Source organism: Felis catus, chromosome A1 (genome assembly GCF_018350175.1).
Source record: "Felis catus isolate Fca126 chromosome A1, F.catus_Fca126_mat1.0, whole genome shotgun sequence".
Taxonomy (NCBI): Eukaryota; Metazoa; Chordata; class Mammalia; order Carnivora; family Felidae; genus Felis; species Felis catus.
Window position 1 is genome coordinate 59,323,755 of NC_058368.1, and position 576,716 is coordinate 59,900,470.

At 34.5% G+C, this 576,716-nt stretch overlaps 1 long non-coding RNA gene and 2 pseudogenes across 1 annotated transcript; 2 read left to right on the top strand and 1 right to left on the bottom strand.

Moving 5' to 3' along the window:
- The first annotated feature begins 5,914 nt into the window (after window positions 1-5,914).
- Window positions 5,915-275,486, top strand: LOC123384629. Its single transcript, XR_006596014.1, has 3 exons — window positions 5,915-6,865; window positions 167,304-167,357; window positions 274,836-275,486. It is a non-coding gene; the product is annotated as an uncharacterized LOC123384629 (long non-coding RNA).
- Window positions 81,198-85,682, top strand: LOC123384626 (annotated as a pseudogene).
- Window positions 275,487-435,818: 160,332 nt separating the features above from the next.
- LOC123386019 lies at window positions 435,819-436,313 on the bottom strand (annotated as a pseudogene).
- Window positions 436,314-576,716: the final 140,403 nt, after the last annotated feature.

The following is a 576,716-nucleotide window of genomic DNA, read 5'->3' on the forward strand; positions in this document are numbered from 1 at the left end:
GTAGTTTAAATACAGGATCCAAACTGCGGTGACATCTGCTGGATAGTTCTTACAGAAATATGTCCCAAATAGACTCAGAAACAGATTGAGCGTAACTACTCTTAAGATAGGCATATGACTAACTAAATGAAAATATCCTGCTTTCTCTTCCCTTTGAAAACTGATATTATTAGGGAAGAACTAGAAGACATTAGAAGAAGAGCTCAAAATTCATTCAAAAGAAAAGCAAGCAATACTAGTATCAAAACTAAAATTATTTACACAATTTTATTAACTGGAGATCAAGAGTGGTAATGTGGGTTTCTCTGTAATGTTTTGAGGATTTTCTTTGTTGCAACTCTTATTATATTAGTTAGAAAAATAAAGCCAGAATGAAAATAAATATATACCAGATGTATGAGCAAAGTTAGATGTTTTATTTTAGTAAATATTTGTTCAGAGTAAGAAAAAGTATGTTAATATTCACTTTCCAATCCAGTAACCCAAATAAGTTCATATTTATACATACCTATATTTATTTTTCTTTTTTCTGACTAATGCTTCCTTTTATGACTCAAATGTTTAACTTTTAGTAATTGTGTTAATATTACTCAGGATAAATGGCTCAACAGTTTATAATTTTAGTTATTTTTAATCATTATACAAATATTGAATACATTTATATTTTGAAGTGAGTCTAATACTGTTATAATTTTGTGCTTATTATAAATCAAATTGGAGTAATCTATTTATGCATAATTAAGGGATATGTTAGGAAAATAGTCACAATATACGTATGGTATTAATTTTTACTTAATATTATAAGTCATTTGAGTATATGTATTGTATCATAACTGTTCTAAAATAGTGCTTTTTATGTAACCTCAAGAATAATTGCTTAAAATGAAGGAAAATGTCCTTAAGACAAATTGAAATTTGAATTAAAATTGTCTTATATAGTCAATGATTTTGCACTTTGGAATTTCTTAACCTTATAATTCAAAGTTGTATGTCTTCGGACATGCTAAAATGTATCTATAGAATGAGCATATCACTTCACAATAATTTATTTCACACCTATTGTATTGATTTTGTATTGTGTCTGCAACAAATTACAAGAAATGTGGTGTCTTGAAACAACACCGATTTATTACCTAAAAGTTTAGGAAGTCGGGTGCCTGAAAAATGGATTTCGCTAGGCTTAAATCAAGGAGTGGGCAGATTATATTTCTGGAGTCTCTGAACAGAATCCATGCCTTGCCTTTGTTTTCAGAGGGTGGTCCCCTTCCAGCAGTAGCAAATGATCCCTGCTTTCATTTTCAAATCTTCTTTTCTAACTCTAATTAACTATCTCTCTCTCAAAAGGGCTCTTGTGATTACATTTGGTCTATCCACACATTCCAGAATAATCAGTCATTCCATCTCAAGATCTTAAATTTAATCAAATCTGCATACTCCCCTTTGCCTGAAAAGTAACACACCCAAAAATCCTGGTGATTAAGATGTGGATATTTCTGCAAGAGTCATCATGCTGCCTACCCCACCTACTATAAAAAATACTTGACATGTCATCAAAAACAGAATGAAGTGGTCCGTGTTTTCACGCAACTTGAAAACCAGAAAAGAATGCAAATATTGAAAATTTGCTTACAACTATAATGAGAGAAATGAAATAGAATTAATGGCTAAAACAAGGGGCAAAGGAAAGAAGACATTCCTCTAGGAGTTATATTTCAATGCAATATTAGTTATGAGAGTAAGACACATGGGATAAATTTCCAAATGCAGGAAAACTTCAGGTTGTGATTGTCCTTTATGTAATTTATTTTTTAATATATTTTATCTTCAGGGCTATTTATCATCTTGGAGAGAATCTTTAGGATTTATAAATATTACCCTCATTGCAGAGTGGAGAATGGAGTAACAAGAGGACAGAGATAATACTGTTAAAGCAGTTGTAGATAGTTGCATTAACTATAGTATGAACAAGCTTGTTATCAGTTAGATGATAGAGAAATAAAATTCTAGAAATGTTAGAAGTGGAAACAATATGAACTATCCATTTTAGGGATAGAGAGAGCGAAAATAGCACAAATATTATAAAGGAACTGCTATGTATTATTAAAGGCCAGATGGTGTTGATAAACATGACCTTGTAGTGGCACTTCTTGCACAGCTTTCTTCAGTAGTATGTATCAATGTGGATTTAAGCACAAGGCAAGGCATTGCCACACAAATACACTAAAACATAATCTTGCAAGGAAATTTAAAATAGGTGCAAGAAATTAGTTGAAGTAAATAGATTATGTGAGCTTAGCCAAGTACAAGTGAAGACACAGGGGTTCTTATGGAGACACTAAAAGTAGAAAGGAAAGAGAATTAGTTTCAGTGAGACTCACAGTAGTTACACTGAGAGTAATGACCAAGAAATCAGAATCAACAGGAGGCTGTCCTTATAGAAGACAAGTCTTATCTTGTGAAAGTTGTAACTTGTCTCCTGAAAGTTAACAAGTCTTATCTTGTGAAACTTATCTTGTAAAAGGTATAAAATTGCCCAAGTTAATCATTCTATTATGAGGTCAAAGAATAGAATAGAAAAGAAGTCTAGAGATAAAAAAGGCATTAAACTGACAAGTCAGATGGTTAAATGTTCAATGTCTAGTGGAGAAATATGTTGCCATTTCAGTCACTCTTACTGGTTCTAGCACATAATATAAAAGAAAAAGCTATTTTTTTTAATTAAATTGTCTTTTCTTGATTACCCTTTCTTCATTCTCACTATGAATGCTCATTCAAGGCACCTAGGTGGGTGGCTCAGTCATTAAGCATCTGATGAGCTCGAGCCCCACTTTAGGTGAGCCCTGCTTCTCTCTCTTCCTCCCTCCATCTCCCCTTGCTCATTTGTACACACTTTTCTCTCTCTCTGAAAAAAAAAAGAAAGAAAGAAAAGAAAAAGAAAAGAATTCTCATTCGAAATCTTTCCTTGTCCCTACTGAAAAACTTATTTTATAATTTAAAATATTTGCTTTTTCTCTTCCTTAGATTCCCCCCTTTTCCCTTAGTAGCTAGGTTAAGATATCTTTATTAAAGCATATTCAAGGAAGTAGATGACCTTTTAATAAGAAGTCTGAGATACAATTTGGCCTTTGGGTTTTTTCCTCCTCTTCTCTGATCTTTACCCATGGATTTTCTGACATATTCCTTATCTTTAGAAAAACAGAAAACTAAAATATGTGGGTAAGTGGAAACTGTACAAAAAAGGGTTAACAAGTCTCTCAGCTTTTGTAAAACTTACTGGGAATGCAGATGAGGAGAAAAACTCTTATTTGGAGGATAGGATCATTGAAAAAGGTAGAAAAGTCATGGAGGTCAGTAAGAACAGGTAGTAAATCCCAGCAGACAGAATTAAGGAGCTTTAATGAATCAGGATGTGTAAAATTAAGTGGTGAATGATTTGTTAACATAATAAAGATTATTGAATCTTGGAGGAAGATTTTCTTGCTGTTTTAGTCACGAAAATGTCACAGAGAACAAGGAACTGAGTGCTGTATGGAAGAATGGCTACAATCAATGGGTTCTTGTGTGGGAAATTGTATCATGTACTATGATTATGGATAGGTATCTGCTAATTTATTTGGGATTTCACTAATTACAGGAGTTGAAAAGTGGAAGAATTCCCCATCAAGATATACAAGTCCAAATTAAAAACTTTTCAACATCTTTAGAAAATTTTGGCTAGTATCTATTCAAATTAATATTAATTATTAATATATGAATATATACACACATATATATGTATATCTACATGTGTATGTATATGTAGTTTTTAAAATTTCCACAATTACCTAAGGACTTATGAAGTAACACTTGACAACTTCATATAAAAATTTCCTCTATAGGAAATGCCTAATTTAAATGAATGGAGAGCGATAAAAATTAACCAAACACATTTGAAAAACAAGTCCAACCATTAAGTCCTAATTTAGTAACTGCAAAGCATTATAAAAAATGATATGTTTCATTATAATGATTTAAACTTAAGAGCACATCAGTAACAATATTTACAGGTTGTCTTGTCCATAAATTCTAAGGATTATTACACAAAATACATACTGAATTCCTACAATTCAATCACAAAAAGCAATCTAATTAAAAAAAAAATGGGCAGAGGACTTGAACAGGCATTTTTCCAAACAAGACTTGCAGATGGTCAATAGGTACAGGAAAAGGTGCTTAACATTATTAATCATAAGGGAAATGGAAATATTTTTGGTTCCTCTATATTACGGTTGAGCTGCCTGCATATTTAAGAACTAACAACCTGTGAGCCCAGGCAGGCAGAAATCCAAGCCAAGTTCTCAGAACACAAAATAAGAAAAACAAGAAGGCAATAGCTGTTTCCGGGAGAGAAAAATGATCAATAACCAATAAGAGACAACGTGGAGATTTACCTTCCTCTCCCAGTCAGAGAGATTCAGGGGAGCTGACTCTGCTAAGAACTCCCACCCTCTGTCAGCTGCTGTCAGTTATCCATGGATCCCATATATAGGCTCCTGAGAGAGTGGGATTTAGAGTGTGTAGCCCTACTATCTAACTGAATTTGGCAAGGTTTTCCATTCATTTTAAACTGTAGGTTTCTCTTGGCTATTTAAGGGAATAACTGAGAACAGTTTACTGGAGAATCCCTTCAAGTCCTATCAACCCTGGGAGGGGCTTTCTTTGAGGGTTGAGATGGGGATGTTCAAACTGATGTGGCAGGATTTGCATACAAACTTTAAGGACATTTTTTTTTTTCCCCCAGTGTCTGAGTTTTTGCAAGGGAGACACTGATTTCTGGACCAGTGTTGTGATGATGGATCCCTGGGAGGGTGAAGTGGGAGAGGCCCGGGTGTTTTAGGTTTCTGGTCCTGGAGCTGTTACAATTGTAAGGTCACTACCTTGGTGGATTTTTGTTTATGGTCTTGTGGTATTTTTAGATAAAGAATTAGTAGAATGGGTCCTGAAGTAGAGTTGGATGGAGAGAAGCAATAGGAGTGATATCAGTCTTAGAGTCTTTTGTTTTAGGTACCTCTGTATATTTAATTTTTCATTAACCTTTTGCAATGAATCTCTCAATGAAGTTACTTTGGAATCTTGAAGTCTTTTGGAAGCTTCTGCATGCCAACTAAAATAGGTAGACCATTCTGTTTGTTTGACTTGGGAATCCTTGCTTTCAAGTGTGTGTGTGGTTTTTTTTTTTTTTTTTTAATGTTCACTTATTCTTAGAGAGAGAGAGAGAGACAAAGTGCAAGAGGGGGAAGGACAGAGAGAGAGGGAGACACAGAATGCGAAGCAGGCTCTGGGCTCTGAGCTGTCAGCACGGAACCGGATGCTGGGATCGAACTCACAGGCTGCAAGATCATGACCTGAGCAGAAGTCCAAGGGTTAACCAACTGAGCCACCCAGGTGCCCCTCAAGTGCACTTCTTAAATGAACAATCTTGTCTAGGTGGAATATTCCCCATAATGGCCATTGTATTTCTGGGTTACTTTACATTTTGCCATTTCTGTAGATATCTCCAGCTTTCAGGAACACAATTTTTAGACATAAAATAAACAGATGTGCCAGAGGGTGGAGTGCTCAATTCTTTGTAACCTGATCATCCCTGTTTCTTTAGTTAAACCTTGGATATCCTGGAGCCAAATTAATACCCAAGAGGAATGTACCACTGGGTTCAGAATCTGTTGGTGTTTTACAGTTTACCTCATTACGTAGAAATTGTCTTGAGGTTGGTGGATGACCTACTGTCTATCTAACCTGTTCTATGACCAACTTACTGTAGCTCAGGAGTCAGAGTTAGGTTGCAAGTGCTCTAGCAACTTTTAAGTGTTTGAACCAAAGCCACCTTTTTTTTTTTTTTCTTTTGCTTTGGCTTCCTATATTCCCATTATAAAAAGATCTATAGTTCCTTTTACAAGGTTTCTTTATAGTGACAGACACCCTAATGGCTTTAGATAGTCTAACTTGCGCTTGCTTAGATTTTAATTTTGATGTTCAAAACAGTCTGATTTTTGCCCTAATTTATTTCTCCGATTTCCCAGCAGTTTATGCTGTGGACTTAGGCCTCAAGGCTTTGTGAGTCCCCCACTAGCTGCCAATCTTTATGTACACTGGAATTTTTCTTGAGTCCCCCAACTAATGGTTGCCACCCATGCAGACCCCAATACAACTACAGAGACCTCCGTGAAACTGCAGAATCCTTCAGGGAACTTAAACTCTAGAACCTTTCTAGGGCCTCAGAACACTTCTGCTAAGCAACCCACAATCATTCCATGGCTGTAGAACCTTTCTGAGAGCATTCTGATCCAACCATATAAAGTTTGGATCAGAGAACTGCATGCGAAGGACCAAAGCTCACATTTTTGACCTACCCAGGCTTCCGTAGTGCAGAGAAGCCGCTTAAACTTAAAAGGGTTCTCAGCCCTGGCTCTGTGCGGGAGCTTTCTCTGTGCGCCTGGTCCTGCCGGCCTGGTAATAGCAGGATTGGGATCCCGTTCCTCGTCACCAAAAACTTAAGAAATGAATTTAAAGAAGACCGTTTATATGCTGAGAATTGCAAAATGAGGCAAAAGGCAGGAAGCTTTTATAGGGTAAAGAATGAAGAACGAGGAAAAAGAAAATACCTGACTGGCAGGGGCTACACAGCCAGCCTTGTTTGGAGTGAGAAGAAACCAGGAAATATGTATGGGACCTAGCGTTGGTTTGGCGTTGGCGGATTTGTTTAACTGAATATACTGTGTTTCTGGTCAAGCGGAGCATTTACGGGAACCTGAAAGTTCAGTTTGCCGACATCACACCCTGGGCAGGAGCAGCTCCATCTTGGGCCTAGAAACTTCTTCCAACCCTGGTAAGTATCCTTTTTTTGAGAAAAAGTTTCCGTGGGGCACGTGTAGTCTCTCTCCATGGAGTCATGTTGGTGTCTCCTATGTGTATCTTACTCGGTTAGTGCTTCAGCCATTCCAGTCAGGACTTTGCCACGGAGCCAGGTCAATCCCTGGCCCCAAAGCCAGTTATTATGGTTATATTGGTGGAAAGGCGAATCTGAGATGGTAATAGTTACACATATTGAATGGATATTTGGCTCCAAAACTCCCGACAGATGTTGATTTTCCTGGCGCTCTGTACCATTATTACTGTTACAGTTTTTGCATGTGAAGCATTACAGAAGTAGAAATACCATTGTTAGTAAGAAGAAATTCTAACTATAATTAGTCAATTTATTGGATGAGGAATTTAGAAGAGGATTGTCCCATGCATAATGTCCTGGTCATCTTTATCAGTTGATGTGAAATTAAATATAGGGGGAGGACTTTCCACATAACTTAGGTAACATGCGCAGTGATTCCATGTCCAGGATGGGACTTTAACTCTAGTGTTTACTTTCTACTTGTTACTGATGACATTGTACTATATTTAGGGTGTTTGCATCAAAATAAAGAGGAATAAAGCAGAATGAGGTTAACAGGGTACAGTGAGCTCTAGATCTAATGTATATACACATGTATGAGAAAATTCTTGTTATTTGTATGAGGCAAAATTATTTTTGACCAATCAGAAGTCTATACGGTATTTGGCAGAGAAATTGCTTGAAATCAGGACATTAATGTTTGTGTAATGTTTGTACATCAAGTGAGAGAATAATCTAACCAGTAAGAAAGAATGAGGAAAAAATATGTCAAATAAATAAAAACAAATATATATACATGTTTGTATACTTAAATATATATTTTTTCTACATATACATACAGAAGTAAATATATGTGTATGTTCGTATGTTTGCAATTATATGTATAAGTGCATATTTAATTGAGCAGTATCATTTCTTCTAATTAATATAATTACTTCATTCAGGGGTTTCTAGTGTCTGCAAGAGATTCTTAATTAGAAGTAATTATAAAATTATCATTTGGTTATGTATCATTGTATTTCTTATCTGTTTCTTTTTCTGTCTGTTCTGCCTACATCATTGCAGAGGTGTTAAATTAAAAACTGGTTTACGTCTCCATTTAATTTTTGCGATAATTTTATTGTATATTTTTTTGAGTTTAAAAAGTACTTGAAAAACTTTTAGTTACTTGTAAGTACTAAAGATCACCTTCAAATTGACCCAAGAATAACTGGATCATCTCCTGAATGAGTCACTTCCCCTTACAGTGACTTCTGATAGTGATTTTGTCTAAGTATTCAAATTCACACTGCTTATATTTATATGGCTGCTTTCTGAGCAGAAAAAAACAAAGACTAGTCCTCTGAGTTGTTATTTGGTTCAGGTAACTTTATGTAGTATCATGGATTTTCTCTGACCCTAGGTCTTGGTATTCTACTGTGATACAGATGGTTAGGAGAAACTGGTAGAGTCCTTACAGTATTAACCAAGAGAAGTGTCTTGATCTGGAGAAGCGTCCTTCTGTTCTGTAATCTGAACAAAGTTACTTTGAATAACTGATGGCAGAGGTTGTTGGCTGTGTCTGGGAATTGTTTATAGAGTGAGTTATAAGAGCTTGATACAGGGGTTTAAATCATAATAGTACATACAAGTCATATGGGCTTTGCAATAGAATGAAACATTGCCAAAAAGGACAGGTGTTGCTATTTATCTTGATAGATTGGATGAGAGTAATGTAATGCTGCTTCCTAGCACAATTTTGTATGTTTTAGGATTTTTTGTTTATTTTTAAAATTTATTGGATTGTTAATTTGTCTGTCATTACGAGATCAATTGGTAAAGATGGAAATAGTGTAAGTGATTTCAATCTAGAAGACCAATAATACATCTTATAGATTTCTTAGGAAAATATGTTGGATTGTAATTTTGATGGAAGAAGGAATAACCAGATTTTTAAAATCATGAGGTAATCCTTCAAAGGAGGAGGATGCTACACTGGTAGACCAGGGTGTCAAAAGATGACAGTCCCCAAACACAAAATATAACTGAGAATATTTACTGAAAAAATGACTTTAAAAAACTTTTGATCAGAAATAGAGTGTAGAAGGAGATAGTTTTTAAAAGCTGAATGATGTGGGGTGCCCGGATGGCTCAGTCAGTTGAGCATTGACTCATTTCAGCTCACATCATGATCTCAGAGTTCTTGAATTCTAGCTCTGCATCTGACAGTGAGGAACCTGCTTGGGATTCTCTCTCTCCCCCTCTCTCTGTCCCCTGCCCCCAATAAACAAATAAACTTAAAAAAGCTGAATGACATATCATTGTTTAGAATACCAAGATCCTTGGCAAATTGAGAAGGGAAAGGAAAGGTAAAAAAAGGAAATCTATTTGGTATAGATTTGCTTGCCCCATTAAGTGTCAAAAGCTCAATTTTGAGACCTACACTGGACAAAGATGAATCATTTGGATTTCGAGATGCAAGCACAACTAAAAATAAGTTGGATTCTGTAAGCTCTCCTAATATGTTTCCAGCAAGATCATTGCTGGATTTAGTACAGAATCCTGTATTAAGATTCTGAAGTGTTAAAATTTCCAGAGTCCTTCTTCCTGAAAGTAATGACATATTTTGGAATGATCTGAAAATTGGTTTTCTTTATGAGTTTTTACCATTGTGCTTTTGTTAATTATTTGAGCCAGAATTCTGAATTTGAAAGGCTATTAATTTTGATTCTCCTATTTTGATAGGGAATTTTTCACATGTTTACTTACTTTTTAGATTCAACCATGAGTTCTACCTCCTAGATAAGGCAAAACTTTTAAAACACTCTTAAAGTTGGAGAGAAATAAAACAATTGAAATCATAGAGCCTAGAACAAGAATTTGCCACTTGCCATTATTTTCGTTGGTCATCAGCCTCTTAAAATTATTTTGTGGTAAGCAGAATAAGAGTGATCCTGTAACTTTCAGTGCTATAATAAAGAGAAGGGAAATCCTGGTACTTAGGGGATAGCGTAAGATATTTCTACCTTTCCTAAGCTAAATATACCACAGGGCAGTGAAAAACTAAAATTTCCTTCCAAATTTAAGTTTGTACAATTATTTCCCATTTTATAAACCTAAAATGATTTATTATATTCACAAGATCTCTAAAGGGTATTTAGTCTTTTAAATAGTGTTAATTAAATACCCTAAAAATATTAAAAAATACATTAACTCAATTCCATTTTAAGTTTTTCAGGTTTCTGACTTAATAAACAAAACCTCCTAAATACTGCTAATAAATACAATAAAATAATCTTACAAATAAGAGAAACCTTAATTCTTTTCACATATTTCAGTATGTTGATGATAAACATTATAAGGTTTAAACTGATTCTACATCAATTATTCTATTACAAATTTCAAATTGCTCATAATACTTTTTTACCCCAAAAAAGCCAATTTCACATACACATTATAAATTCATCAAATACAAAATATGCACAAAGTGCATTTCAATTTTTTTTTAATGTTTATTCATTTTTGAGAGAGAGAGAGAGCAGGGGAGGGACAGAGAGAGTGGGAGACACAGAATCCAAAGGACTCCAGACTCTGAGCTGTCAGCACAGGGCCCGACATGGGGCTTGAACTCCTGAACCGCAGGATCATGACCTGAGCAGAAGTCAGACATTTAATCAACTGAGCCACCCTGGCGCCCCTGCATACACTACTTTTAAAACAAAAATGTTATCGTTTATTACTTTAAAAACTTCCATTTCTTTAAACCTTTCGAATCTTCTGTTATTGAATATTTTACTGTCAAAATTTTGACTGAGACATGGAGCTTTAGATATTCAGAGCCATTCTCAATACCAACCAGGGAAGATATTAATTGCAGTATCTCTAGTAATTTAGAATCACCTTCTCAACTCCTTGCAAGCAAAAGATATAGGATACAGACTTCAGTGAAGCTTCCATCAAACTGTTTAGTCTTGGATGTTGACTATATAATAACTGATCTTTTTATTTTGAACTTTATAGTTGTTAGTAGCTGACATTTCTAAATGCTTAGAATGTGCCAGTTCAGTGTTTGGTCTGTCTTGGTGACAACATTTGGTGACCAAAGAATGGCACTTTCTGATACTTTCCACTGGAGGCTAGAGGAAAGCTCTGGAAGTTAGTCATGAAGCACTGTATATAAATTTAATTTTGGCTACCTCTGACATCCTGGAGTCACAGAAGGAATATTATGAGTGCAAGATTCAAACTAAGATTTCCACTAGACAGATTAATTCTGGATTTCATTTAATTTCTAGGAATATTAGTATTCAGACTTCTTATTCAAGTTATTTTAACTTTATTAACTTTTGTTTTGGGTTTAGTGTTTTCTTCTTTTTCCAGTTTCCTCAGGTAGAAAATTTGGTCAGTGATTTTTTTTTTTTAATTTTTTTTTTAATGTTTATTTATTTTTGAGACAGGGAGAGATAGAGCATGAACAGGGGAGGGTCAGAGAGAGGGAGGCACAGAATCTGAAACAGGCTCCAGGCTCTGAGCTGTCAGTACAGAGCCCGACGCGGGGCTCGAACCCACGAACTGCGAGATCGTGACCTGAGCTGAAGTCGGACACTTAGCTGACTGAGCCACCCAGGCACCCCAATGATTTAAGACCTTTTTTGCTTTTATTAATAGAGGCATTTGCAGTTGTAAATTTCCCTCGGAGTACATATTTTGCTGCATCTGATAAGTTTTGGTATATTGTGTTTTTTTTTTTTTCATTTGTTTTCATTCATGATAAATTAATTTCTAATTTTTCTTTTCTTTTTTCTATTGAAATGTTTTATTTATTTTTGAGAGAGAGAGTGAGTGAGGATGAGTGGGGGAGGGACCAATAAAGAGGGGGACAAAGGATCCTAGATCCTGTCACTGAACTGACAGCAAGGAGTCTAATATGGGCCCCAAACTCACGAACTGTGAGATCATGACCTGAGCTGAAGTCAGATGTTCAACCAGCTGAACCACCAAGGTGCCCCAATTTCCTAATTTTTCTCATGATTTCTTACTAATAAATTTGTTTGATTTGAATCTTTGACGTGTATTGTTGTAGTAATAGGAAAGGTTCATTTGCAGTTTAATGTCTGTAATCACAATCACAGTCTGTTATAAACAACATACCTCAATGATCTTTTATCATGTTTCCTCTCATTTCTCTACCTAGAGATTCTATGCTTAGAAAGCTAAATAATGAAATTTAATTTTTTAAAGTTTATTTATTTATTGAGAGAGAGACTGCGTGTGCTTGGCCATGGAGGGGAGAGGCAGAGGGAGAGGGAGAGAGAATCCCAAGCCCACTCTGTGCTGTCAGTGCAAAGCTAGACTCAGGGCCCCCATCCCACAAACTGTGAGATCATGCATGACCTGAGCTGAAATCAAGAGTTGAACGGTTAACCAAGCCGCCCAGGTGCCCCATAAAATTTAGCTTTTAATGGCATTCCATTTCAGACTCATTGCTTCCTTCATGCGTCTTCGATTTCAGCTATTACTTTTTGTTTGTTTTTATCAAGGTAAATATAAACATTATAATCAAACCAAAAAGCTGTAGGAAAAAAAATTCTTAAAACAGCCAAGTTATATGATCTTTTGGCCTGCATTTTTCTAATCATGCAAAAATATCTAATTAAAATTGCAGTACGTTATTTTTAAATTTGCACTTGCTAACTGACCAAAATAATTAAATCTCATATTTTACTGAACTTTTACATTTTTATTCTACATATATGATATGTTTCAAAATAAATAACTTCCCACTTTAATTTCCAGATGAAACCTCTGTTTGCACATTATGATAAGAGAAACCTTTACAGAATGTCTCCAGAGAAAACTTAAAAGAATTTTAACAATGATTAGACAGACCCTAGAGTGTGGTTTAAGCATTAATTCAATTAGAGTCCCAATATAATTTTTAAATGGATGACTGAATTCCCTTCAATTATCCTGCATTTAGTAAACTTTCATGCTTTTATTTTTATTTGCCTTTTCCCTCTCATGTATTATAGAAATAATCCCTTAGAAGACAGGACCTAATTAATTAGAATCTTCAAGGAATAATATGAACATTTCATTTATATTCCGATTATTTAAAGACTAATTATAAAGTCCTTTTTGTTCCTATGCTCTGGGGGGGGGGGGATGTCTAAAACAACATTTTAATGACTAAGGAAAGTTTAATTCATAAATTTTTTATGATAATTTATTAAGTTATATTTTCGTTCTGTGATCATTCTTAACGTTACTTTTATAGAATGAAGGAGTTTAAAATTTATATAAAAATGAATATAAGTTTATTAATAATTAACTGATCTCTTTGATTGTAACATCTTTTTTACACTAATATAATCTTTGAATATGCTCCTAGTCAATTAATATTTTCACATAGGTAAATGTTTAATTGGAATTCTACCTTTTTTTAAATAACTGTTTTAATGCCTATTATAATTTCAGGTATATAATTGACAATGAAAAGTGAACCTACAAATTGTAATAGATCTATAGATCTTATGAGTTAACATTTTAAACAGAGGTGTGTGAAAATGCCACAATAATTTTGTTTATAGCCATATATCCGTGAATAGTATTAAAGAATGATTGTAGAACACGTTCTGAAAAGGAAAGTTAAATAATAAAATAAATGATATGTTTCCAAAATATCCAACACTTCTCTATTGCACAGTTTTAAAATTCTTTATTTTTCTTCTATATGTAAATTTTCTCCTAGGAATACAATCTATAATTGCATATATCATATTAATCTGTTATGTGTACTGCATTAGTCTGCTCTGTCAGCCATAACAAAATGCCATGGACTAGGTGACTTAAATAACAGAAATGTATTTCTCACAGTTCTTAAACCTGGGAAGTTAAAAATCAAGATGTCAGTATGGTCCTTTTCTTTTCTTTCCTTTCCTTTCCTTTCCTTTCCTTTCCTTTCCTTTCCTTTCCTTTCCTTTCCTTTCCTTTCTTTTTCTTCTTTAATGTTTATTCATTTTTGAGAAAGAGAGAGAGAGAGAGAGAGAGAGACAGCATGATCAGGGGAGGGGCAGATTAAGAGGGAGACACAGAATCCGAAGCAGCCTCCAGGCTCCTAGCCATCAGCACAGAGCCCGACACAAACTCGAACCCACTAACAGTGAGATCATGACCTGAGCCGAAGTGGGATGCCTAGTGAGCTAAGCCACCCAGGCACCATATTGTGGTCAGTTTCTGATGAGAGCCGTCTTCCTGGCTTGATGGTTGCCTTCTCAATGTGTCCTTACATGGCGAGGAGAGGGAGCTCAGTTGTTGCTTTCTCTTTACAATATGAAAGGCACCAGTCCTGTCTGATTAAGCACCCCCTCCCCATTCCCAACCCCTTGCTGCTCCCCTATGATCTCATTTAACTTTTATCACCTCCTCACAGGCCCTGTCTCTAAATACAATCATGTTGGGTTGGGAGTTAGGTGTTCAACATACAAATTTCTTTCCTCTCCCCTCCCCTCCTCTTCCTTCCCTCCCCTCCCCTCCCCTCCTCTCCCCTCCATTTTCCTTCTTTTCTTCTATTCTATTCTATTCTATTCTATTCTATTCTATTCTATGCTATTCTATGCTATTCTATGCTATTCTATGCTATTCTATGCTATTCTATGCTATTCTATGCTATTCTATTCTATTCTTTCCAGGATTCTCTTGAGTACATATTCACCATGATTATTTTTAAAAAATGGTAGGAATAATTTTGGAAAATGCATATAATACAGTATTTTACATAACCAGTAGTATTTTTCCTGTAGTTCAGCAGACTTAAAATGTGTTACATCTTCTTTGAAGAATGGCAGATAAAAATGGTCCACGTTGTCCTGTAAGAATAAAACTAATAAAACTAATATTTTAATTTTTCTTCAGATAGCCTTTATGGTTATGCCAATTATTTTTAATTATATGGTATCAGATCACTGCTCTCATGATGATTATGATGATGAAGAAGATAATGAATATAGTAATTAATATATGGTGAGAATTATATGTATAGGTTATGTAAAATATTTTATATGGATCATCTTATCCACTCTGTCCACTACTCAATGATATGTTTATTATCATTATGGAATTTTTTGCTTTGGAAAGATTAAGAAACTACTCTATAGTCACATATCTAGAAAAATAGGAGAGGCTTTGGAAAAAAACATTACTTTCTACCAAAGATTATGTCCTTAACCCCTTGCTGTAGTGTCTACCCAAGAAGTTTTCTGAGTTAAAATTGATACTTTGGGTTACATTACATTTATGGCTATCATATATGTTGTGATCCAGTAATGTATGGATAATTGCATACTTGAAGATAAAATAACAATAGAGGAATTTGCTGATAGAGTACATAGCTTTCAGTTAATAAAATATTGAGACATTATGTTTGAAAGACAAAAAATGGGCAGGATAATTCTATAACTTATTTAAATAATATATAGTATTTGAAAAACCCAGAGAATTGATCTCATATATTAAATTAAAACCAGGAATGAAGTTGTGTTCTAGATAGAATGCAGGATGCTAGGAATAGCATTGGTCCCATAATTACAGAAAAAAAAAAAAAAAGCTAGATAAAACTTCAACCCATGGATCCCATGGCAACAGAGCACCCTGATTTCTATGGAAAATTTGATGCCACCAAGGAGAGACAGAACTGAAACGCTGTATCACGTGACAGAGTATGAGAAGAAAAAATGCAGGGCACCAGAGAAGAGATGTTGGGCACCATAGAAACAAGTAAGAATTTGGCTAAACTTTTCAACAATTGCTAATGGTAGAGAGAGTGTAAGCTAACATAGAAACTCTGGAATCAAAGACATAAGTGAAGTTAAAACATTTCGACAGTCTATTCACCCAGGATTGCCACTTGGTACTTACAAGAAATACCGTGGACAGGGAAGAAATTCAGATAAAGACTATCTAGCTGGTGAGGTTTGCAGAAGATAGTGGCTACCACTCCAACAAAGACAGAGCATGCCTCCTTTATCCCCAGAGTTTTCTTCCCTAAAAAAATAAAAGCCTAAGTCACTAGGGAAAGTGTATGGGGTGGAGAGGAGAGAGATGTGGTTATCTACAAAGTGGCAAGAAGGAACTTTGGAGAAGGATGTAACTGTTCTATATCTTGACATTGATGATGTAATTATATACATTTTTCAATAACATAGAATTCTACACTCTGAAGGGTCAATTCACTCTATGTAAATGATACCTGTATAAGTCTGTTTTACCCAATCCATAAATTTGAAGCAAGTTGTTACTTCAGTCAGTGTGAATCTGTGGTTAAAATACATGGGTCAAGTTATAATATCTATATACAAGAAAATAATTTTATTTATTAAAGACATAGTGAAAGATTACTCGATTATATTTATAGAAAAGCAATAAATTATGTCATAAATATTTGAAAACTAAGTAATATTAGTGTTGCTGCTTCCTTTTAAATGCCTATGTAGATGTCATCTTATCACATATTATTAAATTGTCAACAGTTTTTTTTTTAATGCACTGAGTTTGTGTGAACCTTACGCCCATAAATAAAAGATCCATTTAAGTAATTATTTGCAGTTTATCTGATCAGTGTTAGTTGATAACATACTTGCTTACTAAGATGCATTTCTCAGTGCAGATAACCTTATTCTCTAAAAATGACATACTTTGGGGCGCCTGTGTGGCGCAGTCGGCTAAGCGTCCGACTTCAGCCAGGTCACGATCTCGCGGTCTGTGGGTTCGAGCCCCGCGTCGGGCTCTGGGCTGATGGCTCGGAGCCTGGAGCCTGTTTCCGATTCTGTGTCTCCCTCTCTCTCTGCCCCTCCCCCGTTCATGCTCTGTCTCTCTCTGTCCCAAAAATAAATAAACATTGAAAAAAAAAATTAAAAAAAAAAAAGAGAAAAAAAAATGACATACTTTTCTAATGCTGAAACTGATACATTTTTAAACTACATAGCATTAAAATGGTAGCCCTTGGATTTATAATCAGAGATAATATAAAAAAGAAAGTTAAAGTTAACAAATAATAGGGCTAGGGTAATGAACAGAAGTCTGAGGAATCTGTTTTTTTCTCTTTGTAAAACTGATATGAGGGTCTGTTAGGTTCTCTAAATTTAAGAAACCTAAATATGTTTGTCTTGTGTGGACTTGGGTTTCTCACTTCAGAAATATGATACTGGATTTGATTTTTGATTTTTTGTGTAATTATTTTATAACAAATTATACTCTTTTGTTGCTTATAGCAAATGTGTATAAACATATTACTTTTGCTATTACTACTTTGAATTCATCAATACTGAATGTAACCATCAGGTAAATGGAACTATCATCAGGTTTTCTTTTTCCTAGTTAAGATAAAAACACCTGAGACATTTCATCCTCTTTTGTGTTCTCCATCTCCCTCTTTTGTTGGATGATTAGTAGAGTCATGATTGCATACTTTAGTGTCACTCACCTACCTATATATAGATGTGTGTATGTATGTATCCAGCTGTCATCTACCCTTATCTATCTGTCTCATCATTATGCATCACTGTGTTTATTTTCTTCTCTCATCTGCTTGTAAGTGAAATTAGGATTCTGTCTCTATCACTCTGCCAAACTTGTTTTGTTGAATTAACAAAAATTTTCATATTGTCAAACAAAGTCTTCAAATTTCTACTTTCATATTAATTGAATACACAGAAGTATTTGGTATAATTCACTCCTTTCTGGAAACATATTTTATTTTCCTCAATTACTTTACCATATCTCCAATTTCATCATTTTTTTTTTCTGGCTAAATTTCCTCTTCTTTACCTGATTACTAAAACTCCAAGAATCATTCCTGAATCCTTTTTCCTTTAATTATTTTTTTTATTGGAGATAATTTTAGATTCACATGCAGCTATAAGAAATAATAATCAAGAGATCTTTGCATGTAGTTAGTGTTTCTGGCTTGCTTGCTTCTTCAGCAACAAGTCTTGTATGCATGAGACAAAACAAAAACAAACACAAAAAAAACCCCAGGATACTTGCCATAGTGTCATTGCTTGAGTCTGGAGGTGCTTATTGGTCTATCATTTTATTTCAATATTCCAGACTCTTCATATGTTTGTTTTATATATAATGTTTAGGGTTTAAGTTACTCTTAGTGGAGGAGTAGAGAAATGTCTATCTATTACATATCCCCCAAAGTACAAGTCCATTCCTCCTTTTTAATTAAAAAAAAATTAATAGACTTTATATTTTATTATTTTTTGTTTATTTTGAGAGGGTGAGGGGCAGAAAGAGAGGTTTATTTATTTTGAGAGAGACAGACAGTGAGAGTGGGAGAGGGTCAGAGAGAGGTGAGAGAGAATCCCAAGCAGGCTCCACACTGTCAGCGCAGAGCCTTATGAGGAGCTCAGTACCATGAACCATGAGATCATGACCTGAGTGCAAATCAAGAGTCGGATGCTTACTTCACTGAGCCATCCAGGCACCCCTACACTTTATATTTTAAAACAGTTTTAGGTTAACAATAAAAGTGAGTGGAAAAAACATAGAGTTGTCATATATGTCCTGCCCTAACATATATTTCCTGCCTCCCTCATTATTAACATCCCCCAACAGAGTAGTACATTTATTACAATTGATGACCCTATGTTGACATAATATTACCCAAAGTCAATAGTCTATATTATTTTTCATTTCTGGTATTGTGCTTTCTATAGGTTTTGACAAATGTATAAGGACATATCTCCATCATTATAGTATCATACAAAATAAATTCACTTTTAAAAATATTCTTGCTCCACCCATTTATTCTTACTTCCTCCTAATGTCTGGCAGCTACTGATCTTTTTTTTTTTAACTTTACTTTTTAAAATTTACATCCAAATTAGTTAGTATATAGTGAAGCAATGATTTCAGTAGATTTCTTAATGCCCCTTACCCATTTAGCCCATCCCCCCTCCCACAACCCATCCAGCAACCTTCAGTTTGTTCTCCATATTTATGAGTCTCTTCTGTTTTGTCCCCCTCCCTGTTTTTATATTATTTTTGTTTCCCTTCCCTTATGTTCATCTGTTTTGTCTCTTAAAGTCCTCATATGAGTGAAGTCATATGATTTTTGTCTTTCTCTGACTAATTTCACTTAGCATAATCCCCTCCAGTTCCATCCACGTAGTTGCAAATGGCAAGATTTCATTCTTTTTGATTGGCGAGTAATACTCCATTGTATATATATACACCACATTTTATTTATTCATTCATCCATCGATGGACATTTGGGCTCTTTCCATACTTTGGCTATTGTTGATAGTGCTGCTATAAAATGGGGGTGCATGTGTCCCTTCGAAACAGCATACATGTATCCCGTGGATAAATGCCTAGTAGTGCAATTGCTGAGTTGTAGGGTACTTCTATTTTTAGTTTTTTGAGGAACCTCCATACTGTTTTCCAGAGTGGCTGCACCAGCTTGCATTCCCACCAACAATGCAAAAGAAATCATCTTTCTCTGCATCCTCGCCAACATCTGTTGTTGCCTGAGTTGTTAATGTTAGCCATTCTGACAGGTGTAAGGTGGTATCTCATTGTGGTTTTGATTTGTATTTCCCTGATGATGAGTGATGTGGAGCATTTTTTCATGTGTTGGTTGGCTATCTGGATGTCTTCTTTGGAGAAGTGTCTATTCATGTCTTTTGCCCATTTCTTCACTGGATTATTTAGTTTTTGGAGGTTGAGTTCGAGAGTTCTTTGTAAATTTTAGACACTAACCCTATATCTGCTATGTCATTTGCAAATATCTTCTCCCATTCCGTCAGTTGCCTTTTAGTTTTGCTGATTGTTTCCTTGGCTGTGCAGAAGCTTTTTATTTTGATGAGGTCTGAGTAGTTCATTTTTGCTTTTGTTTCCCTTGCCTCTGGAGACGTGTTGAGTAAGAAATTGCTGCGGGCAAGATCAAAGAGGTTTTTGGCTGCTTTCTCCTCGAGGATTTTGATGGCTTCCTGTCTTACACAGAAGTCTTTCATCCACTTTGAGTTTATTTTTGTGTATGGTGTAAGAAAGTGGTCCAGGTTCATTCTTCTGCATGTCACTGTCCAGTTTTCCCAGCACCACTTGCTGAAGAGACTGTCTTTATTCCATTGGATATTCTTTCCTACTTTGTCAAAGATTAGTTGGCTACACGTTTGTGGGTCCATTTCTGGGTTCTCTATTCTATTCCATTGATCTGAGTGTCTGTTGTTGTGCCAGTACCATACTGTCTTGATGATTACAGCTTTGTAGTATAGCTTGAAGTCTGGGATTGTGATGCCTCCTGCTTTGGTTTTCTTTTTCAAGATTGCTTTGGCTATTCAGGGTCTTTTCTGGTTCCATACAAATTTTAGGATTATTTGTTCTATCTCTGTGAAGAATGCTGGGGTTACTTTGATAGTGATTGCATTGAATATGTAGAATGCTTTAGGTAGTATCGACATGTGAACAATATTTGTTCTTCCCATCCAGGAGCATGGAATCTTTTTCCATATCTTTGTGTCTTCTTCAATTTCCTTCATCAGCTTTCTATAGTTTTCAGTGTATAGATTTTTCACCTCTTTGGTTAGATTTATTCCTAGGTATTTTATGGTTTTTGGTGCAACTGTAAATGAGATTTATTCCTTGATTTCTCTTTCTGTCACTTCATTGTTGGTGTGTAGGAATGCAACCAATTTCTGTTCATTGATTTTATATCCTGCGACTTTGCTGAATTCATGAATCAGTTCTAGCAGTTTTTTGGTGTAATCTTTTGGGTTTTCCATGTAGAGTATCATGTCATCTATGAAGAGTGAAAGTTTGACCTCCTCCTGGCCAATTTGGATGCCTTTTATTTCTTTGTGTTGTCTGATTGCAGAGGTTAAGACTTCCAATATTATGTTGAATAACAGTGGTGAGAGTGGACATCCCTGTCTTGTTCCTGACCTTCAGGGGAAAGCTGTCAGTTTTTCCCCATTGAGGATGATATTAGCATTGGGTTATTCATACATGGCTTTTATGATCTCAAGGTATGTTCCTTCTATCCCTAGTTTCTTGAGGGATTTTATCAAGAAAGGATTCTGTGTTTTGTCAAATGCTTTCTCTGCATCTATTGAGAGGATCATACGGTTCTTGTCCTTTCTTTTATTGATGTGATGAATCATGTTAATTGTTTTGCAGATATTGAACCAGCCCTGTATCCCAGGTATAAATCCCACTTGGTCGTGGTGAATAATTTTTGTAATGTATTGTTCAATCCGGTTGGCTACTATCTTGTTGAGGATTTTTACATCCATGTTCATCAGGGAAACTGGTTTTTTTTATTGCCTGAATAGTTTTGCTTTTCATAGAGTGACATATAGTTGGACACTTGCTGTATGGAGCCTTTTCAGATTGGCTTCTTCTACTTAGTAATTTGCATTCATATACCTCCATGTCTGTTGACAACTTGATAGTTCATTTATTTTTAGTGCTTATTAATATTCTATTGTCTGGATATGACAGTTTACTTATCCATTTGTCTACTATAGGAGAACTTGGTTGATTTTGAGTTTTAGCAATTATGATTCAAAATGCTGTAAACATGGATGTGCAGGTTTTTTTGTAGATAATATAAGTTTTCACCTCCATTGGATAGATGCTCAAAGAGTATGATTTCCGGATCATGGGGTAAGATTATGTTTAGTTTCATAAGAAAATGCAAAACTGTCTTCCAAAATGACTATACCATTTGCATTCCTGCCAGCAAGGAATGAGAGTTCCTGTTGCTCCACATTCTCAATAGCATTTGCTATTGTCACAGTCCTTTTGTGTTTTTTTTAAGTCCTTTTGTTTTTAATATGTATTTTTTTAATCACAGGGAATTATCTTCTAGGTATTTGGTGTTTCATAGAGTATGCAGACTTATGTTTCCCAGGTCACAGCTAGCATGGTGTTAGCAATGTATCTCTGTAGAGCAAAAAACAAAAACAAAAACAAAAAACCCCCACAATTTTATATACATAATATATATGTATGCATATATAACTATATAATGCATGTATAATATAATATAATAATATATTATATAATATATTATATAATATATAATAATATAATAACTATTTAATATGATTCTGATTCTATGAGTCAGAATTTGGGCTTCACTAAGTTGTGTGGTTCTTGTGAGAATCTCACCAGAGATAATTTAGGCAGTTATATTTTGTTAGCATTTTCCAGTCAGACATGAAAATAGAGGAAGATTCAGTTTAGAAAGCTATTCTCTCCACATTTCCCCCCAGTAATCTGGCCTGAAGGTATTCATATGGTAGACTTATAGTACAATGAGGTAAGAAGCCCGGTGCATAAGGCCTTTCTCAGCCTCTGTTTGCACCATGTTTATCAATGTATACTCGAGCAAAACATTTAATATGGCAAAGCTAGGATCAATGTGGGAAGAGACTACAGTGAATCAAGAAAGCTTAATTCATAGGGCAATTGTAACATTCCACAAACACTGACTTTTTGTCAGAATCCAGTTAGGTACGTAATATCACCAATGAACTATCTAATAAAAGTCTTAAAACTGACATCATAAAAACTGACTTGTTGGTTGCCCTCATCCTCCCAAATCTGTTTCTCATCTTGGTAGATGGTACACTGTGAACCCATTGTTCAAACAGAATGAAAGTTCATTGTATCTCTTTATAGTCTTTCCATCTTTACTGTTGTTTTGTTATTCCAAGTCACCATTTTTTAATATTGTCATTTCTTAAATTGTTGCTGTTATTAACCATTATCTGAAGAGCATTAGTGTACTCCTTTAAAATGTGAATTGGAATATGCTATACATCTGGTTAGAATTCTCCAATGGGTTAAAATCACCTTGGAGCTAAAATTAAAATAATGTGCCCAGCTTATGCTGAGTTTTTGCTATCTGATGTTTGCCTAACAGAATGACCTCATTTCCTCTCAATTTCCACTCAGCCTTCTTTTCTTCCCCCAGCTTTCAAACTCCTATCCATCTTAAGAACCTTCCAAACTTTTTCTCTTGGTTTTCAGGGATTTTATTTCTTCCTTTAAAAAGATGTCAGCAGAAAGTGATCTCCTCAGAGAGGACTTTTTCTTACATAAAAGTTTGAAAGTACCCCTGTTCTGCCTATCTCTATCCAGTTGTCCTGACTTATTTTCTTTGTAATGCTTATCATTACCTGAAATAACCTTAATCATTATTGCATGTTTCGCACTAAAGAACAAGCTTATAAATTGCTGTTCCTTTGTCTGTCTACTTTACCCTATTATCCTTAAAACAGTTATGCTTATTTTATGCTTATTACTGTGCTTAAAATAATTCCTGACAAGTATAGGAGCTCTCTAAATATTGGTAACATTAATTAGTATAAAATACTTAAATGCTTTGATGTTCAGTTTTATCTGTAAAGTCTCCCAGGCTGGAATACCCAGTTATTCAATAGTTATTCAATCAAGCACTAATACAGATGTTCTATAAAGGTATTTTGTGTGTGTGTGTGTTTTAAGTTAATTTATTTATTTTGAGAGAGAGAGATAGGGAGAGAGAGAGAGAGAAAAAATCCCAAGCAAGCTGTCACACTGTCACTGCAGAGCCTGATGTGGGGCTCAGTCTCACCACTGTGAGATCATTACGTGAGCAGCAATCAAAGAGTCAGATGCCCAACCAACTGAGCCACCCAAGCACCTCTGTAAAGGTATTTTGTACATCTGATTAACATCTAAACCCCATTGGCTTAGAGAAATAAGATTATACTGGAAAATCCAGATGGGCACAGTCTAATCAGTTTAGATGCCCTAAAAGCAGAATTGAGAATTTTCTGAAGAAATTTCGCTTTGGACTGTAGTCTCAGTTCCTGCTTGTTTCCAACCTGCCCTTCTTGTGACCTGCCATAAGGTATTCAGAGTTGACTAGCCAGCCATAATCACATGAACTAATTCCTTTCAATAAATCTTCTCTCTTCCTTTCCTTCTAGCCCACCTCCCCTTCTCTCTTTCTCTCTCCCTCTCTTTCTCTCTATAATCTACTAGTTCTGTTAGTAAAGTCAGAGGATACAGAATCAACCTACAGAAATCTTTTACGTTTCTGTATACCAATAATGAAGCAGAAGAAAGAGAAATCAAGGAGTCAATCCCATTTACAGTTACACCAAAAACAGTAAGGTACCTAGGAATAAACCTAACCAAACAGGTAAAAGGTCTGCGTTCTGAAAACCATAGAACACTTATGAAAGAAATTGAAGAGAACACAAAGAAATGGAAAAACATTCCATGCTTATGGATTGGAAGAACAAATATTGTTAAAATGTCTGTACCACCCAAAGTAATCTACACATTGAATGTAGTCCCTATCAAAATACCACCAGCATTTAAGACAGAGCTAGAACATTCTTAAAATTTGTATGGAAACACAAAAGACAACAAGAAGCCAACTGGACAACAATATGCAAAAGAATGAAATGGACCACTTTCTTATACCCTACACAAAAATAAATTCAAAATGGATGAAAGACCTAAATATGAGACAGGAAGCCTTCAAAATCCTAGAGGAGAACACAGGCAACAACCTGTTTGACATCAGCTGTAGCAACTTCTTACTAGATACATCTCTGGGCACAAGACATAAAATTTTATTCCTAATGGATCTGAAACCTTGGTAGCTCTGCCAATATTTAGTTGTGAAATTATTTCTTTTTTTTTATGTGGAATATTCTAATACCAGAAAGCATCCTAAAATAGATTCTGGGTTCTGCACTTACTCACTGTTTAGATCATGTAGCATCAACCATTTATTCTCTTGAAAATTCAACAATAATGCCAGTAGTAATCACAACACCTCATTTTGCATGTTAAGTCAGTGTCTAGAAGATATCAAAATGGTAAAAGGGCTCTTCTAACTACTAATTGACACCAATAGTTTGTCTTCTGTTGAAAATATTCTTTTGAGAGCATTTTGACAAATAGATGATTTACACTTAGGACTGGAATTTTTAGGTAGTAGAACCTAATAGAAGAGTTAGAAGGGCCATACAGGGTTCCAATTCAACAAATATTCATTGAATACCATTGTCTCAGATGCCACAAATTCATGCGTATAAAAGAGAGAATAGATCTTTTTGAAGGACATACAGAAACTTCATTAAATTATCTATCTTGTGTTTAACTCATTATCATGAGTTCTCAATGTCGTATTGAGATGGATTTTTTTTTCTTTATCATTTCACTCCAAAGCCTTCAGAGCATCAACCCCTTTACATTGTCTAAGAGCAGCTGTCACTTCATTTACTAGATACCCATATCTGATAACTGCAGTAACTGTTTTTACCAGATTGAGTGCCATAGGCCAGCTGATACCTTTCCTGGCATAGTAACTGGATCTTCATTTACTTCAAACTCAGCCAGGTTAATTGTTCACTCAAATTCTTATTTCCTTTAAGTTAAGTTACCTGCACACACTCCTGGTGATAAGTCTTTATTGAATAAGACACATTGAATGGGTATAAGCCACCCCAGTAACCCCAGCCAAGCTCAGCTGATTCCCAGATATGTGAGTAAAACTTACTGCAGTATGCCACTGATATTTTGGGATTGTTTGTTATGCATATGACAATAGATAGTGAATTCAGCCATCATGTGTCTAGAGTTAGAAAGCAAAATTCTGAATGCTTAAGACTGTCTTAGTATGGACGCACCATTCAATGGAGAACAGTAAATATAATTGATTAAAAAAAATGAATGATGTTCTGAATTTGCTCTTTAGACACATTCTCTCTAAATATAAATTTATTTAGGGGAAACATTCAAATTTTGAAGTGGACAATTCTTTATGGGTAAATGATAATTAATAACACAATTGTTTTTCTTTTTTTTCATAATTGTTTTCCTATAGACATCTTAAAGTAAATACTTGCAACTTTTGAAATTTTCAGAAAGCAAGGCAGTGTAGGTACTATATGTAACATCTATGTAAGGTCATAGAATATAACATAGATTTATATTATCGTTGCTTCCAAACTGGATCAAAAGTGAGAAGTAATAGGGGCACCTGGGTGACTCAGTCAGTTATTCGTCTAACTTTGGCTCAGATCATTGTCTCGTGGCTTATAAGCTCAAGCCTGGTCTTGGGCTCTGTGCTGACAGCTCACAGCCTGGAGTCTGCTTCATATTCTGTGTCTCCCTCTCTCGCCTCTCCCCTGCTTGCACTCTGTCTTTCTCCCTCTCAAAAATAAATAAACATTTAAAGTTTTTAAAGTGAGAAATATAGGTACGTGCTTTTTTCACTATAGTGCTTTAAAAAATTCCATGCATGTTTACTTTTTTATTCAATTGAATTTATGTTTTATTGGGTAGATTTAAAGAATGGTGTTTTGTTTTTAAATATTAATATTTGCAAGATGTCAAAAATTATACTCTTTGCATTTAGTTACACTTATGACACAAATTTTGTGCCAAACTAAAAATTTATGAATGTTTTTAAAATTCTTTTAGGTCATTTAAAATTCTTTTAGGGCACTTTATGAATGTTTTTAAAATTCTTTAGGGCCACTGGAGTGGCCTAAACCTTGTCTTTCCTCTTTCTTATTTTCAAGCTTTATGACTTTATAGAATACTGCAAGTGTTATGTGTTTTTTATTTGTTTTTGTTTTGAGAACACATGATTTCCATGGGGATCTAGAAAGAAAGAGCTGTTCTCTGCCACATATGTTAAACTTTAAAACTTAATGTTCTTAGTTCGCTTTTCCATGTCAATTAATACCTAAAACTTCATGATCCGGGAAAACCACTACTGTGTCAAAAATTTGTCCATTTAAATTAAATTAGTTCAATTAAGAAATAGCATGAAGAAAATGAAATAACAGAATAGAAAGAATAATAGCATCTTATATATAATGTTAGCCAATTTTTTTTTAGTATTTATCTTTGAGAGAGAACATGCTCTTGCAAGTGAGTGGGGAGGGGCAGAGATAGAGGGAGACAGAATTTGAAGCAGGCTCCAGGCTCTGAGCTCTCAGCACAGAGCCTGATACAGGGCTCGAACTCAGGAACTGTGAGATAATGACCTGAGCTGAAGTGGGGTGCTTAACTGACTGAGCCACCCAGGCGTCCTTACTAATTTTTTATACAAAGTAAAATTCCATCCGTTTTATGGAATCCATTATTCAAGAGCTATGTGGATGCTCTGATGGCCATAGTGGTTACTAAATCATAGGGCAACTTGTTCTAATGTAGAGATCCTTAAGTTTCCATAAATTTATTTTTTTTTTATTTTTATTTTTTTAATTTTTTTTTCAACGTTTATTTATTTTTGGGACAGAGAGAGAGCATGAACGGGGGAGGGGCAGAGAGAGAGGGAGACACAGAATCGGAAACAGGCTCCAGGCTCCGAGCCATCAGCCCAGAGCCCGACGCGGGGCTCGAACTCCCGGACCGCGAGATTGTGACCTGGCTGAAGCCGGACGCTTAACCGACTGCGCCACCCAGGCGCCCCTAAATTTATTTTTTTTATGACAGGTATTTTTTACTTGTATTAGTGAAACAGGATTCAGTTACCATTTAAAATACTGTGTTCTGTAAGATATCTTAAAAGCAAAGAGGTTATAGTGTTGACAATGATGTATTGAGAACAAATGGTTAAATTTTCCATGACAGAATGTAAAGAAATACTATTAGTAGGATATCCAAAAATACAAGATCAATTTAGAGTGTGAGAAAGTCTTCTATTAGAGTGGTTTGGATTTTGCAGAAATTATGTAGTGGAAATGATTCCTTATCCTTATAGCCTCCTTTAGGAAGGGATTCTTTGTCTAATTTCTTTCCTTCTCAAATGCGTAAAATGGAATGCACCAAATAGCTCCTAATGGTAAAAACAAGGTGCTGGTGATGATGATTGTCTGAAAAAATGCTGATGTATGACAAAATAAGGACAGAGGAACCCAGCTGAGAGAGTTCTGGCAGAGCTGCCAGCATTGTAAATGTTCTGTGGGTAAGAGATACATAGTTTCTCTGGGGGTCATACTGACAGGAGTGTAGGTTTATTAGTTTTCAGTGGTTTTGCCTGAGGCTTCCATAGTCATGCCTCTAGTCACAGAGCAGTTAGAGAGCCTGGATTCCAAAGACCATGAAAGTGACCATGCTTGTCAGTAAGTAGTTGAGCCCTAGGCATATCTCCTACACTATTACCTGTGCATGGAGAGCTTTCAGTTCATCCTAATGGGAGCACAAGATTTTGTAAGCCTGTCATATAGAGAAAACAAGTTCCCAACAAATGCTATATAGAGAAGTAGTAAATCACACATGATTAAAGCTAGCTGTGTTAGGGAAACAAACTATAAACAAACGCTTTTTGCTTTCAGAACAACTGAGAAGTAGACAGAAAGAGCGATAAAGCATAATATGTTTCTTCTATCCTACTCAGAATTGTATCTAGCTTTTATAGGAAGAAAGAAACAGATAAGATATTATGTTGACATTTTAATTATCACCATAAAGTAAAATATCAATAATCAAATTTATATAAGCACCTTTCAGAAGCAGACTGTGATATCAATAAAAGACACCTATTACTTATCAGAAAAAAAAAAGTAGTTCAATGGAGCATAGCTGACAACTGTTATTGGAAAAATAACATCAAATCATATTTATGCCTTAATAAATTGAGATTTTGCCTTACAAATATATATATATACGTACATATATAAATATGTATGTAGATACGTGTGTGTGTTTGTGTAAGTTAATTCTTTTTCTACTTGTTCCTTGAATGTTGCCTACAAATATTAGGATACATACAACAGAGTTTCTAATAGATTTAATATATATATAATGTGATTTATAAAATTTATGAATTTAGTATTTTTACTAAATATGGATTTACAGTATTAACATTTATGTGATAAAACTGTCATAAGAATTGGCCATTATTCTATGATTCCATTTTTACTTGGATGAGAATAGCAGAACTATTGTCTAATGTAGGACATTTTTAATCTTCATTCACACCACAAGCAGATTTGCCATGGGGACATGGGACCATACCAAGGGTACAAGACTCTAAAAGCTTTAAATTCCCATAAATTCTGTCAGTTTTCTTATTATCTCGAAGGTCATAATTATTCAGAAACTTGAGAAATATCTTACCCGAGGGATTGATAGAGATCATATTGTCTACTCACTTTAATACTAAAGGGCTTACTTTCTTATGAAATTAGAAACTTTCACAAAGACTAAAACCAACAGAAGAGATGTATTCAAGCCTAAGTTAATAAAAATACCCTACAGCTATGATCTGTAAGATTGGAGTCTGATGGGAATTGAATGTGTCACTTTACACTCTATTGCAGTACTCACATCTTTTGAATTTTTGAAGTTAAAACCTAGCCTAAAACTTTACATTTGAATGTCAGTAGAAGACATTTTAAATACTTTATAACAACAGTGTACAATTTCAGATTTCTATGTAAAATGAAAGCTTTTAAATAAAATAATTTTAGTTAATTTATTAAAGTATTGTTTTAACCAGTTATCCAGAAAGATAAGCTATTTTGTTTTGCATAAAATTATTCTATTTAAAAAAAAATCTTTCCCCTGTGAATTTTCCCAATAACAATAATGTAAAGAGCCATATTAATGCAAATGTGTAATTTGAAGATTTTCTTGTTTATTCAATTATCCAATCCACAAGTAGCTTCTGATTCTCCACTACTTCCAGGCACTATTCAGCATGCTTTGTACATAGCAGTGAAAAAAGAAAAAAAATCATATTCCTTTGATACATAAAAGCAACTGGGGGAACATTGATAACAAATACATGACTGACATGCCATGTGCCGCTAAGCGATACGGTTACGGCTAAAGAAAATAGCTTAAAAGGTAAAAGGGGTAGGGTAAGGGTAAGACCAGGGCCAGTTTCATAGAAATTTGACCTGTGCAGTCACCTAGGTCCCCACATTCAGAAGGACTCTGTGTTTGACTTAATGTTCTGCTTTTACTTTCTTGAAATTCTTAATGTGTTTTGAGTAAGGGGCGACATATTTTAATTTTGCTCTGGGCTCCACAAATTATGTAACCAGTGCCAGGTGAGATTATTTTAGTGTGGTTCAGGGAAGGCATGTCTGAGTAGGAACTTAAGAAATATTGGAGTATTTCCTGTAGCAATACCTTCTCCAATACTACAGGAAGAACTTCTAGAGGGAAAAAGAAGTGAAACATCCTGTTACAGTTGGAAGAGTAACAGAAAATTTAGATGAAGGGTAGAAGACAATGTGGTAGGGTCTTGGAAGCAGGGAGTAAGGGCAGGTCATATATGCTTTTCAGATTCAGTGTAAAGACTCTGTGTTTTAGCTTGAGTGGGATAAAAAGCCTTTGAACGATTTTGAGGACAGTAACATGATCTGAAATGCTTTTAAGAAGGATTGGTTTAGATATGTAAGGAGGCTGTTCCACAAATCTAGAAGAGAGTTGATACGCAGAGAATAAACTATAGTGACCCCACTATATAATGTGGAAACAGGAAGGTAAGAGACTAACTGTAAGTGTCTAAGGAAGGGAAATGGAAAGGTAGAATAGGGAACAAGTTGAAGCTCAGTTTCTGTAATCACCACATGGATAACTCTAGAACTTCCCAGGACACATGTACTGGGAGTGTATTTGTGCATATTTTGTGTGTGTCTTTGGGGTTGGGTGGAATGAGAGAGAGAGGATAGTAGGAATAAACTGCCAAGGGTCTCAGGCATTGTCCTCAGGAGACTGGGTAACAGAGCTCACTCTAAAATATGCCATTTTGCTGCCATCCTTTTGCATAATTCAGAAAGGTTTTTGCTTTGATTAAGCCTCAACTTTTTGTCTCCCGCTTCCCACTCTCCCTGAAAAGGTGGGATTTCTTTTTTTTTTTTTTTCAACGCTTTTTATTTATTTTTGGGACAGAGAGAGACAGAGCATGAATGGGGGAGGGGCAGAGAGAGAGGGAGACACAGAATCAGAAGCAGGCTCCAGGCTCCGAGCCATCAGCCCAGAGCCTGATGCGGGGCTCGAACTCACGGACCGTGAGATCGTGACCTGGCTGAAGTCGGACGCTTAACCGACTGCGCCACCCAGGCGCCCCTAGGGATTTCTTAACAGTATCCTCTCAGAAGTCAAAAATCCAGATTTAGGGGCCTCAGTTTGGATCTGCACATCCAAAATCTTCAGGAGCTATGCTTCAGAGATTCATAAATTTATACAAAACATTTCCAGGGCTCCTTTTCCTCATGGAATTACTTCAGAGACTTTTTTGAATATCAGTAGACCACGTAAGTCAGGGCCTCTTTAGGATGCTCTGGTCCTTTCCATTGAGCTATGTGTTTAACCTTATGTCAGTATCATACTGTTCTGATTACTGTAGATTTATAATATTTCTTAAAATTAATATGTCTAAGTCTTCCAAATTTTATCTTCATTTACAAAATTGTTTTAGATCTTTTATATCATCTGCCTTTTCATATAAATCTTAAAGTGAGAATTTAAATTAATTCCAAAAAACCTATTAGGGTATTGATGGTATTACACTATATATGTAGAAAAAAATTGAGAAGTTTGCCATTACAACATTTTTAGTCCTCTCATCCATAAACACAATATATTTCTCCATTTATTTTTCTTTAAGTATGATTTGCAATGTTTGATAGTTTGCATTATATAGATTTTGCACCTCTTAAATTTATTTCTATATTTACTTTAATGATACTGTGATGCTTTCAAAAGTATTTCCTAGTTCATTTCTAGTATATAGTTATACAAATGATGAATTTATATTGGTCTATGTCTTGCTTATTGATTGCTATTAAATTAATTTATTAGTTTTATAGATTTTTTGTAGACTTCTTAAAGTTTTCTATACACGTGACTATGCAGATATAAGGAGTATTTTACTTCCTTCTGAACAATTTATGTGACTTATATTACTTTCTCTTGCCTTATTACACTGGCTAAAATTGTCAATAAACTATTATATATATGTGGTAAGAACATACATCTTTTGTCTTTTTCTTGATGTTAGGTAAAAAGTATTGAATCTCTCACCAGTGAGTGTGATGCTAGTAAATGATGTGCTAGTCAGCTTCTAAGATTCAACATATGTTTAAGATTGCAAAAAAAAAATTTTTTTTGTTTAACCAAAACCTTTATAATGATGGATATATTTTATTTTTTTAATTTTTTCCTTCTTTTTAAAATTTAAATTCCACTTAGTTAACACACAGTGTAATATTAGTTTCAGGTGTACAATTGAGTGACTCACAACTTCTGCATATCACCCAGTGCTCATCATAACAAATGCACTCCTTAATCCTCATCACCTATTTAACCGATCCTCCCACCCACCTCCCTTCTGGTAATCATTAGTTTGTTCTCTATACTTAATAGTCTGTTTCTTGATCTGCCTCTCTCACTCTTCTTTTTTTTTCTCTTTGCTCATTTTCTTTGTTTCTTAAATTCTATGTATGAGTGAAATCATACAGTATTTGTCTTTCTCTGACTGACTTATTTCTCTTAGCATTATACTCTCTAGCTCTATCCATGTCATTGCAACTGGAAAGATTTCTTTTTCTTTTCTTCTTAATGACTGAGTAAAATTGCGTTGTATATAAACACCACATCTTCTTTATCCTTCATAATGATGCATACATTTTGAAGGGATTTAATCTAAAGAGGTGTTGTTTTCTAGGATGATTTTCTTTTTATCTTTTATTAAATCCGACATGGATGTGTTTATCATTTCTCTTTAAAACTGGGATACTTATCTATTTTTTATTGCGAGACTTTAAATTTTAAGATATGAATGAAAGTCTTTATAACAAGAGCTTTATTTGAGGAAATATTTAGAAAATGGAACTTCTGTGTTAATGTACATTGTATGTGCATTCACATAGTGAGAATCCGTAGAAGTAAAAATAAATTATACAGGCATTGATAAAAGACTCTTAGAATCATTATTGTGACCAAAAACTGCATGGTATTGAAACTGTTGATAACTCAACTTTTATTAGAAACTAATTTTTAGTAGCATGAAATATTATAGTAAGACAATAAAGGCTGTGTCCCTGTATGAAAACTCTGTGTAAATTATAATTTGCTTGCCTGGCATGCAGGGGAGAAAGTAAATAAATATAATATTGGATACTTCAGAAATAAAGTACAAATATTTAATGTGATCACTAAGTAGACTTTATGGTATATGGAAGGCAAGACTTGGAGCCAACTTCATTGAGCATATTCATTTTTGGCCAGCAGATAGACTGATTCAAAATCATTATATATGATATATGATATTCTTTAATGTTTGTGATAAATAGCTTATGCATTTATTTCTGAATGGGGATAATAATCACTTGATAGCTTTCCTAATGGATTATATTTCTCAACATCATTTTATGTTATTTGGTAGGGCATACTAAATTACCTTTATAGCATGTTTAAAAAAAAAAGAGACAAAAATATTCCATTTTACTTTTATTCCTAAATCTTTAAGATTATTTCATTTTCGATAAAGAACTGTAGGAAGGGATTGCTACTTACCTTATGAAACTTTCATATGCATATGATATAGTATACTCTAATATATAAATATAATGTATTAAAATATGTGATCTATATTATATGGTCTATATTGTAAACATATTTGTTTTATATCAGCAGGAATAACCTTTTATTTATCAGCCACTGACAATAGCTTTTGTGTGCTGCCAAATTAAACTTTCTAGAAAGAAACAGTTGAGGCTATAAGAGTCTAGTACACATCCCTACTGAAACAAAGAGATTGGGTCCCATTTTATAAAGTTGTAACTTTGAGGAAATAATTCATTGAATAGAGAAAATAAAAAGAACCACACCTTTAACAAAGGGGATGGGGGAACAAAGACACAATAAGAACAGACACTAAAAAAAGGCTCCTGCTTTGGTTGCCATGCTTGTTCACAGGATGAACTTATACCACTGGTTAACATTCTTCAATCCAATCACACTGTTTCTCAGTTACACAGCAGGAGCCAAACAGTGGCTTTAAATAACTGAATTCTATTCCGTATATGGTTTGCCACATACAAAGGGAGTAAACACTTGAATATCCTGTCTTGTATCTGAGTGCTTGCTTCAGTTGGTTATACTTCTTTCTTTGTATATAGAATCTCTGGATGTGTCATTCTCATAAAAAAAATAAATAAAAATAAAAATAAAACAAGCAAAAAAACCCCAAAACCATTTGTTCTTATAATTGCATAAGAAAGGAATTTGAAGGTTTTCTTTTATCAGAAAATTACTTATCACAGAAAACCACTTAGCAATAGAAAATCACATCAAGGATTCCCAAGGTCTGATGTCGTTAATAAAAAATGTCTGATGTTGCAAGCCTGAGAACACAAACCAGAATATTCAGGCTCAAGATCTGATTCTAGACTGTGGCTTGTGTGATAAGAGGGACAGATATACTTATGACTTATCCAGAGTGGTTGATATCATTCTAACTGATTTTATAATCTCTGACATTGTACCCATTTTTTCTTCATCACCTGCTTCCTGAATTTCAGCTGGCCCACACAACTCTGTAGATAACCTTAAAATTAACTGACCAAAGGAGGTCTATAAAATGCAGCATCAAGGCCTGTCCTGTTCTGGAAGTTCACATTTATGCCCTCCTGAGGTAAAAGGGAGCTGGGGTGAGATAATGCTAAGAAGAGATTTTAATCTTGGGTGGAGCTGTGAGCAGATGTTCATATTAAAGTCTGAGAAAAGCACAGGATTACTTCCTGTTATTTGTGTGATGTGCTTGTGTTCTGATATCTTGATATAACCCCATTCATTCAATAAAGGTGTGTTAAATGTGTCAGGAGTTAAACTAGAATGTTAGGGGCACCTGGGTGGCTTAGTCAGTTAAGTGGCCAACTTTGGCTCAAGTCATGATCTCACACTCCGTGAGTTTGAGCCCTACATTGGGCTCTGTGCTTACAGCTCAGAGCCTAGAGCCTGCTTCAGATTCTGTGTCTCCCTCTCTCTTCTCTGTCCCTTCCCCGCTCTTATTCTCTCTCTCTCTCTCAAAAATAAATAAAACATTAAAAAAAAAAAACCTAGAATGGTAAAATTTACTTTTCCCTTATACACTGTATGGAAAACCAAAAGCTGCTTAAGTATTTATACTTAAAATTTTTTTTTAACGTTTATTTATTTTTGAGACAGAGAGCATGAACAGGGGAGGGGCAGAGAGAGAGGGAGACACAGAATCAGATTCAGGCTCCAGGCTCTGAGCCAGCAGCCCAGAGCCCGACGCAGGGCTCAAACTCACGGACCGTGAGATCGTGACCTGAGCTGAAGTCGGACGCTTAACCGACTGAGCCACCCAGGCGCCCCAAGTATTTATACTTTAAAAGTCTTTTGTATGGTTGTTAAGAATAGTATAGTGTGTATTGAGAAAATAATTTAACTGTTAAAATCCAAAGAAGTTACTTTCAAATCACTGAAATAATCGTTTCTAAAGAGTATATTTGATTTCAAGGAGTTTCTGTCATTTTATCCAAATAGTTAATTGTCCCTCATAGAAGTTTGTGAAGTGTCTCAAAAACTACTTGTCTAAATTTTTATTCAAATTAATGTGTTATTGGCAATAATCACCCACACTAAATTCCCATGAAAATTGTTTTAAATAAATAGCATATAGTCTTTACTACTTCACAAATTCAGACGTCTCACTATATTGTGTTTAATTTAGTATTTTTGATGGTCCACTACTCAAAATGAAAGAAACAAAATAAGAAAGAAGGATTCTAATGGAGATTTTATTCGTGAAAACAAGGACCACCTTGTCTAGAAGGTGGTCTGGCTAGAAGTCCAAGGTAAAGTGCCAATATGGTCTGTTTCTAGTGAAAGCTGTCTTCTTGGCTTGTAGGTGGCTAACTTCCTGCTATGTCCTTACATGGTGGAAGGGCCAGGGAGCTCTCTGGAACCTCTTTTGTAAGGGCACCAATTCAATTCATTAGGGTTCTGTTCTCATGATACAATCACTTCCCAAAGGCCTCACCTCGTAATACCTTCACCTTGATCATTAGTTTTTGAATATTGAATTTTGGGGGGACACAAACTTTCAGACCATAGCTATGTCTATATACTATATGTAATAATTATATATTATATATTTTCTGTATGTTATCTATATATAATGTAGAAATAATATATATACGTGTACGTATATACATAGAGAGGAAATGTCCATAGTTTCAGGAAATACAGCTTTCACAAAGCAGGTGATGATTAATGAATTGGCATAGAAATAATTAGAATAAAATTTAAGAAAATTTAATAATGATATATGAAATTAGATAAAAATAGAAGTTTTTAATGGGTTGATAAGTTAAAATATCTAAAATCTTGCATGTAAAATCTGATTATTTTAAATCGAATTAAATTTTTTTCAATGTTTATTTAACTTTGAGAAATAGACAGAGCGCTAGTAGGGGAGGGCAGAGAGAGAGAGGGAGACAGAATCTGAAGCAGGCTCCAGGCTCTGAGCTGTCAGCACAGAGACTGACTTGGGGCTGAAACTACAAACAGTGAGATAATGACCTGAGTCAAAGTTGGACACCCAACTGACTGAGCAACCCTAAGTAGAATTTAAAAGGATGTACACAGAATTAGACATGTAAAAATTTATATGGTATTTGTATATCATTTCTATCTCTATCATTTTCTTACACTCCAATAAAAATAGTTTATTATTAACTTTACAAAATCAGCCAAATCTTAGTTTATAACCAACAAGCATAAAACCCATTTGACTTAAAGCAAGGCTTTAGTTTTGAAAGGGTAGATTTGAAATCTAGTAATACTGGGCCCAAAACATATAAATCATGTATTGTAATATGATAATGTTGCAACTTTTAATGTGCCTAGTATATCACCGATTTAAAAGATAAGGTTTAAATTTGGGATTCGTACAGCCATGATGATACATTATTACATCACTACAACAGGGCTTTTTTGATGGTTATTAAGCTCAGATCTGAATTGTCCTTTAATGGTTTTTTTTTGATGCTGGAGCTGAGGCAACAAACTAATTTATTTATCATGTGGTTTTCTGCCACCAATGGTGACATTAAAAGGGTCTGGAAGGGAGGAGGGAAGAACCCATTTTTTTTTTCATGGTTTCTTTCTTTTTCTGCAACTTTTGCCCCAGCAATGGTCTTTAACCTGCCAGAGGTAACTCTTCCCATCCTCCAGAGCCTTACAGCAGTCCAAGTACCTGTCTTACACTACCCTGTTTACAGGCACCAATACCACTGAAACAGTGTCCCCTTCTCAGATATCTTAGGGTCCTCTACACTGGAGGCTTCCACCACACTCCCTATGTACCAAAGCCAGGCAGATGTCATACCTTCCTGAGAGTTCTGAGTTTCCTATACATGACAGTGCTACCCTGAGATCTTGAGATACTAGCAACAGCTAGACTGTTCCCTTTTCTCAGAATTTTGAGTCCCATCTCTGGGGTCTCTTATCTGAGCATCTAGATAGTTCCTTCCTCTAGTTCTTTTATCTTGTTACCTCAGTATTTCCTTTCTGCTTCTTTAGGGCTCTAATATCTGTTTAAATATATCCTTATATTGTTCTTATTGTTGAAATATCTAGCATAATTGCCATTGTCAAAAGTACAACCTAATTAGTAAGATCATCTGTGATGATTTGAGAACTTTAAGGTAGTAACAATATATTTATTTACTAGATCTTTATAGTACATCTGATGATACGTAAACTGCTAGTGACATCCTTAGTGATGTAACAAAAATAATAGTTAATAATTTTAAGGTCATATGTACTAGACTTAAAGGTAAGGGCTTTGCATGCACTAATGTGAAAAAATAAAAAAACAAAACTGAAGGCGAGGAATACAGTTGACTCTTGAACAATGTGGGGGTTAAGGGCACTGACCCCTGTGCAATCATAAATCCACATACAACTTTTGACTCCCTAAAAAGTAACTTACTAATAGCTTACTATTGATTGGAAGCCTTACCGATAACATAAACAGTGAATTAACAATTAACACGTATGTCATGTGTATTATATATTGTATTCTTATAATTAAATAACTTAGAGAAAAAATGTAATTAAAATCATAACGAAGAGGAATTATATTTATAGGATTGTCCTGTATTTAAAAAAAAATCTGCATATAATTGGGTCCATGTAGTTCACACCCATGTTGTTCAAGGGCCAACTGTACTAACGTTCTGTTGTGGAAGAAGTTCAGGTAAAGTATAGATTTTTTTTCCCAGCATCATGTAATTATTAAATTGTTGAACTACAATTTATAACATATTAGTCTTTGTTATCCTTAAGAGAGAAATTCAAAATACATTGGAAAAACAAGGTATAATTTTAGTTCTCTTTTAAGCATACACTCAAGATGTGGGAAATAATGTGCATTTATGGTATACCTTATCGTAGGAATCCAGAAATCCTGCGTCTAACTTTATGCTCCATCAACAGGGTGTTGAGAACTTCATCTTATGGACTGAGATTACTTCCTAGCCACAAATAAGCCTTTCAAGCTTTTAGAAGAAAGTGGAAGTGTACTCTCTTTAAATATACATTCTGAAATTTGAACTCACCACTGACATTCTTTGTTTACAAAACCACACTTTGGAGCAAGAGACTACAAAATGTCCTGTAGCTAGGTTTTTTGCATTCAATTAAATGCTAGTCATTACATTATAGGGATAGAAGAGTATTCTAGATTCTGGAAGAACCAGCTATCTGTGCCAGAGATACTGAAGTACTGGCTCCTGAATCAAGAGTTGATGATGTAAAAGGGCTTCAACAAGTCTAGTTCTAGAACAAAAGAAAATGCCAAACAATTGTTTTTAGTTACTTAATGCTATAAGTCTAAAACACATGTAAATAGTTGTTTATTTACCTAAATATTCAATTCATCTTAGATGCAACTAATGCACGTCACCAGTTTTTTTTCTCAAACTATAAGGATTTAACAGTGAAACAGCTAACATTCTTGTGTTCATAGCATATAAATATTACAACAGAAAATCTGAAGTTAGTTTAGTTCATATATACATACACAAATATACATACATTGGGAATGCATAAGTGGATAACTTTTGACTAAAGATTTTACAGTGTGTTCCTCATACAAAGACTGTGGCATATTAAATTATGTTATTGGTTATTTTCTTCTGAATTTCGCCATATTTTTATCTAAATCATACGTACATAAATAGGTTTTTTTATGCTGAGCTAAATAACAGCATTGGATGTATTGTAGTTAAAAACAGTTCCTACACCTGCTGTGAACTGAATACTTATGTGTATTTGGAGCAAAAATTACTGCCTTTGTTGAATGTCCTACATATAATACTTAAAAATCATAGGAATAGTATATTTTTAAGGAACAGCAATGATTCATATTAAAATTTTATATAACACATTTCTATCACTCACTCTATGAAATTTACGTACTTATTTTATCTTAGATTAAGTTTAGCAGTTTTCAGTGCTCCTAACAAATCAAATATGCCAGTTATGTGGTTCATTAAATCAAACATAAAAAAAATGTTTATTTAAAAAAAAAGATTTAGGCATTTCTAATTTTTAGGCATTTCTAATTTAGGCATCTGAATTTTAAGATGCTTCTTGTTTTAATTTAAGAAAACTCTCATCATAAAATGAGGCCCTCCTAAAATGTGACTGATATTGTTTTAAGGAGGATAAATGTGCCTCCAGGCAATGGTCCTGGCTAATCTTTGTCTTCTATTATTTGCCTCTAATATCAATGTCATCTTAAAATTTCAAATCTAAAATCAACATTTTGATAAATTTATCAGATACATAGCTAAATAATAGACAAAATCTAAAACATATTCCCCAAATACTATTTTTGCATTATCTTTTTCATTTTAAACAATATACAAATCATTTCAAATTATTAAAAAGTAAATGTTCAGGCATCCTTAATCTTATAATTACTTAAGGGAATAAAGTTAGTGTCTATTGGAAAACTACATATAAAATATTAAATTTTCAATTAAGTAACAAAAGTATGAGGAATACGAATTGAATGGCAATTAGAAATGTATTATTTTGAACCCATTTATAAAATAGTAACTGTCAATTACTAGTGGATAACTGAAAATCTTTTATATAAAATATAATTGAATCATAAACTAATATATTTCATAAAGATGAAAGGCATTCAATTTTTTCCTGTATATTTATGTTAAATTATAACGCCTTTTTCTTAGAAGTTAATACAAGCAGCAGTTGCCTTCTGACAAGTGAACCAGTTTCCTTTTTAGTTCATGATTATTCTGCTCCCACACACATAGGGTGTGTTTAATATGAAATGAATAACCAAATTGTATAATAATGATTCTTAAAGCAAGATTATAGTATAAAAATCAAATAGGTGTAATGAATGGGGTCATCCATTTTTTCCTTTTAAAACAAGACATCATGTTTTACTCACTAAATGTACCAAGAATTACTGTGCTCAAATTTGGGATAGACAATTATAATATTGCCTGTGAATTTAATCTGAGCAATTACTTACATAAACCAAATTATTTGAAATTTGCAGTCACTTTTGCTATCTAAAGGCTGGTAGTATGTCTAAAATGTTTGCTTGTTAATAGTATTTCTGGTTAATGAGTGTTTCCAACTATTTTTTAGCACATTTATCAATCATATCTTGAAAATTCAAACTAAACCTATTTTCAGAAAAATGAATATGTGAGCAGAATTAAAAAGTGCTGGCATAGGTGCATAGATAAGAAAAAAACCTGACATGGTTGAATTGGCTGGCATATGGACATAAAGTCTGGTAAAAAAAGATTCTTGCTCTGATTAATTCTGTGTATATGCTTGATCACCTGATGCTTGATGGATCTGACAGAACAATTCAATTTTCATTCTTCTGAGTGACTCTGTAAAATCACTGCCAAACTGAATTAATTTGTTAAAATTGTGTACACCATAGTTAACAATAGCATGGATAACAGTGAAACAGTATTTTCTTACTAGAAACTTTGTATAGTAAATGTCATAATGGAGTATAAATAATGACAAAGATAACTATTATATCTTAACAGAGTTGAGTAAACATACTTAACTTCAGATATTTAACAATGAAATAGGTTGTTGTCATGCCTTAGTGTATAGACAGATAGTTGATTTATAGCAACAAGGTCTGAACTGAGGTATAATTTTATTTTGACTGTAAAGATATGATCTAATTTTTGTATTTTTTGAGTTAGAAATAATTTAACCCAGTAGAGAGACTATTGATGTATTTTAGATCTTCAGGGATATATACATATAAATGTGTAAATCGCTTCAGATGCTTCTGTAGAACTTTGTGTCAAAATGTAAAGTGGAAAATTGTGCACTTCATCACACATGTATCCCATGTACACTTTATCACATAAATATCCCAAACACAGATGAAATATATACATACACATACATGCTTTAATGTATAGTGTTCATATAAGGCATATACATATACTTGCATGCATATGTGTATATATATCATTTGTGTGTGAGATATATACATAGGATTATACATACATGATACAGTATATAAGGGATACATGTATGATAGTGTACAATTTTCACTTATTCTGTACTTTGACACAAAGTTTTGTAGAAGCATCAGAAAGGATTTATATTGTGGACAAGAAGAAGATGGATGGTACAAAGCCAATCAGTGCACATTCTGGTTCAAAGAGGAGAGTTCCACAATGATTTATATACTCAAATAACAGCTTAATTTGATTAAGTTACTCTGCTTTGAAAATTTAAAACCATAAGTGGTATGCAAAAAGAAAACAAATATACTCGAATTACCTTCCTGGGGTGCCTACTCATTGGTCATGTCTTAGAGAAGAACAAGTTTGATAATGTGCTTATTTTTCCAGGTTGTCCTGCATAATCAAATGTGTAATCACAGTTATCCTTAAATTTTCCTCTTTCATGTTCCAAGTTCAATTGACTGCCAAGTTTGTGAATCTTCTTCTTGAATATCTTCTGCATCAATTATTTCCTTCCATGCTCTGTGCCACACATTAATTAAAGGCCTCATGATTTTGCCAAATTATTCTAACAGCCTCTGACAAGTCTTCATAAATTAATCCTTTACAGTGCAAAAATATCCAACATGCAAATCTATTCATATGAGTTCTCTATTTAAAATCTTCTAAGACATCTTATTGACTACATGATAATATTATTTGATGCAGCATATGAAATACGAAACTTTTTACGTTCTGATCCTTCAGTGTTCAACTTTACATCTGCTAACGTCTCATGTATTCTACATCGTTCAAACATTTTAAATGGTTATTTATTTTTGGGGGAGAGAGAGAGAGAGAGCGAGCGAGCGAGCATGTCATGTGTGCAAGTCGGGGAGGGGCAGAGAAAGAGAGGGACAGAGGATCTAAAGCAGGCTCTGCGCTGACAGATTGTGAGATCATGATCTCACAAACCGTGAGATGAAGTTGAACACTTAACCAACTGAGCCACCCAGATGCCCCTTAAATGACTGTGATCCTTAAAAGTCACCCCTGCAAAAATGGTTCCCACATTCTACATTCTTGTTTCTCATTAGTTGTCAAATGAGCTATCCTGCTTATCCGTGAAAATATTCCTCAAATGACACTTGTTTATGAAACCCCCACCCTTTTTCTATGCTATTAGATCACCCCTACAACATTTTAGTCATATTTCAGTGGTATCTTTTTTTATACTGAATCATAATAATTTTCAAATATATTTAAATGCATGCTACTAATAGCCATTTCTTTCTGGGTAAGAGCTTAGTCTGATTCATCTTTGAATCCTTAGAACAGGCTGACATCCCTTGCAAATTTTCTGCATTTTAGTGAAGAAAGAGAGAGGGGAAATTAATACTTGTAAATGTGCCCTTCTGTTTAGAAAATTTAATTATAATTATCTACTGAGTGTATGCTTATGCATATACATACATAAATTTATGTCAGTATGATGTGGTATGTATTTCAAGATGATTTTTTCTATATTTTTGTTAGTTTTTTAGTAAAATCAAGTGTGGTTTCTCTATCAAATATTTTTCAGTTTTCCTATAATGGTTAAGCTGTAGCATTTTTATTTTCCTCTCAATGGTCTTAGATATTAAAATGTTAATATCCATTACGTCTCTAGATAGTGTTTTCCCTTTGTCCATTTAGCAAGACGCTTATTTTTCTTATCAAATATCAATTGAGAAGCTGTCACTTGCTTTCTAAAATTAAACTCATTATCATTTGCCTTCAAGAGGATCTCTGAAATACTTCAAATCTATTATCACATTGCTAGAGGTTTCCACATTATAGATCTTTCAATGATCATTTAAAATAATGTTACATTAAACTAAATTGACTCTCCTCTGACATAAAAAACACAGGTTGTATTACTGACTGATACATATTTAGAGAAGAAATGTCTGGGTGTCATTTCGTATATTATAAAAAGATTATATTGAGTTATAAGAAAAATCCTGTCTGTACTACAGAAACTGATTTTGTAGATATTTATTTTTTTACAAAATAGATTTGTAATGTAGTTTCAAAAAATGGTAGCAAAACTCATCAGCTTATGGTGAACAAAAAATTTTTCATTTATTAAATATTTACCTCATTAGTAAAATATGTATATACAAGATCTGCATTTCATATATAAATTTATTTTATATATATGTACATTCACATATGCACATATAACAGAAGGTACTAGAAAAACATTTAGGGAACAAAAAACATAATGTAAAATTTGAAATATTTCCTTAAAAGATAAGGAACATTGTGAATAATACACAATGTAATTTAGAATTTATGATTAGTTTAATTAAAAGTTTTTTATATCAGATTTTGTGCCTAAATACAATTGTTTGGTAAGATTAAGTAAATTGTATCTTCAAAACATCACTTGAGTTAATTTAAAGTACTAAACTATTTTGGTAATGGAAGTATGAACCCCCTTGTGCTCTATACATTCATGGTATATTAATGCTTGTGATTCACTGAAGGGTAAAGGTATACAACATAAAATTATAGTGTGTTTTATAAGATATATTTTCAGAGCAGCTGTAAAAAATATGAGAATATATGTTGTTATTGCAAAGACCCACATAGAGCCTGATGCAGGAATCAAGCTCACGAACAGTGAGATCATGACTTGAGCCGAAGTCTGGTGCTTAACCAACTGAGCCACCCAGGCACCCCGAATTTCTGAATTTTTAAATGGAAATGGTTGGTGTTGAGCAATAAGAATTCAGAAAAACTACTAATATATTAAACAATCTTAAACATTCTTTTAATAAATATTTATGGAACACCTTTTATGAGTTTGGCATTTTTTAATAGTTTGTCGTTTTGAAAAGAATATAACACTGACTACAGGAAGTTGAAAAGTATGACCAAAGCTATACTACAGTGTGATATCTGTCATAAACTAGTGGTATAAATAAAGTTCCATCAAAGCATTGAGGAAAGAGGGCTTAATTCTGTTTCTTAGAGAATTTAGGAAGAATTTGGTGGTGTTGAAGTGGATTTTGAAGATGAGAAGTTCTTAGCCTAGAGAGGAAAAAAAGGAACCAATTTAGGTAGAAAGAAAAACATTATCAGTTTGTCAAATGAAAGAATAAACTTCTTTACTGACAGTTGATTTTTCTTTAAATATTTATATACCACATGAACACTAAACATAAATTTCTCCAGTATTTAAATATATTTGAAAACTTAAAAATCTCTAAAGAGTACTAAAATCATACCTAAGATTGTTGATTCACTAAATGTTTTAAACCTGTGAAACAAAAACAGACATGAAATGTTACAACGAATACAAATCTGTAACCCTGCAATAATGTCATTAACAGAATGTAAGTATCAGGGATTTAATTCACTAATTTTTGGATTGTTCTTTTATGGAGTAAAGTGTACTTTGTTATATATTTTTGGTTTTTGTTTATTGTACCTACTTTCATATTTCTACAAATAAAAAATAAAGTAAAACAAAAAATAGCAGACAATACAGAATCTGATTTATTTTTCATAAGGTCTGCTCCAGTCACAGGTACTTGCTGTTCAGCTCAAGGGCATTCTGAGGACTCTTTTGTTACAAAATTTTGTTACATAGTTGGATACTTTCATCCTATATCTATCTATCTATCTATCTATCTATCTATCTATCTATCTATCCATCATCTTCTATCATCTATCTCTTTAAAACTTTATTTTGAATGCACATATTCTTCATTAATATTTTATTATAATTAGTAGAACTACCAGGAATTTTCATCTTTTATGAAATAACGGGTTCAGTTTGCACGATTACTTTTAGGATATTTTGTTAATGAATTATTAAGTGAACATGCTATCAAGTTCATATTTTATATGACCATATTAGTTTCTGCATATTTATTGTATGATCTCTTATTTAACCATTTTCTACTTATGCGACAAACGAGAACATATTGAAACTTATAAACTAGATTTTACAAAGGAAACAAAACCACACTAACATTTTACTGCTTAAATAAAATCAAATAAATATATATAATAATAAACAGCCTTCTGTTTTATAACTGCCTTATGTGTATGCTGTAAATTGACATATATCTATAAAATATTGTGTATTCATGAGGTTTTACCAAGTTACTTGTTCTGATTTGCATTATTATCATTATTATTTGATGTTCCAAATATTACAGTTTATGGGAAAAAAATCAGCAGTCTTTTTTTTTTAAGTCTATTTATTTATTTTGAGAGGGATAGACAGTGAGTAGGGGAGGGGGCAGAGAGAGAGAGGAAGAGAGAATATCCCAAGCAGGCTCTCCGCTGTCAGCACAGAGCCCAACGTGGGATCCGAACTCATGAACTGTGAGATCATAACCCTAGCCAAAACCAAGAGGCCAACACTAAACTGGCTGAGCCACCCTGGCACCTCCTTAGCAGTCTTCTTGATCTTATCATTGCCTTTTGTTTTTTCTCAAAGCATCTTTAGTTCTGGTGATAATAGTATGTTTCAGATCCATGTTGATTTTTCTTGTCCCAGGGCATAAGATCAACTACTGTTCACTGATTCCTTGTTTCCTTAACTACCAATTATTTTAGGGATCAAATTCTTAAATCTAATGGTGCTTCTGAGTTTGACAGTGGGCAAAATGTTTTGCAGTTACTACTTGTTTACCTCAACATTGGCAGAACATGAAAGTACGTATTTTAAGGTAATGTATTCACAATGAATTTTTCCCATTTGAACTCCATTTCCTGCAGTAAATTGTTGTATCACCCATTAAGATTTCTTCTAAAGAGTTCTGAAGTCAACTTAAGCTGAGAAACGTATAATGATAGGAGTTAGGGAAAGGAGGAGTTTAAATAGAAGAATAGTACTTTTAAAGCACAGTGTATTTAAAGAAAAGTATTTTTTAGGGGGAAATTTCATGAATTGAGGCTTGTAAATATATAGGGGGATAATATGGCCTTTTTTTGTTCATTTCAAAAAATATATGGTTTTGTTTGTATTGCTTTGTGAGTTACGTATGTTTTAAATTTTTCTTTTAATTTTGTTTTTGTTCTTGCACTTCTTTCCAGGGGCATTGGTAATTGATTAACAGGGAGGTGGCAGAAACAGATATTGTTTCAAAGTTTCACTTTAATTACTGAGTAGACTGGCCAGTAACTGGCAAGTAGTGAAAAGTTAGTATGTTTGCATAGTTAAGGAGATGTGTTGGCTTGCACCAGAGTGGTGGCAATATTTAGAAGGGAAATGCAAAGTAATTTTGCATTTAATTGGGAAAGTGGTCAGAAAGGGGGAAAAAATGAAGTGTGAAGGATCAAGACCAAATTTAAACCTTCTTGAACTGAATAGATTCTGACACATTTACAGAAAACACTGGAAGAGGGGGAAGATTTTGTTTTGTCTTTTTATTATTAATATTGGTAACTTTGAGATATGTTTAAATTAGAACTGTCATTTTGATTGTTTGCCTCATGATGCACTGTAATTCGATTTATTAGGACTTGAAGAAACTGAATCCTAAAGGACAGTAAGCACGTAGTTTACCAGAAGTGATACGTTTTGACATTTTAAAGGAAGGGAAAAGATTCTGAGTACAGTTCTGAACACGTTACTCATTTGAGGTGCCTGTGAGATATTCATTTGAGGGTATCCAAGAGGCTCTTTATTATATAGGTCTGAATCATAGAGAAAAATTCCCAGCAGAAGTTACACATCTAGAATTAATGAGTTAGAGATGATAAAGACTTATGAGCTGTTTAGATCACCTAAGCAGTCATTCAGAGAGCAAGGGGGATGAGCATTTAGCTTTGACACAAGGGAGGGCAGATCAATAAAAGACACAGAAGGAACAGTCACTGAAGCAGGAGGGAGCCTGGAGGCTTTGTGCTCCAGAAGCAAGGAGGGTTCCAGAAGCAAGAGAAAGGAGGGTTCTCAAAAGTGAATGAGTAATCAACAGGATTAAATGCTGTTGCAACCTGCAGTAGATGTGGTATGAACTGGATCAATTAAAATATGACGGTCATTGGTGATTATGGCAAAATTTCCTTTTATGAAGTATTGGGGGCAAAATTGAGAACAACTTTACTTGAGAAATGATTAGAATGTAAAACACGAGATACAATCTGTAGAAGTTACTTTTTCTGGGAAAGAGAAATAACATGGTATGGTAGCTACTAAAAGGAAACTAGGATTGAAGGAAAATTCTGTTTTGTCTTTTTATTAACATTGGTGGCTTGATGTTCACATCAACATATACTGTAATTTGATTTATGAGCACTTCTGGAAGGAACTGAATCCTAAAGGATACTTAATCAGAAAGAATCACATAGTTTATCAGAAGTGATAGGTTTTGACATTTTAATTTTTTATTTTTTTTTAAGCTTTATTTATTTTGAGAGAGAGAGAGTGCGTCAGCTGGGGAGGGGCAGAGAGGGAGAGAGAATCCATATCATGCTGCATGTTAGTGCAGAGCCCAATGCTGGGCTGGATCTCACAAGCATGAGATCATGACCTGAACGTAAATCAAGCATCTGATGGTTAACTGACTGAGCCACTCAGGTGCTCCAGGTTTTGCATTTTAAATGACGGGAATATTATACAAAAAAGGTGTGAAATATGGTCTGTTTATGAAATTAAAAACCATTTTGTTTGTTCATGGTATATATAACTATAATATTATAACAAATACCTTTATAAATTACCCAGAAGTGTGGAAATATGTTGAAGGTTAACAGAAAACATTGGATGATATGTTTTAGATTATATGATTTTAATATATATCATTTATCTGGAAAACAGTATATTCACATCTTTATGAGTAATTAAATGAAGTTTCCCTTTAGTAATATTTTCATCCACTTATGTGAGTACAATGCTGAAACGGATAAATATTTTAACAAGTGATATCCAATATCTTTTACTAAATTGGTTTTATTTCCTTTACTGAGAAAAGAGGTAATGAGAGGCTGTGTTGTAGACAAAGGCAGTGTCAAGAAAAAGACAGATGATCATCACCCAGAAAACAAGTGGACATTTTCTTGTTGAGCTTTTGTCTCTTCTGTCAGGGAAATCCCTCTGGGGTTTCAGGCTTTCAAAACATTTGACACAATATTTTGGAAATGACTAACACTGTTGCAGAACACAGTATAAAATATGAGACTATTTTTATGTAAGTTTCCAGTTTCCAATTCTGTATCACTGTTCACTTTATTTACTCGAAATATGAAGATTGCTACTTGATTTAAGTATTCCTCCAAATAATAGTTTTGCTTTGAAAGTCAAACATGTCATTTTCATTTGGTTCTCTGACTGAATATATCAAAGTACTTGATTCATGATAAAATATGTTTTATTTATTTTCCATTATAGGAATTATTTTGGATTTATTAAGTTTATCTGATGATTACTCAGTTTATCTCATAAAATGAAAATGTGTTAGGAAATTGGGTGATTATCTAAGGAAAGTTCTTTGATACTTTGGCTTCTGTCAAAACAAGTCAGTTCTATTTAAATTTTTTTTTGATAATTTATATTATTGATACTTTCTTAAATGTTTCTATAATTATTTTGGAGATAAATATTTGCCAGTTAATCTACATAGTAAAAATAAAAGCTTTATACATGACAGGTTTGTAGAATGAATATTTTATTTTTTTAAATAATCATATCAGTGAAAACTAATACAGCTTTGTATTAGGGCACATGATGATAATTTGCATAATTTGTAGCCTGTCATTGGACCACTAAAATAAATGTAATCTTTGTGAATGCCAAAGAGTTAAGCACAAGTGAACACTTCTTAGCATCACTTTTAAAAATCCTAAAGCATTTAAAACTCATGTTTCACCTGTCATCTGTATTTATAGCTTGGTAATTAATGAAAACTTTGCCTTTCCTATGAAATTATGAGCTCATAAACTTCAGATGCATTCCAATAGGAAAAGCTTGGTTAAAAAGGAGGGCATATTTGGCAGGTGCAGTGTCATTTCTGAGCTGACTTTTTATGAAAAAATCTTGCACAGTTAATGTTCTATGTCTAAAGGATCTGGGTAAGACTGTTAATGAGACTATAATATTTTAATTTGGTATTTGGAAATGATCAAGAGAGTAGAGAATGAGAAAATACTTGTTTATGGACAATAGAAGGATAGAAGCAAAGTGTAATTGTATCAACTGTAGATCAACATGTTAGATCAGGTTGTAGGTGACTTTGAATTTCCTGGACTTAGTAATTTTTGGATAATATAAACAGTATAGTTTTGTATGGGCTATATTTGTCTTGCAATATTATATTGATTGTTCAAGAATTATTGGAATCTGAAAAACTGGTTAGGAGGAAATGTTAATAATGCAAATGTGATATATTGAGGTTCAAAATCATTATGGAGACCAATAATTTGTAAGAATTGATAACCCTTAATTGGGTGGTTGTATTAAAGAGCATTGCATGGATAGCTAAAAAAAATTGAAGCTTATAATAACTAAGCAAATGCAAGGATGGTGGTAATATTATGGATAAACAAGATTTTTGCTGACTGGGAAGTGTGGACATGAGCTAATTTTGGATAAAAGAAAATGTAAATAACAACAACCTGTATAACTATTGACAAGTACTTATTGAGCATCTACTGAAAATTCTAGCATGTTGTTGGCTCAGTGGAGGACAAAATATATAAAATATATTTTTTAGACATAGTGAGGTTAGACAGAAATTAAATAGATTTAATTATTCAGTGATTAAGTGAATCTTGGCAAGGATCTGAATATTAAATATGTTCATTTCCATGAGGTGCATCCAGCAGAGTAAGGGACATGAAGAAATGAAGAAAAAGTACAGTAATATCTTTGTTTGCAAGCATAAGTCATTCTGGATACATGCTTCTAATCCAAAGCACTTGTATATCAAAGCACATTTCCCCATAAAAAATAATGGAAACTCAGATGATTAATTCCACAACACAAAAATATTCATATAAAAGTGATTACAATAGTATAATACAAAATAATAAAATACAAAATATAGAGAAAAATAAGCAAATTAGCCTGCAGTTACCTTTGAAAACCTTTGTGGCTGGTGTGAGGCAGACAAGGAGAGGAAGATTATTGTGTAGGACAGCTTTCACCATCAGTAACGGCGTCACTGCTATGTATTGGCTCATTGGAATCTTTCTTTTCCTCAAACTTTAATAAGGAACTTACCAATGACATTTGCTTTTGCCTCCTTTTGTGGATTTCGTGGAAATGTGACATTTTTTTAAAGAGTAATTTGTTTGATTATTTTAAAAAGTAAAACCCATAACCAAAATTTAAAAGCAAATTCACACAACTGGAAATACAAATGCTCAACAATTTTACAGAGGGAACACTGATCAAGGACAGTAATAAGCAAAGAGTTAGAAGGTAAGACAGGATGCCACTTTCACCTGTTATCATTACGGGTGGGGTTTGTTTGCTTTGGTTTGGTTTTATGGTTTTTATTATTCGTGCGTCCCTTTGCTTTATTTATTTTTAGTTTTACTAACCTAAAGTAGCAGCAGAGTGAGAAGAAAAGACAAATTGAGAAGCTTTTGACAATTTGGCACCGAGAGACCAGTCTAAGGGAGTCATTTGATGTACATAAAAACATGTTATTCCCAAAGTTGTTCATCACAGCATTATTTACAATACTAAAAATTTGGAAATAAGCTAAATTTTCAATAATTTGAAAGAAGGTTAAGTAACTTCTGGTGAAAGTACACAACAAAATATATTACCACCATTATAAAGTATCTGCAGGCATTTGTAGTAGCCACATATGACACTTGGTGAAAAAAATAAGAATATAAAACTGCGTGATGAAACACATAGCATGAGCACAGCAATGTAAAACATTCATATCCCAAAGAGGGCAAGATATTGTTGTTAAACAGATTCATCACTTGCACTGCTATAGCCTTGTTCCGGTTGTGCTTTTCTACAAAACTTTGGACTGTTTCCCACATTTTACACATCTCTCTAATCTCATTTGAAGTGAGGGATTCCTCCGGCTTTTTCTCCTCATCTGCAGACGAGATGCAGACTTAGACTTCTTACAAAATTTTGCAATTCCAGCTACTCGCATACCTCATTCGTACTTCTTGATGATTTCCTTCTTAGCTTCCACTGTAACTGTCTCCTTCTTACTGCCTTTCTTTTCAAACTTTTTCTGCATGGCAATTATGAGTAAAGCCTCTTTAAACATCTGTGTGCAGGTTTTTGTGTGAACATAAATTTTCAACCCCTTTGGGTAAATATTAAGGTGTGTGATTCCTAGATTGTGTGAAAAGTCTGTTTTGTTTTATAGGAAGGTGCCAGTGTGTCTTCCAAAGTGCCTGCACCATTTTGCATTCCCACCAGCAGTAAATGAGAGCTTCTGTTGCTCCACATCCTGAGTAGCATTTCAGGTTGTCAGTGTTTTGGATTTTGGTCATTCTAATAGATGCATAGTAGGATCTCATTGCTATTTTAATGTACAATTTCTACTGACATGTATGTTGAACATCTTTCCATATGTGTACTGCCATCTGTGTATCTTTGGTGAGTTGACTGTCATTAATTTTCACCTCTGCTGTTGTGCCAAGGTATCAGCCATGACAATAAATAAGTAAATAAGTATGGCTGCATTTCAATAAAACTTTATAAACACTAAAATTTGAATTTCATATAATTTCTGTGTGTCACAGAGTATGACTCTTTTAAAGTTTCCAGTCATTTTAAAATGTAAAATGTATTTCTGGTTTTCAAACTGTACCAAAACAGGCAATTGGCCAACATTGGTCTGTGGGTCTTAGTTTGCTGACTTCTGGCCTAAATCACTTATCTAGGTCACATATGGAGGCAGAGAAAAGAGTTAGGAAACTTAGAGACAGTTACTCTGACAAGCAGTTGTGATAAGTAGAAAAGTGAGTAGATTTGTAAAAGATAGCTACTGCTTATCCCCCAAATTAAAAACAAAACAAAACAAACAAATTGCTCTATCCTATGATTGGTCTATTACATACTTGATTGAGAGGCAGAATCAGCAGGACCTGTCATAGGTTTGGATATATAGGGAGTAAGAAAAAGAGAACAAAAATATTAAGAGTTTTGGGAAATTTAAAGGATAATGAAGTGTTAAATGATACTATTGGTGAGATCCTAGATTATATTAATGAACAAAATGGGGAGGAAGAATATGCATAAAGAATACAATGATGACTTCAAAGACTTCATGGACTTTTTTGGGACCTTAAAGATTTCAGAATTTTGCTATGTAGTAACAGAGGAGGGCATTCTATGTAAAGACAATAACGTGAATAAATATGGCAGAATACATGACGCGAATGTGTGCATGGGTGTCTGTGAGTTAAGCGCGTTGTTTTGTTGCATTACATTTTACAGCTATAATGTTTACTTACGAAATAAAGACATTGGCTTCTTGAATGGTTATGAAGAATGATGTTTATATTTAGTAGTATAACTAGGAATAATCCAGTAAGTTATTAAAGTATTAAAATAATTATAATTATTATATTTATTTTAAATATTTATTTATTTTGGCAGGGAGAAAGAGAAAGAGGGCATACAGGGGAAGGGTAAAAAGAGGGAAAGAGAGAATCCCAAGCAGGCCCTGCACTGTCAGCACAGAGCCTGGCATGGGGATCGATCTCACGAACCATGAGGTCATGATCTGAACTGAAAAGAGTTGTATACTTAACAGACTTCCAGGCACCCCAAAATAAATGTAATTATTTTAATGAATATTTACGGTGACTCTCTTATAAGGTAGGCATGCTTTTCATTATTAAAGTACAGATAAAATAAATAACATCGTCTTGATCTCAGAAAGTTCACAAACTATTAGAATGCTGAAAACCTTTAAGTAAAATGTGATAGCTACTAAATCAGGGCTATTAATAAGATGGAATATAGTCAATAAGGAAGGATAGACTGATTTTGTTTCACCTTGGGCAGAAGGAAAAGGTAAAAAAGTTAATCTGTTAACAATTATAAATTTGTGCAAGTGATTTAATATTAAATAGATCTAAGAGTATCAATAGAACAAACAGTATATACTGATGTATACCTACTTAAAATATTTCTACATGATTCTAAATACAACATTTTGGGAAATAAAATAATTGCCTGTCATTTTTTAGTGAGGCAAAATATAGAAATCTGAAGAGGTTTAGTCACAAGTATTTTCTTGATTCAAATACAGAGTACTTCATTAGATTTTATTAAAAGTTGGGACACAAATTCATGTTTTCTATATATTTTTCCTTCAAAACTGTAACATATCTAAGAAGTTGTTTTATAGTTTATGCTCTATCTAGTGAAATATCTCCAGTCCAAATCAAGTCTTTAATTGCATTTTCCCATGCTTGTAAAATTCAGAGACATTGTATCCTTGCTTTGCATAGTTTGATATGTATATTATATATATATATATATATATATATATATATATATATATATATATATATATTTAGCTACTAGATGACTTAGCTCAAGTAACACTTTAATCTTTCTTGGTTATTTGTTGGTAATAGTGTCTTGATACATATTGAAGAAATTGAGAAACTTAAAAAGCTTATGTGTAATATAATGAGTATCATGTTTCATTTTCTCTTTCTCTCTCTCTTTTTTCTTCCTTTCTCTCTCTAGAAAAATACAAGAAACCGAATTTTCACAGAAATGAATTTTTCGAAGTCATATTCTTTTAGCTATGTTCTGTAATTATATTCACTACCTATAGGAGTCATTTTATATTTAGGTCAATTAAATGACATTAAAACCTTAACTTGATACCTCCACTTGTAAGTTATTAGATAATTTTCTCTTGATTCATTAACCCTTATGGCACTGTTTTTGCTAAAGAAAAATCATTGCCTTTAAGGCAATTCTATCTCCTTCTTTCTGTTCATCACATAGGAGAAAAATGTGATGCCCTACATTATTATGCCAACACATACTTCAAAGCTCGCACTGTATTTCAGTTCCATAGCTTGTATAATTGCTTCCAATCTTAAATTGCTTAAGGCCAATTAAATGGACAATTATTATAATTTTATTATTTCAATTAACCTTTTGTAAACTTTCAAATATCTAAATTTTCCTTTATCATGCCTGATGGTAGTAGGTCAATGTAGCTAATTCTAATTTATGTTTCTGACAGACTTTAAAAATGTATTTGTAAAAGAAAAAAATTAAAAATGTGCACACTTCAGTTATAACTGGGTTAAACTGCGATCATATTATATTTCATAAATGTATATATTTTCTCTTTTACTTAAATATATAACTTGTTATGGTAATGTAGGTAAACAATATAGACGATTAAATAAGAACATGCATTTGCAGGTTGAGAAAACTATGTCCATCCAAATTCTACTGCAAAGCAAAGTAGCTTATATGACTTCAGCAACCTATTTAAACCTTTGAGTTTTAGGTTCTTTCCAATCACTTTCTATGTCTGTATGGATGTGGGAGGTGTGGTATTGCTTCCGTAGTGTGTGGTAAGACTGGGTTTGTGTATATCTAATCATAATCTTTTGCTTTTTTTTAGAAATTTAAGGCATGATATTTGGCTCCCCTCCTGTGCATTTGCTAATGGAAACAAATGCTACATTTTCCTCATGTTTATAGGCTTCTGCCTTCTAATACCATCCATGCTTATAAAATTTTTAAAAATTTATAATGAGTGTATATATGTGTATGTATCCCTATCTATCCATCCATCCATCCATCCATCCATTCATCCATCTATCTACTGTTATAGGCATGATTTAAACTAAGTTGGTTTATAAAACTCTAAAACATTTTATTTTAAGTTTTGTGATGTTTATTCATTTTTTGAGAAGGAGAGACAGAGCATGAGCTGGGGAGGAGCAGACAGAGAGGGAGACACAGAATCTGAAGTGGGCTCCAGGCTCCCAGCTGTCAGCACAGAGCCCGATGTGGGGCTAAACGCATGAACCATGAGATCATGACCTGAGCTGCAGTTGGATGATTAACTGGCTGAGCCACCCAGGTGCCCTTAAAACATTTAAAATACATGAAGAGTTAATAGTTTCCTTTAAGTTAACCCACAAGCTGAATGATTTGACATTTGCATTTGCCATTTTACATTTGCTTTCTTATTTGCCCCAAATCATAATCTTACAAACCAAATTATGATACCCTTTAGCTGTTATTCAGATTACCTTTTTATACTTTTTTTCCCAAAAAAATCTTTTAATGATTAGATTAGATTTCCCATTAAACCGTGGTCAAAAATAGAATCCTTTATTTGGGTATTTGTAATAATTTATATTTATGTTCTAAGCTTTCAAACTGATCTGAAGTAAGTGGCCAGACAGAGGAGTCTCAGACACTGAGTTATTTGTTCACAACCAAAATCTGATTATGGGAAATGTGCCAATTAGAAATACACTTTTGGAGCAAGATTATTGAATAAAAATCATAATATATTCTATCAAATATATTAGCAGTAACTAAAATTATAATTTAAAAAGAGTTTAAAATTAACAATTGTAGCACTTACATAGCTGCATCACAATGAAAACATCAAAATTTATCTGCCTTCAAGTGTAAGATGATAGGATAAATCCAGCACTAAAGTGTTTCTTATGAGAAAAATTGAAGAGCAAACTACAAATGGACAAAAAAAGAATAAGATGTATTGCAACAGAAATAGTAGTGCTCATATTAAAATGCTGATATAAAGTAAATATTTACCAGAATATGTGAGGCTTAGTGCATCTGAACACAGCCGCAAACTCTGCAGTATTTAGAAACACAAAGGTTAACTGAGCAAACTGTATCTTGAAAAACTTATTATCCTTATCTTGATTAAAGCCTGAATGAGAGAGTGTAGGTACTATGGGGAGGAGAGGAAAAATGTGAAGAAGAAAACCTTCTCTAATTACCTTCTGTCCCAACAGAGATTAAAAAAAAAAATGTATATTTTGTGTTTGCCAGCTGTGAGAAAAATGGCAGAATAATGAGAGAAGTTTCATCAAAGCTCCAAAGTAATTAGATTTTTCAGTGATAAGCATTTATCTAAAGAGGAAAAATAGATGATTGGTAGATAGATGGATAAATGGATAAAGGGATAAACAGATGAAATAGGAAATGGAGGATACAGGAAAATAAGACCCCAGAAAAGAATATGAAGAAATCCTATGTAACATCTTGTCATCATGGGAGTGACCATCACCTTTGCTGTCAGAGGTAGACTAATCAAGAGAGCCACAATCTCATCCCATTCACAGGTCCTGTGCACTCTCCAGGGAGGATTACAGAAAACACAGTTCACCCTGTGAACCCATAGTTGTCCTCTCTACAATGCAGAATGTGGTCATCTCTTTCCAGGTTTCTCAAGAATATAATTCCATTATAGCATCAGCTCAAAGTTCAAAATCTCATTATATGGCACTAAATCTCATTATTTCATTTATATGAAGTCCAAAATCCAAGTCAGATTCAGGTAAGGATGAGGTTCCTGGCTGTAATCTGTTAAGTACCACTGATCTAGCACAAGTCCTCTCTGTGTGAATCTATAGAGACAGGTAATCTGTCCCAAAGCACCAAAATAAACAATGATGGAAAAGCATAGGACAACAGTTATGGGCATTAGAATTCAAAAAGGGAAGAATGAAAGGTGAAAATGAATCAACAAACCTCAACAGTTATGAAATCCAGCCAATAGAAAGTTGGCCCTTTCTTAATTGGGTTTTAAGGCCTGGGAATAATGTTTCATTAGTTCTTGACTCTGCCCTTTGTGTTGTCCTTCTTTTTGCACAAAAAGTAGAATGTGTTTTCAGTAAAATGTGTGGTCTGAGAGCCTCTTGAATTTTGTATTCTTTCACTCCCAAGTTGACAGTGATTCTGTTGATACAATTTTCTCAAGAACTTGTAAGTCTTACATGTATTTTGAGATTTCTTTCCATTAGAGAATCCACACTCACAAATCACTCTAAGGTAATCCTTTCTTAAAACTTAGTTGGCCTTATAGGCTTTGGTTTATTTTGGGACTCTGTTTTGTTCAGCTGGTCTATATGTCTGTTTTTATGCGGTACTATAATGTTTGGATTATTATAGCTTTATAATATATAACATGCTATTCATCTTAAATATACACATTTTTAAATTAAAAAACAATTGAAAATTGTTGATCTGAGTTGGATCCTAGACTACGGAAGGGACATCCATGGGATATCTGATGAATTAAAGTCTGTAATTTAGTTAATTTTTAAAAAAGGGAGAGACTTTTTAAAGGGGTGCTTGGCTGACTCAGTTGGTAGAGCATGTGACTCTTGATCTTGAGTTGTGAGTTTAAGCCCCAGACTGGGTGTAGAGACAAAGAGAATTTTTTTAAATGATAATCATTTCTCTATCTTTGCTTCTGCTGTGATGGCTGAGGGAAAATATTCTCAATCTTCCTAGAAACTCTCAGGTTGGTTGAGAAGATTTGTGAGTTTTACCCTTAATGTCTTGAAAGGGCACTTTGTGTGACTACACTGAAGTTTTGAATTTACTAATGTTATAGCAGAAGGTACAATGACACACTCAGTTTTGTGTTGTTGTTGTTTGTTTCTGTTTTTGTTTTTCTGTACCCCTTTGGGCACCAGTTTCTGTTAACATTTTCTGTCAAATGGGAAGCTGAGACTTTCCAAAATCACCCAGTCTTTGTTCTTTTTTGTTTAATGCTTCTTTTATCAGTTTATTTCTGTACTCTCACTTTTTATAATCAACAAGAAGAAATCATGCATCCTCAACACTTTACTCAAAAATCCCTTTAACTAATTATGCAGGTACATCCATTACAAATTCTGCCTTCCATATGATTTCCAGGCAAAATTTTAGTAAATTCTTAGTCACTTCATAACAAGGATCCTTCTTCCCCAAATGTCCAATAATATATTGCTCATTTTCTTCTGATTCCTAACGAGTAGCATCTTTATTTTTTTTTATTTTTTTATTTTTTTTGCTGATCTCTTTGGAGTATTTTGTAGAGGCTATCTTTTTATTTTTTAATTTTTTTTCAATATATGAAGTTTATTGTCAAATTGGTTTCCATACAACACCCAATGCTCATCTGAAAAGGTGCCCTCCTCAATACCCATCACCCAGCCTCCCGGCCCTCCCACCCCCCATCAACCGTCAGTTTATTCTCAGTTTTTAAGAGTCTCTATGCTTTGGCTCTCTTCCACTCTAACCTCTTTTTTTGTTTCCTTCCCCTCCCCCATGAGTTTCTGTTAAGTTTCTCAAGATCCACATAACAGTGAAAACATATGGTATCTGTCTTTCTCTGTACGGCTTATTTCACTTACCATAACACTCTCCAGTTCCATCCTTGTTGCTACAAAGGCCCATATTTCATTCTTTCTCATTGCCACATAGTACTCCATTGTGTATATAAACCACAATTTCTTTATCCATTCATCAGTGGATGGACATTTAGGCTCTTTCCATAATTTGGCTATTGTTGAGAGTGCTGCTATAAACATTGGGGTACAAGTGCCCCTATGCATCAGTACTCCTGTATCCCTTGGATAAATTCCTAGCAGTGCTATTGCTGGGTCATAGGGTAGGTCTATTTTTAATTTTTTGAGGAACCTCCACACTGTTTTCCAGAGGGGCTGCACCAGTTTGCATTCCCACCAACAGTGCAAGAGTGTTCCCTTTTCTCCACATCCTCGCCAGCATCTATAGTCTCCTGATTTGTTTATTTTGGCCACTCTGACTGGCATGAGGTGATATATGAGTGTGGTTTTGATTTGTAGTTCCCTGATGAGGAGTGACATTGAGCATCTTTTCATGTGCTTGTTGGCCATCCGGATATCTTCTTTAGAGACGTGTCTATTCATGTTTTCTGCCCATTTCTTCACTGGGTTATTTGTTTTTCGGGTGTGGAGTTTGGTGAGCTCTTTATAGATTTTGGATACTAGCCCTTTGTCCAATATGTCATTTGCAAATATCTTTTCCCATTCCGTTGGTTGCCTTTTAGTTTTGTTGGTTGTTTCCTTTGCTGTGCAGAAGCTTTTTATCTTCATGAGGTCCCAATAGTTCATGTTTGCTTTTAATTCCCTTGCCTTTGGGGATGTGTCAAGTAAGAAATTGCTATGGCTGAGGTCAGAGAGGTCTTTTCCTGCTTTCTCCTCTAGGGTTTTGATGGTTTCCTGTCTCACATTCAGGTCCTTATTCCATTTTGAGTTTCTTTTGTGAATGGTGTGAGAAAGTGGTCTAGTTTCAATCTTCTGCATGTTGCTGTCCAGTTCCCCCAGCACCATTTGTTAAAGAGACTGTCTTTTCTCCATTGGATGTTCTTTCCTGCTTTGTCAAAGATTAGTCGGCCATACGTTTGTGGGTCTAGTTCTAGGGTTTCTATTCTATTCCATTGGTCTATGTGTCTGTTTTTGTGCCAATACCATGCTGTCTTGATGATTACAGCTTTGTAGTAGAGGCTAAAGTCTGGGATTGTGATGCCTCCTGCTTTGGTCTTCTTCAAAATTCCTTTGGCTATTCGGAGCCTTTTGTGGTTCCATATGAATTTTAGGATTGCTTGTTCTAGTTTCGAGAAGAATGCTGGTGCAATTTTGATTGGCATTGCATTGAATGTGTAGATAGCTTTGGGTAGTATTGACATTTTGACAATATTTATTCTTCTAATCCATGAGCACGGAATGTTTTTCCATTTCTTTATATCTTCTTCAATTTCCTTCATGAGCTTTCTAGAGTTTTCAGCATACAGATCTTGTACATCTTTGGTTAGATTTATTCCTAGGTATTTTATGCTTCTTGGTGCAATTGTAAATGGGATCAGTTTCTTTATTTTTCTTTCTGTTACTTCATTATTAGTGTATAAGAATGCAACTGATTTCTGTACATTGATTTTGTATCCTGCAACTTTACTAAATTCATGTGTCAGTTCTAGCAGACTTCTGGTGGAATCTATTGGATTTTCCATGTATAATATCATGTCATCTGCAAAAAGTGAAAGCTTCACTTCATCTTTGCCAATTTTGATGCCTTTGATTTCCTTTTGTTGTCTGATTGCTGATGCTAGAACTTTCAACACTATGTTAAACAACAGCGGTCAGAGCGGACATCCCTGTCGTGTTCCTGATCTCAGGGAAAAAGCTCTCAGTTTTTCCCCATTGAGGATGATGTTAGCTGTGGGCTTTCATAAATGGCTTTTATGATCTTTAAGTATGTTCCTTCTATCCCGAATTTCTCAAGGGTTTTTATTAAGAAAGGTTGCTGAATTTTGTCAAAGGCCTTTTCTGCATCGATTGACAGGATCATAAGTTTCTTATCTTTTCTTTTATTAATATGATGTATCACGTTGATTGATTTGCGAATGTTGAACCAGCCCTATATCCCAGGAATGAATCCCACTTGATCATGGTGAATAATTCTTTTTATATGCTGTTGAATTCGATTTGCTAGTATCTTGTTGAGAATTTTTGCATCCATATTTATCAGGGATATTGGCCTGTAGTTCTCTTTTTTTACTGGGTCTCTGTCTGGTTTAGGAATCAAAGTAATGCTGGCTTCATAGAATGAGTCTAGAAGTTTTCCTTCCCTTTCTATTTTTTGGAACAGCTTGAGAAGGATAGGTATTATCTTTGCTTTAAACGTCTGGTAGAACTCCCCTGGGAAGCCATCTGGTCTTGTACTTGTATTTGTTGGGAGATTTTTGATGACTGATTCAATTTCTTTGCTGGTTATGGGTCTGTTCAAGATTTCTATTTCCTCCTGATTGAGTTTTTGGAAGCTTGTGGGTATTTAGGAATTTGTCCATTTCTTCCAGGTTGTCCAGTTTGTTGGCATATAATTTTTCATAGTATTCCCTGATAATTGCTTGTATCTCTGAGGGATTGGTTGTAATAATTCCATTTTCATTCATGATTTTATCTATTTCGGTCATCTCCCTTTTCTTTTTGAGAAGCCTGGCTAGAGGTTTGTCAATGTTGTTTATTTTTTCAAAAAACCAACTCTTGGTTTCGTTGATCTGCTCTACAGTTTTTTTAGATTCTATATTGTTTATTTCTGCTCTGATCTTTAGTATTTCTCTTCTTCTGCTGGGTTTAGGCTGTCTTTGCTGTTCTGCTTCTATTTCCTTTAGGTGTGCTGTTAGATTTTGTATTTGGGATTTTTCTTGTTTCTTGAGATAGGCCTGGATTGCAATGTATTTTCCTCTCAGGACTGCCTTTGCTGCATCCCAAAGCGTTTGGATTGTTGTATTTTCATTTTAATCTGTTTCCATCTATTTTTAAATATCTTCCCTAATTGCCTGGTTGACCCATTCATTCTTTAGTAGGGTGTTCTTTAACCTCCATGCTTTTGGACGTTTTCCAGACTTTTTCTTGTGGTTGATTTCAAGCTTCATCACATTGTGGTCTGCAAGTATGCATGGTATAATCTCAATTCTTGTATACTTATGAAGGGCTGTTTTGTGACCCAGTATGTGATCTGTCTTGGAGAATGTTCCATGTGCACTCGAGAAAAAAGTATATTCTGTTGCTTTGGGAAGCAGAGTTCTAAATATATCTGTCAAGTCCATCTGATCCACTGTATCATTCAGGGCCCTTGTTTCTTTATTGATTCTCTGTCTAGATGATCTATCCATTTCTGTAAGTGGAGTGTTAAAGTCCCCTGCAATTACCACATTCTTATCAATAAGGTTGCTTATGTTTGTGAGTAATTGTTTTTATATATGGGGGCTCCTGTATTTGGCACATAGACATTTATAATTGTTAGCTCTTCCTGATGGATAGACCCTGTGAGTATTATATAATGCCCTTCTTCGTCTCTTATTACAGCCTTAATTTAAAGTCTAGTTTGTCTGATATAAGTATGGCTACTCCAGCTTTCTTTTGACTTCCAGTGGCATGATAAATAGTTCTCCATCCCCTCACTCTCAATCTGAAGGTGTCCTCAGGTCTAAAATGAGTCTCGTGTAGACACCAAATAGATGGGTCTTGTTTTTTATCCTTTCTGATACCCTATGTCTTTTGTTTGACGCATTTAGTCCACTTACATTCAGTGTTATTATAGAAAGATATGGGTTTAGAGTCATTTTGATGTCCGTAGGTTTCATGCTTGTAGCGATGTCTCTGGCACTTTGTCTCACAGGATCCCCCTTCGGATCTCTTGTAGGGCTGGTTTAGTGGTGACGAATTCCTTCAGTTTTTGTTTGTTTGGGAAGACCTTTATCTCTCCTTCTATTCTAAATGACAGACTTGCTGGATAATTGGCTGCATATTTTTTCTGTTTATCACATTGAAGGTCTCCTGCCATTCCTTTCTGGCCTGCCACGTTTCAGTAGAGAGATCGGTCACGAGTCTTATAGGTCTCCCTTTATATGTTAGAGCACATTTATCTCTAGCTGCTTTCAGAATTTTCTCTTTATCCTTGTATTTTGCCAGTTTCACTATGATATGTCGTGCAGAAGATCGATTCAAGTTACGTCTGAAGGGAGTTCTCTGTGCCTCTTGGATTTCAGTGCCTTTTTCCTTCCCCAGATCCGGGAAGTTCTCAGCTATGATTTCTTCAAGTACCCCTTCGGCACCTTTCCCTCTCTCTTCCTCCTCTGGAATACCAATTGTGCGTATATTATTTCTTTTTAGCACCTTTCCCTCTCTCTTCCTCCTCTGGAATACCAATTATGCGTATATTATTTCTTTTTAGTGCATCACTTAGTTCTCTAATTTTCCCCTAGTACTCCTGGATTTTTTTATCTCTCATTTTCTCAGCATCTTCTTTTTCCATAGTTTTATCTTCTAGTTCACCTATTCTCTCCTCTGCCTCTTCAGTCCGAGCCGTGGTTGTCTCCATTTTATTTTGCAGCTCATTTATAGCATTTTTTAGCTCCTCCTGGCTATTCCTTAGTCCCTTGATCTCTGTAGCAAGAGATTCTCTGCTGTCCTTTATACTGTTTTCAAGCCCAGCAATTAATTTTATGACTATTATTCTAAATTCACTTTCTTTTATATTGTTTAAATCATTTTTGATCAGTTCATTAGCTGTTGTTATTTCCTGGACGTTTTTCTGAGTGGAATTCTTCCATTTCATCATTTTGGATAGTCCCTGGAGTTGTGTGGGACTTGGGGCACTTCCCCTGTGCTGTCTTGAATAACTTGCATTGGTGGGCGGGGCCGTAGTCAGACCTGATGTCTTCCCCCAGCCCACTGCTGGGACCACAGTCAGACTGGTGTGTGCCTTCTCTTGCCCTCTCCTAGGGGCGGGATTCACTGTGGGGTGGCGTGGCCCGTCTGGGCCACTTGCACACTGCCAGGCTTGTGGTGCTGGGGATGTGGCGTATTAGCTGGGGTGGATTGGCAAGGTGCACAGGGGCGGGAGGGGCAGGCTCAGCTTGCTTTTCCTTCAGAGATCTGCTTTGGGAGGGGCCCTGAGGCACCAAGAGGGAGTCAGACCTGCCAGAGGGATGGATCCACAGAAGCACAGTGTTGGGTGTTTGTGTGGACCAGCAGCATCTTTAAAGCCCATGTTTCTACCAACAGTATCTTCAAGACAACTTAGATTGTTCTACTTCTAAAAATTCCTCTAATCTATGTTTTTGTCCCCTTCCAACTCCACTTAGATATATTTAGGTATTCATTATGGCAGCTTCCCAGTTATATATACCAGAAACCTTACTGCTTAAAACAACTCCTGTGCATTATCTTATACTTAATGTGAGTTAGAAATCTGAGCATGGTAAAACTGGATTTTTTGCTTAGGGCTTAACAAGTTTGTAATTAAAGTGTTGGTCTGGCTGAATTGTTTTCTAGAACTAGGTGCTCCTAGAGCTCTTTCAGAGATTTTTTCAGAAATCAGTTCCCTGTGGCTCTGAAACTGAGATTCCTGTTTTTCTTGCTGGCGGGAAGGTTCTGTTAGAGACTACACTTAGGTCCTAACCACATTTCTTTCTTATAACATGGTGGCTTTCTTCTTCAAAACCAGTAGGAGAATCTTACTCCAACTTACTGTAAAGGAGTTGTATAGTAAAATATGTTGATGGCAGTGACTATCCCATAACCTATTACATGTAACAACTTATTCAAGAGAATACTATCCATCATATTCACAGGTCTTAATCGATACTCAGAGGGAAGGTGTTTTACAGGGCACGGACAACAGAAGGTAGGAAATTTGGGTGCCATCTTATAATTTTATACCATGCATCTTTAACTTTTCAGTCTACCTTCAATTAGTTTTACCATTTAGCCTATAGAATAAGAACCTTACACCAGTAAGTGATTTGTGTTATTATGATATTGGTGTCATGCATTTCAATATTGCATATAGTATAAAGCCCACAGTGCACCGTATTACTTTTGTTTGAAACTGTCAGTTATATTGTAAAGATATTTAGGCAATAAGGAAAATAAATGGTTTATATATTTCTACATATTTATGACTTTTGCTGTACTTCATTTCTTTATTTAGATCAATTATTGGTCTAATATAATTTCTGTTCCTATCCTTGCTTATAATGTAGGTGTTCTCTTGAGTAAACTTGCAAGATTTGTATGCTTAAGAAGATACTGTCTATACATATAGGATACTAGTTCCCTCTGGTTTTGTTTTGTTTCTCCTATCAATACTTTAAATCTGTTGTTCCACTGTTTTCTGCTTTGCATTGTTTCTGAGCAGAATTCTGATTTGATTCTTATTTTTGTTTCTTTATATGCAGTGTGTCTTTATTCTCTGGCTACTTTTAAGATATCTTCTTCATGGTTATTGTAAACAATTTGATTATGATTTACCTGGATATAGTTTTCTTCGTGTGTGTATGTGTGTGTGTGTGTGTGTGTGTGTTTCATTAATATTGTTGGATATATGAATTTATAGTTCTCACCAATTTGGAACATTCTTAGGAGCTGTTACTTGAAATATTTCTATGTGTCCCTTTCTCTTTGCTATCCTTCAGGGACTCCAATTATGTTTGCAATATTTAAGTACATCTAAGTATTTTAGTCTGTTTGAAAGTTTCCTAAAGTATACTAATACTTTATGACTTTTAAGACCATTTTTTTCCACTTTCAGTTCCACGTTTGATAATTTCTCTTCTTTTGCCTTCAGGTTTACTAATTGAACTTCTTTCCATCAGTGTCTACTACCAATAATTTGAGTGCATTTGTCATCTCTGACATTATGTTTTTCATCCCTAGAATTTTAATTTGGTTATTTCTTAATAATATTTTTTTATTTCTTTTTGAGACAGAGACAGAGCATGAGCGGGGGAGGGGCAGAGAGAGAAGGAGACACAGAATCCAAAGCAGGCTTCAGGCTCCGAGCTGTCAGCACAGAGCCTGACGCAGGGCTTGAACTCACAAACCGCGAGATCATGACCTGAGCCAAAGTCGGCTGCTTAACCGACTGAGCCACCCAGGCACCCCTAATTTGGTTATTTTTAAAATATCTTCTATTTCCCTACTTAACATACCAAATCTATATTTCTCTACTATCTTTAACATATTCAGTATAGTTATAGTAGCTTTTAATATCCTTGTTTATTAATTCCACTGTGTTGCTTATTAATTCCACTGTGTTATTTCTGGATCTGTTTCTCTTGATTATTTTTTTATCCTCACTATGGATTTTATCTTCCAGCTTGTTTGCATGCAACCAATATTTTGTTAGATGCCAAAAATTGTGAATTATACCTTGTTAGGTTATGCATATTTTTATACCGTTGTAAATTTTCTTGAGTTTGTTATAGGACTCAATTAAATTCTTTGGAAACATATTGGAAGTTCAGAAGCTGACTTTTATGATTTGTTTGGAAGGACCAGAATAAATGTTAATTCAGAGCATGCAGTGAACAGAAAAGTGAAACTTAGGTGTTACTGTTGATTCCCTGGGCTCATTTGATACAGGATGTTACTTGTCACTTCTACTCTGTAAGCCATTCAGATGTATGTAGGGCAGCAAAATGACATTTTGGGTCCTGTGGTGTCAGTGACAGTTCAGAACTTGTAATCAGCACCTTTCAAAGTATGTGAGAAATTTCCTCACATACTTATAGAGTGATCACTTACTCATATAAATGGCCTTAAATTCCTCTGGTAAATCATTAAAGAAATCCGTACTTTATATATTAGCTATCATATTGTAAGTATCATCTTTTCTCAAGTGGACCCAGATACTCTTTTCAATCAGGGAGCTTTGAGTCTGGGCACTGTCTTGAATCTGGAACTAGGTAAAGAATGGTGTATTTCATACTATGGTGGCTGACATCACCCTTTTTCATCATCTGTTCCTGAGCATTTTATTGTATAGAAAAAAAATAGAATTATGCTACTTGAAATACACATACTTTGTTTTAAATTTTCTAGGTCTAGAGATATAAACACATCCTAAATTGAACTTTTAGATTTTATATCACATTCAAAGTTTTAAGATGATAGATTATGTTATCATCACAAAACAGCTTCAGGGGAGCCTGGCTGGCTAAGTAGGTAGAGCATGAAACTCTTGATTTCAGGGTTATAAATTTGAGCCCCACCAGATTGGGTTAGGGAGTACTTAAAAATAAAATCTTCAAAACAAAACAAAACATCTTCAGTTTAAGGTCTTGGCAATAAGGGGGCTGGGAAAAGCTGTGTAATCATTATGCCTGATTCCTACAATATTCACATGATAAAGATATGGAGCGGTATTTTTATTAGCTAATTAATTGAGTATGATATTTTAGCATTCTCATTATTTCTTAGTGGAAATAGAGAATTTAAAAAAGTTTCCTGATATATCCAAAAGGTTAAATACGTTAGCATATATATTTAATTTTGTTTAGTTTGTCTATAAAAGGTATGTTATTCTTTTGTTTTAACTAAAATCTTTTTCCATTAACAACTATGTCAGTTGTCTTGTATTATAAAACTTAGAAACATTACCTTAATTCCAGCTTAAAAACTAGGACACCTAAAGAAACATTATTAAAAAAGAAAATCTTACTGCCATTAGCAAATTGTCAACCTCTGATAATAGAGTTAAATAAATCAGTGTTAATGATTTTAGGCATAAGCATGGTTTTACGTGTAATTCAGAATCAAAATCATGTTAGATTTATTTATCAATGTGTTTTTATTAGGAAAATATTAATAAACATTTTTAAAAAGTTAAATTTAGACCTTGAAAAGGTATTCATATGTGAAAACCTTTGATTTTCCTTTTATGTCATAATTAACTATTCAAATTCTAGAGGAGAAAATAGTACCCAATGCATAATAAAATAATCCAGTTTGCAGACAAAATAATCTGACCATGTACTTTTGTAGGAACAGAATTGACTATATGTAAAGTTGATTTCCTTCATGAAAAAAAAAGTTTCAATAGCGCCAAGTGTTTTAAAGCATTAAGACATACCTCCTTTTATTGTGCTTTACAGATAGTGTGTATTTTTTACAAGTTGAAGGTTTATGGCAACCCTGCATGGAGCAAATCTATCGGTGCCATTTTTCCACCAGAATTTGCTCACTTGGTGTGTCTGTGTCACTGGTAATTCTCACAATATATCAAACTTCTTCATTGTTATATTTGTTACAGTGATTTGTGATTATGGATTATGAATCACTGAAAGTTTGGATGATGGTTAGTATTTTTTGTCAATAAATTATTTTTAAAATAATTTTTAAGTTCTATTTATTTATTTTGAGAGAGGGAGAGAGAGCATAAGCAGGGAAGGGACAGAGAGAGGGAGAGAGAAATCCTAAGCAGGATCCAAATGTCCCTACAGAGCCTGCTGTGGGGCTCAAACTCATGAGCCATGAGATCAAGATCTGAGCTGAAATCAAGAGTCAGACACTTACTTAACTGAGCCACCCAGGCACTCCAATAAACTATTTTTTTTAATTAAAGTATGTGCCTTGTTCTTTCAGATACAATGCTATTACACATTTAACAGACTACAGTACAGTGGAAATATTAAATTCATTTGACTTGTTTTATTGTGACATTTGTTTTTTGCAGTTGTCCAGTACCAAACTGCAATATCTCCAAGGTATGCCATGCCTGTTCTGTGTTTTGTTTTTGTTTTTCGTTTGTTTGTTTTTTCAGTAAGTTTGAATACAGGAGATTATGCCAAACTCCTGGCTAGTTTATACAATCCATTATCTGTGGTCCTCATTTCATACACACTTGTCATATATTTTTTTCATGCTTTTTGATCCAAGAGCAACTATATCTTTATGCCAGTATGTTGTCAATATTTCATATGGAGGTACTTGAAAATATTTGTGTTTTAAGATCAAATTTTGTTGTAGTTAAGAGATATTTTGATGGAAGTTTTTAGTAATAATAGAAATAAATTGTAACATTATTCTTACAGTGAAAAAGTAAAAGAAATATAATATTAGATAGTTTTATTATACATATTTATTAAATTTGTCCAAATAAACAGAATTTAGAATTTGTTATGTGACTTCAAAGCTATTTCAATTTCTAATTAAAATCAAATTTTTGGTTTTTGTTCTTTTTTCAAGTTTATCTATTTCTTAAGGCTCTTAAAAATTCTGTTATTGAAAATGAGAGAAATGGTACTATATATTGCATAGTAATAATTAGTTCCTTTTATCAAACCAATGTGTGTATAATACACTGATAGAAAATTTCTGCTTCCACAGTAGTTAATTAAAAAATGCTTTTGAAGAAATCCATTTATTCTCTCCTTACCATTTGCCTAAAGGCAAAGGAATTTCTACATAGATCAAAGGAATGATTGTAGCTATTTCCCTTGTCTGGGAGTTATGACAGTCTTTACAGGCAGCTGGTATAAACACGTTCCGTTTTTACATACTTGTCATTGAATGTTTCACATACTAGACCTTAAGTGATTTTTAAGTTGATGTACATGCTAAACTGTAAGTTGTGTGATTGATCATTGTGGAATTTCTAATAATGTAGCTTACTAAATAAATATTGTACTATCATATAAAGGCATATTTTATTTTACTTTTATCATTAATAAAACCTACTTTAACACTATATCTGGGTATTTATATCATTTATGGTATTAAAAGTATAATTCCCATTATATTCTAACATTTAAGATTATTAATTGGTCATTTCAAATATATAGTACTCCCATAATTGAAATAAATTTGGTGGTGAACCTCAAGCATCAAATTTCCTGAAATAAATATTCATATAAAGTATTTATGATGATGCCCATAGGTATAATTTACAATGTTAATGTTGAAAATTATGAGTTAGGAGAGGATATGTGTGCTTATTACATAATGATATATTTATGGCTCTTGAACCACTCAAGAAATCTTGGTATCCTGCGAATATACATTAATTTATTTATTAAATATAATTGAATCATTTAGTTACTCTGTATGGTTTATATAATCGATATTATTTTAGTATATGTTTTTTTATACCATAAAAAATAAATATAGTGAAAAATACTGTACAAATACCCAGATGTGTTAATATTATATATTTTAACATATTACGTAGTGATATTTCATAATCATTGGCCAAAAACAGTGGTTTTCTTTTCTTTTTTTTATTTTAATACTTTTTTAATGTTTATTGTTGAGAGAGACAGAGCACAAGTGGGGGAGGGGCAGAGAGAGAGGGAAGCACAGAATCCAAAGCAAGCTTCAGGCTCTAAGTTGTCACCACAGAACCTGACATGGGACTCAAACTCATGAAGCATGAGATCATGACTTGAGCTGAAGTTGGTCACTTAACCAACTGAGCCACCCAGGTGCCCCTAAAAACAGTAGATTTCTTAGATGGCAAAATTATTTAAAAGTCTTTCCTGGGGCACCTGGGTGGCTCAGTCGGTTAAGCGTCCGACTTCAGTTCAGGTCACGATCTCGCGGTCCGTGAGTTCTAGCCCCGCGTGGGCTCTGGGCTGATGGCTCAGAGCCTGGAGCCTGCCTCCGATTTTGTGTCTCCCTCTCTCTCTGCCCCTCCCCCGTTCATGCTCTGTCTCTCTCTGTCTCAAAAATAAATGAAACGTTAAAAAAAATTTTTTTTTTATTTTTATTTTTTATTTTTTTTTTTTTTAAATTTTTTTTTTCAACGTTTATTTATTTTTGGGACAGAGAGAGACAGAGCATGAACGGGGGAGGGGCAGAGAGAGAGGGAGACACAGAATCGGAAACAGGCTCCAGGCTCTGAGCCGTCAGCCCAGAGCCTGACGTGGGGCTCGAACTCCCGGACCGCGAGATCGTGACCTGGCTGAAGTCGGACGCTTAACCGACTGCGCCACCCAGGCGCCCCAAAAAAAATTTTTTTTTTAAAATAAAAGTCTTTCTTGCATCATTTAAAATTTTAAACTCCTAGAAAATATAAATGTTTTTCTTTTTTTTATGTTTATTTATTTTTGAGAGAGATAGAGCACAAGTGGGGAGGGGCAGAGAGAGAGGAAGACTCAGAATCTGAAGCAGGCTCCCGGCTCTGAGCTGTCAGCACAAAGCCTGATGTGGGGCTTGAACCCATGAACTGTGAGATCTTGACCTGAGCTGAAGTCGGATGCTTAACCAACCAGGCACCCTGAAATATAAATGTTTCTAAGTATGTTATGATAACCTACCCATTTTCATGAGAGGTATGGTATTTTATAAACACTTGAAAGAAAACCATCTCGTAAAACACAAGACAATTTTTACAGACCCCTTTTGCCAAATTCAGTATTTTATCCACAAACATTTCTGAACAAAATTGCTTTATAAACTTTCTTTGACAGCTCTGGCTGTTCTTCTTTTTTATGCAATTCAAAGTATACCACATGACAAAGACTATATATAATGACTTCAGTTGTACTGGTCATCCCTGTTTACCTTTCCCACAAAGTAGCCCCTCTGGTAAGTGTTTCACTTTTAACCCTTAGGAATAATTTGCATTTGGGGCAGAGATACTCATTACTCTATGGCATACCTGTCCTGGTTTATGAGTACCTAACAGAATATTAGCTTGCATGTTTTTCTTCTATTGTTTACATCCCAGTGACTTGATGTTATCTTGATATTTACCCAGTGGACACAACCTACTACAGCATCAGTTATCAAAGCTTTTATAACAAATTCCATAAAGAAATCCCATCAGTGGTGGTTCCAGATGGTTTAAAAAAAAAAAAAAAGAAAAGACATGAATTTCAATTTTTTTCTTTAACTTAACCTTTATGTCATCTTACCATATACCTCAACTACTCCCCTTTCCCAAACTGCAAAAAACATTGGGTCTTGAAGTCTTTTTTCTCCCCCAAGCATTTTTCAGTTATTTTTGTGTTTTTATTGTGGTTGTCATTTATTGGTTGGTTGGTTTGTTGTTCCTGGAACCAATGTTTACTTCTTTTATGATTTATCTTCAGTTGATTAGAACTATTGAGCCACAAAACATCCTAATTCATAATCTTGGCAGATACTGTCTTGCAACACTAAAATGGGTTATTTAAAATATCTACTGTGAGATTCTGCTTAAATAGCTGATTCAGCAAATTCCTATGCAGTGTAAATGCAGTTGCTCATTGAACTTTCCAATTGCCAATTTTGTTATAGCAGCATTTTCATGGCCGCTAATTCAGTGACCACCCATGCATCTGCTCTTCAACCTTCAAAATACCTTTTTCTAAATATTCACTACTTTTCCTCTCTTTTCTTCACCAAGTTTATACCTTCAAAAAGTCATTTTAATGGCGTGTGGGAAAAGATTATATAAATGAGTATATTTAATCTGTCATCTTTTATCAGAAGTCAGCAGTATATTTTATCTATAGCAATGGAAAGAATTATTTTTTGGGAAATATTATAAGAGAAAATTTATTTTACCTTAGAAATTTTGTGAGTGAATATCTTAAAGTCAGGAATGGAAATCCAACATGCAGTAAATATTTTTAAATTAAAGGCAACAGGAGGATTTAAGAATATGGTGGTACTTACTGAGATGAGCATGCTTTTATTACTTGACTGGATATTCTGTGCTTATTCATATTTTTATTATGGAATTATTCTGTTCTTATTTAGTTTGCACTAGAATTGATTTCTCATTCAAGCTGTCAGAGTACACAGTATCCATTCACACCTTATTACGAATCTGTCAAAAATTAACACTTTTTAAGTGGAGCGCAAGGTGCTGGAAGGTGAGCTGAGGTTCAGTAACTGCCCAAGAGAACGTGAGCAGAGAAGTTTATCACTCTCAGGTTCTGAAGGAAGTGCATGGCATGCCCCAGGGAACCACACGGGGAGGTAAAGGCAGGGTGCAGGCAGAGAAGGTAGAGATACAGGCAGGACCTAGGGTATTTTCCTTTTAGAGTTTGTGGGTGGAATTATTTGCAGTTCCTGAGATAGGCCAGGTTGGAAAACTCAAACCTAAAGAGCAGATTTTGATAAGCTCCTCTGGGGTCTTATCGAAAGTGTGCAAAAGAGGGGGATCCTGGTTGGCTTAGTCTGTTGAGTGCCTGACTTTGGCTCAGGTTATGATCTCACAGTTTGTGAGTTTGAGCCCTGTGTCAAGCTCTGTGCTGACATCTCAGAGCCTGGAGCCTGCTTCAGATTCTGTGTCTCCCTTTCTCTCTGCCTCTGCACCCCTCATGCTCTGTCTCTCAAAAATAAATAAATAGTTTTAAAAAATTTAAAAAAATAAAAAAAATTTTAAAAAAGGTGTGCAAAAGGGGAAGGCGTTGAGAATCAGAAGAGATTGTTGATCACAAGGGCTATTGGGAAAGTCTTATCAAGAATTTACATTCCCTTGTGACCATGTTTTTCTGTCTAGGGAATCTTGTTTGAGGGGCTAGTGTTAAGTTTAAGGCTTCTGCAGGTTCCTGGGCCACACAAAATGGATGCTGAGGCAATTGTACTGTGGAGTATTTTAGCTAAACTTGGCATTCACCTTTAGCTAGAAGAAACAGTGACTACTACTTTTGTCTAAGGCAGGCCCAGGGATTGTCAACCTCTGTGAGTCCGTAGGATGAAAGCCATTTCCTACTTTCTTGAGTCATTTCTTAATCAGAAATATTTAAATTATATCATTCTTACAGATGTCTGTCTAATCCCAATTTTGACTGATAGCTTATTACATTGCATCATAATAAGTGAAGAGTTCATGCATTTACAAACAGTGATTTGGTTATGTGATTTAATAAAAGAGAATAACTTAAGTGAAACAATCCTTTAGATCAGTTTAATTTTTTGTTTTTTAATGTTTGTTTATTTTTGAGAGACACAGAGACAGAATATGACTGGGTTAGGGGCAGAGAGAGAGGGAGACACAGAATCTGAAGCAGGCTCCAGGCTCTGAGCTGTCAGCACAGAGCCCGGCATGGGGCTTGAACTCACAAGCTGTGAGATCATGACCTGAACAAAGTTGGATGTGGACGCTCAACTGACTGAGCCACCCAGGCACCCCTAGATCAGTTTAAAACTGTTTCAGAGGAGTACTTTCCTAAAACATAATAGAGTACAATTAAAGCATTTTGTAGAGAATTTCTAACATTAGAGTTTACTATATTTCCTTCTTTTGTTTCAAGTTTTAAAATATTTGTAGTTATTTGTAATTATTCTTTCCAGTGATTTTTTTTTCTTTCAAATTAGGTCAGTGATGGAAAGAAGAAAGAAAACTTCCATCCCCATCACACAAATACAATTATAATGGGGTCAGATGAAAAGTTAGTAAGAGATGTCCCAGTTTCTTGACTAAATAAATTGGTTCTTTATACAATAGTACAGTTTGCCTTAGAGGATTCATCAACAAAGAAAGATAGCTCTCCTTTTTGGGATTTTCTGTTTACCATTTGTAAGGTCATATTTCCTGTCAACCAGCAAGAGATTCCAATAGTAATTGTTTTGTCACTCAAAAAAATGAAATTTCTGTAACTATTTGGCAACATATAGCCATGAGGCTACCATAGCAAATTAAAGCCATTTCTGTTCAAGTGACAAATATGCTTTATATCCAAATGGGAATACCCTTTTAAAATAGTTTGTTACTTCATATATTTTTGTTTTCATTAAAGTGACTGAACATTTTATTCTATCATGAGTCTCATATTTCAGAAATCATGAAGATTTGTATTCAGATAATTTAATGTTAAAAATAGTTTTCCTAGTAACAATGCAAATAAATTTAATTTATTTAACTAATTTAAATGTTAATAAAATTCACTTAAATAATTACAGTTATAAAAAATGAGTTCCTAGTAAAATAATAAATACATTATCCATGCAGATGAAGTTATTACATTTAATCTAATATAATGCCAGCATTGAGACTCAAACTCTGTAGATTCGTCTGATAGTAGACTAAATTATTTTTGTTGACAAGAATCTACTTATATTAATGTATAAGGAGCCTATTAGGAAAAGAGTTCATTCTCTAAGAATATCTTTAATAAAATTAGGCCTAATACTTTGTCATAGTTTTTTTTTTTTAACGTTTATTTATTTTTGACAGAGAGAGCATGAGCAGGGGAGGGGCAGAGAGGGAGGGAGACACAGAATCTGAAGCAGGCTCCAGGCTCTGAGCTGTCAGCACAGAGCCCGACGCAGGGCTCGAACTCAGACAGTGAGATCATGACCTGAGCCGAAGTGAGACGCTCAATCAACTGATCCTCCCAGGCACCCCGTGTCATAGTTTTCTAAAGCAGATGGTTTTCTTGAGTAGGTCCCATTTTTTTAAATCTTTTTTTTTAATGTTTATTTATTTTTGAGAGACAGAGTGAGAGTAGGGGAGGGGCAGAGAGAGAGGGAGACACAGAATCTGAAGCAGACTCTAGGCTCTGAGCTGTAAGCACAGAGCCCGACATGGGGCTCAAACTCATGAACGGTGAGATCAAGACCTGAGCTGAAGTCAGATGCTTAACTGAGCCATTCAGGTGCCCCAGGTAGGTCTCATTTTTATAACAGTAATAAATCAGAGGAGAAACTAAATAATAATACATATGTGTCAAAATAAGAATGCCATGGCACAAATGGAAGGAAATGCATCCTCCCCACTTAACAAAACATACCATATGTAGTTCTAACAGAAAATGATATCCATGAGAAATAATAACTCTGCAGTGACAGAGCAAGCAATAGTGATGAAGAATTAGTATATTTGAATAATATGTTCATGGAAGGGACCAGAAGTTTTCATGAAAAGACACATATCCTATGAGAACTGAAAGTTGAAAAAGTATGGTGTTCGGGGAATAGATGGAAGAAAATGTAATTGAAATAAGAAATAATAAGTATCATAGTAACACTCTATTTTAATGTTTATTTTTGAGAGAGAGAGAGAGAGACAGAGAGTGAGCAGGGGAGGGCAGAGAGAGAGGGAGACACAGAATCCAAAGCAGGTTCCAGGCTCTGAGCCATCAGCACAGAGCCCGAAGCGGGGCTCGAAATCACAAGCCGTGAGATCATGACCTGAGCCGAAGTTGAATGCTCAACTGACTGAGTCACCCAGGCTCCCCACACTCTATTTTAAACCCTGGCCTGGAGACAGTGACTTAGTTATATACATATCTACATATTTATATCTGTATATATATCTCTAACCTGGTCATCTTGAACATCAGTCCCATGGAACATGTTTCCACCATTTTAATGATGAAGAAATTTAAGGATAGCAAATTAAAATGACTTATTTAAGGTTGCAAAATTAGTAATTTCAGTGTCTAGATTTAGAATTGATTGTGTCTAGTTTGAGTCCAAAATGAGTGCTTACTCTCTACAGAATCTTAGGTTTCCTCAGTGATGCTTCTGGTGCTACTGGTGATAAAGCAGTATTAGTTGTGATCAAATTATTTGGGGATAGAGGACACTGTGTAAATTATTTTTCAAAATAATTACATCTTGCACCCCCCAAACCAAGATGGGGAGAGTATTGTCCCTATTACATTGACACTCTCTGTGATTAGCCATTGCATCATTGTTCATGAAATCTATTTCCCCAACTCTGGATGTTAGGTTCATCCATGTGATTTGCATTGCTCCATAACATGTTAACAGTTGTTATGGCATCAGAAGCTTGAATTGTATTTGGGTGGTTGTTCCTGTCCTCTTGTAAATCTGCTATTGTCCTGTGAAGAAACGGTCCAGATAACCCATTGATTGAAGGAGGATAGGAGACACATGAGCAGACATAAACTTTGGAGCCAAGCCAAGCTGAGTTCTGCCTTTATTGATTAATCCCCAGCCAATTAGCAGACAAATAAGAGAGAATAAGTGGTTATTATTTCAAATAGTTGAGTTTTAAGATGGTTTGTTAAACAGAATTTTTGTAGAAATAGCTGACAGACATAGTCACTAGCAATATACTTCAACTTTAGAATTTCTATTTTAATACTTGCATATATTAGAATTCCAAAAATATTTTCTCAAAATAGGTTACTGATCCTTAGAGAAATAGAAAACCACTTTTTTTTTTATATTATGCCATCTTTAAATTCATTGATGCATCATGAAAATGTTAACTGTTCATCACATTTTTGCATATTTTATTCTGATCTATATTCCTCTCAATGTAATAGAAGCTATATGTAACTGATTCATAATCAAAACATTGAATAGACATTTCAGCAATCTGTCCACTTAAATCTGCAATCACTAAACTACAAAAAAATTAGAGATTTTTATGAGTAGAGAGGTAAATTTTGCCTCATTACTTTCCTAAAAAAATAGTTCAGAGAGAATATGAGGGAACTGAAGTATGCAAAAAGAATCCTATAGGTATTAATCAAAAGGTGTATCATCATTAACATAAATGAGCAGCTGAAACCAAACATAGCCAATTGCATGGAGTTATGTGGCTAGACATACTACACTCTTAGTTCTGGTAACAGAAACTGACATTTAATGAATAAAAATTATTCACAAACTTTTCTATTCCTTATTAAGTTTTGAAATATTTGTGTGTGTCTGTAACTGCAGCATTGCAACACTTTAATGTCAAATGAACACTTTCATTGAATGTGACATAAATGAGTAATATCTCAAAATAATCAACTACTATAATATATTCAACTATTTACAAAAAATTCCAAAAACATATTACTGTCTTTTAGCTTGTGACTAGTTAGGAAAAACAAGCACATGTTTATACCTGAAAGTCTTTTTTTCTCATACTTAAATTTATTAGTAATTATCTTTAGGGAAAAAAAAGTTTCTGCTTTCTCATAAATTGCCTGATATAGTCAACATTATGGTTGGTTTTAATAATGAGTACCTGAACACTGCTAGAATCCACACTTTGGTTAATTAGACATCAAGGAATCTGGCATTCTTTAAATTAGTGTATTTGCTAAGTTTATTTGCATTTTTTATTAACAGCATTTACATGGCCCATTTTATGACTCAGGTGTTTTTTATTATTTTTATTTTTTATTAACTACTTACATATATTAGCTTATTTAATGTGGTCTTCCTAACCTATGAGTTAACAAGAGTAGAAATAATTCAGTGTATTCCAAAAAATATGCAAGACAAAATAACACCAGAAACAACTCCAATATCAGACACGTGATTTAGATCAAAGTCAACAACTTTTTTCAGTAAATCTCATATATTTTAGGCTTATAAAGCACAAAGTCTCTCTGGTAGAGTCAAGTCTGCCAATGTTGTGCTGAAACAACTATAGACAACATGTAAATAAGTGGGCATTGGTCCGATAAAACTTGCTTTATAAAATGAGGTAGTGGGCTGGGTTGAGCCAGTGGGTCACAGTTAGGTGTCCCCTAACTTAGATGGTAAGCGATGGATATGATTCTGGTCATATCAAAGTATAAAGGAAACCAAAGACATTGGCACTAAACACTCCAAACCTTGTTTCCTTGAGACCTGTTCCTTTTTGGGGAACTAAAAGCATTCCATGTTCATTAAATTAAAAAGCAGAAAAAGGAACTGTGGTAAAAGATAAAACAAAATCATACATGGTACCACAGGTGAATATAATGGAATCATATCATTTTGTGATATGTAAAGCCAAAACAAACATTCCTTTTTTTCCATTGGCAGTATATGAAAAGGACTCAAGGAAATGAAAGTTCATTTTGAAAAGAGGTGGTAGTTATAAAGATATTAAATCATTTCCACAGATTTTACCTGTGATTGTAGACAATTACTTTGTCAGGATATTTTCTTGGCTTCATGACTGTAGTTGATAAAAGTAAAAAGATCACAGCAAATCTTTTTCTAATCGTGAATTTTGAAAATATAGTAACTCAAAAACACTAACAGCAGGATAGTAACACCACTTTTACATATGAAAGAGATCACATTTAGTTTCCATCTTGATGAGAAATTTATGACTTCTGGTGTATTTGGCTAGCTGAGAGGAATAGAACAGCATGGCCCTGGTAGAAAGAATTAAATACGTCAGTATACATATTGTGCCAAGCAAATGGAACAATTTACAGATTGGGAGCAGTGCAAAGTGTTGTCATTCTGGGCTAGAGCAACATCTATCTTTTTATACAGAAATAGAACATTCTGTTCAGTGTGTTCCAGCCTTGGCTCTCAGTTCCTAAGATAAATCTCAACCCAGAACAAGTCAGTGATAGGATACAGCAGAGAGCATAATAGAGGCTTGACAATGCAGTGATTAGTTACTTAACCTGAGAACTCAGAGACTAATCCATATGATAGAACATACAGAAAACAAATTGGGTATGCAAATGTTTCCTATGTTTGAAATGATTCACATTATAAATAACCCTGCCAATTTACATATTGAAAATTAATAAATGTACATGTTCCCTAAATATGGCATTTTAATCCTCAATACTTTGGGTCAGACTGTTAACAAATAGTCATATAATCCAATTTATTTGTGGAAAATGAAAAAAAAAACCAGATTGTTCACTTTATTTTTTAGTATGTTTTTCATGTTTGTTTATTTTTGGGAGAAAGAGACAGGATGAGCAGGGGAGGGGCAGAGAGAGAAAGAGACACAGAGTCCAAAGCAGGCTCCAGTCTCTGAGTTGTCAGCACAGAGCCCTACGTGGGGCTTGAAAACACAAACTCCAAGATCATGACTTGAGCTGAAGTCGGATGCTTAACCGGCTGAGCCACCCAGGTGCCCCAGATTGTTCACTTTAGGCAATAACTTACATATGACCAAATGACAGATTCCCTTGGGTTTTCATAAAACTTTGTTAATATAATTAACAAAGACACTCTCGGATTCCTTTACAGTTGATTGTTTATATGTCTGTGTCCCTTGAAAGAACTAGAGCTACTTGAAGATACAAATTGTTGGAATTTGTATATCTAATACCATAGTTGGGATGGCATATATCCAGTATTCAGTAAGTAATTGTAAAATTACTTCAATTGAATATAACTTTTTGTTTTTGTTGTTTCTGGAATGATAAGATAATATATATGGGAAGCACTTTTTTTTTTTTTTTTTTTTATCTTTCTGATTCCAAGTTAGTTTCTAGGGTTTATATGTCTTGGGTTAAAGTAGCAGTTGAGAAGCACTGTCTATTATAGCATTTTCTGTGAAACCAAGTAAAAGATCAAAACTCATGAATCCTAGACATTCAGATACATAAACTATGATATTTAAAAACCAAGAAAGAATTTCCACTATCCATATGATAAAAATGAATTCAAAATATTCTTATCCAGGCTTTCTCTCATGTCAAAATAGTGTTTTGTTTTAAAGCATTAATTCATCTGAAAACAAAACAAAACAAAACAAAACTGTTCTAAGAATCAGAGACCTAGTGTCATACATTTGAGTAAATAGTTCACTGAAATAGATGCATAAACCATAAAATTCACAGACTACCCAATATACTAGTGTAATATATTAGAGAAAAGATTGTGCTGATGTATTGAATTTACAGTAAATAAAAGAGTTCAGAGGTTTCTTGTAAATACCAGAAGCATCACCACTGTTTTAAGTTTAAGCATGTGTAGGATAAACGATAAAAGTGACTTTTCATTCACGGATAGATCCTTCAGATAACCAGATTTGGTGGTGGCATCATTCAAAATGTCCAAGCAGAGGACCTGAACAAATATTTTTCCAAAGAAAAGGTGCAAATGGCCAAAGGTACATGAAAATAGTGCTTAACATCACATCACTGAGTCATCAGGAAAATGCAACTGAGAACTACAGTGAACTATCATCTCACACCTGGTAGATAGCTCTTATTAAAAAGACAAAAGATGACAAGTGTTGGGAAGATGGGAGAAAAGGCAATCAATGTATGCTGTTGGTTGGAATGCAAATTCCTGCAGCCAGTGTGGAAAATAACTTAGAGATTCTGCAAAGAGTTATTCTGCTATAAAAAGAATATCCTGCCATTTGCAACAATATGGATGGACTTTGAGGGCATTACCAAAGTGAAATAAGTCAAAGGGAGAAACACAAATACTGCATGATCTCACTAATACATGAAACCTAAAAAAAGCCAAACTCCTGGAAAGAGTACATTGGTGATTGCCAGGGGCTGGGTGTGGGGAAAATCAGGAAATAATGGTCAAAGAGTACAAACTACCTTTTATAAGATGAATAAATTCTAAGGATTTAATGTTCAGCTTGGTGACTATTTTTAATCATATTACGTAATATACTTAAAATCTTAAATACTTAAGATCTTAAATGTTCTCACTCACACACACAAAGGTTAAGTGGGGTGATGGATGTGTTAACATTACTGTGGTAATCTTTTCACTATATATATGTGTATCAAATTATCTTAAATTACACAGTATTTATTATGTGTCAGTTACATCTTTAAAAAGTTCGGGGGTGGGGGGGAAGGGAGGAGCCACCAGAAGAATAGGATACTGAGGAAATGCATAATGTCATGATAAAATTTCAGTAATTTTTTTAATTCTTAAATTTGGTAGGTCATTTAATGGTCTTAGTTTGCTCACAGTCAAGACAGATGAATGTATGTAAATAAATAAATTACATAAAATACAAAGTGTGTTCAAAAAGCCACTGGCAGAAATCAAAATGATTTTGTTGAATCAGCAAGCAAAACTATTTTTTGACTACTTTATGACCTCTTCTAAAGTTTTTTTCATTGGCAACATAAAGATATGAAATGAGCAGGGGCTGTAGGTAATGGACCATAGTGTGATTCCACCACCCTTCTATGTACATAAGCTTGGACATAGTGTATTATGTTACCTAATATCTTTGAGCCTGTCATAACTAATTTGTGAAAAAAGAAAACATTTTCTTGCTTCATTATAATACACTATTTAGGAAATATATCAAACAACATGTCCAGGCTCATTAAAATGGTCATCACTATAAGTTTTTAAATATTTCATTGATGCTGTTCATACTAGATATGAATACTATGCTCGTACTATGGCAGGGATCAAGATTACACAGGTTGATGACACAGTGCAACTTATGTTTCAAAAAATCCTGAAAATACACTAGTGCTAGAGGAAAAGTGAAAGTTATTTGGGCAGGAAAAAAAAAAAAAACACACCATAGAAATATGTGAAGTAAGTTAAGCTGTGAAAATAAAAGTACCAGGCTGAGGCAGGTGTGCAGTTGGCAGTGTGAGTCCTCAGCCACCTGGCCAGCCTGCCTGAGAAGAAGTGATAGCAGGAGCCCACTGCTGTCTGTGCTGCCTCCACCACTGTCGCTGGGAGGTCTGAGTGCCAGCCTGCAGCCATGGCTTACTGCTTGTGGGAAGGGAAGGGCCAAATCATGTTTGTGACCAAAGAAGACCGTGAAACTCTGAGCAATGCTGAGCTGGTGGCCGATGATAGATAGCTATGATCCATAAGAGGAGCACGGATTGATCCTACCAAATGGAGACATTAACTGGAACTGCCCATGCCTTGGGGAAATGGCCAGTGGCCCCTGTGGGGAATAGTTCAAGTCGGCCTTTTCCTGCTTCCTGACAAGGAGTCAGACCGTGTATATCACTTCTGGGCCATGCAGGAATGCATGCAAAAATACCCTGACCTCTATCCCCAGGAAGATGAGGAGGAGAAGGAGAAGCCAGCAGAACCTTTACAAGAGGGAGATCCCACTGAGGCCACTACAACCAAAGAAGAGGAAGGGTCAAGCTAATGAAGGTCACAGGCACTGAACTCCAGTCCTTCTGCTGCAAAATGATGTGAACCTTTTGCAAAATGCTTTTTGTTCATTCTCTGAGAAGGTGCCTTTCCAAACTCTACTGTTTTGTCCACTATAATCTGAAAAATAACTTTTTTCGATGAGGGTCTTGGTCCTTTGACACATACAGTGGGAAAACTATGTATGTCTTACATAAACCTATTGGCAAATGTGACTGTCAGTTTTGAATCCTCAGATTACTCTGAATTTTGTCACTTTGAAATAATGTGCTGACTGTGCTCAGCAACCAAAAATCGTTATTTGGGAGTGTCTTGTGAGTGAGCTGATTTATTTGACTATATTCCTTTTAGTAGATTTTATACCCTTTTGGGAAATGAAACAGAAACAGAAACATCTTCCTTTAAACATTCTGGAGTGGGGCCATTCCCAATACAAGAGGCCAGATGATCAGATACTTATTTCTCAAGATCTGTCTTGACTGTGTTTCATCTCTGATACATTTTGGTTTCCATTTTTGCATAGAGCTCCAGGTTTTCTGTGTTTGGAAATTTGAGCTTTGGACCCTCTGAGTGAAAACCCCTTTCTAAGTGAAGAGAAAGGCTGGTTTTGCTGTTCTTGTTATTCCAAAAGACCTGGTTTGGGGTATGTGTTCACAATGGCTCTGTGCCAGCCTGTTCAGATGCATGTTCTTGAGAGGTGAGGACCTAATTGCTACCGAAGTAGCAGCCAAGAGAAGAAATGATGTAAATTAAGTAGTCAATTAAAAGGAAAATGTGACTTTTACCTGAAAAAAAAAGTGAATGTCAGATAAGAGTACTCAAACAATAAAGGAAAGAGAGAGTAGAGTGTAGAAATTTTGTGAACTTAAAGTAGAGATCCAGTTTATGGGAATATGCACTCAGCATCTAGCTAGCAGTTAGATGAAGGGAAAATGATGGCATAAATGCATAGACAGATTTGAGAAATACTGTAAGGGTAGAATGAATTTGTTGGGGTCAATGAATAGGGAATAGAATAATTCCCTATACATGAGTTCTCTGAGGAGGTTTTCTTAAGGAATAACGTAGGTATATGGAAAGCATAAGGGAGCTAAATGAGTTTTGAAATGGACGTTTTCAGTGTTGGGTCACTCTGTGTGCGTGTATACACATAGAGAGAGGGAATATGTGATACATTTTGATGCTAAATTTAGAACTCTTACGTGGAATAAAACACAATTGAAATTTTTTTAAGTTTATTTATTTTGAGAGAGAGAGAGTAGCATAAGCAGGGGCAGGGCAGAGAGAGAAACAGAGAGAGAATCCAAAGCAGGCTCTGCACTGCCATTGTGGAGTCCAATGCCAGGCTTGATCCCACAAGCTGTGGAATCATGACCTGAGCCAAAATCAAGAGTTGGATGCTTAACCAACTGAGCCATCCAGACACCCTGCAATTGAAATTGTTTAAGTATATTGAATGCCATCTCAGCAATGCATTTTCTGTGCATTGGTTTTCACTATTTTCAGACATTTGTAATCAAAGTGATTGAGACTTTTATTGGTATCAACTAAAATACATGAAACACATTTTTCTCTTGATCAATGTTGATAGGTTAAAAGTAAAAATATGATAGTTTTTTTTTCCTAAAAATATGAAGGGTAGATTTCTGTTTCGGTTAGTCCATGTAAAAGAGAAAAGAACCACTGGCGGCTTCTGTACTGTGGTTTCAGATGGTCACTGAACATCCTTTCACTTAATTTATTCTCATTGCTTCTGGCCCAGTTCTGTCATTGACTTGAAAGACTTTTCATATAAATGACACTAATGCTCTTTCACACTGAGTGCTGGCAGCTCACATAGGAATATCATCTAGAAAGTATTTTTTATCAACTTTTGATTTGTTTTATATGAGAATTGCAAGTGAGTTCACTATGAGTTATTCTTTGAGTATGAGAGGACTAAATCAAATTGATCACTGTTGGAATAAAAATTAATAGAAAAAAGTAGAACTATATCTTGAATCATCTATATTTCATTTTATAACTAAATTTTAATATAAATTTATGAAGTGTATATTTACTTAAATTAATCAATGTTTACATAGTGCTTTTGAATGAATAAACCATACATACGTACACACACAAGATACACACATCTATTGGAGGAGTCAACATGGCAGAGACACAGGGGGCCCAAAATTCCCTTGTCTCTCAAACACAGTAGTATTGAGGCCAGAAGACTTGGAATTCCAGGAATCTGAGCCACAGAGTGATAGAAACATCTCCAGGGGCCCATGGAGACAGCTTGGTGAGACTGAGGTGCATGCTTGAGAATTGGGAGAGATAAAATAGGCACCATATGAACAGCGCTGGGGTAACCCCTTTAGTGGAGAGACAAAAGGAAGAGAAGGAGAGGCTGTTGAAGTATGGGATTGTATTTGGATAAGAGAAAAACCTCTCTGGACCACCAACCGGGGAACAGAAAAAATGGAGAGAGAGCCAGTCTCTAACTTGCAAACAGCCTTAGGAATGATGATCTAGGATTGTGCGACTCTCTCTGGACTGGAGCCAGCTGCTGGTGTGCACGCCTGGCCTGGGTCAGGAGGAAGGGGAAGCCAGCCCCAACTCAGTGGTGAGCTCAGAGACACATTGGGAGAGCAATACCCTCTCTCTAGTGCTGTGGGAAGGTGTATTGCTGCTCCAAGGACAAAAATCTCTGCAGGCATCAGCCAGAGGCCCTTTGTCAGCTAGGGAAGTGGCATTACCCCAGAACCGGGGCATGGAGTGGGATCCTTTAAGACATCTGGGCTTGAATCCCAGCCAAATTCCTGGGAGGTGCAGGAGTCTGTGGAGCGGGACAAACTGGCCCGCTTGTGCCCCTCTAGCGCTGTGAGGACCGGCTGAACACAGTGGTTGGGACACCCAGTCCAGGGAGGAGAGCCTGGGGTGTCTTCATTTTTCTTCCCATCACCAACACGGTGGGGCTTCAGGGAACAGAACAGCAAGCCCCCAGTGAAGACATGACCTACTTACACCTAACCCCACCCCTCCATGCCTGGTAACTGCATATCTACAGGAGTGAGATTGACACTGACCAAACCAGAAGGGCCCTTCTCCAAACCAGCACAGCCACTGGTTACAAGGCACCATCAGACAACAGTCCAGCAGTTTTGCATTTTCTGATTTGATTTTTGGTCAGTTCTTACTTTATATATCCTCTCTCTCTCTCACCCCCCCCCCCCCCCCCCCCCCCCCCCCCCCCCCCCCGTTCTCTGGATTAAGCCATATGTTTCTCTGATTCTCTGTTCTCTGCCTGGTCAATTGTTTTTCTCCCTGCCTCTGTCATTTCTGTCTTTGTATGGGATAAGGCTTAGTCCACCACCACCTGGTTTCAGTTTTTTCCAGGGTTACTTCAGTGAACAAATCAAAGCACACCCGATGGAAGGTCCAAACCACCCCTATGAGTGGAGGCGGAGATAAAGCAACTGGAGTCGCAACAACAGAGAGCATGCAACACACTCCAAAAACATTTCCTCAAGGGCCAGGCCCTGGACAATACATGACCCCTTTTTAATATAGTAGTACTCTCAGGTGCAAGACACATAACAAGCTATTAAAACACATAAAGGACAGGAAACTAGCCAAAATAATGAAATGGAAGAATTCTCAAAAGAGATTCCAGGAAGAAATGACAGCCAGAGAATTGCTCAAAACAGATATAAACAATGTATCTGAACAAGAATTTACAATAATAGCCATAAGACTAATAGCTTGGGTTGAAAAATGCATACAAGACAGCAGAGAATCTATTACTGCAGAGATCAAGGACCTAAGAAATAGTCATGACAAATTAGGAAATGCTGTAAATGAAATGCAAAGTAAACTAGATGCAGTGTCAGCAAGGATGGAGGAAGCAGACAGGAGAATAAGTGAAATAGAAGATAAAATTATGGAAAATGATGAAGCTGAGAAAAAGATAGGAAAATATAGACCATGAGATAAGAATTAGAGACCTAAGTGATTCAGTGAAATGAAATAATACACATACTGTAGGGGTTCTAGAAGAAGAAGAAGAGAGAGAAAGGGGCAGAAGGTTTTATTTGAACAGATTATAGCTAAGAACTTCCTGGGGCGCCTGGGTGGCGCAGTCGGTTGAGCGTCCGACTTCAGCCAGGTCACGATCTCCCAGTCCGGGAGTTCGAGCCCCGCGTCAGGCTCTGGGCTAATGGCTCAGAGCCTGGAGCCTGTTTCCAATTCTGTGTCTCCCTCTCTCTCTGCCCCTCCCCCGTTCATGCTCTGTCTCTCTCTGTCCGAAAAAATAAAAACGTTGAAAAAAAAAAAAAAAAAAAAAAAAAGAACTTCCCTAATCTGGGGAAGAAAACAGACATACAAGTCCAGAAGGCACAGAGAACTCCCTTCAGAACCAACAAGAACAGGTCAACTCCAGTGCATATCATAGTGAGACTGGCAATATACAAAGATAAAGAGAGAATTCAGAAAGCAGCTAGGGACAAACAGGCCTTAACTTACAAGGGTAGGCAAATAAGGGTAGTAGCAGACCTGTCCACTGAAACTTGGGGGGTGGCAGGAAATATTCAATGTGCTGAATAGGAAAAATATGCAGCCAGAATCGTTTATCTGGCAAGACTGTCATCAGAATAGAAGGACAGATAAAGGCTTTCCCAGACAAACAAAAACTGAAGGAGTTCATGACCACTAAACCAGCCCTGTAGGAAATCCCAAGGTGGACTCTGTGAGTGGAATGCTGCAAAGAATACAAAGGACCAGAGAAATCACCACAATCATGAAACCTATAGATAACACAATGATACTAAATCCATATCTTTCAATAATCACTCTGAATGTAAATGGACTAATTGCCCCAATCAGAAGACATAGAGTATCAGAATTGATTAAAAAAAAACAATATCCATCTATATGCTGTCTACCAGCGCCTCATTGTAGATCTGTGGACACCTTCAGATTGAAAGTGAGGAGATGGAGAACCATCTATCTTGCTACTGGAAGTCAAAAGAAAGCTGGAGTAGCCATACTTATATCAGACAAACTAGATTTTAAACTAAAGACTAACGAGAGATGAAGAGGGGCATTATATCATAATTAAGGGATCTACCATCAATAAAAGGTAGCAATTATAAATGTTTATACCCCCAGCTTGGAAGAACCCCAAATATAAAAATCAGTTAATCACAAACATAAGCAATATTACTGGTAATAATACAGTAATTTTAAGTGACCTTAATACTCAACTTATAGCAAGGATCATCTAGGCAGAAAATCAATAAAGAAACATTGGCCTTGAATGATACCTGGACCAAATGAACTTGAATGATACACTGGACCAGATGGGATGAACTTTTCATCCCAAAGCAGCAGAATATATATTCTTTAGAAGAAGAATATATTCTTCCAGAAGATGTATTCTCCAAAATAGATCACATAGTGGGTCACAAAACAGCCCTCAATAAGTATAAAGTAATTGAGATCATACCATGTACATTTTCAGATTACAACACTATGAAACTTGAAATCAACCACAAGAAAAAATTTGGAAAGCCTCCAAATGAATGGAGGTTAAAGAACATCCCACTAAAGAATGAATGGGTCTGGGGCGCCTGGGTGGCGCAGTCGGTTAAGCGTCCAACTTCAGCCAGGTCACGATCTCGCGGTCCGTGAGTTCGAGCCCCGCGTTGGGCTCTGGGCTGATGGCTCAGAGCCTGGAGCCTGTTTCCGATTCTGTGTCTCCCTCTCTCTCTGCCCCTCCCCCGTTCATGCTCTGTCTCTCTCTGTCCCAAAAAAATAAACGTTGAAAAAAAATTAAAAAAAAAAAAGAAAAAATAAATAAAAAAAAAAGAATGAATGGGTCAACCAGGTAGTTAAAGAAGAAATTAAAAAATATATGGAAGCAAATGAAAATGAAAACACGATAGTCCAAACCCTTTGGGACGCAGTAAAGGAAGTCCTAAGAGGAAAATACATTGCAATCCAGGCCTATCTTAAGAAAGAAGAAAAATCCCAAATACAGAACCTAACCTCACATCTAAAGGAAATAGAAGCAGAGCAGCAAAGAAACCCTAAAGCCAGCATAAGAAGAGAAGAGAGAAAAAAATAAAGATTAGAGCAGAAATAGACAATATAGAATAAAAAGAAAAACAGAACAGATCAATGAATCTAAGATCTGGGTTTTTGAAAGAATAAAGAAAATTGATAAACTCCTAGCCTGACTTCTCAAAAAGAAAAGAGAGAGAACCTAAATAGATAAAATCACAAATGAAAGGAGAGATCACAACCACACCACAGAAATAGAAACAGTTATTAGAGAATACTATGAAAAATTATATGCCAACAAACCTGAAAATCTAGAAGAAATGAACAAATTCCTAGACACCCACACACTACCAAAATTCAAACAGGAAGAAATAGAAAATATGAATACACGCATAACCAGCAAAGAAATGAATCAGTTATCAAAAATCTCCCAACAAATAAGAGTCCGGGACAAGATGACTTCCCAGAGGAATTCTACCAGACGTTTAAAGCAGAGTTAATACCTGTAATTCTCAGGCTGTTCCAAAAAATAGAAGTGGAAGGAAAGTTTCAGAACTCTTTATATGAAGCCAGCATTACCTTGATTCCCAAACCAGACAGAGACCCCATGAAAAAGAAGAATTATAGAATAATATCCCTGATGGACATGGATGCAGAAATTATCAACAAGATTGTAGCAAATTGAATTCAACAGTGTATTAAAGGAATTATTCACCATGATCAAATCGGATTCATTACTGGGCTGCAGGGCTGATTCAGTATTCACAAATCAATCAATGTGATACATCACATCAATACAAGAAAGGATGAGAACCATATGATCCTGTTAATAGATTCAGAAAAGCATTTGACAAAATACAGCATCCTTTCTTAATAAAAACCCCCAGGAAACTTGGAATAGAAGGGACACACCTTAACATCATAGAAGCCATATATGAAAGGCCCACAGGTAATATCATTTTCAATGGGGAAAAACTGAGAGCTTTCCCCCTGAGATCAGGAACATGACAGGGATGTCCACTCTCACCAGTGTTGTTTAACATAGTGTTGGAAGTCCTAGCCTCTGCAATAAAACAACAAAAGGAAATAAAAGGCATCCAAAGCAGCAAAGAAGTCAAACTTTCACCTTTTGCAGATGACATGATACTCTACGTGGAAAACCCAAAAGACTCCACCAAAAAACTGCCAGAATTGATCCATGAATTCAGCAAAGTCACAGGATATAAAATCAGTGTACAGAAATTGGCTGCATTTCTATATACCAATAATGAAGCAACAGAAAGAGAAATCAAGAAAACGATCCCATTTACAATTGCAGCAAGAACCATAAAATACCTAGGAATAAACCCACCAAAGAGGTAAAATATCTGTATGTTGAAAACTTATGAAAGAAATTGAAAACACAAAGAAATGGAAAAACATTCCATGCTCATGGATTGGAAGAACAAATATTGTTAAAATGTTGGTACTACCCAAAGCAATATAGACATTCAATCCAGTACCAATCAAAACTGCACTGGCATTCTTCTCAGAGCTAGAACAAACAATCCTAAAATACTTATGGAACTACAGAAGACCCTGAATAACTAAAGTAATGTTGAAAAAGAAAACCAAAGCTGGAGGCATCATAATCTCATAGCCTGTACAACATAATCTCTCTCAGCCTGTACTACAAAGCTATAATCATCAAGAAAGTATGGTATTGGCACAAAAACACACATAATGGAATAGAATAGAGAACCCAGAATCGGATGCACAAATGTAAGGCCAACTAATCTTTGACAAAGAAGCAAAGAGAATCCAGTGGATAAAAGACGGTCTCTTTAGAAAATAGTGCTGGGCGAACTGGACTGCAACATACAGAAGAATGAAACTGGACCACTTTATTACACCATACATAAAAATATACTCAAAATGGATGAAAGACCTAAATGTGAGACAGGAAACCATCAAAAACCCTAGAGGAGAAAACAGGCAGCAACCTCTTTGACCTCAGTCGCAGCAACTTTTACTTGACATGTCTCCAAAGGCAAGGGAAAGAAAAGCAAAAATGAACTATTGGGACCTCATGAAGATTGAAAGCTTCTGCACAGCAAAGGAAACAATCAACAAAACTAAAAGGCAACAGACAGAATGGGAGAAGATATTTGCAAAAGACATATCGGATAAAGGGTTAGTATCCAAAATCTATAAAGAACTTACCAAACTCAACACCTGAGAAACAGTGAAGAGATGGGAAGACATGAATAGACACTTTTCTAAAGAATACATCCAGATGGCCAACAGACACATGAAATGATGCTCAACATCGCTCATCATCAGGAAAATACAAATCAAAACCATATTGAGATACCACCTTACACCAGTCAGTGGCTAAAATTAACAACTTAAGAAACAACAGATGATGGTGAGGATATAGAGAAATGGGAACACTCTTGCACTGTTGGTGGGAATGCAAACTGGTGTAGCCACTCTGGAAAACAGTGTGGAGGTTTCTCAAAAAATTAAAAATAGAATTACCCTACGACCCAGCAATAGCACCACTAGGAATTTATCCAAAGGATAGAGGAGTACTGATTTATAGGGGCACACGTACCTCAATGTTTATAGCATCTCTATCAACAAGAGCCAAATTATGGAAAGAGCCCAAATGTCTATCCACTGATGAATAAAGAAGATGTGCTATGGAATGGAATGGAATACTACTTGGCAATGAGAAAAAATGAGTAAGTAAAATAAGTTACTCATAAAAAGACAGATATCATATGTTTTCACTCATATGTGAAATTTGAGAAACTTAACAGAAGGGGGAGGGGAAGGGTAAAAAAAATAGTTTCAAATGGAGAGGGAGCCAAAACTTAAGAGATTCTTAAATACAGAGAACAAACTGAGGGCTGATGGCCAGGGAAGGAGAGAAGGAAAAATGGGTGATGGGCATTGAGGAAGGCACTTGTTGGGATGAGCACTGGGTGTTGTATGTTAGTGATGAATCATGGGTGTCTACTCCTGAAGCCAAGAGCACACTGTATACACTCTATGTTAGCTAACTTGACAATAAATTATATTAAGAAAAACAACAAAGTGATGCACACATCTAATAACAGAAATCAGTACAAAATATTATAAAATTACATACTAAAGATCCCTGTGACATTCTAATATACCCTCTCCCCAGAGGCAAGAATGTTAATGGTTCTTGTTGATCCTTTTGGAAATAATAGTATAAGCATACCCCAGAAAGGATTCGAATGTGTTTCTTCCTATTTTCAAATGAAAGAAAGTTACTGTCTACAATATTTTAAACTATGAGCTTTTTATTTTTATTTTTTTTTTAATTTTTTTTTCAACGTTTTTTATTTTTGGGACAGAGAGAGACAGAGCATGAACGGGGGAGGGGCAGAGAGAGAGGGAGACACAGAATCGGAAACAGGCTCCAGGCTCTGAGCCATCAGCCCAGAGCCCGATGCGGGGCTCGAACCCACGGACCGCGAGATCGTGACCTGGCTGAAGTCGGACGCTTAACCGACTGCGCCACCCAAGCGCCCCTGAGCTTTTTATTTTTAAAAAAGTTATCAATTCTAACTCTTATACATGTGGTCTTCTGGGCTGCCAACCCATTAGGTTATACCATGAACCCATTCTAAAGGTGTCCCACAAGGCTATAATTGACTGCTGTGATTTAAACTTTAAATCACATGCAGATATTATTTAAGCACTTTTTTCATCCTCTGTAAAATTGGAAAAATAGTATGTAAGTCACAGCATTTCTTAAAATCTCTGAAAAAATATCCAACCCAGACTTAGTTACTCCCAAATAAATACTACTTCTATTGTAAGGCACATTCTCAAGAAGCTAATGGCCAAGTATATTGTTTTAAAACTTTCATGAGCCAACACTACACAGATCATGCCTTGAATTAACAGCATTTTTCACTCTCACACACATAGGAAAACATGCAAAATTGTACCTGGAGGACCAGATGTACACTACAATCTTAATGAATTCCATCCTGCACTTCAACTAGGTTTACCTTATCTTCAGTAGAAGTTACAACTGCCCTGGCCATCCACAATCCTCTCCATTCTAAAATTTACTCAGAAATTGTTTATTTCCATTGCGGTATCAGCGATATGTATGGATTTGCTATTCTTTTCTTATTAACCATTTAAATGGTGATCATGTTTTCTGCTCACTTCATTGATTCTGTCATGGTCACATTAAAAATTTTGTCAATGAATAAATCATGCCATCTATAATATATTTTGAAATATTTCACTCTTAACTATTTATTTCAAGTCATTTTTTCAGCTGACTGATTATCAGGTCATCTGTTAAGGGTGCTTTGTTAAATTGTACTGCTAGATCTCACCAGAATAATGAAATATTCATAGATTCCAATACCTTTTTTTTTCTTTACTATTTTCATTATCCTGTTTTGTTTTTTTTTTTTTTTTTCCTCTATGCACAGACTAATACCTGTGACTTATAAGAACAGGTACACAGTTGCAAATTATCTGATCCCCTTGTCTCACTTTTTTCTCACTCACCAATGAAACTCGACCTCTAGGTAAATCCTACAATTTATTCTGTCCTGGTGATTGTTGAAATAAAAGAATCAAACATAATTTAAATTCTCTTTTTTTAATTTTTTGATGTTTTATTCATTTTTGAGAGAGAGAGAGAGAGAGAGAGAGAGAGAGAGAGAGAGAGAGAGAGGAAGCAGGGGGTGGGGGCAGAGAGACAGGGAGACACAGAATCTGAAGCAGGCTCCAGGCTCTGAGCTGTCAGCACAGAGCCCGACATGGGGCTTGAACTCGGACCATGAGATCATGACCTGAGCCGATGTCAGACGCTTAACTGACTGAGCCACCCAGGCGCCCTTATAATTTAAATTCTTCATTTCACACTTCAATTTGGACTTGGTATTTTTCTTGAAATACTTTTTTCCCCTAAAATTTGGTGGGAGACAATACTCCATAATATTTTCACATCTCTTTATTATTTGGGATTTAGGCATAAAAAAAACTTGTAGACTTGGTAAAAAATTGATTGTTTGGTAAATATGCCCTGGAAGCTAGAGATTAACTATTTCTTAGAAATGATTTATAGACCTATTTCCCCAGAAACCAGTTACTTACAGTTCAGTGAAGTGAAGCTAGACACTTTTTTCCTCCCAACTATGCTCATTCCCTCATGATGATTCATTTATATTCCAAAGTAAAGGTGCTAATGAATGCTACTAACTTCTACTGAATACTGTGGACTAATCATATTCCACTGACTCTTAGCGGAAAACACACATGCACACACAAACACGCACATACGTATCTACTTCATTCCTAACTTGGGTGACATAAACTAATACCAGATTCCTAACTTTTGGGTCTGTTACCAAATATTGATACTAAGTATAGTATCAATGGGGTTATAGTTGGAAACATGATTCACTTGAGGTGTTTTAAGTAGTAAGATATTTAGAGAATCTTATACAATCAGTGTAAGGACGGGATGAGTGAACGGTGGAAATCTAGGTGTTTAGAAAGTCCTTATATTTCTAGGAACCTACAACCAGTGTCTACCTTACCTTCAGCAAAGAAACAAATGATTCGCAACAACTCAACCAGAAACTAAAAGTTTTATCTTGCTTAGTGCCTATGCGGTTTTTTATAACTACAGCTGGAAAATAATGTCCTCTCTTCTGTCTTCCGAATTTTGCAAAACATGTTTCAATCTAACCTAAAGGCCTGCTTTCAAGGAATACTGGTCTGTGCAATTCTCAGCCAATCTTGCATGGTGCATGAGTGTGTGTAAGATGAATGGAGACAAACAGGGATGCACAAACAACTTTATGCTAATATTTCTTGCCTGTGAGATTTCTTATGCACTCATTTTTCTTTCCTTCTCATTTTCTCTTTCCTCCCTTCTCTCGGTTTGCCAGAGGGGTTACAGAGGAGTCAATATATCCAGTACCCAATGCTGCACACAAAATAGGGTTGACAGCAGGATGTGCCATTTCCCTGTAGACATGTGTTCTGCTTGTCTTTTTTCATGAAATGCAACAATTGGACCTTCTTTCTCCACCTCCTTTATTTGCTGCATGCCTGCCAATGCCTTTAATAGCCTTTCCTTCCTTATATATTATCACATGCAAATTAGGATGCCTTTCATTATTTTTCATGTTTATTTATTCATTTTGAGAGAGTGAGCGAGTGAGAGAGTCAGCGCTGGGGAGGGGCACAGAGAGAGAGGGAGAGATCCCAAACAGTCTCTGCACTGATAGCACAGGGGCTCAATCTAATGAATTGTGAAATCATGACCTGAGCTGATATCAAGAGTTGGACGCTTAACTGACTGAGCCACCCAGGTGCCCCAGGATACCTTTCATTTCATCAAAAACACAACCTGTATCATGTAATTTATTTTCATAATGGTGTGTGTGGGGGGGACGGGGGGGGGGGGGAGGTGATTCCTATGATGAAAATGGGAACTGTAACATTTTAGTGAGCCAAGCAGAAAACTGCCTTTATTCAACGAAAATTGATGCTCTGAGTGCTGTTCTAGCCCCAGTAGAAATTCTGTTGGAATTTGACTTGTATCCTGATCCTCAATGTAAATTTTTTTCCTAAATACCCTATTAATTCCTTCTTTAATGCCTGTATTATGTCAGAAACAAATCTTATGGTTTCAGAGTCCTGTATAATTTTCATTAACTTTCTACTTGCAGATTTTCATGTTTTGGGGTCTCACTATAAGTATAACCCTTTCTTCTTGCTGTAGTACATTTCAGAAAACTTTAGTTTTGCTTTACCTTCCAAGTGAGGGAGAGTTTTAGGTTTTAGATTCTTGTGAAGAGAATTTATTTTTCTCACCTTGTTAGTGTTTGATCCTTCAGTCCCTTCTTCACTCTGGTCTCATTCAAATTCTGTCCACCCAGCAATTCTTAAAATCACCTAAATTTGAAAGTATACCTAACTTCCAGGATAATCATTTAAGAATTTTCTTAATTTCAGTTACTTTTCTTCATTTCCATAATGATGGAGTGGTTATGTGTTGTAGAAAAATTGTGTAATTCCCTCTATATAATTTAAGTTGCTTTTACATATTTAAACTTTTGACCTCCTTTATTTTTCTTGCCTCATGTTTTTAGTTCTTCATATATTTATTGATGTAATTCCGGATATTATCAGTATATCCAGTTTACCCTCTGACCCTTAGTATTACCTCACTAAACATTTTCTAGATAGCTATTATCTATTTTTCTGATACTTTCTGCAAATTTCTATGTAAAGGAAAAACAAAAGAAACAAACAAAAGAAAACGAATGACCACCAGGATTTGAACCATGCAGTGGAGAGTCCTGTCCTCAGAAAACAGTAATCTCAACCACATCTGTCAAACATTCTTTTCACGGACCTTCTAACACTATTTCACCAGCTTAATTACTCTTTTATCTCCATCATTCTTTGTTCATGCAGGCATTTAATTCAATATGTAATTTTTCCAAGACAAATTTACTTCCTTTTATGGTCAGCCTTGTAGGTGTTTTCTTAATCAGGGCCTTCAAGTCAGCTTCCAAATACATATTTTCTTCTTGGGAATCATTATTTATATAAATCTGATTCTAACTTCATTTGTTGAGTGAATCAGAAGTTCTTTTATTATAAGAAGTAACTGATTAAAATATTAAAATAATGATTTATAAACCAACAACCATTAAAAAAAACTGCATTGTTTTTTATTCCTTCTCAGAAATTTTCTCACATACCTAACATTTCTCATAAAAAAGGAGGGTAACTAGAAGCCATTGTTAAGTAAATTCTGCATTCCAAGTTTGGGACATAACTGGGTCTCCGATGCCACAGTGGAGCTTATTTAAGGCATTGGCTTTTAGATGGCAAGATGTAACCACTGATCTTCTATGCTTCCCAACTCAGTACCATTCATCGTTGTTGCTTTCCAACCCCAAAAAGGTGCACCATGGAAAAGGATAAATTCCCTTCCAATCTATAGTACCTGGAAAGTTAAAGAGTAATGATCTAGTTCATAACATTTAGTGACATTCTTCCATAAGTTAGGTTTGTCAAGTTTCTCATAAGCTTGTTTATTTGATCTAACTTTCAAGCACATCCTTCAACCACAGTGACCTTTAAAAACATTAAATTCTGGGGTGCCTGGGTGGCTCAGTCAGTTAATCGGCTGACTTCGGCTCAGGTCATGATCTCGTGGTCCGTGAGTTCGAGCCCCACGTCGGGCTCTGTGCTGACAGCTCAGAGCCTGGATCCTGTTTCGGATTCTGTGTCTCCCTCTCTCTGACCCTCCCCCATTCATGCTCTGTCTCTGTCTGTCTCAAAAATAAATAAACGTTAAAAAATTAAAAAAAAAAAAACATTAAATTCCATGCTCCTACAATATTCATAATCCTTTATGGGTGATGAAACAATAATGTTCATAGCTGCTTGATGAATATGGTATTCCATTAGAGTCATTTTATGATAATCCATCCAAAGAGTGTATTCTCTTCAAGTTAATTTTCTGACATGGGGAGGGAATCTCCTGGATCACAGCTTTGTCTGTTGTCTGTATTTATAGCTATTTTTTTCATCTTCATGAAATTCTAGGGATGTTATTTCAGCCTTACTCAATAGGGAAAGGCCAGATCCTAATAACCCTAAGAACATTTGAAACACATAGACTGGGGCTGATTAAAAACTACATGTGTACTGTTGACATTATATATTTGTGGCATTAGAACAATTTAGAAATATAGTGTGAATCAAAAGATACTGTATGTGCCCTGAGTTTCTCAACTGTATATATTCCAACCATCTTTCTCCCAATTTATCTGTTTGAAGAAGATACCATAACCAGTTAACTATAATGTCATGACCCATCTATCTTGAAATGGTGAAGTACTATTTTCATTTCCTTAAGAAACAATTCTGTCCACTTTAAAATTTGACATATTCAGAGAAGGACACTAAGCTGAAAAATTTAGACCAATATTTCTCAATATTTGAACAAATGAAGTATAGTATACTTTCTTCACACCCAGGAAACTGTCTTAAAAATGTGCTATCTTGATTGTTGAAATACAAAATTCAATAACTCTATTGTTCAGTAACCAACACCCTACTCAACTTGATGATGGCACTTTTCCAGAGTGTTTGAAAAAAATAACTAGAAATCTAAACAGAGCCTACAGCCTGTATAGTAATAATAACTGTAGTCAGGTGGTGATGTGTGTCCAGATTATTCAGGTGAAGACTTGGGAATATGTATATATCAACAGGAATTCAATATTTTTTCCAAAAAAACCCCAAGTCTCTATATTTCCCACAATTTACACCTTTAGTGAGTATGAGAACTGTAAGAGATAGCTTGTAGTAGTATTCTTTTGCCCTGATTGGCTCAGTGGAAATACAATGTTTAAATCTCACCCTGTACTTGGTAAACACACCCTGTACTATGAACACGTTTTCCATTGACTATAATCTTCCCCTATTTCCATTTATTACTTGTTTTTATTATAAATTGACTTAGGGTCATTTTATTTATTTAAATTTTTTAATATTAAATATAATTTATTGTCAAATTGGTTTCCATACAACACCCAGTGCTCATCCCAGTACGGTAGTTTTATTCATGTTTCTTGTGCTTGGAGTTCTCTGAATTTCTTACACATTTGGTTTAATACTATGTTCTCAAATTTGGAAAATATGTCACAATCATAGTTAAGTTTTTTTTTTTTTTTTTCTCTCCTACCTTTCATCCTTTGGGAATTCCAGTTACCCATATATTAGATAAGAGCTGTTTCATGGTCCTTTGATAATCTGTTCATTTTTTTTCAGCTTCTTTTCCCCTTGTGTTTTATTTTGGATAGTTTCTACTTCATCATTTATCCCATCTAATGTGTATGTATGTACATATACTAATATATATATTAAGAGATATATATGTCTCAGACATCATTGTAGTCTATAGAAGGCCAATTTAATTTTTGTATATATATCTTCACTCTGTGTGTGACACAATCATTCTATCTTATTAAACATGTGGAATACAGTCAGAATAACTGTTAATATCTTTGGTGGCTAATTTTAGCATGTGTGTTCCTTCTGGTTGGTTTTAAGAAATTGATTTTTCTTATGGATTTTATGTATGTAAGACAGCTAGTGATTATTTTTATTATTATTATTGTTGTTATTATTATTAATGCCAAACACTGAATGTTACCTTATTGGGTGCTATTACCTTAAGTATTTGCATTACCATAAATATTACTCATCTTTGCCCTGGAATGCAGTTTAAGTTGCATGAAAACAGATATTTTTCCCTATTGAAGCTTGCTATTAAACTTAGTACCAACGGAGGATTTATTCTACAATAGGTTTAAATATTCTACTTTTTAAAAAATTTTATTTTTTTAAATTTACATCCAAATTTTTAGCATATAGTGCAACAATGATTTCAGGAGTAGATTCCTTAATGCCCCTTACCCATTCAGCCCATTCCCCCTCCCACAACCCCTCCAGTAACCCTCTGTTTGTTCTCCATATTGATGAGTCTCTTATGCTTTGTTCCCCTCCCTGTTTTAATATTATTTTTATTTCCCTTCCCTTATGTTCATCTGTTTTGTCTCTTAAAGTCCTCGCATGACTGAAGTCAGATGATATTCACTAATTTCACTTAGCATAATACCTTCCAGTTCCATCCATGTAGTTGCAAATGGCAAGATTTCATTCTTTTTGATTGGTGAGTAATACTCCATTGTGTGTGTGTGTGTGTGTGTGTGTGTGTGTGTATACATACATATATATATATATATATATATATATATATATATGTATATACACACCACATTTTCTTTATCCATTCATACATCAATGGACATTTGGGCTCCTATTGCTGATAGTGCTGCTATAAACATTGGGGTGCATGTGTCCCTTTGAAATGGCACACCTGTATCCCTTGGATAAATGCCTAGTAGTGCAATTGCTGGGTGGTAGGGTTGTTCTATTTTTAGTGTTTTGAGGAACGTCCATACTGTTTTCCAGAGTAGCTGCACCAGCTTGCATTCCCACCAACAATGCAAAAGAGATCCTCTTTCTCCGCATCCTTGCCAACATCTGTTGTTTCCTGAGTTGTTAATGTTAGCCATTCTGACACGTGTAAGGTGGTATCTCATTGTGGTTTTGATTTGGATTTCCCTGATGATGAGTGATGTGGAGCATTTTTTCATGTGTCGGTTGGCCATTTGGATGTCTTCTTTGGAGAAGTGTCTATTCATGTCTTTGCCCATTCCTTCACTGGATTACTTGTTTTTTTTGGGTGTTGAGTTTGATAAGTTCTTTGTAGAGTTTGGATACTAATCGTTTATCTGATATGTCATTTGCAAATATCTTCTCCCATTCTGTCAGTTGCCTTTTAGTTTAGCTGATTGTTTCCTTCACTGTGCAGAAGCTTTTTATTTTGATGAGGTCTGAGTAGTTCATTTTTGCTTTTGTTTCCCTTGCCTCTGGAGATGTGTTGAGTAAGAAATTGCTGCGGGCAAGATCAAAGAGGTTTTTGGCTGCTTTCTCCTCAAGGATTTTGATGGCTTCCTGTCTTACATGGAGGTCTTTCATCCACTTTGAGTTTATTTTTGTGTATGGTGTTAGAAAGTATTCCAGGTTCATTCTTCTGCATGTTGCTGTCCAGTTTTCCCGTTTTCCCAGCACCACTTGCTGAAGAGACTGTCTTTATTCCATTGGATATTCTTTCCTGCCTTATCAAAGATTAGTTGGCCATACGTTTGTGGGTCCATTTCTGGGCTCTCTATTCTGTTCCATTGATCTGAGTGTCTGTTGTTGTGCCAGTACCATACTGTCTTGATGATTACAGCTTTGCAGTATAGCTTGAAGTCTGGGATTGTGATGCCTCCTGCTTTGGTTTTCTTTTTCAAGATTGCTTTGGCTATTCAGGGTCTTTTCTGGTTCCATACAAATTTTAGGATTATTTGTTCTAGCTCTGTGAAGAATGCTGATGTTATTTTGATAGGGATTGCATTGAATATGTAGATTGCTTTGGGTAGTGGTGACATTAAATAATATTTGTTCTTCCTTTCCAGGAGCATGGAATCTTTTTCCATTTCTTTGTGTCTTCTTCTATTTCCTCATGAGCTTTCTATAGTTTTCAGTGTATAGATTTTTTCACCTCTTTGGTTAGATTTATTCCTAGGTATTTTATGGTTTTTGGTACAACTGTAAATGGGATTGATTCCTTGATTTCTCTTTCTGTTGCTTCATTGTTGGTGTATAGGAATGCAACCGATTTCTGTGCATTGATTTTATATCCTGTGACTTTGCTGAATTCATGAATCAGTTCTAGCAGTTTTTTGGTGTAATCTTTTGGGTTTTCCACATAGAGTGTCATGTCATCTGTGAAGAGTGAAAGTTTGACCTTCTCCTGGCTAATTTGGATGCCTTTTATTTCTTTGTATTGTCTGATTGCAAAGGCTAAGACTTCCAATATTATGTTGAATAACAGTGGTGAGAGTGGACATCCCTGTCTTGTTTCTGACCTTAGGGGGAAAGCTGTCAGTTTTTCCCCATTGAGGATGATATTAGCATTGGGTCGTTCATATATGGCTTTTATGGTCTTGAGGTATGATCCTTCTATCCCTACTTTCTTGAGGATTTTTATCAAGAAAGTATGCTCTATTTTGTCAAATGTTTTCTCTGTCTCTATTGAGAGGATCATATGATTCTTGTTCTTTGTTTTATTGATGTGATGAATCGTGTTAATTATTTTGCAGATGTTGAACCAGCTCTGCATCCCAAGTATAATCCCACTTGGCCGCGGTGAATAATTTTTTTAACTTGTTGTTGGAGCTGGTTGGCTAATATCTTGTTGAGGATTTTTGCATCCATGTTCATCAGGGAAATTGGTCTAAATATTCTACCTTTTTATATGGCATTCTACTTCAGCTGATAGTAATAGGTGGTGTTCACAATGTTTCATGAGTACAAGCAGTTTCTTTAATTGTGTTAGGTGTTCTTTCCCTGGTCGTGAGTGGTTTCCTCACATGACAATGTAGTAAGTACTTTTCTGAATTCTTGAGGGTGAATCCAGAGTTCTTTTTTCTCTGCAGTTTTCTTTATTATTCTTCCTTGTGAACTTTAGACACCTTTGTCACTCCAGTCTCATCTCTGTTTCCTTATTTTGGACTCTGCTAGCTCCCCTTGTTTTCACCTTCCCATAATTCAGCCAGCAAAGCTCTCAAAGTATTAGTCTATGTGCAGTAACAGAGCTCACTATCCATCTATCTATTTATTTATTATCACTGTCCTCTGTTAACCAGACACCATTGTCATGAATGAAAACTGTAGTATCGTATATTTTGTATGTATGTTTATGTTTCAGGCACGAAAGTAAATCCAGTCCCTCTTGGTATATTATGGCCTGAAGTGGTACTCTAAATCCTTTAAATCTATCACCTTAAAGTAACAATAGAAAACAGTTGTTTCACTTTTTAATGTACTGTTTAAATTACCTACATTCCTTACTTAAAATTTAAGCATACTAGATATCTATATATTCTTTATTAATGTTTATTTATTTATTTTGAGTGGGAGAGAGGGAGAGAGTGAGCATGAGTCGGGGTGGGGCAGAGAGAGAGGGAGAGAATCTCAAGCAGCCTCTGTGGTGGGCGGCTGGATCTCACAAACCATGAGATCATGACCTGAGCTGAAACCAAGCTTAACCGACTGAGCCACCTAGATGACCCAAGAGATCCATTTATTCTAATCAATATTTTATTCATACCCAATGCCTGGAAATAGTCTTTTTTCTTTTTAAACCAAATTATGCATAAAAGAAAAATGAATAAGTATTATACAAGTTAAGATATTAAAGCAAACAAAAGAAAATGGTTTCAAAAGCATAATTTAAATTAGATGGAATTATCATTGATATAATTTTTGGAATTAAGTAGAACTCTGCAAGAGTTGATAAATAATGAGTTAATTTCCATTTCAAAAAGAAATAGCTCTTGATACAACCAAATTGTAAAAAGACAGCCTCATGCTGACAAAGATGTTTTACACAGTGCATCATTTCTTATCATCAGAATCAAATGAGCACAGTTGGTGTGTGGCAGTTATTCTTTAGTTTCTGAGTTTTTCTCAATAAAAGTACTATAAAGAAAGTATTGGAAGGAAATGTTCATGGAATGTTCTCTTATAAGTAATGGAATGAATTGATTATCTTTTTTTAAATCTTTAAATTATTATTTCAAATGCACTAAATCAATTTCTTAATTGACTAATCTACATAAGCTATTACTTAGAACATTATTAAGTGCTTACATAGTAAGCACTGAGGATACAGAAGTGAATTACAGACAGCTCCAATCTGGTGAGCTCATCGCATTTTTGTAGACACAGACACATAAATAACTGAGACACACTACCATAACTTCCATAATATACGTGTCTGCAAAGGGTAATGGGAAATAGATGAGTGAATAATCCATTCATCCTAGACTCATGGTGCTTGTTTATTAAGACCTTAAACTTCTTTAGCCAAATTCACTTCCTCATCTACAGGTTGGATGAAGTTCAACAAGTTTGCCCTGGCTAATATTCAACTGTGCAAGGAGAAATAGTAACTTTAGCATCTTTCTTAAGTTCACTTTTCTGTGTCTATCAAAGGTGAAGGCTAAATATGATAAGATATCTAATATGGAAACTTGGTAAATATGTGGAAATAGATAAAGTTATGCAAAGTTGTGCATTAGATTACCTTTTTAGTGGGATTTTTAAATTTCTTTTTTTAAGTTTACTTATTTATTTTGAGAGAGAGAAAGAGAGCAAAAGCAGGGTAGGGGCAGAAGGAGAGGGAGAGAGAGAATCCCAGTCAGGCTTCATGCTGTCAGTGAGGAGGCTGATGCGGGGCTCAATCTCATGAGCCATGAGATTGTAACCTGAGCCGCAATCAAGACTCGAACAGTTAATTGACTGAGCCACCCCAGCATAAAAAGATGTAATTAAGGTAATAAATTCTGTAAGGAATATTATTGTTGTAAATATATTTGCTGTATTTCTTTTGAAATAATTTTCATTACTGTAATGTAAATTGGAGCTGTTTATGCCATTCAAATAAACCAATATAATTGAAAACACGTTTACATTAGGCCTCTTATTTGACACTGTACCATTATGTTATATGTGCCACTCTAATTATCTACCAGCTAATCCAAGATACTAAACTTGTCTCTCTCACACACACACACACACACACACACACACACACACACGCACATGCACACACACACGTTCTATTCTTATGATATTTGTGATGTTCCTTTAAGTGACTCATATCACTGCAAAAGGGCTAATATATGAGCCAGAGTACTCACACTTAAAAATAGGCAGATTACTTGTATTTGAAAAATTTGATACTTTTAAGCAATGTTCAAAATATCTAAGAAAATAATTAATTTAGCCAAAGAACAATAAGCAATGCAAAGAAGCTAGATGGAGTGTGCATAGGATATCATTTTTGATTCAGACTACAAATCACTGGGAAATATCAGATGTGACTGAATCAAGCTGCTCAGGTGAGGCCACTGCTCTGCTTCCTATTTGCCTTGGCTTCCTTTCACGTCAACCCCGTTCTGAAACATCCCACTCTAATTTCTTTCCTTTTCTTATTATGCTGTTATGCAAACCCAGAAGCCATGGGCTGTCTGTGAAAATGATTCCATTATTATCACTTTTTCACTCTTTTTTATGAGAGTAATCAGACTCTTCACCTGGGGCAATCACATGTATCAGCTGGAGGTCTCTATGCCATGAATGGAGTTCAAATAGTTTATTCCTTAGATATGCTGCAAGATCAACTTATTTCTTTTCTGATTTAAAAGAAAATGAGAGAGTGGAGAAAGAGAAAAAACAAGTGTAAAACAAACAAAATGCAATAAAAACAAGAAGCAAAAACAAAAATATGATATAAAATCAGCTCCCAGTTTCTTCTTAATTTGCTTAAATATAATCCAAGCCTCTGTATTTATTATTTTTCACCCATGTTAAAATATTATCTATGTGTTTGCTACGTAAAATATGAGCTGTTTACCTCTCTGCTCATTGCAAAATAAATCTAAATTTCCCAGAATATGATAATAGCTAATATTTAATGAAAAATTACATTTACATTGAGAAAAGTACTTTATGAGCATTGCCTGACTGAAACCTAAAAAAAAAATTTAAAAACTTATGGAAGTGGTAGGTATTATATTATCAGTGAAGAAATTGGAGATCAGAAAATCAAAATACTTGGCACATGAAAAAATTAATACAATGTAGAACTTAGTTATAATCCAGACTACTGAACAACTGTGTTCCAAATTTTATTTATATACCTATATATAAATATTTATATATATTTATAAACATATAAACATTATATTTATACATATTTCTGTGTACATACTATAAACATAAATATTTACTGCTAAATATTACATTTACATCAGAAATTTATATGGTTTCCAATTAATATTATATATTAAGATACCCTTATGGTCACATGTATATGTTAGGGAATAGTTATTGGTACCTACTATATATTAAGCACTACTATAACTTTATGAACTCAAAGGAGAATAAAACAGACAACAGATTGATCTCCAGCATATGGTTTAGTAAACAAGCAATCACACATTTGTTATATGCCAAAAATCAGATGAGTAGTATAAAATGTAACAAATGTCTTTGTTACAGGTTTGGTGTAATGGCATTCAGTGAAGGTATGCCTATAGTAGTAAAATTTCAAGTGAAATTAAATTAAGAGTATATGTCAATTGAAAAGAAAAAAAAAGAAACAGCAGTTCAAAGAGTGGGGGAAAGTAAAATTACTTTATTGCTGGAGAAAGTATAGTTTATGAGGAGTCCATAAACTTGCGACTGAGATCCAGTGTACTTGTGACTGAGAAATTGTAATGTCAGTTGATACTAAGGACACCATTTTGTTAAAAAAATGATTTAAGTTTAGTGCATACCATACTGAAATGTCTCTGATTAAGAAACAACAAAAATGTTTGAATTTTTTTTCATTTTGAAAGCTGAATATTTTAAAATAGTTTAAAACATTTTAATTCCAGTGTAGTTAACATATAGTGTTACATTCGTTTCAAGTGTACTGTACAGTGATTTGACAATTCTATATATTACTCGGTGCTTATCGTAAGTATACTCTTAATCCCCTTCACCTATTTCACTGATTTCCCCCCCCCCCTTCACCTCCCTTCTGGTAATCATCAGTTTATTCTCTACAGTTAAGAGTTTGTTTTTAGATTTGTCTCTTTGGTTTGTTTGTTTGTATTGTTAAATTCCTCACATAAATGAAATAATATGATATTTTTCTTTCTTTGACTTATTTCACTTAGCATTATACTCTGTAGGTCTATCAATGTTTTTGCAAATGTCAAGATTTCATCCTTCTTTATGTCTGAGTACTATTCCATAATATATATATACATATATATATATATATATATATATATATTCTGCACCTTCTATATACATTCTATATACATATATATATATACATTCTATATACATATATATCTATATACATTCTATATACATATATATATATATATATATATATATATATATATATATATATTCTGCACCTTCCTTATCCATTTATCTCTCAGTGGACACTTGACTGCTTCCATAATTTAGCTATTGTAAATAATGCTACAGTAAACACACGGTTGCATATGTCTTTTTCAAGTTAGTTTTTTTGTATTCTTGGGGTAAATGCCGAGTAGTGGAATTACTGGATCATAGAGTAATTCTATTTTTATTTTTTTTAGGAACCTTCATACTATTTTCCACAGTAGTGGTACCAACTTGTATTCTCACTAACAGTACACGAGGGTTCATTTTTCTCCACATCCTCACTAACACTTGTTGTTCCTTTTTCCAGCCATTCTGACAGGTGTGAGAGATAATATCTCATTGTGGTTTTGGTTTGCATTTCTCTGATGAGTGATGTTGAGCATCTTTTCATGTGTCTGTTGGCCATCAGTATATCTTCTGAGAAACGTCTGTTCATGTCTTCTATCCATTTTTAATTAGGTTGTTCATTTTTTTTTTGGTGTTGAGTTGTATAAGTTCTTTATATATTTTAAGTACTAACTCTTTATTGGATATGTCATTTGCAAATATCTTTTCCCGTTCAACAGGTTGTCTTTTAGTTTTGTTGATGGTTTCCTTCAGGGTGCAGAATGGTTTTATTTTCACATAGTCCTAATAGTTTATTTTTTGAAAGCAGTTTATTCTAAATGTAGGTAATTCTTTTCCTTTTTATTACTTTTTTATTGAAGTATAATTAATATACAATGTTATATTAGTTTCAGGTGTATAAAATATTTATTCAACAATTCTGGACGTTACTCAGTGCTCACCATGATAACAGTAGTTACCATATCACCATATAATGTCACTACAATATTATTGACTGTATTCCCCATGTTGTATTTTTCATCTTCATACAGAGAAATTAATACTTCTTGAACCCCTATATCTATTTTAACCAACCACCACCCACCTTTCCTCTGGCAACCACCAGTTGTTCTTATTTAGGAGTCAGATTTTTGGTTGGTTGGTTTGTGATATCTGTCATTATCTGCCTGACTTTTTGCAGTTAACATAATGCCCTCTGGGTTCATCTGTGTTGTCACAAATGGCAAGATTGCATTCTTTTTTATGGCACAGTAATATTACATTGTGTATATATACCACTTCTTCTTTATCCATTAATTCACTGATGGACAGATGGAATGTTTCCATTTCTTGGCTATTGTAAATAGTACTGGGATAAATAATACTGGGATAAATGTACGTATATTTTTTTTCAAATTAGTGCTTTTTTTTTTTTTTTGGATAAATACCCAGAAGTGGAATAGCTAAATCATATAGTAGTTCTGTTTTTAAGTTTTTGAGCAACCTCAGTACTATTTTGCATAGTGGTTTCATGAATTTACGTTTAAATTTCCATCACCTAGTGTATGGTCCCTTGGTTTTATAGCTCTCTAACACACATTTCTTTTTAATAATAGCCATACTGACAAATGTGGTATAATATCTCATTGTGGTTTTGATTTGTATTTCCTTGATGATTGGTGATGGTGAGCATCTTTTCATATGCCTATTGGTCATCTGATTATCTTTAGAAAACTATTCAGATCCTCTGCCCATTTTGTAAACATTTTGGTAATAAATTTTTACTGGATTTCATGAAAAAATATTCATGGCAAAACAGAAAAGATTTTGCTGTAGTGAGATTTTTAAAATAACTAAGATGTGAGTGTGTGTGTGTTTCTTTCATTAATAAATTTGTATCAGTAGAAAAGAAAACTATGAGAAAACAGAAATTGCATATGTGTGTGCACAGTCATTACAGATAAACATAATTTTGTCATGAATGATCCTATCCTTTCTTAAATATCCTGTGAGGCAGATAGTGATTAAAATGATTTTGCCTGAGGAAGAAAGCAGTGAATTTCAATTTCACACTTGTAGTCTCTTCCTCTGAATAATTTTGTTACCTTATTATAAATACATTATGTTTTTGAATATCAAAGTTTCTTTCAGAATATTGTACTCTTGATCTGCATGAGATTGTGAAACACTATCTGAAAGTACAAAAAAAGAAAAGAAAGAATTCTTTGTAACTACCAGGGCTCGTGTTTAAACCACGGAAGACATTAATTTATATAAGACTAAGGAAGTGGTCTTAAATAATGTGCTTAATATCTAGATTATTAGTTACCTCATTTGTAAAACCGGGTGTTAACAAGACCTTCTCCATAAGCATTCTGCAAGAATAAAATAATAAGCTATGTGCGAACACACCTGGACATGTCTGAATTATACTACCGTATAGACAAATCAAAATCTGAATTAGGGCTATCTGGGTGTCTTAGTTGGTTGAGTGTCTGACTCTTGATTTGGGCTCAGGTCATGATCCCAGCATCGTTGGATAGAGCCCTGCCTTGAGCTCTGTGCTGAGCATGGAGCCTGCTTAAGATTCTCTCTCTCCCTCTGCCCTTCTCCCTAAAATAAAAACATTTTTTTAATTAAAACTTTTTCTAAGAATAATGTAATAAATAGTATTAGAAAATATAGTGTTTGAGAACTGGATAAACAACCTTCAGAATGATTTTTGAAAAGTACTTTAGTGTGATAGACATTGGCTGAACATATATTTTATCTCTTTCATGCAATGAGAGAATAAGCTTTGGTTCCAGTGAACTATATAGCCAAAAGGAGATTGGGAAGGGAAGGCCTCTTTGACAGAGTGAGGGTGATTATAGGGGCACCTGGGTGGCTTAGTCATTTAAGGATCTGACTCTTGATTTCCGATCAGGTCATGATCTCAAGGTCATGAGATTGAGATTGAGCCCCATGTAGAGCTCCGGGCTGAGTAGGAAAACCTGCTTAAGATTCTCTCTCTCCTATTCCCTCTGCCCCTGGCCTGTTCATACTCTTTCTCTCTCTCTCTCTCTCTCTCTCTCTCTTTCTCTCTCTCTTTCAAAATAAATAAAAAAAATAAATGAAGAAAAAAAGAAATAAAGAAAGAGAAAGAAAAAGAAAAGAAGAAAGTTGTTATAGCCACTTCTTTACTGGGAGCCAACAATCGAATATGTGAAGTTACTTCCAGAAGTAATGTCATTGTTTCTGATCTAGCGCATATAGAGAACTCTGTGCACAGCTGTTCTTAAAGCCCTTATCAGCTTCCCACGAGCCCTTCTTCTCATCTGCTGGTTGAAGAATGCAACCACATTCTTTTCAAAATACTTAAATGATTGAAGAGGTATTGTCCATATTCTGGAGAAGAGAGATTATTTCCCCAATTGTGCCATCCCCCAAAAAGAGGAAAATGCAAGTGAGCTTGTGTTATAGAACTTGCTTCTCACAAAGCTTCTTGTTTATAAAAGCCTTCTTTTTTGGTGTGCAGTGTAGTACATGAATCTAAAGTTCAGCTGTTCCAGAATGTCTATTTATTTTATTTCTCCTGCCACACAAATACAAGGGCTTCATCAAGATATCCTTGTGTTCTTTATAGATCACTAGTGCTTGAAGAGTTGAGCTGATAACATTCATGCTTGCTTGAAAAGTGGCAGGAGTACTTACTAACCTGCAATGTGATAGTATCTTCTTTTCCCCGTAAACAGACATATTTGCAATAATTATGAGCAATTCTTCTTACACAATTCCAAAAATTACAAGTAGATATGTAAGAATTTTTTACAAGTTTTATTTACATAAACTTCTGTTATTCCATTTCCTTGATATTTTTTTTGAGAAAATCTTTAGAAATGTGCTTTTATCCAAAAGTAAAAGCAGGTACTCCAAGTTTATTTACAAAATGTTGACTTGTCCTCAGTTAGAACATACACACAAACTTAATTTAATACTGGCCTCTACATTTTTATTATAGAGAGAGTTTGAAGGCACTCATGCAAAGAACACTTTATATTGATAATATTTATTGAATTGTGAATGACTTGTTCTTTCCTCTTAAACATCATTTAACTGTTTCCCACTTAATACTAAATGTAGACAGAGGCATGTTATGCATATACCTTAGAAGTAAGAAGTAAGAAGTTTTCAGTTTATTAACAACAAAGCAGTTTAGCCACATGGAAGCTACATCATCAACCATGACATTATAGTTAAATTGACTGAATGTCTCAGGCAGTAGCATGCCACACATTGCCTATTTTCAAGGCTTACTTCAAAATATATTTCCCAATTACAGATACAGAAACCACAGTTACTGTAATTATAGCAATAAAGTTATAAATCAGGGTCCCAGAGATTTATTTGCTTACTCACATGTTTGTTCATTTATTATTTTATTCTTCAATCATTTGAGCCTAATACAAGGAAAAACAAATGAAAATGTTTGGCATCAGAGGGTCAATGGTTAGATCACTTATAATAAAGTGATTTGGGGTTAATTGTTTACATTATCCATGCCATACTTTAATTGTGAGACAAAAATGAATGTATGTATTCATGCATATGTGTATATAAATAGATACACATATATGAAAATTGCATTTAAGCTCTAAATCTATATGCAGATGGTATCTACTTATTTTTAATTATTTTATCTACCAATATAAGGAGTAAATATTGAATTTTAAAATGTAGGGATAGGATATGACTGATATTCTAGGCCTAAAATATTGTAATTTATTAGAATTGGAAAGATGTAGGAGGGCCTGGGTGGCTCAGTCAGTTAAGTGTCTGACTCTTGATTTCGGCTCAGGTCATGATCTTATGGTTGTGAGATGGAGCCCTTTGTTAGACTCTGCACTGGTCATGGGGCCTGCTTGTGATTCTCTCTCTCTCTCTCTCTCTCTCTCTCTCTCTCTCTCCCCCTCTCTCCCTCTGCCCCTTCCCTGCTTGCATGCTCTTTCTCTCAAAAAAAAAAAAAAGGAAAGATATATACTCATACAGCCTATAGTATTATTTTTAATCACCTTATGAACAGTTATTTGCTTCTAATAGCATTCATATAATATTGTTATTGCATAATCTCATTTTTGGTATGTTTCAATTTTTCCCATAGAAACCAATTCTACTAGGAAATAGTTAACATGTGTTGGCTCTGTGAATGAAAAAAAAAAGTCAAACACACTGGAAAACACAGGTTAAACTTGGTTGAGCCATTGCCAAAGCCTCTGACCTACTCTCCTCCTACCGTCTTTGAAATATTTCCCTTGTCTCCTGCACACTTTCTAATTATTTATGGTCACTACACTCTGTAATTGTCAGGGATTGCATTCATTTGAAGAACACTCAGACCAGTTGTTTCAGATGTTGATGCTCACCTCCTCATCTAAAAATAATTGGCTATAATTTGCATTTTCCTTTAGAAACAAACTGATCAAATAGAATTCACATTTTTCTGATTCCCATCCTTAAGTTTTTCACCATCTTCAGTTTTTCACCATCTTCCACAAACATTTCCATTGTACCACACATTATCTTCTATAATCAACCATCTTCTCACGCTTCCTATTCTTACATTATGCCACCTGAAATTGGAATTGATGGTTAACCAAAATTTGCTTTTTTAATTAAAATTACACTTTTATTGTTCCATCCAACTCCTTTCCTTACCTTACCTTACCTTACCTTACCTTATTTGAAACCTGGAAGTCCATTGAGGTCAGCTTTTCCCCCAAAGCCATCTTAGTTTGAAGCACTTTATAATACAAATCATGAATAATTCAATACAAAGGATGAAAGTCCTCCTTGCTTCTACCCAAGGCTACTTCCAAATCTTTACTCTCCCACTCTCTGATAAATATCCCTGCTGCTTCAAGGTTCAGGCCACCTACAATAATAAACTACTATCTCCCCAGCTCTGTTATTTACTCATACACATGTAAATTCCCACGTTCATTGAAGATTATCTGGATTACTCTTTTCTTTAACAATTTCTGATATTATTGTACAATTTTCCCTGTTTGTCAGTTTTACATTGTATTGCCAGATTGTATCCTAAAATGGAATGTATAGGGCTACATAAGTTGGTCAGTTTCTACGGTGTTAAATTTCACCTGAAGGAACTGTTAATTTCTTGATTAATAGTGAAATTGAACATTTGTTAATATATCTATTTTACAGTCACAATATCTATTAGTTGCACTTTATTTAAAAAGTACAATTTTACTTACACAGTTATACAATTAATTATGAAAGGCTTAACTTCTCCAGTAAATGGCAACCTCCTGATAAATCAAATAGTTTTATTGTGTAATCCCAGGTTGGGCAACTGAGTCAGTCCCTGTCTTCCTCTCTGTCTTCCTCTATCTTTCTCCTCTTGTATACATATACATTTATTACACTATGCAGAATTAACAAATAAAACAAGGTGGAATTGAATATTCATGGAATATATAGTTTCTGTACAATCTAGAGATATATAAAATAACAGAGTTCATGAGCGTTTAATTAAATTGGTAAAAGTGTGTACCGAAAATATCTATCTTTAAAGTGAGTCACTGAGTTCAGTCAGTCAGTTGCCTAATATGACATAATGTCATGAACACAAAGGAAAGTGTTTTTTTAAGTCCTACTCTAAATGTGGAAGATTTTGCTGTCAAATCCTAAGTCCAGAGGTTTGACAGTATACTACAACAGATATGTTAGTGTTACAGGATAGAAATTAACTTTTATCAATAAATTTTGAGTTAAATACAAAGCTGGCTAGGAAGATATAAAAATTCAATCAATAAAAATATACAACACCAACTGCAACAATAAAATCACTACTGTCACTTTATTAATGTATTGTTGCACTTAGGAGCATATTTTTAACACAATTGAAAAAAGTGTAATATTTGCATAAGCGATATAAAAGCAGTATACTTACGAATATAATTTGTAAACCAAATACATCATAGGTGAATTTTATAAACTGCGATACATATTTTACTGTAAGTAATTTTGCAATTGTGAAAATGTAGCTACTTTAGGCACATTTAAAGCAAGACACAATTTTCTCATATTTCAAGGGGTTTACAGGAGTGACTAACTTTGAGGATTTAAAACTTGAGGTTGTGAGCATAGAGTGGAGACAGACATTCCTGAGGACAGTCATAAGAAAGCTATGTCTTTTATAATTTAGAATCCATTAAGAAATACTTATAAATTAAGTGAGTTGTCTGATTACATGCCATTCCCTTGATCCAATTTACTTTTTGTCTGCCTCAGAGTTTATGCAATTCTGATTACTCTTGGAGAGAGGAGTTAAGATGGCACAATGGTAGGAGGACTTTATGCTTGCCTTGAACCTCAAACACAGCTATATAAATATCAAATCATTCTGAACACCTAGGAAATTGATCTAAGGATTGAGAAAACAAATTGCACAACTAGAAGGAGAAAAGAGACCATATTGTGGAAGGTAGGAGATGCAGAGGTATGAAATGGGGGAGAAAAGAATGCCAGTGGTGCACAAGGGAGAGAGCCCTGATCAGGGAGAAGAAACACACACACACACACACACACACACACACACACACAGAGCACACATGCAAGCATAAGGTGCAGGGCATTGTACAAGAAAAGAATTTCCACAAAATCATTGATGGGGAACACAAGAGGGTCTGATTATTGCAAGTTTTTACAAGCAGCAGAGCTGAAAGTCTGAAGTTTAGAAGTCTATCCAATTGCCTGGGAGCTATAGCATTGCTCCTGTGGAGGGAGAGCAGAGGCCCAGCAATGGAGAGCATGCTTTGAGGATCCCCTGGGTTAGGCTGGAAGATGCATTTCCCCTTCTTAGAGTGCATTTGGGAGAGGCACTACCTCTTGGAGGACAAAAGAAGCAGCAGGCGTCATTGAGCTGCCCCATTTGTTAACATATGAGCAGAGATGCCTGCTGAGGGCAGCTAACCTGGATGCCAGGTTTTTGTTTGTTTGTTTGTTTGTTTTTGTGACACTTTACCATAAACTCCAAGCCCCTGTGTGAATGTGTGGCTGCTTTTCTGGGAAAAACCAGTAGCAGCCACAGCACAGGGAGACCCTCCCACAGAGGTTCATTGTAGGTCTGTGCTGGGTTGAGTCCCTAAAATCTGGAGTTTTGAAACCTTGCCATATGCCTGAGATAAAACACAGGAACACTGTGCTGCCAGCTGGGCAGACAGCTCAGACACAGAAGGGTGAAGGAAGTGATCTGATGGAATCCTGGGACAGAAGAGGGGAGATTGTTCCCTCTTCTGTGAGGGCTTCCTGAACAGTGCCAAGCATAAACTACACTCTCTGGAAAAGAGAGCGAGCCAGTGCCATATTTTTTTAACCAGTCCCGTCAGCACAGATGGACTTCAGCTAGAGGCACAGTGCACAATTGCTTTCACCAATCCCACCCCACTGTGCTCTGCAGGTACCTATTTTACTAGGGCAAGTGTGATTGAGAACCCTAATAGCAGTGGGCCCTTTCCTTCAGAAGACCAGTAAACCCCCTGCATGCACCAGGTGTACTGATCATAGAGTTCTGCAAAGCTTCAGCTGTAGTGGAAATGGGACCAGGCACATGCTTTCCTAACACACAAAAGGCAGATCTAGTCAAAATGCCAAGATGGAGGAATTCATCCCCAAAGAAAGAAGAAAAGGTCATAGCCAGGGAGCTAATCAAAACAGATATAAGTAATATGCCTGAAGCTGAATTTAAAACAACAATCATAAGGATACTAGCTGGGTTTGATTAAAGCATAGAGGAAACCAGAGAGACCTTTACTGCAGAGATAAAAGACCTAAAAACTATTCAGGATGAAATAAAAAATGTTATAACTGAGATGAAAAACTGGATGAAATGACCACAAGGATGGAAGAAGTGGAGGAATGAATAAGTGATATAGAAAATAAAATTTTGGAAAATAATGAAGCTGAAAAGAAGAGAGAAAGAAAAATATTGGATCATGAATGTAGACTTTAAGAATTCAATGGCTTCATGAGGCATAATAATATTCATATCATAGGAATCCCAGGTGAAAGGGAAAAAGGGGCAGAAGATTTATTTGAGCAAATTATAGGTGAAAACTTACCTAATCTGGGGAAGGAAAGAGATATGTCAATACAAGAGGCATTACGAACTCCAATGAAAATCAACAAAAGCAGACCAACACTAAGATATATCATAGTAAAATACAGAGAGAAGGAAAGATTCTTGAAAGCAGCAAGGGAAAAGAAATCCCTGACCTACAATGGAAGACAAATAACGTTAGCAGCACATCTCACAACAGACGCTTGGCAGGCTGGAAGAGAGTGGCATGATATATCCAAATTCTGAAGGAGAAAAATGTGCAGCCAAGAATACTTTATCCAGCAATACTGTCATTCAGAATACAAGGAATATAGTTTCCCAGATAAACAAAAACAAAGGATTTTGTGACTACTAATCCAGCCCTACAAGAAATATTAAAGGGGACTCTGAGTGAGAAAGAAAGAGCAAAAGCAACAGACTAAAGGAACAGAGAAAATCTCCAGAAACGACAGCTTTACAGGTAATAATCTGGTGTAAATAAATAACTATCAATAATTACTCTGAATGCAAATAAACTAAATACTCTGATCAAAAGACATAGTGTACCAGAGTGGAAAAAAATAAAAAACAAACAAACAAAAAAAACAAGACTAGTATATATGCTGCTTGTGGAGACTCATTTTGGCCCTAAAGACACCTCCAGATTGAAAGTGAGTGGTGGTGGTGGGTGTGGGGTGGGGAACAATCTCTTATGCTAACAGATATCAAAAGAAAGCTAAAGTAGCCATGCTTATATCAGACAAACTACACTTTAAATCAAAGACTGTAACAAGAAGCAGGGCGATATGTCATAATAAAGTGGTCTTTCCAATACGAAGATCTAACAATTGTAAATATTTATGCCTCAACATGAGCAACCAACCCCAGATATGTAAATCAGTTAATAACAAACATAAACTCATTGATAATACAATAATAGTAGGGGACTTTAATACCCTACTTACAGCAAAGGACAGACCATCTAAGCAGAAAATCAATAAGGAAGCAATGGCTTTAAAGGACACAATAGACTGGATGGACTTAACAGATACATTCAGGATATTTCATCCTAAAGCAACAGAATACACATTCTTTTCAAGTGCACATGGAACATTCCCACAGTAGATCACATATTGGGTCATAAATCAGGCCTCAATAAGTACAAAAAGATTAAGATCAAACCATGCATATTTTCAGACCGCTATGCTATGAAACTAAAAGTTAACCACAAGAAAAAGTTTGGAAAGACCACAAATACATGGAGATTAAAGAACATCCTACTAAAGAATTAATGTGTTAACCAGGAAAATAAAGAAGAAATACAAGAATACATGGAATATAATAAAAAGGAAAACACAACTGTCCAAAAGTTTTGGGATGCAGCAAAAGAGGTCATGAGAGTGAAGTACATAGAAATACAGGCCTACGTAAAGAAGCAAGAAAAGTCTCAAATACCCAAGGAGCTAGAAAAGGAACAGCAAACAAAGGCTTAAGTCTAGGAGAAGAGGGGAAATGATAAAATTTAGAGGAGAAATAAATGATATAGCAAAAACAAATGCAGTAGAACAGATGAATGAAACTAGGAGCTGGCTCTTTGCATGAATAAAATAATAACCCCCTAGCCAGACTTATCAAAAAGAAAATAGAAAGGTCCCAAATAGATAAAATCATGAATGAGAGAGGAGAGAACACTACCAATACCACAGAAATACAAACAGTTATGAGAATATTATGAAAAATTATATGCCAACAAATTGGGCAATCTGGAAGAAATGGATAAATTTCTAGAAATATATAAGCACCAAAACAGAAACAGGAAGAAATAGAAAATTTGAACAGACCCATAACTAGCAAAGAAATTGAATCAGTAATCAAAAATCTCCCAACAAACAGCCAGATGGCTTCCCAGGGGAATTCTACCAGACATTTAAAGAAGAGTTAATACCTATTCTTCTCAGTTTAAAAAGATGGAAGGAAAACTTCCAAACTCAATCTATGGGGCCACCATTAGCTTGATAAAAAGTAAAATTTTATCTTTTTAAAGATAAAATGAGACAAAGTCCCCACTAACCAGAATTACAGGCTGATATCCCTGATGAATGTGGGTGCAAAAATCTCAACAAGATACTAACAAATCTAATCCTACAATATATAAAATAGTTACTCACCAGGAGCAAGTGGCATTTATTCCTGGGCTACTGGGTTGGTTCAGTATTCACAGGTCAATCAATATGATACACCACATTAACAAAATAAAGGATAAGAACCATATTATCCTCCCAATAGATGCAGAATCATTTGACAAAATATAGCATTCATTCTTGATAAAAACCCTCAAAAAGTAAGGATAGAAGGAACCTACCTCAACATAAAGGCCATATACAAAAAGCTCACAGCTAATATCATCCTCAGTGGGGAAAAACTGAAAACTTTTTCTCTACATTCAGGAACAAGACAGGGATGCCCACTCTCATAATTGTTATTTAACATAATACTAGAAGTCCTAGCCTCAGCAATCAGACAACAAAAAGAAATAAAAGCCATCCAAATCAGGAAGGAAGAATTCAAACTATTGAAATTATACACTATGTAGAAAACCTGAAAGACTCCACCCAAAAAAGTTGCTAGAACTGACACATGAATTCAGCAAAGTCACAGGATACAAAATCAACTTACAGAAATCTCTTGCATTTCTATACACCAATAATAAAACCACAGGAAGAAAAATCAAGAAATCAATCCCTTTACAATTGCATCAAAAACTGTAAGATACCTAGCAATAAGTCTAACCAAAGAGGTAAAAGATCTGTACTCTGAAAACTATAGAACACTTATTAGAGAAGTTGAAGATGACACAAAGAAATGGAAAAATATTCCATATTCATGGATTGGAATAACAAATATTGTTAAAATGTCTATACTACCCAAAGCAATCCTCACGTTTCATGCAATCCCTATCAAAATACCACCAGCATTTTTTTTTTACAGAGCTAGAACAAATAATCCTAAAATTTTTATGGAACCACAAAAGATCCCAGATAGACAAAGCAATCTTGAAAAAGCAAAGCAAAGCTGGAGACATCACAATTCCAGGCTTCAAGTTACATTACAAAGATGTAGTCATCAAGACAGTATGGTACTTGCACAAAAACAGACACATGGATCAATGGATCAGGATAGAAAATCTGGAAATGGACCTACAGCTATATGATAAACTGATCTTCAACAAAATAGGAACTAATAGCCAATGGGAAAAAGAATGTTTCCTTAACAGATGTTGTTGGGAAAACTAGATAGCAACATGCAGAAGAAACTGGACCACTTTCTTACACCATACACAAAATAAATTCAAAATGGATGAAAGACTTAAATGTGAGATAGGAAAGCATCACAATCCTAGAGGAGAAGACAGGCAGCAACCTGTTTGTCCTGCGCTGAAGCAACTTCTTACTAGAAACATCTCCAGAGGCAAGGGAAACAAGAAAAAAATGAACTTTTGGTACTTCATCAAGATAAAAACCTTCTTCACAGTAAAGGAAACAATCAACAAAACTAAAAGGCAGCCTACAAAATGGGAGAAGATATTTGCAGAAGAAATATCTGATAAAGGGTTACTATCCAAAAATCTATAAAGAACTTATCAAACTCAACAGTCAAAAAAAAATAATAATCCAGTTAAGAAACGGGCAGAAGACACGAATAGACATTTTCCCAAAGAAGACATACATACAGATTGCCAACAGACACATGAAAAGATGCTCAAAATACTCATTATCAAGGAAATACAAATCAAAACCACCCTGAGATTTCACCTCACACCTGTCAGAATGTCTAAAAGTAACAGCATAGGAAATAACAGATGTTAGCGAGGAGGTAGAGAAAAGGGAACCTTCTTTCACTCTTGGTGGTAATACAAACTGGCACAGCCACTGTGAAAAACAGTATGGAGGTTCCTCAAAAAGTGAAAATAGAACTACTTTACAACCAGCAATTACACTACTAGGCATTTACCCAAAGGATACAAAAATACCAACTTGAAGGGACATGTGCACCATGATGTTTATTAACAGCATTATCAACAATAGTTAAACTATGGAAAGAGTCCAAATGTCCATCCTCTGATGAATAGATAAGATTTGGCATATATACCATATATATATCTATATATATATAGATATCTTCTTTATCTCTATATAACTCAACCATCAAAAAGAATGAGATCTTGCCATTTGCAACGATTTAGATGGAGCTAGAGTGTAGTATGCTAAAGAAGTCAGGACAAATATCATATGATTTCACTTATACGTGTAAGAAATAAAACAGATAAACATAGGGGAAGGGGTAAAAGAAAGAGAGGGAGGCAAACCATAAGAGTATTAACTCTAGAAGCAAACTGAAGTTTGCTGGAGGAGAGGTGCCTTGTGATATGAGTACTTATTCCATTCACCCTTATCTGTTTATATTAGCTAAAATATTTAATCAAACTGATTACTAATGCCAAATGATAAGTAATGCAGACTACATTATTCCTTCATCCTCTTATAACCTAATCACCCAAAAAGACTATGTTTATGGTCACTTCTTTATTATTGAGGTAAAAAGACTCCTATAAAGTCCTGCTACTCAGGATTATGGAGCCTAACTATGCTAAAGTGAAGAATCAGATATTCGTGTATTCTTTACATGACAAGGAAAGTATGTTTACTGAAACCTTTACCTTTCCTGATACATCCTTCATTTTCTTTATATCAATTAATACTTTTTTAAACCCTTAAATTTCATCATTATGTATTTGTATGTGTCCACGATAGACCATGAGTTTCATTAGGGAAGGTATGTATGATTTATCCAAGACCACTCAAAAATTACTTTTTATTTCTGCAATAGAGTAAAATCAAGTGTTTATGTAGGATTTTCATAAAAGTTAATGCTTAGCAAATTTTAAAAAATAAGTTAGACTCTTTTTTTTTTTTAACGTTTATTTATTTTTGAGAGAGAGAGACAGGGTACGAGATGGGAAGAGGCAAAGACAGATGGAGACACAGAATTCGAAGCAAGTTCCAGGCTCTGAGCTGTCAGCACAGGGCCTGACACGGGGTTCGAACCCACAAGCTGTGAGATCATGACCTGAGCTGAAGTGGGACACTTAACTGAATGAGCCACCCAGCTGTCCCATATTCATTTGTTTTTTAATCAGATACTCTGGAAAACAGTATGGAGGCTCTTTAAAAAGTTAAAAATAGAACTACCCTATAATACAGCAATCACACTACTGTTTTTACACAAAGAATACAAAAATTCTAATTCAAAGGGGTATATGCACCCCAATGGTTATAGCAGCATTGTCTATAATAGCCAAATTATCAAAGCAACGCAAGTGTCCATCTATTGATGAGTGGATAAGGAAGATGTGCTATATACACAATGGAATATTAGTCATAAGGAATGAACTCTTGTCATTTGCAACAACACGGATGGAGCTAGAGTATAATATCAATTAAAATAAGTCACATATCATATAATAGACAAATGTCATATGAGAAACACATATCATGAGATTTCATTCATAGGTGGAATTTAAGAAACAAAACAAATGAGCAAAGGGAAAAAATTAAACAAAAAACTTAAAATAAAAAAATAAGTTAGAATGTAGTATGACCAGATGGTTAGTTCATCGAAAAAGTTTAAATATAGATTTTATTGAGATATCATGTCTTATATTATTACATTTTTATATAATTCTGTTTTAGTTTTATGTCTAATATATCTTGGATTCTATTATTGTGTTAAACAAATAGATCTAGTGTACTTGGATAAAATTATTAGAATGCTCATGTATTTTTAACATTTACTATTTGCCTAGCATATACTTAGACAGTCAACTTTCAGCTCCCATCTACATGTAACTGAAGCACAAAATATTTATAAAGTGTGAAATTATTTCAAGTTAATTGAGATATAATTTCTTTTATTTGTTATAATATTATACTATTTTTCTTGATTTGAGAATGTGATAAATTTCAAATTCTATTCATTTATGTCATTTTATATCATAAGATATAAAATAATTAAGAATAGGAATATAAATATTAATTAAATATATTAAATACTGTAAATTATTTTTTGATTAAGTGTAATAAGGCCATCAGAGAAGAAATAATAGTTTTCTAAAGTACAAACATGAAATTAATTACCTAATTGTATTAATGAGAATAGAAGATATTCTGATTTTTTCCCAAGATATTTAATATTTCACAAGGTCTATAAAATCAATTGTTTATTAAAATCTATGAATTACTGAAAATAAATAATATTTTTACATGGAAAGCTTTGAGATAGGATGTAAGAAGGCATTCATTAGAATGGTTACCATAAGTCAAAATTCATAAGGAAATAAAAGATTTCAGCCGATGCAGGTCCTGTTTTCTTTTTCAATAAGAATTAGCTGTAACTACCTTAAGAACAGCTTAAGGATCTGGAGTGTCATTACCCTAATAACTTTTTTTTAGCATTATAACTCCATGAGCTAATAAGACTGTCAGTACATAAATACTGTAAAAAATTAAGCTGCTTTGAAAATTCACAGAAAGGGTAGGCTACCAAAATAAATAGGATTTTTAAGAAAATCACTCAGTTAACTAAATCTCCCCTGATTTTTTTTAAGCCATTCAGATTGAAGTAGTGGCCTTTTAATTCCTTGTTCACTGTTTTTTTTTCTCTTAAATCTAACAATATCTAAAATAGATTGAAACAGGGGCGCCTGGGTGGCGCAGTCGGTTAAGCGTCCGACTTCAGCCAGGTCACAATCTCGCGTTCCGGGAGTCCGATCCCCGCATCGGGCTCTGGGCTGATGGCTCGGAGCCTGGAGCCTGTTTCAGATTCTGTGTCTCCCTCTCTCTCTGCCCCTCCCCCGTTCATGCTCTGTCTCTCTCTGTCCCAAAAATAAATAAACGTTGAAAAAAAAAATTAAAATAGATTGAAACAAACACCTCATTCTGCCTCTTAAACAGGTAACTTAATCTAAGCTGTAACAATGATATTACACTAATTCCTTAAAGCTTAAATATTTTAAAGAAAACATAGCCTGAATGAAAAGAATCTTACAGCACATTGTGAATTTAGGGACTATATATTTTCGTGCTTAGCAACAAAATGAAACAAAAAACCCACCTTTTAATTTAGTAAATAAATTAATCTGGTTGTAAACCTGTCATCTACAAAAATTGCACCCTCATTAACTACAGAACTTTCATGATCAGCAACAAAACAAAACAAAACAAAACAAAAAACAAAGCCGCCTTTTAGTTAAGTAAATAAATTAATCTGGTTGTAAACTTGTCATCTACAAAAATTGCACCTTGAAATAACCACAGAACTTGTGCGTAGCTATTAACAATGTCTATAGAATTTTACTCATGGTATTAAATACATTAGGGTATCATTGATAGAGTCAGAATATAATGTATAATTTATAGAGATTAATGGATATATTTTGCAATTTTCTAATTTGAATTCCAAATGATGTCTATTATGCAACCAATAGTTGAGAAATGTCTTTGAACTTCTTGGACACTATATCTTCCTTTTGAGGAAGATGGGGCTTATATTCGGTTCTCTCATTTTCCCTACCAATGTTGTAAAAGTGATAATGGTGCTTATCTGTGGGATCCATATTAAATATGATTATTTACCTGCATGTATTAGAATATTTGCTTTAAATAATATCCAACAAATGTGAGAGGCTGTTGTGATTAGTGTGTTTATTATCTTTAATAGAGAGAATTAAAACTAATTTAGATATCATTACTAATTTTCTTCTTTGCAGTAGATCTGGTTAACAATGTTATTGATTGTAATTCACAATTATTAATTTTAAACACTCTAAACACATTGTAAACACACTATTTTGCACCTGTAGGCTTTTGTAAATTGATGTATTTTAATATTTTCAAAATATATCTATAATTGCTTGATTATATATATATAATATGTAATATATACTACTATTTCTCTTTATAATTTTTTCTTTTTTGAGAAATTGGAATAAGAGGTCATGTGGAAGTATACAATTTAACATCTGATAAGGACTTTTATTTAGACTCTGGAAAGAATATTTAAAAAAATATTTATTTATTTTGAGAGAGAGAGAATGCAAGTGGGGGAGGAGCAAGAGAGAGAGGGGAACATAGGATCCAAGGCAGGCACTGTGAAGACAGCAGCAAGCCCGATGTGGGACTCGAACTCATGTACTGTGAGATCATGACGTGAGCTGAAGTTGGGTTCTCAACCAACTGTGCCACCCAGATGCCCCTAGAAAGAATACTTCTAATTCAAAAGAAAAAAAAAAGAAGAAAACAATTAAAATATGAAAATTCTGTGAATAGGCTATTTTCTGAAGAAAATATGAAAATGAACAAAAATCACATAAAAAAGTAGCCAACATCTTTAGCCATCAGTAAAATTCAAATCAGAACCATAATAGGAGAGCACTTCATATCCACTATGATGGTAATAGTAATAGTAATAGTAATAGTAATAGTAATAGTAATAGTAATAGTAATAATAATATAACAAGCGTTGGTCAGAATGTGGAGAAATTGGAACTCTCACATACTACTGGTAGAAATGTAAATTTATGCAACTGCTTTGTTAAATAGTCTAGTTATTCTTCCAAATATTAAAGATAGAGTTATCATATAACTCACGTTTCATTCCTAGGTATTTACCCAAGATAAATGAAAACTTACATTCACACAAAAACTTGTTCATGAATGTTCAAAGCAGCATTATTCATAGCATTAAAAATGTGGAAACAACCCAAATGCTCATCAGTTGATGAACGAATAAATCAAATGTAGCATGTTCATATGATAGAATATTATTCAGCAGTGAAAATCAGTTAAATGCAGATATATGCCACAACACGTATGAACCTTGAAAATATTTGGTTACAGAAGATAGCATCCAAAAAAGGCTGCATGTTATGTAATTCCATTTGCATGAAATATTCAAGATAGACAAATCTATAGAGACAGGATTTTCATTACCTAGGACTGTGGGGTAGGGAAGTTGTATGCATTGCTAGCTGATACAGTGTTTCTATTTGAAAAGATTGAATTATTCTAATATTGACTGTAATATTGGTTTCATAACTTTGTGAATGTACTTAAATCCATTGACCTACACTTTAAATGGATGAATTGTATAGAGTCTGACATATTTCAATGGAGCTTTATGATAAAGGAATATATAGTGTCCACTTTTGAGCAGTTAAATACACAGTAGTCATATTCAATGCCTAAACTGAAGGTGGCGGAACATGAAATGGTAGAAACTGAGAGTGTCATATTAAGTAATATTTTTACCCATAAATATTACATTTATTCATTTGCAAGTAGAGAAACATTTCAGAATATAAAGTATACTTAAAAAAGTTTACATTTATATCTACAAAGAAAAACACATGTATACCTGTTTGCTTTGGGGAAAGTGTTTGCAGTGACCCATGAAGAAAGTGAATGAAGCCACCTTAAAGCATTTGTTCTATCCCCTCTTTAAATGTGCACTTTTCTGTTTTTAACTAATAAACTTTTTAAATGTTTTAAATGTTTACATAAGAATGTATTTAAGTATTTTGTCAGAAGGTACAAAGCTAGTTAGACAAAAACTGTGATTAAACTCTGTTAAGTTTTATTCCCAGTCCTATGAACTTTCTGGTTCTCTTAACTGCCACAGATAAATTAATTTGAAAAGAAAGATTTACTTCATCAATTAAGACTCAAGAAGAAACTCATTTACATTATTAATATGGCCTTCCTTACATAAAGAAAAAAGGATGAGAGAGATAAATGTTAGAATTTGCATAATGCTGCTTTTATTGAACATTTATTAATTTTGCAAATTATTCAACCAAATCTATTAAAAATCATATGCTCCTGCTTCATGTTATTTATGCAGCTTTTATTATAGTACAAAACCAAACCAATAAAGGCAGTTATTTGCTCTCAATTTAATATCCCCTCACTAAAAGAAAAATTTTAATACCCTAAATTGGTTAATTTTAAATCTTTTCTCAGTGATTAAAAACTTTAAGCAGTGTAATTTCTCAATGAGTAAATGTTCAAAATAGCATTCTTGGATCTACTCAGTTTACCATTAACTCCAAAGCAGCTCTTCTGACTCCTTAAAAATCTTCAAGTTCTTAAATCTAAAAAGGGACTGTGTTATGTTGATAGTAATGTATGGCTTTGTTTTGTAGAACCAACAGTATTATTTAATTTTTGAATATTCTGAAAAGAATAATCTGAAAAGATTCTGATTTACAAGGAACACTATGATTTAAAATCCTTACTGCATAATACATACAAATCTATTTCAGATGTTAAACTCTGTATTTCTTCTTAAGTGATGATTTTAAATAACCAGATATAACATGACCATACCTTCTAGTTAGACTTAAAATAACACTAATACATAATTAAAAGTTATGTAATTTGTTTAGATTGAAACAACGAGGGATTATTACATGTCCAATCAGTATAAAGTAATTTTTCAAAGGTTGACATTTTAATTTCATGAGTTCAGTTTAATTTTCACAATATTTTTCTGTGTGTCTAAGGTTTCAGGGTCATATATTTGGTATTCAGATCAAGATTATGTCAGCAATATATTGATAATGTGGCAGATAAACTCATAAGTTTCATGTAATAACCTGCAAAATAGGAATATTTAAAGTATACTCAACACTACAAGCGGCTCTTTATTTCTGCATTTGAAATGACATTATACATTTGTTAGTAATATTTAGAAAGAAAAGAATGACAGTGAACAGTGTTCATATCTGATTTTAAGTAGATTATACTTACATGTTTATCTATCTTATCTATTATCTATCTATCATGTATCTATCTATCTATCTATCTATCTATCTATCTATCTATCATTTATCTGAATTAGTGTGTTTTATTCCTTAGAGATATAAATAACTGGGCAAGTTAACCTATAGACAATTAGATAAGTAAATGGACCATATTTTAGCTAAGGAGAAAGTAACTGGCATTTTGGCCATTTCAGATAGGGTGAAAGAGACTCTTCTGTAAGGATGTTACACAGGGCAGAGACTTGAATAATAGTTACTACAAATGTATTTTTAATAAGGTGAATAGGTGTCACCCCAAAATTAGAATTTTTCTAATTCCTGGAGGGTTGGCAGAAAAGCACTGAGAACGAGAAGAAAATGGTAAGAAGTGAGGAAGGACACACACACTGAGGTCCTGTCATGTTAAAGGCATGGCTCCAGGTAACTCTGCGATCAGTGGTGGAGACGTTTTAAGGAGAGTAATGCTATGTATGTTCTGAATTATATTTGCTAATCTCATTTATAGTGAAGTATAATTGGTGGGGGAAATTGGAAGTATGAAAATGAATGATTTTGTAAACTTTTAGGAGGGTCTTATGGCCATTCAGAACAGTGTAAAAAGTCGTCCTAATAAAAATCATCGTATCTGCAGCCAGAATCAAGGAGAATTGCTGGTGATAGAATATGCAAGGGAGACAAAATGGTACGTTGAACTCCTATTTCTTTTATTTTTTTATTTTTTTAATTTAATGTTTATTTACTTTTGAAGGAGAGAGAGACAGAGTGTGAGTGGGGAGGGGCAGAGAGAGAGGGAGACACAGAATCCGAAGCAGGCTCCAGGCTTTGAGCCACCAGCACAGAGCCTGATGCGGGGCTGGATCCCACAAACCGCGAGATCATGACCTGATCCGAAGTCGGACGCTCAACCAACTGAGCCACCCAGGAGCCCCCTCCTATTTCTTTTAAACCTGATTTAAATGTATTTTCATTTACTAACATTGAGAATGGAAAAAAAATGGAGTTTGTTTGTTAAGGTATGAGAGACATATTGAGTTTCAAATGCTTATTAGGCATCAACGGAAAATTACTGTGATGGAGTATCAAAATATTAGTCATTTAAACAAGTGTGTGGAATACAATTAATGACAGGCGTACATGGTTTTAAGAGGTTATCAACATAATGATATATTTTTGAAAATACTTAGGGAGAGGTGCCTGGGTGGCTCAGTCAGTTAAGCATTGGACTTTTGATTTTGGCTCAGGTCATGATGTTGTGGTTCATGGGTTTAAGCCCCATATCAGGCTCTGTGCTGACAGTGTGGAGTCTGCTTGGGATTCTCTCTCTCCCTCTCTTTCTGCCCCTCTCCCTGCTCTGTTTCTCTCTCTCTCTCTCTTTCAAAATAAATAAATATTAACGTGAAAATACTTATGGAGTACATACTCTGGAAAAGATAAATCAGGGAAGAAGTTGCATGATATGTAGCAAATGACTCTACAAATGTACTCAATAATGTTTACATTCTAAAAAAACTCAAGATCATAAAATTATTTATGGCATACACCACACATTGATATACACACACATAACTAAATTCATGTACATGTATACATACATGCATATAATAACTAAACATTTTATATAGAAAACACAAAAATAGATGAGGTTTTGAGTGTGTGTATGACATCATGTGCGGACATACAGGAGAAAATAAATAGTTCATATTAGTTCTTAACGTGAATCCCCAATTAGAAGAGTAAAAATTGAATATTTTGAATCAAAATAAATGCACAAAAAAAGAAAAAGGAAAAATAAAAACAGGGCAAAATAAATATAATACAGAAAAAAAAGATGCCATATAAAATTCTAAAATTATGTGAGTAAATGATTGAGTCTGTTTACTATTGTAGAAAGAACACACTACATATTCAAATTCATTATGGTTACATGGTATACTTATCAGAGACAAGTAATTTAATGTGATTAGTAATGAGCATGTAGACAGAAGTATGGCTGATTGTTAGGATATTGCAAGTATCCAATAATTAGATAATGAACAATGTATTTGGGGAGGGGACAAAATATATACTGAAGAAATTTAAAGAGGAATCAACACTACATGGAGACTGAACACAGGCAATACAGTGGAGGGGAGAGTCTAAGTTATTCATGTTTCTTCTTTGGACTATGTGACACAATATTAAATACATTGGGGTTAGCAAAAGACAATGGTGAAAGAGGGTGAGAGAGGCAGCAATGAGAAATTAGAATTTAATGGGGGACACATTGTGAGGCAGACAAATATAGATATCCAATATTAATATTATATTTATGTCTTGATTCCTGAAGAGAGATCACAGCTTATAAATCAGATTTTAGAATTGTGGAAGTCAACATTTGTTTGCTCAGATGCATTTGTTTTTAAATATTTGATAGTAGACCCTTATGTTGAGATATTTTCTTCCTGGAATGCACAGATTCACACTTTCACTTCATACATGTATATGACATCCCAGACCAATTTAATTATTTCTGCCAGAAACTGGGGCAGAAGTGTGGTAAGTCACTTAGGAAGATAAAGTTTCTGTTGCTAAAATCCAAGGACTTCCATCCCTTCAAAACTTATAAATCTCTTGTGGTTAAGCTCTTTAATTCTGTAAACTATTTTCTTTTCTTTTTGTTAGTCATTGTTGATTTCTGTAGCTGGCAAACAGAAAACTCAATAAATTATTGAAATTGGTTTCCAGAAAGCAACCCTATAGGTATTATTCCCTCTGGAATATATGATGTGTTTGGAATTAAATGCTGAGCTGCATTTCAGTGAATGGCAATGAACATCGGGTTTATATTTCAAAGTGGTAAAAAACAGCTTATTTTAGGAAGTTCAGAATCAGGTGCTCAAGCGATGGCTGTGGTCATGTGGGACCATGAGTTTATTGAAGGAGATGCTCTGAATCAGATAGTTGCTACCATAGGCTGACTTAAAAGTTAATGTAACTATTGGAGGCACAGTTTAAGAAAGCTGATTTGACATTGATGAAAACACAGTGAGAAATAAATACACTTAAATATCAAGTAGAGGGTCCGGTTCTCAGTTGAAAATCTGTGTTTGGGATTTTTCAGCTCTGACCAATTACAAATGCTTTCCCTGGAAGGCCTTACGGAGAAATGTTGCCCACTCCAAACCAGACTTGGTGCACAGCCAGTGCCCTTCAGTCTTTGAGGGGAATTTCAGTCTTGAGGCTTCTGGCTAGGCATGTTCTTTGTATGTTTGCAATCCTAGGCCAGGCACCTTAATTCCTAGGTCTCTTTATCTGAGGTCTTAGGTGGAAGTCTTCAAGTACTTCTAGAGGACTCCTTAGAAAGGAGTGGGGAGGGGAGAAACTTGAAGACACTTTGCTCCTTTGTCACTTCCCAGTCCTTTTCTACTTCTAGACCTTATCCCTACTTCAGAGTCCATTAAACTTCTGAAGTCTTTGGTTCAGTACTCTCTCAACAGTGAGACAATCACCACCTTTGTATCTCCACTGATCAGTCAACCAGTATATTGTTCCATGAGCGAAACAGACTAACAGCGAAAACATTCTGTTTTCTCCAGTTTTATTTTTATTTATATTTTTAAAGTTTATTTATCGAGAGAGAGAGAGAGAGAGAGAGAGAGAGAGAGAGAGAGCACATGCACAAACATGGGAGAGGTAGAGGGACTTGGGGGAGGGGAGAGAGAGAGAGAGAGAGACTGAGAGATTGAGAGAGAGAGAGAGAGAGAGAGAGAGAGAGAGAGAGAGAGAGAGAATCCCAAGCAGGATCTGTGTTCTCAGCATGAATCCTGATGCGGAGCTCAAACTCAGGAACTATGAGATCATGATCTGAGCCGAAATCAAGAGTCACTCTTAACTGACTGAGTAACCCAGGCACCCTATACAGGTTTAGACTCTTGATTATGCCATTGCAGTAAGTGCTAAGACTTAATTCTTTCATTTTTAGCTTGTTTCTTAAATCATGTACTCTCATACCTGGCACACCAGCTCTGTCCCTATAACTCAGCTGACCACCTGAAATCAAGATGCACACCACAGACCCAGAATATAACCCAGTGTTTTTCCCTATTGGCACTGAAAAATTCTATTTTTTATTGTGACTCTAAAAATGAGATGATTTTTTTGGCAAACTGGATCGTTGATTTTGTAAGTTGCTGCATTATAATGTCAGTTGAATTTACAATCAGCTGTGCCACTGTGTGTGAACTTGAAGGCACTGATCGATAAAGAATGGGATAAGAAACATTAGAAGGCTGCTGTCATAATGGATATGAAAAGCTTGGAGAAATGTCTCCACTGTGGAAGCCTTGTCCGACAAAGCCATTTTCTTTAGCAAAGGAAAGTAAATGAAGTTCAAATTCCCTCTCTAGTAATAATTTCATAAAAATTTACTGGGAAACCAGGATAAATGCTGTATGGTCCTATGAGGCTTGGAGGTAAAAATTTGGAAGAGCAAAGAGAAGGGTTTAACTCATAGAGCATGTACAAATTTAGAATTTTATAAGAAATCTTGCATATGTATACATTTACTTTGCAAAAGTAGACAAAATTATTGATATGAGCTTGCTCACTAGGAGATTTACATACAGAGTTCTGAATTGGAGGATATATTCCCTTTAAAATTGTTTTGGTTTGTTTTGGATTTATATGCTGCGTTCTGTAAGAAAAAGATACAGAATTGAAAAATCCTTTGACATATTAAAAAGGCATTCAGAGATTCTAGGATAATAAATATTTAGATTGGATCTATTACAGGCATGTAGCCTATGGATCCTCTCACTGTGTCTCCCTCAAATTCTGGGCAACTAGTTTTTCCTTGTTCATGATGTTGAAGAAAATCAGAATTTTTTTTGTTTAAAATACTTTTAATATTTATTTATTTTGAGAGGGAGAGAGAGAGAGAAAGAAGAGAGAGAGAGAGAGAGAGAGAGCAAGCAGGGGAGGGGCAGAGAGAGAGGAAGAGAGAGAATTCCAAGCAGGCTCTGTGCTGGTGGAATTCGGGGCTCAAACTCACAAACTGTGAGGTCAAGACCTGAGCCAGAATCAAGAGTTGGATGCCCAGGTGCCCAAAGAAAATCAGCATTGTTGAAAAGTGACAGCATCAGCAAACTAGAAGCGCTAGCATGAAAGGCTATAATAAAAATGGAAATACAGTTGTAGTGAAAATCAAGATAAATTTGGATAACCATATTCCAGTGAATAAATATGATATATATAATCACGTAAGAGGAAACATTTAATCAGACATCAAGAAGCAACAAAACAGGTCAATCATATTTTTTATAGATTGCTACCTGTGCCTACTTACTTTATTTAGGTAAAATATAAAAGTCAACAAACACATTGAAACAATCCCCATCTCACCAAACCTAGTAAAAATAGGGCATGTTTTACTTTACTCTTCACTGAGTAAGAAATTATATTCTTTCACCTGATTGCAGACATAGAGATGTCAGTGGTAGCAGTTGTGGTGGTGGTGGTGGTAGTAGTAGTAGTAGTGGCAGCAGCAACAGAAATAGCAATACTAACATCTCTAGCAGTAGTAGTAGTAGCAGCAGCAGCAGCAGCAGAAAGAACTGGGATAAATTAAAAATATTGTAGTACCCTTGAAGAAGCATGTTATACCATCTTGCATGATACTGCATGTTAAGGGAAATTATAGATGTTATCACCACTGACAAAAACATCAAGGATGTCACTCATCCCCAACACATTATAATATAATTTGCCATGTTGGAAAAAGATAATAAAATGTGTCAATATAAGTTTTATTGGGTGTGTATTTCAATTACACTTGCTTTATCAGATGTGGTCTCTTTGAGAAAATAAATACAGTTCTTTGTATTTGGAATAAGACTTTTTTTTATTTTTTTTAACGTTTATTTATTTTTGAGACATAGAGAGACAGAGCATGAACGGGGGAGGGTCACAGAGAGAGGGAGACATAGAATCTGAAACAGGCTCCAGGCTCTGAGCTGTCAGCACAGAGCCCAACGCGGGGCTCGAACCCACAGACCGTGAGATCATGACCTGAGCTGAAGTCGGACGCTTAACCGACCGAGCCACCCAGGCGCCCCTGGAATAAGACTTCTGATTTTCCAAATGCATTTTCTCAATTATAATACAAGGATTAGATGAGAAATAAAAATCTTTAAGATGTAAAAATACATGCCAATTTTTTTCTGAGTTTCTAAAAGAAAAAGAAGGTATTACCAGGTCATTGTTTACTACAAGTACACACACAATTATAAAATATAATTATTCTTTGAGTTATGCATCATATAGCCCAAATAATACATGCATATAATAACATATAATAATATATAATATAATGTAATGTAGTATAATATATAATATAATATAATATAATATAATATAATATAATATAATATAATATAATATAATATATACATAAAATGCATAAACTACAGGAAAAATACCTCTCTCCTGGGACCAATCTATACTGCATGGCCTTCCACACTTTCAAGAATGAGACACTCATTCTCCCAGATTCTGGAGTTGTGGTGAATGTTGACTTTTAGCTAGTCTGAGAGTCAAAGAGAGAGGGAGATGCCTCATCTGATGTCATCACTCTCCAGGGCTGCTAGAATCCAATGGCTGGTCTATATGGAGGAATAGAGGCTGAATGTGGTTGCCTCAAGACAGGCAATTCTGAAAGTTGTTCAAAATTTACTGTGAGCTTGGCTGGCATCTCTGTTGCAACTGTGCTATAGTGTTCTCACCCCATTCAGTCCTTCTTCCACCACTGCCAATCATTTCCTGATACCAACAGTTGACTCAGTGAACTACCTGGATGCAAATCTTCATCTCAGAGTCTTCGTACGGAAATTCTGACCCAAGACCTTTGGTGCCAGAAGTGATCTGAGGAAGCACTCTAAAGAAAAGGATTTTGGAATTGAACTATCCACTGGCTGGCTAGCATTGATAGTAGATGAAACATGAAAAGTCTCAGGAACGTTGTAATGCCTCGATATTTTATTGAGACATCAAAGAAAGGGAATGTACTGACAAGTACCATGGATTAACATTTGAGAAGGTTTTTTGAAGTTGTAAGGATATTGCATGATTGCCGCTGGGGAAAATTTACATACTGGAATAAAACAATGAGATACATTCATCAACAACTGGAAGTCAGAGAAATTTCTTGACTCTTCACCTCCCATGATCAGCGGTCAGAGAGGATCAGGTTCAAAATTTATTTTAAAGTGTAGTAGAATACTCTCCGGTTCCATCCACGTTGCTACAAAAGGCCATATTTCATTCTTTCTCATTGCCATGTAGTATTCCATTGTGTATATAAACCACAATTTCTTTATCCATTCATCAGTTGATGGGCATTTAGGCTCTTTCCATACTTTGGCTGTTGTTGAAAGTGCTGCTATAAACATTGGGGTACAAGTGCCCCTATGCATTAGCACTCCTGTATCCCTTGGGTAAATTCCTAGCAGTGCTATTGCTGGATCATAGAGTAGACCTATTTTTAATTTTTTGAGGAACCTCCACACTGTTTTCCAGAGTGGCTGCACCAGTTTGCATTCCCACCAACAGCGCAAGAGGGCTCCCGTTTCTCCACATTCTCTCCAGCATGCATAGTCTCCTGATTTGTTCATTTTAGCCACTCTGATTGGAGTGAGGTGGTATCTGAGTGTGGAAACCAATTTGACAATAAATTTCATATTAAAAAAAATAAAGCATAGCAGAGCTCCAAAATAGGGTGGCTTCTCAACCTTAAAGTTCTATGCCAAAGTCAGAGACCTGATTGGGGATAGATTGGTTCCTGATACATGGGATGCTGGGATAAGTAATCTCTCTTTCATCTCTCATTTACTGTGTCCTGAAAGAGAGATATTTGGCATAGATATGTGGTCATGTCATTTAGAGTAAACAACAGTGCCTTTGCCACAACTGCATGTACTCTTTTATACTACTTATCACTTCAGCAATTTTTGAGCAAATTGAATGCTCCACCCCAATACACTTTGAAAACCCAGTTGCTTCTGAGTTTCTTGAACTCTCTAAATTAGCTATTAAACCAAAAGCTATATGGTGCTGTTTATCAGAAAAATATTTCTGTAGAACAATGGGCAGAATTTGTTGAAATGGACTCAGTAGTGTGCCATGACCTCAATTTAATCTCTCTCTGTTCTTTTTAAGTATAACATTTATGAACTATGGGTAAACAGTATTGTTTGTTTTTGTATTTGTGATTTTAGTTTATTTGTTTCAATCAAAGCATTCATAATTATTTTACTTATTACTAATATTGACTGACCCCTTGAGAACATTTTCATTAACTTTGTCTCTGTGCTTTAGTATTTCCTATCTCTTCTTACTCTGGTTTGGAGCTTGAGTTCTGGAGTCAGAAGGCCTGGATTCAAATAATAGGTCTGCTATTTTAAATAATTGTGTGGAGGAGAGAGATGTACACTCTGTGCTTTGTTTTCATCATGCATAAAGTTAAGATAATAAAATATATGTGTGTAAACTCTTTTTAGTTTTTAGTGGTGGTATTGATCTTTCTCTCTCTCTTTTAAAGTTTATTTAGTTTGATAGAGAGTGTGTGTGCACGAGTCAGGAAGGAGCAGAGAGAGAGAGAAAGGAAAGAGAGAATCCCAAGCAGGATCCATGCTATCAACCTTTAGCCTGACAGGGGGCTCGATCCCGTGAACCGTGAGCTCATGACCTGAGCCTAACCATGAGTCAGATGCTTAACCAGCTGAACCACCTGGGTGCCCTGAATCTTTCTCTTTCTACAACTTTGAATGTTTAAAAAAGAATATAAAGAAATTATAGATTTTTATTTTCATATTGCAGTGGGAAAATGATAAGTTAATATTTATATGTGTTATGTTAATTGTGTGTCTGCATAATCAGACAGGTAGTGCAATATTCTCATTTACAAAGTCAGAATTTTTATTTATATCTTATTTTGGGATAGTTGGCATTTAAATTTTTTTTTTTAAGTTTGTTTACTTATTTATTTATTTAATTAATTTATTTTGAGGTGGGGAGGGGCAGAGAGAGAAAAGAGAGAATCCCAAGCAGGCTCTGCACTGCCATTGCAGAGCCCGACACAGGGCTTGAATTGTCGAACAATGATACTATGACCTGAGCTGAAACAAAAAGTCAGGCGCTTAACTGACTGAGCAACTCAAATGCCCATAAGTCTGTTGTTTTTAATACCGTGTGGTTAATGGGGTGCCTGGGTGGCTCAGTTGATTAAGCATCCCACTTTGACTCAGGTCATGATCTCACAGTCCTGGGTTTGAGCCCCATGTGGGGCTCTGTATTGACAGCTCAGAGCCTGAGGACTGCTTCAGATTCTGAATCTCCCTCTACCACTGCCCCTCCCCCGCTTGATTCTCCCTCTCTCTCTCCCTCTCTCTGTCAAATAAATATGAAAAAAATTATTTTTTAAATATCATATGATTAGTACAGCTTCAGTATTTTCAAATATAGAATAACCTGTAGTTTCCTTAAGACTGTGCACTCTACAAATTACAGCAGTTTTTGCAGGGGTGTTTAAATTTTGTTAAAGAATTCAAATAACCGCTTCATCAATTCCAAACTAAGATGCCTTACTCAAAGTTTCATAAACTTTTCAACTCTTGATATCATTATTTTTTCCTTCACTTTCACAGTTAAAATAGGAATAAAATGATAGTTATCTTACTGGGCTACTTGTAGGATTAATAAAGAAAAATACAACTTAAGAGTTACAGTGCAGACATAAGGTAAATATTTAACAATATTGGATGATATTTTAGATAACTGCATAGATAGAATTAGTAGGTGTGTTCCTTCAAAATTTCTGACATTGCTCCATTGTTTTCTGTATTAGATTCTGAAAAAAAAATTGGTGACTATTCAGTTTGTTACTGTCTTTGATCCTTTTTTTTCCCACATGTGGATAAGATGTTTTTTTCTGTGTTAAATGTAAATATATTTAACTTTCCATTGTTTCCTTGATGATTAATAAGTACTTTCAATACCTATATGATTATAGATTATGATATGTGTATATCAGAAAGTGAATTGGTATGCCTGACTTGTTGCATGATTGCCAGTATTTAAAATGTAATCAGTGGAATACTGTAAGTTTGCATTAAAAAAAAAAACACAGTATATATTAACAGTTTCCATCAGGCATAGTTTCTGTACCCACACATTTCCCTTTCTCAGTTATTTATATACTAGTTTATTTATTGTATTCAAATTCTGTAAGATGCCTAAATCAGTGTCCTTCTCAATTTACTCATAATCATGTTATCTACTCTTACATTAATTCAATAACGGAGTATATTCTGGAATGCTTAGTGTATGCCAATTAAATATATATGCTGTCATTTCTGGTAGTTGTAGGGACAGAATCAATACAGGATAGAAGATGCTAGGATGAGGAGACTCAGTCTGATTTAATACCAGCGCCAGAACAAGACAAAAACACCTTTCTAACTTTCCATTTGTTTTAGATGTTAAGTTTCTGTTCCAGAGAAATATTTTCTGTTTTATAATTTGTGGTTATAAATTAAAGCTAATGAGCACAGTTTATTCATTTGTGTATATCAAAGTATTTTTGAAGAAAGTCACTGGTCATAAATATGTCTATGCACATTGCAGACTCTTTGCTTCCAGGGTTTGTGAATTATAAGTTAAACTATAAAGCTAAGATGGAATATAAATTATATTACCTAAAATCCTATTGTAATTTTACTTATATAATGAATACATGGCTGAATATAAAGCAGCTACATTGGAGTCTTTTATCCTTTCTTTTATTCTCCTCCATCCCCCAACCCGGGTTGTCTGGGATGGTCAAGCTCTAGAATAACTAAAAGAAAAAAAAAAACCCAGGAAATATTACATATTCACCCAACTGAATATATATCATATATCATATATATGTGTGTGTGTGTGTATATATATATATGTGTGTGTGTATATATATATATATATATATATATATATATGATTTCATGATTTCAGTTACAAAACCATTGACATCAGCCTTTTGACACCAGTCTGTAAAACACAATCATAACAGCAAATCTATCTGATCTGTGTTAACTAGGTTTCTCTTGGCACTAGCATTATATGATGCTCCTAAATCTTTTGATTAGTATTGACTTGTCTCTGAGATGTGTGTCAACTTCTGTAAGCTTCTAGGGCTGCACACCTTATTTTAATCAGGGCTTAGCATTAATCTTTATGAATGATAAAACGTGTGCCATTGGAAAATAAATTGATTTAAGCGCATGCCAACTTTTAGGTACTACACAAAACACTTAAGACCTTCATCCTGCCTTTGAAATATGGCATTATTCTCCACATGTATACTTCGCTGTTTTAAGATACTTTTCATATTAATTAAAATAATGGTAAAAGACTTTTCATTAACGTTTTGGGTGTGGGATTGATATTTTTTTCAGAGAAAACACAGAGGCATATTAGAATAAGTGTTTGAACTTTTGATTACAATTTTATTTTTTCGCAGATTTTGAATTGAAGCCTACACACTTTCATTTTTCATAATCCTAGAACACTCTAAGGAGAAATATTAATTAATTGTCCTTATATGCAGGTATACATAGAAGATGAAATACAATTATAATTGGCAGAAATGAAATTTTTTTAGCTTTTCAGTTTTCTTTAAAAAATGAACTAAATTAAGAGGGTTATGAGATAGAAATTATGTTTGTGGAAATCAAAATTCAGTGTTAAAAATAATAGATCTTAAAAACAAGTAATTTCTCATCAAAGATGAAATTCTCATAAAGTCTGGAGCAATTATTGAAGTTTTTGATATGAGAGACCCAGGGCCCTTCTTTCTTCTCAGCCATCCATTGTATATCTAATGGCCTTATCTTCACTAGATAGGTACAGCTCTGTAAGTATCAGACCCATGTTCCAAGCAAAAGTAATGACAAGATTAAAGGGCACACAACACACACTAGTGAGCCTGCTAACATTGCAAGTGTTATACTAGAATCAGCACAAAAATTTTTACATGTCTAGCCCCAATGAACTTATGGTATGCAGTATTCCATCTGGAAAATTTTTAAGTATACATAAACTAGATTTTGTTAATAAGGCAGAGGAAGGTAATGGATATTAAGAAAGTAATAATCAAAACATGTCAAAATGTGAGAGAGACCGTATGATAGATATAATTCATCAAAAAAATCCTATGGATTAATGGAGCTGACATTCAAATGAAGGGAGAAAATAAGCAATAAATATGTGAGATGTCAGAAGTTGATAAGTTATTACAAGGAAAAGTAATTCAGAGTAAGGGGATTGTGATAAGAAAATGCTATTTTGTACAAAGGGAGTGGGAGGTATTATTCTTTTTTTCCAACGTTTATTTATTTTGGGACAGAGAGAGACAGAGCATGAACAGGGGAGGGGCAGAGAGAGAGGGAGACACAGAATCAGAAACAGGCTCCAGGCTCTGAACCATCAGCCCAGAGCCCGATGCGGGGCTCGAACTCACGGACCGCGAGATCGTGACCTGGCTGAAGTCGGACGCTTAACCGACTGCGCCACCCAGGCGCCCCTTATTCTTGACAAGCTGACAATTAGTGGAAAACTGGAGAAAGTGCCACATTTAATAAAGCAGATACTCGAGGACAGAGCAGGAAGGCAGAAGGAAGAGCACATTTAAAGCCTCTCAGTTGAGAGAATATTCCAAGAACAGCAAAGCCTAACAGATTATGGAGGTAAGAAAGCAAGAGAGAGGATGAGAGGCCAGTGGCAGAAGTAGAGTTCACACAGGCTATAATGTCTCTGGATTTGAATCTGAATTAAATATGAAGTAAATCATGGGTTGTGAGATTACATAATCTGGCTCTTATTTATTGCTTTATGGAGAACAGCATGGAGGGAACAATCCCATTTTATATTCATTTCTGTCATTTTCCTTTATGCTATTTATTACCCCAGTTGACTTATTCTAAAAAAGGGGTATATATTCACATTGCCAAGAAACTATTCTATTTCTTCCCATGTAATCCATTCTATTAATTGATTAATTAGCAAATACTAAGCGTATTAAAGAGTTTATATTGTTGTTGGTTGAAATCCTTAAAATTTTATTATATGTGTGAGGCAATATTTGTATACATCTATTTCACTTGCCTTGATTTTTTTTAAATTTTTTTTTCAACGTTTATTTTTTTGGGGGGACAGAGAGAGACAGAGCATGAACGGGGGAGGGGCAGAGAGAGAGGGAGACACAGAATCGGAAACAGGCTCCAGGCTCTGAGCCATCAGCCCAGAGCCTGACGCGGGGCTCGAACTCACGGACCGCGAGATCGTGACCTGGCTGAAGTCGGACGCTTAACCGACTGCGCCACCCAGGCGCCCCCACTTGCCTTGATTTTTTGTTTACATCTATTAATATGTAATAAATATGAAAATATTCTTTGCACACCTATTTCTCACACACACACTCACACACACACACACACACACACACTGATACTAATAATGCATATTGTCCATAATCTTTATTCCCAAATATGTCCCTTTAATTAATTAATTGATTAATTAATTTTTAAATTTTATTATTTTTTATAATTTAGCTTTATTTTTTATTTTTTTTTAATTTACATCCAAAGTAGTTATATATAATGAAGCAATGATTTCAGGAGTAGATTCCTTAATGCCCCTTACCCATTTAGCCCATCCCCCCTCCCACAACCCCTCCAACAACCCTCAGTTTGTTCTCCATGAGGCTCTTCTGTTTTGCCCCCCTCCTTGTTTTTATATTATTTTTTATTTCCCTTCCCCTATGTTCATCTGTTTTGTCTCTTAAAGTCCTCATATGAGTGAAGTCATATGATTTTTGTCTTTCTCTGACTAATGTCACTTAGCATAATACCCTCCAGTTCCATCCACATAGTTGCAAATAGCAAGATTTCATTCTTTTTGCTTGCTGAGTCATACTCCATTGTATATATATATACCACATCTTCTTTATCCATTCATCCATCGATGGACATTTGGGCTCTTTCCATACTTTGGCTATTGTTGATAGTGCTGCTATAAACATGGGGGTACATGTGTCCCTTCAAAACAGCACACCTGTATCCCTTGGATAAATGCCTAGTAGTGCAATTGCTGGGTCGTGGGGTAGTTCTATTTTTAGTTTTTTGAGGAACCTCCATGCTGTTTTCCAGAGTGGCTGCACCAGCTTGCATTCCCACCAACAATGCAAAAGAGATCCTCTTTCTCTGCATCCTCGCCAACATCTGTTGTTGCCTGAGTTGTTAATGTTAGCCATTCTGACAGGTGTAAGGTGGTATCTCATTGTGGTTTTGATTTGTATTTCCTTGATGATGAGTGATGTGGGGCATTTTTTCATGTGTTGGTTGGCCATCTCGATGTCTTCTTTGGAGAAGTGTCTATTCATGTCTTTGCCCATTCCTTCACTGGATTATTTGTTTTTTTGGGTGTTGAGTTTGATAAGTTCTTTGTAGATTTTGGATACTAACCCTTTATCTGATATGTCATGTGCAAATATCTTCTCCCATTCTGTCAGTTGCCTTTTAGTTTTGCTGATTGTTTCCTTCACTGTGTAGAAGCTTTTAATTTTGATGAGGTCGGAATAGTTCATTTTTGCTTTTGTTTCCCTTGCCTCTGGAGACGTGTTGAGTAAGAAGTTGCTGCGGCCAAGGTCAAAGAAGTTTTTGGCTGCTTTCTCCTCAAGGATTTTGATGGCTTCCTGTCTTACATTTAGGTCTTTCCTCCATTTTGAGTTTATTTTTGTGTCTGGTGTAAGAAAGTGGTCCAGGTTCATTCTTCTGCATGTTGCTGTCCAGTTTTCCCAGCACCACTTGCTGAAGAGACTGTCTTTATTCCATTGGATATTCTTTCCTGCTTTGTCAAAGATTAGTTGGCCATACGTTTGTGAGTCCATTTCTGGGTTCTCTATTCTGTTCCATTGATCTGAGTGTCTGTTGTTGTGCCAGTACCATACTGTCTTGATGATTACAGCTTTGTAGTATAGTTTGAAGTCTGGGATTGTGATGCCTCCTGCTTTGGTTTTCTTCTTCGAGATTGCTTTGGCTATTCAGGGTCTTTTCTGGTTCCATACAACTTTTAGGATTATTTGTTCTAGCTCTGTGAAGAATGCTGGTGTTACTTTGATAGGGATTGCGTTGAATATGTAGATTGCTTTGGGTAATATCGACATGTGAACAATATTTGTTCTTCCCATCCAGGAGCATGGAATCTTTTCCCATTTCTTTGTGTCTTCTTCAATTTCCTTCATACGCTTTCTATAGTTTTCAGTGTATAGATTTTTCACCTCTTTGGTTAGATTTATTCCTAGGTATTTTATGGTTTTTGGTGCAATTGTAAATGGGATTGATTCCTTGATTTCTCTTTCTGTCGCTTCATTGTTGGTGTATAGGAATGCAACCGATTTCTGTGCATTGATTCTATATCCTGCGACTTTGCTGAATTCATGAATCAGTTCTAGCAGTTTTTTGGTGGAATCTTTTGGGTTTTCCATATAGAGTATCATGTCATTTGCAATGAGTTGAAGTTTGACCTTCTCCTGGCCGATTTGGATGGCTTTTATTTCTTTGTATTGTTTGATTGCAGAGGCTAAGACTTCCCATACTATGTTGAATAACAGTGGCGAGAGTGGACATCCCTGTCTTGTTCCTGACCTTAGGGAGAAAGCTCTCAGTTTTTCCCCATTGTGGATGATATTGCATTGGATCGCTTGTATATGACTTTTATCATCTCGAGGTATGCTCCTTCTATCCCTATTTTTTTTGAGGGTTTTTATCAAGAAAGGATGCTGTATTTTTATTCTTATATTTTTAAATTACCTAAAAATTCAAATTCAGAGAGATAACTTAAGATTGTGTATTAAGAGTATTTCTCTGAGGTGCCTGCCTGGCTCAGTCAGTTAATCATCCAACTCTTTTTTTTTTTTTTAATGTTTATTTGTTTTTGAGAGAGAGGTCACAAGGAGGGAAGGGGCAGACAGAGAGGGAGACACCGAATCTGAAGCAGGCTCCAGGCTCTGAGCTGTCAGCACAGAGCCGGACCCGGGGCTCGAACCTGTGAACCGTGAGACCATGACCTGAGCTGATGACCAGTGCTTATTAACCACTTGCCCTCCAGGTGCCACAGTCATCCAACTCTTGATTTTAGCTCAGATCACTGTGTCACGGTTTGTGAGACTGAGCCCTGCATCAGGCTCTGTGCTGACAGTGCAGAGCCTGCTTGGGATTCTCCCTCTCTCTTAAAATGAATACATAAACTTAAAAAAAATATTTCTCTAAAAAATTCTGTTCTATACAGTTGTGTTAATTTCACAGACACATTATTAACAACTTTTTAGTATCTCTTACAAAGTTTGGTATCTTAGTTGTGAACTTTCTTTTATTCACATCTCTTTTTTTTAGTTTAATTCTCTGTTTTTTTAGTTTAATTCTAGTTTATACCAGGAGTATGAAATAGAGTGTACATAAGTAATGTGTTTTGTGTCTTTGCCCACTTTAAAAATATATCTCTTATGTTGCCCTCTGTGGTAGTCATTAGCACTACTTTTTATTTAGTATCTCTTACAAAGTTTGGTATGTAGTTGTAAACTTTCTTTATTCATATCTCTTTTTTTTACTTTAATTCTTTTTTTCAGTTTAATTCTAGTTTATACCAGGAGTATAAAATAGACTCTACATAAGTTATGTGTTTTGTGTCTTTGCCTACTTTAAAAATATATCATTATGCTGCCCTCTGTGGTAGTCAGAGCTCTGCTAGCTCTCTGAATTTCAAACAGATGTTTAAGATTTCTCATAATTGTGTACTTTGATTTGGCCAGCCCATGTGATTAGTTCTGTTCAACGAGAATGGAACAGGAATTCCACACTGCTGATATTTAAAGAAAATAATTAAGTTTTATCTACTTTTTTTTGAAAGAGAGAGAACAGGGGAGGGGCAGAGAGAGAATCCCAAGCAGGCTCCACACTGTCAGCACAGAGCTGGACAGGGGGCTTGAACTCAATGAACCATGAGACCATGTCCTTAGCCAAAACCAGGAGCCAGAAACCCAACCAGCTGAGCCACCCAGGCATACCCACACTGATGATATTTAAATGCTGATATGATGTGATCCAGCGATCTCCATTTATTTCTGTTATGGCAACCAACAATGTTTATGATAGCTTCTTCTCCATTGGTGTGGAAATGTTAATGTCTGTAGTGAACAATATCTCCCCACTTCCTTTAGCCAACTATAAGGGGTCATGTAGCCTGAATAATAAATTATCCATTGTTGTTTTAAGCTACTGGATATCTGCGTGTATAGCATGACCTATTTGCTTTTGAATAATATGAAAATACTACCTAAAATCAGCTGCATTCATAACAAAAAGCTTAACATGTGTGTCAATTTCAGATGGAAAATTTGGTGAAAATAAAGAGATAAAGAGATCTATTACAGAAAGCAGAATGATTTGTCATGTAGTTCTAGAATAGGAAATTAAAATAATCAACAACAGTGACAGTTACCATGGGTTTGCTGCTCTTCTCAGAAAAAGATAAGTTATATAATAGTTGTCTAAATTTGAAATTAGAAATTAAGAGTAAAGGAATCTACATATCCAGTAATTTATAGGGTATGACTAAAGTATTGCCTCTCAAACCCAAACAGTAAAACATGCAATTAATTAAGAATTCCTTTCAGCAACAAGGCAGATTAAAGCTCAGTTTGCATCTAAAATCAAATCAAAGGGTTTGTCTGTCACATCCATAGCTAGAAACCCATGAAAAAAGATTAAATCATTACTAAGTAAAATCCTTTTCATAAGACTAAATTGACTCAAAGAAAACTTTATAAATGCTAAATGTTTGGTGGACCCATAAAAGCCTATTATACTTAAATTAATTACTTTTTTTTTTTTTAGGTAAAAGAGGGAGAAGCAGAGATAAAGAGATAAAGAGACAGAGACAGATTGTTGAGGGCAGATAGCATTTCTAAAAACAAATAACCAAACATAAACAACAATAAATCCTTCAAGCGTGGCAATTGGCACAAAAAGTTGATAGAAATAAATGGAAAAGAAAACCACAATGCCATGCCTTTGAGACAGTAGTTTTGCAAAATATATATCAATTTAAAAGAAAAAGTCTCTCTTCCTTTCAAACTTAAATGACCCTTGGGACATTTTCTATTGCCCACTTCAGAAGGTACCAAGGAATTTAAAGAAAAAGAACTTGTGAAAGGCCAGAGATAAGAGGCTGGGGCTATAATTTGAGATCCTGCTTCCAGAGATTGAGAATTCAACAATAATAAGGTTTGTTCCCCTACTTCAAGACCATTAAAATTTTTGTTCCCTGAGTATCCAAACTATATACAGAACTTATAAAACTCAACAGCCCAACAAACAATAATCCAGTTAAAAAATAGGCAGAAGACACGAAGAGACATTTTTCCAAAGAACAGAATACATACAGATGACAAACAGACATGAAAAAATGCTCAATATCACTTCTCAGCAGGGAAATACAAGTCAAAACCATGATGAGAGGTCACCTCACACTTGTCAGAAAGGCTAAAATAACATAGGAAACAACAGGTGTTGGTGAGGATACTGAGAAAGGGGAACCCTGTTACACTGTTGATAGGAATGTAAACTGATGTAGCCAATTTGGAAAACCATATGGAGGTTCCTCAAAAAGTTAATATAGAACTATACAATGATCCAGCAATTTCACTACTAGGTATTTATCCAAAGAATACAAAAATACTAGTTTGAAGGGATATATGCACCCAGATATTTATGGCAGTGTTCTCAACAAAGTCAAATATTGGAAAGAGTCCAGATGTCCATCAACTGATGAATGGATAAAGATGTAGTGTATGTGTGTATGTGTCCATATAATTATATATATATATATATAATTATAATTATTACTATATATAATTATATGTAATTATATATATACACACACACACAATAGAATATTACTCAGCCATCAAAAAGAATGAAATTTTTGCATTTGCTGTGATGTGGATAGAGCTAGAAAGTATTATGGTGAGTGAAATAAGCCAGGCAGAGAAAGATAAATGATGTATGATTTTAGTCATATGTGGAATTTAGGAAACAAAACAAATGAGTATACAGGGAATAAAGATCAATTTATCTACAGATAGTAACTTGGATTGTTTACATTGTTTCCAACCAAGAAACAGACTCTTAAGTATAAAAAACAAACTGATAGTTACCAGAAGGGAGGTGGACGGGGGAATGTAGGTTTTGGGGACTGAGGAGGGCACTTGTGATGAGCATTCGGTATTTTATGTAAGTGTTGAATCACTAAATTCTACACCTGAAATGTTATTTTTCACTCTGTTTTCCAGTGTGTATTGGATGACTAAAGGAGAGATAACATGTCTTTGTAGTTCATAGGTCCCCACATAGAAGAAACTACCTCTGGTTCATGTTTCAGTTGGAGTACTTTGCATTTAATGCCATGATTGGCAAACTGGCCATTTGCTATGATGATCCAAAGGGCATCGTTATATATCTTGCTTTGATGCTTGCTTATGAAATGTGGATGCAAGCTGCTTTTTTTAAGTTGTATAATTAACATACCCTGTTATATTAGTTTCAGTTGTACACTATAATGATTCAACAATTCTATACATTAATCAGTGCTCATCACAGTAAGTATATTCTTAATCCCCTTCACTTATGTCACCCATCTCTTCCCCCCCCCCCCACCACCTCCCCTCTGGCAACCACTAATTTGTTCCTTGTATTTGAGTCAATTTTTCCTTTTGTCTCTTTTTTTCTTTGTTTTGTTTTGTCTTTCTGTGACTTATTTCACTTAGCATTCATTATACCCTCTAGATCCATCCATGTTGTTTCAGATTGTAATATTTCATTCTTGTTTATGGCTAAGTAATATTCCATTGTGTGTGTGGGTGTGGGTGTGTGTATACATGCATACAATTGTATATACATAGCACATTTACTTTATCAATTCATCTATGGATGGTAACTTGGAATGCTTACATTGTTTCCATATCTTGGCTATTATAAATAATGCTGCTATAAAGTTTTAATAATTCTTAGTGTAATTTCTTAAGAGCTAATGCACAAGTTAGTATGCATTATCACGTTCTTATTTCATGAATTCTAATGCTTGCAAAGGGGGCTTCTCTGTTTATCTCTATCGCCGAATGACCAACTAGCAGAAATATCAACAGTTGACTTCCAGTACATGTAATTAGAGAAGGAGGGTGGTCAAACTTGGTTCACTGAGATTTTAATTTTTGATACCCCCCTCAGTATAGTCTTGCCTCTTTACTAATATATTCATCTATTTGAATAGTAGTTTGCCTAGATAAATTATACATTCAAAATTATACTTCACATCTGTTTTCAAGACAGTGCTCTTTTACTTGTCAATTTGAAATGGTATGCAAATATAAATATCATTTATTCATAGATTATAGTCCCTCTAGCTATGGAAAGTTATTCTTTTCAATTTGAAAATCAGAAATTTAAGAAGTATATGACTTAGTTCATTCCAGCTGCTATAATAAAAATACCATAGACTTGGTGATTTAAACCACAAACATGTTTTATTCACAGTTCTGGAGGGTGGGAAGTCCTAAGATCCAAGTAACAGTAGACTTGGTGTCTGGTGAGACCTGCTTCCTAGTTCATAGATTGTCATTTTTTTACTCTGTGATCTCATAGCAGAAAGGACAAGGGAGCTCCCCGGGGTCTAGTTTATAAGGCCACTATATCCGTTCATGAGGGTGCCACCCTCATGATCTAATCACCAACCAAGGCTCCATCTCGAAATACCATCACATTAGGAATTAGATTTCAATATATGAATTTTGGAAAGACACAAACATTCACTCTATAGCAGTATTTTTTAAGTGTGTCCTTTTTTAAAAATCAATCTTGTTCAGAAATAATGTCAATTTCAAATATGAGTCATGTTTTTTCTTCCACAGTGATCATATATTCATAATTTCTTTTGTCCTCTTCTGTCTGAAAATGGTATTATTTGAATATTAAATTTCCATGATTTGTCTTTCATATTTCATAACTTCTCATTTCGGTTTTCTTTCAATAAATTTGTCTTTAAATTTGCTGTCTTGTTCTACATTTACAAGGTTGTTTAAACTTCACCTTTCAAAGAATTAATTTTGTCTAAAGCCTTTGTGGTATTCATCTATTCTAATTACTTATTATTCTTTTTTTTTGTTCTTTGTCCAATTTTTTCTTCCTTGTTTTCTTGTTTAAAAACATTTTCAAGGATTCAAATTTCACATTTTAAAAATACTCTATGTGTATTTCATTTTCAATCATACCCTCTTTTTCTCTGTCAAAACCGGTTGCTCATATTCTTAATTTCTGTTGCAAGTGGATTTATTTTTAGATTTTTCAAAATTACAGATGGTTAATTCCATTTAATATTATTAATACAATTCTATATCAATGACAATAAAATGTTGTCATAAGTTTTCTTACTAAATGTGTAATTTTTTGTGTGTACAAATATTTTCTTTTTTTAAATTGTTTTTAGTGTTTATTTAATTTTGAGAGAGAGACAGAGCATGAGAGGAGAGAGGCAGAGAGAGAGGGAAACACAGAATCCGAAACAGGCTCCAGGCTGTGAACTGTCAGCACAGAGCCTGATGCAGGGCTCGAACCCACGAACTATGAGATCGTGACCAGAGCCAAAGTCTGGCTTTTAACCAACTCAGCCACCCAGGCGCCCTACAAATAATTTTCTTAATGTTAGATTCAGATTAGATGGTAAGGGATTTTGACAGGCTGACATTTATGTAAATAAAATGTATGATTGCAAGGAAGTGACCACACATGTAAGTTTAAACTTTTAAGTTTAAAAATATTTTTGTATTTTCTTCATTCCTGGTTGAAACTGTTATTATTTTATTGAATTTTTTATTTCCTGTTATATTTTCTTACATTGGGTTCTGCCTAATTTTAATGTTGTGTTCACCCCACAGTTCTTCCAGGCGCATTACTACTTTGTTTAGAAAAAGGTTATGATTGATTTAATTTAACTCAAAGAAAATAGCATAATCTGTCATGAATATCTTGGGTAGGATAACTGTGTGTGGCCCAATGAACTATAGGTCTTGTTGTAAATAATTACTTTGAGAAATGGCCTATGTCTCCTCCATACTTCCTGTATTTTTGGATTCCAACCTATAAGTCCATCTGGAATCCCATGTTGAAGAATGACTTTACCCCTGCAACAGCTCTGTGCTTTGCCAGTCTTTGGTTATTATATGCTCTGTTACCATTATTCTGTTATGTGCTTTATGGAGTCTTGAAGTTACATACAGTTTATTTTTGCAGGGTTGCATTTTTTTTTCTTCTAGAGCTCTTAGAGATCTCTTCTCTTTCTTCTTTATCATTTCTATTACTTTTATTTTAAGAAAGCACATGCTCACCAAATGGCATTGATAGTCTGTTCTAAAAATTTAATAACTTTGGCTATGGGTATTAACAATATTGAAAGAAGTTGAAAGTCTCTTCACTGTAGTTAGGGGCAAAAAAATTCCCCCCTCAAGGTAACTCATTTTCAACTATTTTAGAATCAAAGCTATATTCAGGGTCCCACAGTGGGATGAGTTAATATTGGTCCACATGGCAAGATGAGTAAAGCATGAAAGTTCAGTTGCAAGAGACTGGAGTCCAAGTCACATTGATTTAATGGAGACTTAGGATAACTGCTTTACCTTATTTCAGATAAATCAGAATTTGAAGTTGAAAAAAATCTTCCCCTTTCCATCTGCTCGCTTTTTTTTTAATATTAAATTTATTGTCAAATTGGCTTCCATACAACACCCAGTGCTCATCCCTACAGGTGCCCTCCTCAATACCTATCACCCAGCCTCCCCTCCCTCCCACCCCCAATAAACCCTCAGTTTGTTCTCAGTTTTTAAGAGTCTCTTATATTTTGGCTCCCTCCCTTTCTAACCTCTTTTTTTTTCTTCCCCTCCCCCATGGTCTTCTGTTAAGTTTCTCAGGATTCACATAAGAGTGAAAACATATGGTATCTGTCTTTCTCTGTATGACTTATTTCACTTAGCATAACACTCTCCAGTTCCATCCATGTTGCTACAAAAGGCCATATTTCATTCTTTCTCATTGCCAAGTAGTATTCCATTGTGTATATAAACCACAATTTCTTCATGCATTCATGAGTTGATGGACATTTAGGCTCTTACCATATTTTGGCTATTGTTGAAAGTGCTACTATAAACATTGGGGTACAAGTGCCCCTATGCATCAGCACTCCTATATCCCTTGGGTAAATTCCTAGCAGTTCTACTGCTGGGTCATAGGGTAGGTCTATTTTTAATTTTTTGAGGAACCTCCACACTGTTTTCCAGAGTGGCTGCAACAGTTTGCATTCCCACCAACAGTGCAAGAGGGTTCCCATTCCTCCACATCCTCTCCAGCATTTATAGTCTCCTGATTCGTTCATTTTAGCCACTCTGACTGGCGTGAGGTGGTATCTAAGTGTGGTTTTGATTTGTGTTTCCCTGATGAGGAGTGACGTTGAGCATCTTTGCATGTGCCTGTTGGCCACCTGGATGTCTTCTTTAGAGAAGTGTCTATTCATGTCTTCTGCCCATTTCTTTACTGGATTATTTGTTTTTAAGGTGTGGAGTTTGGTGAGTTCTTTATAGATTTTGGATACTAGCCCTTTGTCCGATATGTCATTTGCAAATATCTTTTCCCATTCCGTTGGTTGCCTTTTAGTTTTGTTGGTTGTTTCCTTTGCTGTGCAGAAGCTTTTTATCTTCATCAGGTCCCAATAGTTCATGTTTGCTTTTAATTCCCTTGCCTTTGGGGATGTGTCGAGTAAGAGATTGCTACGGCTGAGGTCAGAGAGGTCTTTTCCTGCTTTCTCCTCTAGGGTTTTGATGGTTTCCTGTCTCACATTCAGGTCGTTTATCCATTTTGAGTTTATTTTTGTGAATGGTGTAAGAAAGCGGTCCAGTTTCATTGTTCTGCATGTTGCTGTCCAGTTCTCCCAGCACCATTTGTTAAAGAGACCGTCTTTTTTCCATTGGATATTCTTTCCTGCTTTGTCAAAGATTAGTTGGCCATACTTTTGTGGGTCCAATTCTGGAGTCTCTATTCTATTCCATTGGTCTATGTGTCTGTTTTTGTGCCAATACCATGCTGTCTTAATGATTACAACTTTGTAGTAGAGGCTAAATTCTGGGATTGTGATGCCTCCCACTTTGGTTGTCTTCTTCAATATTATTTTGGCTATTCAGGGTTTTTGTGGTTACATACAAATTTTAAGATTGCTTGTTCTAGCTTCAAGAAGAATGCTGGTGCAATTTTGATTGGTATTGCATTTGATGTGTAGATTGCTTTGGGTAATATTGACATTTTAACAATATTTATTCTTCTAGTCCATGAGCATGGGATGTTTTTCCATTTCTTTATATCTTCTTCAATTTCCTTCATAAGCTTTCTATAGTTTTCAGCATACAGATCTTTTACATCTTTGGTTAGGTTTCTTCCCAGGTATTTTATGATTCTTGGTGCAGTTGTGAATGGGATCAGTTTCTTCATTTGTCTTTATGTTGCTTCATTATTAGTGTTAGGACTGCAACTGATTTCTGTACATTGATTTTGTATCCTGTGACTTTGCTGAATTCACGTATCAGTTCTAGCAGACTTTTGGTGGAGTATATCGGATTTTTCATGTATAATGTCATGTCATCTGCAAAAAGTGAAAGCTTGACTTTATCTTTGCCAATTTTGATGCCTTTGATTTCCTTTTGTTGTCTGATTGCTGATGCTAGAACTTCCAACATTATGGTAAACAACAGTGGTGAGAGTGGACACCCCTGTCGTGTTCCTGATCTCAGGGAATAAGCTCTCAGTTTTTTTCCCATTGAGGATGATATTAGCTGTGGACTTTTCATAAATGGCTTTATGATGTTTACATATGTTCCTTCTATCCTGACTTCCTCAAGGGTTTTTATTAAGAAAGAATGCTGAATTTTGTCAAATGCTTTTTCTGCATCGATTGACAGGATTATATAGTAGTTTTCTTTTCTTTTGTTACTGTGACGTATCACACTGATTGATTTGTGAATGTTGAACCAGCCCTGCATCCCAGGAATGAATCCCACTTGATCATGGTGAATAATTCTTTTTATATGCTGTTGAATTCGATTTGCTAGTATATTGTTGAGAATTTTTGCATCCATATTCATCAGGGATATTGGCCTGTAGTTCTGTTTTTTTACTGGGTCTCTGTCTGGTTTAGGAATCAAAGTAATGCTGGCTTCATAGAATGACTCTGGAAGTTTTCTTTCCTTTTCTATTTTTTAGGACAGCTTGAGAAGGATAGGTATTACCTCTGCTTTAAATGTCTGGTAGAATTCCCCAGGGATGACATCTGGTCCTAGACTCTTATTTGTTGGGAGATTTTTGATAACTAATTCAATTTCCTCACTGGTTATGGGTCTCTTCAGTTTTTCTATTTCTGCCTGTTTGAGTTTTGTATTGTGTGGGTGCTTAGTAATTTGTCCATTTCGTCCAAGTTGTCTAGTTTGTTGGCATATAATTTTTCATAGTATTCCCTGATAATTGCTTGTATTTCTGAGGGATTGGTTGTAATAATTCCATTTTCATTCATGATTTTATCTATTTGGGTCCTCTCCCTTTTCTTTTTGAGAAGCCTGGCTAGAGGTTTATCAATTTTGTTTATCTTTTTAAAAAAAACAACTCGTGGTTTCATTGATCTGCTTTACAGGTTTTTTAGATTCTATATTGTGTATTTCTGCTCTGTTCTTTATTATTTCTCTTCTTCTGCTGGATTTGGGGTGTCTTTGCTGTTCTGCTTCTATTTCCTTTTAGGTGTGCTGTTAGATTTAGTCTTTGGGATTTTTCTTGTTTCTTGAGATAGGCTTGGATTGCAATGTATTTTCCTCTCAGGAGTGCCTTTGCTGCATCCCAAAATGTTTGGATTGTTGTATATTCATTTTCATTTGTTTCCATATAATTTTTAATTTTTTCTCTAATTGCCTGGTTGACCCATTCATTCTTTAGTAGGGTGTTCTTTATCCTCCATGCTTTTGGAGATTTTCCAGACTTTCCTGTGGTTGATTTCATGTTTCATAGCATTGTGGTCTGAAAGTGTGCATGGTATGATCTTAATTCTTATATACTTATGAAGGGCTGTTTTGTGACCTAGTATGTGATCTATCTTGGAGAATGTTCCATGTGCACTTGAGAAGAAAGTATGCTCTGTTGCTTTGGGATGCAGAGTTCTAAATATATCTGTCAAGTCCATCTGATCCACTGTATCATTCAGGGCCCTTGTTTCTTTATTGACCATGTGTCTAGATGATCTATGCCTTTCTGTAAGTGGAGTGTTAAAGTCTCCTGCAATTACTCCATTCTTATCAATAAGGTTGCTTATGTTTGTGATTGTTTTATATATTTGGGGGCTCCTGTATTCGGCACATAGACATTTATAATTGTTAGTTCTTCCTGATGGATAGACCCTGTAATTATTATATAATGTTCTTCTTCATCTCTTGTTACAGCCTTTAATTTAAAGTCTAGTTTTTATGATTTAGGTATAGCTACTCCAGCCTTCTTTTGATTTCCAGTAGCATGATAGATAGTTCTCCATCCCCTCACTTTCAATCTGAAGGTGTCCTCAGGTCTAAAATGAGTCTCTTGTAGACAGCAAATAGATGGGTCTTGTTTTTTGATCCATTCTTATACCTTATGTCTTTTGGGTGGAGCATTTAGTCCATTTACATTCAGTGTTATTATTGAAAGATATGGGTTTAGAATCATTGTGTTATCTGTAGATATCATGCTTGTAGTAGTGTCTCTGATACTTTGTGGTCCTTGCAACATTTCACTCACAGAGTCCCCCTTAGGATCTCTTGTAGGGCTGGTTTAGTGGTGACGAATTCCTTCAGTTTTTATTTATTTGGGAAAACCTTTATCTCTCCTTCTATTCTGAATGACAGATTTGCTGGATAAAGGATTCTTAGCTGCATATTTTTTCTGTTTTCACATTGAAGATTTCTTGCCATTCCTTTCTGGCCTCCCAAGTTTCAGTAGATAGGTCTGCTACTACCCTTATGTGTCTAGCTTTGTAAGTTAGGGCCTGTTTATCCCTAGCTGCTTTCAGAATTCTCTCTTTATCCTTGTATTTTGCCAGTTTCACTATGATGTGTCATGAAGAAGTTTGATTCAAGTTACATCTGAAGGGCGTTTTCTGTGCCATTTGGATTTTAATGCCTGTTTCCTTCCCCATGTTGGGGAAATTCTCAGCTCTGATTTGTTCAAATACACCTTCAGCCCATTTCTCTCTCTCTTCTTCTTCTGGAATTCCTATGATTCGGATATTGTTCCATTTGATTGCATAATTTAGTTCTCTAATTCTCCCCTCTTACTCCTGGGTTTTTTTAATCTTTTTCTCAGCTTCCTCTTTTTCCATAATTTTATCTTTTAGTTCACCTATTCTCCCCTCTTCCTCTTCATTCCACGCTGTAGCCACCTCTGTTTTATTTTGTACTTCATTCATAGCATTTTTTAATTCACCATGTCTATTTTTTAGTCCCTTGATCTCTGTAGCAATAGATTCTCTGTTGTTCTTTATGCTTTTTTCAAGCCCAGCGATTAATTTTATGACTGCTATTCTAAATTCTTGTTCCATTATATTGTTTAAATCGTTTTTGATCAATTCGTTAGCCGTCTCTACTTCCTGGAGTTTCTTTTGAGGAGAATTCTTCCATTTCATCATTTTGGATAGTCCCTGCAGTGGCTCCATACTGCAGGGCCCTTCCCCTGTGCTGTGGGCAGTAACTTGTGTTGGTGGGCGTGGCCCTCAGTCAGACCCGATGTCTGCCCCCAGCCCATCGCTGTGGCCACAGTCAGACTGGTGTGTACCTTATCTTCCCCTCTGTCAGGGGCAGGACTCACTGTGGAGTGGTATGACCCCTGTCTGAGCTACTTGCACACTGCCAGGATTGTGGTGCTGCTTCAATGGGATCTGTCATAATAGTTGGGGTGGATCTTTAAAGTGTACAGGGTTGGAAGGGGCAGACTTAGTTTGCTTTTGTCCTCCGTGTTCCCCTGGGGAGAGGCCCTGTATCACTGGGAGGGAGGCAGACCCCTGGGAGGGATGAATCAACAGAATCACATAGTTCGGGATATGCAAGGTGCAAGCAAGTTCGGTGATGGAAACTGGTTCCTTTTGGAATTCTGGCTGGGGGATGGGAGAGGGAGATGGTGCTTGCCAGTGCCTTTGTTCCCTTGCCGAGCTGAGCTCTGTCTTCTGGGGCTCAACAACTCTCCCTCCCGGCGTCCTTTCACCCTCCCCACTCTCTGAGAGCAGAGCTGTTGATTTTTAACATCCCAGATGTTAAGTTCTGCTGGCTGTCAGAACTCACGCAGTCTAGCCCCTCCGCTTTTGCAAGCCAGACTTCGGGGGCTCTGTCTTGCCAGGCGGGCTGCCCCTCCTGGGGAGGGCCCCAGCTCCCTCCCGCCAGTCTGTGTAGCATGCACCGCCTCTCCGCCCTTCCTACCCTCTTCCGTGGGCCTCTTGTCTACGCTTGGCTCCTGAGAGTCCATTCTACTAGTCTTCTGATGGTATTCTAGGTTATTTAGGCAGATGTGGGTGGAATCTAAGTGATCAGCAGGATGAGGTGAGCCCAGTGTCCTCCTACACCGCCATCTTCCTGTACACTCTCTACTCGCTTTTTTTAATGGAGACCCTAATAGTATAGTAGAGAGCATATACACTGAATCCATATACATTTATGTTCTTTAAAACTGTAATAGCATGGAAGATTCTCTATTTTCTTACATTCACATCAATCCCCATAAGAGGATTCTGAATATTTCTTCCCTGTGTCCAGTTCCCTTGGATGAATCTCTATTCATGCAGGGACATTATGTATTGGCCAGCTTCTGTTAACTGCCAATCACTGAGTCAACAAGGTGGGACATTTGTTAACATATTTTTCAGAAGAATTTTGTGTATATAGGTTCATTTTTCCAGAAACTTTCAAGTGAAAAAAATGTAGACAACCATAGAAATAGCAGATGCTGTTCATAAATATAAAGAAGACACAAGTATGTGCACCAGGGAAATCATTACACTTAAACCTAAGAATTAACCAGGAAAATAACAAGTTTGAGTTAGAGCAGTGGTGATAGCACTAAAGAATAAAACAGTAAGGGAAGTAGTAGTCCTAAGTGGATATTGCTGCAATTTAAAATTAGAGGACAGAAAGTTAATTGAGGATGGAATAAAATAGGAACTAAAAAGCCTTGTTCTTTGTTATTTGACTGAATAAGTTTCTAAATATCTAATTTTGCTTAAATTGCAGTCATAAATATTTCAACTTCAAATGGTGGTTTTTTGAAACAATGGAGACTGAAGAGAAGTATAGCATGGATGTGATAGATATGAAACATTTGTGAGACTCCTTTCCAAAAAATCACTAGTAAGAGATATGACCAACCATTTGGCTCATTTCAATTTAACTGAATTAGGTCTCTGTAATCTTGTAATTCCAAAAAGATAGTTGTATCTATCCAAGTTATTTTTTGGCAATAACACTTTCCAATATAAAGTTGTTACTGACAACTACATATTTTTTATTTGATCTCTAATTTCTTAAGGTTGGAAAACATTTTTATCATGTCATTCAAAAACAATTGCATACACCATGGAGAGTAAACTCTAAATGAAATGGCATGACCTACTAGCCCTATCAAAAATCTACTATCTTAGACTGACATTAGTGACAGTCCCCATTTAACTAGGTCAGTTACTAAAAGCAAAATAAAGTGGAAACAAAAATTGTTCAATTTTTTAATGTCAATTGAAATGTTGAGTTTGATTGGCAGAAGCAACAGATTCAAGATAGTTCAGTAAATGGAATTGTCTAACATGACCCTGAGGGCTCACTCTAGGTTACCTGGGAAATGAGCTACCTGGTACTGGAGGAATCTTTCTGCCCTTCCTCCAGAAGGGAGTGCACTTAAGATAATATTCCCATTGGATTTTTTTTAACCCCACACTGAGACTCTAACATCCTTTTGCCCAAGTCCTCAGGAACAGAGTAGCTAGCATTCCCTGACAACTCTCAAACAATTGACACCCATAGTTAGACTGCTTGGTGTCAAGCAGCCCGATTTTTACGCGACTTATCAAAGCTGCTTTCATGCTTTGCCATACAGGGGAGCAATATGGTGGTGTTAGTAGTTCTTGCACTAGAATATAGAATCATACTGGGAGTCTACTTTTACCCTGGCTCCAAGATGTGGGATGATAAGAGAATAAGGGAACCTGTGCCCTAACACCTCTTTTTTCTGACCCTCAATTTGTGAGTTTACTTTCCTCAGTGAAACCTGTTGCTTAACCCTTGCCGTTTTGCAATTGAAGTTCATCCCAAACCTCAGTTTATAAACAAATGAAGACTCATACAGAGAATAAAAAACTCAGATAGTACATATCTAACATATAATTAAATATATATGTAGTGCCATGGCCCTTGACCTCTTCATTTGGGTTTGAAAATGACACCAGTAAAGAGTAAGTGATTTATAAATATTGAATTGGAATGATTTTTCTATAAACACACATACACACATACACACTCACTCACATACACACATACCCACAAGGTAGATGACTATAGTTTGATGCATGTGCAAGGCACTTTGGGATATTTTCTTGAACTCAACGTAGTATGGATCCATGATAAAAATATATAAGTCACAATATTAGATTATAGACAAGCAGCTTTAAAAAATTAGATTTTCCCTACAGTTACTTAGTTTTCTAACTTACTCTGGCATATTTCTTTCTTTCTTCTTCTTTTTTTCTTTCTAACTTTCCTTCTTGCTGTGACACAGACACAAGAGACAACAGATAACAGAAACAGATATAGGGACCAATAAGTGATAAAAAATAAATAGCTTCACAGGAATACATTGATGGAAAAATAGAAGTTTGTTATTTTGACCTTTTTAGATACTCTTGGTTCAGACTTTAAAGAAGATTAAGTAAGAATATATATCTGTTTCTCTCTCTTTCTCCATCTATTCATCTCCTGTATTATAAATACACATACATACATAAACATTCACACATATATATGATTTAAAACCAACAGCCTGCAAATATAGTGAAAATCATTGGCTTTGCAACCAATGAAGGCAGATGAACAAGGTTGGATCGCCTTCAAAACTACATTCTCAGAAAATTATTGTTTTGTATGTGGTAGTTCCCTGAAAGATCCCAGTTTCATATCCCATTTATTTGCTCTGACTTGGAAGTCATCCAGGACAAAAGCTGTTTTTCCAGAAGCATTTATAAAAAATTGTTTAAGGTATTTGTTTAACTTTGCAGCTTCCTAAGGTTGTAGATAATGCTGTTGGAGGAAATAGCAAGCCAATGAAAAAGCTTAAAACCAAAATCTAAGGGGTTTGATATCTATGTGGGCTTTGAAAGAATCTGATATATTTTCTGGGAACCTAGAAGTCCATATGCGTGCATATAATTTTGTGCATACCCAAGGCCCTGAACAAGCTTAAGAAACACCTGAGAAAGCCCTAAAGTCTCAGCTCTGCTTGACCTTGAATCCCAATGCATGCAGGAAGAGAAGAGTAGGCAGAATTATCAATCAACTAGTTGAGTGTTGAAGACATGCCCTAAAAGAAAAAGAAAGAAAGAAAGAAAGAAAGAAAGAAAGAAAGAAAGAAAGGAAGAAAGAAAGAAAACAACAACAACAAAACCACTTTGGCACAGAGTAAAGAGATCTATCGTTTGCACATGTTTAACAAACTTTCTGCCCAGTAGTGACCTGACCACCAGGCTACTAAGCATAGATTTCAGTGGGCCCATAAGATAAAGAATGTAGACTTTGCAGAATTAGTTGATAAAAATCACTAAACAATCAATCAATATTGTTAGGGTAATTAAAGGAGACCTTAAAAAAGAAAATGGAAAGGCATTCCATATTAATGATTTAGAAGTTTTAATATTGTTAAATGGTGAAATTTCCCTAATTGAGCTATATATTCATTGTAATCCATATCAAAATCCCAGATGTCTTTTTCATAGAAATTCACAAACTAAAATTCATAAGGAAATGCAAAGGACCCCAAAAGACAAATCAATCTTAAAAAAGATGAAATTGAAGAACTCAGATATCCTAATTTAAAATATTACCATAGACCTACAATAATCAATAAAGTGTATTTCTGGTATAAGGATAGACAGATTAATGGAAGAGAACATGGAGTCCAGAATAAACTCTGGATATTTATGAAAAATTAATTTTTTACAGGGATGGCAAGAACAATTCAATAGGGAAAAGAGTTCCTTCAAGAAATCATTTGGGACAATTGGATATCCCCAAAGAATGAATTGGGACTACTATTTCATACTTCATATAAAAATTAACTCAATGCATCAAAGGCCTAAATGTAAGTGCTAAAATTAAAAAAAAAAAGTCTTTAAAGAAAACATAAAGGTCCATCTTCATGACTTTGGATATGCAGTAGAATCTTAGATGTGACACATAAGGCAGGGGCCACAAAAGAAATGCAGATAAACTGGACCTCGTCAACATGAAAACCTTATGCTTCAAAGGACACTATCAAGAAAGTGAAAATTCAGGGGGCGCCTGGGTGGCTTAGTCGGTTGAGCGTCCGACTTCAGCTCAGGTCACGATCTCACGGTTCGTGAGTTCGAGCCCCGCGTCAGGCTCTGGGCTGATGGCTCAGAGCCTGGAGCCTGCTTCCGATTCTGTGTCTCCCTCTCTCTCTGCCCCTCCCCCATTCATGCTCTGTCTCTCTCTGTCTCAAAAATAAATAAACATGAAAAAAAATTAAAAAAAAAAAAGAAAGTGAAAATTCAGTACCACTTCACAGCCATTGAGGTGGCTACTAGAAAACATATGGTAAAACAAGTGTAAGGAAAATGTAGAGAAAGGAAAACCCTCCATTTATTTTTGGTTGTAATGTTTTTGGTACAGTTATTTGGAAAACAATTTGGCATTTCTACAGAAACTTAAATATAGAGTTACCATATGATCCAGCAAATTTACTGCTAGGTCTACTGACCCCTCCAACTGAAATTATATGACTATGTGAAAATTTGTATTTGAATGTTTGTAGCAGCATTGTTCATAATAAACAGGTGAAGCATCCCAAATCCTCATCAGCTGATGAATAAACAAAAGGAATAAAATATGAATACATGCTGCAACATGAACGTACCTTGAAAATATGCAGCGTGAAGGAAGCAAGACACAAAAGGCCACATATGGTATGATTTCATTTATATTAAGTGTCCAGAATCCTTGTAGATAGAAAGTAGATTTATTTTGCCTATATCTGGGGGGAATGGTGAGTAGGCAGTTGATTGAAAATGAGTATGGGGTTTCTTTTGGAGATGAAATATTCTGAAATTAGACGATGGTGAAACATCAGTTTAAAAAACACACTGAACTTTACACTTTAAAATAGTGAAGTTTGTAAGTGAATTATGTGTCATTTAAAAAATAAATGAATACTGGCATCAGAAAGACTGGCTCAGACATTCAACATTATGTGTGATATTAGCCACTATGTATCCTACCTGAAACTAAAAATTCTACATCTGCAATGTATCAGGACATTCCTTATAATACTATTGTTAGGAATGTATGCCTCTTACCATATAGTAATTACAAAATTTAATGTAATACAATAATTATGAAATTTACAGAGCCATTTTAATGTATTCCACCCTTTCCATATCGGCATTACAATCATTAACTAATGTTATACTACAATTATCTACTGAGGAATGTGCTGTTATTAACCTCACTTAATGGATAGTAAAATGAGGGGTGGAGATTTTAAGAAAATAGCCCAAGTTGACTCATGTGAATGGAAGAGTAAGGTGTAAACTCAAGAAGCCAAACCCTAGTGCAAAAGCCCTCATTGCCACAATATTTATCCCATGCAAGGAGAGGATACGGGTTTGTACATATGTCTGAATGTATGTATGTTATATATTGACACCATTCCTAGAAAGAGACCAGATCAGCAATATTTCTGTACCTCTGTCCCCTGAGAGAGTTCTGATGCAGAAAATACAATAATCAGGTTGATAAGACAGAGTTAAAAAAAAAAAAAAAAAGGAGATCCAAAAAAAAAAAAAAAAAGCCATGTCAACTGCCATTTCATGAATTGAAGGGTGAAAACATTGGCGGAAGTCCAACTTCAGAAAAGAATCAACGATTGGATAAGGAGAAGCATAGACTAGAGTGTTACAGCAACTTGCTGATCCATGCATACCTCTCTATTTTTTTGTACAGGAATGCACAGTATTTATAATATCAGATTCTGAAACCATTATCCTGGGGTTAATTCCTGGCCTTACCCATTTCTAAGCCTTCTGAATGAATTACTTAATACCCTCCTGCTGCTCACTTCAATTCTTCATCTTTAAATTGTGATAATAATAATACTACCACAAAAAAGCAATATGGGTATTAAGTTAAAGCATCTAATATTGATAATACTATTTCTAGCATATTATAAGGGTTCTATAATTATTAAACATAAGGCTAAAGTATTTTAATAAATAAAGGCCTCCCTATTTTCAGGGGGAGGGCTCTATTAACTGTTTCTCTTTTAATTATGGTGAATCTCTCCACTCACACAAAGGTCTAGAAAAGTCCTTCATTGTGAAATTATATTAGGGTATTGTAAAACACATTTCAACGTGTATATTGAATGCTTCTGCATTCTGTTATGTTGTATGCATGAGAGAATAATATTTTCCATTAAATTTTTTTTTAACAATTCCCAGGTTTATTAGCATCATTGTGTACTAAAGAAAGTGTGACGTTCACACTTAACCTCTCTTTAATATTTCAAATAATGAAAAGGAAACCACTTTTGGATTTTTACTCCTCAATTTGTTACATCTTTCTTATTGTATTTATATTTAAAATGTACTGGGGATATTGTTCAATAAGACATCCCTTATTCTACACATTTGCCAAATTATGTCACAGTATTCTTGTTAATGGTTGTTGAAGACTATCTATCTGCTATTAAAATACATTGGGAGCAAAAATTTTTAAAAAGATATTTAATGATATTTATTTTTTATAGCTCCCTACAATCATTAAAATGTACGCTTATTTACTACTTTTAGCAACATAGAAAATGACTGCTTAAACATGACAGATTTGTAAATGATAGCCATCTGTAAAAATAGGTATATTGATATTATCTTTCATGTGACATAATCATAGTATGCCACAATAACATCAAATTAGGAAATATACTGTATTTGATGTTTAATAAAAGTGCTATGAGTAAACATAGGTAATTAAAATTGATTAATATCTTTTTTACTCTATTTGTTATTTAAAGTTATAACAATTAAATTATTAAATAGAAGCTCAATGAAAAACAATATAAGAATGAAATGTTTTCAATGGAGAGAAGAAAAACATAAACTTCTGGCATGCCAATAAATAAATTGAACTGATGAAAGAAAATTCTTAAGAAATGGAGTACTATCTTTGCAACTATGTTTATCATTTTTTTAAAGATCAATTAAATATTATCTCTAGAAATGGTAATCACTATGATTAGAGAAGTTGTGAAGACTAAAATAAGCACAGAAGTTCTTGAACTTGAATTTCATTAGTAAGCTGAAAAGCATTATTTCATATACTGGAGCAGCTATCGTCTTTCTTAATTATAAAGCAATGAAATCTAAATCTTTTAGAAAAAGCCATTTTTAATAAATCAAACAGCTAAACTTTTTAAGTCTCAGTTTCCAAATCTTTAAATTAGTGATAATAATACTTCTCTTTCAGGGTTCTAAAAATTGCTAAAAATAAATTCAAAGCACATGGCAAAGAGTAGGCATGAAATGGGCAATTAAAAAATACCTAAACTGGAAGGGATTTGGGTGGGAGGGTTGGGCTAAATGGGTGATGGGCATTAAGGAGAGCACTTGTTGGGATGAGCACTTAGTGTTACATGTAAGCAATGAATCACTGGGTTCTACTCCTGAAACCAATACTAACTGTATGTAAAATAACTTGAATTTAAATAAGTAAAGTAAAAAAAAATCTATACCATAATAATATCTAGAACAGCTTAAAGCATTTATTTTACACCTCAATTTTATATGTGCATACATATACTTACATACATATTTAAAATTACATATATAATTTGATAAGATACTAAATACATACAAATAAAACAAATGTCTTGCTTTTAAAAAAAATATTTATTTTTGAGGGCAAGAGACAGAGCATGAGCAGGGGAGGGGCACAGAGAGAGGGAGATACAGAATCCCAAGCAGGCTCCAGTCTCCAAGCTGTCAGCGCATAGTCTGATGCAGGGGCTCGGACCCATGGACGGTGAGATCATAACCTGAGCCAAAGTCAGAAGCTCAACCGAGTGAACCACGCAGGTGCCTCACAAATGTCCTGCTTGAAACTGAGACATTTAAATGCACATTCAATTTAATTTTAATTGGACTATAATGTTTAATTCTACATTGATAAGATACAGAATAAAAGAATTTAAGTATCATTTCATTTTTTTCCCCAGACATTTATAAGGTAAAAATATTTGTGTGGACCCAGAATTAAAGTTAGGTAGGTGAATGTTTTATAATCATCTTTCACATTCAGATAGAAAAAGTGAGAATGTGTGCAATAATGCAAAATTTGTTTCTTTTAGATAAAAAAGATTAACCTTGTTGCAAAAGTTACTTTACATGCATTCTCCAATGTGATTCTTTCAGTTCTGTATTAAAAATAAATAAATAAAATAGATAAATAAATCAATCAATACTATTTATGAGCCACAATTGAAGTTAGCCAATAAGAAAATTGCATGAAGTGACCTGACAGCAGCCTGCATTTTATGACTATCTGGGAAATTTACAAAGTTAATTAAGAAAAAATTAGGGGGGAAAAAGAATAAAACATGAATTTAAGTTGTTGATACTAATACAGAACCAAAAAAACAACATGGGACAATAAAATGCCACTCATTCATGAAGGTTAATGAGGACTAACCACTGAAAAGAACTTAAGAACATGAATATAATTTAATCACAATTCTTATTGAAGTTATCCATGGGAGATCTGCCCTACAAACAGGGCACAACAAAGTCATTACATTAAATGAAGCTTAAATAAGCTTAAAGGAGCTTAGCTAGATTCATAGCTATTATGATCTAGTATGTATGTTGGTCAACTATTTTGTGCTTATATCAGAATGAACCCTAAATGGGAAGGGGGGACTTTTGGGGATAATGTCTAAGGCAGTTCAGGAGCTTCATAATATCCTAAGGACAATATAAGACTAAAAATAAACTGCTTTATGTTTCACTGTTTCCTTCCTCACTGTGGGAGAGGAAACTAAACTTTGTATTTCTATGTTACTTCAGCTATGCATGATTATCTGGAATGTCAGCCACCACTTTGGCAAAATGTTTATGAAAAGAGCACAGGTTATTTATAAATCAACATTTTTCACAAAATATTTGAAAAATGAAAATGGGAACATAATGATTGGCAATGTGAGCACCTTTTTTATTTTTAATTTATGAGAGATAAGACATGCCTTAGGCAATTTTATATTAAACAAGATCCAACTATATTGTCTACAAGAGACTTGCTTTCAATTTAGGACACACATAAGCTGAAAGTGAAGAGATGGAAAAATGATGTTTCATGCACTTGGAAAGCAAAAGAGAATAAGATCAGCTATAATTATATCAGACAAAAAGATATTTCGTCCAAAACTATAACAAGAAACAATTTTATAATAGGGTCAATATCTCAAGAGAATATATTAAATGCAAATATACTGGTGAACAATATTGGAACATCTAAATATGTTAATCAAATATTAACAAACATGAAGGCAGAAATAGGCAGTGACGCAATAACACTTTAATACTCCACTGTCAATAATGGATAGATCACCTAGACAGAAAATCAGTAACCAGATTGGATTTGAATTACACATTAGGCCAAATGGATTTAAGAGATATGTACCAAGTATTCCATTCAACAGCAGCAGAATATACATTCTTCTTAAGTGTACACAGAACGTTATCCACGATAGATCAAATGTTAGGTCTCAAAATTAGTATTAACACATTTAAGAAGATTGAAATTATCTCAAGTTGATTAAAATCATATGTAACCATAGTAGTATAAAATGGAAAACTGTAACAGGAGGAAAGCTTGAAAATTCACAAATATGTGGAAATTAAACAGCATACTCCTGAATAATCAATGGGTCAAAGAAATAAAAATGGAAACCAAAACATATTTGGGGCAAATAAAATAGAAACAAAAATAATCAAAATTTTTACAGAGAAAAATAATTTTTTCAACATTTTACAACCACTTTGGAAAACAAATAATCTTAAACATAATTTTATACTTAACATGTTACCATATACTTAACAATACAAAAATATAATCATTTACTTATCACACAACCCAGTAATCCCATTCCAACATATTTATCCAAGTGAAATTTAAAACATACTGAAATTCTAAATGAAAGTTTATTAAAACTTTGTTCATTATCATTATAAATTGAAAAGTAACCAAATGCCCACTTATATGATGATATTGTGCTACATATGTACAAAAAATACTACTCCATAAAAGAAGGAACAAACTAGGCATGTATGGAAAATCATGAATTCCTGAAGTGCTCAGATGAAAGGCATAGTGGCTCAGTGATATATCTATCATTGTGCTACTACTGGATACCGTGGAACTTATCTGAAGCTATTAATAATTTTATTAAAATCTATATACTTTTCTTTCAAAAGAATAAAAGAAAAAAAACAACGCAAGGATGCATCTTGAAGCATTATGTTACAAAAAAGAGCCCTGACACAAAAGACTATATATACTGTATTTTCTATTTATTTAATTTTTGAAAAAGGAAAGTTATAACTAAAATTTGCATCATACCTGGCTTGTTTGGGGAATGAAGGAAAAATTTGGGATAATGGAATGATTATATTTTTATTATTTTGTTGGTAACAAGATTGTATATGTTGCTACAACTTGTAGAACTCTACATGTAACAAGGTTGAATTTTAATGAATGTAGTTAAATCATGCCTCATTATGTTTATTTAGATAAAGTTATAATATAGAGCTCCTTTAATTTTACATCAATATTTATCCAATTTTAAATATCTAACCACACACTGAGGTCCTAGATAGAAGTGATTTTTCTGACACAAGTGATAAAAGCTCCATTAAAAGTTCACTTTATGATTGACAGCAGACTGTGTGTAGTTGAACATGGCTTACTGGAGTAAAACAGTTGCAAGCTACCATGCAAGCAAGGTAGACAAAAGGAACATTCTCCAGCCACACTGAAACTAATAATGCCATGTCCTCGCAGGAAGATAGATAGACTTGCAATGGTTTCATTTTCCATATGGTGGTGAAACTTTAATTTGTTGTTGCTAAGATCTTTGTTCCCATCATCTAAAATATGGAAAACATGCACTTACATTTACTAATTTTAGATACTCAGAATGATCATTTTGATGATAACATATATCATAAAATTTGTATGAGTAAAATAGCCACTAAGAATAAAAGATATCCTATTACAATCAAATGTTATGATTTCTTACGTATAAGAATTGTGAAGAATTTCTAAGCAATGGCATCAATTTGGAGACTTATAAGAAGAAACCTATGTGACTTTGAAGCTTGGGTTTTAAATTGCAAGTAAATTATACTGTGGTGAATGTAATAGAAAGGAAATGATATACTTACTTATATGTAAGATAATTAAAATGTTTTCAAGCCTTCTGCTCTGCCATTTAGATTTGTTCAAAAGTAATCATTATTATTATTGCATAAAGATGATGCAATTAAGTGATACAATTTAAGCAGTGTAATTTTAAAATTATATTTATCCACAAGAGTTTTAAAATATTCACCATTCCTTTATGAATTTTTCCCAACTCAATATTACAGACTGTGTTAATCTATAATATCAAATAATTTCATTATTGGCTGTGATTCAGAATATCTATATGGCTTTCTCCCAAAAAAGCACTCAGTGATTTTTTTTTTGCCTTACACACTGAATTCTGATACATTTATAAAAAGCATTGAAAGTTTGTCCTGAGAATTAGAAAGAGACTGTCTATGTTAATTATGCCCTTGAATGACTAATGCATAATATCAAGTGGATACAGAAAAAGAGGGGGAGCAATAAATAAAGGAGTATTGTGAGTAAAAAGGGACTTCATTAAACTACTAGATGTAATTTGCCACTTATCATAAAATTGCCCAATGAACACTTCCAAAATTAATAGTGAGCAGAAATGTTATTGAAAGGTCTAAGTGTTCTTTACAATGACTAGATAATAATAGGATGAAAATTACCCAAAAGACATATAACCATAAAACATAAAAGAGTGATTTAATTTGGATTTTTATAAAATACAACTATGTGGATGATATTAGTTATCATTGAAACTATTTTGAAAAATATTTTGTATGTGAGTTAGAATTATGATATATATGATGGTTTATAATTTCTGGGAAAATAAGAATGTATAAAAACAGATTTAGTCAACTGACAAATATGTTAACATGAAAAATCATCTTAATACTTATTAACCAAATGTTCTGTTGAGGACTGTGGACAATTTGCCTAGCAATCCTCCTTACAAGATTTGCCTAAAAATCTTCCTTACTGTATAATAGTTAATGAGTATGAATTTATCTTTTAATATCGATTAGTAGTTCAAACTTTTTTGACAGTTTATCCTTGTAAATCATTGGTGTAAATTTAGGAAGAAAATGGTATATTAAAATCACCTAGAGGCATTTATGTATGCATGTATGTATGCTCATGGATGTATTTATGCTAACTTAGGATTGGTTGGTATACATTCTTCTAAAATGTAGGCAATAGATCACTATTAAGAGTGTTGTAAAGAAATATCTGCCCAAAACTGATTAAAAATCTTATAAAGGTTTAAAATTTGATTTTATACATTTCTTTTATTCCAGTACTTTCATTTTAGTGCAAATAAGTATTTTACTTCAATTTAGTACCACATTTTCAATGAAAAAAATTACTAGCATTACTACTAACCACATGACTGATTTTTTTTTTTCAATTTCTATGACCAGGTTGCAGAACATCGATTAACCAGAAATACATTACCAGATCAAAGTGATTTAATGGTAGGTGATTGCATTTTTTACTTTAAATACCTTGGCAAATGATTTGAAGGGTACACTCAGAGCATATTGAAAGAAATTAGGATTTCAGTATTTCACAGTGATATATGAAGACTTTTTTTTTGTCTTTCAAGAGAACTCTGTTGTTTTTTAAAAATACATGTCATGCTAAGTTAGAATACTGTATATGTACTGTTAGCTTGCAAAAAAAAAAAAAAGAAAAAAAAAGACCTATCTCTAAATGGCATTGATTTTCTAGATATTTTATTAAAGATAGAGAGTATAGGATAATTTAAAAACTTGATATTCTAGCAAAATTGAAATGTCAAAATTAGGTTGTATCAACATGGAGCTATTTAAAAAAATTGGAAATTATCTTGACAAGCAAGAGATATCAGAATCTTGACAAATAATCCATGTGACTTATGTATTTTAAAATGTAATATAATTAAATTTACTACATTATTTTACATATATGAGCAAATGTAGGTTATATTCTGGGACTACACACAGGATTTGCAGATGAGGCTTTAAAACCCAAGCCCCTCAAAAGTAGTCCTAAAATGAGCATTACAAATATAGAATCAATATATTGTTTCCTTCACGTGAGCATTAAAAAAAGTTTATTGAGGTTCTACTTAACATATTCCAGACATCTTCTTAGTAACTGGACATATGACCATATACAAAAAAGAATATCTTTTCTCTTATGTAGCCTACAATTGCAGAAAGATCCAAATGGTATTCAAATTTTTATTCAATATAGCATTCATTATTAATAAATTATATGCATATATATATATACAATATACATGCACACCATACAGTATATAAAATTACAGAGAAATATATAACATACATAATATTTAATATATAAGGTAAATATATCTAATATACATATTATCATAGATGATTAGGTAGAATTGAAATCCATCTTTAGCCAAATAAATATCTGTGGAGAGTAGAGACATCAAATCCAAACAGTCTGAGATGAGATGCTGCATGGAATTCTTGAAGAACAGAAAGGAGGTAATACAGTAAAGCCATTGGAAATTTCTGAGCAAGGCGCTGAATGACTTTATTTGACTTAGAATTTTAAGTGCCAGTTTGCTGCTATATATGGAACAGTCTGTATGAGGCTGGGCAGGTTGGAGGCAAGGTGATCACTTCTGAGGCTACGCAGTAGTCCAAAAGTAGAATTAGAAACATAATAATGGGAATGGTGAGCAATAATGAGAATGAAATATATACTTTAGGTAGTTTTAAAATGTTTGTCGTAGATTGTGTTAAGTGTATGGGAAAAAAAGGAGTCAGGAATTCATTTATTTAGCTTGAATAAAACCAAAGTAAATTATGGTATCAGTTCTTGAGATTGGGTGAGAAATAGAGATGTAGCATATCATAGGTATTCAGAGGTACAGTTTTAGACATTTTTATTTTGTACTGTTTATTTGCAAGGGTAATCAACAAATTGTCAAGAAAGCACAAATCCCTGGAAACCTGTACCAAAAGACCTGTCAGTACCACAATTCTTTGTTTATTCAAATTTTCATAGTGATGACTCAGGACCTTGAGAAAAAAAATACAAGTTTTACACAAAGTATTTTATTTGGTATGATTGTCTTCTTCATTTCACAGACTCCTTTTAATTGAATGCTTTTCTCAGGTGTATTTTCCTTTGAAAATATTTGTGTGAAGTAGGCCATGTAAGTACCAGAACTTCCAACTCAGAAATAGGAAGCAAAAATAATTTTGTATGTAACTCAGACAGGCTACTTTGAAAATCAAAATGATCAAATGTGTATTTTAGTCTGTTTTTTTTTGCTATGCTAATTTAATTTATTATCATCATATTATAGTTCAATAGCATAATTAAAACATCAAATGTGGAACCCATAGTCCAAAGAATATTCAATATTTTATGTAGAAAACAATGCCAGATCCCCAGCGTCCGTATCTACTTCTCTTCTAAGGTATCCGTGGGCTCTGCTCAGGAGTCAGCCTACGTCAAGAATCATGACTGATCTCATCCATTTAAATTTATGCTAGTATCTCTTGTAACTGGAGAGGAAGTGGTATGGGATTGGGGTATGGGGATTGTTAACAGAACACAATAAAACTTAAGGAGAGTAATTATCAAGGTGGCAGCTTCCTGCTCTTTGCTAGGTTTAGATTCCTTGGAGAAGTTTCTTTGGCTCCGTCAGTTCATAATTTATCCTGGGGGATATATGGCCTCTGGAATGGAGGCAGAGAACATGGTATATAACTCTAATTTTTGGACTTTTGAGATAGCACCCAATTTTTTATCTTTATTCCATAGTTGTGCTTCGTGCCATTCATCAAATACAAATCTTGGGTGATTCTTGGGTTTGAGGGTAAAAATCATCAAGCTCTTGGTTGTCATTACCTTTGGGTAGGTACTTGATATTTTATGTCTTTTGTTGGCTAGTTCTTTATCTTTATGAAATTAGTTACATACCTTGGCTGTAGTTAACTTTCTTTCAGTTTTATTTTCCACATATAATTTTAAAACCATGTTTTATATACTTGGCATTTTGATGTGATTTTAGGAGGAAGAAAATATTTTAAAAATCCTTAGTTTCAAACTGAATCTTTAATCAGTGCTTATTAAATGCTATTAAGTGCCTATTAAATGCTATTTATGAAGTATTTAGTGGGTTGGCAAAAAGCTAACATAAAACACTCTCTAAGTGGAAAGCTCTTTCTTAGAGATTCTCGAAATAGTAATGTTCAGATTATCTTAATGGTGTAATTTAATCATGTATTATAGGTAAGAAACCATGGAAGATCATGTAATAAATCATTAATAGGATTGTATCTGTTTTACTGATTTCAGTTTGGTCCTTACCACTAACAGTCACCAGATATAGGACTAATACTTCACATGCTGATAAAGTTGAATAGTTTTCCTACAGATTAAGGAGGAAAAGCCACTTGGTTATCTTAAAAAGGTTAAAAAATATATAATGGGATAGGTTTATATGGAATATGACTTGGAAGTACCTTGAACACTTTCACAGAAATCCTTGTCTTAGTGATTTTAGTCTTTGTGTCTCTGCTGACATACCCTGTGTTTTCAGTGATTTTTTCTTTAATTTTTCAGAATATTTACAATATCTGCCTTAAACTGATTGCCAACTGAATGTAACATAACATATAGGCTATCTTGGGTTTGGTTTCTATAAACTGTACCTGCATGGATTATATGTCACATTTCCTGTTTCTTCACAATTGTAACATTTTTAATTGTTTACTCATTACTCTATGAAAAGATTTAGACCTTTTGAATTCTATGATATTTTTGTGAATTGGTTTGATCTTTTTTCCAGATTGATTGAGGTATATAGACAAATAAATTGGTAATATATTTAAAGTATACAATGTGATGATTTGATACAGTGTATACAGTGTTAAAGGATTCCCACAATCAAGTTAATTAACACATCCATCACTTCATGTGGTTATCTTTTTTAAAATTTTTCAAATTTTTGTAAGAACACTTAAAGATATACTCTCTTGGCAAATTCCAGTTATTTACTGCAGTATTATCATAGTTATCATGCTATACTTTAGTTCCTCAGGATTTATTCATCTTACAACTGAAAGTTTCTACCTTTCTATCAACTTCTTTCCTCCACACCTCTGCCCCTCAGCCCCTGGCAACCACAAGATCCCAAGTACCATTATATACTCTATTTCTATGAATTCAACTTCCTTCTTCTTCTTTTTTTTAAGATTACACATTTAAGTGATACCATGCAGTATTTCTCTTTCTCTCTCTCTCTGATTTATTTCACTTAACATGATGTCCTCTAGTTTCATCTGTGTTGTCACAACTGGCAGAATTTCCTTTTTTTTAAGGCTGATTATTCTATTGTATATATACAATGGAATTATTTATTTCTGTAAATAATTCACTTTTATTTCTGAAAACCATGTTAAATAATTGAAAATACTTCATTTTTTTCACAGTTCATTTCTCTTTTATAAGAGGTATCTTATTTCAGGCACAGCACATTTTCTTTATCCATGCATCTATTGATGGACACTAACATTATGGAAAACAGTATGGAGGATCCTGTTAAAAATAGAACTACTGTATGATCCAGCAACCTCACTTCCAGATCTACATCCAAGGGAAGTAAAATCACCATCTTAAAGAGATATTTGTATTTCTATGTTCATTGCAACATTATTCACAATGGCCAAGATGTAGTTTGATGTTTTTGTCATAGATTTCAATTTAGTTACTGGCTATTCATTCTGAGCTTGTGTAGTCTTGAATGTATGATGCTATAAACATATGGAAAGCCTAATATTTCTCCAAGCAATTACAAGTTGGCAGGGCCCTACATCTAAACTGTTTCCTTTAAAATTCTTTTCAAGGCATAATTCCAGATTTTGTTAGGGCGAGACTACTGTGTAACTTAACTCTGTCGTGTTCCTTATCCAAAGTTAAGGCCTTTCTGTGTCTAAACTTAAGACCTTGAGCTTTGAAGTTGTAAAAATGTAGACTCTGAAGTCTCCTGGGGCTGGATCTCCAACTTCCCCCAGAATTGCTCAACAACTAGTTTCCCTCTTCTGTCAACTCACCTGGTCTCTGACAAGTTTCAGGACGCTCTGCTGGGCCTAAGCAGTCAATCCCTCATTTGGAAAACACAGAGGGAACCCGTGAGCATAATTTATTTTTTGAATGTCAAAGTTCCACATATATCAGTTGTTTTACCTCTCCTGAAAACTTTCCTCTGCTCCCTCAGCTCACTGAGAACACCACACTGTGCTGGGACTCCAGCTTGCTGTACGCCACAGTTGGGGAAAGTCCCCCAGTCAGGGTAGTAAATCCAATATGGGGCTCACCTTGCAGGTGTCCTTGTTCTTAGGTATCGAACACTTAAACACATTTCCTTATAGATTTTTCCAAGTTTTGCATAGATTTACAACATGAGTGCTCTTTCTGTACAAGGTGTATAAGTTGGAACAGATTTTCTCTTGGGAAAAAATCGAGAAGTGGTGTGTAAAATATCATAGGTTTTTATTTCCATAAATAATTCACTTTTATTTCTGGAATATCATGTTAAACAATTGAAAATACTTCATTTTTTTTTCACCATGCATTTTTCTTTTATAAGAAGCATCTTACTTCAGGCACAGTTTTGTTTCTTGTATGCTGATTTACGTAGGTACCAAAAGAAGTCTGGGTTGTTTATCATGGATCTATAAGTTGTCCACACCTAACCTCTGATATTTGCTTCCAAATCTTCATAAGAATTTGGGAAATTCTTCTCAAGTCCTTTGACTCTTGACTGCCATTTTAGATAAGGGCACATCACCATAAACCAATTAGAAACTGAGCTGATTCAAAACTGAAATTCACTTTTTGTAAAGGTTAGTGTACTTCTGTTTCACCTTGTACCTCAGATGTATCCTGTCACAGATTCCAAGCACAAATCTTACTAATTTCCTTCTAACTTACCATTTTACTTTATTCTAACTTTTGTAACACTATGAACATGCCTCCTTAGGATTTCTGCTTTTTTCCTGGAGGTATTCAAAATCAGCAAGTGGCTTAAGGGTAAATGTAGCACAGATTGTCAGATTCAGGCCTTAAACCAAGATATTGACCCTTTGGTTATATCTTACTCAAAAAGACAAAAAAAAAAAAAAAAAAAAAAAAACAACTCTACCGTGAACCGGAGTTTATAGACCATTCTTTTTAATGCAAAACAAACTATCAGCTTTAAATATAGAAAGAATTTGTGTTTTCCATCACAACCCTAATAGAAAATATATTATCATGTATTAACAGAGACAATGTCAACCAGTATTACTTTTAAGTCAGTTCATAAACCTTTTTAGAATGCACAGAAATACTTTGTGATTCATTAAAAACATGTGAATTTCCAGAACAGTGAACTAATATATCATTAAGGTGAACTAATATATCGTCATATCACATCTGTATAAACTATTTTGATTATGTATACTTATTTGGAAATATCATGGATAAAGTCACAATAGTTATTTCCTTTATGTAACATAGATTTTTTTAAGAGGAAAATTTAGAGATACTTAGATTAGGACATGGAAGGGTGCAGTCGCCATCATAGTAATTAGTTATATCTTTTTTGGTCCTTTTGTTCTTGCTTTTTAGCTTTAGGGAAAAAAAATTAAAAATCTGCTTTCAAAGCCTGACACAGAACAAAGCGGGGAAAATAGCTAATTTGAGTGGTTAGGTCTTTTAGTAATTGCTTGGACTTAAGACCTTTGAAACAGTGAAGAGCTAACAAATGGATGCCAGAAAATAAAATATTCATTTCAAAAAGACAAGAAGTTTTCAACTCTGGAAGACATTGAATATTGTAGGGCACCTGGCTGGCTCAGTTGGTAGAGCAAGTTAATCTGAGGTTATGAGTTCAAGCCCCATGTTGGATGTAGACATTACTTTAAAACAAAACCTTCAAAAAAGCAATAAAAATAAGTAATAGTATACCAGGGTGTAGTTATTTGCCTGGATTCTAAGAAAACTACATACCAATATTTTTGTTATAAATTCTAGACCACTATGATTAGGAAAGGAGATTTTGTGTAACAAATATCAGTTGTGTGGCAAGATAATGCAAAAAGTTTCCTAGAATATAGGTACTGCTAAATTTCCTAAGATAATGTTTCTCTGAAAGATTATGTTTCTCTAAGTATGTCTTTAGTTTGCATTAAGTCTGCATGGTAGTTTCTTTTCTGTGGGCATTATGTGTTTGCCTAACTGCAGCAATTGTTTACAGTGTATGAGAAGCCATGCTCCTCGCATTCATAAAAGCCAGGTAGCCATTTTCTCTATCTCATTATGATAGAAAGAATATAAGAAAGCAGAGAACAGGCTCGGCTGTCTTAGCTCCATACAGATAGTACTGTTAATGTCTTATATTAATTATTAATTACATAAGATTGAATAATTCAGATCTTGAGAAGTAAAACCGAAGTTGGATTCTGCTGAGACTGTTTTCGGGCTTTTTGGCAAGACAAGCCTGAGTCTTGGTGGCAGGGGAGTGCTCCCGATTATTAATCATCCTGGTAGAGGGATGAGTCCATGAGTGGAAAGAAAAGCAAACACAAATATATTTTATTAGGAATGATAAGGAAATTGTTTTATTATACATTAAGTCATTCAAATAGCTCTTGTAAAAATTTACAGAACAATCTATGAGCCAAAAATGTAAGGAGTTAGATCTAATATGTGCATGAAGCTAAATAGCCCAATTATTTATTATTTAGAGTATTTCTGGGACTAGTTACAGATTGAAACTTTAAGGTTTAATGGAGTACCAAAGAAGAAAAAATAATACCTACTTTATCCCCAAGGTTGGAACAAAAAGCAAGGTATGGCACTATATTCAGAATGTTGCAGGCAAAATGATGTAACCTCATTACTACTAACTCCGATTACAGATGTAATTTTAGGTGTATTGTTAATGGGATCAATACTACAGAGCTTTTGATTTGAATGGGCTTATTTACTTAGCCACTTGCACAGCTACTTTACTCTGAGGTCAGAGAGTCAGAATGCAGCCCTATGATGAGAAACAAATAAAAAAGAAAGCAAACCTCAGAGGGGTTTCACTTTGGCTTCTCACATAATTGTGGCAGCAGGAAGAGCAAATTGGTCTGATAATCCCCACATATACCCCAAAAGGAAAGTTCTAAGATTCTTTCCATAGCAAAAAACATGTGAACAAGGGAACAACAACTAGGTATCTCCTGCCAAAGAAAGTGTTTTGTAGGTGAGGTGTTTAGGCAAAAGGTAAATGATTACTCATTTCAGATCAATGGTGGTTATTGGGAGTATGCTCATAGCTGAATTTTAGAAAGGTAACACCGTATTTAGCTATGGGGTTTATTTCTTGTTTATTAACTGTTAGGAAGGAAGTTGGCCGAGCAACTTATATTTCAGTTTCAAGTGAATAAAGTATTGGAGAAAAGAAGTATGAGTACAGTGGTGGATGTTTCCAGGCTTCCTGTTACTGTTCATCAATACCTAAAAACCTGGTGGTGGGAATGGGATGAATGATGATCATTGACCAAAGCGCACTTATCAAATTAAGATGTAGATGCCACACTCTTCCAAGATTCTGGCAAGACCATGACAGACTTTTAAAATTAATCCTGTCACAGATAACTTCCTTTTTAGTTCAACTGTCAAGAAAAGGTATAACTTTCCAAATCATCTTCTATTAGCTGGACTTGATACCATGTTTTTATTGTTTTCCTCTGGATTTTAAGGTCTGAAAAGAGTAAAGGTCTACATATCATCAAACTCTCCTTCTATCACTTCTTTCTTTTTTCCTAGGTGAAATCTGGATTTCTGAAAAGGCCATATTTCTTTCTCTCTCTCTCTTTTTTTTAATTTTATTTTTTATTTTTTAAAATGTACATCCAAATTAGTTAGCATATAGTGAAACAATGATTTCGGCAGTAGATTCCTTAATGCCCCTTGCCCATTTAGCCCATCCTCCCTCCCGCAACCCCTCCAGCAACACTCAGTTTGTTCTCCATATTTATGAGTCTCTTCTGTTTTGTCCCCCTCCTTGTTTTTATATTATTTTTGTATCCCTTCACTTATGTTCATCTGTTTTGTCCTCATATGAGTGAAGTCATATGATTTTTGTCTTTCTCTGACTGACTAATTTCACTTAGCATAATACCCTCCAGTTCCATCCATGTAGTTGCAAATAGCAAGATTTCATTCTTTTTGATTGGTGAGTAATACTCCATTGTATATACATACCACTTTTTTTTATCCATTCGTCCATTGATGGACATTTGGGCTTTTTCTGTACTTTGGCTACTGTTGACAGTGCTGCTATAAACATGGGGGTGCATGTGTCCCTTTGAAACAGCACACCTGTATCCCTTGGATAAATGCCTAGTAGTGCAATTACTGGGTCATAGGGTAGTTCTATTTTTAGTTTTTTGAGAAACCTCCATACTGTTTTCCAGAGTGGCTGCACCAGCTTGCATTCCCACCAACAATGCAAAAGAGATCCTCTTTCTCCGCATCCTCACCAACATCTGTTGTTGCCTGAGTTGTTAATGTTAGCCATTCTGACAGGTGTAAGGTGGTATCTCACTGTGATTTTGATTTGTATTTACCTAATGATGAGTGATGTTGAGCATTTTTTCATGTGTTGGTTGGCCATCTGGATGTCTTCTTTGGAGAAGTGTCTATTCATGTCTTTTGCCCATTTCTTCACTGGCTTACTTGTTTTTTGGGTGTTGAGTTTGATAAGTTCTTTGTAGATTTTGGATACTAACCCTTTATCTGATATGTCATGTGCAAATATCTTCTCACATTCTGTCAGTTGCCTTTTAGTTTTGCTGATTGTTTCATTGGCTGTGCAGAAGCTTTTTATTTTGATGAGGTCCCAATAGTTCATTTTTGCTTTTGTTTCCCTTGCCTCCAGAGACATGTTGAGTAAGAAGTTGCTGCGGCCAAGGTCAAAGAGTTTTTTTGCCTGCTTTCTCCTGGAGCATTTTGATGGCTTCCTGTCTTACATGGAGGTCTTTCATCCACTTTGAGTTTATTTTTGTGTATGGTGTTAGAAAGTATTCCAGGTTCATTCTTCTGCATGTTGCTGTCCAGTTTTCCCAGCACCACTTGCTGAAGAGACTGTCTTTATTCCATTGGATATTCTTTCCTGCTTTGCAAAGATTAGTTGGCCATACGTTTGTGAGTCCATTTCTGGGTTCTCTATTCTGTTCCATTGATCTGAGTGTCTGTTGTTGTGCCAGTACCATAGTGTCTTGATGATTACAGCTTTGTAGTATAGCTTGAAGTCTGGGATTGTGATGCCTCCTGCTTTGGCTATTCAGCGTCTTTTCTGGTTCGTACAACTTTTAGGATTATTTGTTCAGCTCTGTGAAGAATGCTGGTGTTACTTTGATAGGGATTGCGTTGAATATGTAGATTGCTTTGGGTAGTATCGACATGTGAACAATATTTGTTCTTCCCATCCAGGAGCATGGAATCTTTTCCCATTTCTTTGTGTCTTCTTCAATTTCTTTCATAAGCTTTCTATAGTTTTCAGTGTATAGATTTTTCACCTATTTCTTTAGATTTATTCCTAGGTATTTTATGGTTTTTGGTGCAACTGTAAATGGGATTGATTCCTTGATTTCTCTTTCTGTCGCTTCATTGTTGGTGTGTAGGAATGCAACCAATTTCTGTTCATTGATTTTATATCCTGCGACTTTGCTGAATTCATGAATTAGTTCTAGCAGTTTTTTGGTGTAATCTTTTGGGTTTTCCATGTAGAGTATCATGTCATCTATGAAGAGTGAAAGTTTGACCTCCTCCTGGCCAATTTGGATGCCTTTTATTTCTTTGTGTTGTCTGATTGCAGAGGCTAAGACTTCCAATATTATGTTGAATAACAGTGGTGAGAGTGGACATCCCTGTCTTGTTCCTGATCTTCAGGGGAAAGCTGTCAGTTTTTCCCCATTGAGGATGATATTAGCATTGGGTCGTTCATATGGCTTTTATGATCTCGAGGTATGCTCCTTCTATCCCTACTTTCTTGAGGGTTTTTATCAAGAAAGGTTCTGTATTTTGTCAAATGCTTTCTCTACATCTATTGAGAGTATCCTATGGTTCTTGTCCTTTCTTTTATTGATGTGATGAATCACGTTAATTGTTTTGTGGATATTGAACCAGCCCTGCATCCCAGGTATAAATCCCACGTGGTTGTGGTGAATAATTTTTTTAATGTATTGTTGGATCCAGTGGCTACTATATTGTTGAGGATTTTTGCATCCATGTTCATCAGGGAAATTGGTCTATAGTTCTCCTTTTTATTGTGGTGTCTGTCTGTTTTTTTAAAATTTTTTTTTAACGTTTATTTATTTTTGAGACAGAGAGAGACAGAGCATGAATGGGGGAGGGCCAGAGAGAGGGAGACACAGAATCTGAAACAGGCTCCAGGCTCTGAGCTGTCAGCACAGAGCCTGACGCGGGGCTCGAACTCACGACCATGAGATCATGACCTGAGCCGAAGTTGGAAGCTTAACTGACTGAGCCACCCAGGCGCCCCTCTGTCTGGTTTTTTGAATCAAGGTAATGCTGGCTTCATGGAAAGAGTTTGGAAGTTTTCCTTCCATTTCTATTTTTTGGAACAGCTTCAAGAGAATAGGTGCTAACTCTTCCTTAAATGTTTGGTAGAATTCCCCTGGAAAGCCATCTGGCCCTGGACTCTTGTTTTTTGGCAGGTTTTTGATTACTAATTCGATTTCCTTACTGGTTATGGGTCTGTTCAAATTTTCTGTTTCTTCCTGTTTCAGTTTTGGTAGTGTATATATTACTAGGAATTTGTCCATTTCTTCCATATTGCCCATTTTACTGGCATATAATTGCTTATAATATTCTCTTGTTATTGTTTTTATTTCTGTTGTGTTGGTTGTGATCTCTCCTCTTTCATTCTTGATTTTATTTATTTTGGTTCTTTCCTTTTTCTTTTGGATCAAACTGGCTAGTGATTTATCAATTTTGTTAATTCTTTCAAAGAACCAGCTTCTGGTTTCATTGATCTGTTCTACTGTGTTTTTGGTTTTGATGGCATTGTTATATGGTCTAATCTTTATTATTTCCTGTCTTCTGCTAGTTTTGGGTTTTATTTGCTGTTCTTTTTCCAGATCCATAAGGAATAAGGTTAGGTTGTGTATCTGAGATCTTTCTTCATTCTGTAGGAAGGTCTGGATTGCTATACACTTTCCTCTTAGGACTGCCTTTGCTGCATCCCAGAGGTTTTGGGTTGTGATGTTATCATTTTCATTGACTTCCATATACTTTTTACTTTCCTCTTTAACTGCTTGATTAGCCCATTCATTCTTTAGTAGGATGTTCTTCAGTCTCCAAGTATTTGTTACCTTTCCCAATTTTTTCTTGTGGTTGCTTTCAAGTTTCATAGTGTTGTGGTCTGAAAATATGCATGGTGTGATCTTGATCTTTTTGTACTTACTTAGGGCTGATTTGTGTCCCAGTATGTGGTATATTCTGAAGAATGTTCCATGTGTACTGGAGAAGAATGTATATTCTGCTGCTTTAGGATGAAATGTTCTGAGTATATCTGTTAAGTCCATCCTGTCCAGTGAGTCATTCAAAGCCATTGTTTCCTTGTTGATTTTTTTATTAGATGATCTGTCCATTGCTGTGAGTGGTGTGTTGAAGTCTCCTACTGCTATGGTATTACTATTGATGAGTTTCTTGATATTTGTGATTAATTGATGTATATATTTGGGTGCTGCCGCATTTGGCACATAAATTTTCACAATTTTTAGGTCTTCTTGGTCTGTAGACCCCTTGATTATGATATAATGCCTTCTGAATCTCTTGGTACAGTCTTTATTTTAAAGTGTATATAAAATATCAGTCTATTTTCTGATATAAGAATGGCTACTCCGGCTTTCTTTTGTTGACCATTCGCATGATAGATGGTTCTCCATCCCCTTATTTTCAATCTGAAGGTATCTTTAGATCTAAAGTGTGTCTCTTGTAAACAGCGTATAGATGGATCTTGTTTTCTTATCCATTCTGTTACCCTGTGTCTTTTGATTGGAGCATTGAGTCCATTGATGTTTAGAGTGAGTACTGAAAGATATGAATTTTTGCCATTATGATGATTGTAGAGTTGGAGGTTCTGGTGCTGTTCTCTGGTCCTTTCTAATCTTTTGTTGCTTTTGGTATTTATTTATTTATATATGTTTATATTTTTTCATGTTTTCTCCCCTCAGAAAGGCCCCCTTAAAATTTCTTGCAGGGATGGTTTAGTGGTCACAAACTCCTTTAATTTTTGTTTGTCTGAGAAACTTTTTATCTCTCCTTCTATTTTGAGTGACACCCTTGCTGGATAAAGAATTCTTGGCTGCATATTTTTCTGATTCAGCACACTGAATATATCCCACCACTCCTTTCTGGCCTGCCACGTTTCTTTGGATAGATCTGCTGCAAACCTGATCTGTCTTATCTTGTATGTTATGTACTTTTTTTTCCCTTGCTGCTTTCATGATTCTTTCTTTGCCTGAGTGTTTTGTGAATTTGACTATGATATGCCTTGTTGATGGTCGATTTTTGTTGAATCTAATGGGGGTCTTCTGTGTTTCCTGGATTTTGATGTCTGTGTCTTTCCCCAGGTTAGGAATGTTTTCCACTGTGATTTGCTCACATAACTTTTCTGCCACTATTTCTCTCTCTTCCTCTTCTGGGACCCCTATGATTGTGATGTCCCTTTTTAATTAGTCACTGATTTCTCTAATTCTTAAATTGTGCTCTTTTGCCTTCATCTCCCTCTTTTTTTCTGCTTCTTTATTCTCTATAAGTTTGTCCTCTCTATCGCTGATTCCCTGTTCTGCCTCATCCATCCTTGCCACCATTGCAGCCATCCGTGATTTCAGCTCAGTTATAGCATTTTTAATTTCCTTCTGTTTTTTACTTCTTTTATCTCTGCAGAAAATGTTTCTAATCTATTTTCGACTCTAGCTAGTATTCTTATTATTGTGATTCTAAATTCTGGTTCAGACATCTTGCTTGTATCTGTGTTGGTTAAATCCATGGCTATCATTTCTTCATGCTCATTCTTTTGGAGTGAATTCTTCGTGTTGTCATTTTGAAGGGAGAAAAGGAATTAATGAGGTAGAAAAATTGAAATTAAAAAAATTAAAATAAAAAATATTAGAATTAAATATTAAAAACACACACACACACAAAAATCGAATAGATGATGCTAGATCCTAGGTGTGTTTTGGTCTGGGTGTTGAAAGTGGTTTGACAGATCAGAGAAAAAAAAGGAGGAGGGAAGAAAAAAAAAGGAAATTGAGAATTTGAAAAAATGAATATACTGATGTAGAATAAAATGTGATGATGGGGATAAAATAGAATTTGAAAAAAGATACACAAAAGTAAAGAATATAGTGGAAAAAAAATAAAAAATATTTTTAATAAAAATTAAAGTAAATATGAACTTTTTTGTTTTCTGTATTTAAGAAAAAAGAAAACTAAAAGAGAAAAAAGAAAAGAAAAAAAAGAAGAAAAAAGGAAAATAAATTGTTTGAAAATATGAAAAAGTGAATAACTGTAGTAGACTAAAATAAAATGATGGAAGTAAATAAAATTTGAAAAAATTTACATAAAAGCAAAAATATAGTAATAAAAATTAAATAAAAATATTTTTAATAGAAATTGAGAGTAAAAATGAAGTTTTTCTCTTTGTACATTCAAGAAAAAGAAACAAAAAAGAGAAAAAAGAAAAAGAAAGAAAAAAAGGAAATTGTTTGAATATTTGAAAAGGTGAGTACACTGAAGTAGAATAAGATAAAATGATGGAAGTAAAATAGAATTTGAAAAAAATTATACAAATTAAAAAATATAGTAATAAAAATTAAAGAAATATTTTTAATAAAAATTGAAAATAAAAATGAATTTTTTCTTTCTGTATTTAAGAAAAAAGAATCGTAAAAGAGAAAAAGGAAAAAGAAAAAAGAAAGTAAATTGAGTAGATGAACCTGCTAACAGATTGAAGTAGGACTGAAATTACTTCGTTTTCCCCTAGAAGTCAGTCTATGTGGCTCTATATAGTCATAAATTAAGCCGGTGGTGAGACTTGTGTTCTTAAAGAGCAAAGTTGGACCAGTTGGGCGGGGCTCAGTGTAACAGCTCCAATATCCACTAGATGGCGCTGCTAGCCTACTGGGGTGGATTGTTGTGGCACTTGTAGGTGCATATGTGCATGCGCGGAAGCGGTGAAAATGGCGCCACCCAGCTACCCAGTCTGTTTTTCCGAATCAGCAATCACGCACCTGTCTTCGGTCCTCAGCTCTCGTCCACTCCCTGCTTCTTTACTCTCCATGACCAGGCCCCAGGCAGTACCTCTCCCCAGTTTTGTCTCAGATGCAGCTGTATTCACCGGCTCCTTATTTCCAAAGGACTGTGGTGTTTCCCGTTATGCCCCTCTGCAGAAGAGTCTCACTGAGCAATGGCTGAATGAGCAATGGCCGAATATCGGCTGCACCCAGGAACACCTGCTGGACCCTGTTGTTGCCAGTGCCCTGAGATTGCAGCCAGGGGCCAGCCCATCCCAGAAAATGTTTGCGAGACATTTTGGAAAAACACAACACATATCTGGCGCCAGGCTTCACCCCTTAACGACCTTGCCCCAGCACCAGCGAATGTGGCCACCTTCTGGGGTCTGCTGGGACCAGGTGGCTTCAACAGTCTCTACCAAATGTCCTTCCAGGAATGGAACCGCTTTTCCCCGTGTGGCCTGAGAACCTCCCAGACCCCACTCTGTTCCTGGGGATTCGCCCTTCCCACCAGACCACTGCCAGGTATTGAGCTGTGAAGTTGCAGCCTTTGTGCTCCCCTTGTTTACAGTCTTAAGGAATTTAAACCCTCTCCTGTCTCCTTTCCCCTTTCTCCCTTTTATTTCAGTTGCTGTGGCTGTTTTCAGTTTTTCACTTTCTCTCCAGCTGCCTTTGGGGAGGCATGCTTTTCCCATATTCTCCCTGCCTCCCCAGTCTCTGTCCTCTCTCTGCCCTCAAAAGCGGCTCTCTACCCTCCACGGCTTCTCGCTCCCTAAATTCACCTCTCTGCACCGCCTACCTGCTGAATTCTGTGGTTCAAGTTGTGCAGATTGTTGTGTTAATCCTCCAATCCGTTTTCTAGGTGTGTAGGATGGTTTAGTGTTGTTCTGGCTGTATTTCATGGACAGGAGACACACAGAAAGCTTCCATGCTGTTCTTCCATCTTGGCTCCTCCCTCTCTTTCTCTCTCTTTTAATGTTTGTTTATTTATTTTGAGAGAAAGAGAGATAGAGCAGGGGAAGGGCAGAGACAGAGTAGGGAGAGAATTCCAAGCTGGCTCCACGCTGTCAGTGCAGAGCCCAAATTAGAGCCCAATCTCAAGATCCACGTGATCCTGACCTGAGCTGAAATCAAGAGTCGGATGCACAACCAACTGAGCCACCAAGGAACCCCAGGTCCATATTTCTCTTGAAGTTTCTCAGAGACAGTTTTTTTTCTTTCCATACCCATGTCATGGAGACTGTAGAAAATGTAGTATTTTCTTTGTTCTTCTATAATTATAGATATTTCCTTTTCTCTTTTGCCTTTTCCCTCATAATAAAGCAAAGCAAACAAAAACAGTCCTTTTCAAACACACAACTTCAACCAGTACTGCTTGGTTGCCTTCCCCATTCCCTGAATATGTTATTACCTGGCTTAATATCTCTAATAATGACAGTGAAATCTTGGCAACATCACCTTTTTTACAGATCATCCATACAACACTTTAGCCTTTAAGTTCCTTGATCATCTCAAATTCTACAAACATACCTCTCCACTTGAATTTAGCCACCCAATTTTGTGGCTGTGCCTTAAATCAGATTTTTCTAATAACTGTACCTCTGTAATCATGATTTCAAAATTTCCAGTTCTGTCCAAAACCACCTGTTTCCACATAGTTACACATAAATTATTTCCACATACATAATTTCCAATTCAACAAGTATTTCTCCTAATACAATTATTTAAAACGTGTGTCCTCTTAGTGACCTCAATAGTTTTTTCACTAAGCTTCATTTTCACATATTTCTGTATCCAGACATGTTCAATTTGAAATCTAAGTTCTATTGCTAAATTTAATTTCTCATATTCTAAATGCATTTGTCATTCTTTCTCCACCATACTTAATGATACAATGATACAACCCCCATGTGGTTGGATTAACACATCTTATCAAATGTCTCATACATATTTTTTACCATAAATTTCAACTAGTACCCAGGATTCTTAGTCATTTCACTAATTGATTTATTTTCCTACCCTCTAGTAAGTTAGTTTCATATGCTCTCCTTTCCTCTAAAATTACATGCCCCACTGCTGTCATTTTACAGATATTATAAAAGCAATCAGATGTTAACTTGCTAACCTATACATATTACCATATTATGTTACCTGCTTCCAATGCACTCTGCCTTCTCTGCTCTTACAAGAGCTAGAATTATTCTGCTCTAAGTTTAGTCCTTTTGCTATGTCTGGATTTTCTCTCTACCATAGTGATTTTAGGAGCCATGTTATCTAGATGATATAGTTGCAAGATCGCATAGCCTTTATTAAATGAGTCCTTAAGTAATTGTTTGGAGCAGAAAGTGTGTCATTGCCTGAAGGAGGAAAATCATATTAATCTACTGAGATTTTGGAAGGTGACTCTTACAGCAGCAGGTGTTAATTACCATGACCAACACATGAAGGCTGCAGGCATTCTTGTAGTTATTCTTGTATTTATTCCTTGTTTCTCTCATCTTCTCTCCTCTACCAAGAATCTTCTCTTTTCTTGTCATTTTAAAAGTTTTACAGATACATTGTAAAGTAAAATAAAAATTAAAAATGAGATAAATACTCTATAATCTAACATTCCTTCTTGGTTTAAAAGCTTATTTCTCTGATAGTTAAAAATAATCTTAGAGGATAGTTTTGATTAGGAATCCCTTTTCTAAATCTCGTACTTGTTCATAATGACTCCTACCAGGCTTTCATTATCATTTCATTTAAAATTCTCTGTCAAGGTAAACAACAGTCTTTACTTCACCAAATTCAGTGGCTGATTTTGCTTTTTTACAATTGGTATCTCAATATCATTAGGAAATATTATTATTATTTTCTTTTTGAAAACAAGTTTCAGATCATCTTCTTACGGGCTTTTTCTTTACTTAACTCTGCTTTTGGCCTTTAACATTCTAAACACTGTATGTCCCAGGGTTCAGAATTTAATTCTCTTAATTCATAAGTAAATTCTAATTTCCTCCCTCCTATACCCAACACCAGCTAGGGAGGACATGTTACCTAATCCTATCTGTGTGAGGACATGTTACCACAGTCAGTATATTGAGCAAATGAACCTTCTAGAACTAATCATTGTTTTCTCTCTTTCTCTCTGGCCACATTCAATCTATTATCATGTGTCTGCTAACAAAACCTGTTTCCAATCTTACCAACTATTTCCACTCAACTATTACCACATTAATCCAAACCAACAACTCCCTTCTCCCAAATATTGCAATAGCTCTGAGATCCCAATGACTGTGTCCACTCTGTCCCTACTAGAGTCCAGCCTCCAGGTAAAGCAAGAGTACAGTGTTTGAGATTTGATTGTGATACTTCTCCTCCCCAGTTTAATCCCTCAGAGGCACCCATCTAGTGGAGTAAAAGTGTCACTGCCTCTTCGTCCAAATCCTTCCCTACTTCTCTTTTTCGTGTTCACCACACTTCAGTCACCGTACCCCCACCCCTACCCCTTTTTATCCTCTAAACATTCTAAGTGCATTTCTGTTTCAGGGCATTCATACGACTCATCTCAAATTAGTTTACCCACATCTATCCATGATGCCCATTTACGTAATTAAGGAATGCTTTCATAAATAACCACATTATGAAAAGTCTTTCTTGCCACACTAAGTTTTGTAAGTCATTCTCTATTTAATTAAATTATTTTATTTTTTGTGGTACTTATTTTCTGGACAATATTTATTTTAGTTTAGCGTATTGTGTACTTCCACAATTGGACTGCAAATGCACTGTGAACAGGAATGTGTTTTGCTCACCACTGTGTCCTCACTTCATAGAAGACTGCATGTCAAATGATAGAAAATTAATCAATGTTTAAGGAAGGGAAGTAGGAAGGATGGAAGGAGCTATATATGGAAAATGGGGAAAAGGGAGGGAGGCACTAGCCTTTCTCTAAACAACGTAAAATTTCTGTTAGTGGAGTTAGAACTAGTAGGTGAAATCTTCCTAAGTTCATTGTAATGTATTGATGTAATAAGTGCTTATTATTGAAAGGAATACTAGAGGGAGAGAATATTGAAATGAACTTGTGACAGTTATCTCCAACTTTTCAACTTCCAAAAGTAGTCAAAATCTCATTTCACGATATGTTTGGTATCTAAGCGAAAATAAAGATATTGCTTAATCTTCCAGTAAACAAACCTAAGTAAGTTCCATTTCAGTTGAATGTGCCGAAATATTTTTGTGTATATATAATACTGTTAATGAAAATATTTAAATGTGAAGGAGGGTTTGGAAATTGAAACTATAATAAATTGAAACTATAATAACATGAAACTATGATTTAGGATTTTAGAATCCTAAATATTGTGCCAGTTTCTAGAAGTACCATCCATTCCATTCTCAGAATTTTTTGTGTATATGCTCTCCAATTTATACTGTATAAATCACTGATAAATAATCCCTTTCGCAATATTTATTTATTTATTTATTTATTTACTTATTTATTTAATTTGAGAGAGAGAGATAGAGAGAGATAGTGTGCACATGAGCAGGGGAGAGGGGCAGAGGAATAGCGGGAGAATCTTAAGCAGGCTACATGCTCGGTGAAGAGCCCAATGCAGGGCTCAGTCCCACAACCCTAGGATAATGACCTAAGCCAAAATCAAGAGTCAAACACTCAACCTCCCTGGTGCACCTCCTTTTGCAATTCCACATGTCCAATGGATGTGAATGCTGTAATTTGAATGTGTGTTTACCTGTCTCCATATACTAGTATTTGTTTTAGTTTCTCACAGAACCATTGATAAGCAATTGGTGCCTAACTTCTTATTTGTCTTTAATTTACTAAAGAAAGTTTAGGGCATTTGGTAATTAACTCAAAGTATAACATGCATCAAAATTTATAAAAAAATAAGTCCTCATTCATTCATAAGTATTCATCGTCCAATAGTGTACAGATTACTCATTATAAAGAAGTAAGCAGATTAATTCATTAATACATTTTTAATGTATTTATATTTAGGATTAATACATTTAGGGAAATTGAAGTCAGGTAAATCTAAATATCTATATCTACTTCTATCTGTCTGTCATATACATATCATCTGTCAATCTATTTGAAGGTACAGTATTTAGGAAAACAAGAACAGAAAAGTCATAAACCCTGAGTTGGCACTTTGGTATCATTTAGGCACAACATGTATGGAAGCGTGTACAGCAAAGACAACAATGGGATCACAGACACACAGCTATGGAAAAATTGTGCAAGATATTATTGTCCACTGTTTGCTAACAATTTTTTCATTTACCATCTTGCACTTAACATATATCTCTTAAATTGAAGTCTATTAGTTTAGGAATTACCTATGCGATTACCTCAATTAAAAAATTGTGTAGAATTTTCCAGGTATCATTCTGATAAAAGATCAAAGGTTATATGCATTTTGAGATGGTCATTGATGGTTTTGTTTTTTTTGAACCCTTATAGTTCTATGTTGAAAGGGAATGGATGTTAATGTTATTTTCCTGAATTAAAATAAAAATAGCTTTTTCACCTATTTTACTGGTATATAATTAAATCTGAGATATTTATTATTTAGAGTTCATTTTTGATGACTGTAGGTTATTAAAAGTTTTTTCCTGCATTTTAAAATCCCACAGTATAAGTGAAATATTTCACTTGTTACCATAGTAATTTACCAGTTAGCAAGTTTTGTGCCATAATAAATTACTGTTTCTTGTGGTGTCTAGAGCATTATGGAAAAGCATTAGTAGTAACTTAGTACTTAATAGAAATTATATGAAATAATACGGAGCATCTTTTATGTTGTGTAACATTTTGAATATAGGTACTTAATAAAAATAAATGAGCATCCCTGAAATGTTATTGACTATGATGGGAAAGAACAGTCAATAAATATAGTATAATGGGAAGTTTATAGACTCACATGAGCACAAGTATATTATTTGCTATGCCAAGTAATCACAAATTCTTTATAATAGTTAATATTGAGTTTAATAATAAAATCTCAGTAGTACAGTTTTTCACCAACAAACTTAACTTTTGTCTCCTTTAAGAATTTTATAACTTGGAGAGATTGTCATGGAAAAAAATTTAAATGGAAGATCTGCTATTAAATTAAAATGCGTAGTATTCATTACAAACTCTACAGTCATTAATTAATAGATAGTACAAACTATGGTAATCAGCATTGTTATCAGTTTGCAGAAAGGGAAATGTATCCATCTATGAACACAAAAGAGGTTGGTAACACTTGTTAATATTCTATGCACTAACTATTTGTGTCCTTTTCAATTACCTCTTACGAATGAATTACATGCATACAAAAGGAGATTTATGCATAATCAGATAGAGTTTTAGGATAAATAGGAACTAGGTAATAGTTCATTAAAGGCGATGATCATATTGAACTAAAGATATATCTTCACAATTTTTATCTCTGAAAACAAATCAACAGAGAGGGAAAACAATAACAAAAAGGAACGTCTTATGAAACCAAAAGTCATCTATATCTCTAAACTTTAATTCTGAGAAATGCTATTTGTGAAATGAACAGCAAAGCAGAATACAATAAGAAGTCAGAAATACTTGTAGGTCTGTTAAATCAAAGCTCAGTAGTCAAGTGGAATCCTCAAATGAAACATGAAATTGCAAATGAGGCCAGATACAATGAAGAAACAAGAAAAACAAACCAAATCAACCAAGTAACCAACCACCAATCACCAACCAAGCAAAGAAACAAACAGAAATTCATTTAAAAGTATCTATCTAGGGGTGCCTGGTGGCTCATTCGGTTAAATGTCTTCAGCTCAGGTCATGTTCTTGTGGTTTGAAGTTCCTGAATTCCAGCCCTGTGTCCAGCTCTTGTGTGTGTCAGCACAGAGCCTGCTTCAGATCCTTTATCCCTCTCTCTCTCTCTGCCCCTCCCCTGCTTGCATGCATGGACTCTCTCTCTCTCTCTCTCAAAAATAAAATAAGTACTACAAAAAAAAATAATAATAAAAATAAAAGCACCTGTCTGTCTCTGTGACATACTGGGAAAAAGCAGTACATGTTTTCAGCTTGCCAGCTAAATTTCTTGGTGAGAGAAAATTCTAGTTAGTATTAGAAAATCATACTAAAGTTCCAACATCCTGGCCTTCATTCTGACTCACAAAAGTATCTTGCTGGATAGGAAGGAGGTATATTCACAAAACAGAGTATCTGTGGGATGATGCTCATTCTTAACCTAGCAAACTAAAGGATTTACACCTTTAGTTCCTTCCATGGGCTGGTCTTTTCTATACTTCTACAAATGCATGACTCAGGATAAATGTTATATATTCACAGAGGAATGACACATAATAAAAGACTCATTAAAAAAAAAAGACTCAATTGAGGGGCATACTCAGTTGTACTAATAAAATGAACAAAGAAGCAAAATGCAGATGGAGAATGAAACAAAATGTATTCCGTAAAACAAATTAAATTTACAAGTAAATACTTAGTTTGGTAACTTATAGGTTATCAAAGAAGAGATGCTGACATAACAGATATAAACAGATGAGAGAAAAGAAATGATTAGATAAAAACAGACTATAAGTAGACATATGAATTGGCATCATTTCAAACAACAAACATGAACAAACACAAATTATTAAATGCACAAATGCATACATGTATTTCAGGTGAAGAGATGATAATGAATAGGAAGAAAGAAAGTTTGTAACAGAAGATACACGTTTCTTAAATTCAAAATATATGAACACCTTATATGTACTAATTAAAAAGACAGCCCATCCAAGGGAGAACACAAACTTTCTATGGGTAATTGTTAATCTCCTGTTAAACCATGATAGTATTATCAGAATTCAATGATAAAAATCTGTGTCTGTATTTAGACACTTGATTCTATTAATCTAGAAAACATACAAGTTATTCAGTTATATAAAGTACTTAAAAATCAGACTGCCTTCATAATTTTTTTATGGTAAAATGTGGCCAAAATATTTTGTTCCCAACCATACTACCATTAAAACTTGAAGAAAATAAATGAAAAAGTATTGTGAACTATATCTAGAAACAAACATAGGTATTATATTTTCACCTGATCACAATTCTTAGTGTTAATTGACCAATTTATCACATGTGTGTTTAAGTGTAAAGTAGAGTTCTATGACTAAAAGTTCCAGAAATATATTTATACTTCTTTTTGTAATTTTAACTGTCCAACAAAATGATTCAAACTATTTATGTTCTGAAAAAATATATGGAAATTATGTATATGTACAGTACATACATTAGGTACTCTATTTAGTACCATTTATATATGTATACATAAAATGAATATACCATGCATATATGTATCATACATGTACACACATATACACACTGTGAATATACAGATATACACACATATATATGTTCATAGTCTGTTGCATTTTCCTGTGTTATTTTTTTAAGAGAGCACTAAAGATTGCACATAATTGTCAAACATTATATTTATTTTTAAAAGAAAAAAGTAATTTTTGAACTTAATAAGGGTTACTATAAAGAGTGGCCATTTAGGCCAACTAATCTTTGACAAGGCAGGAAAGAATATCCAATGGAAAAAAGACAGTCTCTTTAACAAATGGTGCTGGGAGAACTGGACAGCAACATGCAGAAGAATGAAACTAGACCACTTTCTTACACCATTCACAAAAAGAAACTCAAAAATGGATAAAGGACCTGAATGTGAGACAGGAAACCATCAAAACCCTAGAGGAAAAAGCAGGAAAAAAACCTCTCTGACCTCAGCCACAGCAATTTCTTACTTGACCCATCCCCAAAGGCAAGGGATTAAAAGCAAAAATGAACTCTTGGGACCTCATGAAGATAAAAAGCTTCTGCACAGCAAAGTAAACAATCAACAAAACTAAAAACCAACCGATGGAATGGTAAAAGATATTTGCAAATGACATATCAGACAAAGGGCTAGTATCCAAAATCTATAAAGAACTCGTCAAACTCCACACCTGAAAAACAAATAATCCAGTGAAGAAATGGGCAGAAAACATGAATAGACACTTCTCTAAAGATGACATCCAGATGGCCAACAGGCACATGAACAGATGCTCAATGTCACTCTTCATCAGGGAAATACAAATCAAAACCACACTTAGTTACAACCTCACGTCAGTCAGAGTGGCCAAAATGAACAAATCAGGAGACTATAGATGCTGGAGAGAATGTGGAGAAATGGGAACTCTCTTGCATTGTTGGTAGGAATGCAAACTGGTGCAGCCACTCTGGAAAACAGTGTGGAGGTTCCTCAAAAAATTAAAAATAGATCTATCCTATGACCCAGCAATAGCACTGCTAGGAATTGACCCAAGGGATACAGGAGTGCTGATGCATAGGGGCACTTGTACCCCAATGTTTATAGCAGCACTTTCAACAATAGCCAAATTCTGGAAAGAGCCTAAATGTCCGTCAACTGATGAATAGATAAAGAAATTCTGGTTTATATACACAATGGAATACTACTTGGCAATGAGAAAGAATGAAGAGAAAGAAATATGGCCTTTTGTAGCAACATGGATGGACCTGGAGAGTGTTATGCTAAGTGAAATAAGTCATACAGAGAAAGACAGAAACCATATGTTTTCACTCTTATGTGGATCCTGAGAAAATTAACAAAAGACCATGGGAGAGGGGAAGCAAAAAAAAAAAAAAAAAAAAAAAAGATTAGAGAGGGAGGGAGCCAAAACATAAGAGACTCTTAAAAACTGAGAACAAACTGAGGGTTTATTGGGGGTGGGAGGGAGGAGAGGATGGGTGATGGGTATTGAGGAGGGCACCTGTTTGGATGAGCACTGGGTGTTGTATGGAAACCAATTTGACTATAAATTTCATATTTTAAAGTGGCCATTTAGCACTGCCTTTACAGACTATGAAAAGCACACATTATCTCTAAGATCAGAATTGGTCTTTTTATGTTCTGTACACCTTTGAAAAATATTTTTTAACGTTTATTCATTTTTGAGAGACAGAGGGAGACAAAGTGTGGGTGGGGGAGGGGCAGAGAGATGGCAACACGGAATCTGAAGCAGGCTCCAAGGCTGTCATCACAGAGCCTGATGCAGGTCTTGAACTCACCAACGGTGAGATCATTACCTGAGCCGAACGAAGTCAGACGCTCAACCCATTGAGTCACTCAGACGCCCCTGTACAGCTTTTTTAAATTAAAAAAACATGTTTAATATAATCTGGCCTTTTAAGAAATGCCATGGTCAGGGAAAATTAGATTATTCAGGGGCATCTGGGTGGCTCAATCAATTAAGCCTCCGACTCTTGATTTCATCTCAGGTCATGATCTCGCGGTTTGTTGGTGGATTCCAGCTCCACATCCGGCTCTGCACTGACAGTGCGGTGCCAGCTTGGTATTCTCTCTCTTCCCATTCTCTCTTTTCCCATTCTCTCTCCCCCTACCACAATTGCTCTCTCTCTCAAAATGAATAAACTTAAAAAATAAAAAAAAATAGATTATTCACTTATAAAACATTTAAAAAATAAAATTAATGTAAGTAACACCTAAAAATAAATAAATCATAAAACCAGAGTGACCACTTCATAACTAAATTTTAGAAATATTTTTCATTGTGTTCATATTCCAGAAGTTTTAACAACATGCTAATTATATGTCTGGTTAGTGTTAAATACATATATGGAGAAGGAAAAAAAATCATTATGAAACATAATTAAAAGCGCCAAACAAAATCAAGACAATTCTTTAAATGTATTTTAAATCCTTCTCATTAATCAGTTGTTTTTCACATGTAAATCATCCAGGAAAGATTTGATTGACTGCTGTGTTCAAGACTGTTGACATTATCCTGATGCATTACTTTAGGTTTCCCTGCAAGCAGAGCTTGAGGCAAGATCTTACTGCAGGTAGCTGATTGAAAAGTGATCTCAGGAAGCAGAATATGTACATAGCAAAAATGAGGACAGGATTTAAAGACAAAACAAGGAGGCCTTATAAAGTTCATTACATGCTGAGGGAATTCTTTCTTTCCAGATCTCAGAAAATTTGAGAATGAAATTCACAGGTATCCCCACGAAATATTATCAGCTGGGGTATTTATGTTCGGGCTCCTGAACCCTATTTGAGGGTTGCCACTAAGGTTACTATCTTCTGTAAGGGTGCTATGTTTAGTGGACTTTAAGTGTGCAGTGGATTTACTCCAGATATCAGAAAAGGCGCCACAAAAAGTGCAGGAAGGTAAGAAGAGTCACTCCAGTGGAGAGTCTGACAATGCAAAGTAAGTCTGAGGCCACACAGAACTTTAGTATTTCTAGGTGAAATCACTTCCATGCTAAGAAAACGTAATGCAGGGGCGCCTGGGTGGCTCAGTCGGTTAAGTGTCCACTTCCGCTCAGGTCATGATCTCGCATTCCGTGGGTTTGAGCCCCGCATTGGGCTCTGTGCTGACAGCTCAGAGCCTGGAGCCTGTTTCAGATTCTGTGTCTCCCTCTTTCTCTGACCCTCCCCTGTTCATGCTCTCTCTCTCTCTCTGTCTCAAAAATAAATAAATGTTAAAAAAAAAAAAAAGAAAATGTAATGCAGACATCACAAGTATCTCCCATATCTGGAGACAAAAGAACCAAAGCTAGGTCACTGCAGGAACCAGTTAGAAGTCTAGACGAAGAAACTGGCTTTGAAATAAAGAAGACATAAAGAGTGAATCATGTAAAATAGAGTTATATAATAAATGAAAGGGTAAAACAGCTGCATTGTCTTGGTAGCCAATTATTGGTTAATGGTTGCCAGGTATATTTGCTTCCTATCACTACTGTAACAAATTACCACAAATTTATTCACTTAAACAAGGCAAATGTATTTTCCTACAGTTCTGAAAGCCACAAGTCTGAAATCAGTTTCACTGAGTTAAAGTCAGGGTGTCCACAGGGCTGGTTTCTTCCGGAGACTGTAGGTGAGAATATGTTTGCTTCCCTAACCCAGATACAGGATTCCAACTGAGTTCCTTGCTTCATGCCTTCCACTATTCCCTCTCACCTCTATCTTGAAAGCCAGCCAGTGTAGCATCTTGTCTTTCTGACTCTGCTTCTATCCTTAAATCTTCTCTATCTGACCCTGACAACTGCCTCCTTTTTATGAGAACCCTCGTGATTACGCTATGTCTGCCATGAAATTCCAGGTTAATCTCCATTTTAAGATTTATTAATTTAATTATATCTGAAAAGTCATTTTTTCCACATAAGAAAACATATTCACAAGTTTCTGGGATAAAGATGTAAAGATCTTTGGGAAATTATTATTCAGCCTACAACCATCAATAAATTTTGAAGCAAAAATATAATTTGAGGACCAGATTACCAGAGAATGAATGAACAAAATCTAGCTACTCATAGATACTCCAGTGTTTTATGAAACTTACCTGTAGTTCTACCTAATTCTCAAAGTTCTTATTCAAGGCAAACTCCCTTGAAGTACAAACATCTTGAAAATGCAAATGAGAAACAAAATATGAATGAATATCCAGATCCACTGAATGATTCTCTCTGGGAAAAATAGTTTGATTTTTGTCCTTCAAGTCTAAGACTGAATATTTTTTTAACAAACTCTCCCCCCAAATCATTCCTTTCTGTGTTGTTGCTAAACAACTGTTTAGTGTCATTTATACATTTTCCCATCCACTTAGGGTAAAATATTTAATGTTTATGGTAATGCTAATTTCATTTATTTACTACCAGTCTCCCCACCTACCCTCACAGAAAGGGAAAACAGTTGTTGACAAATAGCCATAAAGTGGGTATTTTGGAAAAGCTACTTTCTTCAGTCAGGGTAGAGCAGCCTCAGATGCCAGAAATATATTTCAGTTCTGTGTCTGATTACCATAGTAAATGTCAGGAAAGAGTGGCTTTACGTGTATTTTCATAAAAAGCCTATCATTGCAGTGGATTTCATTATCTTGACTAAAGGGTGCATTTTGAAGTAAAGTTTCAATGACTCAAAGCCAAGCTATCTCTCAGTGATTTATAATTCTGATTATCAGGACGTTCTGCATGATGAACCAGCCATTTCATCAGACAGAAGGTTCTCGCTTTTGTAGTCCTCTATCTTGAATCAAATCTGTTTGTGGAAAAGAAAGATTTAGGAAAGCAATCCAAATTTTCAAAAACATAACACTAAATCTATAGTTGCATCCTACTCTCTCAGCAGCTTTAAAGGTTGCAATTAGAATTTGCTAAATAAAAGTGTTTATATCCTATCCTTTGCTGAACACATACCACACATACACACATACGTACTTAAACAAAAACACATAATTATTCCTCCAAGTGTTGGATAATTTTGAAATTAAAAAAAACTGCTACCCCTTAAAAATACCAAAAAGAAATTTTGAAAAGATATGATTATTCATAAATTTAAAATGTTATTGTCGATGCAGAAAAGTACACATGTCAAAGTATATTATGCAGGAGTTTTACAAGCTGAACATACTACTCAGATCATGCAATAGAACATGACCTGCACCTTAGAAGTCTCTGAATGCACCCTTTCAATCACTATGTCCCAGGAAAACTGCTCCTGACTTGTAACAGTGGAAGCGATTTTCCTCTTTTGGTCTTTTATGTAAAAAAATCCTATAAGGGGTTCTCTTGGGACTGACTTTATAAGGCTATAATTATGCTCTAGTGAGTGGGGAGGTTCAGTCTTCTCTGTTGCAGAGTATGTTACTCTCTGATTGAAGGAATATGAATTTTGTGGTACAGAAAACAACCATTTAATAAAAGAAATCATTGTCTTTTAATCATTTAATGTTATATTTTATTGTAATACTAAAAACTTCAAAGTAATTCAGTGATAACACAATTTTACTCATGCAAATGGATTTTTAAGATATAATTGAACCGTGTAGAATGTTGGGCACACCTGGGCTACAAAATTATGATCTCTAAAAATCCATTTTGTAATCAGAAAGAAAAAGTGTGTAAGTATGATTTTAGTGACGTCAGTATATTCCAGACAGCTGGGCTTTAGAGAACTATTCATTTTACTTTTAAGGAATTTTTTAAGATTTTTTTTTCAACGTTTATTTATTTTTTTTGGGACAGAGAGAGACAGAGCATGAACGGGGGAGGGGCAGAGAGAGAGGGAGACACAGAATCGGAAACAGGCTCCAGGCTCTGAGCCATCAGCCCAGAGCCTGACGCGGGACTTGAACTCACGGACCGCGAGATCGTGACCTGGCTGAAGTCGGACACTTAACCGACTGCGCCACCCAGGCGCCCCTAAGGAATTTTTTTAATGATAGTAATTTTTTTTAAATCTTGTCCTCAGAAGATGCCTAAGTAGTCCTATGCATAAGATTGATGCCAGTATAGTGACCCCCAAACACTCTTTTTTTTAACATTTGGAAAATTTTATTACACGTCTTTGTTTTGGTAAATTAATCACAAAGGAAAATTAGATAGGATATGTATAATTTGAATAGCATGAATAACACATTTGTTTTAATGGATAGATATGCAACTCCCAAACACTTTCTTTAAGTGGACTAGTTATAATTTTAAATTATTTTTCAAGAATGCCAAATAAGTCAACATTGAAGATATTTTTGACATATTTTAGTTAAGTACTGTTTTTAGAGTAATTATTTTTAAAAAAATATTTTTAATCTTCATTTATTTTTGAAAGAGAAAGAGACAGAATGCCAGCAGGGGAAGGGAACAGAGAGAGAGAGACAGAATCCTAAGCAGGCTGCAGGCTCTGAGCTATCAGCACAGAGCCGGATGTGAGGCTCAAACTCATGAACTGAACCATGAGATCATGACCTGAGCCACAGTCAGACACTTAACCGACTGAGCAACCCAGGTGTCCCGGGAGCAACTATTAATTGATAAGGATTTTCTCTCCTAAAATGTCATGGCAATATTGATACATGTAATTTCTCTACACTTAGTCATATACTGTTCAGAGCATTGTGCTCTGGATACACATAAAGTGTGGGTTACTCTATAATATGTGGATCCAGCTCTGTGGAGCTTAAAGTAATCAGTTCAGGCTCTGTGTCAGCTATGACCAAGACACTGTAAACAAGTGGGATCAATAGCTTAGTAATACCTGCCATCATCATTTGGGGATACTCTAGTGTGTTCTTGTATATCCACTGGGAAGCTCTATGCTAAAACCTTGCTATCCAAAGTGGTCTGGAGAAAAGCTGGCTTTGGAATCACCTGGGAACTTGTTAGAAATTTGGAAACTCCTGTCCCACCATACCTCTGGTCAACTAGGTTGCATTTTTTTTTAAGTTTATTTTTAAGTAATCTCTATATCCAGCGTGGGGCTTGAATTCACAACCCTATTATCAAGAGTTGCATGCTCTACTGACGGAACCAGCCAGGCACCCCAACCAGGTTGCATGCTAATAAGATTTTGGGTGATCCTGGGGTGCCTGGGTGTATCAGTCAGTTAAGCATCCAGCTATGGCTCAGATCATGATCTCACAGGTTCGTGAGTTAGAGCCTGCATCTGGCTTTCTGCTGTCAGTGCAGATCCCACTTGGGATCCTCTGTCCCCATCTGTCTCTGCCTCCTTTGCACATACACTCTCATCTCTCAAAAGTAAATAAACATTAAGAAAAAGAGATTTTGGATTGATCCTATTTGGATATTATAATTTTAGAAATATTGCTCTAAAGAAGGTAAAAGCAATGGTCCTTAGTTTTGATATGAAAATGGAGAATTAGGATACATACATTCTTTGGTAGAATAAAATACTTACAATAAGAATATGTAGGTATTTTATTTGCATTTTAATACAAATATTTTTAATATGAAATAGAATAATATTTTTTCAAACACCATTTCTCACAAATGGCTTTGCCACAGAGAGTATGCACCTCTTCCCTTCCCCATTCTGATTTATCTGTGAACTAGTCAAGAAAATGTGTATTAATTTAATCATTGGGAAAGCAATTTACCTGTTTCTATTAAAAAAACATATTTAAAGAGTGAGATGAGGTTTAAAAGTCATATTTAGGTATTCTGTGACTCTGTGTGATTTCAAATGAAGATGTTCTATCCTTATATTTTTAGGTACCTCTCTTTCCAATTCCCTGTCATGTTTCACAGTGTACGAAAGACAAAGAGGAAACTGTATTATCTTTTGTCTTTGGAGAGATTCTTAGGTATAGTTGTGAAAGGAAATGTGCATTCTGCAAACAAAGTAAGTTTGCCTATTTTATGAAAGTCAATATTTCAGATGTATATGCCAATACTCCCTGGGGCACTGTCAGCAAAGCTGTGGTTTGTCTCAGGGAACTTTTGCTCCCTACTGCTACCAGTGAATCCAAAACATCTGATGCTACCTGCTGGTTATCCGATTTCTGTATTTGAGATTCTATTCTGCCGCCCCATGGAAGTATTTAAATGTTTCCTTTAATGTTTTAGTCAGTCAATTTTTAAAAATATAATTTCAGCCATGTGTCTTACCTAAACTCCTAATGAGTCTGCAAAGAAAAATTTTTAATAACAAACTCATTTTTATGTTATGCCAATCTAGGGCCATTATTTCTGGAGAAATAAAGTTTATGTTTAGCCTAAGTTACATATGGATGTCCAAAAGTAATTTTTTTTAATATTTACTATTGGCATAGTTCCTGAAATATGCATTTCTTTTCTAAATATGCATTATAATGCAAAATTTCAACAAAATATGTGGTTGGAAGGAAATAAAAATTTCAAACAGTGAACTATTCCAGAAAAAAAAATTATTTAAAATCTCTTGATCATTATTTTTTGTCAGTAAAATTTTTCTGACAGATTAATAGTAATTATCTCTATTTATCTGTGTTTATTTAACTATTGATGTAACTACTTGTTTGGTGAGATGTCTCCTTTAAAATAAAACACCAAGTTATATGATACTTTCTTTGTACTATGTGGAGATTTTCATGTTACCTTTTCATTTAGGGTTTAGAACTCTTTCTCACCATTTTAATTCATTGTTATAAAGAATTATAAATTTTCCATTTATGCAACGACAACACATGCAGTAAACCTCAAAATAGGTTATGCAGTTAGACACGGACCTAAACACAACAGCATGTAGTCCTATAAGGATACATATATATCATTCTCATAATTGTATGTATACATTCATGCCAAATTTTGTACAAGAGATTAAAGAGGCAGAATCCTATTGTGCAACACATTTTTCTTCTTTTCTCCCATACTTTAGGTGTCCTAATTTTTTTTTTCTCGTTGAAGTCTGTTACTCTGTCGGGAATAAGCCCAACATCAACACAGTAATTCACATGATGTTATGACTTGCTTGGTTATTAGTACACAGGAAGCAGGTGTCCAGGACAAAGTGATTCAATATATGTCAAACACTCATCAACTTGGATAATGGTTTACTTGATTTTATAGAGATACCCTCTCATTATCTAAGTGAAAAAAATAAGGATAATTCAGTTGATGTTTCTTATTATCAGATATGGGGGATGATTATATTCTGACTTAAGATATATCTTAGTACATTTTTTGGCTCAGAGAAAATATGAACTAATTTATTCAGCACACAAATATCTCATTTCAATGACCATCAATAAGGTGGTGGAAAATAATGTATGCAACACTCACATGCTGGTATGAAATATTTTCACTAAAAGTCATGTTATATGCAACTAAAAGATTAACCAAATATTAATGAACACAAGATTTATTTACAAATGGGAAAGATCATATATAGAAGGAAGAGTTCTGACTTCAAAATTAAAAATAAGTTTTATGTGTGTATGCACACACACAGACACACAAAATAACCTCAAAATATTTAAAGTTTTAAAAATTAGCCTTTTCCCCGATTTAAAAAAAGTAAAAACAATTCTACAGAAATATATCTATATTTATTAATATATAATCAGTAACAAGACTATACTGTAATTACCACATTAGTGTGTGTATATATATATGTGTGTGTGTGTGTGTGTGTGTGTGTGTGCATCTAGGTCTAGATCTTTATATACTGAATATAAAATGCTATGAATACTTAATGAGGTTGTATGCATTCAGTTTTCTTTGAAAACTAAAACTTTCTCTAAAAATATACTTTGATGTTACCATTTTATTTTATGTTTTAGCTTTAACTGGTAATTTATTAATTATGTACATGTTGGGTTTAAGAAGCCTACTGCATGATTTAGAAATTCATACATACTTTTCTATTTTAATAAAAACTAACCCTCCCTTTTATTCAGGTGTACAAAATAGTGATTCAGCAATTCTATAAATGCAAGTGTAGCCACCATCTGTCACCATACAACACTATTACAGTACCATTTACTATATTTCCTATGCTGTGCTTTTTATTCCTGTGACTTATTCATTACATAACTAGAAGCATGTATCTCCCTTTCCCCTTCACTCAGCTCCCCACACCCATCCTGTCTAACAACTACCAGTTCTCTGTATTTATAGGTCTGATTCTGCTTTTTGTTTGTTTATTCATTTGTTTTGTTGTTTACACTCCATGTAGAGGTGTATAGTATTTGTCTTTCTCTGATTTATTTCACCTACAATAATACCCTCTAGGTCCATCCATGTTGTCACAAAAGCAAGATCTCATCCTTTTTTATGGCTCAGTAATACACCATTGTATATATACCACATCTTCTTTATCCATTCATCTATGAATGGATAGCATTTGGGTTGCTTTCATATATTGCCTCTTGTAAATAATGCTGCTGTAAGCATAGGGCTGTGTATCTCTTTTCAAATTGGTGTTTTGGTTTTCTTTGTGTAAATACCCAGGTGTGAAATTATTGGGTCATGTGGTGTTTCTATTTTCAATTTTTCGAGGAAGCTCCATAATGTTTTCCACAGTGGTTGTGCCAATTTACATTCTCACCAATAATTCAGAAGGGTTCTTTTTTCTCCACATCCTTCTCAACATTGATATTTCTTATCTTTTTGAATGTAGCCATTCTGACAGATACAAGGTGATATCTCATTGTGGTTTTGATGTTATCATTTTAAATTTCTCAAACATGTAATTTGTTGGTTTTTTTTAATCATTTATTGCCTTTCTTAGACATGTATTTTCCTTGGGTAGGAACATAGTATACCCACACAGACTATTTTAGAAAGCATGGTCTGTATCCGTGTTTTTCCCCCAAATTTCTCTAATGCTGTCTGAGAGCTATCCTGTTTATTTGTTAACATTTTTGAAAGGTACATATTACATCAGCAATTCACAATATTATACATTTATTTGATATACATTTGCCTATCATAAATCTATTTATCATACCTAAAATTCCACATATATTTTATTATATTTTACTTTAATATTATGCCTTCAGCTTTCTATAAAAGTCATTATATAAAATGTCTTGCAAAATATTTTAAAAATGCTTAAGTGTCTAAAAACCTACCTCTTGACTATCCATTCTAATAGACAAATGATTTATCATTTCAACTAATTGAACATATCAGGAGTGTAAATTAATATCTTTACTGAACTTTAATAATCTTGAGGTTTTTTTATTATTATTATTTTAACCATGGTGATATTTAAAGAGGGTGAAAAGGACTATTATCTTTTGTAGGTTGGTGTTTAGTTAGCCATTAATTTATTCATAAATGTATAATGTGCACCTATTGTGTGCCAAAAACTATTCTAGATGGTGGAAATTAAGCATCCAATTAGAGAAACCACTACCTGATTAGATTGGGAGTGCTCAGAGGATATCTCCTTCATCAGAGGATAGGGAATACATTGATGGATGTGGCACCAATAGTTTTGCAAACTTCACTGGTAACTGAGGTAGCAGGATAATCTTCCTAGTACTGAACTCCATTATATCATGGGGCTGATGGCATTCTAGGATGACAGAGCAAGGTGATAGCATTCAACTCATTAGAGACATGAAGTTAATTGTGATGTACAGCAATGCTGAGTTGGAATCAGAGTGCCTTAACCCAAAGAAATCTATGGGAATGAATAAAAGCCCATTTTTGCCTAGGACAAAATAGATATGCAATTAATTGTTCCTTAATTTGTATATTTAAAAGTGTTAAAAGTCAGGTAGAAGAAAGGCTGACCACATTGCAAAAATTAACTTCCTTATTCAGTGAATGAATTTTCTATATTTGGTGTCACAAATCACCACAGATATAGCCACCTAAAATAACACCCAGGTACTAATTATCTCATAGATCTGTAGGTCAAAATCCAGGTGGACTCCAATAGGTTCTCTGATTGGGATCTCACAAGATAAAGTCAAGGTGTCAACCAGGTTAGATTCCTATCTCAAAGATCTGGGGAGGGGCGCCTGGGTGGCTCAGTCGGTTAAGCCGCCGACTTCGGCTCAGGTCACGATCTCGCGATCCCTGAGTTCGAGCCCCGCGTTGGGCTCTGTGCTGACAGCTCAGAGCCTGGAGCCTGTTTCCGATTCTGTGTCTCCCTCTCTCTCTGCCCCTCCCCTGTTCATGCTCTGTCTCTCTCTGTCTCAAAAATAAATAAACGTTAAAAAAAATTTTTTTAAAAAGATCTGGGGAAAGATCCACTTCTTCCTTGTGGTTATAATTTGTGTTTCTCATTTTCTTACCTGCTATCATTCAGAGGTTGCTTTATCTTAAAGGCTTCCAAATTCCTGTTCATGTGACCCCTTCTGTCTCAAAACTAGCAACACTATATTGAGTTCTCTCACTTATATTTTCCCTTCCTTCCCCTCCTGCCATGAATCAAAGAAATCTGAACTTTATTTTTTTTTCAGTTATTGAAATAGTTTTATTGAATTCATGTGATAACACATATGAGCTAGATCTATATATCCTAATAATCAGCTTAGGATAGGAATTCCAAAATGTGAATTTTGTGCCCTTCTGGACAACTCAGATGCCTTTAGAATGAGCAATTAAGATATTGAATAAAGAAAAGTTAGGAAGTGGTGAAGTAACAACAAATACACTTACATGGTTGACTACGTCATAAAATTGAGTTTCTCCTCTAGAGAGTAGGCAGTCTCAACAGCAACTACTAAATGTCAAATTGAAAGATTACCCAAGGTAATTTTTACCACCAGGCAAGTTTGGCAATACTATTTTTTTTAACTTTGTAATTTAACTGTATTTTTTAATTTTTTAAAATTTACATCCAAATTAGTTAGCATATAGTGAAGCAATGATTTCAGGAGTAGATACCTTATTGCCCCTTACCCATTTAGCTCATCCCCCCTCCCACAACCCCTTAGGCAACCCTCAGTTTGTTCTCCATATTTATGAGTCTCTTCTGTTTTGTCCCCCTCCCTGTTTTTATATTATTTTTGTATCCCTTCACTTATGTTCATCTGTTTTGTCCTCATATGAGTGAAATCATATGATTTTTGTCTTTCTCTAATTTCACGTAGCATAATACTCTCCAGTTCCATCCACATAGTAGCAAATAGCAATATTTCATTCTTTTTGATTAGCGAGTAATACTCCATTGTATATACATACCACATTTTCTTTATCCATTCATCTATTGATGGACATTTGGGCTCTTACTGTACTTTGGCTACTGTTGACAGTGCTGCTGTAAACATGGGGATGCATGTGTCCCTTTGAAACAGCAGACCTGTATCCCTTGGATAAATGCCTAGTAGTGCAATTACTGGGTCATAGGGTAGTTCTATTTTTAGTTTTTTGAGAAACCTCCATACTGTTTTCCAGAGTGGCTGCACCAGCTTGCATTCCCACCAACAATGCAAAAGAGATCCTCTTTCTCCGCATCCTCGCCAACATCTGTTGTTGCCTGAGTTGTTAATGTTAGCCATTCTGACAGGTGTAAGGTGGTAACTCATTGTGGTTTTGATTTGTATTTACCTAATGATGAGTGATGTGGAGCATTTTTTCATGTGTCGGTTGGCCATCTGGATGTCTTCTTTGGAAAAGTGTCTATTCATGTTTTGCCCATTTCTTCACTGGATCATTTGTTTTTTGGGTTTTGAGTTTGATAAGTTCTTTGTAGATTTTGGATACTAACCCTTTATCTGATATGTCATTTGCAAATATCTTCTCCCATTCCATTGGTTGCCTTTTAGTTTTTCTGATTGTTTCCTTGGCTGTGCAGAAGCTTTTTATTTTGATGAGGTCCCAGTAGTTCCTTTTTGCTTTTGTTTCCCTTGCCTCCGGAGATGTGTTGAGTAAGAAATCACTGCAAGCAAGATCAAAGAGGTTTTTGGCTGCTTTCTCCTCGAGGATTTTGATCGCTTCCTGTCTTACGTGGATGTCTTTCATCCACTTTGAGCTTATTTTGTGTATGGTGTAAGAAAGTGGTCCAGGTTCATTCTTCTGCATGTTTCTGTCTAGTTTTCCCAGCACCACTTGCTGAAGAGATTGTTTTTCTTCCATTGGATATTCTTTCCTGCTTTGTCAAAGATTAGTTGGCCATACGTTTGTGAGTCCATTTCTGGGTTCTCTATTCTGTTCCATTGGTCTGAGTGTCTGTTCTTGTGCCAGTACCATACTGTCTTGATGATTACAGCTTTGTAGTATAGCTTGAAATCTGGGATTGTGGTGCATCCTGCTTTGGTTTTCTTTTTCAATATTGCTTTGGCTATTCGGAGTCTTAGAAATCTGAACTTTAAAGTGTACTGTGATTAGACCAAGCCAAGTAGATAATTTCCCTATCTGAATGTCATTTGATACACCACAAAATAATCATAGATGTGATGTGTTATCATATTCACAGATTCTGAGGGTTAAAGCAGGACATCAAGAAGGAGACATTTAACAAGTTGTACCTATCATGTTCAGTTTCTAGATATGACTTCATTCCCAGATCCAAATATCTAAAGGCAAGACTGCATATAACTGAAAAAAGACTTCACATCATAACTACAAGTATATGCAGTATTTTCCAATTCTTTACCAAATGTACCTGTAGTCACATTACAGAGTATAGTAAACTCTGTATGGTGGCCAGATATCACTCTTAGGACACAAATCCTTATTTCCCCATATGCCAAGAGAGTTGGATTCTTATAGCTCACAGCTGAGGATCTCCCTGTACATTGCTGCCAATTGTTTTTGATCAAGGGAGCTGTATTTCCCAAAGCTATGTGCTTTCTCTGAGAGTAGCTGGTCAATGTGTTATAGGCCTGTTGCCTATATTTGAATTAACTCTGAAGGTCCATCTCCACAAATAGCTCTCTTAAGATCAACTGAGGCTTCTGTTGCAACTGCATCTTAGTTCACCATACTCCTCTTCTCAACTCCATTCCTGCTTCCCTTACTTTGTTTTGGATATATTCCTGAGAATCTGAAACACATCTTGTATGCAGATCTCTGCCTCAGAGTCTTATTCCTAGGAAGGCAATTTCAAATGAAGTAATAGTGCACTGGGAATGGATGGCATCTAGACTTATTGAAGACTGTTGGATACAGGGTCTTGGTTAACTTGAATAATAGCTGATCCAAAAGGCTGATTAATTGTAATATCACTAAATGGAGTACAAAGCTGTCTATCTGTTTCAGTGGTTCTCTGAACCCTGGCTATGATCAATGGTGCAGAGGTGAGGCAGGTGATTTTTTTGTGGAACATCACTGACCAATGTAATAGACTTCTATTTTATTAGGTTTTAGCAGCTTTGACAGCAGTCCCATACTACTGGCTCATGTAAGTATTCTCTCCACTAAAATATTCCCTTATTGTATTTTTTTCTTATGAACGATTATTAGTCCAATCAATAACAACAAAGTAAAAACCAGATATATTGATATTAAGAAATGTATTTCATAGTATAGATCCATGTGAACTGACATTTTCACCATAAAGATCACAGTCAAAAAAGACTTACATCGTGTATTAATTTCCTAATGCTGGGTAGCTTATTACTATAAATTTAACAGCTTAAAACAACACCCATTTAACAGATCATATTCCTATAGGTCAAAAGTCCTGAAAGGCTTCACTGGGCTTTCCACATAGGGTTTCAAAAGGCCAAAATCACATGTTAGCCCAAATAGGCTCCTGTCTGGGGACTCTGGCGAAGAGACCACTTCTTTATTATTTTTTTTAAACTTACTTTTGAGACAGAGACAGAGTTTGAGTGGTAGAGGGGTGGGTAGAGAGAGAGGGAGACACAGAATCTGAAGCAGGCTCCAGGCAATGAGCTGTAAGCATAGAGCCCGATGTGGGACTTGAACTCATGAACTTTCAAAATGAAGAACTAAGCCAAAGTCAGATACTCAACTGACTGAGCCACCAGGCGCCCCAGGGAAGAGTCTACTTCTAAGCACATTCAAGTTGTTGACCAAATTTAGTATCTTGAAGTATAGGACTAAGGTCCTATTTCTTTGTTATTGTCAACTAGGGTTGCTCTTCATCATCTAGAAGTTAATCTGTATTCCTTGGCAAGTGGCCTCCTCAGTTTTCAAAGTCAAGTATATCATACCCATTCCTTCATATGTTTCAAATCTGACTTGCTTTTGTGTTACCAGTCAGGAAAATTTCTGCTTTAAAAGGCTTATGTGATGACATTAGGCCCTCCTAGACACTCTTCCTTATGCATACAGTGTAGCAGAGTCACTAAGTGATATCATATTCACAATCTCTACCCAAATTTAAATGGAAACAAGTTATGCAGGGGTGAATGTTGGGGATCCTTCTTGGAAACCTGTCTAGCACACATCTTATGTGTGAAAACATATGTATCTGACCATATGCCCACAAACAGAGGAGAAAGAATAATACTCAAAGAGTTTTCTGTCAGTTTTCATATTGATAGAACAATACTACATGGTATGTCTGATTGCTCAAAATTGTGGGATGAATATAAAGTTAATGCCAACAATATCCTTCTTGAACAGAATTTTCTGAAAATACATCACAGTGAACAAATCACTAGATACAATTCATCTTATTTCTATGATGAAGGCTCCTAGAAACCCCAAAATACCTCCCAAAAGAAGAGAGAGAGAAAGATTAAAATTACACCTTTGGCTACTTCTCTTAATATTTATTATATAAATGCTATCTAGTATAATAAATAGTATGGACAGGGTACTTCACATTATTCTAATCTAGGAATTTAACACTCTAGTAAAAAATAAGACAAGCTATAATGTAGACCAGGTAATCTTTTCTTTGATGTGCCGTTAGTTGATGAACCATTAGTTGTTACATGTTAGTTGTAATAGATTGAAATAACATACACATACCACCCACATATACATAACATGCTTTTTATAAAACACCTGATGCTATCTGTCGTCTATTACCAGTGTGTCTTAGACTGTTTGCATTTGGTTGACCTTCTACTGGGTACCAGTTTCTTTAGAATGTCTTGGCTTCTTCTCCTTTCCATCAAACATTCTTTTGAAGTTCCTGCCTGTTGGTTCATACTTGAGTTTGAGTGATGACTAAGAATATATTTCCCAAACAGTTCATGTATGTTGTATTCTATAAATCTTCAGTTCCAGAAAACTGCAAGAATTTTCCATCCTATGAAATATAACATTGTATTAGTTACTCTCTTGCAATACTGAAAAATGATTTTGCAGTAGTATTAAGTTTGGATTTATGTTTATGTTTTAATAATTTTAAAATCTTAAATTTTTTAAAGATCATTAAATATTTTAATATTTAGTTTGACTTGGTAAAATACACATCCTTTTTATATAGCATGTTCTAAGCTAATTCCAGTAAGTTCATTCATTATTTATTCATCTACTCATCAACAAAGATTTACTGAATTATTAATGAAGAAAAATCATCTTACTCTTTTTGAATATTTTCAACATAAGTTGATATCATATTAATTATTCTTTAGAAATTAACTACAAATTGTAATAGTTTAGTAATAGTAGTTTTTATGTCAGGTTCTTTTAAATTCCACAGGTCAGTAACATGTACTGATAATATCTTTAGTCAAAAATCCTGGATTCTAGTCCCAAGTTACCTCCTATGCAGCTGATACTATGCAAGTAACCAATTTAAGAGGAAGCTTCATTATCCATTGTAACAATATAAAATGCTGCACAAATGTAAGCTTTGATGATGTTGATGATGATGATGATGATGATGATGAAGAAGTGACAACACTTTCCATTCTACAGTATGCGTGATCTGGAATTGGTTGTTCCATTATTAAGGGAGATCCTAACAAAAAAACAAACCTTCTTCACTGGGTGTTATGTGTAAGTGATAAACTACTAAATTCTACTCTTGAAACTAAAGTTATATTGTACATTAAAATAACTTAAATAAAAACTTGAAACATAAAACAAAAGCTTCTCCTGAGGTAATATACCTTGATAATTTCGAGTTTCAAGCCATATAGTTATTGAATACTTTCACAAATTCTGGACATCTGAGTTATTTTTATTTTATCTTATGTTGTAAGCCTATTCATGTGAGAAAAGAATTGATGGCAATAAGATTCCAGAGCAACCTGTGTATGAGGAACTGAAGAAAACCAATTGTACAACAGATGGTCAAAAGAAATCCTTCAAGGACATTTGAAGCACAATTTGAATCAATATGATAGAGTTGTCAATATCAGTGAAGCCCAGACCCACACGCCCATGCAGCAAAGTGTGAAGGGGTGTCTCAGAACAAAGTAGTCTTAGAAGGAAGGGAGACAGAACTATAAACAACAAATTGTGCAAGTGGCAGCCAGTCATTAAGGCTGAGACGGTTTATACATATAATCAATGTTGTGGAAACTCCAGTTTATTCATTAGACCATTTGACTCACTAGACCATGTTTTTAGATTGGGAACAATTTGGTGCCATCACAGAAAATTTGTATTCCTTATTCACTGTTTAATAGAGGACAAATGTTAAAGTAATTGATATACACTTATCTCACTGAATTCTTCAGGTACAGAGAAAATACTGTGTTTATATTGTTTTAATGTTCAACATATGTAAAAGTTACTAAGTTATTGTATGAATCAAAAGCAATATGAAACATTTCTGCAATTTATTCAGCAGGATTTTCTGAACAACTATCATGTGCCAAACTAGGGAAATAAAAACAACAGAGATGGTACTTGCTTTATTATTTTAATAAGGATGGCAGAAAAATAAACAGGCAATTTATTTGATGTGTGATCAGTTCTGTGTGAAAGAAAGTAAAACACTATAAAGGAAAAACACTGGAAATATCTAATCCAATCTACACAAAATCTGGGCCATTTCCCCAGAAAACTTCTCTCTCCCACCTTAGCTAGACCTCTTCCAAATTAACTTTATTCCTTTAGTTCAGTATTTCTCAAACTGTAGTAATAGCTTTCTTTAAAAAGAACAAAATTGGGATGCCTGGATGGCTCAGTTGGTTAAGTGTCCCACTTCAGCTCAGGTCATGATCTCACGGTTGGTTCGTGGGTTGGAGCCCTGCATTGCGCTGTCTGCTGTCAACACAGAGCTTGCTTTGGATCCTCTCTCCCCACCTCTCTCTGCCTCTCCCCTCCCCTCTTCTCTCTCTCTCTCAAAAATAAACATAAAAACAAACAAATAAATAAATAAATAAATAAATAAATAAATAAATTCGTGGAAACAGTATTAAATTATTTGTATTATATCATTTAAATGTACCTAATCATAAGCCTTAGAACAAAGTTTTTGAGATTTTATTTTTTGTGCAACTTTGAAGTATATTTTATGATGAATCATAAAGGAACAATTAATTCAAATTGCTGGAAGGGATAATGCTTACCTAACAGTAAATTGATTCTTAAAATATGAGTATAGAATTCACTGCTACGAGGTGGGGTTTTGAGCATGGCCTGATTTACTGCTAAATGATTGATCTCACACATGCACACACACACAAAAGGTTGATCACACAAAGTTTACTTCATAACTATTAAAAACAAAACAATTTACCAAGGATCTGCCTTAACAAAGGCAGTATATAGATAATTGAGTCAGAATGTTAGTGTATATGCAAGTATAAAGAAACATTTGAATAAGTTCCTATCTTACATGAGATACAAGTAATACAAAAAGTGACTGAAACACACAAAAGAAAAATAGAAATACTTAGAACTTCAAAATAAGTCTGTCCTGTTTGGTTTCTCAAAAATATAAATGAAGGATCTATGTCCATTAAGCAGTGATCAGTGGAATTTGAAAATTTAATTGTTGAAATTGAAAATAGAAATGGAAGATCAGAAAATAAAGGTAATTCAAGACTCAACAAAATAAAAAGCTAATTGCTATGGTAGAATGTTGAGCTACATGATTATAAGCGAACACTGAAGACAGATGTGGCACTGGGTATACACTTATATGTGCTCACACCTACAGGTACACACAGGAGTGTGAAAGTTCTCAAGTAAAACGCCCAAATTCTGAACATATCTAGGGATGGGGGTAGGATAGGACAATGTCCAGCCTTGTCTGCAGTATTTTTATTATTAAAGAAAATGCATTCTTTGGGGCACCTGAGTGGCTTACTCGGTTAAGTGTCTGACTCTTGGTTTCAGCTTAGGTCATGATTTCACGGTTTGTGAGATAGAGCCCCATGTCAGGCTCTGCTCTGACAGCATGGAGCCTGCTTGGGATTCTCTCTCCCTCTCTGCCCCTTCTCTGCTATCTCTTTCTTTCTCTCAGAATGTATGAATAAACTTAAAAAAATGTATTCCTTATGTAACTTACATATTTTAAAGTCAATTTTAAAGGACATTAAGTAATGGACTTGTTTGGAAATAAAGAGATGAAACATAATATAAAAATACTACTTGGCATATATCCTATGAACCAGTCCACTTAAATAACCACAGTTGGAAGTCAAATTTAAAAATAAACATTGAGGAGTGCCTGGGTGGCTCAGTTGATTGAGTGTCTGACTCTTGATTTTGGCTCAGGTTGTGATCCCAGGGTCGTGGGATCTAGCTCTGAATCAGGTTCTGCACTGGGTGTGGAGGCTGCTTAAGATTCTCTCTCTCTCCCCACCTCTGCTCCTCTACCCCGCTTGTGCTCCCTCTCTCTCTCTCTCTCTCTCTCTCTCTCTCTCTTTCTTTCTCTAAAATACAAAGAAAAATATATTGATACAGTTGGTTATTCCCATCTTTTAAACAAATAGAGAAAAGTGACAAGAGGAAGAGGAGAGAGAATGGGAGTAAGAGAAAAAGGGAGGAGGAAGGCAGAAGAGGAAGGGGAGATGAAAGGAAAGAAGGAGAGAATTATCTACTTAAGTTTCTCTAACAAGTTACTTTTAAAGTTTCCAAGTTTCCTTTAGTACAGAAACTCCCAAAGTGTCATCATTTTAAAATTCATTTCAGTGACAAAAAATAATGTAATGAGCCAATTTCTGAAATATTTAACTGCTACCATTCAAAATACAATTTACTTCTTGGTAATGATGACAAAATGGCACATTAATTATAAATGTCTACAAACAGCCTAACAAGTGCACTTAGAAGCCTAAACAGCATTTATCATATATCCTAAACTCAGTTTTAGAACACAAAAATTACATGTGCCTTGGTCTCCTTTTGAATGACTTGATATCATTTAAATGTGTGGATTATGTAGGAAGTATTATCTGATCATAGTGAGTCATCAATATCATAGAGCATATTAATAATATAAAACCTAATCCTTTAATATTTGTAATCTGTGTAGTATTACTTAACTATCAAAATAAATTCAGATCTTGTTTTGTAGTTTTCCTGAAGTCATAATTAAACAGGAAAAAATGCAGTGATGTTATTGATTGACTTATTCCTGCAAAAGAAATATTCCTTAGTATAGAATAGATATTTTTCCAAAATAAAACTAGGAAAATAACGGAGTCCTGTATCCAGAAATTTATCTCATTCACTTATAAAATAATCCAGATTCAAATACAAGCACACATTTGTTGAGATTGGATTGTTTTTATATTTTCACCTTTCAGATTGGATAATCCTGGTTTATTTTTAATAATAAATAATTTACTTACATTTACAATTTTGTATAAATGTTATACAAAATATAATTATATTCTAAAAATATAATTTAAGGTGCTCTTTGATGACATATAATTATAACTTTTCCATATTGCCTTTCTTTTGAAATCTAATATTCAATGTTTAAGCCATCTTTCCAGTTGAAGATGATGAAAGAAAAGCAATGGAATAAAAGAAATAGGATAGTAATATCATAAATGAGGCCAGAAGACTTTGAAGGTCAGCAAAAGATACAGAGAACTAAAAAAAGTTTTGCTTACACCCTCCTACCAAGAACTAAGCTGAAAAATAACAAATTAATGATTTTTCTTGAACTTATCAGAGAGCTGAGTAGGACAACTGACCTGAAATGTGTATAGAGACAGATGCCTGCCTTGAGAAACAGGATCCAGATTTACTCAGGACAAAAGTTGCTGAGTGCCACTTAAACAGGAAAGAAAATTCAGCTAATTAAAAAAAAAATTGTTGAAGGCCAAGCATAGGCTACAGTAGGGATGAGAAGCCCGTTCAGGTTGCAGACTAGGAGGAGGGTTGCACCTTACTGCAAGCTTTTCCTTCCAAGATCTTCATGATGTTACTCACTGGGAAGATCTGAGAGAAACCTTTGAAAGTTTCACTGTGGTGTAGTCTGGGGAAGGAGAATAGCAGCTTCATTTGACTTACTTCCTCGATATCTCCTAGGAAACAAAACTTTCACCTACCAAATATTTTCAGAAGAAATAACACCTATTCTATAAAATGTCTTCTAGAAAATATAAGAGGAGGGAATAGTGCCCAACTCATTTTATGAGGCCAGCATTCTAGAAAGCTAGAAACCAAACTTTACAGTGGGTAAACCTGGCAGATACCCCTTAACCTAGGTATCCAGATTCACAGAAACAGGACCTTACTGCTAGGTTGATGTCATGTAATCAGTGGTATGATTCAGTAAGAGTACTTCCTTTCTATAATATCTTCTACCCCCTCCAATCTCTAAGCCTAATAAAATTATGAGAAAAACATTAGAAAAATCCCCAAGCCAGGGTTATTCTATAAAATTACTGACCAGTAGTCTTTAAACGTGTTGTTATTTAACAACAGAAAAAAATAAAAACCGGTCACAAATTTGTGAAGACTCAGGCAAAATGGTAACTAAGTGCAACTTGATATCCTAGATTAATGGTGGAATGGAAATTCATTAGCAAAAACTACATCAGCAAAGAAAGTTTTATCAAACATTTGACATTTTAATAAAGTCTGTACTTCACTAATATCATGCCATTGTTTTTTTCTTAATTTTTATAAATGTGCCATAGTTATATAAAGTGTTAACATTAGTAGGAGTTTAGTGAGAGGTACACAGGAACTACCTGTTCCATCTTTGTATCTCTTATCTAAATCTCAAATTATTTATAATAAAAAATACCAAAAATGAAAAAAAATGCGTTTTTACTTACATTTCCGTGTGCATCAAAATTCAAAATAAACTACTGTAAGGATTATATTGTAAGAGGCATGTTAAAGTATGATTAAAAAATAAAGTTATGACTAGAATTAAACTCGGACACACAGAAGCTTGTATCCTTTCAGTATCTCTGGTAGCCAGCCCTGAGATAAACTGAGGTGTTCAGAAAGGTTGTTGAAGTGAAGGCTTGAGACAGAAAGAGAGAAAGGAAGCCAGATTGCCCAGGGGAAACCTTCAGAATGCACTGCACATCTGGAACCCATTAAACAAAAGATGGGAGGAAATAGGAAGAGAAGGTAGAGTTTGAGACCACTGGGCAGATTTGACGAATTGTTGGCCTCCATGATGAGAAGCTCAAAAATAGATATTGCCAATAAAGGAGTGCTGCGCTGGATAAAAATTACCAGTCTTGGTGCCCTTGTTAGATTCAATCATTGGCTGGGGCCTGTGTAAGAAATGTGTGATCTCAGCCTCAGATTCAGTGGTAGACCTAAAGGTGCTGCAATTGGAGACTGTCAGGTCCATGCTGTCTTCCCAGCTGAATGCAACACACACACACACACACACACACACACACACACACACACACACACATTTATGTATTTAAATTCAAGTTAGTTAATATGCAGTGTAGTTTTAGCTTCAGGAGTAGAACTCGTGATTCATCACTTACATATAACACCCAGTGCTCATTCCAACAACTGCCCTTCTTAATCATCACTCATTTAGCCCATCACTAATCACTCATGGGCCCATTTATGCCCGTCACTCATTTAACCCATCTCCCTGACCCATCTCCCTTCCTGCAACTCTCAGTTTGTTCTTTGTACTTAAGAGTCTCTTCTGGTTTGCCTCCCTCTCTCTTTTTATCTTATTTTTCCTTTTCTTCCCCTATGTTCTTCTGTTTTATTTCTTAAAGTCCACAGATGAGTGAAATCATATGATATTTGTCTTTTTTGACTGACTTATTTCACTGAGCATAATACCCTCTAAATGCAAGATCTTTTATGAAGGGATATCCAAGCAAGACAATTGAAGGACAGTCATGGCAGAACTAGATGATGGCAGTTTGCAGTAGTAATTACACAGCTTCATATAGATGTTGATACTGATATAGAGACCTACAGATTATGAAAATTAATTTAATTTCATTTCACTTTAATTGGTGATTAACATTTTATAATGTGTAACTAATAATTTTCAACCAGATGTGTATAAATGTATGAAGAAAATAATGATAAAACATAAAATAATATACTGTTATAAAATGTTGTGAGCAAGTAGAATTAAAATATTAGTTCATTGAAATAAAAAACTGTTAAGTTGCTGATGTTAAAAAAGTTATATGTAATATGGGTATTATTTGGGATTCACCATATACACTTAAATTAGTAATGTAACTATTATTAATATTTTCATATAAAAGTAGCAAATGTACAATATGCTGCAAATTATATTATTCACAAGCATTTAATCTTACACTAAAAACTATGATAATTCAAACCATGTGCAAAGTATCATTTTTTTCTTCAAAACACATTCAGAGATTGCAGAAGCAAAGATTGATGATTTCTGGCAAATAGTTTTGTTGTTGTACGTGGAAGAATATACTGATAACGAATCAAAATATGATCTCTCTGGAAAAATGAGCTTATTATATTCCATAAAAGTTTTGATATCTTCTCATTAATTAAAAAAATGTATATTTGAATAAAGTACTCGATTCCACCTAAATAAATAGAAAACATACCTTAGATAGAATTATTTAACCTCTACTAGTATGCCTATAGATTCCACACATTGTGTTAGAACATTATTTTCCTATTTTATCTATCTGTCTATCTATCTATCTATCTATCTATCTATCTATGACCTATTCATCCATCCATCCATCCATCCATCCATTCACACATCTTCACCAGAAGGCTGCATGTGTTTCTTCCAATCTGAGGAATTTCTAATTTTAATATGCTGGACTGAATATTGGGAATTAAATTTTCTTGTCTAATCAAATTTGCCCTGTATATTTGGGTAAAGAGAGTCACTTTATGAGCTTATAAGGAGGGTTATATTCTATTCTTTTCCTCAGCTCCCAATGACTTTACCTATATAATTTAATTTATTTGGAAAGATAAAATTAGTATGGGCACATTGCAATAAGCCAGGTAACTTAAAGTAACAACCAGTGCAAAATTAACCTGAAATAAACATTAAAAGTTTTTTCATGTTTATTTATTTTTTGAGAGATGTGTTGGGAGGGGCAGAGAGAGAAGGGGACAGAGGGTTCTAAACAGGTTCTGCACTGACAGCACAGAGCCCGATGAAGGGTTCAAACCCAAGAACCCTGAGCCAAAGGCAGATGCTTAACTGACTGAGCCACACAGGCGCCCCTGAAATAAACTTAATGCCCATAGAGTACATACATAAGTTGCAAATGGTCAATAAAATTGTTCTGAATGAATGAAAAGTTATTTCTAGTGGAGACTACTAGAAGTAGTTTTAAAGAATGCAAATTTTCAATTTTTAAATATTTGAAGTTTCTATTTTTAAAACCCCATTCATACCATAAAAGGAAGTAAATATGCTTTGTCCGGAATTAACAAATAATAAATGGTGTGGAACTTTTAAAATGGGTACAATACAAAAATTAAGGAAAACAAAGCAAATTAGTTTAAAAAATGTTTTTTGCCAAACTGGGAACAAGTAGGTGATTGGCAACTTCAAAAAAATCATAGCAATAATAACTTTAAGTCAGTTTATAGAGGAAAAGGGAAATGATGATTTTCTATTGAACTCCAAATTATAGGCACTCAGTTAATATACACTTGGGATTTTTCTCTTGGATTTTAGTTGAAAACTTAGAAGTAATTTAGTCTACAAAAATTGCATTAATTATTTATCTGTTAAATTGGCATGCTCTTCTCAATTTAAAAATAACGGCTTTCTTGAAGAAAATAAATAAAATATTCTAAATTAATGCTCTCAAATACAGCAAGCTGGTGAGATTCACACAGCAGCAACTAAAACTATAAATGATAATAATGATAAAGAAGAGGAAGTATAATTGCATGTCTGAGGCTAACAAAATATGACAAACCATAAAAAACCCTGTCAGCACATAAAAAAAGAAAAAAGTCAAATGAGACTGTCTGGTGAAAATAATGTTTATTTCCTGTTCTTATATGGTACAGCGACTGTTTCTTAAACATATTAAATATATCAAGTTTAGGACATAAAACTCCAAGTTCTGTCTGTGTTCCATGTCATACAAATTTTGAGCTGAGTTATGTAAAAGTAGAATATAAAATTTAACCAGGATTGATTTATATAGTGGCAAATTGAATCAAACCAATTACCTAACTTGAGGAATTCTATTATTTCAAATAATCTGTGTATTGATAAAGATAAATATGGTGCAATTGGAAAATAACTGAATATATTTGAATACATTGACATTTCTATTTGAAACTCTAACATTCTTGCTAAAATAGGTCGTGTTTTTATTTTGAATAAACACAAAGCTAAGATTTTGCCTCTGATATATTTATGTATCATTTTATTTTAGGGAAATGATATGAAATGTATTATAGTCACTTAGGGTAACTTTTTTTAAAATTTTCTTTTTTAACAATTATTTATTTTTGAGAGACTGAGAGAGCACAAGGGGAAGAGGGACAGAGAGAGAGACACACACACACAGAATCCGAAGCAGGCTCCACGCTTTGAGCCGTCAGCACAGAGTCCAATGTGAGGCTCAATCCCATGAACCATGAGATCATGACTTGGCCTGAAGTTGGAGGCTTAACTGGTTTAGCCACCAAAGCAGCTGCATAGTCATTTAAGATAACTTAAAGCAGTTTCATTTGCCTACAGAAATGCATATTTTATTTTATTTCTAAGTATCATTGACCATAGAGAAAGCTAAATTGCATTTTATCCCACTAAATTTTAAAGTCTTTGGCATAATATTGTGTTACTATTTTTGTATCCTTAATCATTAGTTAAAAACTTGGCATATTGTAAAACTCAAAAAAAATTACCTAAGGAAGAGATTGGTAGATGTAGAGAAATAACTGGGAAAATTTTAGATTTTTCTGACTTAAAATATTATATTTTATAGGAAGAACACAGGATTTGACAAAATAGCCATTTACTCAAACATGAATTGCATTGTTCTCTTTTTTAGAATGATAAATATTAAAATTAAAGAAAATTATAAATTAGTACACTCAATGGAATTTTGGTCCTTATCCTTCATGTGTTGAAACCATAGGTTTGGAAGTTGAACAATAGAAAGGAAGAAAGTCTTTTAATAAGTTTGATAAAAGTCAGAGAGGACCAAAGATCTTCTTTTATGTAGAACTCCAGGAACAAAACATTGTTCAGATTGTCATTCACCAGTATCAGGCTGTCACTGTTGAAGATAAAAAAAAGGTGTGAAGGTGTACTTAGGTAAAAATAAGCCTTATGTTATTACTTCCATAGTCTTATTTGTTTCTTATTGATCAGAGGCTAGAAAAGGCAATGATAGCTGGCAGATGGGAACAGCTCTAGGAAGAGAACAAAGATGGTACAGAATGTAAATGATTTTTTCTAGACCATGAAGACAAGCAGTCAATGGCACCATGAACTGGAAGGGTCTGTGAGGGTGATCAATCCAACGGATGCTGCTAGTGTGCAGAGGACAACACCCAAATAACAATTTGGGTGAAGCTTCTCTCTGGAGTCAGCAAAGATGATACCAATGCTCTTCCTCCTGGTGGTATATAATTTTGCTTCTGCTCATGCACTCCATGGGAAGGCAAAAGAGATTAAAGGGATGACTGCCTCTTAAAGGAGGTTAATTTTGAATTGACTGAATTTAAATCCTGAAATAACTGATAAACTACATAAGAAAGACTGTGTTTCTTTTTAAACTGGAAGATTTGTCTTAATTTCTGATGAAAAGCTTAAACCTCCGCTCCTCTTTACCAGATATGAATTGAAATATGTTATGAGCTAGTAGAGATCACTAGTGAACTATCAAGGAAAATTACATGCCTAGAATTCTGAATAGCTAGATAAACATTTTATAACCTTTTTAAGATAATTTCTTTTATTTTTTTTAATTTTTTTTCAGCATTTATTTATTTTTGGGACAGAGAGAGACAGAGCATGAACGGGGGAGGGGCAGAGAGAGAGGGAGACACAGAATCGGAAAGAGGCTCCAGGCTCTGAGCCATCAGCCCAGAGCCTGACGCGGGGCTCGAACTCCCGGACCGCGAGATCGTGACCTGGCTGAAGTCGGACGCTTAACTGACTGCACCACCCAGGCGCCCCAAGATAATTTATTTTAATTAATTTTTAATTTTTTTTTGAGAGAGAGAGAGACAGAGACAGAGAGAGTGTGTACAAGTGGAGGAGAGAGGCAGAGGGAGAGAATTGTAACAAGGCTCCATGTTCATCATGGTGCCCAATGTCGGGGCTCAATCCCTCAACCCTTGGATCATGACCTGAGCTAAAAGCAAAAGTTGGACACTTAACTGAATGAGCCACCCAGGCACCCCTGCCCTGCTTTTTCTTTATGTCATCTTCAATTTTTGTCATCACTGTTTTACAGCTTTCAGAGTACGGGCCTTTCACATCTTTGGTTCACATAACCAAAGTTTCCTAGATACCTTATTGTTTTTGATGCAGTTGTAAATGGGATTGATCCTTTAATTTGTATTTCTGCTGCTTCATTACTGGTGTATAGAAATGCAACAGATATCTGTACATTTATTTCGTATCCTGTGACTTTACTGAATTCAGTCATCAGTTCTAGTGGTTTTTTGATGGAGTCTTTCAGGTTTTCTCCATTGAGTAGTATGTAATCTGCAAACAGTGAAAGTTTTGCTTCTTCCTTGCCAATCTGGATGACTTTTATTTATTTTTGGTGTCTGATTGCTGTGGCTGGGACTTTCAGTACTATGTTAAATAAAAGTGGTAAGAGTGAACATCCCTCTTGTTCTTGATCATAAAGGAAAAGCTCTCAGTTTTTGCCCATTGAGGATGATATTAGCTCTGTTTTTTTCATACATGGTCTTTATGATGTTGAGGTGCATTCCCTGTAAACCTAATTTGTTGAGGGTTTTTATCATGAATGAATGTTGTACTTTGTCAAATGCTTTCTATGCATCTATTGAGATGATAGATTCTTATTCTTTTTTTTCTATTAATGTGTTGCATTATGTTGATTGATTTGCAAATATTGAATCACATTGGCAACCCATGAAATAAATCTGACTTGATCATGGTGAATGATTTTTTTTAATGTATGTTGAAATGGAAAAGCATTCCATGCTCATGGATTGGAAGAACAAATACTGTTCAATTGTCTATACTACCCAAAGAAATATACACACTTAGTGCAATTCGTGTCAATACTCTTAGAGATTTTGAGTGTTGAGAATAACATGCATACACATATGCCATGGTGGGATAAATTAAAATCCAAACTTTCAAGAGGTGGCCAATTACAATATCTTAAAAATAGTTACAATGAGATATCAACCCAAGCAATGGCCAGTTGCTGAAGGTAATCCTAAGCCTGTAATTGGTATTCATCAGTTATCTACTTGACCATAAATTTAGAGTTTCCTTACACTTAGGTGGCATTTCAGATGGTTTTGTTTGCTTGCCTGTGGGCACTGAGCCTTTGAAGCTATACTGTTCTCAGGCAATGAATGCTATAATTCATTATTCATAATTAGAAGTTAACATAAAAGTACCAAGACACACCCCCCTGAATCCCTTTAGCTTCATATACCCTCTCACCCTATCCATTATTTAGTAATTATTCCAGCTTTTTATGAAAATCAGAGTCAATTTTGTGCCAGCACACTGACACAGCCAGTGGCATGAGGAATCCAAAGTTGCCCTGTGAACATCACAGCTTCACCTCCACATCAGAAAGTTGTAACTCTTTCCAGGAATAGAAATGTCCTGCATTCCTCAAAAGACCAGTAAATATAACCTACCAAGGTCCTAGGTTTCTAGGATGGGAAGCAGATTTTCATAAGTAGGTCTGATTTCCAGATCCCATATATTATGGCATTTGAAACTCAACATCATATTTTGACCAATAGATCAGGACATACATTGCAGATTTTAGGGTAGCAGCTGAATCTTTCAAAGTATTTTCTCCCTAAATTTTTTTTTAATGTTTTTATTTATTTTTGAGACAGAGAGAGACAGAGCATGAGCAGGGGAGGGGCAGAGAGAGAGGGAGACAGAGAATCCAAAGCAGGCTCCAGGCTCCGAGCTTTCAGCACAGAGCCTGACGCGGGGCTCGAACTCACGGACCTTGAGACTGTGACCTGAGCTGAAGTCGGATGCTTAACTGACTGAGTCACCCAGGCACCACAAAGTATTTTTCTTTAGTGGGCCATTATACAGGCCTATGTTTTTATAGGCCTGTTCCTTATCAGTAATGTGATATATGGTAAGATCAGTGAACCATGTAACTGTGATCCCACTGTTGCTTATCCTTTATGGTAAAATGGGCCTCTTAATCTGAATAAGGAATTTTGTATGTGCTCAGATTATATTGCTTTGGAAGGGTTTGTGAGTTATTTTCCTATAAAATAGTGCCACAGTTAGGACTCACGAAAAGTGCTACTGATAGACTCACCATTCGAGTAGTGACACAGTTAAATAATCCATAGTAAAATTGAGCCCATGTTAAGACAATACACTGCCACCACTCCTGGTATTATGACCGATCTCTTCATTTGCCTCTTTGCAAACATTAGGGATATAGGAGTGAGAGGCTGGCTGACTTCACTAGGTCAGTGATGATGTTCACCTGATAGCATTTCTTACATGATGTTGTTTGGTGGATATTAACATGAGACACAAAGGTCATAAGTTTTTATCTGTTCTTATTGGTTCTTTTTCATCTTTTCCCAAGTGTCTTTTTCTAATACTCCAGGATTGTACTATTCACATCCCATGCTATTGGGGCTGTTATTTTCCTCTCTAGTGAGATATCAATGTAAAACATGCACTAGGCCACTTCCTCCTGCAATTTGAGTGATGCAGTGAAATACATCGCTTATACCTCTGCCCACCGAGAAAAGTTTTCTTTACCACATTTCTTCAGACTTTATCCTGAATGGAATGGAAAGCAATGGCAATCCATTTTGGGCTTCCGTCATTGTATTTAATGTTCTGTATGTGAACTAGGCCCAAGTCTTTTCCTCCCCCTCTGTGGGTTATAGGAAATATGCCACAAAGCAGTAGATGAGAGTTGAAGGGCAGATCTTACAAAAGTAATGAGTTAAGCTGGATATCTGACCCTTATTTTTTGACATCTACTTAAGGCCAGTTTCTTTTTTTTTTTTTTTTACTTTCTATTACATTTATTGATTTTATTTTTCCCCCAATTTTCTTTGTGTGTGTTTTTTTTTATATATGAAATTTATTGACAAATTGGTTTCCATACAACACCCAGTGCTCATCCCAAAAGGTGCCCTCCTCAATACCCATCACCCACCCTCTCCTCCTTCCCACCCCCCATCAACCCTCAGTTTGTTCTCAGCTTTTAACAGTCTCTTATGCTTTGGCTCTCTCCCACTCTAACCTCTTTTTTTTTTTTCCTTCCCTTCCCCCATGGGTTCCTGTTAAGTTTCTCAGGATCCACATAAGAGTGAAACCATATGGTATCTGTCTTTCTCTGTATGGCTTATTTCACTTAGCATCACACTCTCCAGTTCCATCCACGTTGCTACAAAAGGGCATATTTCATTTTTTCTCATTGCCACATAGTACTCCATTGTGTATGTAAACCACAATTTCTTTATCCATTCATCAGTTGATGGACATTTAGGCTCTTTCCATAATTTGGCTATTGTTGAGAGTGCTGCTATAAACATTGGGGTACAAGTGGCCCTATGCATCAGTACTCCTGTATCCCTTGGATAAATTCCTAGTAGTGCTACTGCTGGGTCATAGGTAGGTCTATTTTTAATTTTCTGAGGAACCTCCACACTGCTTTCCAGAGCGGCTGCACCAATTTGCATTCCCACCAACAGTGCAAGAGGGTTCCCGTCTCTCCACATCCTCTCCAGCATCTAGAGTCTCCTGATTTGTTCATTTTGGCCACTCTGACTGGTGTGAGGTGATATCTGAGTGCGGTTTTGATTTGAATTTCCCTGATAAGGAGCGACGCTGAACATCTTTTCATGTGCCTGTTGGCCATCCGGATGTCTTCTTTAGAGAAGTGTCTATTCATGTTTTCTGCCCATTTCTTCACTGGGTTATTTGTCTTTCGGGTGTGGAGTTTGGTGAGCTCTTTATAGATTTTGGATACTAGCCCTTTGTCCGATATGTCATTTGCGAATATCTTTTCCCATTCCGTTGGTTGCCTTTTAGTTTTGTTGGTTGTTTCCTTTGCTGTGCAGAAGCTTTTTATCTTCATAAGGTCCCAGTAATTCACTTTTGCTTTTAATTCCCTTGCCTTTAGGGATGTGTCGAGTAAGAGATTATTACGGCTGAGGTCAGAGAGGTCTTTTCCTGCTTTCTCCTCTAGGGTTTTGATGGTTTCCTGTCTCACATTTAGGTCCTTTATCCATTTTGAGTTTATTTTTGTGAATGGTGAGAAAGTGGTCTAGTTTCAACCTTCTGCATGTTGCTGTCCAGTTCTCCCAGCACCATTTGTTAAAGAGGCTGTCTTTTTTCCATTGGATGTTCTTTCCTGCTTTGTCAAAGATGAGTTGGCCATACGTTTGTGGGTCTAGTTCTGGGGTTTCTATTCTATTCCATTGGTCTATGTGTCTGTTTTTGTGCCAATACCATGCTGTCTTGATGATGACATCTTTGTAGTAGAGGCTAAAGTCTGGGATTGTGATGCCTCCTGCTTTGGTCTTCTTCTTCAAAATTCCTTTGGCTATTCGGGGCCTTTTGTGGTTCCATATGAATTTTAGGATTGCTTGTTCTAGTTTCGAGAAGAATGCTGGTGCAATTTTGATTGGGATTGCATTGAATGTGTAGATAGCTTTGGGTAGTATTGACATTTTGACAATATTTATTTTTCCAATCCATGAGCAGGGAATGTCTTTCCATTTCTTTAAATCTTCTTCAATTTCCTTCATAAGCTTTCTATAGTTTTCAGCATACAGATCCTTTACATCTTTGGTTAGATTTATTCCTAGGTATTTTATGCTTCTTGGTGCAATTGTGAATGGGATCAGTTTCTTTATTTGTCTTTCTGTTGCTTCATTGTTAGTGTATAAGAATGCAACTGATTTCTGTACATTGATTTTGTATCCTGCAACTTTGTTGAATTCCTGTATCAGTTCTAGCAAACTTTTGGTGGAGTCTGTCGGATTTTCCATGTATACTATCATGTCAGCTGCAAAAAGCGAAAGCTTGACTTCATCTTTGCCAATTTTGATGCCTTTGATTTCCTTTTGTTGTCTGATTGCTGATGCTAGAACTTCCAGCACTATGTTAAACAGCAGCGGTGAGAGTGGGCATCCTTGTCGTGTTCCTGATCTCAGGGAAAAAGCTCTCAGTTTTTCCCCGTTGAGGATGATGTTAGCTGTGGGCTTTTCATAAATGGCTTTTATGATCTTTAAGTATGTTCCTTCTATCCCGACTTTCTTGAGGGTTTTTATTAAGAAAGGGTGCTGGATTTTGTCAAAGGCCTTTTCTGCATCGATTGACAGGATCATATGGTTCTTATCTTTTCTTTTATTAATGTGATGTATCACGTTGATTGATTTGCGAATGTTGAACCAACCTTGCATCCCAGGAATGAATCCCACTTGATCATGGTGAATAATTCTTTTTATATGCCGTTGAATTCGATTTGCTAGTATCTTATTGAGAATTTTTGCATCCATATTCATCAGGGATATTGGCCTGTAGTTCTCTTTTTTTACTGGGTCTCTGTCTGGTTTAGGAATCAAAGTAATACTGGCTTCAAAGAATGAGTCTGGAAGTTTTGCTTCCCTTTCTATTTCTTGGAATAGCTTGAGAAGGATAGGTATTATCTCTGCTTTAAACGTCTGGTAGAACTCCCCTGGGAAGCCATCTGGTCCTGGACTCTTATTTGTTGGGAGATTTTTGATAACCGATTCAATTTCATCACTGGTGATGGGTCTGTTCAAGCTTTCTATTTCCTCCTGATTGAGTTTTGGAAGAGTGTGGGTGTTCAGGAATTTGTCCATTTCTTCCAGGTGGTCCAATTTGTTGGCATATAATTTCTCATAGTATTCCCTGATAATTGTTTGTATCTCTGAGGGATTGGTTGTAATAATTCCATTTTCATTCATGATTTTATCTATTTGGGTCATTTCCCTTTTCTTTTTGAGAAGCCTGGCTAGAGGTTTGTCAATGTTGTTTATTTTTTCAAAAAACCAACTCTTGGTTTCGTTGATCTGCTCTACTGTTCTTTTAGATTGTATATTGTTTATTTCTGCTCTGATCTTTATTCTTTCTTTTCTTCTGCTGGGTTTAGGCTGTCTTTGCTGTTCTGCTTCTATTTCCTTTAGGTGTGCTGTTAGATTTTGTATTTGGGATTTTTCTTGTGTCTTGAGATAGGCCTGGATTGCAATGTATTTTCCTCTCAGGACTGCCTTTGCTGCATCCCAAAGCGTTTGGATTGTTGTATTTTCATTTTAATCTGTTTCCATCTATTTTTAAACATCTTCCCTAATTGCCTGGTTGACCCATTCATTCTTTAGTAGGGTGTTCTTTAACCTCCATGCTTTTGGAGGTTTTCCAGACTTTTTTCTGTGGTTGATTTCAAGCTTCATAGCATTGTGGTCTGAAAGTATGCATGGTATAATTTCAATTCTTGTAAACGTATGAAGAGCTGTTTTGTGACCCAGTATATGATCTATCTTGGAGAATGTTCCATGTACACTCGAGAAGAAAGTATATTCTGTTGCTTTGGGATGTAGAGTTCTAAATATATCTGTCAAGTCCATCTGATCCAATGTCTCATTCAGGGCCCTTGTTTCTTTATTGACCGTGTGTCTAGATGATCTATCCATTTCTGTAAGTGGGGTATTAAAGTCCCCTGCAATTACCACATTCTTATCAATAAGGTTGCTTATGTTTATGAGTAATTGTTTTATATATTTGGGGGCTCCGGTATTTGGCACATAGATATTTATAATTGTTAGCTCTACCTGATGGATAGACCCTGTAACTATTGTATAATGTCCTTCTTCATCTCTTGTTACAGTCTTTAATTTAAACTCTAGTTTGTCTGATATAAGTATGGCTACTCCAGCTTTCTTTTGGCTTCCAGTCGCATGATAAATAGTTCTCCATCCCCTCACTCTCAATCTAAAGGTGTCCTCAGGTCTAAAATGAGTCTCTTGTAGACAGCAAATAGATGGGTCTTGTTTTTTTATCCATTCTGATACCCTATGTCTTTTGGTTGGCACATTTAATCCATTTACATTCAGTGTTATTATAGAAAGATACGGGTTTGGAGTCATTGTGATGTCTGTATGTTTTATGCTTGTAGTGATGTCTCTGGGACTTTGTCTCACAGGGTCCCCCTTAGGATCTCTTGTAGGGCTGGTTTAGTGGTGACAAATTCCTTCAGTTTTTGTTTGTTTGGGAAGACCTTTATCTCTCCTTCTATTCTAAATGACAGACTTGCTGGATAAAGGATTCTCGGCTGCATATTTTTTTCTGTCTAGCACCCTGAAAATCTCATGCCAATTCTTTCTGGCCTGCCAAATTTCAAAAGAGAGATCAGTCACAAGTCTTATAGGTCTCCCTTTATATGTGAGGGCACGTTTATCCCTTGCTGCTTTCAGAATTTTCTCTTTATCCTTGTATTTTGCCAGTTTCCCTATGATATGTCGTGCAGAAGATCGCTTCAAGTTACGTCTGAAGGGAGTTCTCTGTTCCTCTTGGATTTCAGTGCCTTTTTCCTTCCCCAGTTCAGGGAAGTTCTCAGCTATTATTTCTTCAAGTACCCCTTCAGCACCTTTCCCTCTCTCTTCCTCCTCGGGGATACCAATTATGCGTATATTATTTCTTTTTAGTGTATCACTTAGTTCTCTAATTTTCCCCTCATACTCCTGGATTTTTTTATCTCTCTTTTTCTCAGCTTCCTCTTTTTCCATAACTTTATCTTCTAGTTCACCTATTCTCTCCTCTGCCTCTTCAAGCCGAGCCGTGGTGGTTTCCATTTTGTTATGCATTTCGTTTAAAGCGTTTTTCAGCTCCTCGTGACTGTTCCTTAGTCCCTTGATCTCTGTAGCAAGAGATTCTCTGCTGTCCTGTATACTGTTTTCAAGCCCAGCGATTAATTTTATGACTATTATTCTAAATTCACTTTCTGTTATATTATTTAAATCCTTTTTGATCAGCTCATTAGCTGTTGTTATTTCCTGGAGATTCTTCTGAGGGGAATTCTTCCGCTTGGTCATTTTGGATAGTCCCTGGCGTGGTGAGGACCTGCAGGGCACTTCCCCTGTGCTGTGGTGTATAACTGGAGTTGGTGGGTGGGGCCGCAGTCAGACCTGATGTCTGCCCCCAGCCCACCGCTGGGGCCACAGTCAGACTGGTGTGTGCCTTCTCTTCCCCTCTCCTAGGGGCGGGATTCACTGTGGGGTGGTGTGGCCCGTCTGGGCTACTTGCACACTGCCAGGCTTGTGATGCTGGGGATCTGGCGTATTAGCTGGGGTGGGTAGGCAAGGTGCACAGGGGCAGGAGGGGCAGGCTTAGATCGCTTCTCCTTAAGTGATCCACTTCAGGAGGGGCCGTGTGGCAGCGGGAGGGAGTCAGATCTGCTGCCGGAGGTTTGGCTCCGCAAAAGCAGAGTTGGGTGTTTGCGTGGAGCGAGCAAGATCCCTGGCAGGAACTGGTTCACTTTGGGATTTTGGCTGGGGGATGGGCGGGGGAGATGGCGCTGGCCAGCGCCTTTGTTCCCCGCCAAACTGAGCTCTGTCCTCAGGGGGCTCAGCAGCTCTCCCTCCCTTTGTCCTCCAGCCTTCCGGCTTCCTGAGCAGAGCTGGTAACTTATGACCTCCCAGACGCTAAGTCGCACTTGTTGTGGGAACACAGTCCATCAGGCCTCTCCGCTTTTGCCAGCCAGATTCGGGGGCTCTGCTTGGCCGGCGAGCCGCCCCTCCACCCCCGCTCCCTCCCGCCAGTCCGTGGAGCGCGCACCGCCTCGCCGCCCTTCCTACCCTCTTCCGTGGGCCTCTCGTCTGTGTTTGGCTCCGGCGACTCCGTTCTGCTAATCCTCTGGTGGTTTTCTGGGTTATTTAGGCAGGTGTAGGTGGAATCTAAGTGATCAGCAGGACGTGCGGTGAGCCCAGTGTCCTCCTAAGCCGCCATCTTGCAAACCCCTCCTTAAGGCCAGTTTCAAATGGACCACTTCCATGCTATGGAGGACCTCCACCATGCTTGCCTAAAATTATCAATCTATGGTTCAATTAACAGTGTCACAATATGAAGTTGTAGTTACTTATTCAATACATGCCCAATGATAAAATATACAATCTCTACCAAGCCCCAGTGTCATAGGAGCTGTTTTTAAAAAGGACTTTTTTTTTTTTTTTTGCCACAGAGGGTGTGGTCTTGCTGTAGCACTCTAGGAACCTGAGAGCCTGCTCTCCTACTGAGTTTAACACAAAAGCCTCACAGTGTGAATGTCAGCAAAACACATCTATGTCACTTTAGTTCTGTTGGTTCCATGGTCCTAAAGTTAAGCAGCATGTTCCATAGCCTGTTTTTACTACAGAGAACTCTTTTGCTCTAGATCACATTATGAACTAACAGAATATCTTGTCACATATTTAATAGTTTAGGTGAGAATAGTAGACTCATGTATGGTTTATACTGTCTTAAAATCCAAAGAAGCGCATTAAGTATTTGTTTCTCAGTGGTAGAAGTCAGTTTCTTGAGAATAGAAAGAGCTTTATATTAAAGAGGACGTCTTAAGATAATCCAAAATTCTGTACCTATAAAACTTCACTGATTTCAAACATTTTCAACTTTTTAGACATCATCTTGACACTCTAGCAAATGTGTTGTTTACTAGAGAATTTAAGGTTTTGCCACTTCCTACTCATCTGATCAAAAATAGCATAATATCATTAACACAGAGTATTGGTATGATTAAGGACCCTACATAATACAGAAACTATTATGTCCAGGAACAGAAGAACAAACAGAGCCCTGCAGCCAGGACACTGAAGGTGCACTACTGAATTCCCTTAAAAAATATATATGTATATTATATATAATATACATATAATGCATATATATACATACAGTATGTATACATACATACAGTAGTGAAATACATTGTATACACATGTAATACAATGAATATATGTAACAATATATATAATCTTTCTTCTTAAAGAGGATTAAGAAAAAAAAATTCACCAAACTAAAATCTACATGCAAAATATCACAGGCTGTACTGATCTGCTCCATACAAAATACAACATCTGGTACAACAGCATTTTGGGCTATCCAGTGATTAATGTTATGGTAATCTTCTATTTTCCATAGAAATTCAGATAGTAGATTAAAAGGAACAACAGTGGATACATGTCTCTCTGCATCTTTAAAATCTTTTTATGTTTTCTCTGTAAATATATCTGTAAGTATATCTAGAATGCTTTGTATATACTATCTTGGCCAGAGGATTGGTAGTTTTAGGGGCTTCCTTCCAGGTCCTTCTAGCACAAAGATCCAATGTGAGAACCAATGCGAGGCTTCTTTCATTTGTTTAATATATCTATTTCATATAGACACTCAAGAATTGGAAAATCTATTGTGCAAGAATACATTAGACACCCTATATGATAATCTCAGTCCAAAACCACTTATTACTTGATGTTCATATGTCAATCCAAAAAATTATTTTTGCATTTCAAGTAATTTAGTTTCTGTGTCAGCTCAAATATTATATGTAAAAATAATCCAAAAGTCCTAGTGATTGTCATTTTTTTCTGATACACAGTTGCATTAACAAATTATAAAAGCCCCTTTTGGAGAAGAATTAGAGGCATCGCATTTTATTTCATGACTTACGATATTTTATATCTTAAAATTGATGATTTAGATCCTTCCTTAAGAAGACCTTTCCACACTTCAAGCAATGGAAAATGACTTAGGTTTGGAAGCCTTGTGAAGCAGTAGTATTTATTACCATGAAAGCTTGGATCAGCCTTCTGCTCACTAGTTTTTCTGACCTTCTGTCTTATCTGTCTTATCCCTATCTTACCCCTTATTAGAATGCTGTTTTCTAATAGATACCTTCAGAATAAAGCATGTTCAATGCCACTCCTGCCTTGGCCATTATGGGAATATTTATCTTCCTTTGACATTTATGTGCTGGTATCTGGACTATGAAGTTCTAGAATCCCATCACTCTCATTGATATTTGGGATACCAGTTAAATATAATATCTCTGAGTGTTATTTTAAACTTACAGTACATAATTAGAAACTAACTTCTCAAAGATACTGTATTATGCCACACTTTACACACTTTATTATGTTAAGGAAGGGAATATCTTTTTGGTTCTCCCAGGAAACAGATTAAGTGGTGAGAACCTGTTATAGGATGAACTGTGTCTCCGTAAAATTCATTTATTTGTCTTAATGTCTAGTACCTCAGAATGTGACTATATTTAGACAAAGGGTCTGTAAAGAAATAATAAAGTTAAATGAAGTGATTAGGGTGGAACCTATCCAATATGACTGGTTTCATTATAAAAATAAGAAATTTGGACACAGACAGTTACAGAGGAAAGACCGAAAATACAGGGAGAATTTGGCCATGCATAAGCCAAGGAAAGAGGTCTCAGAAGAGTTCAACCTTGCCATCATCTTGACCTCAGATTTGCAGCCTCCAAACAGTGAGGAAATAAATTCTGTTGTTTAACCCATACTGTCTATAGTTCTTTATTATGGCTTCCCTTAAAAAGTAATATAGCAGTCACATTTTAGTTAGAAAGCTATTTTAAGAGGTCTGTGTACATCACATCTATATATATTTGAGCAGCCATATCTCCACTGGATTCCAGAATCATAAATCTAAATGCAAACTCAATATTTCCACATGTAGTTCTACAGTTTCTTAAATTTAACACATGAAAAACAGAATTCCTTAAATTCTGTGCATGTGGGTAGCATTATTCTTCCACTCAAAACCTGACAAATCAAATCAGTCCTTCTAATTGTTCGTGCAAAAAGCTGTCAAACTTGCGTACTCTTTGGTACCAGTAAACTAGTAAGGGGGAGTAAAACAGAAGATGAAGTCACTAAAACAGGAAATAGCATAGAACCAAATCTGTTGTGTAGTTTGCAAGTTCACTGTAATAACTCCAGCTTGAAATGAGGTGAGAAGACAGTAGGTAATTACAAGCATAGGAATGATATGATCTGCCTTAAATTTTAAGAAGATTACACTAGCTACTACATTAAGAATAAATGAAAGAGGAGCAACCAGGAAGAAGGGACACACTAAGAGGATTATTGCAAAGTTATAGGATAAAGATGATGGTGTGTTGGTATAGGGTAGAAGTATTGGAGCTGTCAGCACACAGCTCGACACGGGGCTCGAACTCACAAACCTCAAAATCACAACCTGAGCTGAAGTGGGATGCTTAACCGACTGAGCTGCTCTGGAGCACCGAGAGGAATAATATTTAAATGATTTGGTTATATTTTTGCTTTCTTAATTTTTTACAGATATCATCATCTTAACTACAGTTAATACTCAAAGATAAATTATACATAACCTTGGAATAAAAAGCTAAAATTATATAAATGGCATCATCCAATTTCTTTAATATTCATTTATAATTAATGGGAACTCCATAGATTACATGTCCAGTGCGTTATATGCATTTTTCTACTGTTGAGTTATTAAATGTTACTTTAATTATGTTTTATTCCTTTGAACACTAATAGTGTGAATTTATTGAGGCAAAATAGATGTTAATATACATGGATGTCAAAGATGTCTGTAGACAATATTTTTTAGTTTCTTCATAGAAAAATATTTTAGTTATGTCATTAATGTAAAATTTGTTTAGTTTCTGGTAATTAAATAGTTAATTGTCTCTATATAAATGTTTACCATATGACAGATGTGTCAGATACTTGGATTAAAATCAAAGCTATTGAACAAATCCGTAATTCCTTTGATAAAGTACTAGAATGCACACGTTGATTTACTTATTTTTTTTTCATCACATTTGGAATCTCCATGTCCATTCAATGGTTTTAGATTATCATTTGTTCTGACCAAGTATATATTATATATATTAAAATTCATGTATAAATATACTTTTGCAAACTTCCCAACTTGGTATTTGCACCTGCTTGCTAACCTTAGCATACCCTATCAGGATGAAAGATTTTCATTTAAATAGCCCACTAGAAAATCTTATATAAACTTCTTAGACATGCTAAAGAAAGCCTTTGATAGTAGAGGTGATTTAAATTAGTGCTAATTTAGAACCCTTTTGAGAATATTTCCCTGTCAGCTCAGTGCTTAACATGGAGCTAATTAGAGCTATTTTGCCCACAAATGGTGATTGTTAAGTCCAGCAACAATACACACTGAATGATTAAAGTGCCTCGAAACAGAAATAGAACTGCAATTTTCATTAGAGGGTATTTTCTTTTCTGCTTTTGACCTCATAGATTCAATTTTTGAAAGAATAATACCTCTTATTAAAGGTACTGGGCAGGGAAAAATGACTGGCCTGACTTCTAAAAAAAGGATAAAAAGTAATTGTGTATTTTCCTGATGGAGATGATATATTTTATAAAGCATATTCATTTAAATGAAACCATACATACTCGTATTTTACTATTAATTTATCATTGCAATTTTAAAGGGGATGAAAGGATAACTACTTACTGTTTTTTAACCACCTTGGATTTTTTAAACTGAGGTGAAATTCACATAACATATAATGAACCATTTTAAAGTGGACAATTCAGTGGCACGTAGTAGATTCACAGTGTTATGCAAAAAGCGTGTCTCTTTAGTTTTAAAAATTTTTGTCACTCCAGAAGTCATTAAGTAATCTTTACTGTAACTTTCTACATCCTAAGTAAAGCCTCTCTCTTTTGGAAATTTTAGTCAGCCTCAACATTTTCAGGATATGGAGAACACCTATTTGTCAGGATAGATTCCATTTTTTGGTGTAGAATATAGACCAGCGATATTCCCGGAGCTGAGGAAGAGCTGTGACTCTTGACAGTGGTGTATGTATGAATTCTTATCTCTCTTGTGCTGCTTCTTTCTCTGTACAGAAAAATTGTAACCCTTTGGCCTTCAGTAATATGCAGGTTTTTGCCCTTGAATTAAATACCCTTGAGGTTTTTGTTATTTTCATACTATCAAGGTTAATTCAGATTAAAGAGGCATTTCAAACTGTTAGTTCTATTTAGAGGAACTAGGCTGAGATACAGAGGCATATCTAATAAAAGAGTAATAGCGTTCTTTCTTATTACCACTTTCCTGCCAGTTCCAAGAACTTGTTTTTGGCCATGGGGGTTGGGCAACCCTGGATTTAGCTGCTATCTTTTACTTTATTTACAAATAGCCTCCCTGAATTACACAGCACATTGAAGTGGTTTGTTTCTTTGTTTAGAATAGCTTCCCACCTGCTATGCAGCTTACTTTCTTTCTTTGGCACACTTTGACTTCAGTTTCCTTTTCTTAAGCTTGTCCTTGGAATGTGTATTCTTAGCTGCAGACTTCTCCTTAGTATATAGCTCTTCTGTTTTCTTATGTGTTATTTTATTAGATGAGACATGGTATCTTTTAATGACTGCCACTTTTCAACCTTAGTTTAGCCCAATTATGAATAATCATTGAGGTGTTTAAAGTGGGTGCTTTTCTTTGTTTTATGCAATAAACCTTCCTTTTATGAGGTCATGAAGATTTTTGGGTAAAGTCGCTTAAAACTTTACGTCCCTAAATTCATTGTCTCCTAATTTCTCAAGTTGGACAGACAATTTTACCTTTTTTGGTCACAGTTAACTAACCTGTAAAGCAGATATAACAGTAGAATCAACTAATGAATTTATTGTGGAGCTCTAGTGGCTTAATGCATGCAAAAATGCTTAAAACAATGACAGGCAAAATGTGCTATTTTTGTTATTGCTAAAATGATTCAACTTTTTTTCCTGATGGGGTAACTAATTGATTCATTTTAATGGTGATTTTCCTATTATATTTATGCAAATACTGTCTATCTTTAAAAGTTTACCTATATATTATCTATACTTATAGATCAATGTAGACCTTTCTCTAATGACATGTAATCGTTCTTAGTTTTAGTCTTGTAATGCTCATACTTAATGTGCAAATAAAATGCAGTATTTTGATAATTCTGTGACAGGCTATAGTTAGTTTTATATTCTTTCTTTTCCTTTACTATATACCATTTTCAGTATAGGAAAGTGTGGTAGGGTCCCCTCCCTAAGGAAAGAAAAAAAAAACCCTCAAGGCAAACTGACTATATGCATAGGTGACAACATCCCTCACAACCTTGTAACATGAGACCACTTAATCAGACTACATGTTTGTGTGTTACCATATATGGGAGACAAAGAAGTAAAAAAATATATAAAAAACTATGCCACGTGGCTTTCTGGGCTCAGTTCTTTGGGTACAAACCCAACTGAGTGGTGCTGGCAGGAATAAAGTCGCTTCCTGGAAAGAAAAGCCTCTGTGTCACGACTGTGTGTGCAAGAATCCTGCTACAAAAGTAATTATTCTCTTAGTAGATTACAAGATTATATTTTGCCATGATTGTATTAGTAAAAAATTCCTAGATTCATTGACTATTCCTGTTTTTTTTCTCAGTGGGTTTTATACTAGCATGCAGACTTAAATGTTTTCAGGCTTTATTAAACAGTTGGTAAAAGTGTCAGTACTAATATACTGGTATATTATTTGTTTATTTTAGTCCTAGTATAGTTAACATACATTGTGATATTAGTTTCAGGTGTACAATATAGTGATTGAACAATTCTATACATCAGGATAAGTGTACACCTTATCCCCTTCATGTATTTCACCTGTCTGCCACTAACTTTTCCCCTGGTAACCATCAGATTGTTCTCTATAGTTAGTCTAGTTTTTGGTTTGACTCTTTTTTCTTTGCTCATTTATTTTTGAGAGAGAGAGAGAGACAGAGTGCGAGCAGGGGAGGAGCAGAGAGAGTGAGACACAGAATCCGAAGCAGGCTCCAGGCTCTGAGCTGTCAGCACAGAGCCCAAAGCGGGACTCGAACTCACTGACCATGAGGTCATGACCTGAGCCGAAGTTGGATGCTTAACTGACTGAGCCACCCAGGCGCCCCTCTTCTATCTATTTTTATTGTTTAATTTTTATTTAAAATTTTTTGTTAGTTTCAGGTTTTTATTTAAAATTTTTTTAACGTTTATTCATTTTTTGATAGACCGTGAGTGGGGGAGGGGCAGAGAGAGAGGGAGACACAGAATCCGAAGCAGCCTCCCGGCTCTGAACTGACAGCACAGAGCCTGATGCAGGGCTCGAACTCACGGACCGTGAGAACATGACCTGAGCTGAAGTCTGATGCCCAACCGAGTGAGCCACCCAGGTGCCCCATCAGGTTTTTATTTAAATTCCAGTTAGTTAACATAGTGTAATATCAGTTTCAGGTATAAAGTTTAGTGGTTTATCGCTGCTATACAACACTCAGTGCTCATCACAACTGCCCTCCTTAATGCCCATCACCCATTTAACCCATCCCCCTGCCCATCTCCCTTCTAACAATCCTCAGTTTGTTCTCTATAGTTAAGAGTCTGTTTTATGGTCTGCCTCTTTCTTTTTTTCCTTCCATGTTCGTTTGTTTTATTTCTTAAATTCGACATATGAGTGAAATCATATGGTATTTGTCTTTGACTGACTTACTTCACTTAGCATAATACTCTCTAGCTCCATCCATGTTATTGCAAATGGAAAGGTTTCATTCTCTTTGATGGCTGAGTATATTCCATTGTGTATATATACTACCGCTTTTTTATCCATTCATCAGTCTATAGACATTTGGGCTGTTCCTATAATTTGGCTGTCATTGATAATGCTGCTATAAACATTGGGGTGTAAGTATCCCTTTGAATTAGTATTTTTGTGTCCTTTGGGTAAATACCTAGTAGTCCAATTGATGATGGGTCATACAGTAGTTCTATTTTTAACTTTATTAGGAACCTCCATATTGTTTTTCAGAGTGGCTGTGCCAGTTTGCATTCCCACCAATAGTTGGCATCCTCACTGATAATTGGTTGTTTCCTGTGTTATTAATTGTAGCCATTCTGACAGGTGGGAGGTGATATCTCCTTGTAGTTCTGATTTGTATTTACCTGATGATGAGTGATGCTGAGCATCTTTCCATGTGTCTGTTAGCTATCTGTGTGTCTTTGGAAAAATGCCTATTTATGTTTTTTGCTCAGTTTTTAACTGGATTATTTGGTTTTTGGGTGTTGGCTTTGGTAAGTTCTTTATATATTTTGGATACTAACCCTTTATCAGATATGTCATTTGCAAAATCTTCCATTCAAAGGTTGCCTTTTGGTTTTATTGATTGTTTCCCTCTCTGTGCAGAAGCTTTTTATCTTGATGGAATCCCAATAGTTTGTTTTTGTTTTACTTTCCCTTGCCTGAGGAGACATCTAGAAAAATTCACCTACAGCCAATATTAAAGAAATTACTATCTGTGGTTTCTTCTAAAACTTTTATGGTTTTACGTCTCATATTTAGGCATATAATCCATTTTCAGCTTATTTTTGTGTATTATGTGAGAAAGCCTTTCAGTTTCATTCTTTTGCGTGTAGCTGTCCAATTTTCTCAACACTGTGACACTTTTTCCTGTTGCATATTTTTGCCTCCTTTGTCATAGATTAATGGACCATAAAATCATGGGTTTATTTCTGAGCTCTCTATTCTGTTCCACTGATCTGTTCTATTTTTGTGCTAGTACCATGCTGTTTTGATTACTATAGCTTTGTAGTGTATCTTGAAATCTGGGATTGTGATACTTCCAGTTTTGTTTTTCTTGTTCAAGATTGCTTTGGCTGTTTGGAGTCTTTTGTGGTTGCATACAAATTTTAAGATTTTTTATTCTAGTTCTCTGAAAACTGTTTTTGGTATTTTGATAGGGATTGCATTGAATGTGTAGATTGCTTTTGGTAGTATGGACATTTTAACAATAATTTTTCTGCCAAACCATGAGCATGGAATATCTTGCTATTTCTTTGTGTTCTTCAGTTTCTTTCATCAATCCTATATTGTTTTGAAAGTACAGGTGTCTCACTTCCTTGGTTAAGTTTATTCCTAGATATTCTATTATTTTGGTGTAATTGTAAATGGGATTGTTTTCTTAAATACTCTTTCTGCTGCTTCGTTATAATGTCTAGAAATACAGTTAATTTCTGTATATTGATTTTCTATCCTGAAACTTTGCTGAATTCATTTATCAAGTCTAGTAGTTTTTTTGATGGAGTCTTGGGTTTTCTGTATATAATATCATGCCATCTGCAGATTGTGAAAGTTTTACTCCTTCCTTGCCAATTTGGATGCTTTTTATTTCTTTTTCTTGTCTACTACTATCGCTAGGACTTCCAGTACTATATTGAATAAAAGAGGTAAGAGTGGACATCCTTGTCTTGTTTCTCATGTTAGGGGAAAAGCTCTGTTTTCCTCATTGACTATGATATTCACTGTGGGTTTTCATATATGGCCTTTATTATGTTGAGGAATGTTCTGTTTCCTCACAACCTACTATATTGAGAGGTGTTTTTTTTTTTATAATTATTGGATGTTGTACCTTTTCAAATACTTTTTCAATATCTATTGAAATGATCATATGATTTTTATCCTTTCCTTTTTTAATGTGATGTATCACATTGATTGCAATATGGATCTACCTTTGCATCTCTGGAATAAATCTTACTTGATCATGCTGAATGATTTTTTTAATATATTGTTGGATTTGGTTTGCTAATATTTTATTGATGGTTTTTGCATTTGTGTTCATCATAGATATTGGTTTTTAATTCTCTCTCTCTGTTTGTAGTATATTTTCTGATTTTGGTAGAAGGGTAATGTTGGCCTCAGAATGAATTTGAAAGCTTTCTTTCCTCTTCTATTTCTTAAAATAGTTTGAGAAGAATAGGTATTAAAGCTTTAAATGTTTGGTAGAATTAACCTGTGAAACTTCTGGTGCTAGACTTTTGTTTGTTGGGAGTTTTTTGATTACTGTTTCAATTCCATTGCTGGAAGTTGGTCTGTTCTAATATTCTGTTTCTCCCTTGCTAAGTTTTGGGAGGTTATTATGTTTCTAGAAACTTATCCATTTCTTCTAGGGGCCAAATTTGTTGGCATATAACTTTCATAATATTATTTTGTAATCTTTTGTATTTCTGTCATGTCGATTGTTTTTTCTCTTTCATTTTTTATTTTGTTTATTGGAGTTCTCCTCTCTCTCTCTCTCTCATTCTCACTCTCTCTTTTGTGAAACTGGCTGAAAGTTTATCAATTTTGTTGATCTTTTCAAAGAACCAGCTTCTAGTTTCATGGATCTGTTTTATTGTATTTTAGTTTCTGTTTCATTTTTTTCTGGTCTAATTTTTATTAATTCTTTCTATTAGATTTGCATTTTGTTGTTTTTGTTCTAGCTCCTTTTGATATAAGATTAAGTTATTTATTTCAGATTTCTCTTGCTTCTTGAGGTAGACCTCTGTTGCTAAAAATTGAACATTCATAACAGCTTCTGCTGCATTCCAAAGATGTTGGACTTTTGTGTTTTCATTTCATTTATTTCCATGTGTTTTTGATTTCCTCTTTGATTTCTTGGTTGACCCATTCATTGTTTAGTAGCATTTTATTTAACCTCTATGTATTTGTGTTCTTTCCAGATTTTTCTCTTGTGATCGATTTTTAGTTTTGTAGCATTGTGGAGAAAAGGTGCATGGTATGGCTTTAGTCTTTTTGAATTTGTTGAGACTTGTTTTGTGGACTAATATATAATCTATTCTGGAGAATTTTCAATGTGCACTAGAAAAGAATGTGTATTCTGCTATTTTGGCATGAAATGTTCTGGATATGTCTGTTAGATCCATCTGGTACACTGTTTCACTCAAAGCCACTGTTCCCTTGTTAATTTTCTGTTTGGATATTTTATCCATTGATGTAAATGGGGTGTTAAAGTCCCCTCCACTATTGTATTACTTTGAGTTATTTTCTTTCTGTTATTAGTGGCTTTATGTATTGGGGTGTTTACATGTTAGGTGCATAAATATTTACAATTGTGATATTTTCTTGTTGGATTATGCCCCTTATGATTATATAGTGTCCTTGTTTGTCTCTTGTTACAGTCTTTGTTTTAAACTTCATTTTGTCCTATATAAATATTGCTACCCTAGCTTTCTTTCACATTCATTTGCATGATAAATGTTTATCAACTCTTCACTTTCAGTCTGCATGTTTTTTACATCTGAAATGAGTCTCTTGTAGGTGGCATATAGATGAGTCTTGTTTTTGTATCCATTCCATCATCCTAGGTCTTTTTTTTAATGTTTATTTATTTATTTTGAGAGAGAGAGTACACAAGCAGGAGAGGGGGCAGAGAGAGAAAGAGAGAAAGAGAGAGGGAATCCCAAGCAGGCTTTGCACTGTCAGTGCAGAGCTCAATGTGGGGCTCGATCCCATGAACCCTGAGATCATGACCAGAGTTTAAATTAAGAGTTGGATGCTTAACCTACTGAGTCACTCAGGCACCGCACCCTAGATCTTTTAATTAGAACATTTAGTACATTTACATTTAAAGTTTTTATTGGTAAGTATGTACTTTACTATCATTTTGTTACTTGTTTTATGGTTGTTTTTCTAGTTCTTCTCTGTCCCTTTCTTCTCTTGCTCGGTTCTCTCATGGTTTGCTGGGTTTGTTTAGTGATATGCTTGAATTCCTGTCTCTTTATTTTTTTGCATACCTATGACCAGTTTTTGATTTATTGTTACCATTAGGTTTATATATAAAATCTTATGCATATAGCAGTGTATATTAAGTTGATAGTCACTTAAGTTTGAACCCGTTCTTTATTTCTCCCCTGCCATGTTTTAGGTATGTGGTGTCATACTTTACATCCTTTTATTTTATGAGTCTCTTGCCTGATTTTTTATAGATATACTTAATTTTGCTGCTTTTTCCTTCCTGCTTTTCTTACTTCTACTTATGTTTTTTTCTTTCTACTCATTGTCCCCTTTAAGATTCCTTGAAGGGCTTTTTTAGTAGTCATGAGTTCCTTTAACCTTGTTTGTCTGGGAAATTCTTTACCTTTCCTTCTATTGTGAATGATAGCCTTGCTGAATAGAGTATTCTTAGTTGCAGGAGGTTTTTTTTTTCCTCCCCAGAACTTTGAATATATCATGCTACCCTTTTTGGTCTGCAAAATTCCTGCTGAAATATCAGCTCAAAACCTTATAGGATTTCCATTGTATGTAATCGTTTTCTTTCTCTTGCTGCTTTTAAAATTTTCTTTTTATCACTACTTTTTGATCTTTTAATTACAATGTGTCTTGGTGTGGACCACTGTGGATAAATTTTGTTGGGGGCTCTCTGTGTCTACTGGAAATGGATTTCTGTTTCCCTCACTAGATCAGGAAGTTTTGCAACTATTATTACATTAAATGGTTTCACTGAGTTCTTTAAATCTGCTCTCATTTTTTTAAAGTTTTATTTTTATTTATTTATTTTGAGAGAGACAGAGTATACCAGTGGTGGAAGGGCACAGAGTGAGACGGGGAGAGAATTCCAAGTAGGATCTGCACTGTGAGCTCAGAGCCCCACATAGGGCTTGAACCCATGAACCATAAGATCATGACCTGAGCCAAAACTGAGAGGCTAATGCTCAACTGACTGAGCCACCCAGGTGCCCCTGTATTCATTTATTATTAGTATTTTTTTTCCTATTCATCTTGATTTCCTTCCATTACTATGTCCTCCAGGTCACTGATCCATTTTTCTGCTTCCTCTAGGCTACTATTTACTGCATCTAGTGTATTTTTAATTTCAGTGATTGAGTTCTTTATTTCTGATAGGTTCTTTATATTTTCTGTCTCTATATTGACAGTGTCACTGTGCTCATCCACTCTTTTCTCAAGTTCATTGAGTATCTTTATGACCATTACTTTAAATTCTCTTAACAGGCATATGACTTATCTCCATTTTATTTGCCTCTCTTACTGTTATTTTGTACTTACTGTTCTTTCATTTGGGACATTATCCTCTTTCTCCTCATTTTGTCTAATTCTCTGCATCTGTTTCTCTATGTTATTAATATCAGCTATATCTCCTGCTCTTTATAGTAGTGGCCATATGAGGAAATGATCCTGTAGTGCTGTGTAGTACTATTTTCCTATTCACCAGTACCTGTCACCTAGGGATGTCTCCTATGTATGTTTTGTTACTCCATACTATATTGTCTGATGCATGTTTGCCTTCAGTCCAGTTGTTTGCAGTGGCTCTTTTTGACTGCTGTGGAGAGGATTTGGTCCCTGTGTTGTTAATAGGATAATCTGACGCCACCTTGTGCTTTAGTTGATTTAGACCAGGTATTTCCAGAGACACACTATCACAAAACTGTAGGGTGCTCTCCCTGTGTTTTCCCCTGAGAAGATTTCATTGGTGGGCAGGGTCTGCAGTCAGACCAGATGTCTGCCTCAGCCCACTGCTGGGGCCACAGTTGGATTCGTGTTTGTGGTAAACTTCCCCACTCCCTGGGTCAAGAGTCACTTTGGGGTACTACTGACCTCTGTTGGATCTGCTTATACATTTCCAGGCTTGTGACACCCCTTTGGATGGGCTCTAGACAAGGGTATTTTGGAAAGGGCATGTCTATAGAACATAGGGGCAGGGTATATGGTATTAGCAAGGTTTTCCCCAGTTGGCTGCAGGATGGCAACTGGAACAGCTTTAGAAAACTTGTGCTACTGGCTGGTGGGGGCTGGTCCACAAGAGAACTCTGCAGTGAGGAGTGCCTTGCCAATAAGGTCTTTGCTGGTTTACTGCAGGAGGAGACTTGCAGCCATCAGGGAAAATTCCTATCAGACCAGCTGGGTTGTAGGGGTGGATCCGCAGAAGTAGATAGGTAGGATGCAGAAGAGATAGGATGCTCTTAGCAAGCTAGGTGGAGAATGTTGCAGTGTGCTGGTTCTGGCAGGTATCCTGTGTATCTGTATTGGGGGCAGGGGAGTAAAAGGGTTTGTGCCCTCTCTTTTGTTCTTGTAGAGGTCTCCCAAAGATCCTTGCCCCTCTAGCTCAGGCTCTGAGATTAGTAAATCAATTCCTGTATACTCAGGCATTTTTCCAACTACTGCTTCTCAGCAGGGATGTTTGTTGTGCTTTGTCTTTAAGGGTGGGGACTCTGCCCTCCCAGCTCTCCCAAGTCTTGGTGGCTGATTTTTAAATTTCTAGTTGTTACTCCTCACTCACTGTTAGGCCTCTGTGGTTTTCAAAGCCAAATGTTGAGGGAATTTTTCTTCCTGCCTTGGTTCCCCTGCCTGGGGGTCCTGCTCTTTTCCCCTTTTCACCCATGCCCAGTCCCTTCCCACCTCAGATAGTCCCAGGGGTCAGTTTGGCTTTGAGCATGTCTCTGCCCTTCCTACTCTTTTCAGTGTGACCTCTTCTCTTTAGCTGTGGAGAGTGCTTTTCCAGTCTTTGGGTCATTTTCTGGGTTATTGACTCAGATGTGTGTGTTAATATAATTCTATTCATGGGACAGGGTGAGTTTGGATCCTCTTACTCCATCTTACCTGGAAGTGGCCATACAATTCTTATAAGAAATGAAGTGCACATTACTTAAAAAAAATAATCTTTCTTTCTTTCTTTCTTTCTTTCTTTCTTTCTTTCTTTCTTTCTTTCTTTCTTTCTTTCTTTCTTTCTTTCTTTCTTTCTTTCTTTCTTTCTTTCTTTCTTTCTTTCTTCAGAGAGAAAGTGCGATCGGGGAGGGGCAGAGAGAGAGAGAGAGAGAGAGAGAGAGAGAGAGAGAGAAACACAGAATCCCAAGCAGGATCCAGGCTCCAAGTGTCAGCAGAGAGCCGATCTCAGGGCTTGAACTCACAGAGTGCAAGATCGTGACCTGAGCCGAAGTCTGACACTTAACTGACTGAGCCACCCAGGCACCCCAAAGTATGTATTGTATGTGAGACACTTAGAATTTGATCTGGTGAAATTATGTACAAAAATTAGCTACATAATTATTGTGTTTTTCTGATATGATTCTCATGGAGCTTATCAATTATTTAAGCATTTCCCTCAAATACATTTTATATCTTTAAAGTTTGTAGTATCCAGAAAGTTGTGGTTTTGCTGACTAATGAATGATAGCTGGTATACTGGGCCTTTTCGTGCTACAGATAGATTCATTAAAGAACTTTTTATACAATCTTCTAAAAATAATCTTTTGTTTTTAGCTTATTCTGTCAGAGAAAGAAACATAACATAGGTTTTGTTGTTTCCACTGATATTTATCTGTTCTTAAAATCTGGATTTTTGGGGTTTTTTTGATTTTCATAGATTTATTATGAGTGTTAAGAAACATAACACATGCTTAGATGCAAGTTCTTCTATTTTGTTTTATGTTTATGTTGCAAGTATTTTTCATTCCTTTTATCATTGACTTCTTTTTTCTACTATGAAATTTATTGTCAAATTGGTTTCCATACAACACCCAGTGCTCATCCCAACAGGTGCCCTCCTCAATGCCCATCAACCACTTTTCCCTCACTCCCACTGCCATCAGCCCTCAGTTTATTCTCAGTTTTTAAGAGTCTCCTATGGTTTGCTTCCTTCCCTCTCTGTAACTTTTTTACCCCTTCCCCTTCCCCATGGGTTTCTGTTAAGTTTCTCAGAATCCCCAGAAGAATGAAAACATATGGTATCTGTCTTTCTCTGTATGGCTTATTTCACTTAGCATCACACTCTCCAGTTCCATCCACGTTGCTACAAAGGGCCATATTTCATTCTTTCTCATTGCCAAGTAGTATTCCATTGTATATATAAACCACATCTTCTTTATCAATTTTCAGTTGATGGACATTTAGGCTCTTTCCATAATTTGGCTATTGTTGAAAGTGCCACTGTAAACATAGGGTACAAGTGCCCCTATGCATCAGCACTCCTGTATCCCTTGGGTCAATTCCTAGCAGTGCTTTTGCTGGGTCATAGGGTAGATCTATTTTTAATTTTTTGAAGAACCTCCACACTGTTTTCCAGAGCAGCTGCACCAGTTTGCATTCCCACCAACAGTGCAAGAGTGTCCCCGCTTGTCCACATCCTCTCCAGCATGTATAGTCTCCTGATTCGTTCATTTTAGCCACTCTGAATGGCATGAGGAGGTATCTCAGTGTGGTTTTGATTTGTATTTCCCTGATGAGGAGTGATGTTGAGCATCTTTGCATGTGCCTGTTGGCCATCTGGATGTCTTCTTTAGAAAACTGTCTATGCATGTGTTCTGCCCATTTCTTTACTGGATTATTTGTTTTTCAGGTGTGAAGTTTGGTGAGTTCTTTATAGTTTTGGATACTAGCCCTTTCTCTGATATGTCATTTGCAAATATCTTTTCCCATTCCGTTGGTTGCCTTTTAGTTTTGTTGATTGTTCCCTTTGCAGTGCAGAAGCTTTTTATCTTCGTGAGGTCCCAATTGTTCATGTTTGCTTTTAATTCCCTTGCCTTTGGAGATGTGTTAAGTAAGAAATTGCTGTGGCTGAGGTCAGAGATGTTTTTTCCTGCTTTCTCCTCTAGGGTTTTGATGGTTTCCTGTCTCACATTTAGGTCCTTTATCCATTTTGAGTTTATTTTTGTGAATGGTGTAAGAAAGCGGTCCAGTTTCATTCTTCTGCATGTTGCTGTCCAGTTCTCCCAGCACCATTTGTTAAAGAGACTGTCTTTTTTCCATTGGATATTCTTTCCTATTTTGTCAAAGATTAGTTGGCCATACTTTTGTGGGACCAATTCTGGAGTCTCTATTCTATTCCATTGGTCTACGTGTCTGTTTTTGTGCTAATATAATGCTCTCTTGATGATGACAGCTTTGTAGTAGAGGCTAAAGTCTGGGATTGTGATGCCTCCTGCTTTGTTCTTCTTCAAAATTACTTTGGCTATTCAGGGTCTTTTGTGGTTCCATACAAATTTTAGGATTGCTTGTTCTAGCTTCGAGAAGAATGCTGGTGCAATTTTGATTGGTATTGCATTGGATGTGTAGATTGCTTTCGGTAGTATTGACATTTTAACAATATTTATTCTTTCAATCCATGAGCACGGAATGTTTTTCCATTCTTTGTATCTTCTTCAATTACCTTCATAAGCTTTCTATAGTTTTCAGCATACAGATCTTTTACATCTTTGGTTAGATGTATTCCTAGGTATTTTATGCTTCTTGGTGCAATTGTGAATGGGACCAGTTTCTTTATTTGTCTTTATGTTGCTTCATGATTATTGTATAAGAACGCAACTGATTTCTGTACATTAATTTTTGTATCCTGCAACTTTGCTGAATTCACGTATCAGTTCTAGCAGACTTTTGGTGGAGTCTATCGGGTTTTCCATGTATACTGTCATGTCATCTGCAAAAAGTGAAAGCTTGACTTTATCTTTGCCAAGTTTGAGGCCTTTGATTTACTTTTGTTGTATTGCTGATGCTAGCACTTCCAACGCTATGTTAAACAACAGAGGTGAGAGTGGACATCCCTGTCGTGTTCCTGATCTCAGGGGGAAAGCTCTCAGTTTTTTTCCCATTGAGGATGATATTAGCTGTGGGCTTTTCATAAATGGCTTTTATGATGTTTAAGTATGTTCAATCTATCCTGACTTTCTTGAGGTTTTTATTAAGAAAGGATGCTGAATTTTGTCAAATGCTTTTTCTGCATCAATTGACAGGATCATAAGGTTCTTTTCTTTTATTAATGTGATGTATCACATTGATTGATTTGCGAATATTGACCAGCCCTGCAGCCCAGGGATGAATCCCACTTGATCATGGTGAATATTCTTTTTATATGCTGCTGGATTCGATTTGCTAGTATCTTGGTGAGACTTTTTGCATCCATATCCATCAGGGTATTGGCCTGTAGTTCTCTTTTTTTGCTGGGTCTGTCTGGTTTGGGAATCAAAGTATTGCTGGCTTCATAGAATGAGTCTGGAAGTTTTCCTTCCCTTTCTATTTTTTGGAACAGCTTGATAAGGATAGGTATTATCTCTGCTTTAAATGTCTGGTAGAATTCCCCAGGGATGACATCTGGTCCTAGACTCTTATTTGTTGGGAGATTTTTGATAACTAATTCAATTTCCTCACTGGTTATGGGTCTCTTCAGTTTTTCTATTTCTGCCTGTTTGAGTTTTCGATTGTGTGGGTGCTTAGTAATTTGTCCATTTTGTCCAGGTTGTCTAGTTTGTTGGCATATAATTTTTCATAGTATTTCCTGATAATTGCTTGTATTTCTGAGGGATTGGCTGTAATATTTCCATTTTCATTCATGATTTTATCTATTTGGGTCCTCTCCCTTTTCTTTTTTGAGAAGCCTGGCTAGAGGTTTATCAATTTTGTTTATCTTTTTTAAAAAAAACAACTCGTGGTTTCATTGATCTGCTTTACAGTTTTTTTAGATTCTATATTGTGTATTTCTGCTCTGATCTTTATTATTTCTCTTCTTCTGATGGGTTTCGGGTGTCTTTGCTGTTCTGTTTCTATATCCTTTTAGGTGTGCTGTTAGATTTTGTATTTGGGATTTTTCTTGTTTCTTGAAATAGGCTTGGATTGCAATGTATTTTCCTCTCAGGACTGCCTTTGCTGCATCCCAAAGGGTTTGGATTGTTGTATTTTCATTTTCATTTGTTTCCATATATTTTTTAATTTCTTCTCTAATTGCCTGGTTGACCCATTCATTCTTTAGTAGGGTGTTCTTTATCCTCCATGCTTTTGGAGATTTTCCAGACTCTTCTGTGGTTGATTTCAAGTCATAGCATTGTGGTCTGAAAGTGTACATGGTACGATCTCAATTCTTATATACTTATGAAGGGCTGTTTTGTGACCTAGTATGTGATCTATCTTGGAGAATGTTCCATGTGCACTTGAGAAGAAAGTATATTCTGTTGCTTTGGGATGCAGAGTTCTAAATATATCTGTCAAGTCCATCTGATCCAATGTATCATTCAGGGCCCTTGTTTCCTTATTGATCCTGTGTCTAGATGATCTATCCATTGTTTTTATTGGGTATTAAAGACCCCTGCAATTACCACATTCTTGTCAGTAAGGTTGCTTATGTTTGTGAGTAATTGTTTTATATATTTGGGGGCTCTCATATTCAGCGCATAGACATTTATAATTGTTAGCTCTTCCTGATGGATAGACCCTGTAATTATATAATGCCCTTCATCTCTTGTTATAGCCTTTAATTTAAAGTCTAGTTTTTCTGTTTTAGGTATAGCTACTCCAGCCTTCTTTTGACTCCCAGTAGCATGATAGATAATTCTCCATCCCCTCACTTTCTTTTTCTTTTTCTTTCTTTCTTTCTTTCTTTCTTTCTTTCTTTCTTTCTTTCTTCCTTTTTTTTATTTTTTAGTATATGAAATTTATTGTCAAATTGGTTTCCATACAACACCCAGTGCTCATCCCCAAAGATGCCCTCTTCCCCATCAACCCACCCATCACCACTCTCCACTCCCTCCCACCCCCCCATCAACCCTCAGTTTGTTCTCAGTTTTTAAGTGTCTCTTATGCTTTGGTTCTCTCCCACTCTAACTTTTTTTTTCCTTCCCCTCCCCCATGGGTTTCTGTTAAGTTTCTCAGTATCCACATAAGAGTGGACACATATGGTGTCTTTCTCTGTATGACTTATTTCACTTAGCATAACATTCTCCAGTTCCCTCCACGTTGCTACAAAGGGCCATATTTCATTCTTTCTCATTGCCACGTAGTACTCCATTGTGTATATAAACCACAATTTCTTTATCCATTCATCAGCTGATGGACATTTAGGCTCTTTCCATAATTTGGCTATTGTTGAGAGTGCTGCTATAAACATTGGGGTACAAGTGGCCCTATGCATCAGGACTCCTGTATCCCTTGGGTAAATTGCTAGCAGTGCTACTGCTGGGTCATAGGGTAGGTCTATTTTTAATTTTTTGAGGAACTTCCACACTGTTTTCCAGAGTGGCTGCACCAATTTGCATTCCCACCAACAGTGCAAGAGGGTTCCTGTTTCTCCACATCCTGTCCAGCATCTATAGTCTCCTGATTTGTTCATTTTGGCCGCTCTGACTGACATGAGGTGATATCTGAGTGTGGTTTTGATTTGTAGTTCCCTGATGAGGAGTGACATTGAGCATCTTTTCATGTGCCTGTTGTCCGTCTGGATGTCTTCTTTAGAGAAGTGTCTATTCATGTTTTCTGCCCATTTCTTCACTGGATTATTTGTTTTTCAGGTGTCCATCCCCTCACTTTCAATCTCAAGGTGTCCTCTGGTCCAAAATGAGTTTCTGTAGACAGCAAATATATGGGTCTTGTTTTTTGATCCATTCTGATCCCCTATGTGTTTTGGTTGGAGCATTTTGTCTATGTACATTCAGTGTTATTATTGAAGATATGGGTTTAGAGTTATTGTGATGTGTGTAGGTTTCATGCTTGTAGTGGTGTCTCTGGTACTTTGTGGTCCTTGCACCATTTCACTCAAAGAATCCCCCTTAGGATCTCTTGTTTAGTGGTGATGAATTCCTTCAGTTTTTGTTTGTTTGGGAAAACCTTTACGTCTCCTTATATTCTGAATGACAGACTTGCTGGATAAAGGATTCTTGGCTGCATATTTTTTCTGTTCATCACATTGAAGATTTTCTGCCATTCCTTTCTGGCCTGCCAAGTTTCAGTAGATAGGTCTGCCACTAGTCTTATGGGTCTCCCTTTGTAAGTTAGGGCCTGTTTATCCCTAGCTGCTTTCAGAATTCTCTTTATCCATGTATTTTGCCAGTTTCACTATGATATGTCCATGATATGTCACTATGATATCACATGCAGAAGTTTGATTCAAGTTACGTCTAAAGGGAGTTCTCTGTGCCTCTTGGATTTTAATGCCTATTTCCTTCCCCAGTTCGGGGATGTTCTCAGCTATGATTTGTTCAAGTACACCTTCAGCCCATTTCTCTCTCTCTTCTTCTTCTTCTGGAATTCCTGTGATACGGATATTTTTCTGTTTCATTGTATCACTTAGTTCTCTAATTCTCCCCTCATAGTCCTGGCTTTTTTTTCCTTTTTCTTTTTCTCAGCTTCCTCTTTTTCCATAATTTTACCTTCTAATTCACCTATTCTCTCCTCTGCCTCTTCAGTCCGTGCTATGGCCACCTCCTTTTTATTTTACACCCCATTTATAGCATTTTTAGATCCTCATTACTATTTTTTAGTCCCTGGATCTCTGTAGCAATAGATTCTCTGCTGTCCTCTATGCTTTTTTCAAGCCCAGCAATTAATTTTATGACTATTATTCTAAATTCTTGTTCCATAATATTGCTTAAATCATTTCGATCAATTCGTTAGTCTCACTACTTCCTGGAGTTTCTTTTCAGAATTCTTCCGTTTCATCGTTTTGGTTATTCCCTGCGGTAGCTCTGAACTGCAGGGCACTTCCCCTGTGCTTTCCGGAGAAACTTGTGTTGGAGGCAGGGCCACAGGCAGACCCAATGTCTGCCCTCAGCTCACCTCTGGGGCCACAGTCAGACTGGTGTATACCTTATCTTCCCCTCTCCCAGGGGCAGGACTCACTGTGAAGTGGTGTGGCCCCTGTCTGGGCTGCTTGCACAATGCCAGAATTGTGGTGCTGCTTCGATTGGATCTGGCCAAGTGCGTATTAGACGGGGTGGATCTGCAAGGTGCATAGGCACAGGAGGTGCAGTATTAGGTAGCTTTGCAATCTGTGGTTCCCTGACGTAGGGGCCTTACAGCACTGGGAGGGAGGCAGGCCCGTTCCAGGGATGGATCCACAGAAGCACAGCATTGGGCGTTTGCGTGGTACAAGGAAGTTCAGTGATGGGAACTGCTTCCCTTTGGAATTTCATCAGGGGGATGGGAAAGGGAAATGAAGATTGCCAGTGCCTTTGTTCCCCCACCGAAGTCTGTCCTTCTGGGGCTCAACAACTGTCCTTCCCACTGTCCTCTCTCTCTCTCTCTCTCTCTCTCTCTCTCTCTCTCTGCTGTCTGAGAGCAGAGCTGTTGACTTTTAACATTCCAGATATTAAGTTCCTCTGGCTGTCAGAACTCACACAGTCTGGCCCCTCAGCTTTTGCAATCCAGACTTCGGGGGCTCTGCCTTGCTGGGTGGGATGCCCCTCCATGGCCCTGGCTCCCTCCGGCCAGTCCATATAGCATGCACCGCCTCTCCACACTTCCTACCCTCTTCCGTGGGCCTTTTGTCTATGCTTGGCTCCAGAGAGTCCGTTCTGCTAGTCTTCTGGAAGTTTTCTGGGTTATTTAGGCAGATATGGGTGGAATCTAAGTGATCAGCAGGACAAGGTGAGTCCAGCGTCCTCCTATGCTGCCATCTTCCTCCTATCCCCTGTTTCTATCATTGACTTCTTTAGTTTATCATTAGTTGTGATTAGTTGTGTGGATTCATACACTTCTGTGCTTTGTTTTTACGCTAAGAGACTTATTTGATGTTCTTTCCTATTACTAATTTGTTTCTTCATATTTTAGTCCCCATCTTTATAATATTTCAATTAGTCCTCATTTTATGCTAGTATATATTAAAATGTAATAAATCATTTATACTCACATTGACAAACACCTTGGAAATCTTGATCAGAAAGTAGACATTAAACATTCAACATTCAGTAAATTGCAAAAAAAAATCTTATTTCAGGTATAAATCTAATCATGGGATCACCATGGCTAAATAATTACTAAGTACTCTGTTAACTTTGGAAAACATCAAATGTGTTCCGGTTTCTATTTCTTTCCAATTTTATCATGGGTTATTTCATGATAGGGATCATTACTTCTTTTATATTTTTTATTCAGTTACGTTTTATCAGTACCGAGTACATGAGACATATAAAATAATCTATAACATTTAAAAATACTTTATATTAGGGGCAGCTAGGTAGCTCAGTCGGTTGAGCATCTGACTTTTGATTTTGGCTCGGATCCCAGGATTGAGGATTGAGCCTTGTGTTGGGCTCTATGCTGAGTGTGGAGCCTGCTTAAGATTTTCTCTCTCTCTCCCTCTGCCTGTCTCCCCTGCTTGCTCTCTCTCTCTCTCTCTCAAAATAATTAAAAATACTTTATATTATACATGGGTTTATGTAAGTGTATATATACATATGTCACATAAATACTTTTAGGTATATAATGTACAAACGTAAGAGGGAGTGTTCAGCATAAAGCAAAATCCATTGTTTACTTCTTTAATGAACAGTGATCACAGCATAAGATTGTTTTGTGAGATACATTCAATGAATTTGATTCATGAGGTGCAAAAAAATGTTGATTGTGAATCAAAATACAGATGATATATTTTCAAATGCCTTTATTAGATTTGAAATAACATATTGTCTCCTAATAGTCTAGCAGTTAAAGGAATAAATTGTTAATGCCTTATGAAACTTCTTATAATCCAGAACACAGCTATATGTTCAAATGCTTTATTTCAGTTATTATTAAAGCCTAAGTAATGTAACATCTGTTGCATTTCTCAATGTAGTATTTTTGTAAATACTTTTTTTGAAAAAAGAGACATTCTTTACTGAATAGTTTTCTATTTTAGTGTCTTTTATTCTGTAGTATTTTTATTATATTTATGATTTAATTAAATGAAAAGCAATTGGTTGGCTAACATGAAAGAAATGAATTTTTATGGCTGATTATGCTTGGAAGATTTTCATTAAAATAAATATCTTTATATTAGAGGAAGCATTATTAAATGTACATATTAGAAAATTTCATATGCACTAATATGCTAGTCATGCACTATACTTTTTCATGATTTAAGACATCAATGTCAATTGGACTATTCCTTTCTCAAGCCCAACATCTATTCCTTCTATAAATACTTATTAACATCTATGAATGAAGGTCTGTTCTAGGTAAAGCCTTAGTGTTAGAAAACACCAGGTTTGATGATTAGAAACCTAGATGCATATTGAAAAACAGTGTGTGTGTTGTGGGGGAGTTTGAGAAAATAGAAAGGCAAATTGAATTTTACATGGTTATAATGTATTTTTGGAAGAACATGGTACTTATTGAAACCACTTTTTTATATTGCTCAGCTGTTTGAAGCATAAACCAGTCTACAAAACAGGAGGAAGTACAGATAGGTAGATTGTGTTTATGTGTGTGTGTGCGCGCATGCATGTGTTATTGTTACTATTGTTCTTTGGGGTTCCTTTCAATTATTTGGAAAGAACTCTTGGTACATTTGCACCATTTTATCTTTATTATTTATTTTTAATTATTTTAATATTTATTTTATTTTTGAGAGAGACAGAGTGTGAGCAGGGGAGGGACAGAGAGGAAGGGAGACACAGAATCTGAAGCAGGCTCCAGGCTCTGAGCTGTCAGCACAGAGCCTGAAGTGGAGCTGGAACCTCCTGAACCTCAATATCATGACCTGAGCCAAAGTCAGTCGCTTAATGACTGAACCATCCAACTGCCTCACAACCATTTTATCTTTAAAGTGTTCAGTTTACAGAGGGTGAGTACAGTTCATAAAAAATATATTCCCTCATTCTGAGACATTAAGATACAAAATTGTTTGATGTAAAAAGATTGTTGATTATGGTTGGAGCAAGGAATTCAATTTTACTGGAGTCACTGGAACTACTAACTTATGAAATTTCAAATGCATGCATATTTTATTCTCATTCAGTGTTTCTGTTTTAAATACTCCCATACATTTTTATGAGTTATACTTTTATATTGGCTTATTATACTTTTTGTAAATTTTTCTGATTGCTAGTGATATTTATGAAAATATAAGATTCTTGCAAAGGTAATTCACCTTTTAAGGAAATTAAAATTAATAGCAAAGGAGAGTGATGACAGTAGGTCCTATTTCAAGAAGTATTTCATTTAACATTCTTATTCTTGGCAGGCATCTACATTTAGCATAGACTATAGAAACTATTTTTAGTTCATAGCCTATTTTCATTTTGTCAGGAAGTGATCTCAGGCATAGCCAAGAAATTAATTTAAATTCTGACATTCCCTCTCTCCTCACCTCAAATTCAAAACTGAGAATTAAACTTAACTACAAACTTATGCTTTAGTTTTTGTTTCGTTTTTAATCATTGATTTTATATTTTCATTCTCAGGTGTTTTTAAATATTTTAATCAATTCACAAATCTGGTTTATGATAAAAGTGTATCTCATAGCCAAAGGGTGGCAATTCATATGCTGGTAATAAAATATAATATTAATTGTATAATTATAATTATTATAATTATTATATTTTCCTATTAATAATAATTTCCATAATAATTTTCCTAAATACAGTCTTTATCTTTTTGCCCAATATGCAAGGCTGTTAGAGATAATATTGTGAATTTTAATTTTCATATGTACTTTGTCCATCTATAAACATACATCTCCTCATTAGGTCTTTCATTTCACTATTTTTTAAATTTTATTCATCATGGAATATATATTTGCTAGCTCCTTCACTCAATCAGAAATTATGTTGATGGTGGTGAGCATAACTTAAGATAAAGAGAAGTTGAATCACTGTTGTACACATGAAACTAATGTGACATTGTGGGTCAACTTATTTCACTTAGCATAATAGACTCCAGCTCCATCCATGTTGTTCCATATGGCGAAGTTTTATTCTTTTTAACAGCTGAATAGTTTTCCATTGTATGTGTGTATGTATGTGTGTGTATATATATTTGTGTGTGTGTGTGTGTGTGTGTGGTATACATATGTGTGTATATATATATATATATATATATATATATATATATATATATACACACCTCTTCATTATCCATTCATCATTTGGTGGACATTTGGATTCTTTCCATAATTTGGCTATTGTTGATAGTGCTACTATAAACCTTGGGGTGCATGTGCCCTTTCAAATCAGTATTTTTGTATCCTTTGGATAAATACCTAGTAGTGCAATTGCTGGGTCATAAGGGAGTTTTACCTTTAACTTTCTGAGGAACCTCCACACTGTTTTCCAGCGTGGCTACACCAGTTTGTATTCCCGCCAATTGTGTAAGAGGGTTCCAATTTCTCTGCATCCAGCCAACATCTATCTGTTGCTTCCTGAGTTGCTAATTTTAGCCAAATACTTTTTTTAGAGTTGTTTTTAATTATGTCAGCCAAAAGTATATGAATATAAGATCTCCAGGAAGTCATATGCTTTAGTCTCTAAAACACACATAAAATTGCTTACTTTGTGATATTACTGTAAAAGTAAAAATAGAAATAACAATTATGAATAGAAACCTACTGTATCCCTAACTCTTTTAACAATACTTTTCAAATGTTAGCTCATTTAATTCTCATAGATATTATAAAGTAAATAATATTGTAATTTCTATTTTGAATATAGAGACATTCAGAAATAGAAGTCAAGTGTGTTTCCAAAAGTCACACAATCAATATCAGAATTAAAAGTGGAATCATAAAAATCTGACAAAAGAATTTCTGCCAGCAAGCACTAAGCTATCAAGTTAGCCAGCCTCCATGATGGTCCCAATAATGATTGCCTCATGATAATGACATTGTGTAGTCTCCTACACTGCACCAGGGCTGATTGTCCTGTGTGACTGATGTAATATGAAAGAGATTTGGTTGCTGGAATCCCTTGCTCTGGTGGGGGCTTGCTTCCATGCTGAGATGACACTCAAGTAGCCCATAAAGATGTTCACACTGAGAGGAAATAAATCTCCTAGCAAACTGCCAGCACCACCTTGCCAAGTAGGTGAAGTTATTTCTGGGTGACTTCTGTGAATTAATTCTTCAGATGCATATATTCCTTAAAAAGAATGCAATCCAACCGATATCTACTGTAATTCCATGGAGACCTCTAACCAGAACTTTCTAGTCAACCAACAGTAAAGTACTCAACCCACAGAAACTATATAAGACAATCAGCAATTCTTGGTATTTCAAGCCAGCATGTTTTTTTTTAATTAATGTTTATTTATTTTGTGAAAGAGAGCTGGGAGGGGCAGAGAGAGAGGGAGAGAGAGAATCCCAACCCGGCTTCATGCTGTCAGCACAGAGCCCAACATGGGGATTGATCTCAGAAACCATGAGATCATGACCTGCGCTGAAATCAAGAGTTGGACGTTTAACCAATTGAGCCACCCAAGCACCCCGCACCAAATGTGTTTAAAAAGTCATTTCATTATTCATCAGCAATACTTAATTACTAAGAATTATTGAGATAAATTTCATGAATCAATGAATGTTCAAACCCCTTCAATAATCTCCATGATTATTGAATCTATCAATATGTCCACGAGGAGTCTGAATGTCTTATCCAAATAAGATGATTCTCCAACAGATTTTTTAAAAAGATTTGGCTCACATTATGGACGTCTTTTTTTTCTTTTTCTCCTTTTTTCTTTCTTGTTTTTTTAATATGAAATTTATTGTCAAATTGGTTTCCATACAGCGCCTAGTGCTCATCCCAACAGGTGCCCTCCTCAATGCCCATCACCCACTTTCCCCTTCCCCCCACTCCCCATCAACCCTCAGTTTGTTCTCAATATTTAGGAGTCTCTTATGGTTTGCCTCCTTCCCTCTCTATAACTTCTTTTTTCCCCCTTCTGCTCCCCCATGGTCTTCTGTTAAGTTTCTCAGGATCCACATATGAGTGAAAACATATGGTATCTGTCTTTCTCTGCCTTACTTATTTCACTTAGCATAACACTCTCCAGTTCCATCCACATTGCTACAAATGGCCAGATTTCATTCTTTCTCATTGCCAAATAGTATTCCATTGTATATATAAACCACATCTTCTTTATCCATTCGTCAGTTGGTGGACATTTAGGCTCTTTCCATAATTTGGCTATTGTTGAAAGTGCTATAACCATTGGGGTACAAGTGCCCCTGTGCATCAGCACTCCTATATCCCTTGGGTCAATTCCAAGCAGTGCTATTGCTGGGTCGTAGGGTAGACCTATTTTTAATTTTTTGAGGAACCTCCACACTATTTTCCAGAGCAGCTGCACCACTTTGCATTCCCACCAACAGTGCAAGAGGGTTCCTGCTTGTCCACATCCTCTCCAGCATCTATAGTCGCCTGTAAGCCAGCATGTTTTAAAGAGATTTGTTATGCAGCAATAATATGTAATATATTTACATTCATTTCTTCTGAACCTTTCTTCCAAAACTCATTAAATTAAAAAAATCATTCTGTAAGTATATTTCTCTTCATACAATATGGGTTAGAAGCCTAGAGATAAGTCTTCATATAATTTCATTTCTTCCTAATGACACATCTCACTCTAGTTAGCAGTGCATGCACGTTTGAATAATTGGAACTGTAGGGATTTCAGTTTCAAAGTCACAGTTCTACCAATTTATCTAATGAGTTCTAATTAAGTTGTAAATTATAACAGGAGTGAAACATGTGCTAGATGAACGATATTACATTAGCTTCATAGAGATCACACAAAATATAATGAATATCTATGATTTTTAGGAGTTTTGAATGTAAATGCAAATTAAAGTGTGGTATGGAAAGTCCAAAATAAGCAAAACAAAAAAAAATATTAGGGAATGGAGTCTTACATATACTGCTTATAGCTTACTTGTAAGAGAGAAGAATTTTGCCATATTGGAACCATTTCTGACAAGTGTCATTTTTTCCTTTTACTGTTGCAAGATATTTATCATAAAAACATTGCATAACTACTTAAATGGAAATATATAGATATAGATATCTAGATCGATAATATATAGGTATGTAATAGATAATAGATGTGTATGTAATGGATAAAATGTTATTGAACTAGTACAGAAAAGTATATTTTTGGAGTAATCAGTCTATTCTACATAAAGCATGCTTAATTAGGGAGTCCTTTTAATTGGGACTTTCCCATCTTATCAAATTGAACCTGATAACACTCAACTGTAAAGACAGGTGCTTAATTGGGATAGTAATTCTAGGTAATTGAGGTGCCTGCGGGTGATCAAGAGTAGCTGACATCAATCTGATTTCAAGATATTATGTCTTTGTAGGTATCTCCTGCTGTGCCTGTTTATTTGCTATCTAAGAATGACCTTGCCAGTGTTAAAAGAACAAATGTCGTTTTAGCACTAACCGCTCCAACTTTGGTTCCTATCTCAGTTTTTAATCACATTATAATTTTAAAATTTTCTTTCTACTACAAAATACTACATTTTATTTTATATAGGATGACTTTATCACTATTTAGCATTTCCAATTGAATATCAAGACAAATAACTAACTAACAAAACATGAAATTACTTATCATAAATCAAATATGCTCTAACACAGTGAACTATATTGTAATAATTCATCATGTGTAAATAAATTAATTACCTTGAAAACTTTTCTTTTTTTTTTTCTTTTTTTCTTAAAGAAACACTTAGAGGGGTTCCTGGGTAGCTCAGTTGGTTCAGTGCTCTGACTTAGGTCATGATTTCTTGGTTTGTGAGTTCGAGCCCTGTGTCGGGCTCTGTGCTGACAGCCCGGGGTCTGGAGCCTGATTCTGATTCTGTGTCTCCCTATCTCTATACTCCTCCCTTGTTCATGCTCTCTCTCTCTCTCTCTCTCTCTCTCTCTCTCTCTCTCTCTCTCTTTCTCTCTCAAAATAAACATTTAAAAAAGAGGAAGTTGTCTAAATTTGAAAATATACATTTTTATTATATTTAATTATTTGAGCAATGAAACATGTAGAATTGCATTTTGTTCAGACACAGTATAGAAGCCTGCAAAGTTACAGGATGAGAGAGAATTTTCTATAAGTGAATTGCTACTTAGAGAAAATTTATTCCCTTACATCTTAGATTTTGGAATATAGTTTTTCAGTGTGAGTAATTGTGATATCCATACTTTTCCTGTTAATCAAGAAATATATTTTACAACTAAACTTAAAAAAATTAAGTCATAGAAAATATATATTAATTAATAGTAAACAAAAATTCTGCACAATTAAAGTCTCTGGAATATTTGTAGGTAAATCTTTATTATTTGGCAATGTTTAAAGTCGAAATTAAAAAAAAAATTCCCAAAGGAAAGTCTTAGCCCATTTTACTAAGCAAGAACCAAAATTGAAATAATAATAATAATAATTCCAGCAGCAGGCCGTAGAACATGGCACCAAGCCTGTGTACCAGGAGACCCAGCACCATGTCATCTGTCAGCAGACCCAGGAAACAAACTTCTCCAGAGTCTCTAACTAGATTGGTGAAAAGCTTTCTTTGATGAAGTCTGTCTGTAAAGACTAGAAGAGGCAACTACTTCAAGTCCAGGATCACAATGCAGGACCATGAGGAACATGAAGAATCAGGGAAACATGAAATCATGACAGCAACAAAATAAGCTCCAGTAACTATTCATAAAGGAAATGGAGAGCTATGAACTTCTCAGCGAATAATTCAAAATAATCACATGAAATCCAGTGAGATACCAAAAAAACACATTTAGGCATCTAAACAAAATCAGGAGAACAATACATAGATAAAATGAAAAGTTTAACAAAGAGAACTAAACAAATTCTAGACCTGAAATACAAGGACTGAAATTTTTTTAAAAAATCACTAAAAAGTTTCAACAGCAAACTTTTGATAAAGCTGAGGGATCAGCAAACTCAAAGAGGAGTTGTCTGAAATTACCCAGTTGGAGAAACAGAAAAAGAAAAAAAAAAACTTGAAAAAAGAGGGAAGAAGGCTACAGAACTTTTAGGTAGTCATTGAATGGACCAACACATTCATTACAAGAGTCCAAGAAGGAAAAAAGGAAGAGATAGGCACAGAAAGCTTATTTAAAGAAAATGACCAACAACTTCACAAATTAGGGGACAGAAATGGACAACCAGATTCATGAATCCCAAATTAATAAAAATATGATAAATCTGGAGCACCTTGGCTGCTCAGTCGGTTAAATGTCCGAATCTTGGTTTCGGCTCAGGTCATGATCTCACAGTTCATGAGCTCAAGCCCTGCATTGGGCTCTGCGCTGACAGCACAGACCTGCTTGGGATTCTGTCTCCCTCTATCTCTGCCCCTCCCCTGCTTGCTCTCTCTTCCTCTCAAAAATAAATAAATAAACATTACAAAAATAAAAATAAATATATTATAAATAAGTGAAGTCTATACTAAGACACATTATAATCAAATTGGTTATTTCAAAATATAATCAAAATTAATAAACATTTAGCTAGACTAAGACAAATACTCAGAATAAAATTTAAAAATGGAAGAAGAGACATTACAATGTTACAAAAATTTAAAAATTGTAAAAGATTATTATGAACAGTTGTATGCCAGTAACTTGAACAGCCTAGAATAAATAAGTTCCTAAAAATGTCCAACTAACCAACACTGATTGATGAGAAAGTAGAACACTGGAACAGACCAATAATGAGTAATGATATTGAATCAGTCTTCAAATAATTCCCAAAAAAGAAAAAATCATGGATTAGATGGCTTTACAATTTTACTGAGCATTGAATGAGAAATTAATACCAATTCTTTTTAAACTCTTCTAAACATAGAAAGAACACTTCTTAACTTATTTTATAAGGCCAGCATCACCTTGATATCAAAGCCATACTGTGCCAACAAATTAAAACTATAAATCAATATCCCTGGTTAACATGGATAAAAGTCAATAAAATATTAGCAAAACGAATTCCTTAGCACATTAAAAGTTTCATGACCAATCATCCCTTGGATGCAATGATGGTTGAATACATGCAAATCAAACAATGTGACATACTACATTAATAGAGCTAAATATAAAAATCACATGCTCATCTCAATGGATATAAAAATGCATTTGAAATCAACATCCTTTCATACTAAAATTATTTACAAACTAGGTATAGAAAGAATCTATCTCAACATAATAAAGGCCAGGTATGACTAACCCACAGTTAACCTCATGCTTAGTGGTGAAAATCTAAAAGCTTTATGTTTAAGATTAGGAACAAGTGAAGGATACCCACTCTTATGGCTTCTATTCAAGGTAATAGTGGAAGTGCTAAGTAGAGCAATTATGTAAGAAAGATAAATAAAAGGCATCTAAGCCAGTAAGGAGGAAGTACAATTATCTCTGTTTGCAGATGGTATGATCTTATATGCAGAAAATCCTAAAAACTCCACACTCATGTGCATGTGCACACACACACACACACACACACACACACACACAAACACACACCTATTATAATTAATAAACTAATTCAATAAAGTTGTAGGACATATAAATCTATAAAGATCAGGTGTATTTCTATGCACTAACAACAAACCATCCTAAAAGGAAATTAAGAAAAAAAAATCAGTTTAAAAATAGCATCAAAAACAATAAAATACTTAGGAATAAATTTAACCAAGGAGGTGAAAGACTTATACATTGAAAACTATGAAACACTGATAAAGGAAACTGAAGCAGATGCAAATAAATGGAAAAAGTCCCACGTTCATGTATTGGGAAATTAATATTGTTACAATGTCCACACCATGCAAAGTGATCTACAGATTCACTACAGTCTCTACTATCCCAGTGGTACTTTTGTTTTTTTACAGAAATAGGAAAAAAAATCCTAAAATTCATACAGAAATGCAAGAAACCCAGAATAGCCAAAGCAACTTTTTAATTTTTATTTTTTAAATGTTTATTTATTTATTTTGAGAGAGAGAGGGAGAGCATACATGTATGTGAGTGGGAGAGAGGCAGAAAGAGAATCCCAAACAGGCTCTGCACTGTCAGCACAGAGCCCGACATGGGACCCAGTTTCACAAACCCTAAGATCATGACCTGAGCTCAAATCAAGGGTCAGATACTTAACCGACTGAGCCACCTGGGCTCCCGGTCAAAGAAATTTTAAGCAAGAAAAGCAAAGCTGGAATCCTCATAGCTCTTGATTTTAAAATATATTACAAAGCTAGAGAAACCAGAAGAGTATGGGATTGTCATAAAAAACAGATATATTGACCAGTGGAACAAAATAAAGATCCCAGAAATAAGCCCATAATAAATTGATTTTTGAAAGGGGTGTCAATAATACACAATGGAATTGTCTCTTTAATAAATAGAAGCTGGGAAAACTGAACTTTTATAGGCAGAAGAATGGAATTAGGCTTTATCTTACACCATTCATAAGAAAACCAAGACATGCGTGCATAAAAATCCTAGACAAAAATCTAGGGAAAAATTTCTTGACATTGTCTTGGACTATGTTTTCATTGATATGACATCAAAATCACAAGTAACATAGGTAAAAATAGACAAGTAGAATTACATCAAACCAAAAAGCTTTTGCACAGCCAAAGAAACAATCAAGAAATTAGAAAGGCAACCTATGGAATAGTAGAAAATACTTGAAATCTGTATATCTGGTAAGGGTTTAATATTAAAAATATAAAAAGAATTCCTACAACTCAATAAAAAGTTGAAAATGGGCATAGGAACTAAATAAACATTGCTCCATAGAAGACATAAAAATGGTCAACAAGTTTATGTAAAGGTGCTTAAAATAACTAATTATTAGGGAAAAGTAAAAACCACAATGAGATATCACCTCGCACATATTAGGATGGCTATCAAAAAATAACACAATGATGGTGAGGATGTAGAAAAGTATCTTTGTGCATACCTTGTTGGTGCAAATGTAAATTAGTACAGCCATTATAGAAAACAGTATGGAGGATTCTCAAAAAATTAGAACTTCCATGTTATCCAGCAATCCAACTTCTGAGTGTATCTGAAGGAACATAATCACTATCTGGAACAGACATCTGCACCCCATGTTCATCGCAGCATTATAAACAATAGCCAAGAAATGGAAGCAACATAAATGTCCATTGACAGATGATAGAGTGTGGTATATACATACAATGGAATATTGCAATCTTTAAAAAGAAGAAAATCCTGCCATTTATAATGACATGGATAAACTTGAAAGACATTATGCTAACTGAAACAGACCAGACATAGAAGGACAAACACTACATGGTACCACTCATAGGCAGAATCTAAATAATCAGAAGCAAACAGTGGGATTGTGTTTGCTAGGGACTGGAGAAAGAGAGAAACAAGGGAGGTATTAGCAAAGGGTCTAAAGTTCTGGTTACAAAATGAATAAATCTTAAAAATCTACTGTCCAACATAGTGCCTATAATTAAAAATACTATATGCTATCCTGAAATATTTGCTAAGAAGGTGGATTTTGTATTAAATGTTCTCATCACAGAGGTGCCTGGTGGCTCAGTCTTACTTAAGTGTCTCACTCTTGATTTCTGCTCAGGTCATGATTTCATAGTTCGTGAGTTTGAGCCCTGCATTGGGCTCCGTGCTGACAGTGCAGAGCCTGCTTGGGATTCTCTCTCTCCCTCTGTCTGCCCTTCCTCCACTTGTGCTCTCTGTTTCTCAAAATAAATAAACTTTAAAAAATGTTCTTGTCACAAAAGTAATAATGAAGAGCGATGGAGGAAACTTTTGGAAATGATGGATATTTTTATGACATGGATTGTAGTGATGGTTTCACAGGTGCACACTTAATCTTCCAATCCATCAACTTGTACACATTAAATATGAACAGCTTTTTATATGCCAATAATAGCTGAATAAAGTGTTTTCAAAATTATGCCTTATATATTGATGAAAGTCATTTAAGAATACAGCACTCTAGATGAAAACAATCCTTTACTGAGCCTAACTTATAATTTAAATATTATTCCAGGGGCCACTGCATGGCCCAGTTGGTTAAGCATCTGACTCTTGATTTCGGCTCAGGTCATGGTCTCGTGGTTTGTGAGATCAAGCCCTGTGTTGGGCTCTATGCTGACAGCATGCAGTCTGCTTGGGTTTCTCTCTTCCTCTCTCTATGCGTCTCCCCTGCTTGTGCTCTCTCTCTCTCTCAAAATAAACTTTAAAAATTCCAATTTTAATATTTGGGGATTTTGCTTTTTGTTTTTAAATTTCAAAACTGAAGGTATGATTCCAGTGGTAATGAATTGGACAACAATATCAAATTCTGGCAAGGATGTGAAGAAATTGGAACCTTCGTTTATTGCTGGTAGAAGTGCAAAATGGTACTATCCACATTGAAAGACAGTTTGGTAGTTTCTTAGAAAGTTAGTCTTAAGATTCATCTATCATATACAAAGTGTATACCCCAATTGAATTGAAACCTTATGTTTATAGAAAACACACACATAAATGTTCATAGGCACTTTAATTGCAAAATACATGGGAGGAGCTAAAATGCTATTCTTACAAGTACATGTATAAACAGTTTATAATTTTACAATAAAAATGTATTCAGTAATAAGAGAGATATTAAGTAATGAAAATACATATTAAAGAAATCTCTGTTGCAGAAATCTTTAAGCCACTTAAATAAATCCACTTCTTGTCTCATTACATTAGCAAGGACTTTGCAGTACAATGTGGAAAATGATTGGTGAGAGGGACATCCTTCCTTTGTACCAGATATTAAAGGCAAAGCTTTGAATGTTTCAACACGTATATTTAGTTTTAAATAAAGCATAAGAGAACTTACTAATGAAAATATTGACTAAGATTTTTTAGATATTATATTATTTAGATATATTTTTCCAATATAATAAAGTGGCTTTTTTTTTAATTTTCAGGTGTACAAGAGTGATTCAACAATTCTATGCATTACTCAGTGCTCATGATCATAGGTGTACTTTCAATCCCTTTTCCTATTTCATCTATTCCCGAACTCACTTGCCTTCTGGTAGCCATCAGTTTGTTCTCTATAGTTAAACCTGTATTCTTTTTTTGTATGTCTCTTTTTTCTTTCTTTGTTTTATTTCTAACTTCCACAGATGAATGGTATTTGTCTTTCTCTGACCTGACTTATTTCACTTTAGATCCATCCTTGTTGTTGCAAACGGCAAAACTTTATTCTAAATAATGGTTGAGTAATATTCCACACACACACATATTTATCACATCTTCCTTATCCATTCAGTCTGCTGATGGACACTTCAGCTTCTTCCATAATTTGCCTGTTGTAACTAATGCTACAGTAAACATAGAGGTGAATATATTTTTTTTGGATTAGTATTTGCATATTCTTTGGGAAAATACTCAGTAGTGAAAATACTAGATCATATGGTAATTCTGCTTTTAATTTTTTGAGGAATCTGCATTCTATTTTCCACAGTGGCTACACCAGTTTGCATTCCCAGCAACAGTGCCGGGGAGTTCCTTTTTCTCCACATCCTTAACAACACTTACTATTTCTTGTTTTTATTTTAGCCATTCTGACAGGTGTGAGGTATCTCAGTGTGGTTTTGATTCACATTTCTTTGATGATGATGAATGATGTTGAGCATCTTTTCATGTGTCTATTGGTCATCAGTATGTCTTCTTTGGAGAAATGTTCATGTCTTCTTCCCATTTTTTAATTGGGCTATTTGTGTGTGTGTGTGTGTGTGTGTGTGTGTGTGTGTGTGTGTGTGCGTGTGTGTAGTTGTATCAGCTTTTTTGTATATTTTGGATATTGACTCTATATTGAATATGCCATTTGCAAATGTCTTCTCCCATTCAGGAAGTTGTCTTTTAGTTTTGTTGATTGTTTCCTTTGTCTATGCAGAAGATTGCTATTTTTATGTAGTCCCAATAGTTTGTTTTTGTTTTTGTTTTTGTTTTTGTTTCCCTTGCCTCAGGAGAAATATCTAGAAGAATGTTGTTATGGCCAATTTCAGAGAAATTTCTGCTTGTGCTGTCTTTTTGGATTTTATGATTTCAGGTCTCATATTTAGGTTTTTAATCCATTGTGTGTGTGTGTGTGTGTGTGTGTGTGTGTGTGTGTGTGTACGTGCGTGTGTGTGTGTGTGTATGGTATGGGAAAGTAGTCCAGTGTGATTCTTTTGCATGTAGTTGTCTAGGTTTTTCCAAAATCATTTGTTGAAGAGACTGTATTTTTTCCATTGCATATTTTTTCCTCCTTTGTCATAGATTTACTGACTGTATAATCATGGGTTTATTTCTGGGTTCTCTTTTTCTGTTCCATTGATCTGTGTCTGTTTTTTTGCCAGTACCATACTGTTTTGAATACCACAAATTTGTAGTATATCTTGAAATATGGGATTGTGATATCTCCAGTTTTATGTTTCTCTTTCAGTATTGCTTTATTTTGGGTATTGTGTTGTACCATACAAATTTTAGGATTATTTATTCTAAGTCTTAAACTGTTGGTATTTTAAGAGGGATTGCATTAAATCTGTAGAATGTTTTGCATAGTATGGTCATTTTGTGAAAGTTTGTTCTCCCACTCTGTGGTCATGGACTATCTTGCTATTTTTTTATGTCATCTTCAATTTCTTTCGTCAGTGTATAATAGTGTTCAGAGTACAGGTTTTTTATGTCTTTGGTTAAGTGTATTCCTAGGTATTTTATTATTTTGGTGAGATTGAAATGGACTTGTTAATTTCTCTTTCTGCTATTGCATTATTAGTGCATAGAAATGCAACAAATTTCTGTATATTGATTTTGTATCCTAAAACTTTACTGAATATATTTATGAACTTTGGTACATTTTTGGTGGAGTCTATAGGGTTTTCTATATATAGTATCATGTCATCTGCAAATAGTGAAAGTTTTACTTATTCCTTACCAATTTAGATGACTTATTTCTTTTTCTTGTCTGGTTACTGTGGCTAGGACTTCTGGTGCTATAGTAAATGAAAGTGGTAAGAGTGGATATTCTTGTTTTGGTCCTCATCTTAGGGAAAAAGCTCTCAGTTTTTCACTATGGAGTATGATGCTAGCTATAGGTTTTTTCACATAGGGCCTTTCTTATGTTGAGGTATGTTCCCTCTAACCTACCATGTTTAGGTTTTCAACATGAATGGATATTATCCTTTGTGAAATGCTTCTTATGCATCTATTGAAATGATCATGTGTTTTTATCCTTTCCTTATTGATGTAATATATCACATTGATTTGTTAATATTAAACAAAATTAACATTTATTCATCTTTGAGAGAGAGAGAGAGAGAGAGAGAGAGAGAGAGAGAGAGAGAGAGAGAATCTGAAGCAGGCTCCAGGCTCTGAGCTGTCAGCACAGAGCCTGATGCGGGACCCGAACCCCCCACTGGCTGCCAGATCATGACCTGAGCCTAACTTGGATACTCAACCAACTGAGCCACCCAGTCGCCCCTGATTTGTGAATATTGAACCACCTTTGCATTCTCGAAATAAATCCCAGTTGATCATAGTGAATGATTTTTTTAAATGTATTGTTGATTTGGTTTGCTAAATTTTGTTGAGGATTTTGCATCTATGTTCATCAAGGATATTGGCCTCTATCTCTTTTTGTTGTGTCTTTATCTAGTTTTAGTATCTGAGTACTGCTGGTCTCATAGAATGACTTTTCTATTTTTTGGAATAGTTTGGGAAGAATCAGTATTAAAGCTTCAGATGTTTGGTAGAATTCACCTGTGAGGCCATGTGGTCCTAGACTTTTGTGAGTCAGGAATTTTTTTATTACTTATTCAGTTTCACCACTGGTAATCAGTCTATTTTAATTTTATGTTTTTTCTTGGTTCATTTTGGGGAGGATATATGTTTCTAGGAATTGTTCTATTTCTTCTAGGTTGTCCAGTTTCTCGAAATGTAATTTTTCATAATATTCTCTATAACCCTTTTATTTCTGTGTTGTTGGTTCTTATTTCTTCTCATTAAAAAAAACTTGTTTATTTTTATTTATTTTTAGAGACAGAGAGCAGAGGAGGGGCAGAGCAAGAAGAAGAGAGAGAATCCCTAGAAGGCTCTATGCTGTCAGCATGGATTTCGATGTGGGGTTTGAACTTACAAACCATGAGCTTATCACCTAAGCCAAAACCAAGAGTCAGACGCTTATTTGACTGACCCACTCAGGTGCCCCTATTTCTTTTCTTTTATCTCTGATTTTATGTATTCAGCTCTCTCCTCTCTCTCTCTCTCCATACCCCTGTTCCTCCCACCCCATTCCTCTTTCTTGATGAGTCTTCCTAAAATTTATCAATTTTGTTGATCTTTCAGAGGACAAGCTCCTTGTTTCATTGTCCTATTCAATTGATTTTTTAGTTTCTATTTCGTTTATTTCTACTCTAACCTTTGTTATTTCCTTCCTTCTACTGTTTTTGAGTTTTGTTTGTTGTTATTTTCTAGCTCCTTTAGATGCTGTTAGATTTATTTGTTTGTTTATTTGTTTGTTTGTTTATGCTTCTGGAGGTAAACCTCTATGCCATCAACTTCCCTCTTCAGAAAACTTTTGTTGCATCCCAAAGATGTTGGACTATCGTGCTTTCATTGCACTTTGTCTCTGTGTGTTTTCTGATTACTTTGATTTCTTGGATGACCCATTCATTGCTTAATAGCATTTTATTTAACCTCCATGTATTTGTATTCTTTCTAGATTTTTCTCTTATGGTTGATTTCTAGTTTCAGAGCATTGTGGTCAGAAAAGTTGCATGGTATGACTTTGATAATTTTTAATTTGTTAAGACTTGTTTGTCTAACATGTGATTTATTTTGGAGAATATTCCATGTGCACTTGGAAGGAATGTGTATTCTGCTGTTTTAGGATGGAATGTTCTGAATATACCTGTTAGATCCATCTGGTCCAATGTGTCTTTCAAGCCACTGTTTTCTTGTTTATTTTCTGTTTGGATGATTTATCCATTGTGATAAGTGGGTGTTACTGCTATTACTAGTGGGGTGCTCTTACTACTATTACAATATTACAATAAATTATTTCCTTTATGTTTTTAGTTGCTTTATGTATTTGGGTACTTATGTGCTGTGTGCATAAATATTTACAATTACTGTATCTTCTTATTGCATTGTTCCCTTTATGATTATGTAGTGCCTTGTTTTTCTCTTGTTATAATCTCTGTTTTAAAGCGTATTTTATCTGATATATGTATTAGTACCTCAGCTTTCTTTTCACTTCCATTTGCATGAATAAGTGCCTTTCATTCCTTTGTATTCAATCTGTGTGTGAAATGAGTCTTTTGTAGGCAGCATATAGATGGGTCTTGTTTTTTATCCATTGCATCACCCTATGAGTTTTGATTATAGCATTTAGTCCAATTACATTCAGTGTAATTATTGATAGATACGTACTTATTGCCATTTTGTTACTTGTTTTATGGTTGTTTTTGTAGTTCTTCTCTGTTTCTTTTTTCTCATGCTCTCTTCTGTCCTGGTTTGCTGGGCTTTGTTTAGTGATATACTTGAATTCCTTTTTCTTTGTATTTTTGTGTATCTATCACTGGTTTTGATTTGTGGTTACCATTAAGTTTATATATAACATTCTATGCCTACAGCAGTTTGTTTTATGTTGATGGTTGCTTAAGTTAGAACCCATTCAATTTATTCGTCCCTGGCTCCTCCATGTTTTAGGGGTATGGTATTATACATTCTTTTATTTTGCAAGTCTCTTGACTGATTTTTTATAAATATACCTAATTTTACTCCTTTTTTGTTTTCTACTTTTCTTCCTTGTATGGCCTTTCTAATCAAAGAACCCCCTTTAACAATTCTTGTAGGGCTTTTTTAGTGGTCGTGAATTCCTTTAACTTTTGTTTATCTGGGAAGCTCTTTAGCTCTCATTCTATTGTGAATGATAACCTTTTTGGATAGAGTATTCTTGGTTGCAGAGTTGTGTGTGTGTATGTGTATGTGAATGTGTGTGTGTGTTTTCAGCATTTTGAATATATCATGCCACTTTCTTATGGCCTGCAAAGTTTTTACTGAAAATCGGTTATGGGTTTTCTTAATTGCCTTACGGGTTTCTCCCTATATGTAATAATTTTCTTTTCTCTTGCTGCTTTTAAAATTCTCTCTTTATCACTACTTTTTGCCGTTTTACTTACAATGTGTCTTGGTGTAGACCTCCTTGAGTTGATTTTGATGAGGGTTCTCTGTGCCTCCTGGATCTGGATTTCTGTTTCCTTCCCCAGAATTAGGAAGTTTTCATCTATTATTTCTTCAAATAAATTTTCTGCCCCCCCCCCTTTCTCTTTCTTCTTCTTTTGGGATCACTATGTGTGAATGTTATTATGCTTGATGGTTTTCCTGAGCTCCATAAATGTATTCTCATTTTTTATTAGTCTTTTTTTCTTTCTCCTCTTCAGCTTGATACCTTTCCAGTACTCTGTCCTGCCAGTTACCAATCTGTTTTTCTGCTTCTTCTAGTCTACTATTTACTCCCTCTAATGTACTTTTAATTTTACTTATTGAGTTCTTCATCTCTGATTGGTTCTTTTTTTATGTTTTCTATCTCTTCATCAACGGTCTCACTGAGCTCCTCCACTCTATTCTCAAGTCCATTTAGTTCTTTATGGTCATTCCTTTAAATTCTCTATCCAACATATTATTTATTTCCATTGCATTTAGGTCTCTGATTTATCCTGTTCTTTCATTTTGGAAAATTCCACTGTCTCCTCATTTTGTCTGTCTATTTTTATATGTTAGGAAAGTTAGTTATGTCTCCTGTTCATGAAAGTAGTGACTTTATGTGGAAGAGTTGCTATAGTGCCCTGCAGTGCAATTTCCCCTGTTTAACACTTCAGAGCTATCTCCTATGTGTATTGCATGGGCCCTATTTTTGTGACTGAGTCACGTTTACCTTCAATCCAGTTGTCTACAATGCATCTCTTTTCCTGTTGTGTTCAGAATCTGTTCCTCTGTTGTTAACGGGCCCATCTGTGGCTGCCTTGGGTTTCAGTTGGGTCAGCTTTTGCTAGAGCTGTAGCTATACTCAACTACAGTTTGCTCTCCCTGTGCTGTTCTCTGGCAAGCTTTTGTGGATGTGCAGGACCTACAGTCAGAACAAATGTCTGCCCCTAGCCCACTGCTTTGACTGCAGTCAAACTGGTGTGTGTGGTTTTCTTCTTTTCTCCCTGGGGCAGGAGTCACTTTGGAGCCTTGTTGGGGCTGCTTACCCACTGCTAAGCTATGGAGCTGCTTTGGTTGAACTCCTGCTAAAACCCCGTTTCATGGGGAACATCCACAGGAGAACATGGGTAGTTGGGCATGCTGTTAGCAAGCAAATGGAGTGTTCAAGCTTTGCTAGTTCCTGTGTATTTAGGCTGTGCATCTGGGGCGGAAAATGGTGCCTGCCAGCCCTTTTGTTCTTGAATAAGTCTCCTAAAGATCCTTCCCCTTCCAGTACATGTTCTCAGATTAGTAAATAAATCTCCTTTCGATATATCCCAGGCATTTTTCAAACTTCTGCTTCTGTGCTGTATCTCAGAGGGACTGTTTGTTATGTTGCTTCTTTAGGCACAGGTGCTCAGTCCTATTATCCTCCAGCTCTCCCAGAGCTGAGCTCACTGATTTTCAAAGTTCCAAATGTTAACCCTCACTGATGGTAACAACTCATGAAGTTAAGCCTGTCTTGTTTTCAAAGCCAAGGCTTTTGGGGATCTGTCTTCCCAGTGCAGAGCTCCCATTCCCTAGGTGCCTGGTGTGCTGTGTGTTCCTCTTGCTTTCCTGTGCCAGTGGTGTCCTTTTCCTATAGACAGCCTTGTGGATCATTTTGGCTCCTGACTGTATCTCCACCCTTTCTTTCCTTTTCAGTATGTCCTCTTTTCTCCATTTAGTTGTGGAGAGCCTGTTCTGCCAGTCTTTTGGTAATTTTCTCACTTATTGACACGGATATGGGTGTTATCTAGGTATATCTGTGGGACAGGGTGTGCTCAGGATCCCCCTATTCTGACATCTTCCTAGGAAACCTTAATTAAGATTGTCTTTTTTGAAAAGGATTTTTCTGCATATATAAGTAATCCATTTTAGTAAAAATTAAGTCAAAAACACATTCCTTCATTCAATTAAAAGTTATACAAACTAAGGGTACCTGGGTGGCTCAGTCAGTTAAGTGTCCACTTGAGCTCAGGTCATGATTTCATGGTTCGTGGGTTCAAGCCCCACATTGGACTGTCAGCACAGAGCCTGCTTCCAATCCTCTGTCTCCCTCTATCTCTGCACCTACCCCGCTGGTTCTCTCTCTCTCTCTCTCTCTCTCTCTCTCTCTCTCTCATAAATAAATAATAAATAAATAAATAAATAAATAAATAAATAAATTTTTTTTTAGAAATAGAAAGAAAAAACATTTGGGACCCCTGGGGTGGCTCAGTCAGTTAAACGTCTGACTTTGGATCAAGTCATGATCTCGTGGTCCATGAGTTCAAGCCCTGCAATGGGCTCTGTGCTGATAGCTCAGAGCCTGGAGCCTAATTCATATTCTGTGTCTCCCTCTGTCTCTGCCCCTACCCTCTCTCAAAAATGAATAAACAGGGGCGCCTGGGTGGTGCAGTCGGTTAAGCGTCCGACTTCAGCCAGGTCACGATCTCGCAGTCCGTGAGTTCGAGCCCCGCGTCAGGCTCTGGGCTGATGGCTCAGAGCCTGGAGCCTGTTTCCGATTGTGTGTCTCCCTCTCTCTCTGCCCCTCCCCTGTTCATGCTCTGTCTCTCTCTGTCCCAAAAATAAATAAACGTTGAAAAAAAAAATTTAAAAAAATGAATAAACATTAAAAAATTAAAAATAGAAAGAAAAAGTTATACAAAATGTTAATAATCCACAGTCAGTAAACATTAGAAATGGCTGAATGGAACTGAAATAATGAAGGTAATGCTATTTTGAAATATCTGACATAACATATGGCATAAGAAAGTTTTAAATACTGTTAAAAAATCTAATTAAAAATATAAGTAAGGAAGCAGTGTTGTCCTCAGTGTCCATGCAGAAATATAAATTTTAGAAATGATAAATATAATGCTTGAAACAAAATCCATTGGACATTTTACTGATATATTTCATAATTACAATTACTTAGTAATGTAAATAAAGTTCTTGGGAAATTATAATAGTATAGGAGAGACTGAGAGAAGAGTAAGAGGGAGTAAGGGAGACAGAGAGAGAATGATAGTGTTTTTGGACAGCTGCCATGGTTCCAGGCACCAGACAGGTCAATGAAATAGGCATCTTGCATATCAGACTGAATTGGACCTTCAAGTGACTTTATCCTGCAGTGTGTGTGAGAGATCCCAAGAGAGTACTGTCCATCTGTGATAGTAAATCATTTAAGCTACTATGTTCTGTAGCATTTGCTATGACATTAGACATCCAGAATAATCTGTGAAGGGATGACTGAGATTAGGAAACTATAATTAATAGTGAGATCTGTCAGCAAGTATTTGTTACTTTCTTTAGTAATGATGAGTAACCAAGGACAAAGAAAGCAGGAAGTATGACATACACTCCATGTGAGATACAAAAAGAAAAAAAATCCTAAGAAAAATGCTTCAAAAATAAATTTTAAAATGGCTAATATACTAAAATATTTCAATGAGATTTATTAATTTTGCTCCTATAACAAGCAACCAGAAATCATATAAAGTATTTGAAGTATATAATTATGAATTGAAAATAAAGCTAGATATTTTTAACACTATTCAATTGAAATATCCTAGTATTTTTAATATTACTTAAAAACTTTAAATGTTTGCTTATGTATTCAAGTTATATTCACATTTATTGCTAATATCACAAAGACTGCAGGGCTTATATATTTTAATACTCAATTTAAAATAATTGGGAATCACAAAATATTTTATTTATAACTAAATAATTTAACTTCACATTAAATATATGGACATTAGAAATAACCTTTTGAGATACATTTTTACATATTCTTGAATTTTAAAAATTGGATTCAAAATAATAAACTTTGAATATTTTATACTAATTTTACCATAATATTTAAACAATGTAATATAATATGTTTGAAATCAAAGTGAAAAGCTAGATGGAAATAAAATTGTCAACATTATGAAATATTTTAAGTGGATTTTTAATATTGTAAAATGTCTTTTTATTGACAACTTTCAGGATATTTTAAGTCTTTGAAATCTTGGAAATATATTTGGCATTTCAACATGCATATTCATATCTCTTTTAATAATCTACTAATTTGGGTATTAGTGACTCATTTTTATGCCTCAGTTAGCCTTATTAGGTTGGATCATGTGACTTGCAATATGTCAAATTTTATTCTCACAGTTTCTTCAAATAAAAGAAGTAGCAGCTGCTAAGGATGCATTAATAATCCCTTGGGTAGGAGTTTAACAGCTGCATATGCAAAATCTGTTTCAATATGTGTGTGCGTATTGACTTGAAAAACTACTTGACACTTGAATTTTTCTATTTACATTGTTACATGCATATAAAATGATTACATATAACAGTAGCAATTTTGATTTAAAAAAAAGTACATCCAACCAATAGAAGAAAGCCTGATGTATCATTTTATATTTCCTAAGTATCTCATTCTAAAGCTTTATATATCAAGTACATTTAATAATGGCAAAGGTATTAAAATATTGTGAATTAATGCATGAGTGGCTGAATTAGAATAGTCTTGGTTGTCTTTTCCATCACATTTCTGCATTATTGTGAAAACAAATGATTTGATCTGTATAACATTGTTAAATAAATGTTAAGGAAATTCTCTGTTAATTAGTAATTAATTCTTATTTTTCCTACCTTTTATTAGCAAAAAAGCACATTTTACTTTCTTTGCATGCAGAGTTGTTTCTCTTATTATTTCCAGTAGCTTGAATTATGTATATTAATTAGAATTCTTAAACCCTAGAAATCTTAATTTTTAATGAAAACTAAGTAAGCAATTGTGAACTGTTATACTAGCATTCTTTAGATTGGCAAATTTATGAATACATTTTATAACTTCTTAATTCTTAAGATAAATTTATATGTTACTGATATCAAGATAATCCTAACAAACCGTTCTCTTACTCAATTTTGCTCGTAGTTTTCCAAAAGAAGATGTGCAAACATTGAACTTTCTTTTGTAACTAATAATTCTGATTAGTCACATTACTTTCATAATGCTTTTCGAGTCAGATAATCTGCTGGTCCAAATTAGACCGAAAAATAAAAACTTTTATGAAAAATCTTGAGATATTTTCCTGTACAAGATCTTCTAATTCTACAAAGCTCCCATTAACATTAAATGCACATAAGCAAAAAGCAAGAAAAAGTTGATTCATATAATTATTGGTAGGTATTCTAAGTACTGTCAAATTATTTTGAATGTTAAATATACTTGTAATTCGTATTTGTTATCTGTAGGCTCAAGATGCTGAAATATAAATATTATTTCTCAGTTCTAGGAATCATTTGAAAACGAGAAATCTTTTCTTTTTTTTTTTTTTTTGAGAGCCAAAGAGAGAGAGAGAGAGAGAGAGAGAGAGAGAGAGAAAGTGCATGAGTGGAGGAGAGGGGTAGGGAGCGTGGTAAAGACAGAGTGTTGGGTAGGCTGCATGCTCAGCACAAGGCCCGATGCGGGACTCCATCCCATGACCCTGGGACCATGACCTTAGCAGAACTCCAGAGTTGGACACTCAACTGACTGAGCTACCCAGGTGTCCCTGTTTTTAGTTTCTAAACTTCACTGTGTTCCCAGCATTGCAATTAAAAAAACTAAACCAAAAAACATATAGCCATGTTGTTGGCTGACATTACATTAAATATATATATATGCTTTGGGTACAAAGACTAAACAATGCGCAAATTGACCAGCCAAAAAATAAAATATAAGAGAAAAAGCCAGCTAGTTTATGATGTAACAAATATCAAATAATAGCTATACAAGGGATGTTTATGTAGGTAGAAAAGTATATTTTATAAAACATTGCATATTACAAAATGTAATTGAAGTCGTTGTCATAGTTATTCATTTGAGGTAGGAAACATATGGATTGAAAAAAAGTGTAACTTTTGATACATGACCCACTTCTAATAAGTGACAAAGTAGGAAATCCTAAGTGAATTTTGTGACATAGACATTCACATGTTTCTTTTGACTAAACTTAGAAATAATTAGTAAATAATACTGATGATGCCTATTACACATTGTTAATCATTTTAATTTTGTTAAGTTATAGAGCATACAGTAGTCCCTCATTTATTCACGGGTTTGCTTTCCACAGTTCCACCTACCTGCGGTCAACCACTGACCAGAAGCAGATGGTCCTACTTCTGATTTATCATCAAAAGGTTAGTAATAGCCTGAGGTTTCATCACAACGCCCTGTTTATTCACTTCACTTCATCTCATCAGGTAAGCATTTTTCATCTCACGTCATCACGAGAAGAAGGGTGAGTACAGTATAATAAAATATTTTGAGAGAGAAACCACATTCACATAACTTTAATTATACTATATTGTTATAATTGTTCTATTTTATTTATTGTTGCTAATATATTACTGTGCCTAATTTGTAAATTAAATTTTTTCATGTATAGAAAGAAACATAGTATACATAGGGTTTGGTACTATCCATGATTTGAGGATTTGGAGGATAATGCCCATGGGTAAGTGTGGAGTATTGTATATGGCACAAGAAGTATCTGGAATACATATTGATTCTAAAGGTGGCTGTAAAAATAATTTATTCAGTTAATAACACATTGAGCTGCTTTTGTGAATGATCTACTTTTGTGAATTTATTGTTAATGAGGACTTGAATTGGTTTTAAAATGTGAAATTCCAGGGGTGCCTGGGTGGTTCAGTTGGTTAAGCATGGGACTTCTGTTCAGGTCATAATGTTGGAGTTCGTGGGTTTGAGCCCTGCATCAGGCTCTGTGCTGACAATGGAGAGCCTGAAGCCTACTTTGGATTCTGTGTCTCCTTCTCTTTCTTCCCCCCTCCTCTGCTCATGCTTTGTCTCTCTCAGTCTCAATCTCTCTCTCTCAAAAATATAAATAGACATTAAAAAAATTATAAAATGTTAAACTCCAGAGACAGAAGTAATCTAGGTTATTGAGAGTGTTATGTGCAAATAACAATGGGCAAGAACAATTCTCATTTGAATAAGTGTAATTATGATATTGGAAAGTACAGAAAAGAGAAATCATAGTTTTTTATTGGGGAAATTAAGAGATGGTTTAGTAAACTGTGCTTTCTTTGAACTTTGGTGGAATAGGCAGCTTTGCTTTATTTTTTTTTTCTTAATTTGTGCAAGAAGGGTTTCCTATAACTGCCTTGATTATATTATTTCACTTGAATACTCAACATAATTTAATTATTTTAATAACTACTATATGTATAAGTCCACAGATATGTATTAAGATATTACCTTGGACCTACCATAAGTTATTCACTGGGCATGCATTGAAAATCAAAGCTTCAAATGTTAAGAACTGGCTTGCAAATATCTATATATTCAAATAGTAAGTGAATCATTAAATTTTCCTGTATGAACCCATGACAATTCATCCTTTCATTTTGCAAGTCAAATCAAAGTCAGAATGAATGACCTGAGTGCATGAATCTGTCTCTCAAAATACATATGCATACATACACATCCACACACAGAGCATATATATTAGTGTCATCTTCCCAGTTTCCTCAGTATTGCACTTGTCAGAGTAAAATTAATCACTGCTTAACAAAATATGCAGTATGTTTTCCCCCAAATCACTATTCTATGTTTATTTTCAGACCTCATAATGATGGCTGTATTTGTTTCCTAGGGCTGCCAAAAAAAAATACAACAAACATGGTGGCTAAAAATAACAGAAACTTATTGTCTCACATTTCTGGAGGCTAGATTTCAGAAATCAAGTTGTTAGCAGGGTCATGCTCCCCCTAAAGACTTTAAGGAAGGATCCTTCCTTGCTTCTTCTAGGCTTCTGATGCCTGCTGGCAATCCTTGGTGCTCTTTGGTTTGTAACTATATCCTAATTCAGCCGCAGAAGTTGTCAAAAATGATATGAACACACATGATTCAAAGTTATCATAAATTATTTGAAGTCATATAAAAAAGCCAAAAGTCTCACTACAAATTTACATATCAGATTCTTACAACATATATGTATTTATATTGATCTAATTAGTATCTTTTATTGACAGTTATTTTCCTTAAGTACCAAATTTCACAGCAAATAAAAAGGTGTATTCAATTGTATTTCCTTTATTCTGTTTTATTTATTTATTTATCTATCTATCTATCTATCTATCTATTTATTTATTTCTGTCTGTCTGTCTGTCTGTCTGTCTGTCTCTCTGGGGGCACTTGTTTGGATGCTGTATTTTTGTTGTGTATATTGGGTACTTCAGTGTTATTTATTACAACATTCATATGGAAAATGTAATTAACTTTTTAAATAAGCTGTTTAGAAATTAAATGTTATGCAATTCTTTTAACAATATTCTATGTGTGAGTTGAGTACTTGACTTTGTAAAAGCTACAATGCATTGGCACTCAGTGATTATAAAAAGAGCATAACTTTCTGATTATCTAAAAAATAAAAACCAAAACCAAACAAACAAGCAAAAAACAGAGCAACACTATGGTATCCTGGTTTATCCCACATGAAAGCTGTTACCGGAACTGACAGGGAATGTTAAGAAACAATGAGTGCATAAAGTCATGGTTTTTTAAATATAAAGATTTTAGTGAAATGAAGTAGATCATCTCTTGACTGAGCATTTTGCTACAAACTTAGGAGTTTACAGAATTAAATGAATCAGAACCATAATTTAACTGGTTTACTGAACCATACTTATGGTTGCATCATATACACAATTCTCTCCTTTCCCCCTTGAAATCCTAGAAGTTATTATAAAGTAAAATCATAGATAAGTGAGTGGGGTAGTTTCATCATCAAGTCTCAATTCTCAGAAGAAAATGGCATAACCTTTTTCAGACATCAGCAGGACCTACAAATGTATCAGAGGAAGGTTTTAAACAAAATACTTCCACTCTGAGTATATTATGACACTGGTAAAAAGCAGAGGGAAAACATGCTTCTGTAAAGCAGTTTTTTAAATTTTCAGTCTATTTTTTGATATGACAATTAGTTTTCCTAGTGGATTTGTGAATTGCACACACATACTGCACCAGATCATTGCATCCATCTTTACTCTGTCCACTCTTCTCACAATAAATATAAAATTATATATGCTGTGAAGACACCTATTAGATAATAATTGAAACAGTGCCTTTAAATGTCTACATGTGCAAACCACCAGTTTGCTTGGAATTATATTGTGTTGAGAGAGTAATTTCTCTATATTTAAGACATTTTATTTTGGGGAGCGCCTGGGTGGCTCAGTCGGTTGAGCGTCCGACCTTGACTTAGGTCAGGATCTCACAGTCTGTGAGTTTGAGCCCTGCGTCGGGCTCTCTGCTTAGTGTGGAGCCTGCTTGCTTGATATTCTCTCTCTCTCTCTCTCTCTCTCTCTCTCTCTCTCTTTCCCCCTCTCCCCCTCTGCCCCTTCCCCCAGTTCATGCTCTCTCTCTCTCAAAAACAAAAACAAAACAAAACAAAAAAACAAAACAAAAACAAAAGTACTCATGGCTATGTTCAAACCAGACAGAAATAGCTTGTCTAAAAGAAGTAAAGCAAACACTGAAAGAAAAGTGGAATTGAAAGAAAGATTATTGTCGACCTTCAACTGCTGGTTCCTAATTGTTTCAGAAGTCCAGATACATATGTCCTAATAGTAAGTGAACCTTATATTTTACTCTTTTCCCAAGCTTTCAGCATGAATTTTTTGTATTTCCGTCATTTTCTTACTACATTACTTCTATTTTTCTTACAAGAAAAGCAGAGGAATTTATCAGGAAAGTAACGAAAGGTAAACTTTGCCCTATTAGAGCAAAGGTTTAAGGCATTCTTAAAATATTGTTTACAAGAGAATGCATCAGGTGACAAGCATAATAAGGATTTGTGAGTAATTTTATTGGGAGTAGTATCCTGACTGTTATTATCTTTTTCCACAAGGAAATCAATGATAAACTAGTGCTTCTCACTTCATGGTGCATTTGACATATTTTGATACATTGTAACATTAATATGAAAATAAATTATGAATCATACATAGATGATTGGCTATTTATAAACAGTGCTTTTTTAAAGAACATACTCTTTATTTTTTAACCAAAAGATTTGTAGATAAGAACTCTTGATGTAAGAACATTTTATAATTTGCCTACATTTTATTTGCTTCATTAATCAATACATAAAGTAATTATTTAACACTTATTATGGAAGGAAGCAAGGAAAATCAATGCACTGATCTCTCTCTCTCTTTCCTCTCTTTTCTAATGCTTCCCTATGTTTATTCGTTAACACCAAAGTGAAGTCAAAAAGCATGGGACACATCAATATGTTTCAAACAAATCAGTTTTCCACAGAAGAGAGCAGGAATGAGGACAGAAAAGAGTGGGTATAGAAAAATCAAGTGGAAAATATCTGACAAAATCACTCTCTTTTTCCTTTATCACTCTCTCTGTTTTTAGTTCAGGTAAACATAATATGCTTCCAGTGATAAAAATTCACAAAAATCCATCATCATCATTCTTCTTATTGACAGGTGGATAGCTGTCAAGTCTTATTCCAACTAAAGCCTAACATATTAGCCATCACTGTGTTCTTCAAATAGGGTTACAAAAATAAACAAATAAATAAGGGGATAAGGATAATTAGTAATGGTGTAAACATAAATATTATGTACATCTTAAAGCTTGTCACAAGTCTATGTTGGTAATCATAATAGACTTCTTCTACCACCCATTAGATATTCTCCTGTCCTTGGTTTGCAAATTAGTTACAAGGGCAGAAATCCAACCATTTATTGCTGCAGTATCTGAAGGCATAGCAATGTCGTTTTTATCATATTACCCTACTCCTCATTGCTGTGAATTATTGTAGTACTTAAGAGAAAAACTAAAGGAAATTTCAGTTTTAAATGTAGTCCTCCCTGCTCTAATTGTATTTCAGCAAAACAACATTGGTAAAGAGAATTAATTATTCCATCTACTCCAGTCACCCCCTTTACTGCTCAACATCTCAGTTGCATCAGAAACCCAAGAGCTTCATGGAGTAGTCTTGGCTTCTGGTTCATCAGAGCTATAATTATGTTTTCTTTTTTTTTTTTTTTTTTTTTAGTGGATGCATTTGTGTTAAAATATCCAAATTTATTGACCCCAAAATATTTGGTATACATACAAGATAAAAATGCTTTGTTTGGGTTATTACTTTGACAGTCAAAAAGGAAGTGGTCAGCCAAGAAACAGTAGTGTTATTAGAAACATTAAACAGAGAAGGCAAATCTAAGAGTGTAAACCTGCCACTAACAAGGTAACTTATCACCTGGGAGATGGTGTTATATCAACAGCACAGGTTTGTCTTCTGTTGTTGGTAGGTTAAACATACAGCTATGACAAAAGCTCAATTTTCTTTGTTGAAGGAAAGAGAAGGTTTATGAACTTATGCCTTACACTATGGCCATTTTTGGTCTGGGTGCAATAATCAAGAATGGAGTGGCCAGGGAACAAGTCTCATATTTATCCACAAGGTGGTAAATAATGAGTTATAGTTTTTCTAGGTGTAGTAATTCCATATTTCCATTATATTTCCTTTTAAAAATATGGATATTTACATTAATCTACCCATATTACTCCATATTGTTTTTCAATGTGAATTGAAATAGTTTTCTTTTTTTAATGTTTATTTTATTTTTGAGAGAGAGAGAGAGAGACAGCAGAGGAGGGGCAGAGAGAGAGGGATGCACAGGGTCCAAAGTGGGCTCTGTGCTGATAGCAGAAAGCTCAATGCAGGACTCAAACTCACGAGCTGTAAGATCGTGATCTGAGCCTCAGTCAGATGCTTAACCAACTGAGCCACCCATGCACCCCTTAAATAAGTTTCTAAAGTAATTTTTTCATGTGTATTTGTTTTCAATATACTTACTTACTGGTATACTGATTAAAGGTTTAATAGATACTGTGACACTAAACTTTGTATTCAGAAACTTACCCTTCTGTTTTATAGAATACCATGATTTTAAAGCATTGCTACATTTGTTTTGTGTATAGCCAATGCTAGAATAAAATATTATTGTACTACTTTTTCTAGACTATCAATACTAGGCAGTTCATTTCTTAAAATATGTAGTGTGAAGTTTTTGTCTTCTGGTTTGTGTGATTATCTGTAACTTGATTGTTTTGGAATTACAGAATCATCTGTATTGGCCTTTATTTCTGACGATTTTATAAACTTATTATTTTCCTTTATTTATTTATTTATTCTTACACTCACTTGTCTACATATTACTGGACTATATTGGTATTTTCCCAGTAAATTATTACCTTATAATTTTAATTAATAATTTGCCATGTAATTTTCCTTAATTCTTTCTTGTAAATGTTAGTAACCCCTTTACTATCCATGCTTACATTCACATTAGAACAACTGAGACTGAGTCTAATGCTCCTAAAATTTGGCAATTCAGAAAATATATTTTATGAAACTTTTTAGGCCATATATTCATGAAAGTATATTTCAGAGTACATTTATTTCCTACTTGGAAAACAGCCTAAGTAAGGTCGTTGGATAAATATTAGGGCTGAGTAGGGAAGTGTCTATTCTAGACTACACTTAGCCCATATCCTTAAGATTTATAATTAATCAAATAATTTTGTGGATTATTGTTAGTGTTATAGTAATAATATTAAACAGAAGCATAATAAAATAAGTATAATTTTGTTTTTAATCCAACTTCAACCTGGACGATTGTAACACCAAATGTTTGTTCTCTGAGTATGAGAGATACTTTAAGAGACAAATAAAATATAAAATATATTTATACACTATAACTATATTAAATGTATATAAACATATATTAAATATATTTATACACTATATTTCTCTATTAGCCCTACTAGTTAAATCTTTAAAGATAGTTCCTTTTTTGTGTTCATTGACATGCAAAATTCTTAATGAAAATATTTCCAATATCAATACAATTATATTTTCAACTTTCCTTATAAAACATGCCTAGCAAGTAAATTTATTTTCAATACATGAGAAAGCACAGATTGTGTACTCTGCATGTAACAAGTCCTCTTTTTGAATGAATATATGTATGAATTTTCCACTGTTCAAGATTGAAATTTTTCTTTCAAATTATTGCTGGAAACTAGCAGACTGTGTAAGAATTAAGAAATAAATGTGTTTTTTAAATCATTTCCACATAAGCTATGTGTTTACGCTGTCTTCTCAAGCGTGCTCATTTCCTACTTTGTCTCTCGTTTTTCTTTGCATGTATTTTTGTTTGCTTCTAATGCGAAGGAATAATTATATAGGTAATGAGAAAAAGTGAGAGATCACATAGCAGTTATGAAAAAAAGTACTATTGAGAAGGATTAACAATGTTTTCACAATAGGTAAGGTTTTTTTTTTTTTTCATTTTTTTTAATGTTTGCTTTTGAAAGAGAGAAAGACATAGCATGAGTGCCAGAGGGGCAGAGAGAGAGGGAGACACAGAATTCAAAGCAGGCTCCAGGCTCTGAGCTGTCAGCACAGAGCCCTATGTAGGCTTGAACTCATAAACTGAGAGATTATGACCTGACCTGAAGTCGGAAGCTTAACTGACTGAGCCACCCAGGCGCCCCCACAGTAGATAAGCTTTAATGTTGTACTAGAAATGAAAATTAGTATTTTTTTAACTTTAACATTATTAAGCTTTATATTGGAAAACTATTTCTCGATGAGGGGCACCTGGGTGGCTCAGTCAGTTAAATGTCTGACTCTTGAGTTTGGCTCAGGTCATGATTTCACTTTTCATGAAATGCAGCCCTGAATTGGGCTCCGTGCTGACAGCACAGAACCTACTTGGGATTCTGCCTCTCCTTCTCTCTCTGCGCCTCCCCCAGTCTCTCTCAAAATAAATAAATAAAATTTAAAACAAACAAAAACAAACCAAAAAAAACTATTTCTGGAAAAAGATATTAGCTATTCCCTTTGCCTAGGTAGGATCTGTAATATTTTATTAATAACCATGTAAATTATGACAGCGTTTTCCAAATTGTCCACGATGGGATTCTAACCCCCTTAAAAATATCTGTGAACTAATATTTAAATTAAAAAAATAGAAATTTGATCTGTAATCATTGCTTGCTTGAAATTAACTCTAGACATTCTGTGTAATGACTAACAGCGCCTTAATGTTCCCCTCAGTTTAATTATACTTAAGATAGGTTTCTTCCCAGGTATAGGTCCCTGACATCTCTTTTCTTAGAACCTTTACTTTAGAAAACTTGTAATTTACCATTGCCACTTCGGGTAGTAAGTGTTTTCTCAGGCTCTTGCCAGTTTTATACCACAGAATGTCATTATCAAGAACCTTAGAGCCATCTCTTTGATATATATGCATCAAGAAAGAGAAGGACCCTATCTCCCAGTCTCTGTAAGAGAGTAGGAGCCTAAATTGATAAGTACCAAAAAGCAAAGATAGGAAGTTTAATAACATTGGCCAAGTCATCCCCACCCCCTCCCCACGTAATCTGTGTCCCCTGGTACTTTGATTGATTGACCATATTCAGTTTGGTTGTTCCTCATGAAGCAGAGAGAATTTTAAAAAAAATCAGAAAAGCCATAGTAGCTTGCTTATTCTAGTGATGCATAATTAGAATTTATCATCACAGTCATCTGTGGAGAACTATAAAATTATACTGATATTTACCCCATTAGTTAAAGATTCTTAGTGAAGAATTTTGGAATTCGGAAAACCACACCAAAATTCTGCAGATGTCTTTGTACCTGTCCTCAGTTTAAACAAACTGATACATATGATACAAATCACAGTACCTAATTTTTAAAATGTTTTTATTTATTTTTCTTGAGAGAGAAAAATGAGAGAGATAATGCATATATGTACACAGGTAAGTAGATGGAGGGGCAGAGAGGCAGAGGGAGAGAGTGAGAGAGAATCCTAAGCAGGCTCCATACCTGTCCTAGGGATTGAAGTTCTCAAACCAGTATTATGCAACTGTTATTATCCCCAAATAAATAATTCACTCCTGATGCATATGTGTGTGTGTATTCTGTAACTTCAGGAAACAGAAAAAGAGAAGTAAAATACACCTTTGAAAATAGAGGAAAGTCTAATATAGTTCAGAACATATACTTTTTAAGAAACACTCTTAACCCTTATTATCTTTTGCAAAGGTTGTATAAACTTGATTCTAGAAACAAAGACAGTATGTACAAGGAAAAAACTGAAGCAATTGCATTAATAGACATACATGTAAAAATCCTAAACATGTCTTAAAACAGGTAAATCAGATATTATAGTAAGCTAAAATTCATCATGAAAAATTGATTAAATCATTCACATTTGAATGTGAATCTATGTTATCATAATTTGCTTAACAGGTACATATTTAGTATTGATTATATTCTCCATAGTGAAACAAGAAATGAAGATTAATAGGTTAACAGAGTTTAACAACCTACAGAAGAAATAAATGATCATCAACTATATATAAGAATGATATTAAAAGACTTTACACCTGTTTATGAAAACTCAGCAAATAAGAATAGAAAAGAATAAGGGTGTCTGGGTGGCTCAGTGGGTTAAGGGTCTGACTCTTGATTTTAGCTCAGGTCATGATCTTAGGGTTCATGAGACTGATCCCTGCTTCAGGCTCTGTGCTGACAGTGTGGACCTACTTAGGATTCTCTCTTCCCCCCACCCCGCCCCTCTCACACAGCATTCTCTGTTTCTAAGATGAATAAACTTACAAAAAAGTAAAAAATAAATAAAATAATAAAAGCCTAAAAAATAGAATCATACAATTCATTAAATGCAGCTGTCAGAATATATATTAATAATCAGAGTAATCAAGCAGAATATTCCTATTCATGAAATTGTCACTATATTGAGAAGTTTACTAAGAAGTAGTTTCATTAAGTTATTTAAAATCAAATAAAATAAGTAAAGTAAGTGTGTCCTGCACATAAATGACAGTATCAAGCAATACTTCTATAGGAAAGTAAATGCATATACAAAATGGTGTCATATAATTGAGGCCATGAAAAACCAAATTATAATCTTTTTGGCCACTTGTACATTCACCTCTTCTTTAAAACCACCATTTTTAACTGTAACATGTTTTATTATTTGTAAATCTTGAAGTTATCATATTTGACATATACATTGCTTTTATTGTTATGTTTTATTTTTCTGTTAATATAATCAAAAGTTTGATTTTAAAATAGCATCTTATTAAAAAATTGATAAACTACGCTGTCCAATAATGCTAAACTGCCAAGGCAATCAGATAAGAAACATAAATCACTACATTAGAGAGCTGATTACATGTTTTTGTTTGTTAAATATGTGACTCCAGGGATCTAAGCATTACCATTATTTGACATATTAGTCATCTAGAGTTGTCATGAATTAATAAAACAAATATTCCCAGAGTTAATTTTACAAGCCTCAATAGTTCATTCAGTAAGTCTTACTTGTCATATTTTGTATGAAATTAACACTTGTCATAGAATACCCATTTAGTCCAAGTAAAATCCAAAGAAATATACAAGAGTTACAACCTGTACAATTAAGAAAGAAATAGTATTTTGAATACATAGACCTCACAGAGTCTCTAAAAGCTCTTGGCTCTTCTCTAATTTGCCCAGCGTACATCCGAGCCTGATGTGGTCCTTCCTGTTTGAGTGTATTCTAGAAGAGTTGTTCTGGTATTTTAGCTGTGTCAGAATTGCCTGGAATACAATATAACACAGATTGCTGGGCCCGGTTATTAGTTACAGAACTTCTGATTGAATATGTCTGGGCAGATGTTTAAGAATTTGTGTTTCTACCAAATTACCAGGGAATGCTTCTACTGCTGGTCTTAGAACTGAATTTGAAAACCCACAGTCCTAGAGAGACCCATCACTTCCATTTCTACTAAATCTCAAACATGTATAATAATTAATGGATGCTTAACCAGTTCAGTAATTGATCTTGAGAGAGTAATCATTTTGACCAAATTAAGGACCTTCATTTATTCTTCTGCAAGGACCCTAGCCAAAATGTATGGACAAAACAAACAAACAAACAAACAAGCACCTCTTGGTTCTTCTATTTCATATGTTCCTCTTAGGAAAATCATTATTTTAATTTCTTTTAATCCTAACATACTTTCATAAATAGAAAGAATTTGGAGTCAGTGTCATACTAAGTTTCTAACAGTATCATTTTGCTGTAAATTGATCCTTCAGTATCTTGCATTAAACTCCTGCTTTTCCAAAATTCATGTAGTGACATCCATTATGGCTTCTCAAAAAAATATCTTGAATTATAAAATATATATGTATGGAATTTTCCCTTTTATGTTATTTCTCCTCCAGGCTATAGGTCTGTTGTCAGAAAGGTTGACAGATATATTCTAACAGTTATGAATACTGTCAAGGATCTGTTCATATTCTGCCAGAGAAATGTGTACAATAATATCTTTAAGAGACATATAATAGCTAAATGATGGCCTATAATCTTTTTTGTTATGTGTCAGTGAGTCTCACACTTTAAGGTACACACTATATACCAGCTCAATCGCATGTGATATATATAAAGTTTGAATAGTTCTGCTCCAGTCCTGAGGATGTTCTGCCTTGGACGTAATAGTTTGTAACTCTGACCAGAAACTGCAGTGTCTGATTTGATTGCCAATTCCTTTATGACAAGCTAGAATCCAGAAAATTCTGTCTCAGAAAAGTTGCTTCATTTCTCTTTTTCTATTTGAGGATATGGTAGAGACTGGTAGTTTCCTCTCATATGAATAGAATTTTCTCCGTGTTCATGGCTGTCAGCATGAAGACCAAATTGGTAGAGTCATGTCATTAAATTTTTGCCAATAAGGTCTTGTCAGATATGATGTATGCAACATCCAGGTCATGCCCTTGGAAGGAATGAAAGTAGCCTTCATGTCTTATTTCCCTGTTCTATTATGACATAGATGCTGGTCAGTCTTCTTAAACCACATCTGGAAGGGTGACTAACCAGTGGTGTCTGCTCTTTGAAGAACAGAGCCATTTATGTGTTAAAATTTTTATATAGCAGAGAAACATTTTATTTGTTTAAGCTTCTGTGATTTTGGTTATCTGTTACAGAAGTAAAGCACATATTCTACTGAATATTCAGGAAAACCCCATGCAAACCTACATATATCAAAAATAGTTTAAAGAAAACTATTGAGGGCGCCTGGTTGACTCAGTCCGTTGAACATCTAACTCTTGATTTGTACTCAGGTCATGATTCCAGGGTTGTGGGATGGAGCACTGTGTTGGGTGTTGTGCTGAAATTACATGTTGAATTGTGAATTCAAAAAGAATGGGTTAAGACTCAATGTCTAAATTATTTTTTTATAAATTACTTTATGTAATAATGTTTTGTATTTTTATAGTAAATTTAGTAGGAAGAATATAATTGCCTATCAAATCTCTATAAGTACATTATGTAAGATTATGTAGGTAGTGGCAAATATCCGTTTCCAGAGCCATACTGCCTGGATTGAAATCCTAGTCCCAATTACTTAAGAGCCGTATGACCTAGGAATCATTACGTAGTCTGTCTTGCCTTGGTTTCCTCATCTACATCTATAAAATTAAGATTATAGTGTCTTCTTTCTGTATTCATTTTGATAATTAAATAAGGTCAACACATATAATACATACATTAGTGTATGGCAGGTAATGACATATTAGTATCATCATTTCCATTAAAAAAGTTCTCTGGTTATGTACTGACATTACATTTTTTTTCAGAGTATTAGAAAAATATTGTCTCAAACATCCAATTGTGTACCTATGATTCCCATGTCTTCCCTACAATTTCAGATAATTCTTAAGCTCAAGTTTCATGTTTTCAGTTCTGAAATATGTGTTTTAATGTTAATGCTAGCCAGTAAACCCATTTGAAAATAAGTATTCTTTTTCCCTAAAAAAATAAAGCCATACTTGTAGAAGTTAAGTTCAATACACCTTACCAATATTTGAATAGTTTTGAGGAGATATTCTCCCCCTTTCCAAGTATTTCACTACCCAAAGAATTCTGAACCTTTCATTCTGTTTCTTTACCTAAGTGCATACTTCTGATCCATGACACTTTGAATCATTCATTCCTCACTAGGTTGGTAATCCACGGCCCACAGTGACTGGTTTTGGTTTTATAGCTGGTATAATTTAAAGAAGATCTCCTGAATTCTCCATCCACATCCTGCATATCCATACATGAAAATTTGAAACATCATCATCATATGTTTTGAGGGAGGCATTATTATTATTATAATCAAACAGGTGACCTTTAATCAGATATTTAACTTCATTTCTTCTACTGTGTATTGGAAATAATAGTTGTAGAGAGAGTCATATAAGTCAAAATCTGTGACACATATAGTAAGAGTTATATAATGTTATTATCATCATTATGATGATCACTATTTTACAAAAAGAACATTGAAGCAGAAATGCATTTAATGATAAGTTAATAAGTCTATATTTGAACAAAGTCTGGCCTCAGGAAATACTTTTAAACATTGTGTTGTCTGATAAAAGCATTTTCTCATTAAATTAATATCCAGCTTTCATTTTTTATTTCAAGTTTTTATTTAAATATATTTAGTTAATATATATGGTAAAATGGTTTCAGGTATAGAATTTAGTTATTCATCACTTACGTGCAACACCCAGTTATTATTCAGCTTTCATTTAAAAATAAAAACAAACTGATTGCAATCTTTACGTTGTAAAGGCCAGTGAGTTCTTGGTTGTTGTTTATCTGGCAATGGTACTATTTAGTTTTACTGATTTCTCTCACACATAGTTTGCTTGCTTCTTGCTTTACAAACCATGTTACCAATCCCACATACCTTAATTATTGTATTATCATGCCCTTACTAAAAAATGAATCTAATGAAAAGAATCTAAAATAATATGCTTCCTATATCAACAGATGCATTTTTCCAAAATGTCACAAAAATAGTATTCTATTTAATTTAATGCAAAGATTCTCTATGCATTGCTACAACATTTTTTCTTGCTATAATGAACTCTGTGTCAAAGGTGCATGCACTGTGTGTGACTTATGTTCTCTGTATATGTAGAAATAAGACTCAATTTTGAAATGTCAATGATAAAGTCTGTAGGTCATCACTTATTTTGTAAATTATAGTGTACCAGCTTCTCAGCATTAGTAAGTTAGTATCTTAATAATAACCTGCCAATACTGAATGTTTATATTTGTGTATAATTAATTTTCAAAAATAAAGACTAAATATCTTTAATTTCAATTTAGAAAGAAATGTTTCATTAACATTTGAAGGTAATTTTAATTAAAAAATATAAAAGAATAGTTTGCCAGAGTACATAATCATATACACCATAACTAAAGTGAAAACTGGCAAAATAATAACTCATTTACTTGAGACAATATTTCTAATTTTATTCAACCTAAGATAATGTATATTATATACTTGAAAACAAGGTCTAGTACTCATTTTCGTATTTTTAACATTGAGATTTGCTTTCTTCGTTTTACTTTAAATATTGCATTGGTATCCATTACTGTTTCCTATTTTTACATATATGAATGTATTGCATTTTTATGTTTCGGGATTTATTTCCTTCCATACCTTTTAAACAAAATTCAACTATAAACAAATTACAACTCACAAATAATCAGTACATATCAGGTTTTGTTTTATTATTTTTAACATTTTTTTGGTCATGATTTTAACATGTTTTTGAAGGTCAAGTTTTTATTTTTACCATTGGTTTCTGATTCATCTTTTTATATTATTTTGTTTTCAGGTACATTAAAATATTCTGCAATAAATCAATATATTTTCACTTTTCCCTATCAACTGGTACTCTAAGGAGTGATTACAAAATAGTTTCTTAGATTCTTGAGACCTAATCTGTTCTTACATTTAACTCACCATATAAACATCTGAATGATGGTCTAGAACAGAAAACTGTTACATGCATTGACTAGGCCCTAAAAAGAGCAGTTTCTTCCTTTTTCTGTTTTTTTTTTTTTGTTTGTTTGTTTGTTTTCAAAATGCTGGAAAATATTGGTGAGTTAATTATACACTGTTCTATCACATCATACTAAATACTCTTAAGTCCATATAATACAAAGAGCTAACTACATGCATGCTCATGTATCTCTTTTCTTGGAAGAAAATGTCTTGTATTTACTGAACAGATTCACAAGTCACATGATAGTTTCAACAATAGAAACTTCCTCAGTAGTGCTAATTAATTAGTGACATGATAGCCCATGACATGGGGTACTCAGTTCAGAAAAGTAATAAGACTTGTACACTGTCTACATTGCATGCAATCTCAGTGAATTTTATTCTCTCCTTCTGATTTAAGTGCTTATAAGGAGTTCAAAGGCAGTGTAGTGCCATGGTTGGGAGATTGAGCACTAGAGTCTGGTTTTGTCCAGCTCTACTTTTTACAAGCTATTTCATTGTAGGGAAGTAAATTAATCATAACTGGACCTTATTTTTCTCATCTATGTAACAAAAGAAATTATCAACACCGTGGAGTTTGGTAGTGGGGGGTAAAATAAAAAAAAAAGCGCCTTTCAGGATGTGATCTTGCCTTTGTGACATGGGTGGACCTAGAGGGTATAAGTGAAATAATTCAGACTAAGAAAGACAAAGCCATATAATTTTACTTATATATGGAATCTATAAAACAAAACAAATGAATAAACCAGAAAATAATAACCAGAAAAAGACCTATAAATACAGAGGACAAACTGATGGTTGCCAGAGGGGAGGGTGATGTGGCAAGGTGGGGGAAATGGGTGAAGGGGATTGGTAGATACAACCTTCAAGTTATGGAAAGAGTAAGTCATGGGGATAAAAATACAACATTAGGAATACAGTCAATGATATTGTAATAGTGTATGGTGGCAAAGGGAAGCTGCACTTGTGGTGAGCATAGCATAGCATGTTGAGTTGTTGAATCACTATGTTGTACGCTTGAAACTAAGGTAACATTGTGTGTCAGGTGCACTCAAACTTAAAAAGGGAAATAAGAAACCCTGTAAGAAATTCTTGGATTTTCTGAACTCCAGTTCCAAAGAGTTCAGAAGTCTTCACATACATTCTCACAAGAAAAAGCTGAATAAGCTGAAAATCAATGAATTTCTTAGACTTGTGATAGAATTGCGGTAACGAGGAAAACTACTGTCCCCAAATTTGTAGAAACAGCCATTTAGAAAGTCACAGATTAGAATTGTCTCACTGGAGAAGAATCCTTTGGAAGCACAGACTGGGAAGAAATGTACATGGTGATTTTGACAAAATGCTGTAAGGTAATTGGGGAATTAGTGGAGAGTGAAAATTTTGGAGGCTTTAGTCTTACAGGGCCACTCCTAGACTTTTGTGGGTTTTACCTTCTGGTACCTTACCACATTCTCACAGTCAGTGAAAAGCCAATAAAAATTTCGTCATGGCCCTAGTAGGGAAAGAGAAAGAGGAATCACTAGGAAACACTACCAGAGCATTCTCCATAAAATGACACACTCTCCAGGGAAAAGGACTTTACCAGGGTATTATATGACTTGAAAGGTGGATATTCTCCCACCCTAGTGCCCTCAGGCTTTTTATGTATTATGTGAGAAGGAAAAAAATATTAAAAAACACCGAAGGTCACAGAAGCTCAGTAAATATGGAAATTTTATCACAAGGGTATAGAATATTTTCCTTCCTTTCCCCCTTACAAACCTCACCAATAGAATTCTAGTATCAATGAATTACAGAGGTGAAAGAGCTGCCAAATGCAGATGTAAGAATACTTAAGGAAATCCTAAGTCAATAGAGGAGACAAAATCAGAATGGAGAGGAGTTCGAGGCCCCTGGCATCTGTAAGCCAAATAAACATAAAACCTTTGACTAAAAGTCTATTTATCTCAGTTCCTATGATCTAATAATATCATGTCTAGCTTGCAACAACAACAAAAAAATAAAGGAAATGTAAAAGAGAAGATAAAAATAAGTTGAAGAAACAAAGCAAATGTGAGACATGTTCTGATATGACATAGATGTTGAAACTGTGACGGAAAATTTTAAATAATTTAAAATGTAAAATGATTACTATGTTAAGAAACATATTGGAAAACATATACAGCAAGTGTGTAATGGGAGCAAAAAGAGAAACCTGTGAGAAAGAATCAAAGGGAAATGCAAGAAACCAAAACCCATCATGACAGAAATACATAAAAACTACAATAAAATCCTCATGAGAAACCATGCAAACAAGAGGAGAGGGGAGTGAAATATATGAGCTGTATTATATATCCAGTGAAATGATCCTAAAGATTTAAGGAGAGGTGTGCCTGGGTGACTCAATTGGTTAACCATTACCCTTGATTTCAGCTCAGGTCATGATCTCAGGGTCATGTGATTGAGCCCCACACTGGGCACCATGCTGGGCATGGAGCCTGCTTAAGAGTCTGTCTCTCTTCCTATGTCTCTCTCTCTCTCTCTCTCTCTCTCTCTCTCTCTCTCTCTCTCTCTCAAAAAAAAAAAAAAAAGTGAAGGAGGAACAAAAGTCCAGTGAAGAATTCATTATCGTCTAACTTGCCATGGTAGGAACAAAATGGTGGTACAGCCACCTTAGAAGACAGTTTGGCAGTTTCTTTTACTGATATATATATACTCTATATATTCTCTCAGCATATGATGTATCTACTCTACTCCTGAATATTTAACCAAGTGATTTGAGAAGTTATGTTTACACAAAAACCTATCCACAAACCTAAGTGGTTTGTAGCCACTTTAGTCATAAATGCCCAAAACTGGAAATAAACAAGATGTGCTTCAATAGGTAAATGGACTAACAAATTGTACATAAATACTATGGACTATTGTTCAACAATAAAGTTAATAATACATCAAACCACAAAAGACATGGAGAAATCTTAAAAGCGCATTGTTAACTGAAAGAAGCAAGTCAGAAAAGAATTCAAGACTACATACTGTATGATTTCAATCTTAGGACATTCTGGAAAGGCAAAACTATAAAGATGTTAAGATCAAAGGTTGCCAGAGTTACGGGAGGAGTACAGAAGTTTGAACAGGTGAAGCACAGCAGAAGTATTAATCCTGCCAGTAGTACTATTCTGTTATATATTCTGTAATGGTGGATAAATGACACTATGCATTTGTCAAAACCCATTGGACTTTTCAGCACAGAAAAATCTTAGTTTAAGGAAAATTAAAAAGAATAAAGAAGGTTGGGAGATCGCAGGGATGAATGAAACTAGGAGAAAAGAATTTATATTATAAATTCAAGAAATAGCATCACTGCCGGGGTTGGGTAATGGTGTGGGCATAAGTAACTTTGGCAATGAGTGGAACCAAACTAAAACCAAAAGAATTGTAATCTAGTTGATATAGAGATTTACTATAGGTGTATAAGCTGACAATTTTGATACTACTATACATGCATGCTGAAATTGAACAATTTTATAAAAGAATGGCTGGTGATAGGAGCCAGGTTTCTCACTATTGGTGTCAAGATTTACAAAAAAAAAGGTGGGGGGGGGAGAAGTAGAGGCTAAGATAATCCACGTAATCGTGGATTCAAGTTTGATATGTCAGAATAAACTTATCTTTATGTTAATATACATGCAGATGTTTAAAAATAGCAATATTGATATATATGTATATGTACAATTTAGATCATACACATAATCCATTGCTCTCTTCTCAAAATCTAGAAGCAATGGCAATCAAAGAGCAAGGAACACACAATGCACACAGCACACCCACATTTTAGGTTTCAATGGCATTCTCCATTCAGCCAATTGAAAGGGCACATAGAACAGAGGCCATTGGTAGAGTAACAAAGTAAAAAGTATTGGATTGTATTTCAAAGTATAAAATAAATGTGTGGTATTATGCATACTGGTATCTCAGGTACATGTCCTAAATTCCATTAGAGGTATTTTCTTCTTTTATTTTAAATAAACGTATATTTGTGGAGGAAAATAATACAATTAAGATTAACATTGATTACAAATGTAAATAGCACTATGCATGGGAAAGTACAAGAATTAGTAAAAATAGCATCATGTATTCTAAGTAATTAGGACCATTTAAAAAATTTTAATTGCTACCAATAAGCTTTTAAAATGAAACACATTCTCACAATTTTGTTCATGTTAATTTGTAACACATCTGCTGAAACAAAATCCTCAAAGCTGTCACAGACAAGTTATGTTAATTTTAAAGAAGATATTTTCCAGATATCATAAGACATTAAGTATTTATATGAAAGTAATAATTGTTATGAATAAATATCCTTGATGTTCAGTATAATTGATAGATTTTTAGAGTAATTTCTGCAATTTTATTTTTTTTAGAGCTGGACAAGGAAAATAGAAAATAGTGATTTTTTTTCCAACTTTTTTTTTTTTTTTTTTTTTGGGACAGAGAGAGACAGAGCATGAACGGGGGAGGGGCAGAGAGAGAGAGACACACAGAATCGGAAACAGGCTCCAGGCTCTGAGCCATCAGCCCAGAGCCTGACGCGGGGCTCGAACTCACGGACCGCGAGATCGTGACCTGGCTGAAGTCGGATGCTTAACCGACTGCGCCCCCCGGTGCCCCGAAAATAGTGATTTTTAATTAATAAAGTGTAGTAATTTAGGCATCTAGCTGTGAGTATTTAAAAAGTTTAATTAAAATGCTTATATAAATTTCAACTTTGTTTTTAGAAGCTGTGGAGTTTTTATTTGATAAGATTAAAATATTGAAGTTACCAAAAAATAATATCCTTGAACAAGAATAAGAAAATGCTGTGTTTTGGAAAGCTTTTCATTGCTGAATATCTACTTTACAACAGTAGGGCATGGTGAAAACTTAAGAAGTATTGAAAGCTTACAAACACTATGGTTTCAGGCAAGATGATCATAAAGAGAATAGAATTGGCACTTGTCTGGGATTTAATACATCAAGTAACATCAAAGAGTTAGTCCTAAGAAAATAGCACAATATGACCAAAAACGATCTCTGTAAATATTTTAAAGTATAGAAATTGTGGCATCCAGCAAATTTGAACTCCTGTTTTCACTTTTGTAAAGGTTTTGTTTTTTATGAAGATATGTTGAAGTGTAGACAGTATCCGATCTTTCGATTTATCTTGATATTTTTCAAGTGTAAATGAAGTAAAGGAAGAGATTAAGCATGGTGAAATGAGACCAAGAAAAAAAATCATATTAGACTTAAACCATGGGCTCTCACAATAATGTAGATTCTAGTATATGAATAAAGTTGGTGCAGATTTAGACCATGAAACAAAATAAATATTTGAGTACTGTGTGAGTTATAGTTTGTTTTTTACTTGCGGGTTTGAAATACCTGATCAGTACAGTTTCATTTCATTAACTAAAAGATATATGCATTGTACTATTAAAGATAACTGTTCAATAAAAGATCGAAAGTGGTGCAGCAGGCTCGAACGCACTAAAAGAGACAGTGTGAAGTGTATAAAAATTATTACAATAACCTCTTGCAAGGTTATTTTCCTTTCCCCCTCTTGCTGAATTTAATATATCAAATACTTTAAAATGTCCACATCAAATTATGCTATTAAATAAATAAGCAAGCTCCATTTCTATAATCTATTTCAGGTCAGACAAATATGGTATTTCTTTGATAATAGGTTAATATAGCAAATAATTTTCAGTGAATTCTCAGAAATAATAGCTATTTTTGTTTTACCTTCTTTCTTTCCACTACCTACACTATAGCAATACTGAAAGTGAAAATGAAAAGGACAGAGGAGAAAGATTCATAGCGAGTATTTAGAAATACAAGTTATAATTTTAGCTCATTTTAATGTGTAAATGAAAAATAACAAAGATTGAGAAGTGCTCAGAATACTAGATGAAAATGGTAAAAGAGTAAATACCTCTACCAGCTGTCTAAATGAAAATTTATTATAATCTCAAGCATCAAGTAAGTTAACTGGTCCTTCATTCTAGGAATATAACCATTTAAACAAGAGTGCTGGAGAGGCTAAAATGTTAGGAATTCACTAAAGGTATTTTAAAATCAGCCCAAATTTACATAAAATAAAACAAGAAGGATTTGAGAGAATAATAATGTTTCAAGAGAGTTATAAGTAAGAGTGCAGATTAAGTCACTTAAAGATCTATATACAAAGGTGTATTTGGGTAGGAGCATCTGTTAGGACATACAACACATGTTGTGCTTTATGGTATGGTATAGACAGTAGTTTAGATTTTTCCAAGCAAGCAGATGATTTTTTAAAGTGTGATCTCATTGTCAATGGAAAGCTGTAGAACAGTGAATGTGGACAAACAACTTGAAACAAACAAAAAGATGCATTTCCATACACTCTACTGAAAAAAGAAGCCATCCAGAAAAGATTACTTACCATACAATTTCATCTATAAGAAACAGAAATGTTTGCATTTTTGCAAGAAAAATATATGCAGAATTTTCATAGGAGCAATAGTGCTAGTAAATCTAAACTGTACAGATGCCAATGTCAATCAAACCAATTCCTCAGGAGAAATTTCTGTGGAAAATGGCAAGGCTAATCTAATATTTCTATGAAATGTAAAGGAACACCAATAGCCAGAAATATTGTTGAGGTGAAGAATGATTTAGAGTGTTTTACATCAACATAATTTTGGGGGGGAAACCCTTAATTATGGCAATAAAGAAATTAAGACATTATGGTTTTATGCAGTAATTGGCAAATTAACCAGTGGAAATGATACATGCATAAAAGAACTGACCCAGTTGGCACTGGAAAACAGTAAGGAAATGAAAAGCTATCAAATAAATTGTGTTGGATTTGTTGGGTTATTAATATTAAGGAAGAAGAGAACATAATCATATCATTGTCCATAAACAAAATCAATTCCAGGTAAATTGTAGATTAAAATGTGAAAGGTTAAATCATATAGACTTGGAAATTAATGTAGGAAGATATCCTCTATTTTACCATTTTGTGATATTGCTTAATGGTCCTATAAAATAATAGATGTAAAAAAAAAAAGAATGTTCTTTAGGGAAAAAAAGAGAATAACATACAACAATTTATAACATAGAATTATATCCCAAAAATATCAAGCCCTTGAAGTAGAAAAATAAGTACATATTCATACATTAAAAAACACATTGACTTCAAATATGTTATTTTTGGGAAAGATCTCATTTTAAGACACCCTCTAGCAAAATGAAAATAGAACCTAAATAAGAAGTAGTCGTAGTTTCAAGGAGAGTGTAATTACACAAAGAGGACAGTGACAGCCATCCCAGAATAAGTGTCCTTTCTGCTAAAAATACAAATCAGAATAGACTATATATTTTCACATATAGTAGTAGTAACGGATTGGAATTTATAAACTATACGTTCATGCAGATTGAAAGATGGTGATGTAAACTTGGTTAAAGGAACTATATAAGAAATTGATGGCTCAGAGGTGAAGCAAACTAACTTACAGAATATTTCTCAGAATTCTTTTGACTTGTAAGAGAAGAGAAAGCTTTTGATTTGTATGCTTCAATTTTCTCCTCTGAGAGTCATTTTTCATGATAATCACTTTATTTATGGATCCAGTAAAACCATGTACTGGTTGATAATTTCATAAACTGAAGCATGTAATCACTGTTATCAATTTTTGTAATTTACATAACAGTAAAGCACAGAAGAATTAATCAATTTTAGAAGAATAAATCTAATAAAAATGGATAAGAAAAATTAATATCATAATTAATAATTTGGAAATATGGGAGATACAAAAAGTAAGGGGAGGGTAAAGAGCAAAACTTTTCTCATATATATCAGGATACTTAAATATGGTTCTCAAATGCAATTTTAAAAGGTATTATGTGGGCGCCTGGATGGCTCAGTCAGTTAGGCATTAGACTTTTGATTTTGGCTCAGGTCATGATCTCACAGGTTTGTGAGATTGAGCCCCATGGCGGCTCCACACTTCAGCATGGGGCCTGCTTGGGATTCTTTCCCTCTCCCTCTCTTTCTGCCTCTCTCTCTCTCTTAGAAAAATAATAGTTAAAAAAAAAAGGTAAATAGAAATTGAGATATGAGTCTCTGTTCCCAAAGTAACAAATATATATATACACACACACACACACACACACACACACACATACGTATATACGTATATATATACACACATGTATACACACATACGTATATACGTGTATATATATACACACACGTATATATACGTATGTATATATTTTATATTTTAACAAATATATATATATATATATGATAGCATGTAACTATTTCTTCACAAGTAACCTATAGTTTGTGCTATGATCTATTATTTCAGTTCTCATTTCCAAGTCCAAGGTTTTTAAAATATCAGTGTATTTTCTACAAGAAAATATCTGAATATTTTCTCTTGTACCATTTTGCCTTAACAGTCTAGGTCCATAGCAATCCATCCAAATGAAAAGTTAGCCAGAATGCTTCATAGAGTAAGGGGGAGTTTGGGGTTATATTTCATTATACTTCTGAGATTTTGTAACAATATTTACCTGAGATTACTACATTTAATATGATGCTTTTCTCTAACTTAATTTTTACTTTCAAACTTTTGCTGTGTTTACATGCATTGCTCTTTTTAATCCCCACTTTAGTTTCCACTCTTCTCCCCATGTTTCAGATGAGAAAAATGCTTTTTAGTGGTATTAGTCCCTGAAATGTATTGTCATAATCCTTCATCTCATTGTTCATTACCATTATTATATTCCTCATCCATCATTACCTATAGAAATATATTCTATGTTTGCATTAAACAAAAGCACGAGATATAATCTCTGAACTGTTTCAAAAATAGAATGTCTGCTTAATGAAAATGAGGTTATATTTTCCAGGGTGAGCAATTTACAAGCAAAAAAAAAAAAAAAGTCAAATTTCTTAACTTGAAGCCCTGGCTGTATTTATTCCAGACATTGGTGGTAATTCATTACAACTTAAGGCTGTCAAATTGTTTTTGAGATGGAAGCAGACATTATACTTTTAATTTACAAGGAAGGTTCTGAGAATCCAAACTCAGAAATCAAGTTTATTCATTGGAAGGTGCCTTTTCAGCAGGTGGCAAGGGGTTCTCTCAGAGTCATTTGCTTTACTGGTAAAGCACATGCTGTTATATTAACAGCATCAACACATGAAAAATATTTTTTTAAAGAATCTCTATTAACATAAAGTAAATGGTTTCAGTTTTATTTAAAACAAACAAAATTGTGATAAAAACCAAATGTTGCCACTACACTGTATGATTTTGTTTCATCATGTTTGTTTTTCACTTTGATGGTTGGATTGAACAGTTTCCCAACACAACTAGTTGGCTCATATTTATCTATAAAGGGGAGAAAAGAACTCCCTCTGAATGGGACCACACAGGAAAATTCCCCTAGAAAGCTCTGAATCTTGAAACCCAGAATTGACTAAAGCCCAGAGTGATCCCTGTGCAGAAGTGGAAGAAATTGAAACCCACACTGGATGGAGTTTTCTCATCTACAATTTGTACATGCCACTTTTGAATATGGTATGTTCCTACCTCCAAACAACGTGTGTAGTCATGCTGCTGTAACTATCTACTGATTCTCTCTGCCTAAGGGATTAAACTCAATTACAGTCCAAAAGCTGTGTAATTTGGGAAGAATTTATCATATGAAACTAGAAGTTTCTTTTTTGTAAATATCTCATTAGTTTGTTATAGGAATCATATAATATTATGTGTAAAGTGCCTTTATACATAGTAGGTAATTAATATAATTTTATTACAGGATATTGAAAGTTGTAAAATGCAGAACATGGTCTCTAATCAGAAATGGTATATTTCTGTATGTTCATAGGAAGAATAAAGTGTTAATTAATAAATAACATTTTAAATATCTAATAGGCAATTATAATGGGTAATTTAAAATTACTCGTTACTTTGTTTCAGTCTTCTAGTATAAAAAAACAATTTCTACTCACTCAAAGACTTCTCCCATCAATATTATTCTTCATCCTCCCCAGATGACAGCAATAAGCTCATAACAATTCCTTCTATGGATTCCTCCCTGGAGTACCAGTCTCATGTTTTATTTTATTCTCCTGGTAAATTCTCTTTTCTTGGGGTCATTGCTTTATCCTTTAATCATGACTACATATTATAAAACCATTTGCAAGCACTTATAATATGGAAAGTCTAGTTGTTACTCTACTTACATAGTGGAATAGTAGGATCAAACTCCGTCTACATGCCTAATTATGTATATTTGAATTTAAAGGAAAAGATGGATAGACAGAGGAGAGGGGGTATGTGTTTGTGTGCCATGTATGGGTTCTAGGTGGTCCCTATAGTTTTCTTGTACAATTAAAAAGCAATATGTTAGAGACTCTACAGCTCAGTAATAATGTATAATTTACAGATTTGTATTCTAATAGAAGGGATAAAATATTATATATGTAATTTAACATCAATTGTGAAAAATTCTTTGTCTTACTGTATATTTTTTCTTCTAATAACATTAAGTTTTTTATATACCCCAAATAACAATACTGAAAAATCATAACATATTCAAGGAATTTCTTCTCATATCTTGAGAAATATATAAGATGATTTGGTGACATTTAGAATTATGTTTGATTCAGTTGATTGAACATAAGGCTGGCATTCCTAAACATTTTAGATAGAAAATCCATTTAGATGTAAAGTATATGTACTCTTAGTTTTTTTTAATTTTTTAAATTTTTATTTATTTATTTTGAAACAGAGCACACAAGCAGAGGAGAGGTGGGGGGGGGTGGGGAAGAGAGAGAGAGAGAGAGAGAGAGAGAGAGAGAGAGAGAGAATCCTAAACAGGTTCTGTGCTAATATAAGCACAGAGCCTGATGGAGGGCTTGATCTCACGAGCCATGAGATCATGACCTGGGCTGAAATCAAGAGTTGTACACTTAACCACCTGAGTTACCCAGGTGTCCCTACTCTTAGTTTTTTTTTTTTTTTTTTTTAATTTTTTTTTTCAACATTTATTTATTTTTTTTGGGACAGAGAGAGACAGAGCATGAACGGGGGAGGGGCAGAGAGAGAGGGAGACACAGAATCGGAAACAGGATCCAGGCTCTGAGCCATCAGCCCAGAGCCCGACGCGGGGCTCGAACTCACGGACCGCGAGATCGTGACCTGGCTGAAGTCGGACGCTTAACCGACTGCGCCACCCAGGCGCCCCTCATGAAACATTTTTTAAACTCAATGCATATTAAAATATACGTAAGTGATGATAAATGTGAATGAGCGTACTTTTCATGTTTTGCTTTTAAAAAACTAAGAGTAGGGGCGCCTGGGTGGCGCAGTCGGTTAAGCGTCCGACTTCAGCCAGGTCACGATCTCGCGGTCCGTGAGTTCGAGCCCCGCGTCGGGCTCTGGGCTGATGGCTCAGAGCCTGGATCCTGTTTCCGATTCTGTGTCTCCCTCTCTCTCTGCCCCTCCCCCGTTCATGCTCTGTCTCTCTCTGTCCCAAAAATAAAAATAAAAACGTTGAAAAAAAAAGTTTAAAAAAAATGTTTCATGAGTATTAATATATAGACATAAGTCAAAAATATCAGAACTACCAAGAGTACAGTTTTCTAAAGTTTAAAATTATACAGTTTAGAAGACTACTTCAACACTTATTCTCCATCAAGTTTAGTGACAAATTAAATGAAGAAAGTAGACTATGGCCATCTTATTCTTCTGTAATTATGGATGTCTGTGCATAAATTTACTCTGTATTCAGGTAAGCATTCAGTCACTAACTCAACAAATTCTGTTTGAAAATTTTTCTGGTAATCACTGCATATAAAGTGGTATAAGAAAAGTTCAGGGAGCATAGCAGCAAACAAGAAAAAAAGAGGAATATTAATAAAAAAATTTTTAGAGGATTTTAGTATCTTATTAGGCTGATTTGTTTTGTTTTCAAATTACCTGAAAATGAACTTGATTGAAAGTTGCTACTATTTTTTTTCTTTTCCACATTTACTGCTACAGTCTTTTACTCAGTTATTTCTTAAGTATCTACATTTTACCATTCTGTACAACAGACAATGCAGTGTGGAAGAGGAATAAAAGGACACACCTTATGAATTCATCACCTATTAAGGAGATAAAATCAATAATTTGGTTGAGAATTAACTGTGTGCAAGGATAGAGTTGTGAGAAAAAGGAGCATGAAGGTTGATTACTACAACTTTTTGGTTTTTTTGTTTGTTAAAATGGACAGGGATGCCAATTATCATCGGAGGACATTGGTGATGAGTGGGCCTGCATAGGAAGAACAGAACTCATAGGAATGGCATAGATTAAAGGAAATAACTGGTGTCGGAAACTGCAGCACTGTACCCAAAAGTCTTTTCGAGCGCATTTCAGGCATCAAAATCAGCTTGTGTTTTCCAATTACTGTTTGAGCTCCCACAGAGATAAACTGTGAACTTCTCTTACCAGGGATTCAAATACAAGGGAAGTGGGTGCACTTTTAAAAGTGGAGCAGGTGTTTGTCAACCAAAGTAACTTGCTGGACCCCAGTGGAAGAGAGATGAGTTCAGCGCTTCAGAAAATGGGAGTGCTGATGGCTGGAGGGCCATAGTTACCCACAAAATAGAGTATTCTAAGGGTTTTGTGAGAATCAAAGAACACACAAAATGAAACCAATGAGTAAGTGTTGTTTCTTTCACAGTTCTTATTTTGCAGTGTTTTCATTTCTTTCTCATTTAACATACCTGAATTTTATTCCGTTGTTCTTTTCAACCATTGTCTACACCATCCTAGATTAATGAATTTTTATTTCTCTATTTCCCAAATTTTATCGTATTTGTTGAAGGACCACTGCCTTTCGCATTGTTTTCCTCCTAGTTGAACAGATATAGTTAAATTGGCATTTCTATATGTAAATTCTAATATTGTACAGGAAGTATGCCTCCCAAAACAAAACATTTCAAAATATCATTTCAAAATATCATTTCAATATTATAATCTACACCCTGCTCATAATTAAGATGATGTATGTTTTCTCCTGATGAACCCAATTCCCATCTACTTGCTTATCCCAGGGACAGGTAGAAACAATTTAAAATACTATTATGATTTCCCTTATGAGAACTGTTTTACTTGAGAAGTTTTTTGTTATAGCAGTTATATTACAGTGCACACTCTTATTGTCTTAATTTTTGTTTGTTTTTAGATTTAGGCCATAGTATTAGAAATACTAATCTTCTTTATGTATTTTGTCTTCAATTAACTTCTTTTTCTGATTTGATCTTCATTTGATTATAGTATATCAAATAATTATGTAGCTATCTCATATTTGCATGTATGGAAGTTTCTTTCTTACCTCTGTTCTGGCAGGTGAAAAATACTTTGGCTGGGTATATTTCTTGATAATATATCAGTTTTTACGTTTCATCCTTACCGCTCTCCCTTTGTCTCTCCCTCCTTCCCTCCATCCCTTCCATTCATGCTGACTTCCTTGCTTCTCTTTTTCAATAAAGATTAGTAAGACAGTTACCAAAACTGGAATGGGGTGTGTAGATAAGAATATATACATGGATCAAATCCAATTTCATAATTTTTATTTATTCTGATTATGTAAAATTCTCTTTATTTGTTGAAAATGCCTACTAAAGAGTTATGAAATGGTAGGGCTTAATGTCAGTGGCTTATTTTTATATTGCTCAAGCAAAAAAGGTTCTCTGTACAAGTATTGCAACAATTTTACACATTGGTAATTATTTTGAAATAAAACGAAATGTTGTGACATTAAGTTCTAGTTTTTATTTTTAAAGATGTAATTCTAGGGGTACCTGGGTGGCTCAGTTGGTTAAGCATCCTACTTGGGCTCAGGTCTTGATTTCACAGTTCATGGGTTCGAGCCCTATATCTAGTTCTTTGCTGTCAGCCCCGAGCCCACTTCAGATCCTGTGTCTCCTTCTCTCTCTGCTATCAGAGAGATAGCTCATGCTATCATTCTTCCTCTCTCAAAAATAAACAAGCATTTAAAAAAATTAAGATGTAATTCTATAGAGGTTTGATTGTTTTGTAAGTACTACTGTCTATGGATATATACTATAAGAATTCCTTTTTATACATGGAATTCAGAAATGCCATCCACATAGCTCTAGAACTTTGTCATTTTTAAGTAATTTTGCCTCGGTGTCTGTGCAGCATTGTTGAAAAGGAAAAGGAAAGCCTTTATTAAGTTTTTTGGTATTTTCTATTTTCTTATCTCCCATGGATATCACAATATGTGCCTATTAGAATCTGGTTGTCTGTTTTCTCCATCTCTACTAATACTAACGTTGATGATTTTTCTTCAGTCTGTCACTCTACACATACTACTCCTCTATAATTTAAGCACTAAAACAATTCATTATATACAGCATCAAATGCGCAGTAAAGCAGTATTTTTAAAAGAATGATGCATTCTGTTTGAGAGGATACTATTTTGCAGACATTTAGCTCTTTCTTGCTGTCATGTGTATGTATGTATTATAAAGGCCTCTGGTTAGGACATGAAACATGAATAAAATGAAAACTATAATTTTTCAGCACAAAAGATTTAGGAAATATAACTGAAATTTTATTTTAATTATTACTCTCTTTTTTACATTTACAGAGCTTTGAAATATTCTCTCTTATTAACCTTCAATGATGACAGGAACCATGTACTGATTTATCTTTCAGAGGTTTGCACAGATTGTCAACAACACAATAATTCAAAATGCTATTATAATGAAGTATGTATCATGAAAAGATTATGTAAACTATCAAAATATAATAACTATCTTATCTTCCACATAATCAGTTTAGTAATTTGACCTTTTATTGAATATACGTGGCTTTTATTCAGTGTAAAAATTTGATACAAATGCTTAAAAAATAAATTATTTAATCAGAGTTTTTAATGCAGTTGCTATTTTTCTTTAGTTTTTTCCCCTTTTTATGATTTTCTTTCTAAAACCTACTCCAAACAATTCTTGGTTTGCTGTTATATATTAAAGGCAGTTGTAGAAATAAAACTGTTATTAAATGAGGAACAGATAACAGTGTTAATGCTAATAGTAAAGGTCCAGGAAACAACATAATGATTTTATATGCTTTCATTCATTTAACTGTCTAATAGTTATTTGTTACAGGCACTGTTGTAAATTATGATGATGTTGCAGACACATAACAAAACACACCTCTACTTTTCTTACCTTACATAATAATAATGAACAAAGCGTAACGTTAAAAATAAAGGCAGCTTTAACTTGATGCTGTTCATTCAGTAATATTAAGAAAAATATTGAAATAAAGTATGGAAGTTTTACATATAATTTAAATGCCAAACAAGACAATAATAAATTTCTTACATTTTCTGAATTAACTTAAAATATTATTTATAAAATTTCATGCATTAAATATTTAATTTTATATAAATAGTATTTCATATAACATAGTTATAATATTCCTTTTTTTTAATATAACATCAAGGACTTATTTAGGTCAATACATGGCCAAAAACACACTCACACTTTCCTTCATCCCAATTCTTTTCCTTTTTCCCTTTCCTTCAATCTCTTGCTTCTGAGAAGGCCCATAGACCTTCATGAAGTCAGGGAAGACCTTTGAAAATGTTTTTGTTGCATTATAAAAGACATGGGCTAGAGAAGAAAATGTGTTCTTGCCGTAATCACCTTCTTCTTCCTGTCTTTAATACGAATGAGATATTTAGAATATGGGAAGGTATCTTAAGACCAAAAGTTTTGTGAAAAAATGCAGTCAATATTCAAAGGATGAGAAAAAGGAAAAGGTCCCCAATGTTTTTTAATAAACAATAAATGTTCTTTAAAAAAATCACTATAGAAACTCACTATCAGATTTTTCTAATATGTATTAGAAAATTGTATATAATTAAGATATAAATAATATATCATATAATTAATTATATATAATTGATATATAATAGTTATATGACTAAATAATCATATATATATGATACATTTATATCATATATATATAAAACTCATTTGCACCAAAGTTTAAATATACATGATCAAATGTATTCCCTGGAAAGAACAAATAAGAAATTAGGTCAGATTTGTTATTTAAGGGGCACCTGGGTGCCTCAGTGGGTTAAGTACTGACTCTTAATTTCAATACAGGTCATGATCTCTTGGTTCATGGGTGGAGCCCCACATTCGGCTCTGCACTGTCAGTGTGGAACCTGCTTGGGATTCTTTCTCTCTCTGACCCTCCCCTGCTTGTTTTTTCTCTCTTTCAAAATAAATACACATTAAAAAATTGTTTTGTGAGGTGAATTATGTTTATTTTAGAAACATTACGATTACTTACATATTGATGTGTTTGCAGTAGTAAAACAAATCCCCAAAATATTTGAAATAAATATTGGAATATATCTAATTTATGTCTTTCTTCAGAGTCGTGTGTCAACATATCTTCATTTCTCTGTTCAGTTATTTGATCACTAAATTTATTTTATCTCATAAAAATAGCATTATTTTAATTTTCAACTAATCAAAATGAAGAAACATGCAACAATAACATAAAATGGAAGTTACTAAATACTTGAGTAAAGTGATAAAATTTGGCTACAAATCCTCTTATGAGAGTCCAGAAAAATATCAAAAAGGAGATATTTCTTCCACCAAAATTTGTAATATATAATCATGCTTTTTTTCTAGTTTCCATTATATAAATATAATTGTGGTTATTTTCCACTATGCAAATTAACACACACTATTTAAGGACTGGAAATAATTCTGTTGTATCATATTTAATTAACTGTATTTTATTTTTAGATACAGAATTTGTGTTAAATTTTGATCTTACAAAAATTAAAACAATCATTGAATGATAGTTTCCCCAAAACTTCTACAATTATTATTAATTGAATATGATAATTCCTATGCATCTATGATAGCATAGAAATTTCTTCTATCTTTATTTAAATAATGTGTTTTCTCATCATTGCTTCCTTGTAGTTGAATTTTATGATTTTCGTTTGGTTTTGCAATGTGGAGACTTTTAGAGCATACTAAGCAGATATCTCATGGCATGACATTTATGAATATTAATCTTTATGTGGGACAGTGAATATTAGCAGAAGAAAGTGTGTGTGTATTTGTGTAGGGGTGTGTTTATGAATACTTAACACAGTAGAATATGAATGATGTTATATATCTTCTAATTACACATTAGGCTTGAGAGTTCTAATGTCTCTTATGGAGGTGAGATAAAATGGGGTCTGTATGTAATAAAAATCAAGCAACTGATAGAAGAGAACAGAGGAACACAAAGACAAAAGAAACTTGCTGATGATGTTCATTAATTGGGGAAACTCTGTGACCTGGAAAATGAATCAATAGAAATGTTCAAGAAATGTTTTGCAACATATAGACTCTCTATCCGACCCTGATGGCCAGTGTCTCCCATCCACTTTCCATCATGTAGAAAGACCATCTGGGAAGGATATGGCTAGCTTTTTACTTGGCTGTAACCACGAAGGTTGTTAATACGAAATTCTTAACATGTAACTACTAGTCAGTTATCAATGAAATTGTATCACCTATCTCAGGAACAATATTCAGAGTTGCATTAGTAGTAGATAAGATATCCAAGATATGAGTAAAAGTAACAAATCAAAAATCACAGCAATAGTAGCACAACAGGCATTTCTGTTATACATGTGAGCTTTCTCCAAAGGTATATTAGTTTTTTCAAGAATGGCATAAAAAATCACAAATTAATGGGGTAACATATATGGTCTCATAGCGTTTAATAAATTGATGTAATAGTTTTCCTCAGAAACATCTTTTCCAGGTTTTGAAAGTAGTTATAGGACATTCCAGGGCCAACTAAGTTCTTATAGGGATCCAAGATATCTGTGGATACTCAGGAAGAAAAAGTGACACAAACTCATTGCTCATTGCTCATTGATCTATTTCAAAATGATTCAGTATAGCAAAACCTGGAATTAGTATACTTAATATGTTTTCAAAAGAAAGCAGAATGGACAAAATTCTACTAATACAAGTTATTTCATTTATTTCACCCAGGTAAGAGCCAGCTGATCAGAGAGTATCAAATATAGCATGGCTCATCAGAAAAGCTCATTTGTCATGTCTCTCATGCTAAGTTCCATTATAAAGAATAGAAAGATTTTGAAGGTCTTTTTTAAAGCAAAAATGTTTTAAGTTTCAGGAAGCAGAGTGTCTACAGATAACCCCTTCATTCCCAAAGGGATTTCCACCCTGAGAGAGATAAAAGAACTCCATTAAACATGCTGGTAACCTTCTGCTTGGAACAGAAAGACTGTGACACTCTGTGTGACTTCCTGGCCCATGCATACAGATAAGTTTATTGAATGAACTGAATGAACTACATAGGGTGCCAGCATAAAGCGACTCTATTCTTTTTTTTACATCTTCTTGCCATTTACTCTCCCAAGTTGTTTTTCTCACCCAGAATGGAATATCTGTTTTGTCCATCAATAGAAGACAATAAATAGTCTATGGGTCAAATAATAAAATACAGTCCAGAAAACTTTGAAAACTACAAACTTGTTTAACTTAAGTGTAGTTCAAGGCTGTCCTCAGCCAGTAAAATCACAGTGCAAGGGGGGACACGTTTGGTCTTTTTTCTTCACCTACTTTCATTCTCTGTTCTAGCTGTTGTTGTGGGATTCATCACATTTGGAACAAGAAGCAGACAGAGGTAGGGGATATAATTGGCAGGGTTACTTGACTCTTCACTGGTGGTTTCTACTTATGGCATGTTTCAAATAATGATTTGTGTGTGTACGTGTGTGTGTCGTATTTTCCATATGTTGTTCAGAGAACGCTCACCAGTAAGACCTCTCTTTTATGGTCTCCTTGATGTTTGCAATGACTCTCACAAATGGGATGACTCTTATTTAAGAGGCATGTACTCCATCTTTCTACCTCAGTTCCTCAAATGGTTCACAGGAAATATATCTTCAATCTGTTGCAATCTAGAAGCCAACCGCCTTTCTCAAGACAGTCCCCTGTCCTCTCTAGGCTGAGTAAGAGGGCAATGATCAACTTTTATTTTAATATCCTGCATTTCTCCTCCATAAATATGTTACACAAAACAAAACAAAACAAAAAAATTAAAGAACAGGGGTGCCTGGATGGCTCAATCGGTTAAGTGTCCGACTCTTCATTTCAGCTCAGGTCATGATCTCTCAGTTCGTGAGTTCGAGCCCTGCATCAGGCTCCATGCTGATAGTGTGGAGTCTGCTTAAGATTCTCTCTTTATTTCTTTGCCTCTCCTATGATCTCTATCTCTTTCTCAAAAATAAATATTAAAAAAATAACAGATGCTTTGATGTGCTTTTGCTAGTAATATCTATTCAACAAATGTATCATAGATAAAGTTAGAAAAAATGTGTTGAGGGATGATCATTGAAACATATAAACACAAAGCATAAGTATCCAGAATCGCTCTCTCTCTTATTCCGTCTTTCTCTCCATCTCGATCTCTGTATCTATCTTTATCTTAATTTCTACCTCTCTATCAATAAAGCGGGGTAACTCATTATAAAGAATGAAAGAATGAATGGAAGTTGTAAATTGACAATGTGTAGAAGATAAATAGCAATGAATGTAATGTACCTCACTTCATTTCAGATAAATGAAAATTCTACTAATACATAATTTCAAACACAAAACATTAAGGTAAATGGTAAAATTAAATGATGACACATATTGGATAAATTAGAATTGTCCTACTTGCTGGTAAAGGTGTAAATAATAAAAAAATTGGAAAAACAATATGCCAAGATCTCATAAATTGTGAAGACATGCATATCACTCAGTACTCAGTTCTACTCCTTTATTTATACATATGTGCCAAAAGGGGAAAAACCAAGTGTGTGAATGTTCACTGAAGCATTGTTTACAATAGCCAAATGTATTGAGACAATAGAAATGTTTTATCAGTATAAGATGGTACAGCCATATTATTAACCATGGATTGACATAAATGGAAGCATATCTACTAATGTGTATGTTATCAGATGATATAGTGACAGGTAAAGAGAGAAGATCTTGCTACATATGTAGTTAAATGTTAAAATATGCATGAGGATAGTAAATACCATATTTAAAATGTATTGCAAGGAATTATAGGAGTGAAATTAGTTTCAAGACTTCAAATATATCTGGAAAACCTTCCTACATAAATTATAGTATAGGAAATATTACCATATTTAAGATATATCAAAGCAAGGTGGTGGATATAAAACCATTCTTACTTTATTTGCTAATGTACAATATGCTTAAAAATATGTCAGGATAAAGTGAAAAAATGCCTACAAAATGCCTAATAAAAATTTTCATTTATATATCTTAAGTGCTTTTCTTATCTGACTTGTCTTTCTCCTTGAGAGCCTGTATTTTTTTAAAAATGAAATATTTTATTCAATATATCATTTAATATTAATAGTATTAGTATTAATATTTATATAGTTTATTAAATATATCAAAGATGTATTAAATATATCAAAGAATATTATTAGCATGTTTTCTTATTAAGCACCTTGTACAAATTACCATGTTTTATTTGGTCATGGGTATATGCATTAGTTGTTTATGGTTACCATAAATAATTACCTGAAAGAGTACCAGCATATTTTTTTATTAAACATCTTGTACAACTTACCACATTTGATTTTCTCTGTGGATATATGCATTAGTTTTCAATGCCCACCATGAAACATTACCCTAAACTTAGTGGTTGAATCAGCACAAATTTATTATCTCACCATTATCCAGGTTTTTCTGGGTATTCTGATACACTTTTAAAAAGAAAATTAATAATCTACAGTGTTGCATGGAACTTAGAAGTTCCACTTACCCCTAGATACCACAGAACATATCTATACTTTGAATGAATTAGTATGAAAATATTCATGGTCTCTTATTTTTTCCTATAAAGTATAAAAGCATATTTTGATATGAAGGAATACTATAAATGAATTATTTCCATAATATTATTAATATAATTATAAATGTTAAATTTCATATTATATTTTTTTCATAAATTATAAATGCATGGAAGCTTAGGTTTTGGAGACCAGGATGTGATGTTTTGGATTTAAACACAAAAACAGGGGTGCCTGGCTAGCTCAGTTGGTTGAGCGGCCAACTCTTGATTTCAGCTCAGGTCATGATCTCACTGTTCATGGATTGGAGTCCTGCATTGGGCTCTGTGATGATACAGAGCCTGTTTGGGATTCTCTCCCTCTCTCTCTGCCCCTCCTCCACTCTTACACGCACGCTCTCACTCTCTCTCTCTCAAAATAAGTAAACTTCAAAAAAAAAATTTAAATAAACACAAAAAGAAAACACAGAAGCAAAAATCAAAGAAGTACACCTAGATATGAAGGTGAATTGTTTTTACAATTATACTATATAATGATATTTTTAGATATTCAATTAAAAATGAATTAAAATTAATTCTTCCAAATATAATGACAAAGATTTGTAAAATTTGGTTTTGAGTAATCTTTATTGTTCAGTTTTGAGACCTTTATTTTTTATAGTTTGTAAACTAATTTGGGCAGTTTTTATATGTCCTCACCAACCCAAATAAAAATTTATATTTGGGGCAATGTAAAGAGAGATTTCTTTTTTTATATGTCAATGAAGGAGACCCCTAACTGACTTTTTGACCTAATCTCGCAAACAGAGGTAGGTAAACCATATGGCTGTGGCCAAATCCAAAATTCCACTTGTTTTGTGAGCAAAGAATATTTTGTTTTTATGTAACATTTTAAAGTGGCTCATTCTAAATGCCTATATAAGAACTTATATAATATTCTCAATTTTGTTCCTTGGTCTATAACCCTGATTTTTTTAAAGTGTGATCTATTTAGTATCTGGCTCATTTTAGAAAATGTTTTTTAAACCCTTGGAACACTGAGCATAAAGTGATGCAATGTATAGAGATTGAAGACCCTATGTTAACATGTTGACAATACAACTTTCCTATATTTTAGTTCTTATAAAACAATTGCAAACAAGCATTTGCATCTCTTTTGTTGTTTTTGTTACTTTTTTCTATTATCATGATCAGACAGTGATATTTATTATATCTGAAAGTGATATATATTACCTATTAGTTATAAAACTGCTAAAAGAGTAACAATAAAAATATAATTCATAAAAGTGATTAAATAATACAAATATATATAATGATTAGATTCATATATTTCTTTTTAAGGCATAATAGCTTTTTAGTGAAATCTAGAGATTGAAAGATACTTAAGCCGTGGCAATTATAATTATCAAATAATCCAATGCAATGAAAAAAATACATAGTAAAATGATGTAATGATAAAATCAGTGATGATGTATCATACACAAGAAATTCAAGAAAGAGTAGGCTACATTATTTCAATACATAACTGAAGTCCTTGGGAAAACTTATGCACTGTATAAAGTTGGGTTAATTCATAAATGTATCAAAATTTGCCATGAAAACATGAAAATATAACACATTATTCTAATCTGTCCTATGTCTTAGATATAATGTTTGTGACAAAAAGCTATTATTCTTATTCTTGAAGCTAATTTCAAATCTTGATATTCTATATGCTGTATAGAATCATGACAATACAAATAAGGCCAATTTCATTTTACTTTTAAGGATTATTGTAAAATAATGCAAATTAAGTATTTTGCTGTTTTAAGCTTTAGTCCATAATTTACTTCTTTTTATTCTAGAAGATGTACTAACCCCCTTTTCTGTGCCACTGTACCACTTTGTACATTGATATGCTTGTATGCAGTTTTAGTTATTGGGCTTAGAAAGGAATAGAGATGATCTTTTGAGATTGTAATATTGGATTCAAATCCAGGATCTAAAATTTCTTACCTATATAAGCTTGGAAAAGCTATTTAGCCTCTCAGTGCCTTAGTTTTCTCATATGTAAAGTAGGATTGTTTACTAATATACACCTGAAACAGTTGGTATATATGTTGAAGAATTGATACACACTAATCACAACATGACCCTGCTCAGATCATTAGCCAAAAATCACAACTTTTATGTCAACAGGTATGCATCTTTAATTATTGTAAAACGATTGTAATCTTGATGAATTCCTCTTCTTTTCATGTGGAATTCCTATCAAATAGTAACAACCATGCTACTAATAATATAGCCGTTTCATTTATGAATATCTTGAGGGAAAGAAAACTCTTGAAAATCAATGATAATCATTAATTAAATTAAATGTGATAAACAAATGTTGATTCCTTTGGCAAACAAATGTTTAGCAATGTGAGAGCTTTTTAAAAATGAATTCAAAGTTGAATTTCACTTTCAATTTCTTGGTTTCATAGGCAACTTGAGCCTTTAGCAAAATAATTGCATCCAGGAATAGAACATACCTGTAAATGTTAATTTTTTCTCCACTAATGCTATATCTTTAGGTCAAAAACATCAGTAAGAAATGTTAAATATAAAAGTGTCACACACTTTTTCTGAAATTATCTGATATATTTTATTCCTGGAAAAAATAATTTTATGTCCATAAAATTAGCATTTTTCCACAGTACATTTCAGTTACCCCAATGAAGTCAAAATGATAACTTTCTTTGTAAATATGAGTTCAGTGGTAAAAGTCTAAAATTATTGGATATATCCAGACATCTGCTTCATTAAAGACAATATACTTTTAATAGTTGGAAGAACATGTGTAATTAGAGTATTTAGAGTTAGTAAATTAGAATCTTAGTTATACTTTCTTTCTCATATTTCATATTGATGCTTCTGTGCCTACACAAGTTGGAATGCAATATTTGTTAAAGTGAAGACTGAATGAGTAAAATAATGACTTAATTATACTGTTTGGAATTCAGTTTCCTGTATTTTTAAAGTAAAATACAGGGGTGCCTGGGTGGCACAGTTGGTTAAACATCCGACTCTTGATTGGCTCAGGTTAAGATCTCACTGTTCATGGGATTGAGCCCCTCATCAGGCTCTGGGCTGACAGTGTGGAGCCTGCTTGGGATTCTCTCTCGCCCTCTTCCTCTGCCGCTTTTCTATTTGCTTGCTCGGGCGTGTACACACACACTCTCTCCCTCTTTCAAAATAAATAAACATTAAAAAAATAAAGTAAAATACAAAATAGAAACCAATTTGAAAATTCCCTGAGCAGATAAAACCTTTTAAAATGCGTAAGCAAGGCTTAATCTGGCTTATGTTGCAAAACAAGTGAAATTTAGACTGCTTCTTATAAATGCCTCTGAAAATCATAATTGAAACTTAATCTGTTTCCCAAAATTAGCATGAGGTAACCACTTTTAACCAATCATCAATGACTATAAAAATTGTAATGCTATAACCAATCATTGCAAAGAAAGACTGAGCTCTGCATTCTCACTGTATAAACTGTGTTGTAACAATATACCTTTGAGCCTCATTCTGTTGTCAGTTTCAGAGCTGTTTGCCAACTTCTTACATGCACAACAAACCCTCTCTCAATACTGCTTTACATACCTGTCGGTTTTAATGTTGCTATTTCTGCACAGTGTTATTTTAGTCATAGTTTCTGTTTTAAATTTTCTTACATTTCACTCAGGTCAAATCAAAGATAAGAAATTAAAGCTATCATACTTGTTATAACCACAATCACTTCTTAATTAGAAGAGGTTTTTAGTCAACTGGTGGTTATTTAGGCCAGCACAATTTCAGTGCACCACCACAAAATCATACACTTGATCTACACATAAGAAACACAAAATAAAATATTTTTAATTTTAATATAATAATATATGCTACTCATGTATTTGTATTTCCCATGAATGTGGCTAGTGTGTCTTCAGATTATTTTTCTATTTCTATGGTAAACTTATTTTTGAATATGTGAGTATTAATGTTTATGTTAATATTACATATTATTGGTCAAGAAAATATATTTTCTTCTTTGTGTTCATAATCAAACCCCTAATGATTGCATTTGTGTTCAGTCCACATCCTTCTATCCTTTAAGTCATGCATTTTCAATTCTATTGTCCCTGCTTCCACCTGCTTTTTTTAAATTCAAGTAAAATTAATATACAGTGTTATGGTAGTTTCAGATGTACAATATAATGATTCAAGAATTATATACATTTTACAGTGCTCATGGAGATAAGTGTACTCTTATTCCCCTTTATTTCACCCTTCTCCCCACCCACGTCCCTTCTGGCAACCACCAGTTTGTTCTCTATATTTAAGTCTTTTTTTGTCTTTTGTTTTCTTTGTTTGATTTATTTTTAAATTCTACCTGCTTTTAAACCTGCTATTTTCAATTCCCTAGTGGCCAGTATCCCCAGATCTGTTCTCAAATGTTACCATTCAGGAGTCTCTCTGTTTGTATCTAAACCTTTGCTCTTTGCTCTTTTTATGCACAGTCTTCACCTGATCGCAAATCAGGCTTGTTCTCAGTAGTTTGGTCTTTTGGTTTCAGATATTTACTTTCCTAGTTATATCCAAAATAGTGTTTGTTGTATTACTTTCTCTATAAAGAAGGAAGGTAATACAACAAATACTGAATGATGACTTTTTTCTTCCTGTCTTATAAATATGTATGTTTAAAGTATTTGTGAAACGGTTCAAATTAGGCAGCCACTGCTATCCTGTGGAGTTGGCAGGTTAGCTAATAATGATAGTTCCACCAAGACTGTCCAAGGTGTGGAGTAGCTAATTCAACAAATGGAAGTCAATTTTTGTTGTCAAAAAACAGGAAAGAATAGGTATTTTTTTCTGAAAATACATAATTAACCCCTACCTGTACTACTTTACCACCAGTGGTTTTTGACTAAAATATTTTTTAAGTAGATGACTTAAACTAGGGACTCTGCCATTTGACTGCCATTATTACTTACTGTCTGACACACTTCACTGACTTCTTTGGAATGCAAGGTTCAATTTCATGAATACTCTCCACTGTTAGTAGGATACGGATTAAGAATAATGAATCACTGGCTAAACCAATGACCATCCTTATGATGTTGAAGCTGCTTTACTAGTCATTTGCTTTTTTGTCAGGTGATTTTGATTCTTCCCTCGGGCCTCTATGAAAGTGGTTTCAGTATATCACATGGAGAAGCCATTAAAAATCATTCTTTTAGTGTCAAAAGTGTCTATTCTTTTAGATAATCATAATCATGAATCACTTATTACTTATACTATATAATACAAATAAATCTGGAAGTTGGAGTGAACTAATTCCCTAACTGCCACTCAGACTTTTAAAGGTGAGTGCTAATTCTCATTCATCTATTTTACTGACAATCCGCAAAATTCACTTTAAGGGTATTTGTTAAATTTAGAGTCAAGTTAAGTGTGAAATGGCTTTTCTGCTCTTTATGCAGTATGAAACAGAAAGGAGCACCATTAAATTCTGTGTGCCTTGATTGAAGCATTTCAAGAGAGAAGATGATATAAACCAGTTCTTTCACTTTGGCATTTATTTTTGTTTAAACTCTCCTATTTTACCTATATCGAACATGATAATTATTTTTTTGGAACCTCTGATCCAAGTGGACAATATGTCTCAACAATTAATAGGATAATTTTCTGCAACTTGCTGTTTTTCTTTTCTAAGGATTTCATGCTACTATCCACTTTATTCATGAAAATGAAAAGTATAAATTCAAAGAAGACTTACAGAATTAGCCTTTGAGAGAATGTAGGGAAGGGGAGATCCTGGAAAGGAGAAAAACCACAGGGTAAAAATAGTGAATATCAAAAGGATAGGCCATAAAAAAGAAAGGCATGTAGAAGACATCTCTGTGTCTGCTTTGAGAATAACACTAAGGAGAAGAACAACAGGCGCAGATCAGAGTTGACCAACCGTTGGGGGGATTTTATGTGTGTCAGAAGATAATTGAATAAAGGAAGAATACACAGGATCTATTAATTTTGAATACATATATGCTTCCTCAGTACCAGATTTTAGAAACAGTATAGGGTATCTCGATGGCTTTAAGGCATTTGTTTTTTTATTTGTAGATAACAATGAATCAATGGATGGCAAATTGAAAGTAAGAGTTACAAGATTTAAAACTGTATGCACCAAAAATTAAAGCTTCTCTCTGTCTTTGTCTCTGTCCCTGACTGTCTGTATATTTTTTTCTGGTTTTAATTTGATTTTGATTTTATTTCCATCTATGAATCTGTTGTTTTCTCTTCTGGATGAAAGAAGGATGTACTTGAATTGCTGGTACAGGTTTTAAAATCATTCAAATCCTTAGAACATCAGTGATCCTCAAAGATGGAAAGATTAGAGTTAGGGAGGAAGGTAAAATTGTTGGTTTTGAAACTTTTAAAAGCTAAATCTGAAGCTGCAAAGTGTAGAATTATAAAGAAGCATCATAATAATCATAAAACAAAATGCAGTCTCAATTATTTGTGTTACAGCACTAATGAACTTGGGTAATTTATTTTATATTAATTTATCTTAGATGATTAACAACTAGGAAAATTCTTATTCACTAACTTTTCAACACACAGATTTTTTTTTCCACATAGACCCTGCTCTCCCTAAATTCACAGCACAAAAAATAGTAACATCCAATCAACTTAATTTATGGGAATATTGTGAATTTTTAATGACATAATATATAGAAAAATGGTTTAAAACCAACAAAGGGTACAATACAATCTTAAAGATTCTTATATTTTAAGAATTATCTTTTCTTCACAATAACTGTGCTAGCTGCTATATAGTGTGTACGACTCAGTGCAAAATGAAAGTATGGGCGACATTATATTTTTCTTTATTCTTCAGTCTCTCTTTTCACTTGTCATTCTGATTTTTTAACTTAGTATTTAATGTCATGCAGCCTTGCATACGAGGACACTCAGGGTGAATGTACACCCTTCACCACTGCACTTTGGCCCCAGCCTATAATTCCACAGGTGCCACACTAGGTGTGTTAGTCACTCTCCCTAACTCTTCCTGGATAGGTGACCCTACAGAGCTTGCAACCTCCCTGCTGGGCTGCATTCTACCTGAATCAGAGGAGGATGAGGGGCTTACCTCACCGAATTGTCTCCTGAAAGCCTTTGGCACTTCCAGTTGGGGTTAGAACAGCCTCTGGAATGCCCCACTGATGGCATCCCTGGCCCTTCCCAACACTTCCTGGGCCTACCGGCATGCCCAACAGATGGCAGAACATGAGCTAACTCACTACCCTCTTCCTTCTTCAACCTCTTCCTTCTGTTCCTCTTCCTTCTCAACTCAGGGATCACTCAAGTGCAGGGCCGCAGAGGTGATGGAACAGGAGGGAGGGTGGGATGAGGGTGGGGGAAGCTGGGAGGGTCCACTGGCACCAAGATACTGGGAACAGTCCCCAACCTTTTCAGGGAAACAGGGAGGTGTAGGAAGTAGGACTGTGCAGGACAAAGCCACCTGTGCATGCAGTATCTTCCCATCAGACTTCACTTAATTCATTTATTTTACTTTATTATGGTACATTGTTATTTCTTTTTAAAAGTTTTTAAATTGTTTTATTTATTTTTGAGAGAGAGAAACAGAGCATGAGTGGGGGTGGAGCAGAGAAAGAAGAAGACACAGAATCTGAAGCAGGCTCCAGGCTCTGAGCTGTCAGCACAGAGCTGGCTGCAGGGCAGGAACCCATACACTAGGAGATCATGATCTGAGCCAAAGTCCTACACTCAACTGACTGAGCCACCCAGGAGCCTTATTGTTATTTCTTATACGTTTTCAAAAATGGATAGCCAGTAAATGGCATAAAATAATTACAATAACTAGGATATATCAGATAATCGGAGCGCACTGGTGGTTCAGTCAGCTAAGCTTCCAACTTCAGCTCAGGTCATGATCTCCCAGTTTGAGTTCCATCCACCTGGGGCTCTGTGCTGACAGCTCAGAGCCTGGAGACTGCTTCTGATTCTGCTGTGTCTCCCTCTTTCTCTGCCCCTCTCCCACTCGTGGTCTCTCTCACTCTTTCTCCCTCTCTCTCTCTCAAAAAATTAATAAACATTAAAAATATACTAGAATATATCAGATAAGTATTATTTGATATGTGCCTAATTTGAGGTGAATTTTGAAATACATTTAACAAATGAACTTAATATGAAGAAATTATCAAAACCTAGTATGTGTCACAGTGACTAGAATGTAAAAGGCATTCCAGAAATATTTGATGAATAAAATAAACAGGAAAATGTTAATCTGCAGAGAAATTAAGTCCAAGCAAATAACAAATGTATACATGTAGGTCACTATGCATTAAAAAAAGTGCATTTTCTTTGCAAAATATTTAGAAAAAAATTCAGAATAACATCAAGAATATTTTCTATTAAGAAATTTCAAATCTATCCGGGGGTGCCTGGCTGGCTCAGTTGGTTGATTGAGTGTCCGACTTCGGCTCAGATCATGATCTCGCAGTCTGTGAGTTCAAGCCCCTTGTAGGGCTCTGTGCTGACAGCTCAGAGCCTGGAGCCTGCTTCGGATTCTGTGTCTCCCTTTCTCTCTGCCCTTCCTCTGCTCATGTTCTGTCTCTTTCTCTTTCTCTCTCTCTCTCTCTCTCTTTCTCTCTCTGTCAAAAAAACATTAAAAAAAATTTAAAGAAATTTCAAATCTATCCAAATCCCAAAAGAGAGCTTGGAAGTAATTAATATTGTTGTTACTGTTTCTATTAACATTATTTTAATTATGAAACCTAAACGAGTAATGGAAAGAACATGAGATTCCGAACCTGAGAATTAGTTCTGAATCCTTATCCTGTCATGGACCTTTTTTTATGATATTGAACAAGCTACATACTTCATCAGAGGTGCCTAGGTGGCTCAGTTGGTTAAGTGTCCAACTCTTGATTTTTGGCTCAGGTCATGATCTCAGGTTCATGGGTTTGAGCCCTGCATGGGGGCTGTGCTGACAGTGCAGAGGCTGCTTGGGATTCTCTCTCTCCCTCTCCATCTGCACCTCCCCTGCTCGTGTTCTGTCTCTCTCTCTCTCTCAAAATAAATAAAACTAAACATGAAAAAAATTTAAAGAAATACTTTAAATACATCATCAGTCAAAAAATATTAAATGACAATAACTTTCAAGTTTGTTATGAATATGCAATGATATGTTTTCAGGTTTTCCTACCTACATTATTTAATTATCATGCAGTTTTCCCCAGTTAGAAGGAGTACCCATAAACATGGTACCCATAGGAATAAAAATCAGTAGTTTGATAAGCTTATATGAAAATAAAACCTTACTCTTTCACCTAAACTTTTTTTTCTCCCACAAAGCTATTTGACAGATATCTCAAAGATGAACATTTTATTATAAGTACACATTTTAATGGGACAGAAAAAGGATAGTCAACAAATGATTTAGTATATTTTCTTCACCTAGTATCATGGCCTATGCTACAAGGGAGACTTGGATAGAAACTATTAAATCACACCTTGACTTTGTCCTTGTCCATGCCTCATAACAAAAAGCATTCCATTTACTGTTTGACATGAATTCTCAAAATGGACATTCTAGAAGTTTTCAGAATTTCAGTGGTCAACCCCAGTAAACAAAGAAATTAATAGTTGATAAATTAAGAGTCAGCATGACCCTTACTATTTTCAGTTCATTGCTATAAGCAGGCTCTAAAATTTCTTAATTTATAAATGGAATAAACTAAGTAGTGATTTGGTCTATGTCAGTTAAGATATGTCTAAACTATTAAATACTTTTATATATGTTTAAATATTTCTTTCTAACTCAGTATTTACTACAGGGATGTTTTCCAAAATTGTCGATTTCCCTTACCTTTTTGATTCCTAGATCATTCTTCTACATGTTCAAAATAAAGCATTTCTTTTTCTCCAAATTTGTTTTAGTTTTGTTGTTCCAGAGCTAATAATAATAATAATAATAATAATAATAATAATAATAATAGAAAATCTCTATACTCTCTGTTAATTATGCCGTGATATCAGAAGTCATTCCTGTTTTGTCCCTTACTTTCAAATGCCCCAAAATTAAGAATATAAATTGTGATTCAGAACATATTGCTTGAATTAGCCAACCCCCTCCCATCTAAGAAACTAGCAGGTCTTCTAAAGTACTGCAAAATAAACTTACTTTGCCATCCTACTTCCAGTTTTGCCTTGAAGCCAGTATAATATACTTTCCACAAGCAGTCGGTGTAACTTTGTAAAATGACCAATGTAAGTATGTAACCTTTCAGCTTAAAAGCCATCTGTGAATTTCCATTGTCCTTAGAATACTTTGCAAACATCTTGATCCTTAAAGTGAATAGCATCTGCACCCTGGCTGCTGCCCTTGCAACTTCCCTCTTTCTTAGTTCTCACTTGATTGATAGCCTCCAGCATTGCTAGCATTCTTTTATTTCATTCAGTAACCACTTTCCCTGTGTTTGCTTCTGCTTCTGCCTCCTCCTTCTCCCCCTCCTCCTCCTCTCCTCCTACTTCCTCCTTCTTCTTCTTCCTCCTCCTCCTCCTTCTTCTCCTCCTCCCTCTCCCTCCCCTTCTCCTTCTCTCACTCTCTCTCCTCCTTCACAGGCCAACTACAGTGACTTTACCTAACAGTGTTCCCAGGAAAGCTGCCTGCCTCACACCAGATTTGGCACACAGCCAGTACACTACATACAGTCTCTGAAGGGAACTAAAGTTGAGTGTTCAGACCTCCCTGGCAGGTCATGTATTTGTATTTCTAGCCCATTCCTAGGTCTCTTTATCTGAGGCCTGAGGCATAGGTCTTCTTCAGGCACCTCAACTGAAGTTTCCTAATGGAGGGATGGGGGAAACCTTGATGACATGTTGCCCTGCTCTGACTTAGCAGACAGTATTTTTTCCACTCCTGCCACATTCTCTCTAATGTTCCTGCAACTCCAAGGTCCACAAAACTGCTGTGCCCTTAAGTCCTAGGTTCCCCTGAAAGTGAAAAAGCTCCCAGGTTTTCACTGACCAACTGACCCTCAACCTGTGCACCACTCCATGAACAAAAATGGAACAAGGTGAATCAATGAGTCCTCTGGTTTTAGCTTCTTGCTTATACCATCAGAAAGATCACTTTCACTTTGGTCTTTACTTTAATCGACTCCTCTGACACCCAGCATCTCAGTGCTGTCTCTTTTGGAGAAATGTCTGCTCCTGACTTCCTAATTTTTTTTTCTTTCTTTCTTTCTTTCTTTCTTTCTTTCTTTCTTTCTTTCTTTCTTTCTTTCTTTCTTTCTTTCTTTTCTTTTCTTTTCTTTTCTTTTCTTTTCTTTTCTTTTCTTTCCTTCTTTCAATTTACATCCAGATTAGTTAGCATATAGTGCAACAATGATTTCAGGAGTAGATTCCTTAATTCCCCTTACCCATTCAGCCCATCCCCCTCCCACAACCCCTCCAGTAACCCTCTGTTTGTTCTCCATTTTATGGGTCTCTTCTGTTTTGTCCCCTTCCCTGTTTTTATATTATTTTTGCTTCCCTTCCCTTATGTTCTTCTGTTCTGACTTTCCAAATTTCTAATTGAATTGTTTTTTTTTTTTCTTTACTGATGAGCGTGGAGAACTTTTTATATATTTATTGAAGTCTTTTTCAGATACATCGTTTGTAAGTATTTTTTCGCAGTCAGTAGCTTTCCTTTTTATCCTCATAAAAGGTTTCTTCACAGAACATTTTTTTAAAAATAAGGGCTAACTTCTCAAAATTTTCTTAAATGTACTTTTGGTATCAATTTGTAGAATTATTTGCCTAGACTTAGATCCAGTTTTTTCTCTTAATTACAGAAACATTGTTTTAAGTTTTCATTATTGTGGGTAATGCATTTTAAACTATTTTATGTAACACGTGGGACTTAGATTGAGGTTCTTTTTTTCCCCCTGTGAATGTCCTATTGCTTCAGAACCATTTGTTGGAAAATTTATCTTCCGTCTATTGAATTGCTTGAAAAAAATAGATCTAAAGTTAGAAAGAGATAAATCTTTCTCTCCTAAATTTGGGGGAGAGTAGAAAGAAAGTGTCTCGGTGCCTCACCTCTGGTCCATGCAGAATTGAACCTTCATTTGAACACTTGAGTGTCCATGAGACTATTCTGTGCAGTAAGGTGAAGGGCAGCCCCTCATACTAGTCTGTAGACAGACTGCTTGTTGGGGTGATTATACACCTGGTAGTGAATAAGTGCATGGAGAGAAGCTCACTCTTGGTGTCAGACTAGAAAATAGACAGCAAAAACTGCATAAAAAACAAGCACTCCAATCCCTCCCTCACCCAGAGTACTTAATTGTGCTACAACATAGATTATAATTTTAAGAATTATATTTTCAAAGCAAAGTTATAGCAGAAATGTGTACATGTGTAAGTGTGCATGAGTGTGTGTTTCTTCTTTAGGGCAAATAAGTATACCCAAGAACTATAACAGCATACTTAAACACCCCTGTCCCTAAACTATATACATTATAAGGATAGGGACAGAGACTGGTTTTCATTGGGTCCCTAATACCTAGTTCAGTGGCATATATTCAATATTTAATAAAGATATCTCATCAAAAGAATGAACGTAAATTATACATTTAGGAAGAAAAGTAGTTCTTCTGCCCTTCTCTTTTTTTTTAAATTTTTTTGAGTGTGGTTAACACTGATATTACATTAGTTTCAGGTGTACGACACAGTGTTTCAACTTCTCTATGCTATGCTCACCATAAGTGTAACTACCATCTATCACCACAGAACACTATTACAATGTCATTGCCTATATCCTCTATGATGTGCCTTTTATTCCCATGATTTATTTATTACATGACTGGAAGCCTGTATCTCCCACTTCCCTTCACCCATTTTGCCCACCCCCACCCCCTTCCTATAACATGCTTTGTAGCAATGTAAATAAAGCATTCTGTTTGACAGATGTTTGACACATAGATGCATTTTCTTAAAGATATTCCAGAGTCCTACTTTGAATTTTTCTGTTTCCTTATATTTTGGCATAGTCTATTTGCATAAAGTCTCAAGAAGACTTATATAGTGCTTTTTTTTTAATTTCAAGATTGAATGCATAGACTGTATCATCATAAAACTCTATTTTACATGACCATAATTAACCATAAGCAATATAAGAAAAGTGTATTTTTTCCTTAGATTTCAAAGCATCCTCAATTATGTTACCTAAAGCAGCACTTTCAAAATTATAATTTATTGAAAACTTGTAGCCTAGGTGTGGAGGAAATTTTGTCAGTTAATTTTTCCTTCTTTTTTCTTCTTTTTCTTTCTTGTTTTGGTTATAGAACAAGTGCAATACCTAACTCAGCACCCTCAATTACATTCCATTATTTTGGGACACATAATGTGTGCTTGTACTTTTCTTCATGATAGTCCAATAAATGATATCTGTTAATCTTTGCTGAATGTACATTTTTAATACGACAAGGTGAATATATTCCCCAATAGCAATGAGTGTAACTCCCAAGTATTTATGAGTGTGTATATATGCATGCTCACATGCATGTACATGTATGTATGTTTATGTGCACAGAGAGAGTTAACCAGGCAAGCAGGGGCACAAGAAAGAATTAAGAAAAGTTTGGTCTTGTCAGTTGATATTACAGGGTAATTGAGTGAATCTTCTTGTCTTACATCTTCTATCAAAGGCCTCATTAGCTTTTAAGAGCTCTCCACAGATTTTACAAGATAATTTGAAGATAGATGTGATTTAAGACATAGTGAACAGAATTTACAAAATAAGGTCATTGCTTCAAATTGTTTTCATAGTTGGTACAAAAAAAGTGCACTTTAATTTTAGTTATATTGAGTCTTAATAGAATAATGTTTTTAATATTTTTTAATTTTTTAATATTTTAAAATATTTTAAATATTTTAACAGCTATTTGGTAGTTCTCAAGTGAAAGAATTTCAGGAAGGGTAAATTAATTGGGATTGAAACTTTCAATTCTCAAATACATGGGTAAGCTTTAATAGATAAAACATTGAGCAATTTTGAATGTGTTTACTAAGCAATCAAGTAGTAATCAAGGGAATTATAAACTCCCTTAAATTTTTAATAACTTACAGTTTAAAATACCTAGGGCTACTAGAATGTTCATCAATTACCCCAATATGCCTCAAGTATATATATTTGTGTATACACAAATACACAAATGGGATACAAACCCACACAGACAGGTAAATAGATCTACAATGTGGTGGCAAACAGTTAAATCTTGCTGATTAGGATAAAGGCTGTTGTTGTCCCTAGAGTCCTACTGATTTAACAGGATCCATGCTTTATCATCCCCTGGTTTTTAGTTTTCAGAGTTGTCCAAGCCTTCTCCATTGCTTTCCTGTGAAATGAGTGTGTGTTGCTGATGTGAGGCTGGAATCTCAAAACTATATGGAGTATCATGTAGCAATTTGCCTTTGCATTCTGAGCTCCTGCACACCCTAATCAAAGCCCCAACACCCAGCCTGCATTTGACTGATTTAAAATTCTTTTGACTATAGGAAATATTTTCTCATTACACGTTCTATCATTTATTATTGGCATAAAAGCATAGTGGTTACTTCTGTTATGTTTATCATTTATCTTGCCAATTTCCCTAGCATTTATAACTAGCTTAATTGTTTTAGTTGATCTCCCTAGATGTTTGAGATAGAAAAATGATCAACCTTGTGAGATTGTGATATTTTATACTGGTATATTTACAATTTTTTGTGTGTGATTTTGTTGCAGTGAATAGGACCTCCAAAGGAAGCTGAATATCAGTTGTGATTATAAGCATTCTTGTCTTTTTTTGACTGTAATGATACCATTAGTATTTAATCTCTGATGTATACTTGCAGTAGAAATCTAGTGTATACATTTTGAATAATTGTGGAATTCATTCATATTTAATTTTTACATATTGCATGGATGAAATGCTTGTTTTTTTTTTTCCTTTACCTGCTTAATTTAAGGAAATACAACATTATAATTTATACCACTAGTCCATCCTTGCATTTCTGGAATATAGCCTACTTGTGAATTTATTAATCAGAAATCTTAATAACAAGCAGCTCTATCAGTTAATTTGGACATTAGTGAACTTAATATGCTGTATTATGCAGCTATTGAAATTTCAGTGAGAGCAAGAAAACCAAACTGTGTGTTTCTCATCCAGTAACAATGCAGCGGGAGGAAACACTTAATTAGCCCACTGTCCTCTTTAGGAGAAAGGCATTCCTACTGTTATTTCTTTCTTTCTGACATGATACTAGGAACTGGATAGTAGTCCCTTTACCCTAGGTGGCCAAAGATCACAAAACACTATTTTTGCAAGAAACAGTCTCCCCAGATGTGGCCGCCAATTCATATTGCTCAATTCTATCTTTTTAATCTTTCTCTTGTATTTCTGCTTGGCAAAACCGAGGTCATGTGAATTCAAGCTGCAAGGGATTTATTGAATAAAGTTAGTTGGAATCAATACTAAGTGAGCCAATATGCAGTAATCAGCAGTAAAGCCACACATTTGCCTTTGAAACGTCTGTAGGTAGACAACTTCCTACTTACAGTTTCTCACTACAGATGTGTAAGCAACAGTATGCTCCCACAGGTATAACAGCTCATTCCTTCAAGTAACTAGAAGCATATTAGCTCCTTAACAGTGAAAATACAAGTGTTACCGGTCACCACATCCATCTTTAGGCAATATTCATACGTATCTATTAACATCACAAACTAACTTGCTGTAATCTATGAACTAAATTACAATCTTACCCAACAAGCCTTATATTAAAGAGTAAGTGAAATGGAGCAGGAGTTACAGAATTGAACATAGTTATGTTGCCAGCAAAGCTCAAAGACCATCAAGCTCTTTCTTACTTTTGAGGATACAGGTGGATTTAGTTGACTTTTATTCTTTCATGAGACATCCTGATATACTCTACACAACTAGACCTCCCACAGACGTGGGTCATGGTGGCAGCAAGACCCTACATTTAATGGGTATATATCCCACCCAAGACAAAGACGTTGGACAGAGGCACCCTGGGTAGCTTATTCTTTCTGCCTAGCAGGTTCCGCAAACGTCATTTTACCACTTAGTGGACCAGCATGATTTCTCAAAATCCCTGTGAATAAATTACAACACATGCTGGAATTGTTGTGGCACTGAGACAAAACAATTAACGTATACTTCCTGCACTGTTAAGTAAAATTAACCTTATTTTACTTTTCACTGAAAAAGCATTTGGCACTCACAACTGTGAAGCAGAGTCCAGGGGACTGTTTTGATGTTCTCCAGGAAAGAGAACATAACTAATTATGGGAACTTCTACAGTTGGATATGCCTCTGATTAAGATTGTAATACTCATTGCCAGAATCTAAGGACCATCTGATAATCAGAACAGGCCAAGTTGGGGCAAAGTGGGGAAGAGACAGAAACTGCCATTTCTGAATCCTTCATGTTTTTAATAGTGAGGCTGACATTGGAGGTTTCTTCAGGGATGTTGTGATGTTGCTTCCATGGTAGCAAAGATTTGGACTTAATTTTGCTTAAGCTAATATCTTGAAAACAGAGTATAAGTTTACACATACTCATAAATTGAAGAATGGCCTAAATTTAGTTCCCGATCTAGTTTTCTTAAAACAAGTTATACAGATATTGAATTTTTTTAGAACATAAGACTTTTAGTTCTGAGTTTGCTTGGCCACTTGTTGTCTGTTAGGCTGAGATTTATTTATCTGAGTGGGTCTGCAGGAATGAGGATGATGAGGTTCTAAATGAGGAGTTAAGTTAAGTTAAGTTAAGTTAAGTTAAGTTAAGTTAAGTTAAGTTAAGCATCTCCGGTGAGGTAGCTGATGATTCTTTAAGGAAGATAGCAAGAGCATTGTAAGAGAAAGAGAGAGAGAGAGAGAGAGAGAGAGAGAGAGAGAGAGAGAGAGAGAGAACACTCCATTAGTTCTCAATTGAATCTTATTAGTATAAAGGGAGGTCTGGCTAATCAAAGCCACCTGAATCTTAATAAATTTCTCCATTTCAGGGGCACCTAGGTAGCTCAGTGTTAACTGTCCAGTTTCGGCTTAGGTAATGATCTCATGGTTCCTGGGTTCGAGCCCTACGCCAGGCTCTGTGCTGAGAGATTGGAGCCTGGAGTATGCTTCAGATTCTATTTCTCCCTCTCTCTCTCTGCCCCCACTTACACACCACACACTCTATCTCAAAAATAAATAAAAATCAAAAATAAATAAAGAAGTAATTTTCTCCATTTCAAATTTTGGAATTCCAAATTCCCTCACATATTGTTTCAGATGTCACTTACCAATTTTGTGATGCTTTGAATACAGCTCGTTTAATTCAGAACTTTTAAGAATAGACTCTCCAGAATCAGATTCTTAATTATGGAAACTCAGTGATTTTAAATAATATATTTTGAAGAAGCCATTGACATAGCCAAGTTCTCTGGCCAGGCCTTAAGCAGAAGTTATAAATATTGAACATATAGTTTTCTTTCTTTTTTTTAAAAGTGCTATTTTAAATATTATAAATTATAACATACCTAAGTAAATTGCATAAAATGTAATAAGTAAAACAAGAGTGTCCAAAGGAAAAAGTTTGCCTCTTTCAGAACTTGTGTTTTTGGAAAGTGATTGATCCATACCCTCACTGAAGATAATAGTTTTTTCATCTTGTGCATATGTATTTTATTCCTAGGAAGCATAGAGCTTTTATTCTGGTGCTCAAGTGACAAGATAGTTTCACTATCCTTATAACAGAAATAATCGAAAGCTCTAAGAGAGAATGTCTAAGATATTCTGTGTGTGTGTACCTGAATAATACATATGTGAGTAATGTATATGTGTGAATAATAATATATGCATGTATGCACATAATACATATATCTAGTTTGTTAAATGCAAATACTCATTTGATAAGTTATAGCAAATTGTTTTCAAAGAGTTAATTTTTTTCAATCTAAAATGATTGTCTTTCATAATGTCCTACTTTTTTTTCACAAATTGTTACATGCATACAGGCTTTCATATTGATTGATTGTGAGATATAATTGACATATAAAGGTATATTAGTCTCAGGTGTACAACACAATTATTCAATATTTGAATGTATTGCAGAATGATTACCATAAGTCTAATTAACAACATACATTACCACACTTAGTTATATATTTTTTTTCTTGCGATGAGGACATTTTTTTTAGTTTTTATTTAAATTCCAGTTAGTTAACAGTATAATATTAGTTTCAGGTAAATAATATAGTGATTCAGCACTTACATGCAATACCTTAGTCATCACAAGTACACTCCTTAGTCTCCATCACCTATTTAACTCATCCGCCCCGACCCACCTCCCTTCTAGTAACCATCATTTTGTTCTGTGCAGTTAAGAATCAGTTTCTTGGTTTGCCTTTCTCTCTTTTTTTCTCTTTTGCTCATTTGTTTTGTTTCTTAAACTCCACATAAGAGTGAAAGCATATGGTATTTGTCTTTCTCTGAATTATTTCTCTTGGCATAATACACTCTAGCTCCATCCTTGTCCTTGTAAGTGGCAAGATGTCATTCTTTTTATGGCTGAGTACTATTCCATTGTACATATATACCACATCTTCTTTATCTATTCATCAGTGGTGGATACGTGGGCTATCCCCATGAATTGGCTACTCTAGATAATGCTGTGATAAGCATCAGGGTGCATGTATCCCCTTGAATTAGTATTTTTGTATTCTTTGGGGAAATATTTACTAGTGTGATTGCTGGATCATTGGATAATTCTACTTTTAACTTTTTGAGAATCTTCCATACTGTTTTCCAGAGTAGCTGCACCAGTTTGCATTCCCAAACTGGTAGAATTTGCTTGTGAAGCCATCTGGCCCTGGACTTTTTCTTTGTTGGAAGATTTTGGTTACTGATCCAGTGTCTTTGCTGATTATCAGTCTGTGCATACTCTATTTCAGGTTTTGTAATTTATATGCTTCTAGGAATTTGTCCATTTCTTCCAGGCATCTAATTTATTGCCATATAGTTTTTTATAATGTTCTCATACTTATTTGTATTTCTCTGGTACTGGTTGTTATTTCTTCTCTCTCATTTGTGATTGTATTTATTTGGGTCCTTTCTCTTTAATTTTTGATATAAATGGGTAGAGGTTTATCAATTGTATTAATTTCTTTCAAAGAACCAGCTTCTGAAAGTTTATTTTTCTGTTCTATTGTTTTTTTTCTTTCTTTTTTTTTTTTTTTTTTTTTAGTTTCTATGTCATTTATTTCCGCTGTAGTCTTTATTACTTCTTCTTCTGCTGACTTTAGTCTTCTTTTGTTGTTTCATTTTTAGGTCCATTAGGTGTAGGGTTAGATTTTTTATTTGAGATTTTTCTTGCTTCTTGAGGTAGGCCTGTCTTGCTATATATTTCCATCTTAGGACCATTTTTAATTGCTGCTCCCCCAAAAACTTCAGACCATCTTGTTTTCATTTTCATTATTTCTCATGTATTTTTAAAATTTCTTCTTTGATTTCCTGGTTGATCCATTCACTGTTTCATAGTATGCTGTTTAATGTCCATATATTTGTGGTCTTTTTAGATTTTTTCTTGTGGTTGACTTCTAGTTTCATAATGTTGTGTTCAAAACGTGTGCATGGTATGACTTTAAACTCTTTGTATTTGTTGAAGCTTGTTTTGTGACTTAATATGTGTTCTGTTTTGGAAAATGTTCCATGCGCACTTGAAAAGAATTGTATTCTACTCTTCTCGGATGAGATGTTCTGAATATTTCACTTAAGTCCATATGGTCCAGTGTGTCATTTACAGCAATTGTTTTCTTGTTTATTTTCTATTTAGATGATCTGTCCATGGATGTAAGTGGGGTGTTAAAGTATCCTACTATTTTTGTGTTATTATCAACTAGTTCCTTTATGTTTGTATTTAATTGTTTTATAAATTTGGGTGCTTCAAAGTTGGGTTCATGAATATTTACAGTTGTTATACCTTCTTGTTGGACCGTCCCCTTTGTTATTATATTATGACTTTCTTTGTCTTTTGCCTTCACAGTTTTTAAAGTATTGCTACTCAAGCTTTCTTTTAATATCTTGCATGATACGTGTTTCTCCATCCCTTCCTTCCAGTCTTCAGGTATCTTTAGGTCTAAAGTGTGTCTCTTAAAGGCAGCATAAAGATGGGTCTTATTTTTTTTATCCATTAGGACACCTGTGTCTTTTGATTGGAATGTTTAATTCGTTTATATTCAAAGTAATTATTGATAGATATGTGTTTATTGCCATCTTATTACTTGTTTTGTGGTTAATTTCTGGAGATTTTTTTCTGATTCTTGTCTTTCTTTCACGGTTTGCTGATTTGCTGTAGTGATATATTTGAATTTCTTGCTCTTTATTCTTTGCATGTTTATTGGTGGTTTTTGATATATGATTACCATTAGGTTCGTATATAACTTCTGCAAATAGCAGTCTGTATGAAGTTGATGGCCATTCAAGTTAAATCCATTCTATTTTCCTCTCCTCCTGGTGTTTTAGGTATATATTATTATATTTCACATCCTCTTTTCTGTGTGAGTTCCTTATTTTTGCATAATTATTTATTTTTATTTCTTTTGTTTTTCCTGCATTTGTCTTGTCACTTTTGGTTTATCCTTTCCACTCAGAGTCCCTTTTAATATTTTTTGCAGGGATAGTTTAATAGTCATGAGCTCTTTTAGTTTTTCTTTGTTTTTGAAACTCTTTTTAAAAAAAAAATTAACATTTATTTATCTTTGAGAGAGAGAGACAGAGACACAGAGAGAGAGAGACAGAGAACAAGTGGAGGAAGGGAAGAGACAGAGGAAGATACAGAATCTGAAGCAGGCTCCAGGCTCTGAGCTGTCATCACAGAGCCTGACATCAGGCTCCAACTCACGAACCATGAGATAGATTATGACCTGAGCCAAAGTCAAGCACTTAACTGACTGAGCCACCCAGGCGCCCCTGTTTGTGAAACTCCTTATATCTCCTATTCTTCCCGACAGCCTTGCTGGATACAGTATTCTTGGATTCAGATTTTTCCCATTCAACACTTTGAATGTATCATTGGACTCCCTTCCATTGTTAAGTTTCTGTTGAAAAATTTCCTAGTAGCTTCATGGGTTTTCCCTTGTAAGTTAATGACTTCTTTTTTCTTGCTGCTTTTAAGACTTTTTCTTTTATAACTATATTTTACAAAGTTAATTACTATGTCTTGATGTTGGCCTGGTTTTGTTGATTTTGATGGGAGCTCTCTGTGCCTCCTTGATCTGGATGTCTGTTTCCTTCCCTAGATTCGGGAAATTTTCAGATATTTTTTCTTTAAATAAATTTTCTGCTCCTTTTCTCTTTTATTCTTCTTCAAAGACTCTTACAATGTGAATGTTATTACATTTGATTGAGTCACTGAGTTCCCTTAGTCTATTCTTGTTTTGCATAATTCTTTTTTTCTCAGCATAGGGCTGTGTTGCATGTTATAAGCAAGTGAGGCAGCCAGTGTCAGTGCTGCTCTACTTTCTGCAGGTGGCTCTGTGTGCTGAGCCACGGTGCTGGAGAAGTGTATCCATAAACATTGCCTCTCAGGGAAACATTCTGAGAAGAGCTAATAATCTCCCCACTGTGTGCCCCAGGCACTCCCTTCCAAACTCCAGACTTTAAGACCTGCTGGGTACAAGAAGCTACAAAATTCAGCCTGTCTCATTTTCCAAGCCAATGGCTTTGAAGAAACTTTCTTCTTGTTTTCCCCCTGTGTACTCCTCCCTCTTGCCCTTCTCTTTGACCACAGCTTCCTCCCCTCTCTAGTAGCCACAATCCATTTCTCCCTAAACCACATCTGCATACTTCCTAACTTCTTCAACGTAGCTTCTTCTCTCCCTTTTGTTGTGGAGTTTGTTCTGCCAGTCTTCAGGTCAATTTCTGGGGTATTTAGGGTGATTTTATAATTATCTAGTTATATTCATGGGAGGAGGCAAACCTAGCATCCTCCTACTCAGCTACCATCTTCCTGCTCCTGTAGCAAATTTAGTTGTAATCATTTTTTACTGATATAAAAAGAACTTTGATCCCTGGTAATCCATTTTATAAATGGGTGCTCTAATAATTTTATTTAAAATGTATAAATGTATGTGTACCAAATAATAGTTATAAATAACGTTGTATAAGTTCACATCAAGGTTTCACATATTTCAGAATTAATTTTTACTATTTATGTTAAAAGCATTCTGACCTTATTTTAATTTAATCATTTAAGTGATTTTTTTTATTATTTAATAAGAATGATATGTGTGACTTATTTTTTCTAGGAGAAAGTCCGGTCCCTCTTGATCAGTTACATTCATTGAAGCAAACACTGTAATATGGAAAGAAAGGAAAGTTCATATCTAAGAGATGCAGTCCTGTTATCTTTGGGGCAAAGGACTTAGATTCTTTCACACGAAACAGAGATACAATGCCTTTAATATTTCTTTGAGTTGATATATGCTGAGTGAGAAATGCACTTGTTTAATAAACCCCCTTATATTTATGTCAGCCACTGCTAAGTATTAACTACAATATTCTATTTATCCAAGATATACTGCTACTATATGTAATGTTTTCAGATATGTAGCTTGAAGTTTTGTTTCTGGGAATGTACAAAAATAAAGACAGAGTAAAGGACTTAGGTAGGCATTCCTGCTTTAAATCCCAGGTTCCCACTTAATAATAGCACACTTTCAGGGTATGCTTGAATAAAATGAAAGTCTGAATTGGGATGGGAAAGAAGGGAAGCAGGGGTTTTTCAAGAAATATTCAAGAAATCAATAGAATGAATAAGTCATGGGAATAAAACGCACTATAGAGGGAATATAGTCAACGATGTTGTAATAGTGATGTATGGCACAGATGGTAGCTACATGTGTGGTGAATGTGGCCTATAGAGAAGTTGAAGCAATTTGTTGTACATCAGAAAATAACGTAACATTGTATGTCATATACTCAAATAAAAAAACATGAGAAAGAAATCAGTAGAAATGTCAAAGGTTGATGAGAATATATAAAATACAAATAGATTTATAAGTTACACAACAGATACACTGTTTATTTTGTTGTATTTTAATCTCTTTTGATTTGAGAGATTAAAGACTTGGAGATACTCTAGTTCCCATGTTATTGAAAGTAAAGTTTCTGTTCTAGTACAATTCACCCCCTGTTCTCCTTCCACCACATGCTGTAAACTCAATGTGCCTTACAATTCACACCCTTTACCATCTGGAAGGCTTTCTCCATTTTTCCAAAGTGTAAATAACAATTACATGACCACAGCAACTTCATTAAAAATTCCTCAATATTTACGCTTTGAATCATTGCCTTTTTTGTTGTTAAATAAAATGTTGGGATTGAAGAGATGTATCAGTGCTTAATGTATTCCTGCACCTTATCTGAAACTTGCCACTTCTGCCCTCTGGAATTTCCACTGAATGTCAAGAGTGCTATAACACTGACATTTTGTGGGAAAAGAATAACTTCTATTCAGACATAGGCAAAACACTCCTGAATTTTAGTCCCCTGCATATAAGTTATTGATTCAGGTAATGCATAATTCTTGTCAGTCTATTAAACAATTTTCTTTTGGCAGCTACCTGGGGTTTATCTTATTGCCATTGTGCACACGTGTGTATGTTTGTGTGTTTGTGTGTGTGTGTGTGTGTGTGTGTGTGTGTGTGTGTGTGTAATCTCGCCAGGTGAGGCAATGGGATAAACAGCTCAACATCATAAGTATATAAGTAAATAATATTAAAAGGAAAACTGTGGCACCTGGGTGGCTCAGTCGGTTAAGTGCCCGGTGTCGGCTTGGGTCATGATCTTGCGGTTCGTGAATTTGAGTCCCACATCGGGTTCTGTGCTGACAGCTCGGAGCTTGGAGCCTACTTCGGATTCTGTGTCTCCCTCTCTGCACCTCCCACACTTGTGCTCTGTGTCTCTCTCTCTCAAAAATAAACATTAAAAACAAAAAACAAAAAAAAAGAAGAGACCTTTATTAAAAAAAATAAAAAGAAAGGAAAGGAAAACAGACTCTATCAAGAGAAATGGTATGTCTTGAGAACGCTGTTTCTGAAATCAAACTGACTGGTGTTAAATTCTGTCTATAGAAATTTATTGGATACCCAATTTGGGCAAATTACTCAAGGTTGTTTTTTTTTTCCTTTGTCTACAATGAAAGTAATAATAACAGTTTCTTTATTTGCATGTTATTAGGATTTAATGAGATAATCTGAATACAGCATTCATTAGCTGGCACAAGGTAAATGATAGAAACATGGTAAGACACGCACATACATGTGCTATTTTTATATTAGTTATTATAGATATTAGCTACTTTATCACTATATCACTATATGCGTGATCTTGTTTATAAAGCAACTGAAAACGACTGTGTCTGTGGCTGATGTCTGGGACACATGAACACTCAAAGTATCTGAAGGCCACCTTCTGCTTCCTGCCTTACTCAGCCCCAGGCTTTCATCCTGAGATCTGCTCCCCACTCAGAGTTCCCAGACTGGCTCAGAGAGCCCAGCTGGCCCTGAGGGGCCTGTCTCACTCACCTTAGCCTCTTAGATGCCTCTTTTGCAGCCCTTGATCTCTTCAGCTTCTCTCTGAAACCCATTTACTGCAGCTTCAGCTTCTCTTCATCCTCTCTTCTACATGTTTTACAATGTGACTTTCCTGACTTTTGGAGTAAAACATTTTCATGATATCTTTTATATAAATTTGGCAAAGTCTGTTTAAACATTTGCAGAGAATTTTCCGTTACATAACCTCAGCATATGATCCGTTCTTATTTCCCCTTCCTTCTGGGGCTCCCTGGTTCATATTTGCATCTAACAGAGGATTCTGTAAATTCTTGTTAATAACTCTACTAAAGATCTTTACATTTTTATATTACCTTGTAAGGTGTGAAGTACTTTCACACAAAATCACCAATTTCTCATGAAAGTTTGTGAGATTATTGATACCCAGTTTTACCAATTAGGCCACATTAAGACTCAGATTTACTGGATTTTCTGAGTTCCCACTACAGAAATAAAAAGAATCCACAATTCTAATTCCTAATCGAATTCCTTTATAATGGGTAGACAAGAAAATTCATGCTAAGTAGTGACATGGTTTTTAACACATATAGCTCTTATGATGACTATGATTATATATGCATTACCATTTCTTTTACTATTTTCTCATTCTTGTCAAATGAAACATTTTTCTTGGATAATGATTATGTATGATAAAATATTACACTACCATTTCTCCTTTCCTGCCTCACAATATCAACTATTTATGCATAGGAAGTGTATCTTATTCATATGCATATTTCTAATGTATTATTTTGTTATATTTTATTATATCACAGCATAATCACATCATATGATCTGTATATCATGAGTAATAATAAATAATAACTGAGTCAAGTACTTAATATGTACTGGGGATTCTAATTACTATGGTTTTCTAGCTAGACCTTAATGAGCATGTTAAGTTTCAAAAACAAGAAGATGTTATAAAAGATGTTATAACCAGGCAGAGAGTAGCAAATATATGCCTCTGTGCTTTCCTGGGGTACAATTGTATAATCAAAAGAAAAGTTGAACCTTATGATTTTTTTTCTTCCCCAGTACTTGAATGTTGTATATAGAAAGGTTGAAATAGTCTTAATAAACATCTCAGGCCAGAGAACAATAAGAATGGCCCCAAGGAAGGGCGCCTGGGTGGCTCAGTTGGTTAAGCGTCCGACTTAGACTCAGATCATGATCTCACGAAGGTTCGTTCAAGCCCCACATCAGATTCTCTGCTGTGACCCCGCTTCAGATACTCTACACCCTCTATCTGTGACCCTCACCAGCTCATGCTCGCTCTTTGTCACAAATAAACATTAAAAAAAATTAAGAAGAATGGCTCCAAGGACATTTGGAGATTATATTAAGATACCAATATAAATGATAATGATTAGAAAGCCATATGGAAAATAATAAAAGATCCCTAAGAAAAAGAATAAAGAAATGATCACAGTCTTACATTTAACTCTGTGCTTGATTATTGGAAGTTTTAAAAATCATGCTACAAAGGTAATGTTTTTTTTTTCCTTTAGACAGGTTCCTAACCAGCTGGGACAGTAAAACTGTTGGGACAGTAACTGCTGAGCAATTGAGTGCTTTGTTTTTAGAATAACAGGTCAGCAGTTTGGCCCCACAGTAGTAAAGCTAAGTGTTCATTCAAATAGGGGAACACAGTTTCACAGAAGTGAGTCGAGATTGGACTCATTGTGAGCCTCTGGCAAATCATGAAAAGATGTGAAATTTTCTTAGATCCTCAGATGAAAGGCAGTGTGAAGGGAAGATGGATGCTTTGAAAATGAATCTTAATTTGTATTATAATTTTATAGTTGAAAAACACTTCAGGGGAAACAAGTGAAAACTGGAATAAGTAGATATTTTTCAAGCAAATTTTCACTTGTTTGTTTTTACTAATTAAAATGAAAATGACATCAGATCATTTTTAGAAGTCCTTTAATATTAGTTCTCCCTTTTATATACATTTATATAAGACATTTTAGAAATGATTTACATAATTCCAGGGCATGGTTTAATTTTGTGGTGCTAAATGAGACAGCCACTGGTGAAGTGTGGCTGAATTTAAAGGGTGTTACAGGTAGTCTAGCTTATTTCTCACATTATAGATGAGGAAAGCAGTACTTAAAATGTCTTTCATATTCATTTAGTTATTAGTTTCATAACTGATCATCTTTTAGTCAGCTCAGTACATTTCCCTATACCTTGGATATTTTCATGAATGAGTCAGCATGCAATGGTGATTTTAATGATTTGAAGCCATAATATTTGTCCTCACATATTCTGGCATATTTTTCTTATAGGGTATATTAACCCAAATGAGTAAGGACAGAGATCCCTTATATTCATGAATTGATCAGATTTCTGCATTTTTTTAGAGTTTCGCCTACATCTCATCTCCTTCGTTAACTCCACTTAACACAAGTTTAAGTGAAATGTTTTTGTTTTCCATCAAGGAAAACCAAAGAAATGTGGAATAGCCCCAAAGCATCTAATATGGATTTATGACCCTTTGTACCTTTAATGCATGCCAATTTTAAATAAGGTATTGAATTACTATTAGTTTAAACTATACAGTTCTTAAGCTATTTTGATTAAAGAGTTAGTCCTTTGTCTCTGTATTGAATCTGCATCAATCCAAATGTTCAAGTCAGTTGCTTAGGAATTATCCTTGATACTTCACTCTCTCACAACACTTTCTTTTAATTGTTGTTAGATAACAGGACTTGGGAAGACTATCTAAAATTCTCTTAATCATCCTAACACTGTATCTAAGTATGTAACAATTATATATACTTCTCTCTATTTCCACAGCTGTAGCAGAAATCATGAGTACTAGAGTACTTTATATAGGCAACTCAAATGATTCACATAATACATGCATATGAACACATACACACACATACACACACTACAGCTTAATTAAAATGCTTAAATGTAAGTTTTATTTACCATGATTTTGTAGACGTTGAGCTTCATAGATTGGATTTGAAGACTGTAGCCTGCATGTAGGAGCATATATTGGTTTCCTTTTGCTTCTGCAATGTATTACTGCAAAATTAGTGTCCTAAAACAACATGTGTGCATTATTTTACAGTTGTGAAAAGTCAGACATCTAAAATAAACTTTACTGGGCTATAACCAAAATGTTGGCAGGGTTTTGCTCCTTTCGGAAGGCTCTAGAGGTGGATCTGCCTTCTTCCCTTTCCCAGCTTTTTCCCAGCTGCCCACATCCGTGCCCTCTTCCATCTTCAAAGTCAGCAATGGCCAGTCAATCAAGTCTTTTCCCCATTGCATTTTTCGCCCACCCTCCTCCACATTTATGAACTCTTTTTATTCCATTGGATCAACAAGGATAATCCAGGGTATTTTACCTGTTTTAAGGTCAGTTGACAGCAGGCTAAATTCCATCTGCTACTTTCATTCTCTTAGGCCAGGGACTATAACATATTCACAGGTTCCAGTGATTTGCAGTGATCTTTGGGAGGCCGTGATTCTACTTATTATACAGCACATATGATTAAAACCCACAAGCCACAAAATATGAAAATATGAAGTTCTTATTCTCACTGTTCCCTTCTAGCTACGTATGTGACTTCATTTCATACCTCTTTAAAGTTTTCCTATTTCTTAAAATATAGAAAGAAATGAGGTAAAATCTTTACTTGGTGATAGCAATGTAGAGGTTAGCTAATAAGAACAGAGTGGCAATAATACATGAAATTAATAAAAAAAACACTTTTTATTCCTAAATTAAGACTCCTTTTTAATGTACCCTTTACCTAGAAAAATGGATAAGAGAACTGTCAAAAACAGTAAGTGTCTGAGACACATTGAGGTGTTGAAGCAACAACATTACATTCAATTAGCCAAAAGGAAACAATTCACAAGCCATATTAACCTCCCTTTTCAACTGTGAGCCCTGTTAGTTAAATTTGAGTGCTTTGGACATTAGACTGTAGGGTCACATGCTAAATTATGTTCCACCAAGAATACTATGTTGGAGATCTTGCCATGTAAATGCAAACTGATCTTCATCTTCTGTTACCTGTGATGTGACAAAGATGTTGGCAGTGTCCAAAAAAACAAAGTACTTTCCATTGTTCTTAATGGTTTAGTTATAGTCACAGTGTCCAGAAGAATCAGAATTATAATAGAAACAAATTAAGTCAGAAAGAGATAATCCACTCTAATCCTCCAGCTCCTATTAGGCTTTCTCACTACCTTAGGGGCCTGTGATATTAACATACGGCATCTCTTATACCCCTACATATTTTAAGTCCCAGCCAAGCCTGTGAGTTTCCTTTCTTCTTATGAGGTTCTATATTAATTTTGCTCAACCACCTGGGTAGGGACAGGGAGGAAGTTGGAAAGTAATTTGTGTCTCACCAGTATTTGTTTACATAGGACTCTTCCCAGTCAGAATTCCCTCTGACAGTTATGGGACTGAAAATTCATACATTAACATAAATTCCAACTACACATTAAGATGTAGAAGAAACAAAAACAATACATGGAATTGGCCCAAGGCCCCCACAGTCAAGTTCTCCCAAATTTCCCCTCCTCACTGTGAATCCCACACAAGCCCTATTAGCTAAATTCAGTTACCTCTTCCTCCCATAGTCCTGATTTTTGTGCTCATATGCAGTGGAGTCATACGTTTGAGTCTCTCCCTCCTTGAAATTCCCCAACATATTCAGGTAAGTCTGTGTGATAATTTTCTTTTAATGTTTGTTTATTTTTGAGAGAGAGAGAAAGACAGCATGAGTAGGGGAGGGGCAGAGAGAGGGAGACACTGAATCTGAAGCAGGCTCCAGGCCCTGAGCTGCCAGCACAGAGCCTGACACAGGGATAAAAACCCACAAACTGTGAGATCTTGACCTGAGATGAAGTTGGATGCTTAACTGATGGAACTACCCAGGCACCCCAGTCTGTGTGATCTTTAATCTTCCTTGAGCACAGAGGGATCTCAGTCTCACTTCTAATTATCTTTGTCCTTAAGGTGACTACTGAAATCAGGAAAAAGAGCAAAGGAGGGATCAGGAGTGAAGAAAGAGCATAGCTCCATGCCCTTAAAGAAGGCTTTCAAATACACTTCTGGTTGCAAATATTGTGATGGAACTTTGTAATAACCAAACAAACCTCCAAATACTTTTGACTCTCCATCCACTCTTCATCAGGTGTTCAGATACTCATGACTGTCACCATCTCTTTTAGTTTTGGGGTTATTTGTGAAATAGCAGCCATGGATACATTCCTTTCTGGCTGAAGCCCCATGTCTTATAACTTATATAACTTAACTTACATGAACTTGATTCACACTGCAGAAACTTTCTTAATGGCTACTAAATCCAGGTAATTTGCAGTCGCATTACCAAAGGGATCTCTCTTAAGTTCTTGCCTGATAACAAAGTAATGACTGACATAATGTTTCAGGGCAGGGGGACTGACTGTAAGATTTTGTCTAGATGTCTTTGTGTCAGTTTCTCATTATTCAGTGGGTCAATTTAATCAGCATAGTAAACCTGATCTGGGGCAATAGGAACATAGTTACTAGTCAATGCTTCATCTGTATTTTCCCACAGAAGTTCATTTGTCTCAGGGAAATCTCCGGGAAGACAAGACCTCCCTTGTATTGACTAGGTCTCACTGAAAAATAAAGCAAACTAATAACAATAACGACAACAACAAAACATAGAAAAACTCCTAAAGAAAAAAAAGAAAAGAAAAGAAAAATCCCAGTGAGATGTTCATTTTTGCCTTTCAGTTGGTAGGCTGTTGGTGTGAAAAACTCCAGGAGAGATGAAGCAGTAAGACTTCCCACTTGTTACATTTTTCTTTAACACAAATTACATACTGTGGCTCCTCACTTCCCAAACATCAAAAGTACTGATAACTGCCCTGGTTTCTGCCCACAGCAATCACGGACTTCCTTGCTTTTGCATGCAGTATAGGTATATGTCTGTAATTTGATTTGAAAATGGGTCAGAAACTTCTTACTTAGGAGCAGTCTTTGCCTTGTTTGATAAAGTGGGGTGGACCTAAGAGTGACCACCAGACTATTAAGAAAGACCTCAGACCCCAAGGAGAGTGAACAGAGCCAGGGTAACATTTTGTAATATTTTTTAAAGTTTTTTAAAATTAAAAAAAATCTTAATGTTTATTTATTTTAGAGAGAGAAAAAGAAAGAGAGCAGGGGAGGGGCAGAGAGAGAAGGAGACAGGGAATCCAAGGCGGGCTCAAGTGCTGATAGCAGAGAGCCTGACATGGGACTCGAACTCACGAACTGTGAGATCATAACTGGAGCATATATCAAGAGTCAGATGCTCAACCTACTGAACCAGGTTCCCCAATAGTTTGCAACATTTGTATTGAACCTTCTTCCAGTAATCTGCCACATCCACCTCCCCAGTTCCTGCTCATCAGAAAACAATAAATTCAAGGACAATGTGTTGCCTGGTTGAGTATACAGTTTGATCAACATGTTCACTGCCTATTCCCATGACCTTCTCTCAAAGCCCAGCATTGGTCTATAAGGCCCTCAAACTTGCTTTTCTGGAAAGCCATATTTCTTCCAGCATCCCATCATTATCACCAAAACTGTCAAAAACTGAATGATTTGAGATGTTATCTACCTACAAGCTAAAAATTGAGCCTGCCAAAGTCTCATGAATACTGGTAGAAGAAATAAGTCTCCAGGATCAGAGATGAAGTTCAAGTTATTATTCACCACACTCACATAGTGGTAGGCAGAGTATCAGCATTTTAGCCTCATGTTTCCTGAGCCTAAATGCTCATGTGGCTGTAAGAGATAGGTCAGATGACACCTGCAGACACTTGTTTGTGTTACAGGAGAGGGAACCGGAATCTTTTATAATGGGCAGTATACATGACTGTCCTTTCCCCTGGTGGAACACATTATCTTTATTATACTGGACAGTAAACTGCCTGCCATTTACTCTGGAGAGAGGTACTCTTTCTTTGCCCCAAGGCTGTGTTTTGTTTTGTTTTGTTTTGTTTTGTTTTGTTTTGTTTTGTTTTATAAATAGGCTTCATGCCCATTGTAGAACCCAATCAGGGCTTGAACTCATGACCCTGAGATCAAGATCTGAGCTGAGATCAAGAGTCACATGACACCCACTGAGAATAAACTGAGGGTTGATGGGGGGTGGGAGGGAGGGGAAAGTGGGTGATGGGCATTGAGGAGGGCACCTGTTGGATGAGCACTGGGTGTTGTATGAAAACCAATTTGACAATAAATTTCATATTAAAAAAAGTCACATGACACTGAAATCAATATGCTTAACTAACTGAGCCAGCCAGGCACCCCCAAGACTGTTTGCTCTAAAAACTTCTTTGAGAATTTAATCTGGAACAAAGAACAGTCAATATCCCACTTGCATGATATGAAGAAATATGAGTCCCATGGAGAATTGCCTCACATGGACTCATAAAATCACAGAGCAGGAGGGAAGCCCCACTGGTGATGAATATTTGTATACTGTGAATTCAGTAGTGTTGACCTAAGTGTGCATATTTTTTAAAAAGTATAAAATAGTGCTCTTAAAAAGGATGCATTTTACTATAGACAGATTATACCTTGGGAGTTAATAGTAAAAAATTGTAAGTAGGTGAGCTTAAGAATTTTTGTAATAAAGCTTTCAAGATGGAATCTCAGAACAACAGAGTTCAGTTATCACTGTATCAAAGTTGCACTATATTGACTTAAGTGTTAATAAAAGTGTAAATAGATTATGCCTAAAGTTAGAAGTCTCCAATAATTCATTTATTTAATTTAAATCTAGGTGGTCTGGTACTTCCAATAACTTCTGTGAATTTTTTTAGGCACTGCTTTATGACTTGCACAAAGGCACTCATCCCATTGCTTATCTCCACATACATAGCTTATATTCACATATGTAAAATGCAAGTTGCAATAGTACTTTATAATAGAAGAGTTTCTTTACAAACTTGTTGCATCTTCCCTAAGGCTATCTTAGGTAAGTTATCAGAGAACATTCCATTTCTCCTTTGGATCACTTATTTATTTATTTATTTATTTGATCACTTATTCTAATGGTAACTAATTATTATTATTTTTTATTATTATTGGCTTTATAAAAAAATCTTCTGCACATAAAATCATTCCTGAATCATACTAAATTGGTGCTACAGTATATGCACACTCTTAAAGCTTTTTCTGATTGATACTTCTGTCCGTTAAGATTATTTTCTCCTGGGAAAGTGTTGGCCTCTATGGCAGTGGTGTCTAGAGCCCCTACTTTGCAGGATTGCTTATGAATGACCTACTAAAAGTTCATGTTTTAGTAAGAAATGCCATTTATATCAGAACATAGAAACTGGAAGACATTTATGAGGTCATTTTCTAAAAAGGGAAACAAAAATTCTCTCAGTGATGACCTTATTCAATGTAGAATTCTAAATGACACATTTATGGTATGACATTTCCTTGTCAAAAGAACATTATAGTCATTATCATTGCCTGAATAATATCTGAGATTCTTCAGGGAATATTACCTTTACCTAATGCATGAGTACCTTACACTTGAAAGTGGATGTTAATGAAACTTAGTATGTATACAAATAAGATATCCTGAACATTTGACACTATAACTGAAATATAGAAAATGTAATATATAAACTACTTGAAGACAACAAATTAAGCAGCCATTATAAGCATAATAAAAACTATATAGTAGATAAAAATTTTGGCTGACTTTTTCATTTTTTTCTAATAATTTAAAAAATATTTCTAAAAGTTACATTCTCTTGACACCTGCAGACAACAGTTTACTTACCCCAGTATTTAAGGTATAAAAATCGTCATGTTCTTTAAAACAATTAGGTTAATTTTATGACTTTCCAATTACACAATTCCCTTGGTGGTGAGTCACTAGAGATTAAAAATTAATTTCTACATTGAACAACAAAGAGGTTTATAGTAGTATGAACCACAAAGAAGTTTATATCCACTTGAACCAGCAGATTGATAACTTATTGTAATTTGATTCTGTATAATAATGTATTACACCAACAAATGACACAAATTATGTCAAATTATTTTTCAGCCATTTTTATTAGCCTTAAAGTGTAAGCTTTTTACAATTTTAATTGGAAATGTTTCCAGTTTGCATATATTTTAATTAATTCAGAGATTTAATTAATATCAGAGAGTAGCTATTTTGGGGGAGTTGGGGGAAGCAAAGGTAAAGAAGAAGAAACATAATTACAACTTTTAAATTTACATTTGGCTTACAGTTTGTATTTGTTTGTATTTGTTTTTTTTTGTTTATTTATTTATTTTAAATATTGATTGAAAGCCTAGTTGCCTGGTGCTTGTTATATAGTGGTAAGGACAAAGGTATCACTTTTGCCCAGAACATGCTTATTACTTTGCAGAGATAAGTTATAAATAAGAGAATAGCTTAAAAAACAAAGCAGAGTGGAGAATAATTAAAATAATAGGTATATTTTCCTTATATCAATGCATACTTTTTAAAAATTTATCTTTTTATTGATTAACTCAACAAATATATTTTGAAAAGTGTATAGCAGGTAAGGTGTTAGGCACTGAGCTTGTATTGCCAAGAAAATTGTGGAAACAGTGTTTTGACTCACTCAGCTTACTATGAAGTACACTGGACTTAAGGTTAATAAAGTTGTAATTACAGTCCATGATATATATAAGGAAGGAGTCAAAGAATGAAGGTGATGATTTTAAAAATAAGCATTTTTTCTATGTATTTGGCTCTCTAAGAAAGGAGACCTAGTGATGAGGTGACATCACTTATTTCAAATAAATGAAATCATGTTTATTATTGAGTGTTGCAGGTATGGAGAAAGCTGATGAAAAATAGAATATTTTTTAAAAGGATTGAGACAAGGCACTGAATACTTTTAAAACATGATTTAAGATGGTTTAATTTATATTACTTTTTTTTTGCCATGTGGAGAGGGATTTGGAGAGTGAAATAACAAAAATAGAGAAACCCCCAAATATAATGTGCATGAACTATAGCATACATATTTTAGTTGTACAGATTGAGGAGTTGAAAGTATTGATTCACCCATAACACGAGAACCACGATCGAGATTTGGAATATTTTTACCATCTCAAAGTATTTCCTTACACCCATTTGCAGTCAAACTCACTCCCTTCCCCAACCCTGGCAACCTATGAATGACTTTTTATTCAACCACAGGTGTAAATTGTGCACATTCTAGAATTTCTTATAAATGGAATTACACAGTATGCACTTTTGTTTCAGCCTCTTTCACTCAAGCATAACACTGTTAAGATTAACTATTTCTGTTGTCAGCATCAGCAGATGGTTCCTTTTTATTGTTGAGTATTACTCTATTTGATGGCTATACTCCTATTAAGTATGTTTCCATTTATGTATTTTATTTCAATTTATTTTTATTTTAAGATTGATGTTATTCCTTAGACCTTGGAAGTTTAAAATAATACAGATTTACTGTTTTTTTTTTATAGTTCTGTCGGTCAGAAGTCCAGTTTAGCCTGATTAATTTTTCTTTTTGATAATTCACAGCACCAAAAAAATCAAGGCATTATCTGGCTGAATTGGTGCGCTGAGGCTCTGGGAAAAATTTACTTCAAAGGTCAGTTAGGTTGTTGGCAGAATCTGATTCCTTGAAGCAGTAAAAATAAGCTCCCTGCTTCCTTGGTGTCTGTCAGCTGATGGCTTCCATTAACTCTAGAATCATTCTCTCTGGTCCTTACACATTGATCCCTATTTCAGATTCAGCAATGATGCATCAAATCCTTTCAACACAGGGAACCTTTCTGACTTCACTTTTTGCCATGTTCTACGCCTACGGGCTGAGAAAGTTTTCTGCATTTTTTTTCAGTTAATTTATTTTGAGAGAGAGGGAGAGAGTGTGCACGTGTATGGGTGCTTGTGACTGGGGGAGGGGCAGAGAGAGAGGGAGAGAGAGAAATCCCAAGCAGCCTCCATTTTGTCAGAGCAGAGCCTGATGTGGAGCTCAATCTCACGAACCTTGAGATCATGACCTGAGCAAAAACCAAGAGTCAGACACTTCACCACCCAGGTGCCCTGAAAGTTCTATGCTTTGAAGAGCTCACCTGGATAGGCCCCCAGGTAGCTCAGCCGGTTAAGTGTTCCACTTTGGTTCAGGTCACGATCTCCCAGTTTGTGGGTTCGAGCCCCTGCATCAGGCTGTCTGCTGACAGCGCAGAGACTGGAGTTTGTTTTGGATTCTCTGTCCCCTTCTCTCTCTCTTCCCCTTTCCACCTCTCAAAAATAAATAAACATTTAAAAAATTTAGAAAAGAAAAAAGAAAAAAAACAGCTCACCTGGATAATCCAGGATTGTCTCTATTATTAAAAGTCGATAATTTTATGGCTGTAAAATTCCTTTATCCAGGTAACAGGCATCGGGGATCAGGGCATGGACATTTCTGTGGACCATTTATTGGGTCTACTATTCCTTCTTTATGCCATTTAGTGTATGGTGGAGCTTAAGAGGTTTTCCCTGGAACATACATCATTTTCTATCATAGATACAGTGTACAAGAAATTACAGTGAGTGCCTTGCAATGGTCAGAATGGCAAATAACTGCCATATATTTCCTTTCATGAAAGGCTAGGGGCTTCGAGCTGTGGCTGTTATTTTCAAGAATTAAAATGTCTTCTTTATGTGATTTCACATATTTATTTTAACTGAGTAGTATGATTTCTATAAACTAGTAAATTTCTTGAAGCAAATTTTTATAACTTACTTATCTTTTACCACAGTACTTAGTTTAAAAAAGTAGATATCCACTAATAAATAATTTGACAGTTAATTATGTAATTAGGTGATGGATAATTAATGTTTATTTATTACTGAATAGAAAATAAAAATGTTTTATTTGGGATAATTGCTGATATTTGATCTGACTGTCTAAATATAGATAAGAGATATCTAAGGAATTAGATTATATGCTTTGCAAGAATAAGCCCTGCATCTCTATCCTTAATTTCATCTCATTCAATTAACTGTTCATTAAAATATATATATATATGTGTGTGTATATATATATATATATATATATATATATATATATATGTATTCAGTTTCTCCATTTCCACTACCTTTTTTTTCCTCAAATAGAAACATATTTAACATATTCGTTTTACCTATCCTAAATATTTGTACTAGGCAGTATAATGCTGCCACTTACTGCCCCCTCCACGCAAAGATGCCCATGTCCTACTCCCTAGAATTTATGAATATTTTATGCTACATGGAAAGGGAGAATTAATATTGCAGACATAGGGGCTCCTGGTGGCTCAGCCTGTTGAGCATCTGACTCTTGATTTCAGATCAGGTCATGGTCCCAGGGTCATGGGATCCACCCCTGAGTCCAGCTGAGCGTGGGGCCTGCTTCAAATTCTCTCTCTTTCTCTCTCTTTCTAAGAAAAAAGTACAAAAAAATTGCATATGGAATTAATAATGCTAATCCTGAAAATAATGCCATCATCCTGGATTATTATGGCAGACCTAATGTCATCACAGAGTTCTTACATGTAGAAGTAACTGGACACAAGTAAAGATCAGCTGTTCCAGTTTTTCAGTGCTTTCCCATTATAGTCCCTTCTTGTAAATGCATATGTATGCATATCTTGTTAGTTTGCACTTAAGTTTCATTGTTTTTTTAATTATTTTGCTTTATTATTTGCCTTATTGATTTATTTTTTTTAATATTTACTTATTTTTATCTTTCCTCCTGAGGTCTCTGTTGAAGTACACATTATGTTTCATTACTTATTGGAAATGTATGGATTGTGTTTAATATGTTCGATTTTGTCTTTAAAATAATCACTTAGTGTTTAACAAAATATGTGGCCTTAATTTCCATTCTTAGCAAAGATGTATTGACTTCTTGAAATGTTTTTTGTATGTGTCAATTACCCTCCCTTTTTAATTCTCCATATTTCCTGTTCCAAGCCTCTAATTTCTTGCTTAGTGAAATAGCCTCCTATTTTTCTCCCTACCAATCCAAACATCCTCCATATTTGGAGTAAAATTCTAGGAAGAGAAAGTCATTGTTATATGCTATTGTTCTTAAAATAAACTTAAAGTCTTTACATAACAAACCTTATCTCCAACCTCACTTTGCAGCAGCCTCATGTTAATTTCATATACTCTTTTCTTTCTTTCAGGCTTTAAACAAACTAAATCCCCAGCACAAATGATTTTGCATATTTTCTAAAATTTTATAAAACAGAAAACAGCAAACTTTTATATCCCATTAATTGCTTACAAAATAAACCATTATTTCTTAGAGTAGAATCTGACTTTTCAAAACATACCTACACTGGGAAAAAAAATTACCTATTACCTAATAACTTTTTTTTTTTAGTTAAAATCTCAGGATCTCTAAGATTACAGCTTTTACCTACCACCACAAATATTCATGTTTGAGTAAATATTTACTAAGTATGAAATATATTCCCCCTTGGGGGCTGGATTTACTGACCCTGGAAGATGGATGAACATTTATGAACTGCTTTGGTTGACCCGTGATTTTCCCAGATTGAAGTCAAATGACCTTGGCTTCTTCCTCTGATGCTGGCCATCAGTGTCGTTAGGAATGAGAATGATTGGGTAGTTTATGATGTCTACCAATATTTCTTCTCTTATGGCTCAACATTTTAAACTGTAATTTATTGTTTGAGTTTAAATTTCACCAAGCTTCTAGCTAAGTTTTATAATTCTGGGTTAGTTTTCCAGTAGTTATTCCTTGAGGAGTCTCTTGCTCTTCACTTGATTGCCACATAAGCACTCCACACTGAAAGACCTGTGTCTGCTTTTGAAAGGTTAAAAAAAAAAATACCATTATACTGAATTTCTCCTGACAGTTCAGGGTCTCCTCGGATGATAACTAATCTGTCCTCTAGTACATGAAGATTATTATAGAACTCACTTATGCTTCAATGTACAATGGGACAATGAGTCACTTCATCTTCGTACTGTCTTCTGCATTGCAACTCACTTATTCAAAAATCACGTCACTCCACTCTAAGGTATTCTTCACACTTGCTTCTTTCTGGCCCATATTTATTTTTGTCTTTTCCAACAGTAAATAAACTTTAATGATTATCCTTTCTGTGTTTCCTATACAAAAAATATAGTTATTTCCATTTTATGTCTATTTTTGTCTATCTAATAAAATGTTATATTTTTTATTGGTCTCAAACATTTCTGAACTTGCATATTTTTAAAAAATATCTTGCACCTTGAATTCAGAATACTATTCAAAATCACTTCAAAAATTATTTTATATGTCGGGACACCTCAGTCTGTAGAGCATCGGACTTTAGCTCAGGTCATGGTCTTGCAGTTCATGAGTTCGAGCCCCGCGTTGGGCTCTGTGCTAATAAACAGCTCAGAGCCTGGAACCTGCTTCAGATTCTGTATCTCTTGCTCTCTCTCTCCGCCTCCCCTGCTCATGCTCTGCCTCTCTCTGTCTCTCAAAAATAAATAAATGTCAAAAAAATTTTTAATTATTTTATATGTCAATATTTTATAATCATTAAAATTTGAATGAAATATGCTATGTGTACTAAGTTATACTTGTGAATATCCAATAACAATACATAATTATTGTGATTTTTCCTCCAATTTTGAAATCAAATCATTGAATATTTCAAAATTAAGTAATCTAAACAAATTTATAGGTCATAGCCAAATAAAAGATTTTTCTATAAACTATTGTGTTAGTTTTCCAGAAGAAAACAGAGAAAATTTAAAATATATAGACAGACATATTCATTTTCAAACTGTGTTTGCAAATCTCATATGGAGCATAGTTTACTGATAACTAGTTTCAGAGATGATATTTAAAATTTCTTTTTTGCTTTTATGTCTTTTTTAGCTCCAGAGACTGAAGATTAGGGTAGATTTATAAGTGACAATATAATAGCATGGGGAATGCTTTACCCAAAACGTAAGGGTGCAGTGAATAACTAAACAAAAACTTAAACTAGTAATACAATATTAATAAATTCATGACTAATAATCATAATAAAATATAGAATTTGCAACTACTTACTCTGTTGGTGTTTACAGCCAGTCATCCTGTAGCCGATGATTTGATCCAGGAGAAATCTTTTTGAGCTCTTCTAGTTTTTATTTGAAAGACAAGTGACTACATTGTTAATAATAGTAATAATAATAGTGATAAATTTGTTAGCCCTTATAGTGTGGCATTTACCATGAATTAGCACATCTAGTCTCCATTTCGTTTTAGAAACGAAAAACTGAGGTATAGAATTTACTTAAGTTGTCAGATCAGTGAGGAAGTATCACATCCTGATTCACATAAAGGCATTTTTCCTCTACTGGAGGTCTTCCATGTATCTTAAAAAAACCTCTCTTAGTATTCACATGGAATATGTTTGTGAAGTACAGTTCCAGACGTATAGTCTTTTGACCTCTGCTTAGTCACATAAAAATAGGTCGTGGGCCTGGAATGCTTAAAGAGATAAAGAGCACTTAAAGAGTCTGTGCCCAGCTTATTGCCTGGTGTGGGAATATCTTTCCCTGTTTAGAACTCACTGTATGCTCCTGTGTTCAATGTAAGGATACATGTCAGTGGTGCTCAGACATGCCCGCAGCTTTCAGTATTTCAGACCCCACAGGGGAGAGGGTCAGCTGTAGAAGATGTGTCCAGGCAAATCGGCAAATTGCCTTGTATCAGTTGCTAGGAGAGACCTGATGGACGTTGGAAACCAACGCCCAGTAGTTGGGCAGTAGATGGACGTTGGAAACCAATGCCTCAGTAGTGTTTGGAGTCCACCCCTCGGGTTAGTAAACAGTACGGACTTTTCTGCTCCCTGGGAAGCATGGTACTCTGTTAATGCATAGCTGGCCTTAAAAAGTGGGTTATTGTATAGCAATCTTGAAGACTCCTGGAAGAAAAGATATCTAATATTTGAATGTTTCCATTTGGGTGTTCAACATTAGTAATAGCACCTCTGCACTGAGCTTGTCTCAAGTCAGGTACACTGGAATTGAACAACCCTCCAAAGAAGTGCTTACTTGACAGATAAGGAAGTCTTCTTATCTGGCAATTCAGCATGAATTCCAGGGCCTAAATACATTGGGCTAACTCTAATTCTTGAGAACTACAAGATGCATCTGGGACACCCTCTAGTGATTCAATGAGAGTTCAAAGTTTTTACTCTTAAGCAAATGGCTGAAATTGTGAATTTATTGTTGAGTTTTTAAGTGTGGAACATATTTTGTTGAGATTGATATTACTTGAGCAGTCTCCCCTTCTTAAGAACTATTGTTCTTGATTCTTATGCAGAAAAATATAATGACAATGGGACTGGGATAGAAGCCAATAAGTATGCAATCAATGATGGTAGGCCTGGTTTCTTCTGAAGCACCATGCACTGACAAAATAATCATAGTGCCTCTAAAACCATGCCTCTACAGAACTCACTGGAGCCTCTGATTCTCTTTCCATGAAACATTTGAATAAGGAATGGATCCCACTGGAATAAGTAAGCATCTGGAAATCAGAAAACACCTCTCTTCCACAATGAGTGTGTAATACAAATGAGGATTAAACCTTTGTCTTTTTGCTTAATTCACTGAGAATTTAGTTCACACTTAGAGCATCAAGCCTGAGTCAATTCACTTTGTATGAACCACAGACATTACAAACTCAGCATGTCCCAAACCAAACCTGCTTCTCTCCCATTTACCTTATTTCAGTGAATTATATCACCCTCCAGTTAGTTGACCAATTCAGAAACCAAGATGCCATTTTGACTCTCCTTTTATCTAGTCCTATACCTAACCACTCACTAAATTCTATTATACTCATATTTTCATTTCTATCTCCACTGACATTGCACTATTTTTGTTATTGTTTTGTTGTTGTTGACACACAACTCCACCATTTTCTACATTTTCTGTAGTACAGGTTCATTCAGGTCAATTTCCTGATTTAAAATTTTAATGATTCCATGTTATTCTCTTATTTTTTTTTACTTGACAGAAAGAGTGCACACACACATTGGGGGAGGGGGGAAGTGAGCGGGGGGGGGGGAGAGAGAGAGAGAGAGAGAGAGAGAGAGAGAGAGAATGTCTAAGCAGTCTCCATGCTAAGCACAGAACCCCAAGCAGAACTCAGTCCCACAACTCTTAGATCATGACCCCACCAAAATCAAGAGTTGGATGCTCAACCAATTGAACCACCCAGGTACCCTCTTTTATTTTCTTTTACACAGCATACAAGGCTTTTCATGGTGGCCTCTTATTTTCAACCTCTCCTTTCCAGTTTTCCCATTCCTAACAGACACCCTATGCTTTAGCCATGCAGAGCAGCTTTTGTCTCTCTGGACTCATCATTCTGTCCTTCTCAATCCTAAACTGTTCAGACAAACACAGACCAGACCTTCACCCCAGGGCCTTTGAAGCTGATGGTAGTATTTTCTGCATACTGTTGTTATTTTGCTGTATTATAGCTGTTTCATGAGGTTTAAGTCTCTGAGCAGCAGCTTTTTCTGTTTGTCTGGCTTGTTATTGTGGCCTTAATACCAAAACAGAGGCAGGCTTTGGATAACCACATGTAATGTGGTACAAAAATAGCTAACTCTAATTACTGAGTCAAATCTAATGATTTCAACTCAAAATTTCAGTGCTCTACTTTGCATTTTTCAAAATGGTGGCTTTTATTCATTTTACCTGCAGGAACCATCGGTATCATTCTAGTTCTCTAGTGTGATTCTAGCTCATGCTTTTTCTTTGGTGCCTGGATTTGCTAAGCAGCATCAGCATTCTTTCAGTTGTTATGGGAATGAGAGGGGAATGTTAAGTACCCTCTGAAAGAGCCTGCTACTTTCTGATCAGTGTACATGTCAGAATTATGTTCCCTGGTTTTGTACTGCCGTGGTATTGCAATTTACCCTTCCTAGGAATAATAGCTCATGGCCATTACTTGTTTAAAAACTCAATGCTGTGTACCACATGAGTTCTACTGGAATTTAACTAGGACGTATGCAGTCTTTATTATTATGAAAAGACATAGCATATCTTGATTTCACAAATAGGGAACATTTTATTGCAATGTTCAGAAAGTTTGTGTAAATCAATATTGTGAATCTTACTACTTTGCTTTTGATTATTACTGTATTAACACTAAATTCTTAAACTCATTGTTTGAGTGAAAAAACCTGTATCCTGAAAAATATATTGTGCATGAGAGAAAGAGAAACCTTGATTGCTGTATTAAAGACACATGACTTGTGTGTGTAAATATAGGACAAACATTTGACTACTCTTCTGACATTGAAATCAAGTTTACAGAGATTATGAGAAATAAGAAATAGAAATAGTGTCCTTTGGTGCTCACAAGTTTTTAATTTTGATGAGGCCTAACTTACTATTTCTTCAGTTACTCAAGCTTACAGAGATTATGAGAAGTAGGAATGCAAAATAAATAAGTTATCTTACTGAAATTATGCCCATTATAGAGGATCCATAAAATTCAAATTTGAACTACACTGCTTTCAGGAATTATTTTCACAATATTTTTTTAGAAGTCTTCCTGAAGTCAAAGGACCCAGAGGATTTGATCCCTCTGACTTGCTGAGCTCATCTCTTTCTCGTTTTAAATCCACAGTTGGCACTCTTTGAATGCCATGGTTTCCACTAAGCCTGTGCTCACTTTCAGCTAGCCCTGCTTCCACAGTGGGCAGAGAGTGCTTGATCCATGCTGCCCTCCTATTAGTGGGATCATCTTGCAGAGAAAATTCACTAAGCCTTACTTCAAATCATGTTTTAAGATGCTTGTCATGTAACCCCAGCCCACCATCTAATAAACATCCCAGTGCTTCAAGCTTAGCTTAGGTGCACAGACATTTCTTCTAGGCTCTGTTTTGTTCTACTGTAAAGAGATTGTAAAAATCACAGCTATTTTTTTATTCTGTTAGAAAAAAGAAACTATCAGTAAGGTCACTTCTATTAAATTAAAAGAAGAGGAAAATAAATACTTCAGTCTTATGTTTGTCTTGCTTTCACTCTTTCTCTGAGTTGTCTTATGGCATTGTGTTATATACCCCAAGAAGCAATAGATATGAGAAACACAGGTGTTGTGGCTGGAGAAAATCATGTGACATTAAAACCAAAGTTTAAAACAATCAGTATATATATTATTAATTTGATGCTGCCTTTGGGAATAAAAATAAGATATGAAGCCTAGCCTAGGAATACAGGGAGGGGAATAGGAATAGTGATTTATAAATAATAGAAAAATCAAGAAGAGAGCAGTGACTTTTATACAGAATTTTTTTATCATTTCTATGTAAACACAGGGATCTTTAACCTCTGCTCTTTGTAGCTGCATAAATTTCTGGGAAACAAAAATGACTATTATGTGCCAGTGGAATCATTGTCTTGTTTCCAGTGACTGAAAAGAGTAACTGGCAACAATAAGCTATTTGCTATTTTAAAAAATAATTCACTAAATTCCTATTTTTATGTCATTTCACTAAGTGATACAGATAATATGATATAGATAGATTTCCAGATAAAATGCAGGATATTCAATCAAATTTGGATTTCAAATAAATCGCATATAGTTTTTCATTTCTTATTGGGGTGAAATCCACAGAACATAAAATTAACCATTTTAAACTGTACATTTCTATAACATTTATATATCAGGAGTGTTCTGCAACTACCACCTAAATCAAGTTCTAAAACATTTTCATCATCTTACAAGGTAATCTCATGCCTATTAAGCCGTCACTCCTTACTCCTCCCTCCTCCCAGCCCCTGGCAACTACCAATTTGCTTTCTATCTCTATGGATTTATCTATTCTTGGTATGTCATATATATGGAATTACATAACCTGAGACACTTTGTGTTTGGATCTTTTCATGTAGCATAATGTTTTCAAGATTCACCTATTATGTATCATCCTTTCGTAGCTGAGAAATATTCCATCGTATACATATACCATCATTTACTTATTTATTTACCCATTGATGGACATTTGGATTGTTTATGCCTTTTGGCTATTGTGAATAGTGTACCTATGAACATGCATGTACATGTACTTATCCGAGTCCTTATTTTCAGTTCTTTTCAATATACGCGTAAGAGTAGAATTATAGGCTTCTACTATCATTCTGTGATTAACTCTTTGAATAGGCACAAAACTGTTTTCCACAAGTGTTGTGACATTTTACATTTCTTCCAACAATATCGAAGTGTTCCAATTTCTCCACATCTTTGCCAACACTTATTTTCCTTTGTTGTTGTTGTTTTAAATCTGTCTTAATAGGTGTGAAGTTGTATTTCATTGTGGTTGTGATTTGCATTGATGATGTTGAGCATCTTTATAAGCCCTTATTCTTTATTTTTATTTGTATGTCTTCTTTGGAGAAATGTCTATTCTTGTCTTTGCCCTTTTTAAAATTGGATTTTTGTTGTTGTTGTTGTTCTTAAATTGTAGCTGTTCTTTATAGACTCTGGATACTAGACCCTTATCAGACATGTGACCTGCAAATAGGTTCTGTTCTGTAAATTGTTTTGTATTTTCTTAAAAATGTGCTTTGGTGCTCACAAGTTTTTAATTTTGATGAGGCCTAACTTACTATTTCTTCAGTTACTCATGGTTTTACTGTTTGTATCTAAGAACCCATTTCAAAATTCAATGTCATGAAGATTTATTTCTATGGTTTCTTCTTTTATACTTCAGCTCTTATGTTTAGGTGGCTGATCCATTTTGAGTTAATTTCTTTATATTGTATGAACCAGGGAAGGATTCAGCTTCATTCTTTTGCATGTGGCTATTCAGTTGGTCAATTACCAATTGTTGAAAAGACTACTGTTTGTCACATTGAAATGTCTTGATACCCTTGTGGAAAATCAGTTGACTAGATATTTTAGAATACTTCTCGATTCCCAATTTTATCTACTGGTTTATAGGTTTATCAGATGTCATTACCACCACACTGATGCACCCTGCTTCCTGCCCCTAGCATACACACAGCTTGGCCTACAGGAGCAACAGTCAACCTTCTGGAACTGAGTAGGTGACTCTACCCTCTAGAGCCATGAAGGTGTTGACTTCACCTACTGGGTCAACACCTTCTGGGACATTGGTGGATGTGGCAGTTCTACTGACCTTTGAGCCAACCTAGGGGTCATTAGTCTCTTTTCCTGAGGGATATAACGTATGTTTCAAGCCAAGCAAACGTGGCTAAGAGTCCAGATACGCATGAGAGTTTTTCTTAAAGGTAGTGTTAAGACATCTTGGAGAAATAATTTGGAGGAAGGGATTTAGGCACTAACACAAAAATCTAGGCCAGAGTTGGCAGGGTATGGTCTAAGAAATAGCAATTGGAATGCTTAGATTTTAGAAACATAGCACCTGGAAATTGTAAAACTCTTAAGAAATGACTAGAAATTTTAGAATTATTTTTAAAAAGTTCTTCTTTTATTATATATCAAATGGTTTGTGCCCAAATACTTTCTGCTCACGTGAAACTTACATGAAACTGCTTGCATGAAACTGCTCAAGAGATGCTAATTTTATAATTGCCCAAAGCCGTGCTAGATTTTTTAAAAATCTGCATATTCACGTAGAACTCAAACCATGGGTAATATGGATAATTATTATCATTTGATATCAATTTTTCCATTAAGTCATCAATTTATTTTGGCAAATTGCCTTTTGTATCTACCTATATAGTTACCTTTACCAATATTACTATATTTTGCTTTAACTTCTCTTTTTTCCCCCAATATGAATAAATGAATAAAACAGTATTGTAACTTCAGATTAATGGGCACATAAGATATAAAACTATGATTTTAGATAACATAAAGATAGAGAGATGGTGATTTATAAGAGAAGAGTTTTTTGTTTGTTTGTTTTTGTTTTTGTTTTTGTTTTCCAGCGGGGAAAAAAAAAGCTTTGCTTCTAATGCGGCAGGTTTGGTTTGGAATTATCATAGAGATCTACCAAAAACATTTAACATTTACCAACAGTATTTGCCATATGCCCATTGCAGATCTCAAATAAGAGTGGAGTTTTTTAATACTTGAATCTAATGTAGTATTAAATAAAATAAATTGTTATAAGTTTATGGCATTAATTGTAACCACTAGGTAAATTACCTCGCTTCATTTTTCTAACAAAAACCAATGTGAGACAGTTAAAATGTTCTACCAGAGAAGGCTAAAATAAGAAAAATTAAAAAAAAAAACAGAGAATTCAGAACGTACAAAAAAAGTCATAGGCCAGTTAAAAATTAAACTAGCACTGAGTATAGTTATAGTTTTTAAAAATAATATGTTTTTATTTATAAGATCATTCTTCTCTGTGACATAGTACAATTGGAAGGAAATAGTACTGTATAAAAGAATTTAAAATCTTAAATCATTTCATAGTTTCAGGGGAGCTTTTGGTTTTTCAAAACACACTCAAACACGATAGAAGCTCATTGACTGCTGAAAGCAAAAAGCTAAATTATGTGATAATTTCACTAAATTGTCGTGTTCAGAGAATACTATATTATTATTAAGACATTAGATTTTCATTAAAGGTTAAGAAATTGAATGTTTCAGAAAGTGGCTTGCATTAAGTAAATTATGTATATTAATAACTAAATTAGCCTACATTGAAGAAGTATGCTAATTTTTAACCTGCTGACTCACACTTAGAAAATTGCTAAATGCTAAAAATGTCTAAACATTTCAATTTGAGTATATCATTAAAAATGTAATGATAGATTTCTTCACTCAATTTGTAGCTCACAACTGAAAGGGTTATTTTATGTAAGTGTAATTAGCTTCCTAAAGCTTTATTTGATAAGCAGTTCCTCTGTAGTTACTACCTTATTAAAGCCAAATAACAAATTACATGATACTTGAAGCACTTTCATGTGTAAATATTTCTATTTATTATCCACGGATTTTGTAACTCTCCATTCACTCTCCCTACTTTTTTCTTGTTTTGATTGCTTATTACATCTAGGAATCATATTTCTTCACAAAATTAGTTATATTTTAACTTGTCAAATGTTATTATCGCCATTAAATTGTTACATTTTCACTTCATCACAGGCTAGAAACTCACAGGAATTGAATTACAAGGGTTGAACTAATCCTAGAAGCATGTTGCCAAGTGTGTTAATATGGGACTGCCTTCTCAATTGTTAATTATACCAAGTTGATACTACTTTTCAAAGCAAGTGACATATTATTTCGATTCTTAAATATGGTATTTATTTATAAATAAGCTAAGTTTTTTAAAAATACTCTGTCAAAACTACTAAACCATAATAAACTTATTTTATATCTTGTATAGCATAATTTGTCAAAACATTTATATTCCTGACATAAACATTAAGAACTTTTATGATTTTTAAAATAAAAGATCAAAGTGCATATTTGCATAAATTAACTTCAGAGCAGAGTTGTTATGTATTTCCCAAACAGGAAAAATAATGATATATAACTAATCAAAGAGAAGCACATTAAAGGATTCAAACTTGCATGGCACCCTAGATTTAAAAAATGCGTTAAAATTAATTGAATATTACCATCTTATAATTATTCCATACCAATTCATTTGTAGATACATTTGATCATCATGGAGCCATTACAGAATACAATGGAAAAGTTCTTTTATAATTTTCTTTCTGCTATTTATATTCAGTTCATGGTATGGATGTTAATTCCTTTAAGGCAAAACTGTAATTCCCTGAGTTAATGGTTTATTAAAGTAATTCAACCCTTCCATTTCAAAATGGTAGACTTTTCGCAGTCTGAGACTATTTTAAAATAAAAATTATGAGTGTATGAAATAGTATACATTAATAATAAAAAAGGGTAAAGGGAAAAAGAAAATTGTGTAATAATTCATTTTTGAATAGAAAATTAAAAATAAAAAAATACATGATATGAAAAGGAAGAACAAAGAAAAACTTTACAGTGGACGAATGCAAACAAAACCTCAGCCAGGTGATCATATTCAGCATCAACAGTGCCTAGCCATGCTGATGGTATGAGGTGATGAAAATGGCACTTTATCTTTATAGTCTTCCTCTAAAAATTCATAACCCCAGCCCAATCATACCAAGAGCATCACACAAATCCCAGTTGAGGGATATTGTGCAAATACCTGATCCGTACTCCTCAAAACTCTTCATGTTATCAAAAACAAGGAAAGCTGTAGAAACTTTCACAGCCAAGAGACACCTAAGGAGATATAACAATTAAATGTAATGTGTTAGCCTGTATTAGATCCTGGAACAGGAAAAGAACATTAGGCATAGTTAAGGAAATTAATAATCATATATCAATACTGGTTCATTAATTATACAAAAATAATAAGATAAGATGTTAATAAATCGGGAAACTACGTTTGTGCTGAGAACTCTATGCTTTGCTGTATTTTTTCATAAACCTACAACTATTATAAGAAATAAGCTTCATTTAAATATATTAATTGTAAGGCATGTGAATCACAAAGACAATATCATTAATTTGACAGTAGTTTACATCAATCACACTTTTAGAGAAAATTTAAGAGGAAATTCTTTTCTTTTCTTTTTTTTTACATTTATTTATTTTTGAGAGACAGAGCACAAGTGGGGAGGGGCAGAGAGAGAAGGAGACAGAATCCGAAGCAGGCTCCAGGCTCAGCCATCAGCACAGAGTTGATGTGGGGCTCGAACTCACAAACTGCGAGATCATGACTTGACTCAAAGTCAGATGACTAACCGACTGAACCACCCAGGCGCTCCAAAGGAAATTATTTTCAACATATAAATGAATACACCAATAAATCATTCCTATCTTATGTTTTTGTACCTCCCATTCACCGTTAAGATTAATGTAAAAAAGAATATATTAAAGCCACATAATGGAGGAAAATAGAGACAAAATCACTCTTAAAAAATACAGAATATATAGAAATGTATTCTAAGAATTGCCATGAACAGAAGTCCCAGAATGATACTTTTACAGCAGACCATAACTAATCCTTGACTGGTTGAAGAAGAAGATAGGAGTACTCTCTAAATAAGAGATTCATGTGCAATAGACAGTATCACTCAATGAAAGATAAATCCAAAGACCTGGTGACTACATATTTTTCAATAATATAAAAGTAAATTTTGTAGGGGTGCCTGGATGGCTCAGTTGGTTAAATTACGGCTTTGGCTCAGATCATGATCTCATGATTCGTGGGTTCAAGCCCTGCATTGGGCTCTGGGCTGACAACTCAGAGCCTTGAGCCTGCTTGGGATTCTGTGTCTCCCTTTCTCTCTGCCCCTCCCCTGCTCATGCTCTCTCTCTTTCAAAAGTAAGTAAACATTAAAAAAAAATTTTAAGTAAATTTATAAAATTAAATACTAGAAATAAAAAAAAAATAGTGCCCAAGTTATGGTTGCATTATGACCAAATATTTTCAGTATTAAAGAGTTACTGCTATAAACCTTTTCCTTCTGCAAGTGTTATGACATTGGGCCTTGGAAGAAGGAATTATATTACTAATATTCTACTTTCTATAGTAAAATATGTTTAAGAAATAGCACATCATGTTTATTTTTGTAAATTGGCCTCAATCATGTAAAACAGGGAAGAGTACTTTGAAAATACTATAAAAATCATAATAAAAAGTTACAAAATCCTAAACCATACAGTGTTTCACATATAGAGAATATTGTCTTTTTATAGCTGTAAGTTTGATTAACCACATAGTACACATTGTTGAGAATTCCAAAAATAATCATTCTTTTTTAAATTTAGAGGGGAAGAAACACATGCACAGATCTGTAAGGGAAAGCCTAAAATTCATTATTTACCACCAGTTCGTTAGAAAGAAATCTATATCCCAATTCCTATGAAATTTTCTTTTCTATATTGCATTTCCAAAATACATTTATAGTAGGCTTAACTTTATTGTATGTAAAGGTAAAGGTTCCCTATTACTTTATTTTATGTCTCCGGTTTTAAAATTGATGCCATCAATACATAGGGAATAAAACCCCAAACAAATCTTCTTATGTATTAGCAATCTTTTCTAGATAAATAAGTTTCGGCAGCATCAAAAGTCAGCAATGAGTTTATGAGAAGAATCAGCAATGGATGAAAACTAGTAATGAGACTGAGGACATATCCTTTTTCCTGACTGTGCCAATGTGTAGGATTGAATTCAAAGCACATATTTGTGAGTGACCACTTGTGCCACATGCTGTAATCGTTAAAAAGATGCTCAGACCCTTTCTTCAAAATCAGATCATTCATTACATAGTGGAGACAGACATGGAAAACATTTGTACAGTCCATTATGGTGGATGTAAGCATTCTCCAGACTTTAGCCAGGACCCCTGACAATTGAGATATAGATATGATTTAAATTAACCCTATTCACGTTCTGTGTAAGGTTTCTCCAAATACCTGAATGCTTCCTTAGTTTCTCATGGTGATCACTACCTTATGCTTGCTCCCTTGTCCGAGTGTATATCCTCCAAAGCTACAACTTGTCTTTTTTTTTTTTTTTCTGATTTGGCATAGAGTAAAATTTGGATCTCAGCCCCTTTATATAGTTCATATAGACAAGTCTCCCCCAAATTAACATGCAACAAAGACAAAATCAACTACCAGTCCCTGCATGTGCCACACATTCTTAAGTTTATTTTTGGGGTGGGACAGGGGATTTAGACAACTATAAGCCAAATTGTTTAAATTTGAGTTTCAGACATCCCAGTTCTCAAAAGAACTGCAGCCAGTTTGCCAAGAGGCTCTGCCAATCCACTGCTCTGTTTTGTTTTGTTTTGTTTTGTTTCCACAATCCAAGGCCACTTCTAAATCCCTTCTCCTTTTTAATGCAAAAGGAATTATATATCTCTTTATTGACTATTTCCTTGGAGTATTGCTTCATATCCATGATACTTTTTATTTCAAATGATTTATAAAAGTGTTTTTCTGAGTAGCAATTATTCCCTCCTTGTAAGAATTTCTCTTAAAAGCATTATTGGAACTTTCTCATACAGTTGCAAGTTAATATAAATAAATACATGAACATACACATTAACAATAACACAATAATATTAACCTACATTGCACTGTTAAAAATTTGCTAGGCAATTGTACAAGCACATAATATGAATTATGTATGATCCATGATGTAACTATTCCTATGATACTTCCATTTAATACATGATTTTCTTAATGCATTGAAATTAGAGAAGCTTATAAAATCTACTCCAGCTCAGCAAAGTTATATGGAATTTGGGGGCATAGTGTCCTTATAAATGTGGCACATCTGCCTTTAATTTTAAACACAATGGGATTGGGCAAAGAATGCAGAACGGAGGTGGGAATTTGTGAAGACGGAAAAAGTAATTTTTACAAAGATACTAAAACATGAAATAGCATGGCTAGTATGGAGAGGGATAAAGACCTAAAAATTGCTACAGTATTACTTGCAGTGGTAAATGAGGACCAGGTGGTGAGGGGTAGAGATTAGAGAAGCAGCCAGAGGTACATCATATACTTAGAAGGTATATCAAGGGTATTGAAATCTATCTTGTAAACTCTTCAAAGACTGAGCAACAGATTTATGCCACATACAAAAAACTTACAGAATATTTTCATGAAACACATCTACTACTTAAGTGTGGGAAGAACTTGCAGCAAAGCAGGATGGCATTCAAAAATACCATCCAAGAAGGTGACATCAAACAAGCATATGTGAGACTATTATAGTTTAAGTGAGTGATGGTAAAGGCCAGAATATAGATAATGATGATGTGGGAAACTGATAGATTTAAGAGATTTAATTTGCTCTTTGCCTGCTAACAATTGATTATCTGATGCTTAAAGCAATATCCTCACTGCCGTAAGGAAAACAAAACAAAACAACAACAAAAAATGAAAACAAAAGCAAAACAAAACCAATCCCCAGAACTATTGCTCAGGGGCTGCTGACAAGGAAAAACATAGGAAAGTGAATAGTAGAGTACAGTAACCAACTTGGAAGCTGTTACTTTAGTGCATGAAAGAAATGTGAACGCAGCGCCAGCTGAGGAAGCAGTGGGAACAGTACAGTGTCTGAATATATTTAATAGGTAGAGCCAGAAGGAAGGTAGATTGCATGCGGGTGTCAGAAAACAAGACTTGAGGCTGCCAAGCTTTTGAGACCAAGGAACTGAGTGATATACGTTGATGGGAAAAACAGGCCGGGGGAGCAGCAGTCTTTATGAGCTTGGGTTGGAAACAAGGGCAGTTTTGGACATGATAAGTTTGAGACACATTTGATAATTAAGAGAAGATGCCATGAATACAGCTTGAGGTGGGAGGCTGGAGTTCAATGAAGGAGTTGCTGGATTGATAAATCTTTGTTATATAATTTAATTAAAACCATATGCCTCTAATTTAATATAAAATAAAGCCGTATGACTATAAGATTATTTAAGGGATCAGAATAGAGAGGGGAAAAGAGATTAGAAAAGTTGAGTTACATATTTGAGATTGGGAAATTGAAGTTAAGTAGCAAAGGTGACCAAGAAATAGTGGCCTGTATGATGTCTCAGAAGCCAAGTAAAGAAAATGCTTCAACATGGAAGTGGAAATATTTTTATACAGAATCAATGCAAATCTTGCAATGGAAATATCTGATAATTTGGAAAAATATTTTATGATTTTGTCGTAGTGTTATGGTGAGAATACCTAATTGGAATGCATTCAATAGGTCAGGGACATGAAGAAATGGAGGCAGTTAAGTGTAGAAATCATTCTAAGAGTTTGTTGTGAAGGTGAGCAAAGAAATGAAGTAATAGCTGGAGATAAAGGTGGGGTCAGGGAGAGTTTCTGCCTGTGCACGTTTGCATACATGCACACTATAGGTAATTATTCAAATGTAATACATAAGTATATATTCAAATATTACATGTAAAATATACCCAAGTATGTATTTTCTACATAACTAAAGTCCTTCTGATCATTCACTAGCAATATACAAAAGCCGATGTATATATTTAACATCAGTTATGCTGTTACAGTGCTATTGCAATGCATAAATATTTACATTATTTTCTAACTTAAAGGAATTCCACATTCCAAAATAGGTCCAGGATTTACAAAGGCATTTACACCTTTTTCCATATTGGATATTGCAAGTAGTAATAATTTGGATTTTGAAATATAGAGTATACATTAAGTAAAAATTTCCTGTTTTATTTCTATGAGCTTCTATGAAACTCTGTAGGAAACATTACTCCCACTTCGCAACTAGTACAATGAAAATGTTAGTGTTTCATTTAAAGTGTGAAAATGTTAAGACACTTGTTTGTAGTTTGTAGGGAATATTAAATTATTGACAAATTGAGAGCATGAATTTCATAGCCACAACATTTTTGTGCAAAGTTCTAAGTTGTGGCGCTTAGTTTTAGTCATCCTTAATTGTTGCTTCTTAGATAAGAATTTAAATCAGACATACATAATCAGCGTATCATTTTTTATTGATTCAAATTTTCAATAAAATCTGAGTCCATATACCATGTAGTTTCTTGAACAGTTTTAAAACTATTTGAATAGTGTTATTTTTTCATAGGAGTTTTTGGTAATGTGTTATAAACAAACTTTTATGTTTCAAATAATATAAAAATGTATTTAATAAAATTGAAATGGCATTAGAAATCTATATCCATATTCATATAGAAATACTTTCAGAATTTGTGTGGTTGACAGTTGGAACACTAATGTACTGAATTGTCATGTAATTGTTGTTTTTCTAAAGCAGTGATCCATATCTAGTGTCTTATTCCTCCCCAGGGAAGTACAGCTGCTATTCCGCGTGTCATAAACTTGCGTAGGATCAAAGTAAAATTAGAAATCATATAAATAGTGACTACAAATTAGACATATTAATAGAGGAGACTTTCAAATTTAATTTGGGCATAAAACAAATTGCACACGATATTATCCATGGCACTAGCTCAACACGCAGACTCCATTAGTGATGCTATGCACATTTTAAGAGATTAACATATCTATATTGTTTTAAGGAATAGTGAATTTGACAAATTATTGACAAATGTGTAGACTGACTCTTTTGTATAACAATTTCCTTAGTCTGGTAGATGTTTTTTAGCTACAATCTGACTCTTACATTAATAATTTTTTTAAGTTCAAAGAACCAGTAAATATTGATGAAAGGTGGGACTACAGCAGGGCAGAGATTTGGAAAAAATGTTTCAGAAACTGATATGATATGAACAGATTGTCCAGCCTGGGCCCAAACAGAGAGCACATCTGAATGTCATAGTTTCTCATGGTGAATTTTGATTAATTAATCTTAATTTGGGGTTTAGAGTCTTTGAATACTTAATGCCGGACCTGATTCAGGAGTGTTGAAACCCAATATGCTATCATTGACTAGAGTGTCATTTGATAGGTATATTGTAGCTTGTCATTCATTTTCAATTTGTACTCACATATATGCAACAGAGATATGTGATCTGCTAACATTTACTCCAAAATAGAGAATTGAGAAAAAATGCATTACAATTCAGAAGCGAATTAGTACTTGGCTGTTGAAAGAGTTAATGAAAAACAATTTTAAATGATACAAATTAAACACACTACTGGATTGTTTATTTTTATTGATTATTAATTAATCCTTGTTTTTTTTCTACCAAGCCTAATTTATAAAATTACTTACACATTACTGAATAATTACTTCCCAAGGTTAATGTGCTATTCCAAGTGTGTTATATTTTCTCACTTCGACTGTGTAATAGGTATCATTACTACCCTCAATTTATGCATGAAAAAAGTGCAAAACATATGTTATATAAATTGTTATATGGCACACAAATAAGAAGTGGTGAGGCTGAAGTTCAAATTCAAGCAGTCGATTACTAGAATGATGTGAATGGGGTTGAACACACACACACACACACACACACACACACACACACACAAAACATAACAACATAGCATATAGCAACAATTTGGGTTATTTTTTTCCCTTTTCCCAACATGTCAGAGCTTAGTTTAGTACTAATTAATTTCTTCCACAGAAATAGCTTTCAATACTGGTCACCATTTAAAATATTCTGAACCACCAAACATATGCATGCTCTCTTGTATTTTCATGATTTATTCAGATAAAGTATGTATAAATATACACAATAGGGTTTCAGCTAGTATTTTATACCTACAGAAGAATGGAACTATACAAATTTTTTCTGTCTAGAGAATTTTAAATAAACTTTGTAAAACCAATGCCTGAATGGTATTATGTTTTCATATAAAAGAATTTCAATATTTTATATAGAGCTATAGAAATTTCATTTTAGAGTTTTATCAGTTTCATTCAGTGAATTGCTTGTATTTTTGCATACATCATCAAAATAAAAATTTTTTTAAGGCCAAGTTTCTAAGACTTAACTATATTATGACCTTGGAAAAATTATAATACTTTGAATGGTATGAATTGCAATTATAAACTAAATGTGTAATTGGATTTAAATAAATAACAAGAATTTGGCAGATAAATTTACTTATTATAAGAATTGGTAAATATATTTACAATATGTACATTTTTAATTTTGTGCTAGAGAAGAACATTACAACAAAATTGTTTTAACTTACAACAGTTACCAAATCATCACAGTAAAGCTGAGCACTTTAGTATTTTTATTATAAAATATGATATACACAGGCCACCATTTTTCATAAAAACAGTTTTTGTTCTTTATCACTGATCTACTTAATATTATGAAGGATGAGAAGATGCAGGATCATCATATCAGTTGCAGCATCAGTTATTTTCCAAAGCTCGGCTTTCATCCCAGCATGAAACGAAAAGCCAATTTTGAACATGCACCTTGAAGCCAGTTTTTCTTCTGTATGAATTGTGTACTTTTAATTTTTGTGTTGCAAGAAACTTAATCCTGAGCAGTTATCTCTCATATTGTTTTTGAATAAAAGGTGCATATTTTAATGTACAAGTTAACACATTTTTATGTATGAATAAAGAATTAATAGTTTTCTTGAATTCATACATATTTCATCTGCCAATCCATGGGGAACAATTACAAAATAAATGTTTTGACATGAAGGGCAAATTACAGTCTTTTATTAGAATGGATATATATATATATATATATATATATATGTGTGTGTGTGTGTGTGTGTGTGTATACATATATAATTACATATATATAATTACATATATGTATAAAACAGGTATATATAATTACATATATATAACTTATAAATATATAAATAAAAATATAAACATGCATTTATATACATATCTATCTCCCTAATTTAAAAGTAAGGGTGGAATTATGAACTCCTAATTTGGGGGAATTGGGGGAATAACCAGAAAATAATGTAATACATAGGTAGGGTTGTGGTATATATTATATTTATTTGTGCATTATATTGAGATAATCCAAAGCAATTGCCTTATTAGGGAAGACTGGAAGTCACATCCACAGCATTCCTGGTTGCCGTAGCAATAGTGATCTGTCCTATGTTATTGACATTATAATGAACACAAAATTGACATAAATCATAATTAAAATGGAGATTAATTAGTTATCTTGACCTTGGGGGACAGTTTGCGAATGCTCTTGAAAAGGTTTTTGATGAAGAGCAAGAATGAGGTCATGGTGTAAGTAATGCAGGTACTTTTTACAGGTTTAATCTGTGATTGCTTGCTCAACAGAGATTGAGATTCTATTGTAGCACATGGATTTCTTTCTATTTCTAGCTCTGTTAAAAGACATTGTACATAATAAAGTACATCGTTACTTAACCTGTCCTTCTGTCACTCATTTCTCCCAGAAGGATGGAAAGACCAGTGGTCTAGAAAATAATTGATTTTGAACCTATGAATATTGTCCTAGGATTGGACTAGTTATAACAGCCATCATTGTGAATTGTACATTTTATTCTAAAAGTATGGTTTGGGTCTGACCACACGAGATATTTATCACTTCATTAATTTGATTCATGTTTAATGATGAAAATTAAAATTTTTGTTACATGTATGGCTTATAAAAAAGACTTTTAACAGCTCATGAGTATCAGTAGTGCAAAACAAGGATTTAAAAACAATAACAAAAAAATGACTGAAATAATCAAGTAATGTATCAACCAGTGAATGTATGTGATAAGAATGTGTATTAGTTGAAAGGAGCAATGCATATAAATAGTATTAGCATTGTAATTACAGAGTTTAATTGTTTTAATGCCAAATATATTCCAATAACATATTATTGTTTACGTCACTACAAATTTTAATAGCCTGAAGGAGCCATTGTATTTTGCTCTTGATTTTGTGGATCAATATTTTTTAAAAGGTGCAACTAGGGCATTCATCTACACATATACTCAGCTGGAGACTGGTCTGGAATGGGGGAGTCAGGATGGCTCATACCTATGCTGTAATGGCTAGGACACCTGGAAACTGGACAGAATTAGTGTCTCTCCATAGTACTTTGTGTGTCTACCTGGAGCTTTCTGACAGATTAGATCTCTTCAGATATTTGTACTTCTTACATGGCAGTTTAAAAGTTTCCAAGAATTCAACAACATTAGGAGGTGTGGTTAACTGGAGACCATTGGAATGTAGCTATCTCGGTTTTCTTTCTGGCTTCTAATAATTTGCATCCCTCCCAGATGCTGGATATACTTACCCCCTACAGAAGTCCCTGAAAGTCTCATGCCATTATGAAATCAGCTCAAGTGTTGCTGAGCTCAGGGTCTTATTAGTGTGCAAATGACTTTCTTTGGATATATTTTCTAAAAGAGAGTTTCTGTTATGCTACAGTCCTGTGAACTAAAAAAGACAGGTTATTTTTAACCCAAAGATCCAATATATAAGCTTTAGATAGAGATGAGATAACACAAGAGACAGTCTCAATCAAAAAGTGGGGATGATGGGTAGTGAATGGAGGTACATAGAAGTCAAGTGATACTTGGCTATTGGATCTGTTTTTTGTTTTCTTGTATCTTTTCACTAAAGTATCCTTACATTTTCATTTAAAATGACCATATTTTCTGCGGTGCTGGGTGGCTCAGTCAGTTAAGCAGCCAACTCTTGATTTCAGCTCAGGTCATGATCTCATGGTTCATGAGTTCAAGGCACATCAGGCTCTGTGCTCACAGCACAGAGACTGCTTTGGATCCTCTGTCTCCCTCTCTCTGCTTCTCTCTCTCTCTCTCTCTCTCTCTCTCTGTCAAAAATAAATAAATGTTTAAACAGTGACCATATTTTCAAATGAGTAGCTTTCAACTTACCTCTTGGTTGCAGACATTTGAATGTCTAAAGGCCTCTTTTCATTTTGTATTTTCAGTTGAACAAGTATAATTACTTTACAAATAGTTTGTGCTTCCTGTGTACCTAATTATAATCCATTTTATTATTATTTTTTTGACATGTTTAAAGACCACCTCATCTTTACCTTGGGCTGAGAGTCAGGGTTCTGTTTTACAATACCCTTAAGAATATTAAGAACCTATTAGATAAGGATTAAGGAGTGCACTTGTTGTAATTAAAAAAAAAGTCTTGGGGTGCCTGGGTGGCTCAGTCGGTTAAGTCCCAGACTTTGGCTCAGGTCATGATCTCGTGATTCGTGAGTTCAAGCCCTGTGACAGCTCAGAGCCTGGAGCCTGCTTCAGATTCTGTGTCTCCCTGTCTCTTTGCCCCTCCTCTGCTCACACTGGGTGGCTCGCTCTCTCTCTCTCTCTCTCTCTCTCTCTCTCTCTCTCTCTCTCTCTCAAAAATAAATACATGTTAAAAACCGTCTTAAAAGCCTATTAGATATGCCCATGTATTTTACAGGCACTCACCTGACATCTTAGCTCTCAGGTCATGTTTTGTCAGCATCTTGGACTTACTCTTTATCTTGATACCATTCCTTAGTTTGAAAATCTTTTACTACAAGGAATTGGGGATCATAACATGTCATATCTTGGGGGACACCTGGGTGGCTCAGTCGGTTAAGCATCCAAATTCCGCTCAGGTCATGATCTCATGGTTCATGAGTTCAACCCTGTATCGGGCTCTGTGCTGTCAGCTCAGAGCCTGGAGCCTACTTTGGATTCTGTATCTCCTTCTCTCTCTCCCCGCCTCCCCACTCACACTCTGTTTCTCTCTCTCAAAAATAAATAAATGCTAAAAAAACAAAAAAGAACCTGTTATATTTTCAAAACCCGAAAGTCATGCTTTCATAAATCCTCTAGTATTTTTCTTAGGAACTAAACCAGTACCTACTCATTGTTTTCCTTCTCATATTTTATTATTGTCAGAAGTCAGTTGTCATTTTCTTATCCTGCACGAAATCTCCTGTCATGTACAGGAGTTCACGAGATTTTCTTTCCATTTCCCATGTTACTATAGCAAACAGTGTTGCCAAATTTCCACTACTACATAAAAAATATTCCTGTTTTTTCCACACTGCAAAGGCATTCACCTTCACTCTTCTTCAAGCTCTCAGCGGCCTTACTGAGGCTTCCACTTTTCATGAACAGTCTTCCAGGCACTGTTGGTTTCTGCCTACCACCATTACAAATAATGCTGCATAGTTTACATGTTTTTACAATACCATTCTGCTATTGAATTATCGAAATCTGAGCCACTTACCTATTGTGGCATAGCAAAGTAATGCCACATATAATGGTTTTAAAAAGTAATTACTTTTGACACTTGATTTTGTATGTTAGGAGCTTGGGAAAAACTCAGGTAGGCAATTATTTTGATTCATAGGTTAGCAACGCAGTCACTTGGCAATATTCATTCAATGGCTGTACTGATATAGAGGGTCTGAGGTAGCTTAAATTCTATGTCTGGTACCTGAGTTGGAATGGCTGGAAAAGCCAGGACTTGGCTAGAATTGGTATATCTCATTGTAGCCTTTTTAGGTAGTAAGCTTGGGCTTCCAAGGAGGAGGGGTATGTGGGGTATAGTCAGAAGGATCACAAGTACTGCAGATGGTATAGCAAAACAGCACAGAGGGAGAAACATGGAAATACCTGGTTTCACCCTCCTTCTCATTTTTATTTTCTTCTGATGTATGTCTTTGGTCCAACACAAAATGAAGCCAAACAGTAAGCATGCCCATTAAAACAGCCTACATGGGTCTGAAGAGTAAAGAGTCGATGTAAAGGGTTAAACAGAGGAAACCAGAAAAGCCCACCGTTTTGCTGCTCAGCAACTATTCATTCCCTTTCTTCAGTTGAAGGAAACCTTACCACAGAGAGAAAATTATCACTAGGCTCCATAACATTGGGCTGATGTTGATTCAATTGGCACCTCTAATTCACAGTTTGTGGTGCTGGCAAAAAGTGTTGTGAGGAGGCACATGTTTATTCGGATTATGTAAATATCTCTTTGAGGACAGATTACAGCCTCTTGCATTAAAAAAAAATAATAACTCCCACGTAGGCAGGGGCTTCACATTGGTTTCTGCTGTGGACAGGCTGGATTCAAAGCAGAGGCAGCAAGCTTTTCCTTGATCAGCACAAACCCATATTGTTTCCGAATTTTTGCTTCCATTACCATAATTTTTGAGACTGGGTGTATAGAATGTTTTCCCAAAAAATAACAGCCCAGTGAGCAAAGCTAGGGTTCCCTTAAATTGACTGAGCCCCACAAAAAATGGTTATTCAAGTTGTTCGAGTCAATCTGAAAGCTTACAAATGAGGTTATTACTAGCTGGGGTGAGTGATTCTGATAAACAAGATAAATATGCAGTTGCTTACTGTGCTGCAGCGGCAGATAAGACTATGTTGATTGCATTTTGTTGAGTTCATCCAAGCTTTCCAGTTGTGCCACTGTGGCCATGTTGAACTAGTGCCTATTGAACAACATGGGTAACTAAATAAAGATGACACTCACAGGACGGTATATCTTATCGACCTGATTACTTGACACATTTGGGCAGAGAATGTCCTCAAATGGGAATCTCTATGGGAAAAAAAGTCATATTTTGTGTGTATTCCGAGATGTATATCCAAATGACTCTTCTTCAGATTGCCTGGTCATTGATATTTTAATCTTGACTTCTTAAGATCCTAACTAGCCAGTCAACCCATTAACACTGTCCATGAATCATTGCCCAAGACCTCTGGCCCTGCCCAGCTTTCCTTCCTAACAAAGTGCAAACCATGTATTTTGCTTAAAGTTCTGACATTTTATTTTCAACATTATTTTTCATAATCGACCCAGCATAGGACTATTTTTCAGCAGGCATTCACTTCTAGATAATGCCATTTCCAGATACGGACTTCGCTGCAAACCAAGCCCGCATTTTTCCCTTCTTCCGTTAATAGTCATAGTGGACACCCCATGAGGTCATACCAGTGTTGTAAGGGAGATGTGGCAGAGAAGCAGGAGTAGGTATTATGGGAGTCTGAGCCACCTGCTCATGTAATTTATTTGCATCTTTTCAAACCTTTTTGGGTCCAATTTGTATATACCATTTCTATTTAAAGGTGGATTGCTGCTGTGCACGCATCGGATAACACGCAGTTTATGATTAGTAGCTAAGTTAAAAGAGACTAGTTGTTCCATGGTCAGGGATTCATGATTCCTAAAATAGTTACTTATGCATCTTGAGAGATTTCTAGTCAATAGTATGAAGCCTAAATAATCACTAAAGACACCAGAAATTACATGTGTATATTGTTTTCACATCCAAACTGTCTCCTGTAATCATATGGCTTCTGATTGTATTTCTTTTATTTTTTATTTATTTATTTTTTTACATTTATTACTTTTCAGAGACAGAGACAAAGCATGATCAGGGGAGGGGCAGAGAGAGAGAGAGAGACACAGAATCCGAAGCAGGCTCCAGGCTCTGAGCTGTCAGCACAGAGTCTGACGCGGGGCTTGAACCCACGAACCGTGAGATCATGCCCTGAGCTGAAGTCAGACGCTCAGGTGACTAAGCCACCCAGGCGCCCCCCGGTTGTATTTCTTAAACTCTCATTTTTGTTCCTGTGTAGAATTTACTACCAGGATCCTGGAAGTTTTAAAAACAAAACAAAACAAAAGAAAACCAGGAGACAAAAGCATTATCATCCAGATTTTATAAAGGTTTTGTGTGATGGGACACCTTCAGCTTCAAGTCAACCTCTTAAGGTCTCCTGTCATATTTTTTCAGCCTTACTTAGTGATGGAACATCGAGGTCAGGGGTGAAAAAGGAAAACAAAAAAATTTGCATGGTTGACAGAATTTGACTTACTATAAAGACAGATGGATAGATAGATAGATAGATAGATAGATAGATAGATAGATAGATAAACTATGTCAATACACACAGAGCATGAAGTTATGTAGTTATTTTTCATGAAGCAAAGTTATCCAATACAACTTTCTGGCTAGATAATCAGAGAGTTCTAATAAATCCTTCACCAGAAGATCACAAAGATGTCAAAACAAGAGGTATTTGGATATAAATTAGATGATTTCTTGGGATATTTTCTATATAGTTAGGGTTCTTACTTCATGTTAGTGGAAAATAACCAGCAAGATGTCAATGCAAGAATTTATACCAAAGGGATATTCTTTTCTTGACTGAAAGTTTGAATTGTTTCATTTGTCAAAGAATACTGTGCTACGGAGATGCTGAGCAAAGAAGAAGATCATATATATAGGGGAGGATGGAAGTCACTTACATCAACTACTGCTTTGTCATCATATAATGAATGTTACTGGGTTTGCCTTTATCAAGGATTGCATTTATTTTTGTTTATTATTGTTATTTTATACTCTTCTAGCTCTTTATTTAGCTCTTTCACTAAATTTTCTTGAATCAAATTTATTGTATAGCACTCTGAACTTTTTTCAAAATTACTTCTGCAATTAAAATTTTGGGCACTTTCCTGATTTTCATCTTCCTAAATTCCTGGTTGATTTTTCTACTAACTCATTTCTCTGAGTCACCCAGGACCATTTTAATAAGTTTTTGCTTTGTTTTGTTGTTCTTTAATTATGTGATTTTACTTTAGTTAGTGAGTCTCCATATCTGCTACAAGAAAAGAAATCCTTAGGATAGATCTACAAATTATCATAAACTCCTACTCTTCTCATTTGTCATACATTTAGAATTTGATTTAAATACTGAGCCAGGAAATAAGAACTGAGGTGGAATTGAGCTTTACTGATCAGAAGAAAACCACACACACACACACCACAAACACACACACACACACACACACACACACACACACACACCCCTTAGATTTTTCCTTTTAACAACAAAGCATATGAGAAGGTCTCTCAAAAGTTCAATAGTATCTATGTCTGAGTCTAGAGCTTTGTCTACTTTGAAAAGCCTCATTGTGATATAGTTTACATATCACTTTTATTTTTTTTTAATTTTTTTAACGTTTATTCATTTTTTTTGAGACAGAGAAAGACAGAGCATGAATGGGGGAAGGTCAGAGAGCGAGGGAGACACAGAATCTGAAACAGGCTCCAGGCTCTGAGCTGTCAGCACAGAGCCCGACGCGGGGCTCAAACTCACGGACCGCGAGATCATGACCTGAAGCCAAAGTCGGACGCCCAACCGACTGAGCCACCCAGGCGCCCCTACATATCACTTTTAAATAACATGCAGAGCAAGCACATTTACTAATAGAACTGAACCATTTCTCATGTTCTTATATGTTTTCTATACAAATTTTGAATTTTTCAGTTCTATTATTCAACACCATAATGGGAAAAGTGTTAACCCACTATGGCGCTATATTTTTCATTCATACAATATTTATTGAGTACCTACAGTGTGCCAGACACAATGCTGAGTGGACTATGTAGTAAAAGTATAACCATGTTTACAGGAACATTATTTTTCCAAAATATAGTTTATACTATCTCATATATAACTTTAAGATGTTATACATGATCATCACAACCAGTTCAATAGAAGTCACAAGACATAAATTATAATTCCACTACTTAGAAACAATGGTATATTTTGGCAAATATTTTAAGAAAATTATACCCATAAGCAAACATTCATTTTCACCACGGAATGGTTAATTCATTCCATATGCCTTGGTTGTGTGCTGAATTTATTACTTAAAACCTAGTACTTAATATCTATTTCTTGTGAATCCACTGATGATTATCACAAGAATGGCTATAAAACTAAACTTAGCATAAAACACTTTCAAGTGGCAGGTAATCAGTAAAGAATCATTACCACTATTATTAGAATTTCAATGCCTACTTTGTATTCCATTTTATGAATTTACTATAATTTTTTTTACCTGGCCACTCTAATCAGGTATTTAGAATATTTTTGTAATTGTTAAAGACCTTGGTCTTTCAGATCATCTGTATGTGATCCTATACTTAATCTCTTTGAGCCACAGTGTCCTCATCATCATATATGGATAATTATATAACTAATAATATAGCATCCTTGGGAAAAATAAATGAAACAATGGAAGAAAGTATTTATTATGGGAAATCATACATAATTACTACTAAGCAATTTAAGTTTTTACTTTTACATTTTCATTACATTTAATTTATACCCATGTTTTGTTGTATATCTAGTACACAAAATTCTGTGTTATCTTTTTCTAATATTTATTTTAACCAGTCTTTTATTTTGTTCTACTGAATGGCATGGAAAATAAATCCCAAAGAAAGCTGACAGATGTGCTGATATTTGGATAATAGACTGTGTGGGTAGAGTGGGACAATAGTGCTTACTTACAGAGAACAAAACAAAACAAAAAACTGTATATCATTCTCCCTGTCAGGTGTTTTAATCATATAATATTGTGTATTTTCAAAATATCCCCATGGAGAAAATGTAACTGATTATATTTTGCAGAAGAGTAAAATAGGGCCCACGTGGTTTATTTAAAAATTGAAGACTTGAACTCAAGTTCGAGTTCAGTTCCTGCACATCCTCTACAATATGTAGTATGGTCAGTCGTTTTAATTTAAGCCATTCGAATAAATATGCAATATCATCTCAAGGAGATTTTAATTTGCATTTTCCTGATGATTAATAATGATGGATTTCTTTTCATGCATTTATTTGCATCTTTGGCAAAGAATCTATTCAAATATGTTTCCATTTTCTTTTTTTCTGTCTATTGAGTTTTGAGATTAATTTTTATATTCTATATACAAATAATTCATGAAACTCTTTTTTTACAAATAAAATCAGTTTTACTTCCTTTCCAATCTAGATGTCTTAATTTTCCCTTCCTTAAGTTGAAGATATGATGGACTGCATTGTTTGATTTTTGAAAGCTGAACTAAACTTGCATTTCTAACATAACCTTAAGTGGCCATAATATAAAATAATTTGTATGTATTGTTGATGCTTACTTGCTAAAATTATTTTGATTTTTTTGCATTGTAAGACATACTGGTCTGTGGAATTTTTTCCTTGTAATTTAGTTGCTTCATGGTGTGAGTTGTAAAATATTGCCATCTTTTCAATTTTCTGGAAGATATGTTGATGAACTGATATTATTTATTCCTGAAAATTTGGTAGGTGCCATAAATATAGCCATCTGAGACTGGGGTTTCCATTATGGGAAAGTTTAAGTCAAATATATCAGTTGGTTATAACATTATCAATTTCTTCTTTTGTAATTCTTTGGAATTTGATACTATGTTTCTTTTAAGGAATTTGTCTATTTCATGTAAGTTGTTGAATTTATTGGCATAAAGATATTTTTAAATGATCTTAATACTCTGTTATACCTGTAGAAACTCCAGTGACCCTTCTTTCTTTCCTGTTATTGGCACCTAAATAAACTCTTTTGTCCAGATTAATCTGATTAGAAGATAACCATTATTAATATTTTCAAGATACCATATTTGACATCATTTATTTTCTCTATTTTTTCTATTTCAGTGATTTATGCCATTATCTTCATTATTTTATTTTGTTAGTTTATTTTATATATTATTCCAGATTTACTTTATTTTCTTTTTAACATAGAAACTGAGGTCATAAATTATAGGCTAATCTTATAGGTGTTTGGTACCATGAAATACATAAGTATTGTCTTAGGTGTATCCTCAAAATTTTTAGTTGATGTGTTTATATTTTCATTCAGCTTTAAAATACTTTCATTTTTAGGTAACATACAGGTGTACTCTTTAGTTGTCATACATTTTTGTATTTAGCCAAAATGTTATTGGTTTCTAAGAAAATTCTCCTGTAGGCAGAGGCCATATTTTTATGACTGCAATCATTTTATGTTTGTTGAGACTGTTTCAGTCCTGATTGTCTTCTGTCTTGGTAAATGTTCCATATCTGCTTGAAAAAAAAAGTATATTTTTCTCTCGTTGGGTAGGTTGCTCCATAAGTAGTCAATGATGGAAGTGTTACTGGAGTCTTGTATGACATTACTGATTCTTGGTTTATCTGCTTTATCAGTTATAGGGGATATATTGAAATCCTCAAAAATAATTGTAATTGTTTAGTGTTTTAAAGGTGTTATACTTCTGCCCTTTCACCTGCATAATTCCAACAAATAATCCTTCCCTCAACCTTCTGTCTGTTCATCTACATAAAACAAATCTTTGTTTCCCTGGTTGCTTTTAACATTTGTTTTCTTTATCACTGGTTTGGAGCAAGTTACTTAGAATGTGCTTTAGTATAGTTTTCTTCACATTTCTTTTATTAAAGTTTAATTAACACTTTAAATATGTAGGTTTACAGTTCTCAACAAGTGTAGAAACATCTGGCCCATGATTTTCCAGATATTTTTACTGTCATCCACCATCCCTTTTCTCTTTCAGGAATTTAAACTTAAGCTTCAATTACATTGAACTTCTTAAAGTTGTCCTACAACTCAGCAATGTTCCTGCCTTCCTTTTTTTTTTTTTTTTTTTGGTTACTTTTTACTGTTTCAGTTTTTATAGTTTCTATTTTTCACTTTAAATCTACTAATAATTTCTTCTCTGATGTCTAATTCGCTGTTAATCTCACCTGGTGCTTTTTTAAAATTTCACACAGTGTAATTTTCACATCTAGATATATGATTAACTTTTTTCTTTCAGAACTCCTGGGTGACTCAATTGGTTAAGCATCCTACTTCAGCTCTGGTCATGATGTTGTGGTTCCTGAGTTCAAGTCCTGCACCAGGCTCTCTGCTGACAACACGGAGCCTGCTTCAGATCCTCTGACCCCCTCTCTCTCTGCCCTTACCCTGCTATCTCTCTTTCTTTCTCTCTCTCTCAAAAATAAGCATTAGAAAAAGACATATCTTTCATGATTCTACTTACTTTTTGAACATTTGAAATGCAGTTGGTTGTATGTCTTTTTCTTCTAAGTTAAATATTTGTATCAATTCTGTCAGTTTCCAATAGTTAAATTTTCTTGCCATAATGGCTTATATTTCTTGCTTTTTTTCACACCTGATAATTTATGTGTCCTATCAATGTTCTTGACCCTTATTCTGTGAAATGATTTAGTTATTTGCAAAAGTTGTATCTTTTGGCATCTTGTTTTTTTATGATTGGTTAGGGAGGAATAAGTTCATTTTCAGAAAAGGGCTAATTGTATCTCAATATTTAGTCAACATTTTTAATGGTCTTTCCAATATCTTGAGGCTTTCTCATGTCTAGTGGAAACATGCACTACTCCTGGCCACATGCAAACGTTGGGCACTCTCACCTCTAATCCTTTCAAAATGGATGTTTTAGCAAGTCCTAACTAATTTTCTTACATATATATACTTATCAGTACACAGCTGAATATGCAGAAGAACCCACTGAGGAACTTCAGAGTTCTCCATGTGTGTTTCTTTTTTCTGAAGTTCTCAGTTTTCTGAACTTAGTCATCTTGGTCTTCCTGGAGTCTTAGATTTTCTCCTAAATCCAGTGTCTAATTTCTTCTGGGTACTTCCTTTTTCCACCATGACCTGCAAACCATATCAGGTACTATTCTGGGACAGTGATGTGACTCACCTCGTTTTTTTCCTTTCTCTTCAGGATAATTTTTAATCATCTGAGATCTAGAATCTTAAAAAACTTTTTTTTTCCAATATTTTGCCTACTGATTTAATGTTTCTATGGGGAGAATAAATCTTGCTTTCGATTCTTCATTTTGGTCCAAACCTAAGTGTCATGTTTCCAGTCATTCACCTACCCTGGATCTCTACAGAGGAAAAGCAAACTATCACAATCCAGGGCAACATAATCACAAGATATCTCCCTTATTTCATTGTAATCACTTTGTATCGCTTATCATTTTGTGGTCTATACATTTAAAAAATAATACAGCACAGTTTTCATCCTTTATTTTATTTTTTTGTTTTTAGAAAATACACATAGCATTTTAATACTACCTCTGAGGATTTTCATAGATGTGTGCACATAATGCATAGAGAGTGTTATTGGCATTCAAGGCAGGTTTAATTGGGAACTTGGCAGATATTCAGCAAATGCTACCTAGAAGAGTTGATTACAGAATTACATTTGAATTGATGATGTGGAGTTCTCAATGGAAGAAGACACAGCATGAAAACATTTCAGACATGGGTAATATGAAAAAATGTGCAGAGGTGTGAATAGAATATAATGTGTTTGCAAAATCTCAAATAGACTGCTATTTCTGGATTATGAAGTGGAGTTCTGGAATGTTAAGTCTGCTTTGAAAGATGAGGTTGAGCTAGCTGACTGTTGCCAGATCAAAAAAGAACTTGTATAATAGCCAACATAGCTGACCATGATCCATTTTGGAACCATTGATGGGAGTAATATAAAAAACTAAGTAAGGAAAATAAAGTCTTTCAGAAGTGATATTAGTTTCCAGCAAACACATAATTTGTAGAGTCAATTATTCATATGATTATGAGATTTTTGGCTAATATCATTAAGTGATCATGAAAACACTATAGCAAAATACAGACAATAGATTGATTCTAGGTGTGGGTTTTTAAAGGCTATATAACTGATGAAGCAGTCTGGGGTTTTGTGGGTGATGCTATGAAGCTATGAAATGATCAGTCATGAATTTCAGGGTAAACAAAAAATGCAAATAATGATTGTAGTTGAAGTAGGGTACAACTGGAAAAAATAGGAAGTTGTTTTCTGAAAGTTGAATAGAAGAACGTAAGATTTTGGAATTCAGCAGTTCTATTACAATGACATTAAACAAGATAAAAAGGATATCAACCAGTTTCTCTCCTAATGAGTTTGTGTCCTGGAAAACAGCATTATCCATTGCCAATGCTATAGCAATTTATGACAAGTATCAATGGAGGAAAGCATGATTTCTATAAATTTTCATGCCAAAAATAAGCCTTTATGTTGTGGCCTTCTTCAGTCTTCTACCCCTAGATATAACCACCTACAGTTCAAAATGGGTAGAAATGTCTGTTCCTCCCTGGGTTCTGCACTCTCTACTCGGAGTCTTAAAGCACATAACGATGCATATTGGGACACTCCTCACAATCGCCACCTCTTTTCTTGACTGACTCCTGCTCATCCTTCAGGTTTCAGCTTTAATGTTCCATTTTCAAAGAAGCTGCCTTTGCACCTTTCTCTGCCACCCTCTTGGGCGAGGTTAGTGTGTCCTCTGTATAACCAGAAGACACCTATAATTACACAATTATTTTGATATGAGATTGCCAAATTTCCTATTTATATGTTCAAAACCAATATTTAGTGGGGCACCTGGGTAGCTCAGTCAGTAAAGCGTCCCACTTCGGCTCAGGTCTGATCTCACCATTCGTGAGGTCAAGCCCCCGTTGGGCTCTGTGCTGACAGCTCAGAGTCTGGAGCCTGCTTCAGATTCTGTGTCTCCCTCTCTCTCTGACCATTCCTCACTCACACTGTGTCTCTCTCTCTCAAAAATAAATATTAAAAAAGTTAAAAATTACAAAAAACAATATTTAGACCAAGCGTTAGCATTATTTCTGAGAATCTTCAGTGCACTTATTAATAGGCTGTGCACAGATCCTCTGTAAACAATAATTGCTCATGACCTCATTTATGGAATTTTTTTTTCAAGGAGGAGCTCTTCCATTGAATATCTGTACTTTTGTTTTCAGCTAGTCCTTAAAAGGCACTGAAAGAATCACCAAGGATTGCATGTTATGCACCCTAGACTCCGTGAACATAACTGTCTTCTGATATATCTATGTCACTTGTGTTTGCTCTGCTATTAGTAGCCTAGGGAGAAAAAATTACACTCTCACTGCACAGTGGCAAATGTTATTTCTCCGTTTTTGTCAATGTCTGAGATTGGAGACTTACAGGGCTCCTTGAGCATTTCTAGCCAACATTATTGCCTGAGGGTGTCTTTTATATGCTCACAATCACCATTGTCAGCACCAACTTTCTGGATCTGCTATTTTCCTATTTTTATTTCTCTTTCGGTTCTGGCTGCTATTCCCTGTGGTTATATGACTGCAGAGCATACATCTTTACTGCTGGCAGCGGCTGTAGCACGTTGCTACGTTAATGCCTACGGATTTGCCAACAGTGCCTGTGCAGATATGTGCAGAAGCTGTTCCCCTGTGCCTCCGTGTCTTTGTGGTACACTGCCATTCACAACGGTTTAATTCATTCCCCAGCAGTGACCCTGGGAGTCTAATGATTCACAGGAACTCTTTAGTGAAACACATCTTTCTGGGTTTCACTTGCTGTTATCTCTCCCAGGAATTCTGATCTGAGTCTGTAGGCGTTAGAAAGGGGAATTTAATGTAGCCATTTGTGTAGTCATTTGCTCATTCCGTCAACATACTTTTATCGAGTTCCTATTAAGTGCCAGGTGCACAGCTAAGCAGTGAGAAAGCAACAAAGGGATTGTTCGCTGCCAAATCCAGCGGACGGTCTAGTCTGGTGGAAGAGACAAAGATTCAGGTTTTTGTTGTTGTTGCTGTTTTTGTTTTTTATCCCACATATTTAAAGAATATTTATATGTCTCACATTCAGAACAGAGTAATAAATAAAACTGACCAAGACCTTGCTCTCTTGGAAGTGAAGTCTATCTTCTCTGGAAAAGAGCTAATGAGCAAATAAAACATAAACAAGTAGTGACAGTTGTTATGAAGAAAAACAGCAGAAAAATAAAACTATGTTATATATGATGAATTACAGTAGAGTATGTTTTAGATAGTACATCCTTTCTAAGAATGTGTCATGAAAGCAGAGTTCTAAATAGACCAATCAGAGGGACAAAAGGCAATTACAATAAAAAATGCAAAGCCACTGTTATTATTACGTGTTAAATAATTTCTTCTATTACTAAATTTTATTTTGAGTTTTGTCACAGTTTACTAAGGCATTGTGTTCCTCTTTCCACGTTGAACATATTTATTAAAATTATTGTTGGGGCACCTGGGCGGTTCAGTCGGTTGAGCGTCCCACTCTTGATTTTGGCTTAGGTCATAATTCCAGGGTTTGGGGATTGAGCCCTGTGTCAGACTCTGCACTGATACCTTGGAGCCTGTTGGGATTCTCTCTCCCCCACACTCTCTGTCCCTCCCCAGTGCACTCTCTCTCTCTCTCTCTCTCAAAATAAATAATGAAACATTTAAAAAATTTAATATCTAAAAAAGGAAAAAAAATCTCTCTCTCTGCCCTTCTCTCTCTCTCTCAAATTAAAAAAAAATCTCGAACAGCTTTTGCTTTTTCTTCGTCCCCCTACAGTTAAAACTACATCACAAATGAACTTAACAAAAAACAAGTGAATTTAATCAAGCAGTTTTTCAATTTAAAACACCCAGTAGTTACTAGTTACTAAACATGGATTTAAATGTAGTCAATCTATTTTTTCTAAAATCATTAATTCTTTGATTGAAGTCAATAGGTAGAGGCTATCTAAACATGGACATTGATTTGTCATCAACTAACAGGAGTGATTCAATCAATGAAGTTACAGATAATCATTCCAACCATTTGTAAAAGGTAATTAGATTCGTTTAATGCCAGAGGGGGAAAATAGTTCAGATCTGGTGCTTTATGAATAGTTTACTCTGAGAGATTGATCATGGTTACATGTCTTTTTTACTCTAAAGGCACACTACACGGATTGATACATATTTGTTACTATAAGTTATATATACACATATATCATACCTTTCATAAGATATATATATTTCATAAGATATGTAATATGTATATGTATCTTAGCATTCACTGTGAGAAATATATACATACATATATTTCTCATAGTGTAAAGTAAGATGAACATTTTTAGTTTATCTAGAATCAGAAAACTTATTCTTACTTTGGTAATGCAAAGCAATATATGAGATCTCTGAGTATACAAAACTAATACTAGGTTTTTTAAATCCATGATAATGGGTATGTATATTACATTTTATTACCTTATGAAACTTAGCATATATGTAATTTTTGTCCCAGTAGTAACTTTTTTTTCCAATTGTTAGATAATTGAGTCATAAATTAAATTTAAGAAACACTTCTATGTATTTGGAGCTACCTATATTTTTAATGAATAGGATAAACACTGTTTTTAGCTATGGTTTGTCATACCTCTTTGTTCTTCATATTTAATAATGTATGTTTAGAAAGCCTGTCCAAACACTGCGTGGTGTATCTAAAAGTTTGAAGTGCCATTCCTAAAGCACTGAGTTCTAGACCTTTTTATGGTCTAGATACAAAAGTGTATGCAAAGCCCTGTAATCTACCTCAGAGGTATTTAATGACTAAACATAAGGTCAGCATATAAATTCTCAAAGAATTTTGACTAGCATAATCCTGTAGTTAATTTCCAATTTTGGTTCTTTTAATTGATGTATATGTCCATCTTTATACCAAGATGGGGTGAGGAGCTTCTGATTTCCCAGGTCCAGATCAAGGGCCAGCCAGCAGTCACATACTTTCTATTACGTCTTCCAATATAAACCAATAAAAATATAAAGTTTTTAGAATTTTTAATGGGTTAAATTTGACTTGCAAAATCAAATTTTAATCATGAATCTTAAATATATATTTCCTAAGCTGCGTCACTGAGAAAACCTAGAAAAAAATGATTCAGAGGGACGTCTGGGTGGCTCCATCAGTTGAGTATCTGCTCTTGATTTTGGCCTAAATCGGATCCCCATGTCAGGCTCTGTGCCGAGCGTGGGACATGCTTAAGATTTTCTCTCTCTCTCCCTCTGCCCCATCCCCCGCTTGTGCGTGGGCTCTCTCTCTCTCTCTCCCAAAACAAACAAACAAACAAACAAACAAGACCCAGAAACAATGAGCCATATTTCACCTAGATTTTCATGTGAATAAAAGATCAGAGACTTCGAAGATTTGGGAAAGAACTCTGATTTTAGGACATCTTGTTCCAGAGGTCAAGGAAGTACATGATAAATAATCGTTTTTTTTTAATCTGACACCAAAACCAGTTTAAGGACAGGCATCCCACTACCTGAATTTTGAAGAATATGTGCACAGAACGAAAAATTGATTGTCCACTGGAATATTCAAGAGAGAAAAATATTTCCACCATTGTAGATATTATGATGTCCACTTCTTATAAGAAACAAGTCATAGGTGAAAAAGATACTTGATTCAACACTTTAAAGAAAAACTGTTGTTCATTCACATTTAATGGCATTTCTAGTATGATTTTGTCAATTACTGAATAAAAACTATAGTACTAAAAATCACCATTTTGGTATCTTTAACGAAATAATAGATCAGGGCAAAATCATCAATAAATGTTAGCATTTGTTGAAAGCTAATGCTTTATTAATCCATATATTACTTTGTAATTGAAAAAGGGACCTGTTTTTCCAGTGGAGAAAGCTGACAGTCATCAGTTTAACTAAATGATTAAAATTAACCTCACTAAAAGTTAGACTACCTATAATGGGTGCTGCCTAATGGAATGTAACATTAAGTTAGACTCTGAAGGATTCTTGCCAAAAGTATTTAACCTGACTCTAGTTACAATTTAGAGTTATCTTCCTCTTTGGACACAAAATTAAATGATACCACAAGGAAATAGATAAATCCAGAATGTTTAACTTCTATGGAAACTTGCCAGATTGTGTTAAAAAAATACAAGTCATTGAAACAAAAAAAGAAAGAAAAGAGAAAAGAAAAGAAAAGAAAAGAAAAGAAAGAAAGAAAGAAAGAAAGAAAGAAAGAAAGAAAGAAAGAAAAGAGTGATGGGTGCCATTTTAGTTTGAAAGAATTGTAGAATCCTAACAAGAATGTACAATGGAAGAATCTGGATCCTGGATCCTGACTTGATAAAAAAAGAGCCATTGTAAAAGCCAAATCCAGAAACTCTGTGTTAATAAATGGTATTAGGAAAGTTCATTTCTGTTGGTATGGAAATGATATAGAGTTGTTGATGTAGAACAAGGTTCAGCAAACTACTGTGGCCCTGAGCAAAGAGCAGGTATGTTTGCTACCCATTATAAAAATCTGATTTCCTAAATTCAAAGTTCAGTAATGCAACCCATTGCATGTTCATCTGCGCACATCTGCATTGCTCCCATGTAGCATTGAGAGTAGAACCTGATTAGAATAGTTCCATCATTTAATGGAAAGTAAGAAATGAAGGCAAGCTATATTGAATTATTTATTCATTTTGAGAGAGTGAAAGAGAGAGAGAGAGAGAGAGAGAGAGAGAGAGAGAGAGAGAGAGAGAGACTGAGAAAGAAAGAGAGTGCAGGGGAGGGGCAGAGAGAGAGGAAGAGAAAACCCCAAGCAGGCCCCTTGCTATCAGCACAGAATCAGATGTGGGGCTTGAATTCATGAACCATGAGGTCATGACCTGTGCTGAAATCAAGAGCTGAACACTTAACCGACTGAACCACCCGGGTGCCCCTGTATGAATTATTTGAGGCGTATGAGCAGTACAGAAAACAAAATGGTTTTTTTCTTGTTTTTTTTTTTGTTGTTGTTGTTGTTTTGTTTTGTTTTACTTAAAAGAACAATTCCTTAGTAAAATATTATCACAGACTTCCTGGCAATGGTGTGATTCCTTCAATATATTTCAAGAGTAATATACTTTGGCCTATTATATTTTATTTCAGAAATTCCACAATGGTCTTCTTTACAGAGACTGTATTATAAATTTTTATACCAATAGATAAGTGATTAAAAAGAAGGCAGTTATTTTGATGAATTAATATCATTAAACAAAAACAAATAAAACTTCCCTTTTTTTTTTATGTATCTCAAAAGTGCATCTCAAATTGTCTTCTCATCAAAGGAATTCAAGAGATACCCTGTTGTTCAAGAACAAGAAAATATGCCCACTTTTAATATTGCTTCATATTCTTTTGGAACTGTACCTAATGTAGTATATAAATACTAAAAGGGAGACTATTTCACCACTATTTTTTTTCTTTTGTTTCACCATTTTTTCTATATATTACTACTATTTGCTGATGAACAATACACAAAAATAAGAACATAAGAACAATATACAAAAATAACATTGGAACAAATATTGTATTATTGGTGCAAAGCTTATGTAGAGCGATGTAGCAATAGCTATCAAAACTTTAAATACATATTACTTTTACCTCAACAGTTCCAATTTTAGGATAAACATATCTATATCTAGATACCTAGCTATCTATATCTATAGATATATCCAAATCTTGCAGATGTAAATATATATCTGTATTGTTTGGGTAGGAAGTTACTTAAATAATCTGAATATAAAATAATGAAAACCATAACATACAATGAATATAAAGAATTTAATGCACTTATGAAATATTTTGGAGTCGGAATAAAAAATACTTCTTGTCTGCTTTAATGTGAATAACAAGTAGAAAATGTAACCTTAGATTTCTTCCAGGCTTTTTCTTATGGTCACTGGTAATGGGTAATGCTAACGGTAGAATATACAATATATACAATAGGACCTATTTGTCAAAGATTGTCATAAGTTTAGATTTGGACTAGTTGACTGTTTGAAACCCAGGACACATCCAGGTTAAAAATATCCAGGGCACAATCAAGGAAAAAATATTATAAAACAAATAAGTAAATTATTTAAAAATGTTCCAAGTTAGAGGTCAGGGTGAAGATTTATGCTAAGGATATAGATTTGGCATCAACATCATATAAATGGTTGTTTAAGCCATGACTGTAAATGAGGACACCAATCTGCATAGCTTTGCCTTTTTTTGCAGTAACGTTGAGAAGCAAATGTGTAGGAGTAGAGAAATCAAATATTTATACGTGTGATTTATGGCTTCAGCTTGACTTAATATAGCATGTAAATCCTAAAAGCACAGTCTTTTTTTATACATTAAACATGTATTTCACCAAACTTGGTTGATGACTTTTCAGTGCATTAGTATATATCCTGCCTAAATTAAAATACATGCACGCGCACACACACGTGCACACACACACGCACACAGCATGTAGAATATAGGACATGCTATTCTCATTTCCTCCATAGAATATAATGATCTTGGAAATGACTCTAGCATTTTATTATTTCTAAAGCAATGTCACTTTTAACATTATAAATCTCCCCAATTTAAGTATAAAAATTATTTTTGGTTAAAATTATTAAAATCTATTCTTCTATTGACAAAGCAAAATAGTGGGCTCTTATAGTCCACCAGATGTTTATGGAGTCTGACATGTCATTAAATGTTCCATTCAGACCATTTGGTTCATTCTATACTTGGATATTAGAAATATTCCACTTTCTAACACTCATATTAACATTTAGAAGCATGAGTTGAATTTGTATATTACTCAGTAGATAAAATTTTATGGCCCTCGGTGGTTTACAGTTATACCCAATATATCAGAAGCAGAGAAAACTATGTAAATATTATGAAGAATCCTTTAAACCAGGGATAATTCAAATGTCTGAGGCTAGATTGGTAATTGAAATATAAGAAGTGGCAAGTGAATACGATTGTGACCTTTGGTCACTGTTACCAGAAAAAATAGAATCCCACCTCTGCGGCGTCAAAATTTCTTTTATTTACAGGGAGCCATGGACAGATGGGGGGGCATGTCTTACTAAAGAAGGGTCTCATGAGTGTAAAATACCATGGGAACCAGTGCTGTGTAGAAAAACCTGAATTGTAATTGATAAATATTTGGAGCCATATTGTGAATAAGTCTAATAGTTAAAACCTTAGAACCCAGTCATGGGGTTGGGAGGGGACACAGTTTTGTGATCTTACCTCTAGGAGCTTAACCATCTTCAGTAGTAAATATTAGAGAAAACTCCCCTCATGTTTCCAGCACGGGGAGGAGAAAAGGATTTATCTTGAAATTGTCCAGGCAGTCTGTTCTTAACAAGGCCTGCCCTCAGGAGAAACTAGTTAACCAGAGCCTTACCTGTTGGGGTTCTTTCAGAGAAAAACTGACCCAAATCCAGCCCACTCTAGCCACTGTCTTCCACCGAAGTGGGAGGGAAGAAAAAAAAAGACTTGGCTCCACCTATTTATTCCTCCCTCTATTGCAACCTCTGGCAACCAGTGATCTTTTTACTGTATCCTCAGTTTTGCCTTTTCCAAAATGCCATAGAGCTGGAATCATACAATATGTTGCCTTTTCAGATTTGATTTTTTTCACCTAGCAATATGCATTTATGGTTCCTCTGTGTCTTTTCATGGCTTTTAATAGCTTGCTTCTTTATAGCACTGAATAATATTCCACTGTCTGGATGTGTCAGAGAGTGTTTATCCATTCAACTCCTGAAGAATATCTTGGTTACTTCTGAGTTTTGGCAATTATGAATAAAACTGCTGCTATACACTTCTGTGTGCAAGAATTTGTGTGGAAGTAAGTTTGTAGCGTCTGTGTGTAAATTTCAAAAAGTGAGATTGTTGGGTCATATGGTAACAGCGTGTTTAGGCAGCATGTGAGGCAGGATGGGGGGTGGGGAGAACCTGTCAAACTTTTGTCCAAAGTAGCTCTGCATTTTACCTTCCATCAGCAGGTATATGAGTGAGAATATCTGGTATCCACATCCTCTCCAGCACTCAGTGTCATCAGTGTTCGGGATTTGGGCAATTCTCTTAAGTATATAGTGGCATCTATTGTTTTAATTTGCATTTCCCTGGTGAAATATGATGTGGAGCACCTTTTCATATGCTTATTTGCCATCTGTATATCTTCTTTGTTCAGGTGTCTGTTAAGGTCTTTGGCCCATTTTTTTAGTCAGATTGTTTATTTTATTTCATTGAGTTGTTTTTTGTTTGTTTGTTTGTTTGTTTGTTTGGTTAGAATTGGCTGAGATCCCAAGCAGGATCTGGCACGATCTCAGAAATGTTGTTTCCCGAGGTGAGGGCAGGTTTTGATGGTTTGTGCTGAAGAAGGCAGACCCCCCATCTTCTGCATTGTGGTGAATGTCTTGGTTGGGTATAAGAATAGGAATAGAAATAGGTTCTTAGAAAGTTTGTTTCAAAACAAAAACCTGTAAAGAAGGGCAATAAGCCAGGATAAACTGAGATACATATAGTGGACTGATTCCTGAAATTATGCTATTATATTTATGCTTATGTAATTTTGGCTTCAGTGTATACTGGTATATAATATTTTTATTACATAGACGGCAGCTGTTATAGTTGTTGTTACTTTAAAACAGGAATGTCTGGGGCGCCTAGGTGGCTCAGTCGGTTAAGCGGCCGACTTCGGCTCAGGTCATGATCTTGCGGTCCGTGAGTTCGAGCCCCGCGTCGGGCTCTGTGCTGACAGCTCAGAGCCTGGAGCTTGTTTCAGATTCTGTGTCTCACTCTCTCTGACCCTCCCGCGTTCATGCTCTGTCTCTCTCTGTCTTAAAAATAAATAAACATTAAAAAAAATAAAAAAAAATAAAACAGGAACGTCTTTCAGACTTTAATTCACAATATATAGTATCAACAACCGTGATATACTGGTTTTATTTAATTTTTTTTTCCTAATTTGGCTCATATTCATTTTGAACAAACTTAGGGCATTCATTATTCCGTCATTTCTCTTAAAGATAAGCCTCTCAGCATTACCTAAATCACCCTTATTGCATCCATTATTATTTTTACTTTTTTCATGTGTTTGCCTTCCGTGAACACTTTTCTTAGTTTTATTGGTATCAGATTTAATGTTTTCAGGTTCGCTATCTGCCATCCTATCTGATTTATCATTCAGCTTGCTCCTGTATTATCAGAGAACACATTATTAATTTTATTGTTCTGTTTCTCCTGGCTGACATATTTAACAGGATTATATAAATTTTTCTTTTCTTTCATTTAAAATGAAGACTCACTATGTTTTTTGCTAGTAATGACTACCTTGCTATATCATTTCATTATTATGATTGTGTTCAGTATTCTGGGCAGTGGCAATTTGACTGATTACCAACCAGAGTTTTGGTTGTGATCTACTGTGCCTCGATGACTGAAATCCATGAGTTCTTCCCAGATAATTCAATACTAATTTAATATATACCTTAACACATTATCAAGTGCACATTCGGTGTAAGTTGTGGCTTTGTTTAGATTGTTTATAAGCTGTTGTCACAAGGTTACTCTTATGTTTATAATTGACTCAATAATTTACCTTATTGTGGAGAGAACAATATTGTAGTTCACTTATTTCTTTTACTACATTTATTATATATATACACACATGGAAAAGTCATAGTTGAAGATGTTAAAATCATACAGATTTATTAATTTATTAATGAATTGAAGATGAAACAGAAACATGATCAAAGTCAGAGTAGACTATGGTTCAATGTTGCCCAACAAAAAGAAAGAGAAGTTGGCCCAGGGGGCCTTCAGAAAGATTCTGGGCTCAGAGTCAGAAGGCAGGAGAGAGTTGTAATGAAATTCATACTAAAACTAAAGGAATAAACTCAAGAGTCTGTATTAGAAAGCCTGCTTCAGGGGCACCTGGGTGGCTCAGTCAATTGAGCATCCGGCTTCGGCTCACGTCATGATCTTGCAGTTCATGGGTTTGAGCCCCTGTACTGATATCTTGGAGCCTGGAGCCTTCTTCAGATTCTGTGTCTCGCTCTTTCTCTGCCTCTCCCCCGCTCATGTGCTCTATCTCTCTCTCTCAGAAATAAATTTTAAAAAATTTAAAAAAAGAAAAAGAGAAAGCTAGCTCCAATCCATGGTGCTATACCCTCCACTGGGAACAGAAAGAGAATCGGGAGCCTGCACTGTCTCCAGACAATCTAATGCTGATGTGAATGCCTGCAGATAAGGCCCTCATACTTTATCTTTGGTAGTGTCATTAGGGACTGTCCATAACCCAAAAGCATTCCCATCTCCTCATCTTAAAGTGAGTTCTACCAATTGCTTTCCAAAGGTGATCTCTGGAAAGCTTACAGCACCCCCATTTAGGAATGGTCTATCCTGTAACAGATCTACTTACCTATCAGCAAAGAAGAAAATAAATACCTCAACCGAGAGAAACAGAGATTGTTTAGAAAAATGACAGTTTTAAAATAAACTAAGCTTAAATTTAATCAATTAAAATACATTCCTTAAAAATAAGATGCCATAGAAAAATAAAAATTAGAAAAAAGAAACCTCAAAAACTAAAAACATAATTTATACTTTAAAAATAAAAGAGCTCTATGTTATGTCTTCAAAAACATTCCCCCAAAATATAGAGAAAATTTTTCAAAGAAAGCCTAAGAAGGAAAAGATGGACACAAATTTCAGGAAATGTACAAACTTAAGTGTCAATTTGGATTATTCCAATCACATATGAGGAAATATCACTTAAATTATATTAAGAATGTATTTGCTCCTGTCTCTGAAATGTCCAGAGATGAGTTAAGTAACGGAAGTTCTGTGGAAAAAACTCAACATTTTTTTCTGCGATTGTCTTGGTTTCTGCTCCTCTCATGACCTTCATCCCCTGGCTACCTTCTCTGGCTGCAACAGCGGTTTCTCATGTCACATCTGTCCACTACTAACCAGATAAGGAGGGCCTTTCCAAGTAGATTCAGCAGAACACGAAAAAAGCTGCTTTTCCAGAAGGCCTAGCCAAAGCCAATGTTTCAGAGAAAGGCACAGGCTTCAGGAGCAATGTTTCAGAGAAAGGCACAGTGACAGCTTTTGTGGAGTTAGCCTGGTACCCCATGGTGCATTGGAGCTGGTGACTCAGCAAAGGTGAGCCTTTGCCTACCTCTCCTGTAGGTACTGAGAAGGCCCTGGAGTAGGCTTTGCAAAAACGATGAGGACACTTGCCTGCTATTGGCTGAGACCACAGAGAGTGCAAAGGGGAGGCTGGACTTTGCAAAACCATGAGGATACCTACCTGCTATTGGCTGAGACCGGGGAGATTGCAAAAAGGAGGTTGATTTCTTTATCCCAGGAAGGGAACTGCCCATAGTCTGCAGTCTGGCAGGAGGCAGGACAGGCAACTGGTGTGCTACACAGGAGTAGAGTCTTTCTGTAAGTCAGTAGGGTACCTGTCAGAGTCTGTACTCACCCGACAGGTATCCTGAGTTTCCAATGATAGAGGAAGCATGACATTAAATAGCAAATAAAAACACAGGACAAATCAAGAGAGAAAGAAAGACAGAAAAGAACAAGTGTTATATTGTGGTACCTTTCATGGCACTTCTCCCCCTTGCTTTTTGAAGAAGAGACCCTATGTTTCATTCTGCCATCGCCATGCAAATTAATTATCTAGCTATGGCCTCAGTGTATATGCTTTCTTAGTATACATTGGCCTAAATTGTGCCATACTTCCAACCCTGAATTAAATAGATGGCAAGGAAAATCACATGTAAATTTGAAAAAAAATAAGATGGGGGTAGGATTAACTACCCTGAACTTCATGTTTATATGGTAGAGTTGTAATAATCTCAATAAAACCAAAGTTCAATTTACAAGAGGGGATTCAGTGCTGAGCAAATGTCCACAACAATCTATGCAGTAAAATACCTATTAAAAGAAGAGAAAAAACAAATGGATGAGATTCAGCTATCAAATAAAGAAAGAAATTTCCTGGAGATTTAAGTGACACAAAAGAGTTCATTTTAAAGTGAATAAATGAAAAAAGTACTCATATCCATACACATATGTAGAGAATTTCAAAACACGAAACACATAGAAAAAATCCTTAAGACAGAAGAGAGAGAAAAATATATAATTATTTCCCAATAATGAGAATAGAAAAAGCGTCAGAGAATATTTGACATCACAGATACTGGAGTCTTGCTGTCAAATTTCTGAGGGAAAAGACACTTTGGGATCATTATCTAAAATTCTATTCTCAGTCAAATTAATAGTCAACAGTGAAGCCATAATGATTTTTTCATACATAAAAGACAATGAAAATTTGCTTCTGATGACTTTTTTATGCTATCTCCAGTCAAATCTCAGTGACATGCGTGGCTGAAAGGTGGCAATATGGAAGGTAGAGCCCAGGAATGATGACTCCATATATAAAGCGTTGGATAATTAACTTGCAATAGTCTTGTGAGTGTCTTCTCAAAAGCATACAGAGGCATTTAGTAGGAATATTTCTACGAAATAAGGGATCAGGAAAAAAACATTAAGTATGATTGAAAACAGAGAAAAAGTTGGTGGTGATAAAGGCACAAAAATGAAAAATCAAGAAGAGTAATCAGAAGCTCCAGTAAAAAATATTTATATATAAAAGTTACAGTCCAAAGAGGAAATAAAATAAAAGATGTAGTGGAGAGGTAAAAAAAATTAAAGTATACAGTAAAATCAAAATATTTGTTTTTGAAGCTAAGGATAGTCATATTTGAGTGCCTATGGAGTGATAAGAACAGCCATATATAAATGAAAATAGAATATTTAAATTATTGACACATAATTAACCATAATTTTCTAGCGACAATAATGCAAAAATTATATTGCATCATAATTTTATCAATCTAGGGATATATAATTAAAACTTGGTTTTGAAGGCAAAACATAAAATAATTCTAAAAGTCTTGAAAATGCTAAGTTAAAAATATTATTGCTAGACACTGGGAAGATTCGGAGGAAAAATTACTCTCAGTCCAGGCCTGAGATTCTGTTAGCAGTTGATCGAAACAGGTATAAAATTTTATATTGTTTTTAAATTGAGACCATAATCAGTGATTAAATGATCCAAAGGAATCAATGATATAAATACATATTACTTAGGAGGGAAGAAAAGAGAATAGAATAAGCATTGTACTTTTTATGTTTTACAAGAAGGAGCCAGTGCAAATTTTCTTACAATGATAAATGGAGAAATGGATGGAGCATCTTAAAAAAAATAAGAATTTGCCTTTGAGAAGTCGAACTTGGATAGATAAAGCAGGTTTTGTAGAGATCAATGGTATTTGTCCTTGAAACTTGCTCATTTTTACCCTGTGCATGCAAAAGTGAATTGTCAAATCTTCATGCCTCCATTTGGTACCATGCAAGTAGTTCAGGCCAGTGGGAAGGGAATAGAAATAGGCCATGAACAGCTCCTCAGCTACCTTTTTTTTCCATTCTCTCCTGTCTATACCAAGAACCACTTAAAGTAGTGCTGCCTACCACAGAAGCCCTTATAGGAATGTCCACATCAGTTTGAAAGAACAATAAACGTTTCATGTGTTAAGCTGCAGAAATTTGGGATTTGTATTTTATACCAGCTAGATATAATTGCACTAAATAGTTTAGACAAGAAAACTGCTTTGTGATAAACTCTTCTGAGTGCAAATATATGCTATCGTGTGTGTATCACTCTGATGAAAATTGGTTTTAAAATGTCAAAGAAAACAAAATAAGCCTTTGCTCTTGTTTTACTGAGGGTTAAAATTGTGGGTTCAAAATATCATTGTATCTATCATGCTAGCTTTCAGAATTACGCTGTATTGAAAGCTTGGGATTTCAATGTGTTTGAAAATTATAAAATCCATATTTTTTCTGAAGGAAATGAAAACACTAACTTGAAAAGATATATGTGCCCCATGTTTCCTACAGTATTATTTACAATAGTCAAGACATGGAATCAACCTCAGTGTCCACCAATGGAAGCATGGATAAAGAAAATGTGGTATATATACAGAAAGGAATAGTATTCAGCCATAAAAAAGAAGGAAATCTTGTCATTTATGACAACATGGATGGATTTTGTGGACATTATGCTAAGTGAAATAAGTCAGATGGACAAAGACAAAATACCATATTATCTCACTTATACAAGGAATCTTAAAAACAGAGCTCATAGATACAGAGAGCAGATTGATGATCATCAAAGGCAGAAGTAAGAGGGTAGGTGAAGTGGGTGGTGGTAGTCAAAGATACAAACTTCTAGATACAAAATAAATGAGACCTGGAGATGTAATATATAGTATGATGACTATAGCTAATAATAATGTATTGTGTATCTGAAAGTGCTAAGTGTGTAGATATTAAAAGTTCTCATCACAAGAAAAAATATTAGTAATTATGTATGGTCATGGATGTTAACTAGAATTACTGTGGTGATCATTTCACAATATATGCAAATATTGAATCATTATCCTGTACAACTGAAACTAATGTTGTATGTCAATAAAAATAAAACAAATAAAAATAAATGATGGTGTATATGTGTGTATATTTACATTTACTAAAATGTTATAAAATAACTAAATAGTATGTGTACTCACAAGTGAGTGTCTTCACAAGAAATAAGATAAAGCCATTTATTTGGTAAAAAATACATTTAGTGTAAGGAACCAAAAAATCAGCATAGAGCTCAAACAGCCTTCAAAAAATGAAGAACACAGTATGGGTGCTCATTGAAGAACTTACAAAAAAAATGCATGTGATAATTTAAACCTAATGTACTATAAGAATGCTACAAAACTGTTTTATTAATGCAGGAGAGTGAGAAAGAAAATGTTGTTGAGTACATATTTACAAAACCGTAAAATGATTACTGATTATTCTGCAGTGCACTCTGGCCTATTAGTAAGCCTACTTTGATATTCATGCAATTTTAGCCTTATACCACCCCATCATAATTTAACCTTTATGAAAAGAAGTTCTACCCCAGAATATTTTGTTTACAAAGTGTAAACGCATCAAGAGTTCATGAGCCAGGATTTCCTGCATGGTAAACTATTACAAATTTAGTGGCTTAAATTAAAATCATTTTATCCAGCCCGTCATTCTGTGGCTCAGCTGTGTGATTCCTCTGAGGCTGCTCAGCTGATCTATGCTGGGTTCTCCCTTGCATCTATTGCTAGCTGATGAGTCACCTCGCTGCTAAATGCTCTAGGATGGCCTTATTCATGTGTTCGGCAATTGACGGCCTGATGGAATAGGGAGGCATGCTGGGACAACACATTTCTGCTCCTTGTGGTTCCTTGTCACCCAATAGGCTAGCCTGGGCTTCTTCCTATGGTATTTCATGGTAGTTTCAGAATTTCAAAGGGCAGCAAAAAAGTATGTGTTAATGTGAAGACACTTTTACAATCTAATGGAAATGGCAACTTTCAAAAAACTACATGTCAGAGTTTAAATACACTTCATACAGGTGTATGCATTTCTATGTGTATATTTGTACAAATAGTATATACATGCACTGTTATATATACACAACACATATATGCATAAACATACACTTCAGGCTTTTTTTTAAGCATAAGTTGATTATGGAGTCTTCTCTTTTAGGTTGCCTTCATGGACTGTCACCCAATCCCCAGAAATCATACCACTCTGGGATTGAGCCTTTTCAGGGCTTGGAGAAACCATATTATTCTCTATCCAGGGACAGTTTTTTACTTAGTCTATGAATATCTACTGAGCACCTGTAAAGTATTAGCAATATTCTATATACTAGATATTTAGCAACGATAGAAACACGCAAAGTCTGTGAAACTATGAAACTAAATTTTTAACGCAAGGGAAAGAAAAGTTAAAAACAAATAAATTGAGAAAGTGTTTTTCAGACTTTGCTGTGCAGATTCTGGCTTAGTGGAACCACAAAAGATCTAGGATGCCAATTTATTCTAGGATAATAAATAAGTAGGCATTCCTTTGCTGATATTTGATTACAAGTACTTTCCATGGCACCATATTTTCCTTTTTGCAACTACTTCTTTCATAAAGAGATGATTTGAATTTTCTGCAGTTCAAGACTTCAGTACTTGTGTGCTGAGACGTTATTAGAGTGAAATGTATTAAATAATTTAGAATTCTGCAGTAGCGGCAAGAATCTCTTTCTTCCTATAATAATACTATGACACACATGTCTTGTAATAGTGATATACCCTTATATAGTAAAAAAAATACTCTTGTCCTCGTAAATATTTCAGCATAGTTATATTTAAATGTCTTAGTCTCTCTGTCTAGATCAGATAGTTCAAATTTACAGTTACTATACCAATTGTTAGCTTACATAATTATAGTACTTTTACTGGTATATTCCTGAAGATCTTATTTTTTTATTTAAATAAAAAAGATACTTGGTTTAAAGTACTTATGAAAGGCAAAAACAATCATTAAGGTAAATATATTTAATTTTTGGTAAGCACAACACATCACCTTTATTCAAAATATCTAAAACTCATAAGCAACCAATGTCTTTCAGCAGGTGAATTGCTCAACAAACTTAGTGCATCCACACAATAGGAATATTATTCAGTGAAAAAAGAAATGAGCTACCAAACCACTAAAATGCATGGAGGAAATTTAATACACGTTAAATACTCTGTAAAGTAGCTTTCTAAACAAGCTAAATACTATTTGATTCGAACCATATGATATTGTAGAAAAGACAAAAGACGATGAAAAAACATCAGTGGTTTCCAGTGGCTTGGGGACAAGGCAAGAGGGCTGGTAGGCAGAGAACAGGGCACTTTTAGGGCAGTGACACTGTTCTGTATGATACTGTAATGGTGGATGTATGTCTTTATGCATTTATCAAAACCTATGGAACATACAACACAGTGACTCTAGTAGAACTTGCACTTTAGTTACTAATATTATATTAACATTAGTTCATAAAGTATAACAAATTACCTCACTGATGCAAATGTTAATAAGGGAAACTGCCTCTGTGTGTGTGTGTGTGTGTGCACGCGCGCACGCGCGTGTGTGTGTGTGTGTGTGTGTGTGTGTGTGTTTGAGTTGGGGGAAAGGGACATATTATAACTCTCTGTACTCTGCTCATTTTTTTTTGTAAATTTGTAAGTATTCTACAAAATAGAGTCTATTAATTTAAAAATGACCAACATTTCTGAGGTGCCTGGGTGGCTCAGTTGGTTAAACGCCAGTTTTGGCTCAGGTCATGATCACATGGTTCATGGGTTTGAGCCCTACGTCCAGCTCTGTGCTGACAGCTGAGAGCCTGGATCCTGCCTAGAATTCTGTGTCTCCCTCTCTCTCTGCTCCTTCCCCACTCATGCTCTGTCTCTGTCTCTCAAAAACAAATAAACATTAAAAAAATGACCAACATTTCTATAACGTAGGCCACTGGGTAAGCCAAATAACACACAAAGAAACAAACAACATTATAGTCAAGGGAAAGAGAGTCTTGTGTTATGAAGGAAATATAATGGCTCCTATTTTTCTTCAGAGTATACAGAGTCATTTATTTGGACCTCAATTACAAAAGCATAATTCCTGCTAAAAGGATTAGGTCATAAAACTCTCTTCACCTCAGTGCACAAGATACTGCATCACAGAGATGAAGACAGGGAGTTTGATCAAAACTATTACCAGAGCTTTGCTAACAGTTCTACTGGCACTGATGATGATGATGATGATGATGATGATGATGATGTTGATGATGACGATGAAGATTATATCAACATTAATTTAGCTTTTGGTATATGAAAGGTACTTTATGAACCTATTTTCTTTTTTTAATGTTTATTTTTTATCTTTGAGAGAGAGACCATGAGTGGTAGAAGAGAGGGGGACAGAGGACCCAAAAAAGAATCAGGCTCTGCTGATAGAAGCCAGCCCCATGCAGGGCTCCACCTCATGAACTGTGAGATCATGACCTGAGCTGAAATCAGTTGCTCAACCAACTGAGCCACCTACTCGTCCCTGAGCCTATGTTCATAACTAGTCTCATTTTATCCTAACAACTCTGTGATGAAAATCCCTAGATTACAAGGGAATAAAAGAAAAAACAGAACCTGAAAACAAATACTGTTTTTAGAGCCAGAAATTGTAATAGATATGGTAGTGATCCAGTGTTTTCATTAAACGTAGAGGAAACTATCAGCAGAGTTTGGCAAGAAAATAATAAAAGTATATTTAAAACCTGAATGTTTCTTAGCCATACTAGAGTAAGAATTTTAATATATACTCTGTAAGAAAAGAATTTTTAATTGATACTGTATTACTACAAACCATAGTATGCTACTTATAATATTGACTAATAATTTCCTTGTTTCAAAAGGAGCATTTAATATGTATCTATATTTTACTGTGTCCTTTATTTAAATATAGATGAATACTGATAAATATTTCATATGGTAATAGTATGCATTGCATATATGCATATTCATTCATCTATAGATGGAAGTACATATATATATATGCACATGCATACCTACATGCATATTTACAAATGCACAATATTCTGAAATGCTCTAATTCTTATCATGTAATGTTTTAAAGTATTCTCGGTAAATAGCTGCATGATTTAATTATTCTCACTCTAGTTAAGATTCAGGATCCCAAATTAGGAATATAGTTAAATAATAATCATTATAAATATCGCTTTAGCTTAATTTTCTTAATTCTCTTTGGAATGCTAAGCAGTGCATGAGCAGAGCAAACCATTTTAACAAACAAAAAATATGATATATATCAAAAACCCATGAGCTAAACCTCAGCTGATTTTTTTTTTCTGATTTTTTTTTTTCTGACTGTAATAGAAATACTGACTCTCACTTTACGGTGATTTCTAATATATTTAATTATGTATTTTCAAGGTGTAATTGGTGAGAATGGAGGTGAATGTCCTTGAGTTTTTACTGTCTCTGCACTCATTCCCTAAATAGGTTTGATGGTTGCTTATTATTTTAAATAACATAAGAAAATAAACACTTGTTATAATAATGTTTAGTGATCATTGCTTTTACCTAAAATAAAATTCTACCATGTGTGTTTTTGTGTATGTGTGAATGTAGTATACTTATTTGGCAAACTGTATTTGCTTAAGAAATAATAGTAATAATGATAATAATAATAATAATAATAATAATAATAAACTTACCTATGCACCGATTTCCAGTTTGCTACCAATTACTAACAGCATGTGGTGTACATGTTTCTGTTTTAAGTATAATTGTTTAAAATCTCTTTTTAAAATAATAATGGATGCCAAACATTTCAATTAATAATGCAAAATATGATTTTCATCTTCAAAAAGTAGTTTTTTTAATAGTATAACACTTGCAGCCATCCTTCTTGAATTATAATATATTTTTAATCTCTAGAAAATAACAAAGAAAGTGTTAGCTCTTAGGGGAACTATATATGCTGATAAATTAGCATCTTCAAACTTTTCAAACAATTGTATATTCCTAAATTATGTCTGCTTCAGAATTATAGCTGCATGTAATAAATGTAAAGACAAAATATTAGAACATTTCTAGTTCTAAGATATATCACTTAAATGGGATTTCTGTTCTGTAAATTGAATCAAACCATTTACAGAGTAGTGCTTTCATACTTTTCCTGATGGATGTGAATGAATTCTTTATCATTGTTGCTATCATACCATTGTAGAGAAATCTAAACAGATAGATACAATTTTCACTAAGAACAAGATCAATTTCACTTTTTGGCAGTTTCTAAATTGTGTTTGTCAATTGTTAGTGAAATTATGGAGATAGATGATCACTGGTCCTGACCTTTCATTACTCCAAGGCCACGGTGTAAAGGAGCAGGTTGCTGCCGTAAAGTTTTCTTGCTTTGTTTCAATTTACAGGATCTCAGGGTTATTTCTCAAAGCACAGAATGAGAAAACTGTCTGGGAAAGCTTGTGGAATTTCCAGTATTACATTTTAGATATCAAATCTAATTTCTAGATTTTTACAAATCTGTTCCTCCTATTGTACCTGCTTATAGGTCAGTTTGTTTAATTATGCATCTATATATTCAGATTTTTAAAGTATAACTTTACCTGTCCTTTTAACTTATTACACTTCTTTATTGAATTTACTTCATTATGTATGAAATTTCCTTCCTGTGCAATATCTAGTTCTGCCCTTTTTTCTTGTAAAGTGTTTCAAGCCTAAATTTGGGGGAAGAAAAGTACTTCCAGATAAATCAGATCCCCAAATTATTAACTTTCTCTTATGCAGATTTACTTTAAAATCAGGAATTAATGCAAAAAGTAATCGAATGGTGACCCTGAAACAACTCTAGACTCTTCTATAAACATCCTTGATTTTGAGTACAGTACAGCTGTAAAACATAACATGTAATGTGATCTCTATTGCTGAAATAAATCCAATATGTATGCACTGGTATCATCCAGTTATCTATAGGGTGAAAAAATAAATAAGCTGCTACTTATTTAAAGATTTCGTACATGTGGGCTTACTTCTTAATTTTGAGAGCAACACATAATCACCATTACCTCTGCCTATCCACAGCACTCCACCTCCCAAACACACACACTCCAAGGAAGCTTGTTTTGAAGAAAATTGTTTATACCTTTCAATGAATAGTTTATACTCATGAATCACTTACTAGGAGAATTGACGTATCTGCAATGCCAGAATTCTCCATCTACATTGGAAAGGCAGACAAGCTGACTATAATTTGAGGTTTGAGGGTTATTGTAAAAGGACACTACTTCTTCCAAAGTATTTTCTCTTTTATGTTGAAATCATCAGTTATTATTTGGACTAAGGTAATTCTTATCCCAAGAACTTTCTATTAAATTCAAATAACCCTAGGTAGTATTTATTTGTTTCCATTTATTTTCATCATTGAGACAGATTTAGTATCAGATATTTTAATATTCACCAGGAATCAAAAGTTCAGTGTTCTAAAGAATGTAACATAGGACCATACTTGAGTGTAATATATACACACAATATTGTATAGATGGCCATTTCAATCAAATTCTTTGGGGGCAATGATCCTATTATTATTATTACTAATAATAAATTATTTTAAATACATCATGTGTTTTGTGTTTTGACCTGTTTTGCCTTGTAAGCTGTAGACTTTTGGAAACCAGATATATCTGCTTTGTTATCATTTCCGTATTTTTTGTTTAATCAGAAATATTAATTTCACTGTTTATCACTTAATAAAAATGCATATGTCAAATGATTGGGAAGACTTTTGAAAATTTTCAGTCGATGTTTGTCTTTTATAGATCTGTAGCTATATAGATGCAAAGATTGTTTTCTGTTTAATTGTCACAATTATTCTTTGATGTTTCCACAACCAAAGAAACCAGAGTATTTTATTCCTCACTCAAAAAATAAAAATAAAAAGCTGAATAAAGAAAACTATGTTAATGCAATTTGCTTCTCATTGTATTTTAAAAATCTACCATGTGTTTAAAAGAAACAATTGTGTTTTACTCTTTTCAATTTATGCTTCTAGTTTTTGCTTACATGTAAGTTTTTCTTTCTATTTAGATTTTGTATTCTTATTTTTCCCATCTATCGGTAATGGGAAGCAAAACATATTGTGTGATTTTCATAATTTTGTTATGGCTCCTTTACACTATCTTTTAAAAAATGGAGACAAAATTATTTTAAAATGTGGCAAAGGGAAATGGGGACAATATGACAACAGATAAAGTGAAAGCTGGATGCTTTGTTTGGAAGGACTTTACATATATCACAACACTTGAAGACTATAGTTCATGGCCATTACCAAACCTGAACCTAATATGTAATGACATTATGCTATGTTTTCTTTTTGTATCTAGCCTCTTTTGCTCAACATTATATTTAGAAGTTCATTCATATTGTTGCATGTAGTAATAGTGCATTCTGTTTATTTTATTTTCTTAACATTTCATTTTGAAAGAATTATAAATTCAAAAGAAATTTTATTTTATTTATTTATTTATTTATTTTTTTATATATGAAATTAAAAAGAAATTTTAAAAAGAGTATGATATTGTCTCTTTTAACTCGGTTAAGATTTTTTAAAAAAATTTTTTAACGTTTATTTATTTTTGAGACAGAGAGACAGAGCATGAACGAGGGAGGGTCAGAAAGAGGGAGACACAGAATCTGAAACAGGCTCCAGGCTCTGAGCTGTCAGCACAGAGCCCGACGCGGGGCTCGAACGCACGGACTGCGAGATCATGACCTGAGCCGCAGTCGGCTGCTTAACCGACTGAGCCACCTAGGCGCCCCACTCAGTGAAGATTTTTACATTATATGATATTGAGGTCCAAATCAATCAGTCATTATATTATATTTATTCATAGACTTATGTGAAACATAAAATCTAAGATTGTGTCAATATTAAAAATCCTCTCAATATAACTCAACACAATTCCAAATTCCAAAATTAATGGAAAATAACCATACAATTGTACAGTAAGTTCAGGGAAAAAACATTTATAATGTTATATTAGTTACAATTTAGTTGTTTTTTTTTTAATTTTTTTTTTCAACGTTTATTTATTTTTGGGACAGAGAGAGACAGAGCATGAACAGGTGAGGGGCAGAGAGAGAGGGAGACACAGAATCGGAAACAGGCTCCAGGCTCTGAGCCATCAGCCCAGAGCCCGACGCGGGGCTCGAACTCACGGACCGCGAGATCGTGACCTGGCTGAAGTCGGACGCTTAACCGACTGCGCCACCCAGGCGCCCCAGTTACAATTTAGTTTTTAAGTAAACTTGAAGTAAATGGGAACTTACATTTCAAATACATTTTATTAGTTAAAATCTCTGGTTAATAAATAATAATCATGAGAAACTTCTTGGATTATCATTAAAGTGGTAGATTTTTACTGTCACTATTACTATATTTTATTCTACTGTAGTTTTGATTATCTCAATAAATATGGAAATATCTCTTAAAAAATGTTACCTGCTCATGACCAGGGAACTTTGTAAAATAGGAATAAAAGGAAACTTTATTTTCTTAGCAAGGCAATAAACACAAGAGATCCAGAACTCTTACATGAAAATATTACTAATTATGACTATAAAAAAAATGAGAATAATTTCAGCAAAAATACCTTAAACTAAAAACAAAGGGACTAACAGGACTAATTTCTATGCTTAACACTTGTTCTGATGTTTTGATTTCTTCAGAGGTTTTTACACATCAATGAGCAACATTGTTTTAAAATTATGCATCAAGAATTTTACATAAATAAATTTAAGTTACCATCCCATATATTACACAATATTAAATTTGGTAATAATAAATATAAATTAAAATAACAATGAGATGTAATTTTAAAAATTTCAAGAGAGCAAAACCAGATAATTTATAATACACGTTGCCTGAGAGATTATGAAGAAGCCTGAATTCTCATATGCTCTTTGTTGATATTCTGAATTGACACTATAGTTTTTTAATACTTGGGAGTGGGGAGAGTGGCCAATCTTGGCCATTTTTAAAATATGCATTTGCTATATTTCACCAACAACATCTCTAGGAATTTACCTTATACATATATTGACATGCGAGGGCAAATAATAAATAGTCATGTGCTATTTTTAAAAAAGCAGTATCTGTTTTTGCAAATATATTTATACTATCAAATGTCTACAAACAACAGTTTGTTCACATTAAAAATGTTGTGTATCATCATGATCCAGTGTATTATAAACATAGTAAAGCCAGTGAGGAGAAATAAGGATAATTATATGTAATTCACTTATTTTTTAGCAATGTCTAATGATCCCATCAAATTCTCCCCCTTGCTAATCCATTAGTTTACTTGTAATCATCTAGTAGTAGACTAATAAATGTTTATAACTAATCAATGCTTTGTTAGAGAGAAGCTAAACTTAATTATCACCTCTAAGGGTAAAAAGACAATGCTGAAAATCCTTAGGCCTTAAAACCCTCAGTTATATTCAATAGAATATATCTATGTAAATTGGTTTTCTCATGTTTACCACAGTTATATGATTATATCAATGTCAGTGATCCCAAACTACAGAATCTGCCTAGACAAACATAGGATAAGCTCTGTCAAATGAATAAGCTGAAAATTAGTATCATTTCACTTAATGTACCTAGATAAATCCATTTAGATGATTTACTTTGCAAACACACTGCCTTGTTTATTTTTGTGAAATCTGCAAACTATAAGTCATTTGGCTTGTTAATATGGCTTAACAGCATGGAAACTGCACCATTTTTACTGAAATGTGTATCAATAACATATTGAGCTTTTTTTAAAAAAAGTTTTAATTGAAGGGTAAAAACACGAAGATGGCGGCTTAGGAGGACGCTGGGCTCACCGCGCGTCCTGCTGATCACTTAGATTCCACCTACACCTGCCTAAATAACCCAGAAAACCGCCAGAGGATTAGCAGAACGGAGTCGCCGGAGCCAAACGCAGACGGGAGGCCCACGGAAGAGGGTAGGAAGGGCTGCGAGGCGGTGCGCGCTCCACGGACTGGCGGGAGGGAGCCGGGGCGGAGGGGCGGCTCGCCGGCCAAGCAGAGCCCCCGAGTGTGGCTGGCAAAAGCTGAGGGGCCTGACGGACTGTGTTCCGACAACAAGCGCGACTTAGCTTCTGGGAAGTCATAAGTTAACAGCTCTGCTCGGAAAGCGGGAAGGCTGGAGGACAAAGGGAGGGAGAGCTGCTGAGCCCCCTGACGACAGAGCTCAGCTTGGTGGGGAACAAAGGCGCTCGCCAGCGCCATCTCCCCCGCCCATCCCCCAGCCAAAATCCCAAAGAGAACCAGTTCCTGCCAGGGAACTTGCTCGCTCCTTGCAAACACACAACTCTGGGCTTCTGCGGAGCCACCTCCGGCAGGGCAGCGGATCTGACTCCCTCCCGCTGCCACAGGGCCCCTCCTGAAGAGGATCACCTAAGGAGAAGCGATCTAAACCTGCCCCTCCTGCCCCCGTGCACCTTGCCTACCCACCCCAGCTAATACGCCAGATCCCCAGCATCACAAGCCTGGCAGTGTGCAAGTAGCCCAGATGGGCCACACCACCCCACAGTGAATCCCGCCCCTAGGAGAGGGGAAGAGAAGGCACACACCAGTCTGACTGTGGCCCCAGCGGTGGGCTGGGGGCAGACATCAGGTCTGATTGCGGCCCCACCCACCAACTCCAGTTATACACCACAACACAGGGGAAGTGCCCTGCAGGTCCTCACCACGCCAGGGACTATCCAAAATGACCAAGCGGAAGAATTCCCCTCAGAAGAATCTCCAGGAAATAACAACAGCTAATGAGCTGATCAAAAAGGATTTAAATAATATAACAGAAAGTGAATTTAGAATAATACTCATAAAATTAATTGCTGGGCTTGAAAACAGTATACAGGACAGCAGAGAATCTCTTGCTACAGAGATCAAGGGACTAAGGAACAGTCACGAGGAGCTGAAAAACGCTTTAAACAAAATGCATAACAAAATGGAAACCACCACAGCTCGGCTTGAAGAGGCAGAGGAGAGAATAGGTGAACTAGAGGATAAAGTTATGGAAAAAGAGGAAGCTGAGAAAAAGAGAGATAAAAAAATCCAGGAGTATGAGGGGAAAATTAGAGAACTAAGTGATACACTAAAAAGAAATAATATACGCATAATTGGTATCCCCGAGGAGGAAGAGAGAGGGAAAGGTGCTGAAGGGGTACTTGAAGAAATAATAGCTGAGAACTTCCCTGAACTGGGGAAGGAAAAAGGCATTGAAATCCAAGAGGCACAGAGAACTCCCTTCAGACGTAACTTGAATCGATCTTCTGCACGACATATCATAGTGAAACTGGCAAAATACAAGGATAAAGAGAAAATTCTGAAAGCAGCAAGGGGTAAACGTGCCCTCACATATAAAGGGAGACCTATAAGACTCGTGACTGATCTCTCTTTTGAAACTTGGCAGGCCAGAAAGAATTGGCACGAGATTTTCAGGGTGCTAGACAGAAAAAATATGCAGCCGAGAATCCTTTACCCAGCAAGTCTGTCATTTAGAATAGAAGGAGAGATAAAGGTCTTCCCAAACAAGCAAAAACTGAAGGAATTTGTCACCACTAAGCCAGCCCTACAAGAGATCCTAAGGGGGACCCTGTGAGACAAAGTCCCAGAGACATCATTACAAGCATAAAACATACAGACATCACAATGACTCTCAACCCGTATCTTTCTATAATAACACTGAATGTAAATGGATTAAATGCACCAACCAAAAGACATAGGGTATCAGAATGGATAAAAAAACAAGACCCATCTATTTGCTGTCTACAAGAGACTCATTTTAGACCTGAGGACACCTTTAGATTGAGAGTGAGGGGATGGAGAACTATTTATCATGCGACTGGAAGCCAAAAGAAAGCTGGAGTAGCCATACTTATATCAGACAAACTAGACTTTAAATTAAAGGCTGTAACAAGAGATGAAGAAGGACATTATATAATAGTTACAGGGTCTATCCATCAGGAAGAGCTAACAATTATAAATGTCTATGCGCCGAATACCGGAGCCCCCAAATATATAAAACAATTACTCATAAACATAAGCAACCTTATTGATAAGAATGTGGTAATTGCAGGGGACTTTAACACCCCACTTACAGAAATGGACAGATCATCTAGACACACGGTCAATAAAGAAACAAGGGCCCTGAATGAGACATTGGATCAGATGGACTTGACAGATATATTTAGAACGCTGCATCCCAAAGCAACAGAATATACTTTCTTCTCGAGTGCACATGGAACATTCTCCAAGATAGATCATATACTGGGTCACAAAACAGCCCTTCATAAGTTTACAAGAATTGAAATTATACCATGCATACTTTCAGACCACAATGCTATGAAGCTTGAAATCAACCACAGAAAAAAGTCTGGAAAACCTCCGAAGGCATGGAGGTTAAAGAACACCCTACTAACGAATGAGTGGGTCAACCAGGCAATTAGAGAAGAAATTAAAAAATATATGGAAACAAACGAAAATGAAAATACAACAATCCAAACGCTTTGGGACGCAGCGAAGGCAGTCCTGAGAGGAAAATACATTGCAATCCAGGCCTATCTCAAGAAACAAGAAAAATCCCAAATACAAAATCTAACAGCACACCTAAAGGAACTAGAAGCAGAACAGCAAAGGCAGCCTAAACCCAGCAGAAGAAGAGAAATACTAAAGATCAGAGCAGAAATAAACAATATAGAATCTAAAAAAAGTGTAGAGCAGATCAACGAAACCAAGAGTTGGTTTTTTGAAAAAATAAACAAAATTGACAAACCTCTAGCCAGGCTTCTCAAAAAGAAAAGGGAAATGACCCAAATAGATAAAATCATGAATGAAAATGGAATGATTACAACCAATCCCTCAGAGATACAAACAATTATCAGGGAATACTATGAAAAATTATATGCCAACAATTTGGACAACCTGGAAGAAATGGACAAATTCCTGAACACCCACACTCTTCCAAAACTCAATCAGGAAGAAATAGAAAGCTTGAACAGACCCATAACCAGCGAAGAAATTGAATCGGTTATCAAAAATCTCCCAACAAATAAGAGTCCAGGACCAGATGGCTTCCCAGGGGAGTTCTACCAGACGTTTAAAGCAGAGATAATACGTATCCTTCTCAAGCTATTCCAAGAAATAGAAAGGGAAGGAAAACTTCCAGACTCATTCTATGAAGCCAGTATTACTTTGATTCCTAAACCAGACAGAGACCCAGTAAAAAAAGAGAACTACAGGCCAATATCCCTGATGAATATTGATGCAAAAATTCTCAATAAGATACTAGCAAATCGAATTCAACGGCATATAAAAAGAATCATTCACCATGATCAAGTGGGATTCATTCCTGGGATGCAGGGCTGGTTCAACATTCGCAAATCAATCAATGTGATACATCACATTAACAAAAAAAAAGAGAAGAACCATATGATCCTGTCAATCGATGCAGAAAAGGCCTTTGACAAAATCCAGCACCCTTTCTTAATAAAAACCCTTGAGAAAGTCGGGATAGAAGGAACATACTTAAAGATCATAAAAGCCATTTATGAAAAGCCCACAGCTAACATCATCCTCAACGGGGAAAAACTGAGAGCTTTTTCCCTGAGATCAGGAACACGACAAGGATGCCCACTCTCACCGCTGCTGTTTAACATAGTGCTGGAAGTTCTAGCATCAGCAATCAGACAACAAAAGGAAATCAAAGGCATCAAAATTGGCAAAGACGAAGTCAAGCTTTCGCTTTTTGCAGATGACATGATATTATACATGGAAAATCCGATAGACTCCACCAAAAGTCTACTAGAACTGATACATGAATTCAGCAAAGTTGCAGGATACAAAATCAATGTACAGAAATCAGTTGCATTCTTATACACTAACAATGAAGCAACAGAAAGACAAATAAAGAAACTGATCCCATTCACAATTGCACCAAGAAGCATAAAATACCTAGGAATAAATCTAACCAAAGATGTAAAGGATCTGTATGCTGAAAACTATAGAAAGCTTATGAAGGAAATTGAAGAAGATTTAAAGAAATGGAAAGACATTCCCTGCTCATGGATTGGAAGAATAAATATTGTCAAAATGTCAATACTACCCAAAGCTATCTACAAATTCAATGCAATCCCAATCAAAATTGCACCAGCATTCTTCTCGAAACTAGAACAAGCAATCCTAAAATTCATATGGAACCACAAAAGGCCCCGAATAGCCAAAGGAATTTTGAAGAAGACCAAAGCAGGAGGCATCACAATCCCAGACTTTAGCCTCTACTACAAAGCTGTCATCATCAAGACAGCATGGTATTGGCACAGAAACAGACACATAGACCAATGGAATAGAATAGAAAGCCCAGAACTAGACCCACAAACGTATGGCCAACTCATCTTTGACAAAGCAGGAAAGAACATCCAATGGAAAAAAGACAGCCTCTTTAACAAATGGTGCTGGGAGAACTGGACAGCAACATGCAGAAGGTTGAAACTAGACCACTTTCTCACACCATTCACAAAAATAAACTCCAAATGGATAAAGGACCTAAATGGGAGACAGGAAACCATCAAAACCTTAGAGGAGAAAGCAGGAAAAGACCTCTCTGACCTCAGCCGTAGCAATCTCTTACTCGACACATCCCCAAAGGCAAGGGAATTAAAAGCAAAAGTGAATTACTGGGACCTTATGAAGATAAAAAGCTTCTGCACAGCAAAGGAAACAACCAACAAAACTAAAAGGCAACCAACGGAATGGGAAAAGATATTCGCAAATGACATATCGGACAAAGGGCTAGTATCCAAAATCTATAAAGAGCTCACCAAACTCCACACCCGAAAAACAAATAACCCAGTGAAAAAATGGGCAGAAAACATGAATAGACACTTCTCTAAAGAAGACATCCGGATGGCCAACAGGCACATGAAAAGATGTTCAGCGTCACTCCTTATCAGGGAAATACAAATCAAAACCACACTCAGGTATCACCTCACGCCAGTCAGAGTGGCCAAAATGAACAAATCAGGAGACTCTAGATGCTGGAGAGGATGTGGAGAAACGGGAACCCTCTTGCACTGTTGGTGGGAATGCAAATTGGTGCAGCTGCTCTGGAAAGCAGTGTGGAGGTTCCTCAGAAAATTAAAAATAGACCTACCCTATGACCCAGCAATAGCACTGCTAGGAATTTATCCAAGGGATACAGGAGTACTGATGCATAGGGCCACTTGTACCCCAATGTTCATAGCAGCACTCTCAACAATAGCCAAATTATGGAAAGAGCCTAAATGTCCATCAACTGGTGAATGGATAAAGAAATTGTGGTTTATATACACAATGGAATATTACGTGGCAATGAGAAAAAATGAAATATGGCCTTTTGTAGCAACGTGGATGGAACTGGAGAGTGTGATGCTAAGTGAAATAAGCCATACAGAGAAAGACAGATACCATATGGTTTCACTCTTATGTGGACCCTGAGAAATTAACAGGAACCCATGGGGGAGGGGAAGGAAAAAAAAAAAACAGGTTAGAGTGGGAGAGAGCCAAAGCATAAGAGACTCTTAAAAACTGAGAACAAACTGAGGGTTGATGGGGGGTGGGAGGGAGGAGAGGGTGGGTGATGGGTATTGAGGAGGGCACCTTTTGGGATGAGCACTGGGTGTTGTATGGAAACTAATTTGTCAATAAATTTCATATAAAAAAAAAAAGAAGGGTAAAAACACTATAAGGCTTATCTATTTAGAATGAATCTAAATATTAACCAAAGATCTTTTTCTTTACAATGCTTTTAATCACCTTCAGCCAAGACTTTTACGGAAATATGTGTTCTTTTAAAATTATTGTTTCATACTTGAAAATATCCATTTTAAAGATTTTAAGGAAGTTATTTATTTAAATCTCTAATATTTCAAAAATATCTATTGGTATATCATTTCATTCTATTTTTCAACCATTGAAAGACTCTTTAATGACCATCAAATATTTCCATGGGTATTTATCTTTTATTTATAGGAATGTTTAAAGCATCTTTTATCAAAGCAGGGGACACACATGTGGTTCAGTGCATTTTTTAATTGCTCTATTTCTTTAAGAGAGGTTTTTGGCATTTACAATAATTATCTTCCTTTCCTCTGTGGGGTTTCTATTATTCTCTGAGTCCTGGCACTGTCCAACTGCCTTGATAATTATTGCTGCTAAATACTGTGATTATGTTTCTTGATTTAAGAGAGGATTTTTTATCACAACAAAATATCTAAATTAAAACTGAAAGGAAATTACCATCTCATTGTCTCCACTTATACTCTAAGTATCTATCTATCTATGTAATATCTAGGTATAGATAATTTCATATTTTGGAAGTAACTTAAAAAATAAAATGTTTCATTATCCAAGAGTATTTGATCTTATTTCTAGGCATAGTGGACTCTGCATTAAAACAGTTTTAAAGTAATTATATACTTTGGTCAATTTGGTGTCAGTTTGATTAAATCAACTAAGAATTGAAGAGTGAATACATAATGGTAGAGTGAGTAGCTCTTTACTTATGAAATTTATAGAAAAGAAATTCTGACCTAAGTACTGGATCAGAAAATGTTAATAGGATACTATTCCTTCATCTAGGATATAATTGTAGGAGTTCATGTTTTCTAATTATATTGGTTAGAAGAAATGCTCATGTTGATCACTTTCTAATTTAACCATCTCAGTAGAAAACATTAGTATTTCCAAACTCATAAGAATCTGATGGCTTGAATTTCTGTCTTGTTCACATTATAATTTTATTATTTGCACTATGACATTCAATAGTCCAATGTTTACTAACCTGACTAGAATCTCAGAGTTAGATGCAGGCTCCTGACTCCTCAATAGTCTGTTTTCCAGAAGTCTACATTCAAACATATTTTTTAATTAGATGATTAAATAATATTAATAGAGAATACATATGTATGACACAATGCCAAGAAATGAGAAGGATGTGATGCAAAAAATAAGTTTTCTTCACAGCCCTGTCACTATGATGTAATTACTTGCTGTTGAAACATCCAGTTATGAGTTTTTTCTCCCCTTTTTGCAGAGATACTCTACATAAATAGCTAGATAGAAATTCTCTCTTTCTCCATATATATGTTAGCATACATGCAGGTATATATTTAATAAATAAATGTGCATGCATTTTACACAGAAGATACCCTATATATATTCTCTTCCACACTTCCTTAAATTAAAAATCTGTCATGAAATTACTGTTGTATTAGTACCTGTAGCACTAAGGCTGTATTTAGAAATCAATGGGTTCCACCGACCTTAACCTAGATGTTTGCTAAATGATTACATGCCCTATTTGTATACTTTACACTCTGTTCAGATGATCAATGGATCCCTTTCCAGTGTAGGTATTCTACATATAATGATAGAAATCACAATTGCATCTATTATCAGAATTATAAATTCAGCATTCCTGAATCTCTTTATAAGTTTGTAACTTGGAGAACTGACACAAATTATCTTAAGCTTGCTCTTTGATTTTTGCAATGAATAATGTAAGACACAATAGCAATAACTGAATAGATTATAAATAACTTATTCCTTGTCTTCTGTAGCCCTTTAGAAACCTGACCTACATGACAACAAAGATTTTCAGAAATGCTTTTGCTTCTTTGTGTGTAATCACAATCTAAAAATCTACTTTAGATTTTTGGCACACTGTTTTCCTACTAGAAACTGAATATGATGCATGTTTATCTCCCTCGTATTATAACGTAACATCTATACATCTGAATCCTGATCTTGGTGTATCTTTTATTGAGTAAACTATTGCAATACACCACTCCTGTCAGGCATTGAATAATGGTCTGGAAAACCTGGCTTGGTTAAATACTCATATCCTACATTTCCATTATATCGAACTTTTAAAAAAACAAACAATATTTTATAACCTACATTTCTGTCATTTTTCAATGTAAAATATCAGTTGCTATAAACGCACTGTTTTTCTTATAATTTCAGTTGTTTCAGGAAGAGAGAAAGTGAATCGAGTTGCGTTTTGGCAGATTCTACTTAAAGCTTGAACAAAATCAAGGCATGTATGGGATAAATGTAACATATGATCTTCAATTATATAAACTTTTTCAAAAAGTTACTGCCTCTAACCTCTTCTTTTGACTGAAATATAGTCATCAGGCAAACAAAAATCCCTTTGTAGCTTCTTGAATGAAATTTGCTCACCTGTTCTTCTATATATTTTGCAAGATCTGTTGGAGACTGGTGTGAACTTTTTTTTAGGACATTCTGGTGGCCTCGGGTAAAACACCCAACTGCATTAAATCCCAGTACCTTGATATACCATTCACTACAGTCCTCTTCCTAATAGGTCCCTCTGTTATATCTGTCTGGGCATTTGACACCTAAATCACAGCTGGGTTTGCATTCCAAACATCTAGTAATAGGATACTCAAGTAACCCTCCAGAACTGGCTCATCAACTTGCTTATTATCAGTAATTTCCACTTATACTTTACTTCAGTAATTCAATGGTAGGTCCATTCTGAATTGGCGGTCTTTGAATCTCGCCACCACTATCTGCCCTCTGTGCAAATTACTTAAGCACAATGTAAATCAGTTCCCTTACCTTTAATGCTGAGGATGATCAAATTATAATAGCACTGAGTTCATGTTCATGCAGTCAACTTCTATCCAATCATTTCATGGAAATAATTCCCAAGATTTTATTCTTTGTTCTTTTGCCGACTGAGTCTGTTTAAATTAAATGGCTTCACATTTCAAAGAATAAGATATGAAGTTGTTGATTTGGGAATATGAAACAATTCTTAGTCGGCCTTCTGCTTTCCTTTATGAATTCTTACTAGACCACACTCCTGTGTTCACCTTACATTACAGCCACACTAAGCATTTTTCAAAGCTTTTCCACATCTCTAGTCAGTGTGCCCTAGAATGCTCACTTTCTTTCTGAAAATCCTCAAATCATTCTTCATATACCAGCTGAAGCATATTATGAGCAAAACTTCTACAGATTCACTTCAGTAAATTTGAGAATTTCCCCACTATTCATCCACATTTATTGTTTCTGTTTTTAATATTTAAAATATTTTCCATTAAACCTGTTATTCACATACAACATAATAAAGAAAACTAGAGAATTTATAAGTGTGCAGACTGTTGAATCATCATACTTATGTAACGACCAAACAGGCCAAGAAGTAGACAAATACCAAGGCATATTAAATATCCATTTCCCTGCTATAACCTCAAGTCTGTGAGTATAACAGCTTATCTGAAGTGAAACAGTTTATCCCTTTAAAACTATATAGTTTAGTTTCTTCATACTTCTAAAATTTGAAGCTAAGTTACGATTCCTACCCATTCATTTTTCAAATTGCTGTTACCTCTACCAGGAACTTCCCTGAATATTTCTCCCAAATTCTTTTTCATGTTTTAGAAGGATACATTACAAGTAATCCAGAAAAAAATTATATTGTTGTACTTGGCTTAGTCAACTTGATTTGTATATGTAATATTACCTATAATTAACTTTAAGACACTTTTGGCGTAGCAGGAGTACTTTGTTGGGTTTCGAAAGACTGAGGGATTTTTTCCCTTGGAAATGACAGCCTAGATACTGACAAAACACATCCCAACTACAAATATGAAAGAAAATGTTGTTGTGTAATTAAACTAGAAGGCGAATTGAATACCATTACTGTATTTATTTAAAGTCTTATTAGAGTGGCTAAAAGGCCAGAGAGCTGATGGCTTCTTCAAGCTTACCAATTGGTTCTATAACTATTTTCTTTATTGGTTGCTAATAAATGTTTGCAGGTGTGACAGAATTCAGTCTGAAATTCACTTTCCTTATATCATACTGTCTGATAGCATGCTTGCAGGAAGTAGCCTTATAATAAGATTTTTACAATATCCATTGAAAGTGAACAACCCTTACTTAGGTCAATTCACAGCAGCACATGAAACCAATCTTTGTTTTATAATATATATTGGACAGATGTATCCCTCCTCTCCCCTCCTGCCCTGATTTGTCCTTACTAGTAGGAAGTTTATTTTTCTTAAAGACCTCTAATTGACCAAAATTCCAGGGCTTTTTTTATATCCAACTAAGGTCCCAAGTATTAGGCAGAAAACGTGGGGTTTCACCAGTCTGTCACAGCTCCTGCTTCTCAGTGACTTGAGTTGGCTGCTGGTAAACCAGACCTGCCTCTTGTAATGGACATTCGTTCCCTGCTAATGTGATCTTCTGCTTGTTTCAAATCACTGGGCACTGGGGGCAATGTGAGCACAGCAGCCCTTACACATTTAACCAATCATCCTTATATTTCCCCCAAACACTATAGTCATCCTTAGCCATATGCTCAGGAATTTCAGTCTTTAGTATTGATCACAAGTCAATCACCATGAAGCTGGTATCTTTCATGGGGTGCGCCTCTTAGCTGTGTCTTTTCCTCCAAACCTTCCAGCCCATCAGAGGGTCCCGCAGATTTGAACAATGGAGTGGAAGGAGTGAGTGTCTAGCCTTCGGCTCCCAGAAGGCTACTTGCTCTGCAGTGGACTTTCCACTCCTACCCTTGTGATAGCTCTGCAGCCAGAAAACTTTGTAAGGAGCTCCCTTTGTGAGGACACAATAGGTCCTTCTACACCCTCACCCTGTCTAAATGTGCCTTCTGGCATAACATTTGCATGGATAAAAAAGGAAAATCATATATCTTCTAGCAGAACAAAGAAGATGATATGCCCCAAGGTGACTTTCTGTCTCTAGATATAAAGGACAAAGGAGAGCCTGGCATAAAGTTTAATCTCCTGAAAGCAATAGGGCAGAATAGTTTGTGCCTATTCTTTTCCCACTTAAAATCATCTTGCATGTTGAGTGATTTATTTTCCCTCAAATTAACTCTTTAAATACATAGATATAAATACTAAAATATGTTTTTTGAAATTATCTTTTTATCATAGAGATTATCTAAATGATAATATTATTTATACTTTTAAGGTGAATTATATACATATCAAATTATATACATATATCAAAAATCAAGATTTTGAAGGAAAGAAAATGACTCTACTAGGTAACACTTAAAAGAATATTGATTATATATTTTAGGTTTAAAATAGTTACAGGTATTCAGCTCTTCCGTTTGTGTCCCCATGCATGCAGACACCCAAATATATCTTCATAAACAGATTATCTTAAACACTTATCATTTATACCGCCATTTGAACAGTTTAAACAGATTATAGAGAAGATGTGCCTGTGCATTATTAATTTATCCACTTACATTGAAATGCCATATTCAGCAGTTTTTGTTATTGTGTTAATACTTGTGGAGGAAAAAAATTAGAGAGCCATGGCCTTACATATTTCAAAACTCTGAATATGCTTTTTGAGGTCTTCAAGCCTTGGTTTTGTTCTATAGATCAGTATTTTCATTCCTGAGTAATCTCTGCATTTTCCCTTATCTAGTTCTATAGGCAGAGCCTGATCAATTCCAGGATTGTTTCTGGATATGCCTCTCAGTTTTCCAGCTGCAGCTTAGTTTTCAGCTATGTCCTAACTCCAGTTAACAATTGTTTCAAAAGATTATCTTTCCTGGAGGTAATGCCACTTTCCATCTTACCTCATAGACAGCAAGCTGCGTGGGTGCGCATTGTCCACAGAAAAATAGATATCTTGTTTCTGATTTTCTCATGGTTACAGAGTCTTCTCTATTGCCAATAACCAGATTCTTACAATGTGTCATTGCTGAATGCAGCAACAACTGAAGTCAGAGTTTGCCCACAATTTCCTTAGTTTATCTTGCTATCCCAGGGTTCTTTCTGGTTCAGAATTCATGTCAAAATTTTCTCTCTACTGTTGTGAAACATTATTCAAGGGTATATTAACATATCAGGGTGGGCTTGCATTGTATTTCCAGTTTCTGCTGTGGTGCACGATGCATAACTGCAGAGTAGAGTTCTTATTTTAACACACGGCCAAACCTCAAAAAAAATACCATCAAGGAACCCTTTCTTCTTTTCCTGGATATATGCACACTCCCCATAACTAAAAACTCCCTTTCAGGGTCTGCAATCACTGATAACATGCAATGTTCTTAGACAGAAGTAGTTCCAAGCAGCTGATACCATCCAGCATGATAGTAGTATTGAACATGGTGGTCCTGAGGGTCACGTGTTGAACTGGCTAGAAACCAAGCTTCCAGTCTATGAGGTTGGGAAGAAACGTAGAAACTTAGAGGTAAGATGTAGGTACAATGTAAGGGTAAGTAAAATGTCTTTCTCCATTTCCAAGGAGCAAAAAGGTAGTTTTCCCTGACCAAGACTTACTTCATGTTCCCCTCAATCTGATCCAACTTTACAGATAGGTTTCTTCCTAAATCTAGGCCCCTTACCTCATTTGTCTCTGAGCATTTACTTTAGGAAACTCACAATGTAATTCTTTCTCTACCCACTGAGATGCAAATCCCCTCCAGCCTCTGGCAAGTTTTATAACCCGGGACTGTCTTTCTCAAGGAACTGGAGTCATCCCTTTGAAATGTAATTTTAAGAAAGATAGAGCTCCTATCTCTCAGGCTCTCTGGGAGGGAGGAGCCTAACTTTGATAAATACAAATTAACAAGCATACTTGGTCTAATCCCATTGACCTACATCTCCAAAGTGTCATCCACTACTTTTTCACTAGCTGGACCCAGCACTTACAAGCTCTCCCACATTTTCTTTCAGCAAAGCTGAGTTCAACCCTTCCTTCTTATTACAGTAGTCTAGAGTAAAGTCTCCCTTTGTTAACTCAATCAGGTACAGTTTTTCTTTGGCATTCCCTTCCACTTTTTTTAAAAATGTTTCCTTGGAAACATATGAAACTGAGTCCTTACTCTGACCAGTGGAATAGAGATCTCTCTGAGGACTGAGTTGTTTTCCAGGTTTTACAGTATAGGGATATCTCCCAAGTTTGCCAAACAAATGACCTCTAGATATATAAAACTGCACCACTCAAATTAGGTCAGTGGTCTCTCAGGACATGTAAAGAAAATTGTTAGGAAGCATAGGTTTGGGTCTCTCAAGAAGATCAGAGAATTTATTTTTTCTTCTGCTGTGCTGTATGGCGTTTCTGAGATTTTATTCTAATTCTGTATCCCTTTTTGAGCTCCCTACACGCATGTTATTAATTTTTACGTAGGTACAAAGAATAATGGCTTCAAAAAGATGTCCCAGTCCTAATCCCCAAAACCAGTGAATGTGTTAAATAGTAATAGGGATTTTACATATGTGAATAAATTAAGGATTTGAGATAGGATTACCCAGATGTGCCCATGCAATCACAAGAATCTTTGTAAGGGGAAGAAATGCAGAAGAGGCAGAGGCAGAAAAGGAGATACCTTGACAGCTGCAGAGGGTGGGGTAATGAAAGTCTAGGAGTCAAGGCATATGGACAGCCTCTAGAGCTGGAAAAAACAAAGAAACAGCTTTTCCACTAGAGTCCACAAATTATGCAGCCGTGCAGACATCCTGATTTTAGGATTGCTGACATGCAGAACTATATGAGAATGCCTTTATATGGTTTAATCCACTAAGTATATAGTATCCTGTCACAGCAAAATAAGAAATGAATGTACACACTCAATAATAAATTGTGTTCTTTCTCTCTTCTTCATTGGTACAAAATCTTTAGGTTGTCAGGGTTGTTTTATTTTCCTGACAGTATGGAAATAGAGGATGTATAATTGTATGATAAATGTAAAGAATCATCTGCAAGCTCCAGTGATAGTTGTACTGAATGTTTGTCTACTCCAAATTCATATGTTGCAATTCTGACTCCCGAGATTATGACGTTAGTGGGTTAGAACTATGAGAGGTGATTAGTTCATGAGGATGGAATACTCATGAGCGGGATTACGGCCTTTATAAAAGATCCAGAGAACTCTCTCGTTCTTTTTAATGCCAGGTGAGAACACAGTGAGAAGAGCTTCTGTGAATCAGGAAGTGAGCCCTCACCAGACATTGAATCTGCTGGCACCTCGGCCTTGGAGTTGACAGCCCACAGGGCTATTAGGAATATATTTTTTTGTTTAAGCCACCCAATATATGATGCTTTGTTACAGGAGCCCAAACTGACTAAGACTGGTGTTTCATCATTTCTTCCATAGTGCAACTCTAGAGTTACTTGTCTTTAGTTGGTTAATTATACAATTTTAAATTTCTGTAGTAAGCTCATTGGGTAACAGTGAGTTAATAAAAGATAGTGCATTTTAAATGAAATATATGTACCACATTTTCTTTTAAGACAGCTCATGATGAACAAAATATTTGTTGACATTAGCAATTGACCATGACAGAAAGAGGTAGTGGGTATATCACTGAAGTCATGAGACCAGACAACTCAAATCTGCTGCATAAACATCACCATCCACTTCATCAATGAGTACTATTGTAAAATGTGGTGAAAATATTGCATGTTCAACTGCAGAAGTAACATTTTCATATCACTCTGAAGATTCACTTTTTATTTAGGTCAAATGATTCTTTTTCTGAATTGATGTTGTTCATTTTTTAAACAGTTTTTTTTAAGTTTATTTAATTTGAGAGAAAGAATGTGAGGGAGGGGCAGAGAGAGAGAGAGAGAGAGAGAGAGAGAGAAATACCAAGCAGGCTCAGTGCTGTCAGCGCAGAGCTGGACATGGGGTTCAAACCCATGAACCAGGAGATCATGACTGAACCAAAATCATGAGTAAGTGGCTTAACTGACTGAGCCCCCTACGCACCCCCTATCATTTTAATCAAAGATTTCTTATGTACTTAGAAAATTGAATTGGTACTTGTGAATTTATTAATATAAGAAAATATTTGCAAATACGTAAAGGTAGATAGTTTTATAACAATCTCATCTAATTCATCAGATAGAAAATTGGGTAGCTGCAAAAATGGCTCAAATACATTCATCCAATTTATGAAATAAAAGTAAAGCTTTTGAAAGTACATTTCATTAAAGATGGGTTTATGGCATTGTAAAGTATGTTATAAAGTTAGTTAAAAGTTACCTCAATAATAAAATTATTTTTGCAATGACAAAATGCATTCTAAATTTGGTGAGGCAAATGTCATTGTGTGAACAACTTTTTTTTTAATTTTAGTCAGTTTTTTATTATAGTCAGAAAACTGTGGATCCGAAATGACTTTGCAATAGATTGTGGTAAATATACACCTCTTGGTTCTATCCAAACAAGATGTAATGGTCTACCAATTGATGAGAAGCTTAAGTTATTAAAAGTTACACACACATACACACACATGTATACATGCACATGCAAACACCACAACTCTTTCTTTCTTATTTTAATATAAGGAGCCTGATGCTGATGCTGAATACATAAAAATGCTCCAGCATGATAATGTTCATTTTCTCTTTTTGCTGCTCATTGTTAATTAGAACTTAAAACTTGGAAAAAATTAGTGACACGCAGTGGTATTCAATGCTTTTTTTAAATTTATTTTTTATTTTTACTTTTTACCAAATTCATATTAAAATTGCCAAATGAAGCCCCAAAATATTAAACTCCTGAATTTTGTAGAGAATTAAAATTAATGAAAAGAGTTATCAAAATTCATTCCACATACAAGACAAATATAAGTGAACTAAATAATGAAATATTTAATTTTTTTATTTAAAATTTTTTTAAATGCTTTTTATTTATTTTGATACAGAGACAGAGCTTGAGCGGGGGAGGGGCAAAGAGAGGGAGACACAGAATCCGAAGCAGGCTCGCAGGGCTCGAACTCACGGACTATGCAATCATGACCTGAGCCGAAGTCGGACACTTAACCTACTGACCCACCCAGGCGCCCTGAAATAACGTTTAATTTTAAAATTATTTGATTAAACTTTGGAATATCTGAACATGTGGAAAGAATCGTTTGATGGGTTCATTTTTTTTAAATGTTTATTTATTTTTTGAGAGAAAGAATCAGAGCATGAGTGGGGGAGGGGACAGAGAGAGAGGGAGTCACAGATTCCAAAGCAGGGTCCAGGCTCTGAGCTGTCAACACAGAACTTGACGCATGGCTAGAACTCAGGAACTGGTGAGTTCATGACCTGAGCGGAAGTCAGATGCTTAACTGACTGAGCCACCCAGGTGCCCCAACAGGTTCATAGTTTTAATTGGATACATTTATAATATTTACCTTAAATGGAATGAAAATTAGAAAATCTACAATTTTGTAGCATATAAATTTTGCAATACATTCAAATATTTATAAATAGTGACAATTTAATTGATAAATATTATCTTCTTAAAATATTTGCCCAAAATAGGCAGAATGGAGGCAAAACACAAACAAAAACAAAGTATACTTGTAAAAATACTTGGCCTGCAATTTTTACAGATTTCAATTAAAAATGGAATTTTAAGAAGTCCTGCATTTAACTGAATTTGTTCTCAGCTGACTAGAACCTTCAGCATATTTAAGAAGAATATTCTTTATCTTTTTAAATGTTTATTTATTTTTGAGAAAGAGAGAGACAGAGCATGAGTGGGGAGGGACAAAGAGAAGACACAGAACCTGAAGCAGGCTCCAGGCTCTGAGCTGTCCCTACAGAGCCCCTTCTGGGGCTCGAACTCACAGACCACGAGATCATGACCTGAGCCGAAGTTGGTTGCTTACCCAACTGAGCCACCCAGGAACCCCAAGGAGAATATTATTAAAAAAAAAAAACAACAACTATATTCAAAAGAGAAGAGTTAATAGATACTGCCAACCCTTCCAAAATTTTTAATCACGAAGATACAATGATACAAAGCTCTAGGCAATTATTTAAAAATTAAAAATAATCAGATCACATTGAAAAATCAATTTGTTTTTAAGGAAAATACCCTGACATTAGTAATAGCTAATAAGCTCAGAAACTCATTAGAGTACTGGAATATGTAGCAACAAATTACACTTTTTATGTTATCTTTTAATATCAACAGCATATTTCTGTATTTTGCTTTTATATCTATATCTATACTATTTTCATTGTATAAACAAACTTATTTTTGAGCATGGATCTTGAGCAGAATTATTCCACTGGTCCTTTGACATGATAAAATGATTTTATCAGAAAAATTGTATTCATTTTATTGCATCATTTCACTCTAAAACAATTTCTGGTTTTGAAATTAGATACATGATCGCATCAATCACACCTTTGTCTTATCTACATGGAGTAAGAGAGAGACAGAGATCCTATCCTATATGCACAAAATAGGAGATGATTCTGCAGAGAACCAACATTCATCATGTAAAGCCACATCCTTCTCTGGTCCTTAGAAGCTACCTATTTTATTTTTCCCTGGTTCCCCAATACCTTCCCATGAACTCACTCTGGTGAACCAGCATACATGCATTTACTTTTATATCCCAGCTGTGTGCAATATGCCCAACTTCCCGATTTATACGTTGTTGTTGTTGTTGTTGTGTGTGTGTGAGAGAGAGAGAGACAGAGAGAGACAAAAAGAGACAGAGAGAGAGGAGGATTCCTTTGGTAGGGTAGAGGTAGGGATTACGGCATGATTTACGATTAAAATCAGCATTGAATGGGTAAAATTGTACTGAAATCACAGATTGGTGGAAAATCTACCTGAGTTTAAATGAGTTTTTCCTTGGAGCATCTGGGTTGCTCAGTCAGTTAAGCATCTGACTCATGATTTGGGCTCAGGTTATAGTCACTATTCATGAGCTTGAGCCCCACGTGGGTCTCTGTGCTTGACAGTATGGGACTTGCTTGGGATTCTCTCTCTCTTCCTCTCTCTCTGACCTTCCCCCACTCTTCTCTCTCTCTCAGAATAAATAAGTAAAAACTTAAAAAAATAAATGAGTTCTTCCTTTTTATGCTTTCCTCGGGCCTGTCTACAAGGATATATCTTATTTGCCACACTTCTAGAGTTTTTGGTTCCTCCAGTCATTCCTATGTCCTCTGTAACTCTTCAGATATCTCTTAATGTGGTATTATTAAAGGTATACTAAGAATAAACAATATGCAGAATAAAGGAGAATATTCATTAATTATAAGTATTTAATGTTTAGTCATCATATGTGTAAATAAACCTGGTTAAATTTAAATATATCAAATGCAGTTCCAAAAGGAAGTGGTCAGTCATCATGGTGTAAAGAACACAGTTTCAAAATTTCAGAGTTTATTGAAAAGATTTTTAGAGTACATGGTATAATTTTAAAACAGAGGAAAGTTTAATGTTACCTTAACACATGAAATGTTGCAAGGGATGGTCATGATATTTGACTTATTAGCTATTATAATTATTAAAAGATTATAATTATCACTATTTATAACTATTTTCCAAACAATGTTATGAATCATTTCTCTGTGATGGCTTTTGATTTCAGAAACTTAGGAAAACTATTTTAGAATGGAAAACACAAACTGAAATTACACAAGAAAAGATACAATACCCACATACTCACCCAGAAACATAGACCCCCAAAAAAATTCAAACAAAATAATGACTAACACTTAAAAATTCATTCTACTGTCAATAAGGTACATAAGACTTATTTGATTTGCTTTGGAAGTTTGCCAAATGATGTAGGTAAAAGTGTACTTTCACAAATGATTTCTTATAAGGTTTCTTTCATTACAGTTGTGATAAATTCATGCTGATGTGGAATTACAAGGGAGAGAAATGTCCAAAAAAAATTCAAAGGAACATAGAGCCAATTTTCCTCTTCTTCTGCTCCATGATTTCTGTTTAACACAATAACGGTTTTAGATAATCTGAGTTAAATGCTATCACTATTTATAGAGAGAAAAAAATCCCGTTTCCCACATATAAGATTATGAGTTCGTTATGCAGTAGGGAAAGAAATAAGCAGTACATCAAATGTATAGGGCCACAAAAATTAAATCACAGTCATGCAAGGGGGAAAAAAGAAGAATCAAGAGAGTGTTGCAACATAGTATCCTTTTGTCTTTCAAATCTCTGTGGTTTCTCTCTGGCTTTCAGGCTGTGAGATCATTCTTCATTCCTTCCTTCAGCTGGACAATTACTCACTCCAGGGAGTAAGTCCACATGGGGTCAAACCCTGCTGTGTGCAGAAAGAGAATCCCTGCAGATTTTTTTTCAAAAAAATTTTATTCTACTTTTTGACTAGGGAAAAAAACTGACAGTTATCCTGAGAGTATTTTTTAAAAGGAAAATATTTGGCTGGAAAGAAAAAAAAATTAAAGAGATATTTCCCCAGTCTCTCTATAAGAAAAGATTTCACATATTTATTGATTGTTACAATCAACTTTGAGGATGAGTGTAAATTTATCCCATGGATTAAATTCCTAAGCAACAGATCCTAACTTCAAAATGTTAACTTTGGACAACAACAACAAAAAATACCTATATATCTAAGGCATTCAGAAATGTGGTGTCAAAAATTAATAAATCTTTTATAAAAGCATCTCTATGATTGCATGCTGCAATCAATAATTTTTTAAATATTGTGGTGATAGAAATTCATACAGGCTCATTAGAAATATACACAAGTAATGTTAATATGTGTTTGCTTGTTGACTTTTTTTCAGTATTGTACTCTTATATAGGAAGCAGGAGCCTATAAAGTTGGTATCTATAATTAAATGTTTTAAATACCACATTTGTATGATGTCAATGGAAAGTCAGAATGATTTGAAATTTATTAGAGGAAAAAAACTTGGGATTACTGGTTCTGGTTTGTTTGGATACTAGTAAAATTATCCACTAAAATCACTTAGATATACTAAATAAAAGAGGAATACATTGAGTAAACTATACCATGCACATAGATGGAAAGATATAATGCTGTTATAGTGGCGTTCCCCCAAAACCATTCTGTAAAATATATGGGACTCCAAAATCCAAGTAAGTTTGGTAACAAGTCCTCACATAATCAAATATATTTAACTGTTTAAAAAAGAGTGACTCTTCAGTAAGATATTTGGATTTATTTTCAAATTGTAATAATTAACATCATACGTCGTTGGTGCTAGAATATTACAGAAACATGCCCACATATGATTAGAAATTTGGCATATCATGTTAGGCATGCACCAAATAATTTAAAATCACAATATCAGTGTTATTACAGTAATTACATTATATTTATGAAAACTCAAAACTTTATTCAATAGATGTCTTCTCCCTCACACTTTCAGGGTTGCTCCTCATTGAAAGCCTACGTGAAAATAAAAGGATATTAATAAGCCAGGTGCTTCCCTCTCTTCTAATTACACAGTGCCCTTGCCCTTCTAACCTTGGTTTAATACCATCCAGGATTGGGTAAGAATTGATTAGAGGGAAGGAGAAAGTGGAGAAAGGAGGAAGAAGGTGGCTAGAGTTGTAATCCCTCACTGGATCCTTTTTAGATATAGAGACTGACATCAGTCCTAGTCAGATACTATTTTAAATATATCTACTTACTCTTCTTTTGTATCATTGCTTCCCTTCCTGAAGTTTGCTAATCATACACTCATCCATTTTGCTGACTTCTTGTTTAGGAACACATTTTGTGGTTTGAGAATTTTTAGATGACACGGGTAGTCTGAAATTGGAACACAAATGCACTTGAGGTACAGTTTGTGGTTACCTATTCCTGGTTGAAAATTTGTTTCCTCCAGCCAGTACCAGTTTTCGAATAGGGAGATTCTCTTTGTGGATCATTCCATAGGATGAAATTACATTTATTTCATCATTACTTAAGGTATGGAACTTTTTGGTCCATATTCATGCGAAAGCTTTTATTTGACCATGAAGTTAAGATAGTTTCCAGATTTTACCTCTTTTCTCTCAAATCCATGTGACCCTCAAATAGAAATTTAAGTTCACTAGGGTTCAGCAGATGTGTCAAATGGAAAATCAAGGTTAGACACACATCCCCACTCAGCATTCACAGTCCTATTTGGTTTTGGCTTCTGATAATATTTACTTTTTTTTTTTTGGAGCAGATTTCTTTTTACTCTGTCTCCATATCCATCTCTCATTTTCATTGGATTTAGTGATTGTATTTGTGATAAAATTAAGTGTGCCATTCTGCAAGGACAGAAGTTTTTTGTTCTGTTGTTAATATACTTTGCGGTAATCAGTCCAGATTCTAACAGTAGTGTCAATAATTCATCTTTTAATTTATTATTATAAATATTCTAGAGGACACACATGGTAGGATGAAATAAGTGCTAGCCAGCCACATGCTATTTTAAATATATCTCTTTTTTTTTTTACTTCTGTATCATTTCCTCCATTACTGAGGGTAGATAATCACATACTCATTTTTATTTCTATGTAAGTTGAATGAAACTTTATGAATGCAATTTTAAATGTGTACCTGCTTATTGTTTTTGAGAAATGCTATGTTTAGCTTTGACAATTCTAGGGAAGGGTGATCCTGAAAATCACAGCACTCTTATGAACTTGGGTAGAATATAAATGGAAGGCTAGATCTATCCTCCTACTAAGTTATATTTTAAATCTTCTTTGTTCATGGCCCTAAAGACATTAATGTAATTAGTGCCAAAATTTTTAAGCAAAGTGCCTTGCTATTAAATACCCAAAGGTCAGTAATTCGTATTAGTCAATGGTTAAAAGTAACAATTGCTATATTTAGCAACACTGATATCAAGCTAAACATCCCTAAATTGTAGTAATGTAACAGATTTAAAAGTCTACCTAGAACCTAATGTTTACACTAATACTAAAGTTCTTGGAAAATGAATATTTTCTTTGGAAAACATTAGAATATCCAACATATGGAAACAATGCAAGGATCCATGGATGGATGACTGGATAAAGAAGATGTGTTGTGTATATATATATACAATGGAATACTACTCAACCATAGAGGAGAATGAATCTTGCCATGTGCAACAACATGGATGGACATGGAGGGTGTTATGCTGAGTGAAGTAAGTCAGAGAAATGCTACATGATTTTGCTTATATGTGGAATCTAAGACAAACAAACAAACAACAACAACAACAACAAAAACCCAGGTCCATACAGAGAAGGGAGGAAAATGGGTGAAGGAGGTTAAGAAGTACAGAGTTCCAGTTTTAAGATAAGTAATGGGACTGTAATATACAGTAATAACATTGTTTTAGTTTTATAAAGTGACAGATGTTACCGAGAGTTATTGTGGTGACCATTTCAAAATGTATACCAATATATAAAAATGTGGAATCATTGTGTTGTATACCTGAAACCAGTATAATATCTTGATTATACCTTAATAAGAAAAAAAAAAACAAAAAACAACACATCGAATGAAAAAAGTAAAAAACAAAAACAAAAACAAAAATTATACATCTTGTTTTCTTCAGGACCATATGAGCTGCATCAGAAGACATGATTTACGTGATCTAAAACAACAAAATTTGCTTGTAGCATTTCTAGAATACACACATTTGGTTCTATCCTTGGTTCTGCGTCAGATTTTATAATACATTTCATTATTTGTTTGATTCCGCTGCATATATTCCTGGTCTGCTGCCAGGATAAACTACACTTTGTTCATTGGTACCCCAATGCTTTTCAAACATCCAATTAATAGTATATAAACAACTAAATGTTATTACATCTCATCTCTATTCTCATAGAGCAATTAAGAATGCATATTAATAATATGAAAAGATAACATTGTTCTTTTTTTGTTTTGTTTTGTTTTGTTTCTTAAGTTTATTTTATTTTGAGAGAGAGAGAGGCAGAGAAAGACAGAATCCCAAGCAGGCTCCACACTGTCAACACAGAGTCCAATGCAGGACTTGAACAAGATAACATTGTTCTAGCTGTTCTGATGTGTATTCTTATTCTTATACTATTGTGATGGAAAGTAGGGAATGGCTAGATTTGGAGATGAAAGAAAATCTCATCATCAAAACAGTTTTGACTGATGCCCCTGTACCTGGTACTTCCCTCACTGTTCAAAGCTTGTTTCCGGTGGTTCATCATCTGATTGCTATTAACATGACCTCACCAGACTTCTGTTGTTCAGATTATATTGTATCAGCTTTGCTTTTATTTGGACCATTTAACCAACCTTCTGTATATTCTGAGTAGCAACTATAACCACATTATTTCTAACAAAATGCCCTTACGTGAACATTTGTATTTTTATTGATTGGATACTTCCATACCTGTCCTTGTCTATCCCAGTACACAGCTGTTCTCATCTATTCTGGGATCCATACCATGCCTTTTAAAAATTACTTTCCTCCTATCTCCATGAATATGAAATTCTTTCTTATTTCCCAAGCTTGTCTAGGATAAAAGTATTGCAAATGAGTAATTAGTACTTGATGTTTATTTTTCCAGTGAATGAATTTTCAAGCAGTTATTTTATTTTCAAACGGTAAAGGCAATAGCAAAAAAAGAATGAACAGCATTGAATGAGTTGCAGGCATGCACCTATTGTCTGTGGTATGTGCAGCAATTTTCCCTTTTATGTACATTTTCCTTGAAATATGAGACTTTTATGTTGGGGAAAATATAGTTACATTTTTATCACATGATGTTAAAAATGAATTTGTTAAACATTTCAAGTGGTTTCTCTCTTTAAATGTCAGCAACATGTTCATTGAAATCATATCTAATAACCATTAGTTGGTATTTTCAGGTATTATTTTCTTTCATAGAGATTTATTCTACTTAAATGTAAAAGCATACAAGAATTTCCATTTTTAGTCCACAATATAATGTGGAGAACTGAACACAAGGTGCCTTTCATCCAGAATAGGTAGAGGTAAATTTTATAAACAGAGATCACATTTAATTATGAGAAAGAGAAGGATGAGTTTTTCAAGGAGGCAACTTTTTTCCAATTCGAATAACTCCCAACACCTTCAAAAAGTTGAGAGCAAACACAAACACATAGACATACACACATAAAGACAAAAATACAGAATTCTAAATTACTCTACTCAGAAAGGAATAAGCCTTAAAGTAAGCATCTGATTTGCAATTTCTTTGATAATAATGTTTGCATAAAGGGAATAGGTTATTTTTAGCAGTGGTTGCTCTAGATGACATGAAAATAAAATTCAAAATGTAATTTTCTGAAATATAGTATGGTTTTTCCTTTATTTAAATGTGCTTACACACTCAACTAACTTTTATATAATGTTTTATCAACCCAATATTTTATAATAAAACTACAATGTGAAATCGCTTGTCTTTTAATATTAATGCAGGTAAACCTATTTTATTATTGTTTTGATTATTGAATATGAGAATTATTATAAACTGCATTAAAATAATACACTATAAAATATATGTTCAGTGTATTCTCTACATGTGAAATAAATGAAGTTTATTTAGTTATTTTTAATTTTATTTAAATCCAAGTTACCTAACATAGAGTGTAATAATGGTTTTAGAAGTAGAATTTAGTGATTCCTCACTTACATATAACATCCAGTGCTCATCCCAAGAAGTGCCCTCCTTAATGCTCATCACCCATTTATTTGTTCTATTTGTGAGTCTCTTATGGTTTGCCTCGCTCTCTGTTTTCATCTTATTTTTCCTTCCCTTCCCTGATGTTCATATGTTTTGTTTCTTGAATTCCACGTATGAGTGAAATCATAATATTTATCTTTATGTGGCTGACTTATTTCACTTAGCATAATATAGTCTTGTTCCATCCACGTTGTTGCAAATGGCAAGATTTCATTCTTTTTGATAACCGAGTAATATTCCATTGTATGTATAAACCACTTCTTTATCCATTCCTCAGTCGATGAACATTGGGATCTTTCCATAATTTGGCTATTATTGATAGGGCTGCTATAAACATTGGGGTGTGTGTGGCCCTTTGAATCAGCATTTTGTAATCCCCCTTTGAATCAGCAATGTATCAGCAATTGTTGGGTCATAGGGTAACTCTTTTTAATTTTTTTGAGGAATCTCTATACTGCTTTCCTAAGTGGCTGCACTAGTTTGCCTTCCCACCAACAGTGCAAAAGGATTCCCCTTTCTCTGCATCGTCACCATCTGTTGTTTTCTTTTAGCCATTCTGACAGGTGTGAGGTGGTATCTCATTGTGGTTTTAGTTTGTATTTCCCCGATGATGAGTGATGTTGAGCATCTTTTCATGCGTCAGCCATCTGGATGTCTTATTTGGAAATTTGTTCCAGATAAACAAATTTCAGTTGTATTTTTCTGGATGTTCATGCCTCTCTAACTGTTGGGATGACAGTTTACCTTTGACCCCGCATCCCTGATGAACCAAAAGAAGTTAATTGACTTTCAATTTGACTATTTTTTTCCTTTGTAAGGACAGGATATATGTCTTTCAAGTTCTTTACATATCAGAGGTGAAATTGGAAGATTGTTTTACTTTTTATTAGTGCCATACAAAATAAAAAGTACAAGCAGAGGGTTTGAATATTTGAATTTTTGCTTAAATAAAAACATATATATGTGCTCCTGTATCTGTTTCTGCTTGATATTACATTTTCTTTATCAAGAAAGTTAGCATAAATTTTACTGCTAAATATATAGATGTAAATATGAAAGGAAAAATCTGAGTGGATCCGTACTGCAGCAACCTAAATGTATTGTTTATTATTAAATAATGCACGCTATTTTAATGTTGAATAACCAATTTCTGTTACATTTGATACCCCAGCATAGCACTGTTTATCAACTATTGCAGCTGACTGACTCATTGGGGATTTACTATACTTACATATTATTTCTGGGGAAACCAGATTCCCAGGAGGTAAAGAGAAAGATTCCCAGAAAATAAACCTACAATTGATGCGTATCATTTAACTATTTACGTAAACTTTTGGGTTGGTGTAAGAATGTTAAAAAGTATGCCCTGCAGTATAAGAATTATTTTAGAAAGATAGAAGAAAAGTGGATAAATAATAAATTTCAGAAATGATAAAAAAATGAAAAAATAGTACTAAGATGAATTTTAGATTATTGCTATGAAAAATACAACAGCCCTTATTTTTCAAATATGTATTAGGTAACTAATTATGTTTTGCAAATATTATTGTTTTCATACAAGCTGAATACTTTTTTTTTAATGTATTAATTTTTGAGAGAGAGAGAGAGAGAGAATGAGTGGGGAAGGGGCAGAGAGAGAGGGAGATACAGAATCCGAAGCAGGCTCCAGGCTCTGAGCTGTCAGCACAGATCCTAGGGGTTGGGGGGGTGGGGGTTGGGTGGTGCTCCAACCCACAAGCCCTGAGATCATGACCTGAGCCGAAGTCGGAGGCCCAACTGACTGAGCCCCTAGAAGGTGAATACTTTAAAAACTCTTCTCTTGGGGCGCCTGGGTGGCGCAGTTGGTTAAGCGTCCGACTTCAGCCAGGTCACGATCTCGCAGTCTGTGAGTTCGAGCCCCGCGTCAGGCTCTGGGCTGATGGCTCAGAGCCTGGAGCCTGCTTCCGATTCTGTGTCTCCCTCTCTCTCTGCCCCTCCCCCGTTCATGCTCTCTCTCTCTCTCTCTGTCCCAAAAATAAATAAAAGTTGAAAAAAAAAAAAAAACCCTCTTCTCTTTATCATCATACAAACTATATATATATACTCATGTCTAAATTGACTGAATCTATTAATGGTAATATTTATAAACAAAATTCACAATTTCTAAATTGACAAACAAGATGTTACCAGGTTGCTCCATTCTAGTCCCAGATGCACCAAAGAATTGGAGACCCGAGACCAGAATAGAGTTTATTGAGTAGATAAGTAAGGATACTTGGAAGAGTGAAAGCAGGCCACTGCCCAAGCATGAGTGGCAATGGCACTGAGAAGCTTTATCTTTATCTTTCTAAGCCTGTTTTGGGTATGTGTACATTTGGCTTTGATTGACAATTTTGATCGACAGCTGGTGGTTGTATAATATTTTGGCTTCTGCACATGTGTCTACCCAGGATGCAGTCTGTTTTAATTGAATGTACTTATGCTTTAATGTATTTATCAGTGTCTAGTGAGCTTTTGTTGTAAACTTAAAGGTACTTAAGGGCAAGTTGCACCTTTTGTCTGTATGCTCAGCTCTTAGAAGTCCCCTTTTGGCTTTTGAGCCACCTCTGTGGCTAGGCCTTTCCAGTGCTATTAGCCCTCAGGGGAGGCTCTGAAGGTGTGGCTGTTAAACCTGGGGGCAGGTAGGGCCAGAGGTTGTGGCCAGAACCTTCTTTATAACCTCCTTGCTCATGCCTAGCTAATTGCCCAACACAAATGGAACAACTTTTTAAAATTTAATTCTTTTTATGTGCTGTTGTTTGTGCTTTAAATACATTTTGTCTCTCTTTTTCCCAGGAGCTTAGCCTTTATATATTGTTATCTAAATATTTTCTCCCAATTACCCACATGTAAAACTTGACCTGGATTAGCCCAATCACACCATCTTCATCTCCTAGTGACATGTTAACATGAAATTAAATATGTCCATTCAGAGAAAACCATAGAACTTTTGCTTGGAATTATGTTTCAAATATACTTTTCAAGCTGGCAAGGTATGTGGCTGGATATTTGATGGGTGTTCAAATTTATCTTGAAAACTTTAAAGCCAGGAAAAATCAAATTGCTGAAAACAGATTAAATAAATTGGAAAAATTTGGGACTAGAGTGACATCACTGATCACTTGATCTTCTGGGTACACAGATACATTGATCAAAATATCTTATGTGTTTTATTATGCATGTTAAGTCAGTCTGAATCAAATTTCTTGTTACCATACATATTTAAATGTATATTTCCATAAAGATAAAATCATGACTTTCTTACAGATGTAAAATGAACATATCTTAAAAGTTTTCTTTAGTTAATTATTAATGAAGAAATGAGACAAGTGTTTACATAAAATTTAAAGAATGTAAAGAGCAGACACATTTATATGGATGAAGCATATTAAACTAAACATGCTAATGTCTGCCCAACTTTTGTTTGTTTGTTTGTTTGTTTGTTTGTTTGTTTGGGAGGGAGTGTGAATTGCTTCACAGGACAGAATTATTTGCATTGGCATTGCCACTAATTCTCTGTAAAATACCTAGTTTAGTATAATTCAAAGTCAAGGATAGTCTACAAGCAGGTAAACCAGATCATTATAAACAGTGATTGATTGTCCACTGCAGACATTGCAGGGGTAAATGAAAATTATTTCACCTTTTACAAATGTATAGAACATGATCTTTTTCTCCATTCTCTTGAAGTGTTTCTTTGTAGACATAGTGAATCTAACTCTAACAGTATATGGGGATAAATCTCACTAAAGGTTAACCCCAGTCTCCAGTTTTTACAATGTATATTTATCTCCAAGTTTTCAGGCCAGATAACTGCTAGATATGTTAAAATGTTGCACCAGAATTAGCTGGAGTCTCTGAGGAGATGTGCAGGAGACTGTTCGGAGGGCTTTGTCTCTTGAGTTTACTTTGTTCTTTCTTCTGCTTTACTGTTTAAATTTCTGTGATAGTCTATCTGCTTTATATAAATGCAAATATGAATATTTACTCAGCAATTAAGTGCTTCTCTGTCTCTCTTCCAGTTGGTACAGAAGTGTTTTTTCTTTTTTTTTTTTTTTGAGGAGAAATGTTTTATTTCTACAATACCCAGAAATAATTTTTGCTTATTCCATATTTACTTACATATCTTAGTTGATACATATGCTTTAGGGATTATAATTTTTATATGTCTTAAAAAAATAGAGGTGACTGTAAATCAATTTTGGTCAAATTTTTCAGTTTGATGTAATTCTTTAAAAATTAATTTACTCTTTTGTTATTCATTAATTATGATGTTCTTATTTTCATTTAATTTTATTGTAATGTACCTTAGAAAGCAATCTTTTTATTTGAGATACTTATATATAATCATCTGGAATATATATTTACTAAAATATTATATGGTCTATTCCCATTCTAGTCTAAAATTTTGCCTTTTAAAGAAAAAATAAATACTAATTTAATTAAACTTCCAGAAGATTATATGTATTATTCATACTTGAAATAAACCACACTTATTGGTAAAATTGCAGTTATAATATAGGATAATTAATCAAAAGAAACAAAAACTATGTATATATGTATGTACATATCTATAGCTTTTTTTGTTGCAAATTTCACTAAATATCACTTTATTCTTCCTCAGTCATTTGAAAAAGAAATACCTTGTTTTAAATTCTACTTCTATCTACTGAAAAAAAATGATTCTTTGATGTTCATTTGTTGAGTTTTCAGAGTTGAGATTGAAAATTTGTTTCATTCCATCCTTTATACATGTTTATTATATTTTATTTTCCATCTGTCCTAAATTTTAGAGCTAAATTTTTATAGTCTTTATGGATTTATTCTTGCTATAGTCTCTGTCAAGAATATTTACTCGTACATATTTATTAAATAAGATTTACATAAAATATTCAGCCATTTGTTTTAGAATTAATTCACTGCTCTTTGCATGTCACACTTTATTTTTTTTTATTTAAAAAAAAAATTTTTTTTTTCAACGTTTTATTTATTTTTTGGGACAGAGAGAGACAGAGCATGAATGGGGGAGTGGCAGAGAGAGAGGGAGACACACAATCGGAAACAGGCTCTAGGCTCTGAGCCATCAGCACAGAGCCCGACGTGGGGCTTGAACTCACGGACCGCAAGATCGTGACCTGGTTGAAGTCGGACGCTTAACCGACTGCGCCACCCAGGCGCCCCTGCATGTCACACTTTAGATTCTAAGACTTTGCTCTTAAGTTCTTTTTTGTTTTGTTTCGTTTTTTGTTTGTTTGTTTTCAATTTGTGATCTATTTATTACTCTTAGAAAATCTCATTTTTGGCTGGACTCAGACTCAGAGGTTGAAGCTCTCAGGCCACTCCATCTCTTGGCGATCTATTCCTGGCATTTTTCTTTGGTCTTCTTCATTCTCGGACAAAAGTTTGGCATATTCTTATTTTTCTTAGCAAGCTAAGAGCAACACACTGATGTTTTCACTGGAGGACACATGGAGTAACAAGACACTGAATCTTGGGTGCTTTGGTTCTAGGTTTCTTACCTTCTTTGTTTAGGGACTTCTGGTAGGCATCATTCTTTAGAGAGATTGAAGAGTGTGTGAATTCTGCTAGCTCTTTGGGATCCCAGGCGATGAGGCACAGTAATATCAGTAAGTCCATGAATATCCTTCTCTCTCTCCTCTCTCTCTCTCTCTCTTTTTTAATGACTAAGTTGAGAACACTTATATTGGCATCCACAATGCAACCCTGAGCAGATTTGCACTTTCTTTGTCCAGTCCTCGTTGGTCAATAGCAGGAATGCCCCTTACTCAGCAGCAGGTGGACATGGCCATGGGTCTCGATACCTTGCTTCATGAGGAAGCCTTGCTTGTCATTGTCATCACTAATTCAGACCTTGTAACCCTCACATTCTTCACTCAGAACATCAGCAGCAACTTCTGTGGCCATACACTTCCCGTTTACATTTATCATCTACTTCAATGAGTCTCTGGCAGCGAGGAGCTGAGAATGCTCAGCTTCATTCTAGAGCATCTTACTGCCTCTCAGGCACCACAAAAAAGAGCTTAAATTCTTAATTTTACTTCATCGCACTGGAAAATTGAATTAAAAATTACATTACTTCAAGAGTTAAAAATCTATCAGATATGTTTCCTTTTCATTGATTTTTTTTGCCTGCAATATAATGGATCCTATGAATGAATCTACATTAATTATGTCTTTTCAATACAGAAAATATTTAGTTTCATTTGAGTAATAATATAAAAACTTGTATGTATAGTAATAAAACGCAACCAGAAAGCTTCATAAGGAAACATAGCCGGCATTCTTTGTGCTCTTCAAGTTTTGCTCTGCAGATGAAACAGAGTTTGATTCTTTTTATGTTCCACATGAATTTTGTTTCTGTATTTTCAATATTGTGCCTAGGTGGCTATTCCTTGTGTTTTGAATTTTCAACAATGAAAAATAACTAGTACCTTTCATAAACCACTCAGTATTATTTCCCACATATTTATAACTTCCTTATATTTAATGAACATTTTCATATACCAATCACCAATTTATCACCAAAATACCGTAGTGTCTTTAGTGTAATTAAAATAATTTATAAACTTCATGATTTCTTAAAAATATTTATCCTGCACTTCTCCATTCTTTTGTTTTATTCAAGAATTTTATAGTAAGTATGAATACGGTTTCCAAATCTAAAGCAAGCCTAAACACCTGGAGTACTCCCTATCCTCACCAGGGAGGGCAAAAACCAGGCTTGAGCTTTCATTCTTAACCGAGATAAATTTTAAGAATGAAAATTCCTTCTATCTCAATAAAATTCAAAGAAGAAGTTATTTGTCTTGTGATGAAAACAAGCAAGCATGTAGACATCCTCAACGACATCCAGTCTGATATTAAAATAATAAAGCAGGAATGAGTGGTTATAAAGAACACAGTGGACATACAGAATATAGACAATATAAGAGAAGGTATAAAGAACTCAATGGTTGGATTGAGAAGCAGAATAATTGCCTAAGAAACAGTTAATGACCTAGAAGATCAGCTGGAGGAACTTGCCCATATAACATCAGTAATCAAAAGAGATGGCAGATCTAAAATGAAAAAAAAGGCATTATGAAGGAATATATATCACAAAAATAGGCATAATTCAAGCCAAGTGAATTCCAAAATGTTCTGCCTATTAAATATCATTCGTCTAAATACATCTAACTTGACCAAGTCCTAATGGATAGAAGGTATCAAAAGATGTCTCCATATTAGTCACAGCTATCGATTCTATCTGTTGGATTGATGCCCTGGGAGCCCTTCAGGTTTGTTGCATAGGATTGGGGAAGAATTATTGTGAACAGTCAGTAAGATTTGCACTCATATTGAAATAATGACCAGCAACATTCAACACAAAGTGAAACATATCCAATATGTTGCCTTTTACATTTTAAGAATTCCTATTAGAATCTCACCTGATTTGTTTGTATAAATTGTCATTCAACTCTATAAATTCATAAGGAACTGTAAGAGACCAATATAAAATAGTCTTGGAAAAGTAGAACTAAGTGGGATAACTCAGAATTCCCAAATTCAAAGCTTACTACAAAGAAAGATTTATCAATAAAGTTGTGTATTGACACAAAGAAATTCATATACACTAATGAAGTAGAATTAATATTACAGATATAAATCATATTCTTCTGATCTTCTAATTTTTGACAAGGTTGCCAATTTAATTCAATGTGAAAAGAATAGTTTTATCAAGAAATGATTCTGGAAAGCTCAAACAGTTCATGTGAAAAATGAATTTGACCCTTATCTCAAACCATATATAATAATTAACTCAAAATGGGTCAAAAACTGTAAAACTCTCAGAAGAATACATAGGGTTAAACATTTATGATCTTGGATTTGGCAAAGGATTCTTACATATGACACAGAAAAGTACAAGCAAGAAAAGACAAAATAGAGTACTTCTTTAAAAATCAAACTTATTTTTCAAAGGACACCATCAAGAAAGTTAAAAAAATACAACTTGTAGAATGGGAGAAATTACATATCTGATAAAAAGCTTATATATCTAGAATTTATAATGAATCCTTACAACTTAATATAAAAAGACAAATAACCAAATTAAAAATGGACAAAGGATCCGAACAGTCATATTCAAGAAGATATATAAATAACCAATATGTACATTATTACTCGTTTAAAAACGCACATCAAAACCACGAGATAAAACGTATCCATAAGAAAAGCTAGAAAAAAAACGTCAGATAACAAGAGTTGGCAAGGATGTAGAAAAATTAGAACCCTTGTACATTGTTGGTAGGAATAAAAAAAAAAATTGTCCTAATGCATTGGAAAAGTCTGGCAGTTCCCCATATGATTAAATATAGATTTACCGGGGCGCCTGGGTGGCTCAGTCGGTTAAGCAGCCGACTTCGACTCAGGTCATGATCTCGGGGTCTGTGAGTTCTAGCCCTACGTGGGGCTCTGTGCTGACAGCTCAGAGCTTGGAGCCTGTTTCGGATTCTGTGTCTCCCTCTCTCTGACCCTCCCCTGTTCATGCTCTGTCTCTCCCTGTCTCAAAAATAAATAAAACATTAAAAAAAATTTTTTAAATATAGATTTACCTTATGGCCCAGCAATTCCACTCCTACATATATACCCAAAAGAAGTTGAACTCCTAAACCAAGAGTAATTAAAATATGTGTTCACACAGAAACTATCAGTATTTATAGCAGCATTGTTCATAATAGCCAAAAGTGGAAAATAAAATGGCTATTAATGGATGAATAGATCAACAAAATATGAGATATGCATGCAATGAAGTATTATTCAACTGTAAAAGGGAATAAAGTACTGAAACATTCTATATCATGGATGAACCTTGAAAAAAAAATCACCTCATGGCTCTGACACTAGAGTAGAAAAGTAAACTACTGTCAGAGCCATGAGGGTATTTTCTTTTTCTTTTTCTTTTTCTTTTTCTTTTTCTTTTTCTTTTTCTTTTTCTTCTTTTTCTTTTTCTGTCTTTTTTTTTTCCTTGACTCTTTCTCACAAAAAGCTAATGGAATTCCTGGAGGTAAAACCCACGAAGGCATGAGTATGTGAAGGGTGCTATGGTTGTACTCCCATTGAGTTTTTCATTCCCATGCTAGCGACACTCTGCCTCCAACAATTCATAGAGAATTGCCACTGAAGTGTTCTTAATAATTTATGGCTCCAGAGGCTTCTCTGTTCCAGGTAAGCAGGTCTCAGCTCTAATCCTCAATCTGCTGATAGTTCCAAGAAAAATGTTGATTTTTTAAAATTTTCTCAGTTTTTTTTTCATGTAATAATGGGAGTGACAGATTCTAAGCTCTTAACATGTCAGAGCTGAATCAATAAGTATTTATCTGTTGCCTGAACTTCAACAACAGCCCATTAAGTGGTCTATCTGATTTTACTCTTCCTATCTACCCTAATTTTACCACACAGAACCTAGGATTGGCTTTCAGAATCAAAAATTTCCAATAGATTCCCATCGCGTCTATAATAAATACAAAATATTTTCTGCAGTCCTCAAGTCCTCCATGACCAGGTGTCCTCAAATTCATTCCCTATTTGTTTTGCCATTCGCCACAACACTGCCTTTTTTGTTAAATGAGCCAAACTTGTTCCAAATGCGGGACTGTTATTGTACTTTATGTTTCCTCCACCTTCAATTCTGTCATTATAGCTCAGTCCTTCATTTCATTTAGGTTTCTCAAAAATTGTCTTCATCACCATAGTCATTGCTATCAGTTCTATCTAAAATCAACACTCAAGTAAACCCACTGCATTAATTACTCCTTTATTTTTCTTCATCATATTAACACTATCAGAAATTAAATGATATAATGAAGTATCTATGTATTTTATATGGCCTCTAAAATATAAGCTCCATGAGGATAGTGTTTGTTCACTTGTTCACGACTTGTTCAGTTGTTCACTACTGCAAATGTGGTATGTGTGACAGAGGGTAGGCAATCAATAGCATTGATGATATGAATGAGTAAATCTCTGATATCCAGAGTAGTGTGCTTTAAAATGCTGAATGGTCAATGAAATTGATGAGAACATAAGATCAGTAAAAGGCCTTTTTATGTGTAATATTCTGAATTTTCTATGATGAACGGGTTTTTAAATTATCCATCCCTCCCTTAGTGTCTCTATTTCTTATTATAGGATTTGGACCTTTATAGTAATATCACAGGTCTTAACTAAAATGGGATTGTAAAAATACAGAGCAACACACATGTGAATTAAATGCAAAGTATCCTACTACTCCTTTGAGGCAGGTTTTTCAGTTATTTTTCTATCAGCTTCTATACATTATTGAATTAGTAAAGGATTCTGAGATTATGCAACTTAAATTTTTTTAATGCTTATTTATTTTTAACAGAGAGAGAGAGAAAGAGTGCAAGTGGGGGAGGGGCAGAGAGAGAGGGGGACACAGAATCTGAAGCAGGCTCTAGGCTCTGAGCTGTCAGCACAGAGCCCAACTCGGGGCTCAAAACCATGAACTGTTAGATCATGTCCTGAGCCCAAGTCGGACGCTTAACCGACTGAGCCACCCAGGTGCCCTGAGATTATACAACTTAAATTGGCCTTGTCTTTCTGTTAGCCTATCAACATTAGGAAAAATATTTTAAAATTCCACCATCACATTCAATGAAGAAAGTATGATTGGTCACATTTTAAAATTATATAATGAACTTTATTTTATAGATATGTCTCATATAATTAGAACCCTGAAAGGAGAATTTCAAATGTTGAAATATTGGATGTGGAAATTTTTTTGCAATTGTTGGAATTATTATTTCTTCCCACCCAGGAAAGTCACAGTATGCCAGTGATTTTGATTATTTTAATTCCTTAGAATATATTGTTCTGCCTTTAGACACCAATATTACTTCATTTATGCCTATCCCATTAAAATTTATGGTTGATTCATCAGTTTTACTTAAATTATAATAATATGTCATATGTCATACCCTTAGAATATTCCATTTTCTGATACAGTAAAGAAACAGTATTATTCACGCCTTCTTTTCTCCACCTCATTCTTGAATGGCCCACAGAACTCTCATACAAATTGACAGACCTATCAAAATGAAATTAATGTCAGGGGGAAATTTAGGGAATATTAGGAAGTGGATGGGTGACATTTGTGTCATAACTGGAACTCCAAGAAGATGGAAGAGTCCCATAGATAGAACCCATAGAGAGGGTGGGAAGCTTTGTTTTAGATAATCCTTTTCATTCCTTCTGGTAGCCACTGGGGGTCATTCAGACATCAGCCAGCTGAACACCTGGCAGATTTAGCCGATTGGCCTCTGATGTCTTTTTCAGCCTTAGTAGTGTGCTAATGGTTGACAACATGAACATGAAGACTGGCTATCCTCTTAATACTCTCTTTGACCTACCAACTTACATATTCCAAGAATTAGAAATATATAATACAACATTTCTATGATATTTTTAATGTGTGTAAGATCAATCCAAATATTAGTTGAGAAATTTGAGCTACTCTTTTAAAGTTGTCTATTAATTTATAAAGTTACGAAAATGAATCTCCCAACCATTGGGGGAATATGTTAATTTCTCTTTTATTCGTTTAGAGATAGGTAAGAGCTTTGCTGGAGGGCAGCAGCTAAGAGTGAATTAGAATTGCATAATGACTATTCCATTAAGTTTCCTTTGATGCTTTGATTTTAATTCTTCAATATTAAGATTGTTTTTTGATGTTAAAAAAGGAACTAAATTTTGCTTGGAAAATCCTGCCAGAATATCTGTCTTTGCATGTAGTCCAGCATGGCAAATTGGATAACTAATTGATCAGTGTGAAATAAATGTAACAGGATGTTTGGACAATGACTACATTCATTAGTTACATTAATAAAAATAGCCACAAGAATTTACATATGTCCTTTTCTATATCCATTCATCAGAAAATTGATACCTCACACCATCCAATTCAATAATTCTCATTTTTAAAATTTTGTATAGGCGAGCTACAAATATGAGTTTGCCTCTTCTCATTTCCACCAAATACAATGTCACAATCCTGGCATTAGTTTTGAATAGCTGAGAGAGACATAAGAAAAATTGAGATATGATTTCCTGAGTTTAGATTGTGATATGTCCCCAATTTTAAGCAGGTCATACTTATTTCAATTCTGGCTTTGACATACTTATTGGTGGTTTGATGTTGAACAGTTTATTTAACCTACCTTAACCTCAGTTACAAATTTCATTTGTAAAACACATAATGTGAGCCTAGTATTCAGAGTTTTTGGCAGGCTCCAGTGAGATTAGTATGGCAAAATAAGCACAAAATCAGGCACTTAGAACTCAAATCACTGTGTAATGATTGTTAAATGGGTTTATTTTATGAAAATTAAAAATGAGAATTAAACTAATTAGCAAATTATTGAGCAAAAAAAGTGGTTTTTACATGTCAATAACTAGGCATTAAAGTTAGATTGTATATAACTACATAATCATATGTGTGTATAGAGAGTACACAATCCTGGAAAAGTAAAACAAGTCACTGTCAAAACTACAAATGGAAAATTATTGTATTTAAGTTTTATCTAATCAACACATGTAAACCTGAAACAATGCCTATTACACATTTTGACATGCTACATATTGTGATTTTTATGACTTTTTATTAGAAGCACAATTAATTTCACAAATCTTTCATTTGTCTCTATATTTCTTGGCTAGTCAAAGTGTATATCTTTTCTAATATACTTGCGAGCATGCATGATTACTTCACATTAAATAAATATTTTACTACAGATATTGGCACTTTTTTGTCCCACTCTCAAAATTTGTTTAGACTATTGAAATTTCTAAGTAGATTTTCCTTTCCTGACAATCTATCAATATCAAATGGAAATACTGATTTATGCTTTTTGTGAAATGGTCAGGACATATTGGTTAGAAATATAAGTATGTCTTCATTTATGTAAATTTAAACTTTACATGACCTTAACTTGTGCCAATAATATGCCATATATTTCATGAAGAAATCCATTTATTGATTATACAGACTTATTTATATGATATTAGATGACACTTAATTTTAAAATAAAGTATAAGGCCTGAAAAATTTCACCTGTGCTGTATGAAGACATGAAAGTAGGATCATTTTTCCATATCTGGATTTTTACTAGTCTCAGCATGTAGGTTTGCCTTTGATGCTTAGTTCCTTATCTCATTCTGTGTGCTGATTATTTTTAGAAAGTAGATATTACTTAATGACCTGGAAACAATGTGATTTATTTTTATCCCAACAGTAGTATTTTACCAAAATATGAGCAAACATTAGGGTCCATCAAAATGAAATGAGTTTGTGGGTGGTGAAAGGTGATATTTTGACCGGCAAATAATTTTTCCCATGTGTTGATGGAATGTATAAAAATTCAATTCTTTTCTGTTTAGCTATTGATTATACTCCAGTCTTTTAGGGCCGTGATAATAATTAGTCTTTTATCTATTGGTAATTAACAAGGCAAAATTTGTAATTAAAAGCTGCTAGTATGTAGGGAAAAACATACTATGTTTCTATTCTAATTGACTTATATTCATTTATCTTATTGATTCAACTATCTTTTACTGAGTGACCATATATTCAACTATATTTTATTGTATTTTTACTGAGTGATCACTCTGAGGCAGGCAATGTGACAAGTATCTACTGTTTGTAGATGACAAACAATCATACTTTGGCAAAGCACCTCTTACCAAAATGGAATTCAAGAACGAATGGGAAGTTAGCAAACCATTGAATGTAATAAACTCCACAATAGAGATATATACAAATGTCTTATTTTGCTCACGTTGCTGTAAGAAAATACCATAAGACCAGGTGGCATAAAAAATAGGAATTTATTTTCTCACAGGTCTGGAGGTTGAGAGGTCCAAGACCAAGATGTCAGCTGATTCTGTTGCTGGTTTGCAAGTAGCCATCTTCTTGCTGTGCCCTCATATGGCAGAGAGAAAAAGAGCTCTGGTCTCATCATGAAGGTCCGACCTTCATGACCTTATGTAAAACCTAATTACCTGAAAAAGCCTCACTTCTTAAAGCCATCACACTGAGGGTTAGGGCTTCAGTGTATGAATTCTAGGGGGTGGGGGCGTGGTTCATTCAGTCCATAACAAGTTACCAGTGGGATCCCAGAAAAAAAGAACACTTCACACAGGTTTTAATATATCAGCCAGATGTTTTGGAAATAGAAGGGGGTTTATGGGCACACCCAGAATGGCCTGATAATCCACATAGAAAAAATAATTGAACAGGGGCACCTGGGTAGCGCAGTAGGTTAAGTGTCCAACTTTGGCTCAAGTGATGATCTCACGGGTTTGTAAGTTGGAGCCCTGCATGGGGCTTGCTGCCGTCAGCTAGGAGCCTGGAGCCTGCTTCAGATTCTGTGTCTCCCTCTCTCACTGCCCCTCCCTGGCTCATGCTTTCTCTCTCTCTCTCTCTCTCTCTCTCTCTCTCTCTCTCTCTCTCTTAAGAAAATAAATAAACATTAAAAAAATTTTAAGTAAAAAATAATTGAACAAATGGAACAGACATGATACTGTGTGGACTGTTCAAGGAATAAAGATGATTTGGTATGTCAGGAGCTATTTATGCATGGGTGAGAGTAGTGGCAAGTTTTTTGAAAGGGAGCCCTCACTGTGATATTATATGGATAATACCTTTGTGTATTAGTCTATTTTCAAATTTCTTTAGTTATCTATTAATGAAATTCTGGGTTTTCTTTGAAGGAATTTGAGTAAGAAGAAGATCTTTCAACTGTTTTTCAAAAATGAAAATCAAACAACTTATTTTTGTTATCAATTTCCATGTGCAATTGGGTTATAATATAGATTTGCTCTACCCCATTAATGGACAGTGGGGGAATGCTTCAGCCATGCTTAATTACATGGCAATAAGTTAGACCTCTTTAGGTTTCCAAAACACTTACCTCTTATGTTAGGCAGAATTATTAGATGGCCCTTCAAGATCCCCTTTCTCTGGTGTACATGAACTCTCTCCAAGTTACTAAATCAAACTGGATTAGGTGCTGGTACGAAGAGATTTTGAGGATATCTTTAAAGTCACAAATCAGTTAATGATAAAATGGAATATTATCCTCAATGGGTCTAACCTAATTAGAGGAGCCCTTAAAAGAGACTTAGGTCCTCCTAATGAGAGAGATGCAAAACATGAGAAGGAATTAATAAGAGCCAGAGTCTCTATTTCTGGTTTTTAATGTGAAGGGCTTATATGGCAAGGCAGTCTCACAAATGCCTTTTTGTGAAACTAAATTTTGACAACTTGAATGAGCTTGCAGTGATTCTTCTCATTGCCTTAAACAAAACAAAACAAAACAAAACAAAACAAACAAAACAAAACAAATCAAAAAAAAAAAAAAAAAAGGTCTGGTCTGTGCTCTGATTTCAGCCTGTGAGTCTTTGAGCATAGAACCTAGTTATTCTGTGACCAGATTCTTGACCTGCAGAAACTATGAGATAATAAGTGGGTGTTGTTTAAACCTCTAAAGTAATACTTTCTTGTCATGCAGCAATAAAATCCTAACATACTTGTCTGCATTACTTGCAATGTTTATGTTAGGAATGATCTTTTTTTTTTTTAGAAATGCCTGGAAAATTGAATTTTTGCTTGTATAGAACTTATTGGTAACAAGTTCATTACTAACTAAGTTTAAGCTAAAAATATTAGAGATATACTAGGATCATTTCATAACGAATGGAATTTTGACTTCATGCGTTATGCTATTTATTTCCTTTTATCCTAATGACCAACATAATTAATTAGTTACTTGCTACTTAGGAACCTCATTACTATTTAGAATGCTCATCACTATTTATGTATTAAAAACTACATTATCACTAATTACTGTCAATCCCTACTGATAGTAACCCCTTGGCAATTAACTGACAAAGTAAAAATCAATACTACAAAATCAGTTAGTATTTAATTGCCAAAAATACCAAATATCAAAATATCACTTCAAAATACATAATGGATGAAACTACCTTGACTTCAAAAAGGAACTTAGCTACTATTTTGCAGGAGACATAGGGAAATGGTTGTAATCTGTAGCTAAATATACTCCCTTTATCTCTTTCCACTCATATGCAGTTGTGTTGACAGTCTCCCCAACGGAAGATGTTCTTATTTAGTGCTTATTGTGTATTCACCACTAAGAAGAATTAGCTTTGTTTCAGAACTTAGAAACTAATCAGGATACTACAGTGAGCGAGGGGAGGATTGGGGGACATGGGAATTGGTCCCACAGTAAACTTTCAAGTCCACATTTCTATTTGTCCTGCTTAGACAATGAAATAAACTGTGCCTTTTACTTACCGGCTTGGACTATATATTGCAATCTTGTTTAAATAGATTTCTACCTCTTCTCTATGTAAATTCATGCACTGTGTGCATGTCTGGTACTCTGATTCTCCAGAAAATGGTTTCACTTCTGCTCTACTCATATCTTCCTCGATTTCTTCTATTATTAGTAAGATTTTTAGAGGTAGTCTGCTTGCAGATTTAAATACAGTTTCAAATGTTATTATTTATGGGCTCAGCTACTGCTGAAACACAAATTATGTAGCATTAATTTTCAGTGCAAAATCTCCTTTGTTATCTATCTAGATATTTGTACCCTGAATTATAAACTGGGTGAAAAACAACTTGAGTGAGTGTCCCTTGAATCTTGCTCCATTCACTGGTAATTAATATGCCTGCCTATTTCTGCTCTAGTCATTGGCTTCAAATAAATCTTTTCTCTGACCTCTAAGTAGTAGAAGGAAATATCTGTCTTTTCTTTCCCAACCACCCTGGTCAAAATAAAGGATTCCAAGAAAAAAAAAGTTATAATGATATATTTTTTTTTGATATGGTCTTTGAACTTACTACTTTTTCAAAAAATTCTAATTACCCATTTCAAGCAATAAGATAAAGGGGCAATGCAATTGTATTTACCGGGTTGAAACAGAAACACACATTTTCATTTTAGTTAAATGAGAAGAAAAGTTAATCTTCACACCTCTAAATCCTCTGTGATATGCTGAGAGTTATACTTACACAATGCAAACACAAACAAAGGAAGTTGAAAATTTTGGTCATAAAGGTTGTCAATCTTCATGATGATTTCAAAAATTGTTTTTGAAAAATAAATATAAAGGTAATCAAATACGCTCTCCAAAGCTATTTGTAGTTTTATATTCTGATAGTCTAGTAGAACTGTTTAAATAAAATTAATTCTTGGAAAATTAAACTCAGTCTAGTACCAGATAACCAACTGTAGTTACTTTATTTCAATTACTTCAACATAAACTTATAAATTCATTCTAAATCAAAAGAGGTTATGAAATGTTGGGTTAATGTTTAACTAAAATGTTTAATAATACATGATATTTTATTTGCAGTTATAATTGTTTAGAGTTCATATTTGGTCTCTTTCATACATATACTTCAAATTATACCTAAATATCTTTCACATTATATATAAAATATATAATATTTGGATTTTTATATATATAATTTTTGAATGTCTTTTGACATTTTTGAAATGTTAAACACTTAAATAATGGTTTGTTTTGTTTACCAGTCCTGTACATCTTGTATATAAGACATATTGCCTTATAACAGACATGATCTTTTATTTCAAAAAATATTCATGTATCTGTTAATATATTTTTAAAATGTTTGTATATTCATAATTCAAATTGGCAATCAGTTTGACTCAGAATATTTATAAAAATAGAGCAATATAGTTATTAGTTTTTTATTTACTCTCCAAATCATTAATATGTTTCTCACAAAACTTAAAATATTCTCAGTATTGCACCTGCTGATATGATTGTCAAATGTAAATGTTACTCCCAAAATTGTCAGTATATTTCTTCTAACAGATACATTAAATTAAAGTGAATATCAATTAAGTATAAGGAACAAACACATATTTTCCAAGTTACTATTTTAATCCCCACTCAAGCTTTTAGTTTATGTCATGCTCTTTTTCCCCGTCCAAAGGACTGAACATTCCTATTGTCCCTATTTTACAAGTCTCATTTTCAGCTGAAAATTCATTATGTTGCCATGTCCTTATGACTTTTGATTTTCATTAGAGATCATTATACTATGGGGAAATAAACATGTCTCAGAGACAATATAAGTAGAGTCTTCTCAGCTTTGATTACTTAGCGTTGTGTTTTTAAATTAATGTCTAAACACTGAGATCAATTAACATTTTTGAAGAAAGTATTTTCCGCACAACAAATTGCATTTAAATTGTCTTGTGGGAAGTTCATTGTCATAAAGTGTAATTTAAGAAAATTCCTGTCACTCCTTGGTTATGATAAAATGGAAAGTCTGATAAACATTAACCCCTACAAATAGATAAGAAAAAAGGAAATGAAAGTTCTCTTTAAGGTGTTGAAATGTTTTAGAATCGATTTTCATGTCAGATGATTAATGTAATAACATAAAATAAGGCAGAATGCTTAAGGAATAATAAAGAGAAAATAACAGTGAGTACCTTGCATCTCTGGAACATTTTGTACAGTGGCTAACATAGCTTTTTCTTAGGTAGTAATAATGCTAACACAAAATTCAAAGAGTGCTTTTTTTTCAGATGGATGAGATCAAGTAGAAACATATATTTCACATATTTGGTTCAGAGAATGAAACACTGAGAAAATAAAAGCAAAACCACTTCACTTAGCTGTGTGTGAGTTCAATTTGGGAAACAGCCACTGGTCCTAGGCTCCAATGAGCAGATGGTTCAAACACATCTGGTAGTTTAAATAACTCAGGAAATGGACACTTTAGCTTTTCACATCAAACTATCGTCACTTTTGAATCCCAAGTTGTGGTCTTTTTTTTTCAAGTTTATTTATATATTTTGAGGAGGCTGGGTGGGGAGGCAGGGGCAGAGAGAGAGGGAGAGAGAATCCCAAGCAGGCTCTTCGCTGTCAGCGCAGAGCCCAATACTGGCTCTATCTTACGACTGTGAGATCATGACCTGAGCCAATATCAAGAGTCAGACACTTAACTGATTCAGCCACCCAGGTGCCCCTGCAGCTCTGATTATAACTGTGATAAGTGCTTTTTCCTCGAGTGACATGAGTAGATGCTGAAAACAACACCGAGGATGATGCTGAATGACACACTGAAAAATTAACCCGAATATCAGCCCGATGACTCAGCTTTGGGTCGACTTCCGATGAAAGCACTTAGAACTCCACTGTAAGGGCAGATGACAAAGGTGAAAGTGAATAACATCCAATAATTAAGAAGCAGAGCTAATATTAAAAACCAAATGCACATAAAACTGCAACATCCTCTCTAAAGCTGACAGAGAATTAAATACATCATGTTATCATTGGCACCAGTGATCAGGAAGTGCAGATATCATCTGGATCATTAGAGATTCTTAAAATGCCTTAAACAATTCCAATTATACGTTCATCATGTGCTTAGAGTTTTTATTCATAAAGTGTACCTGGGTAAGGTGCATCTTTTGTAGTTTACCCCAACAATACACAGTATTGTTAGCTCTTTATGCCCTTATCTTTTTTTTTTTAATTTTTTTTTCAACGTTTATTTATTTTTTGGGACAGAGAGAGAGAGACAGAGCATGAATGGGGGAGGGGCAGAGAGAGAGGGAGACACAGAATCGGAAACAGCCTCCAGGTTCTGAGCCATCAGCCCAGAGCCTGACGCGGGGCTCGAACTCACGGACCGCGAGATCATGACCTGGCTGAAGTCGGACGCTTAACCGACTGCGCCACCCAGGCGCCCCTCTTTATGCCCTAATCTAATAAGAGTCAAGATTCATTCCACACTTTGGAACAGGGGCGTGGTAACTTCTAAGCAGTACCTAAGTATGTGAGTTTGGATTTGGCTAAATTGTGTTGTTAAAGGTGAAACTGGCTATATCCCAAAGTATTATTTTTAAATGGGGAATATTGAGTACTTACGCATTTTTAAAGGATTTGATCTTAAATCTCTGAATGATGAAGTCTAATATTTCATCAGAACAATTAGAATTTTAGAGGAAGATCTATAATTCAGGAATAAAAGCATATGAAAAATATTTTGCTAAAAATATAAAGACAACATTTCTGCTTCTAAATAAAAATACTGAGAAAAGAGTTATTTTAAATATAGTAATATATATTTTAGTAACATGAATGCTAAAAAATGAAAAGTTCAGTGGAGATTAAAGACCTGAGTTAGAATCACAGATCTGTCCCTAATGTGCTTGTATAAAACTTTGCAATTTAATTAACTTCTCTGTACCTCAGGATTATTATTATTTTAAATGGTAATGAGAATTCTCACTTCAAACATTTGTTGTGAGTAATTCATGAGCTCATGTAGGAGAAAAATCCTGGTGGATGATGAACATATGAAAGCATGCATTTGTTTCCTCTTACAAATCTATAATGCTGCCTTAAAGTCACTTTTTAATTAAAAAATCATAAATATAAGAAAGGTAAAATTAAATTAAATTAAATCGAAGAGATTTAAAATAATCCTATATATGCATGCATTATAGAAAATAGATTATTAAAATGAAAACACACAAAAATAATTGCTGTATTTTTACTCAGTTTTCTCCATATCATTCTGTATGTAGTCATTAGAAAGGCTAATGAAATTATTTATTTGTCCTATATTAATTTTAAAATATAATACAATAGGTGAATAAAATATTATTTACTACAAAATATTGTGACTATAACTTAAATTTTTTTCAATTCAGGTTTTTATTTCTAACGTTTCCCTCTTGAAAGTTGCAATTTGACCCTACTGGAGTACTGTATTTGTGGAGTTTACATCTAATGGGTACAGTTTTATATATATATGTATCAAATCTGGAATGGATTAGAGAATACTTAGCTCTATCAATATTCTAACTGTCTTTCTCATAGATATTAATAAACTGGTTCTATTATGTATATAGACAAGCAAAGAACTAAAATTTCCATGACAATTTGAATGAAAATAAAATGGGAGCACTGTCCTACCAGAAACCAATAAAAACACAGGGTTAATTTAGACCTCCTGCAGACAAATTCAAACCAGAGTAAGTGTTCATTTTACTTAGTATAAAATGTTGCTCATTTCATAATGGAAGCGGTCCAGTATAATCAGCCTACCTCCAGGTATCAGGCTCATCACCCCCGGAATGGTGGCTTATTGGGGCTGACTTTTGGTCTTTGCTGCTGACAGATTAGGCCCTTGGCATTCAGCCTTGGTGAGTGAAATTCCAAGTAGCTGAACCTATGCATAACTTCCATTTTTGCTACCATTTCCACTTTGCTCATCAACCCAGTGGGCAATGACAGAGGAAGCTGGGAAAAGAGGCCATTTGGTATCCACAAAATGGATCACCCTAATCACTTGATAACTAAAATTCTTTTTGCTGAGTTCAACTTTTTTTTTTATTTTTAAATTTTTTTTTCAACGTTTTTATTTATTTCTGGGACAGAGAGAGACAGAGCATGAACGGGGGAGGGGCAGAGAGAAAGGGAGACACAGAATCGGAAACAGGCTCCAGGCTCTGAGCCATCAGCCCAGAGCCTGACGCGGGGCTCGAACTCCGGGACCGCGAGATCGTGACCTGGCTGAAGTCGGACGCTTAACCGACTGCGCCACCCAGGCGCCCCAGCTGAGTTCAACTTTAAAAACAAATTTAATGTTTATTTATTTTTGAGAGAGAGAGAAAGAGCATGAGTTGCGGAGGGGCAGAAAGAGAGAGAGGTAGACACAGAACCTATAGCAGTCACTAGGCTTTGAGGTGTCAGCACAGACTCCGAAGTGGGGTTCGAACTCATGAACCCGCGAGATCATGACCTGAGCTGAAGTTGGACGCTTAACTGACTGAGCCACCCATTTGCCCCAGTGAATTCACCTTCTGATAAGTATTTACAAACAACACAAACATCTTCATTTTTTCCCCATTCAAAGCCATTCCATGTAATATAACTCTTCTCCAATTTCTTTGTCACATATTTTCCAATCATGTTCCTTCTAAGTCCCTGACTAACCAGCCAAGCATAAATCATAACATAAACAAATACATAAGTGCACATCTGGTTATTTCTCATTCAAAGCAAAGTGAAGAAGCAGGAATCCTGCCTGAGGTTTTGGCCACTGGGAGGCTTTCTCTCCCTACTGTCCTTCAGCAATATCTCAGAGAGGAGCTACAGTGCTCCAGCTCTCCATCTTCAAGTGGTGCCTACAATCCTGTGGAACTGATCTGTAAACCAGGCTAAAGTCTTCTTTAACTCTGTCAACTGGTTGTAGGGAACTCTCCATGAAATCCTAAATGTAGGGGGGAGGGCAAGACTTTTAACAAAAATGAAAAAAAGGTGTTATTCAAGAATCATACCAGGGGTATTTCCTAACAATACACAAGAGAAGCAAAGGGCCCTTCAGATGGGGCTGAGCAGAGAAGTTTTTATGGGAAGCAAATAGTTCAAGAATGCTAAGGCTCAATGAGGTATCAGTAAACATACTAATTAAGATAGATTATTGGAAAGAGTCATCCCTGAATTTTGAAGGAGGAATCGGATATTAGGCATGCATGTGTATGAATAAAGGTAAGTTAACAAGCTTCTGATTTCCCAGTATTTCTGAAATTTTCTGACAATGTTTAAAGGAAAATATGTTTTATAAGAGTTAAAGGAGTTTAATGTATGGAGACCGGAATGGGATTGGAAGCTAGAGGAAATTCTGAATGAGGTATAGAACTACAGAGATTAGTTTGGACTCTTGTCGCAAATAGGCAAGAGGGCCAGAAATATATACCACGGCTGCAGCATTTGGAGATCTTGGGAAATGAGAAAACATTGGTAAAGCTATAAATTCAGGGATGATCCTTGCAGAAAAGTGGGAATGATTTCCAGTATCCTCGGTTGGCTTTTATTTGTTTATTTGTTTTGTTTTGTTTTGTTTTGTTTTGTTATGTTTTGTTTGCAGAGAAACTGAACAAAATGCTAATTGCATTTAAGATACCAAAAGGAGAAGAGACAAGTTTGTAAATGAAATAATGGAATAAAGATTTAGTAAATCTTTTAAAATCTTCCTTGCCAGATGCAGTGCTCTGCTGATGGTTCATGGTATGCATTGAGTTGTTGAGCCTCATGAAACTCATTGCCCTTATATTGCCTACAAAGAAGAAAGTGTATACTGTCATATGATATTTAAAGGCAAATTCTGTTAATTATAATAATGCTATAATTTTGTATTAATTGATTTATATTATCTATCATGCAATGGTTATTAAATTATAAACAATGAAATAATTGGCACACAATTTTACTTACTAAAATTTAGATTGTAAGTTTCTATCACTGAGATTTAAGTTCAGTTGTTAAGATAAAAAATACAATTTGCTATTTAAATTACAACTTTCTAGAAAGATTGATTGTTTCATCAGGTGTGGATGGGATAGTCCATACTCATTGAAGAACACAAATATTTCCAAATGACTTATTTGCATTTTAAGTTTAATTCTGTGTCCCTATATTACAAGGGAGGTGCTGACATTTTTAAGCCTCACTGATCTTTACAGCTCTTCTCCTAATATATTAACCATAAACAAAAAGTCATTAAGGATATGGTAGCTGAAGTTCAAAATTATTTTTTTACCTTATTTAAAATTATAGCTTCAAACTGAATGTTTATCATATTTTTATTAAATATGTATGTTATATGTTCCAAGAATCACAATAATCATCATATATTTACCCGTCTATATTGTTGAAAAGCAAAGTAGCTATGTGACATTAAGCAAGTTGATTAAAGCCTTTGGGCCACTCTTTCCAAATGCTTAAAATAGTGATAATAAGATACCTACCTGTCTTATGGGATAATCCTGAGAATTAAAAAAGTTAGTATTTGTGAAATGCTAAGAAATGTGTCTAACAAATGTTAGGCACCAAATGCATTTAAACAGACAAACCAAATTATTTGAAGATGCTTTTAGGTTTCAAGTATTTACGTAGCAAATCAACAACACTCAATTTACCAAGATGAAAATAAGCCATACTTTGCATTTTCTATAATTATGTTGTCAATATGCATCTATTATGATATACTTATTATATTATACAAAATATGAAATTACATTCCAATCACTTACAAACCAGGTTGTTAATATCTATATTTTCTAAATGTAACTTGTATAACATAATATTATCTTGGGAAAAAAACAAGATATGGTAAAATTGAGTAATTAAGAATGTTTTTTGTTAATTAGAAATGTTAAGCCCAATTAATTTCTCTTCATGGGGGAAATCAGAGTTGATAAAAACTGTGACTACCTTTTATTAATTTGGGAAGGATGAAAGAAAACTTTTTGTTTACCATGTACTTGTTTATTTTCATTTTCCTACTTAACTATAATAAGACCATATTATTGAGCAGTGTCTACATGCTATAAAATTTGATCACTGTTCCACATAAAGGATATATTTTAATATAATAATATAATTACTAAAATTAACATATTAATCTAAGCCATCCATTTACTGTCCATGACACGATGTCAGTCCTGATTCCTTTTACTTAACCAAATTTTGCTCACAGTAAGGGTATTTATATATACACATATGTTTTATAAGGAAGGCCTACATGGCCACATCTCTCAGAATCTATTTGAACCAAGGATCAAAGTGCCTTCAGGGCACTAGTACACTAGTACACTAGACTAGTACACTAAATTTTCACTCATTCAATGGACATTACATTATCCAATCATATCACGTTTAACAGTTTGTCTCAGAAGTGCTCAGAAGTGCCTCAGAAGTGCCCGGGACATAACACCCCTGGAAGTGAAACATCTACAAATTGGAGACTGGAACTGATGAACCAAATCCTCCCCATCAGTTTCTGGAAAACCTCAGGGATTCTTAGAGGCTATCTCAGGTAGATCTACCAGTCAGTTACACTTGGGGCAGACATCTCACCTCTGTAATGTATCTGTTCTGACTTTCTGTTCCTTGCTTTGTTCACCCTGTTCTCCCTTGTTCCCTGGGTTGTATTTCTTAACAGAGTATCTTAACAGAGTATTTACGAAGAAGTCATTGCCTAAAGCTCCACTTTCTGCACAACTACCTCAGAAGTTATGGAAGCCTTCGCAAACATTTTTAACTGGCTTGGATGTAATAAGCATGAACAATTGTTGGATAAAATGTTGAAAATAAGGCATTAGCTACACTGAAGATTTTTTTTTTAATTCCTTGAGGTTTTTTGTTTTGTTTTGTTTTTTTTGGTCTTTTCCTAAGATATTCTCTTGACATAATGAAAAAATGCATGACTAATAAGTGGCTTTTTAAAATGCCTTTTGCCTTTAATCAGTATTGTACTAATTATGTTTCTGAGTATATAATTGTCTGCTCTCCTGAAAAGAAAAAAGAATCAGTTTTCATAAGACAAAGATTTTGTCCCCAAAGTGAAAAAAAAAAACAATTTCTTTAAATTCTTCAAATTATAATCATATAGGTTTCCTTGCAAACGATAATTACACTGTGTCCCTATAATTTCTCTCAGTACAGATTTAGCTCAAGTCATGTGTATGATCATTGTATGGCAATAATACAATAGTTTCTCCTCACGTGACTCTATTGTGGCTAAGATTCCCTGGCCCACATTTGCAAAGAACTCATGGGAAGCCAAGAAACTGGAAAAACCAAGGAGATAGGAGTTACTTATTTTTTTAATTAACAGTTCTGCAAGGCACACTTACATTTAATACTTGCATCTCTTATAAAAATACTCTCTTAACGTTCATACTTTTCTGAGTTCATTTATATACAAATGTTTTATGTTGTTTTATTTTAAGTTTATTTATTTATTTTGACAGATATAGAGAGAGACAGAGAGGGGGAGAGATAGAGAGGGGGAGAGACAGAGACAGAGACAGAGAGAGAGAGAGAGTCTCAAGCACGCTCCATGTTGTCAGCATGGAGCCTGATGCCAGGCTCAATCCCATGAACCTGCGAGATCATGACCTGAGCTCATATCAAGTGTCGGTCACTCAACCAACTGAGACATCCAGGCACCCCCAAATCATTTATTTTAAAACCAAGTTCTTAAAACAGCTATGGAAAATAGAGACTTTTTGATATAAAAAATACTTACTAGTATTTCTTATTTTCCTTCATTGGATATATTTATATAATTTTTAAAGAGTCATAGATTCTAAGAAAAGCACACTAACTTTCCTGAGAAAACATGAGCTGTTTTTTATTAAATAACTTAAAACTTGATAAGTTTTCTGCAAAATTCATATTAAAATCTATTTTGTCATCTCTTTTCAGTTTTATGTCATACCAGCAGGTGGCAGGATTAAGGCACAAAATTTCTGAATCCTTGAGAAAGGTAGAAAAACATTCCTTTTCAGTGTCTTGGGGATGGCAGTTGTATTATTCCCATTCATAGAGATGACTCAACTCACCCAACTCTCCTCTTCAGCAGATACGGCTCTTTCCTTGAAGCTGTTGAGGCTATGATCACAATCATCACTTTGATCACAAGTTGTCACTGTGCTGCAATAATGTTCAGCCTTTACCATAAAGCAGGTCCATGGCATATGGACACATAAATCTGGATCTTTTTAATACTAGGCTATGCCAGGCACACTTTGTGGGAGAATGACTCTATTCATATGATAAGGAATAGACTGAAATTAAACAATCTTGCCTTTTAAAGTCAAAGATTTTTTTTTTTTTGTGAGTGGTGCATTTTTGCCTTGTGTTTGATCAAAGTAGATGATAAATTTATAGATTATGTGTCATTTGTAAAATGATTAAAATGTTTAGTTTACTTAAACCTGGTGGTTCTTTTCCACTGAAATTCTCTCATGTTTCTGTTTCTATTTCCTTTGTCAACAAACACACGCATGCCTTGGTGAAATAAGTGCCACTAAACTGGTTTTCCTATATTACATAATATTTTTATATATATATATATTTAATTTTTTTAATGTTATTTATTTCTGAGACAGAGAGAGAGACAGAGCATGAGTGGGGAGGGGCAGAGAGAGAGGGAGACACAGAATCTGAAGCAGGCTCCAGGCTCTGGGCAGTCAGCACAGAGCGCGACACGGGGCTCGAACTCACAAACCATGAGATCATGACCTGAGCTGAAGTTGGTCGCTCAGCCAACTGAGCCACCCAGGCACCCCTATTTATATTTTCTTTTACATTTATGTTCTCTGAGTTCTCTTATTAGGTCAATTTTTTTCTTTTCTCTCTCTCTCTTTTTTCAGATTTATTTTAGAGAGACTACAGCATGTGCACGAGAGCAGGGGAAAGGGGCAGAGTGAGCACTGAGCCAGATTCATGGGGCTTGATCCCACAACCCGGTATCATGACCTGAGCTGAAATCAAGAGTCAGATGTTCAATCCACTGAGCCACCTAGGCGTCTGTAGGTCACTTTTCTTAAAGGGGTACTCATCTTCCATACCTTCCTTGCAATCCTACTGAAAAGTGTGTAATCAAATCAGAATACAGCATAATATACTAACATAATAAAGGAATTGCTCCTATAAAATATATTTAATAATTGATTGCTAATTAAAGGAATTGAGAAAAACTATATTTATCATTACCAAGTTCTAAAATTTGTCTAAGAATTATAATGAGATGGTAAGTTTAAAATGCCTGGCACATAATCAATATATATGCATTGCATTTTAACATCCTTCTCCCATATTAAGTGTATAGCCAAAATTTTTATTTTATGGGAGTAAAAAACATGCCCTTCAATAAAATAACATGGAAAGAATTTAGCCATATGTTTTCTATATTATGAAATAAAAGGAAAGCATCTAAAATGGATAACTAGAGTGATGTTCAAGTGTTCATAATATTATTAATCTCAATACAAGATAAATATATATGGTAAGTGAAGAAAACCAGTGTAAAGATTTACCCACTGGTCATCGTGAGGCTGTATACAGCCTTAATGTATACATTAAGAATGTATAAGCCAGTGAGAGGCCAGTGCACAAGAAAACAGCAAAACACTGGTATAATATTATAGCGTATGCTTTTTATAGATTTCTCATGTGTCACAACACAGAAGGTAGGGATATTTTCCTAAGTTTAATTAAATAAAAGATCTCAGTCATAAAGTAACATATCTATAATCACCCACTCACAGAAGGAAGGACTGGGGTTGAAACCTTGGAGGATACAGTTCAAAGCTGTTGTTCTTTTCTTTCCTTTGCCAATGTCACCATTCTTGATAATATGTAGCACTGTATTCATGCATTTATTTTATATTCTATTTTGCACCCCTGCAATTTCAGCCAAACTCATAGTCTGCTACACTATGTAAATTTCAGCCTGAGCTTATTCATGTGAATTTGTTTCATAATAATAATTGACCTTAGCATTATTAAAATACCCCAGTACTCTTATATTATTATATAGTACTGTTATGATTAGCCAAATAATAACATGATTAGTATGCAAAGGCCTCAGTTCCAATTTTAGTTTTAGTTTTATGCACATTATATAGTCAAGTTCTTACAACAACCCTAAAGAGTAGCACTGTTGTTATCCCCAATTTACAGTCAAGGCTTGTGAGCACAGAGCAGTGCAGGACCTTGACCACGATCACACAGCCAGAGTGGAACAAAATTTGAATGTAGGCTATCTGAGTCTTGTTCTGTCAAAGAAAATCTCAGTAGTACAGTTGCTATGTTTGTAAGAGTTATTGGCAGAGTATCTTTTGTTAGACCTGATACTCTGAGACTGCTTCTAAAAGAGTTAGGCAATCATCACAGCAGAATTTGCAGGTGGTGAGGGCAGGAGTAAAGTAGGAATCAGCAGGAAGGAACAGAATGGAGGTCACAGTTGCCTCGTGTGGAAGAAGAGTTATATGAGAAAAGCATGAAGCAGATGACTGCCAAGGCAGTGAACTCCCATTTTTCCACACGCACCTGACCTTGGAAAATGGCTAGGTCATTTGATTAGGAAAAAAGAAAAGAATCATTGCCAGTCTTAATCATGTGGTAATCTGACAAGGCAAGCTGTGAAATGTGATTTCTGAATCAGCATGTAATTGGTTTTATAAATAATATGAAAAGACTTGCAGTGGTATAGACTCATCAGAATAACCATGCTATATATAGTGCATGTCACATTCTGTTCTAAAGGCAGTTTACATACAATTTTTCTACTTTGGAATCCCTTGAGTATGATTATTGTTTTTCTGCATTGGAAGTGTGGTGTCTGCAGATTAAAAAATGATTTTTAAACTGCCCTTTTTATTTCTTCATTTTTCCCTAAATTTTCTTTTAAAAATTTTTTTAATATCAGACTTAAATAATATGTCCCTCAAAGGAACATACAGATCAAAGAAAGCCTTGTTGGAATTTAAGAGTATCCAAATGCCACAGGATATAAGATAATACCTAAAGTTGGTATTTACAATAACAATATATGAGGTTTTTGTTTTTTTTTTTTAATTTTTGCTTGAGCCAACTTGCAAAACTTTTGGGAATTCCAAGTCCCTTTAAGTTTCTATAGAGATCTGATTATAGTAATTTCAAGCCTAATAGATTTTACCTTAAATATTTCCAGTTTACTTACACCTAAAATTTTCTTTAATAAATTAAAGATATCAATGTAAACGTTTTCAAGATAAGTACATGTCAGTGTAAATACATTCCTTATAATGATTCTTCTTTTTTAAATAAAAAAAAGCAGTGTGAACATGTAAAAATGATTCACAAATGAGATGCACATTGAGGTGAAATGCTTGAATCCATTGAACTTTTTCATCCAAAACTCTCTGGGAGGCTCCAATCAAGTATCAGTTTTTTAAATAACATTTTGGGGCGCCTGGGTGGCGCAGTCGGTTAAGCGTCCGACTTCAGCCAGGTCACGATCTCGCGGTCCAAGAGTTCGAGCCCTGCGTCGGGCTCTGGGCTGATGGCTCGGAGCCTGGAGCCTGTGTCCGATTCTGTGTCTCCCTCTCTCTCTGCCCCTCCCCCGTTCATGCACTGTTTCTCTCTGTCCCAAAAATAAATAAAAAACGTTGAAAAAATATTAAAAAAAATAAATAACATTTTATATATCGCCGCAAACTTTCCAGGAAAAAAATAACAATTCAATAGATGGACTTATCTATGTGCTAAATCTGTATTTTAACCATTCCCTTTCTATTTGGGCTGTGATAGAATTATAGAAAATCTGGAAGGAATGAGGGTTAGGACCACACACATAGAGCATATAGATACTATTATAATCTTTATAAACATGTCATTAAAGGAAAATATTGACTTATTCTGATGTTACCCGCGTCATTTAAGGTATGAAAATATACCACAAAGAAAAAAATTAAAAGATCAAAAGGATTTTGTTTTCTTTAATGTGACTAAAACCATGTATGAGTAGAACGTTTAGTGCAACACTATATTGATATCTGATTTCTGCTGCAGGTAACTGATTGATCAAAAGGTTTGTTTATCTCATCTAAAAACAACAATGCATTGTTGTTGAGCAATCCAGGACTGACAGTTGTAGCTTGATGATGTCGTCAGCATATCTGTATCTTGTATCTTTATATTCTCCCTATCTACACATGGAGGTTACATCCTCATGTTCACAAAATAATCTGGAATCTCTAGTTTGCTACCAAACTAGCAAACTGGGATCTCTAGTTTGCTACTCCAAAGCAAGAAGAATAAAAAAAGGATAAAGAAAGATAAAATGTGCATGCTGACTGTTTTAGTCAGAACAATCATGTTTTCTGGCAACTCAACAAGCAGACCTCCACTTACATCTTATTTGTCACAAGTATGTTGCATTTCCATTCATTATTTCATGGAAGTCTAGGAAACGATTAATCTGGGCCCTTTATTTCCCCAAAGAAATCTGGGATTCTAGTAATAAAGAATAAGGAAATGATGGATTTTATGAAAGCGTGTAACTAGATTTGACACAGAATACCTCACACTTACTAAGGTTAAAAATGTGAACAGAATGTGAAAACAGCAAACAAACTCATAAATACTTGCATGTGATGAAAAAATAATAATCTATTTTAGTATGTCTTGTTATGTAAGTCAATATATCTTTCCTCTCTTTAGCTCTCTCTTATATTGATGTCATATTTGATTTTAATAAGTCTTTCCTTCCTAATAAATAGAAATTTTTGTTTCAGATACAATGTAGGTAGCATCTATCCCATCCAAAATAGTTTTCCCCTGAAGTATATCAATTATTCAGTATTCTGTACAAAAAAAAAGCATAGTAGGTCACATTGGGGCAAATGAAAATACAATGTTAAAACATGTTGTCATTTTGGCTACTTAATTTCCCTGAAATTACAGTCAAATTAGGTAGATTAAATACTAGATTATATATTTCCATTTACCAATTTTGTTTTTTGGTGATAACACTTAACAGGAGATCTACCAACTCAACACATTTTTCAGGGTGCTGTGCATTATTTCCTACCTATAGGTACAATGATATACAACAGGTCTCTAGAGTTTATTCGTCTTGCTATTGAAACTTTATGCTTGTTGATTAGGAATCCTCCATTTCTTCTTCCCTCCAGCCCCTGGAAGCCATCATTCCATTCTTTAATCCTATGAATTTGGCTAATTTGGATAACTCATATTAATGGAGTTATACTATGGTATTTGTCTTTTTGTGACTAGCTGATTTCACTTAACATGATGTTTTCAAGATTCATCCATGTCACATATTGTAGAACGTCCTTCTTTTTAAAAGCTAAATAGTATTCCCTTGTGTGTATATACCATATTTTCTGTATCCATTCATCTGTCGATGAACTTTGAGATCGCTTCCACATCTTGACTATTGCAAATAGTGCCACAATTACCGTACCGAACAGTGCCAGTATCTGTTTGAGATCCTGATTTCAATTCTTTTTGACACTGGTCCACAATGATTCATGGATTTGACACCAAAAGCAAGAATAACAAAAATAAAAATAAACAAGTAAGACCACATCAAACTGAAAAGCTTTTGTGTAACAAAGAAAATATTCAACAGGGTAAAAAGACAACTAATGGAAGTTGGGAGAGAATATTTGCAAACCATGTATCTGATGAGATGCTGATCTCCAAAATATATAAGAAACACCTACAACTCACTACCTAAAAAATTAATCACCCAATTTTAAAAATGGGCTAAGGACTTGAAAAGTTATTTCTCCAAAAAAGACATACAAATAGCCAAGCATGTGGAAAAATTGGAACCCTTGCAGACTTTTGGTGGGAATGAACACTGGTGTGGCCTCTGTGGAAAAAATAGTATGGAACTTTCCTCAAAATAATTTAAAATAGGACTACCTTATGATCCGGCAATTCCACTTTTGGGTATAAATTTAAATGAATTGAATGTTGGTTTATACTGGATGTGTTCAGTGTCACTGAAATTTTATAATTAATTATTCATTTAGGAATAAAATAACTCTTCCACCATGCAATCAGTGCACTATGTACTTCTCTTGGGAATATTGTGACACCATCTAATAAAGCACAATAAGATATTTACCTTCATGTCTTTGAAGCAAAATACAGAGATTTTTATTGAAGCTAAAATTTTGTATTCTTTACAAAATGGAATATTATTATAGCTCATATTCATTCACCTGAAAATATAAATAATAATAAATACTATTTTAACTATTTAATTGTAGCCAGACATAAAATAAAATAGTTTGAAAATGTTGAATATTAAGAAGAAAGAAGACAGGGATATGGAGAAAGAGAAGGAAACAGAGAAAGAAGAGTAGGAGAAAGTGAGAAAAATAAAGTAAATAATTTTAGGAAGGTTTGACTTTTTAAAAATTTTGCGTTCTTAGATGATATTAAAATATTTAATTTTTAAAGTCATTCCTGTGAGCACAAAAGTCATCTTTTGTTTTACTCTTGAATGGGAGTTTTCAGTCTTGCAAATAAGAAACTTCTTTCACTTTGCATTTTTTAACATGCACCTCTAAGTTTTTAAATACCCGATGCTTTCAAGAGTGCAAGCATTCATCTTTCAACAAGATTTTTTAAAATGTATGTGAATGTAATGCCTTATGAATTTATGCCATACCTTTGCATGTTTTGTATAACTTGCTTTTTTGAGGATCTCATTTATTTATTTCACATCACTGTTGCTGTAGCAACTGATTACTGTACTATTTAGTTTTATGGCTTTTTTGATAAGGCTATCTTCAAATTACAGCATGTCTAGAACTTGTTGGATCATAATTTAACTTTCACTGTGAAGAAACAACATATTAGTCCTATCTTGGCAGATTTATATTGGCTTCCTGTTACAACTAAAATTATCTCCAAGCTATTAATTCTGGAGGAATTTTATTTTTGTTTTGGTGATTAAATGGACCAGAATCTCCATATCTGTCAGGGTGTCCAGAGAAAAATATCATCTCTACAACCTTACCTTTCTGATGAATGTTTTTGTGAATTACATTATTTTCAATTAGTAAATGCATGTCTCAAGGGCTTTTGTTGTTGGTGGTGGTGTTATATTTTGCACTTAATTTGGAAGCCTCATCTTCATTAAATACAAACTAAGAATTACGAGCCATTCAGATTTTAAAAGAAAATGTCTACTACTTTGGATATACTTGATTTTCATATGCATTATTGAAAGAAAAGATTATGCTGAATGATTATTTTGACTTTATGGATTTACTTAATTATAGCATCATAAACTCAATCTAAATTATATTAGTGAGATATTTCCATATAATCTTTATTTGCTGTCTTAAAATACAGAAAAATGCCATATACAGAAAAATGGGGTGCCTGGATGGCTCAGTCGGTTAAGCCACCAACCCTTAATTTTGGCCCAGCTCATGATCTCACAGTTCATGAGTTCAACCTTTGTCCAGCTCTGTGCTGACAGTGCAGAGCCTTCTTGAGACTCTCTCTCTCCCTCTCTCTCCCCCTCCCCTGCTCATACTTGGGTTCTCTGTCTCTCTCACTCTTAAAGTAAAGAAAAAAAACACTTTAAAAAAGAAAAATACTTATTGGAAATCTAAGTTACATGTAAGTGAGGGAAATATCAACTTGTAAAGCTCCTGAAACATTGTCTATGTTCAGACATGTCTACACCAGCACACTCAACCAGTGAATTATGACTTATTGACTAGATATGGTAATGTAGAGTTAGTTTTTATGAGAATGTTAACCATATTTTTCTGTCTTGTTTGACTATTCCAGAATATTTATGGCTTTCATTTCTCTTCCTTTTGAGCCCATTTAGATAAACAGTTAGAGATCATGATAGAACAGATATGGCTCTAGTATAGAATAATGGTTTAGTCCAAATTACAATTAGGTCTAGGCAAATCCTGCATAATATAAACCTCAGGTTGGCCTTTTTCTTCCACTCTACTCCTTTGTTTAAAAGAGTAATTTTCTGTATTGAATAATGATAAAGAAAGGGAAAGAAGTTGTCTACACTCTCTCCAGAGATTGCCACAGGAAACAGACAAGCAGAAGAAAATAAGTTGAATTACAAAGGCTATCAAAGGAGGCTTGCAGTCCTGGCTTTCAAAAAAAAAAAGAAAAGAAAAAGAAAGAAAGAAAAGATTAAAAGTTATTAAGTTTACTGAATTTCTATTTTGTCTATTCATGGTGGAAAATAGACCATTTTCTTCTATGATTATGATATTTGTAAAGATTATACCATATCTTCAAACACCAGCACTGCAAAATGGATGTACTATTTTGTCAGCAAATTTGTTCACAAGTGTATTTGTTTTGGATACAGGAATATACATTTGACAAAGGGTTTTCTTGTTGTTGTTGTTGTTGTTGTTGTTGTTGTTGTTACGTTTTATTTCTCTAAGTGAAATTTCTCATTTCCTTGTATCTGGGAGATGTAATATATATGTTTATTCAAAATGGAGGCAGGGCTAAGTGTCAGCTTTGCATCCTCATATATCATTCTGTTAATTTCTCTCTATTGTTTTGTTCTTTTTGCTGCTGTCCCAATTTTGACATGGATAGGTGCTCACTCAGCCTGTAGCTGTTCATCTTCTGGATATATTGGACAAAGTGCCCTTGATAGAATGCTGATCTATCTAAATGGATGTCAGCAGAGAAATTAATATTGGACAGGGTTTATATCCCTTTGTTATTCCTATTTTCCACATGGCACACCAAAGAAACTGTGCACTTCAGACTTTGCTGAACTTTGAGGAAAATAAGAACTTACTATATAGATAGTAAAAAAGGAATTTTGTGTTAAATACCACTTATTTTGTAATCGAAATAAACTGAATTATTTAAATCAAACTATCATTCTCGTATGCCTCCGTTACAGACCTTAACTTTGTCTTTAGGTTTGCTGGAGAGCTCTCTGAAATCTCTTTTTTTCTAAAAATTTTTTAGCTTATTTATTTGTTTTGAGACAGAGAGACAGACAGTAAGGGAGGGGCAGAGAGAGAGGGAGGAAAGAGAGAATCCCAATTAGGCTCCACAATGTTAGCACAAAGCGCATTGCAGGGCTGGAACTCACAAACTGTGAGATCATGACCTGAACTGAAATCAAGAGTCAGACACTTAACTAACTGAGCCACCCAGGGGCCCCTGTGAAATTTTCTCTTAACTTCAGGCCCACCTAACATCTAACCACCCTCCACTCAACTTGCTTACACACTGTAATTCCTTCATCTCAACAGTATATTTCCCTTAATTATTTGTTGTAGAATTTTTCTAAAGACACTCCAAAAAACATAAAATCTGATAAAACAGTCATGGATTGTTATTTTTAGGTCACTTTACTCTTCTAATAGGCCAGAAGGTAAATAATATGAAAGATGACAAACACAAACACACAAACTATCCCAGTCCCAACTACACACACACACACACACACACACACACACACACACGCACAGTCTCAAAAAATATTCTTTAAATTAAAAAAAATTATTTTATTTATTTTAGAAAGAGAGCAGAGGAGAGGGCGGGAGAATCTTAAGCAGGCTCCACCCTCAGCACAGAGCCAACCTGGGGCTCAATCCCACAACCCTGGGATCAGGACTGGAGCCGAAATCAAGTCAAATGCTCAACCGACTGAGCCACCTAGCGGTCTGAGAAAAATATTCTTTAATATGATACATATACTAGAATTCCCCACATGGAGGACTTAATATCCAATTATAAAGGCTCCCTATCATAATGGAATTAGTTCCTATAATAATGTTTGTCATTCACAGCCATCCACCCTCTTTTGTAAATCATCCCTATATATATGTGTGTGTGTGTGTATATATATATATATATATACACACACACACACACACACACACACACATATATATATATATATATTTTACAGAGTTGATTTTTTATGCCTTTCAAATTTAGTATCTAATAAATAGTATTTGCCAAAGTGCTTCCTAACCTAAGTTCTACCAGTCAAAAAAAACCAGCCAGTTTTTTTTTTTTTTTTTTTTTTAGAGCCGATATTTATTTACTCAGCAAGCCCTGTATAAGTACTTTATATGCACAAACTCATTTACCATGGCCAAGAAGTCTAAGGTAAGGACTCTGACTATTTTATATTAAGACAAAATCTCGCAGACTGTAAGACATAGACTCAGACTCAGAGACGCTAAGTAACTTACTCCAGGGCACACAGCTTCAGAGCAGTAGAACTGATAACACAATGGGAGAGGTGAAGAACTCAAGGAGCAGTTGAGGGCTCTAGATGACCTGTGAGAGATGGTGGGAGAGGCCAGCTTCCTGCCTTCACACCCTTCAGCAGACGAAGAAGGCCAATTCTGTGTGTCTCCTGAAGGCAGAGCAGGACTCACAGCCGGGAGGGCCGAGAGTCTCCATCCTTCCGGGAGCTGAAGCCCGGGTTCCTCTGCCAACGGTGCCCGCCGCCCGCAGCTGTCTGGGCCCAGAACTGCCGCCGGGGCAGCGCTGCCTCCCGATCCACTCCTCGATGCACTTTGGTTTGCATGGAGTTATTTAAGGATGAGGATTCTGCCTGGAACATTTGTATACTGAAGAGAGATCCTTTGAGGAGTCTGACATCCAAACCATTAATAGATATTGTTATAACATCAAGTTTCCTGGGAGTTGTACAGGTTTTATTTGAGCTGCATTATAAGATTACAGGTGGCAATGGCAATGTTATCTTTCAAATCAGTTCCTGGTATGATTATGCTCCTCATTTATTGATGTTTTCAATGGACCTTGTCTCCAGCTCAAATGGTTCTGTAATACGCATTAATCAATTTATTTCTCTGTGTAGCAAATTTGAGTGGCTTGAATTGTCTGCAAGTCAGAATCCTGACACAATAATTTGTAAATAAAATTATTTTAAGAAACAGATAATAATGAAAATGGAAATATGGATTGGTAAACTCATCTGGATAAGTTTAAAATAGTTCCTATGAATAAATGTAGCCATGGTGGTCCATGGTATATAGTAGAAAAACATCTACTGAAACAATTTCATCTAGTTACTGAGAGTAAAGACCATTTTGAAACTGAGACCTTCATTTCCCAAATATATAGCTGTTGCCATGAAACACTATAAAATATACAAAAATTAGAAGGAAGGTAGACTGAACTGTTTTTTCTGATTATACTGAGAGCTTTAAAAAAAAGAAAAGGAAATCATATGCTAGAAAGTTTAAATTTTCAGCTCAAGAAAAATAAGTGTTTAAATGAGTTCCAAATGAAATAAATTTTGTCTCATTATCATAGAGCTAAAATAGTTAAAATAAATTTATATTTAGAATTTTAATTTATAATTAGACAATAAAATTATTGTAATAATTGAATTTAATACCTTACCAGTTCCCTTACCTGAAAGTTAGAGAATTGATCAGAAAAAATGAAATGTGAGAATTACAGTAGAGACTTTCCAGGGAAAATTGGACTGTGGGGAGTGCCTCTGTTCCTAAACTGCACTGAGACTCCCTTGCTGGCTGAAGGATGCCCTCCTGCTCCGTCAGAGGCAGATGTCTCCATCTCACTGTGGACCTGTAATATTGCCCGAGACAGTGCCTTCCAAGGGGAAGATAGCTGCCCTCATTTCTTATCTCTGCTAACCTTCTTATGCAGACCTAAGCATTCGTAGAGGCCTAATGTTGATGTAAGCCGTAAAATTAGGTACAATATTATGTATTGCATTACTATCTGGTGAAATCAGTCCAGCCTCAAGTGGTTTAACTCCAATTTGCCATCGCCACGTGGCTCCAATGGATAAGGTCCCCTAGCCAACCACTCTCTATTGAGAGGACAAGGTAAAGTTCCTGCTTGTTCTTGAATAGAGAGTTTCAGTTCTCTGACAGCCCACAGATAAAGAAGTCAGTTACATTTTTCCGTGGGTACTGGGGTCCTTTTACCCTGAAATAGCCTGCCTCCTGTAGCTCCTGGGTTTGCACTCTGCTCGTGCATGGAGCCCCCACGTAGCCCTGTAGTGTTGTGCTGCTCCATCTCCCTCCTTTAGATTGTGAGTATATGTATCCAATAAACTGCTGTCAATTCCATCTTTTCAATGCTAGACATCCCCTCTACTGGGGCAGGAATCCCTGCTTCATAAAACAGGTTAAGTGGAGGTGAATAAAACACCAGTTAATAAGTCAAACTCAAGCTGAGAAATATAAAATATAAAAAAATATGATTAATTTTTGTTGTGACACAAGTCAGCAGGACATGTTTTACAGTATGCTTTTAGGGTACTACGTCATGAGTTCACATTTAGGGCATTAAACATAAATTTGGGTAGTGATGAATTTATCGATGTGCCTGTATTGTTCAGAGATTCTGGCTCATGAAACCTGTGCTCTGTTGTGGCCTATGTTTAATAGGTATAGATGTGAGGTATTTTTTTAATAATATAGAATAATTATCCTAAAATACTTTGAAAACTAAAGTTATACATTTATTTACCCACTCCCTAGCTATGGCCCATGAGAGTAACCACAAAATCTTTATCACACCAAAGATCCAAAAAGATACTGCTGAGAAAAACATCATGTTCTTTGAAAAACAAACTTTTGGCTGCCCTTTATAGACCAGAGATGATTCTGCCATGGAAATAGATTCCCTAATTTCAATGGGGGAAGATGAGACACCTGATTCCAAGTAGCTGGAATTCACCTTCAAAGGTAAAGTAGAAAGGAACACACGCGAAAATTCACAAACTGGAAATTAGAATTGTTTTAGCTTCAGAGATTTTGATGGCAGCTAACTCGTTCATGGCATCCCAATGACTAAAATGTCAGGGAAGTTTGTTAAAGCCTCATGAGATCTGTGTAATCAAATGAATTTTATTCTATTAAACACAAATCAGACTTAGCCAATATGATCTATGAAAATCATGGTGTTCTATACAATTTCTAGTTCTGAACCTGGAATAAATGAAGGCCAGGTGCAAGTAAGGAAGAACCCTGCAATAAATTCACAAGCATATATATTAAATCTTCCTTCTAGTTTCTCTGAGTTATCTATCTGCCACTGAATGACAGGAAATACACAGAAAATACAGATGATATTGAACAATGAGCCGGGTTAATGTCAATACTGAGACTGAGTCCCATAGTGTGCTGCTGGTCATAGTTGGAGCTTTGGAAAAATTCACAAATAAGTGCATTTTGGCCATAATTAATCTATTGGTGGATTCGGTGTTTCTTTGGCTAATTTCCTTGTAACCGATTGATTGAATAGGGTGCTAGAAAAGCTTGTCATATTCCAAACATGTCAGTCTAGCTACTTGATGAGGAAAGTGTAAGTTCTTACTGAAATGATCAAATAGAAATCTCTTGACATCCTCATTCCTACCAAAAAAGAAAAAAAGAAAAAGAAGTAAAAGTTTTAAAAAAGTATATATTTTAAGAGGCCTGACAAAAATAAAATACAAACCCTTATTGATTTTTTCATTATATGAATTTCTTCAAATGTTCTTCAGTTAATTTAAAGACAATGGACAATCAAAGGCATCAAAATTGGCAAAGATGAAGTCAAGCTTTCGCTTTTTGCCGATGACATGATATTATACATGGAAAATCCGATAGACTCCACCAAAAGTCTGCTAGAACTGATACAGGAATTCAGCAAAGTTGCAGGATACAAAATCAATGTCCAGAAATCAGTTGCATTCTTATACACTAACAATGAAGCAACAGAAAGACAAATAAAGAAACTGATCCCATTCACAATTGCACCAAGAAGCATAAAATACCTAGGAATAAATCTAACCAAAGATGTAAAGGATCTGTATGCTGAAAACTATAGAAAGCTTATGAAGGAAATTGAAGAAGATTTAAAGAAATGGAAAGACATTCCCTGCTCATGGATTGGAAAAATAAATATTGTCAAAATGTCAATACTACCCAAAGCTATCTACACATTCAATGCAATCCCAATCAAAATTGCACCAGCATTCTTCTCGAAACTGGAACAAGCAATCCTAAAATTCATATGGAACCACAAAAGGCCCCGAATAGCCAGAGGAATTTTGAAGAAGACCAAAGCAGGAGGCATCACAATCCCAGACTTTAGCCTCTACTACAAAGCTGTCATCATCAAGACAGCATGGTATTGGCACAAAAACAGACACATAGACCAATGGAATAGAATAGAAACCCCAGAACTAGACCCACAAACGTATGGCCAACTCATCTTTGACAAAGCAGGAAAGAACATCCAATGGAAAAAAGACAGCCTCTTTAACAAATGGTGCTGGGAGAACTGGACAGCAACATGCAGAAGGTTGAAACTATACCACTTTCTCACACCATTCACAAAAATAAACTCAAAATGGATAAAGGACCTAAATGTGAGACAGGAAACCATCAAAACCTTAGAGGAGAAAGCAGGAAAAGACCTCTCTGACCTCAGCCGTAGCAATCTCTTACTCGACACATCCCCAAAGGCAAGGGAATTAAAAGCAAAAGTGAATTACTGGGACCTTATGAAGATAAAAAGCTTCTGCACAGCAAAGGAAACAACCAACAAAACTAAAAGGCAACCAACGGAATGGGAAAAGATATTCACAAATGACATATCGGACAAAGGGCTAGTATCCAAAATCTATAAAGAGCTCACCAAACTCCACACCCAAAAAACAAATAACCCAGTGAAGAAATGGGCAGAAAACATGAATAGACACTTCTCTAAAGAAGACATCCGGATGGCCAACAGGCACATGAAAAGATGTTCAGCGTCGCTCCTTATCAGGGAAATACAAATCAAAACCACACTCAGGTATCACCTCACACCAGTCAGAGTGGCCAAAATGAACAAATCAGGAGACTATAGATGCTGGAGAGGATGTGGAGAAACGGGAACCCTCTTGCACTGTTGGTGGGAATGCAAATTGGTGCAGCCGCTCTGGAAAGCAGTGTGGAGGTTCCTCAGAAAATTAAAAATAGACCTACCTATGACCCAGCAATAGCACTGCTAGGAATTTATCCAAGGGATACAGGAGTACTAATGCATAGGGGCACTTGTACCCCAATGTTCATAGCAGCACTCTCAACAATAGCCAAATTATGGAAAGAGCCTAAATGTCCATCAACTGATGAATGGATAAAGAAATTGTGGTTTATATACACAATGGAGTACTACGTGGCAATGAGAAAGAATGAAATATGGCCTTTTGTAGCAACGTGGATGGAACTGGAGAGTGTGATGCTAAGTGAAATAAGCCATACAGAGAAAAACAGATACCATATGGTTTCACTCTTATGTGGATCCTGACAAAATTAACAGGAACCCATGGGAGAGGGGAAGGAAAAAAAAAAAGAGGTTAGAGTGGGAGAGAGCCAAAGCATAAGAGACTGTTAAAAACTGAGAACAAACTGAGGGTTGATGGGGGGTGGGAGGGAGGAGAGGGTGGGTGATGGGTATTGAAGAGGGCACCTTTTGGGATGAGCACTGGGTGTTGTATGGAAACCAATTTGACAATAAATTTCATATATAAAATTAAAAAAAATAAAAAAAATAAAAAAAATAAAGACAATGGACATAATTAGTAGAGTGCTACATGGATTTGCATTATTTAAGATCACATTTGGTTATGAAGCAGTAAAGATCATGATTCATTGTATTTTAAAGTTTGTATGTGTGGGAAAATCATCCAGTGTTAGTTAATTTAAACCTTGAATTATTAACACTCTAATAAATAAAAATATAATTTTTATTGTTTTGATTTATTGTTATTGAGGTTTCACATTTTAATTATTTCTCTAGATACTGGTTTATATAATTTTTCTATAAATACATTATGGGGCATTCTGTTTCTTATTAGCTTATTTTAAGCTGAGAAATATTCCATTGCAATTTCTCTCCAGGTACTTATTTATTTATTTATTTTTTACTTTGTTAATGTTACTATTTCTTTAAAACTGATTTAGCTCTTAGTTTGTGAAATTTGTCCGTTTATCTTAACATAATTTCTTATTTTGCTTAGAAAACTTTTGGCAACATAAGGCCTTATTTTTTTATATATAAAGAAGTTGGGTGAGGGGCGCCTGGGTGGCGCAATCGGTTAAGCTCCGACTTCAGCCAGGTCACGATCTCGCGGTTCGTGAGTTCCAGCCCCGCGTCAGGCTCTGGGCTGATGGCTCAGAGCCTGGAGCCTGTTTCCGATTCTGTGTCTCCCTCTCTCTCTGCCCCTCCCCCGTTCATGATCTGTCTCTCTCTGTCCCAAAAATAAATAAACGTTGAAAAAAAAATTTAAAAAAAAAAGTTCGGTGAGATACTTTTTAAATGTTTATTTTTGAGAGTGTGAGCAGGGGAGGGGCAAAGAAAGAGGGGAACAGAGGATCCAAAGTAGACTCTGCACTGACAGCAGTGAGCCTGATTCAGGGCTCAAACTCACGGACAGTGAGATTATGACCTGAGCCCAAGTCTGACACTCAACCAACTGAGCCACCAAGAACCCTGATAAGGTTTTTAATAAAATCACTAAAGTTATCTTCTTTTATTTGTTTTTTATTTATTTTCAATTTAGCTGACATACAGTGTAGTCTTGGCTTCGGGAGTAGATTTCTATGATTCGTCACTTACATACAACACCCAGTGCTCATTCCAAGTGCCCTCCTCAATACCTATCACCCATTTTCCTCACCCTCAACCCCCCCACCCCATCAACCCTCAGTTTGTTCTCTGTATTTAAGAGTCTCTTATGGTTTGCCTCCCTCTCTTTTGTATCTTATTTTTCCTTGCCTTCCGCCATGGTCATCTGTTAAGTTTCTCAAATTCCACATATGAGTGTAATCATATAATATCTATCTTTCTCTGACCAACTTATTTCACTTAGCATAATACCCTCCAGTTCCATCCACGTTGTTGCAAATGGCAAGATTTAGTTCTTTCTCATCGGCAAGTAGTATTCCTGTGTGTGTGTGTGTGTGTGTGTGTATGTGTGTGTGTGTGTATACATATATATATATATATGTATACACACATATATATATATACCACATCTTCCTTATCCATTCATCAGTTGATAGACATTTGTGCCCCTTTCCATAAATTGGAATTTCCATTTCCAATATTTATAGCACTGCTATAATATTATGGGGCATCCTTTTCTTATTAGGTTATTTTAAACTGAGAATTATTCCATTACAATTTCTCTCTGGGTATTTATTTATTTATTTATTTATTTTACTTTGTTAATGTTAGACTTTCTATAAAACTGATTTAACTCGGGGTGCCTGGGTGGCTCAGTCAGTTAAGCATCCGACTTCGGCTCAGGTCATGATCTCACAGTTCGTGAGTTCGAGCCCCGCATCGGGCTCTGTGCTGACAGCTCAGAACCTGGAGCCTGCTTCACATTCTTGTCTCCCTCTCTCTCTGCCCCTTCCTACTCATGCTCTATCTCTCTCTGTCTCAAAAATGAATAAACATTAAATATTTTTTTAAATAATAAAAAAACTGATTTAACTCTTAGGTTGTGAAATTTGTCAGTTTATCTTAATATGGTGATTTTACTTCAACATACAAAATCATTTCCCCATTCTTCTTTAGCAATAAGAACTCACTCAGCAGAGGCAGATTTAAGGCTGCTACCAAACTTTCTTTTTAAATAAAAATAATTATTATAATGAAAGAAAAATGCAAGTAATTTTTTTTAACTGAGCAGAAAAATTTTAAGACAGAGATTTGCTTCTAATTGGCTGACACCATTCAGACAAGTGCAAAATGGGTTTCTTGTGTAAGATGACTGTAACTTTTATGAAACTAAGATATGAAGGAAATTATTCTATAGATATGATTAAAGCAGACATTTGTGATTGAAAACACCATGTTCTAGGGGCACCAGAGTGGCTCAGTCAGTTAGGCATCCAACTTTGGCTTAGGTCATGATCTTATGGTTTGTGAGTTCCCGCCCCGCAACTGGCTCTGTGCTGATGGCTCAGAGCCTGGGGCCTGCTTTGGATTCTGTCTCCTTCTCTCTCTGTCCCTCTGGCTCATGCTCTGTCTTTTCTCTCTCTCTCAAAAATAAGTAAACATTAGGGGCTCCTGGAAGACTCAGTCAGTTAAGTATTGGACTTCAGCCCAGGTCATGATCTCACGGTTTGTGGTTTCAAGCCCTGTATCAGGCTCTGTGCTGACAGCTCAGAGTCTGGAGCCTGCTTTGGATTCTGTGTCTCTCTCTCTGCACCTCCCCCGCTTGCACTCTTTCTCTCTCTGTTTCTCAAAAATAAATAAAACATTAAAAAATTTTAAAAATAGGTAACATTAAAAAAATTAAAAAAAGAAAACACATGCTCTTAAGTGCATTATTTACAGTACATATGTATTTACATATTGAGTTTTTGTGATAGCTTTTCTGTGACCTCAAAATATAGGTAGAGGGCATAGTTCCAAGATATTACTAAGTGGAAAATAGTACTTCAGATTTCTTTGATGATCTTATTTGAAAAAATTGTAAATTACAGGTTATCTAAGACAATGGATTAATGACACAGACTTCAGATAATATTGCAAGAGTATTTCTTCATGAAAGTAATTTTTAACATGAAGAGAACAGAATATTTTAGACTTTTTTTACACAAGTCTAATTTTTCAATTTAGTTCATAGCTTTGTGCATTTGTTACAGAAATAACAAGTAAAAGCCAGGTTTGACCACAAATCTAAAGAATAAAAAGACTTAACTAATACATATTGAGGAATGGATAGCTTACTTAACTTCACAGAAGAATTCTGAAGAATGAACTGATTTTAAAATGAGCATATCTATGACAGTTTTGATTTTGAATCAATGTGTGCCTGAGACATTCCAGGAAAGCAGTCATTTTAGTATGAAATTATATCTCGTGAGATGACAAAAATACCTTACCACAGCCTTAAAATCTTCATTGCCAGTTTTCAAATCTACTGTAAGAGAGCCTTTATAAAATCCTAATGCCTCCCATTTTCCAATGTTGCACGAAAACTTACTAATTCAAATTTCAAATCCGCTACATTCATGTGCTAACTAGAAATCACCTTGTGCTGCTTGTAGAAATCTACATTCTTTTTCATTAGCTGACTCCAAGTCCACTTTCATTCCCTCGGTGAAATCTTGGATCACTTAAAATCTTGTTTCCCATGTCAGTTGAACTGCTGATGAATAGATCCTTGCTTAGCAAACACACAGACCTTTTTGTAAATTGCAATATCACACATCCATCGTATAGCATGACATGAAATGGATGCTTACTGTATGCTTATGAGTTGAATTGAATTTTAACGGGATAAAAAAATTTACAATTGTTTTATATAATGAACACCCTTGTTTTGTTCACCTCTATTTGATTTAAAGTTCTCTTGTCTTCTCGTATGGAATAGGAGTTGTTCAGTGAGATATGCAATAAATTTTATTTCCTGAATTATCCCCTTTTCCACATTAGTATGTAGATGAATTTATGGTAGCTTCTTGATTGTTAATCATTGTCTGATTACAAAAGAAACAAATAAATATTCAGAAATAATAAGATGTTTGATTCAGGATATAGTTAAAGTAAGTGGGATAGAAGTTATTGGGAGGAATTTCTGTAGAAAACATATGTAATATTCAAGAAATTGATATTATGGCTTCCTAGTATCAATTCAATTGTAGGTTATATAAGTTTGACTTAATATATCTTACCTTATGAAGTTTATCAATAAGAAATATTTAGAAAATGATTGGCATACCACCAAGTGAGGGAGGATACTTACAAAATTTGTAACTAATATACATATTATATTTATAATGCATAAAGAAGCTTTACATATAAATAAAAATAAGGCAGATAGCAACAATAAAACAAGTACAAAAAACATGAACAAGCACACCACAAATGCTATCCAATTGGTCACTAAACACTTGAAAATATGCTTAAACTCATTATTCATCAGAAGAATGCAAAATAAAAACTGAGAAATATTACTACTCACCTACAAAAATAGTTGAATTTAGGGGCGCCTTGGTGACTCAGTCGATTAAACATCTGACTCCTGACTTCAGATCAGGTCATGATCTCAGGGTCATGAGATTGTAAAGGTCTGCGCTGATAGCCTGGAGCCTGATTGTGATTCTCTCTCTCTCTCTCTCTCTCTCTCTCTCTCTCTCTCTCTCTCTCTCTTTCCTCCTCCCCTGCTCATGCTTGCTCTCTCTCTCCATCTCAAAAAAAAGAAGAAGAATAAAGAAGTAAACATTAAAAAATAGTTAAGTTTAAAGATTGCTAATGGGAGTGTGAAATGCTTTAAAACCTTTGGAAATCATTTTAACAGTTTATACTAAAATTAACTTATGCATAACCTGTCACTCAACAATTTTACTCCCAGAGCAACAAAACAACTGTCCAAGGACATTCATAGCAGAATTACCCATAATAGAAAAACAACCTGAAAAAACCTTGAACTCTAACAGCAATTAAATAAATAAGTTTAGTGCTGAATGGTAGAATGTTCGGCAATCAAAATGATTTAACCACTGCTACAACAGCACTGTGGATGAATCTCACAAACATAATGATAAAAGACTCCCAAATATATAGATCTAACTGGTTCCATTTATATAAATTTAAGTAAAAGGAAATATGTTTATGGTGCTAGAATTGGGGACAGTAATGAACTTCTAAAGGAGAAAACTGAATGATGGACTCATGGTAATTTGTGGTAATTCAAGATGTCCATTTATGATATGCAGACTTCTTTCTACATATATATCACACGGCAATAAAATAGTTAATAAAACAACATGAAGAAAAATATATTATGTGTCAATATAAAATAACCTCATAGTTCAAAGTGCAAATTTTGGATGCATTATGACTTGATTTGCATCGAGATTCTACCACTTACTAGATAGATAATCAGAAACATACTTCTCAGCTTCTTCACCTGTTTCACCATCTTTAAATTGAAGATAAAATAATTCATATTTGTTTTGAAGATTCAATGAGCTAATATCTGTAAAGCTACTGCACAGGACCCAGCACACATACAGCCCTAATTAAATATCAACCACTTCTGCTTTTTAAGATTCAACCTTAGCAATGGAATAACTTATTGAGCAAGTTGTTGTAAATAAGTGGGTTGGTTGATATTTCTTCTCCAACTTGTCTTGTTGGAAAATGGAGGCTGAAAGGAGGGTATCGTATTGACATTAACAGGATTAGAAAATAGAGGACAGTAAAATGCTTTTTCTGCTCTTATGGGCAGCAGAGTGAAAATAGGATAACCATATAAAAGACTGGAGATACTCTGGTGGCCATTTGATGCGTCTGATCAAACACAGCCCTTAAAAAACCTCCAAAACAGTACTGCTGGCTTCATAGGTATGTGACCTGTGTAGCACCATGGGGCCCCACACATGGTTTAGTGTTCCGTTATTAGCATCTTGAAATTCTTAATAATTGTTAAACAAAATCCCTACATTTTCTTGCAGCACCTGACCCTGCAAGTTATGTAGTTGGTTCTGCTGAGAAGTGTTTTTTCAAGTGCCTAATCTATGTCATATGTACTGATTTGCTTGAAGAAATCTGTGTGGAGTAGGGAAAATGTCTAGAGTTGGGGAAAAATGGTTTCATTTTCTGCTTATTTGGCAGTTACTCATCATCCCTATCCACAGCCACCTGTAATGAATCCTAGTACTCATGAAAATATGCTTTTCTTGAATACCCTCTCTTTTTATGGGAGGATGACTCTAATCTCCATGAAAAAAGAATAACCGTGGGAGTTCTTTACTAAGAGCCGATTATTAAGACTATATCCTGAATACAAATCTCAGGTTTTACAAGAACAGGTGTAGAGAACATATCTAAATTTATTTGATTGATATGTTTACTTTTATGAAAGATTGCTAACAATGTGAAAAGTTCAGTGAGAAACAGTATGAATATCTCTTTCATAATAACTTCCAGATAATAATTAGAACTGACTCTATAACAAGTCTAGCTTCTTTTTAAACGCAATATTTCACCAATTATTTTGACATCATAAAAATACAATGAAAATCTACAAATTCACAAAGTTAAGGTCTAAAGAATTGTTTACATTGTGAAATAAGAACTTAAAATTTAGAGAATGACTTGTTGATTTATCATTAAGAAACTGAAATTTGCTCATGTTTGTACAACCTAAATAAATTATTGTTTAATTTTTCCATCTATGCTAAAAACTCTCATGGGCCTAAATGTAAAATTAATTCATAAGTCAAAATTGTCTTAATATTTAATTAATTTTAATTAGCTTTCTTATTCAAGCACATTTCCCACCTCATCATTTACTATGGTTAAGATTTTGAGAACAGATTGTGAATTAGCTGATTTCTTTAAATGATGAGATTTATTTATTTATTTACTTATTATCATAAAACTCATATATCACATTATTTGCATAACTGGGATTTATATGATTGTTAAAGATATGTGTATGTCCTTGTGTGTTTGTGTATGTGTGTGTGAGAGAGAGACAGAGAGAGAGAGAGAGAGACAGAGAGTTTGGTGGGATCTATATGATATTGAAGGACATTTATAGGGCATGTTGAATAGAGTTTTTTCTGAAAATTTTCTTAAGTTTTCCAAACAACAAAAATTAACATGAAGTGAAATGAGTGTGTTCACATAGAGAAAAAATAAAAATGAAATTAAACATGTTTATTCTGTTGCTGTGGTGATACCTATAATTTCTAGTCTCAGCCAAAGTTAAAAGACAGAGATTACTCATTGAAACTAATAAATAGAATGACTTAGGTAATGAACCTGAAAATGCCAACATGATGATAGAAAAAGAGAAATATAACCAAGATTTGACTTTAAACAAACCCCAATTTTACGTACCTTCTTGGTTCAAGAGAGCTTGCAATTGTTAGCATTGTCGAACACTTCCTAATTTCTAGTTATATTTAGACAAATCTTTATGTGACTTCCTTCAGTTTATTTGAATGAAAATACCAGGCTTATGGAATAAGAGTGAGTCCACAAAACACTTACTTAAAGCACAATTTTAGACAGATAAGGAGAGTTAAAAATATATATAATTATTCAAAATTTAGAATTTAAATAATACTTAAAAGGACTGTGGTAATGATACCTAAAACCCTGAAGAGATAATTAATGACATTAGAAAACAGTTATCCAAGTTGCCACAAAATTACCTTCCCTGCATCATTTTTACCCTAGGCCACGTTTTTATACCTATCCCTAAGCTCACTTGTCCTTTTCAAATTCTAAGGCCATTACTGAACTAGATAAATGATTTATAAAGCAATGACTTGTGAACTCTAGATCAGTATATGACAATTCAATTTCAAGTTATACTTTTTTGCTAACATTTTTCAAAGCAGAATAATTAGCTGTAATATAGTCCACAGTCGTATTATTGGATCCACCCTACTACTACTACTACTACCCTGTGTTGTGCTTTTTTGGTTAGCATGCATCTTTTCCTTCCCTTTTGCTTACCCACCTGTCTTAATGGTCCACGTCATGCTTGCCCTCCCTTGACACCTGACTACCTGATTCATTTTCTTGGTTGTCATCTCTCCAATTCTGTGTCCATTATTGCCCAATAGGTGTGGTGGATGGATCTACTACTGCCTTTTCTTGGTGTGTTTTCAACATGTGACTTGCCCTTAGATTCTGCTTATTGAGCTTTACTTACACCATTCAATTGTAACTGCACATATGGCTATAATTCAAATATGTTTGTTAGCTCCCTAGGGCTGTCATAACAAAGTACTGCAAACTGGATGGCTTAAAACAAATTAAATTTCTCACAGTTCTGGAGGGGAAAGATTTGAAATCAAGGTGTCAAGAGGTTTGGCTTCTTCTGGGAGAATCTGTCCCATGCCTCTCTCCTAGCTTCTGGCAATTACCAGCAAAACTTGCTGTTCTTTGGTATGTAGAAACAAATCACTCCAATCTTTGCCTCTGTCATTACATGATATTCTACCCCTTTGTGTCTGTGTGTCCTCTTCTCTTTTTATAAGGACATCAGTTGTATTGGATTTGTATCAACCCTAATTCAATGTGAACTCATCTTTAAGTGGTTACATCTGCAAAGACCCTATTTGGGAATTAGGACTTCAACATATGTTTTCGGTGTACATAATTCAACCCACAACACTGTATTTTAATCACATAATAAAAAATAAAAATGAAAATAACAGCTAACCCATGGGCATTTATTATAAATCAGAAACTGCTCTAGAACACTTTTCATATAGTATGGAGTATTTCTTAGAACAAATCTAGAGAATAGATATTATTATGTTAATCCCTATGTCACAGTTGAATAAAGTGCTATGTGAGAATGCTCATGGCCTAAAGTCACAGAATTAATAGAGTTTCACAGTGGCTGTAACCTTAGTTTATCTATATCATATGCTTCTCCAGATTTATAGATAGCATTATGCTTATGCCAAAATCTAGCTAAATATTTTTCTAAGCATAAAGTATATCTAAAAATCATATGTGTTACATCTAACATTAAATTTTACATTATTTATACCTGATTCATTATCTAATTGTTCCTCCAAAACAACACTATTTTGTTCAACTTATCTTAGTATTAAAGCATATTTTCTATGTCGACTATATAATGAAAAGTCAGACAAAAACTTTTGGTACGGGCAAAAAATTTAAAACTGTAAGGAAATATAAATCAAAAATTTTGAGTCTAGGAATAAAACAAACATATACAGTTGTGTGTGTATGTATATGTGTGTGATTGTAAAATGGAGAAAAGAGTCCCAAACCCAATTAAGAAAACATAAAATGTAAAACCCAAAGTGAACACAAAGGAAATATATATCAATTTATGTAGTAGAACATGGATGGCCAGAAATTCAATCTATCACACATATCAAAATTGAAGCTTCTTCCAGAATACTTAACAAAAATTCTGAATACATCCAATGTAAGAGATTACATTCCTAAAATCCACTGACAGAAAAGGAAATGCTTAAAATTGTATGTTACATTGATTTGGAATGAAATTGAATATCTTCAGTAACTGACCAAGGTACTGTCAAATCCAAATCAGCAAACAATACATTGTGCGCTTCAAAAGAGGGACCTTCCAACTAATGAATAAAAATGTCTTATTTCAGCAAAATATGAGAAGATATTTTGATATGAGACTATTCTCTACTTGCCAGTCTGTCTCATTTCTAGTGATGGCCAATTCTTTTATCATTATCTAAGGATCAGAGTTACTAGAGAATATTAATGAAAGTATTTTGCAAAGCCCCTCATTTAAAATTATAACTTATTATTTCTTCTCGAAGAACTAATGCAAAATGTGAATACAACTTTCTAATTTTTAATGTAAAAATTTAAGAGTTTACAGTCTTCATAAAAGCATTTGTGTCTTTAGTCACACTCCAATATTTTTTTTCTATTTTTCCTGAAGGATATTGCATTACAATAAATTTTCCTCCTCAACAGCTTTTGACTCTGAACCAAGAACATGAGTTGGTTTAATCTCATCTGAATACAGAGTAGATCATATCATCATTGAAACAGGAAACAGCCATGGGTGTCCTGCTCAGTATCCTTGTACTAAAGTAAACTGGGTATTAATTGTAAAATTTTCCCCTTGGAAGAGCAACACTTGTTTTTTATTATTCTTGTCAGTAGATGTGAAAGATACATGGTTTGGAAAAAAAATATATATATATATATATGAAAAATAAGCATAGAATTAGTAATTTTCTGCTGTAACTGGCATACATTTTTCCTATTTTTACCCATTCTTAACTTTTCTTGTTCCACAAAAATTCTCTTATGGTTCATTTTAAAGTTATTTTTATGTAGACAAGCCAATTGGGTGTACCAGAAGGCCACAGAGAGGTCCATAAATCTCAAGGTCTGAAGCTCTGAATACACAGTCCTTTTGAAATATACACAGTTAACAAGAAGTATATCAGGTAATGTGGTCAACAGATAAAATCCACAAATCCACAAATCAGGAAGATAGTCTTACAGCCATACTGGGACCTATTTGTGCTTTATCAAATAATTAGACACCTTCATGTATTAATTATGGTTTTATAAATGAATTGCAGCTTGGGTTCAAAACAAGGATATTGTACATACATAAGGATCATTTATTAGAACGAGTGAAATTTGTTTTTAAAGCTGTTTAGCTTTGATGACTCATAAACAAAATTATGTGGAAGGGGAAAATAATTGAAATACTTAGAACTAACACCCACTCAGTGAGAGGTGATTAATCCTGTTTTAGAAGAAAAAAATATATAGAATCTCAGAACTGAAGGTCACCTCCCGGCACAGTTATGCTTATCTACTTGGAGCAGATTTTTTAAATCCTATATTTAAAGATATCTATGATTGATATCTCATACCTTTCTTTAGAAACATACCCTCTGTTTAGTCAACTATCCAATTAATAACATCTTCTTAGGTCTAAGAGTCTCCAATTTTATTTATATATAAGAGTCACCTGAGAGGACTGCCAGGAATTGAGACTTCTAATACCCACTCCAAGAATTCTTCTTCATTTAAAGGGTTTGGAAGGCACAGTAATAGATATTGTAACCACTTCCCAGGTGATTCTGGCACAGGTAGTTTTGGGCCATGGTTTGGGGAAAAAATTGCATCAGTTTAATTTAAAACCTTTAAAATCCTTCACAATGACATACTAAATTCCTGACTCTGAAATCTAACCACACTAAGTATTCAAATATCCCTTAGTACCTGTATAAGTATAGGCATGTTGCGAAGACTAGGGAAGCTGTGATATTAGTGGGAGATACAGTAAACAATTTAGGTTAAAACACCCAGTGACTCAGCTTTAGGACAGTCTTGCTCTTTATCCTATTGTTATTTTCCATTTGCTTCACCTATGATCAATTCCACCCCTGTGTCCTATTTCCAATATAAATATTAAGTTCCTTACTAACTTGCCAAAAGGATCTAGTTTTCCTTGAACTTTAGGTCTTTCTCTATTTTTCTAATGCCCTTTTGACTCTCCTGTAAGGTTGAGACTGTATTTACTACTCAATAATTGACAGATTCTTTTCCATCAATTCCCAGTTGCACAATATTGACCACCATTGAGCCAGCAACTCAACACATTAGCATATCAGAATTCCTTAAATGTCCCTCCTACAACCTTGCACTGATTCCCAACTGCTCTCTTTACAAAACCCCAGAATTCCATTTATGTAATGATATATTTACACAATACCTCTACTATAAAGTTATTTTGTATTATTCCTCAAATCAAGTCCATGGAAGTAAGGTCAGATGACTTCCTGAATATCAGTTTGTTTTGAGAAGTAGACTTTATTGGAAAAACTCTTGGGTCAAGGGTAATAGAAGGCAGAGGTCTTCCAATCCATTTTTCATCCCAAAGAGGCATCCATTCAATGGAAAAGAATCTCTCTCCATACCAGTGTTCTCCCTTCTTACAGGGTAGGCAAGAGAGCCCTCTTGTCTATTATAACATTATGATTCTTGGGCACTAAGTGTTTAGGTATTTCTTCTAGGAGTTGTTAAGACAAAAATTCCAGATGCCCAGAACTTAGAGAATTTGAGGGGCAGGGGAAGTGGCAACCATTCTTGTCACAGAATAGAAAGCCATTAATACCATTAGAAGTGAAAGAATGTGCCTGACCTCCCTTTCTTAACCCGTCTTAGTTAGCTCACTCTACAAGTAAACCAGAATGGTCTACTATTGTCATTTAACACCATTCAATAATCATGGGTTTACTTTTTTTTTTTTTTAATCTTTGTTTTGATGGGGCTAATTATGTTTTCACAAACTACAGTCTTCAGCAATTAGTTTCAACCACAAATTCTATCTTATATGTAAGGAGAATTGAGACAAGAAATTTTACTAAGTCACGGTGTTTGTGATGAAATGACTTTTTCGTTATACTATTTTATAACTATAAATTAAATAAATATATAGCCACTATGTTTTTCAAGTATATATTCAATATACACAAAACCTTTACAATGTGCCAATTAAAACCACCTTGTTCTTAACCCTTTTGGAAATAGACAAATAGTTGAATAAACAAAAGACTAAGACAAATATGTGATCTCTACACTGAATTTACACATTATAAGGCAGATTTCAGATCACTTGATATTTTAAAATTTTTATTTAATTAATTTTTTAATAAAGTGAACAAATTGGACTTTATGTTCTCACAATCACTGAAAACATTACAATTGTATGCCCCTGAGTTGATCTGTTAATGTAAACACCTAAATTTGCTATATGCCAGTTATTAACTGGTATTTTTTTTACCATATCTTTGGATGTTTTGCCATACCTTTGTAACAGATTTCTCCAACTTCCATAAGAGGGGGCTTTTCTGGGTATGTATCTGTACACAATATAAAAGCTCTACCTTATTGGGCATTCTGGTTTTCAGTTACAATTCTTTCTAAATTGGTTTATTTTGCCAGTAGCTGTTTGCTTATCCTGAAACACTTTGAGTGTCTTTTTCTTATTCAAATCTGTATTGAGATCAATAATAGCTGACTGTTGTACTCTTCCTTAATATTTCACATTATTGAACCAGTTAATGTCACCCATTTTCCTATTCTTCTTGAGGTACAAAGCTCTAGGGAGCTTCCTGTTTTCCTAGTTTATCAATATAAATGTACCCATTTCCTTAGGGGGAAATGTGGAAAATTAATATTCTAATGAGGATTTTTCACCATAAATTATTTTAGTGTCAATATATCCTGGATGAAATAAACTATCCTAAGTATTTAAAATAATGTGTATTTAATGTAGATAATTGGTTTCCTAAGGATGGAAGTGATATTGCTGGAGCTCAGAGGAACAGATCCAACAGGCAAATGCTGTAATTACGAAGATCTGGTTGGAGATCTGTTAGTAACAGAAAAGAGACAGTGATGACAAGAATCTGCTAGATACAAAGAAGAGAAAGTAACAAGCTTCTCTGATCCTTTCAATGTTGTAACGTCATACCAGCACTTCACATTGAACAAACCCAGGCAGAAATGAGTCGGCATGGGCTACCAGGAAACACACTGGGAAACATAGCTTGTGAGAGTCATCCCCACTGTGATGTTAAGCAGAACACACAATACATCATAGGAAGTGTCTGACAGCAAAAAGTTCACATCTGCCACACAGAGTATGTATAATGCCACACTCCCATAAACATTAGTAGATAATATCAATGACAATAATTATGCAATAAGAAACAATAGTTGGTAGTCCCAAGATTAATTTCAGGATTTTAAAAGTTATTTTTCTCTTATTTTGATCTTAAACAATTATATATAACATTATTATTATTTATGGATAAAACATCACCTAATGAAAACACTCAAATAATATAATAATATAGTTACGAGGTATTTGGAGGAGATAGAAAAATGTTAGTTAAATCTTCACGTGTAATTGTGGAGCATCAGTAGATATTGCATAGATTTGCCAAATCAATAGCTGATGGTAGTGGCTATATCTATCTATCTATATTTATACATTATCTATATATCGATGTATATAGATTGCCATTATATATATATATATACATATATACATATATATAGATAGACATTATATATATATATACATACATATGTGTATATATATATATATATATATATGTGTGTGTGTATATATATCTATATATAGATATATATATATATATATAGATATATATATAGATTACCATTAGTGCTAATTTGTGTGGAAGGCTGATCACATGTAAATTTTTCACCAGGAAAAATGGCATAAAATTTTAAAATTAATGGTTAAAAAATACATAGTAAGGTATAATGAAAATATAATATTCAGCTGGAAAAAGAGAAATTCCATGGTGACAAGTATCAAGAGAGGACCGCATAGAGCTTTGAAGTGCAGGGGTCTAACAGTTCCAAGCTTTTATGGCCCTTCTTACGTAATCTAAGATTATGCACTTTAAAATAGCTTTTCTATTTCTGAGAATAATTTTTTTTAATTAGACTTGAAAATGCATTGGATTTATCAGGTGAATTAAGGCAAGTTAACATTTGTACACTATTGAGTCTTCCTCCCAAAGAACAGAGCTGGAGGCCCAGGGAGTTTGAGGCAGTGAGAGTTCACAGGGACAAGCATCAGAGAGGGGAGAGGTGCACAGGCCTAGAGCTGCCCAGATCTGCAGGGGTTCATTCTCCTTAAGAGGAAACTGTCCATGGCCAATGTATTAATCTACTAAGGCTGCCATAACAAAATACCCCAGAATGGATGGATTAGACAACATAAATTTACTTTATGACAGTTATAGAGGCTGGAAATCCTCTAGTTTTTTTTCTCTGGAGGCCTCTTCCCTTGGTTTGCAGACAGTTTCCTTGCTGTAGTGTCCTCCCACGGCCTTCTCTCTGTGCACACTTATTCCTGGCGTCCCTTCCTCTTCTTAGAAGGACACCACCTATATTGGGTTAGAGCTCCACCTTTATGAGTTCATTTAACATTAATTACCTATTTAAAAGCTCTGTCTCCAAAAACAGTCACATTGTGGGTTAGGGATTCAATATGTGAATTTTGAGGGACACACTTCAGTCCCTAACAACCAGGGAGACTCAAGAGGGACTATGGATCATGCAGGATCAGGAATAGTTCATGTTTCTAAAAGCCAGAGTAGAGACTCTCCTAATTCATAGAGCATCAGACAGAATACTCAGAAAGATATTGCCTCATTAGGAAACAAAATGTTCCTAGACAAAGAGGAATTAAAAGTAAGTCTAACATTACCAGATTAAATTTAAATAATATAATCTTATCCCAAAACAAAGCTCTGGAGTATTTATAGGATACTATGTGTCTGGTACTCAAAAAGCTAAAATTGAAAATAACTGCCATTCAATAAACACACACACACACACACACGCAAAGAAACAGAAAAATGTGACTCACAATGATGTTTAAAAAAATCAAAGACACAGAAATGACATAAATGATACAATTATTGGGAAAACAAAATTGAAAAGTGTTATAATTCTGTTCCTTATACAGTAAAACCTTGGATTGCAAGTAACTTGTTCTGCAAGTGTTCTGGAAGACAAGAAAACATTTCTAATAAATTTTAATTGATAAACGAGACTTGTCTGGCAATACCAGTAGTACTTGATGCCAAACGTCATGATCACAACGGCCAGTGGTTCTTGAAATTTGCTTTGATGTGCAAGCGCTTTGGATTACAAGCATGTTTCCAGAACGAATTATGCTTGTAAACCAAGGTTTTACAATACACAAAAAGGAAAAGAAATATATTAAATGAGAATACAGAGATTATAATGAAAGAACCATCACATTTCTACGGATGATAAATAGACTGATTGGGGTGGTAGTGGGCTAAGTGGTGGCTCTCAAAATGATATGGCCACATCCTAATCCTGGGAGTGTATTTGTAAAAATAAGGTAATATCAAATCCATGTTTGCAGATATAATCAAGGATCTTGAGATGAGGCAGTCATCTGTATCATCTAGGTTGTACTAAATCCATGACAAGTGTCCTTTTAAGAGACATGCAGGGGAGAAGGTGCTGAAGAACAAGCCAAAGAATGCCCATAGCTGCCAGAAACTGAAAGAGGAAAGGAATAATTAATTCTTCTGTAGAGCCTCGAGGGGCAGTGTGACTCTGCTGACACCTTGATTTTGGATCCCGGCCAACAGGACTGTGAACTGTGACAGAATAGAAGTCTGCTGTTTTAAACCACTTGGTTTGTGGTAAATCATTACAGCAGCCTATAAAACTAATACAGGAGTTAGTAGATTATATACTGAAGAAAAATAAATCTTAGTGAGAGCAATAGAAATCACCCAAATGAAACAATTACAAAATGGAAAACAAACAAACAAAAAACAAAAGGAGGGAGCATCAGCGAGTGCTGGGTTTGACCAGCAAAACCTGGGGCAGCAGATGACCCATTACTCCAGACTCCTGAATCAGAGAAAGGAGAGAATGAGGAGGCCAAGCGTTCTAGTCGCAATGGCCCCCAGCAAGGCTTTTCTCCAGTTTTTATTGAGAATATTATCAGTACATTTCAAGCAGTGTACGGGAAAGGAACGTGCAGTTTCAAAAGCAGGAACAAAGGTACTCAAATTATTGGGGTAACAGTACAATCAGGGTAGTGACATGAAGGCATACGCACAGAGACAGCGTATACGTCATAGGAAGGGAGTTGTTGTACTACTTTAGATTAAGCGTTTACAGAGATTAAGCGTTTACAGAATGGGAAAACATGTTGATCCACAGGCAAGGTCAGGCTGCCTTCACGCTTCATATTTCAAAGGAGACCCGGTTTTCCTGGTCTGCTTTGCTGCTTCTAAACCAGTCGTTTTCCAGGCTGCAAACATTCCTTATTTAAATCTTAGCCAGCCAGGCTCTATGAGCTCCCACAAGCGAGTTCACAGACAACTCCTGATAAGCTAATATGAGACTTTCTCAGGATACTGCAAAAGTAGTTTTGCATATCTGGGATTTAGTGATGAAGTCAGAAGTAGTCTCACACATACTTTCTCAGCCCAAGATGCAGTCCTAGAAGGAAAATAACTTTATTTCCGAATTTAAATTATAAATTATTATAAACAGAATGGGAATATAATCAGTATCCTGATAAAAGAACCCCAAAAATGCAAACCAAAAAAAATTAAGAAAAAATAAAGTAAAATACAGATCAGTATCCCTATTCAATGTAGATGCAACAATTCTCAACAAAATATGAAGATACTGAGTGCAGACATATATTGTTAAGAATATGTGTGTATCATATTTCAGTATATACAAAAAATGCATTCTGTATTGACACATTTTTGTCACATCCAGTATTAAAAAAGTAAAGATGTGTACTTAGGATCCAGAATTTGTAAAATTATAATTTCAGTACTTCACTGGGGACATTTAATATTGTGTTGATTTTATTTGTGATGTGATGTCAGTATTTTAACCATCATTGCATTCACACCATCAGTGTAAATGTCAGCACCATGGAAAAGGCAAATACTGTCCTGGTATTATTATGAAAATTCTTTTGACCTCACACATTTTTTATTAAAGATTTGATATTTCCTTTAGGCAGAAACACTTATCGGAAGCGCAGTAATTTGATCAGACTTGCTTTAGTTTCTTTCCAGTCCCCCGTATTCTGATGAAAACATTTGCATTTTAAAACAGGAGTTTTAATGTTCCTCTCTTTAAACAATTTTTAAAAATTTAATATATTTGTTTGTCTAGGCAACATTGTATATAAGGGATCCTTATATGTTAATGCTTCTATGATGAAAAATTGTGCATTTTTCTTGTTAGATGCATTTAGAAAAGGAATGATTATACTTTTATAAAATATATCGTCGTACAATATAGCAGAAAAGACCCTTGCAGGAAAACGATAGCAATTAGGCATGATACAAAACAGCTACTTTTGGTAGAAGTGTTCTGAGAACTTGTCAGCCCAGCATGATTATTGCAGTTCCCCGATGGACTGAAGAGTATCACAGCTCAATTCAAACCCAGCTATGTCAAGCCCTTAAGACTTACTTCTCATTTAACAACTAAAGTTATCTAAATTGGTCTATTCCCACTTGCTACAACTGATGGTCAGAAAGCGTGTTTTGGCTCTTCCTTTTCCCTTTTAATAGCTGCATTCATCAAACATTTATTGCATCTACTATTTACTAGGCACTTTGCTAGGCGCTAGGGATGAAGAAATCAAATAAGACTTTGCCCCTGACTGCGAAGAGCTTGTAACCTAATTTACACGTCTGAATATGAGTTCTAAGCCCCATAACCTTATGGTTCCTCTCAGGATAAAAAGGGATTGACTACTTTCTGTTCCCTAACTCATCATATGACTGCTTTAGGGAAACATGAGGTTAATCTTGGGGTCTAGTAGTCAATAATTAGTCATCACATTTTGCATATTTTCTATGTACCAGACATTATGCTAAGCACTTTACAAAATTGTAATAGTATTTTATTTTGTAGGGGCGGCTGCAAGGCTCAGTCAGTTAAGCGTCCAACGTTTGCTCTTGGCTCAGGTCATGATCTCACAGTTGTGAGCCCCTTGTCAAGCTCTGCCCTGACAGCTTGGAGCCTGCTGGGGATTCTGTCTCTCCCCCTCTCTGCCCCTCCCCCTCTGTTCATTCTCTCTCTCTCTCATTAAAAAAATAAACTTAAAGGTATTTTATTTTATATTAATAAATAACTTCTGAGAGACATTTGAACCTCTTGGTTTTCAACAGTGGAAACTGAGTCTTAGAGAAGAAAATAATTTTCCCACAGTGCCCAACACAGGCACAGCAGGTTCAGTCCAGCTCACTTTCTCTGTGGTGCAGGCTCTCCCTCATTCTGTCTTCCTGCCTGGCTGCACAGTTACTCAAATACCAACCCCTGTTGCTGATGAGAGTTAAGCCATCTCTAAAATATTACGAGAAATAGCGAAGATTTATTTTAATCCTTAACTCCATATGCACCAGGAATGGGGAAGACGAATAGTCACCAGAAGCAAGTTTGTAATTGTGATTGATGCCAGGCAACTGTCAGGGCTGCTAAAGAGTCTTATTGGAACCATGTGGAGGATAGCTGACATTATGCATGTCCTCTACAATCACCGGATTTCATAGGACACCCACATGTGTATGTATTTGGAAATAATCTGAAACTAAAGATTACATTGAAACTTGGAAAATCACCATTTCATTCTGGCTTCAATCCATTCTTCAACTGGATCATGAAAAAGATACCAATGATGTGAAATCTTGTGTATTTTTTCATTGCTTGTTTCTATCTTTTGGAATTTTGTTTGTTTTTCACCTTTTTTTGATCAGAGGGCACTGAAAAAACTATGCTTTGCAGGAGTGAAATTCATTCCAAAATCTTACAAACTGGTCTCTGGGGACTTTCTGACTAATTCAATCTTCATTCTTTTTAATCAGTTTCAGCTAGTTTATTTTCCTTGCTATTCATAAACCAGGTCTTGGTTGTTTTCTTCTGCCTTATTTATACATTTCTGTCTCCCCATATCCTCCCTCCCTGTCTCTCTCTTTTTGCAAAATCTGTGTTCTACAAACTATTTAATGTCCAGCCCAAGATAAACCTGACCTCTGATGTCTTTTCTGATTTATCAGGACTCAGACTGAATTCTTCCATAATTTGCATCTATTACCACATTCTCAAAACCTTTTCATTGTCTTTGAAGCTTAAAGTTATTTCATATGTGTGTATTTGATCTACCCTAATACATGAATTCTTTTTGATATCTGCTATCTTAGGCTGCCCTATTCCATCAATGAAAATTCAATAGATTCTTAGGAAGTACCATTTACCAAAATGATTTAAACACAAAACCAAAATAGTTATCCACTTTTATCACTATCCAACGTCCCAAATGTTCCGTTTTTTATTGTGTTCTAACTCGATTTAGTAAAATTACAGTTCACTCACCTCACTTTATAGTTTGCAAACTAAAAAATGTTTGCATATGTTATTTCAGTTGACCTTGACTAAATTTCTGGAAAGTAACACAGGCAGTTGTTGCATTTTTTCAGTTGCATAATCTATGGGATCAAAGTTTTAAAAAATGTTAATTGACTTCTCCAGAATCATATAGATTTTAGGTTATAAAACTGACACCAGAAATCAAATCTTCCAATGGGAAGCCTGGCCAAATGTCTTTGTAATTTTCCTTTTTGTTCCCCACTTCTTAAGGCATATTTCCATATTTTTGTTTACCTGTTACTTAGCTTATAAAATATGAAAAGCATTTAAACATAGCCCTGTCCTACAAAAAGACTTTTGTGAACCAATATCATGAAACTGTATTTTATATATATTACATGCTTGAATCAGTAAAAATCACATCAATAAAGGAAAATATTGTAGACTACTTCATTACAAGTCAAATGCTCCAAAATCTTGGAAAATAATTCCATTAATATGTCAAACACTTGTCAATCTTTTCATCATTCCATTAGTACTGGTCAGGGTAAGCGTAACCCAGCAGCTCAGCTTTTATAGTAAGTCACTGTGTTTTTCTAAATGAGAGTGAGATATGAGAAAACTCTCATCCTGCAAACTGCCCTTGGATAAGTATGATCAAAAAGAACTGACAACATTTGATCTTATAGCAACACAAATCATTTACAAAACAAACTGTGCTGCACTGACAAGTACATTTACAGATTCTCACCTTGCTTTTTTTTCATTTGTATTTATGGGCACAACACATGAGATATTCTACATCCACAAATGATATCCTAAAGAGAAATTACCTGAGCCCTCCTTTCAAGAAATGTCAATGTGCTGGAAAACTGTAACTTTAGGTTTTATGACAGTCAGTTATCATATAGAATGGTGATTCCTTGCTTTGTTAAAGCTGATGTATTATATTGGAAAGATATCAACACTTGGAGGCAGGAGAAGGGTCTTGCTATTCAGTCACTGAAATATACTTGTGTTCTAAATCTTCTTGGGAAGATCTAAAAAGGAATAAAAAATCGCTCCCTGTCTCTCAAGGATCTCGGCCTAACAGATGAATATTAATAAGAAATGTAGATACAGAATTATCTACATGTTAGATACAGATTAGGTATTATGGAAGTTCAGATAATGGAGAAATATAGCTCAATATTAGGGAGTGTGGGAAATCTTTATAAATGATAGATAGTTATTAGGTGGGTTTAAGTCGTGTATGACTTTAATTTGTGCAGAGAAAAAAAGGAAGTTCTAGATAAAGAAAACTAAATAAGCAGAGGAATAGATATAAGAAATTATGGGGAAAAAAAAGAAATTATGGGACATTTTTGGTGGAAAGTATGTAAATCAATTTGACTAGGAGTAAGGTTACTTAAGGAGGAGGCTTAGACTTCAATAAGGCCAATTATTTAGGACAGTAAATACAACAAAACACCATGAATGCAGAACTAAAGAATCAGATCTTACTGTAAAAATAAGGGGCCATTGAAGGTTTTAAACAGAACAGAATTGATCTTATGGAAGTCTTGTCTGGAATTGACATAAACATTTGTTTAAATGAGTTAGAGAATGACAGTAAGAAAATTAGCTTTGAACCACTACAAATTCATTAATACAGATTAAAGATAAAGTACTGAAAAGGAAGGACTGCTGAGAATTGGTCTCTGGAATGTTCTGGAAGGAATCTTGACAAGGAACGGCAACAGATTGAATAATCACAGTTCTTATTTTTTTAAGTTTGCTTCATCAAAAATTTGGTGAAATTCATATGAGAGCACATGAGAAAAAAACAGAAGGCAAAAGAAAATCACTAATTATTAATAAATATGTTTGCCACTCTTTATTTTTATAGGCCAGAAACTGTGTTAAGTATTACACATATATTATTTGGCTTATGATTCTGAAATAGTTATGAAATAACTATCATTCATATTTTATAGTGAGGAAACAAGGACTCAAAAAGAATAAATATGTTGTTCATATATCAGAAAGATCCAAGATTCAATTTTTAGTTCTTCAATCCCAGGAAGACTAGACAATTTTCACTTTGATCCTTGCAAGTTATTCATCTGTTATTACCTTTCCATCCATCTTGTTAAACACACTGTCCAATCAATGACTACTAATCTGCAACACAAGTTTTGACAACCTTCGTACTGTGATTAACACCAAGTATTTTTATACCTTCCAAGAGTTTGAACAGTGAACAACTCTCAAAACAAAACTGTACTTGACCTTTCTCAATCTTCCCTATAAAATCTGAAATCTCTTCGTGTCCTCCATGAGCTTTATTTTAGAGCTATTCTTATGCTGTAACATTTTAATAAAGGCTGATGGCTTTTGCTGGTTTTTCTTTTTTCTTTTTTTCCATGTCTGATTCCATAATAGAGTCTCCTAAAGGAAAAATACTGAAAATAAACAGTAAACACAGTGAAGGGCAAAAAGGGAACTGGTATAGAAGAGGTATGATGGAGAATCATGCTTGGAAAACTGACATAGAGATTTTCTACAAGAGTCTGAAGTTTACCATCCAATATTCAAAATAATGTTAGCAACTTGAGCTTTTATTGGGAAAGGATTAATAAATGAGACTATGCATTCTACTGGAGTGTGATACAGAAAATAAGAGGTTTCAATAGGCAGGAGCATGATATAGTTGGACATATGGGCACATCATGATCAGAGCTGCTCATTCTGTTTAGATCAAGAGGGCATAAAATGATCAAGTTCTTATAAATGCTTGACATCTTAATGGTCTTAATGTTTGTTTGTATGCCTGATTTTAACATCTCTTCATTTTCTCTACGTTGTTTAAGTCAAACTAACCACTTGCATTTGAACCATAATATTTAATTTTTTGCTTTTTGCTGTATTTTGCATTTCACTCCATGTTCTTTCTATAACTTTGAACATTACAACAATTGAATGTTCACAATTTGAAATAAATTTTATAATGAATGAGGGCTCAAATTGGAAGATTCCAGAATATTTTATTGGCAGTAATGTGTTAAAATTTTTCTGCGAGAATATTAAGAAGTCTTATTTTAGCATTAGTATTTGGATTTCATACAATTTATTGAATGTGTAAGTTGGTCATCTTTTATAGACATGTGTACTTTGATTCACTTAGCCAATGTAAGTCCAATCATAAATGTAATGTCATTTATAATGTACAATCTAACATTTTCTGCTGGAAAATGATGGACACAACATCAACGCTTTCATAATAATGAGCTGATAACTTAAGTATAGTTTGGATTATTCAAATAACTTCGTTATTAAATGACACAAGTTAGAAGTTTACTTTAAATATAATAATAGTTGTTGTTTATCCTTCAGAATTTGTTTATTCAATAGTTACTTTCAGTTTGAGTAATAAAAACTTTATAAGCTGGACAAAAACAATAGGAAATTCTATTTAAGTGTTGTTTTTTTCCCTGAAAACCCTGCTCAAAACTTATCAGTAGATAACTTAATCAGATTCTAATCCATTGAAAACTTCAACCAAATTGAGAAACAAATCCAGGTTCCCTGGATACAGTAAATAAGATACTGTCAGTTAGGTCTCATTAAGTTAAAGGTGTACAGTGAAAATAATGTCTTGTCCAAATAGTGAAGCTTCTTCATTAAAATTTTGTTTTTCCAGAAGATCCTTGAAAATTATTTTGATAATAACTGATTGATGGCAATTCTTGTTCCTCCCCCCGGGAATAATAAAACATCATTTATAATGGATAAATGGATTGGCCTAGTTATTATCAATAGTATATTTTAGGTATTGTAAATAAAATTCAATAATACCACAATCTTTATTTTTTTTGAATAAAGGAATAGACAAAGAAGAAAAAAATTCTGATGCTTCAAATTCAGTGATGGCTTTAAATTTAATTCACTGATTTATTATTATAATAATCATTGCTACATATTAGTTATGAATCTCTAGGTAAATGTTATTGAAACAAAAATAGTGAAATCATTGTCTTCATGTAGTTGCAAGTAATAGAGGAATAAAATATTTAACATACACTTAAACCAAAACTTAGTACCCAGTTGTCATGACAAGTCATGACAGGTAAAACTAAACACAAACAAACAAACAATAACAACAACAACAAACAAAGATTACCAGTCTGGATTAGCAAATAAAATTCAGCTATGGCTTATGTAGTTTTAAAATTTGGACACAAAATATTGAAAGTAAAATGCTGAGAAATATACATCAAGCAACTGTTAACCCAAAGTTAAAGCTTATGCATAAACCTATTAGATACCATATATTTTAGAGCTACAGTTATTAACAGTGATAAATAGGGTAACTACATAATGAGAGAATATATTTTTTCACCACAAAAAACTAACAATTATGTAATGACATGTTTCAAAAGTTTTGCTTCAGATATGTAAAGCAGAAATGACAGAACTAAATGGATAATTTTTTGGATCACCTATAGGGGGCTATAGTTTGAAGCATCTATATATACTCAGGAGATAAACATTCTAAAAAGATAGAGATTTGAAAAACTCTTGGCAGTACTAACCTAATAGATACATGGAACACTGTATTCAACAAATGGGGATACTTTTACTGGAAACTAGCTAAATAAAAAGACATTTTACTAGATACTGTGAACAAAAGAAATGCATGTCACCAACTACCTATACTATTCCTCATTTTCCTCCCCTAGTTGCACAATAAGATTTTTCTAATGTAGAAAAAGCATCCATACATTTCAAGAAGATGTGACGGATGGTTGACATGATTCCAAAGGAACCAAAATAGAGTTTGTAAAATGTCCTGAATACCAGTGTAAACTATATTTCATACTGCTAGAACATTATAACAAAACAAATTTTATATTTAATTATAAAAATAGCGCCAACATTTATTGGCCTCTTTCTATGCATGCAATCATAATGATCCATGTCTCTAGTGAGTGTTTAAACTATATGTCCTAGCAGCTATATATATATATATTAGGAAAATAATTTATTTTGTCCCAAATTAATTTATTAACTCATTAACTTATAGGTAGGGTTACTCAAATATTCTGAATCTCTTTCATTATTTCTAAAATGACATTAATAAACCCTAGGTGACCGGTGTTGTAAATTTCAGTGGGTCTCATACATTTGATACAGGTAACACGTTTATCCCCTAAAATGTGTCAGAGATTTTTCTGATTCTGGGGTGGAGGTGAGGTCATAGCAGGGAATAAAATTCAAGTAAGCCATGTTTTCAAAATTCAAATGATGCAGGTGTGAAACATAACCATATAATTTGATAAGTTGCGCTAATGGTTATAATAAAAACTGAAAATATACTAAGGTAAAATAGGGACTCATGAGTATATGCACTGAAAGGCACGGTCATGGAAAGACTGTGATGAGATAGGCCTGAAGGAATTGAAAGAACGTGCATCTAGAGAAAGTTGATAGCATGCTTGTTAAATGTTTCAGTGACAAAGAACATGCCAAGGCAAGTGGAGGAAAATGAATTTGGGGTTGATAGCCCAATATTAGAAGGGGCTCATGTAAAGGAAAGATTATATTTTTCTCTGCATAGATAGAAAGCATTTGGGGTGGGGGTTGTTTGAGCAAAAATATATGTAATGAACAATGTTCTGTGTGTGTTACTCAGCCATGCTGTGGGGATAATTAAATGAAAGGCAACAAATGTGGATGCAGAATTACCAATAAGCATTTTTTTTCAGTCTGTGTAAGTAATAATGTTGACTTAAAGCAGTAGGAGAATATGATGTAAAACTCTCAAATCTTGATATATTAGATGATACAGCCCATCGAATTTGTTCATGGGTTAGATATGGATATCTGGATATAGGTACAAGAAAGAAGCAGAAATCCTTAAGTGTGAGCACATAAAAATAATGAGTAACAATTTCATGAAAATGGAGAACTAGGGGAGAAACAGATAGTGAAACCAATATAAGATACTTCTGACCAAGGTGCGTTAACAGGGTAGAACCTTACACTACTACCTGAAACAACTAAAAAAAAAAAAAAAAAAAAAAACAGACAAAATATATAAACAACTTTTAAATGTTGGAAATCATGGAATGAGGGACAGTGATCCTGGAGAGACAAGAAACAAGATGAGCCCTATTGTTGGTAATTTTATTGCCTTGAGAGAGTTTTCCAGAGCATGGCAAAGGGAGATAAAACCCAATGAACTTCCTGAGTTGCAGACACCTAGTTGATGAGTCTAGGGGAAAGAAGGTGGATAGAGATTATAGAACAGAGTAGCAGAAAGGAGAGGCACAAAGATCTGCAGTTTCTTTCCCACAATTACTTAGCAGATTGCTGATCAGTACATGCCTGTGAGAAAATACTCAAGGATGAGGGGAAACCAATGGAATTAAAGGGAATGGAATCTAGAATTGACATTCAGTTCTCTTAAAATGCAGGATCAAAAAGTAAGCTGACTGCTTATTTTTTTCTAAGAAAAACAGAACCATTTCCAAAGTGGGCGTATTATTTTACATTCCCAAGAGCAGTGACTGCGTTCAAGTTTTTTTGCATCCTCACCAACATTTGGCATGATCAGTCTTTAAAATGTCAGTTATTCTATTTGGTGCAGTGATACCTCATTCTAGTTTGAATTTGTCTTTCCCTTATTGTTGATATTAAGCTTCTTTTCAAGAGGGTTTTTGTCACACACACACACACACACACACACACACACACATACACACACTTTTGTGAAGTGTCTGTTCCTACAGGATTAAAAACAGGCATAAACCAATTCCTCTTTTCAGTGAAAATTAATTTTCCTGCTTATTTTCCTTCTTTTATGAGGATGAAATTTTTGAAAATTATTTCTTGCTCCACTTAGTCACTTTCAGGATCCCTAGCATAACGATTATTTAATTACATTAAATTTCTCACAATACTAATTTTTTATGGAACTCAATGTTTTGGTCTCCTCTGGATTAGAAAGCAAGGTGTATACAACTAGCTATCTCTCACCTCAGGGTAAATCTGTCTCATTCAGATTGCAGACAGCAAAGTTAAGAAAGAAAATCTATTGCCTCAGATCAAAGCTTTTTGAGCCTGAAGGCAGTATATCACTTTTTCCTAAACTGGTACATGTTGCATCAGAAAATTATCTTATTCTGCCTCCTTTAACTGCAGGCATTTGTCAGTTCAAGCCTGGGCTTGCATTTTAATTTTTTTATTATTATTTCAAAGCACAACAGTAATGGATATATGAATATTTGTGTATCTACATAGATCACTGTGAGAGAGCTTTTATATGTGCATGCAAACACACACAGAGCATACAAGTACCAAGTGTAGTACTTACTACACAATAATTCGTTTTCAGAACACCCTTGCAAATAACTAGTTCAAATTTTAGAGATACTATTAGTACATATTTTCCATTTTTAATAAAAACTATCTTAGATTTCACTAACATTCAAAATCAATTTGTAAATAATTTGAATATTAAAAAATGACTTGCAATATATACATATAAACAAATGCACATACATACACACAATAATCATGTCTAATGTATGTTCAATAAGCATTTTAATTATTTATTATGATTAAGGACAACTTAATGGCTAGATCTCAAAAAGTATACTGCATTTCCCAACACTTTTAAAATTTCAAGCTACAGATGCATCAATAGTTTAACAAAGTATTGGATTGTTCAGTGAAAAGTTGTATTTCTCTTTTATTATCCACCTACAGATTATACATTTGTATGTGTTTAGCTCTTTCATAAGAGCAAAACCAAGTATAAATGGATAGTCAGATCCAATTGACTTCCATTGGGATATCTATATCAAGCTTCTCTCTTGAATTCTTGTTTCTCCAATCCCTGAAGGGTTGGCAGCCTGTGTTCTTTTATTGTCTCTCCAAGGTTAGAACTGAGCAGAGTAAGATAGCTTGTGGTGAAGTACAAATAAATCATTTGCTTGTGAAGCTAAAATATTTGAGGAGACATTTTTTGTTTTTATTTTTCTCAAAAATTTATATATATATATATATTTTTTTTTTATTTTATTTTATTTAAAATTTTAATTCCGATATAGTTAACGTGCAGTTATATTAATTTCAGGTGTACAATATAGTGATTCAACAATTCTCTACATTACTCAGTGCTCATCATGATGAGTGTACTCTAATCTCCATCATCTATTTCACCCATCCCCCCCCACCCCAACTCCCTTCTGGTAAACATCAGAGTAGGAAATTTTTAAAACTGAAGAAAGACCACTTAGTCACATTAATGGCAGAGTAAGGAAATTGTTTTGAGTCCTTCTGAGTGGGCACAGTCTCTAATGTCTAGATATTTATATCCTACTCTATCATGAAATATGTGAGATTAACTAGAATCTTCCTATAGATTCTAGTTCTTCTTAGATAAAAGTGTAACTCCAAAATTTAACACAAAAATTTTAATTAAAATAATAAATAAAGGGGGAAATCATCACAAAATAAATATAGCTATAAATATTGACTATATATATTAATATAGTATTAACTCCTAAGTAACATTGTGAAACTGCATATGTGCTTTCTTATTTTTTTTTTCAAAAAGTGGGATTATGCTAGGCAGAGTATATACTGTCTTCCAAATTTCTTGCATAATTTCATGGTTTATGTGTAGCAATTTAGGCTATCCTTTCATGTCAAGAAATGTTAATCTATATAAATAATATAATGCTGTATTATTGCATTGCATGTTAAGTGCCAACAATAAAAAAAAAAACAATTTTCTACTGTTGGACATTTGGCTTCCTTTCAATTTTATTTTTATCATTGAAATATATTGGTATAAACAGCATTACAAATGCATCTTTGACTATTGAATTTTGTCCGAAACGGAAATGTTTAATTCATTGTTAAAAGATGTAATAAGATAACATATAAACATATGTTGTTCTAGAATTTGGATACCAATTTACATTTCTAACAATATTACACAGAATCATTTAATACATTATTATTGATAGTAGTTATTTTCATTCTTTTAAAAATTTTACAAATAGAATTTCTTAAATATTGCATGATAATGCTTTGTTTTTTCTTTAATTACTGGTAAGGTTGATAATATTTGAATACCGGCTATTGTTTCAAATATGATTTCTTCATAACTTTTTTTTTAAATTTTTTTTTCAACGTTTATTTATTTTTGGGACAGAGAGAGACAGAGCATGAACGGGGGAGGGGCAGAGAGAGAGAGGGAGACACAGAATCGGAAACAGGCTCCAGGCTCTGAGCCATCAGCTCAGAGCCTGACGCGGGGCTCGAACTCACGGACCGCGAGATCGTGACCTGGCTGAAGTCGGACGCTTAACTGACTGCGCCACCCAGGCACCCCTCTTCATAACTTTTATCTCTTTTTTTTAATACTTTCCTTTTTTGTGTATATTTTTTAAAGTATACATATTAAGCCTTAGAATATAATTTGTAATTTAATTTTGTAGTACTACAACATATAGAATTTGTTTATTTTCATGTAGTCACACGTATCAACCTTCTCTTTTTTAATTTTTATTTAAATTCCAGTTGGTTAACATACAGTGTAACATTAGTTTTAGACGTAGAATTTGGTGAGTCAACACTTCCATAAAACACCTGATGCTTAGCACACAAGTTCACTCCTTAATACGCATCACCTCTTTCACCCGTCCCCCTACCCACCTCTCTTCTGGTAGCCATCAGTTTGTTTCCTATAGTTAAGAGTATGTTGCTTGGTTTATTTCTCTCTTTTATCCCCCTATGATCATTTTTTTGTTTGTTTCTTAAATACCACATATAAGTGAAATCATAGATCTTGTTTATATATATATATATATATATATATATATATATATGAACATATATATATATATAATTTGGCTATTGCTGATAATGCTACTATAAACATCAGGGTGCATGTATCCCTTCGAATTAGTATTATTGTATTCTTTGGCTAAATACCTAGTAGTGCAATTGCTAAATCATAGGGTAGTTCTATATTGGCAATCAATCGTTGGCAAAGCAGGAAAGAATATCCAATGGTAAAGAGGCAGTCTCTTCAATAAATGGTGTTGGGAAAACTGGACAGCAACATGCATAAAAATGAACCTGGAGCACTGTCTTACACCATAATCAAAAATAAATTCAAAATGGATTGAAGACCTAGATGTGAGACAGGAAACCCTTAAAATCCTAGAGGAGAACACAGGTAGTAACATGTTTAACATCAACAGCCTATCATTCTTGGTCATTTTTTATTGTTTTTTGTAACTCTCATTTTTAATTTAAACTTATAGCAAATATATGTACCCCACAACCTTTAAATAAGAAGCTATACCCTTTAAAATAATGAAAACACTATCTCAAGATTATGTGTTTAATAAGTATATAAATAATTTGATTATATTTTCATAATTTATCTTGCATTTGATTTTTTAATACATTTGAAATTAACTTTGTTAATATGTCAGGTGAAGGAGAGATTTTATTTCTTTTTCCCCCAAATACTTTAACCAAGGTTCTAAGAACATTACTAAAATTACCTCCTTATTCTATGCCCCTATCCCATTATTATGCTTGAGATTTAGTGTATTTATAAATAATCCAGTGCATTTGTTGATTACATAAAGATCAAATGCTCTGATCTTCTTGTGAGGACAAGTGCATGTCTATTTTCTGTGTCCTTTTTATATATTTTATTATGTAAAGTGTGTGTGTGTGTGTGTGTGTGTGTGCATGTGTATTGTCTATTACTCATTATTTAATCTTAAAATTATGTGGGTTTTTGTTGTTTAATGTAAACATGGCAGTTTCTTCCACCTAGGGTGTGAAATACAATTAATAGCAATGAGTCACCTTTGTTTTCCTCCCTTAATGCCCTTTTAATAAAGGCAGGTCTAAATCTCACATATATTGTTAGTGACATATTTCTGTCCCCAGTTTATGCCAGTATATTTATTTATACGGGGCAGCTGATTTATTTTCCCTTGTAAGTAATGTTATCTTGCCATATATATCTCTAGAATATTTATAGAAACCTATTTTTAAGATATATCTGCTGGACACTGCTAACTGTTCTGTGAATAACTCTCAAGCTAGGCATCTACTCAGGTTCTACAGGACAACCAAGGTCTACATGCACACTGGGGGTGGTCTTCCCCATGTCCACTAAGGCGCTGGGATCTGGGGGTGCCGCAACTGCAGGGTGAAAGAAAGAACATCTCTTTCCAATGCATCAGTCCTAAAGTGGTGTTGCTTGTGCCTAAATGTTGTAGAGACTTTTACAGATAGACCATCCTCTCTTTTTTAATTCAAATGGTTATTTGCCTCTTCATTTATCTTATTAGTTCTCCAGAGCATATAGGATTCTGATGATTTGTATGACTTAAAAGCAACTTAATGGCAGCAATCTTCTACAAAATGGCCCATCCACTCACCACCTGCCTGCCCTCCAAGCCCTGTGACTAAGGATTTCTAAATAAACCAAAGTAACATGTTGACTTCAATGCTTCGGTCTCCAGATTTTATTTTTGTTTTTCCCTTGCAGGAGACTTTCCAGTCTCCTATTGGGAATCTTATCAGTGTCCAATATGTGTCCAGACCCACAGCAGTGGATAAGAGGTTATTTAATCCCCAAGAATAGTCTTTGCCATGGGGCGCCTGGGTGGCGCAGTCGGTTAAGCGTCCGACTTCAGCCAGGTCACGATCTTGCGGTCCGTGAGTTCAAGCCCCGCATCAGGCTCTGGGCTGATGGCTCAGAGCCTGGAGCATGTTTCCGATTCTGTGTCTCCCTCTTTCTCTGCCCCTCCCCCGTTCATGCTCTGTCTCTCTCTGTCCCAAAAATAAATAAATGTTGGGAAAAAAAAAGAATAGTCTTTGCCAGGCTTCCAAGAAATTTTCCTGAAATGAACATACATACTTGAATCTCACCTAGGCTTGAGATACACCCACTCCATGATTGTTATAGTATTATACTTTAAATTCTATTTTCAGGGGCACATGGGTAGGGTCGATGAATTGTTTAACTCTTTATTAGGGCTCAGGTCATGATCTCACCGTTTGTGGGATAGAGCATGGCATCCTGCTCTGTGTTAACAGCATGAGGCTTGCTTGGGATTCTCTGTCTCTCTCACTCTCAAAAGAAATAAACACTTAAAAAATAAATAAATAAATTATATTTCCCAACTGGGCAAAGTGAGCATATTGAAAAACTGCTGTTTTTTTATGTATTTGGTTTAAGGAAAATATTTTTTTAATTATTATTTCTAGTAGGTATACTTCTATGTTTTTGTAAATTACACTTTCTATAAATTGAGTTGTTCATCTTAGCTTAAATGTTAATTAATTTGGAAGTCATTTTGTTTGTGGTGAAGGTGGATCCACTTCCAGGTTCTCCATTTTAGAATTCATCCCATTTTTGCCTCTTTTACAGACTTTCCTCACATATGAAACTCTCTATCTTGAAACACAGCAAAACAACAGATAAGAAAACTCAGTTTTTGCTGGTAAGGGAATCTTCTCATCTCCCCTCTCTCCTTCTATCTAATTAGACATTAAAGCTCAAATACTTCTATGAACACAGCTATAAGACTACATATTGAAATGTTGTATAATATACCAAGAAAATTTAAATAAAAACGGTTTACTATCACATTCAGATAACACCATTGAACTCTAAAGATAAAAGGTATCAAGGTTTTGTTTTGTAATAACATTACTTAGAAGGGAAAATTAATCAGCTGGTTTCAATTTCCTCAAAAGCAACATTCAATATTACAGTCCAATTGAGCAACTCCTGCTACATAGAGAGGGAAAGTGTGATCCATGGGTTTCATAATCAGTTCAAATTCTTCTAGTACAAAGCCAATATAAAGATGTTTTTTTTCAACATGAAAGAACTTATTTTGTGTCCATGAGTCTTTCTTGGGAAATTACTAGAAGATGAGCTTCAAACAATGAAGAAATGACTTGGGAAATTACAGCTCAAGGACTATCAGTGATAATTGAATATATTTATATGAAGAGCAAATATTAAAACAAATATGAGTATTAAAGCAACAGAAATATTGCAAATGTTATGTCTTCTAACCATGTAGACATGATCAAATTAAAACAAATTAGCTGAGGAAGAACACAGAAAATGAGAAATAAAACAAGCCCGCAGATTGTCTTATCTATAATACTGAGTCAAATGATATCATTTAGTTGGAATACCAACCACTGAAAGAATAAAAGAGAGGAAATACAAAGGTGCATGCATGAGCATTTCCTTGCCCTGGATAGACACACGAGATTGTAATGATAGTACCTACAATTTTGAAAGAGTAATGGAGATTAGTATATCAAAACTTAAAAATTCACACACCAACATACTACTGTGTATTCCATTTTGTATTTATCCATCATAACCTTGATATAAGGTATTTCTATTTATGATAGATATATAGTAATACATAAAATGTTATGCACATAACATGCCATTATAACAATTGTATTAGAGTATTTGACTTATTTACAGATTGAGCTATTAATACATAATTCTAAACATGAAAACTAAGCATGTCTTCAAACATGTCTTCTTCTGCACCTATAGATAAATTTGTGTGTAATAAATATTTACTTTTCTATTTCATTCAGATAGTTTCATAACAGATACATTATATAATTGAAATAGCAAGCACTGGTTGATTACCTACTGCATGCTGATCGCAGCTGTTACAAAACTGAATAAAATAACAGTGCCTTCAAGGAGGTCACAGATGTTTTACAATTAATGGAATTACAGTAATGTATTCAGGTTGCATGCATCATTAATATGTTTTATATATCACTAATATAGCTCTTCATTGTAAGATTTCAAATAGCAGACAGTTGTACTGAAACTAGGAGCATCGCTATAAATAAAAACTTTTTTTCATTTGATCTAGGTACCCACTTTGTACAAACTGTATTGCATCATATTTTTATTAGATTTAAATTTTGGCATCTTTATTTAATTACATGTTTCAAGAAACTCAGCAACAACAACAAAAAAGTAATAATAGCTAAGCTATTGATAAATCAGTATAGCTGGATAGAAGACAGACAGATAACCACATACAGAGTAAATGAAAGCACAAAACGTGCTCCATCTGAAATTCCAATTTCTGTGTTCTAAACCATCATCTCTTCATTGTCATGATATTTAGTCTTGAAAGCTATTTTACTAAACCTTGAAAATAATTCTGGAAATTAATTAGATCCACAAAAATTTTTATTAGCTTAGTCTGTCTTTCTTTCTTTCTTTCTTTCTTTCTTTCTTTCTTTCTTTCTTTCTTTCTTCTTTCTTTCTTTTTCTTTCTTCAGTTGGAGACATAATTGGTCCAGGGGTACCTGGGTAGCTCAGTCGGTTAAGCATTGGATTCAGCTCAGGTCATGACCTCACCATTTGTGAGTTTGAGTTCCACCTGGGCTCCTTCTGATGGTGTAGAGCCTGCTTGGGATTCTCTCTCTCTCTCCCTCTCTTTCTGCCTCTTCCGTGCTCGCTCGCTCTCTCTCTCTCTCTCTCTCTCTCTCTCTCAAAATAAATAACTTAAAAAAAACAACTATTCTTAAGCACTGTGAGATACATGCACATATTCAGACGAAATTATGTTATATGGAGACGTGTAATCGCATACATTTTCACCCCTATATGAGAAAACTACATTTCTTTCAGATCCTTCATCTATTTTCACCAGCAATTTTGTATATTCTAACTGATTATCAGAAAGGGAATTCATTGGAGTCACCTCTTCTTCACTGCCTTAGCTTGAGACCTCTCTTCTGACTTTTGTACAATTGTAATAAATTCCTGATTGATCTCTTCTCTACAGTCTTTCCTTCCTCAACTTCATTTCTTCCTATCTTCTGCTATAATCATTCTGAAATATTGTTATAATTAATCTTCAACTCTTAAAACACTTGAGTAGCTCCCACTCCATTTAAACATGGTTTATACTCCAATGCTTCACACAGTTTTGAACACTAATAATGGATTAAAAATATTCACTACAGGAATGAATGCATTATTACCTAGAAAGATTAGCATGGAAAATCGTTGCAAGTTTATCTTTCATTTTGAGTTTCAATCTCTCTCCTATAACATGAAGAATTACCATTCTCTTTTCACTGTCCAGTTTAAAGAAAATCCTTTCAATTACTGCTTAATTCCCAAGTATGTCTTTGCTACACACCAAAATTTGTTGGTATCAAAATTTCAACCTTTGTCATCTTTTAGACAACACTGAGTTAGTTAGATTATGGTTAGTATTAGTGTATATATTTGAAAATTATATATATTAAGAAAGAAAGGTTCTATATTAAGAGAGAATGAAAATTGAGTTAGACTTGTGATTAATCCTAAAGTCACATTATATATATATATATATATATATATATATATATATATATATTAAGTTTTGCATTGATTTTGAATTAGAATGCTATATGCTAATGGTCAAGATCAATCATATTTAATATATTTTGTGTAGGATGTTGAAGCCATATTTTATGCTTATTAACTTACATATTTCATAGATACTAATGGAGTACTTATTGTGTGTCAGACATTATCCATGTCAGAATTCATACTATGATTGAACACTTACTTGCCATAGTAAGTGACATCGTTGCATCTCCCATCAGAATCAGAAGAAAACTGCAAATATAAATATTCTCTGATATCATGAACTGCAAAGATAGGGAACATTACAAAAGTCATTTCCATGCCTACAAATTTCTGTCATTTTATTTTATTCCTTTTTGGTAATAAAGAGATCAGACAATAAAACTTCTTTATTATCAACCAACAGTTTTTCTCCAGGAGGCATTACTTGTTATGGTTATTTATTTTTTATCATTATTCCAATTTGATTGCTTAGAATGTGGCAAGAGGAAGATATCTGAAAATATGTTAGGAGGAAAGTAAAGAAGAATCTAATAATAGCAAAATTCATGGAGAGGATTATTGAGTTGATTAAACATTTAGATAGTTTCAACAAAATAATTTTCAATTCCAAAAACTAAAAGATGGCTATTAATTTTATGGATGCATAAACAGGAGTTTGGAATTTGTGTACGGATTTTCACAGCTGTATGTTGTATGGTCCTCTCTTGATCTATCTGCATAACTTACTATCCCAGTTGTTTAGAAGAACTGAGTTAGAAAAATATCCCTTTAGAAATGCCAATTTTACATTGCAGTTGGACATATTCTATTTATATTTTGTTTTTATGTACTTTAATCTTAACAGCTGAAGGATCGCCAAATGTCATTAAGTCTGAAGTGAAAAAATAGCCTGTCGAAATGCATTTTTATTATGACTGAGTATATTATTATGAGTATTTATTTAGAGTATTTATTTTATTATGACTAAATGTATTATTAAATGTATACTTAAATTTTTGGTAGACTTATAATACTGGTGAATGTTAATAGCTTTGATAAATAAAAAGAAAAATACTATACACTCTTTCCTCAATTGCTTTAATACTAAGTTTATTTTAAATATTACTGAATATTATAATCAATTTCGGCTGTTATTTAAGTCATTTAAAGATACTTCATATTAAAGATAATTGATACTCTAAACTTATCTGTCACCATTCTCAGCAAAGATATTATTATTTTTTAATTATTTATTTATTTTAAAAGAGAGCACATGAATGGTGAAAGGGCCAAAAGAGATGAGAGAGAATGCCAAGCAGGTTCTTTCAGAGCGGAGCCCAGCGCGAGGACCCATCTCAAGAACCCTGAGATCATGACCTGAGCCAAAATCAAGGTTCTGGATGCTTAACTGACCGAGCCACCCAAGTACCCTCTCAGCAAAATTATGTTTATGTGGTCTTCACATATCTAAGAAATAAGACATATACTAACCTCACATTCTTATATTTTCTTTTCATTCACAGAAAAAAAGAGGAAATTAAGATATATACAAATACTTGTAAACAGATTATAAATAACTATATTTATGTCATAGCTGAACTGATGTTGCTTTACAGAAACCGTGCTGAACCTTTGAAATGTGATTATATAACCACTGAGGTTGATTAATATCCATTTTCTTGAGTTTTGAAGAAATAGAGCACATATACTTTATAATAGTACTCAATTTATTAAGATACCTACTCATGGTAGCAAAACCTTTAAATATCAAAAACATTTACTATAGAAGATGATGAAAAAGTTTTATCAGATAAAGTTAACAAAAAGTCAAAGTCCATATACCACTCTTTTGGGAGATGGAATAAAATATAGAATTTTCTGTCAAGTATTTGCCAACATCATCAAAACTACAGAGCTTTTTCATTTGGTAACTGAGAAATTGGACACATTTCTGAATCTCAACAATCCCTAATTTCCTAATTAAAGCACTCTAATTGTCCTGAACTAAAATAATTTTTCATAGGACTAAAGTAAGGATTAAGAGGAATAATGTAAGTATGCTGCTTATTAAAATTTAACATGTATGCAGTAGTCAATCAATGTTATCATTATTAGTATTATGGATGATTATTTTGTTGTGTGTTCATTACATTATGACAGATAAAATATTGGATTAAGTGAAATATGGTAGAGATCCTTGTTTTAAAGCAGTTTAAAATCTATTTGGGACCAAAATACTAATAAATAAATAAGAATTCACAGTAACACATATACCCGTCACATGAGTAGAAATATTTGGATAATTGGTAAATGATAACAACCGTGCTAAACATATAAAGTATTCTAAGTATTATCGGAAGTTCTAAAATCCCATTTTATCTAAAACATTGTTACAGATTTAAATATGCAAAACATGTCATAATTCCCATTATTAAATGACTGTGTATCTATAAGTAGAAAATAATAAATTAAGCTAAGAGTGTTTGAATGAGTTTAAAGAAGGTGTCTGGCTTGTTTTCTTTCCCTATCTATCTATCTATCTGGCTCAGATATGTGACCTTAACTTAACTGTTATTCTACAATAACTTAACTGTTATTGTAGAAAAAGAAGTAACTCTACTTGGGTCATTCAGAAAACTTGGACAGACCAAAAAAGATAAATTTGAAGATCCTTAGTGAATATATTTTCTAATAAGTAATGCACTATGGTTCCCTCCTTCTTAATCTTTATGTAGTCTCAAATTAAAACCTGAGAGGTGAGGCATTTCATTACATTCTGACCTCCTCTATGTCTAGACAGAATGCTGCAGTTTATATAAACATAATGACTGTTTTATTCAATGACAATCATTTTTGTACTCAGGTGTTTAAGTATATAAGAAAAGAAATGCTTATGTCTCCAAAGAGATGATCCTTGTTGGTTATTGACTAGATTTACTGAGAGAATTTGGGACATTTACTAGATCTGAAAAAAGGAATAGGATATGTCACAGAAGCAGGGCAAATGAAGTTGTGAATAAATTCTAGATTCTAATTTTCAACAGTTTCTTAAAGCTTTCAGTCTCTGGGGTTTAATTCTATTTTCATAATAGAAATATCTTCACACAAGACATCCAAGTTTTGATTTTGTTAATATTTAAACAGATTTTATATTTAGCAGTGAGTCAAACACTCACTTAGTGAGTGAAACTAATTGTTAACAGCATTTTTTCATATTCATTTTAGCATTCTGGCTCCAAAATATATTTATTAATTATAATATCAATATAGTGTCTCAAATTTATGAAATATTACCCTATGGAAATCCTTTTAACTACAAATATTCAGCAACAAGACTTTATTTAGCTAAGTGTATACTAGTTAGTAGCCTACCATAAAGGATATATCCGAGATAAGATAATTAACAGGATAATTTGAAGGATCATTTACAAAAGAGTAGGTGTGGCATAGAGGAACAAAAGGAAAATGCATTTACTGTTGTTTAATTACATGGGACTTTGACTACCACCTGGACAGGCTGGTTGCTAGAGTCCAGTTACAGAGAAGTGTAGTTATGAAGTACAGTGTATTTAAAGCAACTAATTTCACACTGGAACATAGCTTGCCCATGGTGATTGCACAGGAGAAACTCATGGGAATAAATAACTAAATCCACACCTACTGACTATCCTTTACTTTTGATATTTTTGTATGGTGTGTTCGTCCATTTCAGTGGCTCTGACCAAATATAGTAGACTGGATCATTTATAAACAACAGAAACTTACTACTCATACTTCTAAGGAATTCTAAGATCAAGCCATCAGCAGATTAGGTATCTTGTAACAGCCATTTCCTGTTTCATAGATGGCTGTCTTCTCAGTGTGTTCTTACATGGAGGAAGGAGTGAGGGGGATGATGCCCCTCCTGATCTAGTCACATCCAAAGTCCCCACCTCTTAAAAACATTACACTGAGCACTAGGTTTCAATGTATGGACTTGGGAAAGGAAGAACACAACTACTCAGTCTCTAGCATTCCACTCCTGGACCCCCAAAATTCATGCCCTTCTCACATGCAAAATACAATAATTCAATCAGCATAGCCCCAAAGTCTTAATTCATTCTAGGATCAACTCAAAAGTCTAAAGTTCAAAGTCTCCTCTAAATGTCATCTAAATCACAAATAGATGAGACTTAAGTACTAATTCATTCTGAGGCAAGTTCCTCTCTACATGTGAATGTGTAAACCCAATAAGTTATGCGCTTCCAAAATACAATTGTGAACAGGCATGGTCCATTCCCAAAAAGAGAAAGAAGAAAGGACTGGCAGATCCCACATAAATTCAAAACCTAATGGAATGAACAGCGTTAAAATTTCAGGCTTAAGAATATCCTACTGGCTGGATGCTCTGCCTTCCAGGCACACTGGGTTGTGGTCCAACCTCCTTAGGTCTCAGGGATTGAAGCCTTGTGGCTGGGATTCCCCCAGGTGATAAGTCTCTGTTGCTCTTCTGGCACCTGCAGTTCTCCACACTGGAATGTGAACAGGTGGCCATTCTGATCTGGACTTTCTGACTTGGCCTTTCATATTCCAGGGCTCTCTGCAGAGGTCTTATCCCCTGAAATGAAAATGAAGGCAGCCTTGCCTTCAAGACAGTTCAACTTGTGTAGTCTGTGTGTCAACTGAAAAGGTATCATAGAAATCACCAAAGTTTACTGCCTGCTCCCTCTGGAGTGGAGCTCCTGTACCTGTGCCATACTTAAGCCTGCAAAGCAACACGTGGGGTAGATGGTTGGTGTTCCAGAAGCAGGGAGTGGAGTCTGCCTAGTGAGGAGGTGTCAGCAGTTTCTGCTGAGATCCCATGAATGCCAGAAACCCTCTTTTGAAACCACTCAGTCCACTGGAACTTGAACTCTGAGCCTGTGATAGGAAGGACAGCCCTGATGATCTCTGAATTGACTTTTGGGGTCATTCTTCCATCTCCTGGGGTAGTAGCGTCTGGCTTCTTGTTGAGATTGCTGATTAATCTCCTTATCAAATGGTCATTTGGCCACACCTTTAGTGTTCTTTCCCAAATGGGCTTTCATATTCCTTTCAATATAAATAGTTGAGAATTCCCCAGATCTTTAAGTTCTGATTCCTTTTTGATTAGCAACTCCAAAGTTTAGTCATTTCTTTCTTCTCACATTTCACTATGAGCAATCAGGAAGAACCAGGTCACTTGTTCAACACTTTGCTCAAAGATTTCCTCAGCCAAATATCCAATTTCATTTCTTGTAATTTCTATTTTTCCACAAAGCATCATAACATGAACCCAATTCAGCCAAGTTCTTTTTCAATTTATAGCAAGGATCTCATTTCCTCCAGTGTCCAATAACCTCTTCCTCATTTCTGAGATAAGAATGGCCTTTATTGTCCATATTATTCCAGCATTCTGTTTAAGATTACTTAAATATTCTCTAAGAGACTTAGGATTTTTCTACAGCTGTCCTCTTTTCTTTCTGGGAATTTATCAGAATTACCTTTGAAGATCTGTTCATGTCACTGTAGGCTATAGATGCACCCCCATACTTTTCCAGGCTCCATCAAGAGTTTGAAAGCCACTTCCACATTTTTAAGTATTTCTTACAACAGTACCCACTTCTTGGTACCAACTTCTGTCTAAACATATTCAGGTTTCTGTAAGAAAATGCCATAGAGTGCATGGATTATAAACAACATAAATTTATTTCTCACAGTTTTGAAGGCTAGGAAGTCTGAGATCAAAGCATCTACAGATTTCATGTCTGGTGAACTCCTGCCCCTCCTGCATAAGCAACCTTTTTTTTCCCCTGTGGTTTTGCATGGCAGAGGAAGGAGGGAGATAGTTCTATGGGAACTTTACAAGGGTACTAGTCTCATTTTCCAAGACTTTACCTTCGTGGCCTAATCGTCTCCCAAAGGCTCCACCTCCAAATATCATTATATTGGGGATTATATTTTAACATGTGCATTTTAAGGGTGACACAATCTATAGACAGAGCTCTCTCTTGGCATAAACTGGGATCCAGAGAGTAAGGGTGGTAGTTAATATAAGCTATATAGGATAGACTCTTAATACATAGGAAATAATGAAAAAGAATGTAAGATAGATCCCAGATATAAAAGGAAAAATTATGGAACATCATTTTTAATTCACTTAAGTTATCAGTTTAATCAATGATATCAATTTGTAGGTACTAATTAAATGTTAGCAATAAGCAAGTTATTGGGTTTGGCTAAAAAGATTTGCATATGGTTTCCCTAATTTCAAGAAATAAAAAATATATAAAGGGAATATAACAAATATAAGTGTTATAACAGGAGTAGAGTGTAAAAATACTGTGAGAACAATAAACAGAATGTGATAGAACTGATGACAGAGTAAACAACCCCCCATGTAAAAGTAGCAAAACTCTTATAATAGGGAGAAAGCAATATTTTCTTTCACTTCTTCACTCCAAAACTAGGTTTCTATAAAATTCTTCCTATTTTGCTTAATTTACCTGCCTCTCCAATCTTCTGAAATGCTAGTATTGTCCTGAGTCCCACTTTCCGTAACTATCTGTCTACAGCTGGATATTCACTGTATAATCAGAAATTAATTAATACGAGTCCTTTTGACTTCACTGTTTCAGCTAGCTTCCTATTTCTTTCTTTCTTTATATCTGATTGAATAACTTTGTATTGAATAATGTGGTCATTAGAATGAATCTTCCCCCCCCCCCCAATGCATGCGTTAAAATCCTTGCCCCCAGTTTGATGGTATTTGGAGGTGGGAATCTTTGGGAGGTGATTAAGTCATGAGTGGGATTGGTGCCTTAATAAGGAGACTCCAGGGAGCTCTCTCCTCCCTTCCACCATGTGAGGGCACAACAATAAGAAGGCTATATCTGTGAACTAGAAAGTGGACTGTCATTAGATACTGAAGCTGCCCCGTGACTTGATCTTGGACTTCCCATGTCCAGAACTTTGAGAAATAATTTCACTTATTTACATGCCAGCCAATCTATGATATTTTTTGTAGCAGCCAAACAGACTTGGCAAATTTAATTCCATGACATTTGTTGAGAATATGGAGAAAGCTTACCAGCATGGCAGACAAGACTACTCTGAGTCAACAGAAGGATTCTCACAAAAAATCACTACTAGGAGGATATTTTCTGGTAAGTTTTCTCCCGATTTTCAACAAATGTCATGGAATTAAAGCTTGCCAAGTTGTGACTTGTTCCTTTTCTGGTTTTATCTTATGTATCCAAATATTTCACAACTTCTGCCCAAATGGCAATGATGAGAATATAAAAATAATCTCAAATTTAGATCCAAAGAGTTTGTAGTTAACTTACCAGGTAGTAAAGAAATGCATAATATTTTGAAGTCACGTTAGGAGCTGAACTTTTATAAAGATGATTAGATTATTAAATGTGTAGAAAATTGTGAGTACGGAATGGAGGTTGGTTCAGAAACTGTAAGTCAAGAAAGATGTGATTATGTAACAGAAACAAAGAACACCCTCATTTCAGTGGATTTATACAACCACAATTATTTCTTCATACCACATCCCTATCACAGATCAGCCAGAAGACTGCTTATCATGGTCATTCAGAGATTCAGGCTGACAGGCTGCATCTCAAAACACGTTACCATGATTACAGAGGCAGGGAATAGAGAATGAAATGAACAACACCCAAGGATCTGCCCAGAAGTGTCAAATTTTACTTCTGTTCATGGTTTATTGGGTAAAGAAAGTAACATTACCAAGTTTAGTTCTTGTGGGAGAAAAAGTAAAATTGAATGTGAAAGAAAAATTAAACCAGAATGAGAAGAATTAATGACTACCACACGTAAGTAGTAAAGAACATTAATTGCATTAAGAGTATAAAGAAGAAAATAGATCAGATAGGGATTTTTAAGGTAGAATCTATAGGACAGTTAGACATGAGATACTGTTTCCATTGTTGCTTACATTTGCTTTTTAGTAACATACCTGCATTTCATCTTTTTCTTCTTAATTTTTTTTTAGTGTCTGTTTATTTTTGAGAGAGAAAGATACAGAGTGTGAGTGGGGCAGGGGCAGAGAGAGAGGGAGACACAGAATTTGAAGGCTCCAGGCTCTGAGCTGTCAGCACAGAGTCCGATGTGGGGCTCGAACTCACAGGCTGGGAGATCATGACCTGAACCGAAGTCAGTGGCCCAACTGACTGAGCCACCCAGGCGCCCTCCTCTTTTGCTTCTTAAAAACTTTAATACAGACTTGACTATAGGGTATGAGTAGAATAGAAGCAAAGTAATTCAGAAGGTCTTTGCACTTCTAAACATGAGTATCCAAAAGGTTATTGATGTAATTTATTCAAAAGAAAGCTATAAGCAGGAAGTTGATTTGAGGAAAATATTGCTTTTTTTAGGCATCCAAATTGAGATGAAAAACAGGATATAGATTAGAATCTAAAAAGAAACATTTCAGAGTCAGAAGTCTCAAAGAGCTGTTGAATCTCTGATAAACCAAAAGCCTAGGTACCCACAATTTGGAATGTCATTGAGCAATGATATGGAAATCCAGGCAGAAATAATGAACAATTGATTAGTGACCTAAATTCTAACATTTGTATTTCACAAAAATATGGGGAGGGGGTATTTCCTAGTGTTGAAATTAAAACATAAACTCTAACCAGAATACAACAAAGGCAGGGCACCTTGGTGGCTCAGTCAATCAAGTATCTGACTCTTGATTTCAGCTCAGGTCATGAGGTTCAGGGAATGATCTCATGGTCTTGAGATTGCATCCCACATCAGGCTGTGTACTGGGCATAGAGCCTACTTAAGATTGTCTCTCCCCTTTTCCTTCTGCCCTCCCCCACTTGCTCTCTCTCTCTCTCTCAATAAGGAAGAAAAAGGATACAATAAGGACAAAAGGATGCGAATCACATTTCTTATCCACTTGCTTGAGAGTTAATCTAAATACTCTTGAAATGTAGAGATAACTTTACTTTTATATTCTAATTTAATATTCAGATAGTTGAACCACTTGTTTAAAAATTTAAAAAGATTGGTAAGAAGCAAGTATAACAGAAATTATAACACAAAACTTAGAAAAACATTGGTTTTTCATATAATTACTATTCATAATCTTATTACTATACCTTTTAAAAGGTACTGTATAATGACAATAACAACAACAACAAAAGTCTGGTAATCACTCTTATCATTTTATTTTATGTATGTTTGCTGGTTAATTAGTTCCACTGGAAACCTCTTACTTACCAATAGAAATCAGCTTCTGTTTAGATAACAGTAACTGACAAGAAAATGGCTTTGTTAAGCTATTAAGATATATCGATAAAAATGATAACATGACTTAACATTCCTTTCTAAGAAAATGGTATCTGAAGGTATTGTTTTAGTGTTTGGTATGGCTTCTATTAGACATCTACCCTGAAAATTTTGCATATACTAAGCCTATACAAATTCTCTTTGTTTTCAGTCTTTTCCCTCATAGGCTAAACACCTCATGAACAACATTTCAAATATATGTGTAAAACATAACCTTATGAATTTATGGTTTTCAAACTCAATTAGATCAGTTTTTCTATCTTAATTCTTCTTCCTAATGTACTTTGGAAGAAGCATGCTTAATCTGACAGTGCAAGAAATGTAGGAGTAATGCAGGTCAAGAGAGATGTAAAGTAAAAGGTTTAGAGTTCTGCATATATGTGAAAACTAAAGGGAAGACAGAATGTGTTGGAAAATATCCAGAATCTGGAATATGAAATATGGCAGAATTATTGATGAGCTATTGTGCATGTCATGGTAAATAATTCAATACTTATTCTACATGTAAAAGGAAATCATGACATGGCTTTCAGGAGAACCATAATTCAATCCAAACTTTTATAAAAGATAATTTTATATATTTGGACAAGGATTAATTGGAGAGAAGCAAGACTGCTGAATACAATAAGCAGGGAACCAAAGTGGAGGGGCAAGAGAGATATTTGGAAGCTAATTGATACAATTTAGTGATTGATAGAAGGGGAAAAATGAAGAATATGATGGCATAAAAATGAGTCTGAAGATTTAAAATTTTTTTAATGTTTATTTATTTTTGAGAGACAGAGTGTGAGTGGGGGAGGGGCAGCGGGAGAGGGAGACACAGAATTTGAAGCAGGCTCCAGGCTCTGAGCTGTCAGCACAGAGCCTGACATGGGGCTCGAACCCACCAACTGTGAGATCATGACCTGAGCCAAAGTCGGATGCTCAACCGACTGAGCCACCAGGCACCCCTGAAGTTTTTAATATAAACATTAATTTGCATGTCATTTGATGAGAGAAGGAGACCTGGAAGGAAAAAATATTGAGTAAAATATTAACTTAATGTGTAATGTGTTTGAATTGTGGGGTAGATGGTTGGAAAGACATTTGTGCTGGACATGTGCATTATGAGCCACTATGTGGCAGTAAATCCATTCAAGAGGGTATTTTTTGCTTAGGAAGTCTATGTATTGTTAAAAAAAAAAGGAGGTCCTGGAAATGAGCTGCTAATTATACCAATATTTTCAGAATGGGAAAAGCTGAAATGAATAGAAATGAATGAATAGAATGAATAGAACTTGGCTGTACAGATAAGAGAGAAGATCAGAAAAGTGTAATCAAAAAAATAAAAGTTGATAGAATAATGAAGATAGATACAGATTTGTATGTCTAAATAACACAAGGCTCAAAAGATTGAATTGACAATACTGTAGAAAAATCAACCACGTGGAGGCCTCCTGTAAACCAGAGGGACGAAGCATAAGGTGGAGCATGTTCATTAAAGACAAAAACAAACCAAAAAACTCCAGAGGAACAAAAAAAGCATGGAATAATGTATGTATAGAATGTTTGACCAAAAGATGAATTCAGTTTCAACTAAAACTACAAATCCACAAATAAAAATACGAAATCCACATGTTAGCTCAAAGTCAAATCTATAATTTTATTTCTTATGTTTTGTAATGTTTGGATAGTTGGTTTCCATAACAAAATTATTGGCTAGTAACAGATTAAACAGTGTGCCTATAAAAATGCATAATTAAATACTACTTACCATTAAATTATTTATAACAATAAATCATGATGAACTCAAGTTAACAAAATTATCTTAATGTACCTAATGGGAAAGACAATTCTTATTGAGTTACAGAATTTCAATATGTAAGAAACAATTTTCCACTAAAATTAATTATTAAAGGTAATTAATAACTAGAGTAAATATCAACATTCTTACAGATTATCACAGTCTGTGTGATGTATCTGAGTATGTATAATTCATACTTGATTTTACTTTTCATGTACAAGTCACAATGAAGAGACTTTCAGTTGGTTCAGAGTTCTATACAAAATATCAAATATTTGAGCTTGAATCTTAGTTACCTAAATGGTTCTCATCTTTAAACTACCAATAATGTCATGCATACATTTATAGGGTTTTTGTAAAAATTAAAAGTAACTATTATAAAATGTTAAATGAGCTGTAATGCCAAACATACAAATATGCACAAATACACACTTATATATGTATTATTTATACATATATGTATTGTTTTATTTAACTTTATTAAGGACATAAAAGGCACATTATCAATTTATGTTAATTTGTGAGATAAATTTTTTATCTCTAATGCAGTAAGGACAAACATAAAAATGTAAAATCATAGTATTGAGATTACTCATAAAATATTTGCTTCAATACTGAAATAATTTTACTTTCTTATATGCTTTCTATTGCATATTATATGCATTATATTAATTGATTGTATATGAACAGAAGTAGAAATTTCAATGTTTCAGCTCTTATTGATGAATAATGCCAATATAAATGCCTGTTTCCAATCTGCCTAAGCAAAGTCAGGAAAAATTATAACTTGGAGTCTTCATACCCAAATCTGTTGTTACCTGTTTATCATTCTAGACCTGTAATGACTATTAAACTATTACTTCTTAACCATTCACTTTTAAAACATTTCAAAAGTTAAAGCCATTTTTTTTAAATATGGTATAAAGAACAGAATTGACTTGGTATTGCCTACTTTCTCAATTCCTTTAGACTATAATTAATTCCCACTGGTATATTCTGCATATCTGAGCAAATGAGTATTTCTGGCTTTGAGAATACAGAGTATATAGTTCAATAATTTTTAATGTTGAAAATAATAAATGTCATTGCTAAACTCTACTATCTTTTTATGCATTACAAGTGCATTATTCATAATTTTTACACTGTGTGGAAGACACTGTGATTAAGTAGCAAAAATTGCTCAATGATAATTTATAAATCTTGAATATAGTAGTATAGAATATGGAGACATTCCTTATTAGCACAATATTTATAAGGCAAATCTCCCAATCATGATATATGGGGGACAAATTGTAAGAGATATTAATAAAATATTTGTAAAAAGAGGATTTCACAAACTGGTAAACAATACATATTCTATCCCCTCTTAATGATCTACAAAATTCACTTGCTACCATTAAAACACTATATAATTTCATTCATATGTGGAATTTAAGAAACAAAGCAAATGAACAAAGTGGGAAAAATGAGAGAGAGGGAGGCAAACCAAGAAACAGATTCTTAACTGTAAGGAAGAAACTGATGGTTACCAGAGGGGAGATGTGAGAGGGATGGGTGAAATAGATGATGGGGATTAAAGAGGGCACTTGTGATGAGCACAGGATGTTGTATGGAAGGTTGAATCACTAAATTGCACACCTGAAACTAACATTACACTGGAATTTAAATAAAAACTTAAAATAAAATCTATAATAAATCACTAGACAAAAAAATAATATTGTCAATACAGTATCACGTAAATCAATTTTAGTACAGAATTACTTTGTCATAATGTGGCTATGGTTATTTTGCAGAACATTATTTTCCAGTGCTATGGGATGACACTTTCAAAGATGGTTATTTAAAACTGATTTTTTAAAAAAATCATCATGTATTATGAAGCACTGTACTCCAAGTATTGTTCTAGGAACTTTAGAAATATTATATGGTTTAAGCATAACAAAGCTGTGACATTAGTAGAATTTAAATATCCACTGTCAGTGAGAAAACTGATGTATGGACAGTTAAATTAAATTTCTCTTGATCACACAAGTACAGAGTTCTAGATTTAGGATTTGGACCCAGAGGATGTGGTTCTGGAGTCCAGGCTCAATATGCTGCACTGGTTAGCATTTCCATTTTTAATTTTTTAGTGTTTATTTATTTATTTTGAGAAGGAGAGAGAGAGAGAGTGCAAGCGTCGAGGGGCAGAGAGAGAGAGAGAGAGAGAGAATCCCAAGCAAGCTCCATGCTGTCAGCGCAGAGCCCAACATGGGGCTCAAACCCATTATAAGATCATGACCTAAGTCGAAATCAAGAGTCGGTGGCTTAACCCACTCAGCCACCCAGGCGTCCCTGGATAGCATCTCCATTTTATCTTTATTTATTTCATTTCACCTCATTTTACTTTACAGATGCAGATACTAGAATTGGTTGTATAGATTAAGTTGAGTCTATCTATCCACACCTGCTTCTGCAGTGGGAGCATACTGCATCTTGCGCCACAGTGATTCATTCCACAGGAGAAAGTACCTCCAAATAGAGCCTGGACTGGAATGATAAGAAGTGCTCATGACAACAGAGCAGTAGCAGATACCACTGAGAGCTAACATACATAGTGAGAGACGTTAGAACTCTGAAGATAATAGCTTGAGTGGACATATTTATGATCCTGAAAAGGACATCCCTGGAAATTTTTAGAGTAGGATTGAGTAAGAGGCTACAGATTCTGTATTAAAAGTAGGAAAAGCAGCCAATAAAACAGGTGATTATAGTAACTATATGCATGCAACTATTTCACAGTCTGGGTAATTCCTGGAAATTCTAGTGACTTATTCTTTGTCTTCCTCAAATTGAAACACATACATAGGGAATAATGTTCATAGGTGAAGGAGATGTTAATTCTACTATAAAATAAAAGTGTGTTCGATAAATGGACATTAAAAATGGATCTTGTAGGTTTTTAAAATGAATATAGTGTTATTCGTTTTCAACATTTGAATCCAGTCTGCCTAGATAGGCTTGTGATTCGGTTATGGTGCTAGCAGTTCAGCCAGTTGGGACAAGAATTGAGGGATTTGCACTATGGATATTCTTGTTATGCAATAAGTAGGACAACGGTTTCTGAAAGAGTGAAATTCACCAAACTTGGGCTCAAGAGACTGATTGTGTGTGTGTGTGTGTGTGTGTGTGTGTGTGTGTGTGTGTTTCATCATTCAATTACTGGTGGCTTAACTTTTTAAAAAAAAAATTTTTTTCAACGTTTATTTATTTTTGGGACAGAGAGAGACAGAGCATGAATGGGGGAGGGGCAGAGAGAGAGGGAGACACAGAATCGGAAACAGGCTCCAGGCTCTGAGCCACCAGCCCAGAGCCTGACGCGGGGCTCGAACTCACGGACCGCGAGATCGTGACCTGGCTGAAGTCGGACGCTTAACCGACTGCGCCACCCAGGCGCCCCTTAACTTTTTGATGTTATATAATTCTTATGTTATTTAATTTCTTCCCCTTAGTGTGTAAAACTGCAGAATTTGTAAAGTATTTGAAAAACTCAAGATTGTTTTGGGGTCAAATACTAAAAGATGTGCTCATGTGTTTGCAAGCATATGTCCTCTCTATAGATGGTCAGACACCAAAGGAGTTTAAGAGGAAGTCTCCTTGGGTGTACTGTGTTGAAACTCAATGTGTTACACGCAAATTGTTATATACAGTAGTGGTTAGGTAGTTGTTTTACAGTCACATTGATAATCTCACATACATACAGGGAAGCCTTTATTGATTACCTCCTGTATACTAGGCGTTGTTTTAGCATTAGAAAAACATTGGTAAGCCAGACACAGTCCCATCTTTCATTATAGTTCCACAGTCTTTGTGACGTCTGGCACATGAGAGCCAGTTTGGCCTGCACATTATGTTTAAGAATAAGAAATGGTGCTGGGGTGCCTGGGTGGCTCAGTTGATTAAGCGTCAGGCTTCAACTCCAGTCATGGTCTCATGGTCCATGAGTTTGAGCTTGTTGTCGGGCTCTGTGCTGACAGCTCTGAGCCTGGAGACTGCTTCATATTCTGTGTCTCCCTCTCTCTCTGCCCCTCACCCACTTATGCTCTGTTTCTCTCTCTTTCAAAAATGAATAAACATTAAAAACATTTTTTAAAGAGTAAGAAATGGTACTGATGAGACAGGATTTGTTGGCAGGATCCAGACCATTACAGAAATTTCCCCAGAAAAGGCATTTAATGCTGGAAAAAAGTAACAACACTTGTTCCTGATTCCTAGCCTGCTTTCAAGCTATATGAGGTTGATAAAATTAAGTTCTGTCAACATAGAGCATTGCTCCCTTTATGTCTTTTTCTTCCTTCCTTTCAACCTTTAGTCCTAGAGATGCAGGACTCTCATGGACATATCTCTACTGCTTTTGAATGTTCTTGATGCAGAAATAGATGTGATGGTGCTAATGATGTAACTCATGCTAATGATGGTAACTCAGTTAATGTTAAAATGACTAGAGTACATCCGTGTTCCAGGCATAATTGTCTACTGGGCACACCAAGGAATCCAGTCTCAGCAGGAATCTCTGGAACCATCAGGAGACCTTCATGAAAGTGGTCTCATGTGCCTTGTTTACTCTGGAGACTTCATTAATGTTTCTTCATTATCACAATGGGAACATTCTATCTAAGATTCATCAATTTATAAATATGCTTAGTCTCTGAAGTCCCCATTTCATATTTATTATGGGAAAAAAGATGATTTGAGCCCTACAACATTTATTTGATGTTGCATTTTCTTTTATATATATATATATATATATATATTTATATTATTATATTTATTTATAATTCATTATATATATAATTTTTGAGAGAGAAAGAGTGTGAGGGAGGAGGCGCAGAGAGAATGAAGGAGACACAGAATCTGAAGCAGGCTCCAGGCTCTGAACCATCAGATCAGAGCCTGACATGAGGCTTGAACTCACAAACTGTGAGATCATAACCTGAACCGAAGTCGTATGCTTAACCAACTGAGCCACCCAGGCTCCCTTTATTGCATGTTCTTAGTTTCACTTCAGGCAAGATGTTACAAGTCATAGTACAATTGGGTCTGTCAATATTTTCCTTACACTGTCTCTTCCAATTTTTCAAGTAAAATATTGATAATTTTAATTAAGTATACTTTATCAAATATGAATAATTCAAGCAGTGAAGCAGTAGAAAGAATGATTGCCTTATAAATCATTTATTCCATTATATTCAGACACATGTTTTATAATAATCACAATTTGGGTGTAAAACATATAAATTAGACCAAATTTGGGGAAACACTAGAGATGGTAATGACTTTTAAACACAGCTGATGTGATTCATAATGGTCAACTGATATTTTAAACCTGATTGGGTAATAACTGGTATTTATTATAGTGTTATCAAATCATGGTGGCTTTAGGCTATTTCCAGGAATAAATTTCAGCTTTGATGGAAAAATATTTTCTTACACTAGAAATAATTCAAAATAATACCTTTACAGAAGCAATTAGACAGGAGTTTAAAAGGCTCCGTTGAAAAGCTAACCTACTTATTTGGGTCAATATATTCTTTTAAGTATCTCTTTGAAGAGGGCCATAGTCTAGGAAACTGAATTTACCAACTTTTGGTGTCAAACATTAATATCAATAATTAAAATGTTAAAATGCATTTCATATAAATGTTCTTTAGAAACTTGCTCAAGCATAAAGAAATGAAAGGAAAAGTTTTACTTTGAGATGCCAATTATAGATTCTATTGAAAATTCTACATAGTTTATTAAAATATTCAAAATCTCATTTAAGTTGAAATTATTATGTAAAGTGCCATTAAAATCACTGGCTCTCATGGTAATCAATGTGCAATAGAAGAATGGATAAGCTCAACATTTAAAGAATCTTTCAATTTACGGCCAATCTTCAAAATAAAGACTTTTAATTATTTTGGCACACCCCAGTTTATTATTCTATACAGAAAAGAAAGTGGCCTGATAATACAATTGGTTCTAATATCTTTGGATATACATAGAGGGAGTATAAAGTACGAGAAGTAACAGTTGTTAGGAGTTTTAAAACAAATGTTAGTAAGGAGTCTTAAATTTTTTCTTGGGTACCAGCAAAGTAACTTTGCTTCAGTTTTTCTTAATCTCCAAAATGGAAATCATGTGCTATTTCACAGGTTCCTATGAGTTTAAAATGAGAAAATTATGGGTGAGAACACTTACAAGGCACAGAATCAAACCATATGATTTACTTTTATGACAATTGGTAAAATGAATGTAATGCTACATAGTAGCGTAGTTTTGAAGATTAAATGAGATAATAAAATAAAAAACAAGTGTCTGACAAACTGTATGTGCTAAATAAAGTATTTGTTACAGTAAGACAATAATAACATGCCACTTTGAACTTATTTATAATGTCATTTTTATAAAGGCAGACACATTAAAATATGATATGTATGCCATTTAATGAAAGTAAAACTTATTGTTTCGAATGAATTCTTTAGATTTATTAACTTAAATTTTCTGTGCCAAACCTAAAAAATTGGGTTAAATTGTCAACATTTCATCGTGTCCTACAATTTGTTTCTTTATATAATTCTTAGTATTTCTCGGAGTCTTCTCGGTGTCTGTTACAGACACATTGACGTATGTGGCTTCTCCTGAAAATAAAATTTACCATCAATCTAAGTCAACATTTAACAACTATCTAGTTACTAATACATCTTATATCTCAATAAAGAAGAAAACACATGTAGGGGCGCCTGGGTGGCTCAGTTGGTTGAGCGTCTGACTCTTGGTTTGTGTTCAGGTCATGATCTCATGGTTCATGAGTTTGAGCCCCACGTCGAGCTCTGCACTGAGCATGGAGCCTGCTTAGAAGTCTGTCTGTCCCTCTCTGTCTCTCCCCCACATGCCTCTCTCTCTCTCTGTCAAAATAAATAAATAAACATTGAAAAAATAGGAAGAAAACACATGTAATAAATGTTGTGAGTAACCCTAACCCTAACCCTAACCCTAACTGTTTTTCAAGGGAATGGATGTGAAAACTATCCTCTAATGTTGGTAGAGAAATGTTTAAAAACATGTAATAAAGATGATTATGAGAAAGAAAAAATATTAAAATTTGCATCTCGGTGTTGTTTTAAATGTATGTTCAAGAACATATCCTTTATTCAGTAAATGCTGAGAGACTTAGCACACAGGGACAGAAGCAGTTAGGGAAAAAGTTGCTTTCTCTATCAGTGTAAATGAAATACAAGTTTGCCATGGAATTAGAATAGAAGTTCTGGATTTCTAAACTATCTTGAAGAAGTTGCATCTAAATTTGATGAGACAATACTGCAAACATGTAGAAAAAATGCAAGTTAGCTAGGAGGGTCCATTCCTTCAAAGCTTAAAGGCTTATTAAACATTGCATAAAGTGTGAAGCAGTCTACTCAAAAAAAGAAGGAGAGAGAAATTTCTGTTATGTTCTCACTGCTCTAAGACTGATTTTCAACATGGCTCTCTATCCACTCACTTCAAAGTCAGGTCAGAGCTCTATCAGTCTTGTCTTTCTCTACCCTGGTGGAGGAGCATTTGTAAAACTAGATGAAAATCTGATCTAAAGTGACAATTATAATTTCAAAGCACAAAATCCGGTAATATAGGTAATGAATGAAGAATTTAATAAAGCAAATTTGTTTCAAAATTAGTAAAAAAAAAACCCCTACAAAATAAAAATTGAAGACATTCAAGGTTAGAAAAGAAGTTTGTCTGAGCTTTTTCACTTAGGGTCAAAGTGACTTTCTAGCACAGTGATGAACAGGGATTATAAAATAAATGATGATAAAATCATAAGGAAAAGAACCACCTTGTCACATTTACCCTATCTCTGTGCCTTATTCTATATCTTTCAGAATCAGCACAAATGACAATTATAGGCAGATGTTTTGCTGGATGTTTCTTTTTTTGTGAGAAATAATAAAGTTAGGGAATGAATATGAATAACTGCACTGAAGAGAGATCAAAACTATAGATTTTGAGCAAGACACTAAATAAGGCATATTAAGCTTAAAGCCTTCTGAAGAATTTTCATGGGTATGAGTTCTCAGACAGAAGGGTCCATATTAATGTAACAAGTTTTAGACCTACATTTTTAATATCTGAGGAAAATAATGGTTTACAATGCGAGCAATGCAGTTAAAGAAATATCAGCTCCTTGTTGCATATGTAAATACATGTTTGATGTTTTGTAAAAGATGTTAAGCAGATCTGGTGTCTGGTATATTTCCTGTCTCTATTAATGAGAAAACCCAGAATACACTATATAAAATGTACAATTAGAGATTCAATTAACTCTATTTTTGGAGAGTAGTAATTGGTACAAGATTGTGAAACTGGGTTAAAATTTTCTGCATCTCTGATGGTAATTCATGTACATTAGTCAGTTCAAACAGCCATTATTAAATCCTCTAAAGTAAATCATTCATTTAGAGTTAATTATGCCCTAACACTTCACCAGTATGATGCTAGGTCTATGGATAAATAAAGGAAGAAGAGACCTTGTTCTTAACTCAAAATATTGTGGAAGAGTAAAACAGAAAATAAAATCGCATGAACAAGGAGGTAGCTCAGCATGGGAAGAAATGCACAATTTCAATCCACAATGACCTCTAATGAGTTTAAGATAAGCCACAAATCATCAACATGGCTGTCAAAGCTTTGCCTGATTTGACCCCCAAGTGATATGATCCTTGGTTTTCCTTTTAGCTGTATTAAATTATACACACTCACAAATTCCCAGCCACACCGTCTTTCTGTCAATTGCCTATTCTATGGGCTAGGATTGTCCCCCTCACTTGGAGCTTTTGCACTTGGTATTCCTTTATGCTAAAATAATTTCATTACAATTCTTTCCATAAGTGGTTCTTTATTTTCCTCCAGGTCTCATTATGAATGTCAACTCCTCAGAAAGCTTTCTCCATCTTGCTGTTTGAAGCACGGGGTCTGCCTATTATTTTTGTACCTTTGTAACCTTCTCATTTATCTTGAAATTCTCTATTTAGTTGTTTTTTTTACTTGTTGGTGTTGGCTGTCTTCCCCACTAGAATAGATGATCTGTGAAGCCAAAACATACTTGTATTCTTTCCCAAGCTATCCTCAATACTTAGCAGCCCCAATTTCCTCATCTGTAAAACGGGGATAAATTGTACTATGATTTTATGGGGGTGATTTTGCAAATTAAATAAGCAAATGCATCTGAATATTTAAAAAGCATACTAGTCTACAGTGATTGCTAAAACAATGTTAGTTATATATATTCTCACATTTAAATTTTTGTACTAAGTTTTATATGCCTCAAGTGTTTGGTGACAAGGGAGAATAAATATTGTGTTTAAATATTGTGTTTATAGAAATACAGAAGTTTCATATTTTATATATTATGGATACCAATGATACAATTTACAGACATAATGGAAATACTTTGGCTTTTACTACATTTTCAATTTTAGGATGACATCTTTTCTTTTTATTATCAGATTATCTGCAAAATTTAAATGGCTATAATGATGAGCAGTTACAGAGTGAGATATCTTTGGGTATCAAATTGGCCTGTATCATTACTGCCTTCTTGAAAAACTGATGTTGTACCATTAGCATTATATATGAACCTGTGGTGGTCTTATGAGCTTGTGATTACGAAGGAGAAGGCAGATGAGAGCAGTTTCAGGTCTTACACACTCACGAGACATGAAAAGGAAAACAAAAACAAGATGCAATTAAAATACTAAATTTTAAGGATAGAAAAATTCTGTTACTTTGTAAAAAAGCTTTTTATAAAGAAGGGCAATTTCCATTACCGTACTTTCTAATTATCTTAAAAATTGGCAAAATAGTGATTCTAAGTGGAAGAGAAATTTGAAAGGAAGAGAGTCCTAAGTTGAAAGGATGTAAAGCAAAACAGGGTCTCCTGTGACAGGAGAGAATGTCAGTAATGGGGCTGGGGAAGCAGAAGGAAGATTTGTGGAAATGTCTTAAATGCACTTTTTCTACCAAAAAAAACTTAAACACGTAATTAGACAACTGGGTCTGAACAATCTTTTCTGAGACCTAATGCTCTACAATGTATTCAAGCTGTCATTCTTTCATTTGAACATTATTAAAGTCACGGCATTTAATTTTTCTAACTTCATAAAAAAGTAATGAAATTAATGACATTCTGTGTTTTATCTTTTCCCCATCTTCACCTCTATCATAGTTCATATAATCATTTTCTAAATAACACTCTTTACTTCTGTTGATTGCTCTCTCAATTAATTAAGTTTTCTTGTGATTTTAAATATTAGTTCTCTATGCTTCTTTCGTAATTTTATGCTCCATTTTCTCAATTAGGAGTTATAGCTATGGGCAATATGCCATTACAAGGCAGGTTCATAGGTTACATATTATGATTTTCTTCTAAATGTGAGCTGACTGTGTAGAAGTCACCTGCATGGTGAAAAAGAAAAGAGGGTGGAATTATTGTAACCTTTCCTTATTTATATCAGCCTTCAGGTTTCTATTAGACTTAATTATGTCAATACAACAGATACTTTCAAAGTACAAATTGCTTTTGAGGAAACTGGGAGAGAAGCAGTTGATAACTTAAAATGTCAGTCTAGTATTTACTTTTCTAAAAAGGTTGTTACTTAAAAATAGTCTTATATTCATTTCAGGTGTATGATATAGTGATTCAACAATACTGTACGTCACTCAGTGCTCATCACAAGTGTGCTCTTTATCCCCATCAGCTATTTCACCCATCCCTCTACCCACCTCCCCTCTGGTAGTCATCAATGTGTTCTCCATAGTAATTACTTTTTAAAAATATCAGCATTTATGGAACAGGAGTGATGGGATGGAAGATTTTATTTTTTGTAATCTTAATTTGTTAATCTGATGCACACCTAATCATAGAGTTTAGTATAAAACTATTTCTCCTTTTAATTTTTGTAGAATTATTTTATACTTCATTTTAAATTAAAATGCAAACAAAGGATCATTGCAAGTGACTTACACAATACTGTATTTTGTAAGAAAAAGATCTCTTGTTAACAATAGTGGGCAGCAGTGCCTGGGTGGCTGAATCGATTAATCACCCAACTCCTGATTTTGGCTCAAGTCATGATTTCATGGTTCGTGAGATGGAGCCCATCATTAGGCTCTGCTCTGGCAACACAGAGCCTGCTTGGGATTCTCTCTCTCCCTATCTGCCCCTCCTCAACACTCGGTCTTTCTGTCTCTGTCTCTCTCACTCTCAAAATAAATAAACATTAAAAATATATTTAAAAAATAGTGGGCAATTCACTAAATCTGTAGCAAAGCAAAAATATTCACAGGAGTTAGAGACCAGAGCTTCTAGGAATAACTCATCATAGTGGATGAGCACCAACCATTTTAATTTTTTTGTCTTTTTAGAGTTTATTTTTTTGGAGAGACACAGCATGAGCAGGGGAGGGGCAGAGAGAGAGGCAGGGAGACACAGCATCCCAAGCAGGATCCAGGCTCTGATGTGTCAGCACAGAGCCATATGCAGGGCTTGAACCCACACACCACATGATCATGACCTGAGCTGAAGTCGATTGCTTAATGGACTGAGCCACTCAGGCGCCCAAGCACCAACCATTTTAAAACTCACTTTCCTGAGAACACCCTTTCACTACCTTTTTTATTTATTATTATTATAGCTCTTTCCATTGTGCAAGAAAAATAGTATACTTTGATTAGCTTCTTTTGGGGTATGCACAATTGAGTGAAAAGTAATTCTCTACCCAAAAGATAATTTAAATATGTTTTATCAAAAGATAGTTTAGGGCTAGTAAAAATAATTCACAACCATGATAAACTTTTACTTTCATACATCCTTTCAAATTATCTGTATATCTGGTATCTAATGAATGACTCAGTCACTTATTCTCTTGGCTATAGCAGGGTTTTTTGTTAATTTATTTTGTTTTATTATTATTATTATTATTATTATTATTATTATTATTATACCATGCAGTCAGCCTAAATATACTCAGATAAAATTCAGCAGAAAATAACTTCATATGCTATTGACAAATTAAGCAAAATACCAGTAAACCAGTAAAAACAAAATCTCAGGTGCTAAGATTGACAGAATTCCATCCTAAATAACAGCAAGGTATTAATCTGGTGAAGACACAATTGTGACTGATGTTCAACTCTATACCTTGCAGATTTTACCAGTTGAATTAAATATGAAATACTGCTGCAAACCCCATTGCTACTGCTCTGCAAAATACTCAATGATGTTGTAACAGTACAGATATGACATCAAATGGATAAGCAATGGAAGAAAAAAGTGGATAAACTAGATTACATCAGATTTAAAATATTTTGGCTTTAAATGTTACCATCAAAAAAAAATAAATAAATGCTACCATCAAAAAAGTGAAAACTGGGAAAAACTTTTTTCAAACCATATGTCTCGTAAGAGACTTAGATCCGGAAAATATAGAGAAGAATGCTTACAACTCAATAATAAAAAGACAGACAAGTAAAAAAAAAAATATGAGCAAATGATTTGAATCAACATTTCTCCATATAAGAAATACAAATGGCCAGAAACCCATGAATGATATCCATTATCATTGGTTTTTAATGAAATGCAAATCCAAATACAACACAACGTTATTTTACATCCACTAGAATGATTAAAATCAAAGATAGAATATAACCAGTGTTTGTGACAATGGAAAATTTGAAACATTTGTACATTACCATTGGAATGTAAACTGATGCAACTAATTTGGAAAACAATATGGCAGTTCTTAAAAATTTTAAACATAGATTTACCCAGGATGCAGTACACTTAAGCATATATTCAAGATACATGAAAACAGATGTCCACAAATATCTTGTACACAAGTAGTTATATGTACATTATTTATGAGGGTGTAAAAGTGAAAATAATCCAAATGCCCATCAATGGGTGAATGGATAAACAAAATTGCATAAAGTCATACAATGGAATGTTACTCAGCAATAAAAATGAATGAACTGCTACTGCATGCTATAATCTGGATGCAACTTGAAAATATGATGAAAAATTCAAGAAGTCAGTCAAAGATGATAAATTGTATAATTGCATTTATATGAAATTTCCAGAATAGGCAAATCTATAGGGTAATAAAATAGATTTGTGGTTGCCTAAGGCTAGAGAGAGAGGATATAGGAGTGACTGCTAATGGACACAATAGGAGTGATGAAAATATTCTGAAATTAGGATTTGGTGATGATTATACACCTCTATGAATATAGTAAGAAAATATTGAATTGTATACTTTAAATGGCTGAATTGTGTGGTTATTATATCTCAATAAAGATGTTAAAAACCACATGGCCCATAAGAAAACATGTCATTTATTGAGAATGTATAAAAATAGTGTTGTCTTATAACTCATCTGTGGTATGCAAAATGTGTTTTTAATTTTTCTGCAATAGATAAAGGATATAATAAAGGGTTTGTAGGCTTATGAAAAGAATTAAATGAAAATACACAATACTATTTGCATATAGTTTATTATTACTGTTCTACCTTTCTGATGAATTGACACTTTCATCCTTATGAAATTACTCTTTTTCTCTAGAAATATTCATTTTATTAAGGTCAATTTTACTTCATATCAGTTTTAGCCATTCCTACTCTCTTTGAATACTGTTGACATATTATATAGTTTTCCATTCTTTTACTTTCAAATTGAGTATTTAAGTCTGAAATGTATCACTGGTAGAGACAGTAGACAATATATCATGAAATCATGTTTTCATACTTACCCAGTCTGACTACAGTTGCCTTTTGAGTAGAATGGTCTTTTTTTTATTTACTTTCATTTGATGTAACTACACATATACTTAAATATTTGAATACATATGTATAGCATATGTATAATGTATATATACATATATTCATTTATATAGACAGTCTTTTATACTTGCCAACAAGTATGTGGCATTTCTGGTGTTCTCCATTCCTTCCTGTGGACTCCAGTAAAAGCCCGTTTTCTACAATTAACTTTTCTAATTTTATATTAATTTTTATCTTCCATACCCACAACTCTTGAACATTGGATTTGTCATTTTTTAAATTTGGACTTGCTTTTACATCTCCCAGGTCTTACTTATTTGTTCCTCCCAAGTTGGGATGCAGAGGAAAGATTCCTATCATCCTATAAAATTCTGGGTGCAGTTCAAGATTCAGTTCAAATGTATTTCACTCATTAACCTTCACAATCCTCTGGGGTGAAATTAGTCTCACCATTATTGTACCCTTAGAGTAATTTATTGGCATCTATATGGTATTACTTATTTTTGTCGGTCATGTTTGTGTATGTTACTGCCTTTCTTTCAAAAGCAGGAAAAATACTTTGGCTCTCACTTTTTATGAGCTTTGTATTTCACAAGAATCAGACAATGCACTGTAAATATAGAAGTTCAATAAATTTGAAGGATTAAATCCAGCATATTTATACCCAGCATTATTTAAAACCCCAAGATATATTATCACACCACAATACTCGATGATGTTAGTCATGATGGTGATTATCAGTGTAAATCTGATGATGAGGAAGAAGAACGAGGCATGGTGAGGGAGGTAAGGAGGCTGCAAAGATTAATAAGGCATAGTCCTTTTCATTCAGTTTGTGAAACATGCATAAACAAATAATGCAACACGGTGTTTGAAGGGCTGTGCTTGAGTTATTCACAGGGTATACGGGACACTAAGGTAATAAGTTTTCACTTCCATTGGTGGGTGGATAAGCAGTAAAATCTCATAAAAGGAGAGGTTTTGAAAGATGAGGAGGATTTTCCAGTTAGAGTAAGTTAAATCACGGAGAAATATAATAACATGATGTGTTTGAGGTATATATGTTAATGATTTATGGCTGGGGTCCAGGTTGTAAGGAATGAGTAAATTTTAAATCTTGTACACCATAGTATAGAGTGTTTATTATACTATAATTTTCATTACCTGATCAGGTTTCCTTCTATTAAATAAAAGTCTCCATTATAAACTGTTAAAATAATACAGTAAAAGATGAAAGATATTAAGGTGTTTTAGAAAAGAGACTTTATTTGTCTGTTTATTAAATGTTTATTTATTTTTGAGAGAGAGAAAAAGTGTGAGCAGGGGAGGGGCAGAGACAGAGGGAGACACACAATCTGAAACAGGCTCCAGGCTCTGAGCTGTCAGCACAGAGCCTGACATGGGGCTCGAACCCCCTGTCCGCGAGATCACGACCCGAGCCAAAGCCAGATGCTTGATCAGTTGAGCCACCCAGGTGCCCCAAGGGACTTTTTTAAAAAAACAAAACAAAACAGGCAAAACAGGGCGCCTGGGTGGCGCAGTCGGTTAAGCGTCCGACTTCAGCCAGGTCAAGATCTCGCGGTCCGTGAGTTCGAGCCCCGCGTCAGGCTCTGGGCTGATGGCTCAGAGCCTGGAGCCTGTTTCCGATTCTGTGTCTCCCTCTCTCTCTGCCCCTCCCCCGTTCATACTCTGTCTCTCTCTGTCCCAAAATAAATATAAAAAGCGTTGAAAAAAAAATTTAAAAAGACAAAACAAAACAAAAAAAACAAAAAACAAAAGAGAGAGAGAAAAAAAAACAGACTCCTTTTTTGTTTGTTTCCTTCCAAATTTTTATTTAAAATAACGTTAGTTAACATACAGAGTAATATTAGTTTCAGGTGTAGAATTTACATTCAACATCCTGTGCGCATCACAACCAGTGCACTCTTTCATCCCCATCACCCATTTAACCCATCCCCCTACCCACATCCCCTCTGGTAACCCTCAGTTTGTTCTCTATAGTTAAGAGTCTGTTTCTTGGCAAAACAGATAAACATAGGGGGGAAAAAAGAAGAAAGAGAGAGGGTAACCAGGAATTCCACTTGAGAATACCTTAATGTGTACTTTATTCTTGAACACTATACATGTTATAATTGTTTTGTAAAAAATCCCCTTTACAAAGATATGGGATTAATCCAACATTTCTTGGTATAAATAATGGGTAGATATTTTGGAGATGTAATTGTAACAAAAGTTTACCTGATTTATATTTTTTAAGAAAAAAAATTCCCACAATGTTCATTACCAGGTAATTGCATGATATAATATATTTATAAATTTTCAATGATTTTAGTTTTAATTAAACATGTATAAAATATTTTTTAAATCGTTTGTTTGTTAATCTATTCCAGAAACACCCTCACAGACACATCCATAAATATCTTATTAGCTGTCTGGGCATCCCTTGACCCAGTCAAGTTGACACGTGATATTACCTATCATATTGCGTAGTTTTTCTTTCTTTTTAAAAATTGCTTTTTTGGATTATTTCCTTAAAATGAATTCCTAAAAGTGAAATCATTTGTCCAAGAAGTGTAAATATTGTGTTTTTTAAATTTTAACCTAAACATTTATATTTTTTCTCAGTATTGAATCATCCTTCCACTCAGTAGTCCTTTTGCAATAAGTGTCCAATGGGTTGAATGAATTTATTATTTAAACCAAATTGACTGCAGCATTAATATTTTAGATGCTAGGATACTTAAATGCTTTCAGATGTATGTTAATTGATATATAGTTTTCATTGTGAGAATTTTTATGAAATATAAGAAATGCCAGCCATGACAAATGCACAGGATTTTATATTCAAGCCTACATAAATGACTAGAGCTTTACAGAATAAAAAATACACTGTGAAGATTTATCTCAAAAATTGTAATTCATATAAAATGTCTATGTGGTAAAAAAATCTGTTTTTTGTAACACATATGTATATATTCATATTATTTTGTTTTATTTTTTTATTCCAGAAATCCACCTGGATTTAATTTTTAAAAGAAGTTCAACATAAAATTATATATTTTGTTTATGTGCCCTTGTATTCTAAAGTTGTTGACTTTAAAATTTGTATTCTTATATAATTTTAACAAGACACATTTGAAAAGATACATAAAAAATTTCATATTGTCTTTTTCTTTTTACTATATCAGGGATAGAATATTTTTATTATAATTTTCTTTGGTTTTTCTCACAAAATAAAAAAAATGTGATTTGAATTAACTGTCATGAACATGAAAAGCTGGTAATAAGCCACTTAAAATTATTGGGACTTTTGTGTAGAAGAACAAGTATTTTTAATATGAACATCTATATTTTGGAGTCAATCAGTTGATTGTAAATTTGTCATTTTAAATTTTAATTAGATGCATATCTGTAATATTTAATTTGAAGTATTTTAAGAATACTCAATTTTTATCAGATATCTAGGAGGTGTCTTGACTATGAGGGTGTGTTCCACAATATTTACATATGATGATAATTTTACTAACAATTATAATTCAGCTTATATCTCATCTTAGATTTATATGATTTATTTTTGAATTAAAAAAAAGCTTTGAGTACAAATGACAGAAAGATGTATTAAGACGAACACTTAATGCAATACATCTTTTTTTTTAATTTTTTTTTAACGTTTATTTATTTTTGAGACAGAGAGAGACAGAGCATGAACGGGGGAGGGGCAGAGAGAGAGGGAGACAGAATCGGAAGCAGGCTCCAGGCTCTGAGCCATCAGCCCAGAGCCCGACGTGGGGCTCGAACTCACGGACCGCGAGATCGTGACCCAGGCTGAAGTCGGACGCTTAACCGACTGAGCCACCCAGGCGCCCCGCAATACATCTTTTTTTAAAGAGCGGTTAATCAATTATCTTTCTTATACTTTTCACTAAATATTTTTCTTTTGTATCTGTGTATGCTAATATATTTAGGTCCACTTCCTAGAATGCAATTAGGTTTATATATATTCCTATATTTTTCCTAGTCCTCTAATAAAGATATCCCAGTCAATTCTGGAGAGGAGCAAATAGCACTGCACTGCATATCCTTATGAATGTTCCCTTGCAGATGTGTGCCTTTGTTTATCATACGGGTTAATAGCAGGAAAATTGATTGCTGGGTCATAGTGGATAAACATATGCCATTATCTGTGCATTTATAGACTACACATTTTGTGCTTTCTGGAAGCAGTTATCCCAATTTTTCATTAATATTTGATATTATTTGGCTTTTTTAAATAAAGATTTTATTTTTAAGTAATCCCTACACCCAGTGTGGGGTCACACTCACAACCCAGAGATCAAGAGTATTATGCTCTACCAATAAGCCAGCCAGGCGCCCCTGGTATTATTTTACATTTTTTACTTTGTCAAATATTAATGGACCAAAGTCTGTATCTTTTAAAAATTTACCTCAATATAAACTCATAAAGTTATGATCTCTTTATCGATTACCTTCACAGTATGGTTCTATGAACAGCTTATTCACATTTACTGCTCATTTTTATTTTAATTTTTATGTTATTTTAATTATCCGGGACTTATTTGATAGACTGGACACCAATATTTTGTCCGTTAAATTTATTGTAAGAATTTCTCTGTGTACTCTCCTAAGGAGCAGAAACACAAAAGCTGGGATTGGTTGTGCTCGAATGTTTAAAACATTGACAACAGTTTTAAACACCATATTCACACTGCCTCAGTATGAGTTGCCTTGCATCTGTAAATAAAAAGCACACAATATCTACTTACCTGTTTTACATCCAAATGGAACATTTTTTCCTCCTCCTTCCACTATCTATTGACCAAAATCCTTTTGTTGTGTTATTTTACATGAATATGTTATGTAATATTGCTCAAGAATCATTAATATAGTCGAAGAACTTTAAAAGATCTATGTAAAAGGCCACTGTTTAAAAAAACAGAGTATGGGGTGCCTGGGTGGCTCAGTTGGTTGGGCGGCCGACTTTGGCTCAGGTCAAGATCTCGCGGTCCGTGAGTTCGATCCCCGCGTCGGGCTCTGTGCTGACAGCTCCGAGCCTGGAGCCTGTTTCAGATTCTGTGTCTCCCTCTCTCTGACCCTCCCCCGTTCATGCTCTGTCTCTCTCTGTCTCAAAAATAAATAAACATTAAAAAAAATAAAAATAAATAAATAAAAATAAAAAAACAGAGTGTATATATGTATATAATATATAATATGAATATAAACAAATACACATTATTTAGACTATACACACACAGAATTTATCCGTATGGTCATCTATATTCTTGAGATATCTTATTTCTTTCTCAGACAACCTAAATTTCACACACTATTAACAGTCTGTTAAAGTTCTAGTAAAATGTCTTAGTCATGACAATATAAAATTAAATTGAAGTTTTAAATATAATAAATAAAAGTTAAGTAAAAAAATTTGAACATGTATTACTAGAAATCATAGGTAAATACATCATACATTATTGAGGTAAAGAATGACTTTTTAACACAAATGACAGAATCTGCAGAGGCAATATGTAAACATTCTAAAAATTAAAATTTTGATACTTATGCTGCTTGTAAATTAAAACAGTGAATTTCATATAACTTAAGCTAAATTGATTTCTTAAAAATAATTTTATGTAAGCCCATCCCGTAAGTCAAACAAGGTCAAAACTTGGTATATATCCCCTTATGCATTTACTCTGCGTGTACAAATATTCCTTGACTTCCAATGGGGTTACCTCCTGACAAATCTATCATAAGTTGAAATGCACTTAACATACGTAACCTATGGAACATCAGAGTTTAGCCTGGTCTACCTCAGTATGCTCAGAACACTTCCATTAGCCTACAGTTGGCAAAATCATCTAGCACAAAGCCTATTTCATAATGAAGTTCTGAATGTCTCATGTAATTTATTGATTATTGTACTGAAAGTGACAAATAGAAAGGCCACATTGGGACAGAATGCTTGTAAGTGTACAGGTTATTTACCCTCGTGATTATGTAGCCAAATGATTGCACGTGGAGCTGCAGCTAGCTGTCCACTGACCAGCATCATGAAAGACCTATTATTATTCTTTTAATGAGAGTTCAAATACTTTTAAGTGAAAATTCAGTCATAAAAATATTCGTAATTTACTTACATATTTTTTGTACAGTATAATTGTTTCTCTGGCTATATATATATCAAAAGCTTTAAATATATTTCTATCCCTTACTTGGAAGTGAGAGACTACTTAATTAAATTATAGTAATATTAAATATCTAGTTGTTAATGGCACTGAAAAGTTATAATGCTATATTTTGATAGGTAAAGAAGTTTATATAAAACTCAGTTTCTGTAAATTATAAAAGACAACTATTTGTATTTTCATTCTCAATTCTCCCTTCATCTCCACTCTCCCAGTTCCATAGATGGCCTATGATCCTCAGCTGATTGTGCTACACCTTTTCTCAAACCTCACTGAACAAACCTCTCAAGAAACCATTAAGTTAAAGATTAGGTGATTGTTGATTAATCAGGCAGCTAACAAAACATTTCCTTCAGCTGAATGGTTCCAGAGAGTCCTCTGTGGCACAGGCTTTGTTGGGGGTGAGACACTCCTGTTGGCCCATACAAATTAAACTTATATCTTGTTTAGTGGCAAAGAAAACGTAGCAAAATACCACCAGTAATGATAATTGTGGTATAGAACAATGACAGCAGCGTGTGTAAGGTGGGCATCATGTAGTATTAAAAGCAACAGTCAACATTTTGTGACTTTTTTATTTGTTCAAAGCTTGATATAAATCATATTACATTTTTTATATATAAACCTTAAGATAGAAGCAAGAAACTATGTAGACTTTAAGATAGAAGCAAAAAGCAATATAAAATATAATTGTAGTTTATAACTTATTCAGACTCTATGTTGCTCTAATAGATGCTGAAAATTATTAGAAGGCCTTTCTGACAATGCAGTGACATTTAAAAATTTGGTTCATTATATCTGTACAATCAGCAATATTTTCGTTATTAATATGTTTATTTCTTACTTTAATAGTATGTAAAACTTTATGTTGGCTTAGAGGAAAAGTCACTGAAAAATGACTCAACTAGGCTAGCTAAGATTCCAAGTACACATTTTATATATTATTTTCACAATAGTATAGAAATAGAATATAAATAGCTGTCACAATTCATTGCATAATATTAAACACATAGTGTATTTTAACTTTATAAATGCCATATTATTTACTGATTCATTTTACGTACTGTGCTATATTATTTCTTTATATTAAGAAAAGTTGAGGGGAACCTGGGTGGCTCAGTTGATTAAGAGTCTGACTTCGGCTCAGGTCATGATCTCTCGGTTCCTGAGTTTGAACCTGCTAAGGATTCTCTGTCTCTTTCTCTGCTCTTCTCTCTCTCTCTCTCTTAAAAATAAATAAAGAAACATTTTAGAAAATTGAAAATGATCAATGAGCTAGTGGAGTGGCAAAGAGTGTTGGCTCTGGAGTCAGATTCTGTTGGTGTAATCTTGGATCTATGTGAGAAATTGACCAAACAACTTGTCTTTCTTTGCTGGTTTTCTCAACAGTAAAATGGGATAATATTTCTGAATGGTGGAATTGTTAAAAATGTTAAAATGTAAATCATAAATGTATGAAGACAGTAAGAAGAGTACATAATACTTCCAAAATGGACAGTAAATATATTGAGAAATAAACATTGCAAGTGACAAGGTAATTATTTTACTTTATATTTGTTGAGACATAGGGGCCTAGTTTATTATACACATACCCTAGGTAAATTAATGCTAATCTTTTCCATTTGGGTATTTTTTTCATACTCAGAAATAAAATGCAATGAGTCAGACAAAATGACTTTCCACATTCTAACTTGTTTAGTATCTCTCACAGAGTTTGAAAAAAAAGTAGTTACTCGTGTGAGATTTAGCAATAAATCTTGATTTCTCCTTTAACTTTCTTCTGTATTCCTAAAATTCTATTGTATTTCTATGACCGCCCAAAAGATTTTACTCTAAACAAAAGTCCTGGTAAATATAATTGAACCAATATGAACATTTAGATTATGTTTGTAAAATATAGCAGAAAAGAAATAAGGAACTGAAATTAATATGGCAATGAGGTAATAACTTTTAACATGGAGGCATAATTGAAACGCTGATGAAAATAATACCTAGCCCTCTAATACAAAGATAGAAAGGATAACAACAGAAGATTTTAAACTGTCCGTTCCCAGTATAGCAATATTTCCTCAATGTCTGCTACCATAATAAAGCTGGTCCTTAGGGGTTTTGTATGCTTTTCTTCGACTGTTTTTATCCATTTGTAAAATTCAAGTTAAGCTAGGTAACTAAGGACTAGCGTTGTCTATGTTCACACTTAAAGAAAATCACATGGGCAATTTTCTATCTAACATAAAATGGGGCATAAGTCTACTTACCTTCACAAGTTATTTCACGTGTATTGGTTGTTGGATGTCTGTGCTTTAGAAGTTGCATTTGCAATATGTCCAATATCAATTTATGTAAAAATGTGTTCATTTTAGCAATTTGTTGTTGTTAATTTATTACTTCCACATAGCTAAAAAGATACTTTAATTTTATGTCCCACATGCCTACTATATTCACATGAAACCTCTGGGAAATAATAATGCATTTTTCTATTGAAAACTCATACTTTTTTAGGTGACTGTTTCCATTTCTTGAATTAAGGGAGGATTTAACCAGCACGATCTATTTCATTAATGATGTCAGCAGGAGATTGCTATTAAATTATGCATGACTAAAAACAAATTAAAATTGTCAACAGTACATAAAAAGTGTGCACTGACAAAATATTTCTAATCACAGAAATATTAATTAGAAAATTTGAATAATTGTGTTTAAAGAAGATTAACTGTGGGATAAGAATTCATTTATACCCATTTTAAATGAGAGATAAATAATATAAATTACATCCCTCTTCTGCTTCAGAGTGGGGAATAAGATGAGTCCTATATTACTAATCAAGTTTATATAAAGAGTACCTATGCCATATTATATGAATTTCTTCATGAACTGTATATTATCTGTCATTATTTTTAATTTTTTTTCTATAATAGGAAACATTTCTTTTTCATATTTTATTTCATCTTTTATTTTCTTCTAATCCCTTGTTCTATCTGGCACATAGTGTTTATTTAATAAAAATTTCAAAACAAATACAGTTCATTTGTCTCTGAACTTATGATCAGAGTTACCAGAAAACTGTATTGTATTTTCTGATCTGCGAGGACTTTTTTTTTTTTTTTTTTAAAGTTGGTTTCAGTTTTAGGGTCAGTTTGTTGTAACTGGCAGTGGTTTGAGATCAGTCTCACTTGTACTATTCCGCAATTTTCTTCCTCTTGTGTCTGCTTTTTATGAAGCTTTGTGGCAGGATGGGTGCCTGAGTGTCTCCTAGGATTTGAAGTATTTGCTTTCTAATGAGGGTTCATTCTGAAATTTAGGCATTTTCTTTGATATATGCTGAATGCATGATTTCCTTGTTAGGTATTTTTTGTCATCCTATATTTTGGGGGGAAGAAATATTGAATTATTCCTATTGTCTTCAGCTAACTGGAAGTCTTATGTGCCACTCTAAAAGGAGAGTCTACAAATTATAAAGAAAATAAGGCTTTAATGGATGGAAATTCTGGAGTGTGTTAAAAATAATATCAAAATTAGATGTAAAAGGCAGTATGAGAAACCAGGAATTTGCGTAAGTTTACCTTACAAAATGGCACAATATATAATATGGTACATGTATACATTTATTTTAATTTTAGAAGCGTATTTCTTAAGGTGAGAGTCCCATAAATGTTAAATATAGGACTTGAAAAACTGTAAAAGCTCCTTATATTTCTTAACATGCTAATGAGGGCAAACAGGTTGATAGCTCTTTTGCATTCCTCCAATGCCATTTTTTTATGTAACAAAGCTGCACAATGAGTATAATCATACTCTCTTTTTCTTGGAAGAGAAACAAGGTCCCTAATAATAATTAGTTCAAGATTATTTCAGAATTTAAAAGTTTACACAAGATATTATGGTATAGCTCTTAGAAAAATAATCCCTGTTTCGTTACAAAATGTTATTTATCTACCATGTAAAAAAAATCTGTATTGATTTTGGATATTATCACTCATCCTTTGCTTCAGTAAATATTGTTACTAATATTGAGGCCTACAGGAAATATTACTTTTTTTTTACACACCATTTATGTTGCAACTAATATAAGACTGAAAATGGTAAAGAACCCATTTGAACAAATTTTTGATATCTGCATTTTAATAGCAATATAATAGTGTAGATTTGGGGCAATAAAAACCATTTAAAAGTTTGTCAATTTACTATTAACAAAATTTAAATATATCTACATTTATAATTTATTTTTATTTGTTATTATTTTAAACATAGATGAGATTTTTGTCACTCTTCTATACCCGATAGGAATTTTGCTCACTCATGAAAAATAAATAAAATATTATTTTTTCAAAAAAAAGTCTTATCCTAGGGAGTAAAGTAAATTTTGCATATTTATTTTAATAAGTAATCATACAGAAATTAAAAGAGAACATATATATTTATATATCTCATGTCATTATAAAGTCACATCAGCTTAAAACATATCTATACATTTATAATAAAATCTCTTAAATTTGAAATGTTTGATAGTTCTTTATGGTTAAGAAAGTAATGGAATAAACCTCAATGATAATATGAAAACATTAATTTATTTGTTATAATTATAGATAACATAAATTTATTTGTTTGGGAGATCATTATTGTTTAGCAAAAATACATCCCTGGGGATTTGACTTTGAATATTTTTGTATTTTTTAACATAGATCTGTATAGCAGTTTAGAAACACAAACTTTTTATTTTATTATTTTTGATTTATAATCCAAATGCGATGAATTATTTTCTACATGTCCTATGCCAAACAGATTGGCTTATTCTTATAAGATATACTGTATGAGGGTGGGGGTGCCTGGGTGGCTCATTCGGTTGAGCGACCTACTTTGGCTTCAGTTGGTCATGGTTCCTGAGTTTGAGCCCTGCATTGAGCTTGCCGCTATCAACACAGAGCCTACTTTGGATCCTCTGTCTCCCTCTCTCTCTGCCTCTCCTCCACTGGCTCTCTCTCTCTCTCTCTCTCTCTCTCTCAAAAATAAATAAAAACATTGAAAAGATACACTGTATTTTGTCTTTATGTTGCTTCATATAGGGATATAAGATTCATGTTTTTTTAATTGTTTTAGTGTGTATTTATTTTTGAGAGAGAGACAGAGCATGAGTGGGGGAGGGACAGAGAGAAGGGGAGACACAGAATCCAAAGCAGACTCCAGGCTCTGAGCTGTCAGCACAGCCATGAGATCATGACCTGAGCTGAAGTCAGAGGCTTAACAGACTGAGCCACCCAGGCGCCCCTGGGCTATAAGATTCTTTTTTTTTTTTTTTTAATGTTTATTTATTTTTGAGACACAGAGAGACAGAGCATGAATGGGGGAGGGTCAGAGAGAGAGGGAGACACAGAATCGGAAGCAGGCTCCAGGCTCTGAGCTGTCAGCACAGAGCCCGACGCGGGGCTCGAACTCCCCGAACGTGAGATCATGACCTGAGCCGAAGTCAAACGCTTAACCGACTGAGCCACCCAGGCGCCCTTGGGCTATAAGATTCTTAATGCTATCATATCAAGTCCATGTGGGTCCATGAACACAAAGCAGTATCTTGAAACTAAACTATGACATTTTACAAATTCATAAAATGTTTATCACAATTTATTATATGTTCTCCCCTTTCAATTCATATACGTTTATTCATATTATCTAAGTGAAATTACAAAGCAAATATTCTAGATTATGCTCAGTGTGAAGTTGTGGCCACTCTTTTCTCAAAAAATATAAAAATTCAACAAATTTAAAATAAAGGATGAACATATGTCAGGAGCTACATGCTAGAAAACAAAAGATATTTATTGTAGGACACATGATGTAAGGAGACTATGTGGAAAAAAAAAGGAGACTATGTGAAGAATTTGAAAAGGAAGCATTAGAATTGAAAGAATAATGCTCTAATAACTAGAAATAGAGAAATACACAAACATACAAGAGCTTTCAACACTTGTAGGTAACTAGTAGACAGAAAATGAACAAAGGTATAGAGGAACTGGAAAATGTCATCAACCAACTGGATCTAATTGCTATTTATAATATACCCACCAACAACCAAAGAATACGTGTAATTATCATGTATACATGAAATGTTCAACAGAAGAGATCATCTCATGGGTTAAAAAATGTAAATATTTTGAAATCATGCAAAGTATATTTTCAAATAATAAAAGAATTAAATAATAAGTAACTAACAGAACAGCTCATAGAAAAATCACCAAACATTTCAATGTTAGATGAAACACACTTCTGTGTAATTCATGAGTCAAAGGTGATGTTTCAATGGAAATTAGAAAGATACTTTAATTTAAATGAAATTATAAAATATCAAAATTTGAGAGATTCAGCTAGAGCAGCATTAGAGGTAAATTTATAGCAGTAAATCTTTATGTTAGAAAAAAAACATTCAAATCAGCAATTGAAACTTTGAAAAGCAAAGAAAAATAAATCTGAAGCAAGCAGCAGAAAGGATGTATATAAGATGTATATAAGAGCAAAATATCAATGCAATAAAAATAGAAAAGCAATATAGAAAAAAGAAACCTGATCTTATTCACAGATGGTATATTTGCCTAGGTAGAAAATTTCAAGGACTCTACAAAACAAATAAACACCACTTAAAACCAATAAATGAGTTTTCAAGATAGCAGGATACAAGGTCAACATGCAAAATTCAGTCACAGTTCTTTATAGTGGTAATTGATCATTGGGAAGTAAAATTTCAAAAAATTACACTCGATCAGTAATGCTTAGGTATCAATCTGACAATTCTTGTGCAGGTAGATATGTGGAAACCTACAAACACTATGAAAGAATAAAAGAAGTCTAAATAAAAAAAAAAAAAAAAAACAGGTTAGAGTGGGAGAGAGCCAAAGCATAAGAGACTCTTAAAAACTGAGAACAAACTGAGGGTTGATGGGGGGTGGGAGGGAGGAGAGGGTGGGTGATGGGTATTGAGGAGGGCACCTTTTGGGATGAGCACTGGGTGTTGTATGGAAACCAATTTGTCAATAAATTTCGTATAAAAAAAAAGAAATTGTGGTTTATATACACAATGGAATACTACGTGGCAATGAGAAAGAATGAAATATGGCCTTTTGTAGCAACGTGGATGGAACTGGAGAGTGTGATGCTAAGTAAAATAAGCCATACAGAGAAAGACAGATACCATATGGTTTCACTCTTATGTGGATCCTAAGAAACTTAACAGAAACCCATGGGGGAAGGGAAGGAAAAAAAAAAAAAGAGGTTAGAGTGGGAGAGAGCCAAAACATAAGAGACTGTTAAAAAACTGAGAACACACTGAGGGTTGATGGGGGTTGGGAGGGAGGGGAGGGTGGGTGATGGGTATTGAGGAGGGCACCTTTTGGGACGAGCACTGGGTGTTGTATGGAAACCAATTTGACAATAAATTTCGTATAATAAAAAAAAGAAGTCTAAATAAGATGCCCATGGAATAGTTGATAAAGTCTAGCAGATTTCTAAAATTTATTTCAGATTCTAACTTTCTAAATTCATACACAGTCCTAAATTAAGAACAAAGGAAGTAGAATCCCTAAAAAATGTGATAAAGATGTATAAAAGACAAAGATTCACTCTATTTGATATTAAGAATTGTTATGGTACCATAGTAACCAAGACAATGTAATATTGGTGAGGGATAAGTGAATAGATCAATGAAGCAGGAGAAGGAAACCAGAGATAGACTAATGCAAACATGGACAATTGATTGCCAACAGTACTGCTAAGTATTTTCAGTGGGAAATAATAGTCTTTTTAACAACTGTTGCTGAAATAATTGGGCATTCATATACCAAAAAACAGACAAAAAATGCACAATCAAAAACACTCAACCTAATCCTCATACTTTATGCAAAAATAGTAACTGTGATTAGAATGTAGATATCAATATAATACATAAACACATAAAGCACCTAGAAGAAGCTCTTAGTGGCCTGGAGTTAGTCAAAGCATTCTCAGAAAATGCATGATTAATAAAAAAAGGAAAAAAAAGACAAATTGAATTCATTACTGTTGATATTTTCTGCTTCTTTGAAAGACAGTTAAAGCAACGTAGATCACATAACAGCAAGGTTATTATAAAAATTATAAAGTATACATATATGCATATATACACATATTATATCAATATATATGCACTTATGTATATAAATAACTGTAAATTAAATAATAAGAAAACAGTGTTCTAAAAAAAAGAGCAAATTATTTGTACAGACATTTCACCATGGAGGATAGATGGCAAATAAACATATGGAAAGATGTTCAACATAATTAGCTATTAGGGAAGTGTAAATTAAAACCATGAAGAAACAGTACCACACACTTTTTAAAGTGTTTAAAAACAAAATACTGACAATATCAAGTGCTAACAAGTTTGTGAAGCAACTTGCACTTCAATATATTGGTGAAAATGCAGAACTATACAGCCACTCTGGAAAACCATTTGGAAGTTTCTTATATAATTACACATAAACTCTCCAATGAAAAAAGCGATATTTAGAAATAAAAACTATGATCACACAGAAACTTGTGCATGAATGTTTAGAGCAAGTGTATTCATATAATGTAATACAATTCAACAGTAATAAAATCGTCAACTTTTGATACATCCACCAATTCAGATGTATCTTAAAAGCATTACACTGATGAAAAATTACAGTTTCAAACAATTTCATGCCGTTTGAAAAGATTCTTACATCAGCATAATGATAATCACAGCTGTGTGATCCATTTATAATACATTCTCTAAAAGACACAATTATAGTGTCAGAAAACCTGTGAGTGCTTGACAAGGGTTAAGTGTGAGAGTGTGTCTGTGTATATATTGTGGGGTGGATGTGATTGTAAAGCGATAACACAAGGGAGATGTTTGTAAAGGTAATGGAACTGTTCTAAATCATGGTTGTGATGATGGTTACCTAATTCTATACAAGCGTTAATAATATTCATTAACTCTTTATCAATAGAAAGTATTAATTTATGGTATGGTCTATTAAAAATTAAAATTAATTTTAAAAGAAAATAAAAATTCTTAAATGACAAAAATAAAAAGCCTATCCATTCTTTCTCCCTTTATTTACATTTTTAAACACCCCACCACACACACACACACACACACACACACACAAACACACACACAAAGACACACACACATGCCACTGGGTGGTCATACAGTCACAGCTATTGTGAGATTGATGTGGTTTTGCATTGTCACGTAATAATGTTATGCTTTACCAATCATAAGTATAAATAATGGTGACAACTGTAAATGATTAGCATGACAAAAAGGGCATTCACTCCAGGTGCAAAGAGCAAAACATAAAACTAACAAAATATCTTCTGAGTAAATAAAAGTGTGTTTTTATTTGCTTCTGTCTCCATCACCTTGTTCATCTTATTGTTTTTACTGTGAAAAATTGTGTTTCCATATTCTTTGGTATCGATAGATTATTTTAACTAAGATTATTAAGTTTAATTAGTATTACCAAAATGTATGTTTTGTCAGGCAATATTTTTATGATATGTTTAAACACATTTTACAAATAATTATTTAAAACAAAAACATGATGTATATTATTTAGTGATATTCAAGTTTATTTTTTACTTGGTTGCCTTATTTTGTAGAAGTTACATAATTTCATTATGAATTACAAACAAAATAAATATTTTAAATTATTGCTAGTAGTTGTAGTAGTAATAGCATTCAATTCAAAGTCATGATACGTATTTCAAAAGAGATCACAGTGAATAGAGTGGAGAGTATGTGTCCCTTCCACACCCTTATGGCATTTTCTCAATTATTCCCCCTATTGTTAACCACTTGCAGTTTCTTTCATACATGACTCCCTAGTATAGTATCATATTTATAACACCCAGCCCCAATGATACTATAATTCGTCTCATTCTTTTGTTTAGTGACTATATCCTTTCCAAAATTAGTGTAGTATGTAATTTGAAAGTTTCATTTCTTTAAATAAATTTTATTTAAAAGTTTTTTCAATGTTTATTTATTTTTGAGAGACAGAGACAGAGTGTGAGTAGGGAAGGGACAGAGATAGAGGGAAACACAGAATTCAAAGCAGGCTCCAGGTTCTGAGCTGTCAGCACAGAGCCTGAGGTGCGGCTCAAACCCATGAACCATGAGTTCGGAGTCGGACGCCCAACCGACTGAGCTACCCAGGCGCCCCTAAATGAACTTTATTTTAAAAACTTAAACTTATGAAAACAACCTAAGAACCCATCAATGGATTAATGGATAAAGATGATTTGAGATACACAAGCGCGCATACACACACACACACACACACACACACACACACACACATGCTGGAATACTATTCAGCCATGACAAAGAATTGAATCTTGCCATTTGTGACTATGTGGATAGAACTCAAGAGTATTATGCCAAGTGAAATAAATCAGATAAAGACAGACAAATGCTATATGATCATACTTCTTTGTGGAACTAAAAAACAAAAAAAATCAGGCTCACAGATACAGAGAATAGAGTGGTTTGTGCTGGAGGCAAGGGCAAAGGCATTTGATAAAATAGGTGAGGGAGGACCAAAGATACAAACTTCCAGTTATAAAATAAATAATTTGTGGACATGTAATATATAGAATGGTGACTGTAGTTAATAATACTGTGTACTGCATATTTGAAAACTGCTGAGAGTAGATTTTAAGTCCTCATTACAAGAAAAAAAATGTGTTACTATGTATGATGTTGGATGTTAACTAGACTTATTGTGTTGATCATTTAGTAATATATGTAAATATCAGATCATTGTTCTGCACATCTGAAACTAATATAATGCTATATGTCAAGTATATCTCAATATATTTTTTTAAATAAAAGTATTCCATAAACAAAAAGAAAAATGTACACAAGGAAAAATACACATATTTTAAGAGCGCAGTTTTATAAATTTTTTCACATAGTTTACTCACTCATGTTTCTATCTTTCATGCAAGAAATGTAACATCACCATCATTCCAGATTTCCTTATTCGTAGACCCTCCTCCTCTTCTGAGGTAAACATTATTGTGACTTCTAACACTGTAAACTGCATTTCCTTGATTCATACCTGATATAAATAAAAAATATGTGATAGATATTATTTTACTTCTGACTTTCACTCAATATTATATTTATATGAATTAACTATGGTGTATAATATTCCTTTGTGTTACTGTATTACAGTGTATTTAACCTTTACACTTTTGATAGGCATTTGGATTATTTTCAAGTCATTAGTTAATGTAAATAGTCTATTAATATGTCTTTTTTTTAGTCTTTCTTTCATTTGTACATGTTTGTACATTTTGGTGTATATACATTTCTCTTTAGCATTCATCAGAGAAAAATGTTGGGAGCATAGCTTTGGTATGTATTAGCTTATAGGAGATACTACTACCCAAACACTTTGCCCATGTTCTCAGAAACATTTATATCGTCAGTCATTAATTTAAACCACTTAGTTGCATGCAATAGGGTAATATCAGTGATTTTATTTGGCAAATCTCTTGAAGAATAATGAGATGGTATATCTCTTATATGTTCATCGATCATTTGGATATACTTCATTTATGAATTATCTATTCAAACATTTACCTACTTTTTTAATATTATTTTTTTTATTTGTGACATGTCTTTACATGGTCTTAATATGAGATTTTTGTTGTTGTTGGAAGTATGCCAATATCCCCTTCTCTCTGACATGCCTTATACTGTCTTAAGAATGTTTTTCAAAGAATGTTAGACCTTGAATTTATTATCAGTATTGTCCTATAAGGCTACTAGTATGTTTTTTTGATTAAGAAGTATTTACCTGTTCTCATTAAGTATATATCATGGGTACACTTTTATCTCCTGTCTTTTAGAAATTTGTTGTTTTTTCTTTCACATTTAGATCTATAATCCAAATGGAATATTTATGTAAGGTGTACAGTGAAGTCAAGTTGTTCCCTTTCTCTTCCCTGCCCTCACTGACCTTTCCTTTCCTTCTTTTCTCTTCCTTCACTTCCTTCAACTCTCATTCTCTCCTCTGTTCCCTTGCCCCCACCATTTATATGTGTATTTATTGACCTAGCACCATTTATTTAAAATAGCATCCTTTCTTCCACAGCACTAGAATATCAACTTTGTTATAAACTGTGCCCAATACAGTTAAACCTTTTCCTGTACTCCATATTCTCTACTTTGTTACATGGGTTGATTTGGCTATCTTTGCACCAACATACATTCTTAACTCTTGATACATTCTAATAATAATTGATAGCTTCTAATGTGATTTTTAAATTAAATTGGCATTCTATTCCTAAAATGTATGTAGTCTTCTATTTTTATGTAATAGTTTTTTGAAAATTTTTCCCAATATGTAGTATTGGGCACATTTGCTCATCTTTATTTACAATTATTATTATATGTAATTCATTTTTTAAATTTTATTTTCTAAATATTTTTTGCTAATATAGAAAATTAAAATAGATTTCAAGGCTGCCTGAGTAGCTCAGTCAGTTAAGCATTTGACTTTGGCTCAGGTCATGACCTCACGGTTTGTGAGTTCGAGCCCTGCATCAGGCTCACTGCTGTCAGTTCAGAGCCTGCTTCAGATCCTCTCTGTTCCTCTCTCTCAACCTACCTTACCAAAGTGTCTTCAACCCTCTCTGTCTAAAAAATAAACATTAAAATTTTTTAATAAAACAAATAAAATAAAATCGATCTCAAAAATTGAACTTATATAAATGAGAGAGAAGGTTTAAATCTCAATTTCACCATTATTGGTAAATTTATTTGCTAAAAGTATTGATTTTTCAATCCATTCTTAAAGATTTTCTAAGTGCACAATTCTATAATATGAGAATAAGGTTTATTTCTTTGTTTATTTGTTTTTCCTTGTTTGTTCCTTTTTTATACAGTTAATTGGTTTTATATGTCTTATTACATTGTTGAATAGATGATTGTAAGAGACCTACTTGATTCAACTTTAGTTTCACAGGTAAGTCTACCAGTGTTGGACCATTAAATATAGCATTTGATTTTTTTAAAGTTATTAATTATTGAATTAAATCTGCTTTCCTTCTAGTTTGCTCAGAGTTGATGAATCCGACTTTATCTCTTTCCACTGAATCCGACTTTATCTCTTTCCACCTACTCTCATTTTTATGTTGTAATAAATCATCTTTTATATTAAGCCTAATCCTTGTCATATCTTATAAATACCTCAAAGTTCTACTCAGATCTCTCCTTATTTTTCTTTTCAGAATATATCTGCATCTGTTTGCTTATTTATATTTGTATATGAACTGTAAAGTGTTTCTTAGTTCCACACTATTTTTTTATATTTTCATAAGTTATATTTTTCTAAGTATGATTGGTCTCTAATTTTTAGTGCTTTTTCAGGTTTATTATCCATGTGGATAGCTTACAGCGATTGTGGTAGTATTTCTCTATGCTCTGATATTACTTAAGTGTTATATATTGAATTTCTTCTTTAAACATTTCATAAAAGGTATCTACGAAATATTTCTTACCCAAGGTTATTCATTGGGTATATTAGATCTTTATAAACCTCTAATTCAGTAATGACAGTTTCTTTGCTTTGAAAAATAGTTTGGTAAATTATCTTTTCATAGGATATTAAATTCACACAGTTTTCACACAGTTGGAAAACATTGTCACAAGGCATGCTTAATCAATTTTTTCATTATCTTTGTATTTTAAGTATATATTTGAAGGTGTGGATTTTATGTTGATTAATTTTTTAAATGTCTTATTCTTTTTTTAAGTTTATTTCTTTATTTTGAGAGAGAGAGAGAGGGAGAGAGGAAGATAGATAGAGAACATGAGCAGGGGAGGAGCATAGAGGGAGGCAGAGGATCCGAAGCAGTCTCTGTGCTGACAGAGAGCCCAGTGTAGAGCTCAAACTCATGATCCATGAGATCATGATTTGAGCCAAAGTCTGAGACCTAACTAACTGAGCTAACCAGGAGCCCCTAAAGTATATGATTCTTATATGGTGTTTTTCAATTTACTTTCTCCTGTTTTGAAACACATTATATGTGTCATGCAGTATTTTTTTCTTGACCCAAGAGTTGAGGTTTGTTTTATTATTTTTCGTATCTGATCAGTAAGGCATTTTTGTTTGCTTATTTTATTTTTAATTTCTTGTTTTGGTATTGTTACTATATAGTTTCTGCTATTTCTATATTTCATTAGTTATTAATATTTTGTTTATAGAATAATATAACTCTCTTAGTAAATTGTCTTTATGTAATTGAGTAGAATGGAAAGCAATAATTTCAACTTACATAATGGGAGGCAATCATGGAAGAAGAATGCGGACAATGTTGTTGATTAATGGTCCCATGCTTGGGTAGAAGGCTACATGTTGAATTTGACTATGTTTGTACTAGTGAATATGAAGAAAAAGGTATTGACCTAATGTTTTTGAGGTAGAATTAGAATTTTTAGATTTATACTTGGATATTAGGCTTACAGAAAATAAAATTAGGCTGGAATTGGACTAATAGACTGGATGATATATCTTCTATTGATATAAGAATGGAGAAGACTCACACCCCCATGCTAAATGCTCTAAGGGGGTTGAACAAGACTACACTTTTACATGTTAATTATGGAAATTATTCAAGTTATAGTACTGCAATCAGATCTGGACATGTAAGGTACAAGAATTCAATATTGATATGATGAATTTAAAGACAAAGACTAGAATAAATAATCAATGGAGACATTTCAGATGGATGAAAAAGACAGCTGAGTACACAACCCTGCACATTTCCCAAATAAAAACTCTTATTAGAGAAACAACCATGGGAAAAAATATATATGTGTATGAATGACTAGGAGGGTAGGTGAAAAATCAGAAAGTTCTGTGTAAAGAAAGGCAATAAAATAAAATATCTCTAGAAAGCAAGCCTTAACATGTGTATTCAACATTGCTTAGAGGGTGAATAAGATGAGGCTAGGTAAGTGTATTTGTAAACATTATAATTAGAAGCTTTAGTAAGATCCATTTTTTCATGTTTCCCTGATTTAAGTGGAATGTGAAGGATCGGATACACAGAAGTATAAACAGCAAATACAAGTCTTGTAAGAAGTTAGTGGAAAAGGAGAGAAAAAGATACAGATCAGTTGCTACACTGACTTATAAGTTAAAGGAGTATATTTCATAGGTGGGTAGGTAATAAATTATCAGAGAAAATGGAGCATATTTGTGTGCTGATGTGAATGATCTATATATAGGGTGAAAAACAATTCATATTGTAAGAGATAAAGGTGATGGCTGTTGGAAAAAAAAACTTCCTTGATGAGAAGCGAAGTGGAATTGAGAGTGGGGATGAGGGTTGGCTTTGCCAGGAACCTGTTCACTTTGTCTAGCACAATAGAAGGAAGAGTGGCACCGTATGTCTACAGGTATTTACTACGTCATAATTTTGATTGGGGGTAACTTAGACTTGTCCTGCTTCTTTTCTTTTCAGTGAAGTATAAGCCAAAATAATTTGTTGATAGCAAGGAAATGAAATGGAATTTCCACTAAAGAAGTGAAGGTTATAAGTTGTCATTTCAGGAAGCGGCAAAACTATAACTAAATGCTATAATACTGGTAGTAGTTTCCATCTGAGATTTATAATAATAAAGTTAGCCGCTTTGCATGCTTTTTTTCAATAGTATTTAGTTGTTCATTTGTATCAGGAAACAATTCTTTTTAAATAGAAATGAGTTTGTCCCAAAGAATAAATAACCACAGAAAAGAGTGGCTAAGCCTTTAAGAATGTTCTTAGCAATATTTTTAGTAGTTGGGATGCATAAACATCTCTTTTTTTCTTGAATTCTTCACCAGTTGTGGGGACAATAGAGTCAGGAAGCTGAAGATAAAACTATAAGATTTATTACTGGTGAAAGCTGCATGGAGACAGTTTCCACATGTGAGGCACCATATGCTTTTTAATAATCCATAGTTTAGATCACAAAACAACAGAGCAGACTGTATGTTTAAGGAAAGAAAGAAGTAGCTGATCTTTCCCTTCAGGGCTACTTACCAGGAATTTTAACTGCTGCTTAAAAAAGAAAAAGCTATCAGAATGAAAAAAAAAATCTTAAAATGATCATCCTCTCTCCTTAGCTGACACTAAATACCCCAGGAAAAAAATATCTCAGAATTTCTTTGAAAAGTCATGTATTTCTCCAGTTGCCACTTTGTAGACTTTTCTTTTTTCTGTTGCCCCCACGTGATTGTTTCAGAATAAACTGAGTGTTAATTTTACTTCTCTTAGGAAACTAACAGAAGTAAATTAGTTTAACTTCCTTCCTCAAGGTCAATTAATGAGATAATCCTTTAACCTCCCTGCTTTCTCCCTGTTTACTTCATATGGCCCTTGTGGTCCAATCTGAAAAAACTGTGTGATGCCAAGCTCCCAGAACACTGCTGTCATAATACCCATTTACCCCATTTGCACTTGAAGGCTTTGTTTACATACATACTTTATTTATATACTGTACTTACACATGGTAGTCATTTACACTTCTGCTCTGAGACTTTCTCCTTTGAACTGAGAAAATAGATTCAGATTGCCCCTTAGGGTGAATGAGTATGTACCCCCATGCCATTACAAATAGTGATGGGTCACTGATAGCCTTGCTTTGAGCAACGTTGCATTCATGAGGATGAATGTATCTGAATTATGTGTGAAGGCATGAGCGTAGACATCTCAGTATTTGTATAAATTTGAATATATGCATGTGTGCCTGCAGAGGTGTTATGTTATTGTGTCAGTACAAATGCAACTATTATAAATTTGAGAATAGCCGGCTCAAGTTTATGTTAATGAAATTTATATGCATTCGTGTGTGTTTACATGTCTGTGTTTAAGACACATCAGGAATGATGTGGAACATTTTTCTTTGTAGAATTTTTAAAAATCTTGTTCTAATGAAGTGTATAAATGAAGTCATCATAAGGTTTAGCCTAACATTCTGTAATACACTTTTGTAATACACTTTATTATATCTATTTATATAAGCAGATAAAATAAAAGAGTAATTGTCTTTCATTAAAATATCTTCTTGGGACACCTTGGTGGCTCAGTCAGTTGGGCATCAGACTCTTGATTTCAGCTCAAGTCATGATCTCCCGGTTTATGGGATTGAGCACTGTGTCATGCTCCGCTCTGTCAGAGTGGAGCCTACTTGGGATTCTCTCTCTCCCTCTCTGCCCCTCCCCCACTCTCTCTCTCTCTCTCTCTCCCTCTCTCTCTCTCTTTTAAAATAAATAAACTTAAAACTATATCTTCATGGGGCATCTTGGTGACTCAGTCGGTAAGTATCTGACTTCAGTTCACGTCATGATCTCATGGTTCATGGGTTCCAGGCTCCGGTGGGCCTCTGTGGTGACCGCTCAGAAACTGGAGCCTGCTTTGGATTCTGTGTCTCCCTCTCTCTCTCTGCCCCTCTCCCACTCCAGGTTCTGAGCAGTCACCACAGAGCCCAACACGGAGCTGGAACTCATGGACCTTGAAAATGACCTGAGCTGAAGTCAGACGCTTAACAAACTGAGCGACCTGGACACTCCTATATATATTTTTTCTTAGCATTTGACAAATGATTGTCAATCAGAAATCAGAACATGATTAATTGGAAAATATGACTTAAAGCTTAAATTAGTTTATATATTTATTATTTCTATTTATTTACCTATTCATCTAGCATCTATCTTTGAGTGTGTGAATTGAAACCTAACTGCTAATATACAATGTGTTTATGACAACATAAATAATATATATATTAATACAATATTTTAAGTTCCAAAAGTATCATGAAGACAAGAATCAGTAATTTTTCAATAGAAATTTTATATAGTGTTAAGATGATTGATGCACTATATAGAAATAACTTGAAATGGTGTAATTTACCTATATAATATATCATGGAATATAAACCAAAATAATTTTCAGATTTTTTGCAAATTAAAACAAAACAGGTATTAAAACAATATTAAGTAAATAGAAGATATTATATTAACAAAAGTTTACTCTTGCTATATCCTTTATTAGGGTTTCAAGTAAAAGAAAAAAAACTGTATTTAAGTAATATAGTCAATAATCATATAGTCAATTATCATAACCTTTGATTTGTTTTAGGTAGAGTACTAGCCCCACTTTAAAAGTTACTCAGAGAAAAATATACATTCCTGAAGATTTACGAATAAATTTCAATCATACTATACTAATATTTTCCACTATTTTACCAAGTAGTAAATTATACTTTAGTATTGTTCTTAATTTTTTTGTCTGTTACAGATTCATTTGGCAGTCTGGTAAAGTTGATGCATTTTATTTTAAGTGCGCAAATGAAAATATATGTGATTACAAGGAATGTTTTCTAATATATCATTATAAAAGTATACAAATATATAAAATCCTCTCTAATACATTAAATAATATGTCTATTAATACATCAAATAATATGTCTAACAATGAAAACTTCAATTACTATTATTTCTACTATTGATAAAACTGTATCTCTCTAATGCTGTTATAGTTTGCTGCAACATTCAAAATTAAACAAGTGGTTATAGATTTATAAAAATAAAAGTGTAATTTTCCCCATCTAAGTTCACAGATCCCCTGAATTCTGTAATAAACTCATAATCATATTCCGTAATAAATTCAACTCCTACAGGGTATTAACAAGAAAATTTACACATGCATAATTAACATTTCTGGAGTTTTATGATTTACTAGCATTCAAATTTTAGAGAGGAAATTCCTGAGGTTTTTAGCATTTCTGTCTTCTAAAAATATGTTTCTAAAATCCTGTTCCTATCCCTCAAAAATGCTAATTTACATCAGTTTTATTTTACTTCCTTTATATTTTTACTTTAAAATATCTTTAGATAGATATTAAAAATAATATTCTTAATAATTTATTTTAGGAAATTTTTTAATGTGTATAAGTATCTGGAACCCATATCCTATGAGACAAATAGTCTGTATTCTCTTTGAGAACATAATCAAAATGAGGGATAATTTAATATATTTTCTTACCTGCTGAAATAAAGTTATACAAAAAAGAAAACATTATGCAATTCATAATGAACATTCTAAAAATCAGTTATTATTTTAAGTAGTATTTATAGATTTGAAACTCATTATTTGATTTTCTATCATTTAGGTGTGAATTCTAATGCAGTTTCATTGCCTTTGGCAATATGAATCTTATATATTTTATGTTATAAGTAATTGCTAAAATATGCCCAATTGAAGTACATTTTAAAATATATCAGTTTTTTAACTGATCAGAGTTTTCATCAGAGTTTTTTTTAAATATCTATCTATCTAGAAATTACATATATATTTATTCTACATTTTTATCTATTGTTTATGTATCTATTTATCTATCGATCATTTATGTGACTATGTGAATGTAAGAGGTTATTAACATGAATTAAATTAAAATATCAAAAATAAGAGTAGTCACATTTACAAATAAAAATACCTCAAATTAAAATAAAATCGGAACATAAAATATAAATAATATAAATAAATAAAACATAAAACAGTAGTGTTAGTAGTGTTGTGACATTTTAATTCTATATTTTCTGCAAGATAAATAAAAATAAATGCAAAAATCATTCATTAAGTAGTTTTTAGTAATTTTGAAGACAGCATACTAGTCTAAAATGAAAACTTTTGTGAGTATTTACAATGATATATTCACAAGAAAATATCTTCACCAGCTTCCTTGAATAAATAAAGCATCAAGTTTCCTAAGGCTGTTTTTGTAGTAACACTTTGATGAATTCTGAGTACATTATGCCAAAAGCAATAATATAGAAACTAAGATAATATCTTCTAGATATGCAACTTTCTTCTCTGGTGGTTTCCTTCAAACATTAGATCTAAATCAGTTGTTCTCCAGGGTGCCTGGGTGGCTAAGTCGGTTAAGCTTCAGCTTAGGTCATAATCTCCTGGCTCGTGAGTTCAAGCCCTGTGTCGGGCTCTGTGCTGACTGTTCAGAGCCTGGAGCCTGATTCGGATTCTGTGACTCCCTCTCTCTCTCTCTGCCCCTCCCCTGCTCATGCTCTGTCTCTCTCTGTCTCTCAAAAAATAAATAAATGTTAAAAAAAAAAGTTTTAAATCAGTTGTTCTCCAATTGGGTGTACATAACAATTAAGAGGTTTCTTTTTAAATGCAAAATTCAGTTCCATCAGTTATTTTTTCACAGGTGTATAATGGGAAGGGGAAACTAATTTTTAGTAGGCTTCCCAGGTAGCACTAATGCATGTGGTCCCTGAATGTCACTTGAAATAAAAATTTCAGAGAAGAGCTGTATTATTTCTCTCCCAAACAATCCTCCATAAATGTTATTGCTGTCAACTGAGTTTCAGTATTTTGAAAAAAAAGTATGAAAATTCAAAATCTAATAATACAAAAAAGTATTACATTATTACGTACATTATCAATATAATTCATGGAATACATTGCTTAAAAAATGACCATCTACTTTTTTTTTACTCCCATCTCTTCCTGTTTTTACTAGTAATAACTGAACACCTCTGTGTATTGGGTCATTCTTTTCTATATTTATGTCCATATGTTTATTGGGGCATAAGTAGTATCATATTATATTTTTTTCACTAACTTATATTACTTCATGTAATGTAGATATATTTTTGTACCAACAAATTATTTTAGCAATATATGTTTTATTATAAATGGTTGCATTTGAGACATCCTTAGTTTGAATAAACTTTTTTTGTTTATGGTCCTTATGCATCCCTCAAAAACACAACTCTTTTTATTATTATTATTATTATTATTATTATTATTATTATTATAAACAACAAAGCAGTCTTATCCTGTTCATGCATCTATACTGAACTATGTTTAAGTAGAATTTCTAGAAGTAAAACTGCTGACGCAAAGGTTGTGCACATTTTATATTTAATACTTACTGCCAAATTGGCCTTTAAAAATATATACTCCTATCAATATTGTATGAGTGTTCTCATTTCCTCAAATTTCCCTGCACTAGTTATTATAATCATTTTATTTTTTGCCAATCTCATTGTTGAATCAATATTCTTTTTCTTGATTTTTGGTGAAATTGAGCAGTACTTCATACATTTAAAGTAATTTAAATAATTTTGTAGGATAATAGATTCATACTTATAATTTTGTCTACAAAATTCTTTATATTTTATTTATGCCTTGTAGGTTCTTTATAAATGATGAAAATTAATCCTCAGTCTTTTGTGAATATTTAAAATTTTTTCTCCCTGTCTCCTAACATTATTCATGATAATTCCAAAATAAATTCCATTGAAATTTTAATTGATATTTTACTGAATGTATAGGTTTATTTGAGGGAAAATTGCATTTACGAACTATCTACCTGTCTCTTTGGGTCTCCATATACATTTCAAATAAATTTTATAGTTTTACTTATAGGAAATGAATGTTAGCTATATTCCAACATGTTTTATAATCATTGTTGCTACATGAATGGGGTATTTAGCATATGTCATTTATACTTTTTAATTGTGGTGATGGAGAAAGTTGATGAATTTCACATATTCACTGTTACTAAGGGAGACTGGCTATGGATCAGGCTGCCTTGTATTGAATTATACTGGGGTTGTACATCATTGGACAATTTAGCTTAGCCAACCAACCAATCCTTCGTTTCACCATCTATAAATTTAAGCTATACAGAGAATCAGGCTTCCCAGTTCTTGAATATGCTGCTAATATTTTATTCTTAAGGATGATGTTTTCTGTAAATTTATTACAGACATTATTTAAGAAGAAAAGTAAGTGGCCTTTAATTTCTAGGTTACAAAAAACTATTAGTTTTTAATTATTTTTGTGATATTTACTGAGATTTTCCTGACTAAAAATTGAATGCCTAGATTACAGATATATTGGAATGTTTAATACAGACAAATTGTTTTTATTTTTAAAAGTAAAATAGAAACATTTCACTCTTTGAGAAGATGTGCTTTTGTATGTATTTGAGAAATGCAAAATTTTATGGCTAATTGTTGATTTTATTCTTTTTCAAATACTCAGGATTAAACAAGCAATGGCAAGTCTTTGATCTGCTTCCTTGATTAAATTTAGTCACCATAAAAATGCATTTAGATTTTTATTTGGATATGCATGGTACTCTTCAGGTTATAGGTTCCATAATATACACCCTCATTTAATCTTTACAACAACTTATGAGATGGATACTATTCATAGCTTTTTTAGGTTGGCCTCTACTGGGCTATAAATCTCTCTCCCTGACACTCCTACAAATTCTAGTCTTATATAAAACAGGTATTTATATGGATGTGTCAAGGAAACAAACAAACAAAAAAGAATTTCTGAGAGCTGTGAGAAATATATGTGATTGGAATACAAAAGAGTTTCCACATTCCTAGGAAACCCAAGTTGTTTCATAACCTCAGTAACATGGCAACAGATAGCCACCTAAACCCAGTCAATCTAACAGCCACAGCTTGAATCAGTGAAAACGCTTTAACCAACCAATTAGTGGTAGACACTGGGTTTTAAAATTGCTAATCCTGGAGAAACTCATTTCAATAAACAAGCCTCTACTATATGTCAATCAACCAGAGAATAATAATGCTTCTACAGATGACATCAACCCTTTTACACCTCTGAGATTCTCCAATCCCTGACCTCTCTGATTCCTCATAACCCCATATCAGATCAACAGTCGACTCAGAAAAGCTGTGCAGTTCCTTGAGTATGGCTTTGTGAATAGTTTCTTTATATCTGAAGACGTAAGAGATGAGTTATCTACCCAATACACCCAACAGATGAATAGGTTATTCCACTGTAAAGGCAGAAAGCAGAAAAAAAGAAGCTACTGGTCCACAGTAATTATGAAATCTGGCTGGCACATGTTGCCAGTCCTTGGATTAATGTTTAACCTTACTTACTGCCTGGCAATGAGTCACCTTGGGTTTTGGCTCTGCTTCTTGGTCTTTGGTTCTACCTTATTAGGATTCTTCTTTTCCAATAAAAACCAGCTAGTATTTGCAGCTGAGAAGTGTCTTCAGCTAATTTCTTGCCTATAATACTTTGAGTCCAATGTCTCTATCTGTTCATTATACTTTAAGCTGGACTGTCTCTCATCTCTGAGTCATAGAAAAGGGAATGAATCTAACCAAGTGGAAGGTATATGATTAGTGGTCAGAGGGAAAACTGGGAGATTTTATTTTCCGAGAGTGACTTCACAGATATATATTCCATACACTAGGTTCCAATATGACTTTCAATATTATTTTGACATTCCTCCTTGAGATGGGATCTGGATTCCTATCCTTAAATATGACAAGATCTTTACAACTGACTTAATCAATAAAAATATAGCAGAAGTCACAATATGTGAATTTAAAGTCTTGATCATAAGAAGTACTGCAGCTTCTGTGTTGGACTTTTGGCTCACTCATTCTGGGGCAAGCCAGCTGCCATACAATGAGATGTTTCAATCATCCCCTTGGTGAGGCCCAAATACAAAGGTGTTGAGGCCCAGCAAGAGCCAGCCCCAGATATCCAGAAGTTTGAGGGAGCTAATTTGGAAGAGAATTCTCCAGACCCAATCAAACCTTCCAATATCTGTAGTGCCCACTATAACAATGCAAAATCATGACAGGACTGATCTCAAATAACGACTGCCTAACCAAGCCCTTCATGGATTTTGATTAATTAATAAGGAGAGCATAAAATTTTATATTCAAGGCACTATACTTTAGACTACTTGTTATGCTACTTTAAGTAAGCAGCACAGTATTCATTTAAACATCAAACAAATTGGGGTGCCTGAGTGGTTCAGTCGGTTAAGCGCCTGACTTTGGCTGAGGTCATGATCTTGTGGTTCATGAGTTCGAGCCCTGCTTTGGGCTCTGTGCTAATAACTTGAAGCCTGGAACCTACTTCGGATTCTGTGTCTCCCTCTCTATCTGCCCCACCTCTGCTCTCTCTCCTTCAAATATAAATAAACATTAACAAAAATTTTAAAACATGAAACAAATAAATAATTTTAAAAGATTGAATCATATCATGTATCTTTTATGACTGCAATGATATGAAACTGGAAATGAATCACAAGAAAAAAAACTGGAAAGAACATAACACAAATACATGAATGCTAAATAGCATGATACTAAACATAAATGGTTGAACCAAGACATCAAAGAGAAATTTAGAAAAAAAAATACATGCAGACAAATGAAAAGGAAAACTCAATGGTCCAGAATCTTTGTGGTACACCAAAAGCTGTTCTAAGAGGGAAGTTTATAGTAATAGAGGCCTACATCAAGAAACAAGAAAAATTTCAAATAAGCAATATAACCTCATATCTAAAAGAGCTGGAAAAAGAATGATAAACAAAGTCTAAAGCCAGTAAAAGAAAAGAACTTATAAAGATTATAGCAGAAATAAATTAAATAAAGGCTAAAAATCAATAGAATATATCAAGAAGACCAAGAGCTGGTTCTTTGAAATAATAAACAAAATTGATAAAACTTTAGGCAGACTCATCAAGAAATATAGAGGACTCAAATAAATAAAATCCGTAATGAAAGAGGAGAAATAACAACTGATGCCAAAGAAATACAAAGGTTTACGAGGGAATATTATGAAAAATTATATGCCAACAAATTGGACAACCTAGAAGGAATAGATAAAATCCTAGAAACATATAACTTTCCAAAACTGTATCAGGAAGAAAAAAAAGAGAGAGAAAATCTGAACAGACTGATTACTGGCAACTAAACTGAATCAGCAATCAAAAACTCCCAGAAAACAAAAGTCCAGGACCAGTTGGTATCACAGGGAAATTTTACCAAACATTTAAAAAAGAGTCAATCCCTATTTTTCTCAAACTATTGCAAAAGACAAGGAAGAAGGAAAACTTCGAGTTTCGTCCTATAAGACCAGCATCACCCTGATGGCAAAACCAGATAAAGACACTATAAAAAAGAAAACTACAGACCAATATCTCTGATGAACATAAATGCAAAAATCCTCAACAAAATACTAGCAAACCCAATTCAGCAACATATTAAAAAATCATTCATCATAATCAAGTAGGATTTATTCCAGGGATGCAAATGTGACTGAATTTTTAAAAGTCAAAGATACATAAAAATAATTTAATTAGAAAAAAATAATTCAGAAAGGGGAAATTTCAAATGTTTCCATGAACTCAGGGAAATTAGAAAAATAAAGCCTCATTGAAGCAAAATCTCAAACAAGTGATTTTCAGGACCTACATTATTAACACGATAAAAGATGCAAAGTGAGTTGGAATGGCTCAAATTTTAAATAAAATATTAAAAAATACAAAAATAATATCTACAATATATTAAAAATTGTAGTTCACTGCCGAAAACTGAGTCAAAATTAGGATAACACTACCGAAAAATAAAAGAAAAACAAGATATCCAAAATTAAAAATGATACTACATTATGAAAGTCAGAGAATATTTAGATTTAAAAAAAATTACATTCTGTCAAGAAAAAAAAAACAAAAATAGCATTAAGCAAAGTCAAATATATATTTGAAAATGACATAATGTGCTATTGTAATGTATTTATTTGCTTGGTTTATGTTCTTTTCAACTACTTCTTGAGAGAATCTGGTCATCTATTTAAATAGTAAATTTATTGTTTAATGAGATTTTTATTATTTGCATTATATTTTACATTCTATGCAATATAAGGAAAATGTAATTCATATGCTGCATCACAAAATACCTTTCCATATTATAAATGAATACAACTCATAAGTCCACTAAATATTAATAATTATGTAAAAGGTGTATTGACTACCTTATGCAAAAATTATTTTATAGGGATCAAGACTGATTTGGTGATATTGGCAAAATCATTTGAGGTAAATCCATCATCTGTGGGTTCAACATGTATTATTTATCCTATTCAACACAGTAAAACATAGAATCCCTTTTTCTTAATTTTTGTATTTCAATTTTTTTTAAAGAATTAGATTAGATTGGGATATGACATATTCCATGTAGTGTTTACAGCAATCATATAAAAAGGAAGATATTTTTAAAAACATAACATAAAATAAAATTCAACTTTCTTTCATTTAAAAAAATATTTTTATGTTTATTTATTTTTGAGAGAGACAGAGACAGAATATGAGTGGGTTAGGGCAGAGAGAGAAAGGCACACACAGAATCCGAAGCAGGCTCCAGGCTCTGAGCTGTCAGCACAGAGCCCGACATGGGGCTCAAACTCACCAACCGTGAGATCATGAACTGAGCTGAAGTTGGACACTCCACCGACTGAGCCACCCAGGTGCCTCTCTTTCATTTTTTTTTAAAGTTTATTTACTTTTTTGAGAGAGAGAGAGAGACCGAGCCCAAGGCGGGGAGGGACAAAGAGAGAGGGTGTGAGAGAATCCCAAGCAGCCTTTGTATTGTCAGTGCAGACCCAGACGCAGGGCTTGAACTCAGGACCCATGAGACCATGACCTGAATGGAAATCAAGAGTCAGACACTTAACTGACTGAGTCACCCAAATGCCCCAAATGCAACTTTCTTTCAAAATGTAACTATATATAATCCCTCACCCACATAAAAAAAAAAAAAATTAAGACAGTCAGGAAATTATCACTAAGATAAAAACGATAATTTAATATAAAACCTCAACACATTACAAGGAATAGAAAATTAAAAACTTAAATGGAAACTAGAAAATGTTAATATTAATACAACCACTATATTTAGGACCATAGTCACATTGTTATTAGCTATGTCTTCCATCATTTTAAATAAGAGAAAATTAGAAGTTGAATGGATTTTTGACTCATCGGGTCTAATTAAAATACTTCCTTAATTTTTTCTCACCATTTTAGGGCACATTTTTTTTCAGTAATCTTTTACATTTTCCATAGATGTGAATTGGAAATTAATTTAAGATTGTTTATTATGTCCTCGGGTTTTTGAATACTCTATTTATTTTAGCCCTTATAATAGAGAGTTATCATATTTCCTAAAGCTCTATTCATGACTTTAAATTTCTATTATTGAAATATTTGTTTCTTTAGGGCGCCTGGGTGGCGCAGTCGGTTAAGCGGCCGACTTCAGCCAGGTCACGATCTCGCGCTCCGTGAGTTCGAGCCCCAGGTCAGGCTCTGGGCTGACGGCTCAGAGCCTGGAGCCTGTTTCCGATTCTGTGTCTCCCTCTCTCTCTGCCCCTCCCCCGTTCATGCTCTGTCTCTCTCCCAAAAATAAATAAACGTTGAAAAAAAAATTAAAAAAAAAAAAAGAAATATTTGTTTCTTTAATTTAGACAAACTTAAATCAAGGTCTACTTCTCTGCTTCAGCTCAACATAGTATGCTTTGAGTGTGCTCATGGGACACCTGTCTGATAGAATGTGAAAGCTCTAAAGGACTGGAGGAAATAGTTAGATGGGACAGAAACTATTCTAAGAGTTTTAAGAAATAAGAATTTGTGGGAAACCTATACAATTTGCTTCATTAGATGATACTTTGAGATCAAAACTGATCAAAGGAAAGGCTTGGTCCATGAGAGATTATAAATAACATATTCACACTTGACATCATTCCCTTGAACAAGGATGTCAGATTACCAAGATGTGTTATCTTAAGGTAACAATTGCTTTCTTAGGTAGAACTTAATGTTGCTCAAGCATTAAAACTTCTAAAATGAAATGAGCCTAGTATGAAGAGTTGCATATCATTTAATTTTGAAATTACAAAAAATATAACACAATGATGGCTCCATAGATACTTAAACTGATTCAGATTTTGATTTTTTCATTGCTATTATACAGTAAACAAGGACTTTATAATTTACTACCTTCTCAAATATAGACATTCATACTAACATTTTCAAAATTATTTCTCAATGATGTCTTTATGTTATCCTAATACATATTTTTGAGGCAGAGATTCATATAAGGGTTTTTATTTTTTGGCTTGGGTCTTCTCAATATGTATCTTTAAACAATGTGAATGCTGATGGAAAACTTATTTTTAAATATATACCTGGAGAATAGAATTCCAAACATGCTAAATGAATCAGTGTTAAAATACTTAGAAAGTATTTAGTCCAGGTTGAGCCTCACAAGGGCTAGATTAATTATCTTAGTTCTGAATTGATGAATGAATTTGACTTCATTTCTAATGAAAAATATTGGTGAAATATTTGATAGGTTTTTCCTAGAATGACTAATGGAATATAAAATACAATTTCTTATTACTTCATATAGTGTATCCTTCAAAAAGCATTTTAATGCATTTTTGTTGATTAATAACAGTGTCCACAAGAAAGACTGGCCCACAGCACCATACTGCATCACTGCTGACAACAAAAAATAAAGCAAACTCATGAATGTTTAATGTTTAATAACAATTTAAAAAATTACGAACCATAATAACAATGAGGGATTGTGGTATTTGAATTAAATCTCTTGGTACTAATCATGCAGGTCAAATAATGACACTAGAAAACATATTGAAGCAAGATTTTGCAAGTGACTGTATTCTAATAAAACTTTCTGAAAAGACAACTAGATTTCAATAAACTCAAGGTAATTTAGGAATGTTGTTTTCCAATGACTGAAACTAATTATCATATTCTTACTTTGGGGAATATGATTAGTACTAGAATGAATGCAAATATTAAAATTGGTCTCAGATGACCTAACTACTAATACAAAATGCAAGGGGCTAATTAGGTTCATTTCATTAAGCATGAAATAATGGTGAAATCTCTCTCTAAAAATTAAAACTGTTGCTGTTTTAAAATCCTAATCCTACATTGTAGAACCAGTCTTTGACTAAAAAATATTTATTTAGTTATACTGTATGGTGAACACTGAATTAGGCATAGATTTCGTTTTCCAGATGTCAAAATTTAACTAGAATCTATTGATTAACTTTTATAAAAAGTTACATGTACTGAATAGAATAATTTCACTTTATCCAATAGTATCAAACGGTGAGCTTTTATAAATGCTGTAATTTATATGCAATCGAAATCTTGTTTACTAAGTGTAAATGCTTGTTATGATTAATCATGATGTTAGGTTTCTTACCAAATGCTCTGAATATTTTGTGTCTGTTAAAACACAACTTTCTTGTTCTCTAAGTAGCCTGATAACACAATTATAAACATCCTTTACTGTATTGGACAGTGATGTATTCAAAGAATGGTCATTAAAATTTTAAAAATAGGAGCCTCAACATATGATTAGGATGTGGAATATAAAAATAAGACTTTGTCCAGTGAAAATGTTTTTTTAAAGGTAAAATTGAAATCATATACTTCTACGATGCTTTCAAAGAGCAGTGCAGATAAGGAAGCCTTGAAGAGCTTAATTACAGAGAATTTGCCCTTTCATAAGGAAGCAGAAAACTGTTTTTTTTTCGACAAAGGATGCAAGCACATGATGTGTTCACTATATAGTAGCCATAGTTTTACAAGTTTCAAGTAGATAAATATTTCTCAGGCCCAAATTAATAATCAGAAAAGAAAAAATGAAAAATCAAATTTCATCAAAACAAAAACATATTTCCATCAAAGACTCCATTTAAAAATATGGCAGGACCCAGACTGAGAGAAAATATTTCTAATAGATTTATCTAACAAAGCACTAATATTAGACTACATAATTAAACCTAAAAATAAACACTAAATAAACAACCCAATTAAAAATGAATAAGGATTTAAAGATGCTTCACACATACACACTCACACACACGCGCACATATAATACACGATTAGCCAATAAATACAAAAAGATTAGCAACTAATTATTCTTCAGATAACTTTGAATTAAATCTCCATGAGATATCATTCAGCCATCAGAATGAAAAAGCAATTAAAAAGTGCGATAATAGCAAATGTTGGCAAGGAATTGGGACACCCGGAACACTAAACACACTGCTGGAGCTATTGTAGAACAGTAGAACTGCTCTGAAAAGCTAGTGTTCTTTAAAGGTGAAATAGATCTGCTTGATGATCCGGCAATTCCAGCCATTGTTATTTTGTGGGCATAAAAAACATATGACATCAAAACCCTCATACATGATACTTCATAACTACTATTTGTAACAGCCCAAATCTACAAATAGCCCAAGTGTTCAACAACAGAATAATGTTAAACACAGTGTGGTACATTGATTCAGTGAAATATTACTGAACAATAAATCCACACGAGTGGTACACAAATGTTACGTATGCATCTGAAAACCATGATGTTGGACAGAAGAAGGCAAACCTGTGAAGTTAAAAAAAAGTAATCGTGGGGATAGAAATTAAAAAGGGATTCGTTTGGAGTTTTGGGGGTGGTGATGCAGAACATGGGTTGACTAGAAAAAGTCACTAAGAGCACCTTCTGGATGAGAGAAATGCTTTTTATCTTGGTTGGTGGGATGGGAACATGGGCATATTCATTTCTCAAACTCATCAGAGTATACATTTAAAATAGGTATACTTTTGTCTATATAAATTGCACCTTAATAAAAATGTAAATTATGTTACAGAATATTGGGACCAGAAAATATTGTCATGTTGGCTATGGTGCAAAGCTATTTAAAATTCATCCCTGGGAGAAATAAATTTACTTGAGTCAAAATAACAGGGCTTTAAAGCTGAAATTCTTTCTCATACTTATTGTGATGGAGGCTGGGGGCATAGGCTGATGGGAATGGCAGAGGTGTGAAGAAGACAAGATACATCAGTGTGTTCTCTAAGGAAATTTGGTGTTTTCCATTCCCATGCAATTTCCTGGGGATGTTTAATGCCAAAAGCACCAATGGTGGGTGGAGGCAGGAAGTGAGTCTGAAGTTCTAACGCTACTTTCTAATATATTTTTTATAATTTTTTAAGTCTATTTATTTATTTGGAGAGAGAGAGAGAGAGAGAGAGAGAGAGAGAGAGAGAGAGCAGAGTGGGGGGAAGCAGAGAGAGAGAGAGGGAGAGAGAGAATCCCAAGAAGGCTCTGCACTGCCAGCATAGAGCAGTGCAGAGCTTGAACCCATGGTCCTGGGGTCATGACCTCAGCCAAAATCAAGAGTCGGTAACTCAATCAACTGAGCCATCCAGGTGCCCCAACTTCCTATTTTCTGATAAACAAATGTCATTGTGTTACTATTGACAACAATATCATTTATCCTTGCGTATCCAACTAAAGTATCCTTTGATACTTACTTGGGTGTTAATATTTATGCTTAATTTTTCCAGAGCCTGTTTTTATTGCTCAGCTGCCTTTATTACAGTTTGATGCCATGTTCTAAATCCCATGGGGCTGGAAATGTTTTTATCTAGTAAGTAGACTTAAATAGTCTCAAACTGTGTGAAAACAGGATCACAAATTTAAAAAGGAATAGATCCATGATTTCAAAAAAGCAAATATTCCTTGTCGATTTCATTTGAAGGAAGTGGTTTGATTTATGGGTCCTGAAAACTTACTGATTACTCTGTGGTTTCCTTCCAGTACCTACTGTATGGCTAAATAGTCACCGTGGGAGCAGAAAAGCGAAGGCCTCTGTGTCTCCCTCTCTATCTGCCCCTCCTCTGCTCTCTCTCCCTCAAATATAAATAAACATTAACAAAAATTTTAAAACATAAAACAAATAATTTTAAAAGATTGAATCATATCATGTATCTTTTCTGACCACAATGATATGAAACTGGAAATCAATCACAAGAAAAAAACCTGGAAAGAACATAGCACAAATACATGAATGCTAAATAGCATGATACTAAACATAAATGGTTGAACATTATAGTTTTTCAAGTTTTTAAGTCTAAGCAGTTAACAAAATAGTGAAATTACTAAAATGATCATTGTATCCATATTTTTAAAAGGAAAGAGCTTTTGTATAAGCCAGTTCTCATTCTCCTACCCAATTTGTATCCACCATGCATTGGAGGTTTACAAATTCTTATTGTCAAGTGTTCTGGATTATCGCCTCTTTGCTTACCATCAATGAGGTCTTACTTTTCAATTTCATCAATGCATCCAATTCCAGATTTAAGTTTTCAATATACATTTCAGCTATTTCAAGTCTATTTTCAAATAACACTAGTCCACTTCATGGGTAATGTGAATACCTAGTAACAACATAATCTGACATTTTATTTCCTTACTGTTATAATTATTTTGAATAAACTGTTATTGGTTAGGTAAATTAAAGTAAGAAAATAAAAGAGGAGGCGGAGAGGAATGGGTGAGATAGGTGAAGGGGATTAAGAAAACACTTATTGGGAAGGTCCCTGAATAATGTATAGAATCATTATATCATTATAATGTACACCTGAGACTAATATAGCACTAATAGCGATTAAAATTGAATACAAAAACAATGAAAAATTAAGTTCTTTTTTTTTACTTCTTACTTCCTTGATGCTCTTTTCCAGTTTATGAACGCCCAAACTGAATATTTTATTATCCTTCTCTCTAAAGAACTTTTTTAAAACATTTCTTACAAAGCTAGTGTACTGACAACAAAGTGCTTCAATTTTGTCTGTCTGAGAAAGTCTTTATTTATCCTTCACACTTGAAAGGATGATTTTGTAATACACAGAATTCTTGGTTTAATTTTATTTCTCTCAATACTTTAAATATTTCACTCCACTGTCTTCTTGCTTGCATGGTTTCTGAGGAAAAGTCAGAAGTAATTCTTATCTTTGTTCTTCTATATGTATGTTTTTTTTATCTCTGACTTCTTCCAGGTTTTTTTATCTTTGATTTTCTTTAGTTTCAAAATGATATGCTTGTGCATATATATATATATATATATATATATATATACACACACACACACACATATATATTTGCATTTATTCTTCCTGGTGTTTTCTGAGCCTCCTAGATATGTGTTTGGGTGTCTGATAATTTGGGAATCTGTTCTTTCCTTTCTTCTCCTTTGATATTCCCATTATGCATGCAGTATACCTTTTGTAGGTGTCCCACTGTCCTTGGATATTCTGTTCTGATGTTATAGTCTCAGTTCTTTTTGCTTGTCAGTTTTGAGGATTCTACTGAAATATCCTGTAGCAGAGATTCTGTGTACAGCTGTGTACAGAGTACTAGTAAGCCCACAAAAAGTATTATTTACTTCTGTTTATGGGCTTTTTTTTTAATTCCTAGCATTTCTTTTATGTTGTTTCTTAGAATATCCATCTCTCTGGTTACACTGTGCACCTTTTCTTGAGTATTGTCTATTTTATCCATTAAAACCCTCGTAATGTTAACCATAGTTGTTTTAAATATCTAGTTTGATAATTCCAACATCCTTGCCATGCCTTGTTCTGATGCTTGCTCTGTCTCTTCAAATTGTGTGTGGGAGGGGTTGGCTTTTGGTCTACCTTGCAATTTTTTTTTCTTAATAGTCATATGTGATGTGCTGTTTAAAAATAACTGCTGTAAAAAGACCTTTAGTAATGTGTTGCTGATGTGTAAATTTGGGGAAGTGTTCTATATTCCTATGATTTAGCTACTAGTCTTTTAGTGAGGTTATGCCTCAGGACCATGAATTGCACAAGTTTCTCAATCTTTTTCCTTTCCCCTTAAGTAGGAGAGGATGGCTCAAGTGGGTGGGAGTCTCTAGTAATTCATCAATTACCGTTCAGATTTTCCTGCCCTAGCACTGGTTCCTGCAATGATTTTCACTCCCAAGTCCCTGCTTTGGTAAAATGTGATTCCCTTTATCTGCTTGTCTGTCTCTCCAATCTTGGAGGTAGGGATTGCTTTGTGTCTTCTCCTCTTTTGTGGATCTGTGAGTAGTTACTGATTTTTCACTCTGCTTGTCTTTTCCCTTGTTTTTATGACAGAGTGGTAACTTCCATGCTTCTTATAGAACTGGAAAGCATAGTCTCTAACTTCATTTCAAGTTGCCCAGCATTGCAGAATTTTAGCAGAACAGTGACTTGATATGTTTTAAAAGAGACATTTCTGATTGTCATACTAAGAATAAACTGTCAAGTAGCAAGAGTAGAAGCCAGAAATCAGTTAGGAGGTTACTTCCAGTAATCCAAGACAGAATAGGTATGATTTGAATGACATTTGAAACTGTGAGCATAGTTAGAATAGAATAAATTAGGACAAAAGTTTTGGGAAAATATATTTTCCTGAAGTAAGTGAAAGGAAAAAAAAATCACCTTGATGAAATTAGGTATCATCAGGTGTAGATGGTTTTTAAATATGTAAGACTAATAAAATCATCAAAGATTAAATGTAATTAGAGAAGTGAACAGTACCAGAGAACTGAGACTTGGGGATACTTAAAAGAAAACTAAAAAGCTGGGAAGAAGGGTAGGAACTTATAAAGCAGAATAAGAATTGCTGTCAGTGAGATAAGAAGAAATCCAAGAAAATGTGTGTCACAAACATTTTAAATGGCATCAGATGCTGAAAAACCACATTGGGAAATAATTAGTTATTATCTTGTACATATGAGCATTCACAGATCTTATGATCCAACATTATCATTCTCAGATGTGCTACAGAGAGATACTTTTGCATATGTATTCTAGAAAATTTATATATAATTGCTAAAACTGGGACTCTTTAAAACAATGTAAACATGAAATAACCCACACTCACTAAAAAAAATAAATTCATTATCATATAGTTATACAATAGAATATTATCCTAGAGTAAAATTACATAAACTTCGGTTATATAGAAAATATTGATAAATGTTATCAATGTAATAAATCAAAATAAATCTCAGAACATAACATTCAGAATGATACTCTTTTTAATGAAATTTATAGTATCAACTTTTTTTAGAAATGTGCGTGTTTGCATGTGGGTGTGTATTTATATAAAAGAAAGGAAATGATAAAGCAAAACAGTATCCTTGGATGAACAGGGTAGAAAGAAACACTCAGGCAGTTCAAGTTATCATCAATATTCCAGCTCTTGAATAATGTACTGGCCTTATGAATGTGTAATATATTGTTAAAATGAATTAATTAATACATGATGTATAAAAAGACATGAGTAAACCAATAATAAGAATGCATGCTGATACAGGGATAATAGCAGATCCACTTTTGTACAAATGAGATTAAAATGAATCATTTCATGCAACTAAATAGAAGAAAAACAAGCAATACAACAACACCAGAAATGGACAAAGACATGAAAACTAATTTACTTAAAGAGGAAACAACTTGGCAAATAAGCAGCTGAAAACATTATTATTAAATAAGAAGGAGGCGCCTGGGTGGCTTAGTCAGTTGGGCGTCCGACTTCGGCTCAGGTCATGATCTCACGGTTTGTGAGTTCGAGCCCCGCGTCAGGCTCTGTGCTGACAGCTCGGAGCCTGGAGCCTGCTTTGGATTCTGTGTCTCCACCTCTCTCTGCCCCTCTCATGCTCATGCTCTGTCTCTCTGTGTCTCTCAATAATAAAGAAAAAAAAAGTTAAATAAGAAGAAAAATTAAAGCCATGAAAAAAAATAAGCCCATACCTACCAACTTGGCAGATATGTTGAAGTCGAAGTGTTCATGATGATATCGAATAATAGGAATTATAATAAAATATGTGTTTGAATTAAAATTAGAATAATTTTGACAAAAATTGTCTTATAAATTTACACATGTGGATTATAAATTATGACTGACCCAGCGTTCCTCCTTTAGTTAAAAATTCTAAGGAAGTTCCTTGATAGTTACATCAGAAAGAATATTAATATCAACACTGGCTATGATTTGGGCAAAAAAAGTAGAAGAAAGCAAATGCTCAGGAGACAGGAGAATGAATAAATAGGTTGTAGCACATTCATGCAATGACTCAATTTATTGGAATGAAATTGAGAAATTATCTCCACATATAACCTGGATGGATATCGCAAAATAGCACTGACACCAAAAATATTCAAATTCATTATGATAAATTTATATACAATAAGGATAAACAAGGATATGATAAAGATGACATTTGGAATAACGTGTATTCTTGGGAGGTGAATGTGTTTGAGGAATTAGTAGGGGCTAACACTAATAGTAATATTTAATTTTATTTCTTTTAATGGAAAGTACACAGATGGTGTGTGTGTATGTGTGTGCATGTCAGTTTCACAATAAAAATGGTATATTAAAAGAAAGGTGTTTATAAAACGAGGAGTGGTCAAATTTGTCATAGACAGCTAATAACTTCAATAAGTTAAGAAAATGATTCATATACTTTAAGTTTATTTATTTACTTTTAGAGAGGGAGAACATGAACAGAGAAGGGGCAGAGAGAAAAAGGGGGAGAGAGAGAATCCCAAGCAGGCTCTGCACTGTCAGCACAGAACCTGACATGGGCCTCGGACCCACAAACCATGAAATCATGACTTGAGCCAGAATCAAGAGTTGGATGCTTAACCAACTGAGCCACCCAGGGTCCCTGATTGATATATTTTATTTACAATAAGGTAATGGATGACTTTAACAGAAGGGGATTTGTTCAAGTTGTGGGAATTAAAGCATTGGATTTAAGAGAGTGAGTTCTAAAGAGAAGAACATGAAGGTGTTTGTAACTTTAGACTCCTTTCCTTAGTTTGTTGCAAAAGGAAAAGGAGAACGGGCAGTAGGTGATGGGGAATGTAGGGGCAAAATAGATTGCTTTGTTCTTCCTATAAGTTTTTAAAAGAATAAATGTTGTAGCATGTTTCTACGGATCATGTTAAGAACAAGAAACTTCTGATGCAGAGAATTTAAGACACAACTGCATGTGTGGAGTCTTTGACTAGGTGAGTAAAATCGGGATGCTATGGACAAGATAGGCAAATGGTGGGTTATCCAGGGAGAGTGCATGAAAGCTGATCCATAGAGACATTTAGTGATCAGTTCATGAGAAACCTCTCTCATAATTGCCCTTTCAATTTCAGCAAAATAAAATGTAGGGTCATTCATCAGCTGAGAGGAAGGAAAGAGTCTATCAGACTTCAAGACAGAGGAGAAGACATGGATTAATTTTCCTGTGTCATGATGGATGGAATCATTCTGAACTGTTGTAGGATTTCCACCCACTTCTTAAAGACTACTCTGAGGTTGTGGTCATTACTTTAAAATGAGACATATCAACATGGGTGTGTGTGTGTGTGTGTGTGTGTGTGTGTGTGTGTGTGTGTGTGTATTTTCTCAAGTGCTGGTTCTTAAGGCAGTAAAACAGAGAGAAATTTAACCAGATTTAGAATTTAGACTAATGAGAAAAAAGAGAGTCAACAGTATTAAAAATGAATGCAAGAGATAATTATAATGAGCCATGAAATATAAGATGAGTAAGAAAGGATACGGTTATGAAAAACCAAGGAACAATGTACTGTAAATACAAAAGTTCTAAGAGAGCTTCTGGAATTGAAGTACAAGAGAAACAGATAAAACTGTGTGGTTCCAAGAGAGTAGAAGGACAGTTTATCTTTGAACAGCTGGGAATGTTTTGGTATAACATTGGGTAATACTTGTGGGTTGGGAGGAATGTTTTGTGCAATACAGGATGATTTCTATCAATAAATATCTGTAAATTATAAGATTAAATAGAGTAAATAATAGCTCATTTTTGGGAAATAAAAATTCATTTCCAAAATATAATGACATTTTCCCTTATTTGTTTCAAGTTTTTATTTACGTTCTAGTTGGTTAACATATAGTGTAATATTAGTTTCAAGAGTAGAATTTAGTGATTCATCACTTATATTTAACACCCAGTGCTCATCACAATAATTGCT